We start from the raw sequence: 570,621 nt of genomic DNA on the forward strand, positions 1-570,621 counted from the left end.
AGAGAGGCATGTAACTATGTGCCTCTCTCAGCATGTGCAAATGCAAAATGGGCAGGGGCCATTTTGTGAGTGCCCACTAGCATTATCTGGCCTGTGAAGGGCCTGGTGGGGCACAATTTGGCCCCCACATAAAACTAGTTCTCCTCTCCTGCCTTACACCAACCCCTAAGGTCATCTAGTGAGCCTATGTTGGGGGGAATTTGAACCAGGGGCTTCACAGCTCAGTCTCTTAGCCAGCATGCAGAGGGGATGATCCAATACATTTCTTTCCGCTGCTCCACATTATCATCTCACTGAGGAACTTCTGAGTTAAGCTTCTGAGACACTCCGGAGCTCCTAGGAACACAGTTTGCAAACGATTCCAATAATGGATTGTGATAAAGGACAAAATCCATGCATGGGGAGCAATCTGTGAGTAGATAATCTTATGTAACTTTCCAATTAATTAGCAAGCTATTATTTCTTTATCTGAACAATGGCATAAAGTGAATTGGAGGCATTGCATATAATAGCTAGGAGCAGAAAAACATAAAGACCAGGCATACAAGAGCAAAGGCAGGAGAAGTTCAAAGGAAAACTTGGAGAATGATCATGGGAAGAGCACTTTGGAAAACTAGGGGGGTACATGTAGATTAGGCTGTGCTGAACTGACATGGGCATTTTCTCAGCTGTCTTAGCCACCTCAAAATAGTCTGTTTTGCTTTGGTTATATTTCAGGGGTGAGACAGAAAGAATTGGGGGGTGGGGAAGAGAATCAGAGCAGCTGCCATTTTGTTTTTCCCAGAAAGCCCTGTCCTGAGGTACTGTTTGATGTTTGGAGGATTCAAAATGCCTGCCACCATAAAAATGGCAGCCTACTTTGCCACTCACTGGTGTGTGTGTGTGTGCTATTATAGTAGATAGCATTTGAATATGTACAGAAAAACACACACTTTTACAGAGAGGGCAGATCATTTTATTTCAGAGGTGCAGTGCTACACAGGAAATATCTGAATGTCCCTGATAGCCATGATAGTGCGGTCACTGAACTTGAGCCGGACATCCTCGAGAGTGAAGTCAAGTGGGCTTAGGAAGCATTAGTGACAACAAAGCTAGCGGAGATGACAGTATTCCAGCTGAGCTATTTAAAATCCTAAAAGATGATGCTGTTAAAGTGCTGCATTCAATATGCCAACAAATCTGGAACACTCAACAGTAGCCACAAGACTGGAAAAGGTCAGTTTACATTCCAATTCCAAAGAAGGGCAACGCCAAAGATTGTTCAAACTACCGCACAATTGCGCTCATTTCGCATGCCAGCAAGGTGATGCTCAAAATCCTACAAGCTAGGCTTCAGCAGTATGCGAACCGAGAACTACAGGAAGTACAAACTGGGTTTCGAAGAGGCAGAGGAACTAGAGATCAAATCGCCAACGTTCGCTGGATCATGGAGAAAGCAAGAGAATTCCAGAAAAACATCTATTTCTGCTTCATTGACTACGGTAAAGCCTTTGATTGTGTGGATCACAACAAACTGTGGCAAATTCTTAAAGTGATGGGAGTACCAGACCACCTTACCTGTCTCCTGAGAAACCTGTACGAGGGTCAAGAAGCAACAGTAAGAACCAGACATGGAACAACCGATTGGTTCAAAATTGGGAAAGGAGTACGACAAGGCTGCCTATTGTCACCCTGCTTATTTAACTTATATGCAGAGTACATCATGAGAAACGCCGGGTTGGATGAATCACAGGTTGGAATTAAGATTGCTGGGAGAATTATCAACAACCTCCGATATGCAGACGATACCACCCTAATGGCAGAAAGTGAAGAGGATCTAAAGAGCCTCTTGTTGAGGGTGAAAGAGGAGAGTGCAAAAGCTGGTTTGAAACTCAACATTAAAAAAACGAAGATCATGGCATCTGGCCCCATCACGTCCTGGCATATAGAATGGGAGGAAATGGAAGCAGTGACAGATTTTACTTTCTTGGGCTCCAAGATCACTGCAGACGGTGACTGTAGCCATGAAATTAAAAGACACTTGCTCCTTGGGAGGAAAGCTATGGCAAACCTAGACAGCATAGTAAGAAGCAGAGACATCACCATGCCGACAAAGGTCCGTCTAATCAAAGCTATGATTTTCCCAGTAGTAATGTATGGCTGTGAGAGCTGGACTATAAGGAAGGCTGAGCGCCGAAGAATTGATGCTTTCGAACTGTGGTGCTGGAGAAGACTCTCACGAGTAACCCTGGACTGCAAGGAGGTCAAATCAGTCCTAAAGGAAATCAACCCTGAGTGCTCATTGGAAGGACAGATACTGAAGCTGAAGCTCAAATATTTTGGCCACCTAATGCGAAGAGAAAACTCTCTGAAAAAGACCCTGATGCTGGGAAAGACCGAAGGCAAAAGGAGAAGGCGACGGCAGAGGATGAGATGGCTAGATAGCATCACCGATGCAATGAATATGAACTTGAGCACACTCCGGGAGAGAGCGCAGGACAGGAAGGCCTGGCGTGCTATGGTCCATGGGGTCACGAAGAGTCAGACACGACTGAACGACTGAACAACAACAAGTGCTATGCCCTTCCAAAGAAGGGGCAGTGATTGAAGCGGGCTTGTTAAAAAACATAAAGTCACAGTGGGCAGGTCTGTGCAACCCTATTTTTAAACCTGAACAAGTAGGAAAAGGGGGTTTGGGGTGGTGGTGGATATACACATACACATCTTGCATCCCCCAGATGCTTTATTCTAAAGATTTAAAATCTGTCCCATAATGTTTTTTTGAGCGAGAGGGTAAATCAAAGATTAATAGTGCAATTCTATGCATATCTAACCAGAAGTAAGCCCATTGGGTTGGATCCAGACTTTGTCATGCTTAGAGTAGATCCATTGACATCAATGGGACAAGTAAGTCATGTCTACCTTAAGTCCCATCATTCCTAATGGGTCTACTCTAAGCATGGCTAAATCTGGATCCAACCCATTGAGTTCAATGGAACTTATTCCCAAATAAATGTGCTGAAGAATCAGTGAAATGATTTGCAGAAACAATGTTGGGAGGGCATTTCACAACACCATTTTTCTTCAAACTAGGTCAATTTCATATTTATGTATTTTTGGTCAAATTACTGTTTCTCTCCAGCGCTCATGCAGACACACATAATTAGCCCAGTCAAGCTTCTTTGGAACTGCATTCACCCTGTGTTGATCAGACATTCCTGCAGTATTGTGCTCAAGAAAAACGAGTACCGCTTCCCCAGTGGCACAGTTGTTCATGTTTAAAAGGCTTTTAAGAAATAATGTCCTGAACAAACGTTTAATTGGAGATACATGCAAGACACTTGAATTTTATTTTTGAAAGATGGACAGTCCACCTGAAAGATAGGGGGAGGCCGAGGGATGAATGAGAAATCAGCACTGGAATGAAGGAAAGGAGAGACGGAGTTCAGCTTGCAGTAAAAACGGCAGCCCTACACTGACTTCTGTTTCTCTGTCCATCTGTCAGGGACCCTGGGATGCAAAGGCAGAAGAAGATGGAGCCGCCTTCCCCAGTTGGCAGCCCGCCACTTGCAATGAAGACTCCTGGTATAGTTGTGGCTGACAGCCCATTCTCTAGGACCCAGCAGCTGCCCTGCAGAGTCTTGCAGCGGTGCCTTGGGAGCAGAGCTCAGGAGAACTAATGAGTGCGGAGAGAGAGGGAGACAGAGTGGAGGCTGAGAGTGGAGAAACTGAACCCCAGACTTCTGTTCTTCTACCATTTGATGGAATTCATGAACTGTGTCTTTTCAATACCATGGGGATCCTTTTAAAAATTTAATATTGATCCTTTTATCATTACCTCTGCAAACAGAACAGGATTATAGGGCATCTCTATACCTACAGTTTACTGCACATTCATGACTGGCCACTCACGGAAGTTTGCGGGTCCATTGCACGACGTCGTAACCCTCCAGTGATTTTCCCACCATTTCCCCCTGCCTATCCCATGTTATCCCCAAATGGGAAAAATGCAGTATTTTTTCAGCCCACGCAACAGGAGCCTGCCCGTGTACTTCTCCCATAGTGCGAAAAACCCACTTTGTTTGGGGTTGTTGGGGGTGCGGTCATGACGACAACGACAGTGATGTTGGGGTCGTGGGCATGTCAGTATACTGACCTGCCAGCTTGCCACCATGCTGTGACTAAATGCAATGCACCAACATTTGCTCCCAACATCGGCTGCTTATTCTACAACACAGAATGGCCACCATGCCAGCAATTAGCTGGGAAACCGATGCCTGTGGGGGCAGGGTTCGGATGGTTCAGTGGTGGTTGCAATCCACCTACATTGCATGTCAATCACAACCAAACCACCAGTAATCTGCGAAGGGAGGGAAAGGGGCAGGAACCAGGAAGGAAATTTCACATTGCCTCTAGTGTATGTAATGGCTTTTCATGAAAAAGTTGCCATCCCATGAAAAGGTAAGGAATGGAATATAATGACATAGAAACAACTGTATAAAGGAGCCCGATCTAATCCAACGATGAAACCGGATGGAGAGAGCCCCGGTATTGATGTGGGTTTCTGCCCCCATGTGATGAACCCCATAATCTAATCACCCAATGCTGTGCATGGTTAGTCAGAAGTAAATTCAACTCAGTTCAGTGGGCTTAATCCCAGGCATATAGGCTGTCAGCTAATTACATATGCCTGTGCTGCCCTCAGCCAGTGTTCGGTAAATTGTGTTGACTACAGAGCAGAGGGAAGCAAGGTGAGCGCCAACACTCTCTCCCTGCCTCTGTGTTTCTCTTTCTCTTGCACATACTGGAGAAAAGCAAAGCATTCAAAATGAACTCCCAGAGTGGGTAAAATGCCTCTGTCAGAAGCCAAATGTTGTGATTAGGGCTGTGCACCGCCTTGTCAGGAAGCCCGAATAACGAGGCGAAGTGAGTTTATTCGGAGCAAAATCATCATGATACGAGGCGGGTCAGAGCACTACCGAGGCACCCCGGGGTGAAGCCCCCCCCCCTCATGAAGCACCTCTGTTGCCTCATATATTTGGAGCTCTACTTAATGCTTGAGCAGTCCAGACAGGCTGTCTCCAAAATGTATCAACTTCAGAAAGCTCAAATGGAGGGGCGGGAGGGGGAAGGCGAGTGCAGGAGGAGGAGGAAGTGTGCTTTGGTGAACAGGAACTCTCTGCCAGAACCGATGCCAGCAGTCTCCAATCAGAGAGAGTGGTGGAGGAAGGGGGAATATATACTTTGGCAAAAGGCTGCGTTCAGTTATTGCGCTAGCTGTGTCTTTGGGAGAGGTCTGGTGTATGGGTAGATGATCGTATGTGCGTGTGTGTGTGTGCATTCCTTGGAGTCGTTCCTTCAGTTTATTCGATTTTGTTTGCCATTAGGCTTTCCTAAATATTTAAATTAAAAGGGATCAGCTTGGTTGTAGTGGGATCCTTCCCTCACTCCTTGCTCATCTGTCCACTTTTGGTACGGTGTCTTTGCAGCACCCCTTCCAGCCGCCTTCTGCTGTTTCTACCTCCAACTCGTTTGTTATTTGTATTAAATATATTCATCTTTTCTTTCCATATTTTTTCAAACTAACATAGCTTTTCCTCGCTCGTTGATTCTATGCTCCCCCCTCCCCCACCATTCCCATGTTTGTTTATTTATGTCACTTGGACTCCGGAAAAGGCTGCGTTTGTTGTTTAAGGTCGGCCTTCACTTCTGCTTTCTCCATTCTATTTCCTTGTCGTTTTTGTCAGTCAACTCTGTGTCTTTTAGATTTTTACAAACCCAGTCTTATTTCGATTTTTAAAAGCAAACATTGACTTCTGGGAATGTTCCTCTAAAGTCATATTCAAGCATTTAGTCTTTTCTTTCTTTCTAAATTCTTAAAGAAAGGCATAGCAGCCTATGTGTGTAGCGTTTGGTCCCCTGCCCCCTCCTCTGCTGAAGTGAACCATCTGTGTCTTCTCTGTGTTGATCCTCCCCAAACAGAAAATAAAGGTTAAAAAAAAAAAATTGTTCGATTTGGCGCTTATCGCCTGCGCTGTCATCCAATATTTCTTAAAGCTGCCCTGCCTTCCATAAAAGAACTTGAAATATAAAACAAGAAATTAAAGACACCTGTCATTCGCCTAGGTATTTCCGCTTTTCTTCTTTAGCTCTTGTGTGTCTGCATGCGTGTGCGTGCCAGGTTGTTGTTCCCCCAACACTATACATCCAAATTTCAAGACAGGGTGGAAAAAGACACAAGGTGTCTATATTAATTACCTTCTTATTGCAACAACACTCCACTGTGTGGCAAAGCAATCCAGCGCAATATGAAGCGTCTTCGGGGTGCTGGCCGGGGCAGAGGTGGGCGAGGTGCTGCTGTCAGTAGCAGCACCATTGGGCCAGCTGTCTGTCCCCCAGTCCAGATAGTGTGTCCCGGTGCAGTGGGGCAGCAGAGCACGGCAGCCAGCTGCAGTGCTCGGAGGTCACTGTTCGAGGAGGCTGGCGCGGGCAGGTGCTGTAGCCACGCTCTTGCCCAAGGCGGAGCAGCATCTCCTCCTGCAGTGGGAGAGGGCAGGCCGCTGATGGATGTTGGGTCAGAGGTGTCTGGCGTCCTCAGCGTGGGGGAGGGCGAGGAGGGGGAGATCCTCCGGAGTGGGTTGGAGGAGGAGCAACAGGCAGAGGCTCCACACCTGACCCCTCTTCCGTTGTTCCCCCCACTCGTGTGGTGCGCCCCCAGACCGAGGGCGGGCAGTCTGCGTCTCCTCCTCCCTGGAACGTCCAGGCAGCATTGTGTGGGACCACGTGGAGGTGGGAGCGGATCCCAGCACGGCCGTGTGCCGCCACTGCGAGGCGTCTCGGAGCAGGGGAAACAGCCCGGGCACCACCGCACCGGCAGCCTGCTCCTGCACGTAAGGAGGCGGCACCAATCGCTCTTGCTAGCGGAAGGGCCCCCCCCCTCCCAGCAGGCCGGCAGCCGGGGCAAGCAGAAGGATGGTAGAGCCTCCAGCAAGCTGTCCGTCTCTCACCCCCGAGAGGCTTAGGCAGGCCACCACGGAGGAGATGGGGTGGGGGATGTATGGGTCCACCGGGTGGAGGTTTCCAGCGTTCAAAAAACAGTGGCCCTTCTGGGCTAGGCACTGACCGTGTTCATTCAAGATAATTCACAATCCTCATTTAGTGTGTGCTAGAAATAAACAAAAGCAGATAAAAAAAACCCTTCCAGCCTGCCTGCCAAGTAATTTGTGTATTCAGCCATTGAGAGGCTGAGCTGTCTGAATGAGGGTTGTTTTGCACTTCAAAGAAACCTGCAGCAGAGACTAGGGATAGTGACCTCTGCTTCAGCACAGTATCCCTCCTGAGTTTGGTCTGTGTTTCTGAGAATATCAAATTCAACTTGCGCCTAGCACACAAGCCAGTGGGCCAAACAGCCTGGACTTCGGCGGGTGGGATGCCCTCAAGGGGGGCTGGGAGGGGCCCGGGTGTCATGCATGCCTGTGGAAACAAGGAGAAGTTGCTTTGAGAGTTTCTGTGGAAAACATCAGATTTTAACTCCACCTAGCACAAAAACCACTTGGCCGAAGTGTCTGAAATTTTGTTGATTGCCTCCTCTCCAGGGGGGTGGAGAGCTTCCCAAAGGTCATGCCTGTACGTAAAAATGAAAAAAGTTATGACCATTTGTGTTTTCCCATGCAAATTCAATGGGAAAACGCCCCAAACGGGCGATCCGGATATCCGAATCTCACTTCGGATTTAGATCCAAGTAGAAGTGCAGGGAGTTTGAATCGATCCAAGGTGGATAGGGGTCACTTAAGAGGATCCGAAGCGCCATCTGAAGTGGGTCGGGGGGTCTGTGCACAGCCCTAATTGTGAGCTAATCTAAGTGTAATGTTATATCTGCAACAGAGTCAGTGGCATGAGAATGTATATGATAATTTTATTCCCTCCCCCTTTCCCCCTCTTTATTTTTATTTAGGTATTATTATTTCATGGTATTTCATGTTATTTTTTGTTTGTGTGTTTTGTTTCACTGTCTTTTGTCACGGCTAAATTGCTAAAGGTGGAAAAATAAAAAAATCCTACAAAAAATCTGTTGGCTGTTCATCAGGGGAGGGAGAAGAGAACACCATTCATGAGAACACCAGTTAGATCAAAATGTTTAAAACGGACAGACAGGATTAGCAGTTACAGCCTGAGATGTGCGATAGCTTATCCTGTGCTAGAGCTATTAAGCACACAGAGGTATCTTCTTTGAATCAGAGTCCCAGAAAAGAAAAAAAAAACTTCAACAAATTAATATCTGCTATTATGCTGAGTTTTAATATGTTGGTTTAACTCTGGAACTTCTTGTATTAACTGCTTTGTATTAACTGCCTTGTATTAACTGCTGCCTGTTAAGTTTAGACTTTTCTAAACTTAAGTTTAGACTTTCTCTGATTTAAAACGTTGGAGGAGCAATCCTATGGGGATAGGCTGCTGCCTCCAAACTCGGAGTCAACCGCCTATCCAATGCACGGCAGGAGGAGCGTGGAGCGAATCCTCTCCTCCATGCTCCAGCCGCCCTGCATTTGCGGCTAGATGGCTGATTTCAGCTGTCTAGCTGCGGGACCTCGGAGTGCGGGTGGGGAGGTTAGACGACGCATAGGAAGCATCGTACCAGCACTTCTGCACTCCTTGCCCCCGGGAACGCCCCCTTTTGCCCTGCTCCGCACTGCTCTTCCATGTGCAGAGCCTGGGGACGATTTGTGCTGCCAATGAGGAGGCGGGGGTGGGGGTGGGTAGGTGGTTCCCGGAATCCGACCAATCTTATGGCTGTGTAGCTGCTGTCCAGCGGCCATAGGACTGGGCCCTAAAAATATTAGTGCTGCTATATGGAACGGTATTCATGTGGATTTTGTAATTTTGAACTGTTTTAATCCATTTTTATATTGCTCAGAGAGTGGGGTGACTGATAAATAGAATTAATGGATATTAATATGTAATATTAATTAATATAATTATTTCCCCCCTCTTCCCTCCCTATTCCTTTTCCCCCTGGCTGTTTGTCATTTCCTAGATTGTAAGCCAGTGGGCAGGGAGGGTCTTCTTTTATTGATTATTTGTAAGCTGCTCCAGGAGCCTTTTTGGGTGAGGAGCAGGATAAAAAATATAAATAAATAAAATAAATAAAAACATGGAAAGAGGTGTTGAAGATTGATGACAAATTCATATATGCAAGTGGTCATTTGCTAAGAAAGTCCAACATGGTCACATTTGATTTCAAAAGAGGAAACTTCTAAAAAAAAAAAAATTACAAGTGAGGGGGAAAGGCTGGTTGAAAGGGAAAGTGAAGAGGGCCAAATGTCATTAGAACACTTGGAGGTTATTTAAAATGACAATAATAGAAGTTCAGCTATTTATTTTATGTATGTATATGTATTACATTTCTATACCACCCAACAACTGAAGCTCTCTGGCCGGTTCATAATAATTAAAACCAAGAACTACAACACAATGAAAAGTTTAAAACTATAGTATATATTTATAAGAAAAACAATAACCAAATAAAACCTAGCAGCAGTACAAGGATTTAAAATACAGTAGGAGATTTAAAACAACAGAAACAAAGACTAAAATGGCTGAGAAAATAAAGTATTCACTTAGCGCCAAAAAGAGCACAGTATAGGCACCAGGCAAGCCTCTCTGGGGAGCTCATTCCACAACTGAGGTGCCACAGGAGAAATGGCCCTTTTCTTAGTAGCTCCCCATCTACTTTGGTGGGGGCTTCCAGAGAAGGACAACTGAAGACTATCTGAGGTATATATGGGAGGAGACGATTCTTCAGGTAACTTGGATGTAAGTTGTTTAGGGATTTGAATGTTACTACCAGCACTTTGAATCGGGTCCAGACATGGACTGGCAGCCAGTGTGGATGGAAAAGTCCTGGTGTAATACGGTCACACTGGCTGGTCCCCGTTAACTATCTTGCTGCCCTATTTTGGACCAGCTGAAGTTTCCGGACCATTTTCAAAGCAGCCCCACATATAACACATTGCAGTAATCCAGACAAGAAGTTATCAGAGCATGGATCACTGCAGCTAGGCTATCTCTGTCCAGAGAAGGACGTAGTTAGTATACCAGCCTAAGCTGATAAAAAGTGCTCTGTGCCAGTGAGTTCCCCTGTGCCTCAAGTGACAGTTCTGGGTCCAAGAGCACCTGGTCCTTCAGGGGGAGTGCAACAGGGTTAACGTCACATAGTCAGGCAGATAAACCACCCATTAACAGTATCTCTGTCTTGTCTGGTTTGACTCTCAGTTTATTGGCCCTCATCCAGTCCATTACTGCACCCAGCTAGAATGTATACTGCAGGGGCTTCATCACACGGAACTTTTATCCTGCGATTGGGATTGCTCCTTCACGGAAGTTTGCGGGCTCTTTACATGACGCCGTGACCCTGCTGTGGCCCATGACCCTCCTGCACTAAATGCCCTTTGTTCCATTTTTAAATAGATCGCAGATAATGAGCTATGTTGTATTCCGCTTCAGTTTCCTCCCTGAAGTGCAAGGAGCAAGATCAATGAAAGATAATGGAAGATTCAGATACGGGGAGAAGGCTGGGGGGAGGAAGCACGTGTAAAGGGAGTTGTTGTGATCCTGCATTTAAAAGGGAAGCAGAAAGCCCTGTTTTAAATGCAGATTTTAGGCTGGTGTAGAGATGCCCCAGATCAGGAAAGGTACCGTACCAAGAGGATGCCAGACAGTGTGGTTAGTGAATAGAGTCAAGTATAAAAGGCAAGAAAGGCCACGTGCGTCCAGAGGTCTTCCGGGCAATGAAGACGGTTGGCACAAACAGAGCTTTGCTCCACAGCACACCTGGCTTCTGCTTGAAGTGTTGTTTTGTTTTAAATACACACACAGGGTTCTGCTCTGCTTTGTAATGATTTCCAGAGGAGAGCCATGTGGGTCTATTCCAGAAAAACAACAAAGAATCTTGTGGCACCTTAAAAACTAATAAATTCATTTTGACATTAGCTTTCATGGACTAGAGCCCACTTCATCAGAGTATTATGGAGAATTTCAGGCGTATGTCCAGGACCCATGGCGGGGCGATGAGGGAAGAATTGTGAACTGCGAGGTCAGAAGAACGACGTGAAATGCAAATGCAGGAAGCGACAATCACATTATCAACAGTGGTCATTCACAGTACAATTGTTGCTGACAACACAAACACCCGGGCACTAAGCCAATTAACCCATGCAGTGCAGTTTTTCGAATTATTATTATTAAAGGCGCAATCCTATGCAGGCTTAGACAGGAAGCAGCTCTACGTGCTGGCTGGGGTATGCTGGTCGTTGTAGGGCTTTTTTCTGTCTACGCCTGCATAGGATTGCGACCTTCTAAATCCTTTATTCTGGATCAAGCGCCTTTGGATGAACGTATCTGCATCTGGGGGCGGTCGCGGGGAGAGGCTGGGTTGATCCTAACACCGACCCGCTGTCCAGGGTCGCAGGCCGTTTTGAACACGCTGGAGCGCGATCCCAGCGGGCAAGACGAGGCTGCCCCCGTTTTCGGGCTCAGGCAGCCGCCCCCGCTGCGCGCGGAACCAGCTCCCCCTCGCCCCCGCCTCTTAGCCGCGGGGGGCGGGGCGCCCGTGGGAGCGGGCGGGGCGTGGGCGGGGCCTCCCCGACCGTGGCTCCTCCCAGCATTGCTGGTGGCTGCGCGCGGCGGCCAGAAGCAGCGGCGCCGCAGAAGCAGAAGCGGCGGCGGGAGCTGGCGGCGCTGCGGGGCTGCTGCTGCTGGAGGAGGAGGAGGAGCGCCGCTCGCCCCACCGGGTCCGCCGCTCCGTCCCTGGCGCTCGAGGGGCTCCTGGCGGCCGCGAGCGGGCCGGGGGGGCGAGCGGGAGCGGCGGCAGGGCTCCGAGGAGGACCCGCAGCGGCGGCGGCGGCGGCGTCCCCGCCGAGACGCGGGCGCCCGCGGAGCCGCCGCCGCCTCTCCACGGAGCCGAGCGCCAGCGGAGCGCGGGGATGCGGGGCGCCCGCCGCCCGCCGCCGCTGGCGGGGCTGTGGCGGCCGCTGCTGCTGCTGCTGCTGCCGCCCGGCGGGGCGCTCCGCAGCGGGCTGGGCAGCGCGGCCGGGAGCGAAGGTGAGCGAGCGAGGGAGCGCGCGGCTGCGGCGGGACGGGCGCCGGGCGGAGGCGGCTCGGTGCGTCTCTGCAGCCAGCCGGTGGGATCCGCCGCCGAGGCGCCCCCGGCTCGTTCCGCGCTTCCCCCGGGCGCCCTCGCCCCAGGGTCCCCCAGGCGGGGGCGGGCTGCGTGTGGGGCAGGAAGGCAGGAGACGCCCGCCGCTGCCGCCTCCGCCCTCGGCCCTGCGTTCTGCCCCCTTTCCGGGGCTTTAGTGGGGCGGGGGGGGGGAGATGCTGAGGCTCCAGTCTATCTGAAAAGGGCACCGCCGCCCCCGTCCGAACTGAGAGCCGCCCCCTCCCCGAGTCTTTGACGTGTGGCCACTTTCCGCGGTCCCTCACTCTGCACCTGCTCAGTGGTACCTTCTCCATCAGCTTGGGGCCCCGCCGCAGCTCGGGCCCCGCTGTTGTTCGTGTGACGCCTTGGCGGCCATCCAGCTTTGCCCTTCTCTCGTCCCCCCGCTGCCCCTTAGACCGCTCTGTCAGCCAGATGCCCAAGGGCCTTTCCACCGGGCTTAGGTACCCTCTCCTGTCTTGCCTTGACAGGGTGAGTAGGACCGGCACGTTTTCCTTTCCTTTCCTGTTTTAAGAAATGTACTTGCCTGGCTTCGGTTGCCCCCTGATGGGTAGGAGCTTTTCCCCAACACTGTTCTCTGAGGCCAGCAAACGCTTCGCCTGTTTCCAGGGCGCCATGTAAGGCTGCTGTTAAAACGGAAGCATAGGAGCAGGGTCAGTTAAGAAAGTTGGCGGAACCTTTTGGCAGGCTGGGCGGGCTGATTCTCCTAATCTCCTTGTGCAAGTATATGAGTGAAAAGGGGGTTCTTCGGTGCAACTTGTGATTGTGCACTTAGTGCAGTAGTTTTCAGTGCAGAGTACGGGGGCAAAAGGGGGGTCTCGAGTTGGGTGTCTGGGTGTCTGCTTCGTAATAGCTGAGGCTACCTAGGAAGCAATCCCCCCCCCCCCGGTTTCACTAGTTTACACCATTCAGGTGGCCGCAGCAGTGCCAGCGGCTTTCCTCTGCTTCTGTGGTCTGTCGAGTTGGCTTTTAGTCTTATTTGGGTTGGCAGCTTCACATTTTTTTTTGAAAAGGTAGGGGTTGGGGGAGAAGAGAAGTGATTCAGTATGGAGTTATGGATTTTGGACTCGTGGAGCGTAGAGGATTATTCTGGGCAAAGTAGCACCTTCCCTAGGATGATAAGAGGCCCTGATGCGGACCCCAGCGGAGCTTTGCATGAAGCGAGGGAGTTGCCTGCCTGCCTGCCCATCCCTCCCTCTTGATGTTGACTTGAATGCAGTGCATGTGTCTGAGTCAGTGACTACAGCTGGGAGCTCTTCTCGGACTGGGTGATATAAAGGTCTGTACTATCCAGAGCATGTCATCTTCCCAACTCTGATCAGCTGAATGCCTCTTTACCCCTCCCCAAAGTGTAGGGGTGTGTGTGTATGGGGGGGGGGAGTTCTATCTAAAACTGGAAGTGTCCCTATCATTCCTGCCCATGGTTTTGATGAAGGCCATGGGAGTGGCTTAAAGAGGATGCAGTGGCCCATTGATACCTTGTTGAACATTGAACAATAACTATAAAATGACTTTCTTTGGAGAGTGCTGGTGTATGAAAGCACATGTATTGTACTTGAGCTGTAGCCTGTAAGCACTAAAGCCGTGCCCACCAATTCTGGCTTTGATAGCAGCTTTGCTCCAAATTCTAGCATTGAGAGTCCTGAAAGGGACTGAACCGACAGGTGGGGGGGGGCAGGGGGGAGAGCTGCAGAAACCTCTGAGCCTGGGCTGAAGGGACCAACCTATTGCTGTAATCCAAGAGAGGACAATTCTTATCTCTTTCTAATACTCGCTAATTCCTGAGATGATCGCCTCTCCCCTTTTCTCTCAATGAAATGCAAATATGGTGAGATCTGATGGGGGAAAAACAGGGCTGAAACAACTGTTACTGAGTTTTGCAGCGTAAAGACTAGATATTCTATTGGTCTCTAACAGTGTTGTTATTTTTAAAGCCAAAATGTAAAGACTACCAACTATGGAAAGCCTTAACTAAGTTTTCCAATTTTTAAAGATGATGATATGATGTTAGGTGTGGTCTTGTTATACGGTATGACTTGATATTCAAAGCTTAAATTTCAATAAGTTGCACCAGGTGAAAGAAAGTGAAAATGAAGGTTTCCAGCCAATTGCCCTGAGGGAAAAGGTTTAAAAATCTAAAGAACTCAAGTTTTTTTAAAAATAAAGTTGTGCAACATCTTCTTGAAGGTTCCACTTGTTCATTATCCTCCCTCCTAAAAGAATTGCCACTTTTCAGGATTCCAGCCAGCCATTCTCTCCTAGCAAAGCGTTCCACCCCCAGGTGTTCTTTTTGTTTTTGTTTTCTGTCACTCTGTCACTTTCTGTGGCTACTGAGCATGTACAATCCTCTTTGGGCTGTTTTTTAGGTTTTTGTCCACTTCATTTTAATTTTTTTTTTTTTAAGATTGTAATTCTGCAAACCTCAGGTTCCCCTGAGAGCTGATACCACTCCCCTGTTGGCCCTGTTTTGGCTGTAGTCCTGTTGGCACTCAACACTCTTATGTTATTAGAAGGAGTGATGAAGTTATAATGGCTAGTAGCCTGATTATATGTGTATTATGTGGAAGCAAGTCTCCCACAGAATTCAGAATTGCACAGAAGAATTCAGTGCAATTTACTCACAAGTAAGGATGCATAGGATGGTTGCATCAATAATTTAGAATTACTTTGTCCATATTTTTATTGGTATGTGACTCAAGTATTTGATAAGTCATGGAGTAACTTATTATTTCTGTGTTTGAATCATATCATTTGGATTACTGAAAAGATAACATCAGGCATTTCTAACACATAGCAGACTAAATTCACCCTGTACTATGTTTACCAGTGATGTGCACTGATATAACACTCAAGGAATGATAGAGTTGGGGTTTCCTCTTGGAAATTCTTGGAATCGTCTTACTGATGAGAATGGCTGGTAAATTCTGTTGGAATCTTGATCAGGATAGCTGTGGGGTAGCTGGCCATTCTTCAGGGACAAGCTCCTCTGTTTTTGTTTTCTGTGTGGTCAACGTTCCAATCTCCAGATGTCTATGGTGGAGCAATGCTGTAATTATGATTTGCCAGTTCAGAGATTACACCAAAGAATAGTTATCACAGACCATGGTTTATGATTCTGGTTTGATAGTAAGTTGCAAACTATGGTTTGCCAAAACAGACACCATGCCAAACCATGGTGAAAGCTTCCTTAACTTTGGTTTGCTGTGATGTGTGTGTTAAGTCAGAGACAAGCAGAGGTTCCAGATGGGCAGTGATGTATATTCTTAAGCACACGCTTTTATTGAGAAAATTGGCACTCCTAGAAAGAGGAACCGAGGAATGCAAATTATAGTTCCAAACTGATTGTATTTATACTGTGACAGAGAGCCAGTATTCAAATGATGTAATTTTGCTCTGTGCAGCTCCTTTCAGCGACAGGTATGGCGTCATGGGCACCTTTTTCTGTTTAGATGGAAATCTTAAGACTTCTTCCCTTGGGGAAATATTGTTTGTTAATAGCAACTCTCCAGTCAAAAAGGCCCATGTTATCCAGAGTTGTGTGTGCAACATACTGTAGACTGAAGTTTCTGTGTGTTCATCATGATACTGTGTTAACTGAAAGTCTCATCTCTGGGAAATGCTCAAAACTACTGTAACAGACAATTTTGCTGAATCATTTGTTGGGGCCCAGCATGCTGAAGCCCATAGATTTTAGTTATGTGAAGCCTTTTCAGTTATGCCATCTTAGCATTTAATTAGTGGGGCAAAATGACATTAATCCTGGTCACATCCTACAAAGTCAACATATGTGGTGCAGGAATGACTGACTTTGCGAAACTGAGCAGATTGTTGACTTGAAATGGCATAGTGAAATTTGGAAGAAGGCAGGGGAAGGTTGGAAAATAGCTGATGGATTAGACAGCTAGAGACAGGACTGATGTATATGCTGTGCTTTGCTGCCCCTTTTCAACAGGCTGTATTCTTGTCCTTTTTAGGAAGGACAAGGCATTTGGGCCACTTCTGAATGAGGTTTAGAAGTGGACCTGGGTTTATTTGCAAATGGTTAGTTGGTGCCATTTGGGAGTTTATTTGTAAACAAACATTATTTGATGAGCACTTTACACAGTGGGGTAGCTTGGCCAATTATGGCTGAACAGCTCTGTCTTTGAAAGTGATTTACCCTGGAGAGAACCCGCCCCCATTAATTGTCAGCAGTGTGCTTTTTCTGTGGGCCTTTTGCAATGGCCAGCGGGTCAGTTTTCCAAAGTGTAGCCATCCTCCTTCCAATATGTTCAATAGAACTTAGAAGTCCTTGAGGTGGTTCTTCAGGCTAGTTGAAAAATGTAAACAACTCTTTTTCCAGATTCAATTCTTTTTTTAAACCGTGGGACTGATCTAGTCCAAAATAAGAGTGTCTGTATCCCATTGATTTCAATGAGATGGCACATTCTTAACTTTCTCTCTTTGAAATGAATGGGTCTTGAAAGCACTAAAGGACCTTTGCTGCATACTTAGAGCAGACTTGTTTATTTTTATGGAGTTTAATTAGGCCACAAATCTTCAACCACGTAACTTTGTAAGAGTGCTAGCAATTCTTTTTCAAGACCTCATAATTAGAATTTTATGTTGCGTTGTATAACATATATGGCCTATCAGTGTTGCATCTGAGTGAATGTAGAGGGTTTGGTTCTGGATAGCAAGACTGCTATACGTTAGGTTGCCTACTCTTCAGAACATGGGTAGATCAGCAGTGACAAAAAGCATTTAAAGAAATTATGTTGATAGCAGTAGTAAAGATGTTCAGAAACAGTATAAGGTTGAAATAGGTTTTGATGAGCACTGTAATGACATCAGTTATGTACTTTTACTGGTCAACACCTGGCTTTTTTTGTACTTTTACTGGTCAACACCTGTTTTTTTTTTTTTACTGGTTAAGACCTGGGGGTTGTACTGCTAGGAATATTGTGGATGGACTGATTTTAGCATGTTCATTTTTATTGCTTGCATTGTAACTTTTAGGCTTGCCTGGGAATATGCCCATTGAACTCACTGGAACTTACTGATTGGGTATAAATGTATAGAATTACATTGTTTATGTGGCACTTTGCCTGTATCAAACACTGTGTTTAAAAGCCTTGAAAGCAGTATTGACTATTGAAAGCCTTCAGTATACAGAAGGTAGAATATTTTAAAATAATAAACTAGTGAAACACTGTGCCCGAGGGGTCCAGTTTCAGATGTCGCATTGCCATGTATTTTCTGTTCTCTGCCCCAAATTGGTGAGGCGGCCAAGCTGTTGCTTGCACTTCAAATGGAGAATTAGGCTCTAAATCAGCCTTCTCCAACCTGGTGCTCCTCAGATGCGTTGGTCTGTTCCCATCATCCCCAGCCAGCACACCCAGTGTCTGGGGATGATGGCAATTATAGTCCAACACATCTAGAAAGGGTACAAGGTTGGAGAAGGCCGATGTAAATGTGCATGCTACAAATACTTATTTAAAATATTTCTAGGCCATCTTTCAGGGCAGAAGTTTTCATTGCGATATTTTTGTGCTCAACAGAGATATCACTGTCTCCATGAATTGAGCCATCATTATAGTGGCTCTGTTCATGGTCTGGAAGATCAGAAACAAGGTGTGGATTGTGCACTCCCTTCTCTCCAATCCTCTTGCCATGCTCTCTTTAGCAGTAGCCAAACGTTAAGCATGGCAACTATGGTTAGCGCTTGCCCTCCAAACCAGAAACCATGGTTAGAAGTGGGATTCCAAACTAATTATAGTTTTCCAATTTAGATGTTGCGGTGAGCTGTGATTAGCGCGAAACAGCAAATGGTGGGGAGGAGGGTGTGCCTGTGTTTGAGTCTCCAAATTATGGTTTGAACTCGAAATGTAGAGTTCTGTCTTGAACATGCACACCAACCTCATTCTGATAGACATCTCCAAGGCAGGAGCTGGAGATTACTCAAGGTCCTTTATGCATCAACTCCCCCCTTCCAGGTCCCAGATCAAATGCCTTGGTATTCCTGAGTGGTTGGGCCATGTGGGGAGACAAACCCTCTCAGTGCAGGTCTTGGTCAGAAACCTCAATCACACGCGCCCCATCCAAATTAGAAGAAGAAAATACATGTATTATTTTTAAAGGCTTTTACAGACACAGAAGAACAGAGGATACATTTAAACAGAAAACAACGCTTTAACTATCTGATCTGCACACACTCCAAACTTACTCCCACACAGCAGTCCCTGGGGAATGCCTCACGAGCCATCACCTCCTTGTTGGGAAGGGAGCCAGGGTACAGAACAATGCCACATCTGCCTACCAACGGACTCCAAGTCTCAAAGGAGCGGGGGCTCCCCAAACTTTTACCAGGGCTAGCCATAGGAGGAGGGCAAGGTAATGGCCCACTTGCTCAGGCTGGAACAAGAAAGGGACCAGCCGTTAATTCAGAGAAAGGTTCTTGGCCCAGTTCCAACAAGCCAACTCTTGAAGAGCCTTGCTAGAAGAAAACAGGTGTGGGGAGACAGCCCCATGTCACAGCATCACCATCTAGCCTGCATCTTTATCCCACTTCTCTGGAAACAGATGTGGGTGATGAGCTGATACTCCAAAAATGAAATGTGGCATTGTGTCCTTAATGTGAGTACAAGCTTCACTTGGATATTTCAGTGTTGAGTAGGGATGTCAGAGAATTCCGCCATGGATCTCGGTGAGGCTGAATGCCAATGCATTCGGCCCCCCGAAATCTGTGGCGGAAGGAAGCCCCCCGCCCCCCCACCCAGCGAAAGGCGTGCAAAACAGAGCACCTACCTGCTGCCGTTCACGCTGCTTTGTGAATGGCAGATGCAGCCGCCATTCACTTCTTCATTATAGCTGTGATAGGCTACGTAAATAATTACGTAGCCTATCACAGCTAACGCACGGATGTCATTTGCATCTGCGGCCGCCATTTAAATAATTATGTAGCCTATCACAGCTAACGCAGGGATGCCATTTGCGTCCCTGCAGAGGCCGTGATAGGCTACGTAAATATTTACGTATCCTATCATGGCAAAAAAAAAGGGAATGCAAATGGCGGCCGCCGTAGCTGCTGCCATTTGCGTTCCTTTTTTTTTTGCAGTGATAGGCTACGTAAATATTTACGTAGCCTATCACGGCAAAATACAGGGACGCAAGGCCACCATTTGTGTCCCTGGGCAGGCTGCCCAGCGGCTGGATGTCCGGCTGCCCAGCGGCTGGATGTCCGGCTGCCCAGCGGGTGCCGGCTGCGGGTGGCCTTGGCTGGTGGCTCTGCGGAGTCGCTGCGGAGCGGAGCTGGCCGGGGAGAATTTCGGGGGGAGGGACGGAGTGCCTCCCCCCCCCCGGCGAATGTCACCCTTCGAAAAGGTAAGGGACTTTCATACATCCCTAGTGTTGAGTGAGATTATCACTTCATCACAAGCACTCTGAAAACTGAACGAGTGAGTTCAGCCGAAGGCTTCACTTCACTCAGCTCATTAGCACCAAGCTTCCAGCGAACAGAATTACTGGTTGGTGATCACCTTTGGAAACCTGTGGTCCAGTGTTCTGTTTTCAACAGCAGCTAATGTAATGCTTGAGGCAAGTCTGCATTTCAGCAGGGCATGAAGGCAAGAGCCCTTCCCTGTTTGACCCTGATTCCTGTACCTGGTATTCAAGGGTACACTGCCTCTGAATAGGGAGGCTCCATTTAGCTGTCATAGGGAATAGCTCAATCCATTGCACATTAATGTGTCCAGTCCATTTTTAGAAGCCCTCTAAGCCAGTGGCCGTCACCACATCCTGTGCCAGTGAATTCCATCAGTTGATGAAGACTTTTCTTTTGTCCTGAACTGACTGCCCCTAAGTTTTAGTATTACATTCGAAGAATTTCTCTTGCTCCACACCATTCCTAGTTTTATAAACCTCTTCCATGTGCCCCTGTTGTCTTTTTTTTTTTTTTTTTCCTAAACGAAAATGCCCTAAGTGCACTGAGAGCCAGTGTGATGTAACGGATAGAGTGTTGGAATGGGAGTCGGGAGATCTGGGTTGTAGTCCCCACTTGGCCATGGAAGCTCACTGGGTGACTTTGGCCCATCACGGACTCTCAGCCCAGCCTACCTCACAGGGTTGTTGTTATGAGGCTAAAATGGAGAGGAGGATAAGCATTCTGCCTTGGGTTCCTTAAGGAGGAAAAAAGTCGGGATATAAATCTAATAAATAATCAATGAAATAAGTAGCAAAGCCCAGCTGTCCCCGTCTTGGTGCCCTCTAGACATGTGGGAGTACAACTCTTAGCATCCCCCAGTCAACATGGTTGGCTGGTGGATGATGGGAGTTGTAGTCCCACATATCTGCAGGGCACCTGGAGGAGAAGGCTGCTGTAGCCTTCCCTGTTTTCCTTTGAAGATGTCCCCCTGTCGGTGTCTTCCCCTCCTGCTCAGGCACACTCAAAATTTCAGTCCTAATTAGAACTGGCCTTTTTTGTTATCACGCTTGTCTATAATGTACCACTGGGAAAAAAATGGCTTTCCTTGAATTGCCCAATATTGGCTCTTTTCATTGACCGGAGTAAAGTTACTACTGTGACTGCTGTTGTGTTCCCCCCACCCCTTGCAGCAATGCACTGAGAATACTTTTAGGGGGCCAAAGGAGACTGGGGTATGAACTGCATAAATGCAATTAACATGCATATATTTCTTGTTATGATAATGCCCACTATAGAGAAGCCTGATTAGCCCCCAGACCATGGTGATGTTTAACTCTCTCCCTGCCACAGTTCTGACAAAGATGGCCTGTCTCAGCTTGCTAATTGCAGTTACACTGGAGGCTTCCCTGTGGAAATGCAAAGAGCAACTTGAGAGAGTGGTCAGGACTGTGGCAGAGAGAGAGAGAGAGAAAGTTAAACATGTAGCCCCTCTCTGTGGCTGGCTGCTATTAACATGGCAAAAACTTGCATGTTAATTGCATTCCTGCAATTTGTTAATTGCATGTTAATGTTAATATTAATGTTGTTAATATTAAGTGGTAAATTGCACGTTAATGCAGTCGTTAATTGCATTCCTGCAGTTGCAATTCCTGCAATTTCCATAGTCATACACTTGCATGTTAATTGCATCCCTGCAATTTGTCATGAGTGCTCCAGCCTTTAGTTGAGGTTGTAATGTCATAATCAAACCGGGTCCTTCCTCCCCCCCCCCCCCCGCCCCTTTCTGGAAAAGGAAGCCACAGAGATGGACAGAGTAAGTACGGTTCCTGTGAAGTCTGGCTCTTCTCTTTTCCTTAGCACTATCTTTTATTCTGCTGCAGACAAAAGGGCACTAGAATAGAATAGTCTACTTTCTACACATCTTGTTTTCTGAACATCCACTGAGCATTATTGTCCAGACTACCATGGTTTCTGTAGGCTAAGAAGCTAAAGAAAATAAGAAAGTTAAGAAAATAATCATTTCTGTATTTAAGCTGCTGTAGTTTTCCCATTATTTATTTAAAAAAAAATGTGAATTCATGTCTTTCAACTGTTTGCAACATGAGTGGCATAACTTAAAAAAAAAGATATACGTACTTTGCTACATTTTACTTATGTTTTTAAAGAATCAGCAATCTGAGCATACCAGCGAGGAAGTGAGCCCCATGAAACTCAGTGGGATTTACTTCTCAGTGAATGTATTTAGTTTTAAGATTTTTTAAAAAAAGATTCTAAAATTAACCCATATGTCAATCAGGTGACGCATAAAAGAAATAACTGCAAACAAAATTTATCCTTCTAAAAACTAATAAAGGAAAAGTGTGTGGGGTGGGGGAAGAGATAAAAGTGGTTCCCAGATATGATGCAATGTAAACGTTGAGCAATTAAAGCTAATGTAGATGCGCTGTTAGGCTGCACTCCTGTGCACACCTACGCAAGAGTTACTTCTGTTGAACTTAGTGGGGCTTACTTCTGAGTAGACATACATAGGATTATGCTAGTCGTTACTCCTTGTTTCAGTGGTATGATCAGAGCAAAGGCTTGAATGTCTCAGGGCGCAATCCTGTCGGGATACCCATCAGCCTGTGAACCGCTGATAGGTATCCTAAGCAGAGTGGGAGGAGCGCAGAGGCGATCTTTGCCTTTGCACTTCTCCTGCTGTGCATTTTTGCTAGATGGGCGTTTTTGCCTGCCTAGCTAGGGTTCTGCAGAAGGAGAGGGAAGGAGGCTGGGGAGAGTTCATATTCCTGCTTCCCCACCCCCCTCCCCACCCACAGAACTGCCTCATTTCCCTCCTTGCCAAGGCTACTTTTGTGAGCTTGGAGAGCCAGCCACTTCCTCTGCGAGGGAGAGGGGGTGGGGAGGTCGGACTCCTGGGTCTGAGGTTGGAGTGCTGTCTCCAACCTCGGATCCAGGAATCCCAACTATCCTATGGCCCCCGTCTCATGTCCACCTCTTCCATTCTTAAGATGCATATTTATATGGGTTTTTCTTTTTGTGTTATTTAAAATTGCATAGGAGGGCGGTAAGAGTAATACAAGTGCAGACACTCCAGAGACTTCTTATTGATACTGCTGTCTTGGTGGAGAGTGTGCTGCCGTGAGATAGCCTCCATCAAATATATTGAGTTATATCCATATATTTATGATCATTCAGGGTCTTTTCATATATTACATATGGCAAACCCAGCTTTCCACTGGGTATACAACTGGCCTGGGATGTAGCCAGTCCTCATTTTCTGACAAGTGTTACCCCAGTTGGATATATATGCTTGCCTATATTTGAACATGGCAGACTTTGGTGCGGGCTTTTACATGCCTTAGACATAATGCATGGAGAGGCCCTCAAGCAGAAGTTGTTGCTTTTTTTAACATCCAGGACTGTACTGATACCTTGCGTAGCTGGGTTGTAGGTTTTTGATAAGTCCTGTGTTCAGGTTAGGGCCTCTGGTTAGAAGCTATACCAGTGGGCAGAACCTAATTCTGGCTGAGGGCCAAATTCCATTTTGGAGAAGCTTCCAGGGGCCACATTCCAGTTGTGGGGAAGGCAAAAAGGCAGGGGTCAAAATCCCCAAGGTACCAGCATATCTTGGTATCTGTAATGAAGCTGTAGGAGAGGCATTTCACCCTTTTAGGATGAGGAAAAGACTGTGTAAAACCCAGAAGCCACAAAAGATTGATGGTTGGGGAAAAGGCGCAGGGATGGGGGTGGAGCCTTCTGGGGAACCCGAGGAGGGCAGGATTTGGCCCTTGGGCCTGGGTTTCTGCACCTCTGAACTATCCAGTATGTTGAATCTCTTTTAAGACCAAAATGTAACACACAAACTTCGTTTGTGGTCTTCCTTGCCATGAGAGCTGGTGTGGTGCCTCAACAGCACAAGCTTATGCATGTTTAATAATCGGAAGCAACTTATGATGTCTTCAGCAGGGCTTACTCCCGTGTTACGGATTGCAGCTCTAGAGCACGAGTTGTGATCAGGAAGTCCCTGGGCCAAATGCTGGCTGTAGGAAGGCCATGCTGTCTCGGCCTTAGCCGCCCTGTGAGCACGCCCTCCCCATGTGCAATATGTGGATGATGCTGTTCTCTCTGGCAGAGTTAATTTATGGAAAAAGAGGGTGTCATGAAAGCACTTCTTGCTCCTGCCCTAAGTGTGTTAAGAGACAACTGCAGGGGCTCTTGAAATTACAGAGTTGAGCCTGGGGTTCCCAGCGTTGGTACAAGGGGACCTCGCTCCCCTTGTTTCAGTGGTGGGTCCTGATCCCACCTCCTGGGCTGAAGCAGGTCCCACTTCTGTGACCGCTAAATGGTGAAAGAGGTGGAACAGGCTAGTCAACTCCTTGCATGGCTCCCCAAGGCCGGCATCCACAGCTAAAGACGAGGCCGTATATGGAGTCAGACCGCTGGTGCTTCTACCGGCTGGCTAGCACTTGCTCTCCAAGGGCCTAGGCAGGGCTCCTGGCCATCTCGGTAGGCCTGCGATTCTTTGAGCTGGAGATTCCAGGGATCCAACCTCTTTCGCTGTCCCTAATAAAAGCTCTAAATGCAGTTGGGCCAGCTCTGTGCAGCCCTGCATGGCAGGCCGGGTGTTAGGCTCCGTGTGTGTTGTAGAGGAGGGTAGGAGATCAGTCTGCGTTAATATTCCTTGCAAATTGAACCCGTCTCTCTCCCTGCCTCAATGATCTGGTAGCCATTTGAGTGTATCGAAAGTAAGCTTTCAACAGCTTGAGCAGTACAGTGGAATAAGGAACTCAAAGTCCCCAGCAGCCGTTGCTGCAAGCCTTTGAGTCTGGTGCTGTGAAAGCTTAAGCGGAGTAGGAGTTCATGCCACCAGGGCGAACCCTGTTCAGTGGGACTAGTGTTATGGTGCTGTAATGGTTTTAAATATGGCTGGCTGGGGAATGCTGGGAATTGTAGGACTTCTTCTGTCTAAACATGCATAGGATTGCACCCTGAGTAGCATAAAAGTATAATAAATAACACTGAAATAAGCATGGGTTGTTATTGCTCCTCTCCCCTCTGCCCCCAACCGCTCCTCTAGTGAGATTGGTGTGGAGTAATCGGAAATTTGGAATGCAAACTTCTGAACTGAGGATGTACAGTTAAAATATGTCCTTGTCATTTCTCTTGGTGGAGCCGGGGAGGCTATTTTAAAACAAGTCTTACATTATTGGTGTCATAATGGCATAAAAAACAGAACTTAAATAGTGCTTCGAATCATATGTGGCTTCAGCATCGCCTCAACTTCAAGCGATTATTTTCAGCAGTGACACATTTCTGCAGACAAAGGAATCTTATCATAGCAATAGTTACTGGCAAGCCTAAGTGCATTACATGGCACATCGGTGACACAGCAGTTTGGCCTTCCCCAACCAAGCAGCCCCTGGATGTGTTGGGCTACAACTCCCATAATCCCCTGCCAATGGGCATACTGGCTGGGGATGAAGAGGGTTGTAGTCCAGTATATATAGAGGGTGCCTGGTTGAGGAAGGCTGCTGGAACTGGATATGTCAGTCGCTATTGGCAAGTCAAGATTCCATTAGAGAAACTGAGGCTTACTGTGAGAAATGGAGCAGTTAATCTTCCTCTTCTGCCTCCCCCTCAAAGAGTTAACCTAGCTGTAGGTTGTACCTTCAATGTGCCTTTCTAATTTCTTGAGACTGAAGTTAAGACAGGATGTAATTGACGTATCCAAGCTAGGAAATGTGAGCTTGGGAGACAATCCTACATGGAACACTGCCATATTCCCAGGGCTCAGGGCATAGTCTGGAGACACATGAGGCAGCCACCTTGCTGAAGCTAAGCAGGTCTGGGCCTGGTCAGTGCTTGGAGGGGGAACCACATGTAGCCACCTTGAATTCCACAATTCAAGGTGGGGTGTAAGTGTAATAAATTCAAATAAAATAAAGAATATTCAATTGCATTTTGGGCAAGGTCAGGGCAAAAGTTGCCAGCGCTTGAGTAATGCTGTTATTTTCATTGGCAAGTAACAACAACAATCAAAACGGAAGCAAACACTCAAATCAATTCCTCCTCCCAGCCCTGATTTTCATCCATGTGCTTGAGCAGGGACCTGCAATGAGAGGCTGTAGCTGCCATGCCGTGGAGTTAACTTCCCATTTAAAGAATGGAAGACAAAGTCCTTATTAATGACAATTTGGGGGAGTGAGGCTGGATTCCGTATAGCTAGTTGTTGGGTAGAGTGTCTCCAAGGAAAAGAAATGTATTTCTTTGTTTTCCCCTGAGACAAATCTTAACTTGAGATTTCTCAAGAGAAACAGGAAGGAAACTGAGCTTCAGAAAGGTGAACAACTGTTTCCATGACATGGATGGATCTTTCAACATTTTCCACATATTGTACTTGAGTCCCGTCTCCTGGGGCTCTTGTAAAACTTTATTTGGCTTTGCACACAGGCCTCATCTGTGGCAGGTCTGGGAGCATCTTCACCAGAAATGGGCTGTATTAATTTTTAGCAGAGGGAGCTGAGCTGTTTCCCCCATGCATGCAAAGGATCTGGGCTTTTGACTGAGCATGCACCGATCATTGGATCATGACATATATTGGTTTTGTTAAAAGGGACAGAGTACGTTAACCTTGTTCACACGTCTGCATTGAAACTTCTAAATATGCGAATGACTCTGCAGTGTTTGCTTTCAAGGTTCAGGGTTTGAAGGAAGCTAGAGTTGTTCTAGGATGGGTTTGCAACGAGAAAAGAGAGCTGGGCTTGAAGATTAGGCTGGTTGGATTCACATAGAATGTTGGCGATATGGATGAGGCCCTTGGCTTCAACCCACTCTGCCTAGGCCTGCTCATATTTCAGAACCTTGTCAGAAGTTGCTCGAATGCTTCCATTCTTTTCCATATGACCATGAGGCCTAGAATCTTGTTGAATCTGTGTCAGACATCAGAGTATGCATGAGTATGATGACCCTGCAGAGGCTTGGTAAAAACTCTTGTTCAAAGTATTACCCTTTCTTTGAGGTGAGTATGAGACAGAACTGCATGTTATTAAAAATGCAAATATTAGTTTAATAAAATACAAATAAAAGCAGTCATTACAATGACAGGTAATGGATTTTTTTTGGTTCTGCTATCTACATCACTGTGCAAAATAGTGAGGCTTATTTGAGAAAAGCCTGGGAAATTAGAGCATGAATTCATTTCTCACATCATAGCTGTCCTCCTGGCATAAGAAGATTTCATAAGTTCAGCTGGTGAAAATAATCTCTGTAGGGTTTTGAGGGCCAGGCTTAACTTCCTACATGACTATTTCCTCCATATAGAAATTTGCATGTGCTCTCTGGGTACATATGCCAACATGTTATGTTGTGAGGTGGACATATGTGTATTCCCTGCATGTACATGTCTCCGCATGCCACAGGGAGGTGCCATGCTCATGTGACAAAACACAAGCTCATTGCACGTAATGGTGTACACCAGTTCCCCCCAACCCGGTGCCCTCCAGATGGGTTGGACTACAACTCCCATCATCCTCAACCAGCATGGCCAAAGCTGATATTCTTGTGTAGAGTTCTGAAGAGTTCCTTTTTTTGCAGTCCTGATTTAGTAGCGTGTGTGTGCTCAGGGAAAATATTTTGTGATGTAGATCTATTTAGCGAGCTAGAAATTAACAGCCAGTTAGGTAGGTGCATTGGATCAGGCTTAAGGACATGAGGGGAGTTCACAAGTACATCTGCATTCACTCTTCTCATTGGTGCACAGTGTTTACAAAATCATATCATTTTCATCTATGACTTTGCCAATGTCTTAATGCAACTTCAGAGGAGCTGTTGACTGTGAACGCAGCAGGCTCCGGTATATTTGTGAAACCAACTTCTGCAAGTTCAGGGCTCTGCATGTTGATGTAGCAGCTCTGGCTCCTGGAAGGAAACACAAACATTGCTGCATTCCCAAGACTAGAGATGGATTCACCTTCAATTCCTGCCTTTAAGTTGAGGCTTAACTTCTCCCTTTTAAACAGTATGAAAAATCCCGAGTAGGTCATAAATCTTATTTTGGAATCTACCAACTCCATGGGATTTAATGGGTATATTTTGTTTTGGATGCCATAGCTAAAAGAATTTCTTATTCAGGACTGGAGTAAAAAAACAACCTGCATCAGTATAATTCAAACTTTCTCTCCCCCCCCCCCAAAGCTGAAAAATGGTTGCAAGGTGACGAGCTCTGAACAGGAGCACAGCAGCATTTTTTATGGGTCCCCACTTGTTAAATATGAAAGCCTTGTTGAATGGATTAGAGTAGACCTGATCTCTTGCTTTTAAAACATCTGAAGAGCTCAGGCTAGGTTAGTCTTTTTTGTGTCACTTTCCCCCCTGCCCTTTTTCTAGTTTAATAGTATGCATGACATAATTAGATAATTGCATTCTTAAAAAAATAAAAAAGGATGTCAGGGGCATTTGATTACCTGAATGTCTGGCAGAGTGTTTTTCCACTGCAATTTCATCTGTTTCAAAATGGAAAAGAAATCCTTTCTTCTCTCCCCCTGCTTTTCCATCCAGCCGAACTCATCTGTTAAGACTTTGATTCAGCAGGCTGGGTCAGATCAACTTGCTTAGGGAGGTAAAACAGCCTGATGTTGCTGTTGTGCATACACCAGGGGACCCGTCTTACGATTCCATGTGCCTTAGTCTTTGTTTTGATGGCGTCCAAAAGGCCAGCTGGCATGTCAGAGTTCTGTGCTCTTCCTCATCTAGCTGTAAAAAGACAGTAGCCCTTCCACATGGGGTGTAGGGCTGAGCAAAAATTGGGGAGAGGGGGTACATGCAACATTTTGTCCCTTGTACGCCCCCACCCCCCCCACCCACAGACACACTATTGTAGTGTTTTGGAAGATAGGCAAACGGGCAAAAATGTTGGCCTCCTTTAAGGGAAGTGATCCACAACACACTCTTCCCGTTTCTCTTGAGAAAGCGCTTGCTAGAATAGGGGAAGGCAACCATGATTTCTTAGCAAAAGGGACCCCCCCGCCCCCAGGAGAGAGCATTGCTCTCTTGAACTGCCTGGCCTCCAAATGGCAGCTTTTGCTGCAACCCCTGCAATCCCTAAAACCCCCTTCAGCACTACTGTAGAAAGCAAGTGAGACCACATACTGCAGCTGTTACATACTAATGCACTGTGTTTTGGGGGCAAGAAATGTCAGCGTGGGGCGATCCAGCCAGTTTTGTCTGGCTTTCGAGTGCTAGGATACAGGCTACTGGGGTAGTGGTGCTGCAGTGAATAGGCAGCTGGAAAGGAGAAAGTGCATTTGACTGGTTTGCTGCTGGTCCTCTTCGTCTCCCCACCCTGGTGTGCTCCAGATGTTTCGAGCTACAACTCCCATTTTTCCTGACCATTGGCCAGACTGGCTGGGCTGATGGGAGCTGAAGTCTGAAATATCTGGAAAGCACCAGGTTGGGGAAGGGGAAGGCATGCATGGCTTTCTTCAACCCCCTGGCCCATATTGGTTCATTGCAGTCTGAGCCAGTGGAGGCTGGTGGCTCCGATGTCAGTGGGACGGTGAATCCATTCCAGGTTTCAGGCAGAACTCCAGGTGCACCTTGGACAGATCATTTAGAGTTCTGACTGAAACCCGGAACAGATTCACTGCCCCACTGACATCGGAGCCACCAGCCTCCACTTGTCTGAGCCTTGTTCAGTGGGGCTGTCTGGGCAGCACCTAGGAGCAGAGGTCCAGGGGCCCGCTCAGCAGCATGAACAGGGGGCCCCAAACGCAGCAGGGCTGCTGAATCACGCTTCGAAGCGAGTGGAGTAGTACACATCATGACCAGCTGAAGAGGGCGTCGTAGGACCATCCAGTCCAGACTAACTATGCAGTGGGCCTCGCTGTTCCCATCAGCTCTTCTGGGTGGGCCTGGGTCTCTCTCCCTGTTGCTATTCTATTTCTTGGCTGTAAATTGAAAGCCTGCAGGGCAGGAGCTTTCTCTACAGCACTTGCCATGAAATAAAAGTCAAAAAGTGGCAGCAACGGTTGGCCTTGAAGGAAGAAAAGCCTTATAATATGACGCGGAGGACACCGCTGCAGTCTGATTTGTAAACTGGGTTAATTCACCACACATCCACTGGATGTCTGGAGAATCAATCTTTTTCTGGTTCAGTTATGGATCAGGGTCATCAAACCTTCTAGGCCTGGCATGTGTCCAATGATGACATCAGGTCCTGTGATCCTCTGGGCATGAATGCCCATCAGCACTTCTCATACCATGGCGTTTTGTGGGCCAGGCTGAGCCAGGATGGGTGCAGGAGACAGAAGTATCAAATGCGGTTACAGCTTGGTGATGGAACGAACGTTGCTCCAGAACAGAGAGGTTTTTCCTCTTTGGAGCTGACAATGCCTTTACTGTCCTGGCATGGCTGTTCGTTAAGGAGGGAGTCTATGATGTCTAGCTATCATCCTCATCCCCAAGAAAGCTGTGGCTTCTGTTATTTTGTGAGCTGTGTCCGTTGTACATATTTTTTTCCTCTAGTGGCCCATTGTGTATAGCAGCTATTTATAACCTGCTCTTTTTTTTTTCCATAGCTGGTTTCCAGTAGCATCTAAATAGATTAATCTGAATATTTCCACCCATCCTTTTCTTTCATCCAAGTAATTAATAAAATGTCTGCTCTGTGCAGTGGTGTTTTGATTTCTTACGGGACTTCAGTCTGTCTTCTGCGTTTTGATTTTGTAGATCTCTAGCTCTGGGTCTTGGTTTCAGGAGTGGTTTGGATTTACAGCTTTGCAGAATTACTTAACACAACAGGGAGACCAGCAGGGAAGGCCATAGAGCCATGAAATTGATAAGGATTTATGAGGGGAGAAAAGTTTCTCTTGTAAGGATGAAGGGGCTGGGATAGCTTGGTGCAGCTGTGAGACTTGGGGTGACCAAGGGGGTCTTCCGGGTCAGTGCTGGATTTCCAACTCTGGAAAAGAGGAGATACTGAGGCTGGTGGTCAAAGGCAACTGGAGGTGGGCAGTAGGAGAGCAGCTCAGTCTGTGCCTAAGCTAGGGGTACAGAACCTCAGGCCCAGGGGTCCCAGTCCAGCTCTCCAGGGGTCCCCACCCCCTTTACCCTCAACCACCGATTGGTGGTTTCCTGGCTTTAGCGTAGGTTTTTCCCCATCCTAAAAGGTTGAGGTCATCATAATCCTTTATTTGTATGCTGCTTTTCCACAACATTGTCCCCAAAGTGGCTCACGACATAACAAATGAACACAAATAAATATAGTTTACAAGGTATCAAACAGCAAAAATTGTAACAGTGTTCAAAGAATGCAATAGAAACAATTACAAATCATAATGTTCACAGGTAAATACATAGTAGAAATATCAATATGTATAATATCCAATAAAGCCGTACAAATGAACTCTCCTAAGGCTTGGTTACTGGCAGTGAGATCTTTAAGCTAAAATAGGCTGGCATTTTTTGGTAGCTTTGGCCCCACCCACCACTGGAATGTGGTCCCTGAGAGCGTCTTCCAGGTGGAATTGGGCCTTCGGGCTGAAGGAGGTTCTCCTGATGAGCACCTAAGAAATGGGATGCCTGTCCAGAGTCAACCGTTTCCTCTGGCCAGGTGGAGCCTTACTGTCCTCCTGGGTCACTCGGTACCCACTCAGTTAATAGCTGCACAGCCACCCTCTGGCTGTCTTCAGTGGCTGCAGTGCTCTGACAGAGCAGGCAGGCAGCTCTCTTCTCTACCAAAATGCCTCCTGAGTAAGGTCTGAGTGCCGGTTCCCCTGCTTTGGCACTTCAGGGCAGCGTTCTCCAACCTGGTGTCCTCCAGGGGTGCAACGTTCATTGTCCCCAGCCTGCATGATCAGTGGGCTAGGGACAGTGGGAGTTGTAGTCCAACACATCTGGAAGGCGCCAGGTCAGAGAAGGTGACTGGAGGATCAAGGGTTTGACAAAAAGAGACACTAGTATTCCTGTTCTTGTGTTCCATCAAAGGACTTCTGGCTTTGATTTGATATTGTTTGGAGACTGGGGGCATGGAAACCTCATCTTGTCTACAACACTGACCCTGCTCAATTATACATTAACCAAGGTCAACTGGTAAAGCTTTTCCTGAACTGTCTCACTTCAGGCGGCAGGTGCAGGCATATTTGAATACTGCTTCTCTTTCCTCTCCTGCCAAAAGAACTCTCCATGCGCACAGAAGATTAGCATATGGTGGTGGGAAGGGGAGGATGCACTGGACAGTTCTCCCTGATGTACTAGTTCTGTATGTGCAGGGAGCTTTTAGACAGGGGGTCATCTGAATGGGCATGCAGCCTGAAATAGAAAAGCTTTAACCTTGGTTCTGCTGAATGGGTAAACTGGTAGTATGATGAAAAGAATAAGTGGAGTGTGTGTGCGCGTGTATTGGCCCCAGGCCTGTAACCAAGTCACCTATAGTTTTAGAGGGGCCTAGAGATCCATAATGCTTTGCTTAGGTTTATTATTGGTGCAATTTCCTTGCCAGTGGGCCTCTGAGCACATGAGATGAGTCAAAGGTCGATAGCGTAGCCTCAGCACGTTCCATGCTAACGAAGCCTAGTATCTTATCAGGGCCTAGGATGTGCCTGAGAAGTGAGGCTATGTTTATGCTGAGTTACAGGTGGCTGTGCTGGGAAAGTTCTGATGGTTTTCCTTCTGAACAAGCACTGTTAGTCTATGCTGGGAATGAACGCTAATTAACGCTTGCTTCTGTCATGCTGCCGCACTGCTGACATGTATGGTATAAAACCCATTTTACCCCATGGCTCTGGGTTCAGAGAAGCTGTCTGATCCAACCATTGGGTACACCTGTGTGCTGTAAGTACTCAATAAAGGCTCCTTGTAAGCAAACCTGGGTCTGGCTTATCTTTATCTCAGCACCTCCAAACTTTAGCAGCCCACGGCTGGGGCATACAGTGTGTGTGTGTGTGTGTGTGTGTGTGTGTGTAATAAGAGATGATTGTGGAAGAGTCTGGACAAACTTGGAGCTGATGTTGAGATCTAGCTGCAAGTGGATATGCAGCATGCAAGGATTCTGTTGGACAGAATGCTTGAACAGATTGTAACCCTGAATGAAGAGACGAAGGTTGTGGCATCGTGGTAGGTTTCCATCTCTACAGGTGTTTTTGGGCGGGGGGTAGGATCTTCATGTGGGTCTGATTATGTAGAGAAGAGGGGGAACAATGGATTCTGTGGTTTTCGGAATATAATGAAGGATACATTAATCATATATTTGTATATATTATATTCATACTTTACTCTTTGACACTCCAAGCCTCCCAGGATGGTTTAGTATAAAATACTATTCAAAACAATCTATAGGCCTTATAAAGTGGTCTTTTAAAACTGCACTGAAGCTCACAATTAAAAATATGTTCGGGTGTAATCCTATGCATGCTTAGACAGAAATAAGTCCTACAACTCTCAACATTCCCCAGCCAGCATATGCTGGCGGGGGAATGCTGGGAGTTGTAGGATGTATTTCTGTCTAAATAAGCATAGGACTGCACCCATGGTGTTCCTAAGGGTTTGAGGCCCAACTCAGACCTTCCAAGGAATGTGTTGCTGCCCCCAACTGCCATCTTCCCTGGAATGTTCAGTCAAAGAAGAGACATCACATGATGCCATCACACTCAATTTCCCAGCCTCTGCTCCACTTCATTGGTTACCAGTTGTGAAGGGCGGGCCAACTGAGTGCACAAGTGTTGTGTCACAAATCATTACTGGGGAGATGTGGATTTGTTGTAACAGGTTGTTCTTGTTGTACAAAAAGAACATTTTGTATGTTCTTGTAGTCAGAAATAAATGTTTAAAAGAAATACTGAGGAGATGGAGGAGGAGAAATGGGTCAGTAGCAATTTTGTCATAAGGTGCAGTTTGTGCCTGAGCTATGAACCAGCCTTTATTACAAATCTGTCCCCTCTCCCATTTTTTTTTAAAAATACTGTTTTTGTCTTCCAAAGTGGCTCATCTTAATTAAAAAATGACATGGGCCTTCCCCTCATGTTTAGAAGCTAAACAGAGAAGACACACAAAGGAAGGAGAAGGGAAAGAAGCGGCAGAGAAGAGTCTGACGGTGCCAGAATGAAATTGTGAGTTACAGTCCTGATCTGTGGTCTCTTGAGGCTCACAGGTAGGGATGTCGAAGAATTTCTCCACGAATCTCCAGGAGGCCGAATGCCAATACATTCGGCCCCCCGAAATTGGTGGAGAAATGGTCCGCCACCCCCCGGGATGGGACTTACCTTGGTCGAATGTCCCTGGCGGCGGCGGCTCCTGGCGGCGGTGCGGCGGTGGCCAGTCTTCCAACCGGCTGCCACCGCTGCCATTTCCAAGTAAAACAAAAACAAAAACAACAAACGTGATAGTAAAGAATGTAAATCTTTACGTAGCCTATCATGGCTAGATTTTAAAAAAAAACACCGTGATAGGCTACGTAAATCTTTACGTAGCCTATCACGGCTGACTTTGGGGGGAAAAAAAGTGCATATGCAAATGGCGGCGCCCATGGGCGCCGCCATTTGCGTTCCTTATTTGGGCACGTGTAGTCTACGTAAACATTTACGTAGACTACGGTGAAAATAAGGGCAACGCTATTTGTGTTCTCCTTATTTTCGCTGTAGTCTATGTAAATGTCTACGTAGACTACAGCGCCGCCATTTGAGTACGTGCTTCCCCCCCCCCAAAGTCAGCCGTGATAGGCTACGTAAACATTTACGTAGCCTATCACGGCTGACTGCAGGCCAGGGATGCAAACGGTGGCGGCTATGGCCACCGCCATTTGCATCCCAGCAGGAGAAGAGGTTTTGCAGCCGGAGGGATGGGGCGCCTCCCCCCTGGCCAGAATTTCGGCCAGAGGGACGGGGCGCCTCCCCCCCCCGGCCAGAATTTCGGCCAGAGGGACGGGGCGCCTCCCCCCCAGCCAGAATTTCGGCGGGGAGGGATGGGGCGCCTCCCCCCTGCCCAGAATTTCGGGGGGAGGGACGGAGCGCCTCCCCCCCACCGCGAAGGAAGCTGCGGGACCAGGTAAGGGACTTTCATCCATCCCTACCAGGGAAGCTGGTAGCAAGATCAAGACAGGAGGGCAGATCAAGGCAGAAAGAAAGTAGGACCTTGGATAGCGCCAAGTACACCCTGCTGGCTGGCTAGAACATTCTCCTTCTAGAACAATAGGTGTCAAGTTTCCCCAGGCAATCTGACACCGGACTCCCAAATCAGTGAGGTTTCTTTATTTTAGGAAATCCCACGGGAAAAGCTTAATGGTTACACTCTTCAGAAATCATATAGGTGATGGTCAGTAGCTATAGGCTGCATGTAATTCCAGAACAGTCCAAAGCTAAACACTACTTCTGTGACTAAGATCCTCATCAACATGGTTTCCCCGTTGTCATTCTCCACAGTTCTGAACACAAGGGAAGGGACTCTGGATTCCTGGGTACCTAACCCAGACAATCCTTTCACGGGGTTCCAACCCCGGACATGGAAAAGGAACGATTCCTGGAATGAATCCATCAGGCACTCAAGGGATAACTTCTTGAAGGGCCTAAACAAACCATACCCCTAGAGAGTCCAGCTCTGAATCTTTTGTTAATAACTCCAGGCTACGTGGCCATGGCCTATCAAGATCAAAGGAAGGTTAAACCCAGACATGCAGGGAGGTCCGTGACACCGCTTTAGCATTGGTAACTCCACGCTGCATGCATCCAGGCAGAGGAAAGTCCAAACATCATAGAGCAGACCCAGTCTGCCAGTACGCTTAGCTGACAACAAACAGACACACACAATCCACAACAATGAGAGTTCAATTCTATGGAAAGCACTTTTCATGGCAGGTCCTTAACAATCCAAAGTTCCAGTCCATGTGCAGAGCGCTTCCAAAAGCCCAGATGATGATGGATCCAAACAGAGAAGACTTTGGGCAATGAAGATGACATGTTCCTAGCAAAGGAACACCTCTTCACCTTTGCATCAGCTTAAAAGGGAAGGCGTGTCTGTAAGATACTCCCTCCGGATCCCTTGACAGGCAAGGGCCTTTAGTCTTTCAGCAAGACCCCTCTCTAAATAGGGCATCACTGCTCAGCCCTCCAGCAGTGATGCTTCAACTTGGGCAGCCCTTCTGCAAACCCTAACCCACCTCTGTCAGGTTCTCATGGACAACTTCTAGCCTCTGTGCCTGCCAAGGCCAGACCAGCAGGTGGACGGGGAGTTGGGTGACTCCCCCTGACTCTGCTCTGGGAACACTGACAAATAAGCTGACACAGACTCTGATGTTCCAGAGGCTGAATAGACCCAAGCCCTTCCAGGCTGCTTCTAATCAAATCCTGGCTATAACCTCCAAGGCCTTGACAATAGGCTGATGTTGTCTCAGCCCGGAGCTAAAGCCAACGGAAGCCTTATGTAGACTGATGACCTGTAGTGTGGTCAGCTCTGTCCCTCCTGGAGGAGCTGATGGGATTGTTAAAGGGCCCTTGCCTGATTCTGTAGCCTATGAGGCTGGGGAGATGGAGGTTCTGCCACGGACTCATACTCTGAGCCTGAGACGATGGCAGAATGGTATTCTCTGGCCAGGAGTGCCCTGAATAAGGCACTGACTGCCTTAGCCCTGCGGAAGTAGTCTGTGCCTTGTCCTCATCAGAATCCTCTTGTGCAGCACACTAGAAGGGCTGGGGCCAGGCCGATTTTCCATGCTGGCATCCTTGCTTAGATTAGTGGTGCAGCTACCTGGTGGCCCTTATCTTCTGGTGGTACAGGACATTGTGCTTGCAAGCTCCCTTCAACCACTCCTTCTGTGGCCAGTGGCCAGGGCCCATAGATGGTCTTCCCCTTGCCATGGTGTTCTTCCTTCAGTGAACTTGCTAGGTGGCCTCACGCAAGGTGTGCTACTTCTCAGCCTTAGCCCTCCACCAACAACATGAGTATAAGAATGCTGACCTGCCTCGAGGATCCTGCATGGAAAGCTGATTTACTTTACATGTAGCTCTTTGAGTGCATATATGCAAGGGTTGGCACACAGGTCAACTGATTGCTTATTACTGACAATGGACAAATATTCTGTGAAACCAAGAATGCCACTGTGCGTATGCTGGGAATTTTCAGACTTATTTCTGTCTCAACATGCCCAAGATTGCACCCATGGTGCACCTAAGAGTTTATCTGCTTTTTTAAATGCATTATACTGTAATTTAGTAGTGAGGGCTACATACCTCATAGCCCTGTAGCAGTCAAGGGCAAATTTAGCAGCATACCAAACTATCTTCCTATACAGCTTCTTGCCACCTGCCCTTTACACATTTATTTAACGATAATAAAATAAAACCTGCTGTAACTGCAGGAATCTCCAAACAGGAACACAAGTAGTCATCAGTGGCAAAGGTCACTGCTTCAGACTGGCTGTGACTCCTCCTTGCTTGCTGCCAGAACCAGATAGTACATGCTGGATGTGATCTGGCTTTCTGCCTCTGTAATTTGACTCTGGTCTAGAAAAAACAATAGTTCTTGAAAGAACTGAAGGCACGCATAAGATACTGCTGCATGTGATACATTAAATTGTGGAGACCTGGGGAAAACCAGATAATGGCACACTTTTTGCAGTATTTGACCAGTCAATGGACCAAGCTGTTCTGACTGCCCAAATGTCCAGTCCTACTATGCGCTATATGAATGTGAAGTAGTGCTATCTTTAAATACTGAAGGCAGAGTTCCATAACTTCACTTGCCTGCTTGCAAGCAGCAAGCGCTTCTCCCCTTCTGCTGAGTGCTCCAGGAAAGAACTACCTCTCCTTTTCTCTGTGAAGAAAAAGGAGGAAGGAAAGAGGAGGCATTTATCTCCTGTATGCTGGGCTTTGGTAGGAAGGGAAGCAGGACTTGATCTACAAATGGGAAATGTGCAGTTCCAGGGAAAAAATGAACATTTGTGTAGTTCAAAAATGTGAGTCATTCAAAGTTATATTAAGTTAACTGATGTAAAAATTATACATTATTTATTGTGTATAATGTATCAATGATATGTTAACTGATTATAATAACATGAAAAGTAAAATGTGTAGTCTAGGCTTCTCTAGGACCTCCGATACTGATCAAGCACACCGGTTTCTTCTCTTCCTCCTCCTGCCAAAGATGCTGCCCACAGACTTCACTGCTCCTCTCCACAGGGTGCTGTGGTGCTCCTCTCACTCTCCACAGAGTGTTCAGTTTTTCCAAAATGAAGGAGATCATTCTCGAATGTGGGGACCTCTTTCCTGACTAATCATGTGAAGTTGTCAATATTATGATAAGGGTGGTGATGCCAGAAAATATCCAATATGACATTCTAACAGGGACCTCATTGAAGCAAAGCTACCTGTAACATTTGTATCTGAAAGTACTCTCTCAGCACATCACAGCAGCCAGTCTTGTTCTCCAGGAAGAAGACGAAAAGTCCTAGAAGCTTTTGAAAGATTCTGCAAATACAGAAAGTCGAAGCTTGGGGACAAAATTATTGAGCTTTGAGAGGAGAGAAATCTTCTATATAGATTTATCATCATAATTAGGTCAGCAACATGTTGACCTCAAAAACGTGCTTGGGAACTTATGAGTCCTCAGCTCTCCCAAGATCCCTTGTTACTCTAGATGGGGACATGCTCTCCATCTCCTTACATGTGACAAATCAGTAGTCAGCATGCTCAGGTTGTTTCAGGTTATGCTGTAGCCTGTGTAGGAAGAAGGATGTGAGCAGAGGCCTGCAGGCATGCTGTACTGTGTTTGTGCCTTTGTGTTTTTTCCACTTGTTCTTAGTTTCGTTTAATACCCCTCACTCCAAATAAAGTTTTATTGAAGTGGATGATCCATCTTGTGTAAAGCTTGAGTATGATACTGGGGCTGTTCACACAACACACTAACCACCACTCAGTGGTTCAGTGTGGGTTGTTTGTTGAACTGTGGGTTGTTTGTTGAACCGTGGGTTAGCGTGTTGTCTGAACCTAGGACACTTTCCACAGGGTGGCTTGTTAACCATGCAGCGTGACTTAAACACCCTGAACAACCCAGCAACAAACCATGGGTTCTCAAGGTGGCTTGCTTGAGAAAATAAGTCACATTGCATGGTTAAGCCACCCTGTGGAAAATGTCCGGGGTTCAGACAACATAAAAAGGTAAAGGTGTCCCCAACCAGTCGTGTCCGACTCTAGGGTGCGGTGCTCATCCCCGTTTCTAAGCCCAAGAGCCAGCGCTGTCCGAAGACGCTTCCGTGGTCATGTGGCTGGCATGACTGAACACCAAGGTGCACGGAACGCTGTTACCTTTCCTGCCGAAGCGGTACCTATTTATCTATTTGCAATTTCTTGCTTTCGAACTGCTAGGTTGGCAGAAGCTGGGACTGAAGACGGGAGCTCACTCCATCACGCAGCACTCGGGTCTCGAACTGCTGACCTGCCGACCTTCCAGTGGTTCAACAACAGCCCACACTCAATCACTGAGTGTGGGTTAGTGTGTTGTCTGAACCTAGTCATGGTGATATATAATCCACTGTCAGTTTCTCAATTCTGAGGATTTTCTCCCACTTTATGTTGGCTTCTAAATGCCATGGAATGTGGCTGTAAACCACAAAGCATGTGGACACTTACAGGGAAGATGCACATACATGTTGTAGCAGTGTGTGCTGTGGTGTGCAAATTATGTCTCAAACAATGGAGCAATTCCATATTTTCCTTTTAAAAAGCCCTGAAGAGCAAGAAGAGAAACCACTCTTCCTTTATTTCCCCTGATTCTCTGTGGAGGAAAGGAAAGGTAGAGTGCCAGCATCACCACGCGCCTGTCGTCTCGTATGAGCTCTGTGGGAGGAGAGAGCACTGACCCTCCCGCTTTCCTCCAAGGGGCAGTACTTTCTGCGGCATTGGATTTTGAAGTTACCAGCAGCAGTGATGACAAAAGCTGAGCTCACAGGAGCGAAAGCACTCTTTCTTTCCTGCCACAAGTCCTCCGCAGAGGAAAGTGGGGGCAGTTTCCTCCTCCCATGGGTTTTTTTGTGGAAGGCAGGGGCCGCAGCTTGGCATGACTTGATTTCTTCTGTAAAAGCCCAGGGGAAGGGCAAAGATATTGAGGTGCAACACTTAAGTATGATCTTTCTTGAAAGAGACTGATCTGGTCTTCCCTCTAAGGGTTCTCTGCGGGCTTAGATTTGAGAACGCTCTACAAAGCATTACTCATAAAAGCTCCTTGTTCTTTTGAACTGCCAATGTCTTTCTGGGGTGGTGTTGGCTCCTTAGCATTGGGTTCTAACAGCTCCTCTTTTAAAGTAATGGGATGGTGCTGTTATGCTGTATTAGAGCTTTAAAGGCCCTGCGTTTCCTAGGAATGTGTGAATACTGTACATCACCAGCAGATACATGTGGAGAGGGAACATAGAATATACGTGTGTGTGTGTGTGTGTATACACACACACACACACACACATACACGATTGAAATCTGAGACCATGCAGTTTGCACATGTCAAATTCAATTCCGTATTGTTCAAAAATGAAATGCCTGGCTTTAATTTGCACTTGATCTTTATTTATCCTACCCTTTGGGCATGAAAGTTAATGGTTATGTAGATCCTATATAGCATTGCACATTTGTATTGACTGCGCATTAGTGCTGATTAGTGCTTGTGAAACCTATGTGGGCTCTGCCGTTTCAATTTATTAAGGGACTATATTCTAGGGCAGTTCAGAATTGCTAGCTCATCAAGGTATATATGTCAGACTTGCTACCCGTTATATTTTAGTTGCATGTTACAGAAAAAAACAATCTACACTATTTTCATGAAAAAGGAAGGTGCTGTAGATGTGTCTGGTGGTGAAAAGAAAATCCGATGCTGTAAAGAACAATATTGTATAGGAACCTGGAATGTAAGATCAATGAATCAAGGTAAGCTGGAGGTGGTCAAACATGAGATGGCAAGATTGAACATCAACACCTTGGGAATCAGCAAACTAAAATGGACAGGCATGGGCGAATTTAATTCAGGTGACCATTATATCTACTACTGTGGGCAATATCCCACAGTAGTAGATATAGGATAGTAGTAATATCCTAAATCATATCCCTTATGAATATACAGTGGAGGTGAGGAATAGATTTCAGGGATTAGACCCTTAGAAGAAATGGAGTAGCACTCATAGTCAATAAAAGGGTGGGAAAAGCAGTACTGGGGTACAATCTCAAAAACGATAGAATTATCTCAGTATGAATCCAAGGCAAACCATTCAACATCACAGTAATTCAAGTCTATGCCCCAACCACTGAGGCTGAAGAAGCTGAGGTTGATCGGTTCTATGAAGACCTACAACACCTTCTAGAACTAACACCAAAAAAAGATGTCCTCTTCATCATAGGGGATTGGAATGCTAAAGTAGGAAGTCAAGAAATCTCTGGGATAACAGGCAAGCATGGCTTTGGTGTACAAAATGAAGCAGGACAAAGGCTAATAGAGTTTTGCCAAGAGAACACGCTTTTCCAACAGCACAAGAGGCGACTCTACACATGGACATCACCAGATGGTCAATATCGAAATCAGATTGATTATGTCCTTTGCAGCCAAAGATGGAGAAGCTCTATACAGTCAGTCAAAACAAGACCTGGAGCTGACTGTGGCTCAGAACATGAGCTGCTTCTTGCAAAATTTTGGCTGAAATTGAAGAACGTAGAGAAAACCACTAAACCATTCAGGTATGACCTAAATCATATCCCTGATGAATATACAGTGGAGGTGAGGAATAGATTTCAGGGATTAGACCTGATAGACAGAGCGCCTGAGGAACTATGGACGGAGGTCCGTAACATTGTTCGGGAGGCAGCAACTCAATCCATCCCAAAGAAAAAGAAAAGCAAGAAAGCAAAGTGGCTGTCTGATGAGACTTTACAAGTAGCTGAGGAAAGGAGGGAAGTGAAAAGCAAGGGAGAAAGGGGAAGATATACCCAACTGAATGCAGAATTCCAGAGAAGAGCAAGGAGAGACAAGAAGGCCTTCTTAAATGAACAATGCTAAGAAATCGAGGAAAACAATAGAATGGGAAAGACTAGAGATCTTTTCAAGAAAATCGGAGATCTCAAGGGAACGTTTTGTGCATAGACAGGCATGATAAAGGACAAAGAAGGCAGGGACCTAACAGAAGCAGATGAGATTAAGAAGAGGTGGAAAGAATACACAGAAGAACTATACAGGAAAGATCTGAATGTCCCTGATAGCCATGATAGTGCGGTCACTGAACTTGAGCCGGACATCCTAGAGAGTGAAGTCAAGTGGGCCTTAGGAAGCATTGCTAACAACAAAGCTAGTGGAGATGACAGTATTCCAGCTGAGTTATTTAAAATCCTAGAAGATGATGCTGTTAAAGTGCTTCACTCAATATGCCAACACATTTGGAACACTCAACAGTGGGCACAAGGCTGGAAAAGGTCAGTTTACATTCCAGTTCCAAAGAAGGGCTATGCCAAAGAGTGTTCAAACTACTGCACAATTGCGCTCATTTCACATGCCAGCAAGGTGATGCTCAAAATCCTACAAGCTAGGCTTCAGCAGTATGTGAACCGAGAACTACCGGAAGTACAAGCTGGGTTTCGAAGAGGCAGGGGAAGTAGAGATCAAATCGCCAACGTTCGCTGGATCATGGAGAAAGCAAGAGAATTCCAGAAAAACATCTATTTCTGCTTCATTGACTATGCCTTTAATTGTGTGGATCACAACAAACTGTGGCAAATTCTTAAAGAGATGGGAGTACCAGACTACCTTACCTGTCTCCTGAGACACCTGTACGAGGGTCAAGGAGCAACAGTAAGAACCGGACATGGAACAACCGATTGGTTCAAAATTGGGAAAGGAGTACGACAAGGCTGCATATTGTCGCCCTGCTTATTTAATTTATATACAGAGTACATCATGAGAAATGCCAGGTTGGATGAATCACAGGTCAGAATTAAGATTGCCGGGAGAATTATCAACAACCTCCGATATGCAGACGATACCACCCTAATGGCAGAAAGCGAAGAGGCTCTAAAAAGCCTCTTGTTGAGGGTGAAAGAGGAGAGTGCAAAAGCTGGTTTGCAAGTCAACATTACAAAAACTAAGATCATGGTATCTGGCCCCATCACTTCCTGGCATATAGAAGGGGAAGAAATGGAAGCAGTGACCGATTTTATTGTCTTGGGCTCCCAGATCAGCGCAGACGGTGACTGTAGCCATGAAATTAAAAGACACTTGCTCCTTGGGAGGAAAGCTATGGCAAACCTAGACAGCATAGTAAGAAGCAGAGACATCACCTTGCCAACAAAGGTCCCCATAATGAAAGCTATGGTTTTCCCAGTAGCAACGTATGGCTGTGAGGGCTGGACTATAAGGAAGGCTGAGCGCCGAAGAATTGATGCTTTCGAACTGTGGTGCTGGAGAAGACTCTTACGAGTCCCCTGGACTGCAAGGAGGTCCAATCAGTCCATCCTAAAGGAAATCAACCCTGAGTGCTCATTGGAAGGACAGATCCTGAAGCTGAAGCTCCAATATTTTGGCCACCTAATGCAAAGAGAAAACTCTCTGGAAAAGACCCTGTTGCTGGGAAAGACTGAAGGCAAAAAGAGAAGGGGACGGCAGAGGATGAGATGGCTAGATAGCATCACCTGTGCAATGAATATGAACTTGAGCACGCTCCGGGAGAGAGCGCAGGACAGGAAGGCCTGGCGTGCTATGGTCCATGGGGTCACGAAGAGTCGGACACGACTGAACAACAACAAATCAAACTACAGCTCGTTTCACATTTTAAATTTACTTTTCATAACTTGGTTTTAAAATATTTCACCTTTGAATAGTCTTGGAAACATGCAGTTTGGCTCTGTGTCCACATGTGACTATCCATCTTCTTTCATGCCTCCCAGGTTAGTTAAAGACAACATGTGGCGTGATATCCACCCCTCTCATTCTTTCCCCTTCTTCCATCCCACTTCATTCGCTGCCTGTTGCCGGTGGCAGAGAAATGCTGAACATAAGGTCCTCACACCGTGTATAATTTTAAAGCATTGGAAGGAAAGCAGAGTACAGATTGGTGGCAGCCTCAGATGTATGATAACTTTGACCTCTAGATTAGACAGTATATTGGAACACATTCATGTAGCTTTTTTTTTTTTTTTTTACTGTTTCAGATATTTTAACATTCTTTAGCATCATAATTTTCAAATTATCTGCAGCTATGATGATTTGTGTCTCATACATATTTTTTACTGCATTTTTATCCCACTTTTCAGACAATTATTGTCTCCCAAAGTAGCTCATATAGGTCCACTTTAGTATGGCTGAGAAGCAGAGCCTAGGATAGGATTATATCACCAGAACACACTTGATTCTTAATGAGTGGGACGCTAGGTGAAAGGGACAAATTTAGCCCCTTCCCAAATGCTGTTCTCACATGCACCCTTTTCTTTATGCCCTTATATATGGATGGTTGCCATTAATTTTCATGGTGAAAAGTAAAGCTATGCACTTGTACAGTGGTGCGTGCCCATCCCCAGTGTGAAGCACAGCTTTCAATTCACTGGGGTCACACAGGGTGCTGTAACGTTTCTATGAGCATTGGACTTCAAGGGTTGCTTCAGTATACAGCTCTGCCACGTACCCTGCCATAATGATGAGCATCTTGGGTGTGAGCATATGCATGCATGTGTGCACACAGCAGTTCCTAATAGTTTGTCATGTGACCAAGAAACAGACCCTGCAACAGGATGCTGGTGGTGTCTAGAGATAGGAATAGACCTTACAGGCCTCCAGTCACAAATTCTGCTCATTATAATGGGTATTTTGCTAGTTTTTAAGGGAAAAAGGGCTTCTAATGAATGTCCATAGGCTGCAGAAAAGGCCTGGCAGAGTACAAGTAGTCCCTAAGCCAAATGTTGCCACAAAGTTCACTTGTGTTGTGCTTTTATTGGGATTCACTGTGAGCTGTTTGGGAACCTCTGTTGGGTAGAAATGTGTAGTAGAAATGGTAGAAATATTGAGGATATCAAGTGAGAAGTTGGCCTGTTGGCAAAGATGTTAGGGACAAGTACTCCACTCATGGCATTTTCCCTACATTAGTGTGTGCGTGTGTACAGGAAATGCACATGACATGAAAATCATGCAGATGTCTACTTGACTGGTTTCTCAAGGCATGTACAGACAGCAAAAGACATGTAATAGTTACACATGACAGTGTTCGAGTTTTTTTCTTCCTTGCACCTTCTTGGGGATAAATCCTGTTTCAAGTGACCCTCAGCCAGGTGATGCAGGGCAAGGTTGGCATTTTGTGTATCAATTTCCCTCAATAAAATGGGAAGAAAGGCATCCAGCTCTGTGAAAAGACTTGGGAAGAGCTTGCTTTGATCCTTGGGCTTAAAACAAAATCTGGAAGAAAAATCTCAGTATTTGCCTCCTTAGTAGCAAAATGTCTCATTGGAAGTGTTTGGTATTCTGCAAGTGGAGTGGGAAGCTAATCCCACCCAGACAAGTCTGGCTTGCTTAGTTGTACAAATTAAATTCAAACTGTGAAATTATTTGAGAGAGAACGGTTCTGACCAGGAGTACATAGTATTTCTTATACGCATAGAATAATAGATGTATAAAGACCACGCGACCTAGTTTGCATGTCATGGTGGCAATTCTTGGGTTGTTTAACCCAGGAATTGAGGGCAAGAGCAGAGTGTACAAGCTATGTGCTCAGCATTTCTGCTTTTAATGAACAACTCAGGAATGCCCCAGTCCTGGGTTGTTCCATGACATGCGTGGGTAAACAAACCAGAGTTAACCCAATGAATTGCTCATGATTTGTTGCTGGGTTAACTCTGGGTTGTTTAACGCATAAACAACCCAGAATTTCCAGGTTTGCATGCCATGAAACAACCCAGGAATGGAGTGTTCCTGGGTTGTTAATTAAAATTGGAAACACTGAGTATGCGACTCTCGTGCTCCGCTTGCCCCTGCAGTTTTGCTGCCATGACGTGCAAAATGAGTCTTTCAGTTTAAGACCTATTTTTCCATGCTCCAAAATAGTCTTCTAAGGGTCAAAACTGAGCTGCTTCAGAGTCAGTTCCATGCTATCATTTCACTTAATTAAACAAAACAGTATGGGTAGCCACATTATATTTTTACAGAACGATTGCCTGAATGTGATTGTGACCCCTGTTTCCTTCATACTTGCACAAAACCAGCTGTGAAGGGTGGGGAGTAGTCCTACATTACTAGCAAGCTGCCTTGAGGACTGTCCCTGTTGGCTAAACATGAGAGAAATGAACCTTCAGCATTATTATGAATATGATGCTTTGTCTGTTTAGGTCACTACTTTTTCAGAAACATAGGCCATTTAGCTGTGCTGCAAAACTGATCCTTGTGGGTTAAGACATTTTTTGATGTTTTAATTAATGTATGCAAAGCAACTTTGTGCTATCAAACATTCCATCTAATTATATTCATTACTTGCTTCTCCAGGACAGGTTTTAATTAGTTATACAACAGTGTAGATCAATACTCACCGTGCACCATTGCAATTTGCAAAACGTATGTACTCTTCTGAACAACTTAATTATTGCAACTGTACCAGGCAGATTTCTTGTGGCTATGTCTTCCTTTTTTAAAAGTCAGTCTTTATAAGAATAAAGATTCGCAAATATATTTAGGCACTGGTGAAATGCCCTCTAAATTATGAGAGTCTGTGTGAAGGAGTTGAGGTGATTTTTGATTCCTACCACACTGACTCGTCTTGCCCCTTTGCTCCTGGGTCTCTTGCTTATGGACCAAACTGTGTGTAATACAGAGTAGTTTATTTCTTTTCCTATCCCTTTTTTAAAATGGAAAAGCAGCACAGGAGCCTGTCAGTGGCAGCAGAATAGTGTCAGAGGAGTCCTTCGCCTTTCCCTTGGTGTACGGGAAAGCAGCTAGTGTGGGGGTCTTTTGAGCAAGCAGTTTGTAGGAAGGGAAAGGATTAAGGAGCCCTTCCCAGTGCTTTCTGGCCCCCGAAGGCCACTACCAGTGCTGCTTTTCACTTTAAAGAAGTGGTATAAAAATGTGCAGCTGTGTCCAGTGTGTGGGTTGGCCACATGTATGACACGGGTTTTGGCCTCTTTCCTTAGTGGAAGGTTGATAAGTCTGAGAAGATTCTGGGGGTTAGTTTAATTGCTTGGGGTATCACTTAAAACACTGATGGCACTCTCCCCTGATTCTCCTATGCAGCTCCTAAGGGAATAGGGCATTTTAGGGACTGTCTCTCCCAGGCAAAAGACTGAACTTTCCGTGGACGTAGTCTGTTACCTTCCCCTCCCGTTTTCTGCAGGCACCAATGTGTGCAGGGGATTGTTCTGTAGGGAATAGTGTTTCAGCTATGTGAGCTGCAGTCTGAAGTGGTACAGTCCAGATATTGCTTTACCAACTTGCAAGGACTAGGTATTGGCCTGGTTTCCCAAACAGATGTACGCTGATGCTCAAAGGTGTGTGCACGCATGCGAGTGTGCATGTGCATGCACATGCATGCACATTTGCTTGATGATGGCACATTATGCATTCTCTGGGAAACACTGGTGTTCTTGCTAGAGCAATCAGTAAGTACAGAGCCGCCCTGGTTCAGAAGGGTAAAATGGACAGGCTTGCAGAGTATGGGACAGTGTTGTCATGCTGCCCTTTAGTGTCCTTTTTGCGAAACCCACAAATGATATAGTAAACATTTCTGAGTGGTTGCCTCTTAGTGGGAAGCCTCCCTGAGAGGAATGGTCTTGGTTTCTGATTATATCACGGGCACATTGTTTAGAAAAGAAAGGCCCATATTGGGCCTTTCTTGTTGCCTGTAATAACGGGATCTGATTTGGCCTTTAGTGTTGTTGTTATATATGTTTATCATCTAATATGATTAGCAGTGCTATTAGTAAAGTAAAGATTAAGACTGTAGTAGCCTTGAAGAATATCTGAAAGAATTAATCTGAAAAGATTGGTTTATGAAAAATGAATTAGCTCTCTAGATGCAGCAGAAAGGAATGCCCTAATACAAATCTATGGTGTGACTACACTTGGAATACTGTGTACAGTTCTGGTCACCACACCTAAAAAAAAGATACTGTAGAGCTGGAAAAAGTGCAGAAAAGGGCAACTAAAACAATCAAGGGCTGGAGCAACTCCCCTATAAGGGAAGGTTACAACAGCTAGGATTGTTTAGCTTGGAAAAAAGGAGGGTAAGGGGAGACATGATAGAGGTCTGCAAAATTCTGGAGAATGTGGATAGGGAGACATTTTTCTCCCTTCTCAAAATACTAGAACCTGGGGTCATCCAATGAAGCTGATTGGTGGGAGATTCAGGACAGATAAAAGGAAGTACTTCTTCACACACTGCAGAGTTCAGTGCTACCACAGGATGTAGTGATGGCCACCAATTTGGATGGCTTTAAAAGGGGGTTAGACAAATTCCTGGAGGAAAAGGCTATCAATGGCTACTAGTCCTGATGGTGATGTGCTACCTCCAGTACCAGAGGCAGTGAGCCTATGTGCACCAGTTGCTGGGGAACATGGGTGGAAGGGTGCCATTGCACTCATGCCCTGCTTGTGGGTTCCCAGTCGACAGCTCGTTGGCCACTGTGTGAACAAAATGCTGGATGAGATGCACCCTTGGTCTGATCCAGCAGGGCTGTTCTTATGTTCTTAATGTGATGCTGTCTAAGTTATCCCCCCCTCCCCCGATAGCAGTAGGCTTTGGGTTAGTTTAGCATGGACATTTTTCTTAAAAATGAAAAAAGCTCAGATTTAATCATAAGCAAAGAAAGGAAGCTGCTATAATTTTCCTCAGCTTGTTTAAGCGTGTGCAGATTTATTTTTTAATTACACTCTGTATTTGGACGATGGATTTTAGGTAATGCAAGAAAAATGTTGTAAGCTTGGGAATAGTTTATTGCTCTTTAATGTAAAACTCTGTTAATTGGCTGCATAGCTTGGCAGGGCAAAATGCTGTGGATTTAAGCACAGGCAGGGCTGCAATTCTGTCTGGAGCAGAAGGCACAATCTGCTAAGGGCTGCTGCTCCGCAAGCGCCTAGAAGTGCCTGGAATCTTAAAATGCATGATAGGCCCTTTTTCTTTCTGAAGCACTCTCTTAAATCCCTGGCTCTTGCGTGGGTTGTTCAATGCAACAGACGGAGCTTGAAATCCCTTTGCAAACAGATTCTTCTTGGGAGTAAACATTTCAGCGCTGTCAGCCCCAGGTGGACTGAAACCAGGGGACTTTCCGGAGCTGGTTTGGAGTCCTAACTCTCAAAAGCAGGGGTGGGCAAATTGTGTCCCTACAGATGTTTTGGCCTACAGCTCCCATCAGCCTTAGCCAGCATAGCCACTGGCTACGGATGATGGGAATTGTAGGCCAAAGCACCAATAGGGCCAGAAGTTGCCCACCCCTGCCCCAAACTGTTGAGTTATTCTGGGTTACCCTCTAAGATCTGGTGGCAGTCCTGTTTGTAGCAGAGACAAATTGAAGTCTCCTACTGGGAAGGAGACATTACACAGGCCAGGAGAGACAGGCAAGAAATCACAGGGGAATCATAGCACAGAGCTAGAAAAGCCACTTAGGTCTAGTGCTGGGTGAACATATCCCAAATGTATTAGTCATTTCCTTGGACAGTGATGCATTCATCTGTGTAATCTCAGATGAGAGTGCTCCTTCAGTTCGAGATCTCCTTCTGTGTATAGTTTTTGTGCATGCACAGGATCAAATTCCACTTTGGTTAGTAATCACGCAGTGTGTCATGAAATCATGCATCACCACGTTATATACCCCTTCCTGATTGGTTGTTTCCACGTGGCCTTCCTACAAGCTGGTCTAATTATGAAATTCGGTAGCATCACCACTTAAGCCCCGTCTGAAGCTTTGGAAAATGGAAGTGAGACTTCCTTGGATCTCAAGTGAAGTGTATCTTGTCTAGATTGGTCTGAAGCAAAATGGCCTTCTATCTGAATCAATGAAGCAGGTTCCAAAGATTTTTTTTTTCCTGTGCACCCCACTATTGGCCACCCATTCTGTTCCCTGCCCCAGTTTGTGCACATTGATTGTACTGTTTAAGTGGTACATATGAGCATAGTCCACTGCCAAAGATCATGTAATATACAGTCCTCTCCCCCACTGCTTTTGGTTCAGGTTTTAGCCTGTCCAGGAAAAGATTATCCAGAATGCAAGGCAAGGCATTGAGGGCCAGTGTAGTACAGTGCTTAGAGTGTTGAACTGGGACTCGGGAGTTCTGGGTTCTAGTCCCCACTTGGGCATGAAGCTCACTGGGTGACTTTGAGCCAGTCACTGACTCTCAACCTGACCTACCTCACAGGGTTGTAGTGAGGATAAAATGGAGGTGAGGAGGCCCATGTAAACCATGGGTTCCTGCAAGAGGAAAAAGGTGGGATATAAATGTAATAACAATTAATAAGTAAAAGGGTGCCCTTGGGATAACACAACCATGGCACCAGCCTAGAGGCTTCTGTGCTTCACAGGCCCAGCCAGGCTTGGCTTATTGCAGGTGGACAGGGTGTGACATGGTCATTTTTTGCCTGTGGCAGCAGTGATCATTTACCCCCTCCCCCCATTCACATTCAGTAACCTATTCTTCCTTTTATTTCTTCCAGTGAATTTATTGGACTCACGGTCAGTAATGGGGGATCTTGGATGGATCGCCTATCCAAAGAATGGGGTAAGTCTCTTGTGGTGACACTTGATGTGCTGTATTTCCCCTTTTTCACACAAGGCATGGAACATAGAATTCTCCAGAGTATTTTGTCAGCAATAGGAACCAAAAAGATTTTCAGCGAGGGTGGGACCCCTGAGCTTACTCAGGCATTGATTAGTAAGGCCTCTACATATGGTTCCCATTCTCATGAGTCGTTACAGGCAGATCCACCATTATACTCTTATGGTCTCCACATTTCTGAGTGACAAGGAATTCCAGGGAAGCATTAAAAACTGTTTGTTTCCTCTGGATGAGAGAACATTTGAGGCTTACAATGCTTGGTTTACTTTATTTTCAGAAGCAGAGCATAATGGAGGCAAATGCACCCTTATAAGCAGCCAGAACAGCCTGGCTGTCAGATTCCCAGAGAGGAGGCCCCCTCCACCTGAAGGATGCAGGGCTGGATCCTGCAAGCAGCCACCAAGTCCCTTTCTCAGTGCAGAGAGAGGCATGGAGCGCTGTGCCTCTCTTCGTATGGAGAAAAGAAAAGTGGACGGGGCTGAAGGGGTGGGTCACCCACCCCCTTGACATTGTCTGGCCCGCTGGCTTGGTCCGAAAGAGGTTGTCAGCCTCTGACCTAGTATCTGTCAGAACTTGGGGTCAAACTGAAAGTGTGTCATTAGGCACATGTTTAAACACCTGTGCTTAACTTGGCCACTTTCATTTTGGAGAACTGCCGCTGTGAGGCAATGATTAGGAATGTGCTCCCGATCTGGATTGGGCCGTTGCACCAGGTTTCTGTTGAAAATTGCTCCCTCCTTGCTGCTTTTAGCCCTCCAAATCCTGCTTACCTTGCATTTCATATTGGGGCCCTGCAGCTGCTGTCCCCAGAATTAAGGCAGGCAGGTTAAGGGCGCTTGTGTAAACATGGGACTAATGTTACACATGCATTTTGGTCCTTAGGGTCTCTCCAAGTTCAAGCTGCATTTCCTCTCCCTTCACTCCCTCTCCTTGGAGGGAGGGGTCAACTCTGTCAAGCTCTGGTAGACATCAAACTCCAACATCTGGAGAGAGAGTCCTAACTGTGAGGAGACAATCTCCTGTTGTTATGAGATCCTATTGATAATTCATGCAGGGGTCATCCTGGACTATTCGCATGCCATTAGTCTAACAAAATTCATTGTTGGCCAGCAGAAGACAAATGTTGCAATATCCCACTTCTTCTCATCTAAATATAGCTTCTCAGTATGAAACAGGAAATGATCTATCTAGACAGTGAGATGGTTCATTCTATACTTTTTGTATCTGTGGGCAGTATCCAACTATGTCATTCTGTTAGAGCAAATAATGTTGCCCTAGTGGAAACTAGGTTCTGAACTATGCACAAGAAAAGAATCCAACAGAAGTTACGTTTCTGCAAGCGTCGTTGTGCAAGTGGTTTTGCATAACGGTTTGCAACCCTTGTGCAAGGTGTTGTGCAACCAGTTGCATAACTGCTTGTGCACCTGGTTGCTCAAGTCTAATGGGCAACTGCTCTCCCAAAGGAAAGATTCAGCAGAGCTCCGCTAGCACTACTTAAGTTTGCGGAATGTCACATTGGATACTGCCCTTAGTCTCTTAGGGTGCAATCCTATCCAGATAGGCATCTGCCTCCGAACTCGGAGGTGACCACCTATCCAAAGCAGGGCAGGGAAGCACAGAGGGGATCATTCCCTCCGTGCTTCTCCTGCCCTGCATTTTTGGCTGGACAGCCGATTGCGACTGTATAGCCATGGGAGGACAGAGCAGGGAAGGAGGTTGCTGCACGACACATAGGATATGTCGTACAGGCATTTCTGCCCTCCCTGCCCCAGAATGCCCCCAGGCATGCCCCTGTTCAGCTGCTTTGCGCTCCTCTTGCGAGCACGGAGGACGAGGCTGTTCTGCGCTGCCTTGGAGGCAGCGGGGAAGCGGAGGGAGGTCGGTTCCCGGATAACAAAATATCCTATGGCCGTCTAGCCGCCGCTGACTAGTTGCCATTGGATTGCTCCCTTACTCCCACACCCTTTCCAGCCACTCCATTGTATTATCCCTACCCATCTTGTTGTCAGGGGTTTTTTTTCCAGTCAGTCTATCAAAGTTCTATACCACTGAGTCCTGTATGGAACTGTTTTTGTGGTTCCCTCCCCTACCCCACCCCCTTAGGTTTTTTTTTATAAAGATTGTTTGGACATCTGCAAACCTCAGGGTTACCCCGAGTCTACTGGTAATTCCATCTTGGTGTTGTTTTGGCTACACCACTGCACTGCATGCCTGAGAACACTCGAATTGGAAATGGAGGGAATGATTATGTGGGTGTGTAGAGTTTTGGCAAATAGAGTGACTTCTGTAAAATACCTCTCCACATTTTTTAAAAAAATTAGTATGATCTCTATGTGTATCTCTTTTATATATACTTGACATTTTATTAAAAATATTTTAAAGGTTTCTCCCCCCTCCCACACATAGTGGCGCTCATATAGTCAACTAGTTCCTGAAATGGTAACATGGGTGTTCTGGATCTATCCACTGCCCTAGTTTGCACATCACAACAACCCATGGTTTGTTTATAATGGTTGGTTCTTGTGAATGAAGTGGGAACTGGTGAGTGTGCTGGTATTCACTGCGCGATTGCTCCTGCTGCCGCTGGGCAGAGCTAAACAACCCAGGGATGCCTCATCGTCTGTGTTGTGCGAACCAGGTATTGTGGGTAGTTGCGGGAGGGACAACCCACAGTTGGAACCTATCGTTCTCACCAGAGCTAGTGTGGTAGAACAACCTAACTGTACTGCATATAGTGGAAACCCAGGTTATAATGCAAACGTGGGAACCTGTGACCCTCTGGATAATGATGGATTCCAGCTTCCATCAGCCCAAGCCAGCATGGCCAGTCATCAGGGATGGTGGGAGTTGTAGTCCTAAGAACAATTGGATGACCACAAGGTTGCTACCTGTGTTATAATGGGTTAATCCTACGTAGGCTATCTTGAGGTCTTGGGAGGAAGGATGAAATACAAATATAATAATAAACATCTTTCTCTGAGCCTGATAAACATCACTTGTTATTTCTTCATTCTGCCACATTATTCTTAGATATCATTTAAACTGATGAGGGTTGGTTTCTTCCAGCTAATTTGTTATGCAGTGCCAGCTGGACTTTTGCGTTTAACATTAAAGCTCAATATGTCTAAAACTTATTGTGTGGCTAAGGCTTTTCCCCTAAATATTTCTAAGGCCTAACTTAATATGCTGAAAATTTAGAGATGGTCATACTGTAGCTGTGTTTCACTGCTTGTGTTTATTCTGACTGCATCTAAAGAATGTCATATTTTAGAACAGTGCCTGCCTTGGGCTGAGCCCTGTGTTTGCTCCATGCTGTAATGGAATTGGAAGGTGCTGTCAGGCTCAAATAAAATATGGAATGATAAGAATCCCTCAAACTGCATTAGGGACCTTAACCAATTCCCATGGGGGTTAAAGAGAATATTTTTACTGACTTGGTGGAATTTGATTCAGCTCCCCTGGAACAGAAGAGAGCCATGTTTTAAAAGCTCCTTTCCTTCCTGTGGACTTTCAAATACATACTCCTCTAACATGCATCTGGATCCATGTAGGAGAAGCACCCTGTTTCTCTCCCCCACTCCACTCAAAATTGTAGCCTTATAAGCAGGGCTGGCTCCAGACATTTTGCTGCCTGAAGTGGAGGAAAAGATGGTCACCCCCACCCCATATTGCTTACAAAAGCCAGCTGGACTGGCAGTTGCATCTTCAACATTGGTGATGGGATAGTGTCCTCCACTACATCTGAGGCAGCAGGCTAGTTTCAGACCTCAAGAGGAATGGTCTGGCATTCACAGCTCTGCCTTCAGACAGCAGGAAACAGCTAGGAAGTTCATGAGGAGCAGCCAGGAGGCTGCCATTGCCTCACTCTGCCTAATGGTAGGGCCAGCCCTGCTCCTGAGACTGACTTTCATTTTTGAAGAAATTTCAGCTGTCAAGGGCTTTGTTACATACATCTGCATGTAACGTAGAGTTTGACCCCTGGTGTCAGACTTGAACCAGGGAGAGCTAGGGTTCAGCTCCCTGCTCAGGCATGAAGCTCACAGGGTGACGTTGGGCCAGTCCCTGTCTCTAGGGCACAATTGCTTCACAGGTTGTTGTGAAGCTTTTGGGTGGTGGTGAGGAATATAGGCTCTGAGCTCCTCTGAAAAAGGAAAAGATAAAATGGAATGTAAATGAGTAGCCCACCCTTTAAATGAAGGGTTTTGTACTTTCCATGCATACCCAGTGTGATAGCCAGTAAATGGCTCTTACAGCAATTTAGAACCCATGAGCTGGCCTGAGAGAGAGAAACTCTTGAGGAATCATCGCAGAAACATGGAGGAGGATGGTGACAAAGGACTGCACCCATGGCCTATCTAGGTGGGACTTTGCTGTATTGCTGAGGAGTGTGTGCATATCCTCCGTTCTCATAAGTGTGCTAAGGATGTCCAGTTATTTTTCCCGCAATTCTGGAGGAGATGGGGAAAAACTAATCTGCTTTCCTGTTCACCTTTTGGGGCAGGGCATACGTCCCTTTGATTCCCAGAATTGCTATGCAGATCTCATGACTCTGCTGGCTGTGGATAATGAGATTTGTAGTCCAACACATCTGGAGGGGACCAGGTTGGGGAAGGCTGTCTTAGACCCATGAATACCAAATGCAGAGAGGTGGGTGCCATGTGCGCACGTGTTTTTAAAACGATTTGCTCAACTTGATCTAAAAAGCCAATAAAACAATCTGAATTTGAATTAGCAGAAGCCCCTTAGACCCTTTGTTTCTGTGGGTTCTTACAAAATGTTAGTTGGCTCCAGTAAACCCATTTCTCTTGGATTTGTGCTCTGATATGTTTGCGGTGTTGTTTGAGTGATGAGAAATCATTCTCTAATGAATAATATTTTGTTTTCTTTTACAACTGGTATGGCTTTTGTTTATGCTGTTTGCTTAATAATTGCCTTTTTAAAGATCTGCTTTATGTAAATATTTACCTCTCAACTCCAGATATGCCTTTGAAAAAGGGAAGCTATAATTAAAAGGATAAAAGAAAAAGCCTTCAGAGGCTTAAGTGCCTTCACCAGATTCTCTGCTGTCATGTCATCCTTTGAAGGAGGCCTTAGCGTTCTGGTGCATGGAGGAGAGATTGGGATCCAGCAGTAGATCTCTGGGTGACTTACAGTAGATCTTCAAGAGCTTTTGAATCCCTATTTAACACTGGAAACAACAACAAAAGGTCTCTGGGCATCTCTACACCTGCAATTTGTCACACGTTCACGACTGGCCACTCACGGAAGTTTGCAGGTCCATTACACATCATTGTAACCCTCCATTGATTTTCCTGCCATTTCCCCCTGCCTATCCTGTGTTATCCCCAAATGGAAAAAATGCAGTATTTTTTCAGCCCACGCAACAGGAGTGCCATGGCCTGCCCGTGTACTTCTCCCATAGCGTGAAAAACACCTCTTTGTTTGGGGTTGTTGGGGGCGCAGTCATGATCATGATGGCAGTGATGTCGGGGTGGTGGGCATGTCGGTATACTGACCTCCATGCCCGCTTGCTGCCATGCCATGACTAAATGTACCGTCAGCTGCTTACTCTGCAACACAGAATGGCCAGCATGCCCGCTGTTTGCTGGGAAGCCAGTGCCTACGGGGGTGGGGTCCAGGCAGTTCGGTGGAGGTTGCTGTCCACCCACATTGCGTGTCAATCACAACCAAGCCACCAGTAATCTGCGAGGTGAGGCAAAGGGGCAGGAACCAGGGAGGAAATTTTGCGATGCCCCAGTGTGTGTGATGGCTTTTTGCGGAAAAGTACCCACCCTGTGAAAAGGTAAAGAATGGCGTGTAAGAAGATAGTCTATGTAAAGGAGCCCGATCGAATCCTGCAATGAAACTGGATGGAGAAAGCCCCCATAGCTAATGCGGATTTCTGCCCCTGTGTGATGAACACCTCTGTTTCCCTTTAGGCTGCTGAAAATTAAGCTGCTGAAATGGCAAGAGTTAAGGGGAAAACCAGGAGCCCAAATGGATTTTTGTGTGTGAAAGGACCCCAGGCTCAATTTTGGTATTAAAACAAATTCCTGGGCTGAGCATGTGCTCAGAGGCACTTGATTCTAAACATACGCCCTCCCTTCCTCCCAAGCCACTGATTTCCACCTGGTAGACCTCAGTCTGCTAGCAAAATGCCAGAAGATGTAGCAAGCCTAAGGTCTGCCCTTCCCCACCTGATTGTACTAAAGATTAATCTTCATGTGATCCTTTAGCCTTTCCTTTCAGTAGTATGCCTGTCTCATGTCTACCACTAGTCCTGGAGCGTCAACATTTCAATAGCTTTCACATTTCGCAATGACTGCAGCGTTACGGTTTACGCTAAAATCCTAAAAGCAAACGACTTTCTGGAAATACATATACTTGGGTCTGAAGTAGGGCATACACATCATGTAAAGCAAAGCACAATGGCAACCTCCCTCTACATGGAAAGTTAGCATGTCAGGGTAGAACTCTCCTGGCTTGCTAGTTCTGAATGCGCAGGGAATATTTTTTATTATTATTATTTGGGGGAACATTCATACACTTGGTTTTCTCTCGAACAATCTGAAATGTTACAGTCCATATCAGATAGACAGACCTGCGCTATATAGTCAGTGACCTCCTGTGGTATGATAATTGCACTAGAGTTGCTAGTTGTGTTGCTTTGTTCTGTCAGTGGCCTTCACTGAGATGGATCTTGTTCAAGTCATGTGAAGTCAAAGATTCGAAAGGCTGGATAATCTAGGCCTTTGAGATAACATTAGAAGAGGAAAATGGTGACAAACAGAATAAGAATGGAATGGCACAGTCCTATGGGTTGTGCCCTGGGTACTCGAAAGCCCCTGAACCCGGAGCCTTATGAGTATCCTATGCAGAGCAGGAGGTGCCTTGTGCCTCCCACGCTGCGTTTCAGGTAGATGGGCAATTCTGCCTGGCTAGTGGAGGCTGCACTGGCATTCGGCCCCCCGAAATCCGTGGCGTAACGGCCTGCCCCCCCCCCGCGGATTCCCCCCGGGACGAAGCTTACTTGGGGCGGATGTTCTGGACAGCAGCAGCTCTAGCGGCGGCGGCTGGTCTTTCGACCGGCTGCCACAGCTGCCATTTGCATCCTGGTCTTTGCTGTGATAGTTTGCCCACTACACTGGCATTCGGCCTCACTGAAATCCGTGGCGGAATTCTCCACCATCCCTACCTCTCTCTGGGCTTGCATCCAGGAAACTGAAGAATCCTGTGTCCCCCAGATGCTGTCTAGGAGCCATAAGATTGCTCTCAAAATAAATCTGGTCAGTGTGATGTAAAAAATACATCACAAATTATTGGATTTGATTTGTGGATTAAAATATGGAATCAGCAACAGGGATGCCATGTCTCAGAACAGATGAAAACATAGTCCAAGTGCAGAGAAGTGGGTTTTCTGGAAAATTTTGAATTTGAATATTTTCCAGAACATTTTCTGGAAAACATTCTGATGCAGGTTAGGCTAATTCGTGTAGGCTCAGCATTGGAAAGTTTTCAGTTTGCATCCAAAAATCGCTAGAGAGTAAATCTAATTTAGCATGTTTGCTAAATGCAACGAAATTAAACAAAGCTAAAGAAGTACCACGTGTTAATTTTATGTCTCAATACACCACAAGTATGTCACCTGAAAAATTTAAAGACAATATCACGTACAGCCCTTACTGTTTAAGTGTCAGAAAGAAGCAAAGGTACTGAAAACTGTGGATTTCAGTACCTTTGATACTAATTCAGCCATCCCCAACCTGGTGCCCTCCAGATACGTTGGACTGCAACTCCCAGCATCCTTCAGGCAGCATGGAGGACACCAGGTTAGGAAGGGTGCACTGATTAATTTTAGCAACCTAAAGAACTGTGCATGATATGCTGACAACCACTCATAGAGTCATAGAATCGTAGGGTTGGAAGGGGCCTATGAGACCATTGAGTCCAACCCCCTGCTCAATGCAGGAATCCGAGTCAGAGCATCCCTGACAGATGGCTGTCCAGCCTCGTCTTGAACGCCTCCAGTGTGGGAGAGCCCACTACCTCCCTAGGTAATTGGTTTCATTGTCATATTGCTCTAACAGTCAGGACGTTTTTCCTGATGTTCAGCTGGAATCTGGCTTCCTGTAACTTGAGCCCATTATTCCCTGTCCTACACTCTGGGCTGATCAAGAAGAGATCCTGGCTTTCCTCTCTGTGACAACCGTCCAAGTATCTGAAGAGTGCTATCTAGGGATGTCATAAAAATCCACTGCGGACCCCAAAGAGGCTGAATTTGTGGACACGATCTGTATTTATAATCTTACTTTGTACAGCATTTACATTCTTAGGCACTTAAGAGATGATCATCTTGTGATGATAGTATGAGAGAGATGTTACTGTGGCAGGCAGTTCTTGGTACAGGTTTCCAAGAAGTAAAATATGATGTGCTCTAGAATCGATATTTGGAATTGAAGAAGTATTTGGAAACCCTCCTCGTTTTCTGTCTCCTCAGATAACAATTTAAAGAAATAGAGTCAGTAGATTCGTAACATATTTTGGTGGAGAAGGAATAAATGTACCCTCACGACTTGCTCCATTAATTTGTGTAACCCAAGGCAAGTGTGTAAAGTGTGTATTAGATCCTGAGCTCTTTTCAGGTTACAGACATGGTGTTTCATGTTATAGTCAATGCATTGTTTGGTCTTGCATGCTAACAGTTTGTAATCCATCTATTCTAAATAGTAATTGTAGGGGGAGATGGGGGATCAGAAGTGGGGGGAGATGGGGGATCAGAAGTAGGATGTACGAAAGTGACTTATCTTTCTGCGGATTATGTTGATGGTGGGGGGGAGGCGTTCCGTCCCTCCCTCCGGAATCCTGGCTGGGGGGGAGGCGCTCCGTTCCTCCCCCCCGGAATCCTGGCCGGCCAGCTGTGCTCCGCAGCAATTCTGTGGAGCTGCCAGCTGGCTCTGCCAGCAGCTGGACATCCGGCCACTGGCTAGCAGGGACGCAAATGGCGGCGGCCATAGCCGCTGCTGTTTGCGTGCCTGCAGTCAGCCATGATAGGCTACGTAAATGTTTACGTAGCCTATCACGGCTGATTAAAAAAAAAACACAACCTGCGCGTACGCAAATGGTGGCGGCCATGGCCGCCGCCATTCGCGTTCCTTATTTTGGCATGTCTTAGTCTACGTAAACATTTACGTAGACTAAGACAGCGAAAATAAGGGGAATGCAAATAGCGTAGCGTCTACGCTATTTGCGTCCCCCTTATTTTCACCCTCTTAGTCTACGTAAATGTTTACGTAGACTAAGACGTGCCAAAATAAGGAACATGAATGGCGGCGCCCATGGCCGCTGCCATTTGCATACGCGCGTTTTTTTTGTCTTTGTTTTTTAAGTCAGCTGTGATAGGCTACGTAAACATTTACGTAGCCTATCACGGTGTTTTTTTAAAATCTAGCCGTGATAGGCTATGTAAATCTTTACGTAGCCTATCACGTTTTTGTTTTTTTTTAACCTGGAAACGGCGGCGGCGGCAGCCAGTCGGAAGACCGGCCGCTGCCGCTGCTGAACCGCCGCTGGAGCCGCCGCCGCCAGGAAGATCCACCCAAGGTAAGTCTCGTCCCAAGGGGGCGGCGGGGGGGGCGGCGGGGGGGGCGGGCCGTTCCGCCACCGATTTTGGGGGGCCGAATGCGCTGGCATTCGGCCTCCCCAAGATCCGTGGCGGAACTTTCGTACATCCCTAACCAGAAGTTGGGCAGGGTTTTAACGCTTTACCCCATCCAGCGATTCTGATGAAAATCTGTTATTTAAAGTAGAAAAATTAAGCATACAAGACCAAACTGTTAGTTTAATATAACAAGAAAAACCAGGTATAAATCCTACAGAATTGCCCTGGGGCATATGGTACTTCATTAAGGCTACGTAGACTTTCGCTTTGTTCTGTTCTGCCCATTTGGCATTAAAAACATAAAAAGCAATGATCACACCTTGTTTTGAAAGCTCCATGTCTTCCTGCCCCCTTGTGAGGGCTTGATTTCCCCTCAGTCCTCCTTCTGGTCCTGTTTTATCCAAGTAAGAATACAGCACACCTGCCTTATGTCTGTGTAGTCAGTTGCTTCTTTCCTCCAGTGATTTCCCTGAATTTCTTGTAGCGTATTCATCAGGAAACCTTCTCCTTGCTCCTTTGAGTATTGGTTGCGTGTTGTGGCTCATCATACAATTACATGTTATGCTGCATTTCAGTCTCTCTCTTGGCATTTCTACACCAGCCTAAAATCCTCCACTTAAAATGGGCTTTCTGCTTCTATTTTAAATGCAGGATCACCACTGACTTCCTTTACAATAGCTTCCTTTTTCCCTTCCCCTTTCCCCCTCCCCGCCTTACCTGAGTCTTCCATTATCTGTCATTGATCTCCCGCCTGTTAAGTCTTTTCACGGAGGAAAAGAAGCAGAATACAAGGGGGTAATCTGAGAGCTCATTATCTGCGATCTATAACATCTATTTAAAAACGGAACAAAGGGCATTTAGTGCAGGAGGGTCACGGCAGGGTCACTGCGTCATGTAAAGAGCCCGCAAACTTCCGTGAAGGAGCAATCCCAATCGCAGGATAAAAGCCTAGTGTGAAGGAGCCCCCCCTCCCCCCGCAAAGCTCCAGTAGGAAAAGAAACATACACCAACATGGCTAGAATCATGTATAAAGCTTTTTTCATTGCAGAAGGCAAAGAACTGGCTAATTACCTCCCATGACCACCACCAAAGAAACAAAGCAAGTAATTGCCCCTGACCAGGGAGGAGAAAATTGTGGGTTAGTGGGAAATGCCAGCTAAACTTACTAAGCAGGTGTCTTCTGCCCATGTGTAACTTTGTTATTGCTTTGTTCCAGAGTGCTGCTGTTGTGTCCCTTTTTGAAATGTAAAAGTAATTTAACTTTAGACTAATCAGTGTGACTGAAGAGTTGTACAAATTGTTTCTGTAGCATACTTGCTGTGACAGTGCTCTGATTTGGTATTGTAGCTTGACAGCTGAACAAATATGAAGGAGGAAGCTTTGCCAGGGGTGGGGGGAGTATGGTTGTGGTAAAAGTCTGTTAGGAAAAACTGAGCAAATCCCTTAAAAGAGCTTCTGCTGGTACCCTACAAGGCTAGTGAAATTGACTGTATTGGTTTGCAAACAGCTTGTATCTAGTCAATTTCACTTTAGAAATCTGATTTTGAAAGCACTCATGTGAGGGTATATATGAATATACACCCATCCTTTAAATTAAAACAGTTGGAAAACTACTTTGGGAACTTTGTATGCGTGCATGTGTTAGCCATCACAGGCACTATCTAATAGTCACCCCCAGACCTCCATATGTCTATTGCCACAGAGCGGGCTAGCTTTCCTGGGGCATTTTCCAGGCTTTTCCAGGGTAGAGCTACATAAATCTGGGTTTTCATCCTCCATCATGAAAACCATGCTCAGTTATTAATGTTGAAAATAAGATAATTACACAATATTTATTTTAATAGAAATATCACATAACCTTTTGATGCCCAGTTTACACTCCTATCCTGTATGCCTTCAACACCACACCCTGTTTGCATTACTGTGGTCATGTTAAGTATTAGAAAGCCCACTTTGACGGCTCCCATCCGTGATAGTATAGATGCTGTAATATTGCAAGATCACATGTCGAGATGCTGCCCAGATTTACTGTAAATGTCCCAATGGCTGCACTGTGCATATAAAAGATTTAATATCTGCTGCAGGGCTGTGCTCACTGTTGCTTTTTGCTCTGCTCTGTCACAAAACTGACTGTTGGAAGGATTGCTCTGGAATTGGGAAGAATTATTAGTGGTCGCCTAGAGAAAATACTCCTATGGAAATTAAGTTTTAAAGTTACTCTTTTAGTAACATTAAAACTGCATTTATGTGATATCTCATGTGATTTGTGCTCAAGATGACATTGAAAAACCAAAAAAATCTAATAAAGAGACTTTTTTTTTTTAACAAAGTGTGTTTCTTTTTAAAGTTCATCACTGGTCTCTGCAGTAGACTAGTCAGATTTCTGGAAAACATGGAAGATGAAGGCATTTGGAGGGAATAAGTGGAAATCAGATGTTCCTAAATAAAAAAAATGTGCTAAATTTTAAAGATCTAGGTTACTCGATTTCATACATTTTGGGCGCAATCTTAGAAAATGGAAAATTTCTTAGAAATGGTTACCCATATAAAGGAATAAAGGGTGGGGCGTGTGCACCCCAAAATAAGCTTTGGGCCACCCTAAATCATACCTCAGTAGAAATGGGAGACTGCTGCCTTTGAAGTGCTCCAGCATTCTGTCCAGCCCAGTGCTTCATTTTGGCGCAAATCACTCTGAAGCATGTAGTCTCCAAGCCAATCTTTTCCAATGTACATATAAAGGAATAAGGAACTCAGGATGTGCACTCCAAAATTAGGTTTGGATGACTTCAAATTACTTTGCCACACTCCTGGGAGACAGCACCCGATGAGATGCCATAGCACCCTGTCTGGCCCAAGGCTTGTTTTTTCAGAAATCACCCTCAGACATGCAGCTGCTATGCCATTTATTGCAGTAGACAAATAGATTATGTATTTATCATCATCATCATTTACATACCGTCCAATAGGCCAACTTCTCTGTGTGGTTCACAAAAATTAGAAACCACAAATACAAAATAATAAAAACATATTATAACATCTTTAACTTATAAAATTTAAAAACTATTTAAACAGCTAAAATAGTTACGGTAAGATACTGATACCTGATAAAAACAGCTGACATAAATGCCCCATCCTGTGCTGTCACATGCCTGGGAGTAGAGGACAGTCTTAACCTGGCACCGAAAAGATGACAATGTTGGTGCCATGTGGACCTCAGTGGGGAGAATATTCCAAATCGGGAGGCCACCATTGAGAAGGCCCTCTCCCTTGTTGCCACCTTCTGGACCTCCCTTGGAGGAAACTCTTGGAGGAAGGCCTCAGAAGTTGACTGTATTTATATTAGCCCACCCAATAACATTGTTCTCTGGGCTGTGTACAGAAAATGATAAAATACAGCTTACAAATGCAATAGCATAGAGTCACAATTTGCAACACAGAAGACTTGTTCCAGGAAGAAAGAGGAATAAAAACAGACAAATCAAAAGTACACAGCTCATAAAAAGGTGCTAAAAACACTAAAATTGTATACTACTAGAATCACAGTGTGTTCTTTTTAAGGTCTTGGTGAATAAAAACAAATCTTCACCTAGTGATGAAAAGACCACAGGGAAGGTGCCAGGTAAGCCTCTCTGGGATATTATTCCACAGCCAGGGTGCCATTACTGAGAAGACCTTCTTCCTGGTAGGAAATTTAACTTGGTGGGGACACCTGAAGTAGAGCCTCTGAAGATAATTGCAAAGTTTGGGTAGGCATAATGAGTAGAAGGCATCTTGGGCCCAGGGTGTCAAGGTATCTTGGGCCCAGGGTGTCAAGGACTTTAAAGATGAAAATAGCACTCTGAATTGGACCTAGAAACTGACTGGGAGCCAGTGCTGATAACAAAGTGCTGATGTAATATGATCATATCGAGCAATCTGAGTTAGCAGGTTTGTGCTGCTATTTTGGATCAGCTGGAGTTTCTGGACCAGTCCCATGTACAGCACATTGCAGTAGTCCAGAACATTGGTAACTATGGCCAGGCTATCGCCATCCAGGTAAGGCCACAGATGGCATATCACCAGAAGCTGATAAAAGGTGCTCTGAGCCACAGAGGCCACTTGGGCCTCTAGTGACAGTGCTGGATCAATAAGCACCCCTAAAGAGCAAACCTGGTCCATTTGGCAGAGTGCAGCCCTTTCCAGAACAAGCTGAACACCCACCAACAGTTCCTTCTGTCTTTTTTGGTGGCACCTTATAAGAACATAAGAGCCATGCTGGATCAGACCAAGGGTCCATCTAGTCCAGAATTCTGTTCATACAGTGGCCAACTAGCTGTCAACCAGGAAACCACAACCAGGACACGAGTGCAACAGCACTCTCCCACCCATGTTCCCCAGCAACTGGTGTACATATGCGTACAACCTCTGATACTGGAGTTATCAGCCATATAGCCATCAGGACTAGTAGCCGTTGATAACCTTCTCCTCAATGAATTTGTCTAATCCCCTTTTAAAGCCATCCAAATTGGTGGCCATCACTGCATCTTGAGGTCGCAAATTCCATAGTTTGACTATGCTCTGTGTGAATGACCCCGGGCTCTAGTATTATGTGAAAGGGAAAAAAGTCTCACATCAAATCTCCATGTAAACTCTCCCACCATGATGATGTTAAACAGCATGGAGGAGAACTTCCATGAAGTCAAGCAGTGCTTCCTCAGCAGCACATTCTGGAATTGGCTGTCCAGATAGTGGAATGCACCCCAAGCAGGGGGCCTCCAACACCCAGCTCAGACAGCCCACCCAGAAGGATACTTTGGTCAATGGTACTGAAAGCCTCTGAGAGGTCCAAGATGCCAAGAGTAGACACAGCGTTGTACTCCCCCTGTCTCTCTCTTGGAACAGGGCATCCCACAGAGTGATCATGGCAATTTCTGTCCCAATGTCAGGCCTGAACCCCATTTGAAATGGATCAAGAAAATCAGTGAATTAGTAGAGATGGGCAAGCATCCCTGTTTCAGGTTGGCTTGGCTTGGCAATTAACTGAGCTATTTCCGAATTGGGGGGAGGGGGAGAAATGAACTGGTTAATCTCCATTCCAATCCAAAATGAACTGGAAGAGCTCACCCATGTCTTTCCCCCCCACATGTATAGGCAATAATTGGCATAAGGGCTGCATTAGAGTGATTTGTGAAAAATTAAGCATTGGGCCAGATACGATACTACTAGTGTGTCCTGAAGGCAACATATCTCCCAGTGAGTGGTATGGGTATGTCAGTTTTGGGGTGCACATCCATAATTTCTTACTTTATGTATTTTGGCCACTGTTAGTGGCGGGTTACAGACTTGAGAATGATTTGAGCCAAAACAAAGCACTGGGCTGGACTAGGTTGCAGAGCATTTCAAAGGTCTCCTGGTTGTGTTGGTACATGATTTCGAATGACTCAAAGATCTCCAAATTATATAGCCCTCCATTTGGCCCCACTAGTTCCTTATACCTTTGTATGGATAAGTTCCTGGGAGATGGTGGTCATTTTCCAAGGTTGCGGCCAAAAGGGGTGCTATATAATTTGGAGATCTAGATTCTTGAATTCAGTGCACCTGATTGCAAAAATGCCTTCGTGATTTTTTCCCCTGGATTTCTGACCTGTCTATAGCTGCTGTACTACAGGAGCTGTCCTACACATTTGATTCATTTTAAGGGAAGCAAATAACGTTTCATGTGGGATTTGGCACATCCCTGCTTGGATGTGTTTACAGAGAAACTGTGAGCATATCCTCTTCATATTTTAGGGATGTTGCAGTAATCTAGTGGATTTGATTTCCAGCACAGATGCTGTTGTTCTGCAGATGTGAACAGTTATCCTGACCCTCCCTTTCGTCTGATTTCTGACTGACCTTCCATCCTGGGAAAATATTATCAGTGGCTTGATGTGCAAACTCTTGGGCAAGCATAAGAGTGAGGATACACATCCTATAGAAATAGACGTGTACGTCTTTTATTTATTTGTTACATTTATATCTCGCCTTTCCTCCAAAGAGCCCAAGGCAGTGTACATGATCCTCCTCCTTTCCATTTTATCCTCCCAACAACCCTGTGAGGTAGGTTAAGCTGGGAGTCGGTGAATGGCCCAAAGTCACCCAGTGAGCTCCATGGCCAAGAGGGTACTAGAACCCAGATCTCCTGAGCCCCAGTTCAATACTCTAACCACTACACCACACTGGTAGCACATTATGCTTGCAGTTCCTAAAAGCAAGGATGTCCAAGACACTCAGTAGAAGCTGCATGGATATCTGAGACATTGGGGTGGAAAAGTGGAAAGCTTCTGGGAAATAAAGGGACAGGTTTTACACATACGTAATATCTGCTCAGTATTTGGCCTACATGAATTATTTCTAATTGTGCATTAAAAAAAATCAAACTGATCGATGGCAATTACTCTGTCCGGTACAGTGCAGGTGCCATAATATTCTTAAGGATGTTGAGTTTTGTTTCCTTGGGGAACTTCCATGAAGCCAACTTTCAATTTTTCAACTTGTTTGTACCATCCAAATTTCTTTATGGTGGTACAATTGTCAAAATTTTGCTGGGTAATGCAGCATTTTGAGTGCAGCTGTGATTGGTAAGGTATCTGTAATTGCTGCTGCTGATCTGCAATAAACCAGTAACTGGAAGGCATTGGCCTGATTACACATCTCGACAAAAATGCAAGTTTATTTATTGGGTCACAAATCATTTTAGACAGTGCCGCTAAGAGGTATAGCCAGCAATATAATTCTGTGCAATAAAGTCCCTCCATTGCCTGAGCTCCTTCTTGTTTGCAGTGAACTTTTATTCTCATCTCAGATTAAATTATTATGATGTCTTTTTAATGTAATTTTAATAGTGGTTTATCTGCATGTTTTAATCCCTGTTGGTAATTCTGAAGCATTTAAAATCCATACAAGATTAAGATGATGATTTTAACAAACTTTCCTCATGCAAACCTGAGCCAGGAAACCCCAGTGCAAACTCGGCTTCCATCTAGCCCCCCACTTCCAACCTCCAAATAACTACTGTGAGTTTGACCCGGCCTTCATGAGCCAAGTCAAAAGGGACTGGAGTCCTGGATGGCAACTGGTAGCACTGAGGCTTTTGTCTGTTCTGCTAGCTGATGAACACAAACCCCCTTTGCAGTGGCTGGTGGCCATCTTCTCCGTTGTCCTTCTCATGCTTCTCTCAGTTGATCAAATCGTGCGGCAGAGTGAAGTGGCTTATTTTGTTCCCCTGTAATGGGTGGCAAGTTGTTGTCCTGAGTAGGTAATGGGATGGCCTCAGGTGCCTCCCTGTCTGTGGCCAGCTCGGCTCCTCCCACCTCACCTCATGTCAGGGTGGAAACTGAGCCCAGAGAGCCTCAGAGCAGTTCGGATTCTGAGGAGGAACAGCAATCCGTGGGAGAGGGGCCAGCTCATCCCTCACAGGCTCAGCACCTGGCAGAGATTCCTCCTGCCAGCATTCCTGAGATAGATAGTGACCCTGGCAGTGAGGGAGTGTGCGGGGGGGGGGGGGGCTTCTTAGATGCTCGATGCAGACGCAAAGAGCGACGAGCGATGGAGGGTGCAGAAAGGAGGCGTAGCGCCCGTTTGGCGCGCAAGCAACAGCCGCCTCCCATGGACCCAAGGGAAAGAGGGAGGATCTCTCCCTAGCCCATAAGTTCTGGGTCTTCAAGTAACTCTTTCAAACGGGGATCAACTGCCTACTTGAAGCTTAGCCCACTCTGCTGTTCCTTGCTTTAGTCGCTGGTGATTAGCATCTGAAAGAATCATTAAGTTTAAAAGGATTAAAGCTTTGAAAAGAAATCCTTTCGTCTGTGTCTTGAGTTAGCTACTGGAATCTACTGAGAGAGGCCACCAAGGCGCTCCTGACACCTCACAAGACTAATTCGTAGTGCTGCCATTTTCCCCCTTTCCTCCTCTTTTACCTTGCTTTTAACTTGGTGTGATCCGCTTCCCCCTTCTCTTTGCTGCTCAGGTGAGCCCTAATACTTTCCCCTCCCTCTTGCGTCTGAATATCTTTTATTAAAAAAAATATTATTAGTTATGCCAGTTGTTCTGTTATACAGTGAAGAAGAAAGAGTTGAAGGTGAATCACCGGGCCACGTGAACTTTATTTTTGTAATGGGGGCAGGAAGGGGTTGTCATTGAAATACTGCTTTATTATCATTGGATGGACTTTGAGTGGGGAGGATTGAGCCTTAAATTCACATGCTCCTCCTCTCATCACAGGCAGAATGGCTGAACTAGAGAATCCTTGGTGTGTTTAAAGGCAGGTTCTTCGTGATCCTGAGAGATTAAGGGCGAAATCCTATGCATGCTTAGACGAAAAAAGTCCTACAAGTCCCAGCATTCCCAAGACAGCTTGGCTGGCTTGGGAATGCTGGGAATTGTAGGACCTTTTTCTGTCTAAACATGCATAGGATTGTGCCCTAAGCATATTTTCTTTTGGAGGGTTTAGTCTTGCAAGATCTCTTCAGACAAAGGTGGGCTTTGCCACTTCAGTCATTCAGTTCTCCCTGGGTTGGGTAGTGTGACATAGGAGTGAGTGGAGATCTGAAGAAAGAATGCCTATTGCTGAGCTCTCTAGAAATACAAGTTTCTCTGCATGTCTGTTTGTAGAACTGAACAGAACCTTTTTTCTGAAGCCCCCCCAGTTGTTTTTTTCTTCTTGTTTTCTAAAACCACCCCAGAAACATCATGTCCAAGAAAGCTCTCATTATTGAAATTGCTTATTTTCTAGCATCAAAACCATCTCTGTTACACAAAGAGCTCCAAACATTACAAGAATTTGATTTCCCTTGTTTGTCTCTCTTTAGGCTTCTTGCAGTCTGGATGATAATAGTAATAATAATAAATCATTGCCCCCCTGCTGTGTTAAAAATGTTAATTAAATCTTGTTAAATTTTTGACAAGTTGTTTTCCTACTGATTTATAATTTTATGTCATTACTTGATTAGAGTAGGAAAATCTTTTTTTAAATAAGCAACGTGTGGCTATATTCTTTTTATTATTATTAAAGGAGAAAAGTTACACCTGCATATTTATTGCAAAAAAGAGATAGATATTAACATTTAAAACAAAGCATATAAAAATATAAATATTTGATTTATATCAGGCAGATATGATCCTACATTATGATCTAAATGTTTCAGAACAACATGGGTTGGATTCAGAGGACGTTAATCACGTTTTAGTCCCATTGAAATCAATGGAACAAATTGATTTCAATGGGATTGAAGCATGACACTTTTGGATCCAGCCCCATGAACTATGTCAATTTTTCATAGCGAGACCAGTGTCAATTGAAAGTTAAGAAGCCAACTAGCATATAATTCCATCTTGTACCACCTTGTAGCGAACTCCACATATTTAATTTATATGTAGTGTGTTAGTAGTGCTTTGTTTGGCTGGCAGTAGGTTCAGGGCACAATCGGCTCTGTTGTGTGCTCCCCCCCTCCCCAGTTTTATTATGAGGGTGGGAGAAAAATTCATCCCAGAACTTAATAAACTTCTGTTGCATGATGTTCTAGACTGCAGTCCCATGCTCACTTACCTGAGAATAGGGATGGGTGAATCTGTCAATTTCAGATTTGCCCAGTTATTCATTTTCACAACCATAAGTTCATTTCAGCTGTTTCCCTATCAGTGTGCAAATTTGGCAAAAACAGCACAAAAACACACTATTCTTCTAATATATGCATTTTTTTAATGCACTCCTCCCCTGGTGGGGAAAGACAACCTGAAACAATGGGGGATGGGATGAGATAAGGTGGGGAGGCTCCCCTCACTTACATTCCCCTTACATCCAAAGCAGACATGTGTATGTACCTGTGTTTTAGATGTGAACAGGATAGACACTTGAAGAAAAAATGTGACTTCACCCAGGATCGCTCCAAGGCATCCCTAACCCTTCCCCCTTGCTCGGGCCAGCACTTTGAAACAGGAGTGAAGACCCCCTCCCCCGCTTGAGGATATTCCCTTGAGGATAACCTATTGGGTCCACGTTAGGGATGTACGAAAGTCACTTACCTTTTAACGAAATTGGATTCGAAGTGAGGGGGAGGTGCTCCGTCCCTCCCCCCCCCCGAATCCTGGCTGGCCGGGTCCGCAAATGGCGGCGGCCATAGCCGCCGCCGTTTGCGTCCCTGCAGTCAGCCTTGATAGGCTACGTAAATGTTTAGGTAGCCTATCACGGCTGATTTAAAAGAAAAAAACCCCGCGCGTACGCAAATGGCGGTGCCCATTTGCGCTCCTTATTTTGACACATCTTAGTCTACGTAAACATTTACGTAGACTAAGACGGCGAAAATAAGGGGAACGCAAATAGCGTAGCGTCTACGCTATTTGTGTTCCCCTTATTTTTGCCGTCTTAGTCTATGTAAATGTTTACGTAGACTAAGACGTGTCAAAATAAGGAACGCAAATGGCGGCGCCCATGGGTGCCACCATTTGCATACGTGCGTTTTTTTTTCTTTTAAATCAGCCGTGATAGGCTATGTAAAGATTTACGTAGCCTATCACGGTATTTTTTAAAAATCTAGCCGTGATAGGCTACGTAAATCTTTACGTAGCCTATCACTTTTTTTTTTTTAACTGGAAATGGTGGCGATGGCAGCCAGTCGGAAGACCAGCCGCCACCGGAGCCGCCACTGCCAGGAAGATTCGCCCAAGGTAAGTCCCGTCCCGGGGGGGTGGTGGGGGGGTGGCAGACCGTTTTGCCACCGATTTCGGGGGGCCGAATGCGCTGGCATTCGGCCTCCCCAAGATTCGTGGCGAAATTCTCTGACATCCCTACGTGCCAAGAGTGGTGCCAAAGCTGAAAGTGGGTTGGGCTAGAGCGTCCCTCCCCCAAAGGGTAAATTATCCCTTTCTTTCCCAGCTGTGATTCCCTGCTGTTCTCCCCCCACCCCAGTGTGGCAGTTAGGTTTAGCTAGAAAGTTCCCATTTGCATGAATGGGACCTTTCCCCACTCTAAGCCTTAATTGCTATGAGGGGGGAAGTGTGATGTGGGGAGACACCAGGCCAGGTGCAAAGGTCTGCAGGCCCACATCCAGCCTGTGGGCCAGAGGTTCCTCACTCCTGCCTTTAAAAGCTGTGTTTCCCCACTCAGACATAAATACCTGCCTTCAGAGCTGGCTCCAGCGGTTTGTGGGCCTTTGGACATCAGGGCATCCATGGGCTTCCTTTGGCCCCATGCCTTGCTCCTCTAGCCACACCCCTTCCCTCTTTGGTCCATTTCTTTGGCCAGGCTAGCAGCTGAAGTGGTGAGGTCTGGCAGCTCAAGGGTCAGGAGGCGGGATGGAGACAGAACTTGGTGAGCCTACAGGGGCAAATGGCAGAGCCTACAAAAATGTTCTGTTCATCTAAAGTGTGTAATGCTATCCACTCATGTCCAGCAACCACAGGTCAGCACAGTCCTGACTACAACTGTGCCACCACTAGAAAGCAGGAAAATAGCCCGTTGTAAAGAGCAGATTCCTCAAAGGTAGCCAAGCCACCCAGGAACTAAGCATATAGAAGACTTTCTAGAAACCTTTGACCTTTTTAGAGTTGAGGAACATAAAGGCCTGAGAGCTGTTTGTTTTTGTTTTAAATAAAAGTCTAAGAGTATAACTTACAGTCTTCTGCCTTTGATTTCCACATGTGGGGACAAGCAGCAGGGGGATGCTGTTGCCCTGTGTTCTGCTTGTAAACTTCCTAGATACATCTTATTTATTACATTTTTGTCCTGCCTGTTTCTCAAGATGTACATAGTTCTCCCTCATGCCCATTTTACTGTTTTCCACAAAGTGAGTGCAAACGTGTACCTTGGATTTCAGAAAAGCTGATTTTAATACACTTGGAGAAATACTAGGTAGAAGACCATGGCTAGCTAAACTTAATGGGGAAAGGAGCCAAAGAAGGTAGTTACTAAAGCCACAGTTGCAAACACTTCCAAGGAAAGAGAAACATGAGCGATATCTGAAGAAGGAAATTGCTGCAAAAAAGGGGCATATATAAGACAGGGATCAGCAGACTTCAAGACTGCGAGATCTACTTTGGGGTTTGTTTGGTTTTTTACTAGTAACCTGAGATCTATCAACTGGAGCCTTGTTCAAAAGACAGACACTTAGAATTAAAGAATTCTGAGCCCAGTAATTTCTTTTGTTTACCAGAACTGAATGGGGCTCACGGCCCTTCCACACAAAAATTCACTCCTACTTACCTGGTGCTCCGTTGCTGTAGTACAATTTAGAGTGGGGGAGGGGTGTCATTTTGTTCTGGATATTGTTAAATAATTGGGAGTCCAGAAATCCTTGCTGATTTACTGTAATTCGCCCAGAGATCTACCAGTAGATCTAGATCTACCTTCTGCCCAGTCCTGGTAAAAGAAATAGAAGGAAGAACACGTCACTGAGGACAAGTATAGATGAATAGTCCAGAGTTGGGACAGTATCAGGAAAAGCTAAACCTCAGAATGAGTTGAGGCTGGTGATAGATGCTAAGAACAGCAAAAAAGGGTTTTTTCCAGGTATGTTTGAATGAAGAAGAAAATGGTAGGCCTGCTGCTCATGTTGCCATCCTTACTGTTAACAGGGGATAAAGAGAAGGTGGAACTGCTCAACTTCTTTTCCTCCATCTTCTCCCCAAAGAGGGAACTGTGTGCAACCTGACAGAAATTGTGTGAGTGGTGCGGGATCAGGATTGGAGGTCATCACTGATATGGAGTTGGTTAAGAAATACTTAGCTATCTTAAATGAGTTCAGGTCTTCAGGGTGGGATGAACAGCATCCTAGAGTACTGATGTACTCTCAGCCCCTCTGTCTATGATCTTTGAGAAATCCTCAAATGGGGGAGTTGCCACAAGACTTCAGAAGGGCAAATATTGTCTCAGTCTTCAAAAAGTGGGGGAAAGGAGGATCTGAGAAACTAGAAACAGGCCAGTCAGACTTCAACACCATAGAATAATAGAATCATAGAATAGTAGGGCTGGAAGGAGCCTATAAGTCCATTGAGTGCAACCCCCTGCTCAGTGCAGGAATCCAAGTCAGAGCATCCCTGATAGATGGCTGTCCAGCCTCGTCTTGAACGCCTCCAGTGTGGGAGAGCCCACCACCTCCCTAGGTAATTTTAACCTCCAGGAAGATACTAGAACAGATTGTACAGCAGTTCACTCTCTAAGCATCTTGATAACAATGCAGTGATTAATAGATGCCAACATGGGTTTGTCAAGAATAAATCCTGCCAGACTAATCTTACCATTTTTCCTTTTTTCTTTTAGATCAGGTTAGTGGATTGTGGGAATGCTGTGGCTGTAATTTACCTTGATTTCAACAAAGCATTTGACAGTGTTCCCCATGATATTTTAGTTAGCAAATTGGTTAAATGTGGGCTAGATTATAATATCTTCTTCACCCCCCAGGCCAATTGGAAGGAAAGGGGGAAAGTGGAGCAGCACAACAGCCTGCGAGGGGCGTGGGAGAGGAGGGGCAAAGCAATGTCGCGCCATTTCATCTCACTTCCTCTTTCAGCCTGGTGGTTGAGGTGGGCAGCTGAGCTGTAGCTCAGAGAGGAAACAGATAGCTGACCAGATGTGCTGTTGCCCTCCACCATCTGCCACTTGAGGCGAGTGCTTCACCTCACCTCAATCTGGCCCTGAGTTGTATAGAAAGAGGTGGTCAAATATATGAAGAAAACTACAGCAGCTAGAGCTTCAGTTTTAAAATGCTTGGTATGATAAGGAGGCGATTTTGGGATGTTAGGGAGATGCAACAACAGGGCATCCTTTTGTGTCTCTCCTAAACACTTGTATTGTCTTTCTGTCTCATAAAATTTCCCTGACATTTTAGCACTTTAAATTGCTTTTGTGTTCAATACTTTATGGTCGAGAGCACCCATTATTAGAAAGTTTTGTGCATTATCCTCATTCCCCTCTCCCCAACCTCTCAGTTTCAGCAGCTTAGGGCTCAATCCTATGCATGCTTTGACAGAGAAAAGGCCGACAACTCCCAGCATGCCCCAGCAAGCAGTGCTGGCTTGGGCATGCTGGGAGTTGTTGGCCTTTTCTCTGTTGAAGCATGCATAGGATTGCACTCTTAATTGGCAGTGCAATCCTGTACACCCTTTCCTGGGAGTAAGTCCCCATTGAACACAGTGGGGCTTACTTCTGAGCACACTTGCAGAGGATGGCACTTTTTAAATTGTTGTTAAAATACTTGTGAGTCAGAAATGCTTGCCGATTTCCTGCAAATCATCCAGAGATCTACCAGTAGATCCCAATTTAACCTCTGCCCTCCCGTGTATTAAAGCCTTCTGAATTAAATCTCACTTCCTTCTACTTCTCTACCTTCTGCCTCTGTCCTCAAGCCCAAACCCAGCACAAATCACTGCTGTGTGTGCTGAAACCTTGCACTCAGTCATGGCCGTACAGCTTGCTGCACAGTATGAGAATTAGTGGATGGGGGGTGCCAGGGGTGTTTCTGAGCACAGGGAGTGGGATAGTAGTTCAGATTCTGAAGAAGAACCGTTGTAGAGCACGTTGCAGTAGTCTAACTTGGAGGTTACCAGAGCATAGACAACAGAAGCCAGGTTATCCCTGTCCAGATAGGGGCATAGCTGGGCCACCAACTGAAGTTGGTAGAAGGCACTCTGTGCCACTGAGGCCACCTGAGCCTCAAGTGAGAAAGAGAGTTGTGTGGCACAGATGAGTGAGGGAGCATACACATGGAAGTGAGTGAGCGAGTTGTGCAATCCTGTAATGCAAACTTCACCCAGTTTTGGCTCTGGCTACTGGGGATGGCGGAGAATACTGCCACGGATTCCAATGAGGCCGGATTCTTTAGAATCCAGCCCCTCCGGAATCCGTGGTGGAACGGACCAACCCCCATCCGCCACCCCGCGAAGTTCGCCTGGACGGAACCTACCTGCCGCCAGCCAGGTCCGGGTCCACCTGCTGAGTCCGCAGCCATCTGCTGCTGGTCTGCAGACGCAAATAGTGTCTGGCGTAGCGGACGCCATTTGCATCCCTGCTCTTTTCATGATAGGCTACGTAAATCTTACAGGGATGCAAATGGCGTCCGCAGACGGGCAGCGGGCGGAAGTCCGGCTGCGGACAGACCGCAGAGTGGAGCCGGCTGGGGAGGATTCTGGGGGGAGGAACGGATCGGCTCCCACCCCCGGATTGTCTCTCCCCCCACAGATCCCCAGGCAGATTGATGAGTGGGGTTCATACACCCCTACTGGCTACAGCCACCATCAGCTCTGCTTCCTGATGGATTTTTCCGATCCACCAATGAACCTTCATAGGAAAAAAAAGAAGAAGTTCCCCCTTAACCGGGGTTGAAACAGGGGTCCCTCAACGGGGGTTGAAGCGGGGACTTTGTGGGTCCCTGCCTTGAAGAGAGAGGGTTAGTTGCCCGCAATCTCTTATGACTGCTCTTACGACTCAACATGTTTTGGCATGAATATATTGCCCATGTGTGTATGCATGCATGCTTCACCTCACTCCCCAACAAATGCATTCCCAGACAGGTATGCACTCATTTAAAATGTGGCAACAGTCAAAACATATTTAATTTCTTCTCTAGCATAGTGGATTCATTCTTTGCTAAAAGTGAATATATAATTAATGTGAGGCTTTTATAATAGAGTAAATAATATATGACTATAAAGGGTCTTTTAATTAATAGCATTATGTTCTATTTCAGAGGCACATTAGAGTTCCCTTCAGGTGCGTAAAAGGAAGTAGGATCCTGCTACTAGGGTCCCTCCCCTCCACCCCAATGTCCATGTGGTTCTCATACGTAGATTAGGGATGTCAGAGGATTCTGCCATGGACCTCAGTGAGGCCGAATACCAGTGCATTCGGCCCCCCGAAATCCGTGGCGGAACGAAGCCCCCTGCCCCACCACCCTGCAAAAGGCGTGCGAAACGGAGCACTTACCTGGTGCCGTTCTTGCTGCTTTGCGAATGGCGGCCACGTCTGCGGCCGCCATTCACGTCCCCATTTTTGCTGTGATAGGCTATGTAAACACTTACGTAGCCTATCACGGCTAACGCAGGGCTGCCATTTGCATCCCTGAGGAGGCTGTGATAGGCTAGGTAAATATTTACGTAGCCTATCATGGCAAAAAAAGGGAACGCAAATGGCGGCGGCCACGGCGGCTGCCATTTGCGTTCCTGTTTTTTTGCCATGATAGGCTATGTAAATATTTACATAGCCTATCACGGCAAAAAACAGGAATTCAAATGGCGGCCGCTGTAGCCGCCCACCATTTGCATCCGCAGGCTCCGCACGCCTGTGAATGCACCCGGCCGGCGGCTCCGTGGAGTTGCTGCGGAGCGGAGCCGGCCGGGTTAGGATTTCAGGGGGAGGTGCGGAGCGCCTCCCCTCCACTGCGAATCACCCCCTGCGAAAAGGTAAGTGACTTTCGCACATCCCTAATGTAGATGTCCAAATATGTGCATAGAAGCCAGCTGGCCCTCAGAAATGTTATTGTATCAACCACCATATAGTAGTAATTAAAAATGTTCATAATTAGCAACTTGCCCCGCTAAACCACCCTAGAGCCATGGAAAAGTATTTTTTTAAAAAATACTGATGTGTAATTAAATGTGTGAGTGGATGGGACTTGGCCATTTTTTTCTTATTCACTTTCTACCACCATTTTTAGTAGCCTCCTACTTCCTCTTCTTTGTTTCATACATAGTGAGATCAGTGAGCTCCATAGGAACATAGGTAGATGCTTTATATTGAGCCAGAACATTGGTCCGTCTAGCCCAGAACTGTCGACACTGACTGGCAGCAGCTCTCCAGGGTTTCAGGCAGGAGTTTTTCCAGCCCTACCTGAAGATGCCGGGGATTGGACCTGGGACCTTCTGTGTGCAAAGCAGGTGTTCTGCCACTGAGCTAGACTCCTTCCCACAGTGAAGGCTCACAATGGCTGAGGTCTGCTAACTCCCTGCTTTAACACTAAAGGACATGAGAAAACCAGGCGCATAAGCCAGTCTCTCTTCAGTTCTCCCTTCCTCTTGGAATGCCCAGCCAACTCTTAAGTTTACTATTTTAGTATATTACTTGTCGAGACGAGCTTCCAACATTCAGAGCAGCTTGATGAAGCTGATAACTAAATGTCCTCGTTCACCCGTGCATGCAGACTCACATGTATATATGTCTATTTATCCAACAAACTCTGGAAATATAGACACCATTTGCAGAGCCGTGGTGTGCACATGGTAGGTTTTACACTGTACTTCAACAAAGGTGGGTTAAATAGCTCACTGACAAAATGTAAGAGTAAACAATAGTCTTATTTTACCACAAAGTTCTACAGAAGAGAAGAATTCTTGATTAGTATACTAGCCCCCTGGCACTGGACTGGCAGATGATTCCTAATACAGTGAGAAAGAAGAGACTGAGGCGGAAGGTTCACCAAATAAGGAGAGGTGCACGACAGGGCTTTGGGAGCTGTGCACAACAGGGGATCCTTCAGGTTTCTGCGGCAAGGGGTGGGCCACGTGAGAGGCAGAATGGACAAATTTAACACAATTTCAGGAGAAAGAGGAAGAGTGAAAGCAGTTATATTTTTATTGTTTCACAGTAAGAGGAATCTAAAGGACCTCATTTCTGGTTTGCTGTGGATATTTGGAAACTTATAGTGGGCACAGGTTGCCCTCTGGTCTACAGGCTTCTGGTCATGAACCATGGGGTGATCTCAGACCATAACACATTGTAGTCTTCAGTCCCATGTGGACCAGGCTTATTTACAGGTGATGATGGAGGGAATGAACACCTTTTATTAGGGACCCCAGAGCCCCACAAAAAGATGCAGTACCCAATTCAAAAATAGTGTGCTATGGAGTTCTGTCTCCTTGGATCCTGACTACTCCAAAGAAAATAGCAAATATGGAGAGAGGCAAGGAAACCTAGGGGAAGGAGGCAAGGAAGGAAAACTGGCTAAGGATCTGTGTGGTTGCACTTGGCTCAAGACCCTGGAAGTCCTTAAGGCCCTAGGGCCTAGACTCCTTGTTTGTTTACCAAAACTCCTCAGTGAGCTTAAATGTCAGCAGCTCATAAGAGTGACACTGCTTTCTCTACCACTGCAGGCTATGGCTTGCTGAAATTATGAAAGTCCTGCAAAAGGTCAGCTGATCCAAGGTTGCGATTGAGCACCCACTATAGATGTCCCAGGCAGATCTTTTGAGCTCATAGTTTACCGGCCCTCATAGTTTATTGGAGTGGTTTGTTTGCCCATGGGCAAGACAATTCATGGCTAAAGCAACAAGCCGTGGTTACCATAAACCAAGGCTTAGTGTTATGCGCGCATGCAGCCTGTTCGACTCTGCAGTATTTGCCTAATAATTGCTTATCATAGAATCATAGAATAGTAGGGTTGGAAGCGGTCTACAAGGCTATTGAGTCCAACCCCCTGCTCAACGCAGGAATCCAAGTCAGAGCATCCCTGACAGATGGCTGTCCAGCCTCGTCTTGAATGCCTCCAGTGTGGGAGAGCCCACCAACTCCCTAGGTAATTGGTTCCATTGTCGTATTGCTCTAACAGTCAGGAAGTTTTTCCTGATGTTCAGCCGGAATCCGATTTCCTATAACTTGAGCCCATTATTCCGTATCCTGCATTCTGAGAAGATCGAGACGAGATCCTGGCCTTCCTCTGTGACAACCTTTCAAGTACTTGAAGAGTGCTATCCTATCTCCCCTCAGTCTTCTCTTCTCAAGGCTAATCATGCCCAGTTCTTTCTGTCTCTCTTCATAGGGCTTTGTTTCCAGTCCCCTGATCATCCTTGTTGCCCTCCTCAGAACCCTCTCCAGCTTGTCTGCATCCTTCTTAAAGTGTGGTGCCCAGAACTGGACACAGTGCTCCAGATGAGGCCTAACCAGTGCTGAGTAGAGGGGAACTAGTACTTCCCGGGATTTGGAAGCTATGCTTCTATTAATGCAGCCCAAAATAGCATTTGCCTTTTTTGCAGCCACATCACATTGTTAGCTCATATTCATTTTGAGATCTACAACAATTCCAAGATCCTTCTCGCTTGTCGTGTTGTTGAGCCACGTATCCCCGTCTTGCAACTGTGCCTTTGGTTTCTTTTTCCTAGGTGCAGAACTTGGCATTTATCCCTTTTAAATTTCATTTTGTTATTTTCTGCCCAGAGCTCCAGTCTGTCAAGATCACTCTGAATTCCGTTTCTGTCTTCCAAAGTATTAGCTATGCCACCCAATTTTGTGTCACCTGCAAATTTGATCAGCATTCCCTGCACCTTCTCCTCCAAGTCATTAATAAAAATGTTGAAGAGCACTGGGCCCAGGACTGAGCCCTGCGGTACCCTGCTCGTCACCTCTCCCCAGTTTGAGAAGGTCCCATTGATAAGCACTCTTTGAGTCCGATTCTGTAGCCAACTGTGGATCCACCTGATCGTTATTTCATCTAGCCCACTTTGAGCTAGTTTGCTCATCAGGATATCATGGGGCGCTTTGTCGAAAGTTTTGCTGAAGTCGAGGTATATTATGTCCACAGTATTCCCACAGTCCACAAGGGAGGTTACTTGAGCAAAAAATGAGATCAGATTAGTCTGGCAGAATTTGTTCTTGACAAATCCATGTTGGCTTTGAGTAATCACTGCATTGTTTTCAAGGTGCTTCCAGATGGATTGCTTTATAATCTGCTCCAGAATTTTCCCAGGGATTGATGTCAGACTGACTGGTCTGTAGTTCCCAGGTTCCGTCTTTTTGCCCTTTTTGAAGATAGGGACAAAATTAGCCCTCCTCTAGTCATCTGGCACTTCCCCCGTCCTCCATGATTTCTCAGAGATAACAGACAGTGGTTCTGAGAGTTCTTCTGCCAGTTCCTTTATTACTCTAGGATGCAGTTCATCTGGCCCTGGGGATTTGAACTCATTCAAAGTAATGAGGCGTTCCTTGACCATATGCTTATCGATCTGAAGCTGCAATCCTGCCCCTTCAGCCTGTACTTCGCCTTTGCCAGGAGGGTCATCGACCCTCTTTTGGGAGAAGACTGAGCCAAAGTAGGAATTGAGCACCTCTGCCTTTTCTTTGTCATCTGTTATCATTTTGCCATCCTTATTTAATAGCTGAACCACCATTTCTTTCCTCTGTCATTTACTATGCACGTAGCTTAAGAAAACTTTTTTGTTGCTTTTAGCATCCCTCACTAACCTCAGCTCTTTCTCAGCTTTAGCCTTCCTGACACCATCCCTGCAGTTCTGTGCTATCTGCCTGTACTCTTGCTTGGCCTTCCTTCCACTTCCTATATGTGTCCTTTTTTGTTTTCGGGTAATCTCTAAGCTTTTTGTGCAGCCACATTGGCTTCTTCCGTTGTCTTCCACCTTTTTTCCTTGTTGGAATTGTTTGTAATTGTGCCTTGAGAATTTCCTTTTTTAAAAACTCCCACCCATCTTGCCATGGGACCTTACTGATCATTGTTCTGAGTTTATTAAAATCAGCTTTCCTAAAATACAGGGTACTGGTTTGGCTATACTCAACTTTTGCTTCCTTTAGAACCATGAACTCGAGTACATCATGGTCGCTTTCCCCCAGAGTTCCTGTAACTGCTACTTTACCCACTAAGTCATCTCTGTTGGTTAGGATCAAGTCAAGGATAGCCGATCCTTGAGTTCCTTCCTCTACTTTCTGTAAGAGAAAGTTATCTGACACACAAGTCAGGAATTTCCTGGAGGGGCCATGTTTTGCAGAATTTGTCTCCCAACAAATATCAGGGAAATTGAAGTCCCCCATTACTAGTGCATCATGCTTCCTTGAAACATTGGCTCTTTGCTTTTCAAAAGTTTAATCCTCGTCTTCTCCTTGATGGGGTGGCCTGTAGTAGACTCCAACCACCATGTTCCTTTTATTCTTTGCTCCATTTATTTTAACCCAGATGCTCTCGATGGGGCTACCAAGCTCATCCTCCTGTATTTCTGTGCAGAGATATGTATTTTTAACATATAGTGCAACCCCACCTCCCTTTCTGTTCCTCCTTTTCTTTCTGAACAAGTTATATCCTTCAATTGCTGTATTCCAGTCATGGGAGTCATCCCACCAAGGTTCAGTTATACCTATCACATTGGTATATGCAATACTTTACATTGCAGTGTTATTGTAAGAGTTGCTGAAAATGTATGAGAAGCACTTTGAACCCTCTAAATGACTATATAAATACTTATTTTTATTTCCACTTCCCAGATTTTCAATGCATGCTTTGAGAAAATTCTGCTATAATAAGGGCACTGTAGATTTTCCAAGCTCTGCTGCAAGAGAAATCTTTGCAGTTTTGCCTTGGTTGCTGAACTAACTAGCTGTTGAAAATGTTGAGAGAGTCTGTAAACCCTCAGCAATACATGCAGTGCCAGTGACTGGCATCCTGAATGGTAGTCATCTTGGTAGCGACCTGTGATGATGTGCTGGAGTGTTGTTTGAGAGTCTCATTGCTCATGGGCACCACTGTTTAAGAAGGGTACCAGCAAGCTGGAACGTATCCACAGGAGGGAGACACTGATGATGAGGGCCCTGGAGACCAAGTCTTATGAGGAAAAGTTGAAGGAGATGGGCATGTTTAACCTGGAGAAGATATGTTTAAGAGGTGATACAACAGCCCTCATCAAATATTTGAAGGGATGTCACATAGATGATCCCCTTCATGGATCACTGCCTTGTTGTGGCAAAGGGGCTTGCGTAACTCTGTGAAGCCATAAGCTATGCCGTGCAGGGCCACCCAAGACGGACAGGTCATGGCAGAGAGTTCTGACAAAATGTGGTTCTCTGGAGAAGGAAATGGCAACCCACTCCAATATTCTTGCCATGGAACGTATCACGAGGCTAAAAGAGATGACGCCAGAAGATGAGCCCCTCAGGTCGGAAGGTGTCCATTATACTACTGGGGAAGAGTAGAGGGTATTTCCAAGTAGCGCCAGAAAGAGTGAAGTGGCTGGGCTAAAGCTGAAAGGACAGTCAGCTGTGGATGTGTCTGGTGGTGAAAAGAAAGTCTGATGCTGTAAAGAACAATATTGTTTAGGAACCTGGAATGTAAGATCAATGAATCAAGGTAAGCTGGAGGTGGTCAAACAGGAGATGGCAAGATTGAATATCAACACCTTGGGAATCAGCAAACTAAAATGGACAGGCATGGTGAATTTAATTCAGATGACCATTATATCTACTACTTATATCTACTACTGTGGGCAAGAATCCCGTAGAAGAAATGGAGTAGCACTCATAGTCAATAAAAGGGTGGGAAAAGCAGTACTGGGGTACAATCTCAAAAATGACAGAATGATCTCAGTACAAATCCAAGGCAAACCATTCAACATCACAGTAATTCAAATCTATGCCCAGCCACTGATGCCGAAGAAGCTGAGGTTGATTGGTTCTATGAAGACTTACAACACCTTCTAGAACTAACACCAAAAAAAGATGTCCTCTTCATCATAGGGGATTGGAATGCTAAAGTAGGAAGTCAAGAAATGGCCTTGGTGTACAAAATGAAGCAGGACAAAGGCTAATAGAGTTTTGCGAAGAGAACATGCTGATCATAGCAAACACTCTTTTCTAACAGCACAAGAGGTGACTCTACATATGGACATCACCAGATGGTCAATATTGAAATCAGATTGATTATGTCCTTTGCAACCAAAGATGGAGAAGCTCTATACAGTCAGTAAAAACAAGACCTAGAGCTGACTGTGGCTCAGATCATGAGCTGCTTCTTGCAAAATTTCGGCTTAAATTGAAGAACATAGGGAAAACCACTAAACCATTTAGGTATGACCTAAATCATATCCCTTATGAGTATACAGTGGAGGTGAGGAATAGATTTCAGGGATTAGACCTGATAGACAGAGTGCCTGAGGAACTATGGACGGAAGTCCGTAACATTGTTCAGGTGGCAGCAACTTAATTCATCCCAAAGAAGAAGAAAGCAAAGTGGCTGTCTGAGGAGGCTTTACAAGTAGCTGAGGAAAGAAGGGAAGCGAAAAGCAAGAGAGAAAGGGGAAGATATATCCAACTGAATGCAGAGTTCCAGAGAATAGCAAGGAGAGACAAGAAGGCCTTCTTAAATGAACAATGCAAAGAAATCGAGGAAAACAACAGAATGGGAAAGACTAGAGATCTCTTCAAGAAAATTGGAGATCTCGAGGGAACGTTTTGTGCAAAGACGGGCATGATAAAGGGCAAAGAAGGCAGGGACCTAACAGAAGCAGATGAGATTAAGAAGAGGTGGAAAAAAATACACAGAAGAACTATACAGGAAAGATCTTAATGTCCCTGATAGCCATGATAGTGCGGTCATTGAACTTGAGCCGGACATCATAGAGAGTGAAGTCAAGTGGGCCTTAGGAAGCATTACTAACAACAAAGCTAGCGGAGATGACAGTATTCCAGCTGAGCTATTTAAAATCCTAAAAGATGATGCTGTTAAAGTGCTGCACTCAATATGCCAGCAAATTTGGAACACTCAGCAGTGGCCACAAGACTGGAAAAGGTCAGTTTACATTCCAATTCCAAAGAAGGGCAATGCCAAAGAGTGTTCAAACTACCGCACAATTGTGCTCATTTCACATGCCAGCAAGGTTATGCTCAAAATCCTACAACCTAGGCTTCAGCAGCATGTGAACTGAGAACTACCAGAAGTACAAGCTGGGTTTCGAAGAGGCAGAGGAACTAGAGATCAAATTGCCAACATTCTCTGGATCATGGAGAAAGCAAGAGAATTCCAGAAAAACGTCTATTTCTGCTTCATCGACTATGCTAAAGCCTTTGATGCTGTGGATCACAACAAACTGTGGCAAATTCTTAAAGAGATGGGAGTACCAGACCACCTGACCTGTCTCCTGAGAAACCTGTAAGAGGGTCAAGAAGCAACAGTAAGAACTGGACATGGAACAACCGATTGGTTCAAAATTGGGAAAGGGGTACGACAAGGCTGTATATTGTCGCCATGCTTATTTAATTAATTATTTAATTCATGAGAAACGCCGGGTTGGATGAATCACAGGTCGGAATTAAGATTGCCGGGAGAATTATCAACAACCTCAGATACGCAGACGATACCACCCTAATGGCAGAAAGCAAAGAGGATCTAAGGAGCCTCTTGTTGAGGGTGAAAGTGGAGAGTGCAAAAGCAGGTTTGAAACTCAACATTACAAAAACGAAGATCATGGCATCTGGCCCCATCACTTCCTGGCATCTGGAAGGGGAAGAAATGGAAGCAGTGACAGATTTTACTTTCTTGGGCTCCAAGATCACCGCAGACGGTGACTGTAGCCATGAAATTAAAAGACGCTTGCTCCTTGGGAGGAAAGCTATGGCACACCTAGACAGCATAGTAAGAAGCAGAGACATCACCTTGCCGACAAAGGTTCGTATAATCATAGCTATGGTTTTCCCAGTAGTAATGTATGGCTGTGAGAGCTGGACTATAAGGAAGGCTGAGCGCCGAAGAATTGATGCCTTCGAACTGTGGTGCTGGAGAAGACTCTTACGAGTCCCCTGGACTGCAAGGAGGTCCAATCAGTCCATCCTAAAGGAAATCAACCCTGAGTGCTCATTGGAAGGACAGATCCTGAAGCTGAAGCTCAGATATTTTGGCCACCTAATGCGAAGAGAAAACTCCCTGGAAAAGACCCTGATGCTGGGAAAGACTGAAGGCAAAAGGAGAAGGGGACAGCAGAGGATGAGATGGCTAGATAGCATCACCAGTGCAATGAATATGGACTTGAGCACGCTCCGGGAGAGAGCGCAGGACAGGAAGGCCTGGTGTGCTATGGTCCATGGGGTCACGAAGAGTCGGACACGACTGAACGACTGAACAACAACAACAACAACAACACATGATGGAGCAAATTTGTTTTAAGAACATAAGAACATAAGAAGAGCCCTGCTGGATCAGACCAAGGGTCCATCTAGTCCAGCATTCTGTTCACACAGTGGCCAGCTAGCTATTGACCAGGAAACCACAAGCAGGACACGAGTGGAACAGCACTCTCCCACCCATGTTCCCCAGCAACCAGTGTACAGAGGCTCCCACTGCTTGTGCAATGGTGATCAAAACTGCATCCTTAGGCTACAAATAATCGCCTTGGGCAGAATCCAGTGGGGCACTTCTGCCCTGCCAATTCCCTTCCCCAGGCTGTAGGTCCCGCTGATTCCATTGCGCAAGCGGGACCCACCACTTAAGCCATGGAGATTTAGCACTTCCTAGACGAAGCCCTGAAATGAGCAGAAATGCTGTTTTCTGGAAGGAAAGGAGCATAAGGGAGCTCCTGCCTCCTTCCAGAAATGAGCATTTCCACTAATTTCAGGGCTTCCTCTAAGAAGTGCTAAATCTCCCTTGTGTAATCGATGGGTCCTGTTTATGCAGTGAAATCAGCAGGACCCAGTGCTTGCGGAAGGGAATTGATGGGGCAGAAGGAAATCGGTGGGGGCGGAAGTGCCCCGTTGGAGTCTGCCCAAGGTCCTTATTTGTAATCAAAGGATGCAATTCTGTACTAAGTGAATTGGAACTGGGTCCTGCTAAACAAACCTCTCCAACTCTGAGTACATTTGCATAGGTTCCGGCTGTAACAAGTGTCCAGAACCTCCCAACATCAAGGGGTGGTAGTTACAGGGTGAAGTAGCGTTTCTCTAGGGCATGGAAAGTAACTGTCCACGTTGTTTGGTTAGTAGGCTTAAATATTTATAATTTTGAGAGTTGGACATATTGCAGAACTAAGTGTATTGGAGGATTGAATGTAGAGCGCAAGGTTATCCATATGGGTTCAGTGAACAATCTGGCGAGATACAGGGTGGCATGTCCTGGGACTTTGGGTGCTTCCTGATGGAGGGCTCTTGGCATTAACCATTAAAAGGCATTCTGCAGCTATTCCATCCTTTTCCTCCTCAACAGATTTTTTTAATCGAAAGAAAAAAGACAGAAAGAAGTGTTGGGCAAACACAGGAGGGCTACAAATGGAAGGTGCTCTCTAGACCTCTGTAAAATTCTGTGAATCAGGAAGTGTGATTGCACAAGGGAAGGTTCATCTGGAAGCATCCCTAGTGTCTGTATCGACTTGCTAGTCATTGGGACAAGTACGGTCTATAATAAATAGAATGCATGACTTATTGCCTGTGTTCACACGATCACCACAGCCCCCTGTGACTTATTTGAGCCACGGTGGAGCACGGCACATGCCAGTAACCATTTTGAATATTCAGGCCATGGCTGGTGGTCGCTATGGCTTATCATGTCATGCGAACCCGGTGAGGCTGGCTTTTGCAAGGGCCTTCACATAAACCATGGGCTGTTTTGGGTTATGTGAAGGTTGTTTAACCCTGGCATAAGCCGCCCTCACTGAGTTCACACGAAAGGATAAGCCATGGTGACTGCCCGCTGCGGCTTGAATATTCAGAAGGGCGGCCGGCGCACGCTGCAATCCACATGGCTGGGCTGTGGCGGTCGTGCAGACCAGCCCATTGTGTCAAATACCATGCTTAACCCTAGAACCCAAATATTTTTCCTCACGGTTTTCCTACAGAAAGCAGCCTTTGACTCACTGACCCGGTTCGCACAATCACTGTGGGTTAAACATGCCATGGTGGCTTGTTTAAGCCATGGTGCATGCCGGGTCCCATTTGCCTAATCACCTGCCCAGACCCCGGCGGTATGGCTTGTTGGAGGGGGAAACAACTCTCAAATAACCCAACAGCCCGTGTGTTACTTGGGGACTGTTTTCCCCCTAGAACAAGCTATGCTTGTTTAACCCACGGTGAATGTGCAAACCGGCCCAATGTTTGATAGTCATATTTCAGTTAACATGTTTGTATTGAAATCAGGTTATTTTTAGATATGCTAATAGATTGTTTTAAATCCAATTTTACTTTTAAAAAATTCAACTGTTTTGGCGGTTTAAAAATTGACTTTAATCCACCCTATTTTGCAGGCACCACAGAGCCAGTGGCCTTACTTTGTATTAGCCCTGATAGCTAAATGGAACCTCCATATTCAGGGGTAGTATATCCTTGAATTCCACATGCAAGGGATGGACAGGGGAGAGGTGTTGCCTGTAAGCTCTCAGAGCCTTTTGGTCTGATCCAGTGTGGCAGTTACATTCATAGTTTAGTAAAATGGGTCATTGGATGTGGTCATGGGAGAGGTGGTTAAAATCCCTACCTGATTTTTGGGTATTCTCAGCCTTAGTTTTCAAGTAACAAATAGCAGGCCATGTTGAGGAATTTGTGTGTGTATGACAAGTAGTTAAGTAATCTATCGTTAACCAATTCTGTACCATATTCTAATAATAATTCTAAGGGCTAACCTACACATTACATTACATTTGTAGAGTGTAGCTGATCCTAACTTTTTTGTTATAGTGTAAGCATGCGGACTCCCAATCTGGACTGGGACCACCGCATATGGGTATGGGCGGGCGGGTGGGTAAACTTTATCTCTTTTTCACCTAGTTTACTCCTTTCCCACCGAGCCACTTTACGTCCCGCCCAATGAGGGAAATTCCCCACCCCCAAAAGGGGTGTAGTATGCTGTTGACACCTTTGGTTTGTAGTATTCAAGTATTTGAACTGTTTTGGGGGGTGGACACCAGACTCAGAAAAGGCTACCTAAAATCTGCAGAAAAAAGACAGCTGAGAGAGTGGTCAGTATGGCTTGGTTTAGCAGTCAAACTGCTTTGGTGTCCAGCAGGTATCACTTACTCAGGCAGTTTCTTGACCCTTGGTGTCATTGGCACTTTGACTCTGATTTCTCTTGACTCATGAAATAATTGCATGACATGCATTTTTTAAAAAAGTAAAAGATGGGACTTCCTTTCTTTTTCAGGAGATGACTGTAGTTACCTCTGTCTCTGTATTGCTTACCGAAAGCCTTAACACTACCTGGAGCTTTACCAAGCTTGTAAACTCCATCAAATTATCTTTCAAGAATCAGGGCAGTGTTCCTTTTCCCCATCTCTTTACAGATGCTTTGATGTCAGGGTACAAGGAAATGGGGTCAGAAAAATGAGAAAATCCAAGTAAGAATTCTTGAGATGTGAGCCTTTAAGGGTTGTTGTGATGTAATTTAGGGGTCCCCTATAAGGCCTTGGTCCCTAGAGGTCACTGAGTCCAGACTTTTCCCAGGTGTCCCCTGGGAAAAGTAGGCAGCTGCCCCTGGCTACTGATTAGGACAGAGTGGTAGAACTCTCCTCTTTACATGCTTAGCACGTGGGGTGCCATATCCCAAACTTCAAATCCACCCAGACCAGAACATAGGTGTTTAAAAAGAATGAAGGAAACAGCAAGAGGGGAAGGCACTTATGTGTCCCAAAACAGAAAAGAAAATATTCTCAGGTGCCTGAAAAGACTTTTTGTTATGCCCAACACGTTCCAGAAAGGACTTCGGGAGCATTTTAAAACAGAGGAAGCATTGGAAAGATTTTCTGCGACATATTTGGAGAAAGATAAGCAGCCCCTGAGGAAGGAAAGTCCTTTCTGAAATGCTTTGGGCATAATACAAAGGTTTTTCCCCGGCACCTGAGAGTACTTTCTGTTCGGTTTTGGAATTTACAGAGAACAAACATTTATTTATTTAGTTATTTAACACATCAACATTCAGAACAAAGAAAAACTGATGAAAAAAAACCTAACAATGTTCTAAAATCCAAAGTCTGCTTTCAACAGCTTCTCTCCCTCCCTTCTCATTCACACCAAGCTGCTTATTCTTCTCATGGATTAACCTCTAATTCCTCTCAGGTACCGGGTTCGCACGATCACTGCCATGATGAGCTGCGGCACCTGTGGGTGCCATCCTGAATATTGTGGCTTGTTGTGTCATCTGAACCCAGCAGGGGTAGGTTGTGTGAGGGTTAAACAACCCTTGCAAGGCCCTAAATCAGGCCATGGTTTCTGTGAGGGTTTAACCCTTGCACAACCCACCTGCACCGGGTTCAGATGACACAACAAGCTGCAGTAGTGGCTTGAATATTCAAGATGGCTGCCAGCACACACCACAGCCCACCATGGCTTTATTTGATCATGCGAACAGGCCCACTGTCTGTGTCTATCCTAACTCAACTCACTCCTTCCCTGACCTTTCCTTCACTGTCCCTGTCTTCCTTTCAGCTGACTTTCTTCAGCTGCCTTTATATCTACCCAGCATTCTACTCTGGTCTCAGGCGTCACACATTCCCTCCGCTCCCTCATCTGTTACAGTGGTGTTCTGTCTTGAACTGGTAGCAGCGGCCCAAGATCTCTTGGTGCCAGTTGATACTGGAAAGGCACAAGAAGGGTGCTCGCAATGGCCCTTTTCCCCTCTGTTGTTCCTTCCCATACAGCAGCTTGAAAGAGTGATGTTCCCAACTCAGTGTTGCACCTATAGCTCCATGTGAGGTTCCTGTCTGTTTAATTTCCTTAATTTTTTTTTAACATTCCAGTCTGTTGAAGCAATCATTCCATTGCAGGTTAGTATGCATCCACTGTATTTTTAATAAAAGCTGAATTGTGCAGAAATGTGAGTAACATTACATCAGAGCGCTGCTCTGATATATCTGCATGCCTGGCTGACTTGCCATTCATCGGGGTGGTGGAGCAGGCAGACGCTTTCCTTCCACCACAGATGTAATGGCATGTGAGGTGGGCCTTGCAAAGAAGCTCCAGCCCATGTGATCTCCCCTTCTTTCTTCTTTTCTTTTAGGGGAAAGAATGGAGTGAATTAGGACCTCTCACTTTTGGGCCTCTGTGTGAAGGGCTTGTGCTACACATTTATTTAGGCTTTGGGTGGATGGGAGGGGTGGATTTCTACTCACTGATTAACCTAACTACCTCTGGCCCCTAATTCCTCTCACTGACCAGGGCCCCATTTATATGGCACAGCTTTGGCCCCCCACCCCATCGCAACTGTGCAGCAATGCAGCTTTGAATCACCATGCCCTGTGATACACTCGCGATGTACTGCGCGCTTCCCTAAGAGACTTGCCGTGACGGTTTTTTTGCCATTATACTGAAATGCACAGCTGGGCAGTCCCATGAGTGTGGGGGTCCGACACTTCAGTGGCTGTTTTATATTTGAGGGGCTCTGCTGTGTCTTTCTGACCCTGTTTTAGGTAAAAAAAATGGTGTTTTGTGCTCCTTCATTTCCTCACCATCAGTTTGTCAGTGCCCCAGCCTGAGAGTCTTGCGATGGTTCACATTCAGAAGTGTGAGCACTACGTGCCTAGCCATCACTCCGAAATGGTGGCTGGAGTGTCCTCCCCAAGACGCTCCCCAGCCCTTGGGTACTGAGTCCAAAAGCAACCATTGCGAAGATATGAAGCTGCAAAAATGTGCAAAAGTGTGATTAAATAAATGAGAACTCCCCTCTGTGCCTCTGTAACTGTGCAGCTGTGAAAGGAAGGGGGAGCAAAGGGGCGTCACAGGGTGATGCAGGCACTAGGCACGCCTACAACACGCCCACTGTAAGATGCGAAGTCAGTTCGGGGAAGGGACAGATGGCCTGCAACTGCAGGGGAACCCACAGCAAACCCCCCAAATCGCAGTAAAACGACTACTTGGAACTCCACTTTTTCTGGGCAAAAACCACAGATGGCTGCGAAGTTGCGATTGTGTCATCTATCATGAGGGACCTCGACTCACACCCGACCTGGAGTAAAAGCCCAGTGTAGATGGGGCCCAGGTTCACATGATCACTACCACAATGAGTCCTATCTAAATTTGCAGTAGTGATCCTTCTGCCTGCAGTTAAGGTTTCTCTGCACTGTGTATGCTGGAGGAAGCAGGGAGGAGGAGGAGAATGTTACCAGAGAAGTTTCCATGTTTGTACAAGCTTTGAAGAGCATGCTGCAGCACTGCTTGCCACTGGAAGTGCAAATGCAAAGTGCAAATGCAAAAGCAACCCATCCCCTTGTTCCGGGGTGCATATCCTTGTAGATTTCGGGAATAGCCAGTTGCTGGGGTTGGGGTGGCGTGGTAGCTCTTTCCTGTTTTACACTGTGCAACCCAGTCTGTGTTACTGCGCAGTGTCATTAATGCAGCTCACGGCATCCAGACAGAGGAGACTTCAGTGTTTATTAGGGGATATATAATCATTTAAGCCTGACTAAGCTTCAAAGCCCTAATGCGGCTGTTTGGCCAACAGAAATGAGATGTAAATTTGCACTGAATAGCCACTGATTACAGAAAGATGATTAATGAAAGATTTTGAAATTGATTTATGGGTGCAGTTGTCAAGGCCTTAGCCACGATTGTAATATTATCTGCATGGAAAGCCCTTGGCAAATTAGAGACGAGGGAGATGAGATGAAATAGCAGATTCTCCATAAGGTCTGCTGCATTGTGTGTTTCTGCTGTTGCTTGTTCTTGAATGTTGCACAGCTGAAACTTTCTGGTCTTGTGTGCCAAACGGCAGCAACACAGAGAGAAGCCTATGTTTTCTGGAGTAGTGAGAGCGCCAAAGATTGTGGAGTTTTGTTTTCCATTAATGTGCATGGAACTAATTTTGGGAGGTCAGTCCGGGTAATACGAGAAAGCTACTGATAATTAGTTGGACAATTTTTGGTAAGAAAGTTGGATGGTTTATATTCAGTATCTCTGTGTAATATTTTTGAAGCACAGACTTAGGATACCAAACAGCTGGTCAACCAAAACATTGTTCTTCCCCCCCGCCAAGCTCTGATCTTGCGCTATGTCTCTGAAACACAGTATGACACCTGGAGAAGGCCTCCTGCTCTCTCTCCTGCTGCTTTCTTTAAACTTGACGTCTGGGGAGAGGGTGGTGATGGCAGAAAGTGATCCGCCACTGCCCTCAGAACTGGAACTGGCGGGTGGGGGTGGGGGCCAATAGTGGCTTGCTCTGTCTCTGGCCTCACAGGTGCTTTGAACTTGGCATGCTAGTCAGGAGCAGCGTTAGAAGAAGCCTCTGCCATTCCCTTTTTGCTCAGAGAGAGAGGTGTGTGGGCTGGCTCTGCCTTCATGCTTGACTGGTGCTCAGAGCTCCTGTCAGGTGCAGGGGCAACTTCATCTGCCCTTGCATTGCCCAGTTGTCCAGCTCCAAGCTGCGGGCAGAGGTTTTGGCCAAGAGTTGAGGGTTAGGGAGCCAGTGGGGTTCTTCTATCTACCCTTTAGCTCCAGCTTTGGAGGAAACTCTAACTCATCTTGGTTTTGCCGTGGTAAGGGGGAAGAGCGTGGTCACTGGATCCTGCCAAAGCGTGTGACCTTGGAACTGAACGTAGGGAGCCAATGCTATGTAGCCCTTAAACCAGGCATGGGGAACTGTTGGCCCTTGGGCCTGATCTGGCTTGCAAGGCTCCTCAATCTGGCTTGCAAGGCTCCTCAATCTGGCTGTGAGGCTGCAGCCCTGCTGGGCATTCCTTTGTCCTTTCATCACACACCTTTGTTCCTTTCTCTTTTTTCCCACCCTTTTTCCCTTGGCCTGCTGGGGAATGTGGTGTGTGCTTTTCCAAGACATTCTGCCTTCTTTGTGATCCCTTGCTGATCTTCTGGCAATTTCTAGAGTGCTGTGGAGTTCTTACAGTTTTCTGGAGCACTTTGTCAATGATTGGAGTTCATTGTCAATCTTTGTTGGTTTCTGTAGCATCGAGCTCTGGATTTCTCTTTCGAGCTTCCACTGCAGCTGGTGCTTCCCACCCAGTCACGACTCCCCATCCTCAGCAGAGTTAAAAACTATGAATTGAACTTTTAATGAATTAATGTCTGGTGTGTGTGTGTGGTTGAATTAAAACTTTGAATTGCTGAAAGTGCTTTCTTCTGAGTAGTTACTCTTGCTGCTGAGTAGTTTAGTCCTGCTTACTTCTGGGTAGACAATACAAAGATTTGGTAAGAATCTCATTTTTGGCCCCACCCACTTTACCTTTCACCCCGCCCAGCCCTGGAATATGGTTCCCGAGATCTTTATCAGATTGGAATTCAGTTTGGACTGAAAAAGGTCTCCCCCCCCCCCTCCTACTTAGACTACAACCCTGGCCAGCTCCCACCTTGACTATGTATTGCTCCTGCGTTATGTTGCTCTGCAGTGCATCATGTACGTTTGATGAATCACATCAACAACGATGGGTGAGAATAAGATTTCAGCCTTATTCTTCTTTTGCCTGCCTAACATGCTTTGAATTCCCATCTGGATGGTAAAGGCTGTGGCGTTGCCTTTGTTTATGATTATTGCAACTCCCACCTCCACATTCATCTTCTCATCTGGATCTGGATTATGGTGCTGACATTTCCGATTGCAGATATAATTAATGTGAAAATTATGTTATTTGATATTTGCCAAATGAATTTTGGGTTGCAGGACTAAGGGATTAGGAGAAGGCTTCCCAGGCATAAACTTCAATTATCTGGATGTTTTACTCTTACTGTGGATTAACTGTAGCTGAGGAACCATTAAAGTTGTTGTGTCAGGTTTTCTTTTAAAAGAAAAGAGAGAATGCAGGAAACGGAGGGCACAGTGGAAGTCAATATATAAAATGAAGATCTTGGAAGAAGTATAGTGAAATCTTGACTTTTGTATGCAGGATGTTAGGCTGTTGATGACTTTCAACCAGTTTAAATAATTAGGTGATTAATCATTTGCTGATTAACCAATTAGTCATTTCATGGAATGAATTTAAATATTTTTGTGCTGGTGTGATTGGTGAAACTCTGTTGTCATGGCAGATAATCAGTATTTGAATCAGAAAAGCCAAACTGTACAGCCAGTCCAACTCCCCCTCCCCCTTTCCATTGAACAATTCTGTCAGGCTGTGCCCACGGCCAGTAGGCGTGGGCAGATTCTGTCTGTCTGTCACTAGATCCACCCTTCCCAGTTCTATCCCAGCTCTGCGTCCTGGAAAACTGTGGAAAGCAGCATGTTACCATAAGAATAGGCAGCCCTGCATAATATAGGGGACAAATGTACCATCGCAAATGCCAGTACACATGCATACTTCTCTTTTGCCATACAGGCTGATCTTTTTCCTGGGAGGCCATAGTTCTTCATACTGGTCCCCAGAATAGAGGGGAACCTCTGTGGGCTCTCCTGGCACTGTTGCATGCTGATGGAGCCAAAACTCTGGTTAGCCAACAAAGGGTTTTATTTTATTTTTTATTTTTTATTAAATTTATTAATCGCCCATCTGGCTGGTCACCCAGCCACTCTGGGCGATGTACAGCATATAATAAAAACAGTTTAAAACAATAAAATTCTACAATAAAAACGTTTTCTAAAATACCCTAACCCAAATACCCTAACCCACCCCAAATGCCTGCCTGAACAACCACGTTTTTAATGCACGACAGAAGCTCATTAAAGAGGGGGCATGGCAGAGTTCCCTAGGGAGGGAGTTCCACAGAGTGGGGGCCACCACAGAAAAGGACCTCTCCCTCGTCCCCACCAGTCTAGCTGTCCTGGCTGATGGGACAGAGAGAAGGCCATCCAAGGCTGATCTTGTTAAGCGGCCTGTCTGGTGTTGCTGGAGGTGCTCCTTAAGATAGGCTGTGCCGGAACCATATAGGGTTTTAAAGGTCAAAACCAACACCTTGAATTTGGCCCGGAAAACAACTGGTAACCAGTGCAACTCCTTCAGCACTGGAGTGATGTGATCTCACCGGCGGCTGCCTTTAATCAGGCGAGCCGCCGCATTCTGTACCTCCTAATCACTCCTAATATGATCACTCCTAATATGATCACTCCTAATATGATCAGCTGCAGCTTCCGAACCGTCTTCAAGGGTAACCCCACGTAGAGCGCATTACAGTAGTCTAAATGAGAGGAGACCAGGGCATGTACTACCAATGGGAGCAGATGGTCGGGAAGGAAGGGGAGCAGCCGCTGGACCAGATGGAGTTGATACAGCGCTGTCGGCTCACAGCTGACACCTGAGCCTCCATGGACAGCTGGGAGTCCAAAATGACCCCCAGGCTGTGGACTGGTCTTTCAGTGGGAGCCGTACCCCATTCAACACCAGGTCAACATCCCCCAGCCTCCTCTTGTCTCCCACCAAAAGTACCTCGGTCTTGTCAGGGTTCAGCTTCAGCTTATTCCTCCCCATCCAGCCACTCACCGTCTCCAGACATTTGGACAGGGATTCTACGGCCAACCTTGGTGAAGATTTGAACGAGAGGTAGAGCTGCATGTCATCTACATATTGATGACACTTCACCCCGACCTCCTGATGATAGCCCCCAGCGGCTTCACATAGATGTTAAATAGCATCGGGGAGAGGATGGAACCCTGTGGCACCCCACAAGTGAGTGAGTGGCCACGGGTCCGAAACCTCCTCTCCAGTGCTACCCTTTGGTACCTGCTGGAGAGGAAGGACCGGAACCACTGCAATACGGTGTCTCCAGTGCCCAATCCCTCCAGGCGGTCCAGGAGGATACCATGGTCAATGGTATCAAAAGCTGCTGAGAAGTCGAGGAGAACAAGGAAGGAGCATTCATCCCTATCCAGAGCCCTCCTCATATCATCCACGAAGGTGACCAAGGCCGTTTCTGTCCCATGCCCAAGCCTGAAGCCTGACTGAAATGGGTCTAGATAATCAGTTTCTTCCAAGTGTGCCTTCAACTGCATTGCCACCACCCGCTCAATCACCTTGCCCAAAAGTAGCAGATTTGAGACTGGGTGAAAGTTGTTCAGAACTTGGGGATCCAAGGAGGGCTTCTTTAAGAGTGGTCTTATCACTGCCTCCTTGAGGGCTGATGGCATCACTCTCTCCTAAAGGGAGGCATTCGCCACTGCCCTGATCCCCTCACCCAGTTCCTCTCTGCGGCCCATAATGAGCCAAGATGGGCAAGGATCAGGTAAGCAGGTGGTCGGCCTTACAGATGAAAGCACCTTGTCCACTTCATCAGGAGGAAGAAGCTGGAACCAATCCCACAAAACTAGTTTGCCACAGGCCGCCTCTTGCTCACTAACTGTATCCACAGCGTGCGGAGTAACACTCCTAATATGATCAATTTTATCTGCAAAGTGCCTTGCCAAGGCCTCACAGGAGGCCTTAGAATGCTCCAGTGGTTCCGGAGCCACAGGACCGACCAGGCTCCGGACCACTTGGAACAGCCTCCTGGGACAGCACTCTGCAGACGCAATAGAGGCAGCATAATATTCCTTTTTTGCTGCCTTCACCGCCATGTGATAGGCTGAAGATACAGCTCTAGCCCATGTCTGATTGTCTTTGGAGCGAGACTTCCGCCACTGGTGCTCTAGCCGTCTCACCTCCTGTTTCAGAGCTTGTAACCGTGGATTGAACCATGGTGCAGTCCGAGCCCTGTTCAGGGGGAGAAGGCATTTCGGGGCCACCTGATCTAATGCCCCAGTGATTGCGGCATTCCAGCCACCCACCAGGGTCTCGACCGAGTGGCCGTTGGCATGCCCCAGAGAATCCCCAAGCACGTTCAGGAATCCATTCGGATCCATAAGACGCCTGGGGCAGACCATTTTAATGGGTCCTCCACCCCTGCAAAGGGGTTGTGGAACCGAGAAGTCTAACGTCACCAGATAGTGATCTGACCATGACAAGGGGGTGGTGGATATACCCCTGATTTCCAAATCACTACCTGCTTCTCCAGAAACAAACACAAGGTCTAGTGCATGACCGGCTACATGGGTGGGCCCAGTTAGAATATGGTGCCGCTCCCAGGAAGACATGGTCTGCATGAAGTCCCGAGGTACTCCTGTGAGGATGGCCTCTGAATGTACGTTGAAGTCCCCCAACACCAATAAGTTAGGGGACTGTACACGCATATCAGGTTTTAGATGTCAGGAAACAGCTATGCCAGGCCAGAGGGCTCTGGCCAAGTCCCCTTGTGCTGGAGGTGACCATATCTGAAGAGGGGTTGGCTAGCACTCTCAGTCCACTATGATTGATGACAGGAGCATGGGAGGTGCAATGGAACTACAAGCAAGTGCCTGGGTTGACCTTCCCATTGAGCAGCCTCCAATCAGCCATGTCCTCATTGTTTTGGTTTCCTCAAAGAGAGCAGGGATTACCTTACCCAGAATCTATTACCCAAGCACCTTAATAGGGCAGTGTAACCAGAACTGATTATTGCTGTTCTCCATGCTAGCTGCTTGGATGTAAAGTAAGCTAAGGGTGCAGTCTTACGCATCTTTAGAAAGAAAAAAGTCCTACACCTCCCCAGCCAGCCATGTATTCCCCAGCCATATCTCTTTACATATCCCTTCATTGCTGATCAGTCACCTTTTGGAGCTGCTAGGATATGTCATTAAAAGCCCATAGGAGTGCCAGCAGCAAAAGAGGCTTCTATTCCGGAAGGTTGGCAGGAAAGGGTTAAAGCAAGGTAGCAAACTTTCAGTGGGTGTGTCTCAAAATGGGGGAAGGGAGAGATGCTTCAGGGCTGTGTTTGGCTTGGGGCCTGTTGAGAGTGACTGAAGATCCGAGGAGGAGGAGGAGAGTGCTCATGTTTCCCACCCCATTTCTGCAGCTGGCCAGCGGTAAGGGAACTGGGGATGTGGTGCAAGGCCATTTGGTACAACAGACAGGTAATTGCAAAGGAGAGTGGTGGGAGGGAAGACAACAAACTAATATTAGGTGAAACAAACCATGATTCCTTTGCTCGTTCAAGAGCCAGTACAACAAACCATGGTTAAAACAAACGATGGCTTAGCATTAAATCGTGGCCAGTAGCTTCTCCCTGATCCCTTCTGCAGGATTAAGTTGACAGTGGTTTCTGCAGCTTTAAATAGCAGGCAGTGGATTTGTGGTTCCGATCTGCCTCAATAAATTCTGAAAGAGAGAAGAATAGCCCCTTTAAAGGGCACTTTATTCACCGTCAGTGGCTTTGCCACCCTGATATTTCAAATGGTCTTTCAAGTGCCTGAAGTCAAGCAATTTCGAGCAGCCTCAACAAGCCTCTCTTCTTGAACTTGTGAAGAATGCGCTTGTTGTCAGCCTGCTCTCCAGCATTCAAGGTGTTCCAGTTTGGCGAGAGAAAAAAGAAAAACCTTCACACAAATGGCGGAGGCAGGAAGGGTGAATATTTGCCAGCTTAATATAGATATCTACTCTGATGAAGCAAACATAATCTGAAGGATAGCTGAAATTCTGTGCAGTCTCAAAGCAGCACCCTTAGCTACACTTGCCTGGTAACTTTTCTCTTGTGGTTGAACTGCCTGCAAATTCACGTGCCGAGCCTCCAAATCAAGGGACATCTTTGAAGTGCATGAAAGGAATACATGTAGATTGTGTTAACCATCCTCCTTGCCAAAAAAAGTTTGATATATGGGAAGCTGGGAGAGGGTAAAGATGCTGCCCGCTGCTGATCTGGCTGCCAAAACACTGAGATGGAACAGTGGTAGCATTTGGTAAACACTGGGTGGGAAGGGCTGTAAAGAATTGTAGCAGGATGTGTCTTATACAGCAGTATCACTGACGTGTATGTAAGGGTGGCAGGGGAGGTTAATGAGAATCTGAACCTTGAGGTGAGTTGGATCATTCAGAAATCCAACCTAAATGTTTGCGTTGGTCCCGTGATATTCAGTATGCAGTTGGCATTCCATGGGATAAATGAGCAAGCTCTGTCTGAAAGTGTGATCAGGATTTATCAGATTTTTTTTTTAATTGGCAAAATTGAATCCATATTTTAAATATTTATTGGCTTGAGCTGTTGCGATATCTCTCTGTATTTTGTAGTCCTGTATTCCATCTGCTATTCTTGGTTCAATAATTTATAAGCTATTAATATGGGACCCACTACCATTGGGGAAAATATTGTACTAATCCAGTGTAGTGTGGCTGTGTGTAATACCCTAATTTCTGGTTTCGTAGAATTGATCCCTTTCACGGTATCTTTTGGAGGAATGTCTGTCCAATTTCAGTGGCATTTTTCAGTGAACTCCGATCAGAATTTGACCTGCAAATAGGGCTGATTTTTTAAAAAAAGTACTAATAAAGCCAGAAGGTACATATCCCCTTCAAGGTGACAAAAAAACAAACCTGGTTAACAAATACCTGAAGGACGTCCACATTAGAAGTCTGAAAATGCAGTTCCCTGCAGCCAAGATGCACGTTGAACTCCTCTGCTGGACAAGGGGGCGTTTCACACATCTCTTTGAGGCACATCCTGGGCTGCCACAGAATTAGTCAATTCTGGCTTCTTGATGAGTGGACCTTTACATGACACACACATTTGCAAATGTGTTTGTCTTGTGCACACTTTACGTTTTTAGGTGTCAGGGAAATCCTGCCTTACCCCAAATGCACTGGGTAAATCAGGACAAGAAAAAATTCAGCCTGAATAGGTTGGTGTCATTATTAAACAAAATGCAGATAGAAGCAAAACAATGCTAAGAGGCATTAATACTTAATAAACCGCCAGACTGCCCCAGAAAAGGAGAATACAGTCATATTCTTATTTGGGCTCTTTGCTTATCACCATCATGTAGCAGCACGCCTTTTTTTTTTTTTTAAGGAAACTGCAGCTGCAAATGGGGGAAAAGTTAGGGGTTCAGTTCCTACATTTGGCTTTTAATAAACCACTTCAGCAGTGGTAGCTGAGATGTCTCTTGTCCTCTTGTTGCTGTTCAGCCGTTCAGTCGTGTCTGACTCTTCGTGACCCCATGGACCATAGCACACCAGGCCTTCCTGTCCTCCGCTCTCTCCCGGAGTGTGCTCAGGTTCAAATTGATTGCATCAGTGATGCTATCTAGCCATCTCATCTTCTGCCGTCCCCTTCTCCTTTTGCCTTCAGTCTTTCCCAGCATCAGGGTCTTTTCCAGGGAGTTTTCTCTTCGCATTAGGTGGCCAAAATATTTGAGCTTCAGCTCCAGCAGTGCACTATTTAAAAAGCAAGCTAATTTCCTACCCTTAAAGATTGTTCCTAGCTATTCAGGCAAATGCTTGCTTTGAAAGGAGCCGTTTGTACATGCAACATTTTTAAAATTAGCACTTGAACCTGAGGCTGGTCTGCCACATGCTATGTGCCTTGTATTTTTAGTAGTATGTGTGATATCTTTGTCTTTTTCACTGTGCATTTATATCTGAAGTGAACAGTGTGCTTTCGTAGTGGTTGGCAGGAACTGTAGCTTTGCTTCCTTCTGTTAACTTGCTGGCTGTTAGCCTCTGAACACTGCCAGTGCAGAAATAGGTCTGCTATAAATGATTTAACACCACATAATTGAAATGCATGTATGTTTTCTTTCTAAGGCTGTTAGAGACTTGCAAGAAACATTTAGTGCCAAATTAATGTCACATATTTTTGTGTTAATCCCATAGATAGTTCACTTATATCATCTCGAAATTGTGTGCTGCTGAGACAAATTGAAAATGTGTAACAGCCTTTCAGCTGTACTGTAGTTTCTTTCTGTGCAAATGTGTTCTTCTAAAAATGTTTTAAATCTAGATTTTTTCTTACATTCCTAAAGGGCAGGGCTATGCCTGTGATCACTAAATGGAACCTGCACATTCAAAGGCAGTATACCTCTAAATACCAGATGCTGGGGGAAAACAACAGGGGGCTGTCCTAAAGGCTTGTTTGTGGTCTGTCCAGAAGTATCTGGCTGGGCCTCTGGTAGCAATTGGAAACAGGATGATGGACTCAATGGATCCTTGGTCTGATCAAGCACCTTGCACAATCCTATGCATGTTTAGATAGAAAAAAGTCCTACAACTCCCAGCATTCCCCAGCCAGCCATGCGTAGGATTGTGCCCTTATGCTCTTAAAAAATAAGAAATCACTGACTGGCCATTCTGGCCATAATTCTTTTGAAAAATGTTGATGAATAACAACTAAAATAGCTATTGATGTAAGATGACAGCAGAGTGGATTGGTGGCTGGTTGCCGTCCTAAACCTTGTTCAGTAGGTAATAAAAGCCATGGATGTAGCCGCAGCCTTATTGTGTTGCAAAGATTATCTTGCTGCTGAGAACAGGTGCTTGTGGGAGAGAAGCTAACCTCCAGGGGCTGAGCATATCCACCTGCCTCTCCCCACCCCACCACCTTGGAGCCTGATAAAGCCTTCAGCCTTGCACGAGAGTGCTGGCAGAAGTGCTTAGTGGAGAGAGATACTGAGTAATATAAAAAATGTGAGGTTATGTGGGCTGGGAATCTTTCTCTCTCCAAGTGAGAGATGGGGAAGGGACTGAGAGAGGAGGCCCAACTGAGAGATGGGAGGAAGACTCCCAAAGAAGAGGTGTGGCTGCCAACCAATGTCTGTAGGTCAGGGGTCGACAGCTTGTGGCGTAGCTAATGGTGAGGGGTGGTGGAAGTTGTCGGCCAAAACATCTGAGGGGTCATAAGTTGCCCACCCCTGCTGTAGGTTAATTGTGGTGAACCTGGTGTTGCTTTTTTGGAATGGAGATCCATTTGGCCTTGTGTGTTGTCTACTTTTATTTTTGTGTTAGGCTTTATTCTCTCTCCCATTTATTTCTAATGTTGGATTAGATCAGTTGATTTGTATTGTTTTATTAGATGGATAAATCAATAAAATACAAGATTGCTGGATTGATATTGTTATGGATTTACCGATTGACACCATGGTTATTTGTAATTGTTCCTGTAACGGTTTTTGAGTTGTCAGATTTATTGCTGTTCATTTGATATGCTGTGAACTACTTTGGGCAGTCTTGTGGGAAACTGGCATACAAAGAAACAGACAGTGCTGGATTATGATTGGCTTGACAAACTAAGGAGGACGAGTTTGATGCCCTACATTGAGATAAGAATCAGTGCGGTTTTGCACAGTAATAGGCAAAGATTGCTGCCTGGATAATAATCTCTCTTGCGAGTTTACACAGATTCGGCCTTTCCCAACCTGGTGCCCTCCAGATGTTTTGGCCTAGAACTCCCATCAGCCCTAATCAGCATAGCCAATGGCGAGGGATGATGGGAGTTGTAGGCTGAAACAACTGGAGGGTCACAAGTTGCCCACACCTGGTTTAAGGCAACCGACTTTGTCCCAGCCTCAGCACCTATCCTCATATGGGATAATTATGTTGACCTACATAACTTGTAAGGATTGCAAGATAATGTCTGCCAAGTACTTTGAACACTCTAAAACGCCGTAAAAATGCTAAGAAGTGGTGGCAGTAGTGATGAACTCCTCCTTTACCCAAGTCAGCTTTCATACAAGAATTCCCCCTTGCCCAGCCCTGGCAACACCCAAATGATGCCTCTGTAGGTCAGCTGACCATCAGTCACATCACCTGATATTCCCTGCTGCTGCAAGTCGCAGCCAGATATTATTGGGAGGGGATGGTGGTCAGTGAGCAGGTGGACAGGGCAGTGAGAGAGTGTGAGAAGGAGACTCTCCTCAAGTGGCTGTAGTGGTGGTGACAGCTGAGAACTGCTGTGGTCACCTGGAGATGTCTGACCCATGATCTGATACAAAAATAAAAGTAGGCAAAATGAGGATGGAAGAAATCATTACAGCTAAGTAGACCAAAACATAATAATCCAGGCTTTCTCAATCTGGTGCCCCAAGCAGATGTTTGGGACTTCCAGCACCCATCAACCCTAGCCAGTATGGCCGATGGTCAGGAATTCTGGGAGTTGTCCAAAACATCTGGAGGGCACCAGGTTTGGGAAGGCTGGGATAACTAAATGACATTGAAAACAATGTGGATCTTTCTTGGTGTAGGAACATAGGTTGTGTGAGAACTTCTTTACAGAAGTAATTTGTTTCCTTATGAAGCAGTCTGCAATACACAGTTTGTTTCTCAGGGTGCGGGGAATCCCACACTGGAAAAGGTAATGTTTGAATTGGCCCTTAATGAGGTGTTCTAAGCTTAACACTTCAATAGTCAGACAACAAAGAGAGCTTAACGGCACCGGTGCAGAAATCCAGGTGCCTAGTTATTACGGACAACTTGGAAAATTGGGCCAGATGTCTGGACCCCGGGTGGCTATTCAGGACAAGAAGTAGATTTCTCCCACACTGGAGGCCTTCAAGATGAGGCTGGACAGCCATTTGTCAGGGATGCTCTGACTTGGATTCCTGCATTGAGCAGGGGGTTGGACTCGATGGCCTTGTAGGCCCCTTCCCACCCTACTATTCTATGATTCTATGAGGCTTATTTCCTTAATCCTTGCACCCAGGGGTTCTCAGGGCACCATCCTAGAACCTCTTGCAATGCTGTTACTCAGCTCTGGAGTGATAATATGAGTGCCTGTGAGCAAATGTAAAAGAAGGGGAGGAGATTAGAATGTATCAATAAGGACAGGATTTTTCCTTTTGCTGGTGGAATCAGGTCGGTCTCTTCCTCCCAGATGGCTTTGAGAAAAACTGGCTGTCTTCCAAGTGTTGCAAACATCTTTCCCCTCTGCTTAATGGGGTCTAGCACACTGGCAGGTCTAGAGTTGCAGACATTTGCAATCTGTTTTTTTTTTTTTTAATTGTGTTCTCATTTCTCTCTTTCTCTTCTCTCTCCCCCCGCCCCCCTTCAGTGGGAAGAAATTGGTGAGGTGGATGAAAATTATGCACCAATCCACACTTATCAAGTGTGTAGAGTGATGGAACAGAGTCAAAACAACTGGCTTCTGACAAGCTGGATCTCCAACAAAGGGGCCTCTCGGATTTTCATTGAACTGAAATTTACCCTTCGGGACTGTAACAGCCTCCCTGGAGGTCTTGGAACTTGTAAAGAGACGTTTAATATGTATTATTTTGAATCTGATGACGAAGATGGGAGGAATGTGAAAGAAAACCAGTACATCAAGATTGATACCATTGCGGCAGACGAGAGTTTTACGGAGTTGGACCTTGGAGACAGAGTAATGAAGCTGAACACCGAGGTGAGAGATGTTGGCCCTCTGACCAAAACAGGATTTTACCTTGCTTTCCAGGATGTGGGCGCCTGCATTGCACTGGTGTCTGTGCGGGTGTATTATAAAAAGTGCCCTGTGGTGGTTCGAAACTTGGCCATCTTTCCTGACACTATCACTGGAGCAGATTCTTCGCAGCTGCTGGAAGTCTTAGGGTCATGCGTGAACCACTCGGTGACTGATGAACCCCCAAGGATGCACTGCAGTGCTGAAGGGGAGTGGCTGGTGCCCATCGGAAAATGCATGTGTAAGGCAGGGTATGAAGAGAAGAACCACACCTGTCAGGGTAAGGATTTAATGTCAGGAATAATTTTGCTGATGTGTTTGGAAGATAAGCATTGTTCCTTGTTATATAGCGTGAGAGTGAGTTAATACGTTATCATAACTTCATGATGGCAGAGTCCGTCCCTCCCTCACACACACACACACACACACGCACACACCTCATCACAAATGGAGCATTCATATGTCCTCCAGCACCCTACATCTCAGTGAAGGGCTCTTCACGCATTCACCTGCTGAGTCATCAAGTGATAAAGAACTGAGCCGTGTGCATGCTTGTGTGAATCATCCCTCAGTCCTCAACTCTGCTCCTAGGCTTGACTTTCACGTTACAACTTGTTTACATTGTACCTCTAAAAGAGCTCAAGAGGAGTGCATAGAGACATTATTATTATTCCACTTTTTTTTTTTTTACAGCGAACCGTCATATACAGACAACTTGGGCCACATAAAATGTGTTAATAATGTGTTGGAAATGTGCTGGAAGTGTTGGAAATATTCGGAAACAAATCTACATTTTCTTATGGTAGTGGTGGGAATCTGAAATAAAGAAGTAACTAGATTGCAGAAGTCCAGATGGTTTGGGGTTACTTAATAGCAGGAGTAGCCAATGCGCGGGCCCTGGACAGCATGTGCCCCCTATTGCAGCCTCCCATGCCTTTTTTTCTTAACTGGAAAAAGGGGGGAAAGTTGTGGTTTGCTGCTGAAATTCAGTGAGGCTTAGCATGGATAAATTCAGTTTGTTTTAAAGCTAAACTTATCCATTCTAAGCCTCCATAGCAGTCTGCTGCTGAATTTTGGCAGTAAACTGCAACTTTTTTTCTTTTTGCCCCTTCTTTTGGCTGATATTAGGCAGCAGGGTGGTGGGAATGCAGACTGTACCGGGTCTGGGGTGGGGTGGGGGATTGGCCACTGGACCACCCAAAGTTGCCCACCCTTGCTTTATAGGCTTGTGACCAAATTAATGTTTGTGGAAGTAGTCCCTTGACAGATGTGCTTTTAACCCGGAAAAAAAAATTGTACAGAAGCAGATGAAGGCAGTAAAGGATAGTCATCATTTCTGTACTACTTGAGATACAGGCTGCAGCTTTTGGCTTGTAAATTCTTCCTTGCCTGTATTGATGACCCCTAAATGTGTGGAGATGTAAAGGCAAAGGAAATGTAAAGGCCTAGATGTAAAGGCAACCATCATTTCATCATACAGAAACAAGTGTAATGGCTTAGATCCAGATTTAGTTGTATTTAGAGTAGACCCATTGAAATCAATGGGACATAAGTTAGTTGTGACTTGTCCTATTGATGTCAGTGGGTCTATTACTGTAAGAATGACTAAATCTGGATCCAACCCATTATGTACAGCTGTCCAGAGTGTGTTTGCAAAAAGCCTGCGAACATTTATGGTTACATTTTACCTACTGCCAGCAAAAGCTTCCAGTGTTCCAGAAGCCATTGGTAATGATATAGCTGTTGACCTTTGTAAATATGAGCTTCATGAGTCTCTGGTAGTACCCTACATACAAAGGCCCATGGAGATTAAGTGTCCTTGTACTGTCTGGATGCCCGGTGTATCTGCATGTCTCGGGTGCATCCCTGTTGTTTTGCTCGCAGCATGTTTTTTGTATTTACCTTTTAATTATTTTATTCTTTCTTGTAAACTTTATTGAAGGTTAGTATAAAAATATCTATAATAAATATCAATAAATAGAGAGCAGGTTTTTTTAATGAATAAGAAACAATTGTGGGGTGTCATTCACTGTACTCGATGAGTAGTGTGCTTTTCAGTGTGGTGAGATTTGGACCCTGTAATAATTCACTGGGCTTGACCTAGTGGTGGTGAGATGTGCATGACTAGCTGTCATAGGGTGGGGGTGCATGTGAGCTTCCATATTACGGAAGACAGGTGAGAATGTGCTCCCCCACCAGCCTCTTACCCTGCAGATGGGGATCGCGTTGGATGCTTCACACCTGGTTGCACATCTTTATCCAATCTGTGTGCCCAGTTCCCAGTTTAACAGGACAATCTGTATACAGAAACTTGCCAACAGCCCCACCCCCCACACACTGGTATTAAGAGGCCAAGCCTCACCTGTGTTAGCAGGGCCACATAGAACCTTTCATCAAAATGGGGAGGTTAAATGTTTGATGGGTTGTCAGCTGAGCAAGCGGCCAGGGGGAGAGGGACCATCCTCTTATTGACAAGCACAGCCTAAGCATTTGAGCAGAGCCCATTGGTTTCATTTGGAGCATAAATGAATACATATTTTCCAGGTAAGGGTATGAGGTGTTCCAGCTGTCTTTGAAATGTAAGCCATAAATACTTGTAATTGCTAAAATATTGTTTATCATGTTATATTTTTAAATACCCTTCCGTATTTTGCATAGATGGGCGTTAAGGGCTTTGTCCTAAATAGTAGGATTTCAGTTGTTTCGAAGTGCTTCCAAGTGAAGCCTGTTGCCTTCTCTCCATAGCTCTTTTAATTTGACTGTCGTGCTGGAGATCACAATATCTCCTATTCTTTCCCTTTTTAGCCAATACATAGTCTAAGAGTAGCAGATTGCCCAAGATGTCCTCTTCTTTGGATATGTGAAGAATCCTGCCTTGCAGTTGGTTGGACAAAACTGTTACCATTTGGGGATATCATGAGATCAAAACGGATGTAGAAGCAGCTTATATTTGGAAACAAGGGCTATTTCTGCAAAGATATCACAGAAACCCATTTTTTGGAAACCATTGCATCATGCGCGTTGGTTATTGATGTATAAATAGTAGATTATTAAGCTATTTGGACTGTTTTCACTCTTGCTTGCATTAATAATGGATTCTCCCCCAATAGCAGGGAAGTTTGGTAGCTTGGTAGCATTTGTTGCATGATTAGGAACAAAAACGTTTCTGTCCAACCGTGAGGAAATCTTAATTGCTGCACTGAGAGTCTATTGCTAGACAAGCTGGGAGAACTTGCCCAGTTGAGGCTAACAATATGTAGCTCCAAAATAGCAGGCGTTATTGATGTCAGACTGGACGTAGCTGGTTATCATGGAAAGCCTTGAGCAAATGGATCAGGGAAGTGTTGGTTCAGGGTCCTTGCTCGCTGAATTGCTTACATTCATTCTCCTTCTGCATGACACCATTGAATGAGACAGCAGGGGCATTTCCACTCTGTTTGGTTTCTGTGCGTTGCAGCAGCCGCCAAGAAAGTTGATCAAATTAAATGGAATGTAAAAATTGGAGGGGGTAAAAAAAAGAACCTAGGGCTAGCTATTAAAAGCTTGCCTGGACCATAGAAACTTGCAAACTTCGCAACCTTACGGCATAACCCAAGCTTCAGTTTAGCCTTAAGCTAAGTGACATAGGCCATTTTGCAGATTACAGTACCAATCTTTGAAAATCTTGCAGTGTACTCATACTTGCTGCAGTGCAAATCAGACTTGCTTATTAATGTTTTTCACCTGGGAAAGAGGATATACAATAATGCCTTGCCAGATCAGCTCTAACATCTTGCCAGATCAATTTTTTTAAAGAAAGTCTTGTTTTATAAGACGTGATGCAAATCTTGCTCACCCTCATAAACATATGGCAGCAATTGCAGCCTCTCTTGCCTAAAACCATTAAGTGGAAATGATGTGTTCAATGCATCATCTTGTCAGCACCGCACTTGGAAATTCTTCCACTTGAGGCACTCAGACAACAAAGGTGACATGGGGCTATCTCATTCTATGATTCACCTGTAATTTTGCAGTGAGCAGGTGATCACATTGTGTTTACTTAATGAAGATTTTAGTTTGTTTTATTTTTAAAACCTTTTCCACATGACTCATTTATCATTTGCTCTCTTGTGATGACCCACAATAAATTGTTGCTACTTTCGGGAAGTGTTCCTGAGAGTCCTTTTTTCATAAGCTTCCTAATTATTCACAGGAATGAAAGTGCTGCAGAAGTTTATAATAAAAGTTTGAAATCCCGGGAGTACTTTAACTGGCTGTGGCTCAGACTCAGTAGCTCTGTAACAGTTTGCCAGGTTATAGCATCTGTGACATGGGTGGTGCCTAGGAGCATGGCATGAGCAGGCATTTTAGCTGTGTGGTCCCCCGCACACAGACCTCTTCTGAATCCAGCCCCGTTTGGAAAGGGTTGGTTTTGTGTCACCAATACCTGTTGCCACGTCCCTCTTGTACTTATCTTGGCAGAAGTGGGGGTGACAGTAGCGGAGAGGCCTTGTTTAAGTCCTGAATGTTCCATTGAGCATGTGAGGTGTGCCTGATGCAGGAAGCATGGGAAATGTAGTTCCCAATCCTTCCTGGCTCTTGGGAGGCTTTATGTAGTTTGGGAAAGGGGTGGGGGCTTGTGCGGAGAGGAGATGGGTACATGGCTTGGTTTTAAATGCATGAATTAGGGCCCAGTAGTGATGTGGGCTTTCTGGAAATTTTTAAATTTGAACATTCATAAATTGGAGAAATTGCCAATTGCGGCAATTTGCATAGGGTAATTTACATTTGAGATTTTTCTGATGCCCTACAGCTGGGGTGGGCAACTTCAGGCCCAAAGAGAAATAAGAGATCAGGAAATAACTGCAAATTGTACATACAATTAACAGTCTTATAACAATAAAATAATGTATGAAATATAGCTAAAATTGCATAACAAAAGGTGCAGGCAAAAGTCAATTAGTGAACCAACTTCACTTCTCAGGGTTGTCAGGAGGACAGACAAAACATATCACAACCCAGTTACGAGCTTCACAGTCTGAAATTACAAGGGCAATCTGTTGAATGTAATGTTGCTTGCCAAACACATTTCGACTGGATAGTCTTCAGGATATAATGCTTTTTGGAAGTAAAGAAAAGAAATAATATTGATTTAACACCTTGATTTTACATCTTACTGGTCTTTCTCCATTATTTCCAAAAGTCCCATTAACTTTGCTTCAAATAAAACTCACTATATATTTAGAGTGGATGCTGTGAAATACTCCTCTACTCAGACCAATAGGGTCTAAATGAAATATTTAAATTCAAATGTTGACGCAGCAGGCATCTATAAAAGTAGTTTAAACAGATTGCCCGTGTAATCTGAGACTAAATTGTCTTTTGCCTGCACCTTTTGTTGTGCAATGTTAGCTATGTTTTAGAAGTTTATTGTTATAATATTGTTACTTGTGTGTAAGATTTCCAGTTATTTCTTGCTCTCTTATTTCTCTTTGGTTTCTTTTGGTCAGGAAGTTTTCTCTCTGGTTTAGCTTCTGGCCCTCTAGATGTTTTGGCCTATAATTCCCATCAACCTTAGCATAGCAAATGGTGAGGGATGATAGGAGTTGTAGGCCAAAATGTCTGGAGGGCCACAAGCCTACCTTTGCCTTAGAAAGTGATCTAGTTTAGCAGGCTTATCTTACTTGTGTTTAGAAAACAAGAAAGGTTAAAAAAAAGCATCCCATGCTAATTTTTTGTCTCAATATACCATACGTATTTGACCTGAAACATGAGGAAAAATGTTAAAGCACACTTAATTTAAACGTTATATTATGTAGAGCTGTGTTATTGGAATACTGAATCACCTGAAAAACATTTAAGGACCACTTTGAAACAGCTAAGCTTGCCTAGTATTGTATTTGCATTTAGCATCAATTCATTGTTACTAATGAACTTATGAAATGGAGAATTTTCCTCAGAACAATGAAGCACTGCCCCTAGTCACTGTGGCCCAATCCAGTTGGGGGCAAAATTAATTTGATGTACTGCTATGCTATGGTCCATCCCCAAAATTGTTCTTGGAAGTCTAGGAGGTAGGATTTGAAGCTGCGTCACCGAGAGCACAAACTGAAGGCAGTTACGGTGACCAAACCATTTGTACCACGTGGCATCTGTAAGATTAGTATTAAAATGGAATGGGCAGTGCCGGCTTCCTTCAGTGATTCTGCCTTCTTGCTGCCATTATCACTAGTTGTTATTGCTCCTAATCCTCTTGTTTATCTGGGCTACCACTTGCTTGCTTGACAGGCAGAGAGCCAGTGAGCAAATAGACAGCGGCATTTCCTCCTCCTCCTCCTCCTCCTGCTCTTCACCACCACCACCACCACCCACTGGCCAGAGCAAGAGGCAGGTGAGCAAGCAAGTCCAAGGACACTTGTCAATGGGCCCCTGCAGGGGTCTGGGCTCTTGGCAGCTCCCTGACCATGCTGGCCCTGGTAATGGGCCATGAAGTACGTATAAGAGTTACTGCCATTTTTATGTGGCACCTTTTCTGGTTTCACCTCTGAAACGAAGCAAGTAGGTCTGTGCAAACAGGAGCAGCCTCTGTTGCTGCGGTGTCGACCCTCACTCCACACACCTCTCTACTCATAATAATAATTGGCATTTCCATGGTCATACATAAATGCCTTAGAGTTGCCCCCCACCTGTGCTGTGATCAAGAAGCCGGGCTGTGTTGCTAAAAAGGCAGGGCTGTTTAGATAGGAACAAGTGTGGTTTTCAGTGGCTCCCACTAGGTTCTATGGTATAGGTGGTAATGAACAAGGTTGTTGGGAAATCTCCAGCAAACTCCATCCCTCATACTGGCCTCACCAGGGGCTGGTTGATCTCCATCCCAAAACCTGCCCCTGATACTGTAGCCCAGTCTCCACTGAGACTGTGGATGTAATATGCATGTGTGCAAAGATGCTGTTCGTAACTTTATGGGTGTCATCACACAATGCAGAAATCCTGTACACCTATTTTATTTATTGGTTTATTTATTTCATTTCATTTCCGGTGAAATGAAACCGGAACACCTACCGGTGTTTCTTCTTCCTGGATCTTTCTGGCATAGCGATCGGCACAATGCACATGCCCCCCCCCCCTTTTGAGCCATTTCCCTTGTACAGAAGTTCTCTATCTTCTGTCTATACAGCCACTAGATGGCGCTGTGACATTATGGCAATATTGTGTGTTGCCAGAATTACACATGGTCTTTAATGGCAGTATAATTTATTGCTACATTATTGATGAGTTAAATCACTGCGGGATAAACCTCAAAAAACTTTGGGAGGCACCGGAAGATGATGTTGTGAAAAGGACCCACAAACTTCTGAGTGACCCACCATGAGTGCACGATAAAAGTCTCATGTAATGGCGCCCTATAAGTATCAGTCTGGTTTGGGCAGCACGTATATCAAAGTATAAGAAATGAGTTGGCTACCAAATATGTAACAGGACTGAAATAGATACACGGGATGCTTAAAACGGCACTGCAGTCCAGAGCCATGTGTTTGCCATAATAGCCAGTTTTTTTTCCTCACTTGAGCTTTATAGCAATTTATCCATCAAAGATAGTGTTGTGTCCAGAGGCCAGGGACCCTTGGAAGTAAGAACCTGGTTTCACATAAAACTTAAGGAGATAAATAGTTTATTTTAGTGTTCCTTCTTTGCATACAGCCACAAGTGGACTTGGCCTTGCCTTGTCAGTCTAGTATAAATCCTGGAGTGGATTATCTGTGCTATTCTAGGACATTCGGAAATTGTGGCCTGACTGAAGGAATGGGCCTACCACAAACACTACAGCTCCTTACCTTTAATTTTGGTGTATGATATGTTCAAGTTCGTTCTTTACTGCCAGAGCTGTGACAATTTCCCTGAACGTAGCCTATCCATGCCGGGAAGTGATTTGTGACCTTGAGAATGACCTTCAAGGTCATCTTTGGGTTTGGCATTCCACCTCCATTTTTTTTGTCACCGTGTACAATTAATCTGGCATGGGGGGGTGCTTTTAGCATGCGGATATCAGTGGAAAACATGGTAGTCTCACTTACTACTAGGATTGTTCTGTGGCACTCATGGGCGGGAAGGCAGCGGCCTCTCTGTGAATACTGTGTCACAATATCTTGCTAATCTTAGAGCCCTATCCAGGTTTACTTGAAATTCAGACCTATTGTGATCAAGAGTGCTTACTCTGAGTAACAGTACATTGGTTTGCAGCCCTACTGTGGAGTACAGCTGCCAGGCCTTAGCCTGTTCTAGCACAGACACTGGAATGTTTAGAGACCTTGCCTCTTCCTTCCATTGGCAGCATGGCAGGAATGCCCCTCCAGAGCACAGTCTGGTAGAGGGAAATACAAGTGCAGCAACACCTGCAGAAGTTGCTGTGCTGGAATTTGGCTCCGGTTTTGCTGTAATAAACAAGAAAGCTCTTTATGGATTGTGGGTGGGGTGAGGAGGAGAGGGAATCTGATAGAGCCTCCATCTCTAGAAGCACTGTGCCTCTTACATTTTTCAGTCTCTACCGAGAGACAGCCTGTTGTGGTCTCAAGGGAGAAGGAAACAAGTAGGACATACTCTTAATCCTCCTGCAAGCATTTTGTTCTTTGTTTGCTTCCTTTGTTGGAAAGCATAGCTGTAGAATGGCAGCTAAATGTTGTAACCCATGCTCTCACTCTCTTCAGTTTTTTTTGTAATGCTCTTTTTCTGAAAAATAGCCCTGCAGATTCCTTAAAAACTTTAATTTTTATCACAATTCTAGGATTTATTTGTATGCAGGCTTGTGCAATGTTGATTGATAAATTAATTGGCTAAAAATCTGTTGATCAATTCACATTTCTTTAATTGGGTTTCAACCTTAAATGATAATATTAGATCACACTGTCTCTAGTGCCAGCTATTTTTACTAGTACAAAGCTATGCACAAAGATTTGTAAAAAATAATAATTAAATATCTTGAAAGTAGTTGAATATTTGACACATTATAACTCAGATGCTGCTTGAAGTGTCAGTGAAATTGGTGATTGTTTCTATAATGGAGGGAAGTCATGGTCTCTAGGGTATGCGTGGTCAGAACGGTACCTGTGTGTTTTTCATGCTAGTTGATGTCTGGACTGGATGAGTTGGGAGTCCTGGAGCAGCTTCATATCCAAGTCTGTATTTATTTATTTTTTTAAAAAGAACACACTTGAGAGGAAATTCTGTTTGTCTGAATAGGCCCACAGTCTATTCATGTGAGTTGTTACGGAAGGGAAGATTGCACCCTAAGGTATAGTGCAAAAACAGGTCAAGTTTAGAGGATAAAAAAAGTCTGCATTAATTGTTCTACTGGGAGGTGGTTGCGTAGCATGGAAAAACATTGATGGAAACGCTCTGTACATGGAAAGTACTGCATCTGGGAAGAGCAGTACCAAAGGGAACGGTAGCCCTTGCTGATACCATGGGTGCATTTTCCGATTAAAATGAAAACGGCTGGGAAAACAGCATATTAGTTGTTTATAAATATCCTGACCTAAAGTTCCTAATTAACTTTAGTTAGACATTTTCCATAGCTCCTCATCCAGCTCACTGAATTGTTGGCTGTGGTGCAGCGGTATGTAATTTGTATCCCCTAAAGAAAAATGTCTGAAATGTTGACAATTCAGCAGAAGGAGTTTAATGAACTGCTAGAACGACAGACAATATTGCAGATTCCTAGATGGTGGCATCACATTTTAGCTACCACCACGGCAACCTGGTGTGGGGATTTCCCTGGTCCCGAGAATTGCAGCTGTTCAGAGAACTGCAGAGTGGCAGGTTCGGTATCCTGTTGCTAAAAAAAGCCAGGACAACCGGGATTGTCTTCATATTGCAGTATTGTTAATTTTCGGGGTGGGGGGGCTGGGTTAAAACTGAGTTTTCTTATCGTCAGTGTGGTAGATGTTCATACAATATATCACATTTGGCTAATTAATTTAGAAACTGCTGTATACATGAATGTAATGCACATTTATAATAACCACTCACTTGGCTGCCCATGTTGAGTAAGAATGCCTCTTGGGCTGCCGGCTGGGAAAGCTTTACAAAAGTTGCTTCATCTCCCCATATACAACGTCAGCATGTCAAGGAAAAGGCTTAACCCTTGCCCTGACATGCTAGTTTTCTATGTGCAGGGAAATTTGTTTGGTGAAGTATTGCATCTTGCGAGCCCTCGACTGCATTCCAGGTGCAGAGAGACATCTCAATGAGAAATGGCTTTTAAAGAGCCACCAACCAAATTTCCCTGCACACAGAAAACTAGCATGTCAGGGCAAGGGTTAAGCCTTTTCCTTGACATGCTGATGTTGTATATGAGGAGATTTTTTTCTGTGGAGTAGATCTTTTTTTACTCCATACAACTCTTTTTTCTGGAGGGAAAACACTCAGAAATGTCCCCCACCAGACACCCCCCCAGTTTTTCCAATAGAAAAATCAGAAATGTTGGGGTACACTGAAAAAAAACCTCCTGTGAAATACTCTCTTTTTTAGAATGAGTGAAATGCTTTTAAAAACACGATTCTAAGTACTATTAAAATTTGTATATAAGGCTATCTACAGCATTAGAAAATACACTATTTAAGAATTAATTGATTTCAGTGTTATAAAGTTTAACTCTGCGTATCCATATGCTGCTAATCCTTAATATTGTGACTGTATGAGACTGATTCTGTTCAAATAATACACTTCCTTTTGTTCATTACAAAATTTACGGTTTTTAGTTTCAACCTTCAGTTTTTCCTCTTCTCCAATGGCAAAAACTAAGATATATACTTTAGATAGCATAGAGTTCAGCAGTCTCTTAAGCATTGGGTGTATTCACACTTTTGCTACAAAATAAAGGCAGTACTTTTGAGGCTGCAATTCTATGTATGTTTACTTAGGAGTAAGTTCCACTAAACAGAGTGGATCTTCTGAGGAAACATGCATAAGATTGCTTTGTAAATGTTAATTATGCTAAATAGTACAATTTTCTAACTTATAAATGATACATTTTATGATGATAAAGCAAGACAATACATTTACGTTTGCTAAGAAAGCAAGTACTGCATATATTTCAGATTTTTTTCCCTAAAATGTCATCTCCCCTGCTGCCCCCTAACATCAGATGTGAACGACAGGGGAAAAAACATGGGAAAAAGTGTGTGTGTGTGTGTGTGTGGGGGGGGAGGAATGGAAAAAATGGGGAGGCCCTTTATTTCCAGGGATTTTTTGGAAAATTAGGCCCCCCCACTTTTTCAGTTTTCTCTTAGTTTTTTCCCCCAAGCCTTCACATCTGTACCACAACCCCAAATAAATCAGAAAGCCCATTTTTCTCCACAGTGTCAAAATGTCCAGAAACGTTCCATCTCTGGAGTGGAGGTGCATGCAGTCACGTGCAAGAGATTTCACTTGCAAGCTCAAGCGGTACAGCCCAGAAATGCCACCTCACTGAGAACAAGGCCAAAGAGACCACGGAACCAGCATCTGTCCCCTGCGCTGGCATGGTCTGGGGTGTTACTTGTATCTGGGGGGATGTAGACCGATGTCTGGGGCACTCCAGGATGTTACCAGAATGCACCAGCTTGCCCCTGTGCTGTCCCCACAACTATCACCTTGGCTGATGATCTCCATTTGATCTGTTAGGTTAGCTAGCAGGGCCTGACGATCCAGGACCCAGTGTATTTTGCAAGACCGGTTACTACTCTCTATTGATATAGAGGGGAGAGCATCCTTCAGTGCTGGCTCCAGCCTTTTGTGGGCCCTTGGGCAAGACACCCTCAATGGGCCCCTCCCTCAGTGAGTCCACCCTCTCACTGCCATTGTCACCAGCTGCTGTTGTTCCTTGTCGTCCACTTTCTCCTCATTGCTACCACTTGCTTGCTTGACAGGCAGAGAGCCATTTAGCAGGGAGGAAGTGGCATCTGCTCCTCCTCCTTCTCATCACCACCACCGTTGTCTGGGTCAGAGCAAGAGACAGGTAAACAAGCAGGTTGCAATGGTGAAGAGGTGGACCAAGTTGACGGGGCTCTTGCCCATGGGCCCCTGCTGGGGTGTGGGCTCTCGACAGGTGCCCCACCAGGCCTACCCTGGCATCCTGGCTCTCTTTGTCTTGGGCTAAGGAGCTATTGGACATGCAAAGGCCAAGGTCTCTAGTATCCTAATGCAGTTGCAGCTTACTACTTAGCAGTGGGCTATTGAGAGCCCTGAGCTCTTGTGTGGCATTCAAATTAGTACTGAAACACACCCACCAAGTATCAAACACTTCTCTGTTCAGGAAGCACAGATGGTCGTCTATAGGCAATCCTCTTTTGTTCACCCAGAAATCTCCCTTTGGTTCCCATTTTGGGTTTTGTTTATCCAAAGCTATAACTGGTCTTGGACCCCTGAGCTTTTCAGGTGTCTTTGTCTGATCCCCGCTGCCCTTCCATCTGATGTGTTTCTGACAAATCATGAGGAAAGGATAGGTATAAGCTCTTGCACTTTCCCCATTCCTCTTTTTCAACCATTTAGAGTGGTGAAAAAATCTTCACAAGAGCCAGGGAACCACCGAACGATCAGGATGGAGGAAGGGGGCATGAGGATCTAGGGAATCCTGGTGGGGCAGATTTGGCCCCCAGGCCTCAGGTTCTGCACCCCCTGCTTTAGTGTGAGCACCTGTAAGCTATAAGGAGCTTGCCACCTTACTCTTTCCAAGTGGTCAAAGGGTGGAGAAGTTGCTAATCCTGAGCTCTTGTAGGAGACAATCTCGGAGACCCTCACCCAGTCAGTCCCGTCCTGCCCCCTCCATCAACGCCTTAGCGATTCACCAGCATATCCGTGATGTTACATTGCTGTAAAGTTCCTGGTGGGGGTATATCTCAAGATACACCAGCATGGGGAACTTAGCCTGAATCCTAAGGTGCTGCAGCCAGTCTTAGTTGAGCATAGGAATGTGCCCAAAGTGTGTGTGTGCATTTGTAACCTACTGGTATATTTTTCTTTAAGAATTCTGAGGAATATTCCTGCACATGCTTAGTAAAGGAATGAGTTAGGGAGTAGCCAACATTTTAGGCATTTACCAAATTGCAGTGTGGAAGAAGCTTGCTTTCTCCTTCCTTTGTAAGACCCTGAACCCGTAAGACAGGTTAGTAGGGAGGTTTCCTTTTGACAGTTTTTATTTTATTTTAAGAATTATTTTTTTTTTACAAACACTATAAGTTCCTTGTTTGTTTATGTTCTTTTATATTGTATAAAGGGCTGTTTAATAAAGTTCCTGTGTTGCTGGATCCTGATCCATGTTGAGAAGATTGCTGCAGAGCTAGAACGAGCTGAGTAGAGACTGTTTCCTTCTCCGGCCAGCAGAAGAATCAAGCTTCAGAGAGAAGTTATTATTATATGTGCATTATTATTGTTTTTAATTAAGATATTACAATATATGTTAATTGTCCCTGTACAAAGCCTTTGCTGTGAGTCCCTTTAGAGACCCTGAAGAAAAGTGTTAGATTTTTTTTAAACAATACTAAAAAACTGGAAGGGAGTTATGCAAGCAGGCATCTTAGTAGCACATTTTTGAGGGCTACGAGGTTGTCTTTGCAAGTTGGTTTTGTATGCACAAATAAGTTGCACCGAGAATTGTAGAACTGGTAGTTGGCGGCTCATGCAGACTGAAATGCAGTACAACAAAATCATTTTTCTGAGGAGAGTCTGGGCATACGGAAGTGCTGCATAAATAGCTTCCTGAGCAGTCCTCCCATCTCCTTAAATACTCCATTCTCCCTTTGGAGAAGAGCTTACTTTCTCTTTCAGCTCAAGGCTGGCCTGCATTACTTATTTATTTTTTGCTTCCACAAAGGTTTTTAGGAGAGAGCTCTCCCGCTCACTTCCCCTTCATTATTTTCTGACTCTCGCAGACCAAACGTGATTTCCCATGTCAAAACTTGTGTGCTTAACTGGTTTTGATTGTCTTACGTACCCTCTCTTAGAGAGGGCAGTCAGATTCCTGAGCATACTGCTGTCCATACGAATGAAGCACTGTGGCTTTTGGGACTTGTTCTTGCCCAGTGACAGTCCAAACGTCTTCTGACAGAGTTGGTGGCAAGGACATTGTCTGTGGCTAATGCTCAGAGATGCAGCTCAGGTCATTTTAGTACATGCATATATGTGCTCTTAACGCTTCAGAGGAATAAAACTGGTCTGATCAAATTTACTTGGAAGTAAAGCCTATTTGATCTCTGCAGCAGAATCCGGTAATAAAGCCGCTTCTGAACTGTGCTGCTTCACACTGTAGGTGGAGATTTGCACCTCTGAATGCTGCCCCCCCCCCCCAATCTTGCATTTAGAAACCTAGCATGTCTGGGAGAACGATTCAGCCTTGCTTTCTCCCTAGCATGCTGTTTTTCTATATGCATCAAGCTTTTATGGAACAGTATTGAAACATACAAACTCTTACTCTTGCAGTCTGAAATTGTAAAGTCCATTTTCCTGATTCTGCTACATGCATAAATTGGGTTGGAGTTCCACAGGGATAGTTGCGTTAGTTTGTTGTAGCAAAAATCCAAACAAACAATGAATCTTGTGGCACCTCAAAGACTTAACAGGATTATTATGGCATATTCTTTTGCAAACTAAAGTCCGCTTCATCAGATGCAATCTGACTTTAGTCTATGAAAGCTTCTACCCTAATGAAACCTGTTAATGTTTTAAGTTCAGCAAGACTCTCCACTGGTTCCTAAATAAGCATACCTAGTGCTGCAGCACTGTTTGTTCGCTCAGGTATTGTGCAACTTAGGGTCAAACTACACGTTACGTTAATTGTGTAGTATGTAGCTGTGCCTATTTTTTTTTTAACTCGCGAGTAAGTGTGCACAGCCCCATTCAGATTGGGAGTAGTGCACACTGGGAGGGGAGGATTAAACCTCTTCCTACCCTGTATGTACCCCAGAATTCTTCCCTTCACATGGGGTTAAAAAAAAGAGAGAAGAAAGTATCTCTTGAAAAAAGCCCCCACTACCCCCAAATCACTGTCACCGAATTTTGGTATTGCACAGCAAGAAAAAGGCCAATTTTCCCTTTAAAACAAAGCACTGAAGCAGCACCAGTCTTGTTTTAATGCAAAAATGTGTTCCTCGCACACCTTGCTTTAAAGGGACAATGTGTTTTTTTTCTGACCTGAGCAGAGGCAGGCCGGTTGCTGGGAGACAGGGAGAGAGGGCAGGATTCCTGACTAGATAGGCCTTTGGTCTGATCCAGCACAGCTTTTGCTGTTCCAAGGCCCCACAAGAAAGATGTACTTACACCTTGGGAAGAGCTCTAGATGCTCACCCGACCTAGTCCAGCACATTCAACGGTATCTCTTCAACAGCCATATAAGGACACTGCCTGTCCCGGCTCCAGGTCTTTGAGGGCCCATGGGCAAGACACCCTCAGCGGGGTGGCTCCCTCCATGAGTCTCCCTTCTTACTGCCATCGGTACCTGGCTCTGGCTCCTCATCCTCTCTGTCCTCATTGCTGCCACTTGCTTGCTTGACAGGCAGAGAGCCAGGGACAAGTAGGCCGTGGTGTCTCCTGCTCCTCCTCACCACCACCATTGCCTGGGCCAGAGCAAGAGGCAGGGGAACAAGCAGGTTGCGATGATGAAAAGGAGGAGCAACTCCAGGGGGGCCCTGCTGGGGTGCGGGCCCTCGGCAGGTATCCAGCCTTGGCACCGACCCGAGGAGCAGCTCATGTGATGGCTGGTTGCGGGCCACTTCTGCAGCCTTCTGTGCGAGATGGCTGTATGCTGTGTGAGGAGGACAACAGGAGCAGGTGATTGGAGCATTGCAGTTATGAGCTGGAGCAGGAGGGGACTGCCCCTTGCTGGTGCTTGCGGTTAGACACACACACAGGCTTATCTTTTGTTTTGCGTTCGGTTGTCGGAGGGAGGATGGGGCAGGCAGCCCTTTTGCTCGCCAGCTCACTCTTGGATCTCCTCCCTTTCAGCCTCCCCACTTTAGGGCACCTGTGGAGGGCTGATGGCTGCAGGCAAAACGTACAGTCTGGGGGCACAGCTAGACTTGGGCAGCCAGTGAGGGTGGAAGGAGCTTCTCAGGCAGGCTGCTTCCATAGTTTCGCTGTGCTCCTCCTGCTGTACCACCTACATCCCTCCCTGCTTGCCCGGCAATGCAACCATGTGTAAGAAGGAAGGGACTCACCTGGAGCCTTAGCGCTGCCCGCGACTACAGTTGCTGCCTGTTCCCTCCTCTTGTGACTCAGAGCCAAAGGCAAGAATATGGGGGTGAAGCCTTGGAATGACAGATGGCAAGGGGGACCTCTGGGCTTGTCCAGGGTGGCACGCTCCGGCTTGCAGCCAAGGCTCATGCCGGGTTAAGGAAGAGTGAAGCTGTGAAACGTACAGCCAAGGCTCAGCCGCTGACTTTGCATGCATAGCTCTGGTCTAGCTGAAAGGCCTTGTCTTCCTCTTGTCCTGCGCTTGTGTTCCTCTTCTCCTGCTGCTCCCTTCTCCAGGCAGGGATGTACAAAAGTCACTACCTTTTCGCTGGTGTGATTCGTGGGGGGGGGGGAGGCGCTCCGTCCTTCCACCCGGAATCCTCCCTGGCCGGCTCCACTCCACGGTGGCTCTACGGAGCCACCAGCCATGGCCATCCACAGCTGGAGTTCCGGCTGTGGCTGGGCTGCTGTGGACGCAAATGGTGGCTGCCGTAGTGGCCGCCATTTGCGTCCTGCCAGGCTACTGTGATAAGCTACGTAAGTATTTACGTAGCCTATCACGGCAGCCTGGCAGGACGCAAATGGTGGCCGCTACGGCAGCCGCCATTTGCGTCTGCAGCAGCTGGCTGAGAGACCAGCTGCCGCCGCCGCTGGAGTTGCCGCCGGAGCTGCCGCTGCTGGAACATCTGCCTCAGGTAAGCTTCATCCTGGGGGGGATTCCGCAGGGTGGTGGGGGGTGGGAGGCCATTCTGCCACGGGTTTCGGGGGGCTGAATGCCAGTGCATTTGGCCCCACTGAAATCCGTGGCAGAATTCTCTGCCATCCCCATCTCCAGGTCAATAGCAGATGGTGAAACAGCCCACCAGGACTGTGCACTCAGTGTTCAAGGAGGAGACAAGGAGGTGACGAGGAGGAGGCCCCTGTGCCTCAGAAAACAATGACAAGGAGGAGGCCCCAGTGCCTCAGAAAAGAAGATGAGGAGGAGGCCCTTGTGCTTCAGAAAACAGAATGGTGGTGGAAGCACTGCTGCAGTCCAGCTCAGGTTAAGCTGCCTCCCACTTGTGGGTCCAGACTACCTGTTGAAGACAAATGCTATAGCCTGCACTTCAGGTTTCTCTTTCTTGCAGAAGCCTGGCTTGGCCACTGGTGTCCTCCGTATCATTTGATAAGGGGAAGATGCCGTACCACAGGGATGGACGACCTCTGGCCTGTGGGCTGAATTCAGTCTATGAGAGGTCCCCATTTTGCCCGCCCACTTCTCCCCAGCCTCTGCCCTTATTCCCAGGCTCTTTCTTCTCCCCCCAGACAAAAATGTCTTATCTCTGATCCCCAGCTGATCAGATATTGGAGATTTTCCTAGCTGAGCATCTCTTATCTTTCATCTCTGCAGATTTTCCTTGCTCTCCTCAGACATTTAATTAAGCCTCCATTGGTTTTGGTGGAGTGCTCTCCCCTCCTCATCGCTATGCCCCCGCCCCCCGGAAAAACTGCCTTAGTGGCTTCTTTTTTCAGAACAAATTTCCATTTATGCTCAGTATTAAAACCTTCTTACTTGACAGAGGGAGTAATAAAATGAATGGGAGTTTCATCCTTGGCTTTAGGGAGACTACAGTTGGAGTGTGTTTAGGTTAGTCAGTCCGCTCCAGAAAATCGTCACTGCAAGGTTAATTGAGACCGTAGGCAAAATGTGTCATTTACCGCAGCAATTAATCTAGGGTTCTGCTAGGCCTTAATCTGCAGCATGCATTTCTAACTTCCTCTAACAAACCTATGATGATATGTTTAGTTCTGCTGAGCAGTATTTGTTACCTTACCCTGTGCATGCCGTCCAACGTTCCACAGCTGAAAATAGGAATTTTCTTGTGTACATAAAACATCCCTGTTCTCAAACCAAGGATCATTGCCTGAAAGCTCACACATACTATTGCACCTTGCTAAAGGTTATCCTTTGATGCTATACTCTGTGCTCTTCATTTAATTTTCAATCACCTGCATAGCACTAGCCTCTAAAGCAAATATCTTAGCAAGCTGACCATGACCGGGTTGTGTTGTGGCAGTGTTGGCTTCTTGGAAGCTAATGATGGCTCTCACAACCCAAATACATTTGGCAATATTTATTACAAGTGTAGCCTGTAACAAAATCTTGTAGCGTGAAGTGCTGTTGTTCAGGATTCCAGCCACTTCATTCCATTGCCCCCTTGCCCTCCCCTGAACACTCAGTCAGCATTCAATGGCAAGTGAGCATAACCTATTCCCTATTGGGGTACTTTGGGGGTTCCCCCTTAGGGTTTTCCTGTAAAGATTTTTTCTTTTTTTTCTGCAGATTTTGGAGTTTCTCCAAGCCTGCTGATACCTCCCTCTTGTGTCTGTATGGTGTTTTGGCAACATAAGCAACAACAGTCACTGCCTGAACATTGGAGCTAGAGGGAAGAAGTGGGGGCCCGCAACTAGGGATGGGTGGATGGCTTACCTGCTGTTCCGGGGGTGGTGGTGTCCACGGGGGGGGGGAGGTGATCCGTCCCCCTCCCCCGGAATTCTGGCTGGCTGGCTGGCTCTGCTTTGCGGCGATTCCACGGAGCCACCGCCCGCCTCTGAAGTGCCAGTAATACGGCCGCCATTGCTGTATCGTTGGCTGGGCTGATTGACGGCTGCATTTACCTTAAACTAAGACGTTTACGGCCGCAAATGGCGTAGTGGACGCTGTTTGCGTCCTCAGTCAATCAGCTCAGCCAGCAATACGGCAATGGCGGCTGTATTGCTGGCGCTTCGGAGCTGGCTGGCGGGGAGAATCTGGCCGGCAAGGATTCCTCCAGGAGGTGGAGGTACGTCTTCCGATCCTCCACGGACTCCGGAGACCGGATTCATTTGAATCCAACCTCACTGGGGTCCATGGAAGAGTTCTCCCCCATCCCTACCCGCAACACAGTGTTGCAATGTATCTGTGGCATATTTGTGGTACCTGAGCCTGTGGCTGAGGAGGCTGAAAATAGGGATGTCGCGGGCATCTGGTTGGGGCTTGAAGCTCGGCAATTTCTTGCTGGCTTGACCCCTGGGTGCCAGTCTGCGGATCCCTGTGCTTGCCCAACTACGCGCATGCCAAGTCCGGCAAGCACAGGGATCTCTGATCCCTCACTGAGCCACCATTTTGCATAAAAACGGTGGCTTGGCCTTTTATGGAAAGGCCAATTTTGCACAAATGGCGGCTGTAAAGAGCCTATTTACACAAAATTACCACCCGTAAAAGGCCGAGCCGCGATTTTTACACAAAATGACGGCTTGGCAAGAGAGAGGGAGGCCATGCGCTGCTTGTCGGGTGTCCATGGATTGCCCGGCAGCTCACCACATGTGGCAACCAGGGTTGGCTGGCTGGTGGGGGAGGGGTAGCGCGCAAGGCGGGATGAGGTAAATTCCCCTCATCCCTAGCTGAAAAAACAAAACTTAGCGACAAAGACAGGCCATCTCTGGTCTGACTTGGGTCTGTTTTCAGGTGCATTTTCTTTTCTTTTTTTTAGTTTTTGAACACTTTATAGTGCAATACCCGGTCTGCATGGAAGTCACTGGAGCCTGAGGCTTCTGCGTGCAATTCTGTGTTTTGGTTTGGCCTGGGAGTCAGTCAGAGAGGGGTAATTTAAATAGCCTCATCTCTAACCTTCAGCATTAACAGTGGACTACATTGCAGGGCTGCTGGAAGCTACTCTCTCAGTACAACCCTCTAAATTGCAATTGGGTTATAACAGTGAACTATACTGCATGGCTGTTGTAAACTTCCCTCTGTCAGGAGTGCCCTGGCAGCCTCTTTCAGTCTACTCCAATAGCTAACTCAAGACACAGACAAAAAGATTCTTTTCAAGGCTTTAATCCGTTTACAACTTAATGACTCTTTCAGATGCGAATCACCAGCGACTAAGCAAGGAACAGCAGAGTAGCCTATGCTCCAGGTTAGGCAATTGGTCCCCATTTGAAGGAGAATCACGGGAAGATCCTAAACTTATGGGCTAGGGAGAGTTCCTCCCTCTTTCCCTTGGGTCCTCAGGACGCAACGGTTGCTTGCATGCCAAACGAGTGCTACGCCTCCTTTCTGTGCCCTCCAGCTGTCGTCACTCCCGGCGTCGAGCGTCCAGCAAGCCCCCCTCCTGCACTCTCTCGCTGCCAGGGTCACTATCTATCTCAGGAATGCTGGCAGGAGGAATCTCTGCCAGTGTCAGGAATGCCTTGGCGGCCTCTCTTAGTAGATTCCAATAGCCAACTCAAGACACAGATGAAAGGGAATTCTTTTCAAAGCTTTAATCCCATTACAGCTTCATGACTCTTTCAGATGCTAATCACCAGCGGCTAAAGCAAGGGACAGCAGTGTGGCCTAAGCTTCAGGTAGGCAGTTGATCCCTGTTTGAAAGAGAGTTACTTGAAGACCCAGAACTTATGGGCTAGGGAGAGATCCTCCCTCTTTCCCTTGGGTCCATGGGAGGCGGCCGTTGCTTGCGCGCCAAACGGGCGCTACGCCTCCTTTCCGCGCCTTCCATCGCTCCTCACTCTTTGCGTCTGCGTTGAGCATCTAAGAAGCCCCCCTCCCGCACACTCCCTCACTGCCAGGGTCACTATCTATCTCAGGAATGCTGGCAGGAGGAATCTCTGCCAGGTGCTGAGCCTGTGGGGGATGAGCTGGCCCCTCTCCCACGGATTGCTGTTCCTCCTCAGAATCAGAACTGCTCTGGGGTTCTATTGGCTCAGTTTCCACCCTGACACCCTCTTAGCTCAATCTCCAATAAGGGTATAATACCTCTGGACAACATTGCAGGATTGTTGTAAACCACTCTGTGCCTCAGGGCTAAACTACATGCTACCTTAAATATGTACTGTGCAGCTGATCCTCACTGTGTGTTTTTTAATCTTGAAGTAAGCATGGAGGAGCGCCTTCCATTAATTTCTATGGGCAGCTCTCAATTCCATTCTTGAGGACAGTTAAAAATAGCTTCATAACTAGGAAAGGACCTCTCCAGACAATGAGATGGTCCTCTCTACCTGTTTAAAAAGTCCCTTTTTTCCTCCTTTTTCAGCCACTCCATTCTCTCTACCAACCAGTTCTCTGTTCCCCCTTCCTCACAGCAGCCAGTCAACATCCTGGGCCCACAGTTTTCCTTGGCGTGTTCCCCTGTAAGGATTTTTCTAAATAATTTTTGTACTTCTCCAAACCGCAGGGTTCCTCCAAGTCTGCTGATATCTCCCTCCTGTATGTGGCCACTATATTCTGGCTATATAAGCACAGGCACTCTCCCCTGAAGGTCAGAAATAGAATACAAGATGATTTGGAGAGGCCATTATGGGACGATGGAAGCTAATAGCCTATATGCACTTAAAAAAAAAAAGCATTACCAAAATCTCCTTCAAAGGCAAAATATGGAATAGCTCTTGTAAATAGGGACAACTGGATCTAGTGCTGAACTGAGGAGAGTGGTGTGCTTCCCAGTAACATTTTTGGCACCACTGAATAGCACTTTTGTTACGGCCTGGATGGACTTTTGACAAATACATTGGATGATGGTTAATGAATTCATTCTGAGATTGCTTGTGTGGTTTAGGGGTGTACGGATTCCCCACCATCCGTTCCGGTGGGGAATCGATAGGGGAGGGAGGTGATCCGTTCCTCGCCCCTGGAATCCTCGCAGAGCGGCTCTGCTCCGCAAGGATGCAGCAGAGCTGGGGGCCGCCCCGTTCCGCCATCCGCCTGCCCCGGATTCCCCCCCTGTTTTTTTTCCAGCTCCGGATCTTATGTAAATACCTTGGTAATTCCTGCCAAAAAATCCTTTCTGCGCACCCTCAGTCTCTGTAAGAGTAAAGCCCCTCGCGGGGATTCCCCGTGTAACTTCCGGTCACCTGACCTCACCTCAGCTGACCTCACTGGAGCTGTCCTGCCCTCACCTCACCTGACCTCACCTCACCTGACCTCCCCGGAGCTGTCCTGACTTCACCTCACCTGACCTCACCTCCACAGACAATAAACAGAAAAGATGGAGGATTTCCATGGACGACTCAGCCCCAGCGAAAGAAAGCCTCCGGAAAATGCCTCGTAAAAAGGGCAAAGCCGCTCGCGGTCTTTCTTCTTACATTTCCCATTTACGTTTTTATTTCTGTAATTATTTTCGAGAAATCTGCTCTTTGGCGGAGAAAAAAAAATTGGGTCCACGTGAGCTCCGGTCCGGGTCGACCTGGCCGCCCTGTTCCGAGGAGGATTCCGCAGACCAGATTTGTCAGAATTTGAGCCCATTTAAAATCCGGGCGGAATTCTCTGACATCCCTAGTGTGGTTATGGCCAGGAAGCATTGCCTTCACTTTCACTTGGCTTGGCTTGCTTCTGGTGATGTCCTTATGTAGCCAAATAGGATAGAGTATGTAGTGTTGTGATATAACCCAATTCACTGTGATCCCTGATCGGGCTGGCTGGGATCACCCATTCTCAGGAAGATGGTGATCTAGTAATTACAGGGGGAAATGGCTTGGAGATAGTAGCAGACTGGGAAAACTGGTAGTTAATTGGCATTTCCTCAAGTGTTGATTATAGGTGGTGGAGTACTAAGCAAACTGTATCTAAAGTATACTTATGCAAATATGTTGGAATGGTTTGTCACTGTGCATTTAGATGCTGAAGGTCAACCTTGCTCATGTGATTTGTTTCTTTTTGCTCTGTTGAGAGAAATGACAGTGCAATACTATACATGTCTACTCAATGTCTGCCCCACTGAGTTCAGTATGACTTACCCCCAGGTAATTGTGTAGAGGAATGGAGCCTGAACCCCACTAGGGGAAGGATGCCACTGTAATGTGTGACTTTCAAATGTCTTTTCTCTCTGAAGTTAGTGTGGTTGAAAATATTGAGTACAAAAGGTGACATTCTGATGCTGAAGGATCTTTCTTGGTATATGTAGATTGCCAATGAATATTTAAAATAGGGAGAAACTGTACTGTCACCTTGTCTAAAGCATCTTGCAAATGTGCTTGGAAAGACACCAGTAGCCTTCCATTTTTCAATGGCATCTTGCGTTGTTGGTTAGCATCTTAACATGGCATCCATATGGGGGTGGGGGTGGAGGAACAGTTAGCCCTGTTTTGTACTCTTTGTCAACCCCCTGCCCTCAAATATACAGCTGGTTGAGCAGGATGGAGGCAGAGACACAGACAGATCACCCAGCAGAAAGTGATAGTTTTTAAAGTATTTTCTGACTTCCAAAGCAGCAACATGCCCTTCCCAGCTATGGCCTCAAACAAACCTTGCTTCTTCTGTGGAAAAACTGCCAGACAGCTTTTTCCAGCCCCCACCAAACCAGGTGGGATGTGTTCAGTAGTTAGTAGGTACCAGCCATTAAAAGTCATTAGCAAGCACCCTCAGCTAGCAAAGTATGCAAAAACCTTGAGAGAAGATTATTTTAAATTATAGTGGGCTTCTGATGGAATATTGGCATATAGGTGAGCTGATGTGGCTAGGTTTAAAGCCCATTTTCTACTGTGCCACAGGTTTTCTGCTATGCCACAATGTACTTGAAATTTGTACCTTGTGGTGGGGAACCCGCGCCCCCCCAGATGTGGGACTACAACTTCCATCATCCCTGACCACAGATGGATGGTGCTTGTTGGGGCAGATGGGAATTGCAGTCCAGGAACTCCTGGAGGGCCACAGGTTGTGCCTGAAATTATGGGTTAAACAACATGGATTTCAATTAAGTATGCTATGCAGTAACATTTTGGTTGCTTAAGATCGTTTTGGTTGCCTTAAGATCAACATGAAAACAGATCTTTGCAAAGTTGCATGCCTTGGCAGTAACTTCTAAGTCTGTTAATTAATCTCACTTCCTCTAAGGTGAAGAAGAACATTTTCGTAGTACCCTCATGTGAAATTGACCATCTTCTGTTAGAGGGCACAATTCAGAGTTGAAATAGAGTTTCACAATTCAAGAGTTGAAATCTAAAATACGTTAACACAAACATAAGCATTGTTGAAAAGTCAACTACTGTGAGATGCCTGCTCAAATCCCTTGGTCATCTTTCTATCATGTCATGTTATTAAGGGGCCTTAGCATGTGTTGGGACACAAGAGAAAAATATACTGATAGTATTTTAATTATTTTAATTATGATTCAGTAACATGCATTTCTGAACTCCATCTGGAATTTGCAAATATACTATACAAATTGTATTAATCTGCTGAAATTTATTTTTAATCTCTATCAGTGGCTCATTTTAAAACCTGGGAGGGCGCTGTTGCAGTCATGCCCTGCTTGTGGGTTCCCGGTGGGCAGCTCGTTGGCCGCTGTGTGAACAGAATGCTGGACTAGACGGACCCTTGGTCTGATCCAGCAGGGCTCTTCTGATGTTCTTATGTTAATGTTCTTTGAAACCCTTTCAGAATAGTTAATCATGTTGCATATGTGGTTTTCATGTTGTTATTGCAAAATAATGCATGTGAGGAGGAATGCTTTGTGTTGCAGGCTGTGCCATTCTTGAGGTAATCCATCTTGGGGTTCTAAACATTACACCATCTTCACTTTATATCCCTAGTGATGCCTTTTAGCCTTCTTATCCATTATTTTCTTAGGGGTTCACAAATGTTGCCTGCCCTAGCTAAAATTTGTGATTACCACCCACCCTTCCTCCAGGACAGGGATGAGCAATTTGTGTCCTTCCAGATGTTGTTGGCCTATAACTCCCATCATTCCTCATCATTAGCTATGCTGGCTAAGGCTAATGGGAGTTGTTGGCCACAAGTTATCTGGAGGACCACAAGTTGCCCACCCTTGCTCTAGGGAAGGAACAGCTGTGCTGCTCCACCTGCCCCTCCCTGGAGGGGCTACATAAGCTGGCTGGCTGAGGTGGCCTGGGAGAGCCAGGGCCTGCAGGACAAGCCACCACCTCCGGGGAAGAGGTGTGCCTGCTGCTGCTGGGCCTGCTGCCGCCACCGCCGCCACCACCAGGCCTTCCCTGTGGACTCCTGCCTGGCGTTATTTTTAAGGGGATTTTTTAATTGTTTGTTGTTGTTGTTGTTTTTTCTGGGGGATTTTGTTGTGTTTTTAGGGGTGGGTAGCCTGCCTGATAGGCGGGAGCGAGGGGGCATGTGTCCACCTGATGGAGGCAGTGGGGGGAGTGTTGGGGGCCAGAACATACCGAGGCTGGGCAGCAGGCGCTGGCGGAGCGCTAGGGGCAGGCCATGCTAAGGGGAACATATAGCTGTAGACTACAGCGACCAAATAAGGAACGGGAATGGCGGCTCCCTATGGGGGCCGCCATTATCCGTACGCGCTTTTTTTTTTTTTTAAAGTCACCCGTGATAGGCTACGTGACGATTAACGTAGCCTATCACGGCTGACTTTGCAAATCTAGCCGTGATAGGCTACGTTAATCGTCACGTAGCCTATCACGGGGGCGTTTTTGTTTTTGTTTTTCTTTGATTGCAATGGCGGCGGCGGCAGCCATTGGACCCGCCGCCGGGAGGGACATTCGGCGAAGGTAAGTCCCGTCCCGGGGGGGGTGCGGGGTGCGGGGGGGGTGCGGAGGATTTCTCCCCGAAACTTGTTAGGGGGGCCGAACACGTTGGCGCTCGGCCCCCCGAAGTTTCGGGGAGAAATTCTCCGCCATCCCTACCAATAGCCAACTCAAGACACAAACGAAGAGGATTCTTTCCAAGGCTTTATTCCTTTACAACTTAATGACTCTTTCAGATGCTAATCACCAGCCACTAAGCAAGGAACTGCACTGGGATAGTTAGCAGTGTAGCCTAAGCTCCAGGTAAGGCAGTTGATCCCCGTTTGAAGGAGAAGAGCGGGGAACCTCTGAACTTAGGGCTATAGAGAGGTCCTCCCTCTTACCCATAGATCTTCGGGACACAACCATTGTTTTAGCACCAAGCGGGCAGAGTGCCTCCTCTTGGCGCCCTCCATCTGGCGTTGCTCCCTGCGTCTGCGCCGAGCATCCAGCAAGGCCCCATCCCCCGCTGTCTCGCTGCCAGGGTAACTATCTCTCTCAGGAATGCAGGCAGGAAGAATCTCTCCCTGCCGCTGTGCCTGTGAACGATGAGCGAGCTCCTCTCCCACGGGTTGTTGCTCTTCCTCAGAATCAGAACTGCTCTAGGGCTTTATGGGCTCAGTTTCCACCCTGACGCCCCTAATCCCACCAAGACCATTATTATTAGCGCTGCTGCTGCTCAGTCATTCGCAATATCGCTTTTCCGGAGGAGCGTTGTGCACCTTTGCGTTACTTCACCTGAGCTTAGGGGCACCACCGCCAGTGGAGGGGGAGAGAGGGGCAGGAGGGAGGATGTTTGCATGTCTACTTGGAAGTAGCTCCTCTATTGCATGCAAGTGAGGGTGGGAAAAACTGTTGATTCAAAGCTGTGTGGGGGTGGGTGGGGGGAGCAGAGGGCTAAAAAAAGGGAGATGCGCAGGTATGCAAAGCTTTATTAAGTTTAAGAGCTGATGGTTCAAATGTGCACATATACGGGATGTCCACAGCAATTTAATTCAGGTACTTTAATTCACCCTGACTTCCCCTGAGAGAGGGAGCACCCAAGGGGAGCTCTTTGCTCAATGTGCGTACTTGTAAGTAAGTCATGCATGTTCATTGCACTTGATTGAGCAGTTTCATTCACACAGGTGAAGGAGAGGGGTCAGCCAGTAGTGGGTAGGGATGTACGAAAAGCACTTACCTGTTCGCGGATTATGTTTATGGTGGGGGGGGGGAGACGTTCCGTCCCTCCCCCCGGAATCCTGGACGGGGGGGAGGTGCTCCGTTCCTCCCCCCTCGGAACCCTCCGCGGCTGGCTGTACTCTGCGGCAGCTCCACGGAGCAGCCGGCCAGGCCCAGCCAGGCCAGAGCCGTCCGCAGCCGGATTTCCGGCCGCGGAAGGCTCTGGGGGAAAAAAAAACACGTATGCAAATGGTGGCGGCTATGGCCGCCACCATTTGCGTTCCTTATTTTTGATGTCTTAATCTACGTAAATATTTACGTAGACTAAGACGGCGAAAATAAGGGGAACGCAAATAGCGTAGTGGATGCTATTTGCATTCCCCTTATTTTTGCCGTCTTAGTCTACATAATTATTTATGTAGACTAAGACGGCCCAAAATAAGGAACGCAAATGGCGGTGGCCATAGCCACTGCCATTTGCATACGCCTTTTTTTTTCTTTTTTAAACCCAGTCGTTTTAGGCTACGTAAGTTTTTACATAGCCTAAAACGTCTGGGTAAAAAAAAAAGGCGTGCGCAAATGGCGGCGTACGCCTTTTTTTTTTTTTAACCCAGTCGTTTTAGGCTACTTAACTTTTAAAAAGTTAAAAACTTACGTAGCCTATCACGTGTGTGTAAAAACAACAACAACTGCAAATGGCGGCGGCGGCAGCCGGTCAGAAGACCAGCCGCCACTGCCCAGAAGATCCACCCCAGGTAAGTCTCATCCTGGGGGGATCTGCGGGGGGGGGGGCTTGCCGTTCCGCCACAGATTTCGGGGGGCCGAATGCACTGGCATTCGGCCTCCCCGAGATCCGTGGCGGAATTCTCTGCCATCCCTAGTAGTGGGAGCATGGCCAGGGTGGGGAACAAGCGTCTCTCATTCACTGAGCAGCATCTCTGCGGCTGATGACATTCACTTCAACTGGCTGGACTCTGCCCAATCCCAAAGTAAGGCAGTTTAAAATGCTCTTGTGTGACATGGAAGTGGGTTTTTAGGTGGTGTATGCTCCACTTTTCTTGCTTCATGTGCTGCTGACGGACCAAAGCTGATTTCATGAAAATCTGGATAAAACCAGAAAGCGCCTCTCATTCCATTTCCATGTTGATTGTGCCCAGGTCAGTAGGTTAGAAGCAAAACTTCTTTAAGGCACAGGGGTGGGCTACTTATTACTACAGTGCACAACTGCCAAAATTTTGGCTACTGTTGTGCTAAGCATTGGATAAATGTAAGCTTAGTGGTAATTGCAAGTAAGCATCTTCCTTCCTTCAATTGTCAAGGTCTTTGTATACACTTGGTAACAAGCTTGGGCGAGAGTGGTGTGTGTGTGTGTGTGTGTGTGTGTGTGTATCTTGGAATACTGCTCAGCCCATAGTGACCACTTAGCAATTTTCCACATATAATACTGCTCTGAGGAAACAAATATTGGGTGCTTTTGTAGTTGCTCACAGTGACTTTTGCATGCTAGAAATAAACCACCAGATACTAATTAATCCGTAGGTGGACAGTATGGCACACAAGGGAAAGTAACATGTGCAAGTATCAAGTAATGATAATATTTATTCCCACATTCAGAGTAAGCCAGGGAATCATTTGAATAGTAAAATTGTGTTAGAGCATTGCAGTGGATATTATAGAAGTGAAGTATTCTATGTAAAGGGAATTTGGTGCAGAGTAATCTATACAAAGGGAATTTGGTGCAGAACTGGGAGGAAAGTAGCACACACTGTGGATGATAATGATTTTAGGAGGAATAGAATTTTCAGACTTTATAAAGGTGGAATGCTGAAAAACCAAGATACCTTAACCACAGAGCTGCTCCCATGGCTCCATAATTTCATGGCAGTATTGAACAAAAATGACAAAAGTGATCATATTTTCTGTGGTCCAGAAAAGAAGATCAACACATTTTTTAAAAATTCTGTCTGTTTTCTTAGAGATGCATGAGATAAAACAATATATGTATATTGACAAACTATTTTGTCATGCAAAGAAAGAGCTCATTGAACAGTGTTTTAGCACAGTTCTTAGCACAACAGTGTTTTAGGGATGAATCATAAAATAGTAGAATAGTATAGTAGGGTTGGAAGGGGCCTACAAGGCCATCGAGGATGGCGATAACATAATTAATATCAGATTGGTGAGTGTATGTGCATAAGTAATTCCATACAGAATAAAATCTCACCACTTTTTACTTTTCAGCCAAATAAGATTTTTTTCCAGATAGCTACTGCGTGATAGGTTAGGACAAAGGTTTCAGGTTTATAGAATGTGGAATGTTATTACTACTTTGGGCGTACCCTTAGTTGCCAATGCCCTGTGACATGTTCCCTAGTTATTGCTGAAATTAGGCGGCAACTCTGTGCTTCCATAGTGAGATCCTGCAACTACATTCTTCCCGGTGCCTCGTGTACAAGCTATTTTTGTGCTGAAGTCTGTGCTTTTCTTAGTGTTTCCATGGAATCACCAAATTTATACAGCCTTGCTTGTTACTTGCAAACGGTACTTTGCTGGCAATTTGAGTGTTCGAAGAATCTCGAGGCTTGGCTTGGCAACTTATAATAACTATGTGTAGTAATGTTAATAAATACTTAGGAAAGGCATGTGGATGATGCCAGTGCTTGCTCCAGGTTTCGGAAGGCACTCGGGCAAAGCACCCTCAATGGGCCCCACCCTCAGTGAGTCTCCCTTCTTGCCTCCATTGTCACCAGCTGCTATTGCTCCTCTTTCTCATCGTTGCTACCACTTGCTTGCTTGACCAGCAGAGAAGCCAGCTAGCAAGTAGGCAGTGGCATCTCCTGTATTTTGAGAGAGGGAGGAGAATGTTTCCCTGTCCACTTTCTCCACACCACCATGCATAATTTTGTACACCTCTACCATGTCTCCCCTTACCCTCCTTTTTTCCAAGCTAAACAATCCCAGCTGTTGTAACCTTCCCTCATAGTGGAGTTGCTCCAGCCCCATGATCATTTCAGGTGCCCTTTTCTGCACTTCTTCCAGCTCTACAATGTATTTTTTTAGGTGTGGTGAGCAGAACAGTACATGGTATTCCAAGTGTATTCTCTGGTGGGATGCTGTAGCCCAGCAGATGTCTCCCCAGTAACTCCATCTGCCTGAGGACTGCCCTTGTGGGTCAGGGGGTCCAGCTCTGGAGCCCTGCTGCCAAAGTTCCTGGTTCGAATCCTCTTTCATCTTACAGCCTTCCTAGTCCAAGTTCAGCACTTGATGCAGGACACCACGCTCACAGTAAAACCGTGGAAGGAATAGACTGCTCAAAGAAAACTGCAGTAACTGCTCTGTGTGATGAGCAAGCAGCTTACCTGTGCTTCTCAAACAGCTTTGAAGTTTTACAGGTTGAACCCAAGAGTTCAGTTCTCGTTGGTGGGGGTGGGTGGGAATTCCTTTGACAATTTCATGTGTGTGTTTCTTTAGCTGTACCTTTCCCCTATAAAAGGCAAATGACACCCAATCAGGCAACGACAGAGCTTGTTAATCTCCAGATGCAATGCCATTTCTTTTTTTTTCATTAGCCTTTTCTGACAGCAATGTTTAAGAACAATTAATGTCCTGTCAATTGTATTGGAGTCCTGTACATGCTGTCAGCTCTGCAGATCCTGCAGGCCCTTGTGCATCTTGAACAGTGGCAGGTAGACTGAAGGAGCAGATGCTTTTAGCCAGTCTTGGTGCTTGGGGATTCCGCATAACCTCCTGTAGTGCTGTGTGTTAAAGTTGGAGCAGCAGCGCTGTGGCATTTATTAAGATTTCAGGACAAGGAATAGGACTGATACGCTAAAACTCTCTTGGGGAGCAGCATTAAGTAATATGTAATCATGGTTATCTTAAACTCTACAGTTTTAATGTAGCAAGGCTTCCACAGACCACACTTGAATGTTAGGGTCCATACAGACATAATTTTAGAGGTAAAAAAAGCACACTCAAGGTGCAATCCTGTGAATGTTAAGATAGAAAAAAGTCCATAGTCAGCCATGCTGGCTAGAGAACGCTGGGAGTTGTGGGACTTTTTTCTGTCTAAACATGCATAGGATTGCACCGTTGTTGATTTTGAGTGCATGCACAATCTTCTCCCCTGGATGAAGCTCTGGGGGAAGTCTGTTTTGTTGTTGTTGTTGTTGTTATTTATTTCATTTATATCCTATCTTTCTTCCACTGTGGAACTCAAGGTGGCTACATGTGGTTCCCAGGTGGTCTCCCCTCCAAACACTGACCAGACCCAGACCTGCTTAGCTTCAGCAAGGTGGCTGCTTCATGTGCCTTCAGACTATGCCCTGGAAATTCCTCTTTGGAATTTCAGGGGAAGATGGATGTACAGAGTGTTGATTGGCTGGCCCTTGTGTCAGTCATGAAACCACTTCCCTTCCTCCTTGGAATAATTTTCAAGAGTTAAAAGGGAAGTGTGTGTGCGTGTGTGTGCGCGCGCGCAGGGTTATAAAGCACTAAACAAAAATTTGATCAGATAAATAAGCAGTGTGGGGTGGGTGGTCTGTGGGTGGAATTGACAGTCTGTGCTCAGATGCAACATTACTGGGTGATCTCGGACAGTGACTTTTCTCACCATAACCTACCTCACAGTGTGGTTGTGAGGATAACAAGACTACACATAGAAAAGAACTGCCAGGAAGAAAGAGATCCTAGAGCCCTTCTCCATGGCAGGAAGAGGGTTTCTTTTCTTCTTCGAGGGAATAGTCAAACATATGATTTTCCTTACTTGCAGCCTAAATTGAGGAAAAACGGTCTCATGCGCTTTTCTGTTACATGTGCAGACTTGCTACCAGACCCGGTTTTTATGTGACAGAGAAGTGAGAGAAAGGGGACTTGTGTTGTCTGCTTTTCCTGTAATATTCCAAATGGAAGCTCTCAACAGTTCCCCTCAGTGATAATTGTGAGCTTCTGGTTTGGTCTGGAGTATGTTGATTTTGCTTCATAGAAGACCATGCTCCAATAGTTGTGGAAAAAGCAATGTCACATGATTCTTCTGCTAGTACAGATCAGTTTTTAAATTACGTCCGACTGCCATAATGTTGTCTGTGCCACTTTAAGATTTATCTTTCCCCCCCCACAAGCATTCTGTCACTCTTTCCGTTCCTGTACCCTAGTACTCTCTGGTTGTTATTAGTGTAAGAATGAGCTTCTGTGTTTGTGCCCTTACTAGTGCAAGAGCAACAGATGGAAAATGAGAAGAACCCGCTTGCAGCTTCCCAGGCATGCTGTCGGCATAGCTTCTTCGTGATATTGCCATTTGAAAAACACCACTCTCCTTCCTAAATGTAATTCTTAATAAAGAGAATAAGTTCCTATAAATTAGTTAAAAATAATAATCCTAAAATAGGTTGTTTTTTCAAAAAATTAATTCTGAATTTGTCCCTTGTTGAATGTAGCCCCTGCACTACTGAAATCTGAAATGGCTTCCCTTATTGAAAAGAGCTTCTTTCTCTAATTGCAATTCACTAGGCTTTGTTTCCAAATACTGAGACTTGCACGATATTTAAAGGACCAAAATTAATCATAGGTAGTACATATACTGTCACTTCCCACCTACCGCTATATATAGCAAAAGGCTGTCAAAAATGCTGAGAACAGATAAGCGCAAACATGGGGCCAGGAACTGCAGAAAGAAGCCCTTGAACCTACCCATTTGAGTTCCTAAATAGAACGGCGTGAGTGTTGTAAAATGGCAAGTTACCAGTTGCATCTTTCATTGCAGTTGGTGGCTGAAAATTTCAGGAATAAAGCTGAAATTTTCAAATGCTTGTATGAATGGGAAGGATTGAAGTTTGCAAAGATAGTAATTTGTTGGAACGTTCCAAAATCAGGGAATTTTGAACATCCCACTTGACAGGGAGGAACTGCTGCCCTCTTTGGACATCTAATCACAAGTGGAACCTGGAAAAAAAAGCTTACAGTGCATTTTCATTGCAAATAACAACATATACTTGTGCCATGTGACTGAATATCAGTAGTCTGGAATGCCCTTTCTTACATTAGCAAGTAATACATGTACGTTATGATCTGAACCTGATTTTCCCCACACATCCAGTGTTACGAGCAAAGCACAGACACACAAAGCAAATGCAAATATAGGTAATAAAAATAAAATGAAATCGCATAACACACCTCTTAAGAGTTATAGATAGAAGGAAAATAGAGATGACTCTGTAGGGGGCACATTTCTATTCAACAAGATATTAATGCACACACATCTTTAAGCTTTTGAAGCAGAGAATCTTTTTATCACTCAGCATTTAACACCCCCCCCCCCCCCGAGAGGTGAATAGCTTGATAAATAAAGCATTTGGATCTTTTGTAGAAGCAAGGGTCATATAAACATGTGAGTGATACTAGGCGAAGTTCAGTTTACTTTAATCACCTCTCCCTCCAAAGATGCTGGTATGAAATTTCAAGGCTTCCAAGATAGTTGAAGGGCCTTAATTAGTTAAGCCTCAGCATGATTAGAAACACACAATAGAAATGGGACAATTCCTTCATAGAGTATTCAGTGGCTTGGTTTAGAACTGAGTCAAGAGAGGTGTCAGGATTGATTCTGAGCGTATGGAGATAGTTAGCAGTTCAGATTCAGAAGGGGAACAGCCAGAATTGGGGGAGGCATCTTCCCGAGCGAGTTCAAATATGGATAGGTGTGCTTCTGAGGATGCTAACACCCAGATGGCTGGGCCTGAAGCGCCCCCCCCTTTCCCTCTTCCGTGACAACCGAGGAGGAGGAGGAGGAGGAGGAGGAGAGTGCAGGGTGTGACCTGAGGGATGCTAGACTGTGGCACAGAGCAAAGAGGGAAAAGTTAGAGGAGGAGCTCAGACGGTCAACCCGGTTGGCGATGTGTGAGGGTCGACGTAGGGGATCATCACTGGAAGGGAGGGGAATCCCTCCCCAAGTTATTCTAGCCAGTAAATCTTGTTTCAAACTGCTGGCAACATCATAGCTCCCATTTGGATCCCCTGTTCTCATTCCTTTGTAGCCTGAGAGTCTTCGAGGATTTGCATCTGTAACAAACCTGTTGATAGTGAATTAAAGGCGTCAGACTGAAGCCTCTCTTCTTGTGTTTGTGTATGAGGAAGGAGGGGGCCAAGGGAACGTGACAAGAGGAGCCAGATCAGGCCACAGACCAAAACAGCAGAACAGACTACAGTATCAATGAAAACAAAGAGCGAGATAGCTAGGGATGGCGGAGAATTTCTCCACGAATCTCCGGGAGGCCGAATGCCAACGCATTCGGCCCCCTGAAATTGGTGGTGAAATTCTCCGCCGGCCCCCCGCCCCCCCGGATGGGACTTACCTTGTGCGAATGTCCCTCTTGGCGGCGGGTCCCGGCGGCGTTTCGGCGGCGTTTCGGTGGGGTCGGCGGCAGTGGCCGGTCTTCTGACCGGCTGTCGCCGCCGCCATTGCAGAATAAAAAAGGAAAGTAAAAAAAACCACACACACACCTGTGATAGGCTACGTAACGATTTACGTAGCCTATCACAGCTAGATTTCCAAAGTCAGCCGTGATAGGCTACGTAAATCGTTACGTAGCCGATCACGGGTGTTTTTGGTTTTTTTTTTTACTTTACTTTTTTTTTCGCGGCTGGGGAGACGGGGCGCTCCTCCCCAGCCTGAATTTCAGCGGCGAGGGATGGGGCGCCTCCCCCCCGGCCTGAATTTCGGCCGGGCGAGGTGGGGCGCCTCCCCCCTCTCGCCTGAACTTCGGGGGGAGAACCGAAGCGCCTCCCCCCCACCGCGAAGCAAGCTGCGGGACCAGGTAAGTCCCTTTCGTCCATCCCTAGATAGGACCATGCAGTTCAACCAGCTCTGCAGAAACCCATGCAACAGTGTTGACACATATATGCGTTATATGTTTTCTTTGTCGGTTCTGTCTGATTTGTTGAACAAGTTCCTGGCTGGTGTGATTCTCTGCTTTCCTCCTAAGTGGTCAGACATGCAGCTTCATGTTTGTCTCCATTCTGAATACCTGTGTTCTTGTAGTGGTTGAAAGCCAACTATATGGGTAATTTGACCTTTTGGCTTCACATCTCAAAAATTCAAAGGGAGTCATCTTCTACTTAAGCAACTGCACAAACATATTCCTTGAAATAACTGATTTCAAAATGAACATGGGACTTATATACTGTGAACTAGCACTGTGCTGGATGTTTTGATCTGTTTATTTTTGACCATTAATTGGTGGGAGGGGCAAAAAGAAATTACGCCTGAAAATTTGTGGGAAGGGGTGAGAATTTCAGAGAAATTTCTCCAGGTGCAGTGCTTCAGTGCTCACTTTACTATAAGGAGGTGGCTGAGGGGAGTGGGGGTGCTCTTCCTTTCTCCATCCCCCCCTTTTCTGCCCTTGCAGCCTCTCCAGCTGCTTGAGTTTCTTGGAAAGCCCCCTGGAGAACTTAGCCAGGACTCCCTCCCTTGGGCTTCCCTATGCTGCTGCCTGCAGAGTGCCTGAAAGCTGAAAGAGGCATTTTTGGTTTTGCTTTGAAAAACAACAAGAAGAAAAATAATAAAAATAACTCCTCACCCAGCTTTCAGGCACTCAGCAGGCAGCTGCACTGGAAAGCCCCAAGGGAGGGAGTCCTGGTTAAGTCCTCCAAGGGGGTTTCAAAGAAGCTCAAGCAGCGGGAGAGGCTGCTAGGACGGAACGGGGGAAATGATAAGAGAAAAAGCACATGCACCCACCTCGTGGCCACCTCCTTCCAGTAAGGTAAGCACTCAAGCCCTGCACCCTGAGAAATTTCTCTGAAATTCTCAGCAGCCCAATGAAAGAGGCAGAAAAATGACTGCATCTTTTGCAGGGAAACAAAAGAGGCTGCAAAAGGGCAGCTGCGGTTTTGGCACAGCACTATTGCAAACTCTTTTTTTATGGTCTTAATCCAAGTGTGGATAGATTTCAAGCATGCAGGATCTATGTTCTTCATTAGAGCCCTGAGGTCTATCAACTGGAGCCAGCTGCAGAAGAATGGCTGGCTGGGTGGAGCCAAATGCAAAATGGTGGTTCAGGGGGTGGAACCAACTCCTTCCTTCCTGCACCCTATGAGGCCTGTAGTGGGATGACCTGATCCTAAATTTCAGTTACTACAGATCAGTGATACTAACAACCTAATTTGGCGGGAGGGGGAGCCTTTTTGTTGCTATTGTTAAACAATTGGGAATCAGAAACCTTTGCTGATTCAGTGGTCTGCAAGTAGATCCCACCCTAACTGCTCACCAGAAGATGTGTTGATGACCACTATCTTAGATTGCTTTTAAAAAAGGATTCCATGGCAGATTGGCTATTAATAGCTAGTTAACTGAAAGTTGGCAGCATACCCCTGAAGCAGTTGGAGCCCTGCCTGTGGGATTCCAAGAAGCATCTGGTTTGATCGAGCAGGGCTCTTTGCTTGTTCTTCTTTATGAATGTCTTACTATGAACGCTGGTTAAACTGAACTGGCATGTGGGGAGAGGGCAGTCTCTTTAACAGGTAAGGCTCTGGAGGGGCATTTGGAAATTGTAGGTGTGTTTGTTTTTCCTTGACAGCCATTGACTGACAATTGAATAGGGATGGCAGAGAATTCCGCCACGGATTCCAGTGAGGCCGGATTCTTTAGAATCCGGCCCCCCGGAATCCGTGGCGGAACGGCTTCCTGCCCCCCTGCCCTCCCGCGGAATCCCCCGGGATGGAACTTACCTGGGGCGGATGCGGCGGTTCCGCCGGCGGCGGCAGCAGTTCCGGTGGCGGCGGTGGCTGGTCTCCTGGCCGGCCGCGGACGGGCTGCTGTGGCCACCATTGCTGTCCTTCAAACTGTGATAGGCTACGTAAGAATTTACGTAGCCTATCATGGCTAACCCTTAAAAAAAACACTGACAACCAGCGTACGCAAATGGCGGTGGCTATGGCGGCCGCCATTTGCATTCCCTATTTTTTGCCGTTCTAGCCTACGTAAATATTTACGTAGGCAATTACGGCGAAAAAAAGGGAACCACAAATAGCGTAGTGGGCACTATTTGTGTTCTTTTTCCCCCCCGCCATTCTAGCCTATGTAAATATTTATGTAGCCTACGTAATATTTAGCCTACGTAAATAGCCATTTGCATCTGCAGCAGCCCGTCCGCGGCCGGAAATCCGGCTGCGGACGGCCCTGGCCGGCTGCTCCGTGGCCTGGTTGCGGAGTGGAGCCGGCCATCGAGGATCCCGGGGGGAGACCAGATCGCCTTCCCCCCCCGTCGAGGATTCTGGGGGGAGGGACGGAGCGCCCCCCCACCGCGAATAGAATCCGCGAACAGATAAGTGACTTTTGTACATCCCTACAATTGAAAGCTGTACTTAAAACCATCATCTTTAAACACTTGGGTTTAATCACTGTTAGTGTATGTTGTTAATTAGATTCAAACTCTGGTTGGACATTCTGGTTAAAAAGCTAACCATGGTTAGTGTTAATCATGGTTAGCATTTGTGCACTTATAACTAACCAAAGACATAGCTCAGTGGTAGAAAAGATGCTGAGGGTTCCAGGCTCAGTTCCTGACCTGTTCTTGAGACCCTGGAGGGCTGCTGTCAGTCAGAGTAGACAAAACTGGGCTAGATGGACAAAGAATTTGACCTGGTACAAGGCAGCTTCCTGTGTTCCTACATTCCTATGCCCTGGTTAATGCTGACAAGGAAAGGGGAGGGGGGATTTCCACAAGAGTATGAGGCTTTCGACACAAGTAAGCAGAATTATTCTCCTAGAGCAAGTAGCTTGAGAACTGCAGCCTACTTCTTCATTTAAGAAACAAATGAAAAATGAGATTTATTGATGCATTCCTTAGGTCTTTGTAGAATCTTGTGCTTTAAAATGTTTTGCATTATAGATGGAGTGGTTTGGATCTGACTGCCGATGCTGTAAAGCTGGTAAAATTGCCTTTAGGTGGTGGTGCATTTTTTTTTTTTTTAGCAGTTCTTTGTTGAAATTCTTCTAGTGCACCATTTTCTGATTCACTGTTTGTATAGGTTGCTCTTGTTCTCCTAAGTTTGGTTTCATTTGTATAAATACTTTGACCTCATAGCAACTGAGTTTGGAGCACAGCAATTAAATGCAGTATCAGGCAAAGATTTGAGTGACATTCTGATAGATGTTTTCCACAGATTTCTCTCCCTGGAGTGTCTGACATGCTCTAATCCATTTTAGTATTTTACTGGGTTTATTTCATTAGCTTGTCACTCTCTGTCCTAAATATAAAGATGCATGCTAAACAAATCGATTGCTGTCACTCGTCAGTATGCTCCAATTACACTGTTGCGTACATGCCTCTAGGAGTAATTGCTCGTACTGGGAAATGTTCATGGAGTGACCATCTTACCAAGTGGAAGAATGGGGGATGGTTGTCATCCAGTGGGTGGTCAATGCAGAGGCATAGGGGAGTGCTGTAAGGCCATTGTTTAAACCTTTGTGCTAGTGTGTAAGGTCTGGTTGCTCCATGTCAAAGAAGGATTAGGGCTGAGCATAATTTTCATGCGCTTAGTTTCTCACAGTGAAAGCTGACGTTTGGGGGCACATTAAGCTTTCTTGGGAAGAGCAGCAGACTTCTAAAAAAAATCTATTTGTTTTGCTGCAAAATTAGGATCCCCTCCTCTCTTAGCAAAGCACTTGTCAGAAGAGAGATGGGTCCTGTTGGACATTGCACCATTGATTGCATGCTTTTAAATGTTCGCAACAGCCACTTTAAAGGAGGTAATATGCAGTGTGATGAGCAGTGTAGTTCTTCCTCTCTTGGTAAAAGAGGGGGAGATTACTGTTACACATAGTAGAGAAGAGGAGGTAAACTCTCCCCATCCCCAGGATGGCTGAAATGGAGTGGATTTTCTGTGTGTGTGTGGGGGGTTTAGTGGGAGAACTGTTTTGACTAGGGGTGTATGAAACCCCGCTTACCTGGCTCCACCGGGTTCCGCAGGTGGGGGGAGGCGATTCGTTCCTCCCCCACCCCCCGGAATCCTGCTCGGCTGGCTCCGCTCCGCAGCCAGGTCGCGGAGCCGCCGGCCAGGCCAACCCGCAGTGGGGCCTCCAGCCGCTGCCAGGCTGGTACGGACGCAAATGGCGTCCTGTGTAGGGGACGCGATTTGCGTCCCTACGCCAGCCTGTGATAGCCTACGTAAATATTTACGTAGCCTATCACGAAAAAAAAACAGCGAACGCAAATGGCAGTGGCTACGATGGCCGCCATTTGCGTTCCCTTTTTTTCCTGCCGTGATAGGCTACGTAAATATTTACATAGCCTGTTACGGCAAAACAGGGGCGCAAATGGCGGCCACTACGCCATTTGTGCCCCTCTGTTTTGCTATCACGGCTTCCTCAGGGACAGAAATGGCAGTAGGTAGATGCTCCGTTCCGGGCCCATTTTGCGGGGTGGGGGGGCAAGGGGGCTTCATTCCGCCACGGATTTCGGGGGGCTGAATGCACTGGCGTTCGGCCTCACCGAGATCCGTGGCGGAATTTTCCGCCATGTCTAGTTTTGACAAAGTAAGAAAAGGTATAGGAAAAGAAAATTAGTAAGAGGTTGAAGCATCTTCTTTATGAGGAAAAGCTACAGTGCTTCTTACATGTATTTATTCATAATTATGGTCAGCTCCGGTTGGTTGTTCAGTATGCTGACATAGGTTTGAGTAAGACTAGGGGGACCTGAGTTCGAATCCGCTTGTGGACAAAAACTCCCACAGGGGGCCATTGGGGCCAACCACTAATTTCTTATAATCTATCTCACAGAATTGTTAGGATAAAATTGGGAGGGCGGGACCTCAAAGAGGAGGAGTGAAATTTGATCTCTAGATTATAAATGGGGGGGGGGAATTGCAGCCTAATGAGTTTATTATTTCCTTATTTAAAACATTTGTATCCCATCCTATGTCATGAAGAACTCATTAAGAGTTTGGAGCTGAGGTGAGATTTGAAGAAAGGAAAACACTACACCAGCTACACCAGCTCTTTTTGAATGAGTATTAGCAGCTAAGAATCGAATTGAGCCATTGGTGGTCTTGAAGGAAATTATGCCCTGTCTGACCCTAAGAAAACTGAAATAAACGAAAATGAAAATATTACTTCACTAGTTCTGAGATTAGTTAAAAGCTTTCCATGGCAAATCTAGGGATGTCAGAGAAATCCGCTGCGGATTCAAATGAGGCCGGATTCTTTGGAATCCGGCCTCAGGAATCTGCAGCGGATCAGGACCACTTACCTCTGCTCCAGGAGGACTGGAGGCAGAACGGCACTTGGCTGCTTCTTCCAGCCAGAGCTGTTCGCCTCCTCCCTGTCCCAGCCAATTGCCTTTTAAAAAAACCTATCTTTTTTTTTAAAGGCGATGGGGGGAGATGTGCCCATAGACTTATGCGTAAATAGAGTCATGAATCTTGCATCTAAGTCTATGTGTCAATAGGTTTATACACAAGATTCACCGCTCTATATTGCATATAAGTCTGTGGGCACATGCAATGAGCCGGATCTGCCCATAGACTTATACACAAAATAGAGCGGTGAATCTTGAGTATAAGCCTATGAACACATACACTTAGATACAAGATTTATGACTCTATTTGCGTATAAGTCTATGGGCACATCCCCCCCCCCCGATCGCCATTTTTTTTTCTTTAAAGACAGTTTTTTTAAAGGCAATCGGCAGGGACAGGGAGGAGGCGAACGGCTCTGGCTGGCAGGAGGGGAGGTAAGCGCCCCCAAGCCAGTTTCCCCACCCCTGGAATCTGAGTGGAGCGGAACCGCTCCGGAGGATTCCGGGGGGGGGAGGAACGGATCACCCCCCCACGGATTCCCCACCAGAACAGACGATGGGGAATCTGTACACCCCTAGGCAAATCTCTAGAAATTATGACGATTTTAAAAATTCTCTTATTTTAGAACAGTTTCCAAGAGATCACATAATCATAGAATAGTAGGGTTGGAAGGGGCCTACAAGACCGTCGAATCCAACCCCCTGCTCAATGCAGGAATCTAGGTCAAAGCATCCCTGACAGGTGGCTGTCCGGCCTCATCCTGAATGCCTCCAGTGTGGGAGAGCCCACTACCTCCCTAGGTAACGGGTTCCATTGTTGTATTGCTCTAACAGTCAGGATGTTCAGCCAGCAACTGGCTTCCTGTAACTTGCGCCCATTCTTCCGTGTACTCTGGGATGATCAAGAAGAGATGCTGGCCTTCCTCTCTGTGACAACCTTTCAAGTACTTGAAGAGCGCTATCCTATCTCCCCTCATTTTTCTCTTCTCAAGCCCAAACATTCCCAGTTCCTTCAGTCTGTCCTCGTAGGGCTTTGTTTCCAGTCCCCTGATCATCTTTGTTGCCCTCCTCTGAACTCTCTCCAGTTTGTCTGCATCCTTCTTAAAGTGTGGTGCCCAGAACTGGACACAGTACTCCAGGTAAGGCCTAACCAGTGCTAAATAGAGGAGAACTAGTACTTCATGGGAATTGGAAGATGTACATTAATGCAGCCCAAAATAGCATTTGCCTTTTTTTTCAGCCACATCACATTGTTAGCTCATATTCAGTTTGTGATCTGCAACAATTCCAAGATCCTTCTCGCCTACAGTATTGTTGAGCCAAGTATTGCCCATCTTGTAACTGTGCTTTTGGTTTCTTTTTCCTAAGTGCAGAACTTGGCATTTATCCCTAAATTAAATTTCATTTTGTTGTTTTCAGCCCAGTGCTTTTTTTGTTTTTGTCTTCCAAGGTATTAGCTATCCTGACCAATTTTGTGTCATCTGCAAATTTGATCAGCATTCCCTGTACCTCCTCCTCCAAGTCATTAATAAAAATGTTGAAGAGCACTGGGCCCAGGACTGAGCCCTGCGGTATCCAACTCATTACCTCTCCCCAGTTTGAGAAGATCCCATTGAGAAGCACTCTTTGAGTCTGATTCTGTAGCCAACTGTGGATCCACCTGGGAGTTGTTTCATCTAGCCCACCTTTAGCTAGTTTACTAATCAAGATATCATGGGGCACTTTACTGAAGTCGAGGTATATTGTGTCCACAGCATTCCCACAGTCCACAAGGGAGGTTACCTGATCAAAAAATGAGATCAGATTCATCTGGCAGGATTTGTTCTTGACAAATCCATGTTGGCTTTCAGTAATCACTGCATTGTATTCAAGGTAGTTACAGATGGATTGCTTTATTGTCTGCTCCAGAATTTTCCCAGGGATTGATGTCAGACTGACTGGTCTGTAGTTCCCAGGTTCTTTCTTTTTGCCCTTTTTGAAGATAGGGACAACATTAGCCCTCCTCCAGTCATCTGGCACTTCCCCCGTCCTCCATGATTTCTCAAAGATAACAGATAGTGGTTCTGAGAGTTCTTCTGACAGTTTCTTTATTACTCTAGGATGCAGTTCATTTGGCCCTGGAGATTTGAAGTAATTCAAAGTAATTAGGTGCTCCTTGACCATATGCCTGTCAATCTCAAGCTGCAGTCTTCCCAGCCATTGTGAGCTGCAACCCATCCCTTGCCAACAGTCCATCTTCCAGGAAGTATAGGCTGTGGTCCCAGAATCCAAATCTCTCACATCGGCGCCACCTTTGTCATACACCCGGGGTATTTTTCTTTCCTTGCTATCCTTTTTCTAACTACTGGAAGGATGGATGAGAAAACTATCTGGGCCCCAAAGTTCTTGAGTTTCCTTCCCAAAGCTTCAAAGTCTTCATAGCTCCACTTGGCAGTATCATTTGTTCCCACATGGATGAGAAGAAAGGGATACCTGTCAGTGGGCTTTATGAGTGTAGGCAACCCTTCAGTCACATCCCCAATCCGTCCTCCTGGGAGACAGCATACCTGGCAAGTCCATGGGTCTTCGCAGTTAGGGGCGAACGAAAGTCACTTACCTTTTCTCGCAGCTTTTTCGCGGTGGGGGGGAGCGCTTCGCTGCTCCCCCCGCGAAGTTCAGGCCGGGGGGGGGGAGGCTTCCCGCCTCGCCCGGCCGAAATTCAGGCCGGGGAGGAGGCTTCCCGCCTCGCCCGGCCGCGAACACGAAAGTAAAAAAAAAAAAAAAAAAGTCCCCTGATAGGTTACGTGACGATTCACGTAGCCTATCACGGCTAGATCTGGAAAGTCAGCCGTGATAGGCTACGTGAATCGTCACGTAGCCTATCACGGGTGACTTTAAAAAAAAAAAAAGCGCGTACGCGAATGGTGGCCCCCATAGGGAGCCGCCATTCGCGTTCCTTATTTAGTTGCTGTAGTCTACGTCAATGTTTACGTAGACTACGGCGAAAATAAGGGCAACGCAAATAGCGTTGCCCTTATTTTCGCCGTAGTCTATGTAAACATTGACGTAGACTACAGCGACCAAATAAGGAAGGGGAATGGCGGCTCCCTATGGGGGCCGCCATTATCCGTACACACTTTTTTTTTTTTTTTTAAGTCACCCGTGATAGGCTACGTGACGATTCACGTAGCCTATCACGGCTGACTTTGCAAATCTTGCCGTGATAGGCTACGTTAATCGTCACGTAGCCTATCAGGGGACGTTTTTTTTTTTTTTCTTTCATTGCAATGGCGGGGGCGGCAGCTGGTCGAAAGACCGGCTGCCGCTCCCGCCCCGCTCGAACACCGGACGAACCGCCAGCCGGACCCGCCGCCGGGAGGGACATTCAGGGAAGGTAAGTCCCGTCCCGGGGGGGTGCGGGGTGCGGGGGGGTGCGGAGGATTTCTCCCCGAAACTTGTTCGGGGGGCCGAACACGTTGGCGCTCGGCCCCCCGAAGTTTCGGGGAGAAATTCTCCGCCATCCCTATTCACAATATACTTGGGTTTCAATCCCACACAGCAAGGAGTCTCCCACTACTACTACTCTTCTTGTTGTCGTAGGCCTTGGCATCATAGCCTCTGCTTGACTAATCTAACTAGATTAGATCAGTTTTATAATCTCTAATTTCTCTAAATAGTTCTATGGACTTTCTTTTCTTGGTATTGTAAATGAATCACTAATTACCTTTCATGTGATGTGTCGGAATCCGTTCTTCCTCATCCCTTGCTTTAGAAATTCCACTTCCCCTACTTAAGGAGGTCAGGGCTTCGGCCTTTTCTTGAATCCTAATGAGAGTTGTCAGTCAGGCATGGCAAAATCTAATCTCATCCACAGCAAAAGAAGAAAGCAGACCAGAAAATGATCTGATTTTCCGATTTCATGGCCAAGGTTACCCTGGGAAGTGCTGAAGGGGGCCTTTAAAGCCCGTAACTAAGGTGGCATGCCAAACTAAGCACTAATAATGGAGCAACCGGGCGGAAAGATATTGCTTAACAATTTTACAGTTGCTAAGTGTGAAAATTGTAGTGTGGGCAAGCCTTGGAATCTGTGGCAATTGGTTCAAAGAACTGGAACTGATGTTCAGTGAGGGAATGTTTTCAGCCCCTGTAACTCTTAAGCACTGATGAAGTCAGCTTCTGCTGTGGCTGTTCTGACATAAAGCTGAGCAGGTCCATCAAACGTTATGGCTTTTTTGTAAAATCCCTCAGCGAATTACAAAAATAAATTACAAACTCCACAGTAGGACAAAACCTTGATTAGGTCAACCCAAAACAAAATAATGAACAAGCCTTTGAGTTCTTGATAACTCTTCATCCCGCTGAAGGTGTGTGTGTGGGGAAGCTGATGGTATTGAAATAATAAAGTCTCCATTGGTCACAGTCCTGTGATGGTGTAGGAAGAGGTGGCGCTTTAATTTGATTAGGCTTTCCTAGGTTTTATGCAGGTTTCAATAAATTATTAAGTATAATTTGTTAAATTTGTTTAAACCACAGCTATGACATTTAAAGCTGTCACTGCATTGAAAGAGCCAGGTGCAGCAAAATTTACATAATTTTAAAGAAGTGCTAAATATAACATGGGGAGCTTCTAATAATTTCATTTTCAAAATGGGGCCAAAGTGAGTTCATTTTTAAATTTTCTTTTGCTGGATGTTTGTTCAAGAGAATCCGGTAGGTGCAAAGACCATGTCTGTTATGAACTGAATTGGAAAAAAAGGAAGAATTCCAATTCAAATAAAAACAAGCTGTTCCTTTTACGAAAGGTCAGGTTCTGTAGAACAAACTTCTTGGAAGTTCAGCAGTGAGGTGAGCAAAATGTGCAGTTTGAGTTATCTTAAAGGCATCTTTGTCATTCAACAGAAACATTAGAATAAAATTAATCTCCAGTTTTGCTTATATAAAGATGACTTTGTTTCTCTTTACTTCTGCAAAACTCCTGCTATCCACTGAAGGTGTTACAATCTGTAGACCATTGGGCATATACCTACAAGCCCCACTTTTTCTCCCCCCCCGCCATTCTGCCCAACATCCAGTTGAGTAAGATCTCCAGAGAAATCAAAAGCTTGCTCGTTATTTGTGGCATTTTGGTTGATTCTAACAAAAATATTACCGCTTAGTAGATTTTGGATTTTTTTTTCCTAATGGGCCAACATGGCTAATTAATTTGTGTGTGTAAAAGCATAGGTTCTACTTAGACATTCTCCTTTTTCTTGATATTGAGAAGTGCAGTGAAAAGGGTTAGCTGATTTTTAAAAAGAGGTCCCTTTTCAAAGAGGCAGTGTGAAGTCCTCTCAGTCTTCCACTGCTGTTTCTCGCCTCCAGCTGAGAAGTAATAATTGGCGAGTAACAGTCACCTCCAGCTGAGAAGGTGGAGAATCTTTTGAAATTGGGAGATAGTTGCTTATTTTATGATGTATCCCCCCCTCTTTTTTGGCCCATACATGTGCCATACATGATTTATGGGCAAGTCAGCAGGCTGGCTAGCAAATATTTTCATGGCCTAGTAGAGATTTCTGGACTTTTTTTGTATGGCTGAATGAACTAGGTGTAACCTTTCCAGACTCATTCAACTCTGCTGCATGCTGCCTTTGCTCTGCACAGCCTTTTCTGATGGGGATGATAGTGTTTTTTGCATAATAGTTTATTTTCAGCTTCAGACACTCAGTACTCTGAATCACAGTATAACAGAAACAGAAAAAGACTAGAGCCACATGCTATCATAGTTTTTACTGACTGGTGTATTGACAGCGCTGGTTCAAAATTGAATTGGTTTCCCATTCTACTTATGACATATTGAATTGGTTTCCCACCCTACTTTCCCGCTCTTGAATTGGTTTCCCACTCTACTTTCCCGCTCTTGAATTGGTTTCCCACTCTACTTCTCCGCTCTTGAATTGGTTTCCCACTCTCCTTTCCCGCTCTTGAATTGGTTTCCCACTCTACTTTCCCGCTCTTGAATTGGTTTCCCACTCTACTTTCCTGCTCTTGAATTGGTTTCCCACTCTACTTTCCCGCTCTTGAACTGGTTTCCCACTCTACTATCTCACTCTTGAATTGGTTTCCCACTCTACTTACAATGCAGAGCATGTAAGGGTTTCACCACAGAGATTGCAAGGCATAGAGGAACACCACTCTTGAGACCATTGAAAATCATGGCCTGTTGTGGCTTTCAGTTTTTAGGAAAAGTTCAGACTGAATCACTTCAGCATTTTTCTATCTCTCTGTGCAGTATTGATAATTCAGGCAGATATGATATGACCCCTGCTTGCATGCTGTCTCCACGACGATAGCTTTCCACCTGTGCTGACCTTCTACTCAACAGGAACTAGAACAGCCCTCCCCACCCTGGTGCCTTCCAGCTGTCTTGAGCTACAACAGATGGCCATTGGCCATGCTGGCTGGGAATTATGGCTGTTGTAGTCAAACACATATGGAAAGCATCAGGTAGGGGAAGGCTGGAATAGAAGATGGATGCTACAACTGGCATGGGCATTGAGGGTTTGCAGCACTGCTAGGCATCAGCAGGATAATCTGTTGCCGTATTTTATTTATATTAATAGAAAGGTTCTTATACTGCCTTTTAGTGCTAACAAGGGCTCCCAAAGAGGTTTAATACAGTGCTGGAAGAATATTGCTCAGCTCCCTGCAGCAGTTGTGCTGTGGAGTTCCTTAGGGCTGTTTTATCCCCCATGCTTTTCAGCATCCTCATGAAACAGCTGGGGGAGGTTATCCGGTGCTGTGGTGTCACCAATAAATGTGGATGACACCTGACTCTATCCCTCCTTCTTGTCTAATGAAGGTGAGGCAGTGGATGTTCTGAATCAGTGCTTGGGCAGAGGAAAGGACTGGATGAGGGCCAATACGCTGAGACTCAATCCAGACAGGATGGAGATACTGTTTACGGGTGGTTCGTCTGTCCGGTTATGTGGTGTTTGCCCTGTTCTGGGTGGGCTGCACTCCCTCTGAAGAGCTAGGTTTGTATTTGGGGGTGTCTTTGGATCCGTCATTGTCTCTAGAGGCACAGGTGGTCTTGGTGGTTCAGAGTTCCATTTTTCAGATTAGGCTGATGAGCCGTCTTCAACCCTCCCTGGACAGAGTAAGCCTTGTGACATATACTGTATTCATACTCTGATAACCTCCCATTTGGCTTATTGCAATGCATTGTACATGGGCTGCCTCTGAGACTGATCAGGAAACTTAAATTGGTCCAAAACAGGGCAGGGCTGGACTGTTAACTAGGAGTCATTGATACAATCATATTATGCGAGGACTTTGCCTTCTGCATTGGCCGCCTGTCTGTTTTGGGGCCCAGTCCAAAGTGTTGTAAGTGCTTTAAAGCCCTAAATGACTTGGGGCCAGGTTACTTGTATGAGCATTTGCTATCATATTTGCCTATCTCCTCAAGACCCTTGAATACTCCCAGGCATTAAGAACTGGCGTAATGCTTGCAATGTTTCATTGCAACCTGGTCTTTTAATCCCGGGTCAGCATGTCTACTGACCAATAATACTTCTGTCTTGTCCTTGTCCAAGGTACGTTATGTTTCAGAGCGTGGCCCTATTCAGACGCGCTTGAGGAGAGGATGGTTAGGTAACTATGGGGGCCGGGGGAGCAAAATCATGACGTGTGAACCCACCAGTCGATGAACCATGTACCTCCATGTGGCACCGTGTGGTTCTGCTAAACACCCCCTCCATAGCTACCTGACAGTCATCCCGGCATGGTTAGTGTGAATCCCGTTGACCTCCAGTGCGAACGGGTTTCCGGTCGTGCAACCATAGAGAAAGCCAGTGGCAGCTAGAGTGCCTCTGGCAGTGGCGGATGCTCTAGCCAGTGAACTCTATGGCTGTGGCCTGGAAGTCCTTTGGAACCCATTTTAAGCATTGAGGAGCCCATCAGATGACATGGCAAGCCACCCCGGGGCCCCTTAACCCTGTTGCAGGGGGGTGGTTAGCAGGGGTGGCTTACTAACCCCAAGGAATGTGGTTTTCTCCCCCCCACACAACATGCTAAGCTGTCATGGTTAGTGGAAATTCCCTGACCATCATGGCTTCATGTTACATGTGAACAGGGCTGTTGTCTTGCCATGACTACTGACATCTGGAAGCAACCTTTGTTGCACTAGTCTAGCTTGGCACACCAACCCATGTAAGTGTTGCCAAAAGAAGAGAACAGAGATGATTGCTCATGTGTTGTAGGGAATGGCTGTGAACTCCTATAATGGTACCTGGTAACAAGTGTGATCCTTTTTTTTGCAGGGGAGGAAGAGATGATTCTTGTGCCCTAATGCCAGATTTTTATCTGGCAGCAGATTGATAAGTGCATCTGGTGACAGCTCAACTCTTTCACTCCTCTTGCCCAGACACATTTTTCCTTGTCATTGTGTTGACAAGATGTCTCTTACAATTCATGATCATTTGCAAAAATAGCTCTTATTTGGAACAGTGAAGTGGAAACAGCTTCTGTTGTCTTTTGACACCCTTCTCATGTCTCTGGCTTGTTCCCTCCTGTCGTGTTTGTGAAGCACTCCTAAGGTTTTTGTATACATCTAGTGACCATTTTCTAAGGTTGGGTCAGAGTCCCAAGTTTGGCAGATTTTTGTATTTTCATTGATTTTGATGAAGTTTCTACATAACATTGCAGTGTAAGGGTGAAGAACAGTGTAATGTTTGTAGAGCACTGAGGTTGACTCAGAAACACCTGCACTGTTTTGTGGATGATGAATTGGCTAGCGCCTGTGACATCACCCAAGATACTGCGGCACAATCCTAAAGCAGTTTCATAACTATTTTTTTCTTAAAGGTGAAGGAAAGACCAATATGTATGTAGAAAATAAAAATGAAAAAGGTGGGCAACCTGCCTAAAGCATGGGCGAGGGAAAAGACTGAAGGCTGATCCAGCATTCCGCTTGGTAGCACATCTGCCTGTCAGACAGATTGCAAAATAGATATGATTGCACTGTGGATGATGAACCTTCTGTAACTTCTCTTTAAATGTTATGTCTGACTTCATCCTAAAATAGAATATGAACGCAAAATGAAGGGACGTTGTTTCTGATCTATTTCTGCACATTTGATGATATGATGGCCTACATATATTTGTCTAAGATAAAATGGAAATAAAAGTTTTGAAAGTGTAGTGTCAGTGGTACTTGATGCCACCTAGATTAAAGCATTTTCATCACTGGCAATGTGGGGAGCCTTATGATGACTTCCTACATATTTTTGGGAAACGTCAACAGATTAAAACAATTCAGAGACTGGAATTGTCAAGCTGTAAGCAAATAATAATGTTATCAAAATTCCTGCTGATCCTTTGTTGCATCGTTTGCAGAATATTGTTGAAAATGTAATAGAAATGGTGACAAATCTATTAACTGCTGCAAAAATGGCTGTAGTGTAATATTGACAGCCAAGCTGATGTCTCTATATAAGCGCATGGTTTCTTGGGCTGGGATCCAAAAGGCTGCATGTGATCTACTACACGAATACGGGAGGTTTCCAAACTCCCCAATTTACCACCAATGGCTTCCCTCAGGGGTTGGGGCTTTTGAACACCAGGTCATGATGCTCAAGAAGGGAAAATGGGCATGCAGGCACACAAACACAAAACGTGTACATACATACACATGCACACGCATCATACTAATACAGCAGCATTTCGCATATACTGGGACCTCTGTGGATCCCAGCTGAAGGATCTGGGACACTGCAGTATTTTTTTAGTGGCTTATTATATGTAAGTCCAGGAAGGGTGTGTGAACATAACTTTATACAATTACCTTTGTTTACAATGTTTTGGAGGCAAAGACTCAATACCCCTCTGGCAGTGGTGCCATCAGGGTGGAACTTGGGGGCAAAAGTCTTGTTTAGCCAGTCAGTTTAAATCATGCTGTTGCTTTAAATGTTTTGTTCTGGTGATTTTTTTACTCTCTGCTCCTTGTTTTGTTTGAACTGTTACGATCTTACCTGATGATGTTTTAATGATACAATTTATTTTATGATGTTCTTATTGTATTGTTGTATTTTTATTGCATTGGTTTTGTCCTCAGAGTCAACCAATGAACTTTTTGTTAGAGGGTGGCATAGAAGTAATGCAAATAAAATAAAATAACAGTCCAGGGCTCTGCTCAGCAGGATGAGCAGGAGGGCCTCCAAATGTATCAGAGCTGTCCTCTCGCATGGTTTCCCTGAGACCAGGAGCAGAGCTCATTTCTTTTGATCCAAGGGTAAATGGAAGTGCCCCAGCCTGAGGGCTTGTTAAGCTGAGTTTGAGCAGGCAGGAGAGCAAGGCAACAATGAGTACCAGTGCTTCTTTTTATCTTCTCTAGGGCTGATCTGAATGTACCCACCTGCTAAGATCTCCACATTTGGGGAGGGGGCTTCATTGAGGAGTCTGAAATCCCTTCCAAAGATCAGGAGAAGGGGAGGGACCTTCAGGTGTGTGTGTGTGTGTGTGTGTGTGTGTGTGTGAAGGTTTGTGTGGGAATGGCAGTGGTACTTTAAATCCCCCCCCTCCCCGTCAACCATTTTCTAGTCTTTAAAAGTGTTGTCGCAACTTGGCTGAGCTCCAACCAGCAACATAGCTCTCACCACCAACACAGGTCCCATGCTCCTTGAAAATGGGGCCTAAACTGCCCCTGGGAACATGCTCATTCCTAGAGCATTGTAGAGAGCATTGTACAAAGAAAGGTTGACAGGGCTGGTGGGCGGGGGCACATTTTGCCCAGCCCTGATCTTCTCACAGGGAGGTTTAATGGTTTTAAACTATTTAATTGTAGGAGGATTGGTTGTCAGATGTGAAATGCTGAAAGTGGTCAAGCATTTCACAGCCACTGTTAAAATGTGTTCTTAATTTTTTGAGGTGATTTGCCTATAGGGCGAGGGGCGGGGAGGAGATATGGAGACTTGCTGCTTCTGAAGTTAGAGAAAGTTTGAGTTATTCCTTCTTTGTCACCTTGCTTTACTGCATGTTGAAGTAAGTGAAACAATACCATGCAAAGGAGGGGGGCTCTAAGACCATTGCACCTGTCAGAAATGGATTGTCCTTCCCCTTCACAGTCAACACCACAAGAAGACAAAGCTTCAGGCTATTATGACTTTATTTTGCTAGAGACTGGCCTTTCTACCAATGCAGATTCAAGGAAGCTCTCCAACTGCCTCAGGCCCTTAACAACTAATCTGCAATTTCTACACAGAGGAGAAGAACTGGAAGGTAGAATCATAGAATAGTAGGGTTGGAAGGGGCCTATAAGGCCCTCGAGTCCAACCCCCTGCTCAACACAGGAATCCAGGTCAGAGCATTCCTGACAGATGGCTGTCCAGCCTCGTCTTGAATGCCCCCAGTGTGGGAGAGCCCACCACCTCCCTAGGTCATTGGTTCCATTGTCGTATTGCTCTAACAGGCAGGACGTTTTTCCTGATGTTCAGCCGGAATCTGGCTTCCTGTAACTTGAGCCCATTCTTCCGTGTCCTGCACTCTGGGATGATCAAGAAAAGATCCTGGCCTTCCTCTCTGTGACAACCTTTCAAGTACTTGAAGAGCACTATCCTATCTCCCCTCAGTCTTCTCTTCTCAAGGCTAAACATGCCCAGTTCTTTCAGTCTCTCTTCACAGGGCTTTGTTTCCAGTCCCCTGATCATCTTTGTTGCCCTCCTCTGAACCCTCTCCAGCTTGTCTGCATCCTTCTTAAAGTGTGGTGCCCAGAACAGTGCATAGTACTCCAGATGAGGCCTAACCAGTGCTGAGTAGAGGGGAACTAGTACTTCCCGGGATTTGGAAGCCATGCTTCTATTAATGCAGCCCAAAATAGCATTTGCCTTTTTTGCATCCACATCACATTGTTAGCTCATATTCAGCTTTTGATCTGCAACAATTCCGAGATCCTTCTCACTTATAGTATTGTTGAGCCAAGTATCCCCCATCTTGTAACTGTGCATTTGGTTTCTTTTTCTAGGTGCAGAACTTGGCATTTATCCCTATTAAATATCATTCTGTTGTTTTCTGCCCAGCACTCCAGCCTATGAATTCTGTTCTTGTCTTCCAGAGTATTAACTATCCCGCCCAGTTTTGTGTCATCTGCAAATTTGATCAGCATTCCCTGCACCTCCTCCTTTAAATTCCCTGACCAAGTCATTAATACAAATGTTGAAGAGCACTGGGCCCAGGACTGAGCCCTGTGGTACCCCACTCGTTACCTCTCCCCAGTTTCAGAAGATCCCATTGAGAAGCACTCTTGGAGTCCGATCCTGTAGCCAACTGTGGATCCACCGGATCGTTGTTTCATCTAGCCCACTTTTAGCTAGTTTGTTAATCAGGATATCATGGGGCACTTTGTCAAAAGCTTTGCTGAAGTCGAGGTATAGTATGTCTACAGCGTTCCCACAGTCCATAAGGGAGGTTACCTGATCAAAAATTGAGATCAGATTAGTCTGGCTGGATTCGTTCTTGACAAATCCATGTTGGCTTCGAGTAATCACTGCATTGTTTTCAAGATGCTTCCAGATGGATTGCTTTATAATCTGCTCCAGAATTTTCCCAGGGATTGATGTCAGACTGACTGGTCTGTAGTTCCCAGGTTCCTCCCAGGGTAGTGAAGTTGCCAATAGTTTGAGCGTGAACCTGATGGCCAAACTTGCTTCGCAGAGATGTCCCTCCCTTATGGTGGCTCCCTCCTACATTGGCTTCCGAGAGTGGCTATCCTGGCGGAGTGTCTGAGCCCTGTGCCTAACTTTTCCTGGTTTGCTTTGCAATGCACCTTAGTGTCTCTCAAGTTATGCCCCTCTTCCTCCTCCTCCTTGGAAAATTGAGGTCTCATGGTGGAGGGAGGGGGCAGGGACTCAGCCTGGGCCACCTGTTTGTCAAGGCCTTCAGAGGAATCTCGCTTGGTTCTCTAGGGAAGGTCCCTCCCCCAGCCTCTGATCTTGCCGTGCCAACTCTGATTCAGAATCTAAGGTATCTGACATCTCAAGGGGCTTGGGCTAATCCCTGACAGCACCCATAACCCAAAATGGAAGAGACAAGACACAGGTTTACTCGGGTTAAAATAGCAACAGCTTTATTCAACTCACTGCATTTAAGGGATCTCTGTCCCTCCAGTGCAGGCTCCCCCTCAGACTGATAGGGGACCTTTTGGAGGCGAAATCCATCGGCACAAGACCAGTGGCTAGCTGTCTCTCCTTACCACAGCCTGCACCCTTAAATACCGAGAGGGGCCTGCCTGCCTGCTGTACTACCTGGTGACCTCATGGCTTTCGGTTAATCAAGCAAACCCCAAGTGGAGGGCCTGTCCCCACCCCTTCTAGCCTCACGGCCTTGGAATGTGCCCGTCTGAGAAAGCTTCCCTTCCTCTTTAAAGATGCCTCAGGGTGCTCACTGAATGTTAACAGTAGTTTTCCTTCCCTTAAAACCTGCATGGTACTTGCCAACCTAATCTACACTGAGATCCACCCTGCAAAGGGATGGGGCCAATTTTTAAAAAAAGTGTTTTAAGAGCTTTTATGTGACAATGTGGCATATTACAGCTTGAAACTCTTCCTGCCAATAACTAAGCTTTAAAGGTGTCCCCAACCAGTCGTGTCCGACTCTAGGGTGCGGTGCTCATCCCTGTTTCTAAGCCGAAGAGCCAGCGCTGTCCGAAGACGCTTCCGTGGTCATGTGGCCGGCATGACTGAACACCGAGGTGCACGGAACGCTGTTACCTTTCCCGCTGAGGCGGTACCTATTTATCTACTTGCAATTTCTTGCTTTCGAACTGCTAGGTTGGCAGAAGCTGGGACTGAAGACGGGAGCTCACTCCATCACGCAGCACTCGGGTCTCGAACTGCTGACCTGCCGACCTTCCAGTCTGCAGTTCAGCATCTTAACCACTAAGCCACCGCGGCCCATAACTAAGCTTTAGGAGAGTCATTTTGACCTTTTAGAATCGGGGGAAAGCTGCACAAAAGCCTGGAAACCACCAGCTGATCAGTGGTTGGAGGAAAGGGGCTTGGTCATCTGGGGAACCCGGAGAGCCAGATTGGGCTATAGAATTTTCCTGTGCCACCCTGCCATAGAACTTTCCTGGTGGAATGGCAGTCTGGTCTCCCTACTAAGCCACATGCATGTTAATTCGATGCACAGCCAAATAAGCATTGAGGATCCCAGGCATCACTACACATTTGAGTTCTAGACTCCATGTCTCTGAAAATGATACTTTTCAGGTCTAGGAACAAAATGAATTCACCTGACCTTTGAGTCTTCATCCCCCCCCCCCAGTCCCTGTGTGCCCATTTCTCTGCAAGCATCCATATATTTTTCAAATTTAAACAAAATATTTGGCCTTGAGAAAACACTGTGAATATTAAGTTAGCTGATACATTAAGGCGTGACATTCCTAATTAGCCTCAAGCAATTGGGGTTTAAGGTACAAATCAGAATACTTGTACATTAATAACATAATAAATGCAGAGGTTGGGTACGGACACTTGTTGCCATGTTGCCCGCAGAGAATAATTTGCAAAATGAAATGCAGCAGAAGATTGAACTCTCATTGCTGTGCAAAATTGGCTGTCTTCAGCAGCTCTTAAAAAGTATATGTATTTGTAGGGTAGAGGTGATGAATTCTGTCAAATAAATTCTGCCTCCTCCCACCCACCACCTACCCCCAGACAGATGCTCCCACTCAAAATGTGCAGCCCCCAAATCAGGCCAAATGGGCAAGGCTCAGAGTCTGACCTAAGCAAGCAAGTGCTGGGCTTATAATCCCTCTAATATTGCCCATATTTAGCCTTCCCAGCTCCAAACAGCACATATTTGAATATGCACATTTTTTTAACTTCCTGTTTTACACAGAAATCAAAGGCGCAAAAATGGCAGTGCTCACTCAACAGGTTTGTGGTGAGTACTGGGGAGCGTGAGCGGGCATGAGCGGGGGGGAGAACAAGGACAGTGTCTTAGCGGGTGCAGTTCGGGGTTGCGGGTAGGGATGGCGGAGAATTTCTCCCAGAAACTTCGGGGGGCCGAGCGCCAATGTGTTCGACCCCCCAAACAAGTTTTGGGGAGAAATTCTCCGCTCCCCCCGCCCCCCGCACCCCCCCCGGGATGGGACTTACCTTTGCCGAATGTCCCTCCCGGCGGCGGGTCCGGCCAGCAGTTTGGCGGGTGTTTGTGCGGGGAGGGAGCGGCAGCCGGTCTTTCGACCGGCTGCCGCCGCCGCCATTCCAATCAAAGAAAAAAAAAAAGAACGCCCCCGTGATAGGCTACGTGACGATTAACGTAGCCTATCACGGCTAGATTTGCAAAGTCAGCCATGATAGGCTACGTAAATCATCATGTAGCCTATCACGGGTGACTTAAAAAAAAAAAAAAAAGCGCGTACGGATAATGGCGGCCCCCATAGGGAGCCACCATTCCCGTTCCTTATTTGGTCGCTGTAGTCTACGTAAAGATTTACGTAGACTACGGCGAAAATAAGGGCAATGCTATTTGCGTTGCCCTTATTTTCGTCGTAGTCTACGTAAATCTTTACGTAGACTACAGCGACCAAATAAGGAACGCGAATGGCGGCTCCCTATGGGGGCCGCCATTAGCGTACGCGCTTTTTTTTTTTTTAAAGTCACCCGTGATAGGCTACGTGACGATTAACATAGCCTATCACGGCTGACTTTGCAGATCTAGCCGTGATAGGCTACGTTAATCATCACGTAGCCTATCACGGGGGCGTTTTTTTTTTTTTTAACTTTGGAGTTCGCGGCCGGGCGAGGCGGGAAGCCTCCTCCCCGGCCTGAATTTTGGCCGGGCGAGGCAGGAAGCTCCCCCCCGGCCTGAATTTCGGGCGAGGCGGGAAGCCTCCCCCCCCCGGCCTGAACTTCGCGGGGGGAGCAGCAAAGCGCCTCCCCCCCACCGCGAACAAGCTTCGACGACAGGTAAGTGACTTTCGTCCACCCCTAGTTGCGGGTGGGGGTTGCTCGATGAATTCCCGAACTGTGCTCGTGACAACCCTAGACTCACAACAACACGTTGCAATGTAGAATTATTCTGTTTGGGGGGGGAAGCAGTGTTGGGGGGGGAGATTTAACCCTCCCCACCCAGAGTGCGATGGTCCTAATTATTATTATTTATTATTATTTATTTCATTTCTATACTGCCCAATAGCCAAAGCTCTCTCCTAATCTGAATTGGAGCTGCACATGCTTACACTAAAGGGGGAAAAAAAGGGAAAAAAAGAGACAAGCCCGCAGTTATGTGCTGCGTGATTACCCATAAAGTGTAGTTTGGCTCTCAATATTCATTGTGCTGTTCCTAGGGTTTTTCTTGTCCTTAGGGTTCCCCGTTCCCAAAGGTTTGTTCTTCTGCAATCCTTGGGGTCCCCCTAAGCCTGCTAATACCTCCATCTTGTGCGTGCATGGTGCCATTTTGGTTACGTAAGGATCTACACTCACTTCTGAACTTCGGAAAACGAGGGAATGGTTTGTATAGAGCTTTAGAATGTTCAAAGTGCTTTACACACATTATCCTATCATCCTTACAATATCCCTGTAAGACAAGTGGGCATTATTAATCTCCCCATATTGCAGATGGGAGAGGGACTGACTCTATGAGTTTGCTTCAGACCACAACTAAGTGTGGCCAAGATCAGATATGAACTAGTGGCATTGAATCACGGCTCATACTCTTAGCCTCAGTGCTTCATCAACTCTCAAGGTGCCTTTGGACTAATAAGTGGAAATAGGTTTTAACTGTTGGACTAGAATTACGGAGCATATATTTTTATACTTTCAAAAAGTTGTGATTTGTGTTCCTGGCCACATTTTTTGTCTTTAAAAATTCTGATCAACACATAGACCTTGGATGAATACTCATAGATTATGGCATTGTAGATTCTTTAATGAAATGTCTGTGTCTGTGATAACTTCCCTTTTCTTTGAGATCACTGCATAAGTCACGTTGAGATCTCATACCACATCGCAAGTTTAAAAAGTACATGGTAATCTAACATAAAATACATTACAATAACACAAACCATTCCTAAAAAACGAAAGGAAAACAATGATGTAAAAGCAATCATTTGGAGAAGAACATTTGGAGAAGAGCCCTGCTGGATCAGACCAAGGGTCCATCTAGTCCAGCATCCTGTTCACACAGTGGCCAACCAGCTGCCCACGGGGAACCCACAAGCAGGACATGAGTGCAACAGCACCCTCCTGCCCATGTTCCCCAGCAACTGGTGTACATAGGCATACTGCATCTGATACTGGAAGTAGCATATAGCCATCAGGACTAGTAGCTATTGATAGCCTTATCCTCCATGAATTTGTCCAATCCCCTTTAAACGCCATCCAAACAGGTGGATATTACTACATCTTGTGGAAGTGAATTCCATGGTTTATGCGCTGTGTGAAGAAGTACTTCATTTTATCTGTCTGAATATTCCACCAATCAGCTTCATGGGATGACCCTCAGTTCTACTATTATGAAAGAGGGAGAAAAATGTCTCTCTATCCATTTTCTCCACACCATGCATAATTTTGTACACCTCTATCATGTCCCCCCTTACTTGCCTTTTTTCTAAGCTAAACAGTCCCACTTGTCGTAACCTTTCCTCATCAGGGGTGTACGGATTCCTCACCGTCTGTTCTGGTGGGGAATCCATGGGGGGGAGGCGATCTGTCCCCCCCCCCCGAATCCTCCAGAGCCATTCCGCTCCACTTGGATTCCGGCGTTAGGGGGAACTGGCTTGGGGGCGCTTACCTTCCCTTCTGCCAGCCAGAGTCGTTTGCCTCCCCCCTGTCCCTACCAATTGCCATGTCTTTAAAAAAATAAATAAATGCCGATTGGGAGGATGTGCCCATAGACTTATATGCAAATAGAGTCATGAATCTTGCATATAAGTCTATGTGTCCATAGGCTTATACACAAGATTCATGGCTCTACTTTGCATATAAGTCTATGGGCACATCCTGCTGATCGCATGTGCCCATAGACTTATACGCAAAATAGAGCCGTGAATCTTATATATAAGCCTATGGACACATAGACTTATACACAAGATTCATGACTCTATTTGTGTATAAGTCTATGGACACATCCTCTGGATTGCCTATTTTTTTTTTTAAAAGAAGACATGGCAATCAGCAGGGACAGGAAGGAGGCGAACGGCTCAGGCTGGCAAGAAGCAGCTGAGTGCTGTTCCGCCTCCAGTCCTCCTGGAGTGGAGGTAAGTGGTCCTGATCCGCTGCGGATTCCCGTGGCCGGATTCCAAAGAATCCGACCTCATTTGAATCCGCAGCGATTTCTTTGACATCCCTATTCCTCATAGGGGAGTTGCTCCAGCCCCTTGATCACTTTAGTTGCCCTTTTCTTCACTGTTCCTAACTCTAAAGTATCCTTTTTTAGGTGCAGTGACAAGAAATGCCCACAGTATTCTAAGTGTGGTTGCACCATAGATTTGTATAAGGGGAGTATGATCTTGGCAGTTTTATTTTCAATTCCTTTTCTATTTATGCTGAACATGGAATTTGCTTTTTTCACAGGTGCTGCATACTGGGTGGGCTGACATTTTCATTAACTGTCTATCACAACTCCAAGTTCTCTTTCTTGGTCAGTCACTGCTAGCTCAGATCCTATCAGCATACATGTGAAGTTGGGATTTTTTTTGCCTAAACGTGCATCACTTTGCACTTGCTTACAATGAACCACATTTGCCAGTTTGATGCCCATTCTCCTAGTCTGAAGATATACTTTTGGAGCTTTTCACAATCCCTTTTTGTTTTAACCACCGTAAATAATTTGGTGCCATCGGCAAACTGGGCCACTTCACTGTTGTTGTTGTTGTTGTTCAGTCGTGTCCGACTCTTCGTGACCCCATGGACCATAGCACGCCAGGCCTTCCTGTCCTGCGCTCTCTCCCGGAGCGTGCTCAAGTTCATATTCATTGCATCCGTGATGCTATCTAGCCATCTCATCCTCTGCCGTCCCCTTCTCCTTTTGCCTTCAGTCTTTCCCAGCATCAGGGTCTTTTCCAGGGAGTTTTCTCTTCGCATTAGGTGGCCAAAATATTGGAGCTTCAGCTTCATTATCTGTCCTTCCAATGAGCACTCAGGGTTGATTTCCTTTAGGATGGACTGATTTGACCTCCTTGCAGTCCAGGGCACTCGTAAGAGTCTTCTCCAGCACCACAGTTTGAAAGCATCAATTCTTCGGCACTCAGCCTTCCTTATAGTCCAGCTCTCACAGCCATACATTACTACTGGGAAAACCATAGCTTTGATTAGACGGACCTTTGTCGGCAAGGTGATGTCTCTGCTTCTTACTATGCTGTCTAGGTTGGCCATAGCTTTCCTCCCAAGGAGCAAGCGTCTTTTAATTTCATGGCTACAGTCACCGTCTGCGGTGATCTTGGAGCCCAAGAAAGTAAAATCTGTCACTGCTTCCATTTCTTCCCCTTCTATGTGCCAGGAAGTGATGGGGCCAGATGCCATGATCTTCGTTTCTTTAATGTTGAGTTTCAAACCAGCTTTTGCACTCTCCTCTTTCACCCTCAACAAGAGGCTCTTGAGATCCTCTTTGCTTTCTGCCATTAGGGTGGTATCGTCTGCATATCGGAGGTTGTTGATAATTCTCCCAGCAAACTTAATTCCGACCTCTGATTCATCCAACCCGGCATTTCTCATGATGTACTCTGCATATAAGTTAAATAAGCAGGGTGACAATATGCAGCCTTGTCGTACTCCTTTCCCAATTTTGAACCAATCGGTTTTTCCATGTCTGTTTCTTACTGTTGCTTCTTGACCCTCGTACAGGTTTCTCAGGAGACAGGTAAGGTGGTCTGGTACTCCCATCACTTTAAGAATTTGCCACAGTTTGTTGTGATCCACACAATCAAAGGCTTTAGCGTAGTCAATGAAGCAGAAATAGACGTTTTTCTGGAATTCTCTTGCTTTCTCCATGATCCAGCGAATGTTGGCGATTTGATCTCTAGTTCCTCTGCCTCTTCGAAACCCAGCTTGTACTTCCGGTAGTTCTCGGTTCGCATACTGCTGAAGCCTAGCTTGTAGGATTTTGAGCATCACCTTGCTGGCATGTGAAATGAGCGCAATTGTGCGGTAGTTTGAACACTCTTTGGCGTTGCCCTTCTTTGGAATTGGAATGTAAACTGACCTTTTCCAGTCTTGTGGCCACTGTTGAGTGTTCCAGATTTGTTGGCATATTGAATGCAGCTAATTCCAGTTCATTTATGAATAAATTGAACAAAGGCAGAATAATGTTATGCCTTTCTGAATAATGTTATGCCTTTCTGAACAAAGGCAAAATAATCACCAACAAATGAGACCTGGTAGCAATTAACCAGTGTTATAAAACGTAGCAAGGATGTTTCAAGATTGGCCTTTCTGGATAAGGCATTCCCCCTTGTTCCACCTCTGTTCCTCCCTGCTTTCTTTCATTGCACACTTGTGTGCCCTACGCCCTGTCAGCTGCTCTGGGACTTGAACCAAGAACCCTGAGAGTCAGGAATGTCTTCCTTATTCACTGAGCCATCAGGGCAGCTAGTGGAGGGAGGGAACTGCCGCCCTGTCAGATTAACAGGGAGAAATCTCTGGGCTGAATCTTCCTAGCCAGGGAGTTAGGTGATCAGAAGGCTACTAGTCCTGAGGGCTATGTGCTACCTCCAGTACCAGAGGCAGTGAGCCTATGCACACCAGTTGCTGGGGAACATGGGTGGGAGGGTGTGGTTGCACTCATGCCCTGCTTGTGGGCCCCTGGTCGACAGCTGGTTGGCCACTGTGTGAACAGAATGCTGGACTAGGTGGACCCTTGGTCTGATCCAGCAGGGCTCTTCTTATGTTCTTAACCAACCACTGCCTTTGGGTGAGCTACATCTCCCACAATTCCCATGGCTTTTATCTATTATTTAGAGCATTTTAGACGGACTAAAATGAGCTCGGATTTCTCAGAATCCAACACTGCAGAATCCACCGTGGAGCGACCCCCCTCAGGCTGCACAGTTAGTCTGTGGACTTTCGGATGCATTTTTTACCTTCCCAAAATTTACGCATATTTATTTATAGGAAAATACACACGTTTCCACTGAGGAAAAGTTGAATGGAATGGGGGACGATACGCTAAATGTTATGTACTAAGATAAATTATGTGAATTGTTATGAAACCTCATACATAATAATTTGCATATTTTTCTGCATGACAGAAAAAAAAAATGGTACCTGTCTGTGAGTGGGTGACAGAACAAAAGGCGCCTTACAATCCCCAAAATACAGATGGAGCGGATTTTACACAGTCTGTACAACCCTACCCATATATACATACACATGTGTGCATGCACACACACACATTCTATATCTATATCTATATCTATATCTATATCTATATCTCATATTCCAAACTAATCCGAGGCGAGCTTGGGCCAACTTGTCCATCTCTTCTTCTCCCTCCTTTATGCCTGTGGCAGATGCCAAGGCTGTTGTCTAGCATTTAGTTGAGAAAGAACTCATGTTCTCCCTGGGTCAAATGGGGACTCATCTAGCCCAGGGAGGAAATGGGTAGCCTTTTCAGAATGGATTAGCCTTGGACTTATGTTCTCTCCTTTAACCAATGGGGTCTCAGGAAACATACCAACAGATTTATGTTTAGACACAAGCTGTGTAATCCATACACTGATATGTCTGGACATGGAGATCGTATATTAATGATGAGTGTAGATATTAGGTTTTAGGAAGTTGATTTGTTTCAACAGTATAAAGCAGAGCTAATGGCATTCTGGTTTGATTAAAGGTGTGTTTGATTTACGGTGTGGCCAGTATTAAAAATTGGACAGACCTCCCAGGGGGTTGTCAAATCCCCAGGTTGGTGGGAATATGCTCGCTTGCACAAACAGAATTGCTAATTCGAGGAAGGGCTATTCCTACTTGAAGATTCAGAAAGTATATATTTTCCTTTTAAGAACCTTATTAGATATCCTGATTGCCTTGCCACCCAGTAACAGGCCAGAAGCCTTTTGATGGCTGTCGTTCTGTTAAGGGAGTGAGTGAAGGTAGATGATAGTGATAAATTGCCTGCCATGTCGGTTGCGGCCAAGGTTAGAACAGGGCAATTGTTTGCCTGAAGCAATGTGAAGAAGGCACGCATCCACTTTCACCTCATAATAGGAAGTGTATTGTATTACCTTTAAAGCACAAGAGAACTGTAGAGAAAGAAAATAAAATCTTGGTTGGCTGTTAAGCCATAGAAATGTGTAAAAGAGGCAATATTTGAAAAACAGAGGAAATATCACTTTAAAAATAATGAGCATAGGAACGTACTTAATTGTAAATGATCCATTCAGATCATTGAGGCTACTGACATCTTTCTCTTCCTTGAAATCCTTCCTCGGATCCATAAACTCAGAAACCTTCCCACAAATCTTTGGCTTAATTCTAAAACCTCAGTCCTCATCCCTCAACTGAAATGAAGTCTAAATACAGGTAACTGCATTTGCTTACATTCATCTCTTGTTACCCTTTCCTCTCCCTTCCCGCCACAGTTGAAATTTGGATGGTAAGCCCCCTGAGGCAGAGACACCCCCCCCCTTTGCTTATGCTAATCTACTCAGTAAAACACCGTATACGCAGACTGTGTACACCAGAGATAGGCAACTTGCAGCCCTCTGGATGTTGGCCTACAACTCCCATGATCCTTCACCATTGGCTATGGTGGCTAGGGGTGATGGGAGCAGTAGGCCAAAACATCTGGAGGGCCACAAGTTGCCCGCCCCCAGTGTACACAGCCTGTATTTTTCAGTGTGACCATTTGTGTAGCTTTGCTGATGTGGTGAGTTTTCCTTCCATCTGATTCTGTTCAGCTTGTTTCACCTTCGGTGGGGGTGAGTTCATCCATTCCTAATGGTTATCTATTCTTACAATATTAGTTATGAAAAACTTAATTGTAAACTAGACATTTATCTACAAACTAGAGCCCCTCTCAAATTGCCCAAATCATATTTTTTGGTTTCACTCATGGGGAGAGGATTCTATGGCCCAGAGATCTCTACAGCTGAGGGTCTTTACCTAATCTCACAAGCACATAAGCAGGTCCACGCAGAAGCTCATTGAGACTGTGGGAGAGCTGTTTCTGCCCCATCAGACAAAGAGGTGGCATCTGGAGCTTCTATTGGGTTCCCTTTTCCTTTAGCAGGAGGTTGAAATGGGACTGCTGAAAGAGGGATGCGAAAAGAGGAGCTGTACACTGCTGTTTGAAGGACTCACTTGAGTAATCTGCCAACTCATCAAACTGGCTTTTGTTTTTCCCAGCAAGAAAGTGTTCCTGCCTTCTGTTGAAGGCCTCTGACTGAACAAGCTGCCCAGGATTGTCTTTCAAATTACCCATCTTGGCCATCGAAGTGGTTATCTAGTTTGATGCCAACAACCATGCCTGAAAACCAGAGCAGGAGATAAGGGCCAGGATGTTAAAGTGGGGCATGTGTGGTGGTGTGTGGTGGTATGTGATGGTGGTGGTGTGTGTGTGTGTGTGGGTGTGTAGTGGGGGATTGCAACTCAGTTCCTTGACAGCCCTCATCCTGGGAAACATGGGTCTCCAACGCTCACACTGTCACACCCTAACATGATCTAAACACGAAACCCAGAATGGGGCTGTGCGTACTGGAGGAGCTTTCACTCTCAATAGCTTGTGAGGGTTGCCAGAGGTTGGGCAGGTCAACCCCATAACAAGGATGTCTTTGGCTGTGACCTTTTACATACACATAGTCATTAATCTGAGGGGAAGATGTAAAGCAGCTTTCCTGAACATGGTGCTTTCCAGATCTTTTGGACTTCAAGTCCCATCAGCCTCAGTCAGCATGGCCAAGGGTCAGAAATACTGGATTTTGTAGCCCAAAACATCTGGAGGGCAACAAGTTGGGGAAGGCTGCATGTAAAGCATTACATTTGGGATACTGTTGCCATGAAAATAAAACTTGCCCTCTGTCCCTTACTGTGAGCGGCTCAATCCTCACTAACTAGATTCCCACAGTGGCTTATGTCCCCAAAGAGTTCTTTCAGTATAACAGCTCTCCCTCCACATACCACCACATCCATTGTAACTATGGGCACCTTGGAAAGCAAAAGACAGCATTCCTATCTGACAGTGTTTTAATTTAAGAGTGCCACGAAAGAGTATGAGGTTGGTCCATAATAAGACATACATTATCCAGATTTTGATCCTGGATGAAGGAGCTGACCTGGCTTGTAATACCAAGACCTGTATAGGTGAGCTGGGAAGGGTGGATCTCTCCCAGCTGTGTCCATCTGCGTTCTTGGTGCAGCACCAATGTAGGCTCAAACGTTGGGGTGGGATTACAGTTGTTTGTAGGAATTCCATTACCTTTTCCAGGCTTCTTGTCTGCTTGGGAACTGATTTTGTGTGTTTGTACCTGGTATTGGGCCATTGGGACAGATTGGGGATTGTGTTGGTGTGCCGCCCACCCTTCTACGCAATAGAATCCCTACATGAATGGATGGAAGTGATCTTGGTTTCGGAGTTGAAGATGCCCAGGAAGTTGGCTCCAGGGGACTTCAATGTCTATGGTGAGGCAGTCTTCTCAGGAGCAGCTTAGGACTTCATGGCTGCCATGACAGACATGGAACTGTCCCAGTTTGCCATTGACTCAATGCATATGTTAGGACACATACTTGATTTGGTTTTCTCGTCTGCGCAAGGTGGTAGTCCAGAATTTGGTTCAGAATCCCTTGTCATGGATGGGATAATTTTCTGGTAAGGGTTAAGCTTGTACCAGCTTGTGCCCTCTGCAGAGGCGAGGGAGCCATTAGAATGGGTTGCCCTCAGGTGCAGGTGGATCTAGATGGATTAAGTGTCCTCGGGGAGTTTCCTGTTAACATGGCTAGTTCTCCTTTTACAGCCCTAGCCACTCTGAGGCATATGGAGATGGCTCAGACATTGGACACAATTGCTCCTAAGAGCCCTTCCCCAGTGAGCTGAGCTTGTGCAGCTGTGTCGCCCCTGCAGTGAGCGTTGAATTCTTAGGTTAGAGGTGCCAAAACAGTGATAAATCAGACTCAAAGGTTTACTGACAAGGAGTACTTTATTGGGTAACTTACAGTACACAGGCATACCGTATGGTTGGATCAGACAGCTTCTCTGAACCCCGAGCCATTGGGCACAATGGGTCTTATACTCTACATGTCAGCAATGAGGCAGCATGACACTAGCAAGCGCCCCTCATGTTCATTCCCAGCATAACAAAACAACACTTGGTTCTCAAGCACAGCCACCTGCAGCTTTAAGGTGAACAAACTCTGCTTCTCAGGCACATCAGTGATGAGACATTCTCCTCATTAGCAAGGAGTGTTCTGAGAAGGCTGTTATCAGCCTCTTGACTCATCTGCACATGCTCAGAGGCTTACTAGCATGGGAATTGCACCAATAATGAACTTAAGCAAGCATTATGGATCTCTAGGCCCCTCTAGGGTTTAGAGGTTTGGGAAGGCTGACTTAAAGATGAACATTGCTTGTGTCCATAGTGATGCGGGCTCCACTATTTTTGCAGTGCCATATTTTGCTTTTTGGGGGTGCTATTGATTCAGTCTTACCTTGAAGAACCAAGTGGTCTCTGTGACTTGAAACATCTTTCACCAGCTGAGGCTCGTGGTGCCAGCTGCAACCCTCCTGGACAGGGAGAACCTAGCTACAGTTACCCATGCAGTGGTAATATCTTGTTTAGACTATCACAATGTGTTGTGTATGGACCCACCTTTGAAGACTGTTCAGAAATTACAGCAGAATGTTTATTAACTGGGACTGGTCACATGGAACACATTACACCACTTTTGAAACAGCTGCACTGACTACTGATCCATTTCCCAGCACAATTAAAAATACTGGTTTCAACCTATAAAGCCTGAAGGACAAGGACTACCTTTTCCCACATGAACCCACTTGCCCATTAAGATTGGCCTCAAGAGGTCCTGCTTCTTCTTCACGGTCTCTGTGACTCACACAAATGGGTTATGCACCTGCATAGAACAGTTGTCTGGAACATTCTACAGCTGGGCAGAGCTTTAGGCAGGAGTTCCACCCAACCCTCTGCATATGCTCCAGGGCACGGCTCCTGCTTTCCACTCAGCTCCTTTTCATACGTCACAGTGACTAGCAGCAATTAGAATGTTCTCCGTATCACAATTTTTTCTCTACTACAAGTAGCAGTTGTTTCCTTCTGGGACTGCTGGGCAGAGTTTTTTCTCCTTCTCTCTCTCTCTCTCTCTCTCTCTCTCTCTCTCTCTCTCTTTTCCTCATTGTCATTGAATTTTCCTGTCTTTTATTTTCTCCCTTCCTGCTTCTTTCCCTCTGCCAATGGTCTGATTGATATAATGCAGCTTTTTTTGTTCCTAATAAAACTAAAAATCACTTTAGCAAATACTAGGAAATAAGGTTGAATTTTTCCCCACATTGATTTCAATACCTAGCTATATCATTAATTCCAAATCATATCCGCTACCTCATAGAGGTAGAAATTGCTGTCAGGACTAATGGAAATAGTTTCCTATTTAAAGAAAAACAATTCTGGGGTATCGTAACAGGAGAACATTGTTTGGACCTCCCTGTTGCAATTCATCTTAATTTGAAAATATAGCCAAAAGTATTCATTGTTGTTGTTGTTCAGTTGTTAAGTCGTGTCCGACTCTTCGTGACCCCATGGACCATAGCACGCCAGGCCTTCCTGTCCTCTGCTCTCTCCCGGAGTGTGCTCAAATTCATATTCATTGCATCGGTGATGCTATCTAGCCATCTCATCCTCTGCCGTCCCCTTCTCCTTTTGCCTTCAGTCTTTCCCAGCATCAGGGTCTTTTCCAGGGAGTTTTCTCTTTGCATTAGGTGGCCAAAATATTTGAGCTTCAGCTTCAAAAGTATTCCTAGTGAAGACTAAAGAAGGAATTGTATTTAGAAATAAGTTCCTGCCCTTCTGAGAAGAAACATGGCTGCACATCTAAAAATTTTCCTTTAAAAAATACGGATTTGTTACCTGGTGAGGGTGTGACATAACTTTGTAATAGTTTTCCTTATAAATGTCACTTCTGCCACAGGGGTATGTAAGCATTTCATAAAATTACCTACCGAGCAGTTCGATCCCTGTGGCTTGCAAGTAGAATTTAGCATAATTTATTTTTCATGAAGTATCAGCATCAGCAGTCACATCTCAGTCTGTTGTAAGAAATACAAAAGGAGCAACTGCTAGTTTGGAAAGGAAGTTCCCTGTGTAGAAATATACCAAATATACTCATATTCCAGATCAGAAAGGCTTGCTAGTGTAGTGTAGCAGTTCAGGGCACAATGCTATGCATGTTTAGAGAGCAAAAAGGCCCACAACTCTCATCATGCCCCGGCCAGCCATGCTGGACAGGGGATGCTGGGAGTTGTAGGTCATTTCTCTGTCTAAGCATGCATAGGATTGCTTCTTTAGAGTGTGAACTGAGAGGTCCCAGTTCAAGTCTCACCACAGATAGGATTCACAACATGTTCTTAGGGGGGAAACCTTCAGTCCATGAAGACAGGGATAACAATATTGACCTACCACATAAGAACATAAGAGCCATGCTGGATCAGACCAAGGGTCCATCTAATCTAGCATTCTGTTCACACAGTGGCCAACCAGCTGTTGATCGGGAATCCACAAGCAGGGCATGAGCTCAACAGCACCCTCCCGCCCATGTTCCCCAGCAACTGGTGTACATATGCTCAATGCCTCTGGTGCCGGAGGTAGCACATAGCCATCAGGAGTAGTAGCCATTGATAGCCGTTTCCTCCAGGAATTTGTCCAACCCCCTTTTAAAGCCATCCAAATTGGTGGCCATGACTACATCCTGTGGTAGCGAATTCTTTGTACCAACCACAAAGGGTTGGTACAAAGATTAATATATTTGAACTGTTTTGCACAGAGAAAAAAATCACTATATAAATGCTGGTGCTATTATTTGTTCAAAAGAATTTGCTTGATTGTGACATGATCTCAGTGTGATTGGCGACCCTGCCTTATCAGGGTTCCCAGCATGCAGAGCCCGATCCCAGCACACACTTTAAGCCCTCACATGTTCAAGCGAATTCCTGAATAGGGCTCAAGTTAGTTACCCATAGTTCCAAGTCATGACTAACTAACTTGTCCCATTGATTTCAATGGGAACGAAGTAAAATTAACTTAATCTGGATCCAACCCATAGTGCGTGTGCATGTGTGTGCGTGGCGGGAGGGTTACCTTATTAGATGCTGGAAACAGATAAAAGAACTGCACATATTTAATTTCATTGTACAAATTGCCTGTTTTGAATGACACTTTTGATTTTGTAATACTGACTTTCATTTACAAGCTAATCAACAGTTGAATAACATTATTCACAGTTAAGTATAACATATGGTTCCATATTGAGACTTGTAAATATAGTTGTTGCTTTTCCAAAAACAATTCACATTCTTCTCCCCCTCCCACCTTTTTTTTAACAATGAGAAAACAGATTGGAGGGTTGAAGTACCATGGCAGGAAGAATAAGATTGGTATTGCCCAAGCAAGATGGAGTTGAGAAATAACGTATTTATAGGAGTACATTAAGACCAATTTAGAAAAGGTTGATTAGATAAAGCAATTTTCATCCAAGCAAGCCTAAACCAGTTCCTTATTTCATTGAATCAGCAAACATGTACTCGTACAAACACAATATATACACATCAGCTCTTCCTTGAGCTACTTTTTACCTTTCTTTCCTTAGTTGTCAAGATTTGTTGTTGGTGTTATAAGAATGCCTTCTACCAATAATTAGGTTTTGCCTGGGTAGCAAAAAGAGGACTAGAAGATGAAAACAGTGTTTACTGTTGAAGACAAAACTAGAAGCCAGTTTTCAGTTGGTAGGCAAGAGGTTGATACTAAACCAGTACAAGCAAATAATTCTACTGATTGGAGCATCTGAACAGACAGTGTGAGCTTGACACCACATCCACCCATAACTTCGGTATGTGGCCTCATGCTGAATTAAACAATAGATGGTGGTAGTTTGCCACCAACTTTGCATTAACCAACAGCACCAGGTACCACTGCCATGTACGGTACTGCTACCTATTCTAAGATGGGGGCGGCTGGACAAGAATTTTTTGGCCACTCTTGAGTCATGGCGTATATAGGATTTCTTCACCATTTTGCATATTTCCACTCTTCCTGCTGCAAACCTCATTTGACTGCCCTCTTCCATGCTCATCTCTTCCTTTTGCTCTCTATAATAGCAATTTTTGTCCTTGGGCTAGAATTTCCCATAAAACAATCAAAGCTCCAAAAACCATACGTGGTTGGAGGGATGACTTTGAGCTCAGCATCCATTATTATTTACCAATTTATATATCACCCATATTTGTCAGCTTGGGCAACTTATAAAAAGTTACAAACAGTGAAATACAAAACTAACTTTCTCATCAACTCCCTTGATTTTCAGCCAAGGGGTTTCAGCTCCCTCAACTTAGTGCTTCCCTCATTCATTGGGGGATTGTGGATTCCCTGAATCCTATCCCTCCTGAATCCTTGCTGACCCTATACTTTCCCCACAAATTCTCTCTCTCTCTCTCTCTCTCTCTCTCTCTCTCAGAGAGAGAGGGGGGGGGAGAGAAATACACACCCCTCATTGCTTTCTCCATTGGAATGCAGTGCTAAAGAGCAGTTGTGACACCCTTGATGACCTACCCTTCTTGGTTACTTGCCATGTAATCCTGCCCATTGCTAGCTTCCTAGTGTTTCAAGGCCTGATTGGTCAATCCTTACAGCACCAGGCATATAAAACATGCTGAGGTGTGTGGCTGGCCTCACCCTTACGCTGCCCTTTGGGAGGCTGAAATGGTGGTAGTCACCCTCTTGCCAAAGGAGTCTGCAGAGGTTATATATATTTGCACTGGAACAACAGAAAACCCTCATGTATGCCTTTTTTTAATCATGGCATTTTATTTTATTTTGAAACAAGGTTAACAAAATAAATGCAACAAAAAGAAGAATGTGCGTAATAATAAATCACAATCACTAAAGGAACAAAGGAATTCACTAATTATAAATCTAAGTAGGAGCTCAATTTCTAATGAAAGTAAAAATGCATGTTCTGCACCGTATGAAAGGAGCGTGTGCAGGTGTATGCCTTTTTAAAGTTTGTCTATAATGTTGGAGTAGCATAAAGATCGGTAAGAACTAGTGCCGCATTTCTCTACCTAAACATCTGCTCTTTCACAAGTAGTTACAGGGATCTCAAAGCAATTATTTAAATTTTTTACATAACACAGTTACCTGAGGGGAATTGGTTTGGGCTGTCATCCATTACATCTAAGGGCATTTCTACACCAGCGTAAAATCCTGCATTTAAAACGGGGCTTTCTGCTTCTGTTTTAAATGCAGGATCACAACTGACTTCCTTTACATGTGCTTGCTCCCTGCCTTTCTCCCTGTATCTGAGTCTTCCACGATCTTCCATTGATCTCACTCCTTTTCTTGCCACTTTAACTCTTTTCACAGAGGAAACTGAAGTGGAACACAGCGGGGTAATTTGATAGTTCATTTGTTGTTGTTGTTCAGTCGTTCAGTTATGTCCAACTCTTCGTGACCCCATGGACCATAGCACTGGTCCTGCACTCTATCCCGGAGCGTGCTCAAGTTCATATTCATTGCATCGGTGATGCTATCTAGCCATCTCATCCTCTGCCGTCCCCTTCTCCTTTTGCCTTCAGTCTTTCCCAGCATCAGGGTCTTTTCCAGAGAGTTTTCTCTTTGCATTAGGTGGCCAAAATATTTGACCTTCAGCGTCAGTATCTGTCCTTCCAATGAGCACTCAGGGTTGATTTCCTTTAGGATTAACTGATTTGACCTCCTTGCAGTCCAGGGGACTCGTGAGAGTCTTCTCCAGCACCACAGTTCGAAAGCATCAATTCTTCGGCGCTCAGCCTTCCTTATAGTCCACCTCTCACAGCCATACATTACTACTGGGAAAACCATAGCTTTGATTAGACGGACCTTTGTCGGCAAGGTGATGTCTCTGCTTCTTACTATGCTGTCTAGGTTTGCCATAGCTTTCCTCCCCAGGAGCAAGCGTCTTTTAATTTCATGGCTACAGTCACCGTCTGCGGTGATCTTGGAGCCCAAGAAAGTAAAATCTGTCACTGCTTCCATTTCTTCCCCTTCTATATGCCAGGAAGTGATAGGGCCAGACGCCATAATCTTAGTTTTTTTAATGTTGAGTTTCAAACCAGCTTTTGCACTCTCCTCTTTCACCCTCAACAAGAGGCTCTTGAGATCCTCTTTGCTTTCTGCCATTAGGGTGGTGTCGTCTTCATATCGGAGGTTGTTGATAATTCTCCCAGCAATCTTAATTCCGACCTCTGATTCATCCAACCCGGCATTTCTCATGATGTACTCTGCATATAAGTTAAATAAGCAGGGTGACAATATGCAGCCTTGTCATACTCCTTTCCCAATTTTGAACCACTCGGTTGTTCCATGTCTGGTTCTTACTGTTGCTTCTTGACCCTCGTACAGGTTTCTCAGGAGACAGGTAAGGTGGTCTGGTACTCCCATCACTTTAAGAATTTGCCACAGTTTGTTGTGATCCACAGCATCAAAGGCTTTAGCGTAGTCAATGAAGCAGAAATAGACGTTTTTCTGGAATTCTCTTGCTTTCTCCATGATCCAGCGAATGTTGGCGATTTGATCTCTAGTTCCTCTGCCTCTTCGAAACCGAGCTTGTACTTCTGGTCGTTCTCGGTGCGCATACTGCTGAAGCCTAGCTTGTAGGATTTTGATCATCACCTTGCTGGCATGTGAAATGAGCGCAATTATGCGGTAGTTTGAACACTCTTTGGTGTTGCCCTTCTTTGGAATTGGAATGTAAACTGACCTTTTCCAGTCTTGCGGCCATTGTTGAGTGTTCCAAATTTGTTGGCATATTGAATGCAGCACTTTAACAGCATCATCTTTTAGGATTTTAAATAGCTCAGCTGGAATACTGTCATCTCCGCTAGCTTTGTTGTTAGTAATGCTTCCTAAGGCCCACTTGACTTCACTCTCGAGGATGTCCGGCTGAAGTTCAGTGATCGCACTATCATGGCTATCAGGGACATTAAGATCTTTCCTTTATAGTTCTTCTGTGTATTCTTTCCACCTCTTCTTAATCTCATCTGCATCTGTTACGTCCCTGCCTTCTTTGTCCTTTATCATGCCCGTCTTTGCACAAAATGTTCCCTTGAGATCTCCGGTTTTCTTGAAGAGATCTCTAGTCTTTCCCATTCTGTTGTTTTCCTCGATTTCTTTGCATTGTTCATTTAAGAAGGCCTTCTTGTCTCTCCTTGCTATTCTCTGGAACTCTGCATTCAGTTGGATATATCTTCCCCTTTCTCCCTTGCTTTTCACTTCCCTTCTTTCCTCAGCTACTTGTAAAGCCTCCTCAGACAGCCACTTGGCTTTCTTGCATTTCTTTTTCTTTGGGATGGATTTCGCTGCTGCCTGAACAATGTTACGGACCTCCGTCTATAGTTCCTCAGGCATTCTGTCTGTCAGGTCTAATCCCTTAAATCTATTCCTCACCTCCACTGTATATTCATAAGGGATATGATTTAGGTCATACCTGAATGGTTTAGTGGTTTTCCCTACGTTCTTCAGTTTAAGCCGAAATTTTGCAAGAAGCAGCTCATGATCTGAGCGACAGTCAGCTCCAGGTCTTGTTTTGACTGACTATATAGAGCTTCTCCATCTTTGGCTGCAAAGGACATAATCAATCTGATTTCGATATTGACCATCTGGTGATGTCCATGTGTAGAGTCGTCTCTTGTGATGTTGGAAAAGAGTGTTTGCTATGATCAGCGTGTTCTCTTGGCAAAACTCTATTAGTTTTTGTCCTGCTTCATTTTGTACACCAAGGCCATGCCTGCCTGTTATCCCAGTGATTTCTTGACTTCCTACTTTAGCATTCCAATCCCGTATGATGAACAGGACATCTTTTTTTGGTGTTAGTTCTAGAAGGTATTGTAGGTCTTCATAGAACCGATCAACCTCAGCTTCTTCGGCCTCAGTGGTTGGGGCATAGACTTGAATTACTGTGATGTTGAATGGTTTGCCTTGGATTCATACTGAGATCATTCTATGATTTTTAAGATTGTACCCCAGTACTGCTTTTCCCACCCTTTTGTTGACTATGAGTGCTACTCCATTTCTTCTAAGGGATTCTTGCTCACAATAGTAGATATGATGGTCACCTGAATTAAATTCGCCCATGCCTGTCCATTTTAGTTCACTGATTCCCAAGATGTCGATGTTCAATCTTGCCATCTCATGTTTGACCACCTCCAGCTTACCTTGATTCATTGATCTGACATTCCAGGTTCCTAAACAATATTGTTCTTTACAGCATCGGATTTTCTTTTCACCACCAGACACATCCACAGCTGAGTGTCCTTTCGGCTTTGGCTCAGCCGCTTCACTCTTTCTGGTGCTAGTTGGAAATACCCTCTGCTCTTCCCCAGTAGTATATTGGACACCTTCCGACCTGAGGGGCTCATCTTCCGGCGTCATATCTTTTAGCCTTGTGATACGTTCCATGGGGTTTTCTTGGCAAGAATACTGGAGTGGGTTGCCATTTCCTTCTCCAGTGGACCACATTTTGTCAGAACTCTCTGCCATGACCTGTCCATCTTGAGTGGCCCTGCACGGCATAGCTTATGGCTTCACTGAGTTACGCAAGCCCCTTTGCCACAACAAGGCAGTGATCCATGAAGGGGTGATAGCTCATTATCTGCATGTAATCTATTTAAAAACGGAACAAAGGGCATTTAGTGCAGGAGGGTCATGGCAGGGTCACGGCTTCATGCAAAGAGCCCGCAAATGTCCGTGAAGGAACAATCTCAATCCCAGGATAAAAACTCTGCGTGTTGAAGCCCTAACTCTTAATGTTGGATCTGGAATGCCCTTGAAGTTAATGAATAGTTTGGGCTGATAATTGATTTACATATATAACTGTTGACATACAGTCCTTACATGGTGTAAAGAAAACAACGGGGTTCTATGTCCCTACATGATACTTTTGATGTTGTTTTGTCAAGCAGCAATATTTGGCATTCTGTTCACATCTTGCTACTGCCACTAAAGTGGCCTGAAGCAAGCGGCTAGAAGAGCGCATGAAATTGAGCACTTAAATCACTACTTCTTCGGCTCCATGGCAGATTTAACGAGCATCCTGGAACGAATGCCGTGAAATAATATACTGTTAAACTTGACACAGCAGAATGGTTCTGCTTCCAATCACACAATGGTCCAGGTGACCATGCAATTACAATTAACCTCCTGCTTGCTTGTACCTAATGAGAAATGATCATATGAATGATAAACCCCAGGAAAGTATCATGGAGACAGGAACATGACATCTGAATCTTATGGTGTTTAAAAAAAAATAATCAGAAAGAGCCAAATGAATATGGATTATCATTCTTCTCTGTAATCTAGAATAAATAAATGGCTATCACATATACAGTGATGGGGCCTGAACTGGCTGCAATATTCAAGGAAAGAAATATTGGGATCATGGTACTAAAAAGATAATGGGCCGCAGCAGGTATGAAAAATGCAACTTCCATGCCAAGGATCGTTACGGAAAGGATTAAAAATAAAGATACCTTTATATTAATCTGTGGAACATGTGCATTTGGGATGTTCTGTATAATTTTGGCCATTTGATTTTTTAAAAAAAGATATTTTAACTGGCAAAGTCGCAGAAAAGGGCTACTAAAATGATCATGGATTGAAAAACTTCCACAAAAGAAAGGCTAAATTACGGGGGGGGGGGGGAGTTTTTTAAAGAAAAAAGTGTGGGGTATGTGAAAGAGATTTATAATGCTAATCTAGAGTAAGGGTAGTATCAGGGTGGACACGGAGCCCATAGAATCCCAGAGTAGTTCTGATTCTGAGGAAGAGCAGTCGCTCCTGGGAGAGGAGCGCGCTCCTCTTTCCCAGGGCCAACAGCTGACGGAGATTCCTCCCACCAGCATTCCTAGATTAGAAAGCAGTCCAGGGAGTGACAGAGCGCGGATAGCAGACTTGGTGGACGCGTGACGCCAACGCAGAGAGCGGCGCCAAATGGAGGGCGCAGAAAGGAGGCGTAGTGCCCAGTTGGCGCGCAAACAATGGCTGCGCCCAGAGGATCCAAGGGAAAACGGGAGGGACTCTCCCTAGTCCTTAAGTTCAGGGGTCTGCCAGTAATTCCCTTTCAAACGGGGACCAAGCTGTCAAGGGCTCCTTGGAGGCCTCTCTCAGTCTAATCCAGTAGCCAAGTCCAGACACAGACAAAGGGATTCCTTTCAAAGCTTCATTCTTCTTTTACAACTTAACAACTCTACTGTTTGCAACTAGATCTAAGCAGCACAGTACCTATGCCCTAAGTTGGAACAGTTGGTCTCCGTTTGAAAGGGAATTACTGGCAGAATAATACCAATACCCTTGTGTCCTCTATGTGTTCTGGACCTTAACTCCAACCAGCCCATGGCCAATGTCCAGGGATTACAGGAGTTGTAGTCCAAAATATGTAGAGGGCAACATTGTCTATTCCTGGTACAGAGAATGGAGAGAGAACTAGAACTTGAGATGCAGCATAAGCAAAAGAACTACCTCACAGAATGCATCGTTCATGGATTCTATCACTATAAATTAGCGTTCCCCAACCTGGTGCCCTCCAGATATTTTGGACTCCAACTCCCATCAGCCCCAGCCACCATGGCCAATGAACAGAGATGATGGGAGTTGCGGTCTAAAACATTTGGAGGGCACGAGGTTGGGGAAAGCTGCTATACATTGCAGTAATGGTGAGTAACCCAGATGTGTTTTCAAAGGAGAGTAGACAAATTGGTGGAAGCCTAGGGTCCACTAATATTTCATATCCATGGTAGCTAAACAGATCCTCCATGACACCTTTGAATAGTATGGAACAAGCAGCATGGCAGACTTGTTGATTTCATGTAAAACTTGAAATATGTCATGGAAACATCTGGCTGGCCATGGTTGGAAACAGGACTAGGCAGAACTATGGGCTCTATTCCTGCATAACATCAAGCCATGGTAGGCAAGCTTAACTGTGACATCCAAACTGACAAACCCTGGTTTGAGGTCAGTTAGCAAACCAACATCTGAAACCATGGTTTGAATTTGGTTCAAGAGCAGGTGAAAATGTGTGTTCTGGCTGGATCAGATGGATATAAACAAGACCCAAAGATGGATAAAAAACAAGACTCAAGTGGCCGGGTTTGAACAATCTGATCCTAGGTTGCTATCTTGACCTGACATTAAAATAGAGCTGCCTGGTTCAGATATAACCAGGAATGTTGGTTTAATACAAGCCAGCAATGAAGCACTGAAGTCAGCATGTGAGGGGCAGTGGAAAGGTGAGGGAGGAACCCCCAGCTGCAAACCTGTGCCCTAGTGCATACTGTCCATATATGCAGAATGATGGCACACTTCTTCTGACTCTCTCATGGCAGCAGCCATGGACTCTGATACTTGGTTAGCAGTCACAAGAAAGTACCACCATGTTGTTCTCAGCCAGTTGCTTTTGCCTTCCAGCCTCGTCAACAGCCTAACTAGATAGACGTCTTGTCAAATTAATTGTTGCAAAGCTGGAACTCTCAGGTGAAGATTCATGATCCTTATAATACAATAACAAGCAGAATCAATATGCCCAGCAAAGGTAATATGCATTGCAGTACTTTCCTGTCACAGGAGCTAATATATGGGAGTTGAAACGGCAGTGAAATCCCTGCATAACATTTAGCCACCCCTTTTGTTAAAGGTTCCTGTATTAAAGTGGCAGGGAGTCTCTTGTGTTGTGGTATGTTCCTTATTCCAAGTACTGAAACAAATGTTAAATGTCTTTGGATCTGCAGCCATGAACCTTTCACCTTGAAAGGTTGGAATAAGAGATTTGTGAGTTTTGTTTCAACCAGATTCAAGTACTGCCACACATTTAAAATAGTCATGCTTAATGGTCTGTCTGTGCCTGAAGGCTCAAGTTTTATATCTCTGAAAACCAAGGTATCTCAACATATGTCTCCCGCCGCCCCCACCCACCTTCTGCAAAATGGAGGTTTGCACTATAAGCTTAATATTTACAAATATTTCTTATCGGATTTGATGGCCAAGAATGTGAAAGAGCTTCACCAGAGTTTTAATTCCTGCTTCATTCTGAGTTATATCTATTTCCAGAAAACGTTTGTGCTTTGGCAGAAAGTTGGCTTATAAATAGAATAAATAAATAATAGCTAAATATTAATTATGCTAAAAATCCTACAAGCTAGGCTTCAGCAGTATGCGAACCGAGAACTACCGGAAGTACAAGCTGGGTTTTGAAGAGGCAGAGGAACTAGAGATCAAATCGCCAACATTCGCTGGATCATGGAGAAAGCAAGAGAATTCCAGAAAAACGTCTATTTCTGCTTCATTGACTACGCTAAAGCCTTTGATTGTGTGGATCACAACAAACTGTGGCAAATTGTTAAAGAGATGGGAGTACCAGACCACCTTACCTGTCTCCTGAGAAACCTGTACGAGGGTCAAGAAGCAACAGTAAGAACTGGACATGGAACAACCGATTGGTTCAAAATTGGGAAAGGAGTACGACAAGGCTGTATATTGTCGCCCTGCTTCTTTAACTTATATGCAGAGTACATCATGAGAAATGCCGGGTTGGATGAATCACAGGTCGGAATTAAGATTGCCGGGAGAATTATCAACAACCTCAGATACGCAGATGATACCACCCTAATGGCAGAGAGCGAAGAGGCTCTAAAGAGCCTCTTGTTGAGGGTGAAAGAGGAGAGTGCAAAAGCTGGTTTGAAACTCAACATTAAAAAAATGAAGATCATGGCATCTCGCCTCATCACTTCCTGCCATATAGAAGGAGAAGAAATGCAAGCAGTGACAGATTTTATTTTCTTGGGCTCCAAGATCACCTAGGGATGTATGAATCACTTAACTGTTCCGGTTGGGGCATCTGCTGTGGGGGGGGAGGCGCTCTGTCCCTCCCCCCAGAATCCTCGACTGGGGGGGAGGCGATCCGGTCCTCCTCCCCCCCAGAATCCTGCCCGGCTGGCTCTGCTCTGCAGCGTCTCCACAGAGCAGCCGGCCAGGCCCATCTGCAGCCGGACTTCCAGCCATGGACAGGCTGCTGCGGATGCAAATGGTGGCCGCCATAGCAGCCGCCATTTGTGTCTCTCCAGGCTGCCGTGAAAGGCTACGTAAGAATTTACGTAGCCTATCACGGCTACCCCCCCAAAAAAATGGCGTACGCAAATGGCGGTGGCTATGGCGGCCGCCATTTGCATTCCCTACTTTTTGCCGTTCTAGCCTACGTAAATATTTACGTAGGCAATTACGGCGAAAAAAAGGGAACCGCAAATAGTGTAGTGGGCACTATTTGCGGTTCCCTTTTTTTGCTGTAATTGCCTGCGTAAATATTTACGAAGGCTAGAACAGTGAAAAATAGGGAATGCAAATGGTGGCCGCCGTAGCCGCCGCCATTTGCGTATGCCGTTTTTTTTTAGCGTAAATTTTTAACGTAGCCTATCACAGCAGCCTGGAGGGATGGCAATGGCAGCTGCAGCAGCCTGGCCGTGGCCGGCTAGCCAGCCGCCGCCGCCGCATCTGCCGCCGGAACTGCCGCATCCGCCACTGGAACCACCTCCGTCGCATTTGCCACAGGTAAGTGCCGTCCTGGGGGATTCCGCGGGGGGGGGGCGGAGGCTGTTCCGCCACGGATTCCGAGGGGCCGGATTCTACAGAATCTGGCCTCACTGGAATCCGTGGCGGAATTCTCTGCCATCCCTAAGATCACCGCAGATGGTGATTGTAGCCATGAAATTAAAAGACACTTGCTCCTTGGAAGGAAAGTTATGGCAAACCTAAACAGCATAGTAAGACGCAGAGACATCACCTTGCCGACAAAGGTCCGTCTAATCAAAGCTATGGTTTTCCCAGTAGCAATGTATGGCTGTGAGAGCTGAAGACTGAGTGCCGAAGAATTGATGCTTTCGAACTGTGGTGCTGGAGAAGATCCTTACGAGTCCCCTGGACTGCAAGGAGGTCAAATCAGTCAATCCTAAAGGAAATCAACCCTGAGTGCTCATTGGAAGGACAGATACTGAAGCTGAAGCTCAAATGTTTTGGCCACCTAATGCGAAAACTCCCTGGAAAAGACCCTGATGCTGGGAAAGATTGAAGGCAAAAGGAGAAGGGGATGGCAGAGGATGAGATGGCCAGATAAGATCACTGATGCAATGAATATGAACTTGAGCACACTCCAGGAGAGAGCGGAGGACAGGAAGGCCTGGCGTGCTATGGTCCATGGGGTCATGAAGAGTTGGACACGACTTAACGACTGAACAACAACAACAAAATATTAATTATTAATTCTGATTCAAGCTGAGATGAAATGATCTATTTAGATTTCATTTTGCTTTATCAAAAGCAACATCTGCCTTTCAATGTGCTTTCAAGCACCCCCTCAAAACTTCTCTAATGTACAAGACTTGGATGAAAACCAGTCACAGTTCAGATGGACATGGGCAAAAGCACCCCACAGGCCTGGTTTTTAAGGTTACAGGGAGCAGTTTCGCAGTTCCTGAGAAAGCCCATAGAAAGCTTCCAAGTGTCAGGAGCAACTGAGTTGTGCACTCCCTTGAATTTGTCTACAAGAACCAACTTCACGGAAGCTCCCTGACTCAAATGAGCTAGAGGTTTAAGGCGGAGTTTCTCCCTGCCCACTCCTTACCCCCAGATACTCTATAACAGGGATGGGCAACTTGTAGCCCTCTAGATGTTGGATTGCAACTCCCATCAGGCGTAGCCAGCATAGCCAATGGAGAGGGTTGATGGGAGTGTCAGTTCAACAGTATCTGGAAGGCTACACACACCCCTGCTTGATACTATTTGAATATTCTGGGGTATACATGCTTATGTAGTTCAGCTCCCAGGAAATCTGACTTCAGACTTGGGAATCAGGGAGATTCCCGAAAGCCTTAACCAAGCAACAACCTTTACTCCAGCTACAAGAATGTGGCAGACTTGCAGTGCAATCTTATACATGTTCATCAGAAGAAAATCCAAAGTCAAAACATCTAACTTCAATAAAATATGTCAGGATTTTATTTTATATACTAATCAGGGACTTACACAGCAGTACTTGTCAAAAGTATTTCCTCAGACTATGGAAAAGAGACTAAATATAATCTGTTATGGTGAAGAATGATAAAGAAAACCTCCAAGCAGCCTGTGGATTCCACCTATATCTTGGTTTGTAAGAGAAAGGAAGATGTATATGTTAAATGTAATATTCTCTGTCAATAATTAGATTTAAATTAGGGATGGACGAAAGCCACTTACCTGATCCCGAAGCTTGCTTCACGGTGGGGGGGAGGTGCTCTGTTTCTCCCCCTGAAATTCTGGCTGGGGGGGAGGCGCCCCGTCCCTCCCCGCCGAAATTCTGGCTGGGGGGAGCGCCCCGTCCCTCCGGCTGCGAATCCTGTTGTCCTGCTGGGACGCAAATGGTGGCAGCCATAGCTGCCGCCGTTTGTGTCCCTGGCCTGCAGTCAGCCGTGATAGGCTACGTAAATCCTTACGTAACCTATCATGGCTGACTTTGGGGGGAAAAAAAAAGCGCGTACGCAAATGGCGGCGCCCATGGGCGCCGCCATTTGCGTTCCTTATTTTGGCACGGGTAGTCTACATAAATATTTACGTAGAGTACGGCGAAAATAAGGGCAACACTATTTGCGTTGCCCTTATTTTCACCGTAGTCTACGTAAATATTTACGTAGACTACCCGTGCCAAAATAAGGAACACAAATGGCGGCGCCCATGGGCGCCGCCATTTGCGTATGCGCTTTTTTTTTTTCAAAGTCAGCTGTGATAGGCTATGTAAGGATTTACGTAGCCTATCACAGTGTTTTTTGAAAATCTAGCCATGATAGGCTACGGAAATCTTTACGTAGCCTATCATGTTTGTTGTTGTTGTTGTTGTTTTACAGTTGGAAATGGCAGCGGCAGCAGCCGGTTGGAAGACCGGCTGCCGCCGCCGCACCGCCGCCAGGAGCTGCCGCCGCGAGGGACATTCGCCAAAGGTAAGTCCCATCCCGGGGGGGGCGGGGGGGCGGACCGTTTCTCCACCAATTTCGGGGGGCCTAATGCGTTGGCATTCGGCCTCCCGGAGATTCGTGGAGAAATTCTCTGACATCCCTAATTTAAATCCAGTAGTTTTTTAAAAAAATTATTTCCTTTTACTGTTGGTTTGTTTAATAAAATCTTTTTTAAAAAAGAAAAGTCCAGTTGAGTTCAGTGGGGTTTACTCCCAGGCAAAGGAGTGTAGGAGTGCAGTTTGAGCCTACTGTATTCTCCAGTAATGCCCTGCCTTCCTTCCCACCCATGTTTGTATGCAGCTCATTTTTTTGCAACATATCTCCGTGCCATTTCCTGGATAGACATCACTCAGCACCTTCCAGCCCCAGCTCTTCCGCTGTCCTGAGAAAACCTCTTATCTCCAATCAGCTGATTGGAGATAAGAGCTTTCCCCACCATGTCAGAGGGAGCAGGGCCAGGGGGAGAAGCTGCTGAGTGATTCAGACCTGTTTTTGTTTTTAAGAACAGGTTTAAACAACAGCTGGCTGTGTTGGTGCTAGGGATGTACGAGTCCCTTACCTTGTTCCGGTGGTGGCGTCTGCTGGAGGGGGGGAGGCACTCCGTCCCTCCCCCCGGAATCCTCGACGGGGGAGGAGGCGATCCAGTCCTCCCCCCAAGAATCCTTGATGGCTGGCTCTGCTCCGCAGCAGCTTCGTGGAGCAGCCGGCCAGGCCAGGGCCGTCCACAGCCGGATTTCTGGCCACGGACTGGCTGGTGTGGATGCAAGTGGCGGCCGCCATAGCGGCCACCATTTGCGTCCAGCTAGGGAGCCGTGATAGGCTATGTAAGTCTTTACGTAGCCTATCACGTCTGGGTAAAAAAAAAAAAAAAAAAGTGTGCGCAAATGGCGGCGGCTACGGTGGCTGCCATTTGCATTCCTTTTTTATTCGCTGTTTTAGTCTACGTAAATATTTACGTAGACTAAAACGGCGAAAAATAAGGAACACAAATGGCAGCCACTGTAGCCGCTGCCATTTGCGTACGCTTTTTTTTTTTTTTTTACCCAGACGTGATAGGCTACGTAAGTCTTTATGTAGCCTATCACGTCTGGGTAAAAAAAGAAGACCAGATTGCAAATGGTGGCCGCGGCAGCCGGTCGAAAGACCAGCCGCCGCCGAAGCCGCCGCCGTCTGGAACATCCGCCCCAGGTAACTCTCGTCCAGGGGAGGATCCGTGGGGGGGCGGGGGGGGCAGGCCGTTCCACCACGGATTTCAGGGGGCCAAATGCCAGTGCATTCGGCCTCACTGAAATCCGTGGCGGAATTCTCCGCCATCCCTAGTTGGTGCTGGTACTGGCAGCCAAAGCATTGAGCTCTGGCTACTGATCCCCGCCCCCCCCCCCCGGAATTATATAAGGCAACCCTGCCCCACTTTTTGGACCTGTGGGCACATTTGGGAACTTGAGAAACTGCTGTAGGCGCCACCACAAAATGACTGCCACAAAGGATGTGGTTAGTCACTTAATAGCTGCCATGGGGGCCTGGCTAGTCAAACATGAGCTAAAGAAGGGTATGTGTGTGTATGGAGGAGAAATAGCAAAGCTAGTGGCGCGGAGAGAGAGGGAAACAGGAAGGGAAAGGGGTAGAGGGGAGAGAAAGTGCAAGGCTAGAGGCTAGAAGGGGGGAGAAACAGCAAGGTGGAGAGAGAAATAACCAAGTGCGGAGCTGAGTGGGAGGGGGAAACAGGAAGGCAAAGCAGTAGAGAAAGAGTAAGGCTAGAGGCCAAGAGGGGAGAAAATACTGAGCTAAAGAGGTTGCGGGGATAGAAATAGGCTAGAAAGGGAGAGAGAGAAGACTGCCCCAACATTTTCCAAGGGTTTTTTTTTTTAAGGTGGGGCAGCGGTTTGGCAGTCGCAGTCCGGGAAGCTGAACAAGGGAGAGTCCATTGGACTCCACCCCCCTTGGGCTCCTGCAACATCCCTAAAGTTCACAGATGACCACTCGAAGAACCACAGTAACAAGTAAGCAACCTGTCCATCAAGCTGGCCAAACATTAGTGGTTGAGTGGTTCAGCCAGGCAGGTAGGACAAATGGTTCAGGCGATTCAGGCCGTGTGTGTGTGTGTGAAATCAGGTGGTTTCCTTACCATGATACTGCTGCATTTGTTATTCTTCACATGTGAATGGACCCAGCTTTACATGGGTTGGAATGACCCTTAGTTTGATATAGGGAAGCCTTCGAACAAACCTATGCAGCTATTAGAGTTGCACATGTTATCCCTGCCCCGTCTGAGTGAAGCCATGCCCACTGGCTCCCCTAGGTACAGCCCTTGCAATGGTACACCCCTATGGCCCCTGAGGAAGGGGTCGGTCCATTCCATTCCCCTGATGGGGGCTGCCCCACAGCAGGAGGAAGGGGCAGGCAAAAAACAGTGCCCCTCGGCCTACTAATCTCCACTGGCTTCAAACTGTATGGACTGCAAAGCTAGTGGCTGCTTAGGAAAGTCTGCCCCTAGTGGCTGAAGATGCTACTGTAGGCTTCAGTCACACAGACACATTTACATTAATTAAAATAAATAAATGTGTTTAAAAAACAGAATAACACAGAGGTGCGCACTCCAGGGTCCCCCTGTATGCATGCCAAGTTTCAGGTGTCTAGAGCTCACACTCTTGGTGCTATAGCGCTGACAGACAGATGAACAGACGCACGCACACACAAATCCTCTTTTATTGTTATAGACTAGAGAAAAAATGCTACTTGCTGCTGCAGCGCCACCTCTTTTATTTCAAGTGGCAGGGGGAGTTGAAAATACAGCCAGCTGTGTTGGTGGTTTCAATGGAGCCAGAGAGCACAGAGCTCAAACCACCTCTGTGTCTCCCCCCAGGAATTACGCCAATGAAGCCAGCGTCCTTTCTTTACATTGGGGGTCCCCAACATGGCATCGCCAGGGGCACCCGTGGAGCTTTCCATGCCCTGACCCCTTAAGAAAGGGGAAACAGTCCGCGGCGGAACAAAAGACTCACCTCTTCCACCCAGGGGAATCAGCGCTGGCCGGATCCTACCTGCTGCTGTCCGTCCGCTGCCGTCCACTGCTGCCTGTCTTGGGACACAAATGGCGTCTGGTGTAGCGGACGCCATTTGCGTCCCTGTGTTTTGCTGTGATAGGCTACGTAACTATTTACATAGCCTATCATGGCAAAGAGCAGGGACGCAAACAGCGTCCGCTACGCCATTTGCGTCCCTGCCTTTTGCTGTGATATCTTTACATAAAGACGTAAATCCTTATGTAGCCTATCACGGCAAAAGGCAGGGATGCAAATGGCGTCTATCCCAGACGCCATTTGCGTGGCAGCGGCTGGAAGTCCAGCTGCGGACGAGCCCAGCTGGCGGCTCCGAGGACAAGCCCAGCCGGCGGCTCCGCGGACTCGCTGCAGAGCGGAGTTGGCCAGGGAGGATTCCGGGGGGGGGGGTAGATCGCCTCCCCCCTCCGCGGACCCCCCAGCGGACTGGTGAGTGTGTTTTGTACACCCCTACAAGAAATGAGACCCCATTCTTCTCCTGAGATGATGAGAGAGATGGATGCACGCCCCTCCCTTTGACTGTGGAGAGAATATGTGTGCTGCCTAGCACTCTGAATTAGCCTCCTGATCACCCACAATCTATCTGATAGGGGGCGAGGGGGATGGATTGGGTTGCTGGGGGACCCTATTCACATAAGATCAGTACAGGAGGCACAGCTACTGCCACACCAAAATACCAATGGTAGCTTTTAATATCCCCCCCCCCCCCCGAAACAGAATGTAGATCTCTGAGGTGCTTCCAGCTGCATTTCCTGTTTGCCTACTAGTATCATCATCATCTGCCAGTGCAAGGCATAGAAGCATCTGGGTTGTTTTTTTAAAGATACATTTTGAAAGCAGTTTCATCCCATCTCTGTAATCATCATCTACAGCAACGTGGATAGTCACTTTATTAAGCTTTAATATTTCAGTGTTTTGTTGCTAAAATAGGAAAATGCCAATTGTCGATGATGTGCAACAGTGGCACCTTGCTTTCCTTCACCACCATTTGACTTAGTTCGTATGTCTAAAAATGATGCTTTGGCAACAGTTTTATTTTAGGAATTCTTTTCCCTCACCTTCGTGGCTGTTAATCAAATAAGGAGATAATTCTAATGTCAGGAACTAAAAAAAGAACAGGTGTCTATAACAGCTTCAACGTTTCTATTTTAATTTTCTTAGTTATTTGCCTCTAATTTAGAAGGAATGTTGTTTCCTTCTTATCTCTTGGCTTCTTCCCCCCCCCCTTTTCTTACCTAAGGGAATGCTATTAAAGTGAGTCATGGTGTCACACTCTAGATAAGTACCTTTTTATAATGCTGTTGAATAAGAAATAGTGGATTTTTAAAAAGTGGAATAAAATAAGACTTTATGAGAAATTAAACCTTTGGGATCCAAGCCATTTTGAGGAAAGTAATTTGTGATATAGAAAAAAAACTATTAAGACTGAATGTATACGCAACTGGTAATCTTAACAGAACAAATCCCAATCTTAACAGAAGAAATTTACCAATAAAATAGCGTTATGTGTATTAATTCTGGCCAGGCTTTTAAAGCAAGTATTGGGAAATAAAATAATTTATGTGTGGAAATCTGTACAGGCATGGCATGCTCCCCCCCCCCCCCGCATCAGATGATGGGTATAAATATTTCTAAATGTCCGTTTTAAAAAAGACTTTTTAAACTTCCTTGGGCATTTACATGGAGGTAAAACTATCAGTCCAAACCTGAAGCACAATCCAATAAATGTCTATTCTGAAGTAAGCCACATCAAGTTCGATAGGGCTTACACCTGGGTAAAAGTGTATAGGACTGTAGTATAGGATTGCAGCTGGGTAAATCTGTTAGTGAAGACTATTTTTTAACAGCTGCCACCAAACCTTTTCTTTAATTCTATCAGAGATAAATGCATAAATCTGGACACACAGTCTTAAAAATAACAGTTGCTTTTCAAGAAGGCTTGGCTGGAACTAAGCATTTGAGGCAGTCTTTTTTCTTGTAAGACATGGGTACAAAACTTGAACCTTAGGCAGAACTCTTATTAAAACAAAAAAAATGTTTATTAGACAGAAGTGGGCAAAAATAAATGCACAAAAAGTAGCAAAGTATGGGATTACTTAAGTGGTACCTTGCTTCACTTTTTGGCTACGATAGAATTACCAAGCAGGGTCTCAAAAACATACATGTTCTAAAAGTCCTTTATTCAGGCTCTAAGATGTAGGGATGTCAGAGAATTTCGCCACGAATCTCGGGGAGGCCGAATGCCAGCGCATTCGGCCCCCTGAAATTGGTGGTGAAACGGTCTGCCCCCCCCCCCAGGACGGGACTTACCTTGGGCGAATCCTCCTGGCGGCGGTGGCGGCGGCTCCAGCGGCGGTGCGGCAGCGGCGGTGCGGCGGCGGCGGCTGCGGCGGCCAGTCTTCCGACTGGCTGCCACTGCCGCCATTTCCAGTAAAAAGAAAAGAAAAAAAAGTGATAGGCTACGTAAAGATTTACGTAGCCTATCAGGGCTAGATTTTTAAAAAATACCGTGATAGGCTACGTAAATGTTTACGTAGCCTATCATGGCTGATTTAAAGGGAAAAAAAACCCGCGCATATGCAAATGGCGGCGGCCATGGGCGCCACCGTTTGCGTTCCTTATTTTGACACGTCTTAGTCTACGTAAATATTTATGTAGACTAAGACGGCGAAAATAAGGGGAACGCAAATAGCATAGACGCTACGCTATTTGCGTTCCCCTTATTTTCGCCGTAGTCTGCGTAAATGTTTACGTAAACTAAGACGTGTCAAAATAAGGAATGCAAATGGCGGTGCCCATGGCCGCCACCATTTGCATACGCGCAGGTTTTTTTTCCCTTTAAATCAGCCATGATAGGCTACGTAAACATTTACGTAACCTATCACGGCTGACTGCAGGGATGCAAACGGCGGCGGCTACAGCCGCCGCCATTTGCGCACCCAGCCGGCCAGGATTCGGGGGGGAGGGACAGAGCGCCTCCCCCTTGGCCAGAATTTCGGGGGGGAGGGACGGAGCGCCTCCCCCCCGCCAGAATTTCGGGGGGGAGGGACAGAGTGCTTCCCCCCCACCTCGAATCAAATTTTGTCAAAGGTAAGTCACTTTCGTATATCCCTACTAAGATGGCACTGGCTGTATGGCTTCTAATCTCCCAAAATGAAATGTTGCTCTTTTAAAATGGAAAACAGTATGTTCTTCTTCATGTTCTCACATATGTGACTCACACATATGGGTTACGCACCTATGCAGAACAGTCATTTGAAGTATTCTAGAGCTAACCAAAGCTTAGGCAGGAGTCCCCCCCCCCCCGTGCTTGCTCAAGGCATGGCTCCCGCTTGCCTCTCAGTTCCTTTTCATCTGCCTAAACTTTCACCCATCTAAACTCTGTTCAGCTCTAGAATGTTCCAGATCACTGTTCTGCACAGGCGCATAACCCATATGTTTTGGACTGTCTTTGGCTGATTGTTTTAAAAATCGTTTTTAGATATATGTCTCCGTGTGTGTGTTATCTGTCTATATGTATTTATGCAGATGCTTTTTTTTTTTTTTTACTTTCTGGAATGTATTTTAATGGCTTTTAATTTTTGTGAACCTCCCAGAGAGCTTTGGCTATGGGGTGGTATAGAAATATAATAAATGAAATGAAAGATGTATAAGTTCACTAGGGATGAATGGACTCACGTCCATCTGAGTTCTCCAAACACTTGCTGAGTTGCCGCCCCCGCTCCCCCCCTGCTCGTGAGCCCCTGCACTAACCTGGATCCACTCACTGCACAGCGATGTGCCCAGCGAGCGGGTCTGGCAGCTGTCTGCTCCCTCAGTGAGTCACCATTTTACCAAAAATGGCGACTTGTTCTTTTCCGTAAAACTAATCATACGCAAATGGCAGCCATAAGGGGGCCATATACACAATATTACAGGCATAAATGGTCCATTTAGGCCTCTAATGTTGTGGAAATTGCTCTTTTATGGTAACCATTTGTGTAAGATTAGATTTATGGGAAAGAATGAGTTGCCAATTTTGTAAAATGGCAACTTGCTGAGGGAGCGGATGACCCCAGGTGCTCGCGTCCAGGTCTGGTAAGTGCTGGGGGCTCGTGCGTCTCGGCGAGTGGGGGGGGCGGTGGCTTGGCGGTCGCAGTCTGGGAAGCTGAACAAGGGAGAGTCCGTTGGACTCCACCCCCCTTGGGCTCCTGCAACATCCCTAAAGTTCACAGCTGACCACTCAAAGAACCACAGTAACAAGTAAGCAACCTGTCCATCAAGCTGGCCAAACATGAACAAGCATTGGTTGTTAAGTCAGGTTCTAGGCACTTGGATGACACCATGGATACAGCAGTATCACCCTGATCCATGTCCTGAGGGTCACAGTTGAAGTAGTGTCCTCTAGTCCCCATCTGACATGGCCAGAGCCTGGGGGCTTTAGGAAACTAAGCAATTTATGTCTTTCCCAGACCCAATTTGGATGTCAAGCAGGGGTGTCGTTGGGGAGGCACCTGGGCACGGGCTCCAGATCTTTTTGGGCTGTGCCCTGGATCTTTTGAGCTGTCCTAATTGCCATTTTTTAAACATTTTCCCATTGACTTGCATTGGAAAACAAAAACCTTTTTGGACATAACCTTTTTAGTTTGTATGACAAATTCATGAAATTTGGAGGCTTGGTAGCCCCCATAGAACTGATTGAATCTGCCAAATTTCATGCAGTTTGGTCCAGTGGCTTTTGTGCTAGTCACAGGTAAAATGTGCTATTTTCAAGAAAATGTGTCAAAGCAAAGAGCTATATATTTTTTTGTGCTTCCACATATGTGCATGGAATTTGGGGACCTGGAAGCCTCTATAGAGATGACTGAGTCTGCCAAAGTTCAGACAGGCCTGGTGGCTTTTATGCTAGCCTCAGGTAACATTTGCTTTTTCCAAGAAAATCAAAGTAAAGAGCTATAATTTTTTTGTGCATCTACATAAATTCATGGAATTTGGGGACCTAGCAGGCCCTATGGAGCTGACTGAACCTACCAAATTTCAGACAGTTAGGTCCAGTGGCTTTTGCACTAGCCATGCGTAAATTTTCCTTTTCTCAAAGACTAAAACAAAAAGTAAAAATTGTCAAGTCACCCAGGGGATTAGCGATCCTAATCAAAAAGTGTTTAAAGTAACCATTAGGAGGTCACCAGCCGTAATCTCTGGTGTAGGTTTTTTTGAGATGCAAAAAACCTCTCTCCCCCTACTTTTCTTTTCTGCTCTTACATGCCCACTGTTGTGAGCTTGCCTGCAATGAAATTTTGAAGAAGGAGAAGAAAGGGAAGAAAAAGCTCCATGTGAAATACTGGTATTTCATACAGCATCTGATTTCACTGCCCCAAACTGGAAACTTTGGCATTTGCATAAATTTAGTAGCTTCACTATAGCAAAGGATCCAATCAGTCTCCACAAACTTCTTTCTCCCCCTCCACTTTAATTTCTCCTAAATAGCTGTAGGACTCAAATAATCCCAAAGGGAGGGTTAGGACTATGTGGCGTCATGATCGAGAAACTGCTGGGGAGTTTAAATAGGTTCTACAGTTTTAAAAAAGCTAGAAAAATCCCTCAGCCACCTCACCTCATAAAGTTCATTTAAGTACGTGCAATCCTTGCAAACCCTGCACAGCCTCCTACATTCCTCCTACCTCTCTGAAAGGAGCCACTTGGCTTAGGGAATTCTCTCTACTCCCCACCCCCGCGTACATTTCCATTCACCATTCTTCTTCCCTCCCCTATCCTGTTATTTCTTCCTTTCTCTTCTTTATTCCACCCAGAGCATATCTTGGGGAATTCTTAACAAGAATTCTCTTCGGTGGGCAAGAGAACTTCTGAACTGTATTTGGCTTTATACAAACAGACAAGAGGGTTATTTTGTCTCCTTCTCCTCACTCAAGCCTTTGAGAAGAGTGAGTTCACGTGGTTGCGGAGAAACAAAACTGGGGCTGTTTTGTTTGTCATTTGCCATTGTCCAGCAATAGGAAGGGCTGTAGCTCAGTGGCAGAGCACATGCTTGGCACGCAGAAGGTCCCAGGTTCAATCCCCAGCATCTCCAGGTAGGGCTTCGAAGGAATCCTGCCTGAAATCCTGGAGAGCTGCTGCTGCCAATCAGTGTCAACAATATTGTGCTAGATGGACCCAGGGCCTGACTCAGTACAAGGCAGCTTCCCATGTTCCTCTGAACAGAAAGCTTTAATAAAAATAGGAGTTTTTAGTTCGTTTTTTAAGTGAAGGGGAGATAAATACTGCAAAGTTATGCAATCCTATGTATGGCTTCTGAGAAGTCCCATTATGTTTAATGAGTCTGACCCTCAGGAAAGTGTGCATAGGATTCCAGCACAAGTTATTTTTGCAGGGAGGTTTGCAGCCTGATATTCTGGATGTTTACTCAGAAATAAGTCCTGAGTTGTGAGCGTGGTACTGCAAGCTTAATACAGTGCCTACCCAATTCTGTGTAATGAATTGCCTATCCTTTCAGTTCAGTCCTATCCTTGTTTTGTCATTTGTGTGTTGGTGATTTTTTTGCATGAACTCTCTAGCTTCAGTGGTGAGGGAAAGGCACTTAGTGCATGCTCAGAGTTTCTCCATGACTTAGTCCTAGTTTTGAAAGCAGACTCATTGGCTGAACCCTGGTGAAGTCTCGGCACAAATGAAGTTATGGGGAGGAAGATACACTGAGAGCTTGTGCATAACAAGGAGGAGGTAGAGAGGAGTTGCACAAAACAAGACATCTGTTTTTATGAAGAGTTGCTGGCGGATGGTGGGATGAGGAGGGATGGTTGCATGGAGGGGAATAGAATTGGTAGAGGGAGAATGTAAGTGCTCAGTGGTGAAAGAAAAACATTCTGCACATGCTCAGAGGCACTCTATATTTAAGAAGATAGGAAGAGCTGTGCTACATCAGACCAAGGTCCATCTAGTCCAGCATTCTGTTCACACAGTGGCCAACCAGATGCCCACAGGAAACCCACAAGCAGGACATGAGTACAATAGCACCTTCCCACACATGTTCCCCTGCTGCTAACATTGGTAAAATGTAAATAAATTCTAGTAATTCTAAATTTGCATGCATGTATATCCTTCAGAAACTTTGCAGGTTTCTTCCCTGGGGGACATCTCTAATGACCTGTGAATTGTCTTACAAATTTACCCAAAAACTATTGGGGAAGGGGTGAATGGAAGGGAAAGCAAATCACTCCCTCCCCCAAACTGGAGAACTCCCCTTCCACATGAACTGCTGCACCTATCCTTCTGAAACTTTGCTAGTTTCTTACTTAGGGAAAACTGTAGGCTGTCTGTAATTTTCAGAACAATGGCCCACAAGGAACATAGGGAGATAGGTATGTCTTCTTTTGGAAACCTCAAAATGTCAAGGCCACCCTTGCACAAAAACCCTTGTGGCTAGCATTCTGTAGTTTGGCAGACATGATCTCCTCTGATGGGGCAATGAATCCTGAAATTTTTATCCAATTCTTCCAAGGAATAAAAAATGTTATTGGCAGTTCCCTTTAAAACAAAATATAAACCCTGCACCTATTTTTCTGACATTGGGCAGGCGTAATCCCCTTCTACGGGGCTACTATGCTTGAAATGCTCCAGTTCTGACCAACAGAAAAAAGTTACAGTTTTTTTTCTAATTTCCCATTGTAGACAACAAGAAGCATACAGACACATTTTTCCAAACCTTGACTCGGGTTTGGTGCTGAGCTGAAGTGGTCCGACTACAAATTCGCCAGAGAAGAAGTGGGATGTTTTCCAAAATGCTGAATTGGGGTCTGAGTTGAAGTGGGGTGGGGGGTGGGGGTCAGTACACACTTCTTATGTATGTAATCTATACACACACGCAAGCGCACTGCATGCACGCACCACACACACACACACACACACACACACATATATTAGACATGCTCTCAGACTCGTGTGTGTGTGTGTGTGTGTGTGTATGCGCAAATTTGTATTATGGGCCTGTGTCCCGGATCTTTTAAGACCCTAGCAACGCCCCTGATGTCAAGGCATTTTACCAGGACTCTGAAATGGGTGGGAAAAGTCAAACTGGATCTGATTATTAGACTTGTCTTTTTTTTAACTGCGGGTGTCTCTCTTGGTATTAGTGTTGCTCAAAAGACGACCAGGTAGTTCAGGTAGGAGTCAGTATAAGATCTCATGTTGCTGGAGGTACTGAGTAGTGATTTTCAGACTGTTCCAGGAGAGACTAGGGTTCTTCAGAAGCTTGTCAGGTGTTTCTTAACCTGAAACTTAGTAATGGTGGGCAAACGTCTCTGCAAGATACATTCTCTATCAAAAGCGATCATCTCTTGCAACGTGCAGTCAAAAGTGTGTGTCGGGGGTGGGGTGGAGGGGTGGATGTATTTGAGAGGCTCGACAGGCATGGCTGGAGCCATGCATTAACTATGTTTGTGCTCTGGAATATGTCCCCGAATCCTTTCAGTGTTCTGAAGGTCCATGGCAGAGAGTAGGCATCCCTCAGCAGATTAGTCGATGTGGAAAGGTTTGCTGAAGAATGAAAGCTTTGTTGTTGTTGTTGTTGTTCAGTCGTTCAGTCGTGTCCGACTCTTCGTGACCCCATGAACCATAGCACGCCAGGCCTTCCTGTCCTGCGCTGTCTCCCGGAGCGTGCTCAAGTTCATATTCATTGCATCCGTGATGCTATCTAGCCATCTCATCCTCTGCCGTCCCCTTCTCCTTTTGCCTTCAGTCTTTCCCAGCATCAGGGTCTTTTCCAGGGAGTTTTCTCTTCGCATTAGGTGGCCAAAATATTGGAGCTTCAGCTTCAGTATCTGTCCTTCCAATGAACACTCAGGGTTGATTTCCTTTAGGATTGACTGATTTGACCTCCTTGCAGTCCAGGGGACTCGTAAGAGTCTTCTCCAGCACCACAGTTCGAAAGCATCAATTCTTCGGCGCTCAGCCTTCCTTATAGTCCAGCTCTCACAGCCATACATTACTACTGGGAAAACCATAGCTTTGATTAGACGGACCTTTGTCGGCAAGGTGATGTCTCTGCTTCTTACTATGCTGTCTAGGTTGGCCATAGCTTTCCTCCCAAGGAGCAAGCGTCTTTTAATTTCATGGCTACAGTCACCGTCTGCGGTGATCTTGGAGCCCAAGAAAGTAAAATCTGTCACTGCTTCCATTTCTTCCCCTTCTATATGCCAGGAAGTGATAGGGCCAGATGACATGATCTTAGTTTTTTTAACGTTGAGTTTCAAACCAGCTTTTGCACTCTCCTCTTTCACCCTCAACAAGAGGCTCTTGAGATCCTCTTCGCTTTCTGCCATTAGGGTGGTATCGTCTGCATATCGGAGGTTGTTGATAATTCTCCCGGCAATCTTAATTCCGACCTGTGATTCATCCAACCCGGCATTTCTCATGATGTACTCTGCATATAAGTTAAATAAGCAGGGTGACAATATGCAGCCTTGTCGTACTCCTTTCCCAATTTTGAACCAATCGGTTGTTCCATGTCTGGTTCTTACTGTTGCTTCTTGACCCTCGTACAGGTTTCTCAGGAGACGGGTAAGGTGGTCTGGTATTCCCATCACTTTCAGAATTTGCCACAGTTTGTTGTGATCCACACAATCAAAGGCTTTAGCGTAGTCAATGAAGCAGAAATAGACGTTTTTCTGGAATTCTCTTGCTTTCTCCATGATGCAGCGAATGTTGGCGATTTGATCTCTAGTTCCTCTGCCTCTTCGAAACCCAGCTTGTACTTCTGGTAGTTCTCGGTTCGCATACTGCTGAAGCCTAGCTTGTAGGATTTTGAGCATCACCTTGCTGGCATGTGAAATGAGCGCAATTGTGCGGTAGTTTGAACACTCTTTGGCGTTGCCCTTCTTTGGAATTGGAATGTAAACTGACCTTTTCCAGTCTTGTGGCCACTGTTGAGTGTTCCAGATTTGTTGGCATATTGAATGCAGCACTTTAACAGCATCATCTTTTAGGATTTTAAATAGCTCGGCTGGAATACTGTCATCTCCGCTAGCTTTGTTGTTACTAATGCTTCCTAAGGCCCACTTGACTTCACTCTCGAGGATGTCCGGCTCAAGTTCAGTGACCGCACTATCATGGCTATCAGGGACATTCAGATCTTTCCTGTATAGTTCTTCTGTGTATTCTTGCCACCTCTTCTTAATCTCATCTGCTTCTGTTAGGTCCTTGCCTTCTTTGTCCTTTATCATGCCCGTCTTTGCACAAAACGTTCCCTTGAGACCTCCAATTTTCTTGAAGAGATCTCTAGTCTTCCCCATTCTGTTGTTTTCCTCGATTTCTTTGCATTGTTCATTTAAGAAGGCCTTCTTGTCTCTCCTTGCTATTCTCTGGAACTCTGCATTCAGTTGGGTATATCTTCCCCTTTCTCCCTTGCTTTTCGCTTCCCTTCTTTTGTGAGCTACTTGTAAAGCCTCATCAGACAGCCACTTGGCTTTCTTGCATTTCTTTTTCTTTGGGACGGATTTCGTTGCTGCCTCCTGAACAATGTTACGGACCTCCGTCCATAGTTCCTCAGGCACTCTGTCTATCAGGTCTAATCCCTGAAATCTATTCCTCACCTCCACTGTATATTCAGAAGGGATATGACTGAGGTCATACCTGAACGGTTTAGTGGTTTTCCCGACGTTCTTCAATTTAAGCCGAAATTTTGCAAGAAGCAGCTCATGATCTGAGCCACAGTCAGCTCCAGGTCTTGTTTTTACTGACTGTATGGAGCTTCTCCATCTTTGGCTGCAAAGGACATAATCAATCTGATTTCGATATTGACCATCTGGTGACGTCCATGTGTAGAGTCGCCTCTTGTGCTGTTGGAAAAGAGTGTTTGCTATGATCAGCATGTTCTCTTGGCAAAACTCTATTAGCTTTTGTCCTGCTTCATTTTGTACACCAAGGCCATGCCTGCCTGTTATCCCGGTGATTTCTTGACTTCCTACTTTAGCATTCCAATCCCCTATGATGAAGAGGACATCTTTTTTTGGTGTTAGTTCTAGAAGGTGTTGTAGGTCTTCATAGAACTGATCAACCTCAGCTTCTTCGGCCTCAGTGGTTGGGGCATAGACTTGAATTACTGTGATGTTGAATGGTTTGCCTTGGATTCGTACTGAGATCATTCTATCATTTTTCAGATTGTACCCCAGTACTGCTTTTCCCACCCTTTTGTTGACTATGAGTGCTACTCCATTTCTTCTAAGGGATTCTTGCCCACAATAGTAGATATGATGGTCACCTGAATTAAATTCGCCCATGCCTGTCCATTTTAGTTCACTGATTCCCAAGATGTCGATGTTCAATCTTGTCATCTCATGTTTGACCACCACCAGCTTACCTTGATTCATTGATCTGACATTCCAGGTTCCTAAACAATATTGTTCTTTACAGCATCGGATTTTCTTTTCACCGCCAGACACATCCACAGCTGAGTGTCCTTTCGGCTTTGGCCCAGCCGCTTCACTCTTTCTGGCGCTACTTGGAAATACCCTCTGCTCTTCCCCAGTAGCATATTGGACACCTTCCGACCTGAGGGGCTCATCTTCCGGCGTCATATCTTTTAGCCTTGTGATACGTTCCATGGGGTTTTCTTGGCAAGAATACTGGAGTGGGTTGCCATTTCCTTCTCCAGTGGACCACATTTTGTCAGAACCCTCTGCCATGACCTGTCCGTCTTGGGTGGCCCTGCACGGCATAGCTTATGGCTTCACTGAGTTACGCAAGCCCCTTCGCCACAACAAGGCAGTGATCCATGAAGGGGAATGAAAGCTTAAATACTGCTAAACATTGAAAAGTCTCACCACCATGTCTTTCCTTCTGTGCACCAGGTGTCGGGAGGAATTTTAATCTTGCCACTTTCAGATTTTGCAATGTTTGGAGGTATGATTGTGTGTGTGTGTGTGTTTGTGTTCCTCTTGGAAACTAATTAGGCAGCATGCGTATCACATTGTCATCAGCAAATTGCCCTGCTCTCTATCAGGATCTATCGAAGAAATCTTGTGTCTGGTAGCTTACACAGAATAGAACCACATCAAACTTTTTGTGCTGTAATGATTTTCTGTCTGTCTTGATGAGACATAATTGGATAAATTCAAGACCTCTTTGAAGGCTAATTACATCCTGTACATTGTAGACATAGGCTGCCCTTGTTATATGAGTTTGTGTCTTCACTTTTATCTCTCTTTTCTCTTCTTCAGTCTGTGTGCAAGTGGATTTGGTGATAGCTCTGAAATACAAAAAACAACAGGGACACACTCTTGCCTGTCATCCCCCTCCCTCCAGTTCCTATAGATATTGAAATGTAACATAAAACATCTCAATGGAAATAGGGCTGTATTTAGAGATAGCCTTGGAGTAAATAAAAGTCCTGCATTTCATGCCAGGAACCATAAAGCATGAGGTCCATATTTGAGTAATTTATGAACAGTCCAGCAGAACAAATTCAATTCCGAAGGCACTCTCCGGCTATCTGTAGCTGTGATTTATATTCACTTTTAAGGGCTGAATCTCAGAAGGTATCAACATCCACAGTCAATGGAGCTCAGCTCCTACAAGGATGACTATTCCATTTTCCCCCTTTAAAATTGCCAATTTTAAAAAAAAATTCCCAGTCTTTAGGTTCATAATCTAAAGGCTGAGAGTGCCCCCATTTGTTGAACAGTGGCCCAGTTCACACATCACAACCCAGAATATTTTAAAATTCTGGGTGATTGCAAACATGGCAACGTGCCGGTGCACACTGCCTGGTCACTCTCACTGCAAGCAGGAGTGGGTAAACCCAACAACAAACTGGATTATTTCTTTCTCTTGTCGGGGGAGAGATAAACCAGAATTCCTGGTTCTCTCGTAACACTAACCAAACCAGGGATGGAAGGTCTGTGGGTTGTTTAACCATTCCTGCTTGTAGCAGGAGTGATCGAGCAGTGTGAAATCTGGGTTCTTGTGATGTGCAAACTGGGCCAGTGTGTCTGCTCTGCTAATGTATCAAGTGTGGGGGGGTTTGGGTCTCCCTCTCCTGCTTTACCTGCCTATTGTCCACCACCCAATTCACTTCTCTCTGGGCCCACCTCATGTCTACTGTTTGAACTGGGTTGCACAAAACAGGAGTTCATATGACTTACTATGGAGAGGTAAGCTGGAGGAGTTCGAAGGTTCAGCTCCCCTCACCAGCACCCCTCTTTTGATGTAAAGATCAGACTCTCCCATCCCCTGCTTTGTATGTGAAAGGAGCAAGCATGTGAACAACAAATGTGGCTGCCCCTCTCACACCTACTTTGGCCCTAAGAGCCAAATACACCAGGGGCCAGGGGAGAATGCCAGAATGAAACTGAGTTTTTAACAGGCATTTAAATCCAACTGGGGCCAAATTCATCTTCCCCTTGTTAGGATTCTTACTGGTAGGAAGGCGGTGCAGGCTCCCAACATTCTCTGGTCCTCTATTCAGAAATTTGGGCAGATTCTCCTGCTCTTTGACTCTGTAGCCACACAGATTAATTCATTCTCATGGGTATAGGGAAAGGAACAAAAAGCCCATGAGGTAATAGTTTTCCTCTCACGTGAACTGAGTTACAGCCACCCAAAAGCATGGCACTTGGATCAAGGTAGGTCTTCCGTTAGGTGATATTCTCAACCAATTGCCACTCAGTTTATCCATTGGCTAGGAGCTTACTTTTCAGTACAGTTTACTGAGAGTGGTGATTCATGTTGGTCTGCTTGGTGGCCACTTGTGGATCACCAAAAAAGAGGGGATGCATCCCCCCTACAAAAGGACACAAATTTGCATATGTAAATCTATGCATATAGGTGAGACTTTAGAAATAATAACTATTATTTAAATAGAAATACAAGACATCTCACCATAGTGGAGAAGACCAACTGAGTGACCTCTCTGCATGCTCGGTCTGCTGTTGATGGGCAACTTCAAGGCCCCTGCTGTTCTCCCTCCTGATTGTACTGTAACCAGACTTGGACTGGGTAGCCCATCAAATAGAGGACACCTTCAGTTGGAGGACTGTCCTTTGCTAGCTCTCCAAAATAAAGGACTGTCCTCTGTGAAGTAGGACACCTGGCCACCCTAGTGGCCTTTAGTGCACTCATTGTTAGCAGGTGTGCATCAAAAGGCACACTGAAGAAGGGCAACATCACTTCTAGGGACTTCATAGCCTGAGGTCAAGACCTAGCTTAGTATGCTATCCAGGGATGTGTGCTCAGGGACCGAGGCTAATGCAGAAGGGAACAGGAGTGTGCAAGGTCAGCCCCCTGTGAATGGCAGACTATATGAAACCTCTGGATGGGCTAGGCCAGATAGAAATGCTAGGAGCCTAGCATTGCCCTGTGTAATAACCTCCTGCCTGCTGCACTTCTTGCTTTGGCTGTATCTGTTGTATGTCAGGCTACATTTTCCCCTGAAAATTCTAATATGATGCTAGAAATGAACAAAGAAACATACATCTGGTATGTGTCTTCCCAGTATAAGACATTTCATGTCTCAGAATGCTGTAATGATATACAGCTGCCATATTGGATAGAACATGGCCACCAATTTCACTTTTGTCATGTTCCCAATTTCAGAAATTGGACAACGTTGATTTTTTTAAGGGGTTAATGAAAATGAAACCGGGGTTACTGCCTCCTCTCATTTGCCGTGTTCACATGTCACAATAAGCCAGAATTCTAAGTGTTTTGCAAACCTGTCACAATGGATTGCCTGGGGCCCAGAATGTAACGACCCCTTCACCACCCAGAACAAGTCTGCTGGACAGCGGTGCATTGACGCAATAGTGGCAGGAATTCCCATGGAGTCGGCCTTAATATGGGCTCTAACCTGTGTTCGATTGGATTTGTCCCAGGTCCTCCTCATCGTTGTTCCAACCACCTACACAACCATTTCATTGCCCTCAGGCCCTCAGAATACCAAGGATCCTAGAGAGAGGGCACCTAGAAGTGATTATGTCAACTGCCTGGGTCGTCTACCCATTCCACATATCAACCAGGGCTTCAACAGGATTGCCAGCTCTAGAGACAGGAAAATCCTCCAAGGCATTCAGGAATCTTTCTGGATCCAGTAGTTACCAAGGGAGAGCCATTTTCATAGAACCCCCATCCCCCCAGCAGAGTTTATGAGTTCCAGCAAATGTTTTCTTTAAAACTCCTCTACTCACAGATCACTTTCACCGAGCCAGCACATATCAGGTTAAGAGTGTGAGCCACTAGACTGGTAAGGCCAGATATTAATTGAGAAAGGCCCATGGTTGCCATGGAAACCATGAAATACTGAGCTGCTTTAGGTTACAGGGCCTCAGCATGAATGTTAAAAGCCCTCAACACAATTAATTTTGGTGGGGAGATCAATGCCACCTCTGAGACCACCTCCGTTAGCTCAGGCAGGGATATGGCTGGGCAGCAGAGTCCACCACTGGGTGCGCACACTTAAACCTTGGAAATTGCCAAACAGGGTATCTCAGTAAGGGACTGGAGCTGCAATAGTTCACTACAACTCCACCTCCCCACCAGTCAGATCTTGCCTTCTGCTGCACCCTAAAATGTGTAGGGCTAGGGCGTAGTTGGGTCAAATTGGCCCTCATCCTCGCCCAGCCAGGTTTCGGTCACACAAGCCATGTCAGTTTGCTCATCTGGATCGGAGGCCTTCCCCGTCACTGACTTGGCATTCAGCAGCAGGCATTTTTTGATCTGATGTGTCCACTAGAGCAATCAGACAGTTGGGTGGTAAAACAGAAGGAGGAAGAGCCAAAAGATTTATCCTCTCTTGGACTTTTTGACCTCCATCACCATATCTCCCCCTGTCCATCATGACCGAACTGGCAGCCCCCCTCCCTCCCTAAAACACATTAGGTGACTGCTTTTGCCCACTGGCTCTTACTCTCCATCCACCCTGGCCACAATAAACCGGTGTGAAGGCCTTGATGGAAAAATGGCAGGTCTTTGCAGTGTACCTGTGCTCTGCCTACTAAGCACCCCAGCCTACTAAACCTAACACACAAGACTTAACAGTACATTCCTATATATATCTACTCAGAAGTAAGTCTCATTGAATTCAGTGATGGTTACTCTTAAGTGTGTATAGCAGGGGTGGTCCCCTACTGCCCCATGAAAAAAAAGTGTAGGGGGGAATTGTATCCATAGCACTACAGAGTGCACAAAAGGTCAAATTTAGCTTGTTTGTAGTTTTTTCCTTTAATTTTTTAAAAATTCATTTTCGGGCTGTCTGACAGATTGCGGCACATGAGTTGGGCAGTCCAGGGGGTGAAAATGGCCACCAGAGCTCCCTAAGTTGTTCCCTAAGGTGTATAGGATTGCAGCTAAGTATGGATGAATCTGCCAATTTGGTTTTCATTTTCCCAAACTTAAATTCAATTTGTCCTGAACGTCAAGATTTTTTCCAGTGTTAAATTCCGTTTGTCCCAAACCTTGTGATTCTTTTAAAGTTAGTGTGAAAATTCATACACGTTTTTGTGAGCATTTCTCCTTATACATGCATTTTGTATGCATTTTCCCTCAATATACACATCTTTTGCAAGGAGTTTTCCTAATGTAAAAGGCATTTTTAACATTTTTCACGAATATGAACATTTTTGTGTAGGCTTTCCCCTAATTACACATTTTCAACACATTTTTCATTGGAGAACTCTATTGCAAAATTCAGAGAAGTGTGAATTTCAAAGGATAACTGAGTTTTGGTTTGGGTATTGGTTTTAAAGTGTGAAATTAGGAAAGTTTGCATTAAAATGCAAACCAAACAAATATCTCCCCCTTCTCTAATTGAAGCCTGAATCTCCCAAAATGGTTAGACCAGTCTTATAATTATAAATCCGTTTATATGCATAAAATCTGTGGATTCTGCTGGCTTTGGGAGATGAAGGTGCTAAATGGGCATGATTAAAGAAATCAGGGAGTATAAAACTCAAACTAAGCGTAAATGAAAAACAAACCAACCCTTTTTCCTAGTATTCACCACTGCTAGCCAATGAATGCTAAGTGTAAGAACGATAGTATTTTTAAAAGCAGACCCGATAAATTAACATGCTCCTATCAATGGTCTCTTTTCTCCAGCCATTTAATTGTCTAAGACAAAAGCATTAGAATAATAGCCCCCAGTCACAACCAACAATTCAGACACTTTCAGTCCAGAAGGCATGCATTTTACAGGGGTCATGTCTAATTTGGAGCATGGCTTGGAGGAATCTGTCAGATATGTGGCTGTTCTGGGGGACAGGAAAACAAAGAGTAGGGAGGGGGAAAATACTTTTAAGAGTTCCTTACAGCTTTTGCTCTGCAAATAGCCCCTCTCCTCTTCAGACCAGTGCTACTATTACTTTTTGCTAAGGCATTTATTTTCTTAAAAAGGGGATCTTAAACAAAAACTGACAACCACATTTGACTATTTCCTTAAGATATGTATCTCTTTATTTATTTTCTTTCTTTCTAAGCAGTTTGCTAATGTTTTTAGCATCTTGGTAGGTACTTGAAGATCTGAGCTGTAACACAGCCGAAAAAGGATAAAGCTATAGCGGCCGATATAGAATGAATAAACACACACACTGATATTTATTGTGTTTTCAACATGTAAACAGGGAGAGTGGTGGGAAATGTCTGTTCTAGATGGGTTCACGCTCTCCCTGAAGAGACATATTTACAGCCTGAGGGTACTCCTGGATCTGGTTTTGCTCCTTAATTCCCAGGTAGCAGCTATGGACTGGCATACCTTTTGCCAACTTGGGTTTATTCATAAATAAAGAAGATGGCTTTGGGGACCAGATCCAGCTCATAGACTCCTAGTAGCCCACCCATGCTGTAGAGTCTAGAGCAACCTTCCCCAATCTGGTACCCTCCAGATGTGCTGGACTACAACTGCCATTATTACCAGACAACGTGGCCATTGGCTGTGTTGGCTGGGGGTAATGGGAGTTGTAGTCAGCACATCTGGGGGCACATCTGGTTGGGGAAGGCTGGTCTACAGGGTTACCTTGAGAGTGGGGCGGGGGGACTTCTGAGCCGATATAAAAAATAGACTGTCGGCCATCCTTTCTCTAGAGGGAACTCTAGAGGGACTTTCTCTTGGGATTTTTTCTCTGTAAAAAAATCCACTTCCCCTGAAGATCAGAATCCACTTCTCCTGAAGAAAATGTTTATAGGAACCCGTTAGGCTTTGTATACTTCTTACAGAATAATCCTTATTTGACACTAGCATGAAGCTCAGCTCTCTTGTTTTTATTTTCATCCTGGTGCAGTCCTATTGTCCCATTATAATTGCTTCTCATGATGTATGGACTCTTTTCTTATGTTCTCCTGTTGTCTATTATCAAACAGGTTTTGCAGGGTTTGGAAGCCCTGCAAAAACCTACAAAGCCTGTTTGACCAGAGACAGCCTTTGGGGTGAGTTACCTTGAGCAAAGCTCCTTTTGCTCTGTGAGAGGACTTTCTATCTCCAGCCTCAACTACATGGAGGCATCTCCACATGATTAGAGAATGTGAAGCAACTTCCCATGTAGTTCTGTTGGTTTTCAGCACAACACAACCCCCTCTCCTTTTTTCATGGTTTGTACCAAGGGAAGAATCACTCAAACTATGATGATGATGTATTATTATTACATTTGTGCTTTGCTTCCCACCGCACAATGCCGTCTTGAAGAGATTTACACGCATGCATGCACACGCGCACGTATATATACACACACACACACACACACACACATACAGAAACTAGGTGGGGAACTTATTCACACAGCTTGCCATGCAGGGCTCTTTCCACATGACTTGTGTCTCTGGCCACAGTTTGCTCATGAGGGTTTAATGACAGAAGTGTTTGCAAGCACTTGCAAGAGGACATTGACATGCTGGTGAGGGGGGAAAAAAACCCTCTTAAATGTTGGTTCTTCTGTTGCAGCGTGCCGGTTGGGATTCTTTAAGGACTCACCCCAGAGCCAGATGTGCACCAAATGCCCCCCTCACAGTTACACCCGCGAAGAAGCCTCAACCTCCTGTGTTTGTGAAGAGCACTATTTCCGAAAGGAATCCGATCCACCCACAATGGCCTGTACAAGTGAGTTTATTTGCACTTACTATATTGAAGTGTGTGCTTGATAAGAAATGAGGAGCCTGATGACAGATGATTAGGAACATATGAAACCCCCTTATACTGATCCGATCATTGATCCATTAATTTTAATTTGATATACCAGAGATTGAACCTGGAACCTTGTGCATGAAAAGCATGTGCCTTACTTTTGAGCTAGAGCTCCTTCCCCACTTTCAGTCATGCCATGCTGTCGTTCTGTTAGCTAAAACTAGGTTCCAGCAGTGTAAGTGAAACAGAATCAAGGTGTATTGAGGCAGTTCTCCTGAATCTGACAGTAAGCACGCGCTTGTGTGTTTTTTACACTTGCTAGGGACTGGACTAGACACCATGGAAGCAGTGATGTTGTGCGTGTGCCTGCCTTGTTCATGTGTAACAGGGGTGGGGTACCTCTTTCAGTGCAAGGGCCAAATTCCATTTTGAAGAAGCTCTTGGGGGGGCGCATTCCAGTGGTGGGCCGAAGGAAAAAGGGATAGGCTCAAAATACCACAAATGCCAGGATATTTGAGCATAAAGCTCTTACTGACAGTAACTCAACCATAGGAGAGACATTACAACCTTTTAGAATATTGGGGGGGGGGGACTGTGAAAGTGGGAAAGGAGTTGGGGTCATTGGAAGGGGCCTAGCCAGAGGGAACCCCAGAGGGCTGGGTTGGGACCCCAGGGGGAACAGATTTGGGCCTGAGGTCCTGCACCCTGGATGTATAAAGTGGGGGATCTGTTTTTAATATAAAAAGAGGTATGGGGAAGTGAATCCTCCCAACTTACCTTGCCACATTAGAGGCACTTTTCTCCTGGTCCAGTTGATTTCTTATGTCAGGGCTGCGCTGGGAAAGGAAGGAGCTTGGGCAATGGACCATGGGAAAATAAAGCAGTTGAGGGAGGGGCAGGATCAGCTCCCTTCACAAACCTTTTAATATTAAAATTAGATCCCCCTCCCTCTTCTTTAAACATGAACAAGGCAAACACATGAATAGGAAATGTGGCTGCCACCATCACATCTACTTTGGCCCTAGGGAATAGGCTCTTTAAAGGTAGGATGGGGCAGTGTGGAGTCATAGCATGTTGGACTGGGACTTGGGTGATCCGGGTTCTGGTCCCCAATCAGCCATGAAGCTTGCTGGGTCAGTCACTGATTCTCAGCCTAACCTACCTCACAGGGTTGTTGTGAGGATAAAATGGAGAGGAGGTAGGACCATGTAAGCCTCCTTGGGCTCCTTGCAAAAAAAAAAAGAAAAAAAAAGCAGGATATAAATGTAATAAATAATAAAAAATATTGTTCCCCACAAAGGAATGGGTGGTGGAACACCATGGTAAAAGTCCCACCCAATCCCAGAGTAGTCCCAATTGAACTTTTCTGCTGCAAACTAGGCCCTCACCCTACAATCCCCACTCCTCAGTCCTTACACATCCCCAGAAGGAATCCCAGCTACCTATTTTGCTCTCTTGCTGCTTAATGCATTTTGGTTTGCTGATATGGTACTTCTCACCATTTCATGTAATTTCCCCCCCATATCTGTTCCTTTGCTGCCTTATATTTTCCTCTAGTTGTGTTTGCAGACCCATCTACATTATTGCTCTGTAGAACCTGGAGGGATGCCAGTGTGGTTGCTGGACAACTCTTGTTGCATGGTCTGGTTTAGGTTTGTCTGTGGAGAGGCATGTATAGCAAAAGGTTGTTTCATGCTCCACATTTCCCCAAGCAGTAGGAAATCCTAGGGTCAAAGGTCATTTCCTGTGTGAGAAAAACCTACCAGAAGTTTGGAGTATTTTAAGCTGAGCACAGAGAAGCAGGCAGACACCCAGCCTTTTAAAAACAACATTTGATCCCCATAAGCAACAGCACACGCGTCCCATTACCTATCTTTGTTTTGTCAGCCATCTGGAGAACTCAGACTTGTCTCTCCTCTACATTCAAATTGCCAGACTTTTTCTTTCTAGTCTCCACTCAAAGAAGTCATGTGTATCCAATAGGTAGTAGCCACCAGCCATCAATAGCCATTAAAGTTAGCCAATATACAAAGACCAGGAGGAAAGTTCACTTCGTTTTGTACAACATAGTAGCAATCCTGTTATAAGATATATATTCAACACTCAGTGCCTTGTTTGATGTTGCTAAGCGGTTTCCCATCTCAAGAAAACTGGTATGCATGGTTCTGAGCTGATTGCAAATTATTTGCAATATTGCCTAAGTATGGGAATTAATCTAGTGCAAAATACTTCGGGCCCCAGTGCCCCTGTATTAATGCAGGGACAAAGTTAACATGGAATATCATATAATGGTAGTTGTTTTAGAAGGTGTTGGAGGCATCTTAGGTCAGAGAGGGAGAAGGTAAGATAAAGTGCTTCGTGCTGCCCACTCTCCAGAGGGGCGGAATTCTGTGGCTTGCAGAATTGTAAGATTTTGTAGCTGCTGAAAAAGAAAGCGGGCCGGGGGGAACCCCTCTGCCCCTAGTTCTGATGACTGCAAGCAATTGAAGTGCTGTATTTGCCCTTATGCGACGCAAGCGAGGCAAGAAAGCTGGGCTTATTGAGAGGCTGGACAAAGTCACTCCAGGGAAAAGTAGCTCTGTTTATAGACCACATGATAATAGATGGCTCAGCATAAACATAAGAGAGGTCCACTTCGTTGCCAAACCTATGAATGAAGAAAATTGAGAGTCGGCTCTTTGTCTGCTGGTGATTGACTTAAAGCTGTGATGTGTTAAGGTTACGTTATGTACATTGTTCATTTGTGGTTTGGGGGGAGGTAGATTGTGGGGGTGAGATCTTTTCAATAATTTCACGCGAAGCATGAACTCATCACTTAGATTAGTGTTTTTCAGATTGTTTTCTGATGAACCCCAGTGTTCTTCAGAAGCTTATGAAGAGCTGCTTGATGAGAAGTTCCATAATGGCAGACAAGCGGTCCTAAAACAAGGGAAACCAAATATTAAACGGTAGCCATAAATATGCGTATATTGCAAACAACATCTTAAAGTGAATGACATGAAGAGAAAGAGAGAAAAAATTGTGGACAGGGTGCAAGGGAATGAGATAGATGGGGAGTGCATCATGGGACTCTTTATTTGAAGCCTCACGTCTGGCATTATATGGTCATTATAGTCATATTGTCATTATCTGGTTATATGGTCATTATCTGGTCATATAGTCCATAGTCATTATAGTCACATGGTCATAGTCATATGATCATCATATGGTCATTATATGGTCATATGGTCGCTTCATTTGTATACTGCTTTTCTGTATGTATTACACTTAAAGCAATTCACAACAACGTATGGCAAAATGACAGATAAACTATTCATTTATATAATTTATATCCCACAACAGCCTTCCTCAACCTGATGCCCTCCAGTTTTTGGACTTCAATACCCATCAGCCCCAGCCAGCATGACAAGTGGCCCAGAATGCTGGGAGTTGTTGTCCAAAACATCTGGAGGGCACCAGCTTGGAGAAGGCTGTCCCACACCTTCAACATACATCTATTTTCTAATATGTTGCTATCCATAGTATCTTCAAAGAAAAAAAATATCCCAGTCTTATCTTAATGAATACATAATCAAATGACTTAAAATATCAAAACAATGTATTAATAACGATTTTTTGTACCATGTTGAGCTTCCCTTTGATTTTAGGCCTGCCTTGGAAACTGCCCATGCATTTCCTTACTATTTTTTTCCAACTGCAAAGGCTAAAATATGGCTTTGTTTGTAAAAACAAGCAGGTGAATCCAGACTAAGGCTGCAATCCTATAAGCATGTATCTGGATGTAATTTCCATTGATTATGTATAGGATTGCATTATAAATTAGAAGTTCATCTGAAAAGAAAAGAGGAGCCAGTGTAATGGAGATAGCGGTGTTAGTGAGGGAGGGATAAGGTAAAATTACTGTGATCTATTTCTATTGTTTTAAGAGAGAGAGGCCAGGGAGACAAGCATTTACTGGAGAAAGCATATATAGTCAAAAAAGATTATATATTTTCGAAGGGTTGAAAAGAGAGATGATTGAGATTTGGCATTGGTATGTATCCAGTAGGATAAGGAGAATCGTGTCAGTAATTTTCTTGAGGTTGATTATCTTGGAGATGCCAACATCATGACAAATAACAGAGAAGTAAAGATTGGAAATAATTATGGCTTATCAAATAGGAATATTTATAAATATTCAGCCACTGTAATGGAGTTTGTGAGACTGTGTGCTGGTCTGAAGGCTGGTCTTGACAACTCATAAAAATGAAAGAAAATGAGTGAAGTGGTCTGATCTCATCTCTAGTGTATAATCTTTGTTCTCCCAGTTCTTTCAGTAGCATTTTACTGATTGTTCATGAATTTCTTGTTTGCACATGTAGCCGTTTTCCATTCCTAATCGTTTGTGAAACAATTGTCAGTGCAGTAAATGTAAAACAAATATAGTTTCTGCAGCTACAATTGGCCACCATAGTTACCAGCATCTTTTCCTGAAAAGGTTTCTGTGCCTTTAAACAGTTATCTGACAAGCAAAAATTCATTATCCCCCCACCCCATGTGTAAATGTGGTAATGGACCAAAGTCTCTCTTGTCCAGGGCTGTCAGACCCAAGGCCCAGGGGCTTTATCATGCCGTATGGGCTCCTTTACATAGTTTGTGCAACCCTGACTACTCCCTATCAAGCTACTGAATCATCTTCTGGGTGAGGAAGCTCATGCCCTTAGCAGGGCAAAGTATCTGATCCAGCATCAGCCTTTCCCATAATGACCTTAAATTAGCAGCACAGGAGTGTGGAGAATGTAAGAGGGTGCAGTGCGGTATTCTGGTAAAGAGAGAAGTGAAAATGTGCTTGTATGTGCAACCAAGACAGAAGGAGGGTAGTGTTGGCCCCGTGTGGCCAGTTCAGGGTCAGACTTTGGCAGATGGAAGTCTGTTGGCATGTGAAATCAAACAGGAAAGAACAATCAAGGAAAGAAAGGGCTGAAATAGTGGGAGCTGCAGTGCTCAGACCCAAAGAGGTGGCAATGAGAGGCAACAGTGGTACTGATGGAGGGATGAGGGTGCGGGATATATAAATATATAGAAATATGGCAAATGATGAAGAATATTTTTAGAAATGAATCGTATGTTCTACCTTTCTTTCTGCCCACCGCAATCAGGACTGGTTTGGCATGGCCCCTGGACATCCATTCAGTACAAGGTTTGGATCCCCCCAACCGATTTTAATCTAGTACAGTGTTCTGTTTTCAGCTGCAGCCAGCGAGGTGCCTCTGGAAATTCACATGTAGGGATGGAGGTAATATCCCCCCCCCCCCCAGCATCTGGTATTTGGGGAGATGCTACCTTGTTTTGTGGAGCTTCTGTTTGGCTGTCAGGGCCAACACCTGTGGTGATAACTCTATTCACCATTCATTTGTCTGGTCCTTTAAAAAAACATCTAAGGGTCAAGCTACATGTTATGTTACTTGCTTAGTGTGTAGCTGAGCCTGATAATTTTCTTTACTGTAACTGCATGCACCCCTGAGTTGGATCAGGACCAACACACATGGAGGGGTGGGGGGGAGAATTAAATCTTCTCTCCCTACACACTTGTTCTCTGCCCAAAATTCCATCCCCCCTTCCTGCATGGGGTTTAAAAAAGAGACAAAAAAACCCTATATTGACTCAAAGGAGACTTTTTTCTGTTTTTAATCCCTGCATGGGTAGAGGAGGGATTTCAGGAAGAAAATGTGATGGGGGAAGGTTTAATCCTCCCCTCCCAGTACATGCTGGTCCAAATCCAAATCAAGGCCATGCAGAGTTAACACTAAAGAAAATGATCAGGCTCAGCTACACACTACACAATTAACATAATGTGAGTTTGCCTCTAAGCTAGTGATCCTTGCAACATCTTGTCAGCGAAAACCAGAAGTTGATAATGTGTAGAACAAAGTGGTACATTTTGTCTGTCCAGAATTTACAGCCAATCAACTTCATTGAGTGAAATGTGTGAAAGGTGTGAATGACTGGATATGTAATATGCCTTCATCTCATTGGATTCGGTTTTTAATATAAATCTGTAATTCAGTTGGAAACCACACCTCATATCTGCATCATTGTTTGTAATACAAGAGTTTCCCGAGCAGTGGTGAATTTTCTACAGTATGTGGGAATAGCAGAGCAAGGGCCAAACAAAATGTAGCGACAACCCCAGTGCAAGCTGTCCCGCCGCTTGCAGTGAGAGAGCACGTGCACCACTGCGTCACGACCCCCCAAACCCTTCTTGCATTGCGACCCCTTCTTCCCGCCATCACGTCACATCCCTCACCCCCTATCCTTTACCGCAACACGCGCCACCCACCCTCTTCCCACACCATGTCCCCACTTCCCATTACCTTTATCACATCACGCCTCTTACAATTCCGGCATTGTGGCTGCTTACCCTTCCCACATCATGTCCCCCACCCCTTACCTTTCTCGTATTGTGCCCCCCTTTCCCCTTACCTTTACTGCGTAGCCAGCGGAAACAGCAAGGGTGGCTCTTCAGAAAGCCTGCCAGGCCAAAATGCCTGGTTCTGAGGGGGTTCTTTCTCAGAGCCAGGCATGGGAGGGGTATTTCAGGAGATGGCCTCTAAAGGCGATCTCCTGGGACACCCCTCCCACAATGACCTGGCTCTCCAGAGGGTGGCTGCTCTGGAGAGACACACTGACCTCTCTCCAGCATGCACTGGAGGTGGCAGCAGTGGGCCCTCCTGGTGAGGGCTTGGGGTGGGGGTGGCGAATTGCACCACTCCTCCCTCTCTGCTGCTTGAGGCTGGGGGTTCACCCTGTTTCATAGGAGGGCTGGCCCTGTGTTCACAAAATTAGCAATTGCATGTGTTCTTAAAAGACGTGATAGGTGAGAGGAGGCAAAGATTTAAAGCCCCCTATTGTCCCCACCAAGGTCCTCATCTGGATCCGGGGGTGGAGGTGGGTGGGTGGGGGTGCAGGGAGACTGCACTGACTGTATACTCTAACAAGAACAACAATAGCGACATTTATGCAATTGCTAATTGCGTGAATGGTGTCATATCTAGTTTGGCTCTAATTGGACAGCTTTGCAGACATGGGAGTAAGGCTGAAGCTAGAAAAGGTGACATGTCCAACGGATCATCGAGGGCCAGACTAAATGTTCATTAAAGCACACATAGTGGAGTTATATGTGCTAGTTTTCTCTCCTCTCCTGTAAGTGTGCTCAACCCCAATTTGGATTGGACCCATGGCACTCTGGGAGAGGAGGATTTCAGCTTCCCCCAGCCATTTTCTTTGCAAAAATTGAGGCTTCCCCCCTCTTTTTTTATCCCCGCGCCTGTGTGTGTGTGTAATTTTTTTGGGGGGGGAGTGGGGGGAAAGCTCTCCCAAAATGCCGTGGCCCAGATCTGAGTCAGGGATGCACATGCTTACAGGAGAGTAGATAAAGCTTGCATGCATAGCTCCAGTATGCATGCTTTAACAAGCATTTCGTTTGGGCCTTAGTTACCGTTGACTTCGTGTTTAGTGAAAAATCTTTGTGATCTATGTCTTCCGTTGTCAGAGGTCAGCTCTGCACTCAGGAGCTCCTGGTTTTTTAAAAACTCCTGCACAACACTGTTGTCTATGAACAGCAGATGTATGCTGGTTTCCCTACAATAAACAGGCTTTAGAACTGTACCACAAGCCTATCCCCGTTTCCATGATTATTGCAGGAAATCTGCCTGTGTAAATGTCCATTCACAATTGGCAATGCTGTAAGTCTCTCTTTGCCATTTAAGCTCTAGTACTTTGTGTACCAAAGTGTGAATTGGCTCTAAGGTGCTTCTTCAAGTGTTGCAAGTGTGAATGTGACAAGCATCTGGTTGAGAGTGCTGCCATTACACAGGTACACTCTTCAGGGAGCTGGGCCTGGCTGTGGCTCCCAATGTAAATGTACAGTTGGTGGCAAACCCAGGTTTGTTACAGTGTAATGTGTGAAGAGGTGCCAAGCTTTTCTGAACATCTGGGTTACATCTTGGATCCCCTTAGGGACAGCAGCACAGCAGAAGGAACAAGGTGGTCCCCAGTGGAGATGAAACAGCTTTTGCTTTCTGTTTTGCGTAAACCAGGTGGCAGGCATGCTGGACAGGAGGTAGCAGGTGCAGATCAGGGATAAGCGTGTGCACGCAGCAAGGTAATAGATCGTTCAGGGACAGGCTGGCAGGAGCCATATCCAGCAGCTCTTGAACAGCTCTGTGGGTAACAGTGGCATTGCTTTAAACAAAATTTGGATTTCTAACAGGATTGACCTATCTTATCTTATATATATAATTAATAATTCACAGTTTGGGAGCTGGTTGGTCATCCCTTTTTGAATGCCTTTCTGTTGACCAAGTCTCATGAAACGTAATTCATCGAAAAGCTCTTGACACGCAGATTCCATGAATAACAACAGTTTTCACTGTAATTCAAAGTTGGGAATTTATTTATGTCCATAAAGCTTTAAAAAAAAAAGAGTTAGGCTATCTTCTGTAACAATGTACTATAAAGTTTTATTTTTAATATAAAAATGTCAAGTATAATTAAACACCCATAATTAATTGCAAATTGGAGTAAAATGAAATATGAATACAAAGAAGTATCTGTACATCTTTATAAACAGAGGGGTAGGCCAACATACAATGATATGCTGGTAACATACGGCCTGTAAACAAATCATGAAGGGATTAAGAGATACCTATAGTTAAATGTAACCAAGTCAGAATTTAGTAATTGCTCAGAAAAGAAGTCTCCAGCTGTTCAATTTAACAAAATAACATTTAAAAGTCTCTGAACACCTTTAGTTAAGTTAAACCTTTTGTTAGATTTGATTTTTCTCTGTGAACTGTGTTGGCAGGGAACCAACTTAGATCTCTCAACCATGCTATTAACAGAGACATGCTTTGCCTGCCCCCACTCCTAAACTGAAGGTATGGGGGATTTTAAAGGCACGGTGTGCTCTGGCTTGGAGCTGTGTGCTATTACATTGTTGGAGGAACTCATTGTTCCTGCTGCTTCCTTAACCTGGAACCTTCAGGGCAAGGATGGGGAGAAGGTAGGCTGTGCCTTACGAATGGGCCACCAACAAACTTTCAGTGGGCCACATCATAACCATTAGTTGCTGAGATTGTTGCAAAGAATACTAGTGGAATCTTTCTAATCCGACATAGTACTTCTGATGCTGATGAGCAAGAATATGTACTCAGAATCACTTAACACAGATTAATGATGTCTTCACTGTTGAGGGATTCTGTGTGTGTACTCTTTGTAAATTTAAAATATGTTGGTGGGCCATCCATGTCCTAGAGCAGGGGTGGGGAACCTCAGACCCCACAGCTCTCCTGGGTTCCTCAAATGGCCACACCCCTTCCCCTGGCTTTCCCCCTTTCTCTCCAGCCACTGATTGTTAGTTTCACAGCTCCCCCCCCCCATTATATAAGGTTGAAATGCTTCTCCTAAGGATTAGTTATTGGCAGTAAAAGCTTTAAACTACAACATGCTGGTATTTTTGGTATTGGGGGTGAGGTATTTTTGGCTTCAGCCCCTTTCCTTTTGGTCCCACCCATACTGGAATATGGCCCCCGAGAGCTTTTCCAAAATTGGTATCCAGCCCTTAGGCTGAAATAGTTTCCCCACTCCTGTCCAGGCAGGACAGATAATCTTAGAAGGTTGGTGGGAAGACATAGTTTAGATTTCAGATTTCTTAGCTGAAAAATCTGAACCAGATAACATCCCATTGCCCCCCTCAGAGGGTTCTGCTTTATACTCTGACGTGGTTGTGGTGGTGCTGGTGGATATTGTGGTATTTCTTGGATGGGATGCACTGGCTCATAGTCACTAACAGATGACACTTTTCTTCCCCTTAGTTAGTGGGCTGGGTGTTTTTTATCTGATTCTCACCATGTGTTTTTCTCGCTTTACACGCCAGGACCCCCCTCTGCTCCTCGGAGTGCCATCTCAAATGTTAACGAGACTAGTGTCTTTCTGGAATGGATTCCTCCTGCTGATACTGGTGGAAGGAAAGATGTGTCTTATTATATTGCATGCAAGAAGTGCAACTCGCACTCGGGTCTCTGTGAGGCATGTGGCAGTCATGTCAGGTACCTTCCACAACAAAGCGGCCTGAAAAACACCTCTGTGATGATGGTGGACCTGCTTGCTCACACAAACTATACCTTTGAAATTGAGGCAGTGAATGGTGTGTCCGGCCAGAGTCCAGCTGCACGGCAATTTGTGTCAGTCAGTGTAACCACAAACCAGGCAGGTAAGTGCAATTTCACAATGGGATAAGTAGGTTCGTGGGTGGGTTTGTCCACAGTTTGCTAGGGGTAGAACTCACCATAAATGAACTATTGAGTGGCGCTTGAAATCGCACAGCATGGCGTTCAGTAATGAGCCTGCGTTTACTTTTTCTGGTTACATCCCATAAATTGCTACGCCACACAATATAAGTAGTGTTTCCTCTCAGGAGCTCATTTAATAGACCGTGGAGTTGCTTGTACAGAATATCATTTCATTGTCAAACCAGTCATAAAATAGAAGACAAGCCGTTATTATTTTTTGTTGGGATAAAGACTGGTTAAATCTAGATGTAATTACACTGTTTTCAGCAGCCTTTAAAATAGTAGTTACTGTTTTTAAAAGATCATGTGAAAAGGACGCAAATTATTGAATATATTAGGGCACAATCCTATGCATGTTTAGACAGAAAAAAGCCCTACAATTGGGAGTTGCATAGGATTGCGTCCTTAGTCATTTTAGAGCAGATCTTGTACCAAGTATACTTCTGCTGGACTTGTATGATAATACAAAGCATCCTAGTAAGCTTTAGGGTTTTGTTTTAATTTTTAATTTAATTTGCTATATTGACTAATCACTTTTTTGCAGTGGTTGGGTTCCAGTGGTGCCCTTCTGTAATTAAAAGGCCTCTTCTTCAAGCAGAAGGACTTTTTCTAACTTAGCACGAGCTCTTTGTATGAGAAAAGAGAACTAAGACCTAGCAGAGTGCATCTGTTAGCAATCTCCTGTTCAAGCTCTTGCACATCTCAAGATGTGTGCTTGCACTAAAAGTCTGCTAAGCCTTCTGTTAGCTCATGTGCAACAGTCTGCAGAGCAGTGCCACTGGCAGAAGTTATTCTTACGGCATATTCCTGGATTCAAACCTCTTTTATCATTTTTGTTGTTAGTTGCCTTGGACATTTTATATGGAAAGGTGGACTATTAATTTAACAAATAAATACATAGATAAACTTGGTTGTCAAGAATGCAACAGAAAATGTGACACCCCCCCAAAATGGTTTATGATTTGGAAATGAGGCAGTATCTAGTATTTTTTGTGCCTGCCATGATTTCTAATCATGATCTAAGCACAATGTCATAAGATTATTTTAAAAGATCACTTTGTATTGTTTACATTTGAGGGAACCAATTTCAGAGAGATCATGTTGTGGAATCGAGCAACATGTCCATGAACTGTAGTTTAGTGGTAATAAGCGTGATCTTTATGAAAGGTCTATTTAGCATCCAAAGTGTAGTTTTGAAATAATGGGTTGTATCCTATAAAGTCTAACTCAAGTCCCATTCATTTCAGTGGGTCTGCTCTAAGTAGGACACAACCCGATATGCAGCATGTTTTATAAAAGGTCATAGAAATCTGTAGCTTAGTTATGATTCTTTGGATTACCAATATAGTCTTTGAAGAGGGGAGACAGCTAGAACACAGGTGGAGGAAAACTCATGCTGAGTTTGACTGAACACAGGTCAGAGCTCATTATAGAGCCTACTCTGTGGCGGTGAGGGTGGCAAAGAGACAGTTCTCTTCCACCAGCATTGCATCTTCTCAGTGTCGTCCAGTGGAGCTTTTCCAAGTGGTTTGTGGCCTGTTACATCCTGGGCCAGGGAGGGAGACTTTGGAACCCTTGGTAGCACACTGTGACGAGTTTGCATGGCACTTTGAAGATAAAGTCGCTCAGATTCGTCATGAATTGGACACCACGATTAATGCAGTTGCATTGGTAGAGGCGTTGAGAGCACCGTCTGGTCCAGTTCTATTGGATGGGTTTCAGTTATTGAGGCCTGAGGATGCGGAGAAGGTGCTTGGCCAAGTCCAGTTGACCACTTGGTGTTCAACCCTTGCCCTTCATGGCTTATTACATCAAACAAGGAGGGGATGTCTGGCTGGGTCCAGGAGGTTGTAAATTCCTCCTTGAGGGATGGAATGGTGCCAGCCTCTTTAAAAAAGGTGGTAATCAGGCCACTCCTGAAAAAGACTAACCTGGACCCGGAGGATGTTAACAATTATAGGCCAGTGGCCAACATCCCCTTCCTAGGCAAGGTGCTTGAGTGCGTGGTTGCAGGACAGCTCCAGGCACTCTTGAATGAAACGGATTATCTAGATCCATTTCAGTCGGGCTTCAGGCATGGTTTTGGAACAGAAACTGCCTTGGTCACCCTGTGAGATGTCCTCTGCCAGGAGAGGGACAGGGGGAGTGCAACCCTGTTGATTCTCCTGGACCTGTCAGGGGCTTTCGATACCATCAACCATGGTATCCTTCTGGATAGGTTGTCTGGGTTGGGAGTTGGAGGCACTGCACTGCAGTGGTTCCGCTCTTACTTGGATGGCTGATTCCAGAAGGTGGCTTTCGGGGATTATTGCTCTGTGCCATGGCAATTATGCCATGGGGTTCCACAGGGCTCTATTTTATCCCCCATGCTGTTCAACATCTACATGAAACCACTGGGGGAGGTTATCCGGAGGTGTGGGCTGAGGTGCCATCACTATGCGGATGACAATCAGCTCTGCCTCTCTTTCTCATCCAACCCAGGTGAGGCAGTGGCTGTTCTGAATCAGTGCCTGAGCACGGTAATGGACTGGATGAGGGCCAATGAATTGAAACTCAATCCAGACAAGATGGAGGTACTGTTAGTGGGTGGTTCGTCTGCCCAGCTAGGGAATATTCAGCCTGTTCTGGAGGGGGTTGCACTCCCCCTAAGGGATCAGGTTCATAGTTTGGGGGTGCTCTTGGACCCAGAACTGTCACTTGAGGCACAGGTGAACTCAGTGGCACGGAGCACTTTTTATCAGCTTAGGCTGGTATACTAACTACGTCGTTATCTGGACAGAGACAGCCTAGCTACAGTTATCCATGCTCTGATAACTTCTTGTCTGGATTACTGCAATGCATTATATGTGGGGCTGCCTTTGAAAACAGTCCGGAAACTTCAGCTAGTCCAAAATAGGGCAGCAATATTGTTAAGAGGGACTGGCCAACAGGATCATGTTAGGCCAGTACTTTTCCAGTTGTACTGACTGCCAGTCCATTTCTGGGCCCGATTCAAAGTGCTGAATCCCTTAACAAAGCCCTTAACGGCTTGGAGCCAGGTTATCTGATGGATGGCCTCCTCCCATATGTGCCTGCCTGGACCCTAAGATCATCCTCAGCGGCCCTTCTTCATGAGCCCCTGCCAAAGGAAGTGAGGCTGGTGGCTACCAGGAAGAGGGCCTCTTCTGCTGTTTCACCCCGGCTGTGGAATGAGCTTCCTAGAGAGGTTCACTTGGCACCTTCGTTGTATTCCTTCTGGTGTCAGGTGAAGACCTTTTTATTCTCCCAGGCATTTTAGCATTTTAGCTTTCTAGTCTTTTAGCTTTGGTGTTTTAAATCTGTATTTTAAATATCTGCATTGCTGCTAGGTTTTATTCCGGTTGTATTGTTACATTGTGGTTTTAATGCTTTTATATTTTATATTGTTTTATGTTGCACTTTGTGGTTTTGATTTTTATGAACTGTGCAGAGAGCTTTGGCAATTGGGCAGTATAGAAATGAAATAAATAAATAAATAAATTTGAGCACACTGGCCTGTTGGCCAGTAAAACTACACTGTAGGTATAGAATATTCCCCTTGGTATTAAAGTCAAGGGCAACATATCTGAGGCCATCAAACTGTTCAGAGAGAATTATAAGATTTTGTTGGCTTTTGCAAACAGTCCTTTTCACTCAAAGCAGAAGTCTTGCTAACTTCATCACAAGTGAAATAGAGAAAGAAATAAGGATTTCTTCACTTTTTGGCTGCCTGGACTCAGTGCCACTGCCACCATCACCATTAGGGATGGACGAAAGGGACTTACCTTGTCCTGCAGCTTGCTTCGTGGTGGGGGGGAGGTGCTTCGCTTCTCCCCCCGAAGTTTAGGCAAGGGGGGGGAGGCGCCCCGCCTCGCCCAGCTGAAATTCAGGCTGGGGGGGGCGCCCCATCCCTCGCTGCCAAAATTCAGGCCGGGGAGGAGTGCCCCGTCTACCCGGCCACAAAAAAAAAAGTAAAGTAAAAAAACAACAACACACATCCGTGATAGGCTACGTAACGATTTACGTAGCCTATCGCAGCTAGATTTCCAAAGTCAGCCATGATAGGCTATGTAAATCGTCACATAGCCTATCACAGGTGACTTTGGGAAAAAAAAAGCACGTACGCAAATTTGCGTTCCTTAGTTTGGCACGTCTAGTCTACGTAAAGATTTACATAGACTACAGCGAAAATAAGGGAACGCTATTTGTGTTGCCCTTATTTTCGCCGTAGTCTATGTAAATCTTTACGTAGACTAGACGTGCCAAACTACGGAATGCAAATGGTGGCGCCCCATGGGCGCCGCCATTTGCGTACGCGCTTTTTATTTTTTCAAAGTCACCCGTGATAGGCTACGTGACGATTTACGTAGCCTATCACAGCTGACTTTGGGAATCTAGCCGTGATAGGCTACGTAAATCGTTACATAGCCTATCACGGGTGTGTGTTGTTGTTTTTTTACTTTACTTTTTTATTTTGCAATGGTGGCGGCGGCAGCCGGTCAGAAGACCGGCCGCCGCCCCCGCCGAAACGCCGCCAAAACGCCGCCGGGACCCGCCGCCGAGAGGGACATTCGCACGAGGTAAGTCCCATCCCGGGGGGGGGGGGCGGGGGGCCGGCGGAGAATTTCTCCACCAATTTCGGGGGGCCGAATGCGTTGGCATTCGGCCTCCCGGAGATTTGTGGAGAAATTCTCCGCCATCCCTGATCACCATTACTTTTACTCTTGCTCAGTCTTACCATCTTGTCAGTGCTTAGCTGTGGCTGAAACTAGACATAACAAAGGAACATAGGTTTGTGACTGAAAACAGCAACAATTCTTCCTCCTCTGTCCTTGATATTACACCATTGCCTTGTGTGTTTCCTTGCTCTTCCTCCACTATTGGCTTCTTCTGGAAGGGAAGTGGGGCAAAATACAGTGTAATGATAGTCTCATATATTGCTGTAAATACAGATTACAGGGACTCAGGAGTGTGGGGCTCATGATGGAATTGCCATTTACAGTAGCAATGTCATGGTTGTTAAGAACTTAAGAACATAAGAAGAGCCATGCTGGATCAGACCAAGGCTCCATGTAGTCCAGCATTCTGTTCACACAGTGGCCAACCAGCTGTTGACCAGGGGCCCACAAGCAAGGCCTGAGCACAACAGCAACTGATGTTCATAGGCATACTGCCTCTGGTACTGGAGGTAGCATATAGACATCAGGACTAGTAGCCATTGATAGCCTTCTCCTCCATTAATCTAGTTGCACCATGTCGTAATGGAGTATGGTACTCATAGAATAGTAGGGTTGGAAGGGGTCTATAAGACCATCGAGTCCAACTCCTTCAAAAGTGTTTTGATTTGCATTTCTGTGTGCATGGCAACTGAGAAGTGAATGAATAGAGGTTGGAGAAGTAAAACAACAAAGTATCTTCTTACAGAAATAATAGCCCTGGTTTCATAGAGGTCTCCCGGTACCTGTAGTGTTGACCAGTTCCCCAAGCTACTACAGTCAGCCATGGCTAGAGATCCTCCTTCTAGCCGTCTCCTCATTCTATACTTTGATGGAAAGAAATATTGCCACCATTCACTCACACAGCAACACAGCATCTGTTTCTGGCCAAAAGGAACAAGGGGATCATGCCCCTTTCCCTTTCTTTCCCTCTCTCAGATATTAGCTACTCTTGCCTGCAGTGTAGGGGAAAGCCAAACCAGAAAAATCAGTTTCCAGATGGGAGACACGTATAGACAATAGACATGTTAGTCTGTTGCAGAAAAAACAACAAAGAGTCTTTGCTCCATAATGGCCACCTGAAAGTCGGCGACAGAGTGTCCTGGCAGGCTGAAGTGACCACCCACTGTTTTTGTTTTAATTGGCATATTCTGATGTCAGATTTGTGACATTTATTCTTTTCTGTAGCAGAGACTGGCCTGTAGCATAGTGGCTAAGAGACTGAGGTATGAATCAAGAAGTATTTGGTTCCAATCCCACCAGTGGCATGCCACTCTCTCCCTCAGCACCCCTCCCTGCCCCTCGGCTATATAGGGAAAATAGTACCTACTTTACAAGGTGTTAGGATTACACAGGATAGGGTGTGTGAAATCTTTGAACGCTTGGAAGCATTATTTAAAAGCCAAGTGTTGTTATATACCTTTAGGGAGCCTAAAAGTGGAAAGCAACACTTGACATGTAAATCATACCAAGGCGTCCAACCCCACGATGTTGGGTTTCAAACCATTTCTCCGTGTAATGCTGCTTGTCTATTATCATTTGGGAGGAGTAGTTCACGTTGTCCTTCAGGAGCAGCTGATTCAAGCTGTTCTTCAGGAACAGCTTTCCTCCTTCTCCGTGACACTTCACAACTCCAGCTCTCCTTCTCCTGTGTGTCTACAGGATGCAGTTGAAAGGGAAGAATTTGGAAGACTGCGCCACATGGGAGTGCTGGTCCATTCTGATTCAGGATTGCTTCTCATTAGTGGCATAGCAGCACACAGCCACCTCAGAGAACATGAATCTAGCGTCAATGTAGTCTGAATGTCAGTAATTCATTTGGGTGGTGATTTTGTCAGGGAGGCCTGTGACTGTCTCAAGAAGAGAAAATGGAAACAAGGCCAAAAAGCTGTCAGAGCAGTACCGCATGTTAGCATAGTAGTTCTTAAAAATAACACATAAGCCCCCACTGCACTTGTTTTGTATGCCATAGTTTGCTGGTTAAACACAGTCAACTTCTCAGAGAATATAGGCATTTTTGTGGGTTTGGCAACACAATTTTAGATTCACTGCTGGATGGTTTCTGCTCACCTGTGCACAACATAATATCATTCATGTAGGTAGTGTTATGCTGTCATTTACTGCTTTCAGGATGAATACTTATACACTATTAAATATTCTCTCTCTCTCTCTCTCTCTCTCTCTCTCTCTCTCGTTGACCTCATTGGTTATTCTTCATGCTTGAAGAAGGCAAGTTTGCATTAGTATGGCATAGTAGATAGAGCAACTTTCCCCAAACTGGTGCCCTCCAAATGTGTGTGACTACACATCTCATCATCCCCCAGCCAGCAGCCCCATTGGCTATACTGGCTGGGGATGATGGGAGGTGTAGTCCAACACATCTGGAAAGCCCCAGTTAGTGTCAGGCTGAGATACAATGTTTGGGTAGAACTATATGGAATGCATGACACACATCTCCTTTGGAAAAAGCAGCCTCATGTTCAGTTTTTCCCCTCTCCCAATAATATTTGATCAGACCAACAAATGCCATTGCCCCATTCCTAGTGGGGGCAGCAGTCAATGGGGAAATGCAGAGAAACAACATAGGTAAGTGTGACGAAATACACTGCAGTGAGAAGAGGGAAACTTGGAATGGGGCATTTTGGGCAGCAGCCTCTTGTTGATTGTCATATGTAGTTCTCCCTGTTAACTGACCAGGGAGACCTGTGTTTAAGTATCCACTCAGATGAATCTTCTCCACATGAAGCTCACCAGGTGATCTTGAACTAGTAACTTTTCTCTCAGCCTACACAACATCGTAGGATTATTTTGAGAGTAAAATGAGATGACGCAGTGTACACCACCTTGAGCTTTGGGGAGAAAGTTAGGAAAACCAGAGCGATGGATTTAAAAAAATGGAGATACAAAAGAAAATTACCATCTTTGTGTAGAAGTTGGATGTTCCAGTGTTTGATAAAAGGCATTCCTTAGGACAAAGAAATCTAATTTTATATTAGCACTAAGAAATACTGTCTCTAGAAATTCAAAACCATATGCCATGATACTGGTCTGGCAGCTGCATTGCTGTTGACAGAAATTTTGCTAGCCAGCACCACAGATGGGATGCTACCTTTTTGTCTCTTACTGTGCTGGGCCCAAGAACAATATTGTGAATTTCAGAATTTGCAGAAAAGTCATGTACTAAGATTCTGGCTATGCCAGATATATATCACATGTTTAACTTTTTGGTAACAAATTGGTCTTCAGTGCTGTCAGGAAAACTTTGTTTTTTCCTCACATAATTTTGTCTCCTCTCCCATGTATAACTGGCACCATCAGTATGTCTTGCTTTCTCAGACTTGATGTAATTTTCCTATTTGACTACAAGGTGGTGTGTGTGCATGCGTGTGTGTGTGAGCGCGTCCGTGAAGTGACTATGAAAGCAACAAGAAAGCAACCAGTTCATTTCATAGGCTGAAAAATATTACAGTAAGCTGAAAAATACAATTGCTGGCAGATCAGCCAATGGAATCCAGTAAAGGCTTTCCTGTGGAAAAAGTTGAATTTGTTATTTAATCTATGATTCTCCATTCAGTACTTAAAGCATTTTAATTGCATTGTAGACAGTAAGATGGGGAGTAGTAGTTCAGGGTTCAGTGAATTCATGCTGGGAGCTCAAAGATCAAAAAGTCCCCATCCCCCCATTCCGTCGCTGACCCCATGGCAGATTATACTTTGTGCTATAAAAGAGAAGTTCTGTGCCAAGAAAACCTGAATTTTGCAAATGATACAAATCATGCTAATTAAGCCAATCTGCACAAATTTGTATCATTTTATTATTTAAAAATGTGTGCTTCCTTTCTGCAAATTGCACTCTAGGCAGCTTATTTTAATTTTGCTAGCTCCTTATTCCTGTAAGGAGCTCTGCACCTGACTGAATCCCATTTCCTGACCACTGGATATCTTAGTCTGCCTCATCTCCAACTTCTGGGATTTTACCAGACATTACCCAGACAGTTTCAAGTCTGTCTTTGCATCCATCAGCATTAGGAACTTGCTTTAAAAACTAGCTGAGATCCTCAAGGCTCTAACCTCTGCACGCAACACCAGTTTCTGTGCTTGTTTGAAATCACAGGAGCATAGCATAGAATATCATAATAGTGACCCTGTTCTGAGCCAAAAGAAAGTTCTGCTGTCAGGGAGAGTATGCGTACTGGATTCTTTCCCTCACCTTCCACTCCTTGCTTCACAAAAGGCGCCGCTGAACCAGGTAATGCTTCTCTACCACCAGATACAAAAAGAAGATGGAGAAGCAGCTAACTCCCTCAATGGAACATGCCACACCAGCCTCTTAGTGGCCACATCGAAATGGGGCTGGCGACAGAGAGGATGGCGCTAACACACTTTTCCCTGGAGTTAGTGCACTTGTATCCACTCTCCCCCATTGGATTCTAAGTGTGTGGTAGATTCAGATGGCCGAATAGGGCTAAGGTCTTGGCCATAAAGGATATTAAAAAGCTGTTACAGGTACCATGAAAATTCTGCCAGTTCTCCTTTTACTAAGTGTAAAAGTATTGCAATTAACAGAACTTCATTTGAATAATATTTCTATTGTTTATATGCGTTCCTTATAAAATTAAAACAATTCATTAGAGAACCTGAAGATTAATCCCACGTCCAGCATGTAATCTAAGATCCATCAGAAATAAGATATATGCAATCACTTGCAATGCTGACACCCATTTTTTGCATGTCAAATTTTCATCACAAGCCATCTGATGCTTGAGTTGCAAGTTCATCCCCGCTCCAGATGGTGGGATGTCTGTTACAATGAATTATGGATCAGATGAATACTTTATGGTTTTACTTATAACTCCCCTGTTGGTAATTGGTTTCTCTTAGTTGGTTACCAAGCTTTAAACAATCCTTAGACATCTAGAGACACGCAATATGTGTAAGTGTTAAATAAAGAGCTTGGATTGTGGGAAATGTAACAAAGGTTATTCTGTTGTTTGAGGCCCTTCTTATGCCCTCTGGCACACTGATTTTATATTATATATCTGGAATTTGGTATATTTAGTGGGTTAAATAATGGGCACTGTTTTCTACAAGGAGGCCTGATAACTTAACACATTTCGTGCTCCTGTATTCTTAGCTATAAATTTAGACAGCATCAACAAACTCCATCTCCTGCTAAGCCTGAAAAAATTCTTCCCTTTACATTTTCAATTGTGTTCCTAGACAGTGGCCATATACCATTACATTCACCACCATATTTAGAAGACAATACAGTCTTGGTTCTTCTGTTTGTTCCCCCTAGACCTGCCCCCAATCTCCTTGAAAGAGCCGGACTTCCAATGTACTTGCACCTAGGGATGTTGGAGAATTTCTCCACGAATCTCCGGGAGGCCGAATGCCAATGCATTCGGCCCCCCGAAATTGGTGGAGAAACGGTCCGCCCCCCTGCCCCCCCCCCGGAATGGGACTTACCTTTGTCGAATGTCCCTGGCGCTGGCGGCTCCCGGCGGCGGTTCGGCAGCGGCGGCGGCGGCCGGTCTTCCGACCGGCTGCCGCCACCGCCATTTCCAAGGTGAAAAACAACAACAACAACAAACGTGATAGGCTATGTAAAGATTTGCGTAGCCTATCATGGCTAGATTTTCAAAAAACACCGTGATAGGCTACGTAAATCCTTACGTAGCCTATCATGGCTGACTTTGGGGGGGGAAAGCGCGTACGCAAATGGCGGTGCTCATGGGCGCCGCCATTTGCGTATGCGCTTCCCCCCCCAAAGTCAGCCGTGATAGGCTACGTAAAGATTTACGTAGCCTATCACAGCTGACTACAGGGATGCAAACGGCGGCGGCTACAGCCACCGCCATTTGCGTCCCGGCAGGAGACGAGGTTCGCGGCTGGAGGGACGGGGCGTCTCCCCCCTGGCCAGAATTTCGGGGGGAGGAACGGAGCGCCTCCCCCCCACCGCGAAGCAAGCTGCGGGATCAGGTAAGGGACTTTCGTCCATCCCTACTTGCACCACTGTGGGAAAAGGGTCTGTCAGGGTTGCCTCTGAGCACAGGGAGTGGCAGAGTAGCTCAAATTCTGAAGAAGAATTGCAAGACGTGCGGGAGGAAGTTTCCCAGGCTTGTCCAGAGATGGAGACACAGACTCCTCAGGCTTCAAAGGCCCAGCTGGACGGAGAGGGCCTCTCTTCACACACCCCTGTGGGAGATCGCGAACAGGGAGAGGTGGGGCTTAGAGAGACTGAATTCTTAGACGCCAGGCACAGACGCAGAGCCAAGAGAGAGATGGCAGGGGCGGAGCTTAGACGGTCTGCCCAATTGGCCCGTTGTGAACAGCTGCGCTTAGAGGCCTCACGAGAGAGAGAGAGAGAAGGAGATCTCCCTCTTCCTTTTCTTCAAACAGTGGGCAACTTTCATAGCTTTCTTTTGAACGCCCTGAAGGCATTTCCTTTGTAGACTGTGAGTCACTGACAATTTGCACCTGTATGACCCACTGAAGAAAGTGGATTAAAAGCTGTGGATTGAAGCCCCTTGTCTGTATTTTGATTTGGCTTTTGAAGTTTTCAGCAGGGGCAAAGGGAATCCTGACAGGGTCAGATAATAAGAAGTAACAACTGAAAAAACCTACAGCAGCCTCATCTGTTCTTGCATCAGTGATTTTAAAGAGATAAGCACATTCTCCTGATTTCAATCTGGCAACAAGCCTATGGCTAGAACAATCCCTGTTGACTATCCTGATTTAATCTTAATTTTAGACTGTTGCTTTTGTTTCTTGTATTGGTGTTTTGGAATGTTTTTTCTACCATGATATGAATAGGTTTTTGCCTCTTGGCTTAATTTTTTATATATATACAGTTATGCTCTGCCTTGTGGCAGAGGGATATACACTGAAATATAAATAATTGGTTTTCATAATTTTTAAATTTTTATTTTATTAAAATTTTCATATATCACTTTTCCAGTTGCTCAAAGTTTTTTAGAGAACAATAATAACACTACATAAAATAAAATGCACCAAAATGTATTCAGGTTAGTGATGGACAAACGTTTCTAGATTCAGTTTGGAACTGAGTTCAGCTAATGGGGCTGTTTGCTTTACAAGTCCAAATACAAGTATGGAAGTTGCAACCGTTTGAAGTGAGGTGTTTGTATAGCCAAATCCTCCTCCTCAGATGCCCTCAAGCAGAACTATGGTGAACACAACCCCGCTCACCCTCGTCCTGCAAACCACCACTCCCTTCTGAAAGAAACTTACTTTGGGGCAGGTAAAGACAGGGGGCAGAGGGCACTCTCATTCATCAGTGGCGCACCTTTTCTCATCCTTTTCTGGGATTGGTACTCCAGAGGCTTTGTTCTTGGCAGAAATGGCTCATGCAGCATCAGTTTCCCATCAGGGATTCTGGGACTTATAGTTCTGGTGCCTAGTGGAGGAGCATCCACCCACGCACCTGTTCGTCTGCCTCAATATACGTTTTCTTCACCTTGGGGCAATGGAAGGGTGGGGCAGCAGTATGTGCTCCCAGCAGCTCCCGCCATGGGTTCACTTGGAGTGTGCACAAAGCTTTTGAGGGCAAGCACTGGCATGTTGTGCATCCCTCAATATAAACCCTCCTGTCGGGCTCCTTATGACATCGGGAGTGCCAGAGGGTCTGAAGCTCCTCCTCCACTGCTCCAAACCTCCTTACCTGGCTCCAGTGGCAACAGCAGCAGGTCTCTCCCCTTTCCTGGCTGCAGTAGTTACGGGGGTGGCATATAGAGCCCTCCTTTCCTCCATGGTTTATAGGCTGCTGTTGCTAGGGGAAGGAAGGATTAAGTGGATTACAATCTCAGCAAGAGATGAATTCTGGATTGGAGATGAGCATTACAAGTCACAGAGCCAAGAGATTGTGAACTTCAGTGGGATTCCTAGTTCAGACGACACCCTGGCTAAAGGGACTCTGAGCTTCAATGCATGTTACACTCACCGTGTCAAAAGCAACCATGTGTAAGTCAGGCTGTGACTGCTGAGAATTCTCAAAGGCTCTTTCAGAGACCGGTAGAGAAAGTTGGGGGTGATAGTAAACCCTTTCCTCTCTCTGTTGTTTAACCATGTTTATCTTATCTCTATCAGTTAACTGGCCCTTCCAGCCAGCAGAGAAAATGAGCTAATAAAGGAGAGAAAAGGTAGATTCAGATTTATTTGTATGTAGTCATCAGACCATCACAAAACAAAAATTTAACAAGGGATACTGCATATCTATATAAAAACAATACATTGACATGTACAGAATTAACACGAAGCCAAATCATATAAAATAAATTTAAAGTTCTGGATCTCCTTGGTAGAGAGATACAGTAATCATTGCTCTGTCTCCCACCCGGGGGGTGGGGGTGGGGAGTGGCTTCCAAATTCTCAAAAGTTAGCATCTGGTTTACACATGGCTACTTTTCATGTGACAAATGTCGCATGGCCAGAACAGGGCTTTTTGTTCCAATTTACTTTGTTCTTCATGGATCATCACACTTACCTTATGTCCAGTTTCCCAAACTTTCAGCAACTGTCAGCTGCATTTGTCCTTTGTGACTGTGATCCAGCAAAGCCTGGGGGTGTAGCCATGCACATATATGTCTTTGAAGTGTCCACTACATCCACTTATGCAGCTGAAGTGGCAAGCTGATTTTTGCTGTGTAAAGTGGGTTGCCTCTTTAGCATGTTGTGAAACCCACAAAGAAACTTCCAGCGTGTCAGCATTTTCTTCTTATTTTCATGTTCAGCGTTCACCAGCAGCCATTGGTGGAGGAAGGAAGAAGAGAGAAAGTAGGTGGGATCTGGTGAGGAGCTGGCAAGAGGATGGGATGCTAGAAGCCCTGGGGGAGGTAGAATCTTTTCCCTTTTAGTCTACTCCAGGAAAAGTGTAAATGTGACAAAAGTGCACAGCCACCTAGTAACAATGCGGGGAGATTGATATGGTCTAAGTTCTTTACACATCTTTTTGATCAGCTTCTTCATCTTTCCACAATGTAGTGTGAGGGAGATAGGACTGCAATGAAATTATAAACTATCACTTATTATGTAGAATAAATGTGGATCTATTGACTTCATATATATGACTACATGGCTTCTATTTCAGTTGATACCTTAAAGCAATTTCATCTTATGAGGTTTCCTCTGTAAGGAGCTATAAGGACTCATTATTTCTCATTTACAGTAGATTTTGCTCCTCCAGTATCATCGATTCTGGCTTTCCTTTTGAGCACATCACATTATAGTATTAAGAGTAACAGGTTCCGAGAGGTCTAAGAGTGTGAAGAGTCGAATGACGTCCCAAAGAAAATCAAACTTCTTACTGGCAATCACAATAGTAAAATGTTTGGGAGTCAGTGCTTCAGTTATCTCGGATGTACTGTGCTGGATCACTGGGCACAGCTCCAAGACCCTGCAGCCCAGAGAGCTGCCAAATGCACTCACCACCACAGCATCTTTTCCCCCTTCTATTTACAGAAAAGTTCAGCTGCACTACAGAGCGAAGTTTCAGTCATTCACAGCAGCTTCATTTCCCCAGTGTACCTCTAGGTCCCAGAGACATTCTGGGAAAATCAAGATGCTAGCTGCAACAGCAGCTTTGCTCTGCAGTGTGCCTGAACTCCATTACCAGTTTTAAAATATGAAATCAGAGAATTGATCAGAGGGAGTGTGGGGGGTGGGGGATTGAGGGGAGAATAAGCGCTGGGATAAAAATCAAGGAAAAGTCAGTGCTGGGGGGCAGAGAGAAACTGGGGATGCAGAACACTCCGGAGTATGTGGGGATGGGGGGCATCTTATCCAGGGCCCCTCAACCCTGGGAGTGCCACTGATAGTCAAGCCTCTGGCAGTGATTGGCTGAGCTAGCTGCTGTTATACCACAAAGGGGCTGGACAAGCAGAGTTTCTCCAGCTGCCTTTGGTTCAGATTCTGCAGAGGGGACAAAGCAAACCGAGAGGCCTTGGTAAGGCTGAGCCATAGGCAGGGACCCAGATGTCAAAGAGCCTCGGGGAGCCTAGGAAAGAAGGGTTGGAAGAGAAAGTGGCCCAGAGGAATGAAGGCAAGAGGCAAAGGCCAGAGGCAGAAGCCAGATAGGCGGGCAAACTGAGCAAAAGAGTGAGCGGAGAGAAGGGGGTGCATGTTGCTAGGAGCTGCAGAGAAAGGCTGAAGTTCATATTATGGCTTGGATCCAGACTTCGTCATGGACCTATTGAAATCAATGGGGCTTAAGTTAGTCATGATTTCTGTGTGCCTACTCCTGAGTATGACTAAGTTTGGATAAAAGCCATCAATTTGAAACAAGCAACCTAATCTTTGGGCTTCTCCACACTGGGCGTTTTATCCCACAGCGTTACCTGGGCTTCCGATTCCAGATTCTTTGCAGGATTACGACTTGCTCCTTTACACAGCTGGACATGTGGTTTGAATTGAGTCCTTCCTTGGCAAGTTCTTTATGTTTCATTTTACAGCCACTAGATGACATTGTGATAATAGCGCTTTACCATCATTGTACACAGCAGTAGAATGGAGTAACATCCCTTATCATTTTATCTCTGATCTTTTTGAAAGCGGGATAAAGCGGTGAAAACTCAGGAGACATCCTGGAGGTTAACAAATGACCCACAAACTTCTGTAAGTGGCCAATCATGAGGGTGCAGTAAAAGTCGCATGTAACAATGCTCTTTGTCATGACTTTTTCTTTCTTTGGGGGCATGAGGGCAGACCATTTCTGATCTGTGGTCTTCATCAGTACATCAAGGTTCCATTTCTAATACATTCCTACTTTGTACCAGGGCCTAGCTATTAAACATATAAAGCTAGTGCTGTGCTGAAAATTTCTCCCACATGTTTTTTGATCATTCTCATTCAATTTGAAAGAAGAAAAACTGCTTTCGAAAAGACATTCAATACTGAAGAAATTTCTGAGAAATTCTCAAGGGTTGGGTGTGGGTTTCTGGGGCTTACCTGACTTAGAAGGTGGCCAAGGAATGAGCACAAGTGTCCTGTCTTCCCTTGTACAATCTTCTCTTTGGCAGCCTGTAGCCTCCTCAGCTCCCTGCACTTCCATTGAAGCCCAGTGGAAGGCGTCATGAGGTAATTCCTCCCATAGGGCTTTTTGACAGGAAGTACAGGCAGTCTGGGATTATTTATTTATCGTATGGCGCATTTACATCGCATTACAATAAAAACATAGAGCATAATAAATATGAAATGTAAAATATAAAATATAGACAGGAATATTACAAACGTATGTCTAGGTTACAGATACAGTTTTTTACTTCTGTTGTCTCAGCCAGGAAATCAGCAAAGTCTCCACTGTAGGCTCCGTTTTGCCACTCTGTCCCTATATGTTGGATAGTTTGTTTTTCAGCCCCACAATCATAATTTGATGATGTTGGTTTGCCCCATTTATAAAGGGCATCTGCACATCTACCATGACCCGTGCGAATCGGTTCAAGGTTGTCCATATCGTACGGGGCTGGTCAAATCCAGGTGGTTTTTCCAAGATGCAGGGCAAGCGTCAGCATTGTGGAGGGCAATTTCCTAGCCAATGTTGTTTCCACGTGTTGTGGATATTGAAATCCTCTTCTAGAAGAGCTTTAGCGGTAGAAATGGCTGGATGTCTCAATCTTAGCCTATTTTGCTCCAAGTAGGTTACGTCATTTAATATTGATAGCTGGAGATTGTCAATAATCTTCCGGTATTCTTGAAGAAGGGCGCTCTTCCATCTTGCATCCGGAGGTAGTATATGGTTCAAAACAGGCAGCCAGTATGTGAGAGTAGATCGTATCGTCCCACTAACAATATGTGTTGACTCATGCAGTTGTGTATTGATCTTTCTCGTGTGCAGACTATTAAGCCACACTGGGGCACAGTACTCTGCTGCTGAGTAAACCAGGCTGAGTGCAGTCGTTCTTAGCATATCCTCTGTCGAGCCCCAGCTAGTGCTACATAGTTTGTGTAGAATGTTATTTCTACTTCTCAGTTTGGCAGCAGTCTTCATCAAGTGTTCTTTATAGGAAACTGTCCTATCCAGTGTGACCCCAAGATATTTGGGATGCATGTTGCGATTGAGCTGGTTTCCCTTAAATTGAATGTTGAGCTCTCTGCCTGTTGATCTATTACAAAGGTGGAAGCATGTTACTTCCATCTTTGTTGGATTGGGCTGTAACCTCCACTTACAGAAATATTTATCCAGTATGTCTAGATCGGAAGTGAGGACATCTTCAGTTGTCTCAAAGGATTTATGTTGTGTGGCTATAGCCCAATCACCCACGTAGCCAAACTTCCTAGACTTTGTGTGTGGTATGTCAGCTATGTATAGATTGAAAAGGAGAGGTGCAAGAACCAAGCCTTGTGGTAGTCCGTTGTTTAAAATTTTAGGGACGCCAGTATCCTCTCCTATAGTCACAGAGAAAGTTCTTCCAGCAAGCTTAGTTTTTCGGCACGAGGTTACATGTATTAATTTATAAAGAAGTCCATATCTCCACACTGTATCATACGCTGCACTTAAATCTATAAAAGCAACTGATGTTTTTTGCTTCGCCTGATATCCTGCTTCTATATAGGTTGTTAGTGAAAGCACTTGGTCAGCGCAGCTTCATGCGGGGCGAAATCCAGCTTGTTCCCAGGGATGTACGAAAGTCACTTACCTGGTCTCGCAGCTTGCTTCGCGGTGGGGGGGAGGCGCTTCGCTTCTCCCCCCGAAGTTCAGGCCAGGGGGGGAGGCTTCCTGCCTCGCTCGGCCGAAATTCAGGCCAGTGGGGAGGCTTCCCGCCTCGCCCGGCCGAAATTCAGGCCGGGGAGAAGCGCCCCGTCTCCCCGGCCGCGAATTTCAACAGAAAAGTTTTTTTAAAAAAGCCCCGTGATAGGCTACGTGACAATTTATGTAGCCTATTACGGCTAGATCTGCAAAGTCAGCCGTGATAGGCTACGTTAATCGTCACATAGCCTATCACGGGGGCGTTTTTTTTTTTTTACTTTTCTTGGAATGGCGGCGGTGGCAGCCGGTCGAAAGACCGGCTGCCGCCCCCGCCCCTGCCCCTGTCGAAGCCCTGCCGAACTGCCGCTGCGACCCGCCACCGGGAGCGACATTCGGGAAAGGTAAGTCCCATCCTGGGGGGGGGGCGGGGTGTGGGGGTGTGTGGAGAATTTCTCCCCGAAACTACTTCGGGGGGCCGAATATGTTGGCACTCGGCCCCCCGAAGTTTCGGCGAGAAATTCTCTGACACCCCTACTTGTTCCATTGGAATTATCTGGAGTATCTTCTGGCTGATTCTATTATGCAGAAGCCTTTCGAGAAGCTTATAGACAGTGCTTAGCAGTGCGATTGGTCGATAGTTCTTTGGTTGGCCATTTGTTTTTCCCGGTTTGAGTATTGCAATGATTTTTGCTTGCTTCATCTTGTGTGGTATTATACCTGTTTCCATAATATCCGAAAAGAATTCTGCCAACCATCTTTTTGCATATTTTCCACAATGTAGGAGGAATTCAGGATGTATACCATCATGTCCAGGTACCTTGCCAGCTTTTATATCCTTGAGTGCGTTTGTAATTTCAAAGGGGGGGAAAGGGCGTGAATATTCAGATTGTTCAGGACAAGTAGTTTTAAGAGCACCAAGTTTTTGTCTAATTTGTCTTGTATGGACTTTGTCCCTTGTAGCTCTAGATGTAGACAATATATGTGCCGCGATCTTATTGGCTGAAATGTGTGTCTTATCATTTATTTTCTTCTTACTTCCCCCTAATTTCTGTAGCAATGACCATGCTTCTCTCCAAGACGTTTTAAAATTGAGCGATTCAACGGTCTCCATCCATTTCTCTCGCCGTGCTATATCGAGGCTATGTAACAAGTCATCTGCAATATCATGGTCTTCATTTTAAAAAAATTCTTGATACAGGTTCTCGCAGGTATCATTCCACCCCAGAATATATTGCTTGCGGTATCCTCTAGGGGAGGCTAGCTGTGATTAGGTAAGCTCAAAAACACCACCAAAAGAAATTCAACATAAATTATAGACTGTCCTGAGGCAAAACAATGGAAGCCCCTTTCATGGGGGGAGAAAACTTTCTGGAAACTCCACCTCATCCCTGCAACTTGACACAACACTGCCCCCTCCCCTCACACCTTCATTGTGGTGGATGCAAAATGGGGGCCAACCTGCCAGCACAGTTGGTGCCGTTGCAGCATGAAAACCCCCAGAACCATTACCAAAAATGAAGGAAGCTGTGCTACAAGCCCTGCCAGTGGGGACTCCTACCTGTGAGAAACGGTTGAGAATTTCTCCTTCCCCTGGAGAAATTGGGCAAATTATCTCCCAAATTTCTTTGTCCACAAATAAGGTGGAGAATTTTGAGAGGCCATTTGCGCACAGCTGTATATAAAGATGCTTTAGACTGAGTCGGATCATTGGTCCAGATAGCCTACTACTCTCCCTATTCAATTTGGCAGCTGTGCTCTCAGATCTCAGGCAAAGGGAGCAGTGGTCTTTCTCCAGCCCTCTCTCTTGAGTTCCTTTTAACTGGAGATTGAACCCGAGACCACCTGTATGCAAAGCAAGTGTTTTGCCACTTAGCTGTGGTCTCCCCTCTCCTGCAAATTGATTGATATTGTTGCACATTTTCTTAGGTCTTCATTGCCTCATGTGCACTGCCTAATTGTTTTTAAAGCTTTCAACCATATTTGTTCATTTATTCTTGTCTCTTAGTTTTTTCTGAATGCAAGCTCTTTGTCTGTCTTGCTCCCTAAAGTATCCTTGAATAAATCCCTGCTTGCAGTAATTTGGGTCCCTGTATTTGACTGCCTGAAAGGCTAAACTTGCTTCAGTAATTTCAGAATAGAACGGCAGCTGAGGCCTCTTGGTGATTGGCTGCACTGACAGGGTGATAGATGTATGTCCTGGTGAATCTGTACCTAGCAATCTTTCGAGCTCTTTTCTTTGCAGTCGACACACAAACGAGCCCAGCCGATTGCGTTTTGTGCCACTTCGTATTTTCCATTGCTCAGTCAAGTTGAGGACCCCATAATGTTGCTCAGGCTTTGTATTCATTTGTTCCCAGGTGCTCTGAATAGGAAATAGGCCACGTATGCTCCAGTCCCCTGCTCTCACTGTACATGGCATGTGGGTGTTGGAAGGCATTTCAGGAGCTGCTAGCTGTGGCTTTTTGAAAGTGTTCTCAGCTTGCCATGTTCACTTACCACTGTTATGCTTTCTCTTCCTTCATCATAGGGGCAACCTTTTCATGTAGGAAGTCAGTGTGTGTGTGTGTGTGTGTGTGTGTCTGTGCCAGAGTTTGATGCAAAAGGTCTGAAAATGAGAATATTAAGGGATTCCTCATAAGTGTCATTCTCTGGAATACTATATCCAGAATCATCAGATATTCAGAAAAAGGATCTGGTTTTACCCCCCTGCAACAGTGCTACTTTGAATGGAGGTGGGGGATCGTACGTTGGCACTCTCCTCCGCATCCAAAGCTCCCTCTACATGAGAAGCTAGTGTATGAGTGAGAAAATGTGTATTTCTCCCTGATGTGCTTGGTCCACATGTTCAGGGATTTGTGTTGGGTTGTTTTACATGTAATTACAATATGATTCGATCACCACCACCTTCTGCTGCTGCTGCATTGTGAAGTGGTACCATTCTGTTAAGCCTTACCTATTTTATGTTACACTTTAAGAAAATATGCCTTTAAAAATAGTTTCTTCATTGTGTTGTGTTTTCCCACCTGTTAGAATTTATGTTTTTTCTTAGTGCCAAAACCTAGTACTCGTTTCACCACTCACTGTGCCTGTTACCACATTTCTTGCTTTTGAATACATTGGATTTTTTTTAACTTGTCCGCATAATTTGCATGTGGCCTAGAATTTTGTATCACTTGTAGCACAAATCCTTCTGTTCTTGTAGTTTTTGCCCCTGTTCTCACTTCAAACAATGTTTTACACTCCATGCTAGAGATCAGCTGGCAGCCCTTTGGCCAAAGCTATCCTGGGAGGTGTTTCCACCAGCGATTTACTCTGACCGGCTGCGTGCTGAGGTTGTTAGGGATACATGAGGTTGTGGCCATCCAGCAGCCACCCTGGAGCTTATCAGGGAAAAACTGGATTTCCTGAGACTGCTTAAAGTCCGATTCTTTTCCTCAAGTCGGGTTCTCCCCCGTATAGTTGTTGTGTGCCCCAACCCCCGCATTGACCTCGGGTATGCTAGCCCCGCCCAGGGGTGTTAACAAAGAAATTGTTCCTAACAAAGAAATGGAGAGTGCCACATAGGTGAGCTAAACCAGCAACGTTAGTTTAGGTAATCATTTGTTTACCTTTTTAGGATGTGTGTGACGTTCCCGCTCTGGGGATGTACTTTTCCCAGCTTCCACCTGTTGAAACTGAAAAACCCCTCAGAAGGTCTGGCTGGCTCCACTTTGGTCACTTGTCCTCACTGACACACTAAGCTTCGGCCTTGGGTCAAGGAGACACCCAATATGATTGATTTGTTTCTTCTACCCAATGCAGGGCAAGTAACAAGGAAATAGAGGGTGTTTTTTTAAAAAAATCTGGTAGCATAATAAAACAAACGAACATGTGGGATTTTGTATTTATTATAAAACAACACAAAATGAGTTGTATATTATTATATCTACACCTGGTTCTAACCTACCTACCCTACCCCTTCTAAATCCTATTCCCCAAACCCCACTCACTAGATGTACATTCCTTTAATCCTTAATCCCTGTCTGACTGTTTAACTGTCAGTTCACCTATTATTAAACCTCAGAATACTCTCACTCACAAGCCCCTCCCACCTTTCACTCACTCTCTAACACGCTATTAACCTACTTACCTGGAACACATTTTACAAACTCCAACACATACATTTATATTAACAAGCATATGTTACAATGTGCCTTTTTTTTTTTGGCATAGCTTTAATCCCAGTTACATGCTTGGAGGGATGGTCTAGCAAATCCTACTGGGGTGGTATCCTTGGTCAGTAAAGAGCATGATGAATTTTAGTATTGATAGATGAGTCTGCTACTTCATAACTCCTTTTGCCTAAAGAAAAGAAAAGAAAAAAGAAAAGGAACACCCAATACAAGAAAGCAGCTAGCCATCTTTTCCCATCCTCAAGTCCCTACATACTTCTTGGTTCACTTCTTTACTGCCCCCTGCCCCCGGCCTAGCCTACTTTTAAACAAAGACTGAACAATCCACTTGAGCGCATTCACTATTAATTGCCCTGAAAGTGTAGTCATTTTTCATCCAGCTTGACTTGAGTTGAGTTTATTGCAGTGAGCACATGAGTGCTACATATTCTCCTCTTCCACATGTCAGGATGTTTCTCTGGCTGTTCCTTCCCAAGAATGCTGCTGTCTGTGCCCATCCAAGTGCTGGGCCTGGAGAAATAACATACTGAAGCTGCCTTGAGGGCTTTGAGAAGGCAGAAGAGCAGCGTAGATATATTAGGGCTCCAGTGCTTCATCAATTGAAAAAAGCGCCCCCAATTTAGTTGGTTGTACTCTTCACACACAAATAAATGTGGGAGGCCTATCTTAGAAGAGGCATCTCCACCACCACCCCCCCCCGAGAGAATGCCTCTCCTAGAAACATACCTGCTATGACAGGGAATATGCCTAGGTATTCCTAGTAATAAGGAAGTAGGCTCGCCACCTCTTATTAGCTATAGTGAATCTGACTGTTGCTTACATATCTGTGTTGTTAAAGTTCATTTAAATATGCATAAATATGAAATTACTCTCTGAGTAGCATAGGTACTGAATTTTATAACAAGCAGTCAGGAAGCACCCCCCCCCCCATATCACCCAGTCAACTAGTTGATCTCCCAGACAACTAGGAATGTGCAAACTACCCCCTGCTCAGTTTACAAACCATCTCAGTTTTTGTAAGCATTCCTTGTGAGTACTTGAAGGGGTTTTTTGCAAGCATATTTTTAGACTTCCATTCACAAGCAACAACAATAACAATGCCTCTAACAAAAAGCGTACTATTGTGAGGGGGTAACCAGAGGGAGGCAGAGAGACTTGCTGATTGGCAAGCTCCAAAACTTAACATGACAGTTCCGAGCATGCTCAGAGTTATTTTTTGAAATTTCGGAGCTGGTCGATCATTAGGCACACCTGCCTGCCTTGTGAACTGGGACAGGAGGGCCAGTCCAAGGATTAAGCCAGATATAGGTCTGGAACAACTTAAAATGAGTTATAATTGTTAGCAGATTTTAAACAATTTTAAATTGGGGTTGGGTTCTTTCTGCACTTTGACCCTCCTTCCGGTTCTAGTACTTTCCTATTAAAAACTGACCAAGCTAATTGACTCTAGAAGAGAAGAATAAATCCCAGAAAAATGTAGCACCATGCCTTGTCTCTCACCAATAGCATTTGCTTCTTTGGAGCTTAAAATATTGTAAATTTTTACAAAATGATTGTAAATAAATGTTGATTAACAACAACCAGAGACCATATTAAAGGCAGATCTAGAAGCTTTATAGTAGACAGTGTCATGGGGCTGTGATGAATGTGCTGCAACTTGAACTGCTTGCAGTTTGCTCCTTATGCCATCTGCTTTGCCCCTGGATTGTTTATCATGACGTCTGAACCCAGAACTCTGAGTTTGTTGTTGTTGTTCAGTCGTTCAGTCGTGTCTGACTCTTCGTGACCCCATGGACCATAGCACGCCAGGCCTTCCTGTCCTGCGCTCTCTCCCGGAGCGTGCTCAAGTTCATATTCATTGCATCCGTGATGCTATCTAGCCATCTCATCCTCTGCCGTCCCCTTCTCCTTTTGCCTTCAGTCTTTCCCAGCATCAGGGTCTTTTCCAGGGAGTTTTCTCTTCGCATTAGGTGGCCAAAATATTTGAGCTTCAGCTTCATTATCTGTCGTTCCAATGAGCACTCAGGGTTGAGTTCCTTTAGGATGGACTGATTTGACCTCCTTGCAGTCCAGGGGACTCGTAAGAGTCTTCTCCAGCACCACAGTTCGAAAGCATCAATTCTTCGGCGCTCAGCCTTCCTTATAGTCCAGCTCTCACAGCCATACATTACTACTGGGAAAACCATAGCTTTGATTAGACGGACCTTTGTGGGCAAGGTGATGTCTCTGCTTCTTACTATGCTGTCTAGGTTGGCCATAGCTTTCCTCCCAAGGAGCAAGCGTCTTTTAATTTCATGGCTACAGTCACCGTCTGCGGTGATCTTGGAGCCCAAGAAAGTAAAATCTGTCACTGCTTCCATTTCTTCCCCTTCTATATGCCAGGAAGTGATGGGGCCAGATGCCATGATCTTCGTTTTTTTAATGTTGAGTTTCAAACCAGCTTTTGTACTCTCCTCTTTCACCCTCAACAAGAGGCTCTTTAGATCCTCTTTGCTTTCTGCCATTAGGGTGGTATCGTCTGCATATCGAAGGTTGTTGATAATTCTCCCAGCAATCTTAATTCCGACCTCTGATTCATCCAACCCGGCATTTCTCATGATGTACTCTGCATATAAGTTAAATAAGCAGGGTGACAATATGCAGCCTTGTCGTACTCCTTTCCCAATTTTGAACCAATCGGTTGTTCCATGTCTGGTTCTTACTGTTGCTTCTTGACCCTCGTACAGGTTTCTCAGGAGACAGGTAAGGTGGTCTGGTATTCCTATCACTTTAAGAATTTGCCACAGTTTGTTGTGATCCACACAATCAAAGGCTTTAGCGTAGTCAATGAAGCAGAAATAGACGTTTTTCTGGAATTCTCTTGCTTTCTCCATGATGCAGCGAATGTTGGCGATTTGATCTCTAGTTCCTCTGCCTCTTCGAAACCCAGCTTGTACTTCCGGTAGTTCTCGGTTCACATACTGCTGAAGCCTAGGTTGTAGGATTTTGAGCATAACCTTGCTGGCATGTGAAATGAGCACAATGGTGCGGTAGTTTGAACACTCTTTGGCGTTGCCCTTCTTTGGAATTGCAATGTAAACTGACCTTTTCCAGTCTTGTGGCCACTGTTGAGTGTTCCAGATTTGTTGGCATATTGAATGCAGCACTTTAACAGCATCATCTTTTAGGATTTTAAATAGCTCGGCTGGAATACTGTCATCTCCGCTAGCTTTATTGTTACTAATGCTTCCTAAGGCCCACTTGACTTCACTCTCTAGGATGTCCGGCTCAAGTTCAGTGACCGCACTATCATGGCTATCAGGGACATTCAGATCTTTCCTGTATAGTTCTTCTGTGTATTCTTGCCACCTCTTCTTAATCTCATCTGCTTCTGTCAGGTCCCTGCCTTCTTTGTCCTTTATCATGCCCATCTTTGCACAAAACGTTCCCTTGAGATCTCCAATTTTCTTGAAGAGATCTCTAGTCTTTCCCATTCTGTTGTTTTCCTCGATTTCTTTGCATTGTTCACTTAAGAAGGCCTTCTTGTCTCTCCTTGCTATTCTCTGGAACTCTGCATTCAGTTGGGTATATCTTCCCCTTTCTCCCTTGCTTTTCGCTTCCTTTCTTTCGTGAGCTACTTGTAAAGCCTCATCAGACAGCCACTTTGCTTTCTTGCATTTCTTTTTCTTTGGGATGGATTTCATTGCTGCCTCCTGAACAATGTTAAGGACCTCCGTCCATAGTTCCTCAGGCACTCTGTCTATCAGGTCTAATCCCTGAAATCTATTCCTCACCTCCACTGTATATTCATCAGGGATATGATTTAGGTCATACCTGAACGGTTTAGTGGTTTTCCCAACGTTCTTCAATTTAAGCCGAAATTTTGCAAGAAGCAGCTCATGATCTGAGCCACAGTCAGCACCAGGTCTTGTTTTTACTGACTGTATGGAGCTTCTCCATCTTTGGCTGCAAAGGACATAATCAATCTGATTTCGATATTGACCATCTGGTGACGTCCATGTGTAGAGTCGCCTCTTGTGCTGTTGGAAAAGAGTGTTTGCTATGATCAGCATGTTCTCTTGGCAAAACTCTATTAGCTTTTGTCCTGCTTCATTTTGTACACCAAGGCCATGCCTGCCTGTTATCCCGGTGATTTCTTGACTTCCTACTTTAGCATTCCAATCCCCTATGATGAAGAGGACGTCTTTTTTTGGTGTTAGTTCTAGAAGGTGTTGTAGGTCTTCATAGAACTGATCAACCTCAGCTTCTTCGGCCTCAGTGGTTGGGGCATAGACTTGAATTACTGTGATGTTGAATGGTTTGCCTTGGATTCGTACTGAGATCATTCTATCATTTTTAAGATTGTACCCCAGTACTGCTTTTCTCACCCTTTTGTTGACTATGAGTGCTACTCCATTTCTTCTAAGGGATTCTTGCCCACAATAGTAGATATGATGGTCACCTGAATTAAATTCGCCCATGATTGTCCATTTTAGTTCGCTGATTCCCAAGATGTCGATGTTCAATCTTGCCATCTCATGTTTGACCACCTCCAGCTTACCTTGATTCATTGATCTGACATTCCAGGTTCCTAAACAATATTGTTCTTTACAGCATCGGATTTTCTTTTCACCACCGGACACATCCACAGCTGAGTGTCCTTTCGGCTTTGGCCCAGCCGAAGCTTTAAAGTAAGCAGGGTATATTTTTGAATGTGTGTGTTCACACTGGTTTCTTTATGATAACAGTTGCAGGACAAAGAGGTCTGCCTCTGAGTCAGGGATTTAGCAAGGGGGGCGGGGTGGATCACAAGAAGGATATCATACCTGTATTCCCACTGACTCCTTATAGTAATTGTTCACACATCACAGTAAGCCAGAATTCTAAAGAATTCTGACTTATTGTGAACAAACCAGCCTGCTAGTATATGCTGCCTGATCACTCCAGCTTGGCTCCTCCTGAAAGGCTTCCATCTGTGATTTGTTTATCATGGTATGTCAACCAGGAACTCTGGCTTGTGTCTCCCTGGACAAGCCAGAGGCATAGATTGCTCTCGGCTTATGACTTTGCCTTGTCCAGGGATAGACAAGCCGGAGTTCCTGGTTCACACATCTCAATAAACCTTTTGTCTGTGGTTCATGTAGATCGGGCAGCAAGCATCTGCATGCATCTGCATTCTTGAGAATTCTGGCTTATTGTGATGCATGAATGTGGCTTGAAGTCTTAACCGGAGTTCTGCTGGGTCAGATCATTGGTCTATTTAGCCGAGTGCTGTCTATTCCAACTAAAAGAATTTCTCCTAGGCATTGGGCTGAGTCCCCCTGCCCCAAATCTGCTGCCTGAAATCTTTTTATGTGGGCATGGGTATAAAGTGCTCCCTTCCTGACCATTGGGATCTATGTAGCCCAGCATTATCTACCTTGACTGGCAGTAGTTTCCTTCCTAGCAGAGGTCATTCCAAATTCTGCTCCATGTAGATCCTTTAACTGGATCATGTTGGGAATGGAACCTAGAATCTTCCCCATCTCTAGTATGTTCTCTAACAGTAAGCTATGGCCCTCACATCCCCTAATTGGTTTAGGAATTGCATATTGCGGATGCGACCTCTTTCTCAGTTACGTCGTATCGTATCACAGTCAGCCCAGAATGTCCTTTTGATTACTGGGTTGGTGGACAAAGCCTGGACGGCAGGACCAAAGAAGCAGCCTCACTGGTAAAGACATTTGCTTTTTAATGATTATGCTTTGGCTTATGCAGGAGTCCGTGCTAAACTTCTGTTTTCAAAATGCAGTTCCCTCACCCGGACTTATGAAACTCAGGTCTGCTTCATCTACTGGCAGCTCTGCATTTCCCTCTGCATCACTCATGATACTTGAAAGGGATAAATACTGTGCTCATTTTCATTTGGCTTTGTTTGCTGCAGTGACATCACTGTGTATCCATAATTATTAGATATTATTAGATGTTGTCGTTGTTATTAAATATGTATAATATATAAATATAATATATTATTATATATTATTGTTATCAAATATTTACTATTAAATACTTAGTGAATATTTATATCTCACCTTTCCAGCAATCATGGCTAAGGCTAACAACAATAATAAATACAAAACAATAACAGCAAAACAATTAAGAATCCACAGCAAAATGGCACATTCAATAAAGATGGTCAAATTAAAGAAGAGAGATAAAATGCTTACCTCTCCTTCTTCAGAAGAGAAGGCAACATGCATGGCTGGTAAAAGATAGGTTTCATGGCCATTAGTAAATGCAATTTTATTTTTTCATGCCAGTCTCATCCATTTCTATTAATTTCTTACGTTACTCCGCATTAGCATATTAGCAGCATCAGATTTCTGCATCTCTTTCACTGAGGAACATTTCTCCTTTCCCACCTGCAAACACTGAGTTGAGAGAATAAGTATTTGACTATCTTTTCAAGTCATTTATATTTTCACCTGTGCCGTTTAGCTGTATTTTTTCAGTCTTGACCAAAGTGCAATGACTAGCATATTGCTGGGTTCTCTTTCTCTTTAAGTTTCATGAGTTTGGTGCTCTCTCCTTGAATATTTGAACAATGTTTTGATGACGCTCGTCACCCTGCCTTTCATTTAGTTAGCTATTTGTCTGCCATCTGTCTACCTGAAGCAACACGCAAAAGAATTTACAACAGCAAAACACGTCTGTCTGTCTATATTGCTAAAAACGTACTAACAATAACAGAAAGTAACAATGAGATTGACAGACCATCCTTATCCTCATCAACCTCCAATTTCTCCATAGTATTCTGACCAAGACTTCTATGGCACCTTAAAGATAACAAATTTATTGTGGCATAAGGTTGTATGCATCATCTCATACATGAAATGTCACTTAAGGGCGCAATCCTGTGGGGACAGTTGGCCACCTCTGAACTTGGAGGCAGCCGACTATCCAGTGCAGGGTGTGTAGAGCACGGAGGGGATCTTCTCTGCCACACTCCGGCCATCCTGCATTTGTGGCTAGACAGCCGATTTCAGCTGTCGGAGTTGGGGGGCGGGAGGCTGGACAGTGCATAAGAAGTGTCATACCAGTGCTTCTGAGGACACCTCCCCTCGCCACCCTCAGGAATGCCCCCTTTTGGGCCACTCTGTGCTGCTCTTCTGAGTGTGGTGCCAGGGACGAGCCACACCTCCTACAAGGCAGCAGGGGGAGGGGAGTTGGATTTCTGGGAACCAAGCTTGGAGCACTGGCTTCCCAGAAAGCAAAAAATGCTATGGCCATCTAGGCGCTGTCTAGCAGCCATAGGATTGCACCCTGAGTGAGTGTATGTGTGTGTGTGCATGTGTGTGTGTGCGTGTGTGTGTGTGTGTGTGCATGTGATATAGAGAAAAAGGGGGAAAGTTTTATTTTTTATTTAAACAACGTCTGTCATCGGACTGATTCACACATAACGCTAACCCATAATATGGGCTGTTGAATTCTGGGTTGTCGTGATGTTTGAATGTGGCAGGGCTACCAAACCAAGGTTTATTAACCATGAATAACCCAGAAAGAGAACTCAAGGTTTGTTGTTGGGCTGTGAACTCTGGGTTGTTTAAACTATGGGTTAAATAAACCATGGGTTAGCATTATGTGCGAATCAGGCCATTATGTTATTTTATATTCCTTGTTCATCTGGAAAAAATGTTGTCTTCTGTAATGACAAATAGTGTAATGACAAAAAATGATATACATACTTATAGTACCAGATCTTTTTTTAAAGTTGGATTTCAACTGGCTTCTCAAGCTACCTTCCCTCCCCAAGAAATCATGAGCCAACATCTAGTTAATTTGGCAATAAGGAACCTTAAGCACTTCTATGTTCAGCTGCAGCATCGAGAGTAGTTGATTTCCTGTCACTTGGTTACACGAATCAAGATGTTTTGCTTACCTTACCCAAATGGTTTGGTTCAATATGTATATGCCTTTGTTTTGCTAGTCTCTATTATGTTCTTGTTTTTGTTTTTCCCTGACAACCAGTTTCTCTCTTCCCTACTCTCCTTACACTAGGAGCTTGACCTGTGAACTCAGGGGAAATGCACTAGTAGCCTCTTCTGCCTCCAGCTCCCCCTGGAACAATAATTGCATCACAATAGACAATCACAGCACATGTCACGATCACCACATCTTGACAAGCCAAGGTGTGGGGGTGGGGGGCTCAAAGTGCCATTTCCATGAGCATTCAAGGAGCTCTAATAGACTGAGGTCTATGATTTCTGGCTAATCACCCCAGAAGCTGATTGTGTGTGTGTGTGTGTATGTTTGTTTGTTTGTTTATGTATTTATTACATTTTTATACCGCTCAGTAGCCGAAGCTCTGCCATGAGGAATTCATCCATAGTCATGGTTTCCCTTAAGACAGGGGTGGGGAACTGTTGTGGCCCCAGGGGCCAGATGATGTCAGGGGACAGGCCCCTCCTGCCTGAAGCCCCAGCCCCTGATATCACTGCATGTCTCTCTCTGCACAGGGAAAGGGACTGCCTTTCTCTAGCGCTGAGCATTATGTGATGCTTGGGAGAGAAGCTGGCAGGCTGGATGGGGAATACTTGCAGGCTGGAAGGTCCCTATGCCTGCCGGAATACACAGCCACTCTCCCTGCTATGAGAACCAGTCCAAGTTCATTTTACATCACAAGGCAGGTGTCTGTGTGCCCACCTCACACTTCAGTGCCCTTTTAAAATGTCTGTTTTTAAAAAAACAGACAGTCAGTCTGCTCCAGAGAAATTAGAGTTTACATAATCTTTAGCTGACGAATAATCTGTCTTTTAACTATGAACTGATGAATTGTGCAGTTCAATTCCAATAAGTGTATTACCAATAGCGTCACCAACTGGCTGGAAAAAACACACCAACTGGCCTGCTCCTGTGCCTTTAAATGGCAGCCCGTTCTGCAGCTTTTCATGGCAAGGAGAATAAGCATTATCACCTGCTAATTCCTGCAGATCAAGCTGCTTTCAAAGGCACAGAACTAGGGACCAGTGACAAAGAGTTGGCAATTCTAGTGATCAAAATCCCCACAGTAGCGGCTCTTTTGAGATACTTAGGAAGTATGGGAACTTGCCATTTAATAAACAAAAGTTACCTTGCTTTTGCTTTTTTTTTTTTTTTTTAATATACAGGCCATCTTTTCTTTTCCATTCACCATGACAGTAACACACCAGAACCAAAACCACCTCCCAAAATAAACTTAGCATGCCGTTAGCTATCCCATGCCTTTGCTGCAACCAGGCTTAAGGACAAATGAGTCATTCATGGGGGTGCCTTTGAAAAGTCTTTGGAAACTTCAGTTGAACCATGGTAGGGAGGTTGTTGGCCAGTAAGCTTATTACACCTCTATGCTCAAGGAGCCTCATTGGCAGGACCAGCATCATAAGCTCCACCACTCTGATATCATGGTCCTGGATCTCCTTTGCTGGCATTTTGATGAGCACTGGGCAGACTCCATTGTAACTTGCCACAGTGCGCCAGCGTGATGCCAACTGCAATGGCAGCTGCCCACCACTCATCAGAGAAGCACCACTACTCTTACCACCACTATTCAGTAAGCCAGCTATCCCATCCATTCTTTTGTCTGGTCAGAATAAATAGGAGGAGGAGAGACTGCCTGCCAACTGCCCCCCCCCCCTTCAGACCTGTTCATTTGCTTCCATTTGGTTACCAGTTCCTATTTGAAGGGATGGTTTGATCTCTAAAGCCCTAAACAGGGACCAGGGGCCTGAAGGACCATCTGCTTGTGCTTGAACCTCTCATGCAGCTAAGGTAGTCATCAGAGGCCTTTCTCTGTGTTGCCTTGTCTGGTGTTCTGCTGATGTTGGATGGGTGGCTGTTAGAGTGAGAGAGCCATTTTGGTGGTTGTGCCCCAATGATGCCCCCCCCCCCCGGGATATCCACTTGTCTCCTTCTTTACAATCTTTTAGGTGCCAGTGACTCTATCCTGTTCATCCTGGTATTTGGTGTTTAATGCTATGACATATAATTTGATGGCATCATCCCATTTGTGACTTGATTCATCATTGATTAGGATTATCCATGTGACTCATCCAGAAAGTATTGCTTTTGCTCTGAATTGGCTTTTTTGTTTTGAAGTCATGTAGCGAATATGATTGACTTCTTAGTGTCATGATATCATCCCTTTCACTATGTGATCCCCAGTTGACTAGAATCTGCCATGTGACTCAGTGAGGAAGAAAATGACACAGTGTTGTTGCTGTTCAGTCGTGTCCGACTCTTCGTGACCCCATGGACCACAGCACGCCAGGCCTTCCTGTCCTGCACTCTCTCCTGGAGCGTGCTCAAGTCCATATTCATTGCATTGGTGATGCTATCTAGCCATCTCATCCTCTGCTGTCCCCTTCTCCTTTTGCCTTCAATCTTTCCCAGCATCAGGGTCTTTTCCAGGGAGTAAATGACACAGTAATGGGAAGAAAAAGATGGCACCAAAAGAGCAGCAGCAGATAGAGGGAAAAAAACAGAACTGAGACAAAACTCCCCCCCCCCCAGTTTTCAACCGAAAAGTGGGCTGGCATGGTGAAATGGCAAGCAGAAAAATTCTGCTTTTGTGGAGTAGGAAGAAATCCTTAAACTTTTCATGGGCCAGGGGGCTTACTGAGGAGCAAGTGGTAGTGAAGGCTGGTGGTCATTTTTCCTGTTCTTGTACTTTCAAATATTGCTGTACTGCTGCAAACAGTGATGCTGCAAAAATCAGTGTTCCCCATATTGGCTGTTTGAACAATGGTATATCTTGATATAGTGTTGTTCAAACAGGCAATGTGGAGAAACTTGACAGCCACTGGCAACTGAGTCTACCATTTGTCTCCCAGTAAGCCCGTGAGGCCTTGAAAATCTTAGGAATGTATCCCACGAAAAATGGACAAAAATGCCTCTCCACCATCACTGTCTTTTTGTTAGTGTTTTGAGTTATAAGGAAACTGAAGGAATTACAGAAATGAAACAAGTTTACTATAATCTCTCCCTATATATGGGGTGTGTGTGTGTGTGTGTGTGTGTGCGCGCGCGCATGGGGGGGAGGGGTTAGCTTCAGGTTTCTAAACAACCTTTGGTCTTCCCACAGGGAAGGTCATCTCTTTCTCACATGCACAGAATGATATAGGTAATAGGGATGGCTACCTGGTGGTCCATGGTCCAAATTTGGCCCTCTAAAGCAATTTTTTCGGTTACCTGGCATCCAAATCTATATTACAATTGAGGTGTGGTAAATATTTGCTGACAGTTCACATACAAATAAGATAAATAAATAAACAGTTTGTGTGAATGTGAGAGATTCTGTGCTTTGTTACATTTCTTGTTTTTCTGTGTTATACCTTGAGCATGCCCAAGGAGCAGATGTGCCTCCACAGTAGGGAGCCCTAACTATCAGATGCTGCTAATATTGTTACAGAACCTCTCTGCCAAAGAAAATATTTTTCTTTTTGGCAATGAACTCCACTTCTGACCCTTGACCAATATCTGGAGAATGGTGGTTATCCTTCTGAAACAGATAAACTACAGGATTACATATTTTAGGTCATATTACAGTGAACTTTGAAGATACCTTCATAAAGATTTTAGTATGGAGTGGGGAGGAGAATAAATGCAGCTGCTGCTGCTGTATATAAGACATTTAATCACAGTTTGCCAAGAGATCATATGGCAAGATGTGCTGTGTATGTCTTAAGAATCCTGTGATAAACCTGTGGTTTAAGGATCTAGTAAACAATATTTCTGCCTTTAATTGCACCAATTACTTGTGCTTATAAGGCTCCTTGTGTGCCCCCCCCTTTTATAATGAATAGGTAATTTGGCAGAACACTCCATGCTATATAGTTAAGTGGCCTGTGGACATTTTATTTATTTAAGATATATTTAGGCCTCCTTTTAAGGCCAAGCATTCTCAAAGTGCCTTCCAACTTTCTTTCATTCATTCATTTTATTTGTGTCCCACCTTTTTACCAAAAATGGCACTCATGGCAGCTTAATATATATTTTAAAACACTTTCTTCATACATTTTGTGTTCTCTGAAATGCAATAAATCCTTCCATGAACAACAACCTCACATTTTAACCATTGGTACCACTTGGGAGACAGCGGCCAACAGAGTATTCTCTGCTTTGCTACAAATAAAAAGATTAAAAAAGAATTTATTAGTGAAACACTACACTACTTAGTCATAGATCAAGCTGTGTATTCCAAAGCAGCAGAACCAACCTGGAGACACAAAGACTGGTATGCTACATCAGAAATTAGCAGAACAGAAGAGTTCTGCTCCGTAATTGTTCCAGGTCTTGAGCATTCAGTTTGATATACTCAGGTCAAATTACAGTATAAAATCTAGATTTCCAAATCTTAGGATGGAACAGATTTTTGTGTATGCGCTAGAATGTAAGTGACAACAACCCCAATTGCACCTATGCACATCCGCTTCCGTTGAATTCAACAGGGAAAGAGAAAGAAGCTTGCAGCCTTGAAAAACACCTGATTGGGATAAACAGCTACCCTCGTGGAAGATCCTTGGGGTAAGAGGGTCTTCAGCACTTTGTCTCCCATGAGTTATTTTGGAGGCTGTAGTGTCTTTAACTCTACCTATTGATTTCAGTGGAAATTACTATTTCACTGCTGTACAATTTTGCAAATAACAAAAAAAGAAGAAACAGTCCTAAAAAATATTAGCAGTTCAGTTTTCCAGGGAAAAACTCCAAAAACTGCTCCTTCAGAATCCAACCCCCAAATGGATTCCACTTTATGAAGTTCTTATCCAGAAACTGTGTTCTTCCAGAAGGTATGTTTTGAAGGACAATTGCTAGGAAATTGAAATTTTGCCTCGTCCCAGCAATTCTAGTCCTAAAATCATTTTGATTTTACTTAACATCATGTCAAACTTTTCTCCTTAGTAAGTTCTTCTGGGACTGAGATTATACCATTCTTTAATGCAGTCTTCCCCAACCTAGTGCTGTCCAGGTATTTTGGACTGCAACTCCCAGCATCCCTGCCCATTGGCCACACTGGCTGGGGCTGATGAGTGTTTATCATTTATTTATGTATTTATTTTCATTTCTTTATATTTCACCATTCTGCCCAAAACGGTGCTCAATGTGGCAAGAGTTGTACCCCAGGAATTGTAGTCCAAAATGTCTAGTGCGCCAGGCTGGGGAATTCTGCTTTAATGAACCACCTGAGGAGACATAAAGGATCTCAGATACTGCTTTGTTTTGGAAATTTTATATGTCTTCTTTCCTCTTTTGTCAGACATACTTGGTCTAAAGTTCAGATATTCCCTAAGGGCACGATCCTATACATGTTTAGACAGAGAAAAGTCTGGCTGGGGCATGCTGGGAGTTGTAGGCCTTTTCTCTGTCTAAACGTGCGTAGGATTGCACCCTAAGTTACTGATGTGGGCCTGGGCTTCTTGGGAGGCTGTTTGCATGGTGCACCTCAAATGACGAGTCAGTTACAAAAATACCAGAGGGGGAGAGGGAAAAATCTTGATCCTGAGGAGAAACGCTTGCACACAGATAGTTTAAATTATGCCTTGTGTCTCAGCTTCTAGCAATAGCACTGAAGCTTTAAAGAAGGCAGGAAGCAGGAGAGGCCTCATGGAACCCTTTGGCAGTATTACTTATGACACCTTCTCTCTGGGCCTCGTGGACTTTAGTTGCTGTTGGATGACATTTTGTAGTTGCTAAAGTGATGTACAAGCCAGGGCAGTGAGCTGCCTTCTAGGGATGTACGAAACCCCGCTTTCCTGGCTCCGCCGGGTTCCGCTGGGGGGGAGGCGCTCTGTCCCTCCCCCCGGAATCCTGGCTGGCCAGCTCCGCTCTGCGGGGATTCCGCAGAGCTGCCGGCCGACTCCGCCAGCAGTCGGACATCCGGCCACTGGCTAGCAGGGACACAAATGGCGGCGGCCATAGCTGCCGCCGTTTGCATCCCTGTATTCAGCCGTGATAGGCTACGTAAAGACTTACGTAGCCTATCACGTCTGGGTTAAAAAACAACAACAACAAGAACAACGCATACGCAAATGGCGGCGGCTACGGCCGCCGCCATTTGTGTTCCTTATTTTTGGCCATCTTAGTCTACGTAAATATTTACGTAGACTAAGACGCTATTTGCATTCCCCTTTATTTTCACCGCTATTTACGTAGACTAAGACGCTATTTGCGTTCCCTTTTATTTTCACCGTCTTAATCTACGTAAATATTTACGTAGACTAAGACGGCGAAAATAAGGGGGAACGCAAATAGCATCCACTACGCTATTTGCGTTCCCCCTTAGTTTCGCCGTCTTAGTCTACGTTAATATTTATGTAGACTAAGACAACCAAAAATAGGCAACGCAAATGGCAGCGGCTGTAGCCGCCGCCATTTGCATACGTGTTTTTTTTTTTACCCAGACGTGATAGGCTACGTAAGTCTTTACGTAGCCTATTACGAATGGGGGGGGGGGAAGACTGCAAATGGTGGTGGCGGCAGCCAATCAGAAGACCAGCCGCTGCTGCCGTCGCCAAAGCTGCCGCCTTCGCCGCTGCCGTCCGGAACATCCGCCCCAGGTAAGTCTCGTCCCCGGGGGGGATCCGCGGGGGGGTGGCAGGCCGTTCCGCCATGGAGCTTGGGGGGCCGAATGCACTGGCATTCGGCCTCACCGAGATCCGTGGCGGAATTCTCTGACATCCCTACTGCCTTCTCCTTCTCTGTCCAGGACAAGAGAGGGAAAAGGAATATACAGTTTTGAATTGAGGCTGGCTGGTTTCTTGCCACATTTGTGAGAGGAAATAAGCCATCATGTGCCTCTGAAACACACTTTCCCCAGCCATGGGGTAGGGTGGAGGGATATGAATAGCTTGTTCCCCATCATGAGGAAGGGTGAAGAAAGCGTTCTTGGTATTTGGCTTGTGCCTCAAGAATACACTTCCCCTGCTGTTGGGGCTAGGGGAGAATGGTGGTGCCTTGCAGGATATCTGCTTCTTTCTCCTATGAAGAACATTTATTTGTTAAGCCCCTTGGGAAAGGTCAATATAATACAAATCATAGGTTGTTTGGTGTATGTGTGTGTGTGAACTTCAGACATCCATGAAACCTGTCACCTACTAGCAGGGCTGGTCTGCGAAGAGGGGTAGCTCTTTCCATTGGCACCCTAGCAACTCGACCATGCCTGTAGCCAAAAGGAGTTGCTATCCTGGTGAACTGACTGTCTCTCTGGCACCGTAGGAGACTGCGAGAGTTCCCTTTTGACATGAAAGGAACTGCAGGTTGGTTGCATTTCCTGTTCCCCCCACTTAGTATCACATCCAAAATGGCTCTCAACCTCTACCTTCAGTAACTCCCCACTGCATCCTTTTGCTTGGCTGCTGTTAAATTCAAACCAACTACATGAGCCAGTTTTAAAGTCTGTGGGAAATTTCCTTCAGTGCCAGCACTGCCTCTTTCTGTGATACACCAATCAATCACGTTGATGAATTCCAATATTAAAGCCAAACCACTGAACACACGATCTAAACCAGAGGCAAAAAAAACCCCTCGCACCTTGCCTTTCAGCTCAAGATATAATTGTTACAACACATATATATAACTAGTTTTTTTGCAAAAAAAGAGGGAAAAAAAGATTTCTTTGAGTGCAATATTGATTCCTTTCTAAAACTGCCCTATCGATCTTTGTGCATTAAGCTTCTTGGGGAGCAAAAAGCAGACGCTGTGCTAGTGCATATGCAGGCAAGAGACCACACACATCCCAGAACATACTCAGCAATTGAGTATAGTTTCCCTAACAGTGCTAGTGTAGAATTCATCCCCAACTAATGAAATACAGTTCATCGGTATTTAGGAATATTGTTCACACTAGGCCACTAAGCCCATTGTGCAGACATGGTTCAAAATTGCCTCAAAAGTTTTCTTACTCTTAGGTTACAATATTTACATTTTAAAAGCATGGATTCAGCAATACCTTGTCAGTCTAATGTTTAGTATGGTATAAGCTTTTAAAGGCCCTTCATGGATCACTGCCTTGTTGTGGCGAAGGGGCTTGCGTAACTCAGTGAAGCCATAAGCTATGCCGTGCAGGGCCACCCAAAATGGACAGGTCATGGCGGAGAGTTCTGACAAAATGTGGTCCACTGGAGAAGGAAATGGCAACCCACTCCAGTATTCTTGCCAAGAAAACCCCATGGAACATATCACAAGGCTAAAAGATATGACGCCGGAAGATGAGCCCCTCAGGTCGGAAGGTGTCCAATATACTACTGGGGAAGAGCAGAGGGAATTTCCAAGTAGCACCAGAAAGAGTGAAGCAGCTGGGCCAAAGCTGAAAGGACACTCAGCTGTGGATGTGTCTGGTGGTGAAAAGAAAATCCGATGCTGTAAAGAACAATATTGTTTAGGAACCTGGAATGTCAGATCAATGAATCAAGGTAAGCTGGAGGTGGTCAAACATGAGATGGCAAGATTGAACATCAACATCTTGGGAATCAGCGAACTAAAATGGACAGGCATGGGCGAATTTAATTCAGGTGACCATTATATCTACTCCTGTGGGCAAGAATCCCTTAGAAGAAATGGAGTAGCACTCATAGTCAGCAAAAGGGTGGGAAAAGCAGTACTGGGGTACAATCTCAAAAACGATAGAATGATCTCAGTACAAATCCAAGGCAAATCATTCAACATCACAGTAATTCAAGTCTATGCCCCAACCACTGAGGCCGAAGAAGCTGAGATCGATCGGTTCTATGAAGACCTACAACATCTTCTAGAACTAACACCAAAAAAAGATGTCCTTTTCATCATAGGGGATTGGAATGCTAAAGTAGGAAGTCAAGAAATCACTGGGATAACAGGCAAGCATGGCCTTGGTGTACAAAATGAAGCAGGACAAAGGCTAATAGAGTTTTGCCAAGAGAACATGCTGATCATAGCAAACACTCTTTTCCAACAGCACAAGAGGCGACTCTACACATGGACGTCACCAGATGGTCAATATTGAAATCAGATTGATTATGTCCTTTGCAGCCAAAGATGGAGAAGCTCTATACAGTCAGTCAAAACAAGACCTGGAGCTGACTGTGGCTCAGATCATGAGCTGCTTCTTGCAAAATTTCGGCTTAAATTGAAGAACGTAGGGAAAACCACTAAACCATTCAGGTATGACCTAAATCATATCCCTTACGAATATACAGTGGAGGTGAGGAATAGATTTCAGGGATTAGACCTGATAGACAGAGTGCCTGAGGAACTATGAACGTAGGTGCGCAACATTGTTCAGGAGGCAGCAACTCAGTCCATCCCAAAGAAAAAGAAATGCAAGAAAGCCAAGTGGCTGTCTGATGAGGCTTTACAAGTAGCTGAGGAAAGAATGGAAGCGAAAAGCAAAGGGGAAAGGGGAAGATATATCCAACTGAATGCAGAGTTCCAGAGAATAGCAAGAAGAGACAAGAAGGCCTTCTTAAATGAATAATGCAAAGAAATCGAGGAAAACAATAGAATGGGAAAGACTAGAGATCTTTTCAAGAAAATTGGAGATCTCAAGGGAACATTTTATGCAAAGACAGGCATGATAAAGGACAAAGAAGGCAGGGACCTAACAGAAACAGGTGAGATTAAGAAGAGGTGGAAAGAATACACAAAAGAACTATACAGGGAAGATCTTACTGTCCCTGATAGCCATGACAGTGCGGTCACTGAACTTGAGCCAGACATCCTCGAGAGTGAAGTCAAGTGGGCCTTAGGAAGCATTACTAACAACAAAGCTAACGGAGATGACAGTATTCCAGCTGAGCTATTTAACATCCTAAAAGTTGATGCTGTTAAAGTGCTGCACTCGATATGCCAACAAATTTGGAACACTCAGCAATGGCCATAAGACTGGAAAAGGTCAGTTTACATTCCAATTCCAAAGATGGGCAATGCCAAAGAGTGTTCAAACTACCGTGCAATTGTGCTCATTTCACATGTAGGAATGGCGGACAATTTCTCCCTGAATCTCCGGGAGGCCGAATGCCAACACATTCGGCCCCCTGAAATTGGTGGTGAAATTCTCCGCCCCCCGCCCCCACCCCGGGATGGGACTTATCTTTGGCGAATGTCCCTCCCGGCGGCGGTTCGGTGGGGGCCGGGGCGGCAGCCGGTCTTCCGACCGGCTGCCTCCGCCGCCATTACAAAATAAAGTAAAAAAAAAAAAACCGTGATAGGCTACGTAACGATTAACGTAGCCTATCACGGCTAGATTTCCAAAGTCAGCTGTGATAGGCTACGTTAATTGTTAAGTAACCTATCACGGGTGACTTTGAAAAAAAAAGCGCGTACGCAAATGGCGGCATCCTATGGGCACCGCCATTTGCGTTCCTTATTTGGGCCCGGTAGTCTACGTAAAGATTAACGTAGACTACAGCGAAAATAAGGGCAACGCAAATAGCGTTGCCCTTATTTTCGCCGTAGTCTACATAAATGTTTACGTAGGCTACCGGGACCAAATAAGGAACGCAAATGGCGGCACCCATGGGGCGCCGCCATTTGCGTACGCGCTTTTTTTTTTTTTTCAAAGTCACCCGTGATAGGCTACGTAACGATTTACGTAGGCTATCACGGCTGACTTTGGAAATCTAGCCATGCTGGCTGCGTAAATCGTTACGTAGCCTATCACGGGTTTTTGGTTTTTTTCCTCCACTTTTTCTTTTGCGGCCAGGGAGATGGGGTGCTTCTCCCCGGCCTGAATTTTGGCCGGGCGAGGCGGGGCGCCTCCCCCCCCGGCCTGAATTTCGGGGGGAGAAGCGAAGCGCCTCCCCCCCACCGCGAAGCAAGCTGCGGGACCAGGTAAGTCCCTTTCGTACATCCCTATTCACATGCCAGCAAGGTTATGCTCAAAATCCTACAAGCTAGGCTTCAGCAGTATGTGAACCGAGAACTACCGGAAGTACAAGTTGGGTTCCGAAGAGGCAGAGGAACTAGAGATCAAATCGCCAACATTCGCTGCATCATGGAGAAAGCAAGAGAATTCCAGAAAAGCGTCTATTTCTGCTTCATTGACTATGCCTTTGATTGTGTGGATCACAACAAACCGTGGCAAATTCTTAAAGAGATGGGAGTACCAGACCACCTTACCTGTCTCCTGAGAAACCTGTACGAGGGTCAAGAAGCAACAGTAAGAACCAGACATGGAACAACCGATTGACGAGGCTGCATATTGTCGCCCTGCTTATTTAATTTATATGCAGAGTACATCATGAGAAACGCCGGGTTGGATGAATCACAGGTCGGAATTAAGATTGCCAGGAGAATTATCAACAACCTCCGATACGCAGACGATACCACACTAATGGCAGAAAGCGAAGAGGATCTAAAGAGCCTCTTGTTGAGGGTGAAAGTGGAAAGTGCAAAAGCTGGTTTTCAAGTCAACATTAAAAAAACGAAGATCATGGCATCTGGCCCCATCACTTCCTGGCATATAGAAGGGGAAGAAATGGAAGCAGTGACAGATTTTATTTTCTTGGGCTCCTAGATCAGCGCAGACGGTGACTGTAGCCATGAAATTAAAAGACACTTGCTCCTTGGGAAGACAGCTGCTATGGCAAACCTAGACAGCATAGTAAGAAGCAGCGACATCACCTTGCTGACAAAGGTCCGTCTAATCAAAGCTATGGTTTTCCCAGTAGTAACGTATGGCTGTGAGAGCTGGACTATAAGGAAGGCTGAGCGCCGAAGAATTGATGCTTTCAAACTGTGGTGCTGTAGAAGACTCTTACGAGTCCCCTGGACTGCAAGGAGGTCAAATCAGTCAATCCTAAAGGAAATCAACCCTGAGTGCTCATTGGAAGGACAGATACTGAAGCTGAAGCTCAAATATTTTGGCAACCTAATGCGAAGAGAAAACTCCCTGGAAAAGACCCTGATGCTGGGAAAGATTGAAGGCAAAAGGAGAAGGGGACGGCAGAGGATGAGATGGCTAGATAGCATCACCGATGCAATGAATATGAATATGAACTTGAGCACGCTCCGGGAGAGAGCGCAGGACAGGAAGGCCTGGCGTGCTATGGTCCATATGGTCACGAAGAGTCGGACACGACTTAACGACTGAACAACAACAGCAAAGCTTTTAAAAATTAGAACCTACTTCTTCAGATGCAAAAGAGGAATAGCTGGCAGCAAGCAATACAAGGCAGTTAATTGAAAGTTTTCTCTCAGCAAGACTAATTTTTCAGTGGACAGTAGCCTATATCAAACAACATGGAAGAGCAAGTGAAATCATTCACAGACTTGATAATGGGAGAAGAATCCATAATCCATATTTAAGCCCTGGATCACAGCATCAGATTTTTTGTATGAACTCCTTCCTGTTCTGTCACCTGATACTTCATATGCCTACCAGAATTGATTTCTTGTGAATGGCCAGTCTGAGTTCTCTAACTGAATGTCTAGGAAGGCTGAAATGCTTCCTTCCAAGTTATGTTAAAAACTTAAAACTAGCATCTATTCATCTCAGTGGAACTAAACCAATTTAAGGACAATAAAGCCATTCAAATGAGTTATTTAGAACATTTTAACCCCGTTTTTACCTCAAAGAATCAAGACATTTTACAGTAAGGGAAGAATTACATATTCAGTGTTTTTGCCTCTAACATGCAAAATGATCAGGCGTGGGGAGGGCTGTTACATGTTACTAGCTCTACCCCCATGGGTGGGATATAGGGGCCTCACCTGTGTTGATTTTGGGACAACTGTTCTAGTAGAGCCCTCTCTGACTGCTGCAGTGACTGGATAGAGGTCTGGCCCTCCTAACATCAACTTGGTCATTTGCTTTAACATTGAGACAAAGACAGTAAACTGCAGAAAGAGAGGAGCTTAGACTCCAAAGCTTCCTCACCCCTGACTGGTCCCTAGATGAGTAAGGATAATAGCCAAGTGTTTCTGGGTGGGTTCAGATCCCCAGTCTTTTTTCTCTCTGCCTCACTTCCCACAACAATACTAAGGATGTAATCCTATGCATGTTTAGACAGAAAAAAAAGTCCTACAAACCCATGCTGGCTGGGGAATGCTGGGAGTTGTGGGACTTTTTTCTGTCTGAACATGCACAGGATTGTGCCTGAAGTTTACAAGGAAGCTTCTACCCTGTCCAAATAGAAATGGTGAGTGGCTTACTTTGATGACTTCTTAAGACCCAACTTCTTAAGACCTATCTCTTCACACGGGCTTTCTCTGAAGTGTGAGCCAGCCAGCTGTGATCTGTAGTGCACAGTAATGTGTGTAGTTTTACAGCTGATTAGCATGTATTTATTATTGCGCAGTTTGTTACGTTTTATTGTCTTTTTAAAATTATTCTAAGGACATTGCTGGCTGACTGCTTTGATAACTCTGTGGAAGGTGGTTTATACATTTGGGTAAATAAATGAATGAATGAATGAATGAATGAATGAATGAATGAATGTGTCGAATTTCCCCACCCTTTTCTCCCATATGGCACTCCCCTTTTCTCAAGTCTTCCTTCCCATCTCACCATGTGCACTGTTGCTGTTGAGCTTTTTTAAGGAATCAGTTGAAGCTGATTTACAGTGCCTTTCCCTTCTGGAAGAATGGGTTTGAGACTATGTTTCTACAGTGTTTTTGAGATGGTAAGTTGGAGACAACGAAGCTCTTCTGGGGAGCTAACATCCACAACAGGGCTTTTACAGGAGAAGTAGCAGGCAGGTGTGGAAAAGTTTAGTTCTCCCCCCCACCCACTACTTTTCTTCTGCAGTCCCTGGCCACTTTCCCCACTTGACTGTAGCACCCCCACATACACATGCCCACCCTCCAGAGGAAATGTGACCTTGGGAGAGGGGTGGGTTGGCAGAACAGCAAGTTTAGTGCCCAAGTGGGAATTTGAACCCAGATCTCTCATCCAATTTTAGTGTTCTACCCCTTACACCACACTGGTTTATTCACAGTGACCAGTATGGCTTCAAACATTCTGATAAACTAATTCATGGAGTATATCAAATTTTGCCATCCATAAGGATATTTGCAGACCCATTTCATCTATGGAGGCTGCACGCAAGTGTCAGGTAGCTGGTTGACGTAGCAAGCTATTTGTTGAAAGTACATCTGCACAGAGTACTAGCAGTTTCAATATCTTGCAGGTTTTCATTGTATAGTTGAAATGCTCAGATTATGTGTGAGGAACCACAACGTATACAAATGGCTTGTTATGCAGAGGAGTTTCTACATCAGAAGTGGGCAACTGGTGGCCCTCCAGATGTGATTTTAGGGGTGGTGGGAAATGCTGCTGCCCTGTCACAGGTACACTACAACCCTGTCCATTGATTTGTATGACATCCCTTCCACCCTAGGAAGCTCTGAGCACCTGCTTTGCATGCAGAAGGGCCCGGGTTCAGCCCTCAGCATCTCTAGGAACGTCTGGGAAAGACTCCTGTCTCAGAGCCTGGAGAGCCTCTCTCAGACCGTGCAGACCAGGGGTGGGCAACATGTGGCCCTTCTGATGTTTTGGCCTACAATTCCTAGAAGCCTAGCCAGCATAGCCAATGGTGGGGGGTCATGGGAGTGGAGGGCCAAAACATCTGGAGGACCACAAGTTGTTGTTGCTATTGTTGTTGTTGTTTATACCCCGCCTTTTCCCCAGTACTGGGACAGCTTACAAAAATTAAAACATATACAATTAAAACATATGAAAATATACAAAAGTTAAAATATAATTAAACAACAGTACCATGAAAATTATATTAAAACATTAAAACAGCATTTTGAAACAGCATTTTAAATAGGTATTTATTTGTATGCAGGGGCATTCAGACACATGAGCCCCCGCTTGCAATCTCAACTGGTACAGCCCAGACACAACTGCCTGAGAGACACAACTGCTCCTAAGCAGTCCCTGACTGCCATGGCGATTAGTCTTTTTCCTTCCCACGGAGCTTGGATGAGAGAGTTTTCTGTGATTTCACATCCAGCTGGACACCCTCTGAGAGGATCACTGTTATTCAACAAAGAACTGAGATGTTTCAGTAATTATAGCCTCAAGAAGAACGTGCAGGATAAAGGCTGAGATGGCAGAGGTGCAAGTTTTAATTTATTTCTTTATTTAATCACTAATACCACTAGATGTAAAAAGTACAGTTTTGATGCCTCAGCTGAACCCTGGAAGATTAAAAACATTTGATCATTGCTTTTCATAGCCAACACTAAACATTATTGATGCAACTGAGAGATAAGTCAGAGCGTAGGGATTTATATGTGTGTGTATATGTATGTGGAGGGGAATATAATTATGGAAGGAGAACGTGGTATCAAATAAGAACAGTCTGCATAATCATAAAATTATATAGCTCGCTGCAGACTTCACCATATAGGCAATGGAGCATGATCACCCCTGTTGCTTTCCCACTTGTCATTCAAGAGGGTTTCATGCTACTCTGCTTTTCATGCAGGAATAAAAACAGCCCCTCCCCCACACACACACCTTTATTGGGACAAGGATCAAACTATAGATTACATTAGTGGTTGTTCTGCACAGATTCTTTTTCTTGCAAAGTTTCAGATTGAGCAGAGAACGATGCTGGCTCCAGGTTCTTTAGGGCCCTTGGGCAAGACACCCTCAATGGGGCTTCTACATCAGTGAGTCTACCTTCTCACCATTTTTCTCACCGGCTGCTATTGCTCCTCCTCCTCTTTCTCACCATTGCTACCACTTCCTTGCTTGACAAGCAGACCAAGTAGACAGTGACATCACTTGCTCCTCCTTCTTACCACTATCATTACCTGGGCCTGAGCAAGAGGCAGGTGAAGAAGCAGGTTGCAGTGGTGAAGAGGAAGAAGTCCAGCAGGTTCTTTTCAGTGGGCCCCTGCCTGGAGATGGCCCCTTCGCAGGTGCCCAACCATGCCTACCCTTGACACTGGCCCTGGCAGAGGACCACTAGTCCTTTTCTTGCCATGAGTATGACCCAGGGCAGTTACATGTTTACAGTTGAAAAGTCACTTAGCATTATAGCTGAGCAAATTATTGCTCTTCCACCCCAACCCCCAATGTGAGGTTTCTTTGAAACATACATGTTGATAATGTACATTCATAGGAGCTGAGCTGTTGACCCATTCTGAAAATTGGCTCTCAATCGCTGTTTTCCGACAACCATTGGTCTCATTGGGATCACTTCCATAGCTGAATGCACCAACATCTTTACTGTGGCCAGCCAAACATGCACTGTCACTGCAAAGCCAGGATTATACCCTCATGATCCTGCCCAAATTTCTTGAGTGCCTTCTTTCATTGTCCGACTGGTAACAGTTTAGAGCAGGGCTTTTTCGTTGGTCCTCCTCCCTTTAGAATCCCATTCTTAGAAAAGCCTAGCAAACCCACTTTTTAGCAATGATTGGAAACTGATGAAAGTCTTCATTCAAAGTCTTTTGGGTGCCATGTGAAATTGATTGTGCGTTCGATTGATTGATTGGTTGTATTAGACAACCGTTCTCATTTCTATGACATCAGGATTTGCTCAAGTTTTGCTTTATGACTGTAATGCTGTTGCCCTCTTTGTCTTTGGGTCCAATGTGGAAAAGGGTGGAATATATGGCCTGTTCTTATATAGGCAATGGAATGAGGTGATAGAATGGACTTACCACTTCCAAATGCATTTCTGGGATCATATTTTTGAATGCTCCCTTACATTAAAAACCCATAAGCATTAAAAAAAAACAAACCCATAATACAAGAGGGTGGATGCCCCTGCCATAATTTGTCGTGGGAGAGGTGGCTGCAGTGGAAAGGGCCTGCTCAGTGGTGGCACTCTGACTGTGGATTACTTTCCCTAAAGAGGCAAAGCTCTTTTTGTTTTCCTAGGCTTTTAAATTCTCTATACATTGATTTTATGTTGCTTGGTGTGTGTGTTTTTAAATTCCCCTGACTGCTTTTATGCTACTCTTTTATTTGGTGTTTTAATATTATCTTATTGTTTTTATTTGAATTTGTTTTATTATCATTTCAGCTTTTCGTAAGCCGCTTTAGGAATCTGTTGAAGAGCGCAGCATCAGTCAAAGACATAATTAAAAACCATTCACTAATTTAGCTAACGTGGTTCCCTTTTTTCAGAGGATATTGTCCTTGTAGTAACAGTGACCTTTAAAATGCTGTTTTTACGGCAGTCCTTTTTTCCTGTGATCATGTTGCATCGTATCCCATTTCAGGCTTTTAAAACAGGATGATAGCAGACTTTGACTGACTACAGAGATTGTATTACGTTTTGTTTGACAAGGAAAGCCAACGGTTCATACCTTCTTTCTTCAGTTCAGAGTTTTGTAATTTAGATATATGGAGGATGGAAAGTAGCTATGGTTTCATACCAGAACCACAGAGATCGATTGAACATGCTTAATTGGTCCTTATCTTGCAGTAATACTTTAACACTTCATCTGAGGAAGAGCCTAAAAGGATACAGTTACTGCCTTTCTGAAGTACTCTGGGTGTACAGTTACATATTTCTCTTATCTTTTTTCCTCACCCCCACCCCCCTGCCCATTGAAAGCAACATTCTGCATAGCAATTAATGAACATGTTAGCGATTTATGTTGTGAGAATTTCAGGTCTGTGAAGGTGCCAAAGCCACAAAGGTTAAAAAGACTTCACAGTAGACCATTTTTTAAAACACACACACTGAGAGAAGAGGGGTTGTGGGCAACATCTGATGGACTAACCCCACAATATTACATCACAAAGAATGCTTATATATAATGCTTATATACAATTATTTCTATCTGAACAATGACTTTAGGTGCATCCAATGGCATGCCCAGTGGAAGTTTTGGTTTTTTTTCTTCCGTGTCAGACCCCACATCACAGTCTTGTTTTGAAAATCCCATCAGTTTCAAAAGTGCTTTGCCTTGCAGCATACAAAGCTGATGTTTGAGTGATCCAAAGCCTCTTAGGGGCACAGAACACGATGTGCAGTTCTTTGGATAATGGCCTATATGCAAATTTTCAAAAAAGATGTTCATATAATGTTGGCTCAGTTCAGACATTGGGCAGTATCCCATTCCACCTCCACTGGTTCTGTTGCACTTGCGGGACCCACCACTTGCACAATGGGGAACTTCTAAAAATAACCCTTGAAACACTCATTTCTGGATTGGGACAGGTCAGTGGAGCTCCCTTCTGCAAGCTCTGCTGACCTGCCCCTTTCTGGAAAGGAGTGTTTCCACTCACCTCAGGTTATTTTTAGAAGCACCTAAGCCCCGTTACATGGGTCTTGCAAGTGCATAGCCACAATAAAATACTACCCATTATACCAAACCATTGTTAACTTAAGTATGGGATAATACTGGGTCTTCAGTGTGATACACACCAGGCTCCCTGCCCCTCATGACTTTTATTTCCTAAGATCTTGTTTGTTTCTTAAAAACAAAAAACCCTGGGAGGCTGTGCTGATCTTGGATCATAATAAATTATCTATCTAACCTGGCAGGCTGGCATGATGCAAAGCAAAGTGCTGCCCTCCAGCACTATCTTTATTTGGGTTCAAAAGAGTGGTTTTGTGTTTTGGAGCTCAGAACCCACCTCTGGCTCTTGAGCAAGTTATTTTTCTTTTAGTCTCAGCAGTTTGCCTTCTGGGAAATGAGTGTTTTATACCTGGCCATGCAGACTATGGTAGCCATTGTATGATTGAGCAAGTCCCCCTCCATGTCAGCCATTTTATGAGAACAGCCATCACACTATCTCAAAATTCCAGATATGTCCAGTGACCCAAAAAGTTTGGGGACTCCTGCATAATGAATGGACAAAGTCTGGTTTGTGATTAGCCAGCAAACTGAAACAAGAAACTATGGTTTGTGCTAACTATGACTTGGTGTGATGTCCAAATTGACAAACCATGGTTAAAGCCATCATTATGCCTCCAGAGGCTGCTGTTCCATGGAGACAGGAATAAAGTTATAAAGCTGTGATGAGGACAGAAAATCAAAGCACTCAAGCAGCTCTAAACCCTGTTTAAATTTTAAAAAAAATGCTATAAAAGTTATATCTCACATTTCAAGAACGCTCGTGGCTTGCCTGTTTGGAATCTCAAGCCATGGTTTGGGTTCTAAATAATGATTAGTGGAAACCATGGTTTGGCATGATGCCTGAACGAAGCCTCTCTATTATTCCAAACAGGCTACAATTTGGTCCAATAAACAGAACTTTGAAAATTTTCCTTATTTCTATTACTAGTAGACATCTGGGAGTTCACTCTGCTGGGGTTTCTTTCCACAGTGATCCCCCCCCCTCGCTTTTAACAAGCATCCTTGGCTCCCAACACTTCTTGAAAGGGTAGAGAAAGGAACTTAGTGTGTGATGAACAGAAAGAAACAGAACAGAACAGAAAGGAGGAGATGGGGTTAGAGACCCTTTTCCCAGGGTCATCGATGATATAAGGCAGGGGAAATGAAGGAACACCAGGTGGAATGTGACATAAATGGGTAGAGGCAGAAGATGATGAGATTAAGAAAGGACAGGAACACTTCACCAAAGAAAACAAGCCACCTGAAGAAAATGTATGGAAAGGCAGGATAGAAATATTATAAATAAACAGTAATAAAGGTGCCCCGATTTGATAGGCTGGGTATTTTAAGGGGGAAAGCAAGTGGCCCGAGATGACCGCTGACATTTTGGTGTGTGAGAGAGAAAAATTACATTACACCCGAACCTCTGGTGGTAAAATTAAATGAATGTTCAAATTACTATAATGGCACCCCAAAATCTGCCACCTAAGGTGGTCAGTAGGCTTCAATATATTCACTCCCCATGGTGAGCATGGTGCTGCCTTCTGGTGAGCCTGGTGAGCTGACAGCCACACAGGGCTAAACTAGGAAATCACTCCCCCCACACACACACATCCCCAGCCAGCCTTTCCTCCTCTGGAGCAGGAAAAGCAGACAGGAAAGGTTGGAACTCGCAGCCTGAAGGTGCCTTTGGCAGCTCCAGGTAGCGTTGCCCAAGTGACCTCTGCTTGGCCCTTCCCATTGGAAAAAGGCGAGGAGGAGAGAGGGGTGGTGGAGCGATGCTGGTTGACCACTCATTCTTCTGCCAGCCTTTTTCCAATGGGAAAAGCTGGCAGGGGTGGGGGTATGGATCAATACTGGTTGGAGGCACTTGGGGCCATGCCTAAACACCCACACTGACTGTGGTTTTGCCAATGGGAAAGTCTGGTAGGGGAAGCTTTCCTACACAGCTATTCATTTATTTAAGGTATTTCTATCCTGCCCTTTAGCCAAAAAGACTCCCAGAGTGGCTATCATAAGATCCTTAGGAAACAAGACAGTCTCTGTCCTCCAGCTTGTAATCTAAAACACGATGAGGAGGGAAGATGAAAAAAACAAACTCAGGCACCCATATTTAAAGTTAATATTTCTTACCATGTCTAGGTCAGTGAGAGGAGGATCCCAGTGGGTCTGGTTTTTCAGCAGTGTCATTTGATGCTACCCATCTCTCCCTCTGCTGCCAGATGATGGCATGCCAGATATCACAGTAGGGTTTAAAAAGGATTAGATGGATCAGGCGTGGGCATCCTATGGGCCCCCAGATATTTTGGCCTACAACTCCCATCTTCCCTCACCATTGGCTACACCAGTATGTGAATGAGCCTGCTTGAGTCTTAAACTTATGCACTTCCCCCTGAAAAATGTGGTTGCAGATCCTGGTTTGTTCACTAACTATAGTCTGAAGAAAGCACAGTTCTCTAAGTTCAGATATCACGGGGAACTGCACTTCTTTAAAAACATGGACATTTCCGATTTCCTCATAGTCTTGGAAGAGGAGGAGAATGGGGGGGGGGTGAAAGGAAGGGTGGGAAACCTTGGTTTCTGTGACGTTTGTACCAGGCCAAGGTTTCCAAACTCTGAAGCCTGGTTATGAGATTGGTAGCACCCTGCAGGCACATACTTTCTCTCCTTCCAATGGGGGCAGCCATCTTCTTTTCCCCAACAATGCTCAGTGGGACCTATTGAAAGTAGAAAGGAATGCCACTGGGCTGCTCAGGCAGCTCTGTTGCCACTTCCAACTTTGGCAAAGGTTTTTGTGTGTTCTGAAGAGAGAGAGGGAGACCCCCAACTACCTTGTTTAGAATAGTAAGCCCCCCACACACACACACACCCATGGTAAGTGTTTGCCCCCAGCCCTGAAGGTTGACCCAGCACTAGTGCAGATATATTGGGTTGGAGCCGGACTTTGTCATACTTGGAGTAGACCCATTAAAATCAGTGGGATGAGTTAATCATGTCTCCCATTGATCCCACTGATTCCAGTGGGTCTCCTCCAGGAACCTCTTTCAGCCTGAGGGCTGAATCCAATTTCAGAGAGTCTCTCGGGGGCAGCATTCTAGTGGTGGGTGGGGTCAAAGGGGACTGGGTCAAAGACAAAAGGGATGGGGGCAAAAATATGCAAAGATACCAGCATGTTTCAGCTTGAAGCTCTTGCTGCCAGTAACTCAGCCTTCGGAGAGACAGCTCAACCATTTAGAATGGGGGGAAAGCTCCACAACAACCAGGAAACCACCCCAGAATTGGTGGTCGGAGGGGAGGGGACGTGGCCATCTGGAGAGCCGCGTAGGGCCAGATTGGGACCCCAGGAGGGGTGGATTTGGCCCCCAGGCCTGGGTTTACCCACCCCAGTTAAGTATAAGCAAGTCTGGTTCCAACCCATGTGGGTTGGGACTGTTGGAGACAAAATACTAAAACTGGACCGCTCCAGCAAAGCTGCTCTCATTGGGAAAACAGCTTACACCGTGTTTATGAGGTAGGGAAGTGTTACATCTGCCCTGGGCCAGTCTGTCCACCAGGCAAAAAGATGGCAGTTCCGCTCTTAACTCTCATTCATTTGTGGGCGATGAGAAGCTGCTTACAGCAAAGAGCTGTTACCTGCCTTACAAGCTCCAAAGCTTGTTAGGACGGGATTTCTTTTTCTCCCTCGAAACTAATAATTATTCTGACTTTGTTTTGATTTCTTCTCCTGTTCCACAGCACCATCTCCAATCACAAATGTGAAAAAAGGGAAAGTCGCCAAAAATAGCATCTCCCTCTCCTGGCAGGAGCCGGATCGCCCCAATGGCATCATCCTGGAGTATGAAATCAAATATTTTGAAAAGGTGCGATTGTGTGATTGCACAGCTGTCTGTACTGTCTTTGATTTCCTCCTTCCTCTGTTCAGTGAGAATTCAGAATTATAATCTATTCAAAAGGAATGGAGTAATTTTTGTGTGTAACTCAGTGTTAAATTGATTATACTGTTACTGATTAGGAAATCTTGATATGTCTGGGCATATGCACAAACCTTTATTTTCATTAGTGCTTCACATCTGTTGAACAAATATTAAGGTTTCCTGTCAGTTTTATCTCCTGTCTTATTATATCAAAATAAAGCAAACTTAACGCTGCAATCCGATACATTTCTGCTCAGAAGTAAGCCCCATTGAGTTCAGTGGTACTTCCTCCCAGGTACGTGTCTATCGGATTGCAGCCAAATTAGCTAAGATGCTAAGGGGTGCTTAATCACTGTTACTTTCCAGAACACCAGGCCATTTCAAAATACTTCACATGGATTATTTTCTAATGTAATCCTTACAACAACTCTGTAAAGTAGGCTGGTGCTGCATAATGGAAATGAAAGGCTGAGATTGGCTTGCAGGCTGCATAGTGAGCTCGTGTCAGGGGCAAGATTCAAACCGGGAACTTCTTGTTTCATAGCTCAGTCTCATAGCCACAACAACAGTACACTACACCAGCTCGCTGCTGACATTTCTGCTTTTCTAGAGATTATCTTGTGTAAGTATTTTACAGACCAATCCTGTGGTCCCTGGGAGAATGTCTGCTATGACCTATGGAGAGTGAATCTGAGATTGGATTCCTCCACTACCTCACATCTGCCGCAGAAAGCACCATGGTGGGTGCAGAGCTTGGGGAAGGCAAAAGGTGTACAGGATGGTAGGGAGGGGACGGGAGAGGAGAGGTGTGGATTTGCAGGATCCTACGGCCTCTCAGTCACCGTCACCGCCCACCGTTGGTAAGTCAACTAGATGAGTACAGAGGCCCATCCAGCAGAAATTGCGTTTTTTTTAGGAGAGGCTGGAGGCAGAATCACCTTCATCATTCCCCCCACCATGGTGCTTTGGATAGACGAGGGCTGTGATCCTATGGACACCAAGTTTCAAAACACCAAGACAACAAACCAGCACAGAGGGCATATCTACACTACCAACTACGTTGACTTTTCTTGCATCCCCTAAAGAATTATGGGAATTGTAGTTTGGTTGAGGGTGATGGAATATCTCTGTCAGGGATCCCTAAACTTTTCTCCCTCCCCATACAAAGCTGCAGTGCCTAGGTTTCCTTGGGAAGAGGAAATGATTTGCGAATCAGTTTAAAATCTGTTGCATGAATATGTTAAGAGTTAAGCAAACTGAAGCCTATTGAAATCATTTGGGTCAAGCACCACTTGCTCTCTGTTGGATTGCGACACACAACAAATCAAAATGTAGATTAGAATAATACAAAATAATAAATGACTAAGAAAAGGCCATGTGAAACAAGCAGACCATGCCCCCCCCCCGCCCCCCGGCCATAGCTGTATTACAAAGGGAAGGTCCCAACATTTTCTTCAACTCCATTATCTATTTGGCCATATTATTTGAACATTTGCCACCTACTGCTCCACAGCCTTCTTTGACTGGGGATTCCCCACCCCCATATTTGAGGGCTCTGAATTATCTCCTGGTGCTTCCAGAGTGCCTCTAATGTGTTAGCAATTGTCTAGTATTTTGTTTTTGATTTCTGGACTTTGCGGTCAGATTGCTAAGAGTACAGTTTGCCACTGTTTTCACTTCATCCTGCCCCCCCCAGCCCCATCCTGTTTTCACAGGTTACCAACACATATGCACATTGATTAAATTAGTGCCAAGAGGATTGCACCAGGATTCCATTTTGCACTATGATACTATCAGTAACCTATAAGGAAATATATGAACTGAAGACAGTGGCAATATGTCTTCAGTACTAAAATGTGCCAACTCCAGCATTCATTCATTCATTCATTCATTTTATTAATTGCCCATCTGGCTGGTCACCCAGCCACTCTGGACGATGTACAACAATAAAAACAGTTCAAAACAATAAAAATTCAACATTAAAAACATCACATTTCTAAAATTACCCTAACCCACCCCAAATGCCTTCCTGAACAACCACGTTTTTAATGCGTGGCGGAAGCTCACTGAAGTGGGGGCATGGCGGAGTTCCCTAAGGAGGGAGTTCCACAGAGTGGAACTTCCACAGCATTGGTTTTAGACATTCTCCAAGTTAAACGGGAATGCAGCTTGAGGAGAATGGATCATAGGAAGAGCTAACTCATGGAACAGTAACAGTCTGGAAGAAGTCTACTCCTTCCTGATCTTGATCTTGCCACAAAACCTCATAAGTATTGAGTCGGGGGGGGGAAGACAAATGACCAGTTTACCAAATGACCAGTTTAATAAACCACTTTATGGATGGGACCACTCGGGAAGCCATTTTAGCTGTATCACCCTGTCAAAGCGGTGAGGAAAATTGTGTCATGTTTCCCTGGATTCCTAGGCCCCTTCACAAACAGCCAGGTCAGGGTGAAAGTCGCTTCTATGTAGTGTGATCCCACACAGCTGCAAGTTGCAGTTCCATGAAGCGACCACATTTGCAGGACCGTTGCACTCCTCCTACAGGGAAGGTGCTACTTGGATAGGATAGGAAAGAATTGGATAGGATAGGAAAAAATTGGCCCAACCCACGAGGTTCCATCATTCACACACAACCGTGTAGGCATACACCATGGGGAAGAAGCTCCTATGCTGTTGTGGTTGCTTGTGAAGACACCCCACCCACCCACCCACCCACTCCCCAGTCTAATGCAGAGGTATGGTGAGTTTCTTCTCAAAGCCCGACAGGTCATCAGTCATCCCACTGATGACTGATCAGTGAATGATCAGTCATCCCACTGATGACTGGGATACTTTATGGTTACTTGTTCACAGGGATAATTTTCTGTTTAGCAAATGGTCACCTGTATTTACCTATTGTCTAACCCAGGGGTGGGCAGTTTGTGGCCCACCAGGCATTGTGGCCTGCAACTCCCATCAGCCCTAACCAGCGTAGCCAATGATGAGGGATTATGAGAGTTGTGGACCAAAACATCTGGAGGGCCACAAGTTTCCCACCCCTGGTCTAACCCACTCCAATATTCAAAAATGTTAAAATGAAGTATACATTTTATTTCAATATGTTTGTTTTGTTCTGTTTGTTTGAATGCATGAAAGTTTCAAACAGTAACATTGATAATCCTTTGAAAAATGGACATGTAACTTTGATCAGGCATAGCCGCCTGCACCCTTGCATAATCTCTAAAAGACAGCAGGAGATGCACTCCTGAAATCCAGTGTGGTTGGTAAGAGATTATTCTCAAACTTTTCCAGTATTTCCAGTCAAGCTTTGCTTGAATGGAGGGTTATGATGGGTTGTTTTCTTAGAGTTGAATCCAGATTTAGTCATACCTCAAGTAGACCCATCGAAATCAGTAGGACTTAAGTTACTCATGACTGAATTAATGTCAATGGGTCTGCTCTATGTATGACTAAATCTGGATGCAATGCCTAATCTTTTTGCCAGTGGACTCTGGCCAGAATATCTTAAAGTTCTTTTGATGCCACTGAAGCCATGTTTTATAAGTCCAGAGTTTGAAATGGCAAAGGAGCTAATACTTGGGCCTTAAAAAGATTTGTTTTGACCTTTCCCACTGTGCTTTAAGCACATCTGGATTTGGATGCTGCACATTTCTGCATGAGTTGGGGCTTTGGCTAGGAGAAAATTACTTGGAAAGCATGTGCTTGTAAAGTGAAACTAATATCTGGATCAGTCAAAAAGACATTGTGTGGAATCAGTACTGGTTGACATAAAAAACAAAGTCTGAGGAAAAGGAGGGGGGAGAGTTGGGAAGAGGACCTCCTGAGGTGGGAACCTCTAGGGAACCCTGAAGAGCCAGATTGGGGCCCTGGGCCTGAGGTCCCCACCCCTAGCATAAAGTTTATGCCATAATCCTTGGTGCAGATATAACACTGAGAAAGGGAGGAAGGAAGGGAGAGGGTGAACCTTGCAGCCTGCTCCCCATCTCTTAACCATAAGAGATCATGGGCAATATGTTAGCGGCAGCCCAGTACTCTTGTTGTAAAGTGATAGCCACCAAGATTGTACTTGCTGTTTATAAGTTTTACTTTTCTGTATGCGTGTCTGCATGTGCGTGCGTGTGTGTGTGTGTGTGTGCGCGCACGCATGCACACATGTACCAAACAGGATCAGGAGACCAGCTACACCATCATCAAATCCAAGGAGACAAAAATTACTGCAGATGGCTTGAAACCCGCTTCAGCATATGTCTTCCAGATCCGAGCACGCACCGCAGCAGGGTATGGTGGCTTCAGCCGAAGATTTGAGTTTGAAACCAGCCCAGTCTGTAAGTCACTTTAATTACTGTCTGCCCATGTCTCTGTAATGGTTACTAAAAAAGAGTCAGCAGATCGATATCTTTGCAGGGGACTCTTCTGTTTCCATCTCATTCTCCTCTCTTTCACCTGAGTCCTTCCTGGCCCGATTTGTTCAGGCACATCAGTCATTAGTATGTTCGGCAGGTTAACACAGATTCCCCTAGTTCTTTTCTCATCCAGGTCGTCAAACTTAGGGCATCTCTAAAACGCGATTGCCCAAGAACTTCTCTCACCCCTCCCCGCACCTATATGTACTGAATTGTTGCAATTTTCTTTCTCCCATTACTGTGCAGTCCTTTTTGTTTGCCAAAGATTGCCTGTGGAATCTTAATAAGTTGAAGAAAGCATACAGCCACAGGCAGGGCTCTTGTGTGCTTAAACAGTTGTGGACAAAAAGAACTTCCTCATATGACATGGCAGAAAACCTGGGTATACACTTGATGCACGTTGCGGCAAAAAATCCCAACTTCAAGTATAACTCGATGGGATCTGAGCTAGTGGAGGCCAACCAAAAAAGAGAGGTTGTGGTTGTGGTGGACAGTTGGATTAAAATGTCAGCCCAGTGTGCAGCTGCTGTAAAAAAGGCAAACTCCATGTTAGGCATAATTAGAAAAGGAATTGAGAATAAAACTGCCAGTATCATACTGCCCCTATACAAATCTATAGTACAGCCACACTTGGAATATTGTGTACAGTTCCGGCCACCACACCTAAAAAAAAAAAAAAGAGAGATACTGTAGAGCTGGAAGAAGTGCAGAAAAAGGCAACTAAAATGATCAAGGGGCTGGAGCATCTCCCCTATGAGGGGAGGTTACAACAGCTGGGATTGTTTAGCTTGGAAAAAAGGAGGGTAAGGGGAGACATGGTAGAGGTGTACAAAATTATCCATGATGTGGAGGATGTGGGTAGGGTAATATTTTTTTTCCTCTCATAATACTAGAACCTGAGGTCATCCCATGAATCTGATTGATGGGAGATTTTGTGATTCTATGACAATTTCTTGGTATATTTATTGTTCAGTGCCCTGTTGTCTTTTGATGCAGGGTGGCTTATAAATCCAGAAAGACAGACAGACAGACAGACAGAACATCCTGGAAATTATAGTTTGTGAAAATTCTGTTTGAAAACCATATTACCTAGGGGAGAGAGAATATTAACCACTTTAAATTAGTAATGTAAATATGCCCTGAATCTCTATATCAGATTCCCATTGTATCCCAGCACTTCAGGCTATTCAGAAAGAGTCACCTTTCAGACTACAATTAATGACCTTTACATTTGTTGTTCAACTTGGAGAAAGGGAATTTGAATGAATCTTTTGTTCTTCTGTTATATTATGTGGAAAGCTAGCTTGTTACTCTTGGCATATCAAGTAACTATTGCTGACGAGGTGTGAAATATGGAGAAAGATCTCATGCTAATGAGCTTGTTTGGTTTAGTGAAATAGATCTGATTTCCCCCCCCCTAAAACAACAACAACAACAGAGCCTTTGAAAGCTACAAGATTGTTCATGTTCTGTAGCTTTTCCCAAGGAGACGATAAATTTGTCTGTTTCCTGCTGCTATCATACAAAAAAGGCTGCATCCTCCCAGATGCTAGACCCATTACGTGAAAATAATCGCTTCTCAAAGGTGCTTTGATAGTGACATATGACATATTGTGAGATAATTTCAACTTGCTATAGAACTGGAGACTCTGGGTTCCCATTCTGGGCAATAACCCATCTTCTGGAAAACAGCCTGAAACCCCAACTTGCAAGTGAGCCAAACTAACCAATGCATTTAGATGGGAGTGATACAATGTGCCATGAAACTTCCACAGAAATCATGCTCTGGTTCCGGGCAATACAGTACTCCAGAAAACGGTCCAAATGCCAACTTCTGAATGCGCCAAACCAACCAAATTCACCAGTCATGCCTGAGTAGGTGGAAGTGATGTATTTAGCCACAGATTTTCCACAGAAACCACATTCTGGTGCTTGTTCCAGTACTTCTAGGCAATAATCTGTATTCTGGAAAATAGCATGGAGCACCAACTTCTGGACCAGCTAAACCAACCAAATTCATCAGTTACACATGAGTAGATGGAATTAATGCAATAAATCCTCAAAATTTCCACGGAAGCCATATTCTGGTACCCTTTCTGGGCCATAAACATTATTCCAAGAAAAGGGCCCTGAATGCCAACTTCTGAGTTTAATCAAACAAAATGGCTGAGAACACAAATGGAATCCATCCAAGAAAGGAGATCTGCTCCAGAACTCTTTTTTGTTTCCCCTTGTCACAACTCAGTTCTTCTTGTTTCTGTCCAAAACTCCACTGCAGAACTCTTCATCTCTTTCCTTGGTCAGACTGTAGGATGCCTTTCCTCATTTTTTTAATTGCATGTTTCTTAACCATCCTTCAGACATAAGATTCCAGGACAATGGAAGCTTTGTGGCTTATTGCATCAGTTTTATTTAGTCATGTGTGCCTGGTGATGAACCCCTGAAGGATTTTGTTATATTCAGCGGTATACAAGTGTCACAAATAAATAATAAATAAATTTGGTTCATTTGACTAGCTCAGATGCTGGCATTCTTGGCCAGTTTTCTGGATTACTGATTATTGCCCAAAATGTCTGTGGATGTTCCATGGTCTATTTCATCAGTCCCATCTAGTGATGTGTGACTGGCATGTTTGGTTGCTTTAGCTCACTCAAAGTTGGTGTCCTGGGGCATTTTCCAGAATACAGATTTGTTCCTGGAACAGATAGGGGTGCTGGAGAAATTCGAGACAGACTAAAATGAGCTTGGATTTCTGAGAATCCGACTTGCAGAATCCACTGTGGAGTGACCTCCTCAGGCCTCGTGGAGTCCATGGACTTTCGGATAATTATTTTACTTTCCTGAAATTTACGCATATAAATTCGTAGGGAACTACGCAAGTGTCTGCTGAGGAAACGTTGAATGGAATGGGGGACAATATGCTAACTGTTACGTACCAAGGTAAATTCTGTAAATACTTACGTAAATACTTATGTAATTATTTGTGTAATTTTCTGCATGATGAAATTTTTTTTTGCATCTGTCTGTGGGTGGATGATGGAGCAAAAAGCACCTGACAATCCACAAAACACAGATGGAGCGGATTTTATACAGTCCGCACATCCCTAGGAACAGGTACCAGAATGTGGTTTCTGTGGAGATCTCATGCCTTATTGCATCATTCTCATCTAGCCATATGTGATTGGTGGGTTTCTTTAGTTTAGCTAGTTCAGAAGTTGGTGTTCCAGGACATTTTCCAGAATATGGGTACCAGAAGTTGGTTTCTGTGGAAGTTCTGTAGCTTATTTCATGTCTCCCATCTTGTCACATGTGACTGGTGAAGTTCATTGGTTTGCCTCAGCGACAAGTTGGTGTTCTGGGCCATTTTCTGGAATACAGGTTCATGGAATACAGGTTCTAGAATACTGGAACATGGATTCTGTGGAAGTTTTGTGGCTTACTGCATCACTCCCATCAAGTCATGTGTGACTGGTGAATTTGCTTGTTTTGGTTAGGTCAGAGGTAAGGATGTGCGAACCCATGCCCGTCTCAGTTTTGTGGGCGCCCACCCAGCCTCTGCCCCTGCTCTCCGGCCCCTGGACCGCGCTCGAGCCCCTCCCATCGGTGAGTGCTCGGTGAGTGGTCCGCACTCACCCCAGCAGCCTCGTCAAGCTCTGCAGTTGCCATTTTTTGAAAAATAAAATGGTGATTGCAGAAATGCACATATTTGCATATGCATGAAAATGCGCATGTGCATTTTTGCGCATACACAAATATGCACATTTTTGCGATCGCCATTTTATTTTTCAAAAAATGGCAACCGCAGAACTTGACGAGGCTGCCAGGGTGAATGCAGGCTGCTCGCCGAGTGCAGGCAGGGGGTGAGCTGGGGCAGGGGCTTGGTGAGCAGGGCTCAGGAGTGTGGGAACGGGGGTTCCGCTGGATTCCCAGACGGAATTGAGTGCCCGTGCAATCCCTAGTCAAAGGTTGGTGTTTCGTGGCATTCTATTCTATTCCAGATGACTTATGGGTGTTAAAGGGTTAATAAAAGTATAATATTGGAAGGGTTTGAGTTCTAAAATATTGTCCTGAAGTGTCTCTAACACATCCCACTGTTTTTGGCATTTTTTTTTTTTTTTAAAGCAGCTGTTCTAGCCTGTTCTGTTCCATCTTTACACCTTCCTCTGATGGGACTATGCCATAGGACTATGGGACTCTGCCATTGATGGCTTATGTCATCATGACCCTCTTGGCCCTTCCAGCGTGCAGCAGAGGATGAGGAAAAGGCATGGGCTACTTCCTGAGGTGTAGGACAGTCAATGTGTTATTCAGGGCCTCCTGGCCCTGCCGTTGTTCTCTGGTTCAGAGGGTGTGTCCCTGGCAGAAATTCCCATCTCCCTAGGCTCGCAGAACTCTCAAGCTGCATGATCAGGTGAGGGCCCTTTAATTGTCCAGTCGGCTCCTCTAGGAGGGGTGGTGCTGACCATGCTACAGGTCTTGTCAGCCTCCATAAGGCTTCAGTTGGTTTTAGAGACCAACTGCTGAGAGAACATCCTCTAATTGTTCTGGTAGGAGAGTGTTCCTGCCAGCAGGACCCACTTCAAGCGATCCAAGCTCTGATTTTCTTCCTTCCTTGATCTGACTGCCATCAGATGCTAGCAGGTTCCCCTGCGAGCCTCAAGGAACCACAAAACAGGACAGTCTGCAGGTCCTCCAGCGAGTACCACAAACTCTTGCTGCTTATGTCATTTGTGGCAGCCATGCTGCCATGGCTTGCCACATGTGCCCTGAATTACGAGTGGTTATAAGTGGATGCCTCCCTTATGAGCCGCCCCTCCCCCATGGGCGTTATGGTCATTATTAGAGGGCAGATTGGTGTCCAGTAGGAATGGGGGCTTTTCTGCAGTGGCCCATGGGCTAATATAGAATCCCCTTCCTCTTGAGGCACAGATGGTATCATATCTAATCTTCAAAAAGAGACAAGTGACAGCTTACCGATCTCATCAGTCTTTTGGAAGTTGATTTATTGGTCCCTTATTTGGATTGTTGGCTGCTGATGTTATTTCTAGTTATTAGGCTTTGTTGGAGGGTAATAGCTCAGCAGTTAAGCAAACGCGTTCCATGCAGAAAGTCGCACGTTCAGTCCCTGACATCTCCAGTTAAGAAATCCCAGGAAACACCTCCAGCCTTAGATCCTGGAAAGAGCCAGTGCCATTTAGGGTAGACAATGCTGGATAAGATGGAACAGTGATCTGACTCATTATAAGGCAGCTTCATGTGTTGATTTATGTTGGTTTATGATTTTAGATTATTAGATGTGTAAATTGTGAATTATGGTTTTAGATGTTTAGGTATGTACATCTTAACTTTTTGTTTTTAAAATGTATTATTTCAAACTGCCCTGTTTCTTTTCTTTCTTTTTTAATTAATGGGGGAAACTGCCCCTCCCCTTTTTGTTGTGTTGTGTTCCTTTGTGGTTAAATTTAAATTGCCATCAATATTTATGTGTGTTCCGCATATCTATTTCAATTTGTTCAAATGATATGTTTATTACATTTTCATACTATTTCTATTCAGGAAAGATTTCATAATGGAATAAATTCCCTTCATTTCCCTGGAAACCTATTTTCCATATTTATCTTCTGAATTTAAATTGATCAGCCTTTGATTATTGTTTGCCTTAAGCTGTCATCATCCATTCTCTTAAAAAAATGCTTTCAGCTTTCCTGTTTTCAATGCATGTTACCTTTTTAAAATGAAATAGATTTTAAAGGAATGGCAGAATCAGCCATGGAGTCAGTGAGCAGGCTAATATAGAGAAAAGAGCTTAGTGATGCAAACATTAATGTAATAAAAATTATCTATTTAATGTTTCTCATATTGCATTAACCATTAATCATGTCCTATAAGTAGAAATAAAACCTTATTATGCTGCCAAATAAATCTCTATTATAAATTTTGGATACAGTAGAAAAGTTTCTAATTCAGAGTAGTTCAGTAATCGTGTTTCAGGGAATTTATAAATAACCTACTGGCATTTCAGCACAATTTGTTTATTGCAATCCTGACCTTAAACGTACAAGCAAAACATACCATAATAATAATGTTTAGAGGCCTATCATGTAAATCAAGGAAATAAGCAACATTGCCTAGAACGTGTTTATAGGAAAGCCATTCTAATGAAATGTGCCTTGGGCTGCAATCATATATGCGCTTTGCCACTGAATTCAGTGAGGGTTACTTCTGAGTAGACATGAAGGATTGCACAGTTAAAGTACTTTTCAGTTATTAAAGAATTAGTTTAAGCAAACATTCTGGAACAAGTAAATGCAGTTACAGGTACCAAATATGGTTGCTACTGAATTTCTCCCAGCTGGGAGGGAATTCTGGTAGGGGCACAACGTTTTCTTATGAATCGGGGGGGGGGGGAGAGGAGACATTCTAGAATTTGCAGTGGGTTTTATGGCCTCTGAGGGTCCCCCATCATAACAAGACCGAATTATGCTTGTTTATAAACACTTTTGGGGAATTACATTCCACCCAAGAGCTAATAAACCTACCAGAAATAAGTGTCTATAAATCTGTAGCACTAATTAGAACTTCAGTTGACAGTACAGGATTTGCAATTTAATGTAATGTCCAATCATTATGAAATTATAACAGTTTACTGTAATGTAGCCCTGCAGTGCTCAACTGGTGATTTACAGATCAGATACTTAAAACAAAAGTACTACTTCAAATCCCATGTTCAAATAATGTTTAATACTTTGTGAGTTTGCACTTTGTATTGGATTGTAATCAGTAATTTTATAGCTGTCATACAATTAATATTGTGTATCAGTGACCCCTTCCTTTCCCAACTCCATCTATAAGTTAAGAGTTGCTGTGTACTATTATGCACAATTTTTTTTGGCCAACATTTAGTCATTTGAAGATAGTTCTATTAGTGGAAATATGTGGAAAATCCGTCCCCCTTAACATGTGGGGCGAGGGTGGGGGGATAGCTCAGTGACGGAGCACATGCTTGGCTTGCAAAAGGTCCCGGGTTCAATCGCCAGCATCTCCAGGTAGGGCTAGGAAAGGATCCTGCCCAAAACCCTAGAGAGCCGCTGCTGCCAGTCAGTGTCAACAGTACTGGGCGAGATGGACCAATGTTCTGACTCGGTAGAAGGCAGCTGCCTATGTTCCTATGTGTTTCCTCCCTTCTGTCAGTTCCTGAAGCATGAACCCCCCCCCCCTTTCCATGTTAGATGCAACAGAAGGCAGAAGCCATTGCTGAGGCAGCACCATTTCTTTCCCATCATGGGTGCCATTTTAGGGAGGGGAACTCTCCCTGCTGGTGTTTCTGACCAGATATTCCATAGGAGCATCTGTCTCTCTGGCCAACTTGCAAGTTCTTCATAGCCATTGCTCTAAACAATTAAATGCACACATTTACTAGCTGTAATCATGCCAAAGGCACAAATCCCTTAACTTTTTTTTTTTTTAAAGGATGCACGACTGACCTATGTTAATACTGTGGTCATTATTATTGACAGGAGAACTACTGGGGAAGGGGGAAAAAGATACTAGCAGAGAGGAGGGCAGAATTGCTAGCAAAGTTCAAAAGCCTGATGTTACATATAATCAAGATTAATCGCCATAAACAAACCCTCAAAGCCCATCCTGTGGATTTTCAGGCCATTTTTGTGATTCCTTTTCTTTTTAATGTCTTATAGTAAGGTACAAGTGGGACCTTCAGTACAGGGTGTTGGTGTATTCTCTCTACCTGTTCAGGGGTCTAGCCACCTTCTGTGTACCTAGGGAGTTCCCCAAGTATATGTAGTGGCCGCTAACTTATTTTTGGATGGCTCTGTTTTGCTTCCAAAATAATGGGCACTCAGCCACTGTAGTTCACTATTAGTGTGTGTGTGTGTGTGTGTGTGTGTGTACAGGGTGGCCCAAAAATAGGTATACAGTTGTTTAGAATGTTGATGGGAGGGAGAGAGAATTTTCATTCTTCCAGTACTGCTTTAGAATCTACTTTCTTTGTTCTTGACTCAAGTTTGCTGCCATCATTCACAATATCAGTAAAAAAATAACTAAATACTAAACAACTGTATACCTACTTAAGGGCCTCACTCCCCTCACTCTCTACACTTAAGTGATTTAACTGTCACTCCCTCTTCCCAACTGTCATTCTGACTCCACCCACACATCTTCTATTCACACATTCTGCCCCCCTCCCATCAACATTCTAAACAACTGTATACCTACTTTTGGGCCAGTCTGTATATGCAAGACTTACCCAACTTGGTGCCCTCCAGATGTGTTTGACAACTACTCCTGGGGGCTGGTGGGAGTTGTAGTTCAACATATCTGGAAGGCTCCCAGTTCGGGAAGGCTTGTGCGTGTATGTGTGATATCTGCCTGTTTGAGGGTTGCTGGGGGAGGAGGGAGAAAGTTAACCTCTTCCCTGCCCCAGCAACTCTGATCAAAGTCTGTGCTTTCCTGGTACCGTTAGCAGATCAATGAGGCTGGGAATCCAGGGCTAGCAAAGAAAATGCCCCATGCCGCTGACAGACAATAAGACCTGTGTTGCTGTCAAATTTTGGCTAAAGTGAAATGTCAAAGCAGATTTGGAGGTTCCTGTTTTGAGAGAAAACAGAAAGAGTTGTGTGATAAAATGTCTAGCAAAAATTTCTTGGGGCAGAGGGGCTGGGTCTGCATATCATCACAACAGACAAAATTCAATGTGTGGGAAAAGGGTTCTGTGTCTAATTACAATAGAGTTTTCCTAAAACTGGAAATACTACTTTCATTATTTTATTTTTGAAAGCTAAATGATAATCAAAGTAACATCTTAAAGAATGGCTGGATTTCTTAAGCCACAGTTCTCCTCCATCAGACTTGAAGTAAAGGCTTCTCTGAAGATTTATGGCAATTTTAACTGTAATCTCCCTTTTTGTTCCGCTTCTCAGCAGTAGCTGCATCCAGCGATCAGAGCCAGATCCCTATAATTGCTGTGTCTGTAACAGTGGGAGTGATTCTCTTGGCTGTTGTTATCGGTTTCCTTCTCAGCGGAAGGTAAGAGGGGGAAAGCAGCGCATTTTGTACTTTACAACTCTCCTTTGTCCCCCTACCTCCCCTCTAACTTTGATCTGCCTAGCTGTCTTTGGAGCACGTTTCTTTGCAAGCCAGAAAACAGAGAAGCACTGTAGTCTATTAACTCTAGTCACTAGTTGTGTGTGTGGGGGGGATGTTTTCTGCTGGAAATACTGGTCTCAGAAAGAGTGCTCCCTGGGGTGCTATTCTCCATACAAAAGATACTACCTTGTTAACTTTGAAGGTATGCTCCTATAGGTTGTATTTCATGGGTTCTGTTTTTCTGTAATTCTTTCCTTCTTTTAAAGTATTTATATGGCATATTCGTGTGGCAGTTACCTTAAGCTGTTTACACCACATTGGCAGCGGCCATAGCCAGACATAAGAACATAAGAAGAGCCCTGCTGGATCAGACCAAGGGTCCATCTCGTCCAGCATTCTGTTCACACAGTGGCCAACCAGCTGTCGACCAGGAACCCACAAGCAGGGCATGAGCACAACAGCACTCTCCCACGCATGCTCCCCAGCAACTGGCATACCTAGGCTCACTGTCTCTGGTACTGGAGGTAGCACATAGCCATCAAGACTAGTAGCCATTGATAGGCTTCTCCAGGAATTTGTCTAACCCCTTTTAAAGCCATCCAAGTTGGTGGCTATCACTGCGTCTTGTGGTAACAAATGCCATAGTTTATCTGCGCTGTGGGACTATATAAAAAGCAACAAAAGCGATACAGGATCACACAGGTGCCCAGTTTATTTTGTGCCAACTTGCCCAACATTTTGGAGAATGCCTCCTTCCTCAGGGGCTCCCTGCACTGTTATTTATTGTTTGTTTCTTACATTTATATCCCGCCTTTCCTCTAAGAAGCCCAAGGTGGCATATAGAGCTCTCCTCCTCTCCCTTTTTATCCTCACAGCAGCCTTGTGAGGCAGTTTAGGCTGAGAGTCATTGCCTGGCCCAAAGTCACCTAGTGAGCTTCATGGCCAAGTGGGGACTTGAACCCAGGTCTCCCCAGTCCCAGTGCAATGCTCTAACCACTACACCACACTGACTCTCACCACACCACTCAATAAAACTCTTTACCACTGCACATACAAATCAATGCAAATCAGTGGTAAGGAGTTTTGTCTAGTGCAGGGTGCCCCTGAGTAAGATGGTATTCTCTGAAATCTTGGGCATGTTGGCACCAAATAAATTGACCCCTGTGTGATCCTGTATCACATCTGTTGTTTTTTGGCTATTTTTGGTGCCTCCCTGATGTTGGCTGTGGGACTGTACAGCACAACAAATACCTAAATACAAGTAGTCTGTTTTAAGCAATTTCATTTATTTATAATGCTAAAGAAGAAGAAGAAATGGCAAGCACCCAGCAGTTTGGAGCAGGTTTACTGCCTACCTCCCTGCAAATAACAGGGCTAGGAACAGAGCACAATCCAGCCACAATGAACTTTTAAGACTGAACTCCACACATTATGTGGCCAGCCCGTTCCAACTGTCTGCTGAATGTACCTGAATGAAACACATCTCAGTTACATGTTACATTTTCAGTTGTATGCTTTTTAAAAACTCTTAGATATACAGCTGCTACAAAATGTTACATGTGAAGCAATCCTAATGCCTGTTGTCTTCAACAGGAGAATTAAACCTGTGGTTATTTCTCTCTCATTTAAAATTGGTTGATAGTGCATGTGTTAACTGTAGCTAGACAGTGCCTTTGCTTTTCTTAATGAAAAAACATTTAGGGAAGTGTCTTGGAATATTGCTGGAAGGGGAATTGGTCCTGCAGGACCCCCGCACCCCAACTTGGTCCCTGACATTGTATGTCCTCTCTCAATAACCACTGTACCTCAGATCTGGGTTATGGCTTGCTTTTTTGTCTGTGTGTAAACTATAGGTCCCTCATTTAAGATAGGGATGGGCAGAAAGTGGATCTTCCAAATATTTTGAACTTCAACTCCCAGCATTCCTGATTTAAGGCCATGCTGGCAAGGTCTTCTGGGAGTTGAAGTCCAAACTATCTAGAAATCTTCTGCCCACCCCTGTTTGAAGAGACCCAGAAGTTAGTGCAATATGAATGTGTTAAGCTCCCTTATACCAAGTCTAACAATTCATCCATCTATTAGTCTATTATTGATCACTCTGAATAACAGCCATCCCCAAGGCTGCAGGTGGAGTTCTTTGCTATCCGTGTTCCTTGTGATCCTTTAACTTGAGATGTGGGACTTTGAATGCAAAGCTTGTGCTCCACCATTGAACTAGGATCCCTAAGCTATATCACCCAGTGTGAATCCCAGTGGTTTTGTCATTTCCGCCAGGCTTTCTCAGACCAGTGCGCCTTCACACTCTTTTCCAGCAAATTGGTGTCAGCACTCTGTGCTCATATGCTCAGGCATGCTTTTTTAAAAAAATTACAAATGCCTTTTTACAAAAGTAGTGTTACACACAGCACCCAGGGAGCATCTTTGATGCTTTAACAAAACTATCCCTTTTCATAAGTGCTGAGGATTTTTTTCTTTTTAGGGATAGGAAAAAGGAGAAATGATATGAATGAATTGCTCAGGAGGTAGAGCCTGCTTTGCCTGCAAAAGATCCCAGTATCCATCTCAGGTATCTCCATTTACAAAGAGCTCATTAACATGAGTCTCCTGCCTAAGCCAAGACCTTAAGTCACCAGGCAGTTTTCCACCCTGTGGCCTTTTCTGAGAGAAGGGCGGTGAGAAGGGTGCTGGGTTGGGCAACTCTGGTTGGAGAAGCCCTGAGCACCTCTGACCAGCATCACTCAGTGCACTCACACGCACACACATGCACACACGCAGCCTTTCTTGTGGCTGCTTGGGTGACACTGGGCAGGGACACCCCGAGCACCTCTGACCAGTGTTGCCCAGTACACGCACACCCTTGCACCCAGTGGTAAAATCTTGCGAGAGAATGGCCACTTGTTTGACACTGAGCACGTGTGACCGATGTTGCCCACTCCATTCCCCTCAGGGGAAGGCCAAATGGAGGAACCACTTCCCAAAGTTTCTCCGTGCGCCTTCAGTGGGCGTCCAAAACTCCCCTCTACCCAGGCTTGGCTAATGTTTTCCTTAGGGTGGAGAGGAGTAGAGAGCAGCTCCTGCCAGCAGTACCAAGTGCTGCCACCTCATTAAGTCTTTCCTGAGAGGGACAGACAGGCTGGGAGCATGTGCTGTTGAGCATCATTCTCCAAAGGTGCACCGTGAACCTTCAATCTCCCCATTATTCAGCCTCTCCCAGGGTCAAGCAGGGGGAAGTATATGGTCTTGGGCACTGGTGCTGGAAGGCTTACCTTCAGAAAGGGGCGTCCAATGCTACCCTCCACCCAGTCTTTCCCAGTGAAACATTTGGGTAGAAGGGAACAGGTGTTGGGTGCCAATTCACAACGGTACATGGAACACCTCCTGGCAGCAGCACCGTCTGAAGACTTTCCATGTACCTTTGGGAAACAGAAACCAAGACTTTTCCCCCAACGCCTTTCCTGCTTCAAACCAGGAAAGGCCAATAGGGGTGACAGGAGCCACTGACCATGCTCTCCAGAGGGAAGTGCATGCTCTCAGTACAGAGCATGGTGAGTGGATTTGTCGAGGCATGGGGAAACGTTGTTTATTTAACCTGTGATTAGTGAGAAGCCAGGATCTGAAACCACAGTTTAAAACTGGCTTGTTCTCACAAGCCATAGTTTAAACCAACCATTGTTTCCTGAATTCAGACATCACAGGAAACTAGTTTGTTTAAAAGTGGAAGTGGAAGATTCCAATCTCCTCCTCACAGTTGCAAAATAGGAAGTGAGAGGAGGGGGAGCACTCAAGTCTGAGGCGCAATGCATTTTGTTCATATCGCTGAAAACCATAGTTTCTCGTTACGTAGGAACTTTGTGATGGCCCTTGCATTTTCCCACCTGTTAAGAATTCCCTTCCATTGTTCCAAAAAGCACTTCAGATTTATTTGGTTTGTGTACGCATTCTTCTTCATGAATTGCAAAGCCTGGCTGGTGTTTTGAGTGGCTCTTGACAATCCAAACTAAAACAGAACGGGCGGGGTGGGTGGGTTTCCAGACTTTCCAGCTATCAACCAATTTGGAAATTAACGTGAAAGGAAGCTGATTTAAGAGGCAGAAATTATCTTAGGCCTGCTGTGTTTGTCTTGGATGCAATTTTGAAAGAATTTGTGGAGTGTCTTAGCATGCTGTGACATTACAAGGATGGGGGGCGGGGGATGTATTTCAAGGCAAGCTATGGCCTTTTCTAGAATCTGCTAATCATTTTGTGGACATATTTTGATTCCTGCCGTAGTGATCAGTAGACAACTTGAGGTTCAAGTTCTTTGTTTAGAAGATTCCTCCTTGTAATTATTTCTAGCAAGTATCAACGTTTGGCTGCAGTATAGCTGGGCTGAAGCACCAGCCACAGCAGGGAGTTTTAGCTCCTTATCTCTGTGTTTTTAGTCTGGGCAGGGAAAGACCAATCTGCTGGAAACCCAGGAAAAGGAGTAAATGACTGTTCCGCTTATTGAGCGTTATTCAACTGAATGACCTCCTTCATGGTGAAAGTACACATTGCATGCCAATTCTGTAATAAACCTCTAATAGGCACTTTTTTTCGTTTTTATATAACTGTTTTGGGAGGAGGTGGTTTGTAGTGGGGCAGGGATGATGAGGCATTCCTTGCCCACAGTTTTCCCCTTAGAACACTGCCGCATCAAGCCACCGCCAAACATGTTTACCTCACATGATGTGAAGTAAACATATGTCTGGAACTATGAGGCTGAGGAAAGTGGCTTGGGTGGAGTTTCAGAGGAGACATTGCAGTATTTCTCCATCACTAATCATCCCAACCCAAAGTACATTTGCATATATTTGTATTTGTCAAGGTTTTACATGCCACACACATCGGCATGTAACTTGTTATTCCACCCTCACACAAGTAGCAGATGAGGCTGGCCTGGGGATTGCTTTAATGAATACTTCTCCACATTAAAAACACATGCATGTAGAAATCTATGGGCTAGGGAGAAGAGTTCTTCCTGATAAGTTTTGCATATACCGGGATTCCCCCCCCACACACACACACACACACAAACACCTCCTGGAAAGCATTCCACTAGGTGATTCCGGCACCTCCAGTCTGAAGTGATACTACCCAGGAACAATTTCACCACCTAACCTGCTGTTTGCACTAACTAGGCCAAGGTCTACTTCCATTGGCTGTTCTTTATCCCCTGTTTGTATGGTGTGTGTGTATGCGTGTGCGTGTGTTTTTCCCCATTTCTGTTTTGATTACCAAAGAGCTTTGGTCACAGACAGAGGTTTCTGGTGTTAAAAGATTAACCCATGATAGGGATTATTTGGAAAGGAATCTTTTGGTAACATCAGTGTCTTTAAACAAATCTGTGGTACTAGCATAGCTGGAATACTGTGTACAGTTTGTCACATTTCAGAAAAGATATTGGAGAGCTGGAAAAGGTCCAGAAAATGAAAACTGAAATGGTGGAGCAACTTTCCTATGAGGAAAGGTTCCAATATTTGCTGGGGGGGGGGGGGTTAGCTTAGAAAAAATGGGGAATAAGAGGTGGCATGATAGAGGTTTACAGAATGATGCGTGGTGTGGAGAAAGTGGATAGGGAGGTTTTCTCCCTCTCTCATAATTCCAGTTTTATTGGAGTCATGCAATGAAGCTGAATGGTGGGAGGTCCAGGACAGACAAAAATAAATATTTCTTCACATGATGTATAGTTGAATGATGGAATTCATTACCACAAGATGTGATGATGGCCGCCATCTTAAGATGGCTTTAAAAGGAGATTAGACAAATTCACAAAGAATAAGCTGTGAGTTATGATTAGATATGTAATATTTCCAGAAATTCTGAAACCATGGGGAAAAAGAACCCTTTATCCTGGGCAGTTTAGAGGGAAAATGGAAGTTTGGGGGGAAATTGAAATACTTGCAGTATCTACTTGCTTATCAATCGAACATGGTCTTCGATGTCTATATACTAATGCCCAGAGTATGGGAAACAAACAGAACGAACTTGAACTCTTAATACAGGAGGGAAATTATGACTTGATAGGTATAACTGAGACTTGGTGGGATGACTCTCATGACTGGAATACAGCAGTTGAAGGATATAACTTGTTCAAAAAGAACAGGAGGAACAGAAAGGGAGGCGGGGTTGCACTGTATGTGAAAAATACATATCTCTGCACAGAAATACAGGAGGAGGAGCTTGGTAGCCCCATCGAGAGCATCTGGGTTGAAATAAATGGAGCAAAGAATAAAAGGAACCTGGTGGTCGGAGTCTACTACCGGCCACCCAATCAAGGAGAAGACAAGGATGAAACTTTTGAAAAGCAAATAGCCAATGTTTTAAGGAAGCATGATGTAGTAGTAATGGGGGACTTCAATTTCCCCGATATTTGTTGGGAGACAAATTCTGCAAAACATGGCCCCTCCAGGAAATTCCTGACTTGTGTGGCGGATAACTTCCTCCTACAGAAAGTAGAGGAAGGAACTAGAGGATCGGCTATCCTTGACTTGATCCTAACCAACAGAGATGACTTAGTGGATAAAGTAGCAGTTACAGGAACTCTGGGGGAAAGCGACCATGTTGTACTTGAGTTTTTGGTTCTAAGGGAAGCAAAAGCCGAGTGTACTCAAACGCGTACCCTGGATTTTAGGAAAGCTGATTTTAATAAACTCAGAACAATGATCAGTAAGGTCCCATGGCAAGCAATGCTAGCGAGAAAAGGAGTCCAAGATGGGTGGGAACTTTTAAAAAAGGAAATTCTCAATGCACAATCACAAACAATTCCAACAAGAAGAAAAGGTGGAAGACAACAGAAGAAGCCAATGTGGCTTCACAAAAAGCTTAGGGATGACCTGAAAACAAAAAAGGACACATATAGGAAGTGGAAAGAAGGCCAAGTAACAAAGGAAGAGTACAGGCAGGTAGCACAGAATTGCAGGGATGGCGTCAGGAAGGCTAAAGCGGAGAACGAGGTGAGGTTAGCGAGGGATGCTAAAAACAACAAAAAGGCTTTCTTCAGCTACGTGCATAGTAAAAGGCAGAGGAAAGAAATGGTTGTTCAGCTATTAAATAAGGATGGCAAAATGATAACAGAGGACAAAGAAAAGGCAGAGGTGCTCAATTCCTACTTTGGCTCAGTCTTCTCCCAAAAGAGGGTCTATGACCCCCCTGGCAAAGGCGAAGTACAGGCTGAAGGGGCAGGATTGCAGCTTGAGATCGACAGGCATATGGTCAAGGAACACCTCATTACTTTGAATGAGTTCAAATCTCCAGGGCCAGATGAACTGCATCCTAGAGTCATAAAGGAACTGGCAGAAGAACTCTCAGAACCGCTGTCTATTCTCTTTGAGAAATCATGGAGGACAGGGGAAGTGCCAGATGACTGGAGGAGGGCTAACGTTGTCCCTATCTTCAAAAAGGGTAAAAAGGAGGAACCTGGGAACTACAGACCAGTCAGTCTGACATCAATCCCTGGGAAAATTCTGGAGCAGATCATAAAGCAATCCATCTGGAAGCACCTTGACAACAATGCCGTGATTACTCGAAGCCAACATGGATTTGTCAAAAACAAGTCCTGCCAGACAAATCTGATCTCATTTTTTGATCAAGTCACCTCCCTTGTAGACCGTGGGAATGCTGTAGACATCATATACCTCGACTTCAGCAAAGCTTTCGACAAAGTGCCCCATGATATCCTGATGAGCAAACTAGCTCGAAGTGGGCTAGATGAAACAACGATCCGGTGGATCCACAGTTGGCTACAGAATCGGACTCAAAGAGTGCTTATCAATGGGACCTTCTCAAGCTGGGGAGAGGTAACGAGTGGGGTACCGCAGGGCTCAGTCCTGGGCCCAGTGCTCTTCAACATTTTTATTAATGACTTGGAGGAGGAGGTGCAGGGAATGCTGATCAAATTTGCAGATGACACAAAATTGGGAGGGATAGCTAATACTTTGGAAGACAGAAACAAAATTCAAAGTGATCTGGATAGACTGGAGTGCTGGGCAGAAAACAACAGAATGGCATTTAATAGGGACAAATGCCAAGTTCTGCACCTAGGAAAAAGAAACCAAATGCACAGTTACAAGATGGGGGATACGTGGCTCAACCACACTACGAGCGAGAAGGATCTTGGAATTGTCGTCGATCACAAGCTGAATATGAGCCAACAGTGTGATGTGGCTGCAAAAAAGGCAAATGCTATTTTGGGCTGCATTCATAGAAGCATCGCTTCCAAATCCCGGGAAGTACTAGTTCCCCTCTACTCAGCACTGGTTAGGCCTCATCTGGAGTACTGTGTCCAGTTCTGGGCACCACACTTTAAGAAGGATGCATACAAGCTGGAGAGGGTTCAAAGGAGGGCAACAAAGATGATCAGGGGACTGGAAACAAAGCCCTATGAAGAGAGACTGAAAGAACTGGGCATGTTTAGCCTTGAGAAGAGAAGACTGAGGGGAGATATGATAGCACTCTTCAAGTACTTGAAAGGTTGTCACAGAGAAGAAGGCCAGGATCTCTTCTTGATCATCCCAGAGTGCAGGACACGGAATAATGGGCTCAAGTTACAGGAAGCCAGATTCCGACTGAACATCAGGAAAAACTTCCTGAGTGTCAGAGCAATACGGCAATGGAACCAATTACCTGGGGAGGTGGTGGGCTCTCCCACACTGGAGGCCTTCAAGACGAGGCTGGACAGCCATTTGTCAGGGATGCTCTGACTTGGATTCCTGCACTGAGCAGGGGGTTGGACTCGATGGCCTTGTAGGCCCCTTCCAACCCTACTATTCTATGATTCTATGATTCTATAACCTAAATTTAGTTTACTGCTTTAAAAACATAAACAGCATCATTTATAAATTAGCCTTTAAATTGTGGTATTTGGTATATTTATGAAATTTACAGAGCAATCCTGTATGTGTTTGCTGAAAAGTAAAGATCCACCCTGTTGGATCTTATGCCCAGATAAGCGCACACAGGATTGTGCCTCAAAAATAAAAATACCTTAGTTTTTTTCACACAAAACTGCAAATCCACCCAATATTAGAGAGGGGGGGGGCATAAATTGTTATAGCAAATGCTTCCTAAGCCCATGTATCTTAGCTAGATCTGAGAAGTAGAGAAAAATAGAAGTTGAAAATAGAAATCACACATTTTGAAGTAAGTGGAGGAAACATTGCCTTTTTAAAAAAAGCATGTCACTCATTTCAAAAGAGAAACTATTTCTTTGGAGGGGTTTTTCAATATTCCTCCAAATTTACATGTCTTTTCATTGGAAAAATTGGGGAGAAATGTTTTCAGGGGAAAACAGATCCCCCCCACCCCATTTTCTTGTTTTTATTTCCTCTGGACCCTCACATCTCTAGATGATGACCTCATAACTACTTCCAGGTTCAGAAGCAGCATACCTCTAAATATCAGTTGCAGGGGAACAAGAGCAGGAGGTGGTTGCTGCACTCATGTCCCGCTTGTGAGCTTCCCATAGGCATGTGGTTGGCCACTATGGGAAGCAGGACGCTTGACTAGATAGGGCTTTGGTCTTATCTAGCGTGGCTCTTCTTACATCCTCATTGTCTTGCCTTGGCCTGGTTCAGAAATATGACTCAAACTACGGTTTAGGGACTGGACTATGTGGTCATGCATGGCCTCCCTGCCCTCCCCCCAACTCCTGGTGGTGTGAATATGCTCTGTCCTTGTCCTCCCTGTTTCAGCCTTAACTGTGACCTTTGCCATTCCAGGTTAAAATTGGCTTGTTTCAATAATCTGGGTTTAATAAGTGAGTTTTACTATATTTATATATTGCACCACTTCACCCAAGCAGCATCATTTCATCCAGATGCTTTGGCAAACAGGTACTTTTGCAGAAGGGGTTTTTCCTCCAAGAAGATGCTGGAGTGAAAGATGAAAAGATATTTATATCGTTGAATCTTGGGGAAGGTCAAATAAGACTTACATTTGACAGTATTTGACTGTTCAGTTGGCCAGCACTTCAACCCTGTGCTTAAACATTTATTTTTTTTGCATTGTCTGCATGAAAGGGTAGCTATTAAAGTGTATTATTAAAGTGCTATCAAGTATAACCAAGCCTGCATTAAGCAATCGTATGATCATGGTTTAGCATATTTGGGGGAAAGAACCTGCAGAATCCTGAGTCCAGCAGCTACTCTGAGCGGCACCAAAGACATGGGACAAGCCATAGCTCAATTCTAAACACACGCATTGCATGCAGAAGGTCCCAAGATGATTTCCCAGTATTTCCCTCCATTGCATAGAATCAAACATTTATTTTCCAGATTTTGAAGGTCTCTGGATTCTTAATAAACTTGAGGTGAACAAAAAGGTCTTAGATCCCATTAAGGGAAGGAAAAACTGCTTCTAAGGACAAAGAGCCATTTCCCCACTTGAAATTACCCCCTGCAGGTAAATTTTGCCCCTTGAAAACATTTAAATGCAGGGGAGGGAAGCAACTTGGACTGGGGAAATGGTGGGGCTGAAAAGGTTGCCCCTATCACCCCCACTGATAGTGGACTCTCCACATCAAAATGAGCCATTGGGCTACCGTTCCATGAATTTGCATATAATGTGTTGTTTGGGCCTTGGAGAAAAGCAATATTGGGCTAAATGGACCAATGGTTCCATATAAGGCAACTTCCTTTGGAATTCATGGAGGCATAGAGTATCCAGCAACTACAGAAGCTGTTTGTTCTGCCTTCACTACAGTGTTGACACTCGGCTCTCTTTGTCTCCAACAACACAGTCTTTTGCTTTTCTGCAAGTGGTCATAAATAACAGCTTGGCATTCAGATGCTCTATGGTACCATCAGGCACCTGAGCCCAGTGGCAGCAGTCTTTGAAATCAAAGGTCAGGCAAGTATTAGTCACTGTGGTATTTTGGCAAACCAGTACCCATCTGTGGACATGCATTAGCTTCTGAAGCTTTAGAGATGCCTGGAGAATGTTAAATTAGTCGTGTTTTGTCCTGAACAATCAAGCTGCATTCCAGAGCTGATTTTCTTGTAAGTATTCTAAGCTCCCTCATTAAATAAGATGTCTTCTGATCAAGGTCATAGAGCGGTTGAACAAAATACCAATGATAATTTTAATCCTTTAATAATATGACTGCTCCTCTTTTAAAAAAGAAAACAACAACAGTGAATAACCCATTTTCAATTGCAAAAGAGTTGAGGATGTACTGGATTCGAATGTAGCCTGAAGCCTGAGCAGAACTGGGCCACTTCAGTCCTGTTCGGTTGTTTCCCAAGCCGAAGCAGGCTTCCCTCCAAAACCAACAGAACTCAACCTGGGCAGTCTTCCCCTTCTAATCCTAGGGCACATGTTACCAGGGGTTTCAATCACTGTGTTGGGGAGGGCGGGGGAGATGGGACCATAAGATGGCCATTCTTCCAATGCCACCAGTTCTCACTGTGAAAAAAGCCTTATACTGGTTTCAATCATTGTAACTCCCTAGCCCCTGAACCCATCCTTCTGAAACTCTGCATGGGTTTTCGCCTGGGGAAGCCTCTATGATGTGCGCCATTTTCATACAAATGGTCCAAAAAACAGACAGGGGAAGGGAAATTTGAGGACTCTCCTTCCACATGGACTGCTGCATCTGTCCTCCTGAAAATTTGCAGGTTTCTCATTTAGGGACACCTCTGTAATGTCTGTCATTTTCAGAACAGTGGTCTTTAAGGAACATAGGAGGATAAGTGCATCCTCTTTTGAGGACCCTAAACATGTCAAGGCTGCTCTTGTACTAAAAAACAGTGCAACTATAATTGTGAAATTTGGGAGGCTTGATACTCTCAGAAAGGGCAACTATCCTTGATATTTTCAACCAGTTCTGCCAAGAAATAAAAAAAGTGATTGGTAGTTCTAAAGTTTTAAAGAGAACTCTTTAAAAGAACCTCAAAATATAAATCATAGAATCATACAATAGTAGGGTTGGAAGGGGCCTACAAGGCCATCGAGTCCAATCCGCTGCTCAATGCAGGAATCCAAGTCAGAGCATCCCTGACAGATGGCTGTCCAGCCTCGTCTTGAATGCTTCCAGTGTGGGAGAGCCCACCACCTCCCTAGGTCATTGGTTCCATTGTCGTATTGCTCTAACAGCCAGGAAGTCTTTCCTGATGTTCAGCCGGAATCTGGCTTCCTGTAACTTGAACCCATTATTCCGTGTCCTGCACTCTGGGATGATCAAGAAGAGATGCTGGCCTTCCTGTCTGTGACAACCTTTCAAGTACTTGAAGAGCGCTATCATATCTCCCCTCAGTCTTCTCTTCTCAAGGCTAAACATGCCCAGTTCTTTCAGTCTCTCTTCGCAGGGCTTTGTTTCCAATCCCCTGATCATCTTTGTTGCCCTCCTCTGAACCCTCTCCCGTTTGTCTGCATCCTTCTTAAAGTGTGGTGTCCAGAACTGGACAAAGTACTCCAGATGAGGCCGTACCAGTGCTGAGTTGAGGGGAACTATTACTTCCCGGGATTTGGAAGCTATGCTTCTATTAATGCAGCCCAAAATAGCATTTACCTTTTTTGCAGCCACATCACATTGTTGACTCATATTCAGCTTGTGATCGACAACAATACCAAGATCCTTCTCGCTTGTAGTGTTGTTGAGCCACATATCCCCCATCTTGTAACTGTGCATTTGGTTTCTTTTTCCTAGGTGCAGAACTTGGCATTTATCCCTATTCAATGTCATTCTGTTGTTTTCTGCCCAGCGCTCCAGTGTATCCAGATCACTTTGAATTTTGTTTCTGTCTTCCAAAGTATTAGCTTTCCCACCCAATTTTGTGTTATCTGCAAATTTGATCAGCATTCCCTGCACCTCCACCTCCAAGTCATTAATAAAAATGTTGAAGAGCACTGGGCCCAGGACTGAGCCCTGCGGTACCACACTCGTTACCTCTCCCCAGTTCGAGAAGGTCCCATTGATAAGCTCTCTTTGAGTATGATTCTGTAGCCAACTGTGGATCCACTGGATCGTTGTTTCATCTAGCCCACATTGAGCTAGTTTGCTCATCAGGATATCATTGGGTACTTTGTCAAAAGCTTTGCTGAAGTTGAGGTATATGATGTCTACAGCATTCCCATGGTCCACAAGGGAGGTTACTTGATCAAAAAATGAGATCAGATTTGTCTGGCAGGACTTGTTCTTGACAAATCCATGTTGGGTTCGAGTCATCACTGCATTGTTTTCAAGGTGCTTCCAGATGGATTGCTTTATAATCTGCTCCAGAATTTTCCCAGGGATTGATGTCAGACTGACTGGTCTGTAGTTCCCAGGTTCCTTCTTTTTGCCCTTTTTGAAGATAGGGACAACATTAGCCCTCCTCCAGTCATCTGGCACTTCCCCCGTCCTCCATGATTTCTCAAAGAGAATAGACAGTGGTTCTGAGAGTTCTTCTGCCAGTTCCTTTATTACTCTAGGATGCAGTTCATCTGGCCCTGGAGATTTGAACTCATTCCAAGTAATTAGGTGTTCCTTGACCATATGCCTATCGATCTCAAACTGCAATCCTGCCCCTTCAGCCTGTACTTCAGCTTTGCTAGGAGGATCATAGACCCTCTTTTGGGAGAAGACTGAGCCAAAGTAGGAATTGAGCACCTCTACCTTTTCTTTGTCATCTGTTATTGTTTTGCCATCCTTATTTCATAGCTGAACAACCATTTCTTTCCTCTGCCTTTTACTATGCATGTAGCTGAAGAAAGCCTTTTTGTGGTTTTTAGCATCCCTCGCTAACCTCCGCTTGTTCTCAGCTTTAGCCTTCCTGACGCCATCCCTGCAATTCTGTGCTACCTGCCTGTACTCTTCCTTTGTTATTTGGCCTTCTTTCCACTTCCTATATGTGTCCTTTTTTGTTTTCAGGTCATCCCTAAGCTTTTTGTGAAGCCACATTGGCTTCTTCTGTTGTCTTCCACCTTTTCTTCTTGTTGGAATTGTTTGTAATTGTGCCTTGAGAATTTCCTTTTTTAAAAGCTTCCACCCATCTTGGACTCCTTTTCTCGTTAGTGTCGCTTGCCATGGGACCTTACTGACAATTGTTCTGAGTTTATTAAAATCAGCTTTCCTAAAATCCAGGGTACATGTTTGACTACACTCGGCTTTTGCTTCCCTTAGAACCAAGAAGAACTGAAGTACAACATGGTCGCTTTTCCACAGAGTTCCTGTAACTGCTACTTTATCCACTAAGTCATCTCTGTTGGTTAGGATCAAGTCAAGGATAGCCGATCCTCTAGTTCCTTCCTCTACTTTCTGTAGGAGGAAGTTATCCGCCACTCAAGTCAGGAATTTCCTGGAGGGGCCATGTTTTGCAGAATTTGTCTCCCACCAAATATCAGGGAAATTGAAGTCCCCCATTACGACTACATCATGCGTCCTTAAAACATTGGCTATTTGCTTTTCAAAAGTTTCATCTTCGTCTTCATGTAGGTTCTTGGTTGTGTGGCCAGTAGTAGACTCCGACCACCAGGTTCCTTTTATTCTTTGCTCCATTTATTTTGATCCAGATGCTCTCGATGGGGCTACCAAGCTCCTCCTCCTGTATTTCTGTGCAGATATATGTATTTTTCACATACAGTGCAACCCCACCTCCCTTTCTGTTCCTCCTGTTCTTTTTGAACAAGTTATATCCTTCAGTTGCTGTATTCCAGTCATGAGAGTCATCCCACCAAGTCTCAGTTATACCTATGAAGTCATAATTTCCCTCCTGTATTAAGAGTTCAAGTTCGTTCTGTTTGTTTCCCATACTCTGGGCATTAGTATATAGACATCGAAGACCATGTGCTTCATAGTCTGGCTTTCTTCCTACATGTTTGTGAAGACTATTATTGGGCGTTATCAGAGCTGTTCTCTCCGTTGCAGTGCATGCGCCTACGTCCATTGTTACCCCCAACATTACATCTCCCTTCCCCATAGGATTCAGTTTAAAGCCCTCCTGATGAAATTCTTCATGCTGTGGCCAAACACATTCTTCCCAGCCTTTGTGAGGTGCAACCCGTCCCTTGCCAACAGCCCATCTTCCAGGAAGTATAGCCCGTGGTCCCAGAATCCAAATCTCTCTCGTCAGCGCCACCTTCATAGCCAGGAGTATTTTTCGTTCCCTTTCTATCCCTCTTCTAACTACTGGAAGGATGGATGAGAAAACTATCTGTGCCCCAAAGTTCTTGAGTTTCCTTCCCAAAGCTTCAAAGTCTGACGAGATCTCTTCATAGCTCCGCTTGGCGGTATCATTTGTTCCCACATGGATGAGAAGAAAGGGATACCTGTCAGTAGGCTTTATGAGTGCAGGCAACCTCATGTCAAGTCTCTAATCCGTCCTCCCAGGAGACAACATACCTGGCGAGTCCACAGGTCTTTGCGACATACTTGGGTCTCGATCCCACACAGCAAGGAGTCTCCCACTACTACCACTCTTCCCTTCTTCTTGTTGTAGGCCTGGGTTTCATCGCCTCTGCTTGACTGACCTTCAGCCTCTTGCTCACTCTCATGTAGGTTCCCCTGTGATTCTTCCTCTGCAGACTGTCCTCCAGTCCCATCCGCAAGTACCTGGAATCGGTTCCACAGCTCCACTGCTTCCACTGGTGCAGAGTGGCGTCTAGTTCTTCTCCTAACTGCCACCCTTTTCCAAGAAGTATCCTCTACTCCATTTTTCTTCACCTCAGCATTTTCCACTGCCTCATCTTGCTGTTGTTCTTCAAGCTTCTGGTCTTCCCTTTGCTGCTGTAGTTCCTCCATTCTGTCCAAGAACTCTTCGTGTTCTCTTATTCCCCGGAGGGTCGACAGTTGCCGCTCCAGTCCACTTACTTTTTCTTCCAGCAGCGTGATCAACTTGCACTTGTTGCAGGTGTAGGCCATGTTGTTCTCAGGCAAGAAAACAAACATTGCACACACCTTGCAGGTCACCACCACTGGAGAGTCTTGTCCTTCCATTGCCTCTTTTCCCTTTTTGTGTCTAGCTTTGTGATTGTTCTAGACTAGTCTGTGCCTGCTCCTCTACTCAGTAGAGGTTAAAAGCAGAGTCCCACTGGTGTGGAAGTGTGTGTTACAAGACAAATAAATGAAAAAAAAGTTAGTTAAAAAATAAAATGAAAAAAATGAAAAAAAAAATGTTAGGGGCCTCCCCCTTGACCTCCCCTACCGAACTCCCCTGGCCAACTCCTGTTTGCTCCCCCTGCTCGCTTGCTCTGGTTGCTCGCTCTCTGGGAGCTTGCTTGATTCTGTAGTCCCTGGACCAGCTGGAGCAGCTTGCTCTGCTCTGCTCTGCTCAGCTGGGAGGCAGGAAACAGACTGAAGCTTCCCGCCCACTCAGCTGCTGGGAGTACTCAGGCCACATACCCCCAGTTCAGTTGAAGCTAGAGATGGCGGAGAATTTCTCCACGAATCTCCGGGAGGCCGAATGCCAACGCATTCGGCCCCCCAAAATTGGTGGTGAAATTCTCCGCCGCCCCCCCGCCCCCCTGGGATGGGACTTACCTCGTGCGAATGTCCCTCTCGGCAGCGGGTCCCAGCGGCGTTTTGGCGGGGGGGGGCGGGGGCGGCCGGTCTTCTGACCGGCTGCCGCCGCCGCCATTGCAAAATAAAAAAGTAAAGTAAAAAAAAATAGCGTTCCCTTATTTTCGCCATAGTCTACGAAAATCTTTACTAGACTAGACGTGCCAAACTAAGGAACGCAAGCCGCCATTTGCGTACGCGCTTTTTTTTTTCCCAAAGTCACCCGTGATAGGCTACGTGACGATTTACATAGCCTAACACGGCTGACTTTGGAAATCTAGCCGTGATAGGCTACGTAAATCATTACGTAGCCTATCACGGGTGTGTGTGTTTTGGGGTTTTTTTACTTTACTTTTTTTTTTGCGGCCAGGTAGACGGGGTGCTCCTCCCCGGCCTGAATTTCGGCGGCGAGGGATGGGGCGCCTCCCCCCCCGGCCTGAATTTCGGCCGGGCAAGGCAGGGCGCCTCCCCCCCCTCGCCTGAACTTCGGGGGGAGAACCGAGGCGCCTCCCCCCCACCGTGAAGCAAGCTGCGGGACCAGGTAAGTCCCTTTCGTCCATCCCTAGTTGGAGCTCTCAGAAGCACCTGGTGAACTCACAGCCACTCAGAAGGATAAAGGGCAGCCCCCTGGTCTTCCTGCAGCCCACTTACCTCTTACCCTCTGTCTCCTTTGTCTCTTCTACCACTGCAACTCCCCTGGCCAACCCCTGTTTGCTCCCGCTGGTCGCTCGCTCTGGTCGCTTGCTCTCTGGGAGCTTGTGTCCTTCTGTAGTCCCTGGAGCAGCTTGCCCTGCTCTGCTCTGCTCAGCTGGGAGGCAGGAAACAGTCTGAAGCTTCCTGCCCACTAAAGACACATAGCACAACACCACCATCCGCCACACCTATTTTTCTTACATTTGGCAGGTGTAATTAGGGGTGCACGAAAGTCCCTTACCTGTCCTCGAAGCTTTTCGCGGTGGGGGGGAGGCACTTCGCTGCTCCCCCCACAAAGTTCAGGCCGGGGGGGGAGGCTTCCCGCCTCGCCCGGCCGAAATTCAGGCCAGGGGGGAGGCTTCCTGCCTCGCCCGACCGAAATTCAGGCCGGGGAGGAGGCGCCTCGCCGCACCCGGCCGCAAACTAAAAAGTTTCAAAAAACGCCCCTGTGATAGGCTACGTGACGATTAACGTAGCCTATCACGGCTAGATCTGCAAAGTCAGCCGTGATAGGCTACGTAAATCGTCACGTAGCCTATCACGGGTGACTTTGCAGATCTAGCCATGATAGGCTACGTTAATCGTAACGTAGCCTATCACGGGGGCGTTTTTTTTTCTTTTATTGGAATGGTGGCGGCGGCGGCAGCTGGTCGAAAGACCGGCTGCCGCTCCCGCCCCGGACGAAGACCCGCCGAACCGCCGGCCGGACCCGCCGCCGGGAGGGACATTCGCCAAAGGTAAGTCCCGTCCCGGGGGGGGTGCGGGGGGCGGGGGGGGTGCAGAGAATTTCTCCCCGAAACTTGTTCGGGGGGCCGAACACGTTGGCGCTCGGCCCCCCAAAGTTTCGGGGAGAAATTCTCCGCCAACCCTAGGTTTAATCCCATCACAAGGTGATACTATGCCCACAAATGTCATCCATCTGAATTTTCTTTGCAAATTTACCAAATTCGCACCTGCCAAACCATTGAGTGAAGTGGAACATAATTGTGCACTGAAATTCACACTTTCCCAAATTTAGCACTGTACTTCACCACATCAGGGGAAAGTGCACACAAAAATCCATTCTCTACAGGGAAGTGTGCACAATTGTGAAAATAACACAGAGAAACACATATTATGGGGAAAATAGCTTGCAAAAAATTCACACATTTGCAAAAGTGCACACACAATTGCAAATGTTTGGGGCAAATGCACACAAAATGAATATATTAGAAGAAGCATGTGAGCGATTCTGTCAAAGCCCTGGTTGACTTCTGGAATGGAGAAATGGCCCGGGCGGTTGACATGATCACTCCTGAGCGTCCTCTCCCATGAAGTGGAGCCAAATGAGCCCCCTGGTTTTCCAGGGTGCTGCAGGTGATGCAATGAGTGGGACATTGACTAGAGCAACATTGGCAGGAAACTCGGAACAAGTCCAATCAAATGTGGGCTAGAGTGCATTTTAAAGTCTACCCCATGGCAATGAAGGCAGCAAAGAAATTTCACTTCTCTGCCACCATTGCGTCTGTACCGAGTCACCCAGTGGAGCTTTTCCAGGTGGTCAGAGGCCTATTGCACTCGGCCCGCAAGAGGAAAAGGTGGGCCCCTCATTTGCACAACACTTTGCAGATAAAGTCGATCGTATCCGTGTCAACTTGGATGCTATAGTTGATACAGTTCTGGTGAATGTACCTTTGGGCCCTACTTGGCCAGTTACAATGGATACTTTTCAATTTGTACAGCCTGAGGATGTGGAAAGGATTTTTAGAGAGGTGAGGCCTACCACTTGTGTGCAGGACTCTTGCCCTTCCTGGCTTATGAAAGCAGCCAGGTGGGCGGGGGCAGGGATTGGCTGAGTGGGTAAGGGTAGTGGTGAATGCCCCTTTATGGCAAGGTGTGATTCGATCTTGCCTAAAAGAGGTGGCAGTAAGGCCTTTGTTATTAAAAACAAAATAAAAAACACCTTCTCTGAAGCCCACTGTATTGGATAATTTCTGGCCTGTCTCTAATATTCCATTCTTGGGCAAGTTGCTTGAACGTGTGGTGGCTTTTCAGCTCCTGGGATTTTTGGATGATGCAGTTTATCTAGATCCATTTTAGTCTAGCTTCAGGCCTGGTTACAGGACACAGACTGCTTTCGTCATCTTAATAGACAGTCTACACTGGGAACTGGACATGGGGAGTGTGTCCCTGTTGGTTCTGCTGGTCCTCTCAGCAGCTTTTGATGCCATTAACCTCGTTATCCTTATAGGGTGTCTGAGATGGGATGGGGAGTCCCACTGTTATGTGGTGGCTCTTGTCCTTCTCAGAGAACCAATCTCAAAATGTGGCACTGGGGGATTCCTGCTTAACACTGTGGCCGCTGGCCTGTGGTGTCCCTCAGGTCCATCTTATCCCCCATGCCGTTTAATATATACATGAAACTGCTGGGAGAGATAGTCTGGTGTTTGGGGGCTCGGTGCCACCAGTATGCTGATGACACCCAACTCTGTCTCTCCATCCAAATCCAGAGAAGCTGCTCTAGTTCTAAACCTGTGCCTGATGGCAGTAATGAACTGGTTGGGGCAAACAAATTGATGCTTAATCCAGACAAATTAATTAATTAGTCAAAAGGCAGATCAGGGATAGGGATGCACCCTGTGCTTGATGGGATCACACTCCCCCTGAAGACTCAGGTGCGCAGTTTGGTGCACTCTTGGACTCTGCCTTGAACCTGGATGCCCAGGTTTCAGTGGTGGCCAGGAATGTAGTTGTGCAGCTAAGGCTAGTGCACCAACTGCACCCATTCCCAGAGATGTCTGATATGGCCATGGTCATACATGCCTTAGTTACATCCCGTTTGGCTACTGTAACACACTCTATGTGGGGCTGCCTTTGAAATCTGTTCAGAAACTTCAGCTGGTCCAGAATGATGAGGCCAGACTGTTGACTGGGCTCACGTGACTCCCTTGTTACAACAGGTACACTGACTACCAGTCTGTTTCTGAGAGAGCCAGTGTGGTGTAGCGGCGAGAGTGTTGGACTGGGAGCTGGGAGATCTGGGTTCTAGTCCCCACTCGGCCATGGAAGCTGACTGGGTGACTTTGGGCCAGTCACAGACTCTCAACGTAGCCTCCCTCACAGGATTGTTGTGAGGCTAAAATGGAGAGGAGGAGGATTATGTACGCCACCTTGGGTTCCTTAAAGAGGAAAAAAGGCGAGATATAAATGTAATTAATTAATTAATATAAATAAATTTGGAGTGGTGGTTATGACCTACAAAGCCCCCTATTGCTTGGGACCAGGCTACCTGAAAGACTGCCTTCTCCCATATGAGCCTGCCCTGGTCTTAAGATCTTCAGGAGAGGTCCTTCTTTCAGTCCCCCCACCTTCAGAGGTGTGTTTGGCAGTGACACAAAAGAGGGCCTTTTCGGTGGCCACTCCCAGGCTGTGGAACTCCCTCCAAGGGAGGCAAAGTTTGCTCCCTCTCTGCTGTCCCTCTGCCAACAGGCAAAGACCTCTTTATTCAAGCAGGCCTTTGGCATGTAAATGGGTCTGTTGGGTTGGATGTTGTTTTTATTCTGTTATTGTTGTGTTTTTAATTGTGTTTTAATGCATTCGTTCTATTATTGTTTTAATCTGGTCTGAACATTTTATTTTATTTGACTAATAGCCATTACAAGCAACATAATGTAAAAACATCATGTAATAACAGAACATAACAAAATCAAGTTAACAAATCATCTGCACAGTCCACTGCAATAGCATTCAGAGTGATTGCATGAATATTTTTTGCAGCCTTAGCAAACAAAGCTGTTTTGTGTGTAACGTAAGGGTCACAGTCTGACAGTAACCAACAAATCTTCGCATAGATACTTTTACCCTCTAAAGATTCTAAAATCTGTCCCAGGAATCTCTCCCTGGGGTTTATTGTTTTAATCAAGTTTTATTTATGATTGTAAGCTGCCTTGAATACCACTTTTCTTGGTAGAAAGGCAGGGTACAACTCGATAGATAGATAGATAGATAGATAGATAGATAGATAGATAGATAGATAGACAGACAGACAGACAGACAGACAGACAGACTTTATAAATAAATAAATACAAATGCATACAAACTCCTGTGCGGACTTTTAAAAATAAAATTGGTCAATTTATGCAGAACTGGGCCAAGCCACGCTTAAGTTTAGAAAAATGAGAAACTTAATGGAACCAAAACTGACAGATTTTCCCATCCCTATATCTCAGTGAAAAGATAGTAATGGTGGAGAAATTTGCCGGAAAGGCAGCTGGTCCACCACCTCCCTTCTCCCATTTTTAGTAAACCTTCAGTAATAACAAAACAGAGTATTTTGGGTGTGTATGTGCTTATGTGAATCAGAAAAGGGTGTGATGGTTATTTTTCTCCCAGTCTTTGAAAGCTGGCAGTCACAGTTTGTTCACATAACAAGTATTTTAAACTCTCAGAATCCTTTCTGAGCTCCAGCTCAGAAAATACCGGGTATGCACCTGCTGTGGTTTATGGAAGACCATGTGTGCTGTTTCTCATGCTTAGGAACAGTAATTTTAAATATTTGTATAGGCTACAAACAGCCCATGGAGTGAATCCATCAGCAATAGAACATTTGCAGTCCTGCATCTATGTGGGGAGCAAAATATATTGGTTTGACATGCATGAAAACTTCGCCCAGTACTTAGGGTCAGAAGAAGCTGGGAGGGCTGGACTGAGAAGGGAGAGCTGAATGGGAAGAGATTCCAGGAAGCTGGGAAGGAAAGGGGCAAACTGTCCAGAGGCAGTTTGGCTGAGGGAAGAGAGCAGAGTGGGTCTTCAACTGAGAAATAGGAGCCTGAGGAATGGGGAATGGCAGGAGATAATGTCTTGAGGTCAGCAGGGACATTGAGGAAAGGAGGGGTTAGTGAAAAGGGAGGCACAGAGCTAACACCAGGTCAGGCAGTGTGCTACTTTTGGAAGAGGTAGTGGGATGGGGGGAGTTGGGAAAGGCACAGAAACATTACTCAACTAACTATAGCTAGACCATACAAAGCTGGTACTGAAGCGGGGGGGGGGGGGCATTTATCTCAAAGAACATGTCTTCTAGGCAGCCCTGAGGCAGGACACCTCCTTTCTGGGATTTTAACTGCTACTCATTTCCCACTCCACTCTGGTTTCTGTTTTTCAGCCTTGGGGAAATTACGATTTCTTAGCCTTTGTATTCTGGATTAGTTAAATTGTGAACTTGTGCCCAGCCCTTGGGTAACTAAGTAATGCATAACATGAAAGGGGCAAAATTGGATCAGATCTTCTGCCTTAAAATCTGTATTAGCAGCATGTGCTAAAACTTAAAGTAGTCTACTCTTCCTAATATAAGAGGCAGCAGAGACGTTGTTGTGTTTGTATTAGCTAATGCTTTTGTTACCCCTGCTTGCTCAGGACACAGACTCACCTGAACCTTACTTGTCTGAATACTACTGTCCGAATCTTTTCCCTTCCGTGGCCCTGTCTTTATTTTGCTAGATAGCATGCTGCATCACAGCTTTTTCATAAAAGGAGTTTTCATTGTCTTTCACAAAGGGCAATTTATAGGCTAACTATTGAATGCTGTTCCATAGAGGGGAGGGGTAGAGGAGGACTGAGATGTCAGCAAGCCAAAAGAAGCTGGAAATTGGACGGGGGGGGGGAGCAAGTTATAACTTTTCCTTCCTTGTGATCTCTCTGAAAATTAGGGATGTGTGAAGCTGGGAATTCTGTTCCATTTAAGCCCAATGGGATTCTGTAGCATTTCTGGTCTGGTAAGCAGCAGCAGACTGTAGCGGATTGTTTTGTGCAATTTTTTTTTTAGGTTCTGCCATTTGCACAAATGGTGATTTGCACAAATTTTGGGGGGGATATTGACATTTGCACAAATGGTGTTATAAGTTGTTTAAAATATGTTTTTATTGGCAATCTTGTGTAAATGTGCACGATTGGAAGTCCAGCTGTCCACTGTGTAGCCCCGCACAGTCATATTCCCCTCTTGTAAATATCCTTGTCAGTTTCATCCTCCCTACAAACTACTTTGTTTAGCCCAGCAGAGCCATATTCCACACTTTTTTAAAAAAACAAACCTTTTCTATTTCATCCTCCACTTCTGCACTTCCCTGAGCAAAGGGGCGGGATGGGGGGAATTGGGAAAATATTTGACAGGTATGGAATATGGCTCTGCTGGGCTAAATGAAGTAGCGTGTGGAGAGTATGAAACTGACAAGGATACGACAAGAGGGGAATATGGCTCTGCTGGGCTACAGAGCAGATGGGCGGACTTGCAATTGTGAAAAATTATGACACCATTTGCACAAATTTCAAGATGCCCCCCCCCTTTGTTGGCAACCATTTCTGCCATTTTTTTGAATGGAATCAATGTATTGGCTCAACTTGCTACAGATCGAGTTGATGTCAGTGGGTGGGAAACAGAACAAACCCTGCAGGGCTGTACTATAAATATTGGTCAAGTTTGCACCCTCCAAACGGAATTCTCATACATCCCTACTGAAAATACATTGAAGGGAGAAGATTAGAGTCATTATTATCAGGGTGAATCCAAAAAGAAGGTAGGAAGAGCAGGTGTTCCTCACCGCCAGCAAGGCTTTACTGGGCAAAGATTGCTGGTGCAGAGATGGGCAGTCATTCAGGCTGGCTTTCTGTACTCGGTGAATGTTGGGCTCCCAGAGGAATAGTCTTCGAAAGACAAATGCTAACAAAAGACTACAATGGGAACTAGAAGGAGGACTTCCAGGTACACAGGAGCGGAGGACGGATGACTATGCTGCTTGACAGAGGGGGATACTTAAGCTCTAGATGGGTGTTTGGGTACTAATTGGAAGGTCACTCAAGAACTTAGGGCTTTCAATAGCCAGTTGATAAGTGATGTGGTATTCTCTCGATTGAATTAAGACATGGGAGATGTGGCTTTATTTCTCCCAAGAGCTCCCTCGCCAGAATATATAGAATGCTGTGGCATTCTTTTTTCAATTTCAGTAGAGGGTGTCAATGGCACTGACAACATGCATCCTGTCTTAATTTGTGTCGTCATTGCCTGCTAACATTTCAGAGAAGATTTAGACTTTTGAGCCATGGTGATAAGTGTGGGGACCCGAAATGGAGGCCAAATGGTGCTGTTTGGCAAGATTTTCTTAACAAGTTAACAGTGTTTGTGACTTGAGTTATGATTCATTTTGTGTGGCATTCCAAGAATTGTTCCTCACCAACAATTCAAGTGGTGTGACTCTTCCAGCTGAAAACACCACCAGCTTCTGTTTTGGGTACCCGCCATCACATGAGCTTATTCTGGGTTCAGCACCATAATAAGTTCTTAAGCCAGAACTTGGCCATTTAAAATGCAGATTTTAAATGATAAATGATAATGGATTTCTGTTGGTACCTCCTGCTTTGTGGCATGTTCCCAGCTCCCATTAGAGTCTTAAGGTATACAGAAGCATAGAATACAATGTACCAACCACTCGGAATAATTTGCGTAGTGTGGTATGGCTGCTTAGATTGTTAATTGGGAAACTGTAAATTCAGACCTCACCTCAGGCAAATCAAACCTCTCAATTCAGTTCTATGTAATCTTTGGTAAGCCACTATCATCTCACCCAGCCTTCCGCCTGCAACCTGGGAATAATAATGCTGACCTAATTTGTGAGGCTATTGTAATGATCACTAAAATCAGGGCCAGCATTAGGGCTCAGCATCCTTGGGCAGCTGCCGTAGAGAGGGTGGTAGATTGGGAGCTGCCCAATAGGTAGTAAACTATCCCACCAGGAAGAAGGGTGTGCTAAACCAATCTCTCTCTCTCTCTCTCTCTCTCTCTCTCTGGTGTTCTAGTTTTCTGCATTCAGTGAGGGTGTTTTTCTATTTTATTTGTTTGTTTATTTAAATGTGGTAGACCATTGAGATGGCCAGAGCAGTGGCTTTTTTTACAAAAAAATACTTTTCTGAATTGTAAACTCATCTTATAAGCACATCTCTAAAGAGCTCACAGCCATCGACTGACTGGAGCCCTTTATCTTCCATTACCCTACTATATGAATCATCTTCTAGTGTAGTCTTGTAAAATCAGTTACAATGAGTTGTCTGCGCAGCTCATGCCCTCCCTTTACCAATAAGATTTGTCATCCTCCCATTTTCTCTCTTATAAATTTGTTGGAGGAACACTTTACTGCCTCAGTTTTACGAGGCATGTGATAAATATTTCACTGGGTGATTGTCAGTGTGAAGTAGGTTTTCTACTAGATAAAATGCCACAAGGATATTTAGAATGGAAATGTCGCTCTTCTGTTCTACATTTATTGAAAAACATTGCCCTGTGACCCAGGCTTCATTTTTTCCCCAGTGTGATGTGAATAAGAGACATAAATTTGCAGGGGAGAAATAGTTTCCAAGGTATGGAAATGATCAAGCAAAATACAAGTCCACATCTGTTGTATTTATATCAGCCAAATAACTCATTCAGTTTCTTTAGATCAGAGGTAGATAAACCAAGCCTTAAATGCTCTATATTTTCCACAATAACTGATATAGTAGTAATAGCTTGCCATTTGGTAATACAGCAATAGACGTGACTGCTCACTTTTAGGAAAATTATATTTCCTAAAGGGTGCATAAAACAAATATGCTTGTCATCCCCCTTTACATTTTAGTTCTTACCACAGTAAATATTATAAATGGATGAATGTGTTAACCCTTCTATGCCCTAAAAAGCAGATTACTAATCAAATGTCAGGGTCAATAAAACCCTATTATGTCATAGCTTTAAAGAGAGAGAGAGAGAGAGAGAGAGAGAGAGCTGTATTCAATAATGACTCCAGTTTAATGGAGAAATACAACATATTAAAGACAATAATCTTTAATAATTGTTTACATTATTTGGTCTGTAATAGCACCCCTTAATATGCATAGGTTCTCACAGACCCTAGATTTCCTACTTGGAAACATGGTCACTTTCCCCCAGAGTTCCTGTAACTGCTACTTTATCCAGTAAGTCATCTCTGTCGGTAAGGATCAAGTCAAGGACAGCTGATCCTCTAGTTCCTTCCTCTACTTTCTGTAGAAGGAAGTTATCCGCCACACAAGTCAGGAATTTCCTGGAGGGGCCATGTTTTGCAGAATTTGTCTCCCAACAAATATCGGGGAAATTTAAGTCCCCCATTACTACTACATCATGCCTCCTTAAAACATTGGCTATTTGCTTTTTCAAAAGTTTCATCCTCGTCTTCTCCTTGGTTGTGTGGCCAGTAGTAGACTCCGACCACCAGGTTCCTTTTATTCTTTGCTCCATTTATTTTGATCCAGATGCTTTCAGTGGGGCTATCAAGCTCCTCCTCCTGTATTTCTGTGCAGATATATGTATTTTTCACATACAGTGCAACCCCACCTCCCTTTCTGTTCCTCCTGTTCTTTTTGAACAAGTTATATCCTTCAGTTGCTGTATTCCAGTCATGAGAGTCATCCCACCAAGTCTCAGTTATACCTATCAAGTCATAATTTCCCTCTTGTATTAAGAGTTCCCCCTTCATGGATCACTGCCTTGTTGTGGCGAAGGGGCTTGTGTAACTCAGTGAAGCCATAAGCTATGCCATGCAGGGCCACCCAAGACGGACAGGTCATGGCAGAGAGTTCTGACAAAATGTGGTCCACTGGAGAAGGAAATGGCAACCCACTCCAGTATTCTTGCCAAGAAAACCCCATGGAACGTAACACAAGGCTAAAAGAGATGACACCGGAAGATGAGCCCCTCAGGTCGGAAGGTGTCCAGTATACTATTGGGGAAGAGCAGAGGGTATTTCCAAGTAGCTCCAGAAAGAGTGAAGCGGCTGGGCCAAAGCCGAAAGGACACTCAGCTGTGGATGTGTCTGGTGGTGAAAAGAAAATCCGATGCTGTAAAGAACAATATTGTTTAGGAACCTGGAATGTCAGATCAATGAATCAAGGTAAATTGGAGGTGGTCAAACATGAGATGGCAAGATTGAACATCGACATCTTGGGAATCAGCAAACTAAAATGGACAGGCATGGGCGAATTTAATTCAGGTGACCATCATATCTGCTATTGTGGGCAAGAATCCCTTAGAAGAAATGGAGTAGCACTCAGTCAACAAAAGGGTGGGAAAATCAGTACTGGGGTACAATCTTAAAAACGATAGAATGATCTCAGTACGAATCCAAGGCAAACTATTCAACATCACAGTAATTCAAGTCTATGCCCCAACCACTGAGGCCGAAGAAGCTGAGGTTGATCGGTTCTATGAAGACCTACAACACCTTCTAGAACTAACACCAAAAAAAGATGTCCTCTTCATCATAGGGGATTGGAATGCTAAAGTAGGAAGTCAAGAAATCACCGGGATAACAGGCAAGCATGGCCTTGGTGTACAAAATGAAGCAGGACAAAGGCTAATAGAGTTTTGCCAAGAGAACACGCTGATCATAGCAAACACTCTTTTCCAACATCACAAGAGACGACTCTACACATGGACATCACCAGATGGTCAATATCGAAATCAGATTGATTATGTCCTTTGCAGCCAAAGATGGAGAAACTCTATACAGTCAGTAAAAACAAGACCTGGAGCTGACTGTAGCTCAGATCATGAGCTTCTTGTTGCAAAATTTCGGCTTAAATTGAAGAACGTAGGGAAAACCACTAAACCATTCAGGTATGACCTAAATCATATCCCTTATGAATACACAGTGGAGGTGAGGAATAGATTTCAGGGATTAGACCTGATAGACAGAGTGCCTGAGGAACTATGGACGGAGGTCTGTAACATTGTTCAGGAGGCAGCAACGAAATCCATCTCAAAGAAAAAGAAATGCAAGAAAGCCAAGTGGCCGTCTGATGAGGCTTTACAAGTAGCTGAGGAAAGAAAGGAAGCGAAAAGCAAGGGAGAAAGGGGAAGATATATCCAACTGAATGCAGAGTTCCAGAGAATAGCAAGGAGAGACAAGAAGGCCTTCTTAAATGAACAATGCAAAGAAATCGAGGAAAACAACAGAATGGGAAAGACTAGAGATCTCTTCAAGAAAATCGGAGATCTCAAGGGAACGTTTTGTGCAAAGACTGGCATGATAAAGGACAAAGAAGGCAGGGACCTAACAGAAGCAGATGAGATTAAGAAGAGGTGGAAAGAATACACAGAAGAACTATACAGGAATGATCTTAATGTCCCTGATAGCCATGATAGTGCGGTCACTGAACTTGAGCCGGACATCCTAGAAAGTGAAGTCAAGTGGGCCTTAGGAAGCATTACTAACAACAAAGCTAGTGGAGATGACAGTATTCCAGCTGAGCTATTTAAAATCCTAAAAGATGATGCTGTTGAAGTGCTGCATTCAATATGCCAACAAATTTGGAACACTCCACAATGGCCACAAGACTGGAAAAGGTCAGTTTACATTCCAGTTCCAAAGAAGGGCAACGCCAAAGAGTGTTCAGACTACCGCACAATTGCGCTCATTTCACATGCCAGCGAGGTGATGCTCAAAATCCTACAAGCTAGGCTTCAGCAGTATGCGAACCGAGAACTACCGGAAGTACAAGCTGGGTTTCGAAGAGGCAGAGAAACTAGAGATCAAATCGCCAACATTCGCTGCATCATGGAGAAAGCAAGAGAATTCCAGAAAAACGTCTGTTTCTGCTTCATTGACTACGCTAAAGCCTTTGATTGTGTGGATCACAACGAACTGTGGCAAATTCTTAAAGTGGTGGGAGTACCAGACCACCTTACCTGTCTCCTGAGAAACCTGTACGAGGGTCAAGAAGCAACAGTAAGAACCAGAGATGGAACAACTGATTGGTTCAAAATTGGGAAAGGAGTACGACAAGGCTGCATATTGTCACCCTGCTTATTTAACTTATATGCAGAGTACATCATGAGAAATGCCGGGTTGGATGAATCAGAGGTCGGAATTAAGATTGCTGGGAGAATTATCAACAACCTCCGATATGCAGACGATACCACCCTAATGGCAGAAAGTGAAGAGGATCTCAAGTGCCTCTTGTTGAGGGTGAAAGAGGAGAGTGCAAAAGCTGGTTTGAAACTCAACATTAAAAACACGAAGATCATGGCATCTGGCCCCATCACTTCCTGGCATATAGAAGGGGAAGAAATGGAAGCAGTGACAGATTTTACTTTCTTGGGCTCCAAGATCACGGCAGACGGTGACTGTAGCCATGAAATTAAAAGACGCTTGCTCCTTGGGAGGAAAGCTATGGCCAACCTAGGCAGCATAGTAAGAAGCAGAGACATCACCTTGCCCACAAAGGTCCGTCTAATCAAAGCTATGGTTTTCCCAGTAGTAATGTATGGCTGTGAGAGCTGGACTATAAGGAAGGCTGAGCGCCGAAGAATTGATGCTTTCGAACTGTGGTGCTGTAGAAGACTCTTACGAGTCCCCTGGACTGCAAGGAGGTCAAATCAGTCCATCCTAAAGGAAATCAACCCTGAGTGCTCATTGGAAGGACAGATACTGAAGCTGAAGCTCCAATATTTTGGCCACCTAATGCAAAGAGAAAACTCTCTGGAAAAGACCCTGATGCTGGGAAAGACTGAAGGCAAAAGGAGAAGGGGACGGCAGAGGATGAGATGGCTAGATAGCATCACCGATGCAATGAATATGAACTTGAGCACACTCCGGGATAGAGCGCAGGACAGGAAGGCCTGGCGTGCTATGGTCCATGGGGTCACGAAGAGTCGGACACGACTGAACGACTGAACAACAACAAATTAAGAGTTCAAGTTCGTTCTGTTTGTTTCCCATATTCTGGGCATTAGTATATAGACATAGAAGACCATGTGCTTCATAGTCTGGCTTTCTTTCTACATGTTTGTGAAGGCTATTATTGGGCACTATTAGAGCTGTTCTCTCAGATGCGGTGCATGAGCCATCGTCCATTGTTACCCCCAACATTACATCTCCCTTCCCCGTAGGATTCAGTTTAAAGCCCTCCTGATGAAGTTCTTCATGCTGTGGCCAAACACATTCTTCCCAGCCTTTGTGAGGTGCAACCTGTCCCTTGCCAACAGCCCATCTTCCAGGAAGTATAGGCCGTGGTCCCAGAATCCAAATCTCTCTCGTCGGCACCACCTTCGTAGCCAGTCATTCACCTGGAGTATTTTTCATTCCGTTTCTATCCCTCTTCTAACTACTGGAAGGATGGATGAGAAAACTATCTGTGCCCCAAAGTTCTTGAGTTTCCTTCCCAAAGCTTCAAAGTCTGACGTGATTTCTTCATAGCTCCGCTTCACGGTATCATTTGTTCCCACATGGATGAGAAGAAAGGGATACCTGTCAGTGGGCTTTATGAGTGCAGGCAACCTTTCAGTCACGTCTCTAATCCATCCTCCCGGGAGACAACGTACCTGGCGAGTCCACTACTCCTTTAGTGAAACCCTCAAATTAAACCCAAGTGGGAGTGTGTGTGTGTGTGTGTAAATATCACAGTACAAGGGATACCCTTTTCTAATGATAGGCTAATACATGGAATATGAAGTGACACTTGAAGTTAGGAGGGGAAAGTTTTACATTAAAAAAAAACAAAACACCTTTGGATATTTGAGGTCAGTTATGACCCGAAATCCCTAACTGGGTGAAGAGGATTAAATAAAAATTATCCTGTTGCTCCAAAATAGATACTTGGAAATAATGTTGCTAATTAAGGCTCAATAATAGCATATAACAAGTTTGAGAAGTTTCAGAATATCCCATTACTACAAAACAGAGATTTTGTTCTAATATATTTCTAGTCAGTGTGAGAGGAAACAAGTCTCTGGCCCTTTGCCCTGCCTTCTCCTCAACTTTCCCCAGCGAGGAAGTAAAATATGGCGATACTGGATCCAGAGCCAGCTCCAGAAGGTGTCAAGGCTGGGAGTTCCTGGGACCCCAGAAGGGACAAACTATCCCAACAGCACCTCTGCTATCATTTTGCATGGAGCATCTGAGAAGGTCCGAGGCAGCATGAGAGAATTTTTGGTTCTTTGCCTCATCCCATTTCAGGAGACCCATTGAGAGTGCCCTGTCAGAGGGCATTCAAAGCTGCCACTGCTGGGATTTCCCTGACCGAATTTCTTTATCTGGATTGAAAAGGGCATCTGGATAGCAGGTCTTCCAAGGCCCCAAGAACAAATAATCTCAGTGTTTTAACAAGTCACAGTTTACCTGGGTGAGGATGGGAGAAGACACATTCAGGTCTAAGGCTCATTTCCCATTTGTATCCGGTAGCAAAACGTTGGTACAAACAGGGAATCTTTCCATTCCTTATTTGAGAATCTGTGTATTGTCTGATGGTACAGATGAGATCTTTCCTTCTTATACCATGCCTTAAACCTTGTTCCGTGACAGGCGATGTGGCTACAGCAAAGCTAAGCAAGACCCTGAAGAAGAAAAGATGCATTTTCATAACGGCCACAGTGAGTTAAGTTCAGATAATATGGTAGTGAACTGCACTGCTGAAGCTTTCTAGTATTTGGGGCGGGGGTGTCTTTATATTGTATAGTATATAGTACCATATTCATTTTGTGTACATTAGGAATGGACAGAACCACTGGGCTCAGCTCTTCTGACTTTTTCCAGTGAGAGGAATGATTTCATTCCACTTTGCCCAAAGTCCAGAATGAATCATGGCCTTCTGCAGTTCACTCCACTTTAGTAAGGAGAAGAAAAATGCAAAGGGGTGTGCGTGCATGTGTGTGTATCTCTCTCCCCCCCCCCTCTCTCTCTCTATATATATATATATATACACACACACACACACACACACACACACATATATGACTGACACTGTGGGGTTTCATAGCTTCTTTTAGTTTTATCTCATCTCGCTCATCAGATCAGCTAGAACTGCAGCCGTTTTGCCTGTGCTAAAAAAATGTGCGCAGGCATATCTGTACACTAAGGCTACAACTCGATTAAAGACTTTTTAAATGATTAGTGGTATGAGCTTTAGTTGATTAATCTATCAATCAAATTTACATACATTTGCATATGGGTAAAAAGAATATTTCTGAAGCAAGAAGCATACTTTCTGTGTTTCTAGATTGCACACACACATGTCATAATGTTAGAAAAGACATTCCCTTCTATGAGAGAGAGAGAGAGAGAAAGAGAGAGAAAGGGAGATGGGGGAATGCCTCTCTTAAAATGCTGCTTGCCATTTCCAGTTTTTATAAGTACGTGTATTGGAGGATATTAGTTATTGAGCAGTTTAGAAATGTAAATTAAAAATATTTTTTCATTACAAAAAATTCTGCTGCCCAATTAATTGTGGTACCCTTTTCAGTTAATTAAAAGTGTTTTAATCAATTAATGTGAGTAACTGATTAAATATCACAGCCCTAGTATACATCAAATGCTTCTTAGGTAGCGTATAAAAATATATTTGTGACAATGATAGGCAGTAGTCGCAAAGTCATTTTCATAATTAGTAAGATATATTTCCCTTTATACCTTTGTTCCAGCTAGTTCAGGTGACAGTCCTTTTATGCTTATCCATCTGTACTTGTAATATCTTAAACTCTAATTTTATGTACAGTTAAACTACCAGGCGTGAGGACATATATCGATCCACATACCTATGAAGACCCCAATCAAGCTGTCCATGAGTTTGCCAAAGAAATAGAAGCCTCGTGTATATCAATCGAAAGAGTTATTGGAGCTGGTAAGAAGATCCAGATGCCACACATTTTCTCTCTTTCATTGGCACTGTGATGGTGGTAGGAGTAATTTAAGGAACATTGAGTGCAAAGAAAGCCCAATAATTGAATTGGGAAAAGGCAATTCTGTCACTGAAAAAACTGCTAATGTTTAAGAGAGCAGAATTAAGTTTTAAGAAGATGCTGTGGTTCATTTTAGAAACATTTGCATGGTGATGAAAGGCTTGATATTACTGTGACATGGATCATTGCAAAGATTACTGTTTTTGATATATAGGCATGGTGCCATGCAGTTTCCATTTGTAAACAGCTTAGTAGGGTCACTTCTGGATTAAGTGGTTGAATGCATTCCTGTGTTCATGTACTGTCTCTGTTAGACATTCAAAAATACATATTAACGGTTTCTAAACTATTTACAAAATTAACTCTGGTGTCTTTTGTGGAAAAAATTAGAGAGCATCTGGAGAATAGATATAGACCTCAATGACTTCTCAAAATGTCCTTTACGATGAAGGTTGGGGCAAGGTTGCTCCTATTCATTTCGGTGGAGCTTGAACTAATCCCAGTGAAACACCTACAGCATAGTCTCCAGTAGGAAGTAGTCCTTTGCTCCTCTGCTTCCTTTCATTTCTAGGGATGAGCAGAGGTCTGTTCTTCTGCATCCGTATTGTTACGTGGCTTGATTCTGCCCTTATTTAACTATTTCTTCCTATTTAACTTGGAGAGTTTCTAAAATTAATTGTCGACCTTTGCACTTTCACAGTTTTTAGTTTGTGTCTTTTCCCCCCTTACAGGCTCTCAATATGCATCAGTGCATTGATTAAGCTGCCCAAAGAACTTTATGTTATAGGGCAGCATACAAATGTCACAAATAAATAAATAACTACATCAAAACAGCTTGCAAGTGATTGCATTATAGCATCAGAATTCCTTTTCTTTCACTGTTATTTAATCAATGCATATGCCCACTGACTAGATCACAACACAAAAAGGAACCTGGCTGCAGCTGTGTGTTCACATTAGGATTCCTGTTTCATAGTATTTTAATGCAGTTGGATCTGTGCTCATAACCTATAAGGAAAAAGGGAAATGAATGGAAAACTAACAAACTGTCCATGCACAGTGGTCTGGTCAAAGTCTGGAAGTAATAATAATAATAAAATCACAAAAACATGATGGGTCACTAATATATTGGTGTTAGTCTACAAACAAAGTCAGTTTATTTGGAATCTCAAAATCTGGAGAGAAATTAGGATGGAGAAAAATTATTAGCCATCCCTATCCTTTTTAATGGACTTGCATAGGAAAATTGCCCACTGAATCGTGCCTCTTTGTACATCCAGTAAAAAGAGTCTCTTTGGAATTATGAGGTGGACATTAAGAAGCATTTTAAGAATGGCCTGTAGTTAAAGACTGGATGTAGGCAAGTTGATATCTTCTACTAGACCATTATTTGTTGGTCAAATAATGCATACTAATGTTCTTTATGGAACAGATTCAATATTTGATTCAATTTCAGAAAAGAAAGCTCTGACAGATTATATTGTATTATAATAGTATTATTACTATTGCAACTCCTCAGGATCAGAGAGGAAGCAAGGAGTCTTAGTGCAGGAGGAACTGGTTGAGGCCAACGGGGCTTGAGACCTACCCTCAAAGAATGTAACTGCTGGACTTCCATGAAGATGACAATGAAAATAAGAGCCACAACATAGTTTATGTGACAGCCAGTGCACCAGCGTCCCATCAGTGTTTGCCACAGTAAACACATAAAATGTGAAGGGAATGTGTTCTTTTCTGAACTGGGGGACGTGTGTGCATTCTCTAGTGTGCATACATGGTGTGTTTGGGTGCATGCATTACACGCTTCAGTTTACTGTTGTGAACGCTGGTATGTCTCATGGTGTCACCTGAAGTGTGTATTAGCTCCAAGGCAGAACTTTAAAAGAAAGAATTAAAAAGAAGTTGATTTATTAAAAAATAGAGATGGGTGATTTTTTCCCTTGATTCGCTTCAGAGTGGTTCAGACAAAATTCCCAGCTACTTCCCAAAAGTGACTCAGCTTATTTTCAAGCCAACTCGGCTTCGGAATTAAGTCATTCTCCCAATAATCCCAGAAACCTTTTCCTTCCCATCCCACTTACTGGGTTGCAGATAGGGATGGCAGAGAATTCCGCCATGGATTCCAGTGAGGCCGGATTCTAAAGATTCCCCTGGAATCCGTGGCGGAATGGCCTCCTGCCCCCTCGCAGAATCTCCCCGGGACAGAATTTTCCTGGGGCGGATGCGGCGGATTCGGTGGCAGTGGTGGTGGCTCCGGCGGCTGGTCTTCTGGCCGGCTGCGGCCGGGCTGCTGCAGCCGCCATTGGCGTCCTTGCAGCTGTGATAGGCTACGTAAGTATTTACATAGCCTATCATGGCTAACCCCCCCCCAAAAAAACCCAGCGTACACAAATGGCGGCAGCTACGGCGGCCGCCATTTGCATTCCCTATTTTTCACCATTTTATCCTACGTAAATATTTATGTAGGCTATTACAGTGGGAAAAAAAGGGGAATGCAAATAGCGTAGTGTGCGCCATTTGCGTTCCTTTTTTTTTGCCGTTCTAGCCTACGTAAATATTTACGTAGGCTATTACGGCGGGAAAAAAAGGAACACAAATAGCGCCCACTACTATTTGCGCTATTTGCATTCCCTTTTTTTTTGTTGCCGTAATAGCCTATGTAAATATTTATGTAGGCTAGAACAGCTAAAAATAGGGAATGCAAATGGCGGCTGCCGGTTTTTTTGGGGGGAGGGGTTAGCCGTGATAGGCTACGTAAATACTTACGTAGCCTATCACGGCAGCCTGGCTGGATGCAAATGGCGGCCGCTACGGCGGCCGCCATTTGTGTCCGCAGCAGCCCGTCCGCGGCCGGAACTCCAGCTGCGGATGGCCCTGGCTGGCTGCTTCGCGGAGCCACCACAGAGCGGAGCTGGCCAGGCAGGATTCCGGGGGGGAGGACCAGATCACCACCCCCCCGTCAAGGATTCCGGGGGGAGGGATGGAGCGCCTCCCCCCCACCGCGAATCACATCCGCAAACAGGTAAGTCACTTTTGTACATCCCTAGTTGTGGAGCAGCAGTCCTCGTGCAGGTGGGGAGAAGGACAGGAGAGAGCTCTCATACAATCACAGAATAGTAGGGTTGGAAGGGGCCTATAAGAACGTCGAGTCCAACCCCCTGCTCAATGCAGGAATCCAAGTCAGAGCATCCCTGACAGATGGCTGTCCAGCCTCGTCTTGAATGCCTCCAGTGTGGGAGAGCCCACCACCTCCCTAGGTAATGGGTTCCATTGTCGTATTGCTCTAACAGTCAGGAGGTTTTTCCTGATGTTCAACCGGAATCGGGCTTCCTGTAACTTGAGCCCATTATTCCGTGTCCTGCACTCTGGTGTGATCAAGAAGAGATCCTGGCCTTCCTGTCTGTGACAACCTTTCAAGTACTTGAAGAGTGCTATCATATCTCCCTTCAGTCTTCTCTTCTGAAGGCTAAACATGCCCAGTTCTTTCAGTCTCTCTTCATAGGGCTTTGTTTCCAGTCCCCTGATCATCTTGGTTGCCCTCCTCTGAACCCTCTTCAGCTTGTCTGCATCCTTCTTAGAATGTGGTGCCCAGAACTGGACACAGTACTCCAGATGAGGCCTAACTAGTGCTGAGTAGAGGAGAACTAGTACTTCATGTGACTTGGAAGCTATACTTCTATTAATGCATTTAATGCAAAATAGCATTTGCCTTTTTTGCAGCCACATGACATTGTTGGCTCATATTCAGCTTGTGATCGACAACAATTCCAAGATCCTCCTCGCTTGTAGTATTGTTGAGCCAAGTATCCCCCATCTGGTAATTGTGCATTTGGTTTCTTTTTCCTAGGAGCAGAACGTCGCATCTATCCCTATTAAATGTCATTCTGTTGTTTTCTGCCCAGCGCTCCAGCCTATCAAAATCACTTTGAATTTTGTTTCTGTCTTCCAGGGTATTAGCTATCCCACCCAATTTTGTGTCATCTGCAAATCTGATAAGCATTCCCTACACCTCCTCCTCCAAGTCATTAATAACAATGACTCTCCCCTCCCCTTTCCAGTGCCTTGGGCACTGCAAAGCAGCACACATGACTGAAGGAGCTGCTCAGAAATGTTGTTTTATGAGCAATGTCAGGAACCCTTGGGAATGCTACATTTCCCAGTGGCCCCTTTGATCGGGCGAACTGCAACACAGTGCACTGGGTGTCAGAAAAGAGAGGAGATGGGGAAAGACTTCCCTTCCTCCCTTCTTTGCTATAAATTGACATCAAAGTGCCACCACCGGAGTGGGGGAAGAGACCTCTTTACCTTCCTTCCCTCTCGCTGCTGCTTGCAATTTGCCACGACTACAGCGCCCAGTATGTGTGTGTGTGTGTGTGTGTGGTGAGGGGCGAGTTACAGAGATAAGTGGGAGAGAAGGAGTTTGGAGTTGCACATTTGTGGGGAGCAGAATATGAGGAGAATTCTTATCTGTTTCAATTACAATCCAAGCTGGAGAATAATTAATAAGTGAGAAAAGTATTATAAGTTCCTCAAACGTGCATTTCCAAACATGGATGTACGCGTTTCACTTGTACTACTACAAAACTCCAGTTGGAATTTAGGCTCAGGTAATTAGGATATATGTTAATTATGTAGCTGGGAAGAATAATTCTCTTCCCTTCATGTATTGTTACATAGAGCACATTGGAGCACATGCTCATGCCAAGCCTTCTATTCTTAAAAACGAAAGGGTTTATTAACTTTTCCCCCATATAATTACAATTTATTGACAAGGGGGCAGGCAGTCACAGAGGATGCTAACTCAGGTTTCCTTTTGTTCATAGGTGAATTTGGTGAGGTATGCAGTGGGCGTTTGAAACTGCCTGGGAAGCGTGAGTTGCCAGTGGCCATTAAAACCCTGAAAGTGGGTTACACTGAGAAGCAAAGGCGAGATTTCCTGGGCGAAGCCAGCATAATGGGCCAGTTCGACCATCCCAACATAATTCATCTGGAAGGCGTCGTCACAAAGAGTATGTACCTGGTGCTGATGAATACGTTGGTGATGGAGATCTTGGCTTATGAAACATCATATCAGCAGGCATCTTGGGGATATCACATTACAGTGATGTGATATCCCCTTATGTACACCTTATGTACACCACTTACTGGTGACCTCTTCATTTGCAGTGTCTTTTCAAGTGTTTCCCACATTTTATTCCTGCAAAATCAAAGCCGTGAGAAAGACTAACCAGGATATCACTCTGAAGTGTTCTTTTCCTTGTGCTAAGTCTAGAACTGATGCATCTCTCCCTCCCCTATCCTTCACCCCTCCCCTTCAGGAGGCGGAGGCCACAATCCAGCAGGGGAAGCTGATGGCTCCGATGTCAGTGGGGTGGTGAATCCGCTTCAGGTTTCAGCCAGAACCAGTCAGAACTCTAAAGGAGCTATCCAGGGTGCTTCCAGCTGGAGATGTGGACATGCAGTGGGACTGTTTCCTTTGCCAAAGACCAGCCTTCTCCCATGTCCTTTAAAAACTGAGGCTAAAAGGGGAAGCTTAAGGTGGAACTACATGTTATGAGAAACATAGTGTTGCTTGCTAAACTGGCAGCTTATTATTGAGTTGTTCCCCCCCAGCCCCCCCCCCCTCCATGTACTAATACATTGTACAGCAGAGGTGAGCAACTTACGGTCCTCTGTGCATTTTGGCCTACAGCACCCCTGACCCCTCACCACTGACTCTGCTGGCTTGTAGAAGTTTCTTTGTGTTCTTATCCCATCATGCCAAGTGTTTCCCTGCCCCTAACCTCAGGGGAATAGTGGTGGTGCTGTGCACATGATGTCAGGACACATATTTAATTATTTAATTATCGGTGGGGGGGCTCAACATGAGGCAGTTGTTTTCAGCAGCCTCCCCATGTTTCTCATAACCTGCAGTCCCACCCTTGTGTGTCCCATTTTGTAATGCAGCCTTAGCCTGTCAGTTTCCCCCATACTTTCGTAATGATGCCAAGGTCACTGGTTCAGAAAGCCTGCCACTCGCTTTTAATTTTTCTTGTTGGCGCTCGTACTTATTTGTGTCCTTCGTTTCATGTTCACTAATGTCATGCTAATTTATTCAGCAATTACTCTCAACCTGCAGCACACAGATAATGAAGCATAAGGTCAAAGAAATATGATTTTCTTATGATTGAAACAGAGGAGGAGAGCCAGAAGCGGCACTCCTAGGAGGTGGTGTCATTAGGAGGTGCCATCCTTTTTGTAACGCTGTCTTCAAGTGCCTGATATAAGGGACCTGTGCTGTACAACTTGCCTGTGATCTGCTATTAGAACTGGGTGCATCACAAATGCCACTGCAGTCTGCAGAGATGTTTTGATAAATGAGCAGAAAACCAAAGCTCTTCCCTTAAATTGCTCATTTGTGATGCCTGAACGCATCATGCTGAAGCATGTTATTTCCAGTGCCAGGAAGCACCATGGATTCTCTTTCAAAAGCAATGTTTACTATAAAACTACCCTTCCAGGATGGGGACAGCGATGGCACTGCATGGCTGTAGCATCTTGGGGGAAAGCCAAACAGCCAGTCCACCTGCTAGGCCGGAAATACTTCTTGCTGCAGAGGAACAGTGATGTTTGCTCCACCCTTTTTAGAATCCAAGGGGGGAAACCTATTTCCTCTGTTTTCCCTCCAGTTTATGGACTAGAGTCCTGCCTCAGATTTTCCCCACAAACATTGTTTGGGGCTATTTGGGGCCCAATCAAAACACAGCACCCCATGGATAAGAGTGCGGGACTTGGACAGGGGAGCTGTGGGTTGAAATTTCCATGCATCACAGTTGATGTGTGAAAAGCCTATGCTACAGCAGTGCATCCTGTCAGAAATGGTGTGCAAAGATGTCCCCATTCGTGCATGCACATGCTTCTTGATATCCCATTGCCCATGCATCTGGGAACCCTGGCCCAGTGAAGTGTGATGTTTCAAAGGTTCATGTACGCATGTTAGAAATTTTATGTAGGAAACCCTGGTGTAACACCAATACAATTGTAATTTGAGGAGCAGCCATCAGCTATGTGTATCACTAGATGTCCTTAGGCCCTTCACCCTCTCAGCCTAATTTCTTTCCCACAGTAGTTATGAGGATAACATGGGGAGGAGAGATGTTCACTGTCTTTGGAGGAAGGGCAGGATACAAATGTGATTGATAGATAACTTCATTTAAAACCTACTTTTAAATAATCAGCAATTACTTTTTTTCCTGCGCTTTTGTCTGGTTGGTAATGACAATTGATTTAAGCAGAAAGCTTGTATGTGTTCTAGCAGAATTTCATTGAATTTATAAGGTCAGGCGCAAAGCCCGTTAATTATTGTGGTGTCATTGTGCCAAACTGTTGAGAAGTTACATATAAAAATGGAGCATAAACTATATGTAATTACCATTAAAATGACTCGGTCATGAAAATTAGCCTAATAGGATTGGAAAAGCATTATTATTCTTGTCAGCAACGGGGTAGCAAGTCTTTAATATCTGTTACCTTGATTGAGCAGCTTTATTATTATTATTATGTCCACAGTGATCTTGTTGAAGCATTTGTTAGTGATACAGTCAGCATTACAATGGGGGATTTGCACACACCCCAGTCCATCAAGGGGGGACCTCTGTGCGCCACCGAGTTACAGTGCTAATGCGCAACCAAATGCAGATATACTTCAGAGCTGCGGTGTTAATCTGGATCCCACTGAACTTGACAGATGCAGCTGCTGCTGATGTGCATTCTCCCTGATCATGCATAACAGATATGAGTAGAATTGGTGTGTGTAAAGGGGAGGTCTTTGGCCTTAGCTGGAGAGACGCGGGATATTGATGCCCAGTTCTTTCTCCTCTGAGACTTTTGACTTACTGTTAATGATGGAAAGTCATGGAACTCCTTCATGCTTTGGTCTTCTCTGCTTGTCTTTTACATGTGCTTCTCTGGCTCCTTTGCCTTCATTGTGAATAGGCCATTACTCAGGGCTTGTTCTCAGTCAAGGGGATCATTCTGAGTGACTACAGTGAAATTATCTCTCCCCCCACCCCCTCCGCCCCCCACAAACTCCACAGGTGAACCAGCATGGGGAACAAATGACCCGCTGCCTTCACAGCAAGTTTTCCAATTCCTCCATGACTCCTCTCCCATTTGACCCTCTGCCTTTTTGCTCCTCCCCTCTGTCAGAATGTTTCTGCATCTGGTGTCTTTGACAAGTTGCAGTGCCCCTGAATCCCGACAGTATGTGTCAGCACATGGTCAAAACTAGTTTAGCTGAAGGGGCAGACAGGCCAAGGTCAGCTTCCCATTCCCTCAAACCATTATGTATTCATTCATTCATTCATTCCATTTCTGTATTGCCCAATACCCAAAGCTCTCTGGGCGGTTCACATACCAGTTTGCTGGCATGTTCGTACGCCACAGATAGGGCTTGCTCCTAGCCTCTTTTTTCCAATGCTTAAACCATTTTTATTATACAAGCTGTAGTGGTGCAAATCAAAGGCGCTCTTTTGGCCCTTACAAAATAAGCGGTGATTGCCAGCAAGGCAGTGCTTTGCCGGTTGGTAAAGCTTTGTTTCATTTTATTCAGTTCTTTGAAGGCTGTGCACTCATCCTCTCTCAGTGTTGGAATGTACCTATGCCCTGGCTTTGTTTGAAAAGGGAGAACTTCAGCAAAACAATCACCTCGACAGCAAGGCTATCCTTTCCAACCCCCAGTCCATTTTATCTGGCTGGATTCCACACAATTATCTTTTAACAGGGTCTTGCTGGACTAAGTCTAAAATGTCATCTGAGGTAGATTTCAAGGGATTGCTTGGATATGCTCTGATAATGGCTGGAATCAATGCTGAGAAGAGGATGAGAAACACAGCCCTTGTCCATCGCTTCCATTATCTGACAATAGCGGCTAGCAGTTAGTGGCTTGGGGCCAAATTAAATGTTCAGATTATTTACTTCAGTGTAAGCATCACAGCCCCAATTTAGATCAGGACTGTGGAATCAATAGAGACATTCCCCCTCCCCCCTTTTAACCCCCGCTCCTCCCAAAAAGGGGTGAGGTGGAATTTTGGGATGAAAACGGGACGGGGGAAAGCCAAACCTCCCTGCCCTCCCAGAGTGCCATGATCCTGGTCTGAATCAGGGCTGCACATGCTTACCCTGAAGTAAATAATCCAGGCACACATGGTTCCGCTACGTGCGATTTGACGAGAATTGAGTTTGGCTCTTAGTTCAAATGCTTAGGGGCACACATGCAGTTACATGTAGGGCAAGTGGGCTCATCGTTTGGTTGGGGTCACAGGAAGGCACCACTTGCATCAACTGATACTTCTGTGTTGGAGCTTATATGGAGTGGTCACTGTGATTTGCATAGCAGTGGCAGCTTTGGAAAGGGCTTGCAGAACCATGCAAATTGGAGCAGTCATCTTTATAAGCCCTATGTGGAGGGGCTGGTTCTTAACCAATCTAGCCTGTTTGCAAGACTGCTGCTGTACACTCCCAGAGATGACAGCATCAGAACTGCCAAGTGTGTGCACAAGGCCAGCAGATTATAGTAACTCGCGTATGAACTTTGACCCGCTACTGTTGCCTGATAGCCGCCGCTGCTGCTGCTGCTGCTGCTGCTGCTGCTGCTGCTACTACTACTACTTATTATTATTATTATTATTATTATTATTATTACTATTATTATTATTTCTTAGATGCCTTTCTCCCCCAGAAAAGACTCAAGGCAACTTAGGACAAAATTAAAACACACAAAAAAATTAAATGATTTAAAACAACTAAGAGCAATTATCAATAACATGTCTCAACCCTAGCACCTATCCAATCATTCTCTGAGAATATTGCCCTTTCCTACAGAGAATGGCTTCTAGAATTATTTTCTGCATACACATGAAAGCATTTGTGTCCAAATAGGATATTGCAGAGATTGGCTTATAGAAGAACTGACAAAATTACACTGAATTCTCAGCTAGGCCCTGGATTGTTCTGATTTGACGCTTCCCATGGCAATGAGAACAGTGGGTTGCATTTGCAAACGTCTTTTGTTTATATTCAAACATACTGCCTATTACTTTCATTGGCTGTCCTCCTAGTTCTTGTATTTTGAGATGAAAAATTATAGTTCCCTAGGCAATTTTCCCACTCTCCATCATTATGGTGAGTTGCGTACTTTCGCAGGTGCTGCTTTTGTGAGGATTTTATCTCTGCATATGCCAGTGTTCGTTTAAACATCTAATTTCTATTGGAAGCTTGCTAAATCACTAGTTTTTAGCAATGTGCATAAAGGCGGGTTCTACAATCTAAAAAACCCACTCTGAGAAAAGGTGTAGAGACTTTCTGTGATTTCATAGGTTGCATAAAAATGGATTATTTTTAAATTGGAATCTCCCCCCCACCCCCATTTTTTAAAGGTCAGTTATATTCCATGTCCCTTAAAAATATCCTGGTTATAAAATGACATGTGAATGTAATACACACATCTCATAGTCCAAATTCATAATTTCATTATACTCTATCAAACACTTTAAGTCTATTGGACATATTAATTCACATTAATTCTGTATAGAAGCATGCACTTGGGTATGTATGAGCAATTCATTTCAATTCATTTTTGACCAGAATTTACCCAATTCACACACCCCGGAACCAAATGGAGAACTGAACAAAATTTGTGATCAAAGCCTGTACATTTCAGAGCTTGCAATCCAATTCGTAGAACAAAAAAAAGTGTTTGAAAAATGCATACATTTGAAGTATGCTCATGAAAAATATCTCTATCTGAAAAATGTGTGCACACCTAGAGGTGTGTACATTTCAAAAATATGCTCAATTGATGTGTATGTTTGGAAAAATATGCTTGAAAATATACACAAATTTTAATGTGAAAAAAACAAAGCTCACAATCTGATAAGGACATAAGAACATAGGAAAAGCCATGCTGGACCAGACCAAGGCTCCATCTAGTCCACCATTCTGTTCACAAAGTGGCCAACCAGCTGCCTACAGGAAACCCACAAGCAGGACATGAGTGCAACAGCACCCTCCTGCCCATGTTCCCCAGCAACTGGTGTACACAGGCATACTGCCTCTGATACTGGAGGTAACACATAGCCATAGCCATCAGGACTAGTAGCCATTGAAAGCCTCCAGGAATTTGTCTGACCCCCTTTTAAAGCCATCCAGGTCGGTGGCCATCACTACATCTTGTGGTAGCAAATTCCATAGTTTAACTCTGCGCTGTGTGAACTATGCAAACTGTGGCTTGCCAAAACAGACACTGTGCCAAACCATAGTTAAGCTTCCTTAACCGTGGTTTGCTGTGATGTGTGCATTAAATCTCCCACCAATCAGCTTCATGGGATGACCCCAGGTTCTAGTATTTTGAGGAAAGGAGAAACATGTCTCCCTATCCACGTTCTCCACACCATGCATAATCTTGTAGACCTCTGTCATGTCTCCCCTTACCCTCCTTTTCTCCAAACTAAACAATCCCAGCTGTAGTAACCTTCTCTCATAGGGGAGTTGCTCCAGCTCCGTGATCATTTTAGTTGCCCTTTTATGCACTTTTTCCAGCTCTGCAGTATCTTTTTTTAGGTGCGGTGACCAGAACTATACACAGTATTCTGAGTGTGATCGCACGTTAGATTTGTATAAGGGCAGTATGATATTGGCAGTTTTATTCTCAGTTCCTTTTCTAATTATACCTAACATGGAGCTTGCCTTTTTTTACAGCAGCTGCACACTGCATTGACATTTTTATCAAGCTGTTCACCACAACCCCAAGATCTCTTTCTTGATTGGCCACTGCTAGCTCAGATCCCATCACGCTATACTTGAAGTTGGGATTTTTTGCCCCAGTGTGTATCACTTTACATTTGCTTGCACTGAACCATATTTGCTACTTTGCTGACCATTCCCGCAGTTTGGAGAGAACCTTTTGGAATGCTTTGCAGTCCCTTTTTGTTTTTACTACCCTAAATAATTTGGTGTCATCAGCAAACTTCACCACCTCTCTGCTCACTCCTAGTTCCAGATAATTTATGAACAGGTTGAAAAGCATCGGTCCTAATACAGACCTCTGTGGTACCCCACTATACTTTACTTCCCTGCATTGGGAGAGTTTACCATTTATTCCTGCTCTCTGTTTTCTGTTCTTTAACCAGTTACTGATTATTCCAGCTACTCTGGTTACAAACACATATGTTGTATTTGTTACATCAACCAATTCATATGAATGGTCTGGAAATATTTGAATTAAAAAATGGAATTGTATTCAAAAGTCAAATATTATACAAAGGCAAACTTGGATTTACCATCAGAAGTCTGTGATTGCTGCAGCTCCCTTATAAATGTTACATGCTAGTGTACTCTTTAATCATCTTAAGTGTACGCCTTAACTATGTAATATATGAAGTGACCCCAAGAGTTGAAAATCACTGGTCTATGCAAAAACACACAATTGACTCTTCACTATTCCAGGTGATATCCCATCTGATAGGCTTGTGATCTTCTTTATCCAGGTAAACCAGTCATGATTGTAACCGAATACATGGAGAATGGGTCTTTGGATACATTTTTAAAGGTAAGCCCTGAAATGTATATAAACTTCAGATCTGCCCCCCCAACACACACACAAACACACTTTTTAGAAAATGGTTTTACCTTGGAGAAAAATAAGCATAGTTTCCTTTTAGAAATAATTCTTGCCAGTATATAACCCTAAGAACATAGGATATGTTAAAATGTTAACTGCAGGGGCCAGGCCGTTGCCACTGAAATTAATCAGTTTCAGAATTCAGGTTAAACATTCAACTTCTGCAATCAGCGAAGCTTCCTGCAGAAATCCTGTTGTCTTGTACTGGGATAGAGAAGAAAAAATCTGTGTGAGAACATGATATGTGCACCAATATGGATTGGTGAGTGGTTCCCGGGTCCAGAAGATCGACTCAACCCCTGTTCTGGACAGGGTTGCACTCCCTTTGAAAGATAAGGTTTGTAGTCTGGACGAACTCCTAGATCCATCACTGTCACTAGAGGCCCAAGTGGCCATGGCAGCTCAGAGTAAGGATGTCGCAGGCGCCCGACTGGGTTTGAGAATTCGTTGGGCAACACCCCCCCCGCGACCCCCGAACTGCGCCCACCAAGACACTGTCCTTGTTTGACCCCCGCTCCTGCCTGCTGGCACTCCCCAGTACTCACCGCGCTCCCGTTCGGTGAGCACCGCCATTTTCGCGCTTTTGATTTCTGCGCAAAACAGGACGTTAAAAATGCGCATATTCAAATATGCGCAGTTTGGAGCTGGGAAAGCTAAATAAACACAATATTAGAGGTATAATCCCTCTAATATTGCACTTATTTAGCTTTCCCAGCTCCAAACTGCACATATTTGAATATGCACATTTTTTTTTACTTCCTGTTTTGCGCAGAAATCAAAGGCGTGAAAATGGCAGCGCTCACCGAACGGGTTCACGGTGAGCCCGGGAAACTCACTGAACTCGTGGGTGGCCTGAGCACAGGTTCAGGGGGTTGCGAGCGGGGTGCCGCTTCGGCGAGTGCCTGGAGAAACCGAACTAGGGTGAGTTCTTACATCCCTAGCTCGGAGTGCCTTTTACCAGCTTTGGCTGGTTCGCCAGCTATGGACTCTTCTGGACAGGGATAGCTTGGCCACAGTGGTGCAAGCGTTAGTAACCTAGGACTGAATTAGTCCAATGTGCACTATGTGGGGCTGCCCTTGAGGCTGGTCCAGAAGCTGGAGCTATTGCAGAATGCAGCAGCTCAGCTATTGTCAGGAGCTGCCTCTTTTCAGCGTGTAGTTCCTTTGCTGTGGGAAGTGCACTGCTGCCTACTCTTTGTAGGGCCAGGTTTAAAGTTCTAGTACTATTGTACAAAGCCCTAAACAACTCATGACCTGGATACCTGAGAGTGTTTTCTCCCTTACCAACCTGCCTGATCACTGAGGTCATCAGAGGGCATGCTCCTGGTGGTTCCACGTAGGGCCTATGGCCCGACTGGAGTCCACCCGGAGAAGAGCCTTCTGTGTGGTGGCTCCCTTCCTATGGAACTCCCTGCCTTTGGAGGTCAGGCAGGCAGCAACACTGGGTTGATTTCAGCACCTCCTGAAAACAACTCTTATCCAGGAAGCCTTCCTTGGTTAACCAGCATCAGTTGTATTGGCACTCTGTTTTTTAAAGAATAATTTTAATACCATGTTTCGTTCTTTTTATCTTTTGTTCATTTTATCTCTTGATGTTCACCGATCTGAAATCTGTTTAGATGTGGAGCAGTATACAAATGCTGTAAATAAATAAACAAACAAACAAACTGAACAGCAGGGCCTCAAGGGGGGTGCAGGGGTTCAGTGGTTTCCCTGATTTGCAGCTCCAGTCTGCAAGCCAGTTGAGTAACAACACTGGCTCAGAATCTGTGGAGAAGATCTGGCTTCTGGTTCTGCAGAGGCAGAAGTAGGAGAAGTTCCAAAGGGGTATCGGCTGCAGCAAAAACAACTAAGAATTTTGGGTCACCTTAAAGAGTAGCAAATTTATTATGGCATAAACTTTTATAGGCCAGAGCCTACTTTATCTACTGCAAGAGCCAGGGGTGTTCCCAGATGAGGCTTTTCTTCTGTTTCTCAGTCATGGAATTTTCAGGGGGTACAGGTGACCATGCCTTCCATTCATAACCCTCCCATGTTTTCCAACTGCTTCTGTCTTCTTACTGCAGAAAACCAGTTGAGGAGCAAAAGATGGAATAGCTGCACAATACCTTCTGATTGGTAGCGCTGGGAGCCATTTGTCTGGAAGCACTCCTTGAGAGGAATTCAGTCACCATGTGCTGGGCCCTCTCACCACATGTTAAAATAAGAGGCCGCTTAAAACTTATGCTAGGATTGAAACCTTTCTAAAAGATTAATTTTTTAGAACTATTTTTTATGTATTAATGGATGCTCTATCAGCCTTTGACATCATTTTCCAGGGCAGTTTTCAAAATAATATGCATACAGTATTTATTTATTTATTTAATCAATCAATCAATCAATCACCCATCGTGGCTGGTCACCCAGCCACTCTGGGCAATGTACAATAATAGAAACAGTTTAAAACAATAACATCCTACATTAAAAACATCATATTTCTACAAATACCCTAACCCACCCCAAATGCCTGCCTGCCTAAACAACCACGTTTTTAATGCGTGGCAGAAGCTCATTCAAGAGGGGGCATGGCGGAGTTCCACAGAGTGGGGGCCACCACAGAGAAGGCCCTCTCCCTCGTCATCACCAGCCTAGCTGTCCTGGCTAATGGGACAGAGAGAAGACCATCCAAGGCTGATCTTGTTGAGCGGCCTGTCTGGTGTTGCTGGAGGCGCTCCTTAAGATAGGCTGGGATGGAACCATATAGGGTTTTAAAGGTTAAAACCAGCACCTTGAATTTGGCCTGGAAAACAACTGGTAACCAGTGCAACTCCTTCAGCACTGGAGCGATGTGATCTTGCCGGCAGCTGCCTTTAATCTGCAGTACAGAAGATAAGGAATCAAAACAACAGAACAGCAATTAAAATAAGTGCAAAAACTAGATCCAAGTATTCTTTTAAAAGCCTGGGAGAGTAAAAACACACTCACCTGGTACCAAAATGATAACAGCATAGGTGACACCCTGGTGGGCTGCCACAGCTGAAAACATCCTCTCTCCAATCATTGCTCCCCTTGTCTGACACTTGAAGGAGGACCACAGCATAAGGGCAGATGGATGCAGGAGCAGGCATTCCTTCAAATACCTCGGTCCAAGTCATATAGGGATTTAAATGAAACAGAATGGCAGAACCTTGAACTGAGTTGAGAAATGGACTGGAAGCAGTAGAATTCTTTCAGCAGCAGTAACTTTTGTTCTCGACAACCAGTGCCACTTAGTAATCTAGCAAATGCATGCTGTACTGACTATAGTTTCTGGGCCCTCTTCACAGGCAGCCCAGTAGTTTAAATAGCGGGTTAGCAGAACATGGATAACCTCCATGGATAACACTATCCCTTCCTATCCAGCAGAGATTGTAGTTGGAGTACCAGTCTAAGCTCTCCATGCCACTGATTTATTATGCAGAAGGGATACATCACCAATAATTCACGTGTGCTTATTTTTTCTTTGCTGCTTTGAAAACATCAGTCATGGTTTTCCGATTATTGTACAAGTCTGCCAGGGCTTCTGTTTCCCTTTTTATTATTTCAACCAAAGCAGATTCACTTTGATGTGGGGCTTCATGATGTTTGTCTCAATAAATTCTATCACGCTGCAGCTTTCTACATTTTCTTTCTTATTTCAGGTTGATGTGCACACATGTTTTTCCATTTCTCTATTCCATAATAAATCAGATTCCTACAATGCTTCCTCTGTTCTATGCTGTATGTTAATGTATACACATATGTCCTCTCTTTGCTTTTGGCATTTTCCTGCCTTTTTTTCTTTTTATAGTTGTGCTGTATGTATCGTAGCTACCTTAATTCTCTTAAATACCCTCACTGTATTGTACAAAACTTCTATATTTTATGTTTTGATGCTTTTGTAGCTCCTTGTATGTTAATCATACATCAGCTTGTAATTGAATTTGAGCTATTTCTCCCCCAAAATGGATTGGGGAATAGCTTTGTTTACTCCAGATCCTACTACAAGTCACATCAAACCTCACTGTGTCTCATCCAAACCCTCTTCCCACTCACTAGCCTCCAAACTCCCCCTCCACTTACCTGGATGCTGTTCTTGAGGCAGGAAGGAATTCAACCCCCCCCCCCCCCCGGTCATCTGGAGCGCTGCTGTGACCTTGGCACCCCTAGCCCTCTGGATAATGTAGTCATAATGTACATCACAAAGTAAAACATATTAATTTCTGACAATAATTGCTGCTCTTTTAACTTGAACACCTTATCTATGGTATTCTAGCTGCTAAGGCTTGATTTCTTCTCTTTCCTGTTTTCTTTAGATGTATTGCGTTTCCATCTTTATTCCTTTTATAATGTTGCTCCCTTTCTCTTTCTTGCATATGATTTCTTTGTTCCCTACGGGCTGTTGCCTATCATCTCACTTTGCTTTGTTTCCCCCTCTGTCTCAGAAATGTGCCTCTGATTCACTCTCTAACTGTCCTTTCTCTCTCAAAGTCTACACATGTTGTGAATGGTTAGCTGTAGTTTTTCAAATGTATATGTCCATTAAAGCAACTGTCACTAGGGATGGCTTGGGCGCCCCATTCAGTCCGGGAAGCCGGTGGACCCGCTCCTGCCTGCACCTCTGAGCCCCGCTCGCCAAGCCCCTGTCCCTGCTCGCCCTGTGCAAGCACTCAGCAAATGGCCTGCACTCATCCCGACAGCCTTGTTGAGCTTTGCGATCACCGTTTTTGAGAAATAAAATGGCGACTGCAAAAATGTGCATATTTGCGCAGACACTAACGTGTGTCTTCAAAAAAATGTGCATTTTGCATATGAGAATATGTGCATTCCCCCAAATGCGCATTTTTGCACATACAAAAACGTGCATTTTTGCAATCGCCATTTTATTTTTCAAAAGAATGGTGACTGCGGAGCTCAACAAGGCCACTGGGGTGAGTACGGGCTGCTCACCAAGCATGGGAGGGGCTCGAGCGCAGTCCAGGGACCAGCGAGCGGGGGCAGGGGCTGGGCGGACATCCGAAGAACCCTGACGGGGGTGAGTTCACACATCCCTAACTGTCACTATCTCAAAATTCTGCTCTTTGCCATTACTTTTCTTTTCTGCACATGCCTACCCTTTTTCCAGTATTGTCAACTGTATTTATCCCTATAAGTATATTTTTAAAATGTGGATATGCGCAATTTCCATCATCATTCCCCCCCTAATAACGAAGTCAGGTGATTGAGTGCCTATCTGTTTGGAACCAAAACAGGGTCACCCCAAAATAAGGTGGTGGTTTCTACATACTGGGCAGATGCCCTAGGTTTGCAGAAGTAGGTACATTTGTAAATTAAAAGAAAAGTTCATTTTGAAAAAAACTCAAAACTGCCTGACGGGATGTGAGCTTACAGAATGTTGATGGCAGCCAAATATAAAAGGAGAGGGGGGAGGAATGGTTTGAAGAAATCAGAATTCAGGCAGACTGTAGCCATATTCAGGTGTTATGCCTGAATACAGGGTGCATGAACATGAGTAAGAGAATGAAGCCTCACACACACTGGCCCTGCCCTCCAACTGCCTTCCCTGTGCTGAGCGGGAGGTGGGGTACCTGCAGCGGGGAGCTACTCACATTCAGTGATGAAGCAGGATTCCCTGTTGTGTGGAGGCTTCTATGCACATTCAAGTGATCACAAGGTGAAGCCCCTGCCTGCTCAACATGAGTTGGCCAGGGAGCTTTGGGGCAGAGTGAGGTGTATGGCCCCATCCCTCTTGCTCACGTTCATGCTTCCTATTCAGACATAACACCTGAATAGGGCTTGTGTTTTTGTTAATGACGTCTATGGTCAAGAGCATTTTGAGACATGAAATGTTCATGAGAGTTGCCGGGCAGGGAGGAAAACGGAGGGTAGTGGAAGAGCAAGAATTATGCAGCTTATAGTGAGTATCCTTGAGGGAAACTGCCCCCCCCCCCGCTGCCCGCACACACTATATAGCTATAAAATAGTAGGAGAGGGGCTATGGGTGGGGAGAAGAAAAGATGTCCTTTATTCTCCTGTAACTCATCCCCAGCCCTGAGACCTGAACAGCACTACAGAGCTTGTTCCAGGCTGACTGGAGCCATGAACAGAAGCGTTCCAGTTCTTTTCATTGTGCTGCAGGGCCCACTTCCTTATAGTGTTGTTTTTCACTGCCTTCCCCCCTGCCTTTTCTAAACCGGCAGACTCTTTAGGAACTATTAACAAGTGACAACTCACACATACAATACATTACCTGGGATTAGCTGAGCAAAATGCATTTCTCCCCTTACTGCAGAAGCTCTGAATCTCTTTTGGCCTGAAGCCCAAATTTCATTTTGGAGAAGCTCTCCGGGGCGGCATTCAAGGGCTGGGCGGGGCTGAAGATGAAAGGGTCAGAGCCAAAAAATACCCTTATATTTCAGCTTAAAGTTTTTACCACCAGTAACAAAGCCTTAGGGGAAGCATTTCAACCTTTTAAAGGGGAGCTCCGGCAGGCCAGACTGAAACCCTGGGCCTCAGGTTCTGCACTCCTGCCCTGCTGGCAATGAGTTGATTGCTGTTGCTCCTGCTCAGACTCCCCCAAGTAGATCCAGCCTCTCTTTTGTGTGTTTGACAAGGGGTGTTTTCTTTCAAAAATCCCAAATGTTCCTGCATACCTTGATGATCCCCCCTACTCCCAACCCACTCCCTCCTTTCCTGCTTGATCTGCTTTGGTGGCCAACATTTCCACCAGCAGGACACCTGCTCTCTGAATAGTGGGGAGGGTTAATATACAAGCCTCTGGTGCACCCGGAATTGTGCTGTTGAAATAACGCAAAGGTGAAAGTGTGTTGACTCTAGGGTCAAGGACTAAACTAAACTTCCACCAACTACTGAACTTCCATTTTCAGGGTTTCAGACAGTTCCTTGACATTCTCACTCTCTATTGCTATTTTTACAGAAGAATGATGGGCAGTTCACTGTAATTCAGCTGGTGGGTATGCTTCGAGGGATAGCATCTGGGATGAAGTACCTGTCTGACATGGGCTATGTACACAGAGACTTGGCTGCCCGAAATATCCTAATCAACAGTAACTTAGTGTGTAAAGTGTCTGACTTCGGACTCTCCAGAATTCTTGAAGATGACCCTGAAGCTGCCTACACAACGAGAGTAAGTTCCTGGTGAACCAACAGCAATGAGTGGGCTGAAGAGCTAGAGAAAATAGTGGGAAAGCGCTAAGCCAGTTCTGGACATTCTCCCAATAAGTTGCCACAATGGGCTTTGCTGCCCAGTTGTGAGACATTGGGTGAGGGCAGGGGCGGGGAGGTCCTTGAATCATGTCCTCCAGCAACCAGTTTTCACTGTCTCCCTAGGTCCTCAACAAAACCGGTAGATTAGGTTTTGTGAATCAAGGCTGCCCTCTAGGCTGCAGTTCTCCCCTAAATACAGTCCAATCCTCAACAGGCTAGCAGGTACACCAAATCTTATAAAACCCTTATATCAAAGTCAGTTCCTGTCCACAAGAGCTTATGCCGTAATAAATGTGCTGGTGCCACTAGGGATGTCAGAATTCCGTGACAGATCTCGGTGAGGCCGAACGCCAGTGCATTCGGCCCCCCGAAATCCATTGCGGAATGGCCTGCCACCCCCCCACCCCCCGCGGATCCCCCCCGGGACGAGACTTACCTGGGGCGGATGTTTCGGACGGCGGCGGCTCCAGCGGTGGCTTCAGCAGTGGTGGTGGCGGCGGCGGCTGGTCTTCCGACCGGCTGCCACCGCTGCCATTTGCAGTCTGTGTTTCGTTTTTGTTTTTTCCCCATAGACGTGATAGGCTACGTAAAGACTTACGTAGCCTATCACGTCTGGGGGGGGGGGGAAACGCGTACGCAAATGGCAGCGACTACAGCCGCTGCCATTTGCATTCCTTATTTTTCGCCATCTTAGTCTATGTAAATATTTACGTAGAGTAAGATGAAGACAAGAAAGGGGAACGCAAATAGCTCCCAGTACACTATTTGCGTTCCCCTTTCTTTTCTTCGTCTTAGTCTACGTAAATATTTACGTAGACTAAGACGACGAAAAATAAGGAACGGAAATGGCGGCGGCCATAGCCACCGCCATTTGCGTACGCGTTTTTTTTTTTTACCCAGAGCCCTCTGGGTAAAATCCGGCAAGCGGATGGCCCTGGCCTGGGCCTGGCCGGCTGCTCCCATCGAGGATTCCGGGGGGAGGGATGGAACGCCTCCCCCCCACCATGAACAGAATCCGCGAAAAGGTAAGTGACTTTCATACATCCCTAGGTGCCGCAAGACTCTTTGTTGTTTTGTCTCATTGAGTAGCTACATGGACTTCCATGCTGTCTCTCACCTAGCTCCTGAACACCAGCCTGTCACCAGCCACATTATAAATAATTATGATTATCTGCCTGGGGCCCTGTGGATCCTGGTTTGCTTCTGACCCGACACCTCTCCCTGCTCCCACTCCCTGCTGCTGCCTGGCCCTGACACCAGTGCACAGCAGCTTTGGATTGAGGGTAACAGCTTCCAGTTCTGGTGGGATAGAAATTTCTTCTTCAGGAAAAAAAGGCTGTGAACATTCGCCCCCTCCATTTTCCCTGGCTCTTTTTGCTTCAGTGCTAATTTTCCCACTCTGCTAGCGCTGCTTAATTGTCCTAAATCAGTCGAAAGGGTAATCCAACCAGTCAGGGATCATGTAATAAATGGGACGGTGTCACAATGCTGTGTCAGATAGTCTGATGTTACTGGATGTCAATAACTACAATCCCAGTCCATCAAGTCCGGTTATACAATGCCATCACTGAGGGCAATCATACTTTTACATAACCTTTCCAGTTTCTACAATACAGTGCAGATTTCCTGTGTCTACAGTGGAAATCAAGCTACCTAGCAATGAATTGTTGGATCAAGTATCAGTATTTCTTTTTTAGACTGTGAACATGTCGATTGTTATGGGCTTGACCTTTGCCATCACCTTTATTCTTTACCAATCAGATTCAGAGTTTGTGCATCATTAACCTCAGGATTTTGTTGACATTCAGCCTCAACCCGAACATTGCGAGGTGGTATTTCCATATGATGTAGTCGGCTGTGCTGGAGAGCATGCTGTGCTGATTGCTTGTGTGTTTGGATTTTTCCCCACCAGCTACCGTAACCTAATTGAGATGTGAATTCTATACGTGTTCTGGTGTTCAAATTAAATTTAAACAAGCCTTCAGGACAGGCAATTAATAGTCAGCCTGCAGGCATGTATAGAGTAAGATAATGTGGAAAGAGACTTTCACGCTCTCAAAACAGATTTACATTAGGAATTCTACATCTCTTTCCCACCCCAGTCAACAAAGAAAACGGTCTCCCTTGGAACTCTGATGGGTTCATCACACGGAGCTTTTATCTTGCCATTGAGATGGCTCTCTCTTGGAAGTTTGCGGGCTCTTTAGATGATGCCGTTACCCTCCAGGGTGTCCCCCGCCATTTCCTCCACCCCAAACGCAAAAAAGTGGTATTTTTTCCATCCCACAGAACAGGAGCGCCATGATCTCCCTGTGAAATTCTCCAATAGAGGAAGAAACCGCTGTGTCTGCCTGCTGTGGGCGTTTGTTTTCAGTTGTTGGGGGCGTGGTCAGGATGAGTTTTGACAGGCACAAGGGCAAGAAGCACCTGCCGATTGCATCTCCTGCCTCTGCATTTCTCAACTTGGGGGGAGAAGAGGATAAAATGCCTCCCTGCAACGAAGGGAGACACATCTGATCCCCCACCCCACCAAGCTCAGAAGCAATGTCCTCTGTTGTTTCAGAGCACCCTATTAAGTTCAGCGGGGCTTACTCCCAAGTAAGTGTGCCAAAGGTTGCAGACTTACAGCACAATCTTACATTTTATGTCTACTCAGAAGTAAGTTAGAGGTTTCCTTGGGGCTGCAAGAAAACAGTACAGCAGAAGTTAAGCTATGAAAACAAGATTCTCGCCCTTCCGCGTTTGCACACATGCCAGGGAGGGAGGGAGGCACTCCCTCACTTCAAACTACATGGCTGCCATGTAAAGAAACCCTTCCTAATCCCGCAAAGAAACTGAAAGGAGGAAGCCCTGAAAAGGATGTGGGTTTTTTGCGGGGCGGGGGTTGCTTAATGTAGAAACAACCTGAGAAAGCATGTGATTTTTTAAAGATGGGGGTTTTTTTTCTTCCTAGGGAGGGAAAATCCCAATCCGGTGGACAGCCCCAGAAGCTATAGCCTTCCGCAAATTTACCTCTGCCAGTGATGTCTGGAGCTATGGGATTGTGATGTGGGAAGTGGTGTCTTATGGGGAGAGACCTTACTGGGAGATGACCAATCAAGATGTAAGTACTGCAGTTGCCTTCTCTAAAACGCTTTAGGCATCAAAGCAGGATGTGCTGCATATATCCATGGTTTTCTGTTCTTGATCTTAAAACCCGATATTTTCTGTTGCAGATCAGTGTCCCAAGAAGGCGGCAGGTGTGAAAATGTTATTGTTGAATTCCTGAGTGGGGGTGGAGGGGGAGAGGAGCAGCAAACAAGTGGGCAGGAAAGTAAGCTGCGCGTGTAATGTACAGCAACGGCTCTATTCATGTCTGTTGCTGCCTGTGCTTCTCAACGGTGAACGTGATATGCAGTTTAAGCAGCAAGCTCTCAGAGAGCAAGCGATCAGAGCGAGCGAACAGGGGGAGCAAACAGGAGTTGGCCAGGGGAGTTTGGCAAGGGAGGTCAAAGGGGAGGCCCCTAACATTTAAAAAACAAAACAATTTTTTTTTCATTTTTTATTTATTTATCTTGTAATACACACTTCCATACCAGTGGGACTCTGTTTTTGACCTCCAGTGAGTAGAGGACCGGGCACAGGCTACTCTAGAACAATCGGAAAGCTAGACACAAAAAGGAAAAGAGACTATGGAAGGACAAGACTCTCCAGTGGTGGTGACTAGGGTTGGTGGAGAATTTCTCCCCGAAACTTCGGGGGGCCAAGCGCCAACGTGTTCAGCCCCCCGAACAAGTTTCGGGGAGAAATTCTCCGCACCCCCCCACACCCCGCACCCCCCCCGGGACGGGACTTACCTTTGGCGAATGTCCCTCCCGGCGGCGGGTCCGGCCGGCGGTTCGGCGGGTCTTCGTCCGAGGTGGGAGCGGCAGCCGGTCTTTCGACCGGCTGCCTCCGCCGCCATTCCAATCAAAGAAAAAAAAAAACGCCCCCGTGATAGGCTACGTGACGATTAACGTAGCCTATCATGGCTAGATTTGCAAAGTCAGCCATGATAGGCTACGTAAATCGTCACGTAGCCTATCACGGGGGCATTTTTTAAAAAAAAACTTTTTAGTTCGCGGCCGGGCGAGGCGAGGCGCCTCCTCCCCGGCCTGAATTTTGGCCGGGTGAGGCGGGAAGCCTCCCCCCCCCCCGGCCTGAACTTCGCGGGGGGAGCAGCGAAGCGCCTCTCCCCCACCGGGAAAAGCTTCGAGGACAGGTAAGTGACTTTCGTCCATCCCTAGTGGTGACCTGCAAGGTGCGTGCCATGTTTGTTTTCTTGCCTGAGAACAACATGGCCCACACGTGCAACAAGTGCAAGTTGATCACGCTGCTGGAAGAAAAAGTAAGTGGACTGGAGCGGTGACTGTCGACCCTCCAGGGAATAAGAGAACATGAAGAGTTCTTGGACAGAATGGTGGAACTACAGCAGCAAAGTGAAGACCAGAAGCTTGAAGAGCAACAGCAAGCTGAGGCAGAAGTGGGAAATGATGAGGTGTAGGGGTGTGCGAAACCCCGCTTACCTGGCTCCGCCGAGTTCTGCAGGTGGGGGGAGGCGATCCGTTCCTCCCCCTGGAATCCTCGATGGGGGGGAGGCGATCCGCTCCTCCCCCCTGGAATCCTGCACAGCTGGCTCCACTCCACGGCCAGGCCACGGAGCTGCCGGCCGCGCCAACCCGCAGCGGGGCTTCCAGCTGCTGCTGGGCTGGTGCGGACGCAAATGACATCCTGTGTAGGGGACACAATTTGCGTCCCTACACCGGCCTGTGATAGGCTAAGTAAATATTTACGTAGCCTATCACGAAAAAAAAAACAGCGAATGCAAAACAGAGGGGCACAAATGGCATAGTGGCCGCCATTTGCGCCTTTCTGTTTTGCTGTAATAGGCTACATAAATATTTACATAGCCTATCACGGCGGGGAAAAAAGGGAACGCAAATGGCGTCCCTGCGTTAGCCGTGATAGGCTACGTAAGTAGGGATGGTGGAGAATTCCGCCAAGGATTTCAGTGAGGCCGAATGCACTGGCATTCAGCTCCCCCGAAATCCGTGGCGGAACGGCCTGCCACCCCCCCCACCCCCCTGCGGGTCCCCCCCGGGAGGAGATTTACCTGGGGTGGATGTTCCAGACGGCGGCAGCTTCAGCAGCAGCGACGGCTGGTCTTTCGACCGGCTGCCGCAGCCGCCATTTGCAATCTGGCTTTTCTTTTACCCAGACGTGATAGGCTACGTAATGACTTACGTAGCCTATCACGTCTGGGTTAAAAAAAAAAAAGGCGTACGCAGATGCACTCCTTATTTTTCGCCATTGTAGTCTACGTAAATATTTACGTAGACTATTACAGCAAAAAAAAGGGGAATGCCAATAGCGTAGTGGGCGCTATTTGCGTTCCTTTTTTATTCGCTGTTTTTATTTACGTAAGATAAATCGGCAAAAAATAGGGTACACAAACGGCGGCCGCCATAGCCGCCGCCATTTGCATATGCCATTTGGTTTTTTTTTTACCCAGACGTGATAGGCTACGTAAATTCTTACGTAGCCTATCACAGCTGCCTGGCTGGACGCAAATGGCAGCTGCTACGGCGGCCGCCATTTGAATCCACAGCAGCCCGTCCGCGGCCAGAAATCCAGCTATGGACGGCCCTGACTGGCTGCTCCACAGCCTGGCTGCAGAGCAGAGCCGGCCATCGAGGATTCCTGGGGGGGGGGGGACCGGATCGCCTCCCCCCCCATCCCCCCCCGCCATGAAAGATTCCGCGAAAAGGTAAGTGCGTTTCGTACATCCCTATACGTAAGTATTTACATAGCCTATCACGGCTATATGTAAGAAGCGAATGCAGCACAGACGGCAGCAGGTAGGTGCTCCATTCCAGGCCCATTTCGTGGCAGGGGTGGGGGGGCTTCGTTTTGCCACGGATTTCGGGGGGCCGAATGCACTGGCATTCGGCCTCACCAAGATCTGTGGCGGAATTCTCTGCCATGCCTACTGAGGTGAGGAAAAATGAAGTAGAGGATACTCCTTGGAAAAGGGTGACAGTTAGGAGCAGAAGAACTAAAAGTCACTCTGCACCAGTGGAGGCAGTGGAGCTATGGAACCATTTCCAGGTACTTGTGGAGGAGACTGGAGGACAGCCTGCAGAGGAAGAATTACAGGGGAACCTGCATGAGAGCGAGCAATAGGCTGAAGGTCAGTCAAGCAGAGGCGATGAAACCTAGGCCTACAACAAGAAGAAGGGAAGAGTGGTAGTAGTGGGAGACTCCTTGCTGTGTGTGATTGAAACACATGTATGTTGCGAAGACCCGTGGACTCGCCAGGAATGCTGTCTCCTGGGAGGATGGACCAGAGACGTGACTGAAGAGTTGCCTGCACTCATAAAGCCCACTGACAGGTATCCCTTTCTTCTCATCCACGTGGGAACAAATGATACCGCCAAGCGGAGCTATGAAAAAATCATGTCAGATTTTGAAGCTTTGGGAAGGAAACTCAAGAACTTTGGGGCACAGATAGTTTTCTCATCCATCCTTCCAGTAGTTAGAAGAGGGGTAGAAGGGGAAAGCAAAATTCTCTGGGTGAATGACTGGCTACGAAGGTGGTGCCGATGAGAGAGATTTGGATTCTGGGACCATGGGCTATACTTCCTGGAAGATGGACTGTTGGCAAGGGATGGGTTGCACCTCACAAAGGCTGGGAAGAATGTGTTTGGTCACAGCATGAAGAACTTTATCAGGAGGGCTTTAAACTGAATCCTACAGGGAAGGGAGAAGTAAAGTTGGGGGTAACAATGGACGAAGGCTCATGCACTGCAACTGAGAGAACAGCTCTAATAGCGCCCAATAATAGTCTTCACAAACATGTAGGAAGAAAGCCAGACCATGAAGGACATGGTCTTCGATATCTATATACTAATGCCCAGAGTATGGGAAATGAACAGAACAAACTTGAACTCTTAATACAGGAGGGAAAGTATGACTTGATAGGTGTAACTGAAACTTGGTGGGATGACTCTCATGACTGGAATACAGCAATTGAACGCTATAACTTGTTCAAAAAGAACAGGAGGAACAGAAAGGGAGGTGGGGTTGCACTGTATGTGAAAAATACATCTCTTCACAGATATACAGGAGGAGGAGCTTGGTAGCCCCATCGAGAGCATCTGGGTTAAAATAAATGGAGCAAAGAATAAAAGGAACCTGGTGGTCGGAGTCTACTACCGGCCACCCAATCAAGGAGAAGACGAGGATGAAACTTTTGAAAAGCAAATTGCCAAGGTTTCAAGGAAGCATGATGTAGTAGTAATCGGGGACTTAAATTTCCCCGGTATTTGTTGGGAGACAAATTCTGCAAAACATGGCCCTTCCAGGAAATTCCTGACTTGTGTGGTGGATAACTTCCTCCTACAGAAAGTAGAGGAAGGAACTAGAGGATCAGCTGTCCTTGACTTGATCCTAACCAACAGAGATGACTTAGGGGATAAAGTAGCAGTTACAGGAACTCTGGGGGAAAGTGACCATGTTATATTTGAGTTCTTGGTCCCAAAGGAAGCAAAAATTGAGTGTAGCCAAACGCGTACCCTGGATTTTAGGAAAGCTGATTTTAATAAATCAGGACAATGACAAGTAAGGTCCCATGGCAAACGACTCTAACAAGAAAAGGAGTCCAAGATGGGTGGGAGTTTTTAAGAAAGGAAATTCTCAAGGCACAATTACAAACAATTCCAACAAGAAGAAAAAGTGGAAGACAACAGAAGAAGCCAATGTGGCTTCACAAAAAGCTTAGAGGTGATCTGAAAAAAAAGGACACATATACGAAGTGGAAGGAAGGCCAAGCAACAAAGGAAGAGTACAGGCAGGTAACACAGAATTGCAGGGATGGCGTCAGGAAGGCTACAGCTGAGAACGAGTTGAGGTTAGCGAGGGATGCTAAAAACAACAAAAAGGCTTTCTTCAGCTACATGCATAGTAAAAGGCAGAGGAAAGAAATGGTTGTTCAGCTATGAAATAAGGATGGCAAAACGATAACAGATGACAAAGAAAAGGCAGAGGTGCTCAATTCCTACTTTGGCTCAGTCTTCTCCCAAAAGAGGGTCTATGACCCTCCTGGCAAAGCTGAAGTACAGGCTGAAGGGGCAGGATTGCAGCTTGAGATCGATAAGCATATGGTCAAGGAACACCTAATTACTTGGAATGAGTTCAAATCTCCAGGGCCAGATGAACTGCATCCTAGAGTAATAAAGGAACTGGGAGAAGAACTCTCAGATATTATCTTTGAGAAATCATGGAGGATGGGTGAAGTTCCAGATGACTGTAGGAAGGCTAATGTTGTCCCTATCTTCAAAAAGGGCAAAAAGAAGGAACCTGGGAACTACAGAACAGTCTGTCTGACATCAGTCCCTGGGAAAATTCTGGAGCAGATGATAAAGCAATCTATCTGTAAGCACCTTGAAAACAATGCCGTGATTACTCGAAGCCAACATGGGTTTGTCAAGAATCTGATCTCATTTTTTGATCAAGTAACCTCCCTTATGGACTGTGGGAATGATGTGGACATAATATACCTTGACTTCAGCAAAGCTTTTGACAACGTGCCCCATGATATTCTGATGAGCAAACTAGCTCAAAGTGGGTTAGATGAAACAATGATCAGGAGGATCCACAGTTGGCTACAGAATCGGACTCAAAGAGTGCTTATCAGTGGGATCTTCTCAAACTGGGGAGAGGTAATGAGTGGGGTACCGCAGGGCTCAGTCCTGGGCCCAGTGCTCTTCTACATTTTCATTAATGACTAGGGATGGCAGAGAATTCCGCCACGGATCTCAGTGAGGCCGAATGCCAGTGCATTCGGCCCCCCGAAATCTGTGGTGGAACAGCCTGCCGCCACCCCGTGGGACGAGACTTACCTGAGGCAGATCTTCCGGGTGGCTCCGGCAGCGGCTGGTCTTCCAACCGGCCGCCACCATTTGCAGTTGTTTTTTTTACCCAGACGTTTTAGGCTACGTAAGTTTTTACGTAGCCTAAAACGTCTGGGTAAAAAAAAAAAAAGCGTACGCAAATGGCGGCGGTTACGGCCGCCGCCATTTGCATTCCTTATTTTGGGCTGTCTTAGTCTACGTAAATATTTACTTAGATTAAGATGGCAAAAATAAGGAACGCAAATGGCGGCGGCCGTAGCCGCCGCCATTTGCGTACGCGGGTTTTTGGGTTTTTTCCCCCAGAGCCCTCCGCAGCCGGAAATCCAGCTGTGGACGGCTCTGGCCTGGCTGGGCCTGGCCAGCTGCTCCACGGAGCTGCCGCGGAGCACAGCCAGCCACGGAGGATTCCGGGGGGGAGGAACTGAGCGCCTCCCCCCCGGCGAGGATTCCGGGGGGAGGGACGGAACGCCTCCCTCCCCACTATCAACATAATCCGTGAAAGGTAAGTGACTTTCATACATCCCTATTAATGACTTGGATGAGGAGGTGCAGGGAATGCTGATCATATTTGCAGATGACACAAAATTGGGCAGGTTAGCTAATACTTTGGAAGGCAGAAACAAAATTCAAAGTGATCTTGATAGACTGGAGCGCTGGGCAGAAAACAACAGAATGACATTTAATAGGGATACATGCCAAGTTCTGCACCTAGGAAAAAGAAACCAAGTGCACAGTTACAAGATGGGGGATACGTGTCTCAACAACGCTGCAAGCGAGAAGGACCTTGGAATTGTGGTAGATCACAAGCTGAATATGAGCCAACCAGGTGATGTGGCTGCAAAAAAGGCAAATGCTATTTTGGGCTGCATTAATAGAAGCATAGTTTCCAAATCCCTGGAAGTACTAGTTCCCCTCTACTCAGAACTGGTTAGGACTCATCTGGAGTACTGTGTCCAGTTCTGGGCACCACACTTTAAGAAGGATGCAGACAAGCTGGAGAGGGTTCAGAGGAGGGCAGCCAAGATGATCAGGGGACTGGAAACAAAGTCCTATAAGGAGAGACTGAAAGAACTGGGCATGTTTAGCCTTGAGAAGAGAAGACTGAGGGGAGATAGGAGAGTGCTCTTCAAGTACTTGAAAGGTAGGGATGTCAGAGAATTCCGCAACGGATCTCGGTGAGGTCGAACGCCAGTGCATTCAGCCCCCCGAAATCCATGGCGGAACGAAGTCCCTGTCCCCCCAACCCACAAAAGGCATGCGAAACAGAGCACATACCTGCTGCCATCCGCGCTGACTTGCGAATGGCGGCCGCCGTGCGGCCGCCATTCGCTTCTTCATCATAGCCGTGATAGGCTACGTAAATACTTATGTAGCCTATCACGGCTAACGCAGGGACGCCTTTTGCGTCCCTGCAGAGGCTGTGATTGGCTACATAAATATTTACGTAGCCTATCGCGGCAAGCCCCCCCCCAAAACAACAGCGTATGGAAATGGCGGTGGCTACGGGGGCCGCCATTTGCGTTCCCTATTTTTAGCCATTTTAGCCTACGTAAATATTTACGTAGGCTATTACGGCGAAAACAAGGAGAATGCAAATAGCGTAGTGGGTGCTATTTGCGTTCCGTTTTTTTCGCCGTAATAGCCTACGGAAATATTTACGTAGGTTAAAACGGGGGGGGCGGAGGAACGCAAATGGCGCCCACTACGCTATTTGCATTCCCCTTCTTTTTCGCCGTAATAGCCTACGTAAATACTTACGTAGCCTATCACGACAGCTTCGCAGGACGCAAATGGCGGCCGCTGTGGCGGCTGCCATTTGCGTCCACAGCAGCCCGTCCGCAGCCGGAACTCCGGTTGCGGACGGCCCTGGCTGGCGGCTCTGTGGAGCCACCGCGGAGTGGAGCCAGCCCAGGAAGGATTCCGGAGGGAGGGACAGAGGGCCTCCCCCCCACCGCAAATCCAAGCTCCGCAAAGGTAAGTGACTTTCATACATCCCTATTGAAAGGTTGTCACAGAGAGGAAGGCCAGGATCTCTTCTCCATCATCCCAGAGTGCAGGACACGGAATAATGGGCTCAAGTTACAGGAAGCCCGATTCCAGCTGAACATCAGGAAAAACTTCTTGACAGTTAGAGCAATACGACAATGGAACCAGTGACCTAGGGAGGTGGTGGGCTCTCCCACACTGGACACATTCAAGATGAGGCTGGACAACCAGTTGTCAGCGATGCTCTGACTTAGATTCCTGCATTGAGCAGGGGGTTGGACTCGATGGTCTTGTAGGCCCCTTCCAACCCTACTATTCTATGACTCTGTGATTCTGCCCTGTTCTGATCTGGCCCATGGGCCACCAAGCAAGGCCTGAAGGAGACTGATCTGGAGCATCAATTTGGCAGGTATTACCAAGCAGCCTGGCCTTAGCAGTTCAGGGCTTCGGACGGCTCTCGGCCCAAGCAAGAGCTCGCGTCAGTTAGCTGGCATCCTTGGGTAACTGCCAGGGCCCACTGCTGATGCCTGCCTTAAGCCCCCCTGTTTAAAAATAATAATAAAACTTCCCAGCACTCTAAGCAGTGATCACTGGCTATGTCTGTCTGCCATTTTAAATTTCCTACAGTGCCCTGGAGCAATGCTATGTTGAGGTCTTGGTGGAGAATTAGACTGGTGACTAGACCCAGCTACCCAGTTCTACTTGGAGTGATGTTGTTGCCACTGCCAAATAAGCCCTGATGGGCAACGGGGCTTACCGCAGGTCACCTTGCCCGGGGACTTCTCATACCTGGAAGTGGCCCTGGTCCAAGCTTTTGGGGAAGATGCATGTTTCTTCAGACGAGCAGGGATGTAAAGGAATAGAACCTGACATACTCACCCCTGCCTTAGGTAGTAGGTGAGGAGGTAGAGCATGGGTGCAAAATGTGCAGCCCACCATAGGGATGGCAGAGAATTCCGCCACGGACGCCAATGAGGCCGGATTCTTTAGTGGAACGGACAACTCCCCTCCGCCAGCCTGCAAATTCTCCCTGGACAGACCCTACCTGCTGCCGGCTGGTCCGGTCTGTCCACCGCCGTCCGCTGCCCCGGTCTGCGGCCGCAAATGGCGTCTGGCATAGCAGACGCCATTTGTGTCCCTGCTTTAGCCGTGATAGGTTACATAAATATAGGTTACATAAAGTAGCCTATCATGGCAAAGAGCAGGGACACAAATGGCATCTGCTATGCCGGACACCATTTGCGGCCGCAGACCAGCAGCAGATGGAAGTCTGGCTGCAGACGGGCCCGGCCGGCGGCTCCGCGGACTCCGCAGACGGATCGCCTCCCCCCCCACCGCAGACGCCCCCTACCAGAATGGTGAGTGGGGTTCGTACACCCCTAGCCCACCATGCCGTTTCTGGCAACCCATCAGACCCCCCACCACCACCCCATACCTGCTGCCAAAATATTGTGGCTGCACTGCTTGGAGTTTCCCTTGCTAGCACTAGCAAGTGAACCTCTTCCTTATCTCCAGTCTGCTGAGAGACCTCTCAGCAAAGATCAGTGGTGAGGAAGGAATTCCCTTGGCAGCAGTAGCAAGGGAAACTCCAGGCAGATAATGGTGTGTGGGTCATATGCGGGGGCATGTGTACCCCCACACACACACCTCCTGATAAAGCCCTCAGGGCCATAAAGGTTGTGCACCCCGACGTAGAGCTTTTTATTCGGGTCCCTCATAGGGAGACTGAACCCTTTGCCTTGGGAGCAAAGCTGGGCTTTGGGCTCTCTTCCTCTGGATGGCCTCCGGGAGCAATTTTACGCAGACTGGACCTGCATCTGTGGAGTCCCTGAGATAGGTTTCTGCTGATCCGCATCTACAGAGAGCTGCTTTGCCAACATTTAGCTGTCCAAGACGGCTCAGTTCTGAGATGACTCCATGCGGCGCATGGCTCTGGTTTGGGTAGACATTTTAAATCATATCCCCACTTTGAGAGGATATGTGTGTACCAGGCATGTGGTATCAGCAAAGCAGGAAGGCAGCTATATCTCTGAAAATCCAAGGGATGATTTCACATATCCCCAACTACTAGCCCAGCAAAGCAGCAGCTGTGTTGCCAAAACCTGGGGAAATACTCCCACTTTCTCTGTTCCGTCTCTTTTGTAGCCAGCCCTTTCATTTCAGCAGCACAAACACACTTTGCAATAAAGTGAAACAACAAAGGCAGGACAGGTTCCCTTGGCAGAAACATTGTCATCCCTTGAATAGGGCTTAATTCAGTGTCCATCAGCATTATTTTTAAGGATGAAGGGCTGTCATGGGATGAATGCGGTTTTATTACTCAATTCAGAAACACTGACAGACTCACACGGCTTAATCCTTCAGGGCCAGGCATCGTGCTAACCAGCGCCATTCCTCTGGGAAAGGAGAGGAGGCTGTGTGGTCTATTTGATAGGCTGTGTGGTCTATTTGATAGGGTTTGAGCAGGCTGGATTCACATTTGACTTCAACCCATGAATGAGCCTTAGGGGAGCATACACACTCTCTCTCAATGTGGATTACTTACTCTTTTAAACATGCTTCAGTCCCCCTTTTGTGTTCCCAGTCAGGGGGATTAAATGCAGATAACACCATGGATCCCCACCACAACTCTTTCAATTCATGCTAACAAATGGGATGGCAATTTTAATGCACATTAGTAATTGTCAGCAGAGGTCCAGGTTCGCTAGTTATTCTGAATTAATTACAGAAGAGTGAAAGGGTGTGATCTTCAGGGGTGCCATTTCAGATGAAACTATTTCTCACACATCTCAGGTTATTTATAGGTATAATTTTAAGTACAATAAATGCTCTTAACATATATTGCAGATTTTTTTTTTGAAATCACATTTGAATATATCCTAGAGCAAGTACTTTGACACTTGCTATTAATCTCAACACCCGCTTTTTCCAGAAAGCCTTTGGAACAACCAGTATGCTATTGTATCTAAGACAAAGTATGTGCAATTGCAATAATTGGATATTCTTTAGACTGGGGTCAGACGTGTTCTTTGTAAAGAACCATGTACATAGATGGTGTTATATCAAGTTCATCCTCATGCCTCCCACAACACAGTCTCTTCTACGCTTCTTCCCCAACTGCCCCACACCACCCCCTGGTGATCTTCTGTGTGTGGCTGTAGATCACTTCCCTTCCATGTGCTGATCCTTTGTTTCCTTGTCTCTTCCTGCATGTATCTCCATATTTATTTACTTTGATTTACACTCTGCTTTACCTAAAATTCTAAATGCAGCTTACATTTTGAAAGTATCTTCTGGTGCACTGAAATGCTGCCCCTATCCCTCCCTCGTCCTCAGACCTTAATGTACACTTCTTAAAAATTATGGGAATACATATAAAAATCACATTAGGCAGCCTGAAACAAATGCCTTCTTCTCTTTTATACCATGTGAATATTCCCAATTTAAAAGTTCATTCTTGCCAAATTCCTCACTCACCCAGAATAAAGGTTGATGTTATTGTTCTTGACTTTCTTCCATTCATTCGTTCGTTTCTATTCCAGCTAATACCCGAAGCTCTCTGGGCGGCTCACAGCAATTAAAACCATAAAATACAGCATGATAAAATACAATATAAAAGTTTAAAACTACAGGGTAAAATAAAAATAAGAACCAAGACAAAACCTAGCAGCAGTGCAAAGATTTAAAATACAGTAACAGATTTTAAACTACAGAAACTAAAGGACTAAAATGCCTGGGAAAATAAGAAGGTCTTTACCTGGTACCAAAATGAGCACGATGTAGACTTTGGCCATTTCTACATGAGGCATTTATTATGCGCTTGTGATTGGTCACCCATGGAAGCTTGTGGAACCTGTACATGATGTTGTCATCCTCTAGGCCACCTCCCACTCTTTGCAGCCTTTATCATGGGTTTTTCCATAAAGACGAAAGTCCAGCATTTTCCCTCCTTCCATTGTGAACCGCTGTAAATCTATGGTATACAGATGAAATCGTTAGGGATGGCGGAGAATTTCTCCCCGAATCTTCGGGGGGCCGAGCGCCAACGCATTCGGCCCCCCGAAATCGGCGGTGAAATTCTCCGCCACCCCCCCCCCCGGGATGGGACTTACTGTAGCCGAATGTCCCTCCCGGCGGCGGGTCCCGGCAGTGGTTCGGCGGGCTTTCGGCAGGGCCGGGGGCGGCAGCCGGTCTTTTGACTGGCTGCCGCCGCCGCCATTACAGCTGAAGTAAAAAAAAAACCACAACCCCGTGATAGGCTACGTAACGATCAACGTAGCCTATCACGGCTAGATCTCCAAAGTCAGCCATGATAGGCTACGTTAATCGTTACGTAGCCTATCACAGGTGACCTTGAAAAAAAAAAAAAGTGGTTACGCAAATGGCGGCCCCCATGGGGCGCCGCCATTTGCGTTCCTTATTTGGTCCCTGTAGTCTACGTAAAGATTTGCGTACGCGCTTTTTTTTTTTCCCAAAGTCACCCGTGATAGGATATGTAACAATTAACGTAGCCTATTACGGCTGACTTTGCAAATCTAGCCGTGATAGGCTGCGTAAATCGTTACGTAGACTATCACGGGGGTTTTTTTGTTTTTTGTTTTACTTTCGTAGTTCGCGGCCGGGGAGACGGGGCACGTCTCCCCGGCCTGAATTTCGGGTGGGTGAGGAGGGGCGCCTCCCCCCCCGGCCTGAATTTCGGGGGGAGAAGCGAAGCGCCTCCCCCCCACCACAAAGCAAAGCTGCGAAAAGGTAAGTGACTTTTGTACATCCCTAGAAATGGTGCTTTATCACAGCAATACCACAGCACCATCTAGGGGCTTTATAATGAAACATATAGAGCTTGCCCAGAAAGAAAATAAAAGGAAAAAAAAACACAATGAAAGGAGCCAATTGTAATTCCGCAAGGAATCCGGAAGCAGAAGCCCTGGTAAAGCTGCAGGATTTTAGCTTCATGTAGAGCAGCCCAAATGGCAGGATATACATTGTTAATAAGTAATAATTAAATACTATAATATAATAAGAAATAATAATTACATTCATTTAATAAAGCTCTCAAAACAGTTGCATTTGTCTAGTTCACTGAGCTAGTAAACCTGTATCTGGGCTGTACCACTTCAGACTCACAAAATGGAATGCTCCTCTGTTCAGTGAATATATTCAAGAACGTTGAAAATCACTGTCAAGGAGAGGAGCACACTGGGATAGCAGCATTGTTCCAGACATACTAATCTTCTATATGCACATTTTTTAAAAAACAATAAGCGCTGAATCCCGTTGAGGTCTGTCTGTGCTCTGAAGCCGTATAGCCAACACAGATTTAGTACTTCAGTGAGAACTAGCCCATATTCTTAGCAGTCTTTACAGCACCCACACTAGACAGGTGAGCATTATTACAGATTGGGTTTGGCATCTTCTGCTCCCTGTCAGGTAAAGTCATGGTTGGGAGAAATAAATATGTACCACAAGTTTTCTGGCTCACAGATCAGTCTCTTAACCATTATGCGATACCATCTCTAATAGCCTTCCTGCATTTCCCTAAGAACCTTAGGAATGGATTCAGACTTAGTCATATTTAGAGTAGACCCATTGTAACCAATGGGATTGTTAGTCATACGCGTAATATGACTAAGTCTGAATCTAGCCCTTAGCTTTTATTGAAGTGAAATTCCAGCAATTACAGGTGCTAAGTTAGTCTTGAAAGTGTGTGGTAATGCCTGGTGAATTTTTGGATTCTAGTGAGGAGCTCAGTAAAATTTCTAGTGATCAAGGAGCAGGACATCATTCGTTACATCTCATCTCTCCATGAATAGTTAGAAGCAACTACTAGTACTATTCTAATAGCAGAATAATATATTTAGTTTGTTTAATTTCTGCAGTTCCCTGAAATCAGCTTTCATTGGTGCAGGACTCTCTCTCTCTCTCTCTCCCTCCCTCCCTCCCCCCTCCCTTTTTCTTTCTTTCATGTGCCCGCCCGCCTGCCCGCCCTCCCTCCCTTCCATGTGAGCTTCCTTCCTTCCGTGTGTTCGTTCTTTCTTTCTTTCTTTCTTTCTTTATTTCGTTCTTTCTTTCTTTCTTTCACATGTGCTTTCTTTTGCTGTCTCCCTCTTTTTTGGTAGCACAGGATACACACTTACCATCCCATGGCTTAGCCAGCCTTACTGTCACATAAATTTTCTCCCTGAAACTTAACATCCTTCCTTCACAACAACACTGACCTCTAAAGGGTCACCAGATGGCAGCCATTTTCCTTTCAGCATCCAGTTCCAGGTGGAGACTATAGGAACTGTTGAGGGCCAGGTGGAAAGAGCCAGCTTGAGAGCTGGTGAGTCTCTGCTGTGGTTACAAGAGGAACTTAGGAGTGGTCCTTCTGGATTAGCCCAAGCTCCCTCTAGTTTATCCTTCTCTTCCCACCATGGCCAATCAGGTGTCTCATCAGGGCTTGGAGGCAACAGTTTCCCTTCCTGTTTGCCCCCAGGATCTAGCAATCAGAGGTATATGACCTCTGTGCATGAGCCCTCATGTAGCTTTCTCTTCCCTGAATTTGTCATCTTCATGTGGAAAACAGCACAACTGGAAAGGATAAAGACAGTCTCCCCCAACCTGGTGCCCCCCAGGTGTGTTGGACTACATCTCCCAGCTATGCTGGCCGGATTCTGGGTGTTATAGTCCAACTGAGCTGGAGGGCACCAGGTGCAGGGGAGTCTGGGTTAAAATAACAAACATCTGCCATCACTGCCGTCCTAATCTGATTCCCTCCCACAATCACGTGTGTGTGTGTGTGTGTGTGTCTAAGTGGAAGATCTGCTCCTGGATCTCCCAATGACATGTATAGTTGTGCCCCTACAGAAGGGGGCAACACTTCATTCTTGATGGGGTCATAGTTCTGCTGTCTAGGGAAAAGACTACAGCCGTACACCATGATTAAATGTCAAAAGACACGTAAAAGTGATTGTGAAGTCCAATCCTACTCACCAATAAGTAGCTGATTCTTTTTTTATCCATCTCAGAAATCCATATCCTCTCTTGGCAAATAGCCAGAGGACACTGCTGTGCTCAGCAAGACCATCTGGATTGTATGGACCATATTATGACACGGCAACATTGGTGTCATTGTGTGGTCATCAGGGGAAGCTTGTTTAGTATTGGTTGTCCTAGTTATGGCCAAAGCAAATGCTGGCTGTGATCGTGTTGGCCTTTTTGCAGGGTTCTAGGGATGCCCTGATCCAAGGTCAGGAGTATAGGAAATTAAAAGTTCTGGTTATATTACATTTCACATGCATATCTCACCCTGCTTCCATGAAGCGCAGAATGGCATGCATGAAGTTAATCCATTTTATCTCATTGATTAATCATTAATGGCTGAAGAGCCTTCCCCCAAAAACCTACAATGATTTTCCAAGTATACAAGTTTTCAGACCTTCATTTGTATAGACAGCAGAGTTATCATTTGAATGTTTCATCCACAGAGATCAGTGTGTTGCTTTTTCAAAGACCTTGTCAGCTGTTTAAGCATGCTGGTGAAAATAATTTGAACTGAGGAAAGATGTTCTGAAATCTGCTTTGTCCTCCCTTAGGTGATTAAAGCTGTTGAAGAAGGGTATCGTTTGCCAAGTCCCATGGACTGTGCGGCAGCTCTGTATCAGCTTATGCTGGACTGCTGGCAGAAGGACCGGAACAGCAGGCCCAAGTTTGATGAAATTGTCTGCATGTTGGACAAGCTCATCCGGAATCCCAGCAGCCTGAAAACGTTGGTGAACGCATCAAGCAGGTACAAAATCCAAACCTGAATTCATGCTATGTCATCTTTCTGTCGTCCTTGCCAGGGTTATCTAATCTGATGAAATATCACAGCTTTTTATCATTGCCCAAATAACTTCTCGAAATGGACTTTTCTTCTGACTTGGACATAGATGAAAGACAAATCATCAACCCTAGTTATGTTGTAATTCCAACTCTAGTTTTAAAGAAATAAACTAAAGGTGGCTGCCAGTAAGAAATTATTTGTTCAGATTTCCATAGAAGGCGTCTTTTCAGATTTCAGTGAGCTTAAAACTTTTCAGTAGCGAGGGGCAGGATTCACAGCAAGGGTCAAAGTCATGGCTATAATTATTTTTAAATGAAAAAGGTGGTAGATCACTTATGAAATCACGCTAAATCGTGGTTAAGGACTCTTAGCTATGGTTTCAGTTAACAAATCATGATTTAGGATTGGGCAGCTAACCAGAATCAGAAATCATGGTTTGTGTTAACCATGGTTTGTTGTGATGTCTAAAGTGATGGACCATAGTTATGACCATTGTTCTGGGTAATATACAGTGTTAGTCCAATGTAAAGTAGACTCATCAAAATGAATGGGACTAAAGTTAGTCATGGGTCTACTCTATTTCAGTGGGTCTACTCTAAGTAGGACCAACATTGGATACTACTCCCTACCTCCAGAGGCTGTTGCATCGAGAGATAGGAGTGTCCTTCCAGACATATGAAAGTGAGTGCTTAGAGAGGATGGAAAACAACAAAAAACAAGCAGCTCCAAACATGGCTTGCTTATGCCATCTGAAAGCTCAAACCATGATTTGGGTTCTGGATAATGCTTTGGCATGAGCTATAAATTCAGCTGTGTAGGGTGGTGTGTGTTTTTAAAGAGCATTTGTTGTGGTTACTTCTGAATACCTTATAATAACTAAAGCAATGTTTTCAACCTCAGTCATGCATGCACACCATTTTTTAAAGCAAAGTGATTTTTGCCTTTGCTTTGTATTAACACCTTTTTAACGATAATATTCACTTACTGCCAAGATAGCTTCAGAGGAATAATTATACCTTTGGTATGAAATGGAGAGTTGGGGACTGGGAGGAAATCAGCCTGCTCTGCAGTTCCTAAAACACCCCCCTAAAAGCTTGCTATAGCCATTTTTAATTACAGAGATATGAAGATTCTCACTAAGAGCGCTTGTGTATGAGTGTATGGGCACACACACGTGTGGAGGACCCGAGAGAGCCAAGGCTGGGGAAAGGCAGTGATCTGAAGAGGGCCAATATGGTGGGGACCAACTGCCCAGACACCATGCCAATGGCCCCAGAGCCCCAAACAGAGCAAATGGCAGCTCTGTTTATCAGGTGACAGAGCCATGCTCCATTGGCTTGTAAGAAATGGCAGTCATGATGGCAGAAGCAGGAAGAGGACATCCATTGGGAGCTGTCTTTTAGGGCCAGAGACAGCCTGGCTAGGGGGGATTCCCTTGGAGCTTAGCTGGCTACCTGGAAGCCGAGCCAGGGAGGAGGAGAAGGTGCTATTTAACCCCCTTCTCTCTGTGTGGGGCCTGGAATGGGAGGCGAGAGCCAAGAACTCTACACTCCTTACCAGATTAATTCTAATAATTCCTGCACCAATATGAAAGCCAGATTATGGAATGGCATCAGTTGGAATAGCTCTACTGAAATCTACCCTGGCAGTTGGGTTTTTCTCAAAGCAAGACATCTTGTAGGTTTCACTGAGCAGCAGGTGTGAGGAGAAATCACATGGTACAGAACTCTTTTTGTTTGGGGGCAGAGTGCATTATTCATTTTAAACTAGCCAGTGGCATCTGCCAGAAATGCCTACATGCTTATGTATAATCTCTGTCTTTTGCCCCATCTAGGCTGACATATTCAGTAAATTGGCATTTTTAAAAATGTATTTATTTTCCAAACAAAAACTTCATAAATATTTTTACAAGTATTAAATCATAAAAATAAAAAAGAAATGTATCCATTTGTCAGATGTAAAATGCAGTGTATACAACCTCCTAATATCCGTAATAGGGAATGTGGGTTAGCACTTTCTTGGACCAGTACATAATAAAAAGGTCCATTTTTCAACAAAAGAATCATATAACTGTCTGTCCTCCCTCCCTCTGATCAGGTTTGTAATTTTTACCATAGACAGTATATCTCATAGATTGATCAACCATTCATCCAAAGGTTGGGTTCGTGCTTTTTTCTAATTACAGGATATTGTTAACCAAACTTCTGATAGTAAATATTGAACCATTTTCACATTGTCAGCTAAGACCAGATCTTTAAGATTTCCAAACAATAATACTAATGGCTGATGCAGTAGTCTATAACCCATGATCAACTCCTATTATTTTTTGTCTGAACGTCTGAATTTTGGGACAGGACCAAAAGATATGAAATAGGTCGACATTCTGACTATTACATCTCCAGTAAAGATGGAGTTCTATAAATTTTTAATTAAAATGGTTTGCAGTTCTGTACATTTTTAATTTAAGTCTGGAGTCCAGTGAGTCTTCTCGGAGACTTTGAGGCCAAGGGAAACAGTGGTTTGATGCAAGCCTGTGTAGTCTGTGATCCATCAAGCCAAGTGCAGCCTAGAACTGTGAAGGCAAGAGGGGTTGTTAAGCACCTGGCAGGAGATACTACTGTTATACTCACCCCACGCCTTCGAGTGGAGAGACGTTCTAAGGCTATAGCATTTACCTGGGTTTGATTCCCTTTGGAAGGAGGTCACTGAGGGATTGTGGTGTTTTGCAATATTTGATTTTATTTGCAGATATACAGGTTAAGCATAAGTGGAGGTACAGCTTAACATGCTGACAAAAAGTAAACCACTGTTCTGCATCAGATAGCCAGAGAGAAAGAGAGAGATAGCTCCCCAAAAGGCATTCTCCAGTGCTTGCTCTCTCTGTGTCTCCTCCACAAACGATAGTCTGCCCCCCTTGGCCCTTTTTCTACTAACACTCTTTTGTCAAGCTGATGACTCTGGGCCAGGTTTTGCAAGTGGTATTGCAACCACAGACCTAGTTCGCACAACACAACAACCCACGGTGGGATGTCAGTCTTGTTTGTTTCAGAGTGGCTTGTGATGTGTGAACCCTGCACAATGGCTTCTGCATGGCTTGTCAGAAAAGGCTACAGACCCACCTGGCAAGAGTGGCAAAAAACCCGGTTGCTTCTTGCAATCTCACTAATCATATCCCCTCTCTATTACATCTTGATATGACAGTAGTCAATTTACTCCTCCGCTTCATCACACCCCTAGACAGTGACACCATTTTGTCCACCTTCAAGGAGATTGGCACAAATTTAACATTCTTTTTTCCCCACCTTTGTGAGATATGCGCATATTTAATGTAATTTTTCCACCTTTGGGGAGGTTTGCACAAATGTAACATTTTTTAACACCCAGGAAGATTTGCGCAAATTCACTAAAGCACAGTAACTACTGCTCTTATGCATAGTAGTTACTGCGAATAAGCACGGTGCTTACTGTGCTTTAGCAAATTTGTGCAAATCGCCCTGAACGTTTTAAAAAACCTAACAGTTAAAATTGCACAAATCTCCCTGAATATGAAAAAAATTACATTAAATATATGCAAATCTCCCTGAAAGTGAAAAAAAATCCGCAGAATAAATCTTACTCTGCTAATGAGCGCATTTGTGCTCATTAGTGGATTAGGCTGCTGAGGTTGTGCCACAAAGGCCCATGGGATACGGACCGGGAGTTGGTGGGAGGACTAAGCGGGAAACAAGCCATGGCAAGCCACAGAGCACCTGATCATCTAGGAGTAACGTGGGTTAGTGAGTGAACAACTAACCCACCAAGGCTTCTTTACATGGTGGCTTATTGTGATGTGCAAACCAGCCCACAGAGATAACTCTGTTCACCAAAATCTGAGAGGAAATCCATAATAATACATTGCTGGTGTGTTGCATTGAGCTTGATGGATCACGTGTTGTGCAGGCCTGCTTTAAAATAAACGCATCTAAAATTTTAAAATGAGTGGCTATGTGACAGAAGCTAAAATCTCTGTCCACATTGGCTTTGCCCCAGCCACCAAAGCCCAGCACAAATAAACAAGATTCTCAGACATGGCATTGGATCAAGGAGAAGAGAGCTCCTGGACCTTAAGACATAAGGGCATGCTGACAACATTTTGTGGGTTCATGTTGCACCAGTAAGTAGTATTGTGTGAAAGCCCCACCATCACCACCCCACCTGGGATTTGCAATCATTTGCCAGGACTGTTTACAAAACTGTATATGGCATTCATGGGCCGCTCCTGTCTTCTCTTACGGTTCCCCAAAGAAAACTGCAGATACCCATGATCCCAGCGGGAAATCACACTCCTGACCCTTCTCAGAATTGTCATTTCCAGCTCAGGGGTCAGCCATGCGGGGAAGCATCTCTGCTTCCCTAGTGAGCCACCGCTGCTCCCCCTCCCCCTAAGAGTGTTTTGACTTGTGAGTGGGGGGGCAGACTGACAGAGAGGGACATCACTCTCGCAAGGGTTGTGTCACTCTTTCCCTAACTCTAAATGGGCTTCATTTGCTTTTGGTGATGTCAGCAAGTCACCAAGCCTGAGCAGCTGCATAGTGGTATGAGAACTTCACATCCAGTATATGATCCCTGACTGGATGGAATCACTTGAGCATGAAAGAAGCAGAGCAGAATGGCTATAAAAATAGCAGTAGAAAGGAATCAGGGGCTGTGAATAGTAGCAAACAACCACAAAAAGGTAAGATTAAGGGCCAGGGGGGTGGGGGGAAGCAGCAGGCAGTGTTACCTCCTCCTGAAATCACTGTTTTTAAGCTGAAAAGTTGCCCCAGGTCAACTCCACATAAAATACTCTCTGCTGTTAATCAGTGCAGAAGCCAGACTTGGGTACTTCAAGATCAACTGGATAACTTATTACCTACCGCTTTTACTCCAGGCAAAACAATTTTATGCCTGAACTGTAATACCCAAATGAGTGATATAAAAAAAAAATGCTTGTCTTAACTTGAATCTTGGTTTCTTTTTTAGAGTTTCAAATTTATTAGGTGAACACAGCCCACTGGGAAATGGTGTCTACAGATCTGTAGGTGAATGGCTGGAAGCCATCAAAATGGGACGGTACACAGAGATTTTCATGGAAAATGGATACAGTTCCATGGACGCTGTGGCTCAGGTGACCTTGGAGTGAGTAGCTTTCCTGATCATTTTCATTGAAATAAGGGAGAAGCCTGTTGGTTGGAAGCCAGATAGAGAGTAAAGGTAGAGGACAATTGGAAGCATTTTAGTTTTTGGAACACTGTCATCTGATTCTAGGGTCGCCTCACCATTTATATCCTCTATACAGACCAATGAGAGAGTTGAACTTGTGGTGACCACCGTTGTTGACAGTACATCCATTCCTTTGCATTAATGAACTAGCACTTGAGTTTGAACATGGCAACAACATCCCAGTTTTTACAGGTGGTTTGACTTTTTCATGTAGCAAAGGAACTCTCACCCTGATTCCACCATGGTGTAGCTGTGAGAGTTTTGAAGAAGATACTCCTTTCTTGCATGCATCAGTCTTGACTTCACAATATATATATATATATATATATATATATATATATATATTCACTATATATATATATATATATATATATACACACACACACACACACACACACACACACATACAATATATATATTGTGTATATATGTGTGTGTGTGTGTGTGTGTATATATATATATATATATATATGAGATGGTGGAGTCTTTCATCCCCACTGCTATCCAGGCTAGAACCACAGCTTCTTGTAGGAGTGGAAACAATTCTGGAACAAATCCAGGAGCCAGTTCTTTCTGCAGTACAGAAATACAGGGAGGCCTCCATTCCAAGGAGGGGAAGATGGTTTTGCTTATCTCTCCCTGCCTTGGAGGCCTTGACACATTCAAGGCTGTCTTGTATTTAATCTTCCCCTCATGGGATCATTTCTCTGTAGAAGCAGAGAAACGATCCCATGGGGAAAGTTTCTGCAGAGAAGAGTTCCCATGACAGGAGAGAAGAAAATAAAAACAGAAACATATTCCCTGCCTGCCTTTGCGATTGTCATATGTAGGAGTATCTAACACAGCCAGGATGGTAAGACATTCCCTTGCACCTGGGATTTAGGTGGCTTGTGTGGAATGTCACAGCAGAGAAGCAATCCCATGAGGGGGGACTTTTCTTTTCAAAGAACTACCCTTGCCTGCATCTTAGACAGGGAGCTGTGGCATAGGGGTGCACAGAATTTATTTTTTAGAAAAAGCACTTTGAAATCGACACGGATTCCCCTCCAGCCCCTTTTTCTGTCCGCTGCCTAGAAAAAGCATCGTGTAATTTATCAAGCTCATCCCTTTCATCAGGCTTCTTAGGAGTCTTTTAAGTTTCAGAAAATCCTTGCCAATTTCCCCGGTGTTGGGCGGGCTTTTAAAAAAATGTCACGGTGCACTCTTGAGTTTATTTGCATGTGTGCCTCTTTAAACACAATCCTCTCTCCTCAGAGCTTCATGCAGCCAAGCGCCATCCTGGCCACACAAGGCACCCAGACAGTCTGAGATGCAGTTGGGCAGGGGGGCGGGGGGAGAGTTTTGTGCTTTGTTTGTTTAATTTCCTCCCATCAGAACACTTTTATGTATGTTAAAAAACAACAACAACCCTCTTTCAGACTGTTGAATGCAGGGAGCCTATCATAGCTCCCTGGTTGTGCTAAGACACTTCACCTTCCCTGCATCTGTATCAGATAAGGGAGAGGGGAATAATTGTAGAGTGAATTATGGAAGCCATTCCAGATTCAGTGATTGACTTCAACAGAGTGAATTAGTTCCTTTCTCCACCAAAAGTCAATGGAGCAGAATCAGACCCTGATTCCAAACAATCACGGGTGACCTTCTGTTTACAACTCATGAGCAGATTCCAATATTGTATAACAAATGTTGAGGCCTGTATTCCCTATTTTGAATTCTAGCACAGCAAATAAGGGCCCTTGATTAATGGTTATCCATGAACACTTACAGTTGTGTGCAAGATCTAATCAAAAATGAAGCAGTGGTCAAGAAAAACTGGATCTGTTTTGCTCATTATTTCTGTTTCTGAATTGTATTGCATTTGACTGGGGAATCTTCAGATCCTGCTCAGACCGCTGGAGCTAACCAGTGGTCAGTGTTGTCCATTCTCAAAATTACCATCTGGCATGGCATGGTAGGATTTCCACCTTCTTGTGCTCATAAGATAATGGCAGAATTTCAGTTAAGAAAAAAGTCTGTAGTTTGGTTTTAATGGCTAAAAGGGAAAATGCAAAAGATGTTGTGTATTCTAAATTCTTACATCATTTTTGTTTCTTTGGAGTAGCCTGATACTGTGTTTTCTGTGTTGTGGGTGGGCCACTCCACACAAGAGTTGGAAGAACTCTGCCATTCAAAGAAGGCAGTCATTTGGGTGTCATTTGGGTCAGGTGTGTCCTGTATTTTTGCATGTACTACTTTGCTCAGTGGAATCTAATCCTATGGAATGTACCAAGAACTCTAAAACTGGTATAGTAAATGCGTTTTGCATTTCTCTTAAGTAACATGTACATGTATTTGTGCCTGTACGTTACTTCAGCATTTACTAAGATTTTGACACTTGAAGCTATATTTCCCCTTGGGTGACACAAAAATAGGCGATTTTCAGAAATCATGCCCCAGAGGTGCTTTCAAAAATCTCATCTACCCAGTGTGTACAAACTAACACAAACACAATATAACCAAATCCAACTAATTAATATCTAATGAGATTTGGGGGGGGGGGGTTGAAGTAAATCTACAGTTGCCGAAGCTTAATTCCCCTTGGAATGTATCTGTCTCAAGAATGAATTAAACTTGTGAAGCAGGATCCTCTCTGGTTTCAGTGAAGTTTTAATCTCATATCGTAAATGCTTTACTTAGAATTTAGTCCAACTGGTTTCAGGTTCCATGCGATATATTTTGAATGTGGTTGTAAAGATCTCATTCTGGTGGAATTTCCTGGGGGATCGCTGTCACATTAACATGCAGAAAACGCAACAAGTCCCACAGAGACTAAAGGTGCGCTTAACCTGCAGACACAACAGGTTTAATAGTCATCTTCTCTCCCCAGAGAACCCCAGGACCTGTTGTTCTCTGTGTGATCTTTAGCAGGGTGTTTTTAACACACCAACCAAACTACAATTCCCAGGTTTCTTTTGGTGGAAACCCCAATATGATACATTTACAGTATAGATAGGCCCTAAGAGGAATTATATTATGGTTTGAGCAAATGTTAGCCATGCCAGGGAACACGTACCCTTAACTCTGAAAATGAGGAGCTTCCCTGGCCTGCTTAATATCAGCCAAAATTACATTGGGGCCATTGAATGAAAGTGGCTAACCACACCTGTGTGGTACTGGTTCCCAGCAGCAACTCTGCTACCAAGATAATATCTGAACTAGTAGCAGAATGAAGACTCCAGTGTCTTTTTTTCCTCACCATACTTTTGTCACCAGCTTTTGTGTGTGTGTTTTTTTCCATCATGAGTTCTTAACCATCAGATCCTCATACCACAGAATTTCCTGAGAACTGGCTTTTCCTTCATCCCCCCCCCTCCCCGCTCCTCTTTTGCCTTCTGCCCTAACCATATAGCAACATATATATTGTGAGAATACTATTCAAGAATGGAATATTCAGAACACATATTCTTCCTTTCTATCTGAAACAAAGGACCATGGAGCACTATTCTGTCCATGGAGTCATAAGAGCTGAGGAGGCATGTCATGAACCAGGCCAGATTTCAGCGCACCTCTGAGGGCTCTGACATCCACACAGAATGAGCTAGAATGCTAGAGGGTACTACTTTAGACTGCAGATAGAGGATCACCTTTTTTTAACCTTCCCCCAAACCTGCAGGTAGAAAATTAGCACATTGCAGAGAAAGGTTGTCCAGCCTGCTTGCTACATCCCAATTCCCTCTGACCTCAGTATTTACAATCCTCACCCAAAAGCATGAGTATATGGAACTGCCAATTTGAGGTGAACACTCCATGCATCTGATGAAGTGGACCATGTCCATGAAAACTTATGCTGGAATACATTTCTTAGTCTTTAAGGTGCCACAAGACTGTTAGTCGTTTCTGATCTAGCCGTGTACTTGCAAGGTGATAAAAAATGCTGCCATCACCACTGCCCTCCACCACCTGCACTCTGAAATGGTATAGTCTGCTCTACCACCTCATTCTGTTGCATGTGTAAACCAGGCCTCAGTCTGTGTTGGGCGTGGCCATCCTCTTGGAAGCCAGAGAAGCTCAAAAGAGCCAAAGCTGAACAAGGATATAATCATGTTCTTGTGCCATTCATGCTGGTGGGACTTACACAAAGAACTTTCTGGTAGATTTTGTCCAAAGCTTCTGACAGTTCCTGAAAGATTTGAAAGCCTCTCCTCACCCCACATCTAACCCAGTTCCTATACTGAGTTGATTGGGGGTCTGTTCATTTCAGGAGAAATTTTTACCTAGGCAGATTTAGCTGCCTTTCAGGCTATGTGGCATTTTGTTGTTGTTGTTGTTGTTAACATGAAAAAATTCAGAAAACCAGTTTGTGTACATTGCATGCATACAGAGAAACAAGAAGTGTGGTTGTTGTTTCTTCTTCTGCCACATCTGCTGTTGGTAATGCATTAAGTGGAACTTCAGCATCTCATTATCTGTGAGATCTGTAAATCTCAGATGACCTCTAAGGATCTTAGACTCCATTTACACTATACATGTTATATTCAGGAATAAAAAGTCCCTGAATAAAATGTACTCAGAGCAACATTAGTCATGAATAGTGCGTGTGTTTCACATGGGTAGTCTTTCCCGCATTAAACTTAGAAGTGGCCATAGGTAAGGGATTGGGCCTCCACTTTAATCTTAATTGCACTCGACCCTAACCATTTGTGCTATTAATGCGCTGCCATGGTAATGGCAATATTTTACCATTTGAGCTTAGCTTTTGGGGGAGTCGATTTATTAATCTGAATACTGTTGATTTTTTTGCACGTATAAAAGTACCAACATTAAAATACACCTGGGATAAAAAGTAGTCAAAATCCAGTCAACAGAATTTTTAAAGAAGTCATAGAATCATAAATTGTAGGGTTGGAAGGGGCATATAAGGCCATTGAGTCCAACCCCTGCTCAGTGCAGGTATCAAGTGTATCCATGATGCTTCCCACCATCATCCTGCATCTTTTGTGGAATTTTTGAGGGGGTCTAGATTATGTTGTCTTCAGTCGTAGCTTTCCCGTGTTCTCCCATTGCTGCTTCCATCTTTTTCCTTGCCACAGAAAATCTGTTAAGGAAAAAAAAAAAAGATGGACTTACTGCAAAATGCGTTATCATTGTTAGTGGTAGGAGCCCTCCATCTGGAAGCACCGCAGGACATCACTACCAAGAGTAAATCTGGACAAACATAATAATCTAACATAATAATTCATTGACTTCAGTCATCTGTTCCACAAGTATAGTAAACTAACTCCCTTTACCTACTTAACTTCAAAGGAGTACCTCTACCCTCCAAGCTTTTCCATGTGGCTTATCTCCATCAGTATCTTTATTTGTTCTTTTTCTCCCTCAGAAGTCATAACATGTTGCCCTTTAAAAAATCGTCAGCTGGAAGGGGAACCTCCACCTATAATTTTTGTATCTGAATTTTTAAAAGCATGATCCAGCTTTTATTATGGGCAACATTCCCAAGGCCCACTTCAGACATTAAAGCAGAAGCAAAACAGACAAATCACCCACCAATCATGCATCTTCTTTGTCCCAGTTTGTCCCTACTGTATAAACTGGCTATGGGTTTCATGCAGTTGTAGATCTTTACATGTGAAAGGTGGAATTTCTAGACAACTTGTTTGAGTTTTGCTATGAAGTTGCATTCTTGTTGGAGTTGATTGTTTGCTCTTGACAAAAAATTGCAACGGACTGATAAATTAAACTCCTGTATTGTTGTACCTATTCTATATACCTAAAAACATATGGTTTCACACATGTGCACAGACAAAATACGAAGACTGCTGCAAATTTTTGTTTCATTTGACTTAGCTGGCTGAGGCCAGATGATGATGCTGTGTCCAAGTAGAAAAGAGCAGGGAATTGTGGCTCTCCTGGAAAAATGTCACATCTTCATAAAAGTCTTGGCCTCCCTCAGAATTCCTCAGACATTTGATAAAAGGAGAATGCCCTCCCAAATTTTGTTTCGGGGTGACATTTGGTGGCAGCTTCAGGAAAACAGTTGCACAGTTAAGAACATTGGTCCAGAGCCTCCGGTGATATAAATCGCTTTCACCTTCAAAGCCCTCACAATTTGTATCAGTTGAAAGCCTGAGAACATGGTTGGTGGGGAAAGGAGAAGCACCTCATATATTTATGTGTCTCTACACCAGGAGTGTATTAGCTCAGGCCCGAGGGCCTGGCCCAGCCCACATGGGGTACCCAATTCAGCTGCCCAGGGTTTCCCAGATGGCCACGCCCCCTTCTCCTGGCCCCAACCCCACCCATTTTTTGGTGGTCTCCTGGCTTTTGCATGGTTTGTTCCCCATTCTAAAAGTTTCAAATGCCCCTCCTAAGGCTCAGTTACTGGCAGGAAGAGCTTTAAGCTGTAATATCCTGGTATTTGGGGCATGTCTCTTGCCCAGCATTAGAATGCAGCCCCTGAGAGCTTCTCTGAAATGGAACATCCCTTGGGCTGAAAGAGGTTTAATATCCCTGCTCTACACTAAAACCATGAGAGACCTTCAACATTTTCTGGAAAACCAGACAATGGTTAAGAGTTCATTTGGAAGAGAGAAAAACGGACAAGGTTTGGGGTTTAAATGTGTTGTGACCTGTTCAATGGGGATGACTGTTCATTCTGTTCCAGAGCTGGGACTTGCGGGGATCAGATGAAAACCAGAATTGAACACCTCAGAATATTTTTCATCCTTCAAACTGCAGTGATAAAACGTAGTTTTAAATTAAGGGCCGGTTCTCCTGATTCCCAGATCTCGTATCCTGAAATTTTAGCCCACTCAAGAAACAGGCTAGAGATTACTTTAAAAAAGAGGAAAATGGTCCTAGGGCGGAGCGGGGCGGCGGGGGAAAAGGCAACCCTATATGTCTGCCATGTACTAGAAAGGTGAGCAAGCAAGTCTAAAATTATGTCACCCAAACCAAGATTTTTAAGTTTGTGGTAGTTTGAGGTGTCTCTAAATCTGAGTGCACAACTTAAGACTCCTTCAAAGGGCCTTGTGTTGTGTCTTTTAGGAAGCGGGGCCTTTGGGAGTTGTTTTGAGCTGTCTACTCACAACCTGATTCACCTGAAACAATTTTAAAATCTTGGTGGCTTCTTTTCCATAGTCCAGTCAGAATCCTTCCTTCATCCAGCACGGCCCTGCTGAAATGCACAGTCTCAACAGTGCTGCCTTTTGAATAATAACACATCGGAAAAAATAACAGTCTCCTGTAGCTATTGCCCCAAGTCCTGTGCTCTGTTCAGGCTGCATCAGCAAAAAGGCCTGACCATCAGTGTTCCGACTTTCATTTTGCCATGTAGTTCTAATTCTAGCAAAGGAGATGGATATCCTTGTTTTCCACCTATGCTTCCGTCTGGATTATCAGACTGTTACCACAGGAGAGAAAGAACAACTATTTTCTAAACATGTGGACAATTTCGGGTGGCTTTGAGTGTCTCTGGAGCTCTTCCCTTACCCAGCAAGGATAACTTTTCCAGAACAACCTCAAGAATAGCTAGCTCATGAGACTGGCCTCTTTAGTCGTATACTTGGCTGGACTTTAATGGCTAACAAGAAAAGGTGGACTTCTTCACATCTCCCTTTTGAAAGATATGTACTCACTGAATCTCAGGACGCCTTGTTGCTTGTCATCTGGTGGACAGCTCTGATATTTGTAAAAATAATATGTGTGTGTCTGTTGTGTTATATTGTAATTGTTTTTTGTTTTTGCTTTAAAATAAATGTTTATTTATAATAAAAAAAACCCAACCCTCACTCAGTGAGAAAAAAGAAAATCAAGAATTCACCGGCTCTTGCTTTTTATTCCTCATTCTTCATTCTGTGACATGGTAATAATGTCAAGAAGAGCTTTGATGCCATGCTGCTGTTAGGAAAGGGATAAACAACAAGAGCAGATGAACGTTTTTATGCAGAAATCCCTTGGGAATCGAAGAGTCTCAACTGGCAAAACTGTCCTTCACTCCATGAGCAGCCATAATGATTTCAGGAAGTTAGAATTTCAGGGCTAGGGTTGCCATAAGCAAGGTCTCTAATATGCATATCATGCAAATAGCCAGTTATGGAAATTGGGCATATTGAGTAGTTAAACTGCGTCATCCATTCTCTGCTTCTGGTGCTTGCCTCAAAAAGTTGAGCAAGTATCAGTGGAAGCATCATTTTGGTCATGGTTTCTTCTCTGACAACAGCAAAGCTTGTCGGGGAGAGGCATAGCATGCTGCAGCCTCGAATTCTGTTGCTCCAGCGGTGCATGGCTCCAGATATACTGAATTCATCTGCAACTAGCAGTTTGGGTGCAGAGTGGGATGGGGGGAGTTCCTTGTTCTTCCGCCAAGTCTTCAAACCAACAGTTTGATACTAAAAAAGGAAGTCCTCCCTCCGTTTGTAGAGTAGCCTTTCCCAACCTCCTGCCCCCCAGACGTTTTTGACTACAACTCCCAGCTTTCCTGGCCATTGGCTAGAGCTGATGGCAGTTTAAGTCCAAACCTTTTGGGGGGCACCAGATTAGGAAAGGTGGTTGTAGAGCGTAGCCTTGGTGAGGAAAAAAAAAGTCCTCATCAGCAGAAGTAAGATATAGGCTGCTGTTGTGTGCATATCGCATTGACTTCAGTAGAGGTTTGTTGGTTTCCATGAGCCTTGGTGAAGTGTGGATAGGTTCAAAACTCATTTCTGTCATGAATTCTCTGGGTAGCTTTAGGCAAGCTACCAGACTCAGCCAACACCTATTCCAGTATGATAAGAATCATTGAGGTAATGTATGAACATTAAGGAAACTCCATAAAAATGGTGGTTAAGTGGGGAAGGGGTAAGGATCCTACCATTACCACTGCAGCTACTTTTCTACTCCAAATCACCCCTTTCCAATGCTACTTTAAAGCAAGGAAACAGGATGTTGGCCTTTTTTACATTAGCATGTATCCCTTAATGGCTAAGTAGATATTAAAATATAGTTATAAGCTTATTATGTGCATATTGTAAGAAATCTTTGAATCTAGTGAAGTCTAGCGCCAGTGTCTTTTATCCTTCCTTTTTGTATGCATAGACATTCCTTATTATGTTCCTCACTGTATGTATTCAAAGCATTTTTACCCCACTTTTCAGCCAAAAATGTTCCAAGAGCAGCGTACACACCGTCAATAAAAACAAGAGGTATCTAAAATACATGACATAAAAAGAAAGAGGGATGGGGGGGAGAAGAGGAAAACAGCAAACACAGTTTCAAGTTAAATAGTAGTTCTTATAATGACCAGCTGGAATGGGAGAGGCGGAGGAGTCCAATGGAGCTGGTATTTCAATAGAGCTGATGGAATGGCCCTGTTTCCCGTCTCCCCTGCTGCAGTCTGATGGGGTGCGTGCTGCCTGGTGGCAGTTGAGGGAGGGAAGGCCTGACGAACCTGGTCTTTCAGCAGAGCTGATGGAACGGCCCTGCTTTCATCTCTCCCTCTGCTGCAGCTCATATGTATTCAATGTGTGTAGGACACATGACCCTATTGCTACTTCCCCTCACATAAGTAGAGTTATGATTGACAATGAGGCAGGTTCACACATTGTGTATTTTTCTTCTTCTTGGTCAATAAGTGCATACACTTGTAATAGATTCTCTGGGTTCCCTTTGCTTGTGGTCTTTGGTTTTCCTTGGAAGATAGGAAGCTGTCTTATAATAGAGGGAGACCATTGGTCTAGCCAGATCAGGGTGGTCTACACCAGGGGTATCTTGTGGCCCCCCAGATGTTTTGGCCTACATCTCCCATGACCCCCCGCCCCACCATTGGCTATGCTGGCTTGGCTTCTAGGAGTTGTAGGCCAAAACATCGGAAGGGCCACAAGTTGCCCACCCCTGGTCTGCACGGTCTGAGAGTGGCTCTCCAGGCTCTGAGACAGGAGTCTTTCCCAGACGTTCCTGGAGATGCTGAGGACTGAACCCGGGCCCTTCTGCATGCAAAGCAGGTGCTCAGAGCTTCCTAGGGTGGAAGGGACATCATACAAATCAATGGAGAAATCCAGGGTTGTAGTGTACCTGTGACAGGGCAGCAGCATTCCCACCACCCCTAAAAAAAATGGTAGCGGGGCAAAAACAGGAATCCCCGCTCTTCCTAATTCAGGACTGATTTTGTGTGGGATCTGTAATTATTTTCTTTATTGTTTACAGATTTAGAAGTGGAAGACTGGATCGCTGCTTGCTGTGGGTAGCCCACTTTGTGCTGGGCTGGGAGTGGGCAGGGTGGAAGGATCTCTGTGTGCAATGCAGCTGGCTAACTGCCACCTCCCCTCAGCCAAGTTAGGGTGCAGCATGAAGAAGGAGCGGAACCAGTGCCTGAGTGGACCAGAGAGAGAACCCCTCTCTGGTCCAGCCCTCCACAGACCTGGCCGTTGCATTCTCAGCCTGCCAACCCATTCACTTCTGCTCTCACTTAATCTCACCACTTTACATGATCGTTATTATGACACTTTGCGCATGGCGGTGTATCACTGGTTGACAGGGGTGGGAAGGATTTTTATCCGAGGTCACAATTGGCTACAAAGGTCCCAGGGGTTTTGTCTTCCCCGTAATAATCTCTGGAGAACCTCCTCTCTCCGGTTTCCCCTATGGGATCGATTTCCTACATCACAATTGTTTCTGTGTTTCTTTTACACCTGGCATTGGGGCACCAGGCAACATCCTTAGTAACTGAGTGGAGGTGGGTTCCCTGCTCCTTCACACAAAAGAGAGCCCCCCCCCCTTAAGGAGTCTCTGGGTACAGGGCATGGGCCAGCCAGCTTCAGGTTCTAATGCCATCACCACACCCCAGGGGTTGGATCCAACTTCCTCAGTGCACCCACAGGACCGATACTGCTGGCAGAACGGCCCTTCCTCATCCTCTTTTCCTGCCTGCAGTCCTCTGTGTGCCTTCCAGATCTCCTCCAGAGGGTCTCCCAACCCTCCAAAGCAGATGTGGAGGGCAAGCAAGGGGCAGCAGGGAGGAGGAGCAGATGTGCAAGGGCCATTCCGCCAGCTGTATGCACAGTGACAACGTTGGATCCAACCCCAAATGTTTGGGTGGCAGTTGCAGGAATGGCTGAAGCTTTTGGCAGCCATTGAGTTCCATCTTCCAGCATTCACCCAGCCCTGGGCCACACAGTTACTGACAAAACAGGGGAGGTTGATGACCAGAACTTAGCCTGCATGTCTTGCCTTGCTAGCTGTACCCGATATAAGTTGCACCCTGCCTTTCTCCACTTGGTGTGACCTTCCCTTCCTCCCCTGCAGCTCCATGTCCCTGCATGCAAGTCGCTAGAACACAAGACCTGTGCATGCAGTTTGAGTCTGGCCGCATGTGTGTAGGGGCCTGAATTTAAGTAAATGGACTTTTGCTGCAATCAGAGGCGTGTTTTGAGTAAGGGAGTTTTAGCTGGAAATCCGAGGCATTTGAAATTTTAACAGTGGCGTGTGTTGCAGGGCTATAGCAAGCCACGCTCAGCTGCAGCTGCCCGCCAGCCTGTGAGTTCCAGCTGCTCAGACCCACTCCCTTGCCTCAGAGGATCTTGTTGGGAGCTGCTGCCTGGTATGACTCCAGGCGAAGAACAAGGACAAGGGCAGGAAATGCTGGCAGAATTATCCTCGCTCCATTAGGACAACATGTCATTTTTGTTCCTATACTAGATCGGAGTGTAATTTTATTTTGAGAATCTTCTGTACGTCGCTTTGAGAGCCTCTTGGACTCTAAAATGGGAATATAGGTATTCTAAATAAAAATGTCATATGGAGTTAATAGACTTTGGATTGGCATTGGCAGGGCATTGGTTATTTCTTTTATTTTTTGTGGGGAGGGACAATATGCTGCTGCTGCCCAATTACAGGTCCACTAAAATCCTGGATTCCTCTGGGGTTTTCTGTGAGCAGCTCTCATTTCTGCCAAGGGGGAGGGAAGCTTTAAAAGGAAGCAGGAAGTTCATTTGGGTGCAACAATGGAATGCAGGAGCGGGTGTGATATGGGTGTTATGTCTGTGTGAGGGTGGGCCAAAGCGGACATCACTTTAAATGTGATGTGTGTCATTTTCATTTTTAGGTGAAAGGTGCCTGATCCAAATTTTAAGGTACCTGATCTCCCCACTCCAGGGCCCTCATCAGGCCTCTGTGCCTCCTCTAGAGGGAACATTGAAAAAGACGTAGCTGCTAGATACACGTTTGAAGTAATGTCAGATTTGGCCCACAGAGGGAGCGTGGCCAGAATTCGGGCAAAACCAGGCCATGCGGCAGACCTGTTCAGCAGCAGCTAAGGAAAAGCATGGAGCATCGTGGGTGGGAAGTTTACCTTCCTGAATGTTCCAGCTTTGTTGTTTTTCTTGTGCTTTTGTTTTAAAGCAAGAATCTAGATGTTTATAGCGCAGAGATATACTTGACAGTGTGTGTGCGACCTTTGCTGAAACTTCAGGGCCAGAGGGTTGGCTGAATGAAGCCAAGTTCTGGCAAACAGCAGCTGAAGCAGTAACCTGGATTGTACCACTTCAGACTGAAGGTGGGGGCTCCCATGACTGAATATTTCACCGCATGTATGCATTCCCTCTACGTAAACTCTAGCTTATTAGGATAAATTAGGAAGAAGGCTAGGCCGACATCCTTTTCTCTGACATTATGTTTTCGATGTAGATAATGGTTTGTTTGTAGGGAGGAGCATTTGGTCATGAGAGTCGTCCCCCCCAGTATAAAGTGGTACCACCAGGTTGCCACCTCACCTGCTGCTTGTGAGCCTAAGAATACAGCTGTCAGAAGCCAAGACCAGTGATGTGCCTAGACACTTGGCCTTCCCGCTAACTAACACAACTGGAAGACAGTTTGCCAAAGAGCAAGCATTTCAGAATTGCTCATGTAAAATCGGAGAAATTATGCAAATGTATTCAGTGCACATAGTCTATACGAGTTAATGCAGCTTTTCTTGGCCCAGAGCCCACATAGGCCTGGTCAGAGGCTAGCCCTAAAAGGAAAACAAAGTTTTTAGGGAAGCACTGAGGAGCTCCCATCAAATAAACCAGTCCAATAGATGTACATTAGAGTGGCTTGTGGCTTACATTCCCTTGACGTGCCACATGCAGCAATTTCCATCTCTGCAGAGGAAAATATGTGATCTGATAACATGAGAGTTGAGAGGACATCAAGAGCGCAGAATGACTAGAGGCAAGGTAAGGCTTCCCCGAGATGTCTCGGGAAGCATGGAGTATCATTTTCTAAGGATTTAAACATGAGGAATCCAATCCAGCCTGGTGCTGGGTGCCAAAACAACCCATAGTTTGTCACTAACAATGAACAGCTTTACTAAGGCATTGTTGGCTGAGCAATTTTCAGAACTCAGTGGAGGCAACCATGAGAGGCCGCTAAGACTTTAAGAATTAGTTACATATTTTTTATAAATCATAAGAGTTGGAAGGGACCTTGGAGATCATCTAGTCCAGGGGCAGGGAACCTTTATGGGCCTGCAGGTACACGTGACTATTTTTTTTTCATGGCCATGGGCAAATTTTCTCACCTTCTGTCCTCCAGGATTTCCACTTTTCTTGCCCTACCATCTTCCTTCTCCTCCCCTCACCGCCTCTTCTTTCCCCTGCTGCCTCTCCTTTCTTATTCCTGCCTCCACTACCTTCCTTCTAGGCCCCATTATTCTACCCCACTCATCCCCCACTGCTACTTCTGCCTCCCACTGTGTTCACCTCAGCAGCAAGGAAGCAGGAATTCAGCCAACTGGGAGACAAGTCTCTTGATCAGCTGGCTTCCTGCTTCCTAGCTGCCGAGAGTGGCAGGAGGCGGAAGTGTCAGTGGGGGTGAGCAGGGTCCTGGTGAGCACCCACGGGCACCAGGTGGCTGATGCCTGATCTAGTCCAACCTCCTGCTCATTGCAGGTTCTGCACTGTCTCCCTGACAGATGGCCATCCAGCGTCTGCTTCCACATGGACCTATGGCTCGATTGGAGTCCACCAGGAGAAGAGCCTTCAGTGTGGTGGCCCCCTTTCTTTGGAACCCCCTGCCTCTGGAGGTCAGGCAGCCACCAACACTGTGCTGTTTCTAGCGCCTCCTGAAAAAACCGGTGTTCCTGGAGGCTTTCCTTAATTGACCAGTCACTGGTTCTAGTGGTATTCTGTTTTTTAAAATAGCATCATTTTAATCTGGTGTTAATCTTTTTATCTTTTTACTGTTTTATCTCTTGTGTTCCAAAATGTGGTCTAGATATGGAGAGGTATATAAATATTGTAAATAAATAATAAATAACCACCGCCAGCAAAGGAGAACCCACCAGCTCCCACAAACCATTCTCAGAAGCAGACTGATGAATGAAATTTTAGCTATTATTTTGTTTTGCTTTCTGGCATTTCAAAGGGCGCATGGAGCTGCTCTGACGTTTCATATGGGTTAGTCCTCTTGGTGTAGTTCACTTGCATTGTATGTTTGCATTCACAAAGCTCGTTGGACCACCCAAACTACAGAAACTGTGAAGCCAGTTTCAAAAGAGTCTTGAGACCCTGGTAAGCCACAGTCTTGCCAGGGTCTCAGTCATAGCAGACAATCCTGAACTAGACAGACAAATAGTCTGAGCTGGTATAAGGCAGCTTCTTATGTTCCTATGTTTAGGTTCCAAAAACACAGCAGCACAATGACGTGGCTGAAAAGTGAGAACTGAGCACTGGGGAAGGTGAGGATCTAATAATAATTCTGAAAGCCCGAACTCCTAAGATTTTTGCAGTGAGGAGCATTCTTTTTGTAGAACACTTCGATAGTCCTGTTCCCGAAAACTCACATGAATGCTGCATGCTCCATCAGATACTGCAAGTCCACTCACAAGTTTTCAAGACTTCCTTTGACTTGGAATACTGCTCTTCCCTGCCATCTAGTACCTGGGTTGCTTCATTGCCCTCCTTCCAACCCAGAGATAAATTTAGGTGGACGTCTCCCTGCCAGCTCAGTTGGGATGGGGGAAGCAGAGTCTTCTGGAAGGGGAAAGGAGGATTTTCCCTCCAAGTAATCCTTAACATTTATTGTGAAGTGCTTTAAGTGGTGTGGCTGGAGAGCGCTGGAAGTTAAAAATAATTTTAAAAGCACGTGGGTGATCAAGTACAGCCATCTTCCTGGTGAGTCAACCTTTTGGAATCAACGTGTGCTTTCTTCATGCAGGGATTTGAGGCGTCTTGGAATCACACTTGTTGGGCACCAGAAGAAGATAATGAACAGCCTTCAAGAAATGAAGGTCCAGCTGGTAAATGGGATGGTGCCATTGTAACTTTTTAAATTATTCTTTTTTAAACTGTCACTTCTTCAAGTGATTGACCTTGCACTTTGTAAACATAGCGCTGAAAATTATTTTAACACCAGAAAAAAGTGAAATTCAGTGATTTCTATAACACAACGGAAGACCACTGGCTTCAGCCACATAATTTATAATCAGTGTTAGAACCTACCTTCCTGTGACTTCATTATGAAGTCAGTTCAATGGGCATAAACAGTAGAAATGGGTCTGTGCCACAGGAGGTTAACCAATTTCTTCTGCTTCAACAACAGAAACCTTCCCAGCACACCTTGTCTGTACATGGGTTATATATCTAAATACATATATCTTGCACCTTTAAACAAACAAACCTGAAAATGGCAGCCCATGTTAATACTTCCAAGTACTTACTTGAATTGAAACATTTTCCAGCCATTTGTGGGCTGACTGAAAGCTAAAGTTTACTGAAGTTTGCTTCGGGTCTTAAGCATCGATGGAAGAATATTGAAGAGCAATATTAGACTATTTCTTGGAGATTTCTTGTTTTGTACATTTTAAAGGATGATGCTGTTACACAGCAATTGAGCCCTGGAAATCACTGTACAAACATTGCTTGATCAATGTTCAATGCAATACAGGGTGTGTTTTTCTTCTCCCTTTTCATAATGAATATCTTTTTATAGCTGGGAGATTAACACATGGTCAGTCCAATGTATGTAGATAATATTGTCTGGTTTACTGCACAGCCAGGTATGGGAGATCGTCTTTTTCATGCTACCTATCTGCTTGTGTTTTTTGCTGCTGCTTGGTTATAACACAGGCATATTTCATAGGAGCACAACATTTGGCATTGGGTCCAGAATTCAGCTTCCTGAGGAATCTCTGTTCCAGTTGTGGGTGTTGGGGGCGGGGGGGGGGGCAGAGAGCAAGTTTCTGCTGTGGACCTATGCCTGAAACTGGGCAATTTCTTGTGAATTCTCAGGAGCTGGAAGAGGTAGCCAAGGTTTCCCAGAGGTTCCCATTGTGTGTATGTGTGTGCAGTGCCCTGCATAGCTTCATGCCCCACCTGAAAGCAGACTCTATTGTGCAAAATTATGAAATGTGCATCATTTATACAGGCTGCTGAATTATGTATTTCTTTGCACACCATTTTTAAGCACAGAGTACGTACCAGAAACATTTGGAATGCTGTGGTAGGGAGGGGAAAAATATTGTTTGCATCTTTAAAACTTACTTTAAATGAATATTGGTCCGACCCATCCTCACCCTTTCTTCTAAAAGTATCATCTGGAAGAAGTCTTCTTGCCTAGAAGTGGAAATGCACTCGATTCCAAATAGGTCTGAAGAATGCAGTAACTTCGTAATGGCCATAATCAATTGCAAATAAATGTAGCTTTCCTTTTGGATTTAATAATTTTGCCTCCTGAAACGTATTCTTATCCACTCTGATCACTTCGGCTGAGCTGGGCTATAAAATGAATTAATGAAATTATCAAGAACAAAATCTAGCGTAGGGGCCTTCTGCTTTGTTCTGAAATTCCAGTTTCTGGATTACAGTATGCTTCCTGGAGTCAATTGTGGCTGGTTATGCATTCAGACATGTGCATGACTTACTGATGCTCCATTTATTTGCATAAAACAATGCCATGAATTGTAATACAGGCAGGATCCATGGTCTTGTGGTTCATGGGATCAATTGGAAGCAAGTTTGTCTTAGGATCCACTTTCACGGACGTCCCAATCACAGGCATTGCTGCAAGACTCATTCAGTGGCTGGCTGTGATTATGCAAGAAGGAAGTTGTTGGGATGGGGCTGTCATGGAAAGCTGCTATGGTGGTAGTGACCCTTCCCTTTAGGTTTCCAGCTTGATGACAAAGGCACGGGCTGGGGCCATGCAGCTGATCCCAGGTCCCTCTGGTAACCTTAGAAGCCATTCCTAATTTCCAGTTTTTAAGGCTGCAGCCTTAAGCCATATGAACTATCGAAATCAGTGGGGCTAACATCAAAGTGAATGCATGTGTAATCAGGATGTGAGTGATCAAGAAATTAATTTTAAAAGGGGTTGGCAGGCCCACCCAAGTCTGTTCCAGTATTAATTCAGAATAATTCCAGTATTAACTCATTCATTAATATCAGCTTAATGTCCCAGAACTTTTTTTGGGGGGGATGATTCACACATTGATACAGATTCTGGATGGGGTCCAAGTGGATCAGGCCCCTAGGTCATTTTGCGTGGTGATGAGGTTTTTGCTAAACACATCAGGGCCTAAGAGCCACAGGCTCTGTAGTGCTTTTTCCTACATGCACACACCAGTTTGTACAACTCATAAGGGGAGAGGAGGTCATGAAGAGGGCTTCAGGGAATGTCACTGCAAAGGCTGGATATTAATCCATCTCTAATTGAACCGGACCCTGGTAGGGTGGCCATGTCTCCTCTTTTACAGAGGACCATCCTCTATTTGAAGCACTGCCCTGCCAAGGTCCAGTTTAAATATCAAGAACCATAAGAACTGTTGCCCATTAAAAGTTGGCCCCTGGACAGCACACAGGTTACTTGGTCACAGCCTTCTACACTATGGTGAGATATACTGTATTTCTATTTCTATACATTATTATAATTATTTCTACATTTGCATCTATACATATGAATTAGCATGTGCAGATTTTATGCAGATTGCTGTCCTCTTTTGGGGGGAAGGGTGGTGTATTTCCGCTTTTCTGGCGATACGTACGTGGCCACCGTAGGCCCTAGCAAGACCAAAGCCTGATCAAAAACTTTGCCCTTCATAGTTCAGAGTTTGTCACATCTCTCAAAAGGAAGGGGGGGCAAAGAAAGCAGTTGTGGGTTGTTGGAACGTATCTTTATATGGCTCTGGAGGACATTTACATTTCTAAGTTCCTTTCAAACTTGGGGAAAAATATCTTCCCCAAAGACCACCTTCCAAAACATTTTCTACACCAAGGACTGTCAGTTACTGTCTAGGGAGAGGTACAGTTGGTCAGTATCTGAAATAGGGAGGCCTTGATGGCAAATCAGATGCCTGTTAAAAGGAGAATGGAAGAAATGCCTCTCCTCCATCTCTTCTGTCCTGCATCTGTGATCCCTTGGCAAGGTGCCATCCATAAACAGGAGGAAATGGTCAGGGGGAGACAAGACGACCTGTGTGGGTCGCTTTCATGATTGACAACCCAGCAAGCAGGTGAAGCTTGTCCCGTTCTGGTGATGCGGTTTTATGTCCTTTCATGTTTAATTTTGTTAGCTGGTGGACCAGAAAAAGAATTTGGGCAGGGAGGGGGGAAGAACTCAACAATACATCAATTCCTGCACGATGCTGATTTTTCAAGTAATAAATAACATTATTGGAGCTGTCCAGAGACCTATTTGGGGATTATTTGTACCTTCTTGCCTGCAGTGTCTTGTAAAATAATCCACAGGAAAGCAGAAATGACCACTGTTTCTTCTGGAGGAATCACAAATGTATTTGTTGCCTCATGAAGCTCTTCTGCCTGGAGATAATTTTATTAGCAGACTAACCTTGGCACTTTTCTCTCTGATCTATTCAGTACCCAGTTATCTGCTGGTGAGCGGTGGATCTTAGTGCAAAAAGCCTTTGTTTTGTTTTGCCTCCTTCTCTCTCTCTCTCTCTCTCTCTCTCTCTCTTCAACTCATAAAAGATCATACTGTCCAATTACACATTGTTATGATTGATCCCACTTGAAGTGTGATCATTATTTTCCCACTGCACAAGGATGAACTATAGCACATCGTAGCAGCTTTTACAGTCTTTCTGTTGCTAACAAATAAGAGTACTATTAAAATAGTTTGCATTTGCCAATAGACTGGGCTGCTCTTCCAAAGGCACATTTTAAAATTATTTTTCTTTAATTCAAGTACTTATGGCATAAAAAACCCACCTAGTTTTAGTGGACACTTCACGAGCGACAGACAGTGGGCACAATCTATCCGAAGTTAAGTGCTTTTAGGTCCCACGGACTTGAATAAGAAAGGTTGAAGCAGATGCTTTTCTCACTGAAATAAGAATTCAGAGTGCTTAACATTGGTCAAACATTCCCAGAATTTTATGGATGGGAGCTTGTTCACACGATTAAGGATCCATGGTGATGTGCCTCTTATGAATAATGAACACTTGCTTCAGGAAGTCTACACAAACAATACATCACATGATAAAAGGGCCCTTATACTGTAACACTTCAGATGGCAGGAGATTACATAACTGAATTGTGTGTGTCATGTGCACACATAGCACTCAAGATTTTTTTTTTTTTTTCCTGGGTGTGCATTCATACGCAATCTCACCACCACCACTTTGAGTCTGCAGTAGTGCATTCCAGGAATAGTTTTACCATGTAATGAGCTGTTTTACTAGACTGTGCCTCTGAATGATAACCGTAGAGGCACATCTGTGTGTTCTGTTAGGACACCTACCTGGTTGCAGATTTCTTTCTTGGAAGCTTGTCTCGACAGAGCCCTCTGCCAAGTTCAAAAAGCAGTTTGAGGCATGAGAATAGTATGCAAGGGACTCTGGGAGATGATCCCATACACACTCCAGTTATGTTTTCCCATTAACTACTTTGTACTAAATACCCAACCACTGTTTAACTCAGCAGAATTTAAAGGACACTTTGAGGAGGCTTGTGAGAAGAAAAGTTTGCACAAAGAGAAGGGGGCAAGTGTATGTACAGAAACATCCACGTGTACCCCCATGATCCTTAGCCCGAGCTATTGATTGTGTAATAATGAATCCAGAGATGAAAACGGGAAGTCAGTAGCCCCTAATTACTCAGTGGCTCTTTCCCTTGCTGTACGTTCCCATCAGCATCTGAAAAAAAGTCCTCAGATCTTTGCAAGAATCAGGATCAAGGTTCATGCAAAGTAGGGGTGGCAACCTGGTGCCCACCAGAGGTTTTGGGGCTTCAGCTTCCATCATCCCCAGCTAGCATGGCCCATGGTTAGGGAGTACGGGAGCTGTGGTCCAAAACATCTGGAGGGCACCAGGTTGCCTATCCCTAATAAGCAGAATCCTCCAGTGTATGCTTTCTCGTCAAAAACACGTAGGCGTGTTTTTGAGAAGCAGCTGCTGCCCCCAGTCCGGTAGAACTGGATATAATTCTCAATCTGGATTTGAGAACCATGTCTTGCTGCCAGTACACAGGCAGGGACTGGCACCATCCTCCCTCACAGAGGCTATCAGAAGAACCAGCTGCCCCACGAGGAAGAGAAGCGGCAGCAGGCAGGGCCGACTCCCTAAACAGGCTACTTAAACACCACATGGACTTTTTTTTACTGTTTTAATTATTTCTTAACTTTTTTAAAAAATAAATCTTATGTAAGTCACACTGAGAGACTTGATGGCTGAAGAGCAGGGAAAAATGCTTTAAAAATATTAAGGTCCGGTATTAAAACTTAAAGTGCTGTAAGACTGAGCCACAACCTTCGAATTGGGGATGTACGATTTCTGTAGAGTTCCCTGCTTTTCTGCTCTTTGGTCTGATACCTTTGGAAACTGCATGGAGCCATTCAGGTATCCTTGTTTACAGGAACTGTGAAGGCATAAAGCAGATGTGCATCCAAATGCAGCTGCTCCCCTTGCTTACAAGGGGATGAATGTCCAGATGTCCATCCACCTGTGGATGCTTTCCATTCTGTTTGATGGGATGAGCATCAGCTGTGCTTTCCCATTCTTAAACATTCAACTAGCATGCACAAGAGTTAACACATTCAGCTTCTGGTACATTTCCCCTTCCCCAGGGAAAGTATTTCAGTTTGAATTGAACAAAAAATGGGTCCAAGATAATTGTCTGCACCAACAGAACTACAATATCTGAACTGGAGGAAACATGTTTTGAATATCATGATCGAAGTGGCTTAGATAATTGACCCCTAACCATGACATTAATTAGGAATTGGGCATTTACCATAAGTAGTTCCTTTCCAAAATATAATCCTATGATATTGTTTCCTTTGAAGGCCCTAGCCAGGGACAATGAAGATGAAGCCACAACCAGACAAACTTGCCTCTGGGATGACGATGATGACGATGATTTAAACAAGGATGATTGTAAATTAATATGAACATACTATCCTTATCTTCCAGTGTGGCATGTGCCATCTTTTGTCCGCAATGCCCTGCTGTATTCCACATAAGGCAAATGGCATGGGTTATTGGCCAAGATAATATATTCTTGTGGAGGACACCTAAGGCTCCAATCCTAGGTACACTTAATTAGGAGGAAGTCCAATGTGACCGACTTCCAAGTGAACGTGGTTAGGATTGGGCTGTAGAAGGTGCAGAGTTTACTCCAGTCGTGATCAAGGTTTGGGGGGGTGGGTGGGACATCAAGTCCAAAGAATAGTACCACTGTAGTGCATGGTGCAGCCTCCCATACCTTGGGGCGAGGTGTAACAGGCAGCAGAGCAACCATGGAGAGGCAGCCAAGAATGTAGGCACCCTTGCTCCAGTCCAGGAGTTCGACGGAATTGTGCTGCCTGGGCTACTTGCACCATGGGTGCCAAAGGTTGCCCACCCATGGCCACCTATCTAAAGAATTTAACCACTATGATCATATATTCTTGCCTGGATTCTGGCAGGCATCCTTACTTCAGCAGTGAGATTTACCAAGTAGAACGAAATTCGTAGTGGGAATCGGGAGTTCAGACTTATGATGAATCCCAAACCGGTTTGCCTTTCTGATATGCAGTGCAGTTGCATACCTGGATCACTTTCCAAGTAAAGAAACTCAAAGGGTCTGAAAGATTCCCCCCCACACACACAAATGTTCGATGGAGCTTATTTTAAGAGACCCTCATGTATCATTCGCATATTGCTTTTCATTCGTGACTTTCTAAAAAGAAACTTTATTTATTCTTTCTTGATTAACAAAACCAAACAAGGGTTACGAACTAGTGTATATCCTGTGATGAATATAACTTGTAGAAATCTCGTGGTTAAGACATTTTGAATACATTGATTACTGTAGTTCCAATTTTATATGTGAAATACATGATTAATCATCTCAGAGTAACAATTCCAGTCCTTAATTATCTTGCTGCTAGGTGGGTCAAGAAAGATCCTGGCACTGTAATCAGCCCCATTTTCATACCAAGAATCTATTCCTCATTCTGGAACTGTAACCCATAGAAAACTTAGCATTATTGTATTTATTTCCTCCCCTCCCCCTTAATGCTCATTGTGGATTTTGTTTGTGTACATGGTTTTTTGTAGTGTAAAGATAAAGAATTTTATATTTTTTCAGAAAAATAAATTTTTTTGGATAGCAACTGACACTTGGTAAATTCCAGAATTTTCTAAATGATTCTCTTTTCTTCCTGTGTGTTGCAACTCTCATAAGATTTTGCATGTTGGGGTTGTGTTTGTCTGCTGTTCTCCTCAATGTCCCTATGTGCCACCTGACAGATGTGTGTACTGGTGCCCCAAGCTGGAGGAATCATGTGACTGCCAATGGTGAACGTGCAGTACTTATATCAAAAGTGATCAAATGAGGTGGCCCTGATTTCTGAGACTTGGCAGATGCACATTGATTGAGAAGAAAATTGGGCCCATTACAAGATACAGCTCTATATATCTAGCCATGGGTAACGATGGACAAATCCGTCAGTTTCGCTTTCTCCCACATAATGTTCAATCTCAAGTCCTTTCCATTCTGTTTATGAACAAATGTGCACATTGTGATAAGTTCTTAAAAAACCCACCTGAACAAAATGCTCACTGATCTTCAGCCCACGAATTCAATAGGCACTGCTATTCCTACCATGGAGATGACAATGCCATACTCTGCCTTGTAGCTGTTAAAGGTGAAGAGCCTGTTGGGAAAAAAGAGATGTCAACCCTAATTCAGCACCACAAACATGGTTGAACACACAGGGGTTCAAACCCAGCAGTGCTGTCTCCCACACTCAGGGCTGTTGTTTATTTAATCTCAGTTTCCCCCCGCCACTCCTGTTTATGAAGGAATTTGTGAATTTTGGTACGTTTTGACCAAATATAAACCAAACTCAATTCTCATCCATCCCCAGCCATAGGTTTAGAACCTGTTCCATGGAGATTTTGTCTGCTCGCTGCATCCACCTATGCTTTGAATGATAGTTTCACTCACCCGTCAGAATTACTCCAGCCCTATAATAGTAGTAATTTACATAAATGGATTAAGAGCACTAGCAAAGGGCTGGGTGCACCCGATCTCGATCTCGTCTGATCTCGGAAGCTAAGCAGGGCCAGCCCTGGTTAGTACTTGGATGGGAGACCACCTGGGAATCAGGTTTCCTGCACTGAGCAGGGGGTTGGGCTTGATGGTCTTGTAGGCTCCTTCCAACCCTATGATTCTATGATGATGACATCTAAGATTTGTCTGTACACCAGAAAAAATTAGAAATCATTTGGTGATTTCTCATTCAGAGAGTAAGGCTACCATCCTTAAGTAAGATTACATACTTACCTCAGAGTAAGTCTCATTGAAATAGGTGAGGCTTCCTTCTGAGTAGAGTTGCATAGGATTGTACCATAAATAATGCTTAGTTGATCAATATCTGACTTTTAACTGATTAGGCAATTAACGTTGGGACCCTATGCACATTCATTCAGCAACCTCCATTCAGTACAGTGTGACTGTGGGCTTCTCCACACGGGGCTTTTATCCTGCTACTGAGATTGGTTACTCACAGAAGCTTGCAAGTCATTTACATGACTTCATCAACCTCCAGGGCATCTCCCATGCAAAAGGACCTTTATTCTATTTTTTAAAAGATCAGAGATCATGAGCTATCAAATTGCAGCTTGTTCAGTTCCCTTGTGGAAAGAGGAAATCCCACAAGAAGAGGAGCTAGACCACAGCACCATCTACTAGCTGTATACTGAAACATACAGAACAACACAGATAAGGGGGGGGGGAAATGGGAGGGAAGCGTGTGTAAAGGGAGCCCGTTACAATCCTGCATGTAAAACAGAAGCAGAAAGCCCCAGTAAAGTTGTGGGATTTTAGCCTGGTGTAGAAATGCTCTTCAGTAAACATGCATATGTTTAGGCTATTCATTTAAATAAATTTGCATATTAAAACCTTTGTTGCCTTTTTTGAGATAGTGAAGGAAATCTAAGATTTCTTTAGGGGTGTAATGAAAGGGACTTACCTTGTCCCGCAGCTTTTTTCGCGGTGGGGGGGAGGCGCTTCGCTTCTCCCCCCGAAGTTCATGCGAGAGGGGGTGTCTTCCCGCCTCGCCCGGCTGAAATTCAGGCCAGGGGGGAGGCTTCCCACCTCGCCCGGCCGAAATTCAGGCCGGGGAGAAGCGCCCCATCTCCCCGGCCGCGAACTTCAAAAGAAAAGTAAAAAAAAAAAAAAAGCCCCGTGATAGGCTACGTAACGATTAACGTAGCCTATCACGGCTAGATCTGCAAAGTCAGCCGTGATAGGCTACGTTAATCGTCACGTAGCCTATCAGGGGTGACTTTAAAAAAAAACCCGCGTACGCTAATGGCGGCCCCCATAGGGAGCCGCTATTCGCGTTCCTTATTTGGTCCCTGTAGTCTACGTAAAGATTTACGTAGACTACGGCGAAAATAAGGGCAACACTATTTGCGTTGCCCTTATTTTCACCGTAGTCTACATAAATCTTTACTTAGACTACAGGGACCAAATAAGGAATGCGAATGGCGGCTCCCTATGGGGGCTGCCATTCGCATACGCGCTTTTTTTTTTTTTTTTCAAAGTCACCCGTGATAGGCTATGTGACGATTAACGTAGCCTATCATGGCTGACTTTGCAAATCTAGCCGTGATAGGCTACGTTAATCGTTACATAGCCTATCACAGGAGCGTTTGTTTGTTTTTTACTTTTCTTGTAATGGCGGCGGCGGCAGCCGGTCGAAAGACCGGCTGCCGCCCCTGACGACCTGCCAAACCGCCGCCGGGACCCGCTGCCAGGAGCGACATTCGTAAAAGGTAAGTCCCATCCCGGGGGGGGGGGGGTTGGGGGAGAATTTCTCCCCGAACCTTCGGAGGACCGAATGCGTTGGCACTCGGCCCCCCGAAGTTTTGGGGAGAAATTCTCCCCCATCCCTAGATTTCTTACAATTTAATTTACAAAACATCAATGGCAAACAGTCAAACCAAATTACCAAGAATCCCACTGTTTACATCTGCAAAATTCTTCCTATTATGGGGTGGGGGGATGATCTATTTTACTTTCTCATTTTCAAACAGCTTAAGATGAAGCAGGGAAATCCCTGTCAGTCAAATGACAAATTTCCTGATTAGCAGGTGAAAACGAATGGCAAGAAAGAATATCAATTTCCCCTCATTTCATTTTTCTCCCTTTCACGTTTTCTCAAACAGCAGTGTAGCACTATGTAAACCTGCCCACCCCCACCCCCCAAATGCACAGGAAATTGAATCTGTTGACTTACTTTGTCCCTTGTTGCAGAGAGAGGTGAAAAAATAATTTTCACTTGGTTTCTAAGTCTTTGCTGGTGGAAAAGCTATTTTCCTCTACTTGTTCAGCAAAATGAAAGGAGGACTGAAGGGACATCATTTCCACAACACTGCAATTAAGAGTATCTTTGTTTCCAGGATTATGCAGCAGCCTATTGTATTAATGAACTGATGTAAATAGCTTTCCAACCAATGAATAATTCTTGTGATTGCCATTCTCCTGTATGGATAGCGGAACAGGACCCATACTCTGCTTTGGGGGAAATCCTAGGGATACTTGGCTTGATTGGAATAGGGCGTAGCTCAAATGTTTAAAAACTTACCAAAATACAGTCAATATCTGCATTTATTTTCTGTGTGTAGGTAAGGACAACTGGGTTCAGATCCTGCCATCAGAAAGATGACCAATCACTGGGAGGCTGGATTCCAGTGATGTAACGGAGTCAAGGCTCTCACGGTCAAAGTGCCAGGATTTTTCAGTTAGCAGGGACTCTGAGGTCACCTGCCATCCCCCTCAGAGTTCCCTGTTCCTTCTGAGCTTAGCCTCAGTCCTCACAGTACCTGGGTGAAAATGGATTTTTCCCAGCAACAACATACTGCTGTGAGTTATCCCTTCTTCTGGAATATTCAGGGTGGCTTTTTCGGGGCAATTCAGATCCTTTCAAAAGACCTACTCCTGATGGAGAGGAAAACTGCTAGAAAACTGCTGGTTTGTTGACTTTGAGATAAAATGTTTCTCCTTGGTCCTAGGAAAAGAAACTCCTCGAAAATCTCGAGCTGGTGGTCTTTTGCTGTTTGGGAATGTATTGTGTCCCTCTCTTTCCCTTTCTCCTGCAGTTCCTGGTTTCTCCAGCCAAAGTCCAACATGATGCTAACCACTACACTGCCTTTTGCCAGCGCACTATTCTATCACTGACAGCTGAACCTTATAAAATAATAAATGGCATATTACGCTATGTACTGCTGCTCTTGGGTGCGTATGTGCAGTGATGGCCACAACCTTGGACAGTTTAAAAGGGGAAATTAGACAAATTCGTAGAGTACAAGGTTATCATACAGATACACACACATCTACATGCACACGCGCGCACACAGATAAACTCAGCTGCCTGCACTTTTGGATTCTCCTTGGGGGACTGTCGTTATGAGTCTGCAGTTCAGCATTTACCAGTACACCACTGACTCCCTCCCAGCAAATGTTCCACCAGGAAGCTTGAAAGTGTTCATGAATATTTAAGGAAATAATGTTGGAAAACATTACTCACAATGACCCAAAGGCCCTTGGTCCACTTACTTCTTATGAGACAATCCACATTCACCTGGCTCACATGTCAGACTAAGCCACGGTGGGGTGTTATTGTGAGTGGCTGCCAGCTGGCTCAGTATGATGTCCGAAACTTGGAGCGTTTTTTCAGTCATGGGCTGTTTTTTGCAAACAAGCCACCCTGAGTACCCATGGCTGTAGTAGGGTTGTTTAGGGTGCCTTGTTCTCAGGGTAGCTTTTCGTGACTTCCGAACTGGGCAGGGTGATTTTATCATGGGAGATCTGGGTTCTAGTCCCCACTCGGCCATGGAAACTCACTCAGTGGCTTTGGGCCAGTCACAGACTCTCAGTCCAGCCTACCTCACAGGGTTGTTGTTGTGAGGATAAAATGGAGGAGGAAGAGGATTATTTACGCCGCCTTGAGTTCCTTGGAGGAAAAAAGGTGGGATATAAATGCAATCAATCAATCAATCAAATAGAAAGCTGGCCAGCAAGAGCAGCAGAAACCCCTACCGCTCCTCGCAATCTTGCTAGTGCCTCTGCCATTCTCCCTCATTCCGCCTCAGTGCTCTCCCCATCAGAATGGATTTCAAATTCTTTTCCCCCCCATAGAAATCTTGAGAGTGTCCCGAACGCATTCACAATTTTTAAGGGCGCAATCCTATGACTGCTAGGCAGCGGCTAGATGGCCATAAGATTTTTTGGTTTGGGGGAGTCGACCTTGGAGCCAGCACTCCGAAGTCGGTTCCCAGAAAACCGCCTCCCTGCCCCCTCCCCTGCTGCCTCATAGGCGGCAAGGTTTGTCCCCAGCTCTGCGCTCGGAAGGGGAAAGGGGGTGTTCCTGGAGGCGGGGAGGGGTGGGGATGGTGGAGAGCCAGCCACCGCAGTTCATTCTCGGGATGGTGCAGCGTGATGCGTGAACTCGCCCACTGCATTACATCTGAAAGGCAGCAGAACAGATAATATCCTCAGATAATAACAGATAATATCATCTCATATACTCACTTCCCTCCTACTGGAAAGGCTGTTTTGTTCTCCAAAAAAGGAGGCGGCCGGGGGGGGGGGGAATCTTCCCACCTGTCAGCACAGCTGATCTGAGCCTGGCAAGGTGTTAATTAGCCACAGAAATCTCTTCCTCTGTGAAAGGGGAGAGCAATAGACTTCTTCACCATAGTTCTCGTACAAACCGACATGCTACCTGAGTACATTAGCTCTTTACGCTGCATAAGAAGTAACCTATGAGAGAGAATTTGTTTATTCCATGCCGCTGTCATTCCTCCAAGCATGTCTGTGTTTGTTTGTTTTTAATGAAAATGTGCTTGGTCAGATTTGTTTAAAACTAGGAACATTTAATTGTTTGCAAAATATCTCTACTGGGTTCAAGACAGAAAAGTGTTTCTGGCAAAACAGCGCTCAGACTCGGTTCCTGCTCTACAGAATACCAGTGTGTGCTAACTGTTGGGGTACTTTCAGACAAGGCTTTCATCGTGTGATCACCCTGCCTCATTCATGGGATTTTACTGGTGTGTCCAGAAGATGTGGTCTTCCTTGTTTTCCCACTGCTTCTTCCAACTTTTTTCTTGCCAGATAAAATCCATTAGGAGGTTAAGGCAGAATAGTTGCACAATACCTTTCGACTGGCAGCACTAGGGGTCTTCTGTCTGGAAGCAAGCCGGGCTTGTAAATGTGTAAACAAAGAGATTTTACAGCAAGCCGTGGGCGCTCTTTCCTCACAAGGAAACCCATTATGTGGTGGCTGCCGCAGCAACTGCATTCTGCTCAGGGAACAGTGGCGCTACGGAGCATTATGCTGGTGTTTCTATGATAATGCATTTGTTGTATAAGAAGGCTGAAATAAGAAAGCCCTCCAAAGTCTTGCTGCAGCTTAGGGAATTTGATGACATCAAATGGCAAGATAAGAAATATTAATATATGCTGGAAAAGTGGCATCCCGGATAAGAGCTGTGCTGAAAGTTTTCCCAGTTTTTGGTGTGAAACGTGGGGGGGGGGGCTTGGGGCGAGGGGATTTCCCTTCCTTCTCCCCTCCTTGTTGAACTTGTTTCTGCCTCTCCACCAGCCACCCCCCCATACACACACACCTGGTGCCCTCCATATGTGTTGGACTATAAACCCCATCATCCCCAGCCAGCATTGACCATGGTGGCTACGGATTATGGGAACTATAATATAACTAGAGATGTGACGGCCTGGGGGGGGGGGAGATGGGGAAAACCCAGTTTTTAAAACATCAGTGTTTTTGTTTTAACTTTCCCCCCAGACATTTTTGATTTTTTTTTTCATGTGATGTTTCTCAGGGGATTCACATTTCCCCCTCTAAGCTTCACCTCTCTAAATCCAACAGATGTGCCAGTTTGGGGAAGGCTGCTGTACACTAATGTGTTCACTACACCCTCTTCCCTGCCCCCCCCTTTGTTTTGTTAGGGTTTCTGTCCTCTTCCTCAAATGACGTCGGTCAATCAATGATGTAGGAAGTGTGATTATGGAAGAAAAAGGAAAAGCAAACGAATGTGTGAAGAACAAGGAACCCGAAAGGTTCCTCCCAAAATTGTCCCCTTTGGGGGGGGGACGGGACCCTTTCAAAGATGTTGATATTGGAAACTTGTTGTTGTTTATTCGGTCAGTCGCTTCCGACTCTTCGTGACTTCATGGACCAGCCCACGCGAGAGCTTCCTGTCGGCCGTCGCCACCCCCAGCTCCCCCAAGGTCGAGTCCGTCACCTCCAGAATATCATCCATCCACCTTGCCCTCGGTCGGCCCCTCTCCCTTTTGCCTTCCACTTCCCTAGCATCAGCATCTTCTCCAGGGTATCCTGTCTTCTCATTATGTGGCCAAAGTACTTCAGTTTTGCCTTTAAATTTAAATTGGAAACTAGCTAGCACCAAAAAGAATCCATGCCTAAATGAATCCTGTATTCACCAAAGGTGGGACCGCCGCTAACCTCAGCACGCAGATAGGTCAAAGGAAAAGGAACAAAGATGCCCTCCTGAAGGCGTCTCTTTAGAAAGGCAGCATTTCAAATGATGTTCGGGAAGCGTTTGCCTGTGGTCGCCCATTGCAGAAACCGTATGAAAGGGTTTGGGGCTGCTTAAGGGTAACTATATCCAGGACTGTCTAAAGAACGAAACCAGCCATCCAAGTTCTGAGTAGGGGGGAACAGTTGGACTACCTCCACAGATTCATTGTGCCAACTTGTGTTGGATGCAATTTCTCTGATTTTTCCCCTGCCCCTGGGCTCAAAACATTGGCTTGGACTCATAGTGAACTCCACAGGAGGGAAAGCATTTCAGGGGCAATTTGGAGCAGAGAAGTTGCAGATGGGGAAAGAGCTGAGCACCTCTGCTCCCCCCGCTTCTCTGCTCCAAATTTCCCCTCTGCTCAAGCTGCTTTCATTAAAGCTGTTGAAGTTTCAATTTGCACATTTGTGCATCACCTGTGGTTTTCCCTTGGAACACGGGTGTTGCACCTCTTTCCACCCGAAGGCCAAATTCCATTGGGGGGGGCAGTGGCAAAGACAAAAGGGGCAGGACAAAAATAGCAAAAGCACCAGGATATTTGAGCGTAAAGCTCTGACTGCCAGTAACTAAGCCTTAGGAGAGCCAGTTCAAGCTGGGAAACCACCAAATGGTACACAGTTTGTGGGTGAAGCAGAAACCGGCTTGTGATGTGGGGAAGGTGGTAGGGTCATCTGGAGAACCCCAGGAGGACTAGATTTGGCTGGCGGGTCCGAGGTTCAACATCCCTGCCTTAGAAGGATGTATCCCACTCCTACAAGGATAGGTTCAACATTTTCTCTTGCAAATCATAATGCGATTTTCAAAATGGGACTTGATGCACATCCACAGTTTTCTAATTATAAGATCATCCTTTTGGCTGGTGTTAGACTGTTCCTGACATGTGATTGGAAATCAACACAATTTTGTAATCTGGTTGACCAGCAATGTCATATATGAAAACAAGTGCAACAGCGTCTTCATGTTGCATCCCTGTGTTATCTGTATGATCAGGAATCTGTGAAAATGCTTTATATTGCCATTAGTAATGGTTATTATTTTGACAGATATTGCACTGAAGGAAGATCTGAATAGGGTTCAAGTGGTCAGTAATGTGGTGCACATGAATGTATCAGCCAGCCAAGTAGAAAAATTGTGCAATTGACTTAGTGCTATAACCCTCTTCCTCATCCAGTGGCAGCATGACTTAACCTGGATCTGAAACACATTGTTTCACAACTAAGCTGCTGCTTTCTGTGCATAGATCAAATGATAATATTTGCACATCTTATAGTTATCTATAAGAACAAATAAATGCCAGGAGGAGAAAACTCAGATATTTGTGGCATCCTTACTCTACCTGCACTGGAACCAGTTGTTAGGATTGTGTGAACATGACATTTGAGCATGACATTTCAAATAATTAAAATCTGTTGTGTGTGTGCATTGTGTTCCTGAAAATATTCTTAACCATATTGGCTAAGCAGCCCAGCTGTTTGAGGAGTGTATACAATTCTTTTTCATCTATTGGCCTTTCCTCAAAATAATATGTTTTCAAACTAATTTTCACATATTTTCCTCTGATCTCCTGCTCCCACTGGATTGGGAAAAACAAACAGCAGTTCTTCACATGTGTTAAACAAAGGATCTTGCAATGTCTTAAAGATTCGCCAATATATTATGGTGTAATCACATATTCAAAAGAATTGATGAACAAACACATCTTTCCATGTGGCTCTAACATCCAATCAGAGACAAAATTCACAACTGTCATACAGCACCTAATTAGGCAATGTGTGTGCTTTGAAAATCTGCATCAATGATGGCAAATCTAGTGCCAGGGGTCAACACTTATTTACATGAAATAGGAAAGGAGATGGAAATGAATCAATTTGTGCATTGTTTAATATTATTATGGCTGGCCAACCATTCTTTGTGCGTATTAATAGCTCATGATGGTTGATTGATGTTTCCTCAATGGGAACTAATTGTTAGCATAGATAGATCTATCTTATTTTGAAGAAGAGAGCTTTGGGAAGATGAACCCAGTTAAGTGGGGTGCTAATGTGAGGTACATGCCTGTGCGTGCACGTGTGTGCATGAAGAAACAGCAAGTTAGGAGTTTGGGGAACAGACAGAGGCAAATAGAGGAGTGGTGCAGAGTGGGCAAAATATGTATTTTATTTATTTAGATAATTTTTGGGTCACCCCTCCACTCAGTGAGCACTCAAAGGGATGTACGAATAAAAACAATTAAAAAAATTAAATACACAAACTACAAAAAGCTAAACAATGCTTTGTGCAATAAAACCAGGGATTAATGATAAAAAGCAGAGAGCAGCATGATCTATTAAAACCTTGGTGGAACTTGGCGAGTTGTCTTCACCAGCCGTCTACAGGACAACAAAGAGGCTAGCCTAACCTCCCTGGGGAGGGAGCTTTGCAACCAGGGTGCTGCTGCTACATAAAAGGCCCTGTCTTAACTACCCATTGGAGGTTGGAAGCAGAAGCACCCTGATGGTGCAAGGTCTCTCTCTCAGGATCTGATGTGGGATAGCTGATCCCCCAGGTAGGACTGTGCATGCTGCTTGCCTCCACTTGTCCTCTTCTAGCATGTTTTTAAATAAGGCAAGTGTTACAAAAAAATGCTGAAAATCGCCAGTGCTCCCTTTCACTGCAATAGTATACTGGGAATGAAAGCAGCGGAGATTACCTGCTTTGGTCTGTGGAAAGGGCTCGATTACCCATCCCGCTTGCCTGTGAATCACACTTGAAAGCTGAGAGAATGGAAACAGAACAAAAAGCAGCCATGGTTGGTAGATCAGGATGAAAGCCTTTTGGAAGAAAGCCTTCCAGAAATGTGGGATCCTTTTGTGACTCAAACTCTGGACTCCAAAGCACTTAAGTAGCGCGCTCTTGACCACCACAGTAAGCCACACCCATTTCAGCTCAGCCCTACTATTCAACACATCAGCAGCCTTATGACTGGAAAGGAGCTTGCACCACTTACAGCATCACTCGGTATCAATATAGAAAGTTCAAGCTGTGGCTAATGTTCCTCTTGCCGGCAGCTCAAAAGCAAGACTTCAAACGTGGTTACCCCTCAGGAAGGCAGGAGCAGGGCAGTCACTTCCTCCCCCCCCCCCCGCCCCGGCTTCACCCGCCCACCCCCAGTTTCTCATCACGTGGACATTTATCCGCAGGAGCATTCTACATCTCGCTGTTCTAAGGCAGAAAAGGTAAAATACACTGTTCTTTTGGCATTGTAATCTTAGAGATACTCAAGAAAAGAGCAGTCTCATCCCCACGCACAAAGACATGTAAAATGGCTTTATCGACTTCAAATTAGTACTTCCGGATGGTTCTTTGTGCTTTTTAAATTTACATCCCACCCATGAAATCTTCCATCCCACCCATAACTATAGCAATGCTATCCAGGAAAGTCAGTTCCCCCCTTTCTCTAAAGCAAAGAGATGTGTGAGGCGGGCACACCTAATACATAAGCGCAACTTAGTGTTTATAGCAGGGGCAGGAAACCTTTTTCAGTCTGAGGGCCAAATTCCAAACTAGGAAAGGAAAGGTCCCAGGGGCCATATTCTATCTGTGGGCATGGCCAACAGTAGAGAAAGCAGGACCAAGATGTGGCTATTACCAATTTTAAGCCTACTCAAAAGTAAGCAGGACGGGCCTCTCCATGTCTACTCAGGGGTTCACCACACGAGGCTTTTTATTTCACGATTTACCGGAGCGTCTGTTTCCGCATTCTAACTGAGATAAAGATCAGCTCTTTACACAGACTGTTCTCCGCAGACTTGGGGCAGAGAGCAAGCTGTAAATCAGTAGGTCTCTGGAGGGATTCAATTCTATCTCTCTGCAAAGCAGTGCAGTGTGTATGTGTTTGTGTGGCTTCATTGCTGTCAGCTGTTTACATGGGGGGTTGCCGTCTTCTTCCTTCCTGGCCAGCTCCACGCTCACTGTGAGCCTCTCCTAGCCCAGCCAAGAAAACTCTCCTCGCAGCCCAGGTCAACAGGCAGACACGCTGGAGGGGGCAGGGGGAGGAGGCAATTGTGATTTTCCTGCTCCACCCAGTCGCTTCTTCTTCCCAAACTGTGGTTACAGCAGAACCTCACATTTACACACAGCCATTAAAGCAGATTTACATTTAAATAGTGGATTATCTTTCGGAGGGTGTGTGTGTTGTGGGATAAAGATAAAAAATAGCTGGATGTGCCCTGGAGGTTGACGACATCCTGTACATGACCTGCAAACTTCCGTGAGTCACGAGCGCACAATAAATGCCTCATGTAAAGGCAGCCTCAGAAGTAAGCAGGACTGAATCACTCAGCAGCACTTTTAAACAGAATCCCAAATACCAAGCCTCTGCGGAAGAAGCCTGGGAAGTAGGCAGAATTTAATCACACAGTGGCTTCTGACCCCCTCTCCCAGGCAAGAAAAAGCTGTTATTAACTGCTGATCAGAGATCAGAGCTTTTTCCTGCTGAGCTCTGAGAAACTGAGCCCTTTTCAATGCTCAGCAGGATATGTATTTATATAATTCCCTCCACCCAACACACACACACACACACACACACACACACCACTCTCAGAGAAATTCCTGAAGATGTCCATAGCGGTGTCATGTAAGAACATAAGAGGAGCCCTGCTGGATCAGACCAAGGGTCCATCTAGTCCAGCATTCTGTTCACACACTGGCCAACCAGCTGTCAACCAGGGACCCACAAGCAGGTCATGAGCGCAACAGCACCCTCCCACCCATGTTCCCCAGCAACTGGTGTGCATAGGCTCACTGCCTCTGGTACTGGAGGTAGCACATCGCCATCAAGACGAGCATGTAAGTAATGCCAAGCAATCCTTCAGTTTCCTTCTCCAAGCCAGAGCCACCACTGTTTCTGCTGTTAACTGGAGATATACACAACTCGGGAAGGGTGCTTGGTGTTCGAGGACAATCATCAGTACTGAGAAGGCCAGTCTGTTGCATTAAGAGTAGCTGCATAATGTCCTGAGAATGCTAACCGTTTGGGGGCATGTATTAGAATAGCCTCCCCCCCCCCTGCAACTCCCCCCAGATATCTGGCTTATTCTTTTCAGTCTCTTTGGCTTGGCAACGAGAACCCAATAAAAGGTGTTGGGTTGACCTAATACCTTTTCTATTAGGGTTTCAATTTAGGGAAAGGAGCTCTACTCTATAGGGGTTCTACGTTTCCCATCCAGGGCCAGCTCTCTTCTTGTCTTCATCAACACCCGCCCCGCCCCACCCCGCCCCAGGCTGCAATGCTACGTGTATGTATCTGGGAGTAAGTTGCATTGAACTCAGTGGGTCTTAGTGTTGAATAAACCTAAACTGGATTGCTCTGCATATCACACCCACTTCTCTCACATGCCCTCACACCCACTAACCCGGATTTATCTGCTTGGGGGAGGAGAACCCTAAGAATTGGGGCTGTGAAGAAAAATGGAAGGAAGGAAAAGAGAAAGACCAGATTCATGGGGGCGGGGGGAGAGAAAGAGAAATTGGGGAGAAAATGAAGAGGGAGCGGGAAAGGCAAATGAAGTAATTAAGAAGAGAAAAAAAAAAGAGGAGCAAGATACAGGAGAAAAATAAAGCATAAATAGGCAGGAAGAAATGGAAAGGGAAAGAAACAAGGAAAGCCTCTGTGAAGGGTTGAGGCCTGCAGAGGCAAAGGGGGAAAATGATCAGTTTGGGTTGGGGGGGAGGGGGTGTCACTGAAAGGGGTAGTTTCATTTCCCCAGTTAAGTTTCATTTGTTCAGATTTGGAGCAGTACTTTTGTTTTGGGGGCAGGAGGGTATAAAAAAAAGAGTCAGAAAGATCAGAGCAGTGAGAGCAGAGTCTGAGGAGGGAGCAGGAAGAAGCAGCATGGAGAAATCTAAGTACAACTAGGGTAAAGAAACTTGCGTTTTGCAACTCTGATTTTCTCTTAAGACTTTTGTATCATTTAGCTCTATTGTGCAAATACCTTTAGTTGTGATTTGCTTGCTTTAATATACCAGTAAACTGCTGTGGTTAACACCCACCCAACATCTGAAGTGCCAATCACCCCACATATATAGCCTGAACCCCATGTTATGGGGAAAGGGAAGTTTAAAAGAAGGAAGGTGGATGCTTAAGGAGGCAAGAGATCCTTAAGGACTTGCTCAGGGGTCCAGGCCATAAGGGGAACCCTGACAGCCTCCACTGAAAAAAGCAGACAGAGCAAAAAAAAAGGGAAGTCACAGAAAGCGAAGGCTTTCTACTGCACCAACTGGCGACTTGCAGCATATGTAGCGGCCAAAATCTCGCTGGCCAAGGAACTGCTCCTGCCCCCATCTCTTTCAGACAGCCATGGCTTTTCACACAGGATGCAGAAACAAGTTGGATCACTGACCTGGAAGGGGTGACCTGGGGCTGGGTGTTTCAACCCTCCCACAATGTGCTTGCTGAGGAAGCTGGTTCATTCTGCCTCCATGTGGGTGGCGCCAGCATTGCACTTTACACTGAGCACTCATGCTGCTTCAAGACGATGTTCTTGGGCAATTGCCCTGCCTCCTTTGCAAAATTTTATGGGTGGGCGGCTGGGGTGGGCATGGAAGTTGTCTTCCATTTGTAACCCTCCCATGTTTTCCCATGGCTGTATCCATCTTTTTTCGTCCCTGAAAGAAATCAACTGAAGAAGAGGGGAAGATAGAAGAGCTGCACAAGGTCTTTCCATTGGTAGTGCTCAGAGCCTTCTGTCTGGAAGCATCCCCAAACAGATCCAGTGCAGCAGGAGAGTATGCCCACACCCTTCTCAAGTTACGTAGGACCACTGATGGCACGACCAAAAGCAAAGATACCTGAGGTCGCAGTCCTATGCACGTTCAGACAGAAAAACGTCCCGCAATTCCCAACATGCCCCAGCCAGCATGTTGTAGGACTTGTTTCTCCTTAAACGTGCATAGGATTTCACCCTGAAACACTCTGCAGAGCATAAGCTATCAGAGACCATGGAGCAGTGAAAGTGGAAAATCCCATCCAAGAAAGGGGACATGTTTTGCATCGCCCTAGTGGATCCCAAGACTGTTTTTTGTAGCTGTGAAGTCCATGGATCATCTGAGGGATTCTCACATGGTTACAACCTCCTTCAGTTTGCACATTTCCACCTTGGCAATAATAGTAATTTTTGCTTGAAGAGATGTGTGACATCTCTTCCTCAGCTTTTCCTCTGAACATTTGATCCCCCCCACCCCCACCCCGGACACTGCCTATTGAACTACAATGTGGTGAAGGTAATTAGCATTCAGGTACTGTCGTTAGCATAATTAGAGGGCCAAAAGGCTGACAGTGATAGCTGCAAAGCCACGGCCTAGGTTCTAAATGTAATGGAGAAATAAATTAAGCCAACTGAGCGCATTCAAATCCAGAATTCAGACACAGCTGGTATTAGGAAAATACCCCCGTTCCCCTGCTATTTATCATTCACACTTCAGTAACTTTTATGGAAATCACCAATAAGTCAGGCTGGGCACAAAAAGGCTCACTGAGGTAGTGGTAATACCCATTCTTATCAAATAGAATCACCATGGAACTAAGCTTCTGCAAATTATTTCAGGGAGCTGACATTTTCCATGCACATTAGGCTTCCTGGGAAAGGTCTGGCTGGCTGGGTCTGATTTCCATCAAATTTCCGCTTGATATTTCTTGAAGCCCAGTGTATGTATCTCTCCTAGCACAGGACAAAGCCACCTTCAGATGGATTCAGGTGGAGGGAAAAGAGGACGAGCATTGTACAGATGACGGATGTGTGGGTGAGGTGCAACCCCTAAGCAGGGCAATGGCTACACTGGCCCCAGGCCTCAACATTATTTATATTTATATCCTGCCCTCCCTTGCAAGGTGCCCGGGGCGGCTAACAGCCTATGTAAAAACAATACAGCACATGAACATCGCTAAAAAACGTGATTCTAAAATTACAAATGCACAATAAGATACAATAAACCCATCACAATCAGACCAGAAAACAGAAAAAATACAGCTCATGAACATTGCTAAAAACGTAATTCTAAAATTACAAATACACAGTAAAATACGATAAAACCATCACAACAAGACCAGAAAACAGAAAAAAATGCTTCCCTATATCCTCAAAGCTTGTACAAATAAAGACATCTTTAACTGGCACCTGAACAACAACCGTGTGGGGACAGCCACTTCTTTCATGAAAAGGAGTTCCAGCATCCGCGTGCCACCACTGAGAAGGCTCTGCCACATGTGGTGGCCTCACAGGCCACATTTCTCAAGGGCACCACAAACAAAGCTTCTCTAGTCAATCTTAAATCCTGGGTTGGTAGGGATTTGTAAGGATAGGAGATCCTAGATAGGCTACCACAAGGCTAGCTGAAGCAAAAGCTAAGCCAGCTGGTAGTGCAATCAGGTTATGATGCCAAGGGGGAAGTGAGGTGCTGATTCATTTACCAAGGTTTTTTTTTTTAAGCTAGCTTTGGCTCAGTCAAGTAAGCAAGGAACCTCCCTGAGGTTTCCTTTCATTCCCTAGAATCAAATTATTCTTCCCTTTGTTTTCCCCCATCCTGAATACAGCCTCTGAGCCACTGAGTTCTTTGAACTCTTTGCACTGATGCATATAACTGCCCTTGGGTTTGCCCCCTGCCCCCCATTGTTCTTTCTTTTTGCTTGGGCACCCAGCACATTTGGAGGCTTTTTCCACTAAGCTCGACGATTATATTAACCCAGGGTTCACTTGATCTCCAAGAAAGTTCCTTGTGATCCTTTCCTAGACAGTCCCAGGCTCCACTCTGTTGCTGAGCCCACATTTCCAAGGCCAGAGGCCTCCATGGTTTTGCTGAACCATCTTGTTGCCTTGTTTGTGTAGAGAGATCCGTTTGCCATGGTATACCCAGAGAGAAAAGCATTTCCTCCCAGTAAATTGCCCTTTGAGTCCAGGGCCCAAATCCCATACGTTATACTGGTACGGTGTAAGCTGTGCACCTCTCTACTTCTATTTTTGGTGCTTCACAGAGGGCTTGCAACCTCTGCATGAGTTGCTGGTTTATGAGCCCAGTCACAGTGGCCAAGCAGGGATCTATAGCAGGGATGGGCAGAAGGTAGATCTCCAGTTGTTTTGGACTTCGACTCCCAGAAGCCCCTGCCAATGTTGGGTCCCACTATCACTGCAGCGAGTACCAGCACTGCCTTTGAACATATCCGTTGGCTGCCCACCACAGACAACTTGGCACTCAATAATGCCTAAGCAGCTTGAGACATTTGCCCCATTTTGAGTCGTAACTAGAAGTTGGGAGGCCTCAGGGTGGCCTGGGCCCACAGTAGGTTTCCAAGAACCTGCGATCAATCAAGAAGTGAAGTCCTTCGGGTTCCCCTTCCTCTGAAGCCAGGTAATTATAACAATTTATGTTCCGTTCCGTTTCTTTTCTTTTCCTCCTTCAAATCTATCCATTTCACCCCTGAGGCCCACCCTTGACACCAGCCCCCAAGCTCCCCTGCCTCGCTATTTCCATAGCCCCTCCTTCCCATTCATTGTTCGGCAAACTCAAATTCCTCCAATCTCCATTTTCCTTTTATCTCTAGGTGTATTAGAACTAGCGCCAGGTCCCTCGGCTCAGGGGTTGGCATACTAACCAAGCCATTTTTCTCTTTGGTATCGCATGTGCAGTGTGTGAAGGATGAAGTCTGTAAAAATACAGTCCGCACCTTGAGACTGGAATGGCTGCTTGAGCTCATACTTCTCCGCTTCAGAAGGGGCTGTTCCCCACTTCGTTGAAGCACAGCGCATACGTCTGCTATGTGTGAACCACACCGCTGGAAAAGGTCCCTTTAGTCCAGGGGTGTCGAACCCCAAGTCTGTGGGCCAAATCTGGCTTGCCCAATCCACCCCTCCAGAGTTCCCCGTATGGCCATGCCTTCTTCCTCTGGCTCCACCTCTTTCCCTGATTGGTTGGTGGTTTCCCGCTTTTCTGCAGTCCCCACCCCCCATTCTAAAAGGGTGAAATGCCCCTCTGAAGGCTCATTTACTGGCGGTAAGAACTTTACGCTAGAACATGCAGATATTTTGGGTCCACCCCTTTTTGCCATCATTCCCCTCCCACCACTGGAATGTGCCCCCCCCCAACTTCTCTGGAATGGAATTTGGCCCTTGGGCTGAAAGAGGTTCGACACTCGGGATTGAGTCCCGCATTTATTGTTGTACAGTACATCTACACATGCAAGTTCATGTATCTGCGTGAATGGGGATGCATAGCAACACTGGGAAGGGCACTCCATGACTGGGGTGCTGCTGCTGAGAAGGCCGCCTCCCATGTCACAGCATGCGAGGGTACTTGGAGTGGAGCCCCTGCTCATGAGCTCATGGCGTGCAGAGGAACATATGGGGAGAGATGATGCTTCAGATACTGTGACCCCAAGCCCTGAAGGGCTTTATAGGTTAAAACCAGCACTTTGAATTGGGCCTGGAAATGGACTGTGGGCCAGTGAAGGTGGTACAACATTGGCATAATAGGATGATAACTGGCAGTTCTAGTCAGGACTCCTGCCACCATGTTTTATATTTGCAGAAGGTTCCAGGCCATCTTCAAGGGCAACCCCACATACAACACTTTGCAGTAATCTAAGCAAGAGGTTACCAGGACATGGATCACATAAAGCCAAGCTATCTCTATCCAAATAAGGTCATCGCTGGCATTCCAGCCTAAGCTGATAGGAGGCGTGCCATGCCACCTGTGCTGGTAGTGGCAAAGACCGATACACAAGCACACCCAAACCCTGAACTTGACCCTTTAGGAGTAGGCTGGCCATATTTCCTTGAGACAAAAACGGGATATTGGGATGACAAAAACGGGACGGGGTTATGTAATATTCCGTATTCATGAAAAACCACAATATAACAAAACAACTGCAGCTCCCTTTGGGGTCTCTCAGGCTATAAGAGACCTAGAAAACAGCCTAAACTCACTGCAAAAGAACATGGAAAGGGGCGCAAATGAATAACACTAATTTATTGCATATACACAAAAAACCCACTCATAACTGTACGTACATATATAAAATCACATGAGCAGTAAACAAATCTGTATGGCATACCACACTGAACACTCCAATGCAGGACTGCAGTGGCTAGACTGCAAAAAATCATAAACATACACCAAAAAGAAAAAAAAAAAGGAATGAACACCCCGACTGCTATCACAAGCCGGTATATGCTAATGTCCCACTGGAGAGTTCCGCTGTAATAAAAAAATAGCTAACAGCCTGTTGAACCGAAATATGAGTCTGAAAAGTCCAAATCAAACTGAATGTGGGGCAGAAAGAATCTCTATGGGCGGAATGATGGTAGAAATAACAGCAAGACTCACCCTCCTGGCTCCCACACGCTGAATGGGGCTTAGTGGCCGCCTCTCAAATTCCCCGCCACTGCAGACAAGCCAGGGGGCGGCGTCTGATCGTCGCTAGCTCAAGAAGCCTGGCCCTGACTGGATGAAGTAAGTGGAGCTTCCCCTTCCGTCACACTAGTAGTTTTACTGCACGCATTGATTAGCATAGAGCCTTATGATAAACGTGGTCAGTTTTTTACAAAAAATTAAAAACGGGACAAAATTGACATTTATATTAAAACGACAGGATGGTCGGGAAATATGCAAAAAATGGTACTGTCCCATTTAAAATGGTACGTATGGTCAGCCTATTTAGGAGGGAAGTGCAACCTCTTCCAGGACAGGTTGAACACCACGTTCCTTGGACAGATGAACCACCCAGTAACAGTATCTCCATCCTATGTGGATCCATCTTCAGTGTATTGGCCCTCACCCAGTCCATTACCTTGCACTTCTCTACTGCCTCACCTGGATCTGATGAAAAGGAGAGATAAAGCTGTGTGATATCAGCATACTGTTCTATGAGATCATCTGATTCATACTGTATCGCCTGACCGATGGTCCCTTTATAACTGGATAGAATCAGCAAATGTGATCAACATGCTCCTACTTACATTGCCAATGCTGTTTTAAAAAATTAATTATCTCATGCCTAGCTTCTGATTTTTGGGTGCACTGCTTTCAGGAGAACACACACACACTACTCGCAAAGTTCTATTAGGGCAGGGGGGTGCAATCAGAGCAATTCTCCCCATTCCAATTGGCTGATGCCACTGCTTTCGGTTTCATAGCTGACTAGGGATCAGGGCCAGCCCTCTCATGAGGTGGGGTGAATCTCCCACTTCTGGTGGTGGTGTGGAGAGAATGGTGAATTGTGCACTCCCCCCATGCTCTCCAGGAGTGCCCCCCCATTGTAGTGCCATTGGAGCACCCTCCAATGCCACTACAGCAGGTGTCCTGGATAGTCCTGCTGTGGCAAATGCTGCCGCAGAAGGGCAGCCAGCAGGGCTCTCTGGAGCAGCCACCCACCTTCTGGCTCACTCTGAAAATCTCAGTCTCCTCAGAAAATCTCTGTAGAGCTGCATTGGCCAGAGAAAATGGCTGGTACAGCTCTTCAGAGAGCTGACCAAGCCCAAATGCCTGACTCTCAAAGGGTCCTTCCTCAGAGGCAGGCATTGTGGGAAGGGTTTCCTAGAAGACCTTCTGCCATATAGGCATTATCCAAGATAGCCCACCCACAGTGCCTGGCTCAGAGGAAGGACCCCTTCAGAGCTAGGCATTTGGCCTAGCCGTAGCTGTCTCTTGAAGAGCTGCACCAGCCAAAGTGGCCGATGCTGCTCTTCAGAGACCCTTAGGGATTTCAGAGAATTCCGCCACGGACTCCAGTGAGGCCAGATTCTTTAGAATCCGCCCTCCCCGGAATCCGTGGAGGAACGGCCTCTCCCCCCCGCCACCCTGAGGAATCCCCCCGGAACGGAGCTTACCTGGCAGTGGGGGTGGCGGTGGGGGTGGCTCCAGCAGCGGCAGCAGCTCTGGCTGGTCTCCTGGACGCTGCTGGGTTGCTGCGGCCGCAAATGGCAGCCGTCGTAGCGGCCGCCATCTGCGTGGCTTCCTTTTGCCGTGATAGGCAATGTAAATACTTACGTAGCCTATCATGGCTTGGCAGACACGCAAATGGCGGCCGGCGTAGTGGCTGCCATTTGCGGCCGCAGCAGCCCGGCCGCAGCCGGTGGCTCCGCGGAGTCACTGCAGAGCTGGCCGGGGAGGATTCCGGCGGGAGGGACGGAGCGCCTCTCCCCCACCGCTGATGTCCCAGAACGGATGGGTGAGTGGGATCCGTACATCCCTAGAGTCCTCCCCTCTTACAAGGAAGTTTGTCGTGTGTGCTGGTTCTGTTCACATGTACCATTTACTGGCTGAGCCGGCCCTACCATCAGGCAGAGTGGGGCAGTGGCCACAAGCAGCAGATGCTAGGAGGTGGCAGTACAGTATTGGAGGAGAGAGCTGTGTACCAAGTAGTCTGCCCTGTGCTCCCTAAGCTAACTTGATGCCTTCAGGTGTGGTGGAGGCTGCTGTTTCAGTGTCAAAGAAAAATTCAGCTACCAGTCCTGTCAGCTTTTGAACATGGAAGAGAGAGGGGTGCCATATTGATCCTTGCCTCTGGCAGCAAAAATGTCTCATGCTGGTGCTGTTTATTGGAGATTACCCTAATACCTTGACTCAGGAATCCATTTTGTTCTGGAAGTCACAGCTTGAATAGCTGCCAGGAACAAGACTAAGGCTCTGGAATGTGGTATAATTAGAGACAGTGTGGTGTAGTGGCAAGAGTGTTGGACTGGGAGTTGGGAGATCCAGGTTCTAGTCCCCACTCAGCCATGGAAGCTCACTGGGTGACTTCTGGGCCAGCCACAGACTCTCAGCCCAGCCTACTTCACAGGGTTGTTGCTGTGAGGATAAAATGGAGAGGAGGGGGATTATGTATGCCGCCTTGGGTTTCTTACGGAGGAAAAAGGGCGGGATATAAATCTAATAAATACATAAATAAATAGAAGATGTACAGTGTACATAATTGCACTTGAATTTAATTGAAAGGGATGTTTCCCTACAAAGGCAAATGCTTTCCTGCCACCATAAAGCCAGCTGACCTTTAACTGGCCAGAACTTGAACCTAGGACTATCTACCTACAACCCTCCAGAACAGATTGGGAGATCATGGGGGATGGGCTGCAGGGGGGAGGAGAGGATGCAGATGTCCCATTCCATAAGCAGTGTCCTTCTGCTGGCAGAACCAAGGATCTGAATCCAACCCACCATGTCTGCTCTGCTGCTAAATGACTACTGTCCAAAGACACACTCCATGCAGTCCCATAGTCCACGCAACTCCCTGGCTGTTCTGGCACCTCGAGAATGATACATTTGACATTTGCCGGAAAGGGTGACAGGGACAAATGAGACTGCGCTGGGGGTGAGGGTTTCCACCCCGCTCCCCAGATGTGTGGCCTTGACATCAGATTGAGTGGCACAGCTGGCTGCTTGGCGGTTGTACAGCAATGAAGCAAATTGCATCATTAAGGAGGAAAATGTTGATGAGCTTGACATCCTTGGCTGCTCATGCAAACAGCATCCCGTTTGCCTCCAAAGCGCAAACCATGGTGACCTTTCCACTGATCAAATAAACATGTCTGAAAATGGCAGCCCAGAAAGGCAAGTTGCAGGGAGGAGAGAGATCTTGCCAAATATCAAGATAGTGATAGTGCTGAGTGGAGCACAGCGCTATCGTCCAGGGGTGTTGCTGGGCCGGGGCCTATGAGACCCTGGCCCCAAATCTATTTCCCACAGCCCCAGGTCTATTCCCCAGAGCCGGAAGTGTCCATTGGTGCTAATGGAAGGGGATTTTTTGGTCAGCTTAGTTGCCATGCAGGGGGCAGTTTTCAAGGGGGATTGCAGCTGGGGAGGAAGGGTTAACCCACACATGTGCCCCCCAAACCCAAACCCCCACACCCACATGCCAGTTAAGCAGAGGGAAAATCTTGGCCTTGATACCAATGGGAAGTGTTTTTTTTAGCTTAGCTGCCATGCAGGGGGAAATTTCCAGGGGGCTCACAGCTGGGTAGGGAAGGTGTACTCCTAACCTTCCTGTGCACTGTGCCCTCCCCACCCCAAATCCACCCTCCGCATGGCAATTAAGTTTAGGAAAAAATAACCTTCCATTGATGCCAATGGAAAGAATGGGCCCTCAAACCTGTTAAGTGCCTGGCAAAGCCCCTGCCACTGTCTGTGTGATGACACTGATATAGAAGCATGTAGGGAAAAACAGCCTGAGCCTGACATCCTTCCAATCCATTCCCAAAGCCGACCTTTTTTGCGAAGGCTTTGCCATAAATTCTGTCCATGCCTCCAGCCAAAATGAAGTCTAGCTTAAGTGTATTTGTTTGCATTCATCCCACGTTTCCTTTGCTTCTCCCTTTCCCACCCTTAGTTGCTCCCCCATCCCCACTATTGAAATAGATTATAAGCTCCTCAGAATGGGAACCTGTGTTTTTGGTCGAATGAATGCCAAACAGCACAAGTACTGAATTGCCCAGACCACTGCGGAACAGCAGCATAGCACACTGCCTCAGTTTGGACACAGAGCCACTATAGTTCGAATAGCAATGCAGCAGCTAAACTCCCCATCATCATGCACTGGTGCAGGTATAGGAGCGACCGCCAGAAAGCTGATCAGAAAGTAATGGTGTTTGGGGAAACTGTGACCTTTATCCGGGAGGGAGCAATGCCCATTTCCCCCTGGGGAACTGTAGTAAGGAAAAGGTGCAATGTCAGGGGTGTTTAGGACAGCAGCAGAACATAGGCGAACTCTCTCCTTGTGCCCTCTTCTGGTTCATAGTCCCCCAGAGAACTGGCTTACGACGTGATTGCATGCACACTTTGGTAAATCTTCTGTGCTCACCCATACTCCGATATGCACAATGAGCTTGAGACATGCTGCTTCCAGTTGAAACAGGACTGGTAATATACAGAGGCTGTAAAGGAACTTTACTACAGAGGACACCTGGCGAAGGGTGGAGGATGTCTTTCTCGAGTCTTTTTGGGCCAGGACATGCCACAAATCAACCACAACATACATGTGATATTTAAAAACAAGGCAACCAGTGTGGTATATATTGAAAAACTATTTTATACTGTCAGGCTTGTACCTTTTCACCATTCAAAGCATTAGGGGATGCCAGTAAAATGCCTTCAATGCACCCACCAGAGAAATTTGACAGGCCAGACAGGCCATAAAAGTAGGCAGCAGAAACAAGACGCTTTATCAGACCAATACAAAGGCCCTGAGGGCACTAGTGTTCAGTAATATAAATGGTTGAGTACAGTGTAATCTTTATGTGGGAGGCACTTTCCCCCCTCACATGCAATAGAGGGTGGGGGGAGGTGATCGTAACCGAGCGTCATACCTCGTCCTTGCACCTGCTAATGAGGCAGCATCAGAATGGTCATGTTTCCTTTCAGTTTCCCCTAAGTGCAAAGCTAGAGCAAAGTTAAAAAGTAGGGATGTATAAAATCTCTTGCCTCCCCAGCCCCACATGTCACTAATCTTACAGAAATTTTTTTGGCTTCACTCAGGGCTTTTCTACATTAAGCAAAACTCCTGCATCCTTACTGGGGTTTTCTTCTTCCGGAGTCTCTCCGGGTTTACATTGGGGTCCTTTAGATGGTGAACACGTCACTTGAAATGGAAAGCTTCCCTTCTCAGCAATGCTGTATATGTTCAATGATACTGTGCCATCTAGTGGCTGAATTATAGCACTATGACGGCATTACACACTGCTGATAGCTCACCATTACCTTTTATTACAGCTTATCACCGATCTTTTTGAAAGCGGAATAAAGGGGGCATAAAGGAGGAAAAGTGCGGGAGACAACCTGGAGGTTGACGACGTTGTGTCAGTGACCTGCAAACTTCTGTGAGTGACCAATCACGAGCGTGCAATAAATCACTCATGTAGAGAAGCTCTCAAAAATCCCCCAGAAGACCCTCAACATGAGATTAGAATTCACCATTAGGTAAAACCGCAAAACAACCTAGGGATGCGTGGCCACCTAACCATCCATTCCAGCTGAGAACAGTTGGTTGTTTAATGTCTGTTATTGGACCCTGAAGTTCAGGAGGCAGAAAGTAATATTCAGTTCACCAGGCAAGGGCAGAAAGTCAGACCCCCTGTATATATGCTAAGCCTAGCCAATCCAGAAGCTTTGTACTGGCTGCCAATCACAAAGTCTGGTATTGCACACCACTGTTCCCTTCAAGGCTCTGAGGTCCAAACACACACAGTGTTGAGGTAGCTTACGAGGGTAGGTTCTAGCCTCAAGACACGAGCTTCTTGATTCAAGACTAGGAGTCCTTGTGTAGCTAGGCTTTCACACACACACTCCTCCATGCGCTCCCACATGGTTTTCCCCACTGGCTTGAATCATTTGGATCTACTCAATCTCCATGTGACTTTCTGCAATGCATTTTATTCCCTGTAGGACACTGTGGGGTGAATCATGTGGCTCTTTCTGCTTCGGACTGTAGGTCTGATCAAGTTTTGATTACTTTCTGGCCATTTCCAGCCCTGAGATACTATAGATGTTTCCAGACAGACAGCTGCTAGCAAGGCATTGTGCAGCTATTCCATTTTTTCCTCTTTAACAGATTTTCTGCCTTAAGAAAAAAGACAGAAGCAGCGGTGGGAAAACCCGGGAGGATTATGAGAGGAAGACAACATCATCTGGATCCCTTGTAAAATTCTGTGAATCAGGAAGGGCAATGGCACCACAAAAGCCTCATCTGGAAGCAACCTTTGTACTTAAATTGAATGGGTTGGATCCAGGAGCTCCTTCACACGGAGCTTTTATCCTGCGATTGGGATTGTTCCTTCACAGAAGTTTGCAGGCTCTTTACATGACGCCGTGATCATTCAAGACGTCTCCTGCACCTCCTCCTCCTAAATGCCCTTTGTTCCATTTTTAAAGAGATCACAGATAATGAGCTAACAAATGACCCCGTTGTGTTCCGCTTGAGTTCCCTCCTTGAAAAGAGGAAAAGCGGCAAGAAGAGGAGCGAGATCAAAGACAGATCATGGAAGACTCAGATACAGGGGGAAGAAGGGGGAAGGGGGAGGGGGGAAAGGAAGCACGTGAAAAAAGGAGTCATTGTGATCCTGCATTTAAAATGGAAACAGAAAGCCCTTTTTCAAATGCAGGATTTTAGGCTGGTGTAGAGATGCCCCAGATTTATGCTAGATCAACTGCGCTGATGGAAGTGGAATTCCTCACCCCTCCTTTACACAGGAGCCCCTCCAGCCCTTGGAAAATGCTCCACAGAGAATCAGGAGACCCTGCTGAATGGGGTGACGAGTGGGTGGGGAGGGGGGTCTCCAAAAATCAGGTGGAGGGACCTTTTACGAGCAAAAGCCCTTCCTCTCATGGAGGGCAGATGCTGGACCCAGCCCATTGTCACTTGTAAGCCCATGCCATGGAGTAATGCTCCGAGAACTTTCTCCAAAACTTGGATGCGCTCTGCTAACAGATGGTCTAACACTCACCGGTGTGGATACTTCTACCGGCAATTTTTAAAGGTCAGAAATGATTGCCCGAGGATATAGCATCTGTGCGAAGTATAACACTATGAAAAAAAATGACTGTGGGAAAACCAAACTGAAAATGGCTTTACATCCCCAGAATGAATCAGTCCAACAAGCATCGGTTCTCGTGAATAATTATTTTGCGTTTATACCTGGTGGGTTACATATGCTTTGGGCTGTTAGATGACCTTTGGAGACAGATTGCTCGTGTTCTATCAGCAAAGTATCGAGAGCTCTTGCTCTATTTTTCTCTTTGCTTTCTAATAGCCGCGTCTGCACTCAGCAGCTCCAGCTCAACATTTCCTTACTCTGATAGATGATCTCTGATAAGACCAGAGCACTTCCTTTTAAAACTCATGTACCTCCATCAGTGGCAGCGATTCAAGCATATAACTGCTTGAGACATAATGAAGCTAGTATAAGAAAGGGTGACTTTTTATGGTGGAGGTTGTCTCAATAATTTCACATTTATATTGCCAGACCACTTGCAGAAACAGCTCTGTTGGATATTGTGACATCCACAGGCCTACAATTGTGTAATGTATGTTTTCGGTCCGGCGATTTATAATGGCAGGGGATGGGATATTGTGAATATCCATTATTTTTTGCTCCTAGTGCAGAAATGGCATATCCACTGTTGGAGCGTTGGAATAAGTGTCCTGAACAAGCAGCAGATTGTTATTTTTAGATATGCAAAGAATGGAAAAACCCAAGCAAACAGACAAACCCGGGATGGGATGCAGAAGATGATGCGCATTTATGCCAGTTGCACATTTAACGCACAACAGTGATTCATCTTCAGCATCTCTAGTATAAAGATGGGAGGGACTGTAGCTCAGTGTTCAGCACATTTCTTGTATACGGAAGAGCGCAGGTTCAACCTGTGGCATTTCCAATACAAATTGTCAGGTAGCAGGTGATGGAAGAAAACCCCTGCCAGTAACCTTGGAAAGTGGCTGCTAGAGTAGTTATTTATTTATTTAAAACATTTGTATCCTGAGATCATTAAGATCTCAGGGCGGTGTACAGATAAAATCAATTTAAACAGTATAAAACAATAAATAATTTAAACACCTAAAAACATTAAACCATTAAACAAGCTAATACCAATTAAAATATAAAATAATAAAACAGTTATGACAGTGTGGTACTTTAGGGAATGCATTTAGCCCTCAAAGGCTTTGGTAAAAAGCCATATTTTTACTTGGCGCTGGAATGAAATCAATGTCTGTGCCAATCAGGCCTCCAAAAAGAGGGCATTCCACAACTGGGGTGCCACAGCAGAGAAGGCCCTCTCCCACGTCCCACCATAGCGTATGTCTCACACTGATGGGACGCAGAGGAGGGCCCCTCCCACAGATCTCAGTCCTTGGGCAGGCATATATGGACTAGATGGGCAAATGGACTAGATGGACAAATAATCTTGGACATGAAATAACGTAGTTATATATATACCTAAAGATTCCAGGTAGTCGGACAGGGGTAGACACTCCTGGGACCTTGGAGAGCAACTGCTAGTTAGAACAGTGAGTACTTAGCTAGATGGACCAATGTTCTGAATGTGGACCTTGATGCTCAATTGCCGGTTTTCTTTAACAATATGCACACAATGTGGACCCAACATTCAGATCCACATTGCAAAAATTGCCCGTGCCATACCAGGGGGGAAAGTGGAAACAGCCACAGAGATAAAGAAGCAGGATTCAGACAACCCCAGGTGCGCCTCCACCTCTTGACTCGTATTTGCTGCAAATTAAGGTGGTGAACAATATTCTCCTACATGAGCTTTAAGGCAAGACCTCGAGCCATTCTACCAATCAAGAGCTGGCCTTTATTTGCTTTACTTTTTCATCCCAATGCAAAACAGATCCAGGTGACAGCAATGTCTCACTTTGGTTTGTCAAACTGAAATGCTGGGGGCAGTGGAGATGTGAGGAATGAGTGAGGCAAAGCAGGAGATGTTGATGTCAGATGATGTTTACTGTGTTGTAGGCGCAAGCTGGTGACAGAGTTTAACAGAACTCAGACTCCCTTCTGCTGATTTGTAAATGTCGTTTATCACTGTGGGATCTTCAAGACCATTTGAAACTGATAGCCCAGTTTTAATTGAACCCACAGAATAATTCAGTGAGATGTGATGCAGCAAGAGTTCTTTCTTTTTCTTGAAAGAAAGACAGAAAAGATTGATCCTTCCCACCCTCCGATTCTGCCACGTATTCCATTTTGAAACATGGGTGGGAGATGACAAAAGAAGCTTGAACGTTCTGCAAAGGGAACATAGCTGATATGCCAGATTTTTTTTAAAAGGCATCCATGCTATTGGAACATGTAGAGATAAATGGCTGCAACACAGGAAACTTGGATAGATTTCTACCTTGTGAATTTGCCTAAGTGCAGCAAATAATACTCATTCTAAATGCTTCCTGCAGAAAATTTCTCAGCTGCCAGTTAATGCCCATAATTACCGTCTCACTGTGGAAGTAAGTATGGCATAGCATTCAGATGCAGAATAATATAGGCATTAACAGGCTGAATTTGGTCAAAACCACTTTGCTCTAAATCTTGGGGAAATGTAGTAACCTCTTCTTTTTCTCTGTGCTAACATCCAATTGTTCAATTGCTCATTTTCAACCATGCATTTAAATGATACGTTTTCAGGAGTTATGACACTGGGCCTACCTAATTTAGCTCTTTGGTCATTGCTTTATTAAAAAAAAGAATCAGCATCGAGTGTGTATTAGAAGAGTGTATTGGATATTACTGTATTTTATGGGGATACAAACTGGCTGTGTGAATAACAGTGAGTGTTCTCATAAGCAACTTTGGTAGTGGTCCAGAGTAAATGGCTTACTTCCTCAGATTCCCCAATCTTTCTGAGGTCTTCATACTGAAAATGGGCCCTGTTCTGCAGCTCCCACTTCATGGGGATGGGTGGAAGAGGAACATGCTTCTCTGAGGCCCTGGATGCTCCCATATATGCAAAGTGTATCCAGGATTTTTTTTTTTTAAGTAGATGAACTCTTTTATGGATTCAGTTCAAACTAGACAGGATTCCTGATGGTGTTTGTATCCACAAATGAATCTGTTATGAGGCAGACAACTCATATTGGGCAAAAAGAAAAAAAAATCCCTTGGTTATTTGGAGGGTTTGCCAAAAACTACAGTCAGCACAGTATCAGCCCAGCTTTGCTGTGTGAGTTCACTAACTGTATGTCAACAACTAAGGGAAATGTTTTAAACTTTTGTTTTAGTTATTATTAATCATTTATTCATTACATTTACATCCCACCTTTTTTCCTCCTTAAGGAACCCAAGGCAGCATACGTAATCCTCTTCCTCTCCATTTTAGCCTCACAACAACAACCCTGTGAGGTAGGTTGGGCTGAGAGTCCCTGACTGGCCCAAAGTCACCCAGTGAGCCTCCATGGCTGAGTGGGGACTAGAACGCACATCTCCCGACTCCCAGTCCAACACTCTAGCCACTACCCCACACTGGCTTTCCAGTGTTTTATATTGTATCATGTTGTATTTTATGATTTTAATTCCTGTGAACCTCCCAGAGAGCTTTGGCCATTGGGCAGTATAGACATGTAATAAAATTAAATAACTAAATAAATAAATTTGCTAGATTTCTCCTTGTGCTTCACCTTCATCCATACACACAGAATGAATCATCTACTGCCCTGGATGATGCTCCAGCCTTCAGTTCCGATGGCGCACTCTGCAGGGCAGCTGCATAAAGGCCCACAGGTCGGCCACAGGTACATTTGTTTTAACTGGAGAGAGAAAACATTATTGGCCACCACCCAAAGTGAGCAGAGCCGCTGCTGGCTTGCCTTTCCCGCTGACCTGGCTCATACAGCAAGATGCAGGTGCCACTTTGCATAAACATAGCCTGCTCGATGGGGGGGGGGGGGTTGTGTCATGCGAACCCAGTAAGTGTGGGTTATGCGAGGGTTAAACAACCTCTGCGTAATCCATGGTCCCAAGCAGGGGTTGGATATGCAAAATGGTGGCTTCACAGAAAGACACACACCCAGACCCCCTCCCTTCCTTAGCTAATCCATGCAGACTAGCTGAGGAGGGGGATTTCCATTCCCATCACGGTGTGCTGGGCAGGAAGGGTGATAATTAGGTCTCCTCCACTCCTCAACTGATCTGCGCCAGTCAGCAAAGGAGTGGAGAGGGTCCAATCTAGGAGCTTCTTTACATGTGTGATGTATTGCATGCTCGTGATTGGTCACTCATGGACGTTTGTGGGTCTTTTATACAATGTCGTCAACCCCTGCACTTTCCCCCCTTTCTCCTCCCTTTTATCCCACTTTCAAAAAGATTGGAGATAAGCTGCAATAAAAGGAAATGCCACGATATCAGCTGTGTGTGAAGCTGGTGTAGTACTATAATTCAGCCACTAGATGGTGCTGTGTCATTGAACATATAGAGCATTGCCAAGAAGGGACATTTTCAGTTCCAAGTCATGTGTTCGCTGTCTAAAAGAGCCCACTGTAAATCCGGAAAGAGTCCAGAAGAAGAAAGCCCCAGTTAGGATGCGGGAGTTTTACTTAATGTAGAGAAGCTCTAGTTTCTGACAAAGCCAGTGGCTTGAGGAGCAGTCCTCAAGCTTGTGGCTCAGTTGGGAGCTGACATTGCTCCTCTGTCACCTTTTCTGCACGGGAAAGGTCAGGAGGAAGCGAAGCAGATGGCGTTACAGTCCCAGGGAGTGCTCCTTGAGGGGCTGCTTTGTTGGGAGCTGTTCTCTCACCCCCTTCCTTTCTCTGGGGAGAGGGGAATTTAAAGAAGAAGCTTTTGCTCTCCCACTAGTACACAAACTGATGGAGCAGGTTTGTGAGGGGGCTCGTTCTTGTAGTAGTAAATAATGGTTTTCCATTACATTTGAACCAAGTTGTATCCTCTATGAATTTAAAGTCATCCAAGTTCATGGACCTCTCCACACAACTGGTAGTGAATTCCATGCATTACTGCCCCGTTTTTGTCAGTCCTGCGCTTTCTACCCATCAGCTTAATTTGCTGAACCTGCTATTAAGAGAGGAGGAGCAAAAGTATCCTCTTTCCCATTTCTCTATATCATCCACATATTTTAACCTGGAAAATGTCCACGGGCAAACTTTCAGTGCAGTCCTAAAATCTGATAGTGCACAATAAAGCAAAACAAATCCCCCACCCTGAAACATAATATGCAAGAATAACGCTGCACAGAATGTGGGCATTCAGGAGTGCACATTTCTGTTTGATAGGGGACATGGCCAAACCATTTAGTGCAAATAGATGTTTACAAACACAAAATAATTAGGCCCAACTGCCCTGAATTGCTTCCTTAATTTGGCTACTTTGGTGATTGCAAATTGGAGCAATTTGCAAGGCGTGTGAGGCTAGCCAGACTATTGCAAAGCTTCCATCTTTGTACAAATTATTAGACATGCCAAAAATCATACGAAAACAGAGAGGGTCTTTTGAAATACTGCCCATTTTCTGTTTTCTCTTAGGATATGCAATGGCATGTTCCTTTTCCAGCTAGAGATATATGATACCATAATGGTAGGGATATCACTCTCATCTTCACAAGGGAAATATTTCTTTTGCAATGAATGCAAGGCATAAAATTTCATAAAGCAGGTTCTCCTCCACCACCAGTTAGGCAGACTAAGTGCAGGTGCGGCCAGAAAACACTCAAGCACACGATGCTTTGGATAACAAGGAGACTGCGTGCCGCAGCCAGATCAGAGAGACTCTGTTATTGACATTTCGGTTCCCAGTCAGAGAACTTCCATGGGGCACAGAATAGAAATGCCGGAATATCCATGCTCCTGAAGTGAAAATTCCAAAGAGGCAGCAAGTTTGGCAATCATTATTGTGGGACACTGAAAAATAAGTGGTGGCTTAATGGCACATGCTGTCATACAATTAATTCATCTGCATTTATGATGTGCAGAAATTACTCAGGCGCCATTTAGCGAGGGTGAATTACCCCCATCCCCTGGCTTCAGGCTACAAATTAAGATTCTTTGACAGCCCTATCTTTATGGTCCACTCACTTCTCATACACCTTTCTTGTAAATTGTCTGGTGGGCCTACGTGCTAGGTACGCATGTTTAAAGCACACACCCCTTGCTTCAAGAGCAGAGCGGAGTGGAAGGGAGGGTAGAGAAGAGGGGAGGGGCGGGGAGGGTCCAAGGTATGACATTCCTAGAATCATGGAATAGTAGGGTTGGAAGGGGCCTACAAGGCCATCAAGTCCACCCCCTGCTCAATGCAAGAATCCAAGTCAGAGCATCCCTGACAGATGGCTGTCCAGCCTCATCTTGAAGGCCTCCCGTGTGGGAGAGCCCACCACCTCCCTAGGGAATTGGTTCCATTCTCGTATTGCTCTAACAGTCTGGACGTTTTTCCTGATGTTCAGCCAGAATCTGGCTTCCTGTGACTTGAGCCCATTCTTCCATGTCCTGCGCTCTGGGATGATCAGGAAGAGATCCTGGCCTTCCTCTCTGTGACAACCTTTCAAGTACTTGAAGAGTGCTATCCTATCTCCCCTCAGTCTTCTCTTCTCAAGAGTAAACATGCCCAGTTCCTTCCATCTCTCCCCATAGGGTTTTGTTTCCAGTCCCTTGATCATCTTTGTTGCCCTCCTCTGAACCCTCTCCAGCTTGTCTGCATCCTTCTTAAAGTGTGGTACCCAGAACTGGACACAGTCCTCAAGATGAGGCCTAACCAGTGCCGAGTAGAGGGGAACTAGTTCTTCCCGGGATTTGGAAGCTATACTTCTATTAATGCAGCCCAAAATAGCATTTGCCTTTTTTGCAGCCACATGACATTGTTGGCTCACATTCAGGTTGTGATCTACAATCATTCCAGGATCCTGATGTAAGCACTCCCAAACATTGCAGGGGTGCAGCTCTGGACCTCTTGTCTCTTCATCCACCTTCCTCACTTGCCTACTGTGGTACAGAAGCACGTATTTGCCACAGTGGCTAGGGGAGGAGGATGAGTGAAAGGGCTGGTGGGGGAATTGGCTGGAATGTGGCACAGGGTGCAGCAGCAGCTATACCTGCTTTTATTGTTCCAAAGTTTTGAAGCAGGGGTGGGCAATTTGTGGGTCTGCAGATGTTCTGGCCTATAACTCCTGCTCATTCGAGTGCAGATCTTGAGTGTCTGTACCTTGTGTTGGGTACCCGGGACAGATTAGGGATTCTGTTGGTGTACCGCCCACCCCGCTGCCCATCAGACTCCCTGCCTGAGCTGACGGAGGTGGTCTCGGACTTGGTGTTGAGGACCCCCAGGATGATGGTCCTGGGGGATCTCAACTTCCATGCCGAGGCCGCTGTATCCGGGGCGGCTCAGGACTTCATGGCCGCCATGACAACCATGGGGCTGTCCCAACATGTCATCGGCCCAACGCATATAAAAGGACACATGCTTGATCTGGTTTTCTCGACTGGGCAGGAGGATGGTGATCTGAAAGTAGAGGAATTAACATCTGTCCCTTTGTCATGGTCAGATCACTTCCTGCTGAGGTTTAGACTTCTGGCGGCCTTTCCCCTCTGCAAGGGTGGGGGACCTATTAAAATGGTCCGCCCCCGGAGATTAATGGATTCCGATGGATTCCAGAGGGCTCTGGGGGGATTTTCCTGCTGGTATGGCTGGTGCTCCTGTTGAAGCCCAGGTCGCTCTGTGGAATGCAGAGATGACTCGGGCGGTTGACACGATCGCACCCAAGCGCCCTCTCCCTCTGAGCAGAGCCCGGCCAGCTCCTTGGTATACACCTGAGCTGAGGGCAATGAAGCAAGAGGGGAGATGGCTAGAACGCAGGTGGAGGAAAACTTGTGCTGAGTCTGACCGAACACAGGTAAGAGCCCACTATCGAGCCTACTCTGTGGCGGTGAGGGTGGCAAAGAGGCAGTTCTTTTCCACCAGCATTGCATCTTCTCAGTGTCGTCCGGCGGAGCTTTTCCGAGTGGTTCGCAGCCTGTTACATTCTGGGCCAGGGAGAGAGACGGTGGAACCCTCGGTAGCACGCTGTGACAAGTTTGCGCGGCACTTTGAGGATAAAGTCGCTCAGATTCGTCATGAATTGGACACCACCATTAATGCAGTTCCATTGGTAGAGGCGTTCAGAGCACCGTCTAGTCCAGTTTTATTGGATGAGTTTCAGTTACTGAGGCCTGAGGATGCGGACAAGGTGCTTGGCCAAGTCCGATCGACCACTTGTGTGCTTGACCCTTGGCCTTGCCCTTCATGGCTTATTAAATCAAACAAGGAGGGGTTGTCCGGCTGGGTCCAGGAGGTTGTAAATTCCTCCTTGAGAGAGGGAGTGGTGCCTGCTGCTTTAAAAGAGGCAGTAATTAGACCACTCCTGAAAAAGCCTAACCTGGACCCAGAGGATGTTAACAATTATAGGCCAGTGGCCAACATCCTCTTCCTGGGCAAGGTGCTTGAACGGGTGGTTGTAGGACAGGTCCAGGCACTCTTGAATGAAACGGATTATCTAGATCCATTTCAATCGGGCTTCAGGCCTGGTTTTGGAATGGAAACTGCCTTGGTCGCCCTGTGGGATGACCTCTGCCGGGAGAGGGACAGGGGGAGTGCGACCCTGTTGATTCTCCTGGACCTCTCAGCGGCTTTCGATACCATCGACCATGGTATCCTTCTGGATAGGTTGTCTGGGTTGGGAGTTGGAGGCACTGCACTACAGTGGTTCCGCTCCTACTTGGATGGCCGATTCCAGAAGGTGGTGCTGGGGGATTATTGCTCTGTGCCATGGCAATTGTGCCATGGGGTTCCACAAGGCTCTATTCTATCCCCCATGCTGTTTAACATCTACATGAAACAGCTGGGGGAGGTTATCCGGAGGTGTGGGCTGAGGTGCCATCAATATGCGGACGACACCCAGCTCTACCTCTCTTTCTCATCAAAACCAGGTGAGGCAGTGGCTGTTCTGAACCAGTGCCTGGGCACGGTAATGGACTGGATGAGGGCCAATAAACTGAAACTCAATCCAGACAAGATGGAGGTACTGTTAGTGGGTGGTTCGTCTGCCCGGCTAGGTGATATTCAACCTGTTCTGGAGGGGGTTGCACTCCCCCTAAAGGATCAGGTTCGTAGTTTGGGGGTGCTCTTGGATCCAGAACTGTCACTTGAGGCACAGGTGAACTCAGTGGCACGGAGCACTTTTTATCAGCTTAGGCTGGTATACCAACTACGCCCTTATCTGGACAGAGATAGCCTAGCTACAGTTATCCATGCTCTGATAACTTCTCGTCTGGATTATTGCAATGCGTTATACGTGGGGCTGCCTTTGAAAACGGTCCGGAAACTTCAGCTGGTCCAAAATAGGGCAGCAAGATTGTTAACAGGGACTGGCCTGCGAGCTCATATTACGCCAGTACTTTTCCAGCTGCACTGGCTGCCAGTCCATTTCCGGGCCCGATTCAAAGTGCTGGTGTTAACATTCAAAGCCCTTAACGGCTTGGGGCCAGGTTACCTGAAGGATCGCCTCCTCCCATATGTGCCTGCCCGGACCTTAAGATCATCATCAGCGGCCCTTCTCCGTGAGCCCCTGCCAAAGGAAGTGAGGCGGGTGGCTACTAGGAGGAGGGCTTTTTCTGTTGTGGCACCCCGGCTCTGGAATGAGCTCCCTAGTGAGGTTCGCCTGGTGCCTACATTGTACTCCTTTCGGCGCCAGGTGAAGACCTTTTTATTCTCCCAGGCATTTTAGCTTTCTAAATTTTTATCTTTGCTGTTTTAAATCTGTATTTTAAACTCCTGTACTGCTGCTAGGTTTTATTGTGGTTGTATTGTTATATTGTGGTTTTAATGTTCTATATATTTTAAATTGTTTTATTGTGTGTTGTTTGGTTTTAGTTTTTGTGAACCGCCCAGAGAGCTTCGGCTATTGGGCGGTATAGAAATGAAATAAATAAAATAAAATAAATAAAAACTCCCATCTGCCCTAGCCAACGCGTGTAGGCCACATCTGGAGGCCCACAGGTTGCCCACCATGTTTCAAAGGGACAGGCACAACCCAGTAACACTAGGATTTTGTGCATTATCCTCTTAATAATGGAGAGCATCTGTCTGGTTCTTCATTCCTGGTATATTACTCTACCCTCTTGTGTCCTGTGATTGCACTGCATGCTGGATTTCGAGGTGTGGTGTACATGGGCAGCGCATTAGGAGCGGGGTGGGGAGTTTGAGAAGTGTAGGCTATGAAATGTTAGTGTGTGCCCTGGATTTCATGGTGTGAGGTTCTTGGCTTTATTGTGCTTTACCAATTGTGTATCTTACCTGTGGTTTCTATGAAGCCCCCAGATATGTCAGACATGCTGCATATTTGTGGGAGAATTCTAGGCCATCCTACAGCCTGGATCGGACCCACTCTGGCAAGTAAATCAGGTGGCAGGGAGCTTCCCATCCAGGCAAAAGGAAGGAAGGCTTCCAGAATCCTCTAGGATCCAGTAGACTCCCAGGCTGACTACACTTCTCCTGGTGTGGATTAAGCTCTCCACACTATGTTTTGTAAATGTTGGATCAAGGAACCTTTTCCATGTCCATTTGTCTGCCACGGAGTCCCTGAGTGCTGCAGAGGTTTCTCTGGAACATTCTAGGGTATACTCTCAGTTTTTATGGGGTTATTGCCTAGGCCTCCTGGGCCTAGAAGCCACCCTCTGTTAACAATGGCCTTGGCCATTATCACTGAGGTGGTAAACCAGTGTCTGGGCTGTACCATGTCAGACTGCCGGCAGAATGTCACATGACTGAATGCTCATATATACATCCCCCACCCTCTCTTATCTCCACATAGGGAACGACCATGTCAAAAATAAATGTTCTAGGTTTGCCTTTTTGCTGACATGCTAATTTTCTTTGCGCAGAGAATTCTGTGCATATGCGAGCAGTTGATCATGTGAGATGCTACAGCCTAGACATAGATTTACAACCTCAGTGGGACTAGGCCTCAGGAGCACACCCTAGAACATACCCACCCCTTCCCTGACACTGTAATAGTATGGCACAGGATGACTGGTTGTGGTGGGCAAGCCGTCTTTCATGGAAAATTGTCTGCCATTGCTAATAATCTTCTCATTGAGGAATGTCTGGCCTGAGAAACTCCAGGATTCCTACAAACACAGGCCCAAACCCACTCATCTATCTTGAATGATCTCAAGTTATGCACCTTTAGATGGTGCAAGGTTCAATGGAAAGAATGAAGAATCCAAAATCTTTTTCTTGATATCTGTGGGTAAGGGTAACTATCTGCATGGAAGTTTCTCTCCTGCTGTCTCCAGATGAATCTGCCTTCACAGCAATAAGGCAGCGGAAGTCTGTTTAGCAGCTTGGGGACTTTGGTTGGTATGTTTTTATATTCAGCTGCACAGTTGGGGCAGGTGGATTTCCAGCTATAATATGAAATAACATTCCCAGTGGAAACATTCAGCCATGGTAAAACAGACAGAAATCTATTAAAAATGGGAGAGCAAAGTCAATGTTTACAGACGGAGGTCAAATAACAGGATTCTGTTTGGTAAATGTCAGGGTTGTATAAGCAGAATAGATCTGCCGAATTTGCATTGCTCTCAAAGTGATACATGCTGAAACTCATAAATACTTGATGTGTTTGGCAATTCCATTCTAATCTTTTCAACTTAATTCCCCACCCCATTTGTTAAGACTTCTGTAGTTCAGTCAAGTCCATTTGTATGGGGTTCAGTCTGCTTCATGGAAGAAGATGAAGAAAAAAGGGTTTATTACTATGCAGACATTAGGGAGCAGATGGATTCACACTAATACATACTATATTCTTTTATTCCTGGCAGCAAAAGAGGACAAGATGATGATGCAATCTGTAGAATTAAAGGGAAAATAATCCAGGATGTCTACACAAGAAACAGAGATGGTAGATGCAATTTCAAAACAGACGTCCAAGAGGAAGATTTGCGAGCCTTGGTATGGTGTGGTGGTGGTTGTACTTTTCTGTTATATAAGCAAAGAAGTTCACAAAGATTAAAATAAACAATGAAAAAATAAATGGTAGAAAATATTCAAGAACTAAAAGCAAAGCAGCAGATTAAAAGAAGATTTCAATCAGAAAACAGCAGATTGGTAGGACAAAAGACACAAAACCAAAAAAGTAGTCCCTCCCTCACATGTCTCACCCCTGCTTCCCGACAAATCATACTCATTAGGGCTGCAACATTTAGCTGATTAATCGATTAGTCAGCTGAATCAAAATGTCAGCTGAAGACATTTTGATCAATTAAATTTTCGCTGTTTCCAAATGGCAGGCTGCTAATGCTACCAATCAAAAGGCACTGTGCAACATTTCTGTTTTTTCCTCCTTAACAGATATTTTGTGGGGGGGACCCCCCCCGCCCCAAAGTGGTGGGAAAACACGAGAGGGTTACAAATTGAAGATGACATCTGGACCTCCTGTAGAATTCCATGAATGAGGCAGGGCGATTGCACAATAAAAGCCTTCTCTAGAATTAAATTAGTAGCAATTTCCATTGTCCCAATTACATTACTAGCTATTACACACAGAGACAAAACCATGAAGTGAGGAGGCAGACAGCGTCCTAGCACAGGTAGTGAACTTTGTCTCACAGACAGCGGGACACAAATAATCTAAAAACCATGGCAGTGGTTATTGTTTTCTTCTTCAGAGTTATTGTTTTTATTCAGATGCAAATTTAATTACTTAGGGTGCAATCCTATGGGGATAGGCGGCTGGCTCTGAACTCAGAGGTGTCCGCCTATCTGATGCAGGGCAGGAGAAGCACAGAGGGGATTCTGTGCTTCTCTTGCCCTGCATTTGCGGCTAGACTGCCGATTTTGGCTGTCTAGCCACGGGAAGGTGGAGAGGGGGAGGAGGCTGCTGGATGACACATAGGATGTGTCGTACCAGGATTTCTGCCTTCCCCGCCCTGGAACGCCCCCCAGAATGCTCCGTTTTGGCCACTGTGGGCTCCTCTTCCAAGTGTGGAGCAAGGGGCCGTTCCGTGCTGCCTGCAAGGCAGCGCGGAAGGGGGGGAAGGGTGTTTCCCAGAAAACCACATATCCTATGGCCATCTAGCTGTTGACTAGCGGCCATAGGATTGCTCCCTCCATTAACTAAGAGTTTAAAAATAGGATGATAGTCACACCACTTAGGGAACTGTGGCAATTTCCTTTGAACAAGCATGGACCCATGTGAAATTCATGTGGTGGGGAGCAGGATGCAATGTGGGAAGGAAGGAAGGAAGGAAGGAAGGAAGGAAGGAAGCAAATGACGCTTTTTATTCCTTCCCACCAATTGGATATTTGTGGAGGGAAGAGGGAGAAGGATGACAAAGGAATGAAAGTATTTTGCTTGCTCCTCCCCACTTGCAATTCCTAAGTCCTTCCTACCAACAAACACTTGACTTCCCATTCTTCTCAAAGAGTTTACTGGGCAGGGTGGTGGTGGTGGTGATTCGGAATTGTTCAGTTTCTTGTTGTGGGGTAGATTTGGGTTCAAGAACAGTGCATGAAACGGCCATTGTCTCTGTGTCTCTGAGGACAATTTTTCCTTCCCACTGCAGTGGGTTTAGGGGGAAAGGAAAGGGTCATTCGCCCTTCACCTTCTGAGGTGAATGTTGGGGGAGGGGATTTGCAATTCCAGCTCAGCCAATTACGGATGTAGAGATTTTATTAAATCCATTCTTTCTGTGTTTCACAGATTGTCAGGTGCCGTTCATTCTGTCATCTGTTCATTGACAGAATCAGATTTTTAAAACCAGAATTTTGGTCTTTTTGAGCTAATTTGCATTAGCACGAATGCACATTAGCACTGATGCAAATTAGCGCAAATCCCCACCACCAAAGTGGGGGGAAAAACAGTTTGTAAGTCTGCAGAATCTGTGCCACTCAAAAAACATGGGTCCACTGTGGAATCTGCAGGTTGGATTTGTAGAAATCCCAAGTCATTTGAATCTGTTGTGGATTTCTCCAACATCCCTACAGCTAATATACACTTAATCCCCCCATTTGTGCTCAGGATTAGCACCCGTGTGCTCAGATAGCCAGGAATAGCCCATAATGGCAGTATACGCAGGGCCAGAACAAGTTTATAGGTTTGAGGAGGGTAATTTTAACCCCCCCATATTTTCCAGCAGAGGAAGGGGGTAAAGACCCTCTCATACTCTACTTCCTTCCCATTTAGTTTCCCAACATATCTGCACACTGGAATGCTATTGCGAGATGATCTGGTTGATGTACGTTTTCCTGCTCCTACAAACAGGTGCCATTTTTATAACGTTAATTGTGAGTCACCAGTTTTGGGGGACTTCAAGGGCTAGGACCTAGAGTAGGGATGCACAATATTTTCAGCCCCGAGGGTCACATGTGATGCAGGCTCAGAAGTCAGAAGCTGCACACACACATACACCCGTCCACGCATACACACACAAATACACACACATCCCAGCAATCTTGATGTAAAAACAGCTGGGATGTGTGCATTGGGGGGGGGGGGAGTTACTGTGGAAGGCCAGACGGCAAGAGAAGGATTTCATGCCCTCCTCCTGCACAAAGCTTCTCTTTGTTCCAGGGCTGGCCCTACTGTTAGACAGAGTGAGGCAATTTTTCCAGGTGGCAGACGCTGGGGGCAATGGTAGCCTCCCAGCTGTTCCTCCTGAACTCCCTGGCTGTTCCCCTCTGTTGGAGGACAGAGCTATGTATGCTACACAACCTGTGCCCCCTTAAATTAGCCTGCTGCCTCAGGTGTAGTGGAGGATACAATCCCATAGCCAGTACTGAAGTAAGATTCAGCTGCTAGTCCAGCAGCCTTCTGAACATGGAATGGGAAGGGGCGCCATCTTGTCCGGGCAGCAAAATGTCTTGAAATGGCCCTGCATCATGGCTCTGATTTGCACAGGAGAAGCAGTGACTGGGTTTTCAAGATACACAGTTGGGGAACATAGGGAGTTACCTTATACTGAGGCAGACTGTTGATCCATCTAGCCCAGTATTATCGACACTGACTGGCAGCAGCGGCTCTCCAGGGTTTCAGGCAGGAGACTTTCCTAGCCCTACATGGGGATGCCGGGGATTGAACCCGGGACCTTCTGCATGCAAAACAGGGGCTCTGTCACTGAGCTATGGTGCCTGGCCATAACTACAGAATCTCTAGTTCAACTTCTGCCTTGATTCTGTCACATTTAAACAGAGGATTGTAAAGCAAGCAAAGCAGGTAGGTAGGACTGATGTTTTCCAATGCAGCAGCAGCTAACACTGGGTTCCTTCCTGTTTAGCAGATAGACAAATAACCCCCAGGCTAAGCTAGGCCAATGGTGTTCAAATTGTTTACCTTCAGGAAACACATTCCACAGTGACTCATCTGCTGAAAAAGTGTCTGCCGTTAGGGATGTAGGAATTGTGTAAAATCCGTTCCGTTTGTGTTTTGTGGAATGCCAGGAGCCTTTCGTTCAGGCGTCCCTGCATTGGAGGAATTGATTTTTTTGTTTCTGAATTTGTGCAAATTCAATGTGCAAATCCACCCCCATGCATATTTTCATGCTTTAGCCTATGGTGGAAATGCGCACTTTGGGCCAGGATTTTTGTATTTTGTGTATTTTTCTATGACAAAATTTGCACAAAATTTGGGAAAGTTAGAAAAATGGTCGTAAGTCTACAGAATCTGCCTGACAGGGGAAAAGTCAGTCTATTCCACAGGCTGGATTCGTGAAAGTCCAAACTCTTTTGGTTCTGTTGCGGATTTCTCCAACATCCCTCTCCGCCACGCAACTGCAACACACTGCAGAGGAGTCTGGCGTCTGGAAATTAGCTAATTGAAAATTGGTATGAAAATATGGTAAGTCTGAAATGTCATAGAGGGGACAAAGTTCACCTGGCCAGGCCTAGTGGGCCTTCTCATCATTACCCCACGTGAGCACACTCCAGAACACACTCAACACCCTCTTGAGACAGAGCATCACAAGGGAAGGTTAACAATGGTGGATCAGCTGCCTTTCAGGGGAGAGAGAGTTTGCTGTTCTGATCTTCTAACTGAGGAATCCTGATAAGTGTCCAAGGAACCTCGGGATTCTCTGGAACACAGTTTGACATCCATTAGAATAGGTCATATTGTACCAAACATATGGTGGAGTCACAGAATGTGAACAGGGAGAACCGTGATCTATGCTGACCCCAGCGATAAACCCATCCATTTGTATAGCAGGCCTAATTATGGCACTTACAGCTCTGTTGGCTTTAGTGTAAGCCATTTTTTCTCCTCTGCAATTAACTGTCATTTAAGCCTACTAGGGTTTTACAAACAGTAAATTTGTGCTTATCGGGTAGGTAGATGGTTTCTCTTTCCCTCTGGGCTATGAATTATAGCTTTTGGAAAGACAATATTTTGCAAATGTTTCTGTCCAGCCTGCTTCATTCACATTAGATTCTATTAATAAAAAATGAATCTGCAAAAATCTTTGCTAGCATTTATGAGAAAATGGATCTCTTATTGCATGCCATGTAATGCCGTTCCTTTTTCTAACAAAATGGATTTTTGTTCTGCAAGATACTCTGGTTATTTGTTATGTCCATAATACTAGACAACATTAATTGGTTTGATATTATTGCAGAATAATGAGTTTCTACAGCCTGCACCTGCGAAATGGTGTAAGCCCAATGTGACTGTGGATTAGGGATGTGCAAATCAGTGAAACTTGAGCTAGTCAAGATTATATGAATTCCACAATGAAGCCTGTTCCACCTCATGTCTGTATCAGATTTCAAGCTTGTTTTTTTTCTTTTTGTATGACTTGTGCATACAAGTCCAAATGTACACATCAACTATGGACGTTTTTGAAATGTATGCATTTTTCTTCCATTGACTGAAGTGTGTTTGTGCACATTTTTCAAAAGTACGCATTCTTTCATGTGCATTTTTCAAATGTATGCACTTTTCAAACATTTTGTTTGTTTGTTCTACAAATAGCATTGCGTGCTTGGAAATGTATGGACTTCCATTGCCGATGGCATTTGGGTCTGTGTTCCGTTCCCAGGAGGTCGAAACTGGATAAATTCTCGTCAAAAATGAACTGAAATTAATTTCTCATATATCCCCAGTATTAACCAATAACAGCAGCAGCAGCAGCAGCAATGTTCAAGTTAGCTACCAAACATTTTTGCTGACATTTGTAGCTCTAGATGATAACAACCAGTCCTACTGTCAGACTGGTTCACACATTGTTACAATCACGTAACATTCAAGAAGAGATCCTGGCCTTCCTGTCTGTGACAACCTTTCAAGTACTTGAAGAGCACTGTCCTATCTCCCCTCAGTCTTCTCTTCAAACATGATCAATTATTTCTGTCTCTCCTCATAGGGCTTTGTTTCCAGTCCCCTGATCATCTTCGTTGCCCTCCTCTGAACCTTTTGTAGTTAGTCTGGAAGGTTTCCAGTTTTTTTCAAAGGGAGGAATGTTCCAATGTGTGAGCCCCTTCTGTTGAGCCAACCTCTGCTGGGAAAAGAAAGCTTTTGAACTGGAAAAAAGTCATTTGGCAACTGATGAGACCATGTTTAAAGATGAGATCATAAAGACCACCAACCTTAATGCAAAGCCAGGTATAGCAACTATCTGTTCTGGTGGCAAACTATTCCTCATACAGCCATCCTAACCACTGAACGATAAGGCTGTGGGTGGGGGGTGGGGAGAGAGAACGAAAAGGGAGGACTTCTCTTAACCTAGGCTGTAACCTGCATTGCCCAGAGTCTAGGGGGCATGGGTGAAGTGTGGTCAGCTGTGCCATTGCACCATATGCAAGAGAACAACAATTCATACTTTCTGTGCCAAGACAATGATCTGAGAGCATTGAAGGGATTAGTGCAGCAATCCCCAGATGAAGCGCCCGTTCAGGCAGGCTAGTCTGCTGCTAGAAAACTGCTAGTGCATGGTGAGAGAAATGAATTAAGGAAAAGGTCTCTATGAGCTTAGCACACCTCTCCACAGAGGAGGCTGCCTGCTGTGCTTTATTACTTTGATTTGCCCCTCTTCCAATCTGTGTCTTTATTACTTTGCTCTGCCCCTCTTCCAATCTCTGTCTAGATAATTCTGCCACTGCTCAGCATCAGGGATGACTGGATCATTTCATCTGTTCTGCTGTAAAGATGAAGCAGAATTCCCTGCCACCAGAGGAGCCTGTCCATTGCATCTCTGCATGAGGCATTGTTCTGTGCTTGCCACTTTCCAGTCAGGAGATGCTCCCAGAACAGTGACTCTTACAGACACATAGGATGTGGACTCCTCCAAGGGCAAAGAATTTGTCTTACTCTAAAAAGAAATCTTTGGTGAAGTTAAGTGTGCCTCCACTTCTAATTCAGACAAAATGCACCTCAGCTGTCAGAAGTTTAGTAAAACACTGGGTGAATGGGAAACAGCATTGTTCTATAAGAACATAAGAAAAGCCCTGCTGGATCAGACCAAAGGCCTGTCTAGTCCAGCATCCTGTTCTTCACAGAGCCCAACCAGGTACCCTTGGGAAGCCCACAACCAGGTCATGAGGGTGGTGGCCCTTTCATACGGTTGTTCCCCAGACAGCAACTGGTGGTATTCAGAGGCTCACCGCCTCTGATACTGGAGGTAGCCTACAGCCATTATGACTAATACCCATTGACAGCCGTATCCTCCATGAATTTGTCTAATCCCCTTGTAAAGCCATCCAAGCTAGCAGCTATCGCTTCATAACACCTGCAGCAGCAAAGTCCATATGTTAACGATGTGCTGTGTGAAAATCTGCTTCCTTTTGTTTGTCCTGAATCATCCACCATTCAGATTCATTGGATGAACCAGGGTTCGAATGTTAAGAGAGAGGGTGAAAATAAGGCCCCACCTTCTCTTTATCTCCCTTCTACATACCATCTTGATATGTGGGAGTGGTTAATAATAATGCTTAGCATTTACAGAACATTTTAGAGTGTTCAATGTTGTGTATTGATCTGGGGTTCTGATTCTGTCAGATCCCAGTCCTCAATCAGATTCTTTTGGTTACCAAGATGAAACAAGCCACTTGTTCAAAAAGATGAGTTTATTGATAGAAAATAGATGCAGAATGCAAGGAAAGTTCACACCTCCCTTCAGGTGACAAAGCGGTTGCCACACCTTGAACGTCTGTCTGGGTCCCCGAGGTAGTCATGAAGGCCATTTCTCAGGATCACAAGTTTCTCTAAGCAGATAGTATGCGTATTCCTCCTTGGGTGAGACCAAAGGGCAGGCCAGCAAACTGGGTCTTATAAGCTTCTCTGCTAGATGCCTCCTTCTAGCCCATGAGCAATGCCTCTCCCCTCCCCCCTCTCACACCAACAGGCCAACACATACACAAGAGACTGGGGGCTTCTCTCTTACCCCAAAGGTTTTCAAAACATTTAGCCTGGGAACCTTGCCTTTTGGGTGGTGGAGTCTCCCAGCCTTTCTGTGTGATTCAAGGCCATTCACCCTTATCTCTTTCTTCAGGATGACATAATTTAGCTGGCATAAACAGCTTCAAGGCAGGCTGTGAATTGCTAGCCTGTGTTAACCATAAAACTGCTGGTTAAGTTAAACTACATAGGTCTCTATGCATTTTGGGAACTCTGTGGAGTCCATGCTTTTGTTCATTAATCAACTCACTACAAATGTCCTTCACGTACATCAGGGAAAGGCAACTCATGGCCCTTAAGATGTTTTGGCCTATAACTCCCATCAGCCCTAGCCAGCATAGCCAATGGTGAGGCATGATGGGAGTTGTAGGCCAAAAACTCTGGAGGGCCATGAGTTGCCCACCCTTGACATCCATTATCTTGATACAGCTCGGTTTCTTAGGTATTGTGATACAACAGCTCATTGTCAGTGTTTGTTGCTGGAGTTCTGGGTTGTTGTTTTGCATGCTGTTGATGTACTGTTTGAGGTGCTGCTGTGTTGAGCATAACATATTTCTTTGGCTTGGACTAGTGCAAGCAGGAACAAAATGCGCATCCTGCCAGTGTCATAGCATCAAGCTGCCAGCCTGCCAGATACTTAAGTCTGCTTGGTATCAAAGTGAGACGAGATTGCCATTTTTATATCAGTCCATCCTCTCTGCCTCAGTTATCTAAGTCAGTGCTTGTGGGATAGTTATTAATACATTATTTTTGAAAGAGGAAAAAATGAACTAGGTGTGTATGAGAATTCAGTTCATTTGTTTAAATCAGAGTTTATCCAATTTGCACCTCCCGGAAACCAATTGTGGACCCAAACACAATCTGCAGCCCGAGTCTGTACATTTCTGAGTTTGTGATGCGAAATGTGCAAGAGCAAAAATACATTCAAAAAATGAGTCTGTTTCAAACATGTACACAACTGATATATATGTCAGGGGAAAAAATGTGCACGGAAATACACTTGAATGTTTGTGTGAAAAAACACACACCAAAGCTTGCAATCTGTTATGAACATGTCAGAACAAGCTTTGAGGGGGCAATTGGAGAACCCCGATGAGCATGAGCTTTGTGTATTCACACATCCTTAAAATGGCCTGCATGCTGGCCCTGTGTGCACTGTGATCATTTTATCTGTAGCAGGGATGGGCAACCGCTAACCTGTGGCCCTTGGGCTAATTTCATGCAGCCCTCAGCCTAATTTCAGAACCCCTCTGCATGCATCAGTTCAGACCTCTGGCAAGAGCAACCTATCTCTTTCCTGGAAGATCTTGCTGGGCAGTAAGGAAGAGGGGGAGGAGAAAAGGGGGCGGCTAAAATAGAGAGAAGAGGAGGTTGCAGAAAGAAAAAGGGGTGACCCGCCCACTTTTGGCTTTGGCCCCGCCCACCAGTGATGTCAGATTATATATGTCAGGGAATGTGACCCTCGATAAGCAGATCAAGATCACTCCTGCTGCCCACAACCTCCAGATGTTCAAGTTCCTGCTTGCACAGACACCTACATGCAATCCATATACTTAATTCTTCAAGGGTATGGGTTACTCTCAGGTCACCTGCATATATGGGTTCCTTAAAGAAGAAAAAAGGCAGGATATAAATCTAATAAATAAATAAATATGCCCCTGTGCCCGGGGGTCAGGATCACAATCCTCCTTCCATGCATTCCTTTATGCACTCCTCTGCACAGGGCACAGAGGTAGAGGAATTTATGAGTTTCACTGAAGGATGTAACTGGTATTGGAAAAAACAGTCATTAGGGACACATCCTTAAGATTATCTGCCCTGATCTTCATAGATGTTTAGTATTCTGTTTAGTATTCTGTTTGGTATTTATGTTTAGTATTCTGGTATTGGAAAAGACGGTCATTGGGGACATGTCCTTAAGATTATCTGCCCTGATCTTCATAGATGTTTGGTATTCTTTTAAAAAAATCAGCATCAGGCTGAGCTCTAGCACTTCTAAAAATAAGGCACAGCCAAACTTAACACCAACAAAAGAAACGGCAGGGAGTTTCACTGTATTCTTGCTTGGGTTGTTTCAATGGTTAATTACTCCCATTGTTAAAAAGTTGCACTTTATGTCTTGACTCCAGTTTTATTGCTAACTCCCAGGGCTCTATTCAGCCTGGCTTTTTTATACATTAGAAGCCAGCCTTAAGAGAAAAGACCATGCTCTGAGTGTTATATTGAACTGCAACAGCTACTTTCCAGGTCATAAAGGGAAACCAACTAAGCCAATCTTCCATTATTACTCCCAACTTGAGACATAGCAGAGAAATGTTTCCCAGCGTTTGTATCTTACTGTGGAATCAGACAGATCACTTCAGTGTAAGAACAGCAACAACTGAGTGTTGTACTAAATGTTCAAGAAAATAACAAATTTAAATAAAAATCAGCCTTTCAAAGGGGCTAGCTGTGTGTGCGGGTGTCCAAACACTATAGACATTTCCCTCCTTTCCCTTCACACACAAATCTTCATTTCAGAAATTGTGACATACATTTCTGAGCTGGGCCCTTGTTCCTGCGGGGCTGCCTGCTGCTGCTGATCCCATGCCAGTAATGGCTTCCATAAATAAAGATCATGTGCAATTCCACACAGCCAGCCGGCCAGCCATTCAACAACACAGAACCATGGGATGTGATAAGGCAGGAGGGGCTGATGCCACGACAGTGGCACTCCATGGTCCACTTCTCACTGAGACCATGAAGTGGGCTGGACTGTACCCACTTCTGTCTGTAGATCAGGACTGGGGAGCCTGCAACCTATGGGCTAAATCTGGCCTACAGAGGCTCCCCATGCAGCCTTCAGTTCTCTCCCAGGTCCTGCCCCCTCTCCCAGTGCTAGGCAGCCCTTCTCTAGTGCTGGGAGGAGAAAGCCCAGTCTTATCTCCGATGGGCTATCAAAGATGGAATATGTCTCCCTGTGGGTGGAACTAGGACCTATGTCTTCAAAAGTAGGTTACTACCAAATAACAGTACAGCAGCTGGGTAGGATAGGGGCAATTTCCAGTGGGGAAGTAGCGGATAGGACAGGGCGTTGAGCTCTTTCCCCACTCATCACTTCCTTCCCTTCAAGCTCACCCCCTCTTCCCCTGGTTGTTCTCTCCCCAGCTGAGCATATTTCTGGTCTTGGAGCCCAACTAGGAAGAAAATGGCAGGGAGGGAGAGAAGAGGTGGATAGTAGGTGGAAGAAGGATTTCTGCACCTTACCCGCAGCTTCTCTGCTTGAAAGCATTCCCACCTTACTCTTCTTTCGTAGCTGTTTGGCCTTTAATACTTTACTGAGTGAGTTGTATGTGTTTGTGACCTGGAGCTCCATGCCTCACAGTAGCAAAAAAGCACATTGGTTAGCACAGACAAATGACTTCCAGCTCTCTTTGAAGATGAAGCAACTGGGATGCGGTCACTCACGGCACTTACCTTTTCTGACTGTTTGATCCACAGTTATCTCAAATGCCACACTCTTCATGTATCCTTCCTAAAATCAGGTCCAAGTTCAAATGAGGAAGCATACAGGTCAGCACAATCTGAATGGGACACCTTGACTCTCTGCAATTCCTTGGGAGCTGGTTACCTGCCAATTCACTGACAGACATGAAGAAGATGGTAATAATGATGATGATGATGATGATGATGATGATGATAATAATAATAATAATAATTTCTATACTGTCCCATAACCGAAGCAGTCTGGGTGGTTTACAAGGTTAAAAACATTAAAAATACAATATGCAAAATTTAAAAACATAAAACACAAACAGACAGTATTCACAGACAACATATATCTAAAAACAACTTTGAGCAATCAGCCAAACCATAACACAAACCCAGGATCAATCAAATCTCATCACATGCTGCCAAATGCCTGGGAAAAGAGAAAAGTCTTGACCTGGCACCGATTTATGGAACTAGGGTGGAGTGGGGAGCGACTTTGCACATTTTCCTGCTGAAGATTACCATAGTAATACCAAGGGTACATTTGGTTTATAAAATTAGGTAGAGAAAACTCATTTCCATTCGCAGGGAAGGCATCTGAAATCAATTAATATTTGCTTTTTGAGATGCTGACAGGTTAATTGAATTCTAAAATAGATATCCCTGAGGAATGTGCATTCCAAATTTTGTTCACTTTAGACCAAATGACTTGGGTCTCTTTGCAGCATGGTTGTTAAAAGTATTTTGTATGAAATAGAAGATGGCAATGGGCTGTGGAGTTTTCCCTCAAAATTATTGAGGAAACAATAGAACATCTATAAGGGTATGTTAACGACAGAGAACCTTTATCTGTTGATTTCATATGGGTGAGGTGACCTGTTCAAGCTTTTCTTTTGGTAGAATACTGATGTTCAGATAAATGGTAACCTTTTAACAGCAGGGACCTCTGGTACTTGAATTTTTTCACCTCTTTGATTATGTCACCGTTGACAGACCATTTTAATGAATGATGTATTAAGAATTTTGTTTTGCTAGCAGATCCATGTTTATGTTAGGGTTGTCAACCAATTAAAGCATTTTTATAAATAATTAAATGCATTTGCCTATTATCAAAGTCTCAAAAAAGGTGCCTCCTTGAGATATTGAAGGAATGTAATATAACTTCCAATTTAATAAAACAAAGCTGTCGTCATTAGAAGGAATGATGATCCTTAATATATTCTTTTTATTCCCTATTCCATTAATGCCCCCAGAACCAAAACAGTCTTGAAAAATAATCCAGTGTGCCCTTAATTTGCAGCCCTCTCATTTAAATTGGCTCTCACACAAGTTAAGCCACACAAGGTTTACAGTCTACATACACAAGCATACTCAGATGTAAGTCCCACAAGAATCCAGTGGAGCTTAATCCCAGTTAAATAGGTAAAGGATTGCAGTCTTATTCTGCAATTTTATACCCACTTACCTGGAAGTAAGCCCCACTGAACTCAATGGGACTTACTTCTGAGAAGTCATGTATAGAATTATGCTATTAGTTGATTAATCTACTGATTATGCTTGCAGTCCTGACTGTTTGGTTTAAAATACTGGTAGGCTTAGAGGGTCTAGGGACCAATTCAACCCCCCAGGGACCGCACCGCCACATTTTATGGTATATTTTATGGGGCTGTATTTTATGGTTTTAATTGTTGTGAACCACTCAGAGAGCTTTGGCTATTGGGTGATAATGTAATAAGTAAATAAATATAATACGTAAATAAATACATAAATAAATTGCTGGGCAGCAGTGGCAAAACAATTGAAAGTTTGCCACCAAATTTCAGCAGTTTGTTGCAACAGTGGCCTAAAAAAGGCCAAATTTAGTGTGCACCTTATTTCAAGGCTAAATTTGGCCTTTTTAGGCTACTGTCGCAGTTTACCGCCAAAATTCAGTGGCAAACCACTGATAGTTTTGCTGTTGCTGCCTGTGCAGCAACAAATTCAGGGGCAGCGGGGACACACTTAAGGTTGGGGGGGCCTCATGCAGCCCACGGGCCACGTGTTGCCCACCCATGTTTTAAAACATCCAGTATTCCAAGGCATCTCAAAACAAACGATGATACAATCTTACTATAGAAGCCCAGCACTAAAATATTAAACTATCAGGTAAAGGTAAAACAAGAACCAATCAATTTACTGAAAGGCTTGCTGATATAAAAAGGACAGCAGGATATTACCATTGGAGCCTCATATCCATTAATGTTTGTACCAGTACAACTGTGACATCACCACCATATTGTAAAACAATGCCATGGTGGCCAGGCCTAATGTAGGAGTGAGCCAGAGCTAGGCTAGGATGCCACTGATGGCCAAGGCAAGGTCTACCACCACACCTTAGTGCTACCTCCCTTTTGCTGGTGATGTACATAAAACCCCAGTGCTGGAAATTAAGATTGCTGGAACGTGCTTATTCCACCTCTGATCTACAACACCCAGGTTCAAAACCTAAAATGAGACACAGCTGGATCTCTGGCAAGTACCCCCCATCTCAAATTAAACTCCAACCATTCAGCTCACCAAAGGACTGTTTAGTTCAGTGGCCAGGCTGGCTGGGGCTGATCTAGTCCTAAACTTCTGGAGCGTACCAGGTTGGAGAAGACTGATCGAATTTGTTCCTCATATGGTCCTTAAACCCCTGGAGTAAGAGCCTGAAGACTGGGGGCTCAGCCACCGACAGTCTGGGTGCCTTTAAGGCACTCTGCCTCAGAGGCCTCGCGCCACAGAGAGGCCTCATTAGTGCAAACACTCCCTTGTAAAAACTGGAGGACAGAACTGCACAAATCGAGATGGCCTAGGTATGGGCTACTTCCCAAGCTTCTGCCTGACACATTTTGTGATGATTACAGTGCAGGGGCAGCTTGCGCCTAAGGAATGAGCAGAGCGACTTGCTGTCTTGGACTGCTGTTACTGTAAAACAGGCTTTGCAGAGGAAACCACAGATGGTGATGACTTTAATTAATAAAAGATATATGAGTCAGGTAGATAAAAATCTTGGTAGGTATTCCTTGCCATCCCTGTCTTTCATCACACAAGCACTGCACCTCATCTTCTCCTCTTCTTATTTGAAAATTACAGTATGCAGTTGGCAATCAGCGATAGGGGTTATTTCACTGCCGTTCCCATCAGGGGTTCTTGCTTGTATGCTGGAAGGTTTTTCGGTGGGTTTTTTTTGTTTTTTTTTGATGCCAAGGATAATGACATGGGAAGAAAAGAAAAGCACCATGCTGCGAAATGTACAGATCCAATTTCCCTGGGGCTCTGCCCAAAGAGTTTAATCTTAAAGAAAAATCTGGGGCCCAAGGCTCCTATAATGTTGAATTCTGACACTGAAACATGAGTGAACATAGAAAAGCAGACGTAAACATCTGCTAATTTGAAAGGGTTATGCCGCAATAATATTTAAAAATAAAGTCGTATCTTTGTCTTGTTGTTATCAAGTAATGTCAATAAGATGTACTGGATGGAGCAATAACAAACCAAGTCAGGAAAATAAATAGAAAGAAGTACATAAGCCACCTTGGGTTCCTTGTAAGAGGAAAAAAGGTGGGGCATAAATGTAAATAACAACAACTACTACTACCCAAGCATCCACATACACAATCTTGGTAAGAATATAAGGTGAGTCCTGTTGGATCAGGTGAAGCTTTAGCCCAGCGTCCTCTTGTTTCCTGTCAGTGGCCTGCTAGATACCTCTGGGAAGCCCACAAGTAGGGCAAAAAGTTAAGCGCCCTCTCCCATTGTTGGTGGTCCTCAATACCCCCTGGAGTTCATACTCAGAGGTATGTGCAGGTGCAGCTGAACGTGGAAGCTCCATTTGGCTATCATATACAAATAGTTGTCAATTGACCTATCCTCCTTGAGTATGTCTAATCCCCTTTTGAAACATGGTTAGAGTCTTTGTTTTGTCTTAGGCAACCAGCTAATAATAAAAGGAGTCAGATCAAAGGATGCTCAGATCCATTTAGCCCCATATTGTCAACATTGAGTGGCAAAAGCTCTCCAGGGTTTCAGGCACACTTTTTTCCAGCCCTACCTGGAGACACCAGGGATTGAACCCGGGACCTCCTGCATGCAAACCAAGTGCTCTACCACTGAGCTACAGTGCCTCCCCCAAGAGCAAAGTTATCTGGCAGTATGTGATGATGTTTTAAAGGAAAGTGTATGTTTGATTTGAATTAGATCTGTGCTTCCATCACCCTTACAATGCCTTCCTCTCTTCATCCTATGGATGGTGGGAATGGTTTGAACATCTGTTCTCTAAAAGTGCATGGATTAGAATGGTATATTCCCCAAAACTGGGAAGGAGCCCATGGAACTATAATTCACTGTGATTTTGATGACATGGAGAACTAAGCCACAAATCCGAAAATCAAACAGCAAAGACAATTACAGCAAAGACAATTGTAAAATCTTTCCCAAGATAAAGAAATGGAGGGAGCAATCCTAGGGCTTCTAGACAGTGTTCCAGAAATCTCACTCCCCCCCCCCCACTTTGTAGGCAGTGCGGTTCGTCCCTGGTTCTGCACTCGTAAGTGCAGCATGGAGTGGGTGAAAAGGGGACGTTCCTGGGGGCAGGGAGGAGAGGAGACCGCAGAAGTGTCCTTATGAAGAAGCTTTCTATGTGCTGTCCGGCTACCCCCACCCCACTCAGTCGTCCCCAGCTAGACAGACAGAATCGGCTGTCTAGCTGCAAATGCAGGGTGGCCAGAGTGTGGAGGAGAGGATCCCCTCCGTGCGCCACCTGCTGTGCATTGGAGAGTCGTCTGCCTCCGAGTTCGGAGGTGGCCAACTATCCCCATAGGATTGCGCCCTAAAGAAGATAATAAAGGGAATAAGAGTGGTGACCAGCCTCAAGGAGTCGCATGGGCGGCTGATTCTGCATGGCTGCTTCGGTTGCAGCAGCTGAAGTTAACCAGCATCTCTTTCTAAGGAAGCAGGCCAGAAGTGTGCAGTTCTGCATCACATGCTATTAAAAAGTGATCACGTGATGCATGACTTCACTCTCCATCCCATTTCTGTGTAGAAACCACATTGTTGGGACCAAAACAGACATTACTTTAAATGTGTGTCTAGCAGCTTTGCCTATTTTCATTTTTAGACTAGTACAGGCACAGGGGGCTTGCTCCAGATCTTCAAAGCCTCCCCACCCCCCCGGGGTACCTGCACCTACTCTAGAGTAAAAAAAAAAGTAGTTTCTATACACACATTTAAAGCAACAACTGTTTTGGCCCTTAGTGCTGGAATGAAGAGTCTTCTGTCATTTACATAATTACCATTGCAGTCTCCCTTACTAGATTCAGACCAGTGTGGCTTTTGACCATATACTTTTGCTAGCGATCGCAAGATAGACAATAATGTTATGACTGCTGGCTTGGCCGTATGCTTTGTCAAGCAGATTACTGGCCATTGGCCTAGAATGGCCAATAACCAGGAAAGAATTGGATCTTCCTTGCATTTTCTGATTGTGAGAAACCCACCAGAGCTTGAGAGTAGGTGGTGGCATACTTAACAGATTACTCCTGAGGGAATTTGGCCCTTAACATAAAAAAGGTTCCCTACCCCCTGCCTAGAGATCTTGATAAGGAGTCTGTCTCTACACATGTGATTTATTGCACATTCATGACTGGCCACTCACAGATGTTTGCAGGTCCTTTACACGACTTCACCTCTAGGACATCTCCTGCACCTTTTTCCTGTTTATCCCACTTTCAAAAAGATTGGAGATAAACTGGAATATAACAACAACAACAACAACAACAACAATGTGGGATATTGGCAGTGTGAAATGCCAGCATAGCGCTATGAACTTGCCAAAGAAGGACTTCCCTCGATTGAAACCACATGTCTGCCATGTAAATGCCTTGAGCGCATTCCTTGACTGGAGGGAGAAGAGGGTGAAATGCCTCCCTGCAACAAAGGAAGACAGATCTGAACCCCCACCCCACCAAGCTCAGAATCAGCATCCTCTGTTGATTCAGAGCACCCCATTAAGTTCAATGGGGCTTACTCCCACGTAAGCATGCCAAAAGTTGCAGACTTACAGCACGATCTTATGTCTACTCAGAAGTAAGTCCCATTCACTTCAATCAGGCTTACTCCCAAGTAAGCGTGCCTAGGGTTGCAGACTTACAGCACCATCTTACGTCTACTCAGAAGTTATCTGGGGGCTTCGAGGAAACCGTACAGAACAAGTTAAGTGAGAAAAACAAGACACCCCCCCTCCCGCTGCTCCTTTGTACACATGCCAAGGAGGGAGGGAGGTGCTCCCTTGATTCAAACCACATATCTGCCCTGTGAAGGAGCCCCTCCTAATCCTGCAAAGCAACTGAAAGCAGAAAGCCCGGTAAAGATGCTGGCTTTTTGTGGGTTTTTTTTTTTTGCTAATATAGAGACACCCTAAAACTCTGAAACTTCAGGCCAAACTCTGAGACTGGGATCCTTAAACGCGGCACCCATTCACCGACAAGGGATAGGCACAGGAAAATATTACATCTGAATTGACTCATCTGCATGGGCAGCCTGTTGCTTCAATGTGTTGCTGTTTTTATTACCTTTGAAACTCAAATAGCTTCACAGGAGATCTATGACAACATCTCTCCTCCTCTGCTCCATATAAACTTCCCAGTACTTTAAGATTTTCTGGAGGGGTTGTGCCCCAAGCTCTTCTTCTTCATGAAATAAAACCTTTTGGAGCCAGTGGGATGTTTTGGGGTTCTGCATGGTGCCACCACTTCATCAGGTTCCCAGGCTTTCCAATCAGGCTTTCTCATGCTTGGATTTGAGGTACAGCATAAAACCCTGATTGTTTGGGCCTCCTGAATTGTTCTAATGGGTGCTCTTGCCTTCTCTTTGTTCTTGCTATCTTATTGTTTGAGTTTCTTTTAATTTGAATTGATTGAACATTGCCTTGAGTGCTATGAAGAGATTCAGATTATGCTTAGTGAAAGAAGGTGTGACATTACACATCTGTATATAATATGTCTATGGTTATGGTTATGTATTCCTGTTATATCTCTGTGTTTTATGGTGAGTATTTCTCTATGGAGAGAGAGAGAGATGAGTGACTGCCCTCTTCTCTCAGGCATTTGGCAGCGTATAAGGAACCTCTTTGTCTTTGGCTGACTGTTTTAAATTGTTTTAGATATATTTTGTTGTTGTGTGTGCTATTTGTTCTATGTCATCACGTGAATGGTTTTATACTTTATATAATGTATTTTAATTTTTTCTGTTTTTTGTTTGTGAACCGCCCAGAGAGCTTCAGCTATGGAACGGTATAGAAATATAATGAATTAATGAATGAATGAATGAATGAAATGACTGGGAGAATGGTGGATTTGCATACGTGTGATGATTGGCTGACAGAGTGAAGGGAGGGTGAAGTGTGTGTGCTATATAAAATTGTGTTCTGTGTTGAGACAGTCAGATAGAGATAGTGAGGGATAAGATAAGAGATAGGGATATGATAGGGATCAGATGGGGATATGATAGGGATCAATTAGGGATATGATTAGATGGAGATAGGGTTAGGATCTGTGGAGATATGTGAAGTGATTGAGAGTGTGATCTAGAGAGAAGTTTATGAGAGAACATATACTGATAAAGCCACTAAGCATTACCTGTCTATTATTCAACACCTTATTACTGTAATCAATAAAGCTTTCTTTGTTTATAAATCCTACGCCTCCTGCTCTTGGCTACTTAAGGGGAAGATATAAAGGGGAACAGTACAAGATTATAAGTAAAGTCTGTGGGTCCTTGCAGATAGAGGACCGAGTAGAGGGTTGGAACTCAGCCTTAAAAGTCCCGGTGGCATCAAAACCCCATGTGTGTGAGAGAAGGTGGTTCCTGTTGGGGGTGAGAAAGGCCTTAGAGAAAGGGAATTCTCAGTAGGAGAAGGTAGGAAGACCACAGAAGTAAATAGTTCCTCTCCAAATGGGTAGGTTGGAAAAGAGGAAAAGAAGAGCCTTACAGTGCAATCCCAACTTGGAAATCTACTGGCTGGAGGGAGTTCGGGTGAGGCAGTGGGCCTGTGCAACAGTAAGTGCTCTTTGTCAGGCTCCATCCATGGATCTCTCACCACCCACCAACAGGCAAAACTGCTTGGAGAACTGCTCTGCTGGGGAGGAGGTGATGGTGGTGAAAAGGGGGCATGGTGGAGAGCACTTATGTGGCATCCAAGCCCCTCTATCCTAAGGAGACATCACATTGAACACTTGAAGCTACACCTGGTCATGCCTAGGAATAACTAATTCTCCACCAGGCACTCCATTCCAACCACGGAGGATGCTGGCTAACATATGCACTTGTGGTTTGCAGAGTAGGGATGTCCATCACCAGGAAATCCGGCCCTTTTTGGGCTCGCCGGACTTCTGTGGTGCACCTGACTTGGCTTGCTTTTGTGAGCCAAGCCATGCGGTTTCCCCATGCTCTGGGGACTTTTAACTTTTTTTTTTGGTCTCTGGCACAAATAGAGATTTCCACAAATTCTGGCCACAAATCATGCAGATTTGCACAGATTATGGCTGTAATTTGTGCAATTTACAGCTGAAAGTTACACAACAATTTTTCATGCAAATTTTATTTTACGGAAATTCTGCCAGCTGACCCGACTCATTGCACACTGAGTCAGGCCAGCTGGTGGAAGATAGCACCGAGTCCAGGAAGCTCCACCTGTCGAGCTCCAGCCCACAACTGGATTCCTCCGACATCCCTATTGCAGAGTCAGAGCCAGGAAAATCACAGCCGTGCACACCAACCTGACCCCATGATGCTGACTGCTAACTATCACACTCATTGCGCACTGGTCTGAGCTTCCAGACTGGAATTGACAAGGCTGTCCTTGATGAGAAGTTACTGAACCCCATCGTGCCCTGCAAAGCAATTGCAGGAGGTGGGGTCTGAGATCAGAAAAAGCCCTCCAAGGTCAGCACTCTGTCTGAAACCTTGGAGGGGTTTTTCTGAACAGTTCTATGGCCCCTGGAATGCCATCTAGGAAGGATGGGATTGCTCTCTTGGAAACATTAAATTGAAGTAAGGATGCTCAAACTTCAGTAGCTCTTGCAAACAGCAGTGGTGAGAGGGACCATCCATTTTTATTCCACTGTGTATGGATATTGGATAGGAGTTCAGGCCATTTGTGTGAATGACTGTTGATGAGGTAGCGTACAGCTGATTAACAACATTCATGAATTTGCTGCCAAAGTTTAATTTGTGCGGCAATTTGAGTAAAAAGTCCATTCCAATCTGTCAAGATGCCTTGAAGGCATCTAATGACAAGAGAGAGATTGGAATTTTGTGGAAATTGCTATGATGTATACCATTCAAGATTCTCTGAAGTGAATCAACTACTTATCTGTTGGGCATAAATCCAGTCTGATAATTGCACATAGATTCAGATATAAACTGTCTGAGGGTGCAACCCTGCACATGTTTAGGCAAAAAAAGAAGTTGTAGGGCTTTTTTTTAGTCTAAACCTGCATAGGAGTGTGCCCTAAGTCTGCAGGCCAGTACCACTGCGAGAAGTTCAGCATCTTGATTTATGAGCATGGTAGGTCAATATGAGCCCAGAGAAATGGGGACTTTTCCTGGCTTGTGAATGACTACTACTCTTGCTCTGTGGTCACACCACCCCCTATGGAAAAGATTTTTCAGAAGTGGAATTAGAACATCGGCAGATGACTCAAAGTATTCCCCATCAAAGCCGCCCATATCAGGGGACTTCCCATCTTTTGACTGGTAATGGCTCTTTTATGTCATCTTCAGGGGGTGGTTGACCTCAGAGTATTCCCAATACTTATGGTCAAGGGATTTCATCTCCACAGAATGGAGATAAGATACAACATATTGTGCCCCAAATGCACACATTCAGGTGATGGTGTCTACCCTCAACGTCTTTCAGCTCTCTAGTTGCTCTGGTTAGTCCACCTTTGATTGCTGTGGCAGCCCCGGGTTTATGGCTGAGTTCACCATCCCAGCAATGTATGTCAGTTGCTCCATGACCTCACTCAGCTTATTCTCCAGTGGGAGTAAGATTGAAGTCAAAGTTTTGTCAAATTGTTATTATTATTTACATTTTTATACTGCCCCATAGCCAAAGCTCTCTGGGTGATTTACAAAGATTAAAAACATTAAAAATACAATATGCAAAAATTAAAAACATAAAAACATACAACAGACAGTATACACAGAGATAACATATATCTAAAAACAACTTTGACCACTCAGCAATCAGCCAAACCATAAAATGAATCCGGGATCAATTGAAAACTCATCACATGTTGCCAAATGCCTGGGAAAAGAGAAAATTCTTGATCTGGCACTGAAAAGATAGCAATGTTGGTGCCAGGCAGGCCTCGTCAGGGAGATCATTCCATTGGGGGTCCACCACCGAGAAGGCTCTCCCCAGAGTTCTTTTAGTTGCATGGCAAAATGTGCCAAATCTGACATGTCCCGTGCCATTTTGGTGTCCTTTCTGTGGTTTGCAGAGCCACGCACCATGTTTGTACCTTGTTCAGTCTCCAAGCACTTTGGGGTTCTTAAATGCTCTTGTGGTGGGAAATAAAATCCAAGACAAGAGTCCAGAACGTCAGGCCTACATGTCATCTTGGAAATGTGATGCTCCTCTACTCTGGTCTTGAAAGGAGATGTGTCCTTCCTTCCTTCCTTCCTTCCTTCCTTCCTTCCTTCCTTCCTTTCTTCCTTCCTTCTTTCCATACATCTCTGGCTATAGGTAAATATATTTCTCCTTCTCCCCCTTGTTACTTCCACTGTAGTCACCCGCTTTGTTTTGTCTCCATTAATTGAGGAGTTTTCTTTATTAATGCCACCCATCATTTTCTCTCACAGCTTGTTGTCAAGTATGTTCAAAATGAATAATGTTCCAGTAGCCTTTTTCTCATTTCTGCCTCCCTCGCTACAACTCATCATCCTATAATGAGACTTGAAGTGTTTGGCAGCAATGGCTGGAGCTGGTTTGTAGCAATGCATTAAATGTTAGTTTTTTTTCAGATTCTAAACATTTCCTTTCACTTCTTAGGTGCAATAGGCAACATCTTAAGAAAGAGGAAGTGGATTTAGTGTACAATCCATGCTGGCTGAGCCATGCTGGAAGTTGTAGGATTCTGTCTAAACATGCATAGGATTGTGCCCTAAATGCCATAGATGCAAATCAAGCACTGGTGTCTCATTTGCCAGAAATCAGTAGCTCACTTTTTTGGTCCCTTCATTAGAGACATACGTTTTGTCCATAAACAGATATCATTTAATTTAATTTTGCAATTTACAGTAATAATAGCGTAGTTCATACAAGCAGCAGATGAGATGGCAAAACTGGACTGTACCACTTCAGATGTCAGGTGAGGGGGTTGCATGATTGAACATAAGAAGAGCCATGCCAGATCAGACCAAGGGTCCATCTAGTCCAGCATTCACACTGTGGCCAACCAGCTGCTTGTGGGTTTCAAGCAGGATACCAGTGCAACAGCACCCTCCCGGCGATGTTCCCTGGCAACTGCCTCTGATACTGGAGGTAGGATTTAGCCATCAGGACTAGTAGCTGTTGATAGCATTCTCCTCCAGGGATTTGTCTAACCCCCTTTTAAAGCCATCCAAATTGGTGGCCAATATTTGAAAAGTACTTCCTTTTAACTGTCCTGAATCTTCCACCAATCAGTTTCATGGGATGACCCTGGGTCCTAGTATTATGAGAGAGGGAGAAAAATGTCTCTCTATCCACTTCCCCCCATGCATGCATAATTTTCCCACCATGAGGGCCAGAACACATGTTTGCTAGAGCATTTTGAATCCCAAGTGTAGGAAAATCAACTGTGGGGGTGGTTGGAAGGGATTGGAGAGGATAATTTATTATTATTTGTTAAAAAGCCATCAAAGTGGTATGCAACACTTTAAAAAATAAAACTGTAAAACAATAAAAAAAGGAACATTAAAAATAGTAAAGCATTAAAACGTTACATGTGCAATCCTATTGGGATAGGTGGCTGCTAGGGATGTACGGAACCCCTACCTTTTGTTCTGGGGGGTGGGGTTCTGCAGTGGGGGGAGGCGATCCGGTCCTCCCCCCGGAATCCTCCTTGGCTGGCTCCGTTCCACGTAGGGATGTACGAAAGGTACTTACCTTTTGTGAATTATGTTTATGGTTGGGGGGGAGGCGTTCCGTCCCTCCCCCCGGAATCCTCGCCGGGGGGGGAGGTGCTCCATTCCTCCCCCCCCAGAATCCTGGCCCGCCAGCTATGCTCCGCAGTGATTCTGCAGAGCCGCCATCCGGCTCCGCCACCAGCCGGACATCCGGCTGCTGGCTAGCAGGGACACAAATGGCGGCGGCCTTAGCTGCCGCCATTTGCATTCCTGCAGTCAGCCGTGATAGGCTATGTAAATGTTTACGTAGCCTATCATGGCTGACTTAAAAAACAAAACAAAATGCGTGTACGCAAGTGGTGGCGGCCATGGCTGCCGCCATTTGTGTTCCTTATTTTGGCACGTCTTAGTCTATGTAAACATTTACGTAGACTAAGACGGCGAAAATAAGGGGAACGCAAATAGCATAGCATCTACGTCTATGACTAGCGGCCATAGGATTGCACCCCCAAAGTACATAGTTTAAAAGGCTAAGGGCACAAACCTATGCATTGACTTTTTGACTTAGGATTGACTTTTGACTTAGGATTGACTTGACTCATTGACTTTTGACTTAGGATTGCACCCTAAATTGAAAAGATGGGTCTTCACAGTGTTCCTAAAAGCCGAGAGAGGGGGCCAATGTTACTTCTTGGGGGAGCGCATTCCACAGTTTGGGAGTGACACAGCAGAAAGCTCTTTCACACATGTCTGCCAAACGGGCCTCTTTGGGCAATGGCCCCCTCAGAAGGGCTTTACCAGCAGATCTTAAGACCTGAGCAGGTTCATAGTGAGGCAGGAGTTCCCTTAGATAGGCAGGTCCTAAGCCATTTAGGGCTTTAAAGGTTAAAACCAACACCTTGAATTGAGCATGAAAATAAAACTGTTTCTCTGTGCTAAATTGTTTCATCCCAGTGCTGCTTTTCTTTAAAAAAGAAAAAAAGAAAAAGGAGTTGAGGCTCTTTTATGTGAATTTAAGTGTGATGTGTCATTGTCCCCTAAGTGACTTGAAAGCTACTGCATACAGATGGAATACGGTATTCTGCTAACTTCGTCATTGGAATATATTGACCAATGTGTGAATTCCAGTGACAAAGTCAGCAGAATTCTGTATCCCATCTGTAAGCAGTAGCTTTCAAGTCACTGAGGAGACAATTACACGTCACACCTAAGCCTGGATTCTTGGTCAAGCCTGGGTTCTTGACTCTGAAGTGCTAAGGGTATTCACACTAAACTCCTTCCTTTTCTAAATACTGTAAAAATCCTTTTTTTTAAATCTCCCTTTTGTGTTTTATTACCCTATGTACTCCTTTTGGTTAATAACGATTCCAGTAAGTGGGAGAAAAGACAACGTGTGTGTGTGTGTGGGGGGGGGGGGCTTGTATTGCCAGAAAAGTGCTTCATGTTTAAAGTTTAGTTCATTCACCTTGGGCAAATCTGACACTGACAAATGGTTCGTATATCAGGAAATACCCTGAATGGGAGAGGTTAGGCTATCACACTTTGTATACATAGTGTCCTACAGAGGTGACTGTAATGATGGTAATATATCAAGAGGCAATGCTGCTGCAGAAAACCAGGGTGTTCCAAATTCCATGAACAAAGGTTATTTATTTCTGCTGTTTTTATAGGAACTGCTGGAAACATTTTTTTTTCCTAATGGGCCTAATGTGTCTCTGAAGGCTTTGCTTCTCGTCATATTTCTTACTCCGGCTAAAAATAAAAGTTAGTATTCATGCGGCTATGCAATGAGGTAAATAGATTTATTGTGCAGTCAATAAACTACTTTGAAACACTTGTTTTCCCCTTGAATAGACTGCAGCATGTACTAAAATACTGTCGGAGGTTATCCTGGTAGCCCCATAATGGCCTAATTCTCACTGACATGGTAAATCTGTGTGTCTGGCTGGTGTTCTCCAGCCTCAGTCCCACCTCTGGGTCAGAGGAGGACTCAGAGGGGGAGGAGGGTTCATCAAGTAACTGATTATCTGCTACTCCAAGAACTTCCAGGCAAGAGGACATGGCTCCTTGGACTCAAAGGGCACCCCTCCAATGCTGTCCTCACCACCTCCATGCTGTAGGAACCAGCAGGTGCAGAATCAGACAATGGCCCTCAAAAAGTAGACAACACCTCAGAGGGGGTGGAGTGAACAGCAGGTCCAGACCTGCTGGCCTTGATGAGACTTCCCAATAGGTATGTATGGACTGTGTAAAAGCCACTCCACCTGTGTTCTGCAGATTGTCAGGCACCTTTTGCTTCATCGTCCGTTCACAGCTGTATTCAAATTTTTTATTACTATTATTATGCAGAAAAATACGCAAATAATTCCGTAAGAGGGTTCGCAACAGTTTACATAATTTACCTTAGTGCGTAGCATTTAGTGTATTTTCCCCCATTCCATTCAACTTTTCCCTGCCTATATTTACCAGTCTCAGTAGAAACTTGAATATTTTCCTACAAATAAATATGTGTAAATTTCAGGAAAGTAAAACCAACCAACCAAACAAAAAAATCCGAATGTCCACACACTCTGTGTGGTCTGAGGAGGTTGGTCCACAGCAGATTCCACAGGTCGGAGTCTTAGAAATCTGAGCTCATTTTAGTCTGTCTCTAATTTCCCCAGCTTCCCTGCTTCAGAAGGCCTCTGCATGTTGCTGAGACAACTGCTCTTCATGGGTGAGTTTCAGCCTTGCCTTGCCTTGGTTGTTGGGAACCTGCATTCCCCAACCTGACCTTGCCTTGCCAGATGTGACCTTACCTCAATAGATAGGACCTCGCTGTGCCAGACGGGAGCCAACCTTTCTAGGCAGTACCACCACTGCTGCCTGCAACCCAGTCTCTGACCCAGAATGCAGGTGGGGGCTCACATGCTTGAATGTATCTCCATGCCCAAACTCCCAAATCCCTCCATAGAGAAGACTAAAATTTCATGGAGAAGGCTAGGTGCTATAGCCCTTCTCCTGAGTCGCTAGTTTTCTATGTAGATGGAAATTTTAGTTTGGAGGCACATTCAGTTATATGAGTTGTGCACCTGCAGTCTGAAGTGATATAGCCCAAACAGTGCTACTGCTTCAGTGAGAACTAGGCCACAACTGTAGCAAAACCCAGCTTTTTGCTGTATACTTGTTATGACCTTGTCCTCTGTCAAGGCAAATTAAAGCTTCAGCCCACATTCCACTTGAAACCAATGACAAACTTCCCGGTGCTTTCAATGGATCTAGATTCAAGATTCTCAAACCATGTGTCGGAGCACATGAGTGTATCTTGAGAGAAACATGAATGCGCTGTGAGAAAATGATGAAATACATAATAATTGCAGCCTCTGGTGAGCCCAAAGTACCAATCCACACAGAAGGCTTCCCACTGCATCTCTGAATGATTAATTTCTCTGGCCATGCCTCCTTCCACCCTGTGCTCTGCTCTGCTATGGATGGGTTAATTCTTTCACTTTTCTGCAGTGGGTGTGTGACTGGATCATTCAATCTGTCTTGATGCAGAGAAACAGAAGAATTGCCCATCCTTCGATGAGGCTACCCGTTGTTTGTTTGTAGAATGTGAGCAGGAATATCATCAGATTCCACAACATACCCAGACAGATATGGACAGATGAGAAACAGATGAGGAAGAAGTTCCCTTTATAAATGAGGAGCTCGAGAAGTCAAAAAAGCATTGACACTGAACCACAGAGTCTCCTGGCATCCAGAACACCCTTCACATCTTAGCTAATGCTGTCTTTCAACCTACAAAGTGGTACCCATTTGCAGTACTTTCTCTGTGTTTTACCGACAGGTTACTCCTCTTTGGCAGCTGTTGTGGGCAAGGAGGAATTATTTCTCCCTTCACTTAATGGCTCTGGAAGGTGCACAGGAGGTGTAGCAAGAACATCAACTCCAGATTGCACTAGAAGAGGTGTTTCTGAAGGTTCTGCTGTTTTCAGGTAACTCTGGGAAGAATGCCTTCTCAGCTGATCAACATGGCCATGCCACGCAGGTCATTCTTCATTCTGGATCTTATAAAACACAGACCCAGCGACTTCAGTGGCAGTGGAAGCAACCCTACCCCCTTGGTTCATATCTATGGGTTGGATACAGACTTAGCCATTTTAGAGTAGACCCATTGATTTCAGTGGGACTTCAGTTAGTCATGACTGACTGAAATCCCATTGATTTCAATGGGTCTGCTCGAAGTATGATGAAGTCTGGATCCAACCCCATATTTCCTAGCAAAAGGCAGCTCTTGTGGTGAAAGTGAACAAAGACTAAGTGCTGACAGAGCAGAGCAGCATCCACTGTGTTCCCGTGTGTCTTGTAAGTCCTCAGTTTAGCCATGATGGAGATGGCCAAGGAAACTCTGGAATTGTCGCCCCATGAGTAGCTCAGCAGGACTGATTCCTGTTGTTGAACATGGGGTGACCTATTCAACGATGAGGAGCCTGGCAAATCTTTTGGCCGGCCTTCTCAACAATCTGCTTCAGTGCATCATTGTTATTTGCACCATCTGCTCAGCCTGGCCATTTGTTTGGGGATGACAAGGTGCAAATGACAGCTTGGAAATGGTTTCTGTCCACAGATTCCTTAGTCTCAACTGACATAAATGCAGACCCAGTGTCTGGCAATCTCTGTGTTGCAAATACTTGGTACTGGGCTGTGATTGTCACAGGAGATGTTTGTGACAGAACCAGGAGAACTTCAAGCCATTTTGAGTAGGAGTCTACCACAGTCGAGAAGTTCTCCTGAAATGGTTCTGAAAATTCAGTATGGCTTCTCAGTAATTTCTGATAGGTGCCCCTGGTAGGTTATGCTGGGTAGCCTGGCATGTGCTATATTCATTTATAGTCCTTACAGTGTCAAAGTCAATTCTAGGCCAATGGACATTGCTTCTAGCCACTAGCCAGTGCATACGATTCCCAGATGTGGGCAATCATTTTGAAGTCAAGGGCTGCTTTTCCTCAGGGAAAAGTGGTTGGGAGCTGCATACCAGTGGTGGGCAGAGCTGGAGCACACAAACATACAGGTACACACTCCATTGATCTCATTTTCTCTCTCTGTCTCTCTGTCTCTGTCTCTCTCTCTCTCTCTCTCTCTCTCTCTCACACACACACACACACACACCATTATCCACAGCTTTCTTTAAAGAGAAGAGGAACCTTAATCTTTTCCTTTACTTTTGTTGACTGCTCCTGCATAGCAAGGAAGTAATGCTGTGGATTGCCACTCTCAGTTATGGACAACATGCAGACTGAGCCGTTCACCAGATTTTCAGAAAGAGAACAATTGCCTTTGGAGAGGTGGGCAGAGAGGCAATGGAAACCTAGGAAAAGGTGGCAGATGTGGTGCGAGCTCAGAGGTTCCAGCCATGGAGCGTGGAGGCTACAGCATTGCTCCAAAACACCCCTATGGTGCTCTAGTTGCCACACTCTGTGGTTGGGCCTCCAGGCCTGCCTGCTGGTCTCTCTTTCCTCTTCCTCCTCACAGCAATGGCTCTCTGGAGGCACAAGAAGAAGTCTTCACCCAGAACGAGGTCTCCGTCCGAACGGCAGCTGGTGCCAGTCGCTGCTTCAGCAGCAGACGAGCACAACAGGCTTCCCATGGGTGATGTGCCTCTGGAAAGACTGGCCTTTGGATGACAGAGCTATGGTGCATGCAGGAAACTGAGCATCTCCCAGGGACTAAATTGAGCTCTCTGGACTCCTTGGTGGACAGCTGGATTGGAGAAGAGATGGCTATACAGCTGTCAGAGTTCCCCTTATGACCTGGACCCCCTGAGCAACTTGTTAAGGATCCTTTGCCTCCTTAAGAGGTCCACCTTCCTTCTTTCAAACTTCCCCTTCCCAAAAATGTAGGGTTTAGGTTGTAGATATGGGGTGACTGACACACCAGACACTTGGGGTTCAACCACAACAGTTCACTGGTAAATTTAAAGCAAGCAATCACAACTATAGGTATTTAGGCAATAGAGCTGAGTGATACAAAAAGCCTTAAAAGAAAATAAATGTTGCAAAATGCAAATTCCTTTACCCTAGCTGTACTTACACTCCTCTAGGCTGCTTCTTCCTGCTCCCTCTTCAGGCTATGGTCTCCTGACTCTGCTCTTGCTGCTCTGGTCTTTCTAACTCTCTCTTTTTATACTCCCCTCCCCCAAAACTGAAAGTACTCCTTCAGATCTGAAGAATGAAACTTAACTGGGGAAATGAAACTGAAACCTAACCAAAGAAATGAAACTACTTCTCTCAGGGATACCCCGTTGCAACAAAAACTCTAGGCCTCTAAGCCTGATCTTTTCCCCCTTTGCCTCCGTAGGCCTCAAACCTTCACAACAGCAAAAGGGGCAGGACTGTTCAAGCACACCCAGGAAGGTACAGGAGATGCCAGGAGGGGCAGGCTGCATTCAGTAGGGCCAAGGGCCGCATGTGGGTTGCCCTCCTCTGCTTTATGGGTAGATAGCTCGATGGCGTTTGAACTGTTCAAACTCTTTTGGAATTTTCTCAGCTGGCTGCCTCCGTCACACTCTGTCTGAGACCCAGATCATTAAGGAATCCTTAATCTTGCAAGTTGATCAGGCTGAAGAAGTGAGTATGAGGGTGTGTGTGTGTATGTGCTTCTAATATCCAAGCTTCCATCGGAGGTGGGATCTCCAGTAACAGACAGCTCAGGACACCAGCATTGGGTATTGTTCCTCCTGGCTTGCAGACAAGCATATAGTCATAATCACTGAACAAAAGACCCCAGTGCCACATTATTTATTCATTTAGCTGCATTTGCATCAAAAAAGGCCCTTAAGATGGCTAACAAAGCATCCAAATTAAAAACAAAATCTTACACCGCAATATAAATAAAGGCAAGCAGTGAAGGATCAAGCAGGCCTTTGAAATACAACTGTTCTTTTATTGCTGCATTACATGTCTGGAATAAACTCCACCTGTGAGCCACGGCAGCGAGCATCTACAGGAGCTCAAGAGGCCCCAAAGCATTAATGCTGAACCGCAGCGCCCCCTGGCATGCATAGCAGAGCAGATGATGAGGGATCTATCCTGGCAGATGCTTGTTCAAGAGTCAATTTTTGTCAGCTTGTTCGAGAGTAGATTGTCTTCATCTCAAGGCTTCCTTTGGGACAAGAGGAGACCGTAGAAAAGGAAGGAAAATCATTTTATGATTCCTTCATCTCTTATCCCCTTGCCCTGCTCCCAGAGCAGCAAGACCATGTCTGAGTGCTGTCTTATACAGAGTTAGGCAAATTCAAGAAAATGAAGGTGGCTGTGGGGGTGTGGAACCCCTTTCTGATTTTTATGCTTGCACCTGGCAATTAATTTCAGAAGGAATACATTCCGCTAGAGCACAGCTTGGAATCTGAATGGGGGAACAATATGCTAGATTTGTTAAGTAGACTTAACTTGTGGTGTACGATAGTATAATTGTCTGTTACATGCAACAAACCACAATCTACAGCCTCATTTCATCCCATTTTGTTCAAACATAGCGTGCTTTTTTCTTTTCTTTTGCAAAGGAAAATACTAAGCAAAGTAATTATATTTGATTTCCTGATCTGAGGTAAATACACAGAGCATTAGCATCTCTTATTTCCAAAAGCTGACAGTAAAAAGAGAAGGAGCTCTTGATGAATATGTATGATTTTCTCCCCTTTCTCATGTACAGATCTTCTTGCCACTGTAGATTTGTCGATGTCAGCTATCAACCAACCGTGGGTTAGCCCTGGATTGATTTATATAATTCAGTGGCTGGCTGCCTTAGGCTGCTGATTTTGAATGTCATGAAATGGCAGCCAATAGTTATTAATTTATTATTGCTGTATTTTTACTCCCATGGAGAGGTAGTTGTGGGTTTTTCTGTTTCAACTGCCAAAGGAACCTGGGCAGCCTTGGATATTATGTAACTTGATGTGGCGTGCCTGGAGTGGGTGCCTGGGTGGGCATTTGCTGTTTATTTATTGTATTGTATTGTATTGTATTGTATTGTATTGTATTGTATTATTTATTTCACTTTTATACTGCCCAATAGCCAAAGCTCTCTGGGCAGTTCACAAAAATTAAAACCACAAAGCTCAGCATAAAACAATATTGTTAAATATATTATAACAATATAAAATATGAAAGCTTAAAACCACAATATAGCAGTACAACCAAAATAAAACCTAGCAGCAATGCAGAGATTTAAAATACAGATTTAAAACACTAAAGCTAAAAGGCTAGGAAGCTAAAACGCTAAATACTGGGAGAATAAAAAGGTCTTCACCTGGCACCGGAAGGAGTACATCATAGGTGCCAGACAAACCTCTCTAGGGAGCTCATTCCATAGCTGAGGTGCAACGGTAGAACAGACCCTCTTCCTGGTAGCCACCAGCCTCACTTCCTTTGGCAGGGGCTCACGGAGAAGGGCCACTGAGGATGATCTTGGGGTCCAGGCAGACACATATGGGAGAAGGAGATCCTTCAGATAACCTGACTCCAAGCCGCTTAGGGCTTTGAATGTTAATGCCAGCACTTTGAATCGGGCCCGGAAATGGACTGGCAGCCAGTGCAGCTGGAAAAGTACTGGTGTAATGTGATCTCATTGGCCAGTCCCTGTTAACAATCATGCTGCCCTATTTTGGACCAGCTGAAGTTTCCGAACCCTTTTCGAAGGCAGCCCAAGTAAAACGCATTGCAGTAATCCAGATGAGACGTTATCAGGGGATGGATAACTGTAGCTAGGCTATCTCTGTCCAGATAAGGGTGTAGTTGGTATACCAGCCTTAGGTAATAAAAAGTGCTGCATGCCACTGAGTTCACCTGTGCCTCAAGTGATAGTTCTGGGTCCAAGAGCACCCCAAACTACAAACCTGATCCTTTAGGGGGAGCGCAACCCCCTCCAGAACAGGTTGGACATCACCTAGCTGGGCAGATGAACCACCCACTAACAGTACCTCCGTCTTGTCTGGATTGAGTTTCAGTTTATTGGCCCTCATCCAGTCCATTACCGTGCCCAGGCACTGATTCAGAACAGCCACTGCCTCACCTGGGTTGGATGAGAAAGAGAGGTAGAGCTGGGCGTCATCCGCATATTGATGGCACCTCAGCCCACACCTCCGGATAACCTCCCCCAGAGGTTTCATGTAGATGTTAAACAGCATGGGGGATAAAACAGAGCCCTGTGGAACCCCATGGCACAATTGCCATGGCACAGAGCAATAATCCCCCAGCACCACCTTCTGGAATCGGCCATCCAAGTAGGAGCGGAACCACTGCAGTGCAGTGCCTCCAACTCCCAACCCAGACAACCTATCCAGAAGGATACCATGGTTGATGGTATCGAAAGCCGCTGACAGGTCCAGGAGAATCAATAGGGTCACACTCCCCCTGTCCCTCTCCCGGCAGAGATCATCCCACAGGGCGACCAAGGCCGTTTCCGTTCCAAAATCAGGCCTGAAGCCCGATTGAAATTAGATAATCCGTTTCATTCAAGAGTGCCTGGAGCTGTCCTGCTACCACCTGCTCAAGCACCTTGCCCAGGAAGGGGATGTTGGCCACCGGCCTATAGTTGTTAACATCCTCTGGGTCCAGGTTAGGCTTTTTCAGGAGTGAAAAGGAGTGTAAATTCCTCAAGGAGGAATTTACAACCTCCTGGACCCAGCCAGGCATCCCCTCCTTGTTTGATGTAATAAGCCATGAAGGGGAAGGGCTGAACACACAGGTGGTTGACTGGACTTTTCCAAGCACCTTGTCCACATCCTCAGGCCTCAATAACTGAAACTCATGCAGTAAAACTGGACCAGAGTGTGTTCTGAATGCCTCTACCAATGCAACTGCATGTGGTGTCCAATTCATGACAAATCTGAGTGACTTTATCTTGGAAGTGCCATGCAAACTTGTTGCAGCGTACTACCAAGGGTTCCATAGTCTCTCTTCCTGGCCCAGAATGCGGCAGGCTGCAAATCTCTCAGAAAAGCTCCACAGCGATGACTCTGAGAAGATGCAATGCTGGTGGAAGAGAACTATCTATTTGCCACCCTCACCACCACAGAGTAGGACCCAGCCAGAAATCTGCTTCTTGTTTGATGTAGTAAGCCAAGAAGGGCAAGGATCAAGCACACAAGTCGTCGATCGGACTTGGCCAAGCACCTTGTCTGTAGGGATGTACGAAACATCAACTTGGCTCCGCGCCGGGCAATCCACGGTGGGGGAGAGGCACTCCGTCCCTCCCCCTGGAATCCTCGATGGGGGGGAAGGCGCTCTGTCCCTCCCCCCGGAATCCTGCCCGGCTGGCTCCACTCCGCGGCCAAGCCGCGGAGCTGCCGGCCGGCTCCGGCCGCCTGCAGCCAGACATCCGGCCACTGGGCAGCCCTGCAGGGACGCAAATGCCGGCTGTCATAGCCGCCGCCATTTGCGTCACTGTATTGAGCTGTGATAGGCTACATAAGTATTTACTTACTAGCCGCCACCATTTGCGTACGCTGGGATTCCCCCACCTCCCCGCCGTGATAGGCTACGTAAATACTTACATAGCCTATCACGGCCTCCGCAGGGACGCAAATGGCATCCCTGCATTAGCCATGATAGGCTACGAAAGTATTTACGTAGCCTATCACGGCTATGAAGAGGAGGAAGCGAATGGCGGCCTCAGGACAGCCGCCATTCGCAAAGCAACGCGGACGGGAGCAGGTAAGTGCTCCGTTTCGCGCGCCTTTCGTGGGGTGGGGGTGGCAGGGAGTTTGTCCCGCGTGCCTTTCGTGGGTTGGGGGGCAGGGTCTTCTTTCCGTGACAGATTTCGGGGCCCCTAATGCACTGGCTTTCGGCCTCACCGAGATCCGTCGCAGAATTCTCTGACATCCCTACTTGTCCGCATCCTCAAGCCTCAGTAACTGAAACTCCTCCAATAAAACTGGACCAGACGGTGCTCTGGATACCTCTGCTAATGGAATGGCGTTAATTGTGGTGTGCAATTCATGATGAATCTGAGTGACTTTATCTTCAAAGTGACACACAAACTTGTCACGATGTGCCACCGAGGGTTCCGCAGTCTCTCCCTGGCCCAGAATGTAGCAGGCCACAAACCACTCGGAAAAGCTTTGCTGGACGGCACTGAGAAGATGCAATGCTGGTAGAAGAGAACTGTCTCTTTGCCATCCTCACTGCCACAGAGTAGGCTCGATAGTGAGCTCTGTGTTCAGTCAGAGTCAGCACGAGTTTTCCTCCACCTGCCATCTCCCCTCTTGCTTCATTGCCCTCATTTGCTGGTTATTTGCTGTTCTGCTTCAGGCAGCAAAAGGGTCAGTTTTAAAAGCTTAATTACCCTACATTTGACTCCTGTATAATTGGCATGTGTCAAATGCATGCATCTCTTGATTTCTCGGTACTTGAGGACTGGCAACTGTGTAGGCCAAGGTGGCAGATTTATGAGGTAGTAGAATTGACTGTATCTCTTCAGACTATTGGTGGGGGATACCACTCTTGAATGTTTCCAGCTCAGAGCAGGCTGGATAGGACCTTGTGGACATTTGGAACGGCCTTATGCTGTGTCAAGCCGTTGGTTGAACTAGCCTGGCTCCTAATGGTTATAATGGATACAAATGCCTATTTACAACTCGCCACTTTTTTCTGGCATTGCCAAACGGATCTTCCTTCTCTACTTTTCCCCTCCACTCTCTTCCCCTAGTGTATCTTGTCTTTTTTATTTTGTAAGCCTGAGGGCAGGGCCTGTGTCTCATTTTGTGATTGCGGTATGCCCTTTTGGGAGACCATTATTTGTCTGAAAAGCAGAAGAGAATATGCGTAATTAAACACACAAACAAATGTGCAGACGTGGAATTCCACCAGTTTTCTCTGTTATTAAACTGCAGTTAAGTTTTTGGCTCCACTCTGGTTATCTTCCAGCAACAAAATAGAATGTTGGAAGGTTCATAACAGGTTTTACTCAAGAACAATCACACTTTGCTTGCTGCACTTTTTCTCTTTGTGTGCGCACACGTGTGTGTGTGCATGTGTGTGTGTATAATATGTGTTTCTGCACAAGTGCATCAGTGCTCTACTGATCTGCAGGAAATTGAAGAGATTCACAGTTACATTGGCTACCATCCCAAAACAATTGGGAAATGAGGACCATGTATTTTTATTGTGGGGGTGAGGGGGTCCTTAATTATTATTATTTTTTAACAGAGCCCAGTGTGCTGTAGCACTGCAGAGCATCAGTTGGCAATGTTTACATTGAGGGAGGCTGGATCCTAGAACTAAAAAAATGCCTTATCATAGAGGCAGAGAACTATAGTGTGAAGGCTAATGATCACTGTCTCCAGTCTCCCACTCTACATTCAGGTGGCAGTTGTAGCGGAAGAATGTTCAGAGGGGAAAACTGAGGGCTACATACTCTACCGGATGTCACTTGGGGCCCAAACAGACCAATCTCAGAATACTTAAGCTCATTTGAGCATTCCCCTCTTTTCTTTTCTTAAATGTGCTACTTATGCAAAGAGAGTTTCTCCCTGTGATATTTCAAATGGTTCAGGGAAGCACATTACATGCTACAAAAAAACAAAACAGGACAGAAGCTCGTAATCTTGTCAGGATAAATAAATCAATGAAAAGTTTTTTGTTAGGAGGCCTCCAGTGGTTCAAAAATTATACAGAAGAGTTTTTGTTGGAAATCATGCAAATACTGGATGAACTTATCTGGAGGAACAGATTTGCTCCTTATCAGCGGCACCTCTTTGGTAAAATGTCTGGGTAATTCACAAAATCTCCAAATCTAGGGTGAAGTTTGTTAGGAGAAGTATCCCTAGTGAACTGACTCCACTGGAAGTGACTGCATCTGAAGGGATGGGAAGGGTTTATTGGTGGTGTTATACCTGTGAGGGCTCTTTCACAAATGCATATTAGTACTGATATGAACATGCATATGTGAACCAGTCCTGAATGACTGGACACTGAAGGTGTGGACTGTTTCAGCTGAAAATCATTCTGCTTGAAGTGACAGGAAACAAGTGTTCCCTCTCTGGTGTTAGATCTGTGAGGGTGCATTCACACATGCAAGTCCCAGATATGCAATGGAAACATGGGTTTAAAACCTGGGCTGGGGGGAAAAACAACTAACTGTAGGGAGAATTGTGGGGAAATACTGATGGGTTAGTGTTAGGAAGCCAACAGACTGGAAAACAATGAACCCAGCCATGGGAAGGGATGGTGGTCTGGTCCCAGTCCTTATGCCCTGCTCATAGGCTTCCCAAAGCCATCCAGCTGCTGGCCATGGTGAGAAACAAGATGCTGCACTACATGACCTCTTTGTCTGATCCGTCAGGGCTCTTCTTATGTTCCTAATCATCAAATATCATGACTTAACTCCAAAAATAATTTTAATGAATCAAGATTTTTTTTTTTTTGTATTTTCATTTTATTTTTATTGGGGGGCGGGATAATATCCAGCCCAGGTCACATTTTCAAATAATTGAAATCATGTTTCAACCAGATGTGGTTCTCATTTGTAACTGACATTATCTGACGGGAAAATGCTGAGGTTTTCAAATTTGGAAATGCAAATGATCTTTGTTGAAGATCATTACCCTGAAGAGGCAGATTGAAGGTTGACCTTTGGTAGAGCAAGTTTGTCAAGCAGTCGGCACCAGTAAGTGAGGACAGATTTTTCCAAACAACTCTATTGGGAATGACTCTTGAGTCGTTTGTTCATTTTCCATGGAAAACAAGACATTATGTCAGCAAACAGCAATATCTGCCATTATATATTCTGCAGCGCCATCTACTGGTGTCAGCATTGTCCAACAAAGCCCCGTGCGAGAGATCATCTGAAATAATTATATTGCACTCTAGACGGTTCCCAGATGTTTTTAGTCATGTTAAAGTAGAGTAGGGAAGGGAAAAGCATCCTCTTCTTGGAGTGGACCACTACAAGCACTGCAAATAGAGCATGTACATACGTTACAGTTTTAATCAGGCTGAACAGACATTTCATCTCCATACCGAATGGCAGTTCTACAAAGGGAATTTTTAGCACCTTCACCAGCCTTCTGAGTGAGGTGCTGCCTCCTAAATGGAATAAAATTTTCAACTCTGGATTATTTGGCATTGTGACCCTTTGCATTCTTATTTGGGAGTCAGTCCATTGAATTTAGGTGGACTCCTAATTAAACACGCGCTGCCCTTGAGCCCATGGTGAGCAATGCATTGAGGGGAGGAAATGTGGGGGGAGCCAAGAGCTCGGTTACCAGGCCAATGGAGGCATGCCCATGCCCATCATAGAAAGTTGCTATCAGAGGAATATTGGGCTCAGTTGCCAGGTGACAGATGCCCCCTTCATTCATCCCCTCCACATATTCAGGGCTTCTCCACACAAGGCTTTTATCCTGCAGTTGAGATTGGTTACTCACAAACGTTTGCGGGTCCTTTGCATGATGTCCTCAACCTCCAGGGTGTCTTCCGCCCTAAATGACCTTTATCCTATTTTTTAAAAAGAACAGAGATAATGACCTATCAAATTACAACAGGTTGAGTTTCCTCTGAAAAGAGGAAGTCGTGCAATAAGAGGAGCTAGACCACAGTGCCATCTAGTGGCTATATAATGAAACATATAGAACATGCAGATAAGGACATGGGAAGGGAAGTGTGTGTCAAGGGAGTCCATCGTGATCCTGCATTTAAAATGGAATCAGAAAGCCCCAGTAAAGGTGAAGGATTTTTAGAAATGCTCTTAGTGAATGTGTGGGGTAGGGATGTATGGACTGTGTAAAATCCGCTCCATCTGTGTTTCGCAGATTGTCAGGTGCCTTTTGTTCCATCGTCCGCTCACAGATGGATACGAATATTTTTTTTTCGACATGCGGAAAAAATACATAAATAATTATGTAAGTATTTAAGTAAGTATTTACATAATTTACCTTAGGACATAACATTTAGCATTGTTGGGAGGTCGCCCCTGCTGCCTTCTGAGATCCTCAGGTAGCCAGAATCAACATGCAGACAATAGGGCTCTTTTCCACTGCTTTATTTCCATTCAGCCTAATGATGCTTACAGATGCTAATTGCTTTATCATATGAGTGAGACTTAAGAGACCTGCCTACTTGCGGGTTCTAACCTTAGGAATCAGTTGATCTCCATTTGGAGGGGAAGGCGGGAAACCTCTGAACTTATGGGCTAGGAGGACAGAGTCCATCCCTTTCCCATGGGGCATCGGGGCACGCTGTTGCCATTGTGCCAAGCGGGCTGAGTGCTTCCTCTCAGCGCCCGCCATCTCCCGCTTGACGCTGCACCGGCGCCTAGCATCCAGAAACGGCTGTTGCGACTCCCTCTCCCTACCAGGGTCACTATCACTCTCAGGAATGTGTACTGGGAGGGGCTCTCCACCCGGCTGTGCCTCTGAACAGCGCGCAGGTTCCTCTCCCGCGGTTTCTATCTCTTCCTCATAATCAGAACTGCTTTGGGGCTCTCTGGGCTCCGATCCAACCCTGACAAGCATATTGTCCCCCATTCCATTAAACATTTCCTCAGCAGAAACTTACGAATTTTCCTACAAATGCATATGCGTACATTTCAGGAAAGTAAAAAAAATCATCCAAAAGTCCACGGACTCCATGCGGCCTGAGGGGGTCGCTCCACAGTGGATTCCTCAGGTCGTATTCTTAGAAATCCGAGCTCATTTTAGTCCATCTTGAATTTCTCCAGCATCCCTAGTGTGGACGGGAGAGCTGGCCATGCTTACAGGCAATGCCCTATGCATCTTTTCTTTGGGCTCCCCCACACATGTATCACAATCCCATTACATACATGAGTCATGAAAGGAAAGTTTCTATTTTAATTCTGCAATTATCTTTTCTATATTTCTGAAATTATAATACGGCCCACACTGGAGCTTTCCTACCAGCCCTGCCTTTTTCTTTCTTCTTTTTTTGCTATTTTTCTTTAACATAACTTCCAGCCTACAAAGCCTGCTGACTGTTTTGCAACTTTTTGGAAACTCCAAACAAGCCTGTCTGCTAGTATCTTTTCCCTCTTGTTGGAAGTCTGCAGAAAGGCCTGTAACATCTTTTCATGTCCTATGGCTTCTTTAAGTTTCATTTGTTTAACATCCATGTTTCTGGTTGCCTGATTTCTATTTAAGGCCAGACATGGCAGTAGTGTGTGTGTGTATGTGTGTGTGTGTGTGTTTGTAATCACATATATTTGGGGCCTGTAAATCCTACCAGCAGCACCGTCTCCTGCTATCCCTGGATCAATGTCCCTGATTATGGTAGTGCTTTGCCCCTCCAACCAGTTTATATGCAAGGAACTCTGGGACTGGGAGGCCTTGAGAGAGGATAGGAAAGCACGAATCTGTCAAACTACAAGTCCTAATTTAACTGCGCAAGCACACTCTCTCTGCTCCAGAGAAGACTCCGCACCAGCCATTCAGAATATTGCTTGTTCTGCTCTGCTTCTGATTGGCTCCAGCAAATCTCACAAGATCTGAACAACAGGAACTTAGATACGGGGAGGTACTGATGAAAGACATTGTCCTTTCAGTACGTTTGTATAAATATCCTCAAGCATGATCTACAATTTGGCCTCAGTTTTTTCCTCGTGGCAGGCCTAGATCCCCGGACCCCAGCTAAAGTGTATTGTCACTCCCTCTACCATTGCTTGGGCCCTGTCTGACTTACATGCATTCTGCCTGAATGTGTGAAAAAGCCCCATCCTTGCATACAGCTGGGGCTTCTGCTCAGTCAAGAACCTTCTGATCACGATTCCTGGAATTCGGTACCTCAAGATGTAGTGATGGCCACCAATTTGGAAGGCTTTAAAAGGGGATTGGACAAATTCCTGGAGGAGAAGGCGATCAACGGCTACTAGTCCTGGTGGCTATGTGCTACCTCTAGTATTCGAGGCATTATGCCTATGTACACCAGTTGCTGGGGCACATGGGCGGGAGGGTGCTGTTGCACTCATGCCTTGCTTGTGGGTTTCCCATGAGCAGCTGGTTGGCCACTCTGTGAACAGAACGCTGGACTAGATGGACCCTTGGTCTGATGCAGCAGGGCTCATCTTATGTTCCAGATCAAGTGGAAGCCCCTGTACATGTACTGCAGTGTGCAGGGTCCATTTTCATGCATTCCATGGAATGTGCCTAGGTTGAGGTGGGGGAGCATTGTCTGTAGGGCGGTCCCCCTCCCTCACATTCAGGTGAACAAATGAGAAGGGCTATTCCTCTCTGACAAGATATGGCAGTCATGCAGGAGTGGCAAAGGAAACAGGAAGAGGGTGTCAGCTGGGGAGGAAGCAGGGAGCGGGTGTTGGCTAGGAGGCACCATTTAAGGACTAGAAACAGTCACACCAGGGAGGAAATCCCCCAAAGTTCTGTTGGGTAGCTGGAAGCTGAGCCAGGGAGAAGCAGAAAGAAAGCCTAATGCGAACCCCCTTCCCTCTCTCTGAGGCCTGAGCAGAAGTTCTGGGCCAAGACCTCCACACTCCCTGCCAAGCCCTGGAAAGACTCCCTGTATGTGCTGAGACTTCGGCTGCATGTGTTGTATCACTAAAGAAAGTGAGTTGCTTTTGGTCCGTCCTAATGTTTCTTGGGAACATCTTAGGTTCTCTCTCCTTTGCTCTCCGCCCTCCTACTTTTCAGTGAGGTCTACTGTGCACCACACACCAGGTCCTAAATGATAGTGCATGTGTTTGGACAGAGTGATAGACTGGGAAGACCTGGATTCAAATCCTCGTTCAGCTATAAAACGTGCTGAATGGTTTTTTTTTTGGGGGGGGGCAGCTGCTATTTCTCAGTCCAGCCTACCTCACAGGGTTGTTGTGAGGCTAAAACAAAATAACCCTCTTTATCCTGTTTCTTGGAGAGAGGATAAACCAACAATACCTCATCATGGGCCAACAAGGCTAGCCTGCACACTTCTATTCCTCTGCAAGGTGAACTGATGCTGTTTAGCAGACCCCCGTGAGGAAAGCAATGTTTGTCCCAGGTTTTCTGTGCTTCTTTCATGGTGGTGGTGGGGAAACCTACTGGTAAATTTGCTTATGCCCTTACCATGCACTGCACTGTGGTTTTTTCTGTGTATGTGTCCTGAGTGCTACATAGTCAAGGGGAGCATTTCTAGTCATGGCAGCTGCTTTTTAGTGGCAAAGTTATAGATAAGACTGGCATGTACTCTGTGGTTAAAATAAGATAACGTTTTGCATGCAGGCCATCTGAATTCTGCACCAAGAAAAGCTGAATCCTGTGACAGGTATGGATTTCAGGCCTGTTCATAGACCCCCTGATCTGACTCAGAAGCCACTTCAGGGCTTCCAAGGCAGGCCCGATTTGGCTTGGGCTGATTCGGGGAGGCTCTGACCCGCCTCGGCCTACGAAGCCAAAGCAGGATTTAGACATCCGAATCCCACTTCACACACACCCAACACGCCACCCAGCCCCCAGCACCTTACCTGGGCCCTTGTTGCATGGGGGGGGGGTGCTGCCTCCAGGGGAGCAACCACTGCCACTGCTGCTGGTGCCGCCAGGGAAGCCACTTCCGGGGAAAATGCTGCCCATCTCAGCCTGCCAACCACTGACAGGCATGAGGGCAGGAGTTGCCCTCCAACTGCACTCTCTCCCTTCCTTGGAAGGAGGGGAGGGCACCCGGTTAGAGGCCGACCCCTGCCAATGAGGGCAGGCTGCTGCCGCTACCACCACCAATGCCTAGGCCCTCTGCATGCGTGCCAGCAGCCGTCTTGTTCTGGGGAATGGGGGGAGCCATTTTCCCTGTTTTTGCACCATGACTGTGCCCATGAGCGGCAGATCCATGATTTTTCTGGTTCAGTCCATGGAGGCAGATGTGCTCTGTGATTGGATGGTGGTTTTGTGGGTCTCCCCCTTAAAGATCATGTGAAGTCATGAGGACCCCTCTTTGATTTTATGGATCCTCATTTTACCCAGCTCCCATAGCACACACTTTCCTGTTGCTGTTGTCCTGCCAAAGGAGAGTGGGAAGGGTTAAGGCTTCCTCTGCCATGGCTGGCAGAGATGGGGGCAGTTGCTCCCAGTGACCACAGTAGAGGCAGGATAGGACTGGAGTGGAGAGAGAAATGCCATGGAGCTTCCCACTCAGCTCCCGTCTCATCCTGCTGCCGCCGCCACTATCACTGCACACAATGGCAGCCTGTCAGGGCAGTGGGAGGCTGCTCAATTATCAGCCAGCTCACACACCCCAATGGATTGTCTTGCCCCCCAGTGGGGTGTGTGCACCCCACTTTGGAGACCACTGCTTAGCCAAATAACATCCGGACAGTTCTCTCCTCTCCAGTAAAACCACCTCTCTCACAATGAGAAAACAGAGGCTGACTCACAGCAAAGCTCCCTCCCTCCTCCTCCCTCTCCTCTCCCCTTCTCCTGCCTCTCCCGGTGGTCGGATCTCTCTCAAATTGATACATTTGGCTCCTCCGCATCCTCTTGCCTTCCCCCCTCCCTTCTCCTCCAGCCCCTCCATGTGATCTTTCAGAAGTTGATAGATTTTGGAGACAGCCTGTCTTGGCTGCTCAGAAGGCATAAGAAGAGCTCTGAATATACGAGGTGCACGAGGCGCTTCGTGGAGGAGTCGCTTCACTTCAGGGCACCTTGGTGCTTGTCTGATCTGCTTCGTATCATGATGAAGCACCTCCGAATCAGCCCATTTTGCCTCGTTATTTGGGCTTTGTACCAAGGTGGTGCACTGCCCTAACGAATTTTACAAATGTAATGAATTTGCATAATTTCTTTCATTTAGCATAATCCATTCTGCCATCTTTGCTATTTTCCTCTTTCTTTTTAATTAATCTTTTATTGTGAATTTTACAAGCTGAAACATTACAAAGCCTAACAAAAAAGAATGAAATAAAAATAAAAATACAACGTGTTCAAAATCCTCAGTTTCTAACATTTGAGAAAAAACGGGGAAAAAATGTTACACATAAACTTCAGTAAAAGCAGACCAAATATCCGCATATCATTTGCAAGTTACGCCTATATACCACTCTTTCAAATGTTGCTAGTGTTGTTAAGTCTCAGTCCATTGCATTATAGGCAGTGAGCTTTTATCCTTCCAGTATCATAGTATGCAACCAAAAGGGTGCGGAAAATCCATTTACGCTGACCATGTGTTACATTCCAAGAAGCAGGTAAGTAGTTTAAAAGAACATTTACATCAGTAAATATTAAAGAGCTTTCCAATACAAAATTTATCCATACAATAACTTCCTCCCAAAAGGAAGCGGCCATTGGGCATTTCCAAAACATATGAATAAAAGAAGCATTGACTGCATTACACCTCCAACAATCAGCCGAATTTTACAAGCCTTTACTAAAAAGACATTGTGGCGTCCAACAGACCTGAAACAAGAGCTTTTGCTGAATAAGGCGTAACCGAAGATCCATTGAAATGTCCGATACAGATGCCAAAGTGGCAGTCCACTGATGAAGCAACATAGGACGTTCCAATTCCCTCTTCTATTCCTGTTGTAAACCACTTGTGTCATATTTATTCATTGATAATAAATGTTTATAAACATGAATTGTAGGTCAATACATCTGATCAGCTTCAATAAGTATTTCCAATAGCGAGGGAGACTCCGAGGCAGTAAAAGCAGCAGGACCCAATCTAGATACCAAGAGATGTTTCGATTGCAAGTACTGCCATTCTGCTGAAGCTGGCAGATCAAATTGAGAACACAAAAAACTGATCTTCAGCCCCCACGAATTGATCTAAAGTAAAGATCATCTTATCTGTCCAGGTCCACCATAAAAACATTTTCTTGCCAGTTCTTAAATCTGGATTTCCCCATTAAGTCAATTTAGCATGGGAAAATGGATCAAACTGTAATTGACATGACATTATACGCCAAACTTCCCTAACTGCCAAAATTGTGGGAGGAGCTCCATCTACCTCAATATGCCGAGAACCTAATGCCATTCATTTGAAGAGTGGCTCCAGACAAGAAGATTCCAATACTGACCATGGAGGAAAATCTAATTTGAGTGAAAAAGACAAAAATGTAGTAGAGGTCAGCAAATAGGCCTGATGGTGCAAAGCTAGATATTCCTGGTGGAGAAGAACCCCCAAAGAATTTAGGAATCAAAGCATTGAGTTTTTGGAAATATTTGCCAGGTATAAGTATAGGGATCCCACATACATCTTTGCTATTTTCCTAATGTGTTCTTTTTCCTTTCCTTTTTTTTTAGTCACAAGGGGTGCCCAACTACTGGAGATCTTATTCTTTTGGCTGATGAGATTGCAGTAAGTGTTGGTAGGGTGGCCACTTACGTATTGCCAAAAAAGAGGACACCGATTTGCATAAAAATGGCATAAGTTAATTTATATGTAAAGATTCAAATTCAGAGAGTTACAACAGTTTAAATAGAAATACAGTTGTCAAGGTTCCCCTTATGACCTGGGCCCCCTGAGCAACCCCTTAAGGATCTCTTGCCTCCTTAAGAGTCCCACTCTCCTTCTTTTAAACTTTGCCTTCCCAGTAACATGAGATTTAGGCTGTAGACATGGGGTGACTGACACTCTAGACACAGGGTTTAACCACAACAGTTTACTAGTAGATTTAAAACAAACAAATTATTACAACTAAAGGTATTTACACAAGAGAGCTGAGTGATACAAAAGGCATTACAAAAATGGCAAAATGTAAGTTCCTTTACCCTAGCTGTCCTTAGACTTTTCTAAGCTGCTTCTTCCTGCTCACTCTTCAGGCTCTGGCTGTCTCTGCTCTTACTGGCTCTCTTGCTTTCTTTATATGCCCAACTCCTTCAAAACTGAAAGTACTGCTTCAGACCTGAAGAAATGTAACGTAAGTGGAGAAATGAAACAGACACTTAGCCAGAGAAATCAAACTACTCCTCTCAGGGTTACCCACTCCCAGCAGAAAACTCCAGGCCTCTAAGCCTGACCATTTTTCCCATTGCCTCTGTAGCCTCAAATCTTCACAACAATACATCTCACCACACTGAGAAAGACTGTGACCAGGTGAGCTATGTCGGGCTTGCTTACTTTGCTGTCCAGGTGCTAAGTGTTGATGGGCAACAGAAGAACATAAGAAGAGCCCTGCTGGGTCGGAGCCAGGGTCCATCTAGTCCAGCATTCTGTTCACACAGTGGCCAACCAGCTGTTGACAGGAAACCCACAAGCAGGACACACGTGCAACAGCACCCTCCCACCCATGTCCCCCAGCAACTGGTGTACAGAGGCTCATTGCCTCTGGTACTGGAGGTAGCACATAGCCATCCAGACTAGTCACCATTGATAGCATTTTCCTCCAGGAATTTGTCCAAGCCCCTTTTTAGTGATGGCCACCAAATCCAAATTGGTGGCCATCACTACTTCCTGTGGTAGCAAATTCCATAGTTTAACAATGTGCTGTGAGAAGAAACCCTTCCTTTCATCTGTCCTGAATATCCCACCAACCAGCTTCATAGGATGACCCTGTGTTCTAGAATTTTGAGAGAGGGAGAACAATAGTACCCTCTGACCCATGTTCCCCAGCAACTGGTGTACATAGGCATACTGCCTCTGGTCCTGGAGGAAGCACCTAGCCCCTCCTGCTCTCTCTTCTTATTCTTTTTTCTTTAAATTAGAACTCCACCGGCTGGTGCTTCAAACAGAGGACCAACTTCCGACAGCCGTTCAAACAAAGGATTGTTCTCTGCAAAGTAGGGAGACGGCCACCCTAGGAATTGCCCAGACACTTTCAAGCTGCCTTATGACTTCATAGTCATAAGGCAGGGATGCCCAGCTTAGAACCATGGGCAACTCCAGGGGCACCCATGAAACTCTCCACTCCCTGCCCCTTATTTTTTTTTAATACAATCCTTGGAAAATGTTGGGGCAGTCTCCTTTCTCTCCCTTTCTAGCCTCACTATTTCTATCCCCCCACCTCTTTCCTTCTGTTTCCTCTCATCTTAGCTTCTAGCCTTGCTCTTTCTCTACCCCTTTGCTTTCCTGTTTCCCCTCCCTCCCAGCTTCTAGCTTCAGTATTTCTCTCCCCACTTCTTCACCTTGCTGTTTCTCCCCCCTCTCAGATGCTAGCCTTGCTCTTTCTCTCCCCTCTCCCCCTTTGCCTTGCTATTTCCTCCTTCCTCCCAGCCTCAGGCCTCACCGTTTCTCTCCCCCACCCCTCTTTAGCTCATTTTTGAATAGTCAGACCCCCCACAGCAGCCATTCTGTGACAAGTCACATCCTCCATGGGAGCCATTTTGTGTTGGTGCCCACAGGAGTGTATCTAATTCCCAAATGTGCCCATGGGTCCAAAATGGTTGGGGATCCCTGCTATAAGGACATTAAAAAAAAAAAAAGCAAGCAAGCAAAGCAAAGAGCCTCAGGGAGCCACATTCTGGCCCCAATACCACATTCTGTGTTTTTCTGCACTCCCAGGAATCACAGTACACACACAGACCTAGTTATAAGTAAACTGTTATTGAAATTGGCAGTAAAGGAACCCCTCCCACATGTGTGTAAAAGCATGATGGGATGGCATCACACCTTAAAACAAACCTACTGTCTCTCATGTATTTTGCACATAGACAAATCCATCCTTGTCTTAGGAAGATTTCTCACACATCTGCAAGGTTTGGATGGAACAAGGACTATTACCACAGGGGTCCTTTGTATCCTTTGTGGTGCTGAAGAAACGTAGCTGGATATGACATTGGAAAGCAGAGGCGATGCTTTGTCGGTCAGTGCAGGGCTCCAACCAAGCACCTTGCGGCTTACTCACCAGGTCTCAGCAGGACCTCTGGCCAGAGGGTGGACCTGCAGGCAGCTCAACCTGGGCTGCTGGTGCCCCAAGGCAGAAACTTTCTGGTCCCGAAAACAGGAGAACCAGACAGATTCTGGCTTGTGTCTTCTTGGAGAACCAATTCGATGCCACTCGGTGCTAGAAAACTCTAGATCTGCCACACTCCCCCAGTCTGGGCAGTTCGTCATGGGTGGAGGCATCAGATCTCCCGTGAGTGCTTCATCCTATTCCTCTTCCTCCCTCCCATCCCTGTCTCTTGATCCCTCTGCTCCTATGCTAGCACTTGGACTGGGATGCCTGATCCATGCTCTGCCTCAAGATACAAAAGCCCTTGGGGATGCCATGGTAATCAGCAGGTCAATTCCTGATGCAGATATTATAATTCCGCTAGTGCAGACAATTATCCCAACTCCCTCTTCTGCTGATTCTGCCTGATTTTACCATCAGGAAAAGACATATATTGGCAGATGGATTGCACAAGCGTGCCAAGGGTTTAAGAATAGGGATGCACATCTACGGATGGTTGCACATCTCAGTACACATTTATACTGATTGATTGGTTGATTGATTCACATACTGATATCCTGCTTTTAAAAATGAGCCTTTACAAAGAAGCATACAATAACGTTACAAATATTTAAAACAATAGCAGTGATTAAATAACCATTTCATAAAAGCAATCTAACTATGCTTACAAAAACTAAACAACAGCAGTTAAAAAGAAAAGCCAGCACAGCACTTTAATTAAAATTAAAATAAAAAGTTAGACTAAAAGCAATAGTAATGTGAAACAGTAAAAGCCCAGCACGGCCCTTTAATTAAAAGTGGATTGGAATGGAAAAGTTTTCAGAGCTTGTGTAAAAGATAATAATAAACAATGGAGAATTTTATTATATAAGGTGACTAATAAATATAACAAAGAAAGTAAGGGCCATACTATATCTCTTGGGCAGGATTTGCAAATGTTTAGGGTGCCCAATGAAAATACCCTGTCTCTAGTGTGCACCAGTCTAGAAGAACTTGATGAGGAGGGCCTCTCAAGCCAATAATAATTAACCCCCAGTCTCTGGACAATGTCTCCCAATGGTTTCATGTAGATTCTGAAAAGCATGGGGGACAAAATAGAACCCTGAGGCACTCCAAAGACCAGTGACCATGAGGCAGAGCAAAGCTCCCTCAGTGCCACCTTCTGGTCCATCCCTCCAGAAAGGACCAAAGTCATCATATCATCACACCTCCAAGTCCCATCCTAGCAAGATGGCCCAGAAAGCTATCATGAATGATGGTAACAAAATCCACTGAGAGGTCCAGGAGAACCAATATAGGCGCTATTGAATAGGGTCATACTCGATGGTCTTGTAGGCCCCTTCCAAACCTACTATTCTGTGATTCCATGATTTCCCACACCCAGCCATTACCCAACACAAGTTATCCACCAGAGCAATCAAAGTTGTTTTCATCCTGAAACAAGGCCAGAAGCCAGAAAGTAATGGAGCCAAATAATCAGCATCATCCCAGACTGCCTGGCTTTGAGAAGCCACCATTCCCTACACCACCTTGCTCAGAAATGGTAGATTTGACACAAGGGGATAATTATCCAAACTCATAGGGTCCAAGTTAGGAGTTCGTTTCTAAAGACATTCCAAGTACTGCCTTCTTAAGGACAATCGTGACCATGCCATCTCTCTGAGAGGTATTCCCTGCCTCTGAGGCCCATGGCTAATGTGATTAGCTAGAAAGGGCAAGGGTGTAAAGGACAAGTTTGTCCACATCCTGAGGTCTGGCCATGTCCTCAGGCTGCATCCTCTTGAAAGCAAAGGACAGCAGCCACATCTGGGTGCTCCGATGTGCCTAACGAAAAGCAAGGCTATCCAAGACCAGTGGAGGCTGGTGGCTCCGATGTCAGTGGGGCAGCGAATCTGCTCTGGGTTTCAGTCAGAACCACTCAGAATGCTAAAGGAGCTATCCAAGCTCCTTCTGTACCTTGGATAGCTCCTGTAGAATTCTGACAGGTTGTGACTGAAACCTGGAGTGGATTCACCGCTCCGGTGGTCTCCAAACAGTGGTCTCCAATTTTTTTTGATTGCAGACCCCTATCAGTAAAAATATTTTGAGCACGTACCCCGAATATATGTATAATTTATTTATAAATTATTATGTATTTATAAACTGTACTAATATAGTATATACATTATAAAATGCCCGGGCCGCGGTGGCTTAGTGGTTAAGACGCTGAACTGCAGACTGGAAGGTCGGCAGGTCAGCAGTTCGAGACCCGAGTGCTGCATGACGGAGTGAGCTCCCGTCTTCAGTCCCAGCTTCTGCCAACCTAGCAGTTCGAAAGCAAGAAAGTGTAAGTAGATAAATAGGTACCGCCTCGGCGGGAAAGGTAACAGCGTTCCGTGCACCTCGGTGTTCAGTCATGCCAGCCACATGACCACGGAAGCGTCTTCGGACAGTGCTGGCTCTTCGGCTTAGAAACGGGGATGAGCACCACACCCTAGAGTCGGACACGACTGGTTGGGGACACCTTTACCTTTACCTTTTTACATTATAAAACATCCACAAAAATAGAAATTCAAAAGGATGAGATAAAGATGAAATCAGCAATATTTTTAAAATGTTTTATTTATTTTATTTATTAACAGTACAAAATCCCTTCTTGCTCTCATAAAAAAATATATTATTTTAGCGAGAGCCATGTGACTGAATTTGCTTCATTGCTTTTGATAGTCTTGGTTTAACACTTTGTGATACAGCGATTCCAAGGTCTGGTTCTAAGTTCTATTTATTCCGATACTTGGTTTTAATGGCTGTCATAGCAGGCGCTTTCTTCTCAGCTTCATTCCGCCAAAGGGGCGTGGGAAGGGTTATCCCCCTTCTCGCACTCCTTCGGCAGGATGGCAGCTGCTCCGGTGCTGCGGCCAAGCAAGCAACTGCGCCTTCCTCTGCCGTGCCTGGCAGAGACTGGTGCAGTGGCTCTCGGTGGCCGCGGCAGAGGCAGGATAGGACCGGAGCTGAGAGGGAAATGCTCTGGAGCTTCCTCCTCGGCTCCCGTCCCATCCTGCTGCCTCTGCCACCGCCATCATTGCACGCCAGGGCAGCTCGTCGGGGCAGCGGGAGGCTGCTCAACGACCAGGCAGCTTGTGCACCCCAGTGGATTGTCTTGTGCACCCCACTTGGAAGACCACTGGTCTGAGACAAGGTGTGGCGTTTTAACTCAAGTGGGAGTTGAACCCTTTCCAAAGCCCTTTGGAATACATAGAATCGTAGGGTTGGAAGGGGCCTACAAGACCATCGAGTCCAACCCCCTGCTCAGTGCAGGAATCCAAGTCAGAGCATCCCTGACAGATGGCTGTCCAGCCTCATCTTGAGTGTGGGAGAGCCTACCACCTCCCTAGGTCATTGGTTCCATTGTCGTCTCGCTCTAACAGTCAGGACGTTTTTCCCGATGTTCAGCCGGAATCTGGCTTCCTGTGACTTGAGCCCATTATTCTGTGTCCTGCACTCTGGGATGATCGAGCATGTCCCTTACATTTGCAATGGACAAAGAAGAGAATGGACTAGCCCACTTTGAATCAGATCCCATTCATCAGATCCCTTTGCATCCCCAGCCCAAATTAAAACATTCAGTAAGGAGGACCAGCATGCTAAATTATACAAATGGGAAAGTGTTACAAACAGACCTGCTTGCTAAACTGGTGATGGGTGCGCTGTTTTATTGTTTTACCAATTTGCAAAGGCCAGGAGCCTTTGAAATATCAGCTGCAATTAGCTGTGTTTGACACAGCACTGTCAGGTGCCATCAGTTCCAATGGAAAGTGACAGTCCTGAGATTAAACTATTATTTCTTCATAAAGATGAGAAGTCACAGTTACTTATAATTAGTATGCAAGCAGTGAAGGGCCAGGCATTTGTATCACCATTTCAAATTACCGCCTGAAAATGACTTATTAAGCATGAATTAATATTTATGAGTTGGACGGGGCACTGAATTTGTTCTTTATGAGGAGGGATTTCGGCAAGGAGGGGGCAATTCACCCTCTCTCAAGAAAAATGTCATAAAATCCTTGTTTGTGTGTTGGAAGAAATCAGTTACATATTCCCCAAACAATATAAAGTCTGAATTATTTGTTCTTTTATCTGCTCTGACATAATCTCCTGGGAGGCAATCTTGTGTCCACATGAAAACATTTACCATTAGTAGGCAACTGCTGGGCTAGAACGTATCTTCCTGGGTGTTATTCTTTGTACTTGTACTTAGTTTTGTTTCTTTCTTCTTTTTAACTTGGGGCGAGGGAGTCTGATGAGGGAGCTAGCGGGCAGGGCCCAGGTGTATGGGGCAGGTCCAGAGTCAGTGGTTTTTAGTACGTTTGGGTGCAGAGGCAGTCATTTGTTTATGCCTCCAGGGGTAGAGCTCTGTTGAAAAGCAGTCTATCTGGAAACAGAACTGGACAGCGGAAAACAGAGAGCAGAGCCATGTTCAGCCAGATTCTGGCGGAACACCAGGAAAAATGTCCTGACTGTTCAAACAACATGACAGTGGAGCCAATTCCCTGGGAGGTGGTGGTGGGCTCTCCCATACTGGAGGCAGTCAAGACGAAGCTGGACAGCCACCTGTCGGGGATGCTTTGACTTGGATTCCTGCATTGAGCAGGAGGTTGGGCTCGATGGTCTTGCAGGCCCCTTCCAACCCTACTCTTCTATGATTCTATGATTTGGAGGGAGAAGCTGCAGGCTGAGGAAACGTTGCTTAACTCTTCCTCTTCCCACCACATCTCCCCTGCATTTCTCTCCTGCACAATGGAGGCCGGTGGCTCCGGTGTGCGTGGGACAGTGAATCCGCTCCAGGTTTCAGTTGGAACCAGTCAGAACTCTACAGGAGCTATCCAAGGTGTGAAGTTCTGACTGGTTCTGACTGAAACCCAGAGTGGACTCACATCAGAGCCACCAGCCTCCACTACTCCTGCATCCAGTACTCTCCAGCAGTGGCACCTCCAGGCAGCAGTCTAGGGCCGCACTTGGGCAGTAGTCTAGGCCCCCAGCAGGGCTGGCTTACCACATTTTGATGTAAGTGAAGTAACACACTTCACTATCTAAAGAAGGCTGGGGCAGGTGGCGGCGGCGGCGGCGGAGATCACTAAGTCCAGTTACGTAACTGCACCACTGCTCATCAGAGGGAGAGCAGGAGTACAGGGGAGGAATAGCAGGCTTGAAAAGGGCTAAGCACCCTCCTCTGCTGCTTCCCCCCACCCCCCACTCACACTGTTGGCTTTTTTCTATTGTCAACCCAGCTCTGGCACAAAGGGTTATTTCAGCATGGAGTGAACGAGGACAGGTGCTGATCAGATCTGCAGATGACACAAGACTGGGCGGGACAGCTAGCACCTTGGAAGACAGAAACAGAATTCAAAGTGATTTTGATAGGCTGGAGCACTGGGCAGAAAACAACAGAATGACATTTAGCAGGGATAAATGCCAAGTTCTGCACCTAGGAAAAAGAAACCAAATGCACAATTACAAGATGGGGGATACGTGGCTCAACAACACTACAAGCGAGAAGGATCTTGGAATTGTTGTCGATCACAAGCTGAATATGAGCCAACCATGTGATGTGGCTGCAAAAAAGGCAAATGCTATTTTGGGCTGCACTAATAGAAGTATAGCTTCCAAATCCCGGGAAGTACTAGTTCCCCTCTACTCAGCACTGGTTAGGCCTCATCTTGAGTACTGTGCACTGTTCTGGGTATCACACTTTAAGAAGGATGCAGACAAGCTGGAGGGGATTCAGAGGAGGGCAGCAAAGATTATCAAGGGACTGGAAACAAAACCCTATGAGGAGAGATGGAAAGAACTGGGCATGTTTAGTCTTGGGAAGAGAAGAGGGGAGATAGGATAGCGCTCTTCAAGTACTTGAAAGGTTGTCACAGAGAGGAAGGCCAGGATCTCTTCTCGATCATCCCAGAGTGCAGGACACGGAATAATGGGCTCAAGTGACAGGAAGCCAGATTCCGGGTGAACGTCAGGAAAAACTTCCTGGCTGTTAGAGCAATACGGCGATGGAACCCGTTACCTAGGGAGGTAGTGGGCTCTCCCACACTGGAGGCCTTCAAGATGAGGCTGGACAGCCATCTGTCAGGGATGCTCTGACTTAGATTCCTACATTGAGCAGGGGGTTGGATTCGATGGTCTTATAGGCCCTTTCCAACCCTACTATTCTATGATGCTTTGATTCAATGAAGTGCTCTCAGTGTATGCCATGTCATTATAACAATTCTAGAATTAAAGCAATCCCCAGAAGCTTTTTAAGTATCAAGGCAGATATTTATGCAGAGGAACCAGATCCCTGAGACTTGTGCAGATAGTCACAAGTGTGGGAATTAGGGGAGCTCATTTTTACATGGCTCGAATTCTGAGTCATAAACTACGTCCACTGTTTTGCAGGCAGCCAACGGAAAGCATACAGGGAACATCTGATTATGCTCAATTGTGGTCTAGGGATGGCGGATTCCCTACCTGTCGTTCCACAGGGGAATCCGCCCGCGGGGGGAGGTGATCCGTCCCTCCCCCCGGAATCTGCCCAGGCCGGCTCTGCTCCACATCAATCCTGCGGAGCTTGCTGCCAGCTCTGCATCGCTGGCGAATTTTGTCGATATGGGTGGGCGGCAGCCGTTGCCGTGCCGTATCTCTGTATAAGTAATTTTCCGGATGCAAATGGTGTAATGCGTGCTGTTTGCTGCCGTAAAGCTGGTAGATTAGCCTAAATGCAGCCGCCATTCGCTTCCAGAGACTTACTTATACAGCGATACGGCATGGCAATGGCTGCCAGCCATATCAACTTTCGCCAGTGATGTGGAGCTCTGCAGGATCGACGCAGAGATGGATCCGACCCAGACAGATTCTGCAGGGAGGCGGAAGTGAGTGCTCCGTTCTGCCACGGACTCCGGAGACTCACTGGAGTCCGTGGCGGAATTCTCCGCCATCCCTATCATGGTCATAACAGGCACGTGTGCTGCAGTATTTGAAACTCGTTGTAAGCAATTAGAATTACCGTCAGATCTGTTTCCAAGCAAAATCTGAGGGCAAATGTAGTTGCTAACCAAATTTGGGAACACAGTACACCTGTGTTTAAAGACCTTGCTGGTTGCCAAATGCTTTCTGGGTTCAATTCAAGGTGTTGCTTTTAACCTTTAAAGCCTTAAATGGCTTAGGACCTGGATATCTAGGGGGTCACTTGTCTCACTATGAACCCGCCTGAGCGTTCGTTAGGACCTGTAGGAGAGTCCTTTTTGAGGGCGTCATTACCCGCAGAGGCCCGTTTCCTGGGCATGTGTGAAAGGGCTTTCTCCTGTGTTGCTTCAGAACTGGAATGCGCTCCCTCAAGAACTACAGTTGGCCCTTACTCTCTTGGCTTTCAAAAAGGGTGTGAAGACAAATCTTTTTAATTTTGCCTTTTCAATTATTTAGTTTAAATGTTTTATGGTTTTTAATGTGTGTGTTTTTAATTTTTTTTTTACTGTGTTAAGGTTTTATTGTTTTAAATTGTTGCTCACCACCTTAATGGCTTTTTAGCAAATAATGTGGTATATAAATGTTAATAATCAATCAATTTGAGCATCCATTAGGTGAACTGGAGGCAGAACAATGAGCCCCTCCCTTGGCATCCCAATTTGCAGGTTCTGCTCAAGAAAAACTCCAAATGCTCTTAAAAGGATGCGCTATCTTGGATAGCTAAGTATTCAAATTGCTCCCTGGAAGGTATGGATGCATGTCCATGGTGGATATGCAACTTGGGAGGAGATTGAATGTTCCTGCTGTTGTTTGCTGCTTCCTGGATGTGGCTTCTGTTTGTGTGTATCCATGTGTGGGGGAGATCTTGAGCTACAATGAGTGCCCCCCACACCCGATTCCTTTGTGCGTAGAGTAAGCAGGAGAGAAATGCTTCCGGAAGACACTATGGGGATTACAGAAATCCAGCCTGCTGCATTACATGCTTCTTCCATAATTTGTGGGTAGATCTTTCTTTGTTACTGATTGAAAAGAGTGTCCCTTTGAGGGTAAGTAAAAACTGTGTTGTCTCCTCAGACAACACAAGTAGACATTTCATAGCAAGGCCTAAACGTCACTAATTTCTGAAACTGCTAAAAAAGGATAAAACTACCAAAGTGCCAGTTTTCCATTTAAATTACATTGTTTGTGTCCATTACCTAACAATATTTGCAGATCATGGGTCTTTCAAGGAGCACAGGTGGCGCTAATTAATTCTTAATTTCTTTCCTTCAACAATTTGGCATGGGATGAAGAAAATAATTTTCAATTTCAAATAATAATATGAATGACTCCCTACCCCACATCCCTAAATTCTGCATTCATTCCTAATCAGGTTAAGGAGTTCACACCAAAATGAATTTGAGGGCAGCTTTTTAACCAGTATGTATTTAAACTTTTAATACTTTTCAATGGGCTTCATCACACAAGGATAAAAATCCTGCCTGGGCTGCTGCTTCCGCAATCTTTGTGGGATTAGATCGGATCATTTCCGCGTGGCTTAAAAACAAACAAAACTTCTTGATAAGGCCTATGTGTTTCATTACAGAGCCACTAGGTGGCACTGTTGTTTAATTTGCAAAAAAGCAATCTTAAACAGTATGCCCTTATTTACATCAACTCCATGGTGGGAGGAGGGAAAATGCCAGACTTTCATCATCATGGAAAGCAATGCAATAGAGCTCACAAAGAGTGGGAGGTGTCATGGAGGAGGATGGCGTCATGTACAGGACCTGCAAACGTCTGTGAGTAAGCAATCTCCATAGCAGGATAAAATCCCCATGTGAAGAAAGCCTTGTGAAAAACGGAGAAAAGTAATGGTGTATTAGTCATCAGAATGGGATATAATTTCAGACTTGGGGAAAACAAAGACTTTGAACCCTCGGCTTGAAGATTTCTGCCTCTTCCAGAGAAACCCCCTTATTCAACAGCTATTTTTCATTTGTACCTGTTGATATTTATATATAAATTTGGAATGGTGGCTAAGATAACTCAGTGTAACCACCAGGACGGGGTAGAATTGTTCACATTAGCCCTATTTGATTTTTCTGCTTCAGTGTACAATGAAGGAAGATTAAAAAACAACAACACCCTCCAGTTAAAGGCAGCAGGCATCTGTGTTGTGGTATGTTGTGGTGTGTGTGTGTGTGTGTGTGTGTGTGTGTGAGTGTTATCTGCGTCTGTGTCTAAGTGAAAGAACAGCAGTTTTACCAGTAGCATACTTGTAAATATTTCAAAAACACCAAATTTTTCAATTCCTCCACTAGAAATAAAAACTGAGACAGTACTGCCCTCGGAACTTCTCAAGCGGGAAGCATGCAACACTGGGTAGGGATGGGTGGATTCCCTACCTGCTGGTCTGGGTGGGAATCCGCCCGTGGGGGGAGGTGATCCATCCCTCCCCCCAGAATCCATGTGAGCTAGCTCTGCGGCAATCCTGCAGAGCCGGCTGGCGATATGGCCAGCCACCATTGCCATGCTGTATCGCTGGCTGAGTGAGGGCTAGCTAACTCCGGATGCAAATGGCGTAGTGGACCTGCACCTGCATTGAGCAGGGGGTTGGACTCGATGGCCTTGTAGGCCCCTTCCAACCCTACTATTCTATGATTCTATGATTTGTGGCTGTAAAGCTGTTAGATTAACCTAAACGCAACCATAAATGGGCTAGCCTAGCCTGCTGTGTGAAAAAACAGGGACGCAAATGGCATAGTGGACGCCATTTGTGGCCGTAAAGCTGTTAGGTTACCCTAATTGCAGCCATAAATGGCTGGATTTAGGTTAATCTAACAGCTTTACAGCCACAAATGGCATCCACTACACCATTTGTGTCCGGAGTTAGCTAGCCTTCACTCAGCCAGCGATACGCTATATGGCACAGCAGTGGTGGCTGGCTGTATCGCCAGCGATGCGGAGCCGGCGGCCGGCTCTGCAGAATTGCCACACAGAGGAGCCAGTCACACACAGATTCCAGAGGGAGGCGGAGGTGAGTGCCCCATTCTGCCACAGACTCCGGAGGCTGGATGCTTTGGAATCTGGCCTCATTAAGGTCCGTGGCAGAATTCTCCACCATCCCTAACACTGGGGTCGCGTTCCCCTGGAGAGAAACTGAACTGTTGTGATGGAACAGGAATGGAGGAACATTGGAATGGCGGAAGCTGCCTTCTACTGAATCAGTCCATTGGTCCATCGTCCACTTTTCTCCACACTGACTGGCAGTGGCTCTCTGGGGTTTCAGGCAGGATTCTTTCTTATCTCTACCTGGAGACACGAGGGATTGAACCTGGGACCTTTTGCATGCCAAACAGATGCTCTACCACTGAGCTATATGGCCCCTCCGAGTAGCAGCAACACTCCTAGCATAAATTCAGTTGTTCCAACAGTAAATTGAGGCCTTGCAGCAGCAATACCAGCAATAGATATGTATGTATTTTAATGTGAACTTTTAACTCAAAATTTGAGTGTTTTTAGCTTCACTGTCATCTTTCAGATGGTTTGATTTGGGCATTTATTGAATATGTTGCAAAGTTATTCCGTTGGCTACAGCCTCGCTTAGCACTGATTGAAAAATAGCTAACTTAAGGCAAGACCCTCAGGAGCAAGTCAAAATCAGAAAATAATACAAAAAGAGAAGTGTTTACAACTGACACTGAAGTCATAGGATATGGGGATGGATGCTCAGCATCATGGAAAATTGAGTCATTTATTTAAGGTGAAATTTTCAAAAGTACTTAAGTGGCTTAATGGCTCGTGTCTTATGACTTCCAATGGAAAATGTCCTATTAAATCATCTGGATACCTGAATATGGGGATCTATGTGACCAAGGTATGCATGAAATAAATATTTGTTTCTAATGAACACTCCTTGCAGGCAAGAATCAGCCAAGTGAGAGGCGTTTGACACTGATAAACAAATATTTCAAATTTAGAATGAACAGAAAGAATACAATGAACCAAGGTGACACAGGGAGAACCCAAGTATTTGAATGAGAAGTTGGGGCAAAGAATGCCCGAGGCTGAAATATGGTTGCAGCAAGTATTTGGTGAATAATTTACAATAATGAATAAAAATCCAGCACAACAAACCAAATGTTTGTGCACAGGGCTGTGTAAAACAGATAGGATAGGCTGGAAGGTAGAGGATGGATCTGATTACATGGATCAAATACTGCATTCATTTTCGTGGAATGCAAAATTGGAGGTTATAATTACAGTCCAAGGAGCCTAATCAGACTGAATGAAAGTTTGATTTCAAGGCTTACTCACAAATGTATGGATATGACTTGATTTGTCATCGCTTCTTTACTCAGCACTTGGCCTTATTCATAAGTTACTGCCAATGGCGTTGATTCCTGTGTGGTGGAGGAGGTGGTAATTGTGGGGGTGTCACCCCTGTCCCCTCCCATCCATCAGGCACTGAAAAGGAAATGAGATCTGGGGGCCGAGATCTGGGGGCCGAGATCTGGGGGCCGAGATCTGGGTCTCCCTACACCTGATACTATCATCTGCATTACCCCACAAAAAAGGAGGTCCCCCATCACACTTTTTTAAAGGTATTGTCATACCCCATTTCAGGAATCTTCCTCAGAGGAAGAGCTAGAACTCTTAGAAACTGAGGGTACCCCAGAGCAGTCGCTGTCACCAGACCAGGAGGAGCTGGTCTCCTCCCTTGGAAGAGATGGCTGCTGGTCCGTCCCTGTCAGGGGGAGGGGACTCTGCCTCTGAGGCAGAGGCTGAGCAACCCCCTGGTACCCAGGAGCATCGTCACCTCAAGTGACAGGCCAGTAGGGCTCCCGTGAGAAGGGCTGCTCACTTGAGAGGAAGGGCTCCTCAGGAGAAAGTGACTCCTCCTAAGCAGGGCTCTAACCAGAGAGCTCTAATGTACTAATGCATGCCCAGAGAGCTAGGCAGTGCAGCAGGCTTTGGTGCAAAAAGTCTTCGGTGTCTGCCTAGCCGGTGTTGGAAACAACACTGTTCTTCCAGCTTCTGTGCCTTCTACCTTGCCCTGTGAGCGATGTGCTGTAGCACTGACCCTTGGACTCCTTCTCTGAGTCATGTATCTGACTGCTTAATTGTGTATTGACCTCTGCTTGCTTCCTCAACCACTCTTGCCCTAGCCTGACCCCAGTTATCTGACTGCTTGCCTGTGCTTTGATTTTCGCCTGCTATCTTGACCACTCCCTCCTAGCCTGAACCCCATTGGACTGAAACCTGTGCTCTTGAACGTTTGCTGGCTTCATTGCCCTGCTTCTTGGTTAGCCCTGCACTCAGAGTCTGCTGCAGTCAAGGCAGGACAGGTATCCAGCGGCAGAGAGGGTCAGTGGCTTACTCCTCCACCACCACACCAGGAGTCCTGCTGCTGGTAGCATATGAACAGGGTCTAATTCAGCCTTCCCTAACCTGGTGCCCTACAGATGTTCTGGACCTCAACTCCCATTAGCCCCAGGCAGCATGGCCAATGGTTAGCAATTCTGGGAGTTGTAGTCCAAAACATCTGGAGGGCATGAGGTAGGGGAAGGCTGGGCTAACAGAGTAAGAACATGCTTTTCAATGAAATCAATTGTGTTTGAGGCCATTTCCAGGAAACACTGAAAAAGAAGGCCTGTTCTCATGGTCTGGTTCTCCAGCTCCCCAGCTTGCAGCCACATCCCTCCTGTGTTTTGTGTATAATATAAATATTTCAAAGACTTTACTATACAAGTTAACATAACAAAACTGCAATATAATTCAACAAAATATCTACAGAGGAGGTGCATTCCTTATACCAGTGGAGGACAACCTCTGGCCCACATGCCTAATCCGGCCTGTGGAGTGTTGAGCATCCTCCCCAAGCCCTGCCCCAGGAGGGAAGAAGAATCCTCCTGTTATCTCTGATCCCATATAAGCTGGGGATTCCCGCCCCCCATCACTTAGTTCAGGCTTGCAGGAGCCCGATCCTGCAAGTCCCCGCTGGGTATGCTGCTTGCATCCCAACTGAGATGCAAGCAAGATGGGAAGTAGTCACTCGGCTCAGCCAGTGCGGGCAGAAGCCAGCTCCTGCAAGGTCTGGCTGAGTTGTGTTCTGTGCAAAGAGAGGCATGGAGCTCTGTGCCTCTCTCTGTACAGGGGGAAAAGTGGGTGGGGGCGTCGTCAATGAAATCAGAGGAAAGGCGGAGCTTCAAGTCAGTGTCCTGCCCCTTGTCATCATCCGGCCCAATGGGCTTGGTCTGGGGGCAAACCAAACCTAGGATCAAAAGACCCCCCCTTATACTATCATAAACGAGTAGGGACATCATCTTCAAATTTATCATTCCAGATATTAATAAAAAATGTCCACTACCTTATGCATAGATTTTTTAAACATTTGGTGCCACAGGACTGGACATAATATTTATTTTATTTTATTTATTTATTGCATTTCTATCCTGCCTTTTTTCCTCCAAGTAACCCAAAGCGGCATAAATAAATAATCCCCCTCCTCTCCATTTTATCTTCACAACAACCCTGTGAGGTAGGTTGGGCTGAGAGTCTGTGACAGGCCCAAAGTCACCCAGTGAGCTTCATGGCTGAGTGAGTAGGGACAAGACCGGATCTCCTGACTCCCAGTCCAACACTCTCACCACTACACCACACTGGCTCTCAGTGTGCAAGTTTATGTATTATAGCAATAACCCATTATAACTGAGGGTGCTTTCAGAGCCCTTTTCAGACTTTAGCAGCCAATGTGCGAAGGGCTAACTGACAATTGAGCCTGGAGGGATGTTGGGGTGGGGCTTACATGGGCACCCATGTCTCCTCCCCCATTTGCTGTATACATGAGCAGATAAATCTATGTCTAGATATAGATACCACTCAGCCTTACAAGTTATATAATTTTTGGAATCACAGGTGATAAAACGTGGAGTGTTTGGAGGGAGACAATGGGGTGGATTCACTCTTTCTTTAAAGCAACGCTGTTTTAAAGAAAGAAAAAACCTTTTAAAATGACCATGACAGTCCTGGAGCGGCATGGTCATTTTAAAATTTTTTTTTTCTTTCTTTAAAACAGCGTTGCTTTAAACAAATAGTTTATCACTCAGGCACACCTAAGACAGCCTTCTTTTGGGAAGCCCCTAGGAAGAAGTGTTTTGGCTGAAAGTAAATGGAGATGGAGGATTTCAATAATAAAAAACCACATGTAAATATTTACGAAAAATAGCGATTCTTATGGAAGTTATGCAGACTCACGGAGATGGCTCGGCACCAGAATTTCGGTTGTGGTATGAATTTATCTTCGTAATTTTCGGAGCAGAAAAAAAAAGAGAGGAGAATTCCGGGGGCTTGTGAACAGCGGAACGGAGCACTGGCCGCAAACTGCAGAAGTCAAGCGGCATGGAAGGTAAACAATTTGTACATCCCTACTATAAACACTGGAAGTTAAAATCAGTTTACCTGGCAGATATACAGAAATGAACTTAGAGAGCTTGTTTGAATATCATTGGATGATTAGATTACATGTTTCCAGTTCATTACCTGTTGGTATGTTTATTTGTTTTGGTTTGCTTTTGAATGTGAATATTATTTGAAGTCGACACTGCAGTATAAGTATAGGAGAGAGTGCAATCTAGAGTTCAGAGGAAGAAGTGTCCATGGTTTACAGATTATATATGAATTACATAACATTGTAGGGATCTTTAAAAATGGAATGTACTTGAATAAGGGTGAATATGCAATCTAGTATGATAAATGGGTGACATAATCAGGGGGATTATTAATGGGGAAGTAAAAATAATATTAAGAGCAAAAAGTAACTAGATAATGTTACCTTTTGATCTGGATTTAAGACAGGGATGATGGTCCTGTGATATTAATGTAATTGCTTGGAAGACATATAATGAAGGCTGCAATGAAAAAATAAAAATGGCAATATTAATAAATAAAACAGAAAGGTATAACACATTTTTAAAGAACTTGGTGAGAAATTGGATAGTTTGATCCCCAAAGGAGCAAAATGCCTTCAGCCATTTGTAAACAAATAAACCAGTATATAAATCCTAAAATAAAACAAAATAAATATACTATACACTGCCCTGGCAGCTCAGTGCAGCCACAAAGCTATCTGCATGCTTGGTTCCAAGTCCAGAAGGAAAAGTGCGCTATCTGGCCTAATTCCATGCAGAAATTTATAAAACTGCTTTGCCTTAGCAGGATTGTTGCGATGACGGGTTGGACCAATTCAGTAGACCAGGGTCTGCTGGTTTCTCACTATTGCAAAAATCTTCATTGCTAAATTCACCTTGTGGAGGAAGCAAAAGAATTCTGTGAATTTCCCTTGCGTGCAAAAGCACCTGATAACGTATGCAATGGCCTGGAGAATAGAGGTGGTAGCAGAGGGAATAGGAGAAAACAGGGGTGTTCACTTAATTTTGGGGGTATAGTCCTCACTGAAACTAGAGCAACATCTTTGGCTTTGGATGTATCTGATAGGCAGGAACCTCCAATGTCAGTGCAATTTGCTTGCAGCTTTAGCCCCAGGCCTGATCAGTTTTCCCCACGTCTTCACTAGCAGGATGTCCAGTGCTGGTGAGAGGCAGCACAGCTTGATTAACACGTTGCATTAACATGTCCCATGGGTCCCAAGTAGGGATGGATGAGAATTTCATGTCAGCTTGTTTTGATAAGAATTTACCAACCCTTGCAAATTTAAAAGAGCAAGGAATATGGAAGAAATTGAATGGACAGATTCATCCAACGAGGCCCAGAATTTTGAGCAGGGATGGTGGAGAGATCTGCAACAGAATCAAATGGGTTCAGATTTCTGTGCATCCAACTTGAGAGCTCTGTAGTAGATTGTTTTTTTCCTGGAGTTGCAGGGATTCTGTGGACTTGCTCTTTTTTAAGTGATCTGGAATTCTATGCAAATTCAGTTGTAGAAAAATACGTAAAATTTAAAAACACTGGTTGAAAATGCACATCCTCCCCCCATAGGCTAAAGCATGGAAATGTGCACTTTGGGGGGATTTGTGTATTTGGAAGGAGGGATTTGAGCGAGTGCCAATTTGCACAAATTTGGAAAACTGGAAAAAATCCGATTCCATCAATGAGCAAAGGCTGGAACAAAAGGCACCTGATGATCCATGCAATGCAGATGAAATTTTACAAAATCTGTACATCCCTGGTTTGTTTTGAGTGCTTAGCTCTTAAAAGTTTGGGTATGAATACTTATGTTTTCAACCGCGTTTTTGGTGCTGAATTAGTGTTGCCATGTCTTTTTCCTGACAGGCTTCTCATCTTCAACAGAAATGTGGCAGGCAGGGACAACTTGGTCCTCTCCATGCTGGGAATAGTTACACTGACTGAAGTTGGCCAGTGCAGATGGGTGAGAATTTCGTTTTGGTTCGTTTTTGATCAAAATTTACCAGCATTTGAAAATGTCTTCCTGTTCAAGGTACAAAGAACTTAAGACTTAAAACATTAAACTCCAGGAGAAAGTGAAATGGACAGATTCATCCATCTGCAGTCCCAAGTAGTGATGTGTGAAACTCTATTGAGAAATGTTGCCAATCTTACCAAAAATAGTTTTCCTTCACTCACCATTTCTGTAATGTTTCACCCAAGCAGGGACCTTAAAATCTGGCTTAAGCTGTTGCTTTTGGCAAAATTTGGTGACAACTCTTAATGCCCATCCCTAGAGAGAGGTCAGTGTCAACCAAAACATGCATGCATTGATATGCCTTTTACCTATTGCTTTGCATGTGCAGGGATCAAAAGGACTGTTCTCTACCACAGAGTCCTGCCAAAGTATCAACAGACTGATTAGAACAAAGAATATTTTCCTGATGCTATTTATTCTCCTGTACTGCTTGACATAGCGGCAGATATTATAGCAATAAATCAGCTGTGCCAAAATATTTAATGGTGCAGTAACTGCAGGTTTTCACATATATTACAGTTCTTTAGCCAACACTCAATGTATTTTTCAATAGCTTCATATATCCCAAAAGGACTGGAGTGGAGTCATTGATCACTGGGACATGCAGAATTTTTTGTGTTCTTTTTATTATATTAAAACCCTCAATCTACATGCATAACACTAAATAAAAAGACCCCAAGTGTGTGTTTTTTCTCACAGTACTCTCAACCCTCGGCATGGTTGCCTTGCAGGACTTGTCTGTCTCTCCCCAACCCATGTCTTTATGCAGAAAAGAACGGAGTTCGTCTTACGCAAGGCAAGAATAGGGAGAGTTGACCCTGAGTGTTTATGAACTTGCCTCATACTGAATCAGCCCATTGGACCATCCACATCAGGACACCCCTCTGGCAGCAGTTATCTGCGGTCTGAAGCAGGGGTCTTTCCCAGCCCTATTATAGAGGATCCGCTTCCATCAAGGGTGCAGAGCTTCAGGCCCATGGGCCAAACCTAGCCCTCCTGGGGTGCCTCAGATGGCCATGACCCCTCCCCTGGCCCCATCCCCACTGAGATTTCCTGGCCTTTGCATGGTCCATTTCCCATGGTGAAAGGTTTTAATGCCTTTCCTGAGGCTTAGTTTCTGCCAGGAAGAGCTTTCATTTAAAATATGCTGTTATTTGGGGGATTTTGAACCTGCCCCTTTCCCTTTGACTCTCCCCCCACTGGAATGCGGTCCCCTGAGAGCGTCTCTAAAATTGAGTTTGGCCCATGGGCTGAAAGACGTTCCACAGCCCTGGTTTAAATGAACATGCTGGGGGCTGCACTTGGGATCGTAGGCATAGCATATGCTCAACTGTTGAGCGATGGGCTCTTCTACAAAGATCTATGTGGGTCCCACACAGAAGACATTAAACTCTGTGAGGATAGTTAAGTCATTCTATAAAAATGGAGCTGTTGTGGACCTCTCCTCTTATTCCATGACTGCTAAGTTTGCTCAGGAATCTTTGGTGAGGGACTCTGCCAAAAACCTTTTGGAAGTCCAAATAAACTATGTTTCCTGGATCACCCCTGTCAACATGGGTTCCTTCAGAATATGAAACTGATCAGAGATTTAGGTATTACCTCTGAGCCCTCCCCTGCCCCAGTCCACAAAAGCTGATGCCATGATCAGTTTGTTAGTCTTCAAGTTGTCCCAGGAGCCTTTGCTGGTTTTGCTGCAATGGACTATCATGGCTTCCCCTCTGGAAGCTGAAGCCCTTCCCTCTAACTTATTATCCATGACTTGGGTCCATCACACCATGGATTTCCTTGCCTGCACAGTCTACCAAAGATGACGTGGATTCAGGGCAAGGAGAAGCGCGATGTGTTGCAACCAACTCAGACTGGCAATACCTATCACAGAAGGCATATGGCTGCTACCACAAATGGCGTTCCCAAGTCCAGTTCTCCCCCGCTGTATTATGTTATGTATTAACATTTCTCGTGTCATGACATCATGGTGTTTTTGCATTTCCCCACTCCGCACTTCCAGCAGGAGCAGGTGTAGTGGAGCCAGGGCTCGTAGGAGACGCAATGCCAAGATGTTCCAATTAGCAGATGTGATTGTATCATCCGCCACTGCCCAGATGTCCTTGTTCCCTCTGAGCTTAGCTGCAGCCCTCACAGTAGCTGGAAGGGGGTGGTGGATTTCCCCAGCAACAATATATTTGTAACATAATGCATTTGTAATGCAAAGTATTTGGGGATGGCTTGGTCTGGAATGGACAATTACAACCCATTTGCTTTATAAAAGACCTTCTCCAGGTGGAGAGGCAAACTGCTAGAACTGGTTCATTGATATGGGCTGACACAGTTGCTGCAAGTTTGGACTCCCCTTTGTGGTGTGGCTACAGGGACTGTCATTACTGTTGACAATCATGGTTTAACACTTTGTGATACATGATGAGTACCTGCACTTCAAAATTTACCACACCACCACTGAGCAGGGAAATACAGAATATCATGATGTGGGCAAATCTCAACTAGCGTTGCCGTTTTTGGAAACAGCCATGTGTCTCCTATAATGTATAGCTTTGCCCTTACACAATGAGTTTTAATAGAGAATAAGCTCAGGAACCAGGACCAGCACAATGGAGATGTTGACCAAGAATGGGTAGGGATGGCAGAGAATTCTGCCATGGATTCCAGTCCAGCCCCCCAGAATCCGTGGCAGAACGGCGTCCTGCCTCCCCCCCCCCCCGTGGAATCCCCCGGGATCGAACTTACCTGGGGCGGATGTGGCGGATTCGGCGGCGGCAGCTGGTCTCCTGGCTATTTCATTTGTGCCCATCCAGAAATAAGTTCATGCCCAACATGTCAAGTCTTGTGCAATCCAATATTTTCTTAAACACAGCTGTCTTTGTATTGTCACTTTTCATTCTGCATGTGTTGCTGCAGGAAGCCCAGCCAGCTTTGCAGAGTCGGGAAGAAAATAAACAAAGATGTCCTGGAAGTAGGAAATTAGAATTTATTCTGCAAGTTCATACCCTAACCTGGGGACCAGTGAACCCTCATGGAAAGAAGGGTGGAAAATGAGCAAGGCAGTAAGTTTGATTTTTACATCCCACTTATCATTGACATCCCATTGAAGTCACACGATCCCAGTGGCTCACAAGCACACAACACCCTGCTCATTTTACACACAAAAACAGAAGAAGAGCCTTACAGGATCAGACCATTCTGTTTCCAACAGTGTCAGGTTCAGGTGTGGGCAACAGGCATCCTTAACAAGAACACTGGGGCCAGGAGAGATGGAGGTGGGTGGAGAGCAGGGGTTCCCTAGGCAAGGGTCAGACCCAAATAAGGCATGGCAGGGTAGGGCAGGGCAGGGCAAGAGGCAGAAGCAGAGTCCAAACAGGCAGGAGTCAAGAACCAGCCAGGCATAGCAAAGATCAGGAACAAGCAACTGGAACACAGTACTTCTACCACAATAGCCCATGTTGCTATGACTAGGTTTTAGAGGAAGAGGAAGCTCTTTATAGGGCTCCCAGCTGGTCTGCATTGGAGGACCTGGGAGCACCTGCAGGGCCAGGGCCTAATCCTGCAAATATTGTGAGCCAGGCTGCCTTCTATGTATGGCCCCCAGGTGTGCTGCAGAGCTTCCCAGACTGAGCAGATCCTGACGAACAGTAGCCATCCAGATGCCTCTAGGAAACCCACAAGCAGGGCACATAGCAGCATCTGATACCCAGAAATGCGCCGTGTCTGGACTCGGAGGTCCCACTTTGTCATGGTTATGTGTACTGCCTAAGGTGCTCTCTCTTACTCTTGTGCATTGGAAGTCCAGAAGGAAAAGCAAACCTGAGACAAGAATGCTGGGATAAACACAGCCCCACTGCGAGGGCTTCTTTATTGAGCTGAGAGAACAAACAGGAAGCAGTAAGGAGAGCTTTCCCCTGGTAAAAACAGAGTTTCCAGCGATTGGAAGGAACAGTGGAAGTTGTAGAAATGTGAAGTTGTAGGGTGCTGCTTTAGACTGCAGGGTGGGGGTGGGGGTATTTCAGAATGCTCCCCCATGTAAAAACAACATTGAAATGCCAGCATGTCAAGGAGAAGCACAGGGAGCTGCCTTCTACTAGCCCAGAATTGTCGACACTGACTGGCAGCAGCTTTCCAGGCAGGATTCTTTCCTAGCCCTACCTGGAGATGCTGGGGATCGAACCTGGGAACTTCTGCATGCAAAGCTGGTGCTCTGCCACAGAGCAACAGCTCCTCCCATTAAGTTCTGGCTTGGCCAACACTCCTTGGTCTGTTGTCCTTGCAGGGCGTTTTTCTTTTAAATATGAGATCACTGACCAATGCGGTTCTTTGCCTGCAGTCTGAAGTCCATTCTATCATTTCAGGATTCTAGCACTTCATTCTGTTGCATGTGTAAATCAGGTCTATCTGCAGTAACATTTGTAACAACAGAACAGAACTGAGTCTGAGGCATTGTGAGGAGACACAGTATCTGTGATTGCTCTATGGTGGCTCGTTCACACATGCAAGCATGGTGCTGGGGTAAATGTTGCAGTTGCTCGTCAGGACAGTCCCCACAGCAATGCCCCCAAGGATGTCCAAAATGCAAGTAGTTGTGTTAATCCATGTATGTGTATTATACATGTGTGTGCGCAGGAGAGCTCACAACAATATGTTGTTGTTGGGAAAATCCAAAACCCAGCTAGTGTGAGGATTGCAACTGAGCTCAGAGGGAACAGGGATGTCTAAGCAGGATGGAAGATTACCTCAGCGTCCCTGCTAACTGAAAAGTCCTGGTGCTTCGACCCCGTGAGCCCTGGTTTCACTACACCACTGCATGCAAGTAATAATTACTTCTTGAAGGGATAACCATTCCGGTGTCAACCCGCCTGATTTCTCAGTCACAGCTGATAGAGTAGCATTATGTTTGAGGTGATCTGCAGTGTTTGATTTTATTGGCTCATTCATACATGCCAGTCACTATTTGGTACTACAGTCGCCATATAAGGAACATGCTTGGGTGAAGCAGCCTGCGTTACCATTTGATTAGGAAGCTGAATTTATCTAGCCTCACATAATTGACCCTGTGGTTTGGTTGTACATGGAGAAAGGGTGCTTCCAGATGGAGGACTCCTGGTGCTACCACTCGGAAGGTGTGGGGCAGCTCTTCCAACTTTCCCTCCTTAACTGGTCAGGAAAAAGCCAGAGGGAGTGGCGGGAAAACCCAGGAGGGTTACGACTGGAAGATCAAAGCCTTCTCTGGAAGCACGCGAAGTGTCATCTGAAAGCTTGGAAATGAGCTTGCTTGGGCTCTTGTTTGCCACATTAGGTATATGGATCAGGACCAGGGGACTTATTCGGAATTTCTTCTTTTCTGTAAGGTGAGGAGTCGATCTGATTTCTGCTGCATTCGAGCACCCCTTGCTGTCAAAAGCAGAAGCAAAAAGGCCATGATGAATATGCATGGAGGAAGTGTCCTTGCTTACCAGAGCACATCACAAGCCAAGAGTTAGTATCCGTATCTTGATTTATGACCACCGCCACCAGCCTTATCAAGTTCAGCCACTGGAAAGGGGGGCCATAACAACCTCGTCTTGCCTCACGGTTTTGAAGTGCTTTCCCTCCCTTTGTTTTGGTGTGTGTCTGTGTTCCCTGAGATGATTCTCAAAAGCATGTATGTGGTCTCCAAAGCATAATGGATACTTCAGGCCCCGGACGGCTTCTAGCTCCTCTCCCTTGCTCCATCCCAGCCACTTGACGTCTAAGTGACCTTAGGTTCATTAGTATTCCGTGAATATCTGAGCTGTGCCTCCCTTAGCTGCCTGGTGCTGGTGAGCAGGTGGGGAAAATGACCAGCGGAAAATGAATTGTTAAGACCGCTACAGAGAAAAGATTGATGCAATTAATTTTTCATTATGTACAGTGTCTGTGGATTGTAATCAGTTTGGATTGTTCCTCCTCTGAGACGCAAGTAAAATGCAAATTGGCTCGGAATGAAAGAAAATGGTCTTTTATGATGCACAGCGCTATTTGGGGCTGCGAAAAACAACTTCAAATCAGTAAGAATGGTGACAAATAATTTATTAATATATGTGGAGGTGAATCTGATGTGCACTGCATGTGGATGAACAAGGCTGGCTTCCCAGGCCATCGAGCAAACAGTGTAATCAGAGCAAGCCAGGGTGCAAAGTGGTAGATCCTGATGAATAAAGGAAGACACAGGTTTGGGATCAGGAATTCCCCTCCATCCCCCCCCCCCCCGCAATAAAAACCTGTCTGTTTCTACCCAGCCTCTTTCTGCATGCAGTTAAAAATAAATTCTGATCACATTGCAGCCTGGTTCTTTGATAAATTTGTTAGGAATGGCTCATTGGAAAGCTGATGGGTTGGATCCAGATTTCTGCTGGATCAACTGCACTGGCAGAAGTGGATTTTCCCGCCCTCTCCTTCCAATGGCATCTCCTCCAGCCCCCTGAAAATGCTACAGAGAGTCAGGAAACCCTGCTGGGAGGGGTGAGCTGTGGTGTGGGGAAAAGGAGGATCCCCACAAACTGGGTAGAAGGACCTTTTGCAAGTGGATCCAACCTGACCATCTCTAGCACTTTGAGTATAGGATGGCTGATTTGAAACTACTCAATGCTTTGCAAAAGATAAAGAAAAAAAAGAAAATTCATCTTGGACTGTTTATCCTGGTTCATTTGGATCTGAATTGCATGGGGTTACTGGTCCAGGTAGTGGGGCCGCGGTGGCTTAGTGGTTAAGACGCTGAACTGCAGACTGGAAGGTTGGCAGGTCAGCAGTGCGAGACCCGAGTGCTGCGTGACGGAGTGAGCGCCCGTCTTCAGTCCCAGCTCCTGCCAACCTAGCAGTTCGAAAGCAAGAAATTGCAAGTAGATAAATAGGTACCGCCTCGGCGGGAAAGGTAACAGCGTTCCGTGCACCTCGGTGTTCAGTCATGCCGGCCACATGACCACGGAAGCGTCTTCGGACAGCGCTGGCTCTTCGGCTTAGAAACGGGGATGAGCACCGCACCTTAGAGTCGGACACGACTGGTTGGGGACACCTTTACCTTTTTACCTTTTATCACTGGTCCAGGTACATCAGCATCTGATTAAGTGTTGAAGTACCAGGGTCAAGGTTCCCCTTATAACCTGGACCCCTTGAGCAACCCCTTAAGGATCTCTTGCCTCCTTTAGAGTCCCACCTTCATTCTTCCCCTTCCCAGTAATGTGGGGTTTAGGCTGTAGATGTGGGATGACTGACACTGCAGACACCTCGGTGTTAACCACAGCAGTTTACTAGTAGATTTAAAGCAAACAATTTACCACTAAAGGCATTTACATAGTAGAGCTGAATGATGCAAAAGGCATTAAGAGAAAATAAAAGTTGCAAGATGCAAGTTCCTTTACCCTAGCTGTCCTTAGACTTTTCCAGGCTGCTTTTTCCTGCTCACTCTTCAGACTCTGCTCTCACTTCAGGCTCTGCTCTTCTTGACGTGCTCTTGCTCTAGCTGCAGCCTGGTCTTTCTGACTCTTCCTGGCTCTCTCCCTCTCTTTATATTAGGGATGTTGGAGAAATCCGCCACAGATTCCAGTAAGGCTGGATTCTTTGGAATCCGGTCCCCCAGAGTCCGTGGCGGAACGGCCTCCCCCCACACCGGCACCCCCCAAAATCCCCCCGGGATGGACCTACCTGGTGGCAGATGCGGTGGTGATGGATGTGGTGGCGGCAGCAGCTCGGGCTCATCTTTCAGCCTCTGCCGGGCTGCTGCGGCTGCAAATGGAGGCCGTTGTAGCGGCCGCCATTTGTGTGCCTGCATTAGGCCGTGATAGGCTATGTAAATACTTACGTAGGCTATCATGGCCTAATGCAAGGACGCAAATGGCGGCCACTACGATGGCTGCCATTTGCGGCCACAGCAGCCCAGCAGCAGCTGGAAGTCCGGCTGTGGCCGGCCCTGGCTGGTGGCTCTGCAGCCTTGCTGTGGAGCAGAGCCGGCTGGGGAGGATTCTGGGGGGAGGGACGGATTGCCTCCCCCCACACCGTGGATCCCCGGAACGGAAGAAGGGAAGGGATTCATACATCCCTACTTTATATACCCTCCTCCCCCAAAACCGAAAGCACTGCTTCAAACCTGAAAAAATGAAACTTAAGTGGAGAAATGAAACTGACATTTAGTTGGAAAATGAAACTATTCCTTTCAGGGTTACCTCCTCTCAACAGAAAACTCCAGGCATCTAAGCCTTCTCTTTTTCCGCTTTGCCTCTGTAGGTGTCAAACCTTCACAGCCAGCACATACCCCTGTCTATGCAATATGAAATTTAATTCCCTGTGCTGCTGCCCCATAAAACCTTCCACGGTGATGCTCAGTGGTATAAGCCCCTCAAAGCATCATCATGAAACATCATCCTGTTCCTTGCACACTTTCCTGTTGACTGTGCTGAGCCACTACGCAAATAATTCATGGACACTGTCACTGACATGGACTCTGCGTCAGCAGGTTGCTGGGCAGCAATGGCACAAAAAATAAACATCCCCCCCCCATGATGCTTCTTCAAGTGGCCATTTTCCTGAATGAAAACCAAATACGGTACATGGAAAACGTGGTGCAGCATTATGAGTTGATCTTTCGAGACTGAGATTGCATCCTTCCACCTTCTGATATTTTTAGGGATGTACGAAAGTGACTTACCTTTCCGCGGATTATGTTGATGGTGGGGGGGAGGCATTCCATCCCTCCCCCTGGAATCCTGCCCAGGGGGGGAGGCGCTCTGTTCCTCCCCCGCGGAATCCTGGCCGGCCGGCTATGCTCTGCAGCGATTCTGCGGAGCCGCCGGCCGGCTCCGCCAGCAGCCGGACATCCGGCCGCTGGCTAGCAGGGACGCAAATGGCAGCGGCCGTAGCCACCACTGTTTGCTTCCCTGCAGTCAGCCGTGATAGGCTACGTAAATGTTTACGTAGCCTATCACGGCTGATTTAAAAAACAAACAAACAAATGCGTGTACGCAAATGACGGCGACCATGGCCGCTGCCATTTGCGTTCTTTATTTTGACACGTCTTAGTCTACGTAAACATTTACGTAGACTAAGACGGCGAAAATAAGGGGAACGCAAATAGCGTAGATGCTATGTTATTTGCTTTCCCCTTATTTTCGCCGTCTTAGTCTACGTAAATGTTTACGTAGACTAAGACGTGCCAAAATAAGGAACGCAAATGGCGGTGGCCATGGCCGCCACCATTTGCGTACATGCGTTGTTTGTTTTTTTGTTTTAAGTCAGCCATGATAGGCTACGTAAACATTTACGTAGCCTATCACGGTGTTTTTTTTAAAATCTAGCCGTGATAGGCTATGTAAATATTTACATAGCCTATCACTTTTTTTGTTTTTTGTTTTTTTTTACCTGAAAATGGTGGTGGCGGCCGGTCAGAAGACCGGCCGCCGCCGCCGCCGCCCCGCTGCCAGAGCCGCCGCCGGAGCCGCTGCCGCCAGGAAGATCCGCCCAAGGTAAGTCCTGTCCTGGGTGGAGGCGGGGTGGTGGTGGTGGGCTGTTCCGCCACCAATTTTGGGGGGCCAAATGTACATCCCTAGATATTTTGGTTCTTGCACATACGCCAGTCTTCCCCAACCTGGTTTCCTCCAGATGTGATGGACTGCGACTCCTGGCTGGGAATTATGGAAGCTACTGTCCAACACATCTGGAGGGCACCACATTGGGAAAAGCAGATGCCATATCATGTTCAAGTTTTCCTCCATAGGATATGGACTAGCACCCCTTTTCTTCTAATGTAATGGAATTTCTCCCAGTTCTCTCGAAAGTCACAGATCTGTGAGTTGCCCCCTCTTAAGTCAGAAAGCTATTTCAGCCCTGCCTGCACCTATGAGACTAAAGCCAAGATCCAAACAGGTGCGCATAGACCTAGATGATGTAATTCTTGTGGGTGATCCCTTGCCATTATTTGCTGGTGCAGCAGCTCATAAGAGCTAGCCATACAATTCTGATCCATTAAAACACATATTCTGATAGGGCCCAGATACAGTCAGGGCCAGAAATATTGGAACAAGGATAACTGTTTTGGCAGTTGGTCTCTGTACGCCACCACATTGAAGTTGAAAGGAAACACACCCAGATGGGAGTGAAGTCAGGACTCCCAGCTGTAATTCAAGGGGTGTGACAAAAGTGGGGCACTAACCATTCAGGAAGTACAGCCAGTGGCATACACACACACCCATTGTTGGTGGCTCATAAGTAATAGAACAAACCAACATCATTTCGAACTTAAGGGTCGCCTTTAATACCTGGATGAAAATCCTTTGCAGTCAATGACTGCCTGAAGTCTGGAACCCATTGTTGTTCAGTCGTTCAGTCGTGTCCGACTCTTCGTGCCCCCATGGACCATAGCACACCAGGCCTTCCTGTCCTGTGCTCTCTCCCGGAGTGTGCTCAAGTTCATATTCATTGCATCGGTGATGCTATCTAGCCATCTCATCCTCTGTCGTCCCCTTTTCCTTTTGCCTTCAGTCTTTCCCAGCATCAGGGTCTTTTCCAGAGAGTTTTCTCTTCGCATTAGGTGGCCAAAATATTGGAGCTTCAGCTTCAGTATCTGTCCTTCCAATGAGCACTCAGGGTTTATTTCCTCTAGGATTGACTGATTTGACCTCCTTGCAGTCCAGGGCACTCGTAAGAGTCTTCTCCAGCACCACAGTTCGAAAGCATCAATTCTTCGGCGCTCAGCCTTCCTTATAGTCCAGCTCTCACAGCCATACATTACTACTGGGAAAACCATAGCTTTGATTAGACGGACCTTTGTCGGCAAGGTGATGTCTCTGCTTCTTACTATGCTGTCTAGGTGTGCCATAGCTTTCCTCCCAAGGAGCAAGCGTCTTTTAATTTCATGGCTACAGTCACCGTCTGCAGTGATCTTGGAGCCCAAGAAAGTAAAATCTGTCACTGCTTCCATTTCTTCCCCTTCTATATGCCAGGAAGTGATGGGGCCAGATGCCATGATCTTCGTTTTTTTAATGTTGAGTTTCAAACCAGCTTTTGCACTCTCCTCTTTCACCCTCAACAAGAGGCTCTTGAGATCCTCTTCGCTTTCTGCCATTAGGGTGGTATCGTCTGCATATCGGAGGTTGTTGATAATTCTCCCAGCAATCTTAATTCCGACCTATGATTCATCCAACCCAGCGTTTCTCATGATGTACTCTGCATATAAGTTAAATAAGCAGGGCGACAATATGCAGCCTTGTCGTACTCCTTTCCCAATTTTGAACCACTCGGTTGTTCCATGTCTGGTTCTTACTGTTGCTTCTTGACCCTCGTACAGGTTTCTCAGGAGACAGGTAAGGTGGTCTGGTACTCCCATCACTTTAAGAATTTGCCACATTTTGTTGTGATCCACACAATCAAAGGCTTTAGCGTAGTCAATGAAGCAGAAATAGACGTTTTTCTGGAATTCTCTTGCTTTCTCCATGATCCAGCGAACATTGGCGATTTGATCTCTAGTTCCTCTGCCTCTTCGAAACCCAGCTTGTACTTCCGGTAGTTCTCGGTTCGCATACTGCTGAAGCCTAGCTTGTAGGATTTTGAGCATCACCTCGCTGGCATGTGAAATGAGCGCAATTGTGCGGTAGTTTGAACACTCCTTGGCATTGCCCTTCTTTGGAATTGGAATGTAAACTGACCTTTTCCAGTCTTGCGGCCATTGTTGAGTGTTCCAAATTTGTTGGCATATTGAATGCAGCACTTTAACAGCATCATCTTTTAGGATTTTAAATAGCTCAGCTGGAATACTGTCATCTCCGCTAAATTTGTTGTTAGTAATGCTTCCTAAGGCCCACTTGACTTCACTCTCGAGGATGTCCGGCTGAAGTTCAGTGATCGCACTATCATGGCTATCAGGGACATTAAGATCTTTTCTGTATAGTTCTTCTGTGTATTCTTGCCACCTCTTCTTAATCTCATCTGCTTCTGTTAGGTCCCTGCCTTCTTTGTCCTTTATCATGCCCGTCTTTGCACAAAACGTTCCCTTGAGATCTCCAATTTTCTTGAAGAGATCTCTAGTCTTTCCCATTCTGTTGTTTTCCTCGATTTCTTTGCATTGTTCATTTAAGAAGGCCTTCTTGTCTCTCCTTGCTATTCTCTGGAACTCTGCATTCAGTTGGATATATCTTCCCCTTTCTCCCTTGCTTTTCACTTCCCTTCTTTCGTCAGCTACTTGTAAAGCCGCATCAGACAGCCACTTGGCTTTCTTGCATTTCTTTTTCTTTGGGATGGATTTCGTTGCTGCCTCCTGAACAATGTTACGGACCTCCGTCCATAGTTCCTCAGGCACTCTGTCTATCAGGTCTAATCCCTGAAATCTATTCCTCACCTCCACTGTATATTCATAAGGGATATGATTGAGGTCATACCGGAATGGTTTAGAGGTTTTCCCTACGTTATTCAATTTAAGCTGAAATTTTGCAACAAGAAGCTCATGATCTGAGCCACAGTCAGCTCCAGGTCTTGTTTTGACTGACTGTATAGAGCTTCTCCATCTTTGGCTGCAAAGGACATAATCAATCTGATTTCGATATTGACCATCTGGTGATGTCCATGTGTAGAGTCGCCTCTTGTGCTGTTGGAAAAGAGTGTTTGCTATGATCAGCGTGTTCTCTTGGCAAAACTCTATTAGCTTTTGTCCTGCTTCATTTTGTACACCAAGGCCATGCCTGCCTGTTATCCCAGTGATTTCTTGACTTCCTACTTTAGCATTCCAATCCCCTATGATGAAGAGGACATCTTTGTTTGGTGTTAGTTCTAGAAGGTGTTGTAGGTCTTCATAGAACCGATCAACCTCAGCTTCTTTGGCATCAGTGGTTGGGGCATAGACTTGAATTACTGTGATGTTGAATGGTTTTCCTTGGATTCATACTGAGATAATTCTATCGTTTTTGAGATTGTACCCCAGTACTGCTTTTCCCACCCTTTTGTTGACTATGAGTGCTACTCCATTTCTTCTAAAGGATCCTTGCCCACAATAGTAGATATGATGGTCACCTGAATTAAATTCGCCCATGCCTGTCCATTTGAGTTCGCTGATTCCCAAGATGTCAATGTTCAGTTTTGCCATCTCATGTTTGACCACCTCTAGCTTACCTTGATTCATTGATCTGACATTCCAGGTTCCTAAACAATATTGTTCTTTACAGCATCGGATTTTCTTTTCACCGCCAGACACATCCACAGCTGAGTGTCCTTTCGGGTTTGGCCCAGCCGCTTCACTCTTTCTGGCGCTACTTGGAAATACCCTCTGCTCTTCCCCAGTAGCATATTGGACACCTTCCGACCTGAGGGGCTCATCTTCCGGCGTCATATCTTTTAGCCTTGTGATACGTTCCATGGGGTTTTCTTGGCAAGAATACTGGAGTGGGTTGCCATTTCCTTCTCCAGTGGACCACATTTTGTCAGAACTCTCTGCCATGACCTGTCCGTCTTGGGTGGCCCTGCACGGCATAGCTTATGGCTTCACTGAGTTACGCAAGCCCCTTCGCCACAACAAGGCAGTGATCCATGAAGGGGTACCCTTCATGGGTACCCATGGACATGACCAAATGCAGAGTTCCCTCCCTCGAGATGCTTTGCCAGGCCTTTACTGCAGCTGCCTTTAGCTGCTACTTGTTTGTGGGTCTTTCTGCCTTCAGTCTTGTCTTCAGTAAGTGAAAGGCATGCTCTATTGGGGTGAGATCAGGTGACTGACTTGGCCATTGAAGAACATCCCACTTCTTTGCCTGGAGAAACTCCTGGGTAGCTTTTGCTGTATGTTTTGGGTCATTATCCATCTGCAATATGAAGCGGCATCCTATCAGTTTGGCAGCTCTCGGCCGAATCTGAGCAGAAAGTATAGCCGTATACACTTCAAAATTCATCCTGCTGCTTTGATCAGCAGTCAGGTCATCAATAAACACCAGTGATCCAGTTCCATTGGCAGCCATACATGCCCATGCCATAACACTGCCTCCACCATGTTTGACAGATGATGTGGTATGCTTTGGATCATGAGCTGTTCCTTTCCTTCTCCATACTTTTCTCTTCCCATCATTCTGGTACAAGTTAATCTTGGTTTCATCAGTCCAAAGAATCTTATTCCAGAACTGGGCAGGCTTTTTTAGGTGTTTGCTGGCAAAGGCTAATCTGTCCTTTCGGTTCTTGAGCGTTACCAGTGGTTTGCACCTTGTTGTGAAGCCTCTGTATTTACATTCATAAAGCCGTCTCTTGACTGTAGATGTTGACAATGACATGCCTACCTCATCAAGAATGTTCTTCACCTGGCTAAATGTTGTGAAAGGGTTCCTCTTCACCATGAGCAGCATTCTGCGGTCATCTGCTTTAGTTGCCTTCCGTGGTCTTCCAGGCCTTTTGCTGTTGCTGAGCTTGCCAGTTAATTCCTTGTTTTTCAGGATGTTGTGTTGTTGTGTTGGCCACTCCCACTGTTTTTGCTATCTCTCTGATGGGTTTATGTTGTTTCCTCAGCCTAATGATGGCCTCCTTCACTTGCATGGACACCTCTTTGTACCTCATGTTGGGAGTTCCAGTGAACAGCTACCAAATGCAAATGCAACACTCAGAACCACCTCCAGGCCTTTCATCTGCTTGATTGGTCATGGGGTACCCAGGAAACAGGCCACACCTGGCCATGCAGCTGCTTGTCAGCCAGTCGTTCCATTACGTATGAACCACCAACGATGGGTGTGTGTTAATGCCACTGGCTGTCCTTCCTGAATGGTTAGTGCCCCACTTTTGTCACACCCCTTGAATTACAGCTGGAAGTCCTGACTTCGCTCCCATCTGGGTGTGTTTCCTTTCAACTTCAATATGGTGGTGTACAGAGGCCAACTGCCAAAACAGTTATCCTTGTTCCAATATTTCTGGCCCTGACTGTATATCTGGGCCCTATCCTTTCTTACAAGCACTTCAGGCCAGCGCAAGAATGGGGTTATCCCATTTTAACTTTATGTTTATTTTCAGCTGGTGGAGAATAGCGCCGCCAGGCTTTTGACCTGAGCCAGTTACTGGGAACATATAACTCCTTCATGACATCATCTTCCATGGCTGCCAGTTAGTTTCCAGGCCCAATTCAAAGTGCTGGCTATTACCTTTAGACTGCAAGCGTAGACCCACTTCCCTGAGAGTAAGGCTCATTAAACTCAATGGGTCTTATTTCTGAATAGATGTGATAGGGTGGCCATGTTTCCTGCTTTACAGTCCTCTGTCTGAAAGCTGTCCAATCCAATTCAAGTTTAAAGATAAAGAACCATAAGAAGGGAGAGAGAGGATGTGTCTTGAACAACGGTTAGCTCCTGGGCAGCAGACTGAACCGGCAGGCACACAGGTCAGCTGGGCCCCATCTACACGAGCCTTTTACTCCAGGGCAGCTGTGAGTCGAGGTCTTTTGGGACAGCCTCTTCGCAGCCATCCATTGTTTTCTTCCAGAAAATGTGGATTTCCAGGGAGGCTTTTTGCTGCAATGTTTTCGGTTTGCTGAGGGTTTCCTGCAGTTGCAAGCTAGAGGTGTCACGAGTGTCTGTTTGGGGGCTCGACTCAGCGTGTTCTTGTCAGTTCAGCCCCCCGGACACCAGTCTGTGATTTCCTGCACCTGCCTGTCTTGGCCCATGTCGAGTCAGGCAAGTGCAGAGGCCCCCGGTGCTTGGCAGAGAGTGGTGCAGTTGCTCTGGGCAGCGGCAGTGGCGGGAGAGGCCCTCTCCCATCACCGCCACCACCCAGAGCAACTGCGACCCTCTCTGCTGGTGCTCAGCAGAGAGGGGCGCAGTTGCTCTGGTCAGCAGCTGAAATGGCAGGATGGGAAGCGAGAGGGAAGTGGCACTTCCCTCTCACTTCCCATCCCGTTGCCCAGAGGAACTGCGCCCCTCTCTGCTGGTGCTCGGCAGAGAGGGATGCAGTGGCTCATGGCGGCAGCAGCGACAGCGCTCACGGGGCCCCTGCGGACCACCAGCCAGCTTGCGTCCCAGCATGAGCCAGGTTCGGCAGTAGGCAGGGTTCCGGTGAGCGGGTCACGAGGCGGACTCAGGTGAGTTCGCACAACCCTATTGCGAGCTGTCTGTCCCTTCCCCAAACTGACTTCGCATTTTGCGGTGGGTGTGTTGTAGGCATGGGTAGTGCTTGCATTGCTTTGTGACGCCCCTTCACTCCTCTGTCCCTTCGCAGCTGTGCAGCCACAGAGGCACAGAGAGGCACAGAGATTTATTTAATCACACTTTCGCACATTTTTGCAGCTTTGTGTCTTTGCAATGATTGGTTTTGGACTCAGTGCCCAAGGGCCGGGGGGGGGGGGTCTTGAAGGAGGATCAGCTTCGCTCCAGCCACCATTTCGGAGCAATGGGTAGGCACGTACCGCTCACGCCTTGTGAGTGTGAACCACTGTGAGTGTCTCAGGCTGGGGAACTAGGGATGTCAGAGAATTTCTCCACGAATCTCCAGGAGGCCGAATGCCAACGCATTCGGCCCCCCCCAAATTGATGGAAAAACGGTCTGCCCCCCCGCCCCCCCAGGATGGGACTTACCTTGTGCAAATGTCCCTGGCGGCGGCGGCTCCCAGCGGCGGTTCGGCGGCGGCGGCTGTGGCAGCCGGTCTTCCGACCAGCTGCCGCTGCTGCCATTTCCAAGTAAAAAAAACCCCAACAACAACAACAAACGTGATAGGCTACGTAAAGATTTACGTAGCCTATTACGGCTAGATTTTCAAAAAACACCATGATAGGCTACGTAAATGTTTACATAGCCTATCACGGCTGACTTTGGGGGAAAAAAAAAGCACGTATGCAAATGGCGGCGCCCATGGGTGCCGCCATTTGCGTTCCTTATTTGGGCACGTATAGTCTACGTAAACATTTACGTAGACTACAGCAAAAATAAGGGCAACGTTATTTGTGTTGCCCTTATTTTCGCTGTTGTCTACGTAAATGGCTACGTAGATTACACGTGCCCAAATAAGGAATGCAAATGGCGGCGCCCATGGGCGCCGCCATTTGCGTACGCACTTTTTTTTCCCCCCAAAGTCAGCCATGATAGGCTACGTAAACATTTACGTAGTCTATCATGGCTGACTGCAGGGACGCAAACGGCGGCGGCTATGGCCGCCGCCATTTGCGTCCCGGCAGGACAGCAGGATTCGCGGCCAGAGGGATGGGGCGCCTCCCCCCTGGCCAGAATTTCGGCTGGAGGGATGGGGTGCTTCCCCCCTGGCCAGAATTTCGGGGGGGAGGGATAGGGCGCCTCCCCCTTCGCCCAGAATTTCGGGGGGAGGGATGGAGCGCCTCCCCCCCACCGTGAAGCAAGCTGCAGGATCAGGTAAGGGACTTTCGTCCATCCCTATGGGGAACTGACAAACAGATGGCGTGGAAATGAAGGCGCACAGAACACCCACTTTTCACCTAACGAGGGACGGAAAGATACAACAGAACCCCTAAAATACAAAACAGCCACTGAAGTGTTGCACCCCCACACTCACGAGCCTTCACAGGTGTGCATTAAAATATACTGGGAAAAAAAGGACTCAGTGGAGTTTGTTGGGGAAGCCCGCAGTAAATCGCGAATGTATCGCAGCAGAAGCTAATTGGAAGCTGCAATGCTGCGCAGTTGCGACGGAGTGAAGGGTGAAAGTGGTGCCATGTAGAGGGGGCCCTGGTCAATCTACCCCACTCTGGACAAGATGTATTTCTGTTTAAATTATAGTACATATTTCTAAACTTGAATCTACACATATAAATTAGGCTCTGCAATTTTTATGCACATGTGTGTCCTCTTTTGTGTGTGTGATTCACTTCCTCTTTTTATGGCATTAGATAAGTGCCCATGCTAGACAAGTATAGGATTGCAGTGTTAAAGCTCTAAGTGGCTAAGGGCTGTGGATGCTGGAAGGACGCCGGTCTCCTAGCATATGAACCTGCTTGCTCTTTTGCTATGCCCCACCTTTGGAATTGCCTGGCACGGGAGATTTGGTCGGCTCCCTCCTTGATAGACTTTGTTTCCAAGCTGAAGGCATGTTTCCCCACCACTGCCACCAACCTGGTAGCCCTTCAGCTTGCTGGAGGGAGAAGCTATTACTGTTGACCCAATTTTGCTTCTCTGTGCAAATGGATACATGTGATATGCTGCTCTCTCTGCATGTTTGGGTTTTCTATATTCTTATTGTTATCTTGTTATTTTTTCATTGATTTATTCCACTTTTGTTTATCCTGCTCTTCAGCCAAAAAGTGGCTTACATGCAATCAGTAAAACAACATGGTGCCTTTCCACAGGCTTACAATCTATAAGGACATGACACACAAGGAAACAGGATGGGGAGGGAAGAGGAAAAAACAAAGTTATGGCCCCAATTCCCCTCTCTTCTCCCTCTGTATCGCCTGCTGGGATGGCTGCTGATGGTGATAATTGTGGGAGGAATGTTGTTTCTTTGTTTCTAATACACTATTATTCACCTTTTCACTAGAAAAACCAAGATAAAAGCATTTCAGATAAATAGCTCACAAGATGGTTGTTACAACTGATCAGAAGTAAATCAGACCTTTTGAGAAATATTTGATCATTCCATGCATGTTGCATGAAAGGGGAATTTGGATCCAATTTCAAGAATAGTTGAGCAGATGCAATGTTCTACTAGAAGTGTAAAACAAATGTAATGCCCAAGATGGTAGGATATTTTTTTTAATGGATATATAAGAGTACTGGTTACTACACCTCCATGTTCCTTTATTCTTCAGTGGGAGAAAGTCTGAACGAAGGCAAAGCAAGATGTCTCTGAAGTCAGGACTGGAAAAAAATGACAAAATGAGACTTTGAAGGGCAAAATGAGGGCAGCAAAGAAGGAGGAAAATGTTCTGATGAGGTGAAAGGTGTGCTTTAAAAACATTAAAATCACACCATAAAGAAAAGAGGCTGTTGTAGCACTGATAGACTGATAGCTTTGAAGGGCAAAGGTGAGCCTGTTACACTTCACAGCCCTGGGTTGACTTAAATTGCCTAACGGCCGTCCATCCCAATTTCCCGACCATTAATGATTTCATTTGGTTCAGTTGCTGCCCTTATTCTCCTTTGGACACCTTTCCCTCTCTTCCCATTTCACCGTATCCTGCCAATGGTTTATGAAACCTCTTTCTGAACATATTATTTGCAATTACTGTGGGTTGGTAGTGATCAGGCACCTTTTCTTTCTTTCTTTCTTTCTTTCTTTCTTTCTTTCTTTCTTTCTTTCTTCCCTCCCTCCCTCCCTCCCTTCTTTAGTTCAGATGCTCACACAGATGCAATGCTGGAATGAACACTACACACCAGTTGTTCAGTGATTTGGGTAAAGCTAAGAATGGTCAAATAATATTGACTTTAAAGGGCATTAGCATTCATCAGTACTCCATTGTTTTCAAATGGATCCATTTTTAAATGTTTTTTTAAATTGCATGTGTATACTACAGTGACTTCTCATATCTGTGATGAAGCTGGCAGATTTCATGCTGAAACACCTTAAAGGCAAATTTGGGAAGGAATTATCATTCATCAATTCCCTTTCTAGAACAAATGTTCAAATAAATGAAATTAAAGCTTGGCTCCTGTTTAGCACAGATTCAACAAATTCCACTAATATATAATTTAACAAATTCAAGCTCATTGTTTCTATGGCAGCAGAATCAGTTGTTTAACTTCTTGGAGAATATTTGAAATTTAATAGAATTACCAAATCAATTGCATGAATGTAAAAAGTTAGATAAAGGGTTTGAGTTTTGGATGTGTGTGTGTGTGTGTTTCAAGATGAGCTTGCTGTTGTTCTTGATTTATAGCTCAATCCTATGCATGTTTACTCATATGTGTCCAGCAGAGCTTGCTCCCTTCCAAGTGCGTCTAAGATTGCAGTCTAGGTTTTCATTGTTAAAAGTACACTTGCATTCCCAGCTCCAGGTTTTGGAGGGCCCTTGGGCAAGACACCCTCAATAGGCTCCCTCCCTCAGTGAGTCTGCCTTCTCCCTGCCATTGTCACCATCTGCTCTTGCTTCTCATCTTTTTTTTCACCATTGCTACCACTTGCTGACAGGCAGAGAACAAGCAAACAAGTAGGCCGTGGCATCTCCTGCTCCTCCTTCTCACCACCGCCGTTGTCTGGGCCAGAGCAAGAGGCAGGCGAACAAGCAGGTTGCAATGATGAAAAGGAGGAGCAACTCCAGTCAGAGGGGCCCTACTGAGGTGCGGGCCATTGGCAGGTACCCGACCAAATTAAAATAACCAAAAATGGCATCCATTTGGAGTGCCCAAAGGATTACATTTTATTTATTTATTTATTATTTTGAGAGAGGGAGACATTTTTCTCCCTCTCTCAAAATACTAGAACCTGGGGTCAACTGATGAAGCCGATTGGTGAGAGATTCAGGACAGATAAAAGGAAGATCTTCTTCATCCAGCGCATATTTAAACTATGGAATTTGCTACCACAAGATGTAGTGATGGCCACCAAATTGGACGGCTTTAAAAGGGGGTTGGACAAATTCATGGAGGAGAGGGCTATCAATGGCCATTAATCCTGATGGCTATGCGCTACCTCCAGTACCAGAGGCAGTGAGCCTAGGTACACCAGTTGCTGGGGAACATGGGCAGGAGGGTGCTGTTGTGCTCATGCCCTGCTTGTGGGTTCCTGGTTGACAGCTGGTTAGCCACTGTGTGAACAGAATGCTGGGCCCTTGGTCTGATCCAGCAGGGCTCTTCTTATAGAATCATAGAATCATAGAATAGTAGGGTTGGAAGGGGCCTACAAGGCCATCGAGTCCAACCCCCTGCTCAATGCAGGAATCCAAGTCAAAGCATCCCTGACAGATGGCTGTCTAGCCTCGTCTTGAATGCCTCCAGTGTGGGAGAGCCCACCACCTCCCTAGGTAATTGGTTCCATTGTCGTATTGCTCTAACAGTCAGGAAGTTTTTCCTGATGTTCAGCCAGAATCTGGCTTCCTGTAACTTGCGCCCATTATTCCGTGTCCTGCACTCTGGGATGATAAAGAAGAGATCCTGGCCTTCTTCTCTGTGACAACCTTTCAAGTACCTGAAGAGTGCTATCATATCTCCCCTCAGTCTTCTCTTCTCAAGGCTAAACATGCCTAGTTCTTTCAGTCTGTCTTCATAGGGCTTTGTTTCCAGTCCCCTGATCATCTTTGTTGCCCTCCTCTGAACCCTCTCCAGTTTGTCTGCATCCTTCTTAAAGTGTGGTGCCCAGAACTGGACTGAGCCCTGCGGTACCCCACTCGTTACCTCTCCCCAGTTTGAGAAGGTCCCATTGATAAGCACTCTTTGAGTCCGATTCTGTAGCCAACTGTGGATCCACCGGATCGTTGTTTCATCTAGCCCACTTTGGGCTAGTTTGCTCATCAGGATATCATGGGGCACTTTGTCGAAAGCTTTGCTGAAGTCGAGGTATATGATGTCTATAGCATTCCCACGGTCTACAAGGGAGGTTACTTGATCAAAAAATGAGATCAGATTTGTCTGGCAGGACTTGTTCTTGACAAATCTATGTTGGCTTCGAGTAATCATGGCATTGTTGTCAAGGTGCTTCCAGATGGATTGCTTTATCATCTGCTCCAGAATTTTCCCAGGGATTGATGTCAGACTGACTGGTCTGTAGTTCCCAGGTTCCTTCTTTTTACCCTTTTTGAAGATAGGGACAACATTAGCCCTCCTCCAGTCATCTGGCACTTCCCCTGTCCTCCATGATTTCTCAAAGAGAATAGACAGCGGTTCTGAGAGTTCTTCTGCCAGTTTCTTTATTACTCTACGATGCAGTTCATCTGGCCCTGGAGATTTGAACTCATTCAAAGTCATTAGGTGTTCCTTGACCTATCGATCTCAAGCTGCAATCCTGCCTCTTCAGCCTGTACTTTGCCTTTGCCAGGGGGGTCATAGACCCTCTTTTGGGAGAAGACTGAGCCAAAGTAGGAATTGAGCACCTCTGCCTTTTCTTTGTCATCTGTTATCGTTTTGCCATCCTTATTTAATAGCTGAACAACCATTTCTTTCCTCTGCCTTTTACTATGCACGTAGCTGAAGAAAGCCTTTTTGTTGTTTTTAGCATCCCTCGCTAACCTCAACTCGTTCTCAGCTTTAGCCTTCCTGACGCCATCCCTGCAATTCTGTGCTACCTGCCTGTACTCTTCCTTTGTTACTTGGCCTTCTTTCCACTTCCTATATGTGTCCCTTTTTGTTTTCAGGTCATCCCTACGCTTTTTGTGAAGCCACATTGGCTTCTTCTGTTGTCTTCCACCTTTTCTTCTTGTTGGAATTGTTTGTAATTGTGCCTTGAGAATTTCCTTTTTTAAAAGCTCCCCATCTTGGACTCCTTTTCTCGTTAGCGTCACTTGCCTTGGGACTTTACTGATCATTCTTCTGAGTTTATTAAAATCAGCTTTCCTAAAATCCAGGGTATGCGTTTGACTACACTCGGTTTTTGCTTCCCTTAGAACCAAGAACTCAAGTACAACATGGTCGCTTTCCCCCAGGGTTCCTGTAACTGCTACTTTATCCACTAAGTCATCTCTGTTGGTTAGGATCAAGTCAAGGATAGCGGATCCTCTAGTTCCTTCCTCTACTTTCTGTAGGAGGAAGTTATCCGCCACACAAGTCAGGAATTTCCTGGAGGGGCCATGGTTTGCAGAATTTGTCTCCCAACAAATATTGGGGAAATTGAAGTCCCCCATTACTACTACATCATGCTTCCTTGAAACATTGGCTATTTGCTTTTCAAAAGTTTCATCCTCGTCTTCTCCTTGGTTGGGTGGCCGGTAGTAGACTCCGACCACCAGGTTCCTTTTATTCTTTGCTCCATTTATTTTGATCTAGATGCTCTCGATGGGGCTACCAAGCTCTTCCTCCTGTATTTCTATGCAGAGATATGTATTTTTCACATACAGTGCAACCCCACCTCCCTTTCTGTTCCTCCTGTTCTTTTTGAACAAGTTATATCCTTCAATTGCTGTATTCCAGTCATGAGAGTCATCCCACCAAGTCTCAGTTATACCTATCAAGTCATAATTTCCCCCCTGTATTAAGAGTTCAAGTTCATTCTGTTTGTTTCCCATACTCTGGGCATTAGTATATAGACATCGAAGACCATGTGCTTCATAGTCTGGCTTTCTTCCTACATGTGTCTGAAGACTATTATTGGGCGCTATCAGAGCTGTTCTCTCCGTTGCAGTGCATGTGCTTATGTCCATTGTTACCCCCAACATTACATCTCCCTTCCCCGTAGGATTCAGTTTAAAGCCCTCCTGATGAAGTTCTTCATGCTGTGGCCAAACACATTCTTCCCATCCTTTGTGAGGTGCAACCCATCCCTTGCCAACAGCCCATCTTCCAGGAAATATAGGCCGTGGTCCCAGAATCCAAATCTCTCTCGTCAGCACCAACTTTGTAGCCAGTCATTCACCCGGAGTATTTTTCGTTCCCTTTCTATCCCTTTTCTAACTACTGGAAGGATGGATGAGAAAACTATCTGGGCCCCAAAGTTCTTGAGTTTCCTTCCCAAAGCTTCAAAGTCTGACAAGATCTCTTCGTAGCTCCGCTTGGCGGTATCATTTGTTCCCACATGGATGAGAAGAAAGGGATACCTGTCAGTGGGCTTTATGAGTGCAGGCAACCTTTCAGTCACGTCTCTAATTCGTCCTCCCGGGAGACAACATACCTGGTGCGTCCACGGGTCTTCGCAACATACTTGGGTCTCGATCCCACGCAGCAAGGAGTCTCCCACTACTACCACTCTTCCCTTCTTCTTGTTGAAGGCCTGGGTTTCATCGCCTCTGTTTGATTGACCTTCAGCCTCTTGCTCACTCTCATGTATGTTCCCCTGTGATTCTTCCTCTGCAGGCTGTCCTCCAGTCTCATCCACAAGTACCTGGAATCGGTTCCACAGCTCCACTGCTTCCACTGGTGCAGAGTGGTGTCTAGTTCTTCTTCTCCTAACTGTCACCCTTTTTCAAGCAGTATCCTCTATTCCATTTTTCTTTACCTCAGCATTTCCCACTGCCTCATCTTGCTGTTGCTCTTCAAGCTTCTGGTCTTCCCTTTGCTGCTGTAGTTCCCCCATTCTGTCCAAGAACTCTTCGTGTTCTCTTATTCCCTGGTGGGTCGACAGTTGCCGCTCCAGTCCACTTACTTTTTCTTCCAGCAGCATGATCAACTTGCACTTGTTGCAGGTGTAGGCCATGTTGTTCTCAGGCAAGAAAACAAACATTGCACACACCTTGCAGGTCACCACCACTGGAGAGTCCTGTCCTTCCATTGCCTCTTTTCCCTTTTTGTGTCTAGCTTTGTGATGGTTCTAGACTAGCCTGTGCCTGCTCCTCTACTCAGTAGAGGTTAAAAGCAGAGTCCCACTGGTGTGGAAGTGTGTGTTACAAGACAAATAAATGGAAAAAAGTTAGTTAAAAAATAAAATAAAATAAAATAAAAAATGAAAAAAAAAAGTTAGGGGCCTTCCCCTTGACCTCCCCTGCCGAGTTCCCCTGGCCAACTCCTGTTTGCTCCCCCCGTTCGCTCGCTCTGTTCACTCGCTCTCTGGGAGCTTGCCTGCTTCTGTAGTCCCTGGACCAGCTGGAGCAGCTTGCTCTGCTCTGCTCTGCTCAGCTGGGAGGCGGGAAACAGACTGTTCTTAGAAATATTATGTTCTTAGAAAGGCCTAGAGTAGTAATAGGTTTAGGGCACTATCAACGTAACAAGGTTAGGTATATTTTCACACACACCCATCTTGGGAGGCAAATGATTGCCTTGGAAAATAAAGGAAGCAACAGATTATTCAGAGCAAATGGGCACAAATTTGAGTGCATTATTTTCCTGCCCAAACAGGAGCACACTGGGGTACTGCATTGGGGGGAGGGGTTGCCTTGGTTGCCAGAGCTGTAGCTGCACACTTCCCTGATGACATTTCTGCCAGGAGCCATGCTGCTGATGGATCTCTGGTGATTCCCAGTTATGCTGCCAGGCCTTCCCAGCTAGATGAAAACAAAGCTGAGCCAGACCAGAAGTGATGTGGTATCACCTGTGTGCCAACTATGCGTGCCAGGAATATTTAAATACCCCTCTGGGATGAATCAAAGGAAAGCAAGGAATACATAGAGGAGTCAGAGCTTCCATGGAACAGCACAGCCCCATAACTAGGGATGAGGGAGAAATTCAGCTTGCATTTTAAGGTGAAGTTACTTAGTTTTCAACTAATACATGAATTTGAACTCTTGTTATCCTTCAAAATTCACATTTCTCCAAATTTTGCAATAGAGCTCTCCAGTTAAAAAATACATATACAAATGTGCATATTAGGGGAAAGTGCACACAAAAATGTGGATGTTTGTGAAAAATAGCATTAAAAATGCATCGCGCAAGGAACGTTGCTTGCAAAAAATGTGTTTATAAGGCAAATGCACATAAAATGCATAGATTAGGAAAAATGAGGAAAGTAGTGCATACACATTTTCACGCAAATGTAAAAAAAATCTCAAAGTTCAGGATGAATCAAACTTAAGTTTGGAAAAATGGGAAACTGAGAGAAACCAAAATGGACAGATCTATCCATCCCTCACATAAGTAACTCCCTTCTAAAAGAGAGAAATTTTTAATAGTTAAGTAGTTTTAGTGGGCGGGGACGGGGGGGGAGTTCAACAGCATATCTGTCCATGTGCGAATCACATTACATTAGTCATGGGCCACTGGTGAGAGAGCCAATTTGCCCTATTAAGGGCATCAGCATCCTATCTCTGGATTTAGTTCAATAATTTGTCTACTAGGGATGTTCCAGAAAGCATTAGGGACGTAGAAGGGAACTTGTATTTCATACCCCTATTTACACCCTGCTTTTGAATCTACAAAAAAACCTATGAACAGAAGCACTCACTTGTTCAGGGGTGTTGAACGCCAGGCCTGAAGCCCAAATCTGGCCTGCCTGGGTTCTCAGTCTGGTTCTTTGGCATTCTCTAGTTGGCCATGCCTCCTTCTCCACATCACCAGGTGGTTCCCACTTTTCCAGCCTGGGCATCTATCATTTCATTTGATGGATTCCCAGCTTTTGCAGTGTTTTATCCCCATTCTAAAGGGTAGAAATGCCTCTCCTAAGGTTTAGTTGCTAGCAGTAAGGGCTTTAAGCTAATATAGGCAGGTATATTTGTTCCACCCCTTTTTGCCTTTGGCTCTGCCCACCACCTGAATGCAGCCCCCGAGAGCATCTTAGGGCCAATTGAATTTGGCCCTCAGGTCAAAAGACATTTGACACCCTCACTCATGTTGCTGTTGCTGAACTGGTGACTTCAGAAAGGAGGTGTATCTGCACACAGCCCCATCTCAACGATCGTCATGATACAGTGGGTGCAAAGAGACCCTCCATCTCTCCCTTGCCTCTCCCTCAGCTCCTTAACAGATACCCTTCACTCTAATTCGCCTTGACGTTCTCTCATTCACCATTGGGGTTGACTTTATTAAAAGTTACGCTTCTGTCAGCCTGTCAGAAGAGTTCCTCACCAACTGTTGAATGGTGACGAGATTGAATAGCAAATGGGCCAATGACAAGTGGAAGCATCTCTCCAAATGTCTACTGTCTTTCTGTGTTCTGTGATGTGACATGCAGACAACTTTAGCCACAGTATTTTAGCCAGAAGATTTTGCTGCCTTCCCCTTCAAGGCACAATAAAAGCATAAAAGAAAGGACTCCATAAAAGTGAATCAAGGGAGCGCTAGCAGAAAGCATTCAATTACTGTTTTTGTTGGCTTGTATGACATCTTGGGCAATTATTATATTTGCTATTTCTAGAAGAATGGCAGCATAGGTTACAAATGAAGTGGCACCTTTGGGGCTGTGTGCAAGGAGAATAGATAACACACGGTAATTTCCATTTCTTGCTGATTCGTAAGGCCAGTGGTTCTGATTTTGGTGGGGGGGGTGAATCCACTCTGGGTTTCAGTCAGCAGCAGCCAGAACTCTAAAGGAGTTATCCAAGGGGTTGAATGTGTTTTGGGGGTAGGGTTCAGCACCTTGGATAGGTCCTTTAGAATTCTGGCTGGTTCTGACTAAAACCCAGAATGGAATTATAGCCCCACTGAAATTGGAGCCACCAGGCTCCACTGCTTGATATGGAGAGGGGACCTGCATCTGAATCTACACCAGTTGTTGGGGATGCTTTAACTCATAAGAAGAGTTCTGCTGGATCAGACCAAGGGTCCATCTAGTCCAGCATGCTGTTCACACAATGGCCAACCAGCTGCCCATGGAAAACTCACAAGCAGGACTCGATCACAACAGCACCCTCCCGCCCATGTTCCCCAGCAACTGGTGTGCATAGGCTCACTGCCTCTGGTACTGGAGGTAGCACATCACCATCAGGACTATTACCATTGATAGCCTTTTCCTCCAGGAATTTGTCCAACCCCTTTTTGAAGCCATCCAAGTTGGTAACCATCACTACATGTTGTGGTAGCAAATTCCACAGTTTAACGCTGTGTGAAGAAGTCCTTCCTTTTATCTGTCCTGAATCTTCCACCAATCAGCTTCATAGGATGACCCCAGGTTCTAGTATTTTGAAAAAGGGAGAACAATATCTCCCTTAGTGGCAGATTACATACTATGCATGTAGAAAGTCCCAGGTTCAGTCCCCAGCACCTCCACTGAAGAGGTTCAGGTGGCAGGAGATCTGAAAGATCTCTGCCTGAGACCTGGGGGTTGTCCCCATGGGGCGGGAGGCTTGCTGCAGGCTTGCTGCATTTGGAGGTCATTCAGGGCACATAACGCCGTAGCCATCCTGCAGCCACCCTGGAGATTTGCGCTGTCAAAACCAGTTTTTTTCTGAGTCTTTTAGTCCAATTCTTTTCCTTCATTTGGCTTCTCTGTGCTTCTGTTACAGTCAGTGTGCACCAGCTCCTGGATAACCACTGCCAGTCAGGGTAGACTAAACTGGGTCAGACAGAATAATAGCATGGCCTGATAGAAGGCAACTTCCTATGTTAACCTACACCAGCCTTCTCCAGCCTAGTGCCTTCCAGATATTTTAGACTACAACACCCATCATCACTAACCATTGGCCAGGCTGGTAGGGCTGATGGGAGTTGAAATCCAAAACATCTGGAGGGCACCAGGCTGGGGAAAGGTGATCAACACCGCTGCATGTGATGTAGGTGCAACTAGGGATGTATGAACCCTCTAATGTCTGGTCTGGGGGGTGGGGAATCTGCCACGGGGCAATTTGAGCCACTAGGGGCCCTGTGGATTCCTCCGGAGCCCTGCTGCATCTACCGGAGTTGGCAGAGCAGCTCTCCAGCTTTCTCAAAAATGCGATACACAAATGGTGGCTGCCATTAGCCTATCGCGGGAAAATTGCAGCCATAAATGGCATATTGTATGCCATTTGTGGCCATAAAGCACTTACTTTTACCTAAATTGCAGCTGTTTGTGGCTGTATTTAGGTAAAAGTCAGTGCTTTACCACTGCAAATGGCATACAATATGCCATTTACGGCTGTAATTTTCCCGCCATTAGCTAATGGCAGCCGCCATTAGCGTATTGAGTTTTTTAGACAGCTGGAGATCCACCCTGCGGGAACTCTTCCGGACACAGAGGTGAGTGCAGCCGGTCTGCCGTGGACTCCGGATGTCGGATTCTCTGGGAACTACCTCTGGATCAGGGGCTATATATTCACAAAACACCCATCACTATTATTTAAGCCTCTAAGCCTTTGTTGCTCCCAGAAACCCCTTTTTCTTCCAAACACATTTGGGAAAAACAGGCTGAGGTTTGTTCAACACAGAAAAATATGAAGTAACTATATCTAGAATGCATTTTTGCAAGTTCAGAACATTATCCATAACATTAATTTTATTGTTTATGGTTATTCATATTGTTATGAACCCGTAAAATTATTAACAGGGAGTAATCCTACATCATGTTGGTGAACACCTAAAAAATGTTAAGTTTTGACTCTATTGCTACATTAAATCCAGTTTTCTGATGTGATTTTAATATTTTGTTTTGGTTGCTGTTTTAGTTATGTTCCTTTTTCCTATGGATAGAGCAATTTATAAATGTGAAATGTTAAACTTAAATGTTAAATTTAAATGTTAACTTTTTAGTGTTAGCTGCCTTGGGTTCCATTTTTTTATTTTAGTTTTTACAAAAAGGAGGTGGAATATTAATTAATTAAGGGAGCAAGCCTATGGGGATAGAGGGCTGCCTCGGAACTCGGAGGAGACCGCCTATCCAATGCATGGCTGGAACAGCATGGAGGGGGTTGGCTCCTCTGTGCTCCAGCCGCCCTGCATTCGTGGCTAGGAGACCAATTTCGGCTGTCTAGCTGTGGGGCGTCAGAGTGCAGGGTAGGGAGGCTGGACGACACATAGGAAGTGTCATACTGGCACTTCTGAACTCCCTGCCCCACCCCTGGGAATGCCCCCTTTCCCCTGCTTCGCCTTCACGCTGCCTCTGAGGCGGCAGGGGAGGGATGAGGAGTTGGTTCTCTGGGAACCAACCAGTTCTATGGCTGTCTAGCCACTGTCTAGCGGCCATGGGATTGCGCCCTAAATGAATAGTGAACAACACATGACATATTATCTCATAGTCTGACAAGCAAGATTTGCCATTATATACAGGGCTCAAGCATGAAGAGAAAAATGGGTACACTTTACCAGGGCCTGAACATACAGGGGGCTCAGTCCAGATTGCATACCCCATTACGATGAGGGGAGAAATGAGGTTAAATTGTAGATCATGCCTGAGAATATTTATGGAAACCTATTTTCCTGTGTCTATGTACCTATTGTCCAGAGCTTGAGAGATTTGCTAGAGCCAAATCAGAAGCAGTGTTACAGACGGATAAGCAACATTCTGAACTGTAATTTGCTGGCCGAGGCCCTTAACTGCACAGAAATAATGCGCTTGTGCAGTCAAAACTAGGACGTGTAATTTGAGAGACGGAGAGATCTGTCCTTCCCTGGGCCACATGCTCTCTCAGGAAAAACCAGTCCTCAGTGCGTGTGTGTGTGTGTGTGTGTGTAAACTGGTGGGAGGGGCAAGGCACCATAATAATCAGGGACATTGATCTCAGGGGCATTGGAAGCCAGGGCTTCTGGTGGGGTCTACAGGCCCAAAATATATGTGAGAAAATGTCTACTTCACCCCTACCCCCACCCCCACCCCAAACTGCCATGTTTGGCTACAAATAGAACTCAGGCAGCCAGAAATATAAGGAGGTTAAACAAAGGGAACTAACAGAAGAGAGGATTGTATGCAGGGGCGTTGCTAGGTTCTTAAAAGATCTGGGGCACAGGCCCATAACACAAGTTTGCATATATATATATATATATATATATATATATATATATACACATAAACATATACATATACATACACACACACACACACGAGTCTAAGCGTACATCATATATGTGTGTGTGTATGTGTGTGTGTGTGTGTGTGTGTGTGGGGTGTGTGTGTATAGATTACATACATACATTAGAAGTGTGCACTGACCCCACACCCACTTCAACTCAGACCCTGATTCAGCGTTTTGGAAAACATCCCGCTTCTGTTCTGGCCAATTTGTAGTCGGACCACTTCAGCTCAGCACCAAACCTGAGTCAAGGTTTGGAAAAATGAGTCTGATTTTCTTTCCCTTCCTTTCACCCCTTCCCCAATAGTTTTTGGATAAATTTGTATGAAAATGCACAAGTCATTAGAGGTGTCCCCCAGGCAAGAAACCTGCAAAGTTTCTGAAGGATATACACGCATGCAAATTTAGAATTACTAGAATTTATTCACATTTCACCAATGTTAGCAGGAGGTGGGAAGGTGCTACTGCACTCATGTCCTGCTTGTGGGTTTCCAATGGGCGTCTGGTTGGCCACTGTGTGAACAGAATGCTGGACTAGATGGACCTTGGTCTGATGCAGCACGACTCTTCCTATGTTCTTAAATATAGAGTGCCTCTGAGCATGTGCAGAATGTTTTTCTTTCACCACTGAGCACTTACATTCTCCCCCTACGAATTCTGTTCCCTCCATGCAACCATCCCTCCTCATCCTACCATCCTCCAGCAACTCTTCATCAAAACAGATGTCTTGTTTTGTGCAACTCCTCTCTACCTCCTCCTTGTTATGCACAAGCTCTCATTGCATCTTCCTCCCCATAACTTCATTTGTGCCAAGACTTCACCAGGGTTCAGCCAATGAGTCTGTTTTCAAAAGTAGGACTAAGTTATGGAGAAACTCTGAGCATGTACTAAGTGCTTTTCCCTCACCAGTAAAGCTAGAGTTCATGCAACCCCCCCCTCCCCCAAATGACAAAACATGCATAGGACTGAGCTGAAAGGGTAGTAACTTCATTAGATGGAATTGGGTAGGCACTGTGTTAAGCTTGCAGTGCCACGCTCACAACTCAGGACTTATTTCTGAGTAAACATGCAGAACATCAGGGTGCAAACCTCCCTGCAAAAGTAACTTGTGCTGGAATCCTGTGCACACTTTCCTGAGGGTAAGCCTCATTAAACATAATGGGATTTCTCAGCAGGCATACATAGGATTGCATAACTTAGCAATAGTTATCTCCCCTCCACTTAAAAAACAGACCAAAAACTCCTATTTTTTATTAAAGCTTTCTGTTCATAGGAACATGGGAAGCTGCCTTATACTGAGTCGGACCCTGGGTCTATCTAGCCCAGTACTGTTGACACTGACTGGCAGCAGCGGCTCTCCAGAGTTTCAGGCAGGATTCTTTCGTAGCCCTACCTGGAGATGCTGGCGATTGAACCTGGGACCTTCTGCATGCCAAGCATGTGCTCTGCCACTGAGCTACAGCCCTTCCTATTGCTGGACAATGGCAAATGACAAACAAAACAGCCCCAGTTTTGTTTCTCCGCAACCACGTGAACTCACTCTTCTCAAAGGCTTGAGTGAGGAGAAGGAGACAAAATAACCCTCTTGTCTGTTTGTATAAAGCCAAATACAGTTCAGAAGTTCTCTTGCCCACCGAAGACAATTCTTGTTAAGAATTCCCCAAGATATGCTCTGGGTGGAATAAAGAAGAGAAAGGAAGAAATAACAGGATAGGGGAGGGAAGAAGAAAAGAAGAATAGTGATTGGAAATGTACACGGGGTGGGGGCAGAGAGAATTCCTTAAGCCAAGTGGCTCCTTTCAGGGAGGTAGTACTTCAGAGGAATTTAGGAGGCTGTGCAGGGTTTGCAAGGATTACACATACTTAAATGAACTTTATGAGGTGAGGTGAGGTGAGGTGGCTAAGGGCTTTTTCTAGCTTTTTTAAAATTGTAGAACCTATTTAAAAGCCCCAGCAGTTTCTCAATCATGACACCACATAGTCCTAACCCTCCCTTTCGGATTCCTTGAATCCTACAGCTATTTAGGAGAAATTAAAGTGGAGGGGGAGAAAGAACTTTGTGAGGCTGACTGGATCCTTTGCTGTACTGAAGCTACTGAACTTCTGCAAAAGCCAAAGTTTCCAGTTTGGGGCAGTGAAATCAGATGCTGTGTGAAATACCAGTATTTCACATGGAGCTCTTTCTTTCTTTCCTTCCTTCTCCCTCTTCAAAATTTCATTGCAGGCAAGCTCCCAACAGTGGGCATGTAAGAGCAGAAAAGAAAAGTAGGGGGAGAGAGGTTTTTTGCACCTCAAAAAAATCTTACACCAGAGATTAGGGAAAGTGACGTCAGCCTCCTAATGGCCATCTTAAACACCTTCTGATTAGGATCTCTAATCCCCTGGGTGACTTGACAGTTTTTACTTTTTGTTTCAGACTTTGAGAAAAAGAAAATTTACACATGGCTAGTGCAAAAGCCACTGGATCTAACTGTCTGAAATTAGGTAGATTCAGTCAGCTCTATAGGGCCTGCTAGGTCCCCAACTTCCATGAATTTATGTGGAAGCACAAAAAAATTACAGCTCTTTACTTTGACAGATTTTCTTGGAAAAAGCAAATTTTACTTGTGGCTAGCACAAAAGCCATTAGACCTAACTGTCTGAACCTTGGCAGGCTCAGTCATCTCTATAGGGGCTGCCAGGTCCCCAAATTCCATGCACGCATGTGGAAGCACAATATATATATATATAGCTCTTTGCTTTGATGCATCTTGAATAAAGCAAACTTTACTGGTGACTAGCACAAAGGTCACTGGACAGCACTGCCTGAAATTTAGCAGGTTCCATCAGCTCCATGGGGGCCACCAGATTTCCAAATTCCATACACTTATGTGGAAGAACAAAGAAATTATAGCTCTTTGCTTTGACACATTTTCTTGAAAAAAAGCAAATTTTACCTATGGCTAGCACAAAAGTCACTAGGCCTACCTGTCTGAAATTTGGCAGGATCAGGGAGCTCTATGGAGGCTGCCAGGTCCCCAAATTCCATGTATGTATGTGGAAGCACAAAAAAATTTATAGCACTTTGCTTTGACAGAGTTTCTTGAAAATAGCAAATTTTACCTGTGACTAGCACAAAAGCCACTGGAACTAACTGTCTGAAACTGGACATATTCAATCAGCTCCATGGGGGCTACCGAGCCTCCAAATTTCATGCATGTATCATACAAACTCAAAAAGTGATGGCCGTTTTTGTTTTCCAATGCAAGTCAAAGGGAAGATGTAAAAAAGAAAAGAAAAAAGGAAGTTGTTGCTGTTGTTCAGTCGTTAAGTCATGTCCGACTCTTCGTGACCCCATGGACCATAGCACACCAGGCCTTTCTGTCCTCCACTCTCTCCCGGAGTGTGCTCAAGTTCATATTCATTGCATCGGTGATGCTATCTAGCCATCCCATCCTCTGCCGTCCCCTTCTCCTTTTGCCTTCAGTCTTTCCCAGCATCAGGGTCTTTTCCAGGGAGTTTTCTCTTCACATTAGGTGGCCAAAATATTGGAGCTTCAGCTTCAGGATCTGTTCTTCCAATGAGCAGTCAGGGTTGATTTCCTTTAGGATGGACTGATTGGACCTCCTTGCAGTCCAGGGGAGTCGTAAGAGTCTTCTCCAGCACCACAGTTCGAAGGCATCGATTCTTTGGCGCTCAGCCTTCCTTATAGTCCAGCTCTCACAGCCATATGTTACTACTGGGAAAACCATAGCTTTGATTAGACGGACCTTTGTGGGCAAGGTGATGTCTCTGCTTCTTACTATGCTGTCTAGGTTTGCCATAGCTTTCCTCCCAAGGAGCAAGCGTCTTTTAATTTCATGGCTACAGTCACCGTCTGCAGTGATCTTGGAGCCCAAGAAAATAAAATCTGTCACTGCTTCCATTTCTTCCCCTTCTATATGCCAGGACGTGATGGGGCCAGATGCCATGATCTTCGTTTTTGTAATGTTGACTTTCAAACCAGCTTTTGCACTCTCCACTTTCACCCTCAACAAGTGGCTCTTTAGATCCCCTTCACTTTCTGCCATTAGGGTGGTATCGTCTGCATATCGGAGGTTGTTGATAATTCTTCCAGCAATCTTAATTCTGACCTGTGATTCATCCAACCCGGCGTTTCTCATGATGTACTCTGCATATAAGTTAAATAAGCAGGGCGACAATATGCAGCCTTGTCGTACTCCTTTCCCAATTTTGAACCACTCGGTTATTCCATGTCTGGTTCTTACTGTTGCTTCTTGACCCTCGTACAGGTTTCTCAGGAGACAGGTAAGGTGGTCTGGTACTCCCATCTCTTTAAGAATTTGCCACAGTTTGTTGTGATCCACACAATCAAAGGCTTTAGCGTAGTCAATGAAGCAGAAATAGACGTTTTTCTGGAATTCTCTTGCTTTCTCCATGATCCAGTGAATGTTGATAATTTGATCACTAGTTCCACTGCCTCTTCGAAAGCCAGCTTGTACTTCTGGTAGTTTTCAGTTCACATACTGCTGAAGCCTAGGTTGTAGGATTTTGAGCATAACCTTGCTGGCATGTGAAATGAGCGCAATTGTATGGTAGTTTGAACACTCTTTGGCGTTGCCCTTCTTTGGAATTGGAATGTAAACTGACCTTTTCCAGTCTTGTGGCCACTGTTGAGTGTACCAAATTTGTTGGCATATTGAGTGCAGCACTTTAACAGCATCATCTTTTAGGATTTTAAATAACTCAGCTGGAAGACTGTCATCTCCGCTAGCTTTGTTGTTAGTAATGCTTCCTAAGGCCCACTTGACTTCACTCTCGAGGATGTCCGGCTCAAGTTCAGTGACCGCACTATCATGGCTATCAGGGACATTCAGATCTTTCCTGTATAGTTCTTGTGTGTATTCTTTCCACCTCTTCTTAATCTTATCTGCTTCTGTTAGGTCCCTGCCTTCTTTGTCCTTTATCATGCCCGTCTCAAAAGATCCGGGGCACAGCTCAAAAGATCTGTGCCCTATGCCCAGGTGGGCCCTGTAATAATGACTCCCCTGATTGTATGTATGGTATGGGATCATGGTATATGTGTGAGAGGGGGCCCATTTTACAAGTTTGTACTGCAGCCCCTCTCCGACTGATGTTTGCACCCTGGTAACATATAACCAAACCTGGGTCACTCACCATACTTATGTGAGCAGAAGGTCTCTATAATCACCTGAGATTTGTCCTTGACATTGGGTACATGATACAAAGATCCACCTGAAACATACTTGTTTTTTCCAAGATCTGGGAAAGCCCAGCCTCTTGCTCTATGTAATATTAGCTTTTCAAGTCAGAACATATTTCAGATATGCATAAATGTGTGGTTTATCATGCAATAAATCAAGGACTACTGATGTGAGTTGCAAGATCAATAATGAAATGAAATTCATTTGCGCCACGCACATTTCAGGGAAGTTCACGAGGTCTGCATTTCATGTTGCCTGTGCAAATAGCACACTCTACTGGAAGTAAGAGAAATTGCACTTTCTTTTCTCCCTATAATCAAGTCTAAGCACCAATACCAAATGTAATATTAAAAGGCTCTTTAAGGAGTTACACTACATCTAGCATTATTTTTCCTAATAAAAGAGCAAATCACCAGAGGTCAATGTCAAGAGCAGGTGAGGGACTGGTAGCTATAAATTTATTTGAAGGTGTATTGGTGCAAATAGCAGTTTGCACTAGATTAGCATCTTCTTAACCAGCTTCAGTTAAACTCAGCTTTGCCCATTCGTGGTTTTAGTATGAGGTGAGGTCAAATCCTAAATTGATTTTGAGTGCCACTAAGAGTAGCAGGGTGGGATAAAGACAGATTTGACCTAGGGGGCATAATCCATTGGAAATGCATTCATCAGAATTCTTTTTTCTTTCCTGGTCATTCCTTTCTTTTCTTAAAATAGATTGTACATGCCCAGTTTTACCTGTTCAGAAGAAATTTCAAGTTGCTAGTTCTCAACGAGTAGGATTTTCCTCTTTAGTCCCTGTCCCATCTCCCTCACTGCTGATAAGTGCCTAGTATTTTCTTGCTACTGCTAGCAGAAACAACAAAACAATGCAGCCAAGTGCTTCTGCTTGTTTAAAAAAAGGTAAAGGTAAAAGGTGTCCCCAGCCAGTCGTGTCCGACTCTAGAGTGTGGTGCTCATCTCCATTTCTAAGCCGAAGAGCCAGTGCTGTCCGAAGACGCTTCCGTGGTCATGTGGCCGGCATGACTGAACACCGAGGTGCACGGAACGCTGTTACCTTTCCCGCCGAGGCGGTACCTATTTATCTACTTGCAATTTCTTGCTTTCGAACTGCTAGGTTGGCAGGAGCTGGGACTGAAGACGGGAGCTCACTCCGTCACGCAGCACTCGGGTCTCGAACTGCTGTCCTGCCGACCTTCTGGTCTGCAGTTCAGCGTCTTAACCACTAAGCTGCCCCATAATGCCTCACCGCTGTTACCGCCACCTCTTTTCCTTCCTGTCTGTGGGGAGCTTGCCCGAAGTCTCGTGAGACTTCAGTCAAGCTCCCCGCAGCCAGGAAGAAAGGCAGCACTGAGGGGGCAGTGGCTCTGGAAGGTGAGTGGAGCTGGGGGCAAGGTTCACCTGCTGCTCCCCCAGAGCCTGACACCTGAGGAAGTGCTTCACCTTGCCTAATGGAAGGACTGGCCCTGAGCAGGGGTGCAGATTCTGTTTCAGCCGGGTTCCATTTTGGAGAAGCTTTGGGTGGGGACATACTCAAAAGAAGGACACCAAATGGCCACTGGAATGCATGGGTTCATTCTGAATGGCCTTAGGAAGATTTTAGGGGTCATCTCCAAAACAAAATATCCAAAGGAGAGAAACATTTATTTTTCATGGAAAACAACTCTGAATCAAAATACTTCCTAATGGAGTGGTTTTAGGGAACAACTCCTACGACCCCCAACATAACAGCTTCTAGGGATCATCTCCAAATTCACGAAGGAATCGGAATGCAATAAACAGAAGCAGACTTCAGTCTGACGTAATATTCTATGAGCACCATTTTCAAAAAGCCTAGACGTGTGTGTGTGTGTTTCCAAACACTGCCTAGGATTATTTCCACACTTACACATGCACCCCACCCCCGGCAACCTCCCATTACAACTGGCCTGGACTTCCGAATGGCCACAGGAAGTCCTTGGAATGATCCCAGAAGACACACAGGAAACAGAGGGAGCCCCCAAACTTCTTATGGCTTATAGGTGTAGTACCCGCAAACACCCGAATACTCCTGATGTGATCATGCTCCACAGGAATGGACCCTCCTTCGGCACGGCCTTAACATGCAGGCGTCCTTCTGAATGCAAGGGACAGGAATGCAGCAGATGGATACAAAGGGGCTCCTGCTGTTTCCTGTGGAGCTGTTTGTATCCATACAGTGTCTTCCGAGGGTCATTCAGAAGGATCTCTGCATATGATGGTCGTGCACACGGAGGGGGTGTTCCTATGGAGCATGCCTCACCTTGGGACCCCTGGGATGTTTGGGGGTGCTCCCTCTGTCACCCATGAGCAGTTCTGGGGCACCTGCTGTTTCCTGTGGGGGTTGCTTGTCTCTGTCCAGTGCATGTGTTTTGGTAGCACAGCTGAATATTACGGCAATTCGGAAGGAGGGGCCCTGTCTATGGGAGGGTAGTGGCATTGGGATGCTTTGGGATATTTGTAGGTACTCCTCCAGTTCATGCCTGAGGAAGATCAGGGCTCCTGCTGTTTCCTGTGGGGTGGTTCTTATTAGTCCAATACATGTCTATGGCTGTTTGGAATGACAACTTAGTATTATGGCCATTTGGAAGGAGGGGCCATTGCTGTGGCAGGGGGATGGGATTATGCCTCTCGGGGCCTTTGGGGGTACTCCCTCTCTCACCCATGAGTAGTTCTGGGGGCTTCCACTGCTTTCTGTGGGGCTGCCTGCCTCAGCCCAAAGCATTCTTATGGACATCTGAATATTGTGTCCATGCGCAAGGAAGGGCCGTTCCTGTGGAGCATGCATCAAACAGTGGCTCTTGGGATGTTTGGGGTGCAAGCTCTTTCACCAGGGAACAGTTTGGGTCATAGAATCATAGAATCATAGAATCATAGAATCATAGAAGAGTAGGGTTGGAAGGGGCCTACGAGGCCATCGAGTCCAACCCCCTGCTAAGTGCAGGAATCCAAGTCAGAGCATCCCTGACAGATGGCTGTCCAGCCTCGTCTTGAACGCCTCCAGTGTGGGAGAGCCCACCAATATTATGGCCATGTGCAAGGAAGGGCTATTCCCATGGAGCATGCATCAAACAGAGACTCTTAGTATGTTCTGGGTGCTAACTCCATCACCCATGAGCAGTTTGGGGGCTCCTGCTGTTTCCTGTGGGGCTGCTTGTCTCAGACCAATCCATTCCCACGGCCATTCAGGAGGACACCTGAATATTATGGCCTTTCCAGAGGAGGGGCCATTCCCATAGAGCATGCATCACATCAGGAGGGGAGCATGTGTAAGCATGGGAATAATCCCAGGCAGTTTTTGGACACCCCCTGCCCCCCATGTCTAGGTCTTTTGAAACTGGTGCTTACAGAAAATTATGTCAACCTGCAGTCTCCTTCTGGTCATTGGATTCCGATTTCTTTGTGTATTTGGAGATGCTCCCTAGAAACTGCTTGGGGGTCATGGGAGCTGTTTCCTAAAACCACCCCATTTGTAAGTATTTTGATTCTGAGTAGTTTTCTATGGAAAACAAATGTTTCTCCCTTTTTGGTATTTTGAAGGTGATCCCTAAAATCTTCCAGTGGTTTCCTATGGCCATTCGGAATGAACCAATGCATTTCAGTGGCCATTTGTTGTCCTTCGGTTTAGTTCGTCCCCTTTGGGGGCCACATTCCAGTGGTGGGCAGGATGGAAGGCTTGCAAGGCCAGGACCCAAAATGCCAGCCCAGTTTAGCTTGATGCTCTTCCTGGCAGTGACTGAGCTTTAGGAGGGCATTTCAACCTTGCAAATGAAGGAAAAACTGCACAAAAGCCAGGAAGCCACTACAAGATTGGTGGTTGGGAGAAAGGCTGGGGGGCTGGATTGGAACCCCAGAAGGGCTGCATTTGGCCTCCAGCCCTGGAGTTCTGCATCTCTGCTATGGAGCTTTGTATGCCCTTGGATTTCTCCCCTGGGGTGCTTTCCCCAGATTAATGTGGACCAAAGATCCAAATGGGAGTCCCTCTGAGCTAAAATAATTGTATAACAAAAATTGGTTTTTTTCTCCCACCCCAGTATTTACTGTAGCTTATCCTACTTTGTCAGATACAAAACAATCAACCTGCTTAATAGATACCCTCCGTACAGAAAAACAGGGGAGGGGGACCTCTGTTTCTTTGCAGCATGAGGCCAAAAGGTCCAGCGATTGTTGTCTCATTGTACTATGTACAAATGAATGACAGATCCAGTCAAATGAATGCAACATCCAATCATTGTGGGTGTGATCCACTTGAGACCAGTGGCTGCTGGTGAATAAGCATTGCAAGTTCAATAGTGTAAAGAGCCCGTTACTGGAGGTAGATAGCCCCTAGGGATGGCAGAGAATTCCACCACAGACTCCAATGAGTCCGTGGTGGAACGGAGCACTTCACTCCGCCTCCCTGTGGAATCCATCTGGGTCGGATTCCTCTCGACGTTGATCCTGTGGAGCTGGCCACCTGCTCCACATCACTGGCGAATGTCGATACAGCCGGCAGCCATTGCTGTGTCGTATCGCTGTATAAGTAAGTCTCCGGATGCAAATGGCATAGTGGGCGCCATTTGTGGCCGTAAAGCTGGTAGATTAGCCTAAATGCAGCTATTTACGGCTGCATTTAGGTTAATCTACCAGCTTTACGGCCGCAAGTGGCGTCCACTATGCCATTTGCATCCCTGTTTTTTGACGTGATAAGCTACACAAATATTTGCGTAGCCTATTGCGTGAACAGGGATGCAAATGGTGTAGTGGATGCCACTTGCGGCTGTAAAGCTGGTAGATTAGCCTAAATGCAGCCGTAAATGGCTGCATTTAGGCTCTACCAGCTTTATGGCTGCAAATGATGCCCACTATGCCATTTGCGTCCAGAGACTTACTTATACAGTGATATGGCATGATAATGGCTGCCCGTATCGACGAAATTTGCCAGCGATGCAGAGCTGGTGGCCAGCTCCGCAGGATCGACACAGAGCGGAGCTGGCCTGGATGGATTCTGGGGGGAGGGACAGATCGCTGTGGAACTGTGGAACGACAGGTAAGGAATCCGCCCATCCCTAATAGCCCCCCACCAAAACTCAATGGCACGCAGAAATCTGGACATCACCCAAATGGGGAGAAATTAACACATCAGATTTCATTGGGTTTCTTATATAGAAAAGATAGGCCATAACAATACAGTGCATGTGTGTGTCTTCAAATCCCTACTCAGCCATTGATATCCATTATATAAAACGACATTTGATCTAGAGCAATACTTTACAACGCTTACTGTGGCTCCTTTAAGAAAATCATTCACAGCTTTACGATTGCAGTGGATGCCCTCTGCTTACCTGGAGGGAATGTTTGACAATACCCCACCACATTTATGACTCTGCATCTGTGAGTCTGGCGAAGTTGAGGATATAGAACACTATTTACTTCGCTGCCATTTCTATGAGTCCCCAAGATATAAATTTCTCCACCATATCCTTTGTTTTCTGTCAAATGCACCTCTCTTGGATCAGATTTGTATATTGCTTGGAGGCAATGATGTATATGTTACCACCCAGGTTGCAAAAATTTGCCCTGGCTGCCAGAAAATTAAGAGCCAGGCATCATATTGTACCGGTTTATAAATCTAGGGGGAAGGACTTCGCAGCTGTTGCTATTGAGGGGAACTGAGATGCAAATGAGTCCTTTTAATAATTGTTTGTGTACTATTTTAATTTTTTTAATTGTATTCTATCCTGTGTGTTTTTTAAATTGTGATGGCTTTGAACAATAAAGTGTCATTCATTCATTCATTCATACTCAGCCATGAAACTCACCAGGTGATCTGGGGTCAGTCACCATCTCTCAGCCTAACCTACCTCACAGGGTTGTTGTGAGGATAACATGGGGGTGGGGAATGGGAGTGAACCATGTATCCTGTCTTGAGTCCTTGGAGAAAAGGTAGGATATAAAAGTAAGAAATAAGGAATACCCCTGGGATCTAAAGAGTTAACATATAAAATGGGAAGTGAAAACAGATGACATTTATATTTATTCCTTCTAGAATCCAGATTATGATGGCACCACACGTTTCGTTCTTTTATGTTTGACCTTATATAATTTTGTTTTCTGACAGCTAAAATCAAAGCTTGTTATGAATATGGAGCTGAAAGTCTTTTCTCTAAACAAATGATATTTCATTCCCTGTGACATTGAAATACAATTTGACAAAAATAAATTATTATTATTATTATTAATAATAATAATCAGAGACTCTTGTGATGGCTCAGGGGGAGGTTACACTCCAGACTATTTAGAGTCAGTAATTTGATGAACCCATCTCAGACTGAACTTAAGTCACCAGAAAATTTGCTACATCCCCACCCCAGAGGCAGCAGAAAAAAAGGCTCCTCCGAAATTTGGTCAATCAAAGGCTGGTTGGCTGACAAAGTCCATAGACAGGGTCATTCCCTGTGAAACTTGGCCTTGCTTTAGCCTCTTATTTGCAGCACGCACCACATCAGTTAATTGTGCTTCAGGCAATTAACTCCTGCTGAAATGGTGTGGCCTCTATAAAGAGCATTTATCTGAACTTGGTCGATTGTAACCTTTTTGGGGCTGAGGGCTGTGACTTATTTCTATGACAAGAAAATGAAATGAAATATCATTTGACTAAATATATTGAGGGAGGTGATGTTTTTTTTTGTTGTGTCAACAGAGATTATTCTTGCTCGACTTTTGTATGGCTTGATGGCTTGCTTGGATGGCTAGTAGCTACTACTCCTGTACAAGCTTGAATGGACTAGTGTTCTGCCTCAGAGTGTGTGTGTGTGGGGAGGGCAGGGAGGGCAGGTGTTACCAAGGTGCTCAGGCTTGCTGATCTTTTAATTATACTCTTAACACCTTGATTCTAGAAACTTCCACATTGCCTGGGTAAGGCACATCTAGTAAAAGCTTGGAAATATGGGGCAATAAAGCACATGGGCTGTCCGCTTTTGATGTACACAACAGGTGGGGTGTCCACGCCTCTGCAACAGAGTGGAATTCTGGAGCTCTTTCCTTCAATTTTCCCTACTCCACAGGGCCGGCCCTGCCATCAGACCGTGAGGCTAACGGCAGCAGATTTAGGGTGTCATGAAAGGGGAGCAAATTAATAGTTACTTAATTTGTGCTATTATTATATTGTTACTGTCATGAATGGGTAGTGGTGCTTGTGGGATTTTCTGTTTCCTGGGCAAAGTAACTTGGTTGGCGTTAGGTGCTGTGCGCCTTGACTTGGATGGGATCGGGGGGGGGGGCATTTGCTGCTCTGCCTCAGGCAACCATATGTGTTGGGCCAGCCCTGCTACTCAGTCCACCCACAACTGCAAAGGCTTGGTAAAAGGTAGCAGTGTTCCTTCTGCCCTTGGACGCACCTGGCTTTTACTGGCCATGCCTTCTTAAGGAGGCCCAACTTGACATGACTGCCCTCCATTTTAAAATGCAGCAGCATTTGAGGAGCAGCAGCCTGTGTTACACTTCCTTTGTTGAAGCCTGCGTGTCACACAAGGGGCAGCCCATGGCTCCTTTTCTTTGGCCCACATGTGGTCTCGGCCGTGATTCTCTCTTGGAATTCTCAGCTAATAAACCTTGCTTACCAGACAGAGGGGGAGTGGGTTTATCCTGTGCTGGTGCATGAGGTCATTCATTACTGACCCACTCTAATTGGCCTCGAGGCCTGGAGGCATGAACTTGTCACGAAGGGGGTCAGGTTTCAAAAGAGTTGGAATCAGTCTCTCTCTCTCTCCCCCTTCTCTTTCTTTCTGCTTGATCTACACGATGGCTGTGCAGGAGTCAATGCAAATCAGTGCCAGGGCCTGCATCAAGGGTCAGCATGACAACCTGCTTGTTCACCTTCCTCTTGTTCTGACCCAGACAATGGTGGTGGTGGTGGTGAGGAGGAGGAGGTTACTCAAAACCACAATAATAGAAGCTCAGCTGGAATGTATACCACAGGTTAGGAAAGATATGACATCCAAATCCAAGATGTCACCCGTATGGTTAACGAGCAGTGTCAAGAGAAAAGAGGGCTTCCTTCAGAAAATGGAAGTCTTGCCCAAGTGAGGAAAACGAAAGCTGGACTCTTGGTCTGATCCAGCAGGACTCTTCTTATGGTATGGCATGTTCTTATGAAGAGCAGATGCCACTGCTCACTTCCTCACTGGCTCTCTGCCTGTCAAGCAAGCGATAGTAATGAGGAGAAAGTGGAGGACGAGGAGCAACAGCAGCTCTTGACAACGGCCATGTGAAGGTAGACTCACTGAGGGAAGGAGCCCATTGAGGGAGTCTTGCCCAAGGGCCCTCCAAAAGAAGGCCGTCCTGGAGTCAGCCCTGGCCAGGGCTTAGACATCTTTGTAAATGGACTAAGCAAAGGACTTTTGTAACCTGCACATTTATAGATTCTGTTTGGTAATCCCATTTTAGCCAGGCAGTGAAAAAGGCATCTTCCAACAGAATCCTTTATTTTCTTCCTTTTCATGCAGCATTTATCCACTCTACAATAAACCACTTTTGTTTTTATAAAAAGCAACAGAGTCCTGTGGCACCTTAAAGACGAGCACACTTACTCCGGCACATGCCTTCGTGAGCGTTACTCTCATGTTTTATGGAAAAGACAGCCTGCCTGGCTTGTTGGTTTACACTCTTCCTTGTAAAGGGCTTCATGCCCAGATTAGCAGGGAGAAACATGTCTACAGTAGACAGAATGATCCCAGACTTTAAAGCACCCCCACCCCACCGCCGCTACCCTGCCCTGTTTGTTTTAGGGCATCAGGCATAGCTCAGCCCTCCCCAACCTGGCACTCTCCAGATGTTTCGGGCAACTCCCACGAACCCTTACCAGAATGGCCAATGGTCAGGAATGCTGGGAGTTGTAGTCCAAAACATCTGGAAGGCACCAGATTGGGGAAAGTTGCTTTAAACCATAGGTGGTGGTTGAAGGGATCTCATGTCTGACCCCCCCCCCAAATATATTTTGAGATAGAAAGCTAGCATGTCAGAAAGAATGCTAGGCTAGAACCCATTCTCTTGGACATTTACTTTTCTATGCACAGGGTTTTTCTTATATGGGGGAACATTCAATCATGCCATTCCCCAACCTGCATTCTGAAGTGGTACAGTCCAGGAAGAGTTTTACCACATCACTGATACAGTTCCCAAGCAGGGGCTGTGCCATCGCATATTCCACCCAAGGAGTCCCTTTTACAAAAGTGCCCTTATGTTGGAAAACTATGCCAGAGAGAACTCTAAGATTCAGACCTTCTATTAGTTGTGGCTCTCCTGCTGGTGTAATATTCATACCTTCATGAAAACCTGGTATGCTTAGAAATGCACATGAGAAGAATAAAGGAGCTGGCCCATAGTGGTGACTTTAATCCTGATTTTCTTCCATCAGAATAGATTTAAATCAATGGCTGAACCTCCTCTCTTGCACTGTGAGAAATTGACCATATTTGATGCCTAAAAGGCCACTAAGCAGGTTCAGTGGAGCCATTCAAAGCTATCTTTTAAAGGGAGAGATTAGACTTTGCGATTCAACTGCAGGAGAGACACATAGGAAGGCTTTCTTCGAAGTAGTGTTTCCTGCCCCGTTACTTTTCTCTTGGGTGTTTGTTTTACACAGACATTTAGCTGTGCCTTCATGACTCAGATCTGGAGGGGAGGGGGACTTTAACCCTTTGATCCCATTGGGATCCTGATCCCTGTCCCCTTGTGGCTGTGGGTTACCTTAAAAAATGCAATGGCTTAAATGTGTGAATAACGTCACATCTAGTTTGCTCCTCTAACTGGAATGGAAGGTCTGTTCAGGCAAATCAGAAAGGCCCATGCATGCTTCCATAGGGCTGGACCCAGATTTAAGTGCATGCAGCTGGACTTGTGGAAGTGGACGTCTTTCCCTGGTCTCCTCCTGGCAGCCTGTCCAGCCCCCTGAATATGCTACATAAAAGGTCAGGGGACCTGCTGAATAGGATGGGCTGTGGCATGGAGGGGTGGGCTGATGGGAAAGGGGAGATCCCCAAAGATTGGGTGGAGGCACCTTCCATGAGTGGAGCTCCGCTCATGGAAGGTGCTTGTGCCCAAAAGTGTTGGGGTGCATTTTGAAGTGCAGGCGCTCACCATGACAGTCGCCATCACCATGCCCCCAAGGAGAGGCCCACATTGCAGGCACCTGCGTTGATCCGTATCAACAAGACAACTCTAGGAGTTTTCATCTCCCCCAGGAGCAGGCCTTTTGGAAAGCAAATGGGTCTGAATTGCCCATTCGAGACCAAACCACCCCAAAAATACTTTACATAACAACAAGGAACAATATATTGCTGCTGAAAAAACTCATTCCCACCCCCAGCTATGGTGAGGATTTCAGCTAAGCTGAGAGGGGACAGGAAGTTCTGATGGGGGCGGCAGATGACATCAGCGTCCCTGCTAATGGGGGCTGTGCAGGGACCCCTCAGGCTGCCTCGGAGGCCGCTTTGGGGCTTCCAAGGCAGGCTGGACCTGCTTCAGACCGATTCGGGACCCTCCCCCAACCCGCTTCAGCCTTTGGAGCCAAAGTGGGATTCAGATGCCTGAATCTAGCTTTACCCTTCCCCCAGATGCCCCCGCTGCACTGCGCGAGCTCCTAGCTCCTTACTTGGGCCCTTGGGACACACGCCGCCAGCCAGGGAGTCACTGCTGCCCAGACCCCAGCTCCTCATCTGAGCCTCGGGATGCAGGCCAGCAGCCATCTTCTTTTTCCAGCGAGTTGCCATTTTTTAAACGGTGACTCCCTGTATTTCTGGAAGTAGATCCTGCACAAATGGCAGCCACCAAGTATGCTACATTAATGTTGCATACTTGACGGCCACCATTTGCACAGGAGCTATTTCTGGAAATACAAGGAGTCCCCATTTTAAGAATGGCGACTCCCTGGAAGAAGAAGATGGCTGCTGGTGCGCGTCCAGAGGGCCCAGGTAATGAGCTGGGGGCTGGGTGGCACCCGGCGGAGGCACAGCTGGGCTTCCGGATCTCTCTGAAGTGCTTTGGAGTGACCCAACCCACTTTGTGCTGCTTTGCGCCCCCTCTGCCTCACCTCGGAAGCGGCCTGAAGCAGCCTGCTTCGCCTCGGAGTTTGGGCTTTAGGCCAAAGCGGTGCACAGCCCTACTGCTAATCAACAAGTGCCCGTGCAGCGTCCCTGGGAGTCCTGGCTCCACTACACCACTGCTTCTGCCCAATGTTTGGGGCTCCCCCTTTCACCTATCCTAGGGATGTACGAAAGTGACTTACCTTTTGCGGATTATGTTGATGGTGGGGGGGGAGGCGTTCTGTCCCTCCCCCTGGAATCCTGGCCGGGGGGAGTAGGCGCTCTGTTCCTCCCCTCGGAATCCTCGAACGGCCGGCTGTGCTCCATGGCAGCTTCGCGGAGCAGCCGGCCACGCCCGGCCCGGCCAGGCCAGGCCAGAGCCGTCTGCAGCTGGATTTCCAGCCGCGGAGGGCTCTGGGTAAAAAAACACAAAACAACCGCGTACGCAAATGGCGGTGGCTATGGCCGCCGCCATTTGCGTTCCTTCTTTTTGGCCATCTTAATCTACGTAAATATTTACGTAGACTACGACGGCGAAAATCAAGGGGAACGCAAATAGCGTAGCGGGCGCTATTTGCGTCCCTTTTTCATTCACCATTTTAGCCTACGTAAATCTTTACGTAGGCTAAAACGGCGAATCAAAAGGGGACGCAAATAGCACCCGCTACGCTATTTGCGTTCCCCTTGACTTTCGCCATCATAGTCTACATAAATATTTACGTAGATTAAGACAGTAAAAAGAAGGAACGCAAATGGCGGCGGCCATAGCTGCCGCCATTTGCATACGTGTTTTTTTTTTAACCCACCCCCAACCATGATAGGCTATGTAAAGATTTACGTAGCCTATCACATCTCCCCCCCCCAGCAAGCCTGGGAATGGCGGCGGCGGCAGCTGGTCAGAAGACTAGCCGCTGCCACCGAAGCCACCGCCGCCACCACCGAAGCCGCCGCCGGAGCCGCCGCCACCACCCGGAAGATCCGCCCCAGGTAAGTCTCACCCCGGGGGGGATCCGCGGGGTGGTGCGGGGGTGGCAGGCCATTCCGCCACAGATTTCAGGGGGCCAAATGCACTGGCATTCGGCCTCACCGAGATCCGTGGCGGAATTCTCTGACATCCCTAACCTATCCTGACTAGGGATGCTGGAGAAATCCGCCATGGACCCAAATGATTCCTCTCCCTGACGGCATGTTCTCCAGATTTCATGCTGCTTTTTTTCTCTTTTAACAGGGCAAGTGCATCCGGTCCCCTGAAATCCGTAGCGGAACAAAGCCCCTCCGCCCCACCACCCCGTGAAAGGCGTGCGAAACGGAGCACTTACCTGGTGCTGTTCATGCTGCTTTGTGAATGGCGACTGCATGTGCGGCCGCCATTCGCTTCCCCATTTTTGCCGTGATAAATATTTTATGTTTTACATATTTTTTTATATTTTACATAAATATTTACGTAGCCTAACACAGCAAAAAACCAGGGGTGCAAATGGCATAGTGGCCGTCATTTGCGCCCCTGTCTTTTGCTGTGATAGGCTACGTAAATATTTATGTAGCCTATCATGGCAAAAAAACAGGAACGCAAGTGGCGGCAGCCGTAGCTGCTGCCATTTGCGTCCGCAGGCTCTGCACGCCTGCGAATGCACCCGGCCGGCAGCTCTGTGGACTTTCCGCGGAGCGGAGCCGGCCAGGTTAGGATTTTGGGGGGAAGTGCAGAGCACCTCCCCTCCACCGCGAATCACCCCTTCAAAAAGGTAAGTGATTTTCGCACATCCCTACTGAGCCCTAAGAAGGCCAAATTTCCCTGTGGCAGATCTCCCCCCACCCCCCCGGACTGGACATTGGGGGATTTGTACATCCCTAATCCTGACTGCTGGTGTGCACAAATTTTACACACAAATGGGCCAATGGATGCGCTAAGTGCAGATAATTGTGACGTTTCCTTTTCACTCATTACCATTCTACTACCGCCCAATGGCGGAAGCTCTCTGGACGGTTTACAGAGACATGGTGTATGTGGAATGCTGACATTTTACCGTGGCCTGCATAGAGTCTGTTTCCACTCTAAAGAACTCCTGCCTCACAAGGGACAGAGTTTGCTTATCATCGGAAGGGAGGAAACAGCTGCAGTCAATTGGCAAGGGGTGGGATGTGCAGGGAAGATCCCAAGCGATATTCAGATTCTAAATAGGCTTATTTGGCAGATGGCGGGGGTGAAGGTAGGCCCCACTTAGCGCAGCTGCCATATTGTGCTATAATCATTATCCCTGATGCTCTTTTATCCCAGGCTCATGTTGTTTAAGGAGGATGGAAACATTTCCATACTATGATAATAATTAGCAGATGTTATTAATTCATAGCAAAGACAATAATAAGCCAGCGTGCACCGTGAAAGACTTCATTATGAAATTAATTACTCAGATTGGGGTCAACATGTGAGGTGAGGTTTGCACAGCATTTAAGGAACAATTGCTTTTTATGGGCATTCCACCGCCAAAGATGGGAAATGTGAAGTATGTGTTTCGCATTTATCGGCCCCTGCCTTTGCATTCATATGCTAAGTCCTCTGATAAACACCACTTGTCTGAAAGAAAATTGAAATCACTGGATTGGAGCAGATCTGGATAATGAGGTATTATAGATATATTCGGTAAATGTTCCAATTATTCTTTAGAAATTTCACCGAAATAAACAGAAGCACCAGCAGCAGCAAAAATGGGATTTCACAAAGTCAGTTTTAATCTTTCAGTGGCTGTTGTTCTTGTTTCTCTCCCCACACCCCCCTTAATAAACATGGATGGGGCTTGATTATAGTTCTCTTTGTACATTCAGGACTGCTCTTTTTGTTTTCTTTCTCTTTGGCATTCAGCTCTCTTGTGCAGGTCGCTGCCCCTCTGTGTAGCAGACACCTGCTTCCAATTCATTGCCTCTAAATAGATCTTAATATGGTTTTGTAGCACTGTGGCTGCAGTGTTTAGATATCCTTCCTTGCCCAGCAACTGCTGAATACATAAAATGGAACATGGTGTGCATATGTGTGTGCGTGGGGAGACTGGTGCCAGAAATGCTGCTTATGCAGAAAGGGTGTTACAAATGTCTGAGGGCTGACACAGCCACACCTTTGACTTTGATAATGTCTGCTCAGGAGAGAGGATGCGCCAGACCCTTTGGATACCAGTATCTTGCGTTAGCTGGGCTCAGGTAGGGATGATGAGAATTTCATTCCAGTTTGCAAGTCCTGTGAACATGTCCCGTTCACAACCCCAAACGTAAACATGAGCAGGGGTATAATTCTCAGGAAATGTTCACAGGAAGGAGGGGGTAGGGAAGCCCACTTGCCTCAGCTCAGTTGATCCAGTGTAACTCTGGATTCAACCTTTACTATATAAACTGCTTTGAGAGTTGTTATTTTTTTGTTGACTGACAAAAAGTCATTGTTGACTACAGGCTTCTCTACATGAGTGATTTATTGCATGTTTGTGACTGGTCACTCATGGAAGTTTGTGGGTCTGTTATACGACATCATCAGCCTCCAGGATGTCTCTCATACTTTCCCCCCTTATCCTGGTTTGAAAAAGATCAGAGATAAGCTGTAATAAAAGTTAATGGCGCCACATCGCCCAGAGTGGCTGGGTGACCAGTCAGATGGCCGATTAATAAATCTAATAAATAAATAAATAAATAAATAAATAAAATAAATATCGGCAATGTGTAATGCTGACATAGTGCTATAATGTTCTATGAACTTGCCGAGGAAGGACTTTCCTCAATTCAAACCACGTGTCCCCCATGTAAATGCTAAAGCACATTTCTCAATCGCAAGCATGGGGAGTATGTAGCAGGTCTGGTGGCTCCTTCCCCCCCCCCCCCGAACAAGCTGAGTCAGTGCACCCAGAACCAGCAAGAGAGAGAAAGCAAGCAGCTTTGCTTTCTCATAGCAAATGCCGTTGCCCACCTGCCTGGTCAGTGGTTTTTGCCCCCCCCCCCCGAGAGATTTATGCAGTGGCTACGACAAAGCTTCCAGCTTGCTCATCTACATTTGGGACACGGGGTGGTGTGGGGGGAATGGGGATCGTAGATTTCCTGGGGTCTGTGAGGAAAAAGTCTGGCACAAGCTGAGCATCAAGGACAAGACTCCCCTTCCCTGCCCCCTCCTACTGCTCCTTTGCACACATGCCAGGGAGGGAGGGAGGTGCTCCCTCCATCCCTTGATTCAAACCACATGTCTGCCATGTAAAGGAGCCCAGTGTACTCCCACAAAGAAACCTAAACCAAAAAGCCTGGGTAAAGCTGCCGTTTTTTTGCTTAACATAGAGTGGCTCTACATGTCTGACAACTTTTGTTGTTCACTAGTCATAAGCTTTTTGTCATGACTAACTGAAGTCCCATTGATTACAATGAGTCTACTCCAAGTATGATGAACTCAGAATCTAACCCATTATAACTAACTAATTCTGGACAGGAAGACTTGAGGTACAAGAATTCCATGTAAGGACTCTGGGCCACTTGAGAAATAGTGTCAAACCCAAGTGCAATCACCCATGTGGGCTTTTCAGTCCATGTTCACATGTTAGTGGGCCATGGCAAACAATTCCTTTCCTGCACACTCACACCGAGTGAAATACACATGTGTACAGCAGTGAGATGTGATGCTTTCTAGGGCTGGGCAGGGACCCCCTGACCTGCTCTGGAGGCCGATTCAGAGCTTCCAAATGAGCCCCAACCCACCTCAGGCTGATCCAGGGCTGGGTCAACCCACTTCAGCCTCTGGATCTGAAGCATGATCTGGACAGCTGAAATTCCCTCCCCCCTGCCCAGCTGTGTGAGCCCCCCCTCAGCCCCGCATCTAGCCACCCCACTCAGCTACTTAAGCCCCTTGCTCGTCCTTACCTGGACTCATGGGGACCACCTGCAGCCCCCACTGTCTTGCAGGGAGTCACCATTTTCTTTTAAAATGGTGACTCCTCTTCTTCTGATAAGTAAATGGTGCATAGATTGTGGCCATAAAGGGGCCATCTACTCAATATTATGGGTGTAAATGGCCAATTTACACCTGTAATATTGTGTAGATGGCCCCTTTACGGCTGCAATCTACGCACCATTTACTTACCCAAAGGAGAAGAATTGCCATGGTGACTCCCTCCAAGATGGCGATGGCTATGGGCGTTCCCCACGGATCTAGGTAAAGAGCTGGGTGCTCGTGTGGCTGGGCAGGCAGCTGCCTGGATTGGGCCAAAATGGCCCGAAGCACTTTGGGAGCAGTCCAACCCACTTTGGAGCACTTTGGGGCGCTCCCAATCCACTCCAGAACCAGATTGCTTCGACTCAAATCACCCCAATCCGGTTTGGGATTGGGGTTCAGGCTGATGCTGTGGAGAGCCCTAGTGCTTTCCATGTGTGTTGCCTGCAGTTTCCTTTAGAGAATCAATTTCTGTCATTCTGTGTAGTGCTGCACACTGGGACAAAATAATAATAATAATAATAATAATAATAATAATAATAATAATAATAATAAAATAAAAACAAAAGTCCAGATTTTACATATTTGCTGAAGGGGTCTGAGTTGATTGTGATTGCCTAGAAAAGAGGTCATAAAGGACCCCCCTCGAAAACATTGACTTGCAGTTGTTTTTCAAAGGAAAAACTGCAGTGTTAGGAATTGTTAGGAAAGGGAATGAAATAAGCGAAAAATCACAACACCATTATACACATTTCTGGAATAATCACTTTACAAAAGCAAAAGAGGCTGATTTTTTTCAGTGTAGTTTGGAAGTCTGAACATTTTGAATAGTGTGGAAGAGTGGGTAAAGAATTCTCTCTCTCTCTCACTCACACACACACACACACACACACACCCTATTAATTTGGGGTCACTCAATAACAATAATTACTGTTAATCTACAGGAAAAGAATTATGCCTCCCCACACTGCATAATTAACTAGCAAAATTAATTGCTGCAAGATGTAATCTTGGCCGCTGCCTGAGGGCGCAAATACATGACCATGTTAGAACGTGGTGCTCAATACTTACTACACATATCAGTTGTGTAATTGCATTGACACACACAAATTCTAGTTTTGCATGTGTTATTGATTGGACAAAAAGTGGGTTAGTCAGAGGTATGCAGCTCAGTGTGGTGGGTCATGTGAGTGACAATGCCTCATGTTGAAACTGAAATGTGTGGAACTGCTGTCCCCCAGTAGCATGGAGAATGCAGTGCAGATAGTATCACTTCCACCACTCCTCCTTCAGGACTGTTCCATGGGCACCCACAGGCATTCTTCAGTTGGGAGTGGGGCAGGACACACATATATGTCAAAGAACAGGGCTACCATCTTTGGTAGATCTGGTGACTGAGATGCCATGAGACCTGGGCAGACTTGGCCTCTGAGAAGCTTGCCTACTACCAGGTCTACCCCTCCATTGTTTCTTAATAGCTAGATCTGATCTGGTCCATCAATATGGAGACCTAGTGTCTGGACAATGCCATTTCACCTGTGGCTGACACTCTCAGTTCTTGGCTCCTTTCACCCCCTCCAGCCAGCTCTTACTTATTTGCAGTCCTTCAATTAATCCACCCCAATTAATTCCCCACCCTCTGATCCTGCTCCAGTTCCAATTCAGTTACCAGTTAATTCCAGTTAATGTATTCCTCAAAACAAATATCCTTCCCAAAGATCACCCCAAGTCAATCTTCCCCAAATTATTTACCCACCCCAATCCTGAAGTGGGGTGCTGCTCACTGAACTTCTTAAGTGGGCGGGTGTTTGTGGAGGGCGGCTTCTCACTCCACGCCTCCCCATGCCCCTGTGGAGCCTCACTATAAGTGCCACGGGCTCCTCCTCCTCCTCTGCCCACATGTTGCTGCCACTCACTCCATGTCTCCTCCCCTGCCACCCACTATGTAGCTAGCTGCTGCTGGGTTTTGTCTGCCATCCTGCCCAACAAATTTACTGAGCAATCCCAAGTTTGAGATAGCCATGGAGTGTAGTCATGGTGTATATAAAACATGACTTGGTAGTATTTTGGTGTTATAAATTGTAGGGGTGGTGGGCAGAAGGTAGATCTCCAGATTTTTGGAATTTCAATTCCCAGAAGCCCCTGCCAACATGGCTAATGGTCAGGAATGCTATAAATGAATTATGAGAATAATTGTTTCAAAGAATAGAGGTCCATCCAGACAGAGGGTTTCTAGCACCAGCCGTTAGAAGGCACTGTGCAGCTACTCCACCTTTTCTTCCTTAATGGATTTTCTGTACTAGGAGTAGGGATGAACAAACTCACCTCTGTCTCGTCGCTAGGAGCTCGCCAAGCTGCCACTGTCTGTCCGCCCTTGTTTGGCTCCCTGGACGAGCCGCCAGGTGGTCCGCGGGCACCTGGTGGCCACCCAACCCCTCAGTGAGCTGCCATTTTGTGAGAATGGCAGCTTGGGTTTTTCCATAAATGTAATGTTGCGTAAATGTTGGCTGTGAAGGGACCATTTATGCAACATTACAGACATAAATGCACCATTTGCACCTGTAATTTTGCATAAATGGTCCCTTCATGGCTGCCATTTACACAACATTATATTTATGGAAAAACCTGAGCCACCATTTTTTGCAAAATGGGGGTTTGCTGAGGGGTTAGGCAGCCGCCGGGTGCCCATGAACCACATGGTGGCTCAGCAAGGTGAACAGTGTCCAGGAGGCTGAGCGGAGGGGTGTCTGCCAGACTCCACCTCCCTTTTGAACTCCCACAACATCCCTAAGTAGAAGACAAGATAGAAGATGCAGTGGGAAAAACCGGGAGCTTACAATTAGAAGACAAAGTTGCTTGGATCCCCTGTAAAATTCTATGAATGAGTTAGGGTAATGGCATGATAAAAGGCTCATCTCGAAGCACCCTTTTGTTAGAGAATATATCACGTGATATTATACTACTGCTTCCCTTTTTATTACAGTCTAGCTGATAAGCATTCCAAGTATTAAGTTTTATATTAGACCTTTACAGACGTCTTTGAGAACAGAACAGTGTGAGAAAATGCTTTATCAGCACTCTAGGCTTCAAATTGTCCGTTCAATGGCTCACAATTTAATCCTTCTTAAAATATATATTTATTATAGAAATTTAGCAGAAAATACAATATATAAAAAGACTTATGTCATATATTTTTCCATATATTGTTTCATTATATCTTATTCTGATAAGTACAGTATCATTAACTAACTAGTTGATTAGCTTATACAAGGATTCATAAAATCTAACACATCAATAAATATAATGTAGATCAATAAATAGTAAATTTTACACTCACTTTGATATAAAGTCCTTCACTCAGAAGTAAGACTCACTTTATTCACCAGGAATCAGGGGTGGGTGGTGGGTGGAGAGGAGAATAGGGGGCGCCTCTCTCCTCTCACCTAATGGAAGGGAAGGGGGGAGGAGAGAGAGAGAGAGAGAGAGAGAGAGAGAGAGAGAGAGGAAGAAAGGCCAGTATCTACCTACTGCTTCAACTTAGCTTTGTCTGGATATCATCACAGCTGCCTCCAGTTCACTCACAACCACTCAGCCAGGGCTGTTGTCTGGTGGGCTGGAGGAGGTTGGGCTGGGACACATGATTCTGTTGTCAATCTGGTGGCACTGCCACTTCAACCAACAGTGGGACTAGTTCTGCTACCAGTGGAGGAGGGATGTGGCCCACGGTGGGTTCCGTGGGGGGAGCAATGCAGCCCTCCAACCCACCAAAGTTGCTCACTCCTGTTCTAAAGCCATCCTGGAAAGTTCATAATTCTTGGGAATAGAATGCTAGATCACGTGAATATTGGTCTTACTCAACGATGCAATTCTTTGTTCTTATCCTAAGGATGCTAATTTTAAAGCAGGTTTTTCATCATCCTAGTCACAGACATAGATCTGATACATGATCAACATTTCTGATAGAGTCCCCAGTCCTGAAAACATTTCCCACTGTTCAGCTACATGAGTTTGTGGCTCCTTGCAGCCCTGCAATTTTGTTTCTTGAAAGTCTTGGTGGAGCAACATCACGTGGCCGTTTCGATTTCATGTTTTCAAAAGACCAGGATAAACTGATTATATTGGGCACTGAATGACAGCTTCCAGCAGCTGTCTTCTCACTTGGGGGAACAAAATGTTAGTAATTGACCAAGTGAAATGAGGCCTTTGGTTTAATTCACCTGTTTGGCATACTGCTTTATGGTTGTTGTAATATGACGTCTCACTTGACCATGGAGATATCGAAATGTAAATTGGCAAGCACATTCAGGATGCAATTCTGTATCTCAAGTATGAACACACCTTGACCCCTGCACCCATTTTCAAGGGAAACAGGTACAATATAAGCACACCGCAATACAATATTTCCCTAGCCCTGGGACATCCCAATGTCTTTTTATATGTACATTTAATTAAATAATTCTTTGTTTGAAGGGTGAGCACCAGCTCAATCCCTGCAAGGGGGAGAGGAAGGATAAAAAAAAAAAATTACACACACATTGTAATGGGACATCTGGCCCTTCGGACTTTGAGAGTTATTAGGTTGGATTTGCTGCAGTGATGCAGGTTGTCTGAGTAGACTTAGAATACAAAGAACAGGGGACTTTAGTGGCATCCAATAGGAAAACAGGTAGTTTTATGATTACGGTTTAGTGACAAGAAAAATCCAGACGAATTATATAACAGCAGGGAACAAGGCAACTCAATATTTAGGTAATACAGATCAATTGGGTGGTGATCAATAGATGTTCTTGTCCACTAGGGCTTCGAAGCCTCTGCTGTCATGCTCTGTGCCATAATTAGCACTCAATGAACTTGAAATGTTTAATGACTGTGAAATTGCATTTCTACAGAGACGATGCACATCTGGAATGACAGCATGCCTTTCAAATGCCTGCAGAGGCTCATGCCAGCAAGGACGCCAAACTTCAAATAGAGTTCTCACCTTCAAAATGTAACTTGCTGCTTCGACATGCTAATGCCTGCTGAGGCTGTGCCTGCGGTCGAGACTGGCTGGACTAATAGGGGAACTTCAAAGTCCCCAGGATGGACTTGAAAGGTAGCGTAGCATTCCCTCATTTCAGGGGGAAGCCTATACTCCTAGAAGGAAAGTGGCCCTCTAGACCACCCATGCCTGACACTTGAGCCGTTTCATGTGACAGGAAAGCAGGGAATATTACTAGAAAGTAGAAACCCCCTAAGTACCAGAGTCGGAGATCAAATGGAAATTTAGTTTGATTACCCAAATGTTTGAACAGACAGACTGCCAGAGTTGCATCTATATTAGAAAGACACATGAGAGAGTAATTGCTTCTTCTGATCGCATGCTTGAATTAGGAGTTAAGGGACACCGGATGGCGCATTTTATTTTCCAAGGCTGCCTTTCATTTTCTCTTTTGTATCATGTTGAGGAGAGTTTCCCGCTGTCTGCAGGGAAGCTCTGAAACCTTGGAGAAAGATTTACATTCACATAAGGGGAAAGAGCATAAAGGGCAAAGAATTATTAAGAGCAGGGGTGGGCAACTTCAACTTGCGGACCTCCAGATATTTGGACTACAACTCCCATCATCCCTAGCCAGCAAAGCCAATGGCGAGTGATGATGGGAATTGTAGGCCAAAACATCTGGAGGGCCTCAAGTTGCCCACCCTTAATCAGATGGTTGACAGCTCCTGCTTGCCCCCTGGATCATGTCACTTCAAATGGCAAAGAAATACTCCAATCCACAAGTGCAACACAGGTCCCAGAATCAGACCCACATCAGTATATATTTATGGCCTGGTTTCTAGGTTAGGATGAACAGTGCTCAGAACATTCTTCTGAATTTCCAAATGAAGCCTAGATTGTTCTTCCTTTTGACCACAGGAAATTCCTTATTTGGATTACAAGGAAATCCTGCCATTCAACTAAGATGTCTGCTGCTACACCGGAGTCTACTTTGGTGTCACTTGTCCATACATGCCTGATCCTCCAATATGGTGGTGAGAAGCAGAGTGAGAGTGAGAGGGCAGTTATCCTGAGCTCCCAACTGATGCATTTTGGAATGTACTTACTTACAGCAGCTATTTTTTTTCTGTTGCAACTTTAAGCTGGTGGGAGAGGCAGGGTCATATCCTGGAGGAGGAGAGGAGGCCAACTAAGATGATCCCCCCCATCACCCCCCCCAACACCACCCCTTTCTCCTCTTTTATGCCATTGCAGTTACGATGGCATGGCACACTGGCTTATGGTTACAACAGGATAATGTCAGGACATTTTCATAACTTCACCATACCATCGTACCACGTAATGACGTCATCATCGTCGTCATTATTATTCAACATATTTAGTTGCAATCTTATCCTTGCTAGCTGGCATAATTTGAGATTAGGATTGTGCCATTTGTCTAGTAAAATTTTATTAAACTCAAGATTGAATATATATATATATATATAATCTTTATTTTAAGGATTTTTGTGCCACATTTCAGAACTAAAAAGTTCTCCTAAAGTGGCATGCAATGCACAAGGAACAACCAAGATAATAACATAAAACACATTAAAACTAATAAAATGCACTCTGAGCTACAGTTGCCGCCTGCACCTGAACGAAGAGCCATGGGTGTACTGCATCTACTCCCTATTTTTCTTCCTAGAATGAGGTGAGGGCTCCTTCCCTCAATAGTTCTTATAAGTCGAGAGAAAGGGGGCAAAAATAATACTGGTTAACTGAAGAGGAAGTATAATTTAGCCCCCTGGAGACTTCCCAGAAATGGTGCTTTTTAATTAGAAAAAGAACAGTATTTAGAAAAATAGCTGGAAGTGTAACAGGGGAGCGACTTTGAAATAAGACATCCATGCAGATGTTTGCATATGGCTCTTAGGCTTAGAGATACTGACCATTCATGGTATTTTGTGGATGGCCTTATATTCAGGAATGGTGAACAGAAAGCATTTAGCAACCATTTTACTTTAAACATTTATGAAATTAAAGAAAGAATGAATATATAATAGAAGTATGAGCCCTGGTGGTTCCACAGACCAGTACCCTGGCCTGAGACTATGGCTGTGTTCGCATGATCATGGAGCCACAGTGGCTTATTTTCCCCACCACGTGTGCCGGTCACATGCCAGGGGGATTCACATAATTACCCTCGGCAGCCCAGCTTCCTGTGTCGTGCGAACCTTGCCAGGTGGCTTGTTGCTTCTGTTAAGGAGCCACCACAGAACCCTACAGTAGCCCATGGGTTCTAGGTGGCTTGTTACCCTTTATTCCAATAACCAGTTGGCCAGGGCTAGACTTGCCAGTGTAGCGCCTCCCCTTTAGTCAAATGACATGTTATGTTAAATCTTATGTGTGGAATGAATACAAATGGCAGGGCAGGTCTGCAGGCCGGCCTTATGCACATTCACTTGAATGTCTGAACAGAGATCCCAACCAAAGGCGTATGCTGTCTTCAGGCATTCAGATGAACAGCTGTAGGTCAGAGGCAGCGCCTGGCCTATCCCATGTGCCCTCATTCTCCACATGGAACAAAGGCCTGAAAGGGGCTTCAGAACACTCAGGTCATGGAAGGGTGACCTCAGAACACTTTAGCAAGAGGTTTTCATGTCCCTGATACACATGGCTCCCTCCAGACGTGTTGGGGCTACCGTTTGGCCCTGTTGGCTGGGGAATGGTGGAAGTTGTAGTTCCACACCCCTGGAAGGCACCAGGTTGGAGAGGGCCACAAAGCACCATCACAACAGAAATAGATAACCTGTGACTGAAAAAAAAATCATTCTGTAAAACAGTTCAGCCAAACTTTATCTTGTGGTTGTTGTTTTTAAAAAAGAGGCCTCTAAACTTCCTGTGACCTAGAAATCGTACATTACTGTGCAATAATCCCAGCAGCCCTAATCAGCTGGAGAAGACAAGCATTTTTAGTGCATAACCTTCAAATCTTCCTTTTGAATTTATTCTTTGCTTTCAAATTGCCAGGGTTTCCCCAGTGTTTAGCTTGTCTCATTTCATACAGTTAATGAAACAACTCAATCAAAGAGGGTGAGTGTATGTGTGCAGTTTAGCTTGGAAACACCGCCATGTGCCAAAGATCATACACATATGACATATCTAGTTCTGCCCTTGGAGGCTGGGCATTCTTTATTCATTGGGGACAGCCCTCCGTCACCCTCCCAGACCAGTCATATGCAATAGCTGAAGCACAAATTCTCCACAGAACTCCTTCAGAGCTTGCTTCCCTATATATTTTATTCTCTTCTGCCCTCCACTAGCATTATCTTCTTTCAACTCTTCTCCTCTGGACATAGTTGGGGACAGGAATTAGAACAAGGGTGGGGAGCCTCAGGTCCTGGGTCTCAGTCTGGCCCACCGGGGTCCCCAGATGGCCACACTCCTCCCCTCCAACCATATGGTATTTTCCTGTGTTTTGTGTAGTTTTTTCCCCATTCTAAAAGGTTGAAATTAGAGCTGTGCACAGATGGACCCCGCAATGCTCCAGCATATTTTAGGGCAGAGAAATTAGGGGGACAATTTCACCGAATTTATCCTAAGGGCGGAGAAATTCTCCAACAGTTTCTCACAGATAGGGCTCATTGTTGGCAGGGGTTGTAGCACATCTTCTTTCTTTTTTCCTAAGGGTTTTTGTTTTACTGCACTGCTTCTGTAGGTGGCAACTGCATTCACTACTTTAAAGCTTCCCCTTTTCTGAGGCAGAATTTTGAATTTCTTTTGCTGGTATTTTTGAGCTTACCTAATCACTTTGAGGTGGCCGAGGGTGCTGTGTGCGTTTCCTCTCTCTATTGCACATCTTTCCATTGCTCTGTAGCCTCCCAGGCCACCTGCACTTTCTGAACTGAAAAAGCCCCATGGGAAGAATTGCCTCATGATACCTTCCTCATGATGGTTTTAACTGAAGGGCGGGAAGCCAAGGAGGCTACAGGCCGCCACTGAGAGTACTGTACAATGACTGACAGGACAGTCATGCATACTCCTCAGCCTCCTCACCTCACAAGTAAAGTAAGCACAAGAACCCAATGCCCAACCCATGAGAATTTCTTCAAAATTTCTCCTCCTTTGAATTTCTTTTTGAAAGCCATTCCTTTTCTATCAAATTGAATGAGAATGGTTGAAAAAAATGCAGGAGAAATTTTCAGCACAAGTTGAAATGCCTCTCCTGTGGTGCAATTACGGGCTGTAAAAGCTTTAAGCCAGAATATGCTGGTATTTTTGTTTTTTTGGTCTCACCCTTTGTGCCTTTGGCTCTGCCCCATTTGTTTTCAGCCCCACTCATCACTGGAATGTGCCCCCCCCCCCGAGCTTCTCTGAAACTGAATTTGCCCATCAGGCTGGAATAGGTTCCCCACCCCTGGATTAGAGGCCGGTAGAGCAGCTGTCCGACAGGCTTCGCCCTATATCACACACCTCTGAAGCTACTCCATTTTCTTCTGGTGGAGGGGAACTGTTCCAGTCACTCAAGACAATGTTTCCGGGAGCCGCTGCATTAGCTAGGTCGGTGTCTGAGCTGCATGCACTTCCTTCTCACCTGGATGTGGGCATCTTTTTCCACAATGGTACGGTGGTTTTAGATCACTCTGCCTTTGTCGTGTTGTTCTCAAAGGGGAGGACTGGACCAAGCTGGATGTCAGGACAGCCCTCAGTTTCTATTCAGAGAGAACTTCAGACCCTAGGAAGCCAGAGGTATTATAAGCACGCTCCTTCCATGAGGCCTCTTTTGGTAAGAACGTGACAAAAACGCATCCCAGATGCCCCAGGGGCTCCTAGTGTTGCTATATAAGATTGGCAGTGACAGTAGTAATAGGAAGTAGGGCTGTGCAGCGCTTCGGCCCAAAGCTCAAGCTCTGAGTTGAAGCGGGGTGCTTTGTGCTGCATTGTGCCGCCTCCTAGGTGAGGTGGAGGGGGCATCAAGTAGCACGAAGGGGTGCTCCGAAGTGCCTCCGCATACTGCAGCATGATTCAGAAGCTGCTGCGTTCCCAGCTCCCTACCTGGGCCATCTGGATGCGTGCCAGCAGCTGTCTTATTGATCCGAGGGGGGGGGGATGATGCCATTTAAAATGGTGACTCCCTGTATTTCCAGAAATGGAGCCTGAAGGATCTATTTTGAAAAATACAGGGAGTCACTATTTTAAACATGGCTCCCCCCTGGAATGACAACATGGCTGGTGGTGCACGTCCAGAGGGCCCAGGTAAGGAGCTCGGGGCTGGGCAGTGCATTGTGGGGAGGGGGAATTCAGATGTAGGGATGTACAAAAGTCACTTACCTTTCCGCGGATTATGTTGATGGGGGGGGGAGGCATTCCATGCCTCCCCCCCGGAATCCTCCACGGCCAGCTGTGCTCTGCGGCAGCTCCATGGAGCAGCTGGCCAGGCCCAGACCAGAGCCGTCCGCAGCCGGATTTCCGGCCGCGGAGGGCTCTGGGTAAAAAAAACACAAAAAAACGCATACGCAAATGGTGGCGGCTACAGCCGCCACCATTTGCGTTCCTTATTTTTGGCCGTCTTAATCTACGTAAATATTTACGTAGACTATGACGGCGAAAATAAAGGGGAACGCAAATAGCGTAACGAGCACTATTTGCATCCCTTTTTGATTCACCGTTTTAGCCTACTTAAATCTTTACGTAGACTAAAATGGCGAATCAAAAAGGGACGCACATAGCGCCTGCTACACTATTTGCGTTCCCCTTTATTTCTGCTGTCATAGTCTACGTAAATATTTACATAGACTAAGACGGCCAAAAATAAGGAACGCAAATGGCGGCGGCCGTAGCCGCCGCCATTTGCGTACGCGGTTGTTGTTTTTTTTACCCAGCCATGATAGGCTACATAAATCTTTATGTAGCCTATCACGTCTTGTAACCCCCCCCCCCCCCGACAAGACTGCAAATGGTGGTGGCAGCCGGTCGGAAGACCAGCCGCCGCCGCCACAGCCGCTGCCAGAGCTGCCGCCGCCTGGTAGATCCACCCCAGGTAAGTCTCGTCCCGGGGGGGATCCGCGGAGTTCGGGGGGCCGAATGCACTGGCATTTGACCTCACCGAGATCTGTGGCGGAATTCTCTGACATCCCTATTCAGATGTCTGAATCCTGCTTTGGTTCCAGAGGCTGAAGAAGGTCCCCCCCCACCAATCAGCCCGAAGCGAGTTGGGCCCATCTTGGAAGCCCCGAAGCGGCCTCCAAGGTGGATCAGGGTGTCCACCGCTTCGGCCTGAACCCCAAACCCCGAGATGAAGCGGGCTGCTTAGGGTCACTTTGTGCCCCTTCCAAGGTGAAGTGGAGGGGGTATGAAGTGACCCAGAGTGGGTTGGGGGCTCTCTGAAGAACTCAGTGCACTTTGGAGTTTTGGCCTCCCAGCCCAGCCCCCCTGGAGCTGCCAGGTCCTTACCTGAGTCTCCTTCGCCGCCACCGCCGTCAACTGCTGAGGCCTGAGACGGTGGTAGCAACAAGGTAAGGGGGTTTGCACAGGGGCATCGGGGGGACCCGAAGCGGGGTTCGATATCCAAAATCCGCTTCGAGGCCAAGTTGGGTCACCCCCCGAATCTGCCCAAGCCAAAGCGCAAAGCAGCTTCCAAGTCAGATCGGGGTGTCCCTGCACAGCCCTAATAATTATGGACTTATTTCTGAATGCATTGACAGGGTAGGTTTTTTAATGTTTACAAACTCAGTCGGGGGAAGGGACTTATATAAAATTCATATAAAATTCATGGTCTCCTGTGTTTGCTCTTACCTTTTGTTTTCGAGTAATCACACTACTGCCCAATCACAACTACCCTAAAATCCCAAACTTCTGAATTGTTTTGCTTTTGTGTCTCATCAGCCCTTTCGGTGAACTTATCAGAGGCGGGAAATGCATCATTTAATTGTGAAAGTGAAAGACAGTGTGATTTCCTCTTGTGCATTTGCGCTATTCCACTATACCATAGTACCACCTAGAGGTTATGTGGCAGAAAAACGGGAGAGGAAACACTCCTTGTGCAGTGTTCAGATCTCAATTCTGCAATGAAACCGAAAAAAGATACAGTGGATTAACAGCCAATTAACAGCCTCCTGTAGAAAAGTTCAAAATGAATAGGCAGGATAGTGACTGCATATTTTGCCTTGTATCTCAGGCTCCACAAGGACCAGAGACTTTTTTTTTTTAATTAAAGCTCAGGATCTGGGAATTATGGCTCATTAGGGGGTATTATCACTGCCCCCTTGTCCTCTCTGTGGACACCCATGGCGATGTCTTTCTTATCTGAAGCTAGAAGAGGGGAGAATGGCTCCTCTTTCCCCTCCCTGTCCTACCAGCAACCCCCGCAGCCATGTCTGCTAGCCTAGGGGAAACCTGGATACGACTCTTCCCCCACTCCTACCAGGAAGAGCTCCAGCTTCTCATGAGCATCTCTCTTCGCTAGTTTACATTTTAATTAGCAAGGTGCAACAAGGCTGCAGTGCTAAGAACACTTACACAAGAGTGTAAATCAATGGGGGCCTACTTCTGAGTAAGTGTGGGACTGGCTTCAGCTGGAAAACGTTGCAAACTAAAGTTTTCTCATGCAGGCCGAGCTGAGCACAAGGCAGCAAAGCCATAAGTCTGCTGTGGCTCTAGGAATTCAACTTGAGCAAGGGAGGTGCATCTGACTAAATGCCCAACTGTTGTAAGCCTGTTGTGGAAGCATCTTCCTACATGACTATATTTAGCCACAGGGGTCTAGCATGGACACTACTTGAACCACCAGAGCAGCGGGTTTCCCTTTTAGTTGTCCCTTTAACAGCAATTTGCTCCAATGCACTTACCAGCAGGTGATCATGTTTCTTTCCATGTGCTGCTGAGAAGTTCCACCTGCAGATTTCTGCATATCTGAGGTCTGGTAAAGATGGTAAAGAAGGGGCCGTGGTGGCTTAGTGGTTAAGACACTGAACTGCAGACTGGAAGGTCGGCAGGTCAGCAGTTCGAGACCCAAGTGCTGCGTGACGGAGTGAGCTCCCGTCTTCAGTCCCAGCTTCTGCCAACCTAGCAGTTCGAAAGTAAGAAATTGCAAGTAGATAAATAGGTAGCGCCTCGGTGGGAAAGGTAACAGCGTTCCGTGCACCTCGGTGTTCAGTCATGCCGGCCACATGACCACGGAAGCATCTTTGGACAGCGCTGGCTCTTCGGCTTAGAAACGGGGATGAGCACCACACCCTAGAGTCGGACACGACTGGTTGGGGACACCTTTACCTTTTCAAAGATGGTATAGCATTCTTAGGCATCAGCCAGGGGAGCAATTTTCAAGCCAGCAAGAGAAAGAAGGTGAAACTGCAAACTTTACAACATTTTGACTTACGAACGTCTGAGTTGTTAATATGCAACTGCACGTTGTACTTAAAAAAATAATAATAACCAGATGTCTTTGGTGAATGCAGATGAAACAGGAGTGGTGGTTTGGAACAACAGGGCCAAACTGGGCAGGATAAATTGCCTTTGCAAAATGGTTGTTCCTCTAATAAATAGCTGGCATGGGAAGGGGGCAAGGTGGATCAAGACTATGGTGTAGAGGGAGGGGGGCATTAAGCCCCCTCCCGAGCCTGCCATTTGGGATGGGAGGAATGGTGGCGCCACCTATTCGGTGGTTTTACCAGGGCGGGGGGCAGGACAGATGGTTCATCCTACCTGTTCATCTGGGAACACATGTCCTGTAGGACAGCAGAGCTGGCTGGGGGCTTCTGGAAGTTGTAGTTCAACACATCCGGAGGGCATCAGGGTGGGGAGGGCTGCTGTAGGAGATGCATCCAGTGGCCCTGTAAGTTCTTCCATGGGTGCTCAATTGGGGGGGCATGGGCTCCCCCACTTGGGACCTGCCCCAGAGATTGCCCACAGCAGGGTGAAGCAGAAGAGCCTGGCGTGAGAAGAAAGGGGGTGGAGGACGGCATTTTGCAGCAAAAGGCTCCCAGCCGAGTTGGGTTGGCTGGACTAGAGAGTGTCCTTGTCCTGTTCTGGACTGAGCAGAAGCCCGTGGGGTTCAACACCAGGCAGCAAGGAGTCTAGGCAGGAGGCTGCTGCAGCAGGAGAGCTCCTAGCGAGCAGCTTGCACCAATGAAGTCCGCCAGGCTGAGGCCTTTTATGCTACCGCCTCAGACGCCACCCTTTCCTCCAGAGTGGAAGCCTTAAAGGGACAGGCCTCTGGCCTGTAGCCTAGCACTCCTCCCTCTCTCCAAGAGGGCACGCCTGGCACGCTGCTGGCATTGGCGCACTGGCTCCCTGGAATGTGGGGCTCTTGTAGATGAGGGTGCTGGTCTGGTGCTGGGGCTAGGCTCAGGGGTCTCTGGAGGCTCGGGCTCAGGGCTCTCTGGCAGTTCTGCAGTGGAGTTACCTCTGTGGCACCACTGGATCTTTGGCCTCAGAGTCCATGTCACTGCTGGACGCCCGGGTCCTGACACTCCTGGCGTCCTATCCAGACAGGGTGGATGCCTCTGGGTGGGTTTCACTAAGGGCTTCCAGGAGTTGGCAATGGGAACTTCCAAGTACAGGTACTGGGCCCTGCCGCCCTGCTGAGTCCTTTCTCATGGCTAACATGCGGATTTTGCCACTCAGTACAGTGCTAAGAAAGGTGGTGAGTGAGCATTACCAGCGGATGGTCCTACCCCTGGGAGGAGTTGGTGAACAATTTCATTCCAGAGCACTTGTTTTCAGGCAAGTACACCTCCTTCCACACTACCCTCAGAACGGTGCTGCATTGTGGTAGGGGAGTGTTACTTGGTAAATGTGATATCATGTCTGCTTTGTGTCTTCTGCCCATCCATCCAGTGGAATTGGACTTGTTGGGCTTCACCTTCTGGGGTCCATTATACACGGATAAGGCCCTGCTAATAGGACAGGTGTGAGGGGCTGTCTTGGTCCCCATGGAGACCTTTGGCAGTGGGCCAGAGGTGGGTGGGACCAGGGGAGACACTCACACCCATTCACTCAGACCGCCCACTTCAGGATCAAGGTCACAGGGGCAGGGGGAAGTTGAAGCCATGATCAAGATCATTGGGGAGGGGAGAGTCTTTATTCCCACAGTGATCCTGACTATCAAGCTGTTTCCCAGCTGCCAGTATACAGAACAGGGATGTACAGACTGTGTAAAATCCGCTCCATCTGTGTTTTGCAGATTGTCAGGTGCCTTTCATTCTGTCATCTGCCTACATATGGATGTGAATTTTTTTTTCGTCATGTGGAAAAATATGGAAATAATTATGTAAATATTTACGTATTTACATAAGTATTTACGCAAGTATTTAATAATTTACCTCAGTACATAACATTTAGTGTATTGTTCCCCATTCCATTCAATGTTTCCTCAGCAGAAACTTATGTATTTTTCTATGGATTTATATGCGGAAATTTCGGGAAAGTAAAAAAAATCATCTGAAAGTCCACGGACTCTGCATGGCCTGAGGGGAGCACACTGCAGTAGATTCCATAGGTCAGATTCTTAGAAATCCGAGCTCATTTTAATCCGCCTTGAATGTCTCCAGCATCCCTAGTACAAAATGCTTTATATATCATCATGTCAGCCAGGTCCTGCTACTCACTGTTTCCTTTGAGCCAAAACACACATGCCGAAAAAAATTCTTCTCCATAATCTTTTATTTTAGTCATCATGTCCAGCAATATTCTCCTATCTGGTATCTTCTCAGACACTTACTTGATCTCATCTCCTTTAGAATCGCTGTGCACACTAGATGTAAGAGAAATAAAATTCCCTTCTGAAATAAAATCATTTCACTTCAGGGAGGCACCTCCTAAGATTGCTGTCGTGATTAAACTGTCCCCCACCAGAAGATCCTCACATTGTCATGAACCAGCATTGCCACCTAGTGATTCTGAGAGGCTTTTGCAATTTCAACCTAGTCAAAGAAAGGAACAGAACTGTTTCACCTAATTTTATTCAGGTTTCTGCTTCATTTGTTTTGAGACAACTATGTTAAAAGAGGCTTCTTCCTTCTAACAAGAGTTCAAGTGAATGAGATTTAAGCTAGTTTCTAGATCTATACATAGTTATAAAAATGTAAAATATGCCCACTGTTGCAGGATACAGTTTCCCTTGGAGGATGCTATGTCTGTCACTTCTGCTGCTGGCACAGGAAACATCGACAGGTAGTCAGAGGAATGGCCAAGGACTGCCCTCCATTTCCCCTCTGCAAGGTGCTGAGAGGAGTCTGGAACTAGGCCTTCGAGCAGCCATCCATCAGCATCTCCTCCACCATCAGTGCTCAGTGCTTTTGGACAGGCTCCATATTGCAAGCGTGCCCTCTGTGCCACAGTATCGGCCTGAGTTCTGTTAGAGGACCTCACAGCCGGAAGGTAGTCAGCTGACATAAGAACATAAGAGCCATACTGGGTCAGACCAAGGGTCCATCTCGTCCAGCTTTCTGTTCACACAGTGGCCAACCAGCTGCACACGGGAACCCACAAGCCGAACATGAGTGCAACAGCACCCTCCTGCCTATGTTTCCCAGCAACTGGTGTACATAGGCTCACTGCCTCTGGTACTGGAGGTTAGGGATGGCGGAGAATTTCTCCCCGAAACTTCAGGGGGCCGAGCGCCAACGTGTTCGGCCCCCCGAACAAGTTTCAGGGAGAAATCCTCCGCCCCCCCCGCCCCCCGCACCCCCCCGGGACGGGACTTACCTTCACCGAATGTCCCTCCCGGTGGCTGGTCCGGCTGGCGGTTCGGCGGGTGTTCGAGCGAGGCGGGAGCGGCAGCCGGTCTTTCGACCGGCTACCGCCGCCGCCATTCCAATGAAAGAAAAAAAAAAAACGCCCCCTGATAGGCTACGTGACGATTCACGTAGCCTATCACGGCTAGATTTGCAAAGTCAGCCGTGATAGGCTACGTCAATCGTCACGTAGCCTATCACGGGTGACTTTGAAAAAAAAAAAAAAAGAGTGTACGGATAATGGCGGCCCCCATAGGGAGCCGCCATTCCCGTTCCTTATTTGGTCGCTGTAGTCTACGTAAATGTTTATGTAGACTACGCCGAAAATAAGGGCAACGCTATTTGCATTGCCCTTATTTTCGCCATAGTCTACGTAACCATTTACGTAGACTACAGCGACCAAATAAGGAACGCAAATGGCGGGTCCCTATGGGGGCCGCCATTCGCGTACGCGCTTTTTTTTTTTTTTTTAAAGTCACCCGTGATAGGCTACGTGACGATTCACGTAGCCTATCACGGCTGACTTTGCAGATCTAGCCGTGATAGGCTACGTGAATCGTCACGTAGCCTATCAGGGGGCGTTTTTGTTGTTTTTTTTAACTTTCGCGTTCGCAGCCGGGCGAGGTGAGGCGCCTCCTCCCTGGCCTGAATTTTGGCCGGGCGAGGCGGGAAGCCTCCCCCCCCGGCCTGAACTTCGCGGGGGGAACCAGCGAAGCGCCTCTCCCCCACCGCGAACGGCCTTCGACGACAGGTAAGTGACTTTCGTCCACCCCTACTGGAGGTACCACATAGCCATCAAGACTAGCAGCCATTGATAGTCTTTTCCTCCAAGAATTTGTCCAACCCCCTTCTAAAGCCATCCAAATTGGTGGCCATCACTACATCCTGTGGTAGCGAATTACATAGTTGAACTATGCGCTGTGTGAAGAAGGACTTCCTTTTATCTGTCCTGAATCTAGCGATGTCGGAGAATTTGTCCACGAATCTCCGGGAGGCCGAATGCCAACGCATTCGGCCCCCCGAAATTGGTGGAGAAACGGTCCGCCATCCCCCCGCCACCCCTCCGGGATGGGACTTATCTTGGTTGAATGTCCCTGGCGGCGGCGGGTCCCGGTGGCGGTTCGGTGGCAGTTCGGCGGCGGTTCGGTGGTGGTTCGGCAGTGGTGGCAGCCGGCCTTCCGACTGGCTGCTGCCGCCGCCATTTCCAACTGTAAAAAACAACAACAACAACAAACGTGATAGGCTACGTAAAGATTTACGTAGCCTATCACGGCTAGATTTTCAAAAAACACCGTGATAGGCTACGTAAATGTTTGCGTAGCCTATCACGGCTGACTTTGGGGGGAAAAAAAAGCGCGTATGCAAATGGCGGCGCCCATGGGCCCCGCCATTTGCATTCCTTATTTGGGTATGTGTAATCTATGTAAAAATTTACGTAGACTACGGCAAAAATAAGGGCAATGCTATTTGCGTTGCCCTTATTTTCGCCGTCGTCTACTTAAATGTCTACGTAGATTACACGTGCCCAAATAAGAAACGCAAATGGCGGTGCCCATGGGCACCACCATTTGCGTACGTGCTTCCCCCCCCCCAAAGTCAGCCGTGATAGGCTACGTAAACATTTACGTAGCCTATCACGGCTGACTGCAGGGACGCAAACGGCGGCGGCTACGGCCGCCGCCATTAGCGACTAGGGATGGCGGAGAATTTCTCCACGAATCTCGGGGAGGCCAAATGCCAATGCATTCGGCCCCCCGAAATTGGCAGTGAAATTCTCCGCCCCCCCGCACCCCCCCGGGATGGGACTTACTTCCTTCGAATGTCCCTCTCAGTGGTGGGTCCCAGCGGCGTTTCGGCCGGGGGCGGGGGTGGCGGCCGGTCTTCCGACCGGCTGCCACCACTGCCAGTACAAAATAAATGTAAAAAAACAACACACACACACGTGATAGGCTACATAACGATTTACGTAGCCTATCACGGCTAGATTTCCAAAGTCATCTGTGATAGCTAAGGAAATCATTACGTAGCCTATCATGGGTGACTTTGGGAAAAAAAAAAAGCGCGTACGCAAATGTCGGCGCCCATGGGCGCCACCATTTGCGTTCCTTATTTGGGCCCGGGTAGTCTACGTAAAGATTTACGCAGACTACGGCGAAAATAAGGGCAACGCCAATAGCGTTGGAAATCTAGCCGTGATTGGCTACGTAAATCGTTACGTAGACTATCATGTGTGTGTGGGGTTTTTTTTTTTACATTTACTTTTTTATTTCGCGGCCGGGGAGACGGGGCGCTCCTCCGCAGCTTGAATTTCGGCCGGGCGGGGCGCCTCCCCCCCGGCCTGAACTTCGGGGGGAGAACCGAAGCACCTCCCCCCCACCATGAAGCAAGCTGCGGGACCAGGTAAGGGACTTTTGTCCATCCTTATTTGCGACACGGCAGGAGCAGAGGATTCGTGGCCGGAGGGACGGGGCAACTCCCCCCTGGCCAGAATTTCAGCCAGAGGGATGGGGTGCCTCCCCCCCGGCCAGAATTTCGGCGGGGAGGGATGGGGCGCCTCCCCCCCGCCAAGAATTTCAGGGGGAGGAACGGAGCACCTCCCCCCCACCGCGAAGCAAGCTGCGGGACCAGGTAAGGGACTTTTGTCCATCCCTACCTGAATCTCCCACCAATCAGCTTCATGGGATGACTGCAGGTTCTAGTATTTTGAGAGAGGGAGAAAAATGTCTCCCTATCCACGTTCTCCACACCATGCATAATCTTGTAGACCTCTCTCATGTCTCCCCTTACCCTCCTTTTCTCCAAACTAAACAATCCTAGCTGTTGTAACCTTCTCTCATAGGGGAGATGCTCCATCCCCTTGATCATTTTAGTTGCCCTTTTCTGCACTTTTTCCAGCTGTACAATATCTTTATTTAGGTGTGGTGACCGGAACTGTATGCAGCATTGCAAGTGTGGTCACACCATAGTTTTGTATAGGGGCAGTATGATGTTGGCATTGACCTTGCAGCTCAGTGGAGAGGCACCAGACCCTATAAAACCCTCCCTTCTTTAGATGGCCAGCCCAGTAGCAACCCAGACCCTCTCACCTTGCCTTGCCTCACACCACCAGCCCTGCTTCAACTCCTCTATCCAGTCCAGTATTTGACTTGCAGCCTGTCTATAACTACATCTCTAACCCTCAGTTAATTTTGGCGTGATGCAGTATCTGACCCCCGCCCATTCACAGCCACATTTCTTGGTTCCGCCCATGGGCTCAGCACCCCGGGTCACAAACTATGCCCCAGGCCTGACACAAACCCTACTGCAGCCATTTTACATAATGAACCCTTGCACCAGAGGGAGGGGCTGTCCCTGCTGAGTGCATTCAGCCACTATTGCCAGCAACAGAAAAGGGGACCACCCTTTATTTTGGATTATTTATCACATTACCATCCATCTTCATCTTCATATTATTATTATGGGGGAAGGAGCTTGTGGGGAAGAGGGCCAGCTGCACCAGGTAGACCCTGAGCCTAATTCTGCCCCTGCCAAACAAGTACTTAGGGTGGGGCTGCCAGAGGCAGTGCCTTGGCATCGCGCCAAGTGTGAAGCTAAGTGCAGATTTAGCATCGCACTTGGAGACGCATGGAGGAGCACATGAAGACCCACCCACTGTCTCTCCAGAGATACCAGCAACCAGTTACTAGCAGCAAATAGCAGCAGCAGAAGGCAGCAGCTTTAAAGACCAGGAAGAAAGGGGCAAACACAGATCTTATCTGCTCCTTCTTCACTGCTGCTCTCTTTTATATTCTTTTATACTGTTTTGTATTTTATATCTTAACATTTTAATATGTGCCTGGGAAGTCCATTGAGTAACTCAATGGGTCAGGGAGGTGCCACCATAACTGTGGTCACAGGCAGGGGGAGGTATGGTGTTGGGGGCCAGCTGAGGAGAAGAGGGGCTAGATACCTTATGGGTATCCCCTCTTCTGGTTCTTCCCCCAACCTGATGGTTCCTGGCAGCCTTACCAGCTTGCCCTCAGGTCTGGTGGTGCTGCTGCTAAATGCCAGGTCGGTCCAAAATAAAATCTCCCTTATACATGATTTGATTGTGGATGAGGGGGCTGACCTGGTATGTATTACTGAGACCTGAGTGGGGAAACTGGGAGGGGTCACTCTCTCCCAGCTGTGCCCTCCTGGGTACTCACTGCAGCACCAACACCAACCCCGAGAGGAGGGGGGTTGCTGTGGTCTGTAGGAATTCAATCTCCCTCTCTAGGCTTCCTGCTCATTCGAGTGCAGATCTTGAGTGCTTGTACCTTGTGCTGGGTACCCGGGACAGATTAGGGATTCTGTTGGTGTACCGCCCACCCCGCTGCCCATCAGACTCCCTGCCTGAGCTGATGGAGGTGGTCTCGGACTTGGTGTTGAGGACCCCTAGGATGATGGTCCTGGGAGATCTCAACTTCCATGCCAAGGCTGCTGAATCCGGGGCAGCTCAGGACTTCATGGCCACCATGACAACTATGGGGCTGTCCTAACATGTAATTGGCCCAACACGTATAAAAGGACACACACTTGACCTGGTTTTCTGAACTGGGCAGGAGGATGGTGAACTGAAAATGGAGGAATTAACATCGGTCCCTTTGTCATGGTCAGATCACTTCCTGCTGAGGTTTAGACTCTTGGTAGCCTTCCCCCTCTGCAAGGCTGGGAGACCTATTAAAATGGTCCCCCCCCCCCCCGGAGGCTAATGGATTCTGATCGATTCCAGGGGGCTCTGGGGAATTTTCTTGCTGGTATGGCTGATGCTCCTATCGAAGCCCAGGTCACTCTGTGGAATGCAGAGATGACTCAGGCAGTTGTCATGATCGCGCCCAAGTGCCCTTTCTCTCTGAGCAGAGCCCAGCCAGCTTGGTATACACCCAAGCTGAGGGCAATGAAGCAAGAGGGGAGACAACTAGAATATAGGTGGAGGAAAACTCGTGCTGATTCTGACCGAACACAGGTTAGACCTCATTATCGAGCCTACTCTGTGGCGGTGAGGGTGGCAAAGAGACAGTTCTTTTCCACCAGCATTGCATCTTCTCAGTGTCCTCCAGCAGAGCTTTTATGAGTGGTTTGCAGCCTGTTACATTCTGGGCCAGGGAGAGACACTGCGGAACCCTCGGTTGCATGCTGTGACGAGTTTGCATGGTACTTTGAAGATAAAGTCGCTCAGATTCGTCATGAATTGGACATCATCATTAATGCAGTTCCATTGGTAGAGGCGTTCAGAGCACCGTCTGGTCCAGTTTTATTGGATGAGTTTCAGTTATTGAGGCCTGAGGATGTAGACAAGGTGCTTGGCCAAGTCTGATCGACCACTTGTGTGCTTGACCCTTGCTCTTCATGGCTTACTACATCAAACAAGGAGGGGATGTCTGGCTGGGTCCAGGAGGTTGTAAATTCTGCCGTGAGAGAGGGAGTGGTGCCAGCCGCTTTAAAAGAGGTGGTAATCAAGTCCACTCCTGAAAAAGCCTAACCTGGACCAGGAGGATGTTAACAATTATAGGCCGGTGGCCAACATCCCCTTCCTGGGCAAGGTGCTTGAGCAGGTGGTTGCAGGACAGCTCCAGGCACTGTTGAATGAAATGGATTATCTAGATCCATTTCAATTGGGCTTCAGGCCTGGATTTGGAATGGAAACTGCCTTGGTCGCCCTGTGGGATGATCTTTGCCGGGAGAGGGACAGGGGGAGTGCGACCCTGTTGATTCTCTTGGACCTCTCAGTGGCTTTCGATAACATAAACCATGGTATCCTTCTGGATAGGTTGTCTGGGTTGGGAGTTGGAGGCACTGCACAGTGGTTCTGCTCCTACTTGGATGGCCGATTCCAGAAGGTGGTGCTGGGGGATTAGGGCTCTATTTTATCCCCCATGCTGTTTAACATCTCAATGAAACCTCTAGGGGAGGTTATCCGGAGGTGTGGGCTGAGGTGCCATCAATATGCGGCTGACACCCAGCTCTACGCTTTTTCTCATCCAACCCAGGTGAGGCAGTGGCTGTTCTGAATCAGTGCCTGGGCACGGTAATGGACTGGATAAGGGCCAATAAACTGAAACTCAATCCAGACAAGACCGAGGTACTGTTAGTGGGTGGTTCGTCTGCCCAGCTAGGTGATGTTCAACTTGTTCTGGAGGGGGTTGCACTTAGGGATGTCAGAGAATTCCACGACGGAGTATTTACTCTAAAAAAAAGTATTTACGTAGCCTATCACGGCGGGGGGGGGGGGAATCCAGCGTATGCAAATGGCGGCGGCTACTGCCATTTGCGTAGGCTGGGGTTTTTCCCCCTGCTGTGATAGGCTACATAAATATTTACGTAGCCTATCACGGCTCAATACAGGGACGCAAATGGCGGCGGCTACGACAGCCACCATTTGTGTCCCTGCAGGGCTGTCCAGCGGCCGGATGTCTGGCTGCGGGTGGCTGGAGCTGGCCAGCGGCGCCGTGGCTTGGCCACGGAGCGGAGCTGGCCGAGCAGGATTCCGGGGGGAGGGACGGAGCGCCTCCCCCCCACCGCGGATTGCCTGGCACGGAACCAGGGGGGTGTTTCATACATCCCTAGTTGCACTCCCCCTAAAGGATCAGGTTTGTAGTTTGGGGGTGCTCTTGGACCCAGAACTGTCACTTGAGGCACAGATGAACTCAATGGCACGGAGCACTTTTTATCAGCTTAGGCTGGTATACCAACTACACCCTTATCTGGACAGAGATAGCCTAGCTGCAATGATCCATGCTCTGATAACTCCTCGTCTGGATTACTGCAATGCGTTATACGTGGGGCTGCCTCTGAAAACGGTCCAGAAACTTCAGCTGGTCCAAAATAGGGCAGCAAGATTGTTAACAGGAACTGGCCAACGAGCTCATATAATGCCAGTACTTTTCCAGCTGCACTGGCTGCCAGTCCATTTCCGGGCCCGATTCAAAGTGCTGGTATTAATATTCAAAGCCCTTAATGGCTTGGGGCCAGGTTATCTGAAGGATCACCTCCTCCCATATGTGCCTGCCTGGACCTTAAGATCATCGTCAGTGGCCCTTCTCCATGAGCCCCTGCCAAAGGAAGTGAGGTGGTGTGCTACTAGTAGGGATGTTAGAGAATTCCGCCATGGATCCCAGGGGGCCGAATTCCAGTGAATTCGGCCCCCCAGAATCCGTGGCGGAACCGAGCAACCCACCCCACCACCCCGCAAAAGCCCCTCGGAACGGAGCCTACCTGGCGGTGGCTCCGGCTGCGGCTTCAGCGGTGGCTCCAGCGGTGGCGGCGGTGGCTCCAGCTGCTGCTGGGCTGCTGCAGACGCAAATGGCGTCCTGAGTAGGGGATGCCATTTGCGTCCCCGCTTTAGCCATGATAGGCTATGTAAATATTTATGTAGCCTATCACGGGCTACCACAGGGACGGAAATGGCGTCCTCTACTCTGGACGCCATTTGCATCTGCAGCAGCCCGGCAGCAGCTGGAGGCTGCGCTGCGAGTTGGCCTGGCCAGCAGCTCCGCGGCCTGGCCGCGGAGCGGAGCTGGCTGGGCAGGATTCTGGGGGGGAGGAACGGATCGCCTCCCCCCCCATCGAGGATTTTGGGGGAAGGGACGGAGCGCCTCCCCCCCACCGCCGATGTCCCTGGATGAAACCAGGTAAGTGTTTCGTACATCCCTAGTACTAGGAGGAGGGAAGGCTTTTTCTGCTGTGGCACCCTGGCTGTGGAATGAGCTCCTTAGTGAGTTTTGCCTGGCACCCACATTGTATTCCTTCCGGCGCCAGGTGAAGACCTTCTTATTTTCCCAGGCATTTTAGCATTTTAGCTCTCCAGACTTCTAGCTTTGCTGTTTTAAATCTGTATTTTAAATCTCTGCATTGCTGCTTGGTTTTATTCTGGTTGTATTGTTATACTGTTGTTTTAATGTTATATATATTTTATTTTGTTTTATTGTGTGCTCGTCAGTTTTAATTTTTGTGAACCGCCCAGAGAGCTTCGGCTATTGGGCGGGATAGAAATGAAATAAACACACAAATGTTGTTGTTGTTGTTGTTGTCTTCATTATCATTTGTTTCGATTTAATGAAATTGTGTGTAACTCTAGAACAACTTTTCTCATTTGCTTCCATTCATATCTTGAGAAAGAGAAAGAAAGAACAGAACAATTTTGTTGAATTTATTTATTTATTTATTTATTTACAATATTTATATACCGCTCCTCATCAGAAGATTTTGGAGCGGTGAACAACATAAGAATAAAACAATGGTTAAAAGAGTTAAAAAAGTTAAAACATTTTTTAAAAAGACAAATCCCAACCAAGTGGAATACACTATACATCAGCAGACAGTTGGGTCTGCCTCATAGATATTGGACAAAAGTCCAGAAATGTCAGAACAGAATAATGAATACAGTTGGAGGAATGTAAGCTAACTGTTACCCATCCAGATTTTGAGACTGTTTGTATTTAAGGAGTTCTTTCCATCATAAGTAGCAAACATATGGAGTAACTGTATTTTTGGGGGATGCAGAATTGTGTTGCTGTAGAAATTTATTTATTTATTTTTAAAATTTATAACCCCCCTTCCTCATTCAGTAGAGCTAGAAAGGAAGTGCACACAACATTTTTTAAAAAAGCAAATCCAATATAAAAACCATACAATTAGAAATTAAGAGGCAAGCCCCCCCCGATAGCTCTTCAACCAGCAAACGAAACAAAAACACAACAAACTACTTTTAAAAGTAATTAAATCAGATTTTAAATTTAAATCGAAACCTAACTGAAATGAAATTTTCCACTCGTTCCTAGGGAGCCAATGCACATTCTTTAAGAACTGGTGTAATATGACTCCATTGAGATGAACCAGTGAGAATTCTGGCTGCTGGATTTTGCACAAGTTGAAGTGTCTGAGCTATTTTCAAGGGCTGCCCTAGGTATAACGCATTACAGTAAGGCAACCCAGATGTGACTGCATTTGGAATACTGTGTACGGTTTTGGTTGCTTCATCTCATAAAAGATATTGTATAGATGAGATAGGTGGAAATTGAAGCAGTTGTGACTCCCCTCCCCCCGGTGCCATTTGCGTGCGCTTGAAATCTGTTGCCAGGTTCATGGGGGGCCCGTTTGCCATATGGATACTTGCTCTTAGCGGCAGCAGAGGGAATGGTTTGTTTGTTCTGTCTTCATTTTATTTTCCCTAGTTCTTATAGTTGCAGATGCTAAAGAGCACACCATTGCTATAATTAAACCACTGAGTCTGGCATATATTTTATAATGAAGTCTGTGTGCATGCGTGTATATATATAAATAATACATAGGCTAAGATCCATATATACACCTCACTTTAAATTCAGCATAAGTCCTACTCTAATTTAAGTTTTATTCAATTGGTCTACTCAAAGTAAGACTTATGTGGAATTTTACCCTTTATCTTATGCCATATATGATATAGATGTAATATATACATTTTGTAATAAAATGTGTATCAGGTTTTTGTATACTTATTCAAATTCAGTGGTTTAATTATAGCAGTTGTGTGCTGCTTTTTTTTTACATTTGTTTTCAATCTGCAACTGTTGAACTCATTTTGTTTTGCTTATATAGTCCTAGATCATATATTCATCATCCTTGCATGGTGGTGGAATGAGCTTGCACCTTACTATCTACGACTCAGATGAAAGTTCCTGTGAGTCATATATTGCATTATGAACAGAGAATTTTCCTCTTCTTTTTTGGAGGGAAAAGAATCCCACAAACTGGAAAGAACACCACAAATTGGGTGCTAGCCTCCTAGGGGCTCAGTTATGTATTTATTTAATAGATTTATATACCGCTTACCATATTTAAACAGCTTGTCTGTTTTGTCTTTACAAAAGAAACACAGTACCAATCTTTCAGGTTAAGTTCTGGGCAGATTACTGTGTCACAGTGAGCAATATTTTAACATTTTTATTTAGTCTTGCCAAAATTCCTAAAGCCCGTGCTAGAAATGCCCTACTCTAGTCGGTTGATTGGGTAAATCAAATTGGGTAAATCACAAATTGAAAGTGCATCTGAAATAAAAATGCTTTTGTATCATGGAGGAAACTATTATTAGAGCTCCTTGGCCAAGGAAAACAATTTTGAGGAGTCAAAACCTATTTTGTCACTGTGTCTGGCTTTTGTTCAAATTGCATGCATGGTTTTCACCCTTGATCAGAGGCTAGCAATTTACTGGATGTGAGCCTTATTGCTTGTCATGCCAAATCATGTAGCTTAAAAAAAAACAACGATCTGCATCACAGGAGATGAGAATTTCATGCAGCCCATCTAAATGTAAACCAGGATTTAAGGTCATGGACTCAAGAGATTCAATCAGCAGCCTGGTCAGTAATATCTTACAATCAGATAATCTAGTGGAAAGGAGCACACAAACGGCTTAATTGCTGACTGAGAACCTGCATGGAATAAGAAAATGGCCAACAGTACTGTAACAGACCCAAGACAAAATGCAACATATTATTATTTATAAAAAATCCCCTAATACACAAAGTGCTCTACAGTAATGGAATTTGCATTTATTTCTCTCTTCGTGCACATTTGTGTTTAGAATTTGGTCAGCAGGCATGTTAATATTTTACCCTGTCTTAAGTAACTGTTGGTAAATATAGGTGCAAACATAGATGAAATTCTCTCAGGACTTTCAATGGCTCTGAAGTAAAATTTCTCAAGATTAACACAAGTGTCTCACTATGAATTTCCCCTTGAGACTCCCACTCTGTTTATCACACAGTGCCTTCCTTCATGATCCTGCTGAAGGAGAAAGGGCAACTGACAGATTCATCCACCCAGGCAGAGGGTTTTTAGTGCTTAGCTTTAGGTTTGAATCCCTGTGTATTCAGCCATGTTTGTGGTCTTGCCACCTCTTTTTTACTGATGGGCTCTTTAATTTTAACAGCTACGTACATGGCAGGCAGGTAGAACCGTTCATTCATTCATGTTATTACATGTGTAACATTATTATATCTTCCATTAGACAAAGCTCACACAAATTAAGCCCCATCATATGCCATCAAATGCCAGGGAGTAGAGGAAAGTCTGAAACTGGTGCCAAAGATATGACAATGTTGGTAGCAGGTGGGCCTCAATGGAGAGAGCATTCCACAGTCAGGGGGTCACCACTGAGAAGGCCCTCTCCCTTATTGCCCTCATCCAAGCCTCCCTCGGAGGATGCACCCAGTCTTCTCCATGCTGGAAACATGGTGCTCCCTATTTTGGGCAAAGCTCTACCTATTGAATTTGGCCACTACAGATGGGTGAAAAAAAATCAGTTCATTTTTTATAAGAACTTACCAAAATTCACAAATTTCTTTATAAACAGGATGGAAACAACTTGAGATTTTTTTTTAAAGAATTAATACTGCAAGGAGGTCCAGTCAGTCAATCCTAAAGGAAATCAACCCTGAGTGCTCATTGGAAGGACAGATACTGAAGCTGAAGCTCAAATATTTTGGCCACCTAATGTGAAGAGAAAACTCTCTGGAAAAGACCCTGATGCTGGGAAAGACTGAAGGCAAAAGGAGAAGGGGACAGCAGAGGATGAGATGGCTAGATAGCATCACCGATGCAATGAATATGAACTTGAGCACGCTCCGGGAGAGAGCGCAGGACAGGAAGGCCTGGCGTGCTATGGTCCATGGGGTCACGAAGAGTCGGACATGACTGAACGACTGAACAACAACAACAAATCGGAGAAAGTAAAACTGACAGATTTCTCCATCCCTAAATGCAGCTAGGGATGTATGGACTGTGTAAACTCCGCCCCGTCTGTATTTTGTGGATTGTCAGGCACCTTTTGTTCTGTTGTCCACTCACAGATGGATGCGAGTTTTTTTCGTCATGTGGAAAAATACTGAAATAATTCCGTTAGAAGTTTCATAACAATGTCCACAATTTACCTTAGTACGTAACATTTAGCGTACTGTCCCACATTCCATTCCACTTTTCTTCAGCAGAAACGTGTGTATTTTCCTGTGAATAAATATGTGTAAATTTTGGGAAAGTAAAAAAAAACACAAAAAAACATCAAAAGTCCACGGACTCCACGCAGCCTGAAGGGGCTGCTCCACAGCAGATTCTGCAGGTTGGATTCTTAGAAATCCAAGTTCATTTTAGTCCGTCTCAAATTTCTCCAGCATCCCTAAGTGCAGCAGGCCTGGTTGGGCTCCATTCTAACTGATCACCAAAATTTTCCTGATTTCTGCTTTGCATAGCCCTAAAACAGGAAGTTTAGGTTGTTCTAGCTTGCAGACTGGACTCTCGTTTCTCCCTGCTAATTTAGTCAGAAATTATGCACAGCTGAGGTCTTGTAGAAGTCTTCAGATTTGTCAGGTTTCCTACTTAGGCAGCTGCTCAGAGTTGCATCTGGACTGAAAAAAGAAGCCCCCTAAATGGACTCCCCCTTACCCCAAATTGGTAGTACCAGAATCTGCGAGCCAGTGCTTTAATGTTAGGGATGTGCGAATCAGCAAAACACAAGGTCGCTGAAGTTCTCTGAATTCCATTTCAAAGCTCATTCCGACTCAAGTCGGTATGAGATTGTGAACTTTTTTTTTTTGCATGAAAATTTGTGTGTATTTTCATGCATATTTATTCCAAATGTACATGTCATTTGTGAGCATCTTTGAAATTTACGCATTCTCCTCACATTGATTAAAGTGTATTTGTATGCATTTTTCAAAACTATGTGGTTTTTCATCCATATTTTTCAACTGTATGCATGTTGTTGAACACATTTTTTTGGTCTGCAAATCACACTGCAAGCTTGGAAATGTACAGATTTTCTGTCAGAAAGAAAGAAAGAAAGAAACAAACAAACATAAAGAGATACCAGAGTAATACCATTACTGGACTAACCAAAACTCACGAAGTAATGTGTATGCTTTGGAATTTGCCAGAAATCTTCTTTAGACTGAATGTTTTTGTTTGTTTAAAGTGTATGGGGGTGGGGCAACATTCTTCAGGCTGCAGTCTTGTACAGGCTTACTTGAAAGTAAGTCCCACTGAACTCAATGGGACTTACTTCTCGATAGATACATATAGGATTGCACTGTTAGTGTGCTCAGTGGTAACTCTCTAGCAAACATACAAATGACCAGCTTTAACAAATCAAGGTACCTAAAAGAAGTTACTGGTTTCTTTGCCTAAATAAATGTCTTGCTCTAAAAGAGCTTTCTGGAAGAGTGCTAATGCTAGGTGATCACATCTCAGTTCTACTGGGAACATGAGTTCCAAGTTTGGATAATCTATGATATTATGTTAATGTCTAAGTGAGAGCTATCAGCTGATTAAAGAATTTAGGTTATTATTCATATCTTATCCTTTAAATGATTACTTCATCAAAACTTAAATAAAATGGGTAAATTGCCCCCAACTCTCAAATAGGTGCCATTTCTTAAATGTTCAAGAAGTGTGTGATAAACCAAAGCCACTACTTGTTGTGAGAGAGACCATCTTTAATATGTGCTTTTTCATGCCCTAGGACAGTAGCACACCAAGACTAAAAGCTTCAAGCATAAGTAAGCCTTCAACATGCAAACCCATTGATTAAAATTGCCCCAAACTGCTTAAACAAAAGTTTTAAAAGATTGATTTACCAATTAAAGCTTGCAAGTCTAATATAAATACTGGCAATAGATAACCACAACACTAAATATAGCAGTTCTGGTCAGCTTAGAAAATGCTTCTCTATATATACAGTGTTATCCTGTGTATTAGGAATCTTAGAAATAACAAGCATTGAGGTATAATGCTTTAAAAAGCAAGCATGGCATGGAGACATTAGTGTCCCTGTCTCAAACAGGATGGGACTGGCCAGATTCAGAAAGACAGTTCCTGCCAGGTCCTCCTCAGTTCTTTTCTGCAAAGTTCTTCTGGTCTTTTTAAGCCATTGTAAGGCAGCGAGGTGGAATATGCAGCAATTACTCAGGTTTCTCTAGAGGAGTCGCTAGGATAAGGGGCCATTTCTGCATCAACAAAAAAGAGGAAATGCACATCCCCCAAAAGGATAGATATGCATAAATTTTGCATCTGCTAATTTATATGTATAGATGAAAATTTAGAAATAATCACTATAATTTCGATAGAAATACAAGACATCTCACCGTAGTGGGGAAGCCTGAGACCAGGTGATCTGGATTGGGCTCCTGCACCTTTAGTAGCTGTGTAGAAGAGGGAATTTTAACAACTGCTGCTTTTTCAGCCTTATATGAAAAGCTGCACCTGCTTAACACCTCTCATTTTGGAACCAAGTTCTGCCTTCTGTTGATGGAAGAGCTCCGGTCATGGAAGATGGCTCTCCCTGATTTTCGGGGATCCCCCCCCCCACACACACCACAGCTTCCTCCATTCAGCAGGGGCCCCCAACCCTCTGTGTAGCATTTTCATGGGGCTGGAGGGGCTGCTTTGGGGAGGAAGTCCACTTCCACCAGCCTAGTTGTACGTGCCTAAATCTGATCCAACTCCTTTTCTACTCTGTTAATGAAACAAGAGCCCTGTTCTCCTGCAGAGTTTGGGCTGCATTTGGCAGAGTTTGGGCTGCACATGGGCTGCATTTGGTTTGGTGAGTCACACCAAATCACTATGTAAAATTTGTCCTGTGCTGTTTTGTGCACCCTCTGCCTCCCTAGCATCCTGGCCTCTCCACTCCTTTCTGACCAACTGGAGACCTTTGGCCTTTGCTAAATCATCCACCTCTTTACAGATTCAGGAGACAGCGGGATCACATTTTTCTGTGATCAATGCAGCGTTACTGAAGCCTGATTTGTGGACATGCATTTACAAAGAAACAGACTGGCCCTTGCTGCTAGTTAATGGTTCTGCTTGTAAAAAATAGTAGCACATGTTTTTCTTGTCATGAAAGGTATCTTTCAGATTTTAAAAGTCATTGGGAGTTACATGGATGGGGCGGGGGGCTTTTCGGGCCCTGCTTAATGAGTGAAACACAACAAACCCCTTGATATTGTTAGGATGATGTGACACTGTGTGATTGAAAGGCAGGTGTACTCAAGAAATAATGATAGTGAAATACTACTGCATTGATGCAAATTGTATGTATGGAAATTGTTCTAAATTATTCTCTTTTGTCTTCAGGAAAGCCATTGAGAATCATCACTGAACTATGTGCTGTACTCAGATCCAATATCTTCACCGTCTGAATTTCACTGCAGATTCTAGAATATCATCAAATTTGCATGCATCTATCTGTGTATCAAATATATTTACTTCAACACACATGGTGAACTCTACTCACTTTCTTTTTGTTTATTCTAGTGACTATTTTTGTTTCAGGAAGCTCTTGATGAGCCTCGTATTGGTAATATTCCAGTATGTACCAAATGGACACCAAGAGGCCATCACAGTTGTCTTTCAGTATGATTTGTTTTCCATTACAGTAGTAACATAGAATTTCTGTCAGAGTTTCTTTACACTGTCAGGATCAGGAATACTATTCTCGGTGATTGTAGAGTCTTACATGAGTGTCTACAATGTCTTCTCATTGCTTCCTAGTGTATACTTGCAGCCCTGTTCAGGCATTCTAAAACTGACTACAGTAAATGTGTGTGTGTGTGTGGGGGGGGAGCATGGCAGCCATGCCCCCTTGCCTCCATTGCCCTCTACACGCAGATAAGAGGAGAGCTTCCTGTATCCATGAAGGCTGTCTGCACAATTTTGAACGCTGATATTCCAGTGTTATAAATCTCATGGAGCAATTAGGATGGAGGGGAATGGGCTAGCGTTCTCCCCCTCCTCATGGGTTTACTGGAATTGGTTTTAGAATACCTGAGTAGGGCTTGTGTGTTGGATGGATGTAGAAGCATCCCACTCTGTATCAGCATTTAAGATTTTGTTTTCTCTGAGTGCTGAGAGCAGCTGTATCAGTCCTAAGAGCCTTTCTGAAGATAACATGTTTTGAGACTCTATAGAAGTAGTCTGTGACATCAAAACTTGTTAAAGCATGGAAAGCGGGTATGTTAGAGGCTGGAAGCCCAATTCTGGCAACTGTCTTCCTAACGCTGATGAACCTGTCAAAGTTGATCTTCCTAAACCAATTTGACTCTTAACTGTTTCTAAGTGTAAGCTCATAGACCATCAAGATATGTCTATCTGTATCTGTCACACTGATGATTAAATCACCATCAGCAACAAATGTATGCAGCACAACACGGGTATCCACCACCACCTCCAGGCTACTATATTTATTCCTCTACAGTTACCTAGAAAGTTTGCCTCCAGTGATTAGTTTGTATATGGGATACCCAGAATGCTACTAAATGTGGATGGGGTTAGGCATCGAGTGGTCAAGTTATCCTCAGTGTTGTTATGCACTGAGTTCTGAAATGGCTTCTCTAGCACAATCTCTTGATCACTTGTGGACTTCAGACTTTGAGTCACTAGGATTGCTTGAGAATTTTAAGCTTGTAAGGCTGCTGCCTGGACCATACATCTCAAGGTCATGGTGTGCCTCTGGGTTACTATTTTTCATGTTGATGAGTTGAACAAACCTGTACTTCAGGTAATGAGAATAACTTGGGCCACTGAAAGTGAATAAGAGAGGCATTGATTCCTGCAGAGACAGCAAATGAACCTTCATGTTTTGTCCCCTGTAACTTGCAGCCAAGGGAAGAACCAAGTTTCCCACTTTCATGTAGCAGATGATTAATTCTCCTATCCTGCTCGAGAACTGAAAGATCTTTTCTTTAGTTGATTGGAAGTCTGTGTGAGATAGAACCCCGTTAGCATTTAAGGAGTTGGGTTGAGTCTCAGTTCTTTGAGGTTCTGCACTAGTCCTGGCAAAACTAACAGCTGCTTCTGTTTAAACCTGAGTAGTGTCTCGAAGGGGCCGCGGTGGCTTAGTGGTTAAGATGCTGAACTGCAGACTGGAAGGTTGGCAGGTCAGCAGTTCGAGACCCAAGTGCTGCGTGACAGAGTGAGCTCCCATCTTCAGTCCCAGCTTCTGCCAACCTAGCAGTTCGAAAGCAAGAAATTGCAAGTAGATAAAAAGGTACCGCTTCGGTGGGAAAGGTAGCAGTGTTCCGTGCACCTTGGTGTTCAGTCATGCCGGCCACATGACCACGGAAGCGTCTTCAGTTCAGACAGCGCTGGCTCTTCGGCTTAGAAACGGGGATGAGCACCGCACCCTAGAGTCGGACACGACTGGTTGGGGACACCTTTACCTTTACTTTAGTGTCTCGAAGGGTTGTTTGTGCAGTCACATGGACTGGGCATAGTGTCTGCTTTCTGCTATAATTCCAGCTTGAAACTGGAACCCACTTCCTAAGACCCATGATTCCGTAGAGCTTATGAAGAAACTTTAACCATGATACCACCCAGAAGTAAGTTGACTACGGCATATCTTTCTGGCTCCTTCCACATAATCTAAGCGAAATGGCATGGTTGCTGCATACAAATACATGTCAACAGTGTGGTTCAAGTAATATTGAAAGATGTGGAGCATGTATATCAAGTATTCATAGTGTGATTTACATGTATGTATTGCAGCAATAATCTATTTCTTGTGTATGCATCTCCATCTGCGAGATGAATATTTGATTGCTTTGTGCCATTTGCATAGCCAGGTTGGTTGAACGTTCACATGATGCTGCTGTCCTCCAAAGTTCTCTTAGTTCAGTCCTTCATAATCTTTAATAACTTCTATTTCTTTGTATGATACCAAACATTCTTTCCCCCCCAACTTTTGGAAGTTGAAGGGAGAGGCTTAATTGCAACTGGGTGTCTATGGACTGTGTTGAGTCAAATGGTACCTTACTTGTGTCAACTAGGTGATCAACTTGCCTTGAAGATTGAAAAACACACTTGTCTGAAAACCTCACTAGCTCAGATTGTATCTCAATCTTTTCTTCTCACACTTTGAAGATCCAGATTTGAGAATCATCTGATAGAAGAAGCAAAGTTTTGTTTACAGACAGAAATAGTTTAGTAGTTTGAGGGAATTAGCTTTCACTAATTAGCTCCACTGACCCTGAATTAAAAGAAGACAGAACCTATGTCAGATATTTAAATCATATTATAATACAACACAATAACATTTCATTACAATATATATAACATTACAATAACATTTGCCAATTTCTTCATTATAACTGTAATGTCCTGACTTCATCATTTTAGAGTAGATTATTGTGATCACTATTGAACCATAATTTAAAGTACTCTATTTCTGTTACAATTAAGAACTTTACAGTAACATTATAGAATACAGTAATTTGTGTTTATCTTGTACAAAAGTTTAACGTATAACTTCTGTTAATTTGAAAGGTACTGTAGCCAACATACCAGTGATGAACCATTCTAGAACCTATACCCTCATTTTGGATTTTGGGGGTCATACAGCTCTTACCTTTTTGTCCTTACAACAGTTACCCTGGCAGCCCCCAAACAATATGACTTGACACAGAAAATGCAAAATTAGATGGTTGATTCTATTTCTTATTCTTTCTTTCTCTCTTTGCGAGGGTTATCATGTAGCAGGTTTATGCAATATGTAAGGCTGTTCATCCTGAATACATGAGAAAGTCATGTGCAAGAATAATGAGGAGACTTCTTAAATTTCAATCTGAGTTGCAGAGGCGGTGAGTGAGTGACATCCAGCCACTCCAATGTGTAAAGTGACGAGTGGTCCCTGTTGGCAGTGTGAGATTGCATCTCTGTCCTGCCAAGTTTTCAGTCTCTCCAGTGGTCTGTCCTAGCTTGTCACATGCACAGCGGCATCAACTGTGAGACTCTCCTGTCCATTGTGTCAGCAGGCAATCTTCTTTACTCGACACAGTTGTGCTGTGCTGGTGGTTCCTGGCTAGCTCTTTTTCATAGCACAAATGGCTTCCAGATCAAAATGTTACTATTGTTAAGTGTTCCATTCCCTGTAAATGTTCAGGTGAGTGGATAGAACAGGACACAGATCAAGAATGGGACTGGGCTGACAACAAACAAGCATGATTTATTAAACACCAGAGACAGAACATTGTTTTTAATCCTTCTGTGCATTTGCAGTCATCATAACTGATCTGAGAACGGTTATCAATATGTGTCACCCCCATCCCCGCCCGAGTATTCCTCAAAC

The 570,621-nt window shown here is 45.5% G+C and overlaps 1 protein-coding gene and 1 long non-coding RNA gene across 2 annotated transcripts; both read left to right on the top strand.

Moving 5' to 3' along the window:
- The first annotated feature begins 10,651 nt into the window (after positions 1-10,651).
- Positions 10,652-420,050, top strand: EPHA5 (EPH receptor A5). Its single transcript, XM_084859796.1, has 19 exons — positions 10,652-10,670; positions 11,322-11,500; positions 11,568-12,078; positions 50,218-50,282; positions 103,376-104,039; positions 207,043-207,198; positions 217,139-217,474; positions 269,096-269,220; positions 273,443-273,602; positions 282,620-282,725; positions 314,310-314,377; positions 315,499-315,624; positions 320,506-320,691; positions 328,207-328,268; positions 335,275-335,484; positions 338,518-338,667; positions 354,055-354,248; positions 359,286-359,441; positions 419,855-420,050. Exons 1-19 carry the CDS (start codon positions 10,652-10,654, stop codon positions 420,048-420,050), a joined length of 3,669 nt encoding a protein of 1,222 aa, XP_084715922.1.
- Positions 420,051-460,391: 40,341 nt separating this feature from the next.
- On the top strand, positions 460,392-489,195 carry LOC146344522 (uncharacterized). The gene is made up of 5 exons (XR_014792613.1): positions 460,392-460,570; positions 481,106-481,192; positions 483,076-483,172; positions 486,140-486,285; positions 488,581-489,195. It is a non-coding gene; the product is annotated as an uncharacterized LOC146344522 (long non-coding RNA).
- The last annotated feature ends 81,426 nt before the right edge of the window (positions 489,196-570,621 follow it).

The sequence above is a fragment of the Heloderma suspectum genome, chromosome 5, assembly GCF_057233095.1.
Source record: "Heloderma suspectum isolate Gila_16-S chromosome 5, 16-S_ref, whole genome shotgun sequence".
Taxonomy (NCBI): domain Eukaryota; kingdom Metazoa; phylum Chordata; class Lepidosauria; order Squamata; family Helodermatidae; genus Heloderma; species Heloderma suspectum.

Bases quoted from the DNA above. Each gene is read 5' to 3' on its own strand.
- EPHA5 (XM_084859796.1), top strand. The intron at 217,475-269,095 runs GTAAGTGCAATT...CCTGTTCCACAG, and splicing joins TGTAACCACAAACCAGGCAG to CACCATCTCCAATCACAAAT. The intron at 354,249-359,285 runs GTACAAAATCCA...TTTCTTTTTTAG, and splicing joins TTGGTGAACGCATCAAGCAG to AGTTTCAAATTTATTAGGTG.